This window comes from Acinonyx jubatus, chromosome B1, assembly GCF_027475565.1.
Source record: "Acinonyx jubatus isolate Ajub_Pintada_27869175 chromosome B1, VMU_Ajub_asm_v1.0, whole genome shotgun sequence".
Taxonomy (NCBI): domain Eukaryota; kingdom Metazoa; phylum Chordata; class Mammalia; order Carnivora; family Felidae; genus Acinonyx; species Acinonyx jubatus.
In genome coordinates this window covers 86,497,652-87,074,367 of record NC_069382.1, presented here as the reverse complement: position 1 = coordinate 87,074,367, position 576,716 = coordinate 86,497,652, and the positions used below count along the sequence as shown (strand labels likewise).

At 35.2% G+C, this 576,716-nt stretch overlaps 2 long non-coding RNA genes and 3 pseudogenes across 3 annotated transcripts; 2 read left to right on the top strand and 3 right to left on the bottom strand.

Annotated features, from left to right (window-relative positions):
• Positions 1 to 235,719: 235,719 nt before the first annotated feature.
• On the bottom strand, positions 235,720 to 238,993 carry LOC128314276 (60S ribosomal protein L34-like; annotated as a pseudogene).
• A 17,638-nt stretch (positions 238,994 to 256,631) lies between these two features.
• On the top strand, positions 256,632 to 259,602 carry LOC106976174 (cytoskeleton-associated protein 2-like; annotated as a pseudogene).
• Positions 259,603 to 268,846: 9,244 nt separating this feature from the next.
• Positions 268,847 to 460,446, bottom strand: LOC106976175 (uncharacterized). 2 transcript variants are annotated; one of them, XR_003422622.2, is made up of 5 exons: positions 459,292 to 460,446; positions 421,840 to 421,934; positions 358,648 to 358,838; positions 296,541 to 296,663; positions 268,847 to 269,282 (listed from the first exon to the last, which is right to left on the bottom strand). It is a non-coding gene; the product is annotated as an uncharacterized LOC106976175 (long non-coding RNA). The 2 variants fall into 2 exon arrangements; XR_003422620.2 differs by lacking the exons at positions 268,847 to 269,282; positions 296,541 to 296,663 and adding an exon at positions 341,395 to 343,111 and having other exon boundaries at positions 459,292 to 460,147.
• On the bottom strand, positions 446,063 to 455,691 carry LOC128314457 (F-box only protein 8-like; annotated as a pseudogene).
• Positions 460,447 to 560,784: 100,338 nt separating the features above from the next.
• LOC128314232 (uncharacterized) lies at positions 560,785 to 562,177 on the top strand. Its single transcript, XR_008295724.1, has 2 exons — positions 560,785 to 560,988; positions 561,742 to 562,177. It is a non-coding gene; the product is annotated as an uncharacterized LOC128314232 (long non-coding RNA).
• Positions 562,178 to 576,716: the final 14,539 nt, after the last annotated feature.

Below are 576,716 nucleotides of genomic sequence, written 5' to 3'. Positions count from 1 at the left end.
TTTCTTTTCTAAACTGATCCAAAATGATTAACTAAGTTGGCTTAGATCACCTATTTAGTTAGTTAGAACTAGTTTTGTGTTGTCTTCTTTGCATAATAATGAAAATGTTAATAATTGATAAATATACAATACTGGGTGAAACAAAATGTCTCAAGATTTCAAGCTAAGTTTATGAGATAGTTTTAAGTGAAAAATACCTGATTTTTCCCCTGTTATGAAAGGAAAACATTTAGTCTTTCACCACGAAACTTCATGCTAGCTGTAAGTTTTTCATGGGTACTCTTTATCAGGTTGAGGAAATTCCTTTGTTCTTCTGGTTGGCTGAGAGTTTTTATTATGAACATATGTTTATTTTTTTCAAATACTTTAACTGCGTCTACTGAGATGATGTTATATATATATATTTTTAATTTTCTAGTCGGTTTATATTGTGAATTACCTTGATTACAAATTTACACAAACTTTATATTCTTAGAATAATCTGATCATGATATGTATCCCTTTTATATAAATTGCCATATTAAATTTGCTAAACTATGTTTAAGGATTTTTCATCTATATGCATGAGGTGAGAAGTGTTTAATCCTCTTCTATATTCTTAATGTATTTTCAAAATATATATATATATATATATTTAAATGTGTGTTGAATTCATCATTCAGTGTATTTGGATCTGGACTTTTATTTGTGAAAATATTTTAAACTATTAATGCAATTTTAAAAAGTAGATATAGAGCTATTTAGGTATCTATTTCTTTTTGTATGAAATCTGGTAAGTTGGTATCTTTCAAGGAGTTTTTTCTATGTCATCTATCAAATCTGTTGGTATAAATTTGTTCATAATAATTCCTTATTATATTTGTTCCATAATATTTGTTACTAAAATATTTCCATACTTTTAATGTACATAAGATCTGTAGTGATGTCTCTTTCATTACTAATATTGAAAATATGTATCTTCTTCCCTTTTGTAACTCAGATAAGTTAGAACTTTATCAATTTTACTGATCTTAAAAAAACAGGTTATTCATTTAATCTTTGTTTTTTGTTTCATTAATTTCAATTTTGATTGAAATTTTTTTCTTATTTTATTATTTCCACATATGATGGATATACTTTGATTCACTTTTTCAAAGTTTTTGTAGATGGAAGCTAAGATAATTTGAGTTTTTTGGGTTTTTTTCATGTAGGCATTTTAATACCATGATTTTCCCTTTATGAATCTTTTTAGCTGCATCTCACTAGTTCTGATGTGTTGTATTTTCACTTTAACTTTCTTTGTGTATTTTCAGTGTCCATGGTTATTTAGAAATATATTATTTAGGGGTGTACGTGTGGCTCAGTTGGTTAAGGGTCTGACTCTTGATTTCAGCTCAAGTCATGATCTTACGGTTTGTGAGTTCGAGCCCCATATCAGGCTTTGTGATGACAGCTCAGAGCCTGGAGCCTACTTCAGATTCTATGTCTCCCCTTCTCTATGCCCCCCCCACTTGTGCTCTGTTTCTGTTTCAAAAATAAATAGTCATTAAAAAATAAATATAATATTTAATTTCCATATATTTGGTGATTTTCCATTGCTTCTCTTACTGACTTTTACCATAATTATGATGTAGTCGGAGTTCATACTTTGTATAATTTCACTACTCTTCATTAAGATTTTTTTTATCTTACAAAATATAGTTTATCTTAGCAACTGTCCAATTTATACTTGAAAAGAATGTATATTATGCTGCTATTAGGTGGAGTAGTCAACTTATATACCTAAATAGCCCTAGTGCTGCTCAAATATGTATACACTTAATGATGTTTTATCTACTCTTTCTTTAAATTAATGAGAGGATTTTGTATTTTTCTTTGAAGTTTTATCAGTTTCTTTTACATATTTTGAAGCAATTAGATCTGTATATATCTAAGACTGAGTCTTCATTTTGATGAATCAAATACAGATTAAACAGATAAAAAAGATTTTATCTTTTGAAATATTCCTTGTTAATAACCCTACTTTGAACTTATATGTGGCTTTTAAGTTAGTTAATAGAAGGCAAAATATATGCTATTTAATTGTCTTTTATAATTACATAATTACCTTCACTGGTGCTCTATATTTGTTCATGTTAATTAGTATTACTGTGTGGAGTCATTTGCTTTCTGACCAAAGCACTTCCTTTACTATTCATCTGCTAGTTATAAATCTCTCTCTCTCTTTTTGTTTTGCTTTGCTTTGCTTTGCTTTGCTTTGTTTTGTTTTGTTTTGTTTTGCTTTTATCTGGGAGACTCTTTATTTCACCTTAATTTTAAATGATAGATTTGCTGGATACAGGCTTCTTGGCTGATAGGGGTGTGTGTGTGTGTGTGTGTGTGTGTGCATGTGAACTTTAAATACATTATCTCCCTGCCTTCTGGTGTCAGGTTTTCCCTGAGGAGAAGTCAGCTATTAGCCTTCCTGGGATTACTTTGGAGACAATATGCTGTATTTCTTTTGTTGCTTTCAAGATTTCCATCATGTCTTTTACTATCAGCAATTTTTCTATGATGTGTCTTTGCAGGTCTCTTTATTTTGATCCTACTTGGAGTTTATGGGGCTTCCTGGATGTTTAAGTTATTATTTTTCAATAAGTTTTGGAAGTGTTCAACCATTATTTCTTTGAATATTTTTTCTCTAGCCTTTCCTGATACTCCTATTACACATATGTTGGTCCCTACTGTTCCTCCTTGCTTTTTTTTTTTTTTCATCTTTTACTTTTTAGTCTTTGGCTTGAATAATCTTAATTTAATTTCAAGTTTGCTAATTATTTATTTCACCAGTTCAAATCTACTATTGAGTCTCTCCAGTGATTTTTTTAAATTTCAGTTATTGAACTCTTCAACTCTAGTATGTACATTTAATGTTTTTATAATTTTTATTTCTTTAGTGATATTCTTTATTTGATGCAGTAGTGTCCTCATACCTTCCTTTATTTATTTAATCATACTTTCCTTTACTTCTGTGAATATGCTTTTAATGACTACTTTACAATCTTTTTGTGTTAAATGTGACATCTAGTTGCTCTCACAGATAATTCCTCTCACCTGCTTGTATTTATTTTCTTTTCTTCACATTGTATGGGTACACGTTCCTTTCCTATTTCTTTGCCTGTCTCATATTTTGTTGTTGAAACCTGGACATGTTAGATAATATATTGGGGGACCCCTAGGTACTCTCTGGGTACTGTCCTTCCTCCTGAACTTATTCTTATAATTTGTTTAATTCTTTAGTGACTGACTGGATTCTTTTACTGAAGTCTTTCCATGTCTTCTACCCCACAGTATTAGGCTTCTGATGTTGCTTCTCAGAGTCACATCTTTGAGTATGCCCACAGTCACTATGGCATGACAGTCTCTGGTAAGGCTCTCCTCCACTCTTTCCCTGACCATACCTGTCTGTGAAATTGCACTAATTGCCTTGGTGGTTTGTCTACTGTTTCCAGTAAAGCCCTGGAACAAAATTACTCTTCATACAAATCCAGTCAAGTTTGTCTCCCTTGAGGAAATAGTTTCAGAGGTCATCATCTGATATTTGTTCCAAGTGCTCCTCTCAGCTTATTTCAGGTTCCTCCTGGAAACTAGTGGACTTACAGTATAACCTGTGTCTTCATTAGAACCATCAATCTCCTCCCAATTGCTTTTCATTAAAATCTCAACTACTCTTGAGAGTGCCCTTATGTTTAAACTTTCCCTACTCTGTTGCAATGAAGTCAGTTTCTTTGGGAAGAGATTAGAAACTATCTGTATTTATTAATTTATTATTTATTTATAAGTTTATTTCTTTACCATGAGAGAAAGAGAGTGTAAGCTGGGGAAGGGAAAAGAGAGAGGGAGGGAGAGAACTCCAAGCAGGCTCCATGCTGTCAAGGCAAATCCTGACTCAAGGCTCAAACTCACGAACCCTGAGACCATGACCGGAGTCAAAATCAAAAGATGCTTAACATAGTGAGCTGCCCAGGAGCCTCCCCGCCCCAACTTTTTTTTAGGAACTGCTTCACATCTTGCTTTTCCCCAAGGTAAAATCTCTGAAGCACTAATCTGGAGTTGGGGATGACACAACGGAAAGCTTACTCTCAGCAACATCTTTCCTGTAGGAGCTGAATATATATATATATACATATATATAATATATATAATATATTATATATATATAATATTATATATTATAATATATAATTATATATAATATTATAATTATATATAATATATATTATATACATATATACATATATATACATATTATATATATATTATATATATGTGTGTGTATATATATATATATATAATATATATATTATATATATAATACTCTTTGGCCCTAGGACTATTTCCAGAGGCTTTAAATTGTTGTTTTTAAAAAATGCTTTCCACCAATTTCACTGAATTGGTCAGTAGAATTCCTCACATTCTTATGCTAGAAATCAATCATTTTCCTTCTTCCTTCCTTTCTTTTCTTTTCTTTCTTCTTTCTTTCTTTCTTTCTTTCTTTCACTTTGGAGACAGAGAGTATGAGCAAGAGAAAGGGGAATAGTGAGAGAGAGAGAGAGAGAGAGAGAGAGGGAGAGAATCTTAAGCAAGCTACATGCACAGTGTGGAGCCTGACATAGGGCTCAATCCCATGATCCTGGGATCATGACCTGAGCTGAAACCAAGAATTGGCGCTCAACCAACTGAGCCACCCAGGCAACCCTAGAAATCAATCCTTTTATCTCTATTTTTGAAAAGTATTTTGTCAGTATAGACATATAAGTCAATAAGCTTTCTTTCTTTGGTCATTTTAAAAATAGTATTCCTTTATTTTTCAGCTTTTGTGGTTTCTGGTAAAAAGCTTGTCATTCTTACTTTATTCCTTTGTAAGTCACAGTTCTTAGTTCTGGTGGAAGAGTTTGCCTTATCACACATTTCATCAATTTGATTATGATATTCCTAGTGTAGTTTCTTTCTTGGTTTTTCTGCTTGGAGTTTGTAGAGCTTCTTGCATCTATGAATGTATACTTTTTATCAAATTTGAAAAAACAAATGCCATTATTTAATTTTTTTCCTGCCTTTCCAACTTCCCATATTCAAATTACACAAATGTTGAATTTCTTGATAATGCCCTGGAGGAAATATGAAATTCTGTTCTTTTGGGGAATATTTTTTCTCTTTGCATCTTCACTAATCTTGTGTCTATCCAATCTGCTCTTAATCAAATTTGATGTATTTTTCATTTTATTTTGCATATTTTAAATATATAGTAATATTTTTAAGTTCATTTTTTTTTCTTTAGAGATAGAGGGAGAAAAGCATGAGCAGAGGAGGGATAGAGACAGAGGAAGAGGATCCCAAGCAGGATCCACACTGCAAGCACAGAGCCCTATGCAGGACTTGAATCCACAAACTGAGAGATCAGGCCATCAGCCGAAACAAGAGGTGGATGCTCAACTGATTGAGCCACCCAGGTGCCCCTAAATCTCTAGTAGATTGAGTAAGTTTTATATCTATTTCTTTATTCATTGTAGAGTCTTGAACAAGGCAATAAAATTACCATAGTTATTTTAACACCTCTGTGCTAATTTTATAGTCTTAGTCATGATTTCTTTGTTATACTGATTGATTTTTCTCCTGGTTTTTGGTTATGTTCTTGTCTCTTTCCATGCTTGTTAATTTTTAAGTTGTGTATTACAACTTACTGCCTCTTTTAGATCCAGTCATTATATTCTTATATGATGAATGTTATGGATGATATATTGCAATGAGACTACAACATCTTTAAAGGTGTTTAAGTTTGTTTGTTCCTGGAGGCAGTTAAATTACTGAAAAATTATTTCCAGACTCTCAAGTTTGATTTTATTCTTTGTTAGATTATATACATACATATATATACATTATATTATATATATAAGTTATATGTTATTAATTATATATTTATTAGTTTTTTAATTAATTATTTTTTTAATTAATTAGTTTTTTAATTAATATATATAATGTGTGTGTGTGTGTGTGTGTGTGTGTGTGTGTGTGTGTATACATCCTAGGAGCAAGGAAAAAAATATATATATATTAGTTTTTTCCTTACTCCTAGGATTTGGCTCATATCAAAGACATATTCTTTTCTCCCAAGGCTTTAGGTGTCTACAGTCTCAACTGAATGTATAAAGAGTTCAGGGTGGTCTCTATTATCTGGTCAGAGTAGAATTCTGATGTCTTTCAGCACTCCACAATCTGTGGTATTTTTCTCAGCTCTTGGCCCTACCTGCAGAAGTGACACCCTCCTGTCATTCTAATAATATTATTTGCACACATGACAATTGTCCCTTGGTCACCAAAACATGGGGACTCCTCTGCTAATTTGATACCTCCCTATCTGTACTCTCTTCTCTACACTCTTTTACTACTTTTAACTACTTCAGCTGCCCTGAAATCCAATATTCTGCCTCAGCTCCATGAGATTGTTATGCACTGACTGGACTTGAATTTACTGTACTATGGTAGAGAACGTCTACCATCCGCTTGCAAAAGTGGAGTGCCAAAGCCCCGATAGTGGGGCTTTGGTAGTGGGGTAGTGAGTATGGGGCCTATCTTGCTTAGTCTCTTTTTCTTAAAATCACAATCATTTATAGCCTGTAATCCAAAGCCTAGAAACATCTGCCTCATATCTTTCCTACAATTTAATATCATCTAACCTGAAAAAGCAAGTTTGGTTCTCTTTAACATATATATGATGGCTATAAGAGAAATTTTGAATTATTCAATTTTAAGCAAAAATTCTATCTTTGTCTCTCTGAAAATAAGGTGATATAAAAGAAAGATTCATAATAACTTTGAAAAACATTATGTTTCAGCAAGTATGAAGTATTATTTATTTGTATACAAATAATATTGAACAAATATTTTATTCACAATAAGTTAATGCTCCTAGAAAAAGAACATGTGATTTAGTTTATATTTAAATTTTAAGTCACCATCCAAATATGGCAGCAACTGTCACTATTGTAAAAAACTTAACATATTTATATTAACTAAATATTCTAAAAATCTCCTACCCACAAAATTAACCCAGTGATGGCTTCCATTTTCCTAATACATTGCAATGTATTTTAATTATTTGAAAAGGAATGAATGACTCTAATTGCAACTACATTTTTACATTTGAAACATAAAGAATTTGTGTAAAGGTAAAACATTTGTGCTTTTTTAGCATTGGGCAAACTGGCAAATCATTTTTATATCACATTGGTTCTTTTCTAGGCATTTCCCACTATTTGAACCATGAGTCAACCTGTATTCCTCATTTATACACTAGTAATGTGAAAATCATTATTACAGATGAAGAACTCATAGAAAAGGATAATTATTTTCTATGATCATGAATAGACACAATGGTGTAAGAATAACCACTACTTATAGAAGAACATTAAGTATGCTAACAGAATGCTCCTTTTTTTTTTTTAATATAATTTGAGGGCAAGTACTGCATTTCTCAGTATATTCCCAAAACTAAGTGGCAGTTTGATAAGAGTTGAATTAAAGTAAAGGTCAAGTAATGATGACAAGATTCTTTCCATTTCACTTTGCCCCAATTTGACATAAGCTGCGATTTATGCGATGTCACCAACCATCCATCAATCACCCATGCAATGCCAAATAAAGGGATGAGATGGCTAAGTAAATATATCTTTTAAAAAATACAGGGAGAAAAAAGAAATAAAATCAGCTACTAGGCTTTACATGGATAGGGCATAGCCCAAATAAATACTCTTATTTAAGCACTTGTATTTTAAGGACATAAAGCATTGATGATTTTTCTTTTCCTGCATAATACATTAACTGTTTTAGTCTCAGAGTAGTTCTCTTAACATAGTACAATTTCAATTAATTTTCTTCCTAAGAAGATCTGAAAGAGTCTTTTTTTTAAATGTTTATTTATGTTTGAGAGAGAGACAGAGAGTGCAAGTGGGGTATGGGCAGAGAGAGGAGGATGCAGAGGACCCTAAGGGAGCTCTGTGCTGGCAGCAAAAACCCTACGAGGAGCTTGAACTCACTAACCCTGAGATCGTGAACTGAGCCTAAATCAGGCGCTTAACCGGCTGAGCCACTAAGGCACTCCTAGAGTATTTTTTTATCTTCGAATAGTTCTTATCTTATTGGTAGGCCCTGAATAGGTATGCTATAAACATTACAGGCTTCATAATATTTTATGAATATGTTATGAATATTTTATGAATAATATTTTATGAATATGAATATCTTTGTTGTCAGAGAAAGCCAGTTTGGATGAGATGAGGTTAATGATAACAGCAAAAATTTAAAAATCAAATAATGTTTTTGAACATATACTATATACCCAAAATACTTTCAAGAAACACACAACTTAAAATTTCTAAAAGGAAGATGCTATTCCTATGTATAATGCACCTTCTTAATTTCTAGAATTTCTTGGGTTTCTGGAGTGAAACTGAGAACGTTATGATGAACAATTGTTTTAAATGTCTTCCTTCCAGGTGACAACAGATAGACTTAACTAAGTGGAGACTATCCCAATTTACAATGGTTCAACTTACAATTTTTCTACTTTCAATGATGAAAAGGCAATATGCATTCAATAGAAACAGTACTTCAAATTTTGCATTTTGATCTTTTCTTGGGCCAGTGATATGCCCTATGAGACTCTCTCAAGATTCTAGGCAACAGTAGTGAGCTTCAATCCCCAGTCAGCTATGCAATCACGAGGGTAAATAACCTATATACTTACAATCATTCTGTGCCCATATCACCTTTCATTACAGTTTCAATCAACTATATGAGATACCCGACTCTTTTTTTATAAATAGGCTTTGTGTTAGATAATTCGCACAACTGAAGGCTAATGTCAGGATTCCAACCACAATTTAAGGTAGAGGAAGCTATGCTACAATGTTCAGTAGATTAGGTGTAGTAAATGCATTTTCTTTTTTTTTTTTTAATTTTTTTTTCAAAGTTTTTTATTTATTTTTAGGACAGAGAGAGACAGAGCATGAACGGGGGAGGGGCAGAGAGAGAGGGAGACACAGAATCAGAAGCAGGCTCCAGGCTCCCAGCCGTCAGCCCAGAGCCCGACGCTCGAACTCACGGACCGTGAGATCGTGACCTGGCTGAAGTGGGACGCTTAACCGACTCGCCACCCAGGCGCCCCAGTAAATGCATTTTCAACTTATGACATTTTCAACTTAATGATGTGTTTACTGAGACTTAACCCCATCATACATCAAGGAAAGTCCTTAATCATGTTGGTACAGACTCAGGGAAGATACAGGTTGTCATGAAGAAACAAACAAAAAAAATTATAGGATAAAAACAATGGAGAAGATGAACAGGACAATAAAAATCTTCCATCAAACCTTACTCATTAAGATCCATATTCCCATTTAGAGAGGAAAAATTGTAAATTAGTCTCACAAACATAGGGTGATTTTGTACATATATAACTTACTCTTCTACTCATCTTTAAGTTTAAACTAAAACTACATAAAACTTCACTACAGTATCTTTTATTTTCTTCCCAAATTCTTTTGGTTAACGTTATAATATTTGATGCTAAAATTTATCTACTTAGTATAATTGAAAAGATAAGTGCATATGCCTGATGGATCCACAGAAAATTGCAATCCAGTACTGGGTGGCCAAACACAACAGCATAGAGAACCGTATAGGTTCCTTCTATGCCTAGGTAATGAAGGAAACCCAGTCTAGATCCCTAAAACATGCAGATGCTGACCTGGGACACAATGCGCTATAAGGCCCACAAGTACATGTGTACTCACACCAAAAATGATTTAGAAAGAGAAGATGCAGGGCACTTGGGTGGCTCAGTGGGTTAAGCATCTGACTTCGGCTCAGGTCATGATCTCAGGATTCGTGAGTTTGAGCTGCATGGTGGGCTCTGTGCTGACAGCTCAGAGGCTGGAGCCTGCTTCAGATTCTGTGTCTCCCTCTCTCTGACCCTTCCCCCTACTCAGGTGCTCTCTCTCTCTCAAAAATGAGTAAACATTAAAAAAAAAAAGAAAGAGAAGATGATTTAAAACAATTTTAACAAGAAGTTTGATTTTCTCATTCATTTTAGTGGTATTTAAAAGTAGTTCAATAACACAAAACCGTATATTCTGCTTCTTTTTTAATTTTCCCAAGATCTTCTTTAAAAAAAAAAATCAACAACCCTGTTTCTTTACTTATATTTCCAAGAAAAAATGAACTTATTTTAACCAAATAATATGGATATTAACAAAGAAATGTGGAGATCCAGGAAGAAGATGGCAGCGTAGGAGGAGGCTGGACTCACCTTGTCCTGCTGATCACTTAGATTTCCACCCACATCTGTTTAAATAACCCAGAAAACCACCAGAAGACTAGCAGAACAGACTCTCCAGAACCAAAGGTAGACAAGAGGCCCATGGGAGAGGGTAGGAAGGGAGGAGAGGCCGTGCGTGCTACACAGACTGGCAGGAGGAAGCCCTCTGGGCAAGGCAGAGCCCCCAAAGTCTGGCTTGCAAAAGTGGAGGAGCCGGACTCTGTGAGTTCTGACAGTAAGCAGGACTTAACATCTGGGATGTCAAAAGTCAACACCCCTGCCCTCAGAGAGCAGGGAGGGCGAGAGGACACCAGGAAGGAGAGTTGTTGAGACCCGGAAGACAGAGTTCAGCTTGGCGGGGGAACAAAGGTGCTGGCAAGCACCATCTCCCTCTGCCATCTCCCTCTCCCATCTCCCAGCTGAAACTCCAAAGGGAACCACTTCCTGTCACCAAACTTGCTTGCACTATGAAAACGCCCAATTCTGTGCTTCTGTAGATCCATCCCGTGATGGGTCTGCCTCCCTCCTGGTACTGCAGGGCCCCTCCTGCAGGGGACTACCCATGGCAAAGCGAGCTAAGCCTGTGCACCTTGCAGATCCACCCCGGCTAATACGTCAGATCCCATTGAAGCAGCACCACAAGCCTGGCAGTTTGCAAGTAGCCCAGACAGGGGCCACACCACTCCACAGTGAGTTCTGCCCCTGGGAGAGGGGGGGATAAGGTACACACCAGTCTGTCTGTGGCCCCAGCGGTGGGCTGGGGACAGACACCGGGTCTGACTGCGGCCCCACCCACCAACACAAGTTACTCCAGACAGCACAAGGGAAATGCCCTGTGGTTTCAAGCCACCAAAGGGACTACCCAAAATAACAAAATGGAAGAATTCTCCTCAAAAGAAACTCCAGGAAGTAGCGACAGCTAACAAATTGATCAAAAATGATTTAAGCAATATAATGGAACAAGAATTTAGAATAATAGTCATAAAATTAATCGCTGGGCTTGAAAAAAAAGCATAGAGGACAGCAAAGAATCTATTGCTACAGAGATCAAGGGACTAAGAAATGTCATGAAGAGCTAAAAACTGCTATAAATGAAGTGCAAAATAAAATGGAGGTGGCCATAGCACGGATTGAAAAGGCAGAAGAGAGAATAGGTGAATTAGAAGATAAAATTATGGAAAAAGAGGAAGCTGAGAAAAAGAGAGATAAAAAAAATCCAGGTGTATGAGGGGAGAATTAGAGAACTAAGTGATGCAATCAAACGGAACAATATCTGTATAATAGGAATTCCAGAATAAGAAGAAGATAGAGATAGGGGCTGAAGGTGTACTTCAACAAATCATATCTGAGAACTTCCCTGATCTGGGGAAGGAAAAAGGCATTGAAATCCAAGAAGCACAGAGAACTCCCTTCAGACGTAACTTGAATCAATCTTCTGCATGACATATCATAGTGAAACTGGCAAAATACAAGGATAAAGAGTGAATTCTGAAAGCAGCTAGGGATAAAAAACACTCTAACCAACAAAAGGAGACCCATAAGACTAGTGGCAGACCTATCTACTGAAACTTGGCAGGCCAGAAAGGAATGGCAGAAAATCTTCAATGAGATGAACAGAAAATAAATATGCGGCCAAGAATCCTTTATCCAGCAAGTCTATCATTCAGAATAGAAGGAGAGATAAAGGTCTTTCCAAACAAACAAAAAATGAAGGAATTCATCACCACTAAACCATCCCTACAAGAGATCCTAAGGGAGATTCTGTGAGTGAAATGTTGCAAGGACCACAAAGTACCAGAGACATCACTACAAGCATGAAAACTACAGACATCACAATGACTCTAAACCCATATCTTTCAATAACAACACTGAATGTAAATGGACTAAATGCTCCAACCAAAAGACGTAGGGTATCAAAATGGATTAAAAAAACAAGACCCATCTATTTGCTGTCTAAAAGAGACTCATTTTAGACCTGAGGACAACTTTGCATTGAAAGTGAGGGGATGGAGAACTATTTATCATGCTACTGGAAGTCAAAAGAAAGCTGGAGTAGCCATACTTATATCAGACAAACTAGACCTTAAAGGCTGTAACAAGAGATGAAGAACTGCATTATATAATAATTACAGGGTCTATCTATCAGGAAGAGATAACAATTATAAATGTCTATGTGCCGAATACAGGAGCCCCCAAATATATAAAACAATTAATCACAAACATAAGCAACCTTACTGATAAGAATGAGGTCATTGCAGAGGACTTTAAAACCCCACTTACAACAATGGATAGATCATCTAGACACAGGATCAATAAAGCAACAAGGGCCCTGAACGCTCCATTGGATCAGACGGACTTGACAGATATATTTAGAACTCTGCATCCCAAAGCAACAGAATATACTTTCTTCTCGAGTGCACATGGAACCTTCTACAAGATAGGTCACATACAGCACAGAAGGGCTGGGTCACAAAACAGCCCTTCATAAGTATAAAATAATTTAGATCATACCATACACACTTTCAGACCACAGTGCTATGAAACTTGAAATCAACCACAAGAAAAAGTCTGGAAAACCTCCAAAAGCATGGAGGTGAAAGAACACCCTACTAAAGAATGAATGGGTCAACCAGGCAATTAGAGAAGAAATTAAAAAATATATGGAAACAAATGAAAATGAAAATGCAGCAATCCAAATGCTTTGGGATGCAGCAAAGGCAGTCCTGAGAGGAAAATACATTGCAATCCAGGCCTATCTCAAGAAACAATAAAAATCCCAAATACAAAATCTAACAGCACACCTAAAAGAAATAGAAGCAGAATAGCAAAGACACCCCAAACCCAGCAGAAGAAGAGAAATAATAAAGATCAGAGCAGAAATAAACAATATAGAATATAAAAAGAAAAACTGTAGAGCAGATCAATGAAACCAAGAGTTGGTCCTTTGAACAAATAAACAAAATTGATAAACCTCTAGCCAGGCTCCTCAAAAAGAAAAGGGAGATGACCCAAATAGATAAAATCATGAATGAAAATAGAATTATTACAACCAATCCCTCAGAGATACAAGCAATTATCAGGGAATACTATGAAAAATTATATGCCAACAAATTGGACAACCTGGAAGAAATGGACAAATTCCTAAGCACCCACACACTTCTAAAACTCAAACAGGAAGCAATAGAAAGCTTGAACCGACCCATAACCAAAGAACAAATTGAATCAGTTATCAAAAATCTCCCAACAAATAAGAGTCCAGGACCAGATGGCTTCCCTGGGGAATTCTACCAGACATTTAAAGCAGAGATAATACCTATCCTTCTCAAGCTGTTCCAAAAAATAGAAAGGGAAGGAAAACTTCCAGACTCATTCTCTGAAGCCAACATTACTTTGATTCCTAAACCAGACAGAGACCCAGAAAAAAAAAAAAAAAGAAAAAAAGAGAGAGAGAACTACAGGCCAATATCCCTGATGAATATGAATGCAAAAATTCTTAATAAGATACTAGCAAATCGAATTCAACAGCATATAAAAAGAATTATTCACCATGATCAAGTGGGACTCATTCCTGGGCTGCAGGGCTGGTTGAACATTGGCAAATCAATCAATGTGATACATCACATTAATAAAAGAAAAGATAAGAACCATAGGATCCTGTCAATCAATGCAGAAAAGGCATTTGAAAATTCAGCATCCTTTCTTAATAAAAACCCTCGAGAAAGTCGGGATAGAAGGAACATTCTTAAACATCATAAAAGCCATTTATGAAAACCCCACAGCTAATATCATCTTCAACGGGGAAAAACTGAGAGCTTTCGCCCTGAGATCAGGAACACAACAGGGATGTCCACTCTCACTGCTATTGTTTAACATAGTGTTGGAAGTCCTAGCATCAGCAATAACAAAAAAAGGAAATCAAAGGCATCAAAATTGGCAAAGATGAAGTCAAGCTTTCACTTTTTGCAGATGACATGATATTATACATGGAAAACCTGATAGACTCCACCAAAAGTCTGCTAGAACTGATACATGAATTCAGCAAAATCACAGGATACAAAATTAATGTACACAAATGAGTTGCATGCTTACATACTGATAATGAAGCAAAAGAAAGACAAATAAAGAAACTGATCCCATTCACAATTGCACCAAGAAGCATAAAATACCTAGGAATAAACCTAACCAAAGATGTAAAAGATCTGTATGCTGAAAACTATAGAAAGCTTATGAAGGAAATTGAAGAGGATATAAAGAAATGGAAAAACATTCCGTGCTCATGGATTGGAAGAATAAATATTGTCAAAATGTCAATACTACCCAAAGCTATCTACACATTCAATGCAATCCCGATCAAAATTGTACCAGCATTCTTCTCGAAGCTAGAACAAGCAATCCTAAAATTTGTATGGAATCACCAAAGACCCCGAATAGCCAAAGTAATATCGAAGAAGACCAAAGCGGGGGGCATCAAAATCCCAGACTTTAGCCTCTGCTACAAAGCTGTCATCATCAAGACAGCATGGTATTGGCACAAAAGCAGACACATAGATCAATGGAATAGAATAGAGACTCCAGAATTGGAGCCACAAAAGTATGGCCAACTAATCTTTGACAAAGCAGGAACGAATATCCAATGGGAAAAAGTCTCTTGAACAAATGATGCTGGGAGAACTAGGCAGCAACATGCAGAAAAATGAAACTAGACCACTTTCTTACACCATTCACAAAAATAAACTCAAAATGGATGAAGAACCTGAATGTGAGACAGGAAACCATCAAAACCCTAGAGGACAAAGCAGGAAAAAACCTCTCTGACCTCAGCAGCAGCAATTTCTTACTTCACACATCTCCAAAGAGAAAGGAATTAAAAGCAAAAATGAACTATTGGAACCACATGAAGATAAAATGCTTCTGCACTGCAAAGGAAACAATCAACAAAACTGAAAGACAACCAACGGAATGGGGAAAGATATTTGCAAATGACATATCAGACAAAGGGCTAGTATCCAAAATCTATAATGAACTCACCAAATTCCACACCCGAAAAACAAATAACCCAGTGAAGAAATGGGCAGAAAACATGAATAGACACTTCTCTAAAGAAGACATCCAGATGGCCAACAGGCACATGAAAAGATGCTCAATGTCACTCCTCATCAGGGAAATACAAATCAAAACCACACTGAGATACCACCTCATGCCAGTCAGAGTGGTTAAAATGAACAAATCAGGAGACTATAAATGCTAGAGAGGATGTGGAGAAACGGGAACCCTCTTGCACTGTTAGTGGGAATGCAAATTGGTGCAGCCACTCTGGAAAACAGTGTGGAGGTTCTTCAAAAAATTAAAAATAGATCTACCCTATCAACCAGCAAGAGCGCTGCTAGGAATTTACCCAAGGGATACAGGAGTGCTGTTGCATAGGGGCACTTGTACCCCAATGTTTATAGCAGCACTTTCAACAATAGCCAAATTATGGAAAGAGCCTAAATGTCCATCAACTGACGAATGGATAAAGAAATTGTGGTTTATATATACAATGGAATACTATGTGGCAATGAGAAAGAATGAAATATGGCCTTTTGTAGCAACGTGGACGGAACTGGAGAGTGTGATGCTAAGTGAAATAAGTCATACAGAGAAAGACAGGTACCATATGTTTTCACTCTTATGTGGATCCTGAGAAACTTACCAGAAGACCATGGTGGAGAAAAAGGAAAAAAAAGTTAGAGAGGGAGAGAGCCAAACCTTAAGAGACTCTTAAAAACTGAGAATAAACTGAGGGTTGATGGGGGGTGAGAGGGAGGGGAGGGTGGGTGATGGGCATTGAGGAGGGCACCTTTTGGGATGAGCACTGGGTGTTGTATGGAAACCAATTTGACAATAAATTTCATATTAAAAAAATAAACATAAAAAAAACAAAATGTGATCATTTACACACTCAGATTTTTGTGTTCTAGATATTACATATAGAAAGATGATGACAAAGGGTCTGACTCTATTAAAAATGGAGAAAGGAAATCATTTTTATCTTGGTGTTATTTTTGGCAAGCAATATAAAAGTGAATATGTATTTGGATTCAAATATGAAGCATATGAGAAAGGACCAAACCTGATATCAGAAGTCTTTGCCTGCTGGTCAGAAAAGATTTTTTAGAAAGGAGTAAAACTTGATACTATAAATCACTTTCTCAGAATGTACTGAGATTGTTCCTAGTATTTTAATATTTTTCTCATAAATGTTTATCAAAATCAGTGTAAAGCCTTTGAAATTGCATAATAGCTTGATGAAAATGACTTCATTTTCTTGTGTATTGTCATTAAAAATAAAGAGTTGAGAAATAAGAAAGCAAAGGCCAAATAAATATGAATTGTTTCTATAAAAGTTTATAACTGCATAACATAAATTAAAATGGCTTGTGAATGGTTATATTATGACACAGCATTATATAGTATTTATACACCTTAAAAAAGCTTTAAAAAGAAAAATTGTGCAATATTTACAATCTATTTAATAAATATTTATTGAATACCTTATGCCAGCCTGTAGCTTTACTACTCGAAGTATAAAAATGGACGAAAGCCTCAGTTTTCATTGCCCAAGGGGCTCAACAGTCCACATGGAAAAGAGAGAAACACAAACAAGTCATTAGTATAAAAAATGAAGGCTGTGTTGGTATGAATGGAATATAATTCAGTAGCACGGTAGACTATGTTTTGAAATATGATATAAAAATGTTCCTTTTTATGATGAGTCATATGTTTCTTGATCCTTGTTTCCATTCATCCTTGCAATCAACATACATTTAAACACAAATGTTATAGCTAACACACATCATCTTGTGTTCTACATTTCTCAGCTAATGTGCAAAATGATGTTCTGAGGGATCCCAGGCATTGTCATTATGTATATACTTCCATAAAAATAGACAGTAACAGTGTCGATTGTGACAGCTAGTGAAGATATTCACTTCTTTAATGAATTTTATATGTGCATTTATTCAAGAATACCATGTCTAATAATAAGTTTAACATGGAATAATCACAGACTTTATTTTAAAGTTTTAACCCCAAAAATATATAAATTCGTTTTACTCCATGAGGAAAAGTTGTAATATTCATGCGAGGGGCCACATTTCAAATTTTCAAAAATGCTGGCGTGTTCTCTGTATGCTTGCTCTCGTGCAGAGGCCCAGTGCCATGTAAGCTCTGTGCCCAGGAAACACTGCTCATTTGCATCACTGGAACTGAGGGAGTCTATCTATGGATGGATATTCATTTTATGTTTAGAGGTATTACAGATTGCAATGTCTAAACTCAGAGGCATCAACTGCAAGTGTATGCTATTGTTGTGCAAACAAAACTACAGGTGGCTTATTGGCTTATTTTCTTCATCATATGGTTAATTTACCCAGACCTTTCTTTGCTGTAAAACATTTAAAGGGACAATATGCCATATGATCATTCACATAATAAACACCCCTATGTAAATTATATGCTTCTGTAGTGCAAGTATTTTCTTTGTGAATTCATTTGAATTTTTCAAATTTAGAGAAAAATGGGATTTTTGATGTTATTACCATTTTTAGTTTTTGCACTATATTTCTTCTACATTCCCAGACACTACTGATTAATTCCATTCCTATATAGATAGTGTCTAGATCTCATTTCAAGGCAAGAGTGATTTTAGATATTTTGATAACTCTTCATTTCCCATTCCTCTGTACTATTTTCTGAAGGTGGTGGCCATGTCTACAAATAGACATAAAACCACCTTTCATCTCATTGATCCACTTTTTCATTTTCTTATTTTTAAGAAAAATAGTTTATTTTTAGCAATATCACTTGCTCATGATTTACATGAAAAATATACATTTTACTTTATGTTTGTGACAATGAGAGTTCTTTCTTATTAGTTCTTTCCTGGTGATAGCATGATAGAACAAGCCATTATTGAAGCAATTAGTGTGTTCATAGGTAGTTTGTGGGAATATAAAGTTTTATTCTTTCATAATAAAAACTTCATATCCTTGAACTTAAATGAGTAAGTGTAGTGTGAGTTTAATGTGAACAGATTTGGCTTGCTTAATATATTTTCTTGCTATAAATTGATAGCATTTTACATTTATGAGAGTCTTGAAAACTCCAAAGCAAAGGATCTGGTGCCCGTGGTATTCATAAAATGGTGTTTCATGTAATAAAATTTTCTCTTCAAACTGAGTGTTAGATCCCTGGATCAATATTCACTTAACAAGAAAAATGCCACACATGTCATTAGCATTATCTCTTCTGACATCACTTGTCACTAATTTGTAACTTAGGTGAGGTGGTTTATAGTCACAAAGCCACAAGGTACCAATGATAGGTGATTAGACATGGAAATAAGCCTTCTTCTGCCAAGCAACACTCTAGTCATATAACGGTTGATGCACAAAACTTACAGAGTTGTTCACCTCAGGCTGGGTAGCTGATTAATACATTTGTCAAGGTCAATACTATGACTCAAGATTATAAATAAATTATATATTTTATATTTCTGATTCTGAACTTGAGATCATTAAAGTTCTAAGGTCAGTCTCTATTAGTTTTATATTAGAAATTGTAAAAGAGAAAAAGAAGAATAAGAGATTAAATAAAGAAAAGAAATACACCAAGTATCTGGAAAGCATAATATGCTATTAATGTTTTCATTTATTTTTACTTGCACTATTCATAAATTACTAACAAAGATGTAGGAATTCAAGAAAAACAAGGCTTATAATATTGTGTATAAACTACAAACAATTAAGGAAATAAGCTCTGTGCTAATCAGACCTTAAAAAGTACCATTGTCTTTTGTTTACAACTTTCCTCAAAGGACCCTACAGGCTTTACTGTAAAGATTGAAATCAACATTCGATTAACTAAATTATTACCATTTGTCAGGAACTATTCTGGGTGTTGGAGATACAGAAGGAAATAATATAGCCCAAATCTGGGGCCTCTTGATGCTTACATTCTAGAGGGATAAAGGATGATAAACTAACTAATAAATAAACATACAAGTAAACAAAATGTGTTGTTTGCTTATGTTGATAACTGCATGGATCTTCGGTTGCTTGGAGAAAATGTTCTCAAACTTGAAGTAGTGAAAGAACTATTGAATAAATCAGGGAATAGGAATAGAATAAATGACAAGGGGGCAGTTGTTGCAATTTTATTTAAGATGATCAGAAACTCCATGTACTTTCACTGCAATGGTGACAACTGGGCAGAGACCTAAAGAAGACAAGCGAGCAATCCTTGAAAAATCTGTGGCCAGAGTGTTGCAGTGACATGTTCAGCAGCCTCTTGGAAAGGCCCAAGTCTGTGTATAGGGAGTGTATGAGCACCAGAGGGAGCCACAATGAGGGGAGTCCAGAAAAGGGAGGGACAGTTTGTGTAGGGCCTCCTTGCTTGCCCACTGTGACAAGCTTAGGCTTTGACTTTGACTTGGATATCTTCTGAAGAACAACCATAAAACTTCTGAAAGATTGGAAACAAGTGGTTACCAAGATGACAAGTCATTATTTAAAATTTTTTTATCAGCTGGCGTTGACGAGGCACCTAATCTAATGTTGTTATTAGGTAAAGAGTGTTGGTGGCCAGATAAAAATACTGTCATTTAATATTGTCTTTCCATACAGTTTTAACCCCCCCCCCGCCCCCAGCGTTTGCGCACGCGCACACACACACACACACACACACACACACACACACACAAAAGAAAAGAAAAGAAAAAGAAAAAGAGCAAAATATTTTAAATATAAACAAAATAAGAGTAGTTTTCTATATTCTCTAGTTCGGACTTCAATCCTTGTGCAAAAGGAAATTTTTTCCAGATCAGTTTTTACTGAGAAAGGAAGATGGATTGATTTCTGAAATTACCTGTGGTTGGGCTTGGGCACATCACTTCATATTTCTAGGAGTTTATGTTTTTTAATCTATAAAATGATAACGGTGAAGCCGAGGATTTAGAAGTGTCCCTTTATAATCTAAAATATAACTTAAAGATGAAAATTATATTGTAAATATAGCATTATATTACAGAAACTATTTGAAAAGGCAGATTGCTACTATTCTATGAAACTTATCCCTAAATATTATATACCCATGCATGAATATGGTGTTAAAATAAAAGAAACATAGAGAAAAACTTTTTCTTGAATCACCAGAAAGGAGAATTCTTAAAAGCACTTTAAATTTGAGATCATTCTTCTGAGCAACCAAAGAGCTATGCTGCCACCTACTGGCTTAAGTACCTACAAGATGTTGCAATTTCTTATAAAAAAAAAAATACAAAGACTAATAAAAGTCCCACCTTAGGTCACAATGCAGTCTTCACATTCTAAAATGAGGATTATAATAAATACTTGTACATTAATTTAAAACAACACTTTGATGACATTTTATTTTGATCCCTGTACTTATTGTAAACCAAACAATACTGATATTTTTAGGGGGTCTTACCTGGTGATAATGTAATACATTTTTTAGTTTGTTTCTAAGGGAAAAACGTCACTGACACTTTGATCAATGTTCAAGTATTCCATGCTTCTACAGTAACAAAAAGAATGTATTTTCTGGGACTCCCAGAAAGAAAGCATTTCATTTTAGAAAGTCAAAATATAAACTGATTTTTAAAAAGGAAAACCCCAAAGTAAGTCTTGGATAATTACGAGCTATATTAAAAGTGAGTCATGTAAATGCTACAAATACACTGGCTTTTTTTGAACAGCAATGTCCCTAAAATAGCTGTGGCATTTAAACTTCTTTCATTTACAAACATTAGCACCTAAGTATCTTACAGAGTTGCTGAGAAAGTAGCCATTTGTTCATCTATAACTCCATATTTTTTGTCAGAAAAGCTCAGCAGTGCAATCTTGAAGATGCTATCCTATTATACACTGGCGGTGAATTATGCTGATGAATTTATGCTGTATCATCCCACCCCCTGATTGTGTGATATGCAGTCCTTTGACAGATTCTTCTTCTTTTGAAATTTGTCACATCCAAAACAAGCTCTTCATGTTTTTTAACAAATAGAGACTTTCCATTCTGTTAAGATAATCGGAAACATAAAAATGGAGGAGAAAATAGTAATCAGGCATTTAAAAAAATTAAGCTAGCATAATTGGTATTCCACATGTTGTTCCACAAAAAGATCTTGATGTGTTTCCTGACCTTTATTTGAAACGCCAATTGTAGACATTGGAGAAGGAAAGGGTGCATCAAATAATTTCTGTGCTTGCTTTCAGAGCAAAGCCACTCTGAGATAGCCCGAGTGCTTTGAACCACCTAGCTTTAATGTTTCTACCCCTGAATCCTTAATCAAATAGATTGCCTCATCAGAAAGATTTTTTTGAACACTTGCTTAAAATTTAATTTTCCTTTAACAAAGCAAACTCCCACAATTTCCCAAAATATGTTTCATGCTCTGCATGGTACTTAAACCTTTGATAAGAACCACATTATTTCTTTTTCTTTTTAATGTTGCTATATATTTTTTTCCTTCTCTTCTTTGTCCTTCTTTCTCATGTTCTCTGTCTCTTTCTCATTATCTCTTACTTCTATAATCTCTTACCTCTTTTTGTATATATCCATATTCTAAACCAAATCTCCTCAAACAAACATAACACCTATGTTTTCCATTTTTATATACAATATTGATTTAAACATGCTCTACTTCTTATAACAGCTTAAACATTTTTTTAAACCTAGAATTAAGGAAATAATTTCATTCATGATGACATTCTGAGGGCCAGAAGAAATTTGGGTATCACCCCTTAGGATTACCTTTTTAAACACTACCTGTATCTGAATTTCTCCTAAAATAACGGTGGAAAAGATTCGTTGGAAAGTAACCCTTCTTGGTTATGATTCAGAAAACAAAATGTAAATTGTCCAGAGAACATTTTTGTTGTTTTATACGAAGCAGAAAGTAAATGTCAATATTTATTGTTGCTTTAAGAAAGCAATTGTATTTTTAAAATACTCGTTTTTAAAAGTTTATTTATTTTTGAGAAAGAGGGAGAAAGAGAAAGAGGTAGAGGTACACACACACACACACACACACACACACAGATTGAGAGAGAGAGAGAGAGAGAGAGAGAGAGAGAGAGAGAGAGAGAATCTCAAGCGGACTCTATACTCAGCATAAAGCCCAATGAAGGTCTTGATCTCAGGAACTGTGAGATCATGACCTGAGCCAAAATCAAGAGTCAGAGGCTTAACCAATTGAGCCACCCAGGTGCCTCTAAGGAATTCTGTTTTGGAATTTTCATGCTAATTAATGGATCTAATCTAATCTAACATAAGCATGTTTCATTGTACTAGAAACTCTCTGCAAACATTTTATTTCAGTTATAATGCACCATTAATTTTGGGTACATAATTTAAGATTTTTAATATAAATAATGGGAAATGGTATTGTAAAACTTTTTTTTCAGCTTGTTGAAACAAATTTGATCAATAAAATTGCATGATATTTAAAGTGTGCATTATGGTAATTTGGTATCCATATACATTATGAAAGGATTCCCATGATCTGTTTAATTAACTTATCTGTCACGTCACCTATCTTTTCTTTCTTTTTCCTGAAAACATTTATGTTCTGCTCTCTTAGCAAATGTCAATGATATAATGTTATCAACTACAGTCACCATGCTTTACAGTAGATCTTTAGATCTCATTCATCTTGTAGCTGAAAGTTTGTATCCTTTTACCAACTTCTATTTCTCTTATCACCCTCCCCAGCCTGACAACCACTTTCTACTCTCTGTTTCTATGAGTTTAACTTTTTTTTTTAATTCCATATAAAATACCATGCAGTATTTATCTTTCTCTGGTTTATTTCACTTCATGTAATGTCCTTAGGATTCATCCGTTGTCACAAATGGTAGAATATCCTTCTTCCTCATGACTGAATAATATTCCAGTGTGTGTGTGTGTGTGTGTGTGTGTGTGTGTGTGTATTCACATCGTTTTTATCGATTATTCCATTAATGGACATTTAGCTTATTTCTATTTCTTGGCTTTTGCAAATATGCTGAGATAAACATGAGAGTACTGATATCTTTCTGATACTCTGTTTTCATTCCCTTTGTATATATGCCCAGAAGTGGGATTACTGGATCATACAGTAGGTTATTTTAATTTTTGGGTGAACTTCCATACTATTTTCCATACTGGCTGCACCAATTTACATCCATCTTCACACAATATAAAATATTTCACTTATTTTCAATTCAGTTTTAGAATAAATAATCAGAAAAAAGCTCACAGAATTAAAATGTATTCATGGATTTTTTTTAATTAAAATTTTTTTTTTGTATTTATTTTGAGAGAGAGAGAGAGAGAAAACAAGGGAGAGGCAGAAAGAGAGAGGGAGAGAGAGAATCCCAAGCAGCCTCCCCACATCAGCACAGAGTTTGATGCAGGGCTCAAACTCACAAACAGTGAGAACATGACCTGAGTTGAAAACAAGAGTTGAATGTTTACCCGACAGCCACCCAGGTGCCCCAAAATATATTCATGATTTTCAGGTTCTTGCCATTTCTTCAAAATTTAGGTTAACTCATCATGACCCAAATCTGAAACCCTGGGACCTGTCATTGCTAAAGAAAGAACCACAGAGAACTTCACTTGCTACTTTCCCCAGAGTACATCGTTGGAGCAGTTATCAGAGAAGAAAGTGTCTCCCTTTTGGAGCTCTTCTTGCTTTACCATTGGATCTGCAACTCAAGGAGGAAAGATGGGCAGCCTTTCTTATTTCTAACAGGGTAGAGAGTGCTTAGTATAATTCAAACCGTATTGTGTAAAATGAATAAAAATACTAGGTTATTTGTTTGGATTGTAATTTTACAAACTCTGAATGAGAGGTTCTACTTAATGTCAAAGAGAATAAAATTCTTAAATCTTGTGAGATATGTCCTCTCAGAATCATGTCAGACTAAATTGAATGTAGTGCATTTCCTAAATTGGTTGCAGTTCAAATACTAATGCATTGTCTATAGACTTCTCAAAAACATTTCAATTCATGACTATAAAGGAGTATAAGTACAAATATAGACATATAGGGAGATACTGATTAATGCAAAGCAAAACAGCAAATAATTGAATCAATCTGTGTTTTTCTTTATTAGTTCTATGCTGTATTAACTGAGGGATTTTGTGCTTTGACAACTATCAGAAAATGCAAGTACATAAGCAATTAAACAGATTCTTTTAATGTTGATTCCACTATATATGTGGAAGCAAAATTACAACTGAATAATATAACGTCAATGTAGGATAAAGAGAAATAAATTTTAATCGGTCTTCTAAATGTTATAAATATCTTAAATATAATTTAATCATCCTACACAGTGGATAATAATACCAGTATCTCCTTCTGTCTCATTATTATTCCACCAATCTCCATATATTTCATGTCATTATAACTTTTATTTACTTCTGTTCATATAGAGAACATGTTGAAGACCTGAAATTCGGTGGATGTCTATACACAAATGTTCAGAGGAGAAGAGTCATGTTAGCAATGTGTGATGAAAAACAAACAAAAACATAAAGAACCACAGAAGTGACCCCTGTGTGTGTTGTGTTTGATGACCCCTGTGCTTGCCACATTTATTTAAAAGCTATTCCAGGGGCGCCTGGGTGGCTTGGTTGGTTAAGCGTCAGACTTCCGCTCACCTCATGATCTCACGGTCCGTGAGTTCGAGCCCGGCATCAGGCTCTGTGCTGACAGCTCAGAGCCTGGAGCCTGTTTCAGATTCTGTGTCTGCCTCTCTCTCTGCTCCTCCCCTGTTCATGCTCTGTTTCTCTCTGTCTCAAAAATAAATAAACGTTAAAAAAAATTTAAAAAGCTATTCCAATACTTAATAATAAGGTTTGGGATCTTACACCACTCACAAAAATTAAAATGAAAGAGATTAAACACTTAAATGTAATACCTGAAACTATAAAACTCCTAAAAGAAAACATAAGAAAAAACCTTCTTGTCATGGTTCTTGGTAATGATTTTTTTTTAATCACACCTACAGTAAAAGCAACAAAAGCCAAAATAAAACAAGTGGGACTAAAACAAAAGCTTCTACACAGCAAAGAAATCATCAATGAAGTAAAAAGACAACCTATGCAATGGGATAAATGTTTGTAAGCCGTATATCGTTAAGGGGTTAATATCAAAAATATATCAAAAAGGCATACAACTCAATATCATAAAACAAAACAAAACAAACAAGAAAAAACAAACAAACAAATAATCTACTTAAAACATGGGCAAATGACCTGAACAGACATTTTCCTGAAGATATAGAAATGTCCAGTAGGCACATGAAAAGCTCAATATCACTAGTCATTAGAGAAATGCAAGTTAAAACCAATGAGCTATCACCTCGTGTATGTTGGAATGGCCATTATCAAAAAGACAAAGAAATAAAAGTGCTGGCATGCATGTGGAGAAAAGGGACACTTTGTGACTGTTGAGGGGATTGTAAATTGGTGCAGCCACTATGGAAAACAGTATGGATGTTCCTCAAAAAATTAAAAATATAACTACCATATGATCCAGCAATTCTACTTCTGGGAATGGATCCAAAGGAAATGAAAACACTAAATCAAAAAGATATTTGCACCCTCAAGTCCATAGCAGAATTATTTACAAAAACCAAGATATGAAAACAACCCAAGTGCCTGCTGATAGATGAATGCGTAAAGAAGCTATGGTGTATGTGTATGTAATGGAACATTATTCAGACACTAAAAAAAAATGAAAAAAAAACCTATGATTTTCAACAACACAGATAGACCTTGAAGGTATTATGCTAAGTGAAATAAGTCAGATAGAGGAAGACAAATTCTGTATGACCTCACTTATATGTAGAATCAAAGAAAGAAAGAAAAAGAAGAAAGAAAGGAAGGAAGGAAGGAAGGAAGGAAGGAAGGAAGGAAGGAAGGAAGGAAGAAACAGTAGAGAAAGCAGAGGTAGGGAGTGGCAGGGAAGAGGAATTGGAGGGAAGGAGTTAAAAACACAAATTTCCATTTTAAGACAAATAAATACTAGGAATTTAATGTACAATCTGATGCCTATAGTTAACACTGCTCTATAATATATAGGGAAGTAGTTAAGAGAGTAAATCCTAAGAGCTCTCATCACGATAAATTGTTTTTTTCTTTTTTTTTTCCATTGTATCTATACAAGATGATGGATATTAACTAAACCTGTTGTTGTAATCATTTCATAGTATATGTAAGTCATACTATATTGTATACCTTAAACATACAGTAATATATGTCAATTTCTCAATAAAACTAGAAAATAATTAAGTCTTGGCCAGCCAATGGTTTTCAAAATACCACCAGATGCATCCATCTAATCGTCTTTACCTTTTAAGACTTCATTCTTAGGTTTGATATTTTTGGAAGTTTATTAATGGAGTGCATTTGAAGACTCCAGAAAGACACTTGAGAGACACTTGAGAGACTGTCAGTGGAAAAGAGTCAAGAACATCAATGCTTAACTGCACAACCATGCATATTTCTGTCCCTCTTTATGGAAATGTAGTCCATTGAGGGAAGGAGTTGGGTTTCATCCATGCTAAATGTTTCAGTGTTTTCATGGCAATCACCTGGCACATAAAAGCTACTTTGTATTATTTGTTGAGGCCAAGAAGGAAGGAAGGGAGGGAGGGAGGGAGGAAGGAAGGAAGGAAGGAAGGAAGGAAGGAAGGAAGGAAGGAAGAAAGAAAGGAAGGAAGGGTGAGTGAAGGAGGAAGAAAGAGGACTGAAAGTGGTCAAGAGTACTACCTAGTTAAGTCCATTTTCTTTTCATAATTGTAAAATACAACCTTTTAAATAAAATTAAAAGAATACCCACCAGGTAAGAAAATTCCCAAAGTATAATTTATAGCCTTACTTTTCACACACAGTTTTCCTAAGTCTTTAACTTAATCTTGAGTTTAAAGTTCTTTCAAATTTCCCCATGACTCCACTGCTTTATTGAAATATGGAGACAAAATTCCATTGACTTTTCCCTTCCCTTCCAACGGATATATTTTAATTCTACATGAGTTAAGATCCTGATGGCACACAGGCACACATTGCCTAACCTGATGCAGGTAGTTGTTACAGCCTGCAGTAAAAATAACTTTTTTTCTATGTTATCTAGTGCCTGTCTTCAAGTGACTGGCTAACTTCAACTTTTTCCATTAGACTCCTAGAAACCCAATATATCCTTTAATGGAAACCTCAAAGTTACTTAATCTGACACTTTGTTTATAGAAATACTCGGAGTAAATAATTCACATGAGAATAATACAGTGATAATTTCTTTTCCTTTTATTCCACATTAATTGTAGAGATAGAGAATTAACTGGAAGAGAAAATTCAAGATATATGGGCCACCATAGTTCACACGACACTTGGGCTTAGTTTTTCATCAAGCACACAAACATCTCTGTGTTTGTCAGAGAAAAATTGTGTCATAGCATCAGATGATATTTCTAATCTTATTCAGTTATCCAACAGCTGCTGTTATTGGTAAACAGAGAAACTTAGAAAAAGGCCAAGATTGTACCACATCTATTCAAAACCAATCTAACCAAAGTAAGTGAGACCGTTGTAACCTACTGAGGAATTGTAAAAATTACAAATAATAATGTGATGTTTTCCCTGAGGGAGAAATTTCTAAGGCATTGTTCCTATATTTAAGTCACTTACAATGCAGTTGGAATGATAGCGGTCACACACACACACACACACACACACACACACACACATTTGTCACATTGATATAGCTTTCCAGGCTCATGAGTATTATCATCTTACACTTAGGATGCAGAAAAAGGATGTCTGCAAATGAAGATTCTTTTTATCCAGAGTCTATGAATTTAAGTTTAGACTAGACAAAAAGGTATATTAGAGTGGGCAAGGAGAACTGTGGTGTGGGAAGGAGGAAGAGTGAAGAGTCTTTGAGAAGTTCTACTCCACAGGTCAACACTTCATTATGTGGGGACTTAGGCACTAATCCTCTATTTTATTTCATTCATTCAGATTTGGGGTCACTGAATAAAAGATAAGGAGGTTATACATATACATGACTATAGTCCTTTTAAGTATATTTCACACACAAAAAACCCAAAAACCATAAGAGGCATTTTTTCATAATTAGTTTTAATATTAATGTAATAACTCAAATGGGTCTTCATATATGATGTGCTTTTTAAAATGTACATATGCACTATCTTTACCCAAAAAACTTGAGAAAAATTATGTCAGGGTCAAGAAATGTGAAGCATATTACAGCATGCTAAATGTTTTCAAATTCTTTTTACTTATTCACTCAGTCCAAACTGAACACTAAAATGACTATGTGATGTATATTAATGAGAGCATTATCTGAAGGGCATTTACATGTAATATAAATACACAAAACATTAAATGTCAAAAACTAGACTTTTGAGAAATAATCATCAAATATCACATCTAAACAAATGAAGTTAGTAGACAACCGCTAGATGATAATCTGGGGTAGTCTAGTCCCAGCCTATGTTTTCCTGCTTTATGTACCAGGATGTTCTGTTTATTTCTTCACAAATTAATTTGAATAATATGACGTTAGGACTTCTCTTGCGATAAAGCCCACATTCTCAACAGATTTCACTTTAAGAAAAACAATTTTTTAAAGGTTTTACTTATTTATTTTGAGAGAGACAGAGACAGCATGACTTGGGGAGAAGCAGAGAGAGGATGAGAGACAGAATCCCAGGCAGGCTCTGTACTGTCAGCACAGGGCCCAATGTAGGGCTTGAAATTATAAAACCATGAGGTCATGACTTGAGCCGAAACCAAGAGTCAGATGCTTAACCAACTGAGCCACCCAGGTGCCCCACTTTAAGAAAAATGTATAGGCTGGACATCCAACCTCATTTTTACTTGATCATTTTTGCTTATTGCATGTAGTTATGCCCTTTCCTGTTCTTTGTTGTTCTCACTCCAGATTAACCTACAGGGTGGCATCCACAAAGAACTGTATATTACAAATTATATAAATATTAATTGATTTCAGTTTCAAGTGTTTTGGGTACATGTTTTCACGAGTGACATATGTAGTTTTTTTTTTTTTAATGAAGACAAAATAGATGATATATCCCTTGTGAAGCATCAATAAAGTAAATATTGGACAGTTCTCAAAGTGAGAGGAAAAAATAAAAATTCAAATAAGGTTCAATAATTTTTTTCATGGGAGATCTAGACCAAAAAAGTCAGCTTGCTTTCACTTTTTGGAAAAACAATCTAAAGACTGGGTTATAATAGAGACTTTCACTGTATGCAATATGTAATAGTAGGATCGTATCTTTTTGTTTCCCCTGCCATTGTTACTGTTCAGAACAGTTTGTTTATGGGAGGCCTCATTAATGGTTCTTTACAGCTGACCCCTGCTGTAGAGGGTATTACTACTCCACAGGTTTCTATCACACAATTTTCTGGGTATGTCAAAAGCATATGTCAGAGCAGAAAGGGCAGAGATAAACCTTAGGGATTCTAAAGACTGACACCTGGCTGGAATTCAATTTGTCAGGAAGTGTAAAGCTGTATTGCAATGCACCGAGAAGCTTGGGTTAGCTTAAAATGACTCATTTGCTGGAGTTTAAAATTAACTCTAAAGACCCTCTGTGACAGTGTTCAAACTCTGTACAAACATAATGCTGAAATATTTAAACCCAGTGCAAATTATGTTTTGATTCAAGACAATGAATATGCTTAATTAAACTGGCACTGAAAATGTAAATATTTTAGCTAGTATCGCATTAACGCTAAAACCCTGGGAATTAAATTGTACATTTCTAATCTTTCATAATGATGAAATTCAAAATGTTATTGTTGTGTTTATAATGGAGTCCATTGTTAGACAGCATATTCATTATGAGACAATGGTTACACATCTAATTCCACAACAGGGAAGGGATTCAATGGTTCAATATTGCATACAGCAACAATAAGAGATTTTACCAAAAAATCAATATGATGTAATATTGAATTCTAAAATCTGAAATTATAGAAAGAAAGAAGGTATCACAACCAGCTGATATTTTTAATTATAGTCATCTTAGTGGATAATGATCAAATTATTTTGATAATAAAGTAAATTGACATTCCAATTAACTAAATTAAAACCAGTGGTCCTTTCAAGGGAATGTTATGCTTTATCTAAGAACTAATAGTCAACTACAACAAAACAAAAGACTAGTCAAAACATCACCTTGACTCTCTGAAGTGTGTAAATGTGGTTTTTATCAAGGGGATAATCTCTTATCATTTTATGCAAAGCTAATTTATCTTTTTTGATCTAATGTTAACTTCTCTTTGTTCAACAATTTGTTATAAAGACAAAACATGATAACTGGATATCTATTACCCCAATGTTAGAAAATCAATGCTATCAAAATTATGAAAAAAATCAGAAATTCAAAGTTTGGTTGTCTTTTATTGAATTTTAAATATAGTTTTAAATGCTGACGGGATCTGCTGATATTTTAAAATATTTAAATGAAATGGCAAGTTTGAAAGTGAGAATGTGCATCTGTACCATTAAAATTGTCTCCTTTTATATGTTTAGTTTCCCACCCACACCCTAGCTGCTTACATTGACAAAACAGGATCATCTCAAGGGTATGCATATTCTCCTTTTCATTTACATGTATTTTCTTTTTTATATTTATTTATTTATTTATTTTGAGAGAGAGAGAGAGAGAGAGAGAGAGAGAGAGAACGAACTAGTGGGAGAGGAGCAGAGATACAGGGGAAGAGGATCTGAAGCAGGCTCTGTGCTGACAGCAGGGAGCCCGGTGTGGAGCTTGAACACACAAACTGAGAGATCATGACCTGATCAGAAGTCAGACACCCAACTTCCTGAGAAACCCAGGCTCCCCTAAATGTATTTTCTTCAATCACAATGTGAGAGAAAAAAAATTCTACGGGTTTTCAAGGAAAATAATTTGTATGCACTAAAAATAATAACACCCTTATTAGTAGTAGCAAGTAGAAGAAAAAAATCTGAAAAAATAGAAGAATAGAAGAAGAAATAGCATCTCCAAGATTAGATTGTAAACTAAGGACTTCAGCCTTGCTCTCTTGCTCACTCACTCAGAAGAAATCCAGTTGCTATATTTTCATCCATGCTATAGAGAGGACTTCATGACAAGGAACTAACACAGACCTTGAACCAACAGCTAGTAAGAAACTGAATCCCAAGACTGAAGCAGGTCTTCTCCCAATCATATTTTCAGATGAGACTATAGCCCCATCCTATGCCATGACTGCAGGCTTCTGGGAGCCCTTGAAGCAGAGGACCCAGATAAGTCATATCCAGATTCCTTACAGAAACTGTGAAATAATGAATACTCAGTTATTGAAGCCTTTGCATTTTGGGGTCATTTCTCATGTAATAATAACTAATAAACTTTGTTCACCTTCACACCTCCTACAAAATCCGTCAATCAATGAACAAGATTTAATGAGTCAACAATAGGTGTTAATAGCGAATTTGAGGTTTAGTTTCTGACACTGAGTTAACTATACAAGATCTGTTATTCATACCTTACTCCTGACTATTAGTAAGTGTCTGTGGGAAGCTGGTGCTACAGATAATCACAAATCATAGTGTCATTTTGTTTTTTCTTTTTCTGATTGTCCAAAGTGTTTAACAGAGCATTATAAACTCTGTAAGAAGTATTACACAGCATTATTTTAATTTCCAGTTTCTACAGTCCAAGAGGTTTCGACCTAAGCCATAGTGCCCTTAGAAATTTTGTCCTAGGTACAAGACAATTCTGAAAATAAGAACTGGATTTCTTTCCCTTTCAGTTGTTGCCACACAACCCCCCACTCTGAGACTGACAGAGATATGCATACAAATATAGGTATAGATTAAAAATTTAAACTACCATAGCTACCAAGTATTTATTGAACATCTCAAGCAAACACGCTATCTATGGACTAACAAAAAGTCAAGCACGGGGTAGCATGGTTTCAAATAACTCTATGAAACAGATTCTGTACAACTCATAAAAGCCACGCCAAATCACCTAAGAGAAGAGGTGTGAGAAGAGGGAGGATGGAAGGCCACTGTAGCAACAAGTCTCACTATTTTAAAACAAAGTGTTTAAATTATGGGCATGGTGGCTCACGCACATACACATTCACACTCAATTCCTGATAAGAACTCAGTAGGAGAGTGTTGGTCCTGATCGTCATCTGATTCTATACCATCCAGCCATTTATTTGTCTCTGTATCGAATCAAGATAATCTGAAGTGGCCCTGAGGCTTACGTGTTTTCTTTCACTTCTTTGTGATCAACATAATCACCAATACAATTACTTGCCACATTCTCAGGTTTGTGAGGATGTCACTGAAAATCTGCAAATTATATTAGACAACTTGTTTTTAAAACTGAAATAAAGAAGACGTCTGGGTGGCTCAGTCCGTTAAGCACCAGGCTCTTAATCTCGGCTCAGATCATGATCTCATGGTTTATGACGTTGAACCCGTGTCAGGCTCTGCACTGACAGTATGGAGTCTGCTTGGAATGCTCTCTCCCTCTGTCTCTGCTCCTCCTTCTTTCTCTATCTCTGTTTCTCAAAATAAATAAGTAAAAAGTTTCTAAAAATTGAAACAAAAACAAACATAAAACACAGAATTTGTAAAAGATGCTACTAAAAAGGGAGGATAGTCCAAAACTGACACATGATTTTTGACAGAATCACTACATTTTTCTTATTGCAACTAGTTTCATTGTATAACATGTAACAAAACTTCTATTCTTATCATTGTGACACACGTGCCATTAAAAATTAAACCTAGAAACAATAGGGCTAACTCTTAATATTTTATTTACACTAGTTTTCTTTTTTTTTCTTTTGCAACCATTAGTGGAAAAAAATATGTAAAGCTGGAAGTAAATTTGATAATAACGGACAATGTAAAATTATTACAGACATTAACTGATTACTCAACAGCAGCATGAAACATAAAAATGAAAGACTGAGTATGATATATATAGAAGTTGTTAAGAGAGTATATTCTAAGAGTTCTCAATACAAGGAGAAAAAGACATTTTGCTCTTTCTTTTTCTTTTTTTGTATCTGTAGGAAATGATGCTAACCAGTCTCATTGTAGTAGCTATTTCACATTGGTATGTAAGTCAAAATCATTATGCTGTACATCTTAAATTTACACAGTACTATATATCAATTATACCTCAATAAACCTGGGTGCAGGGGGAATATCAGAGACCAGACCATAACCAGACTGTTTTGTCTCCTGCTTATCTCTTGCCATATATGACCAAGGGGTTTACTGATAACTTAGTTGAAAAGAACTGTTAGGGAATATTCACAATCACATTGCAAGTGTGCCTATCATTTTCTGTGTGCATAGAAGATAGTTCTTTCTTACTCAATACCTGCTTAACATGTATACATATACAACAAAACACACAGACACACACACACACATCACTGATTATATTAATATATATGAATTGAAAAATTACATACTTAGTATATAAAATTTTTTTCAATAGGCTAAGAGTCTCCTTTTTGGTCTTATTATGCCACACTATGAAAGGTATTTCCAGTTACTTTGGCTAAGATTAAATAATGTGTCTTTTTATTGCATTGAGATTTGAGGTTTCCCTAAATAATTATTAATGTGTGTAGATTACCTCCCCAAAGATTCCTTAAAATATATACAAGGAAATTAATTAATAATTCTCATTAAAATGCACTTTATAACGATAAAATTTTCAATCATATGACATAACAATATTAAATTGTGTATGCACCAAACAACAGAGCCTAAAAATACATACTACATAAACTTATAGCCTTGAAAAGAGAAGTAAACAAACCTACAATTACAGTTAGGGACTAGAACATCCCCCCTCTTGGCAACTGATAGTACTACTAAAAAAAAATAAATAGGGATAAGAATAAACTGATTATACAAGCCAATACTAGGAGTTAATTGGAATATAGAACATTCCAATCAACACCACAGAATCCTGATTTTTTCAAGAGAATATTCACCATGATAGACTATATTATGGGTTATAAATCAAATTAACAAACTTAAATAACTAAAATTATGCAGTTTATGTTCTCTGAATATAATGAAATTAAACTAGAAATCAATAACTGAAAGACAAGAGCAAATCTCTACATGAAAATGATTAACACACTTCTAATTAATTTCTAGTTCCAAGAGAAAGTGTCAAAAGAAAGTTTTAATAAAACATAAAGAACTGAATAAAGATGAAAATACAAGATATCAAAATATATTAATATTCAACTAACAACTAACAGTGCTAAGAGGGAAATTTACAGCACTAAATACTTACATTAGAAACAAAGAGTCACATCAACAATCCATATTATTTTTACTTTAATTATTTACTTAAAAGAGAATATTTTTAGTGTAAAATAAATACAGAGAAAGTTAAATGAAAGAAATAATAAAGATTAGGCAAAGGTCTATAAAACTGAAAAGAGTAAACAATAGAAAAATCAATAAAACCAGAAGGCTGTTCTCAAAAAAAAAAAAAACTTAATAAATTTTTAAAAACCTCAGGAAAATGGACACAGATAAAAAAGAGAAGACTGAAATTATCAATATTCAGATTAACACTAGGAATATCCATTATATACCCTACCAACATCAAAAGGATAATGACTTATTCTGAATAACTTTACACTCATAAATTATACAATTTAGAAGAAATTGTCCCAGGATAACACACTACTAAAACTCAACCAGATAGAATAGATAATCTGAATAGAAAATAGATAATCTGAATCTTCCCAACTCATTCTATAAGTCTACTCTTACTCTGATATCAAAAGTAGACAGAATACAAAAAAAAAAAAAAAAAAGAAAATTACAGACCAATATCTCTCATTAAACTTAGGTGTAAAACTTCTCAATTAAAAATTAGCAAATTGGGATGCCTGGGTTGCAAGGTTGGTTAAGCGTCTGACTTTGGCTCAGGTCATGATCTGAAGGTTAGTGAATTCAAGCCTTAGCCTTGCATCGGGTCTGCGCATTGACAATGTGGAGCCTGCTTTGTATCCTCTGTGTTACTCTCTCTCTGTCCCTCCTCAGCTTAAGCTCTGACTCTCTCAAAAAAAAATACAGGCGCTTGGATGGCTCAGTCATGTAAGCTTCTGACTTCAGCTCAGGTCATAACCTCACCATTTGTGAGTTCAAGCCTGGCGTTGGGCTCTATGCTGACAACTCAGAGCCTGGAGCCTTCTTCTGATTCTGTGTCTCCCTCTCACTCTGCCCATCTCCCACTCGCACTCTGTCTCTCTCTCTCAAAAATAAATACATATTAAAAATAAATAAACACATGAATAAGCATAAAAATCATTAAAAAATTAGCAAATTAACTCTAGCAATATATGAAAAGAATTATATGCCATGACCAAATGGGATTTATTCCAAGAATGCAAGGCTAGTTCAATATTAAAAAAACAATTTAGTGTAACCCAGAACATTAATTGATTTGAAATGAAAATTAAATAATCATGTCAACCAACTCTGAAAAAAAGCACTTGACAAAACTCAACACTCATTTACAGTAAACCCTTACAAAAAACAAGGAGTTGGCAGGAATTTCCTGATATAGGCTGAATTGGGTCTCTTCTCCCATCCCTCACATTCATATGTTGAAGTCTTGGCCCTCAGTAATTTAAAATGTGACTATTTAGAATACGGTCTTTGAAGAGATAGCTAAGTTAAATGAGGTCATTGCTTACAAGAAGAGGAGATGAGGATGTAGACAATACAGAAGTAAGACCATGTAAAGACACAAAGAGAAGACGCCATCTCCAAGTCAAGGACAGAGGCCTGAGAAGAAAGCAACTCTACGACCGCTTTGATCTTGGACTTCTAATCTCCAGAAGTGTAAGGAAATATATTTCTGTTGTTTAATCCACCCAGTTTGTGGTATTTTGTTATGGCAGTTTTATAAAACTAATATACTTCCTCCACTTGATTAAAAAGTATCCACAAAATATCTCCACCTAATATCACACTTAATGGTGAAAGACGGAATACTTTCCCACAGTATTGAGAAACAAAACAAGGATATTCACTTCAAACATTCTTATTCGACACACTGCTGAAAATTCTAGCTACTACTTTAAGGCAACAAAAAGAAATAAAAGACATATTGATTGGTAACAAAGAAATAAAACTCTCCATATTTTATGAAAAACTCTTAGAATTAAGCAGTGAGTTCAGGAAGGCTGTAGGATATAAGATCAATATAAGAGAAGGCAAATTTCTGCATACTAAAAATAAACATCTGCAAACTAAAGTTAAAAACGTAAAGCTATTACTTTAAAAAATGATATACCTATATATAGAAATAACATATAGTTCTAGGATTTGTGTCTTAAAAATGACAAAATTCTGAAGAAAGAAATCAAAGAAGACTTAAATAAATATGGAAGAAAACATATTTGTGGTTTGAAGACTTAACATAGTAAAGGTGTTAATTCTTTCTAAATTAACCTATAGGTTTAATGCAATTCCTATCAAAATCCCAGCAAGTATTTTTATAGCTTAGACAAGCTTATCTAAAAGTTTATGTAGGAACACACAAGACCTAGAAGAGTTAAAAAAAATTCTTTTTTGACAAATGGTAATGAAGTGTGAGGAATCACTCTATTTGATACTAGGTCTTACTATATAGTGACTGTAATGAAGACAGTCTGGTACTGGTGGAGGAAAGACACATAGAAACAGTGTAGAGAATTGCCATATAGATCCACAAATATGTGCCTGAGATTGATGAAAATGTAAAAGCGATTCAATAGAAGAAATATAGCATTTTCAATGAATGATCTTGAAGAATTGAACATTCATAGGAAGGAAGGAAGGAAGGAAGGTAGGAAGGAAGGAAGGAAGGAAGGAAGGAAGGAAGGAAGGAAGGAAGGAAGGGAGGGAAGAAGGGGGTAAGGAAGGAAGGGAAAGAGGGAAGGAGGGAGGGAGGAAGGGAAGAAACTCAATTTAAATATCATACTTGTAATACAAATATTAACTAAAAATGAACTATGGACATACTTGCAAAACATTAAATTGTAAAAATTTTAGAAAAATACATAACCTATAAATATGTGGGACTAGGGGTAGGTGGCAACTTCTTAAGCTTATTACCACAAGTATAATTCATAGAAGAAAAAAAATGATAAGTTGGACCTCATTAAAAATAAAAGATTCTGTAAAGAGGGTGAAAGTCAAGCTACAAACTGAGAACAAAAAATTGCAAGCCACATATAAGAGATGAGAGTTATATGTAGAAATTGTAAATATCTTTCTAGTAAACAACATAAACTCAAATGATCCAATTAGAAAAAGGGCAGAAGAGAAAGTTATTTTATTTGAGAGATATCACATAAGCATATGAGGATATTTTCAATATTGTTAGTCATGAGGAAAACAACAATTAAAACTGCAATAGTATTTACTACACAACAATAACAATAACTAAAAGAAAATATAGTGATGACATAATATGTCATCAAGGATCTGCAAGAACTAGATTTCTCATACGCCATTGGTGGGACTGTAAAATAGGACATCTTCCCCGGAAAAAAGAATGACAGTTTCTTGAAAAACTAAACATTTGCTTACCATATAACCAAGCAGTTACACTCTTGGGCATTTATTCCAGAGAAATGAAAACTTATGTGCAACCAAAAACCTGTATATAGATGCCCACTGCAACGTTATTTTTATTGGTGCAAATATGGAAACAATTAAATTATTTCCATGGATAAGTAGTTAAATATACTGTGGTTCATCCATGCCATGGATTAATACTCGGTCTTAAAAAAAAACAAACTATTCATACATGTGAAAATTTGAATGGATCTTTAAAGACTTATGCTCAGTAATTAAAAAAACTCAAAAAGTTGTGTATGATTGTATCCATATAACATCCTTGAAATGACAAAATTATAGAGATAGAGAACAGATAAGTGGTTATCAGATACTAAGAAGGGGCAGAGGGAGGGAGAGAGGTAGCTGTCACCAGGAAAAGGGAGTATGGAGAATCCATATGATGAAACCATCTTGTATGTTGACTATGGTAATGGTTACACAAATCCATGATAAAATTGAACAGGATACACACCACACACTCACACCCCCCCACAAACAAATGAATGTTCATAGAACTGCTGAAATTCAGATAAGGTCAGTGATGTAACAAGCCTATTTCCTACGTGAGATATTACACTACAATTAATGCAAGATATTGAGATTGGAAAAACCTGGGCAAAGTTTATATGGAGCTGCTCTGACTTACTTTAAACCTACATGTTCATTTATAATTATTCCAAAATAAAAAGTAAAAAAAAAGTATTCTTAAAGACAATCAGAAGTTAATGACCATAATCATAATCATAATAGCTACCACCAGTCATCAAGTGCAGTACTAAGCCTTTATAATATTTTTTTCCTTTCTTATTATTGTGAGAACTCTGTGAAGCAGGCACATGTTATTAATCCCTATTTCACAAATAAGAATATTGATGTTGTGAAAGTTAATAACATTTGCCTAAGAGGATGTAACTTATTAGTAAGAAAAGAGGGATTTAAATGTATGTAAATTGAGCTAAGACTCTTGGCTACAACACTTTTGTTATGTAAAAAAGTTTATTATCTCACATGTCCTTTATATACTTGGCATAATAGTTGGCAATAAATTATCTCACATGTCCTTTATATACTTGGCATAATAGTTGGCAATAAATCTATGTATATATGAATAAATAAACACAATCACTAAACCATCAAATTTTATTCTCTGAAAACATGGGCATAATGGTCTAAGGGAAAGAGCAAAACTGTATGTTCCTTCAAGTCATGTAATTTGGAAAACTAAATGAAAATCTGAGCTGCAGTTCCTTGATTGCCTGACTAGAGAAACGGATGCTTCATATATCTTTTAGATCCTATCTCTCAAATATCAGATGTCTCAGGCAAGTTTTTGGCATCACAGTTAATTTATGATTGACATTTTTAATGAGTGTCTGAAATGCCAATATTTTGTGTTGTTGATAAAACGATCCATATGTTTTACATTTCAGATACTCCAGACAGCTGAATTGACATTCTGTTGTGAAATGTTAAATTCCTAATACGATTCCAAATCCAGGCAGTAGGCTAAACCATTTCCATAAGGAACTTAGAATACGCTCAAGATTTGATTCTTGTTTTCATCTGAGACTTGGAGTTTTAAAGTACCTAGAAGGTTCAAAGACACATGCTGCAATAGATTAATCTTCATCAAGAATGGCAAATGTTCTGTAGAAGGATTAACAGCATTATTTGTTAGCGCAGGAACCGAGCCAGTAATTTCCTAACAGAGAGCTCAGAAGCCCCTCACTAGCCTATTAACAGGAACTTACCGCCTAGCTGTCAACTGCTCATATCAGGACTATAAGCTTCACGAGGGCAGGAAATTAGTGTGTTTCCTTGACCACACTATTCCCAATATTTAGAACTGTGTCTGGCACACAGTGAGGATTGTTTTGTCAACAAAGTGCCTCAAAATAATCTAGTAAACATCATAGGCAAGCACAGTTCAATTTTTACCCACGTATTATATATTTATCTCAATTGTTGTGTTTATTTAAGACTCATCCCAGTTAGCTTGGAATTAAAATCACTGCACTGTATTCTCTTATGCTTATATCTGAATACAGTATCTCAGATTTCTTTCGTTTCCCTCTTCAGATATCTTGTTAATATAATTCAATTAATTTCTTTGGAATCCCTAATTTTCCCCTTGATTTACCCACAGCGGGAGAGAACTAACAAAGTCATTTTTGTCAAGGTATCTCTTTGCACTGAGAACACACAAAAATCACCTATGTTTTTCACGTCATTCAAAATTTCTTAATTCTGTGTTTTTTCTTTAGAATAGCAGCAAACTGATACATTTCCCTCTTCCTTATCAACTTCAGCTTGAAAACCATGATAATTTGTATACATTTCCCTCTTCCTTATCAACTTCAGCTTGAAAACCATGATAATTTGTATACCATTTAACATAAGTGCATTAAAGAAAACCACACATTTAAAAAAAACATTATTTTCATAGAAATACCATTTTTGAAATTTAAAAACTCATCACGGGGCACCTGGGTGACTCGCTTAAGCATCCAACTCTGGATTTCCGCTCAGGTCATGATTTCACAGTTCATGAGTTCAAGCTCATGTGGGGCTCTGTCTGCACTGACACCAAGAAGCCTGCTTGAGATTCTGTCTGTCTGTCTGTCTCTCTCTCTCTCTGCCCCTCCACTACTTGTACACGGGCACTTTCTCTCTCTCTCTCTTTTTTTTTCTCCGTCTCAAAATAAATAAATAAACATTTTTTAAAAACCTCATTGCTTCTTGTGGTATTGGATATCACCATTCATTTCTATTAGTCATAACTAGAAATTTTTATTAGTTTCTTCAGTTTGTATTTTTAGTTTAGTTTTTCTAAGTCTCAGAATTTGATCGCTCTAATGGCCAGACCATCATTTTAAAATAAAATTCAGTAAGGAAGATCATTGATAATCCATGTTTGATATTCTCTATCTTTTGCTTTTTCAGGAGCCCAGTGGGGAATTTCTGCCCTGCACGTGGACCAGATGACAATATCTATTCCTCGCATTGTCCTCCAAGTTTTGCACTATGGTCCACTCTATTATAGCACTTTTGTTTTCAGATATCAGATCAGAAATGTCATTGCAAATTACTCATTGTCTGACTTTCTGCAGCCTATCAGAAGTTTGGTCAAAAATATTTCATTCATTCATCCATTCATCTAAAACATATATGGGTATTGTATAAAAGTAATAAATCACTAGATTCTACTTCTGAAACTAATATTACACTATATGTTAACTAACTACAATTTGAATAAAAATTTGAAACATATAACAAATAAATAATAAACAAACAAACCATTCTATGCTAGATAATAAGAATTTAACAGTGATTTAGACAGCTATGGTTCCTTTCCAGCAGGATAAAATGGCTTTCTCCTTGACTTATAAGAGTTCAGAGCTACGATCAACTTGATGTTGCCTTTTTCTATTATATTCACCATGAACAATTAAGTACAATAAAAGACACTTAACATTAAAGGACACTGTAATGGACCAATCCTCTCATGGCGATTGTACTTTTAATCCAAGATGACATTGATATCTTTCCTGCAGTTTAAGTGAGAAGATTCTTTGTTCTAGCTCTCAATATAAAAAAGATACAGATGTATGTATATATAGATATGGATTATATGTAAATTGTATATTATCTATAATTGCATATATATTTGTATATATATACACACATATATATATATAGTGCCATCAAATGCATATTATACATTATATTTATACCTGTTCAAAGATCTCTTATTCTCCCCCTTTCCTCTGACTAGGATCTAATCATCTTTTGAATGGATTCTTGCCTCCTAATTTCTTATCTCTAGTTTCTCTCTGCAATCATGCTTCACATTGCCAACAAAATCATGCAGCTAAAACACAAATTTTCCAAATGTTTACAAGACAACAAAAGAACTACATAGTAAAAAAATTTTTCCTCCAAACTCATTTCCTCCCTTTTTCCCAGCACTGCAACACTATCTGCCTCCCGCACTACAATTATTACATACAGGACTCTATATTCTACATTTCATGTCTTTGGTAAAATTCTCTGGTGGATCTCTCTTTATTAACACATTTGACCCTGAATACCCTCCTACTCTGCCTGTCACTTATTTCCGAATATCTATTTTCTATTTTTCTACAGCAAATTGTAGACATTCTTATAATTCAACTCATTACAAAGAAGTATTTGTTTATAGCTGGGTTATAAATTTTGTGAAAATTATAATTACAACATCTACCTTATTCCCTATACAAAAGGAACTAGAAAGAAAGAGAGAGGAAAAATGGAAGGAAGGAAAGAAGGAAGGAAGGAAGAGAAAAGAGCCTGAGAGAAACAGAGGAAGAGATAGAAAAAAGAGGGAAAGAAGAAAGTAAGAAAGGAAAGAAACTGACTTCTGAGTGAGGAAAATGTTATTTATGGGTCCTGGATACAGTTCTATTAAGTTAATTGCCACATAATGACATTTTTATGTAGTAATCTTCTTTTTTTTCTTATGCGATTAATTCATCTACCTGTCTGCTACATGTGATTAGATATGTATTGTGTAATTACAATTAATAAGGAATTAAAATAATTCCTATGCCACAAATTTGCCTGTCTACATTTTCTAAAATAATATGTAGGAAAGCAATGGGGGCAGAAGAATATAAATTCACTTGTCCACCAAACATCTTGACAGCAAGCTAAAGTGTTTTATTATCAGAATTATTAATCAAAACTTCAAAAAGTTTTTTATTTTATTTTCCCATTTTATCTCTTATTATTATTTATTATTTTTATTATTATTATTATTATTAATTGAAATCCAAGTTAGTTAACATATAGTTTAATAATGATCTCAGGAATAGAATTTAGTGATTCATCACTTACATAAAACACCCAGTGCTCATCCCAACAGTTGCCCTCCTTAATGCCCATCACCCATTTAGCCCATCCCCCATCCACCTCCCCTCCAGCAACCCTCAGTGTTTTCTCCATATTTAACAGTCTCTTACAGTTTTTCTTCCTTATTTTTATTTTTTATTTTTGCTTCCTTTCCCTTATGTTCATCTGTTTTGTTTCTTAACTTCTACATATGAGTGAAATCATATTATATGTCTTTATCTGACTGACTTATTTCGCTTAGCATAATATACTCCGGTTCTATCCACATTGTTGCAAATGGCAAGATTTCATTCATTTTCATTGCCAAGTAGTATTCCATTGTACGTATATATACACCACCTCTTCTTCATCCATTCATCAGTCAATGGACATTTGGGGCCCTTCTATAAATTGGCTATTGTTGATAGTGCTGCTATAAACGCTGGCAAGCATGTGCCCCTTCAAATCAGCATTTTTGTATCCTTTGGATAAATACCTAGTAGTATAATTACTAGGTCATAGGGTAGCTCTATTTTTAATTTTTTGAGGAACTTCCATACTGTTTTCCATGGTTGCTGCACCAGTTTGCATTCCCACCAACAGCGTAAAATGGTTCCCCTTTCTCCACATCCTCACCAACACCTGTTATTTCCTGTGTTGTTAATTTTAGCCCTTCTACAGGTGTGAGATGGTATCTCATGTGTGTTTGACTTATATTTCCCTGGTAATGAGTGATGTTGAGCATCTTTTCATGTGTCTGTTAGCCATCTGGATGTCTTCTTTGGAAGAGTGTCTGTTCATGTCTTCTGCCCATTTCTTTACTGGATTATTGTTTTTTTGGGGGGGGCTGTTGAGTTTTGATAAGTTCTTTATAGATTTTGGATTCTAATCCTTTATCCAATATGTCATTTGCAAATATCTTCTCCCATTCTGTCAGCTGCCTTTTAGGTCTGTTGATTGTTTCTTTCACTGTGCAGAAGCTTTTTTTCTTGATGAGGTCCCGATTTGCTTTTATTTCCTTTGCCTCTGGAGACATGTCTAGTAAGGAGTTGCTGTGGCCAAGGTCAAAGTGGTTGCTGCCTTTTTTCTCCTGTATGATTTTGATGGTTTCCTGTCTCACATTTTGGTATTTCATCTATTTTTAATTAAATTTAATTTTGCTTTTAACATATTTCTTATTTAGTCTAAGGACAATTACATTATGAATATCCTTTATGAATTTTCTTCTTAAATTTTTTCTTGGAATGATCTTTCTTACTTTTTGACAAGATGAATTTTTAAGTTATTCTCTTAGGTTTTAATTTAGCACTATTTAAGAATATTTTCTTTTTCACACTACTTTGCCTAAATTCCTAAATGATACTTATAAATTATGTAAATAATTTATAAAATATGTAATTATATAACTATTAATTTGGAAAAAGATGTTCATTATAATATTTTACTTTTAGGTTTTCCTTGATGCCATGTCTTCAATTTACCATGAAATATATAGATCTTACCAGATATATTTCAGGATCCATAAATATTTTTCTCATCTTTCATACATTAATATGTATTATGATATAAATTTCTCATTATTAAATTATTTTCTTTAGAAGACCTAATCTTTTGTAGAGAGATGAGTATATTATTATTAGTCATTATTTAAGTCATAAAGTTTTATCTACCAACTTGTTTATTGGGTTTGTAGTTTTAGTTCTTTGTAACTTTTCTTTTTCACTGTGAATAGTTATTTCTTTTGGAAATAGTGTAAGATATTTTTATTACTGATGATTTTTTGAGTATATACTTACTAAATACTTTCTATTTTGGTATAATTTTGGTCTAGATTTATAAAAAGTTGAAAGATAGTATAAGGAGTTCTGACAAACTACCTCATCTGGTTTTCCCTATTAGCATCTTACATTACTAAATTACATTTTTCACAACTAAAAAAACCTACCTGATACATTACCACTAATTAAACTCTAGGTTTTATTCGTATTTTACCAGTTTTTCCACTAATGTCCTGCTTCTGTTTCAGGATCCCATCCAGGATACCACAATGCATTTAGTTGTCATGTTTCCTTAACTTCCTCTGTTTTATGACAGCTTCTTAGTCTTTCCTAATTCATCTTAACCTTGACACTTTTGAAAAGTACTGGCCACATAGTTTGTAAAATGTTCCTCAATTTGGGTTTGTCCAATATTTTCCTCATGGTTTCTACTAGGACATGGTTTAGGGGAAGAATACCATAGAGATGAAGTACTCTTCTTAACACCCCAAATCACCAGTATTCACTATTGATATGACTTATCACTGATGACGTCAGCCCTGATCACTTTGTCTAAGGTAGTGTTTGCCATAGTGTTTGCAAGGTTTCTCCAACTGTATAAATATGTTATGCATTTTTCCACATTCCCTACTGCATTCTTGGAAGCAAGTCTATAAGTAAAACCCACATTTGAGACGGTATGAATGGGAATTAATCTCTACCTCCCAGACAGGGGCTTGATGTAAATTATTTGCAATTCTGGAAGAAAGATTTTTCTCTTTTTCTAATTGATTTATTTGGTAATACTTTATATTAATATGAAATCAAAGATATTTACTTTGTACAACAGGCTCTGCAGTGATGTTTAAGTACAAAAAAGTATAACTAAACTACTTCTCTACCTGTCAATGTCAAGAATTGAACAATATTGGTCACTTCTATTACTAATTGCCAGTCCCAGATATAGATTATTTCAAACCTCTTATTTTACACTCTACTTTTTTCTATTTCTTTCTTATCTAAGTAAATGGAAACTTCATGCTACTAGTTACTGGGAAAAAACTTTTGTTACTCTTGACTCCCCTCTCTCTCACCCCACATCTAATCGAGTCATTAAATTTTTTCAATACTTTCCTCAAAATACATACAGAATCCAAATACCTCTCACATACTCCACCTCAACCACCTAAGTCTAAATCATGAAAAATTTCTTCCCAGGTTATGAAAAGAACCTACCAAATACTCCCTTTTTTTATTCCCTTGCCTCAATAATGTCCATTTACTCTATGGCATCAATAATATTTCTTCTGTAATATAAATCAGATAATATAACTTTTCTTATTATAAACCTATATTCATAAATAAATAAACATTAAAAAAGGGGGGTGCATGGGTGGCTCAATTAAGCATCCTACTCTTGATCAGGGCTCAGGTCATGATATCACAGTTCTGTGAGATCAAGCCCTGCTTAGGTCTCGGTGCTGACAGCACAGAGCCTACTTGGGATTTTCTCTCTTTTACTCTCTCTCTGCCCCTCCCCTGCTCATGCACTCTTTTTTTCCTCTCTCTCGCTCAAAATGAATAAATAAAATTAAAAAAAAAAAAAGAAAACTGTTTCAGCTTTGTGGACAACAGGTACAATATGCAACTACTCAACTTTTCCATTTCAAGGTGAAAACAGCCATAGACAATATGAACGAATGAATGTGTGTGTCAGGGTTCCAGTAATATTCCTATTACAAAAAGATGTGGTGGGCATTATTTGACCCATAGGTTTATAGTTTACCAACCCCTGGCCGAAAAATTTGGTTCTGTCTGACCTTATAATATAACTCACTTCCTTCATTCACTTCACTAATTTTCTTGAAACCAGTCAGGCATTCTTCAACCCCAGGTCCTTTGTACTTGCTGTTCCTTTTACCTGGAATGATAATCCTCTAGAAAGCAGTAAGTCTCATTCCCTCACTTCCTCTCATTCAAAGTTCTCCTTGACACAAAGGCCTTTATTTATTGCCCTCACTCTTTATTCTCTTACTCTGCTTTATTTCACTTAATACCATTCATCACAACCCGATTTTATTTTATTTATTTATTTTTCTATTTTGACTCCAACCTCTTCACATAAAGCAAGCTACATAAGACCAAGGATATATCTGTTTTGGTCACTGTTGAATCTCTAGGGACCTAACCCCTTATTGTCTCAGTAAATATTATTAAATAAATGATGAAGTTAATGATTTAAAATCTGTGTCTAATATCATTTACATATACACATATACTTTGCAAATTATTACTCTATTAAGAGTTTTTATGTTTTTTCTATTAACTACTGTTTTTAAACAAATTTCATATTATTAAATAGCTTATTTTGATTTATCTAACTTGGTTCCTAACGTCTTTGAATTACTCCTTATTTCCAAGAATTACATTTTTTGAGACTTCCTATGTCTGGATATAAGAATTTGAATCACAAAACTCTATGAAAATGATTCACTGTTTTGGCCACTTATTTTTGTTTTTAACAACTCTCATGTCTACTGATTAACATTGAGTTGTGTGTTATTTTTATTGTTCTTTTTTTATAGTTCTATATGAGTAAGTGAAGATTTTTTTGTTGTTGCTTTACTCTATAAGTGCACTTACTTTGCTAAGATGTGGGTCTCTTTCTAGCAAGACAATCTGCACGGAGGTGATCAGAGTGAAGGGCTGAAGTGAAAGTTCTCTGGGTTTGAACCTAGGCTCAAACTTTCATCCTGCTCTTCAATTTCTCCCTCTGCAAAATACTGATAATAATAGTACTCCTGTAACAGGGTTTTATATGATTAATAAGTTGTGAATGTTAATGAGTTTATAGATATAGAGCACTTTAGAAGTTTATTATTATTGGCTTGATTTAAATTATCACCATCACCATTATCAGTTTAACTCAGTATCTTGTGGATGCTTAGTAAAAAAGAAATTTTCTTCAACATTTTAATCTTTTTTCTTCAGTATCACTCATCCTCAATTTTTCATCATGGGATTCTGTTTATAATACTATTAAAAACTGTTAATATTTCATCCATGCTTATTTTATTTTCACTTCTACCACTATAATTTTTTTTTTAACATTTATTTATTTTTGGGACAGAGAGAGACAGAGCATGAACGGGGGAGGGTCAGAGAGAGAGGGAGACACAGAATCTGAAACAGGCTTCAGGCTCTGAGCAGTCAGCACAGAGCCCGACGCGGGGCTTGAACCCACGGACAGTGAGATCGTGACCTGAGCTGAAGTCGGACGCTTAACCGACTGAGCCACCCAGGCGCCCCTTATTTTTAATTGTATGGAAAAATCTTAAGCTTTATTATTTTGGTACTGATTTTTTTTTAATGATCCAATCTGATACATTAAAAATCCTTTCAAATTAAACACAATTCAAATCAGTAACTATTGAGTTACATAATATCTAAGTATGTGTTACATATTATCCCAGGGGCTATGGGTCTTCTGATCTCAGATTCTTCTCTGCTTGTGCCTGTCACTTCTGTTTTTTGTTGTTTTGGTTGTTTTGTATTTTTATAAAACATGCTTTTGATTTTTTTCTTAAGAATCACACCTGTGAAAAGGGGATTATAGCAGAATTTATTATAGTGATTAAATGTTAATATTTGTAGTACCTTTAGAAGAGCATGTGACATAGATGGTTTGAAAGTAATATTAAGTTTACTCAATAAAAGATACAAATAAACAAAATTCTACATTTTCTATGTGCCTTTTTGACTTTCATTACCATTCTTTGTCATAGGGAGATGTTTGTTTTTTCATGTGGCACTCTTTTGAAATGCAGCATTTTTCCTCGTCTCATGTTTAGCTGGGATGGGAAGTAACTTTCATATTGTGCTGTGAGGTTGGTTCTGCCAGAGACTGCAGAAAACCCTCATCTCTTCTTTCAAGTTGCTGTGAAGGAGAACATTTCAAACCACTGCAAGCTATTTGGCTAGAGAGATTTGACAATAGTCAAGATATTGAGAGAAGACAAGAAGGAGAGGGTGGCTGGTTTTTCCTTGTTTGTTGTAGTTCATCACCTGGCATGGATGTACTAGCTGAAAAGCAGCAAGTCACTTCACAGGCACTTTGTTTAGCCCAGGTACCAACTTTAAGCAGCAGCCTGGACTAATCAAGCACGTTGGAATATCTACTCAACATGGCCGCATGGATTTCAGAGGACCATTGTTGGAAGGTTACTGATTTCCCTTACACAGTCTAGTCCTTACCCTTTCAAATTGCAAGGTCCATTATCAATTTACAAGTGATTTGTGGCAGGTCGGGTGCCACATTTTTCCTTTCATTCATCTGCTTTTACCTGTACTTTGCTGGCTGAGATATCTTTATGTATGTGCTATGTATATACAACTTTTTTTCCTGGTTTCCAATGCTAATCTGTTTCCTGTTCATAACACTTGATTATTTTAAGATGAATCTCATTTGTGGGCAATTTAGGGACATTCTCAATCTCCTATCACACCTTAGATTCTTACTAGTAACATTTTATGATATTTATTAGTATCAAAATAACACTTTACCATACTAATAAATCTGATACAACAAAAAAAAATTATATAAAAATGGAACCAATACTAAGGAATAATAAGCATTAAAGATAAAACTATTCTATCACACAATCTCATATATATTCACCTTACACAGATTTTTGTTGCATATATTTCATGTTAATGCCATGTGTTCATATGAATCTTAAAAGAGTAGTTCTGCCCAATGAAAATGGAAGCAAAGCTTGAAGTACACTATCTTAATTATAAATGTTATGGGTCCACTGTTTGAGAGGGCTTCACTCCAGAGATTACAAATAAAATGAAGTACATCCAATTAAGTCCCAGATTGACAAAATTTTTCCTTTATGCTTACTGACAGCCCTCAGATACCTCATTCAGGATCAGACATTCAAGTACTCTCAATGACAGCAGGATGCCACTTTTAACTCACATTTGTATCTATGCAAAATGGAAATGCTGAAACTCTTATTAAAGTGTGTGTGTGTGAGTGTGTGTGTGTGTGTGTGTAGTAAAAATAACCAAACAGAGGCAAAAAAAAATATGTTGCTGCCCATTTTTGTCTGTATCCAAAGAGATTACAAAAATTTCTTTTCTGAACATGTCATTTACAACTGCAGAGCTCAAGACCACATTAAGAACTATCTTCTTCATAATAATGATTTAGTGTTTATGTGAAAGGCATTTAGATAAAAAATGTACATGTGCACCTGTCAAAATAAGGCAGATACTGAATGTATATACATTCAGTAATAGTGTAACATATGTAATTTATTATATAATACATATTTACTCTGAACTTAGAATAGTACAATTTATAACAAAAGAAGAAAGAAGTCAATAAACCAATACAAAAAGCTTCCAGAGAGCTAAATTTCACCTTTCTAAATTTATAAAAATATAGTTAAAAAAATAAAGAGTCATTCTCCTGACTACCACTTAGCAAAGATGAACACTCAATATAAATAGAAAAATGTTTGACAGCTGGGATAATGTGCCTTAATGGTTCATTGACAGGCAGACTGGTTTCAACCATCTGCATATTTATTTCTATTTCCATGGTGGTCCAGCTGCAAGTGTTACCACATTTGATAATGCTTTCAATTAGATCTTCACTCTTAATGGATGTCATTATTTTTCATAACCACCCTCCCATGGGCTTCATTCAAAGTAAGCAACAATAAAAATACAGAAGTGATACAGTTAACACTCAGTAATTTTATGTCACATTTTACTATCGGAGTGACAAATATTGATAGGTTTGAGCAAATGTATGGCTTTAGAGTGCTTCAGTGTATCTCAGTTTGTCTCCTCAGTGATTTTGTGAACCAATCCTGTATCATTCTTTTAAGTTATGTATTCACCTGATACATTTTTACATGAAAGTAGGTCATGTGTATTAGTGGACACCCAAAGATCCATTCCTACCAATTTGCCTTGATTTTGTGATTGATTCCTGCCTTCTTAATCAGCTCTCCTTTTAATATTATAGAAATACTTACGGTTCTCCAGCAAGTAAGATAAAAGCTGAATTACAATTCATTTTTTTCCTCAGGGCCTCAAATGATAAAGGTAGCTTTAGAAATCTGAGACATGCTGAGATTTAGCTGAAAGCAAGAAGAGACTTAAATCATTCCCATAACAGAAAAGCCCGCAGGCAAGTCGGGTGGACCAATTAGAGCATTCCAAGTCATTCCCAATGGTTCTTCAAGTCAGATGTTAATTATCACTAGACTCACTAGGGACCCAACGTTCTTTCTGTGTATCAAGACCTACTTGGACCTTAATTTGGCTTTGTCAAAATAACCTTTGTCTGTGACAAAAGTCTTCTTTAACTTGTAAGACTGATTAAGCTCGGCTCTATAAGAATGGTGAGATAATTTTATTTTGAAGTCCTTTGAAATCCATACTCAATTTCTATCCAGAATACATCTACCATTTAAATATTTTCAAATTAATTGCTAGACATAATCCTGAGCCATTTGGGATTTTTTTATTATTATTATTCTGTAGAGCCTATATTATTATACTTGTAATCACTGGACAATAGAAAATGTGTTTTTTTAATAGCTAAAACTTTGTTTTGTTAAATAAAAGAAAAAAATGAAACTATCTTACATGTGACAAACATCACACTTCTAATTTATTGCTTGGAAAATAATTGGCTAATTGGGGGACAATGTCCTTGTCAATCCTCTAAGACAAAAAGCTAAGATCTTTGTTATTAGAGTATATATACATATAGGATGTCTATATGGCCTTCTTTTGGGTCTGGATATCTCTACCATTTATTTATTTATTTTGAAAGAGACAATTCATGAGCGGGAGAGGGGGGTAGAGAGCGAGGGAGAGGGAGACAGCATGTGCATGCATGCACACAAGAGGGGGAGGGGCAGAGAAAGGGAGGCACAGAATCAGAAGCCGGCTCCAGGCTCTGAGCTGTCAGCACAGAGCTTGATGCAGGGCTCGAACTCACGAGCAGTGAGATCATGACCTGGGCCAAGTCAGATGCTTAACTGACTGAGCCACCCAGACTCCCCAAGTGACAATATATTTTTAATCAAACCAATACTATGAAAGTAAGCTTGGCACTATAATTTAAAAGGCACATTTTTTAAGAGAAACAAAACTGGATTTGAGTCATGGTCCTTTCTTTTACTACGTATGTGGCCTTGGGCAAATGAGTTACGTGTGTCTCAAAATCCTCGCCCTTAAAACATGGATAATGATATCAAGTGTGCAGGGTTTGTTGAGAGGATTAGAACTAAATGTGTGTGATGCACTTCACACAGTTCCTGGTAAAAAGTGAATGTGTGTTAATATACCTTATTATGTTTATTATTATGAGAATTCTCATTTTATTAGGATGTTTCAAATAATCTGATTACTGCTACATTAAGAATCCTACATAGCCTTGGAAACTTGCTGTAATGTTATTTTATATTTTGAGATACAATAAAGAATTAATGCCTGTTGGATATTTTAAATGTTGCAGCCACAGACTTATGCAGAATACCGTGTGGAAATTTGTTTCTGCAAACCCATCTATGCTGAAGAGTATAGTTTAATTGTAAGTGCACAGTGAACGTGGGCATATAGAGAACTGTCTCATTTGTGTCTTTCTGTCTGCCAAGTCATACAGAACTGACTAAAATAAGTGAAGTGGAGAATGAGCCAATTTTCTGAGAAGCTTTAGGAAGGACACATGTGACATACTGGAGGCATGCAAGACCAGAAATAAACAATAGTATAGCACAATCTCTTGCTTAGAGTGACATTTCCAAGTTTGGGCTAAATTTCATCATTTCCTCAGATGCCAGCTAGGAAGTGATTACTATGTAACTCTGTATATGGCCTAGTTAAGAGTTTCTCTAAACTTTCAGCTATATAATTTCAATTTTTTCTGTACTTCAAAAGTATCAGTGTACTGTTAAATTAGGATGAGTATAAAAGTGTATGAGCAACAGTAATTCAAAGAATGATACTGGTGGTTTCTGAAGTTTCACTAGACGACAAAGTGAGTAGAGACTGTAGAAGCCAAGGTCAACAAAGCAAGTGCCTGTATTTGTCAGGCATTCCAGGCAAAAGACTTTGACATGATCTAAGTCAATGGTCTTTAAAGGAAAACAAACAGTCATCTTATGTTTAAAGATGGATACTTTCAGGGTGCCTGGGTGGCTCAGTCTGCTAAGCATCTGACTTTGTCTCAGGGCATGATCTCACAGTTCGTGGGTTCGAGCCCCATGTCAGGCTCTGTGCTGACAGCTCAGAACCTGGAGCCTGTTTCAGATTCTGTGTCTCCCTCTCTCTCTGCCCCTCCCCTGTTCACGCTCTGTCTCTGTCTCAAGAATAAATGCACATTAAAAAAAAATTAAAGATGGATACTTTCTATAGATGAAAACAGCTTTATGTTTAGGACCATTTTGTACCAAAGAAGCTAAACTCAGATTGTCATCGAATGTGAACGAAACACCAGTTACCAAAAGTTTCTGTTCATTTTTATAACCTACTAAAAGATTAGAGAAACATCCAGTGATTCCCCAGAGTAATTGTAATCGCTCACACAGTGTATAATGTTATTCTGAGAACATCAATTGCTTAAAATTGATAACAGTTCCACCCTAGAATTACATAGCCAATTATGGGTCTCTTTCATTTGTCACACCAGATTAGATTTCTGGCCCATCTAGTTAGGCAGATTGTCTCTGCCAGTGACCAATACAAGCAATGTTTCAATGTGAGTAAAAGAGAACACAATGATATAAGAAGTGAAATAAATTAGTAGGTCTCACCATGTTTGCTTCCTGAGAACACTAGCATGCAATCATATACCCAGAACTTATTAATATATGTGATATAAATATATAACCTGATGCAAATGCATATGATGCATTTTGACCTAAACATCTTTAAAGACATTTAAAAATCATTCAGGACATTTGCTTCTATTACTCTGAGTGTCAGTTAAAAAGTCTTGTCATATCCCCCAATTGTTTTTAAAGATTAAAAAAAAAATTTAATGTTAATTTTTGAGAGAGACAGAGCATGAGTAGGGGAAGGGCAGAGAAAAAGAAGGAGACACAGAATCTGAAGCAGGCTCCAGGCTCGAGGCTCCAAGCTGTCAGCACAGAGCCCAATGCAGGGCTTGAACCCACGAACGGTGAGATCATGACCTGAGCCAAAGTCGGACGTCCAACCAACCAAGCCACCCAGGCGCTCCAATCATATCCCCCAATTTAAAAGAAAAAGAAAAAAACCTCACTTGAATGCATTGATTTATAGGATTGAAATATTCAGAGTTATGCCAGTAATAAGGCAGTAGTGTTTATCCAAGCTCTAGCTTTAGCATTCCAATGCCCCATTCCAGTGTCAGCTTTGTCTTCAGTCTTCAGAGTAGCTTGAAAGATCCCCATTGTTCCTCTGGGCACATTTTTTTTCCACATAAAAAGTGATGGAAACTGTCTTATCTGGTTATCAGAAGACAAAAGACCTAAGTTTATTCTAATATGATCATCGCAGGCCACAACATGTTAAAAGAACATCTGTTGGGTTTTTGTTTTTTGGTTTTTTTGTGGTTTCCCATTTCTTTCAGGAGACTTTTGCAAAAGTAGCAGTCTGGATCGTTCTTTCTACATCTTCTTCTCTTGTTGTATTGGAGGAGGCAGGTCCTATCTAGTTGGTGAGGAGCTAAGGTTTTCCATCCTTTAGTGTATCCTTCCTGGGAGGTTAAGGTGTTCTTATAACTTCTTATGCCTACTTTGTTGCAGGGAAATTCATGGTCTTCTCTGGGGTTTTGTAGCTTTCCTGGCCTCAAGTGTCTCCAAGAATGGATGAAACAGTTATCACTGTATCTGTAGCCTGTGCCAGATTTATAGTACTCAGTATGTAGCTGATGATGAATACATGAAACTGAAATTTAATTGGGTAGTATCACAGCATGTCTGAGATGGGCCTCCATGCATTGATGTTAAATTTCTTTGCTTATTGCATCATTCCTTCCTTCTGTTTCTTCAGTTCCTACTTGCTGTGTGCTATTTCTTTCACTTGGAGAATAAGTACCATAGTGTGAAAACTTGCTCCTTACTCCTTTAAGCTGCTTTGAAAGATACATGGACCGAAGCTTGCTGAAATATGTATTCTATGTTGAAGGTAAAACCAGATATTTTCATGTAGGATAACAATGTCCAGGTCTTGTGAACGGAGGAAATATCCAAGTTTATGCATAATCGTCTAATGAAAACACACTATTAACCACTGCATCTATCTCTCTGGGAAGCTCATTTTCATTTCATTTAGGGGCCATCCATAAAGAAAGTTTGATCATCAATCCTATTTAGGGATTTCAAGTGGAAACAAATTCTTTCTGGAAAGAAGAGTACAGATTAATTAGGGGGAATGAATTCACAAGCAAATCCCTTGAGAAGCTTGTCAGTTGTTTAAAGGACTTGCCCTGGGCTAGATCATCCATACTTGGGGCTTTTGATCTAGCATTAAAAATTGTCCTATATATTGATCATCTCCTCCTACAGGGGGCAAGTTTTGCAGTTGTCTAACAATATGGAAGGAGAGTGAAATATTCTGAAAGATTTTCATCATGCACCTTTGATTACCATCTCCAAAGCTGGTAAGACTAGGACACATTTATTGAGCACTGGCTTCTTTGGTTACCAAAGATACAATAACTGTATTTTATCTCGTGGACAGTTGCCAAAGATCATTTGGCCTCTAAACTAAGACAGGCTTCTACCTACAGCCTCCAAACTGTATGTTTCCCTTTGAGAAAGAGATGGTAAAGAAGAGATAAAATGTAACATTAGTTGCATCATATATCTCTAATATTAGACCTCTACTTGGATGCTTCTGAGCTGGGGAGTAGTATAGGGTTGGGGGAACAGGAAACTCCTGCACATGAAGATGTCTTAACCATGAAACTTGAACACTGGGTCTTGGGCTTTGACTTCAGCATTTTAGCTATAACAGTGCAACCCTGTTGCAAATAGCCACTGTAGCATTTCAATAAATTAACCATTTGCATACCACAAAGTTGAAAGTATACTTTCTCATTTCTATCATGAGGACTATGACTTCAAAGGTAGCAAGTACCAGTGTTAGACTACAACAAAAATGTAGCTACACCTTCTGATTTAGGGGGAGGTAGCTTTTGCTGCATTCTGGAGTAAGACAACAATCTTACATTTATGGTGTTGGTTTTGTTTTGTTTTGTTTTGTTTTCCTAGTGAATGTTAAATATTCACATAGCTGAATGGCATACCTAAGATTACTTGTGCATATGCGGGTTTATTTATGTTTTGATCACCTTGTCTTCAGTAAAGTAGTCCAGTTCATTGAGGATATCTTTTTAAAAAGCAAAATGAAACAGGACACTTTGAAAAAATAATATGTAGCTTACTTAAGAATGCCAAATTTATGTGAATATTTTTGTATTTGGGAAAAATGAAATCAGGCCTCTTGTTTTATGGAAATCTAAATGAAAACACACTGTCAAATACTTAGAGGTGGATACTTGGGGGTAGGTATGAAAAGTTCAGGTGTTCTGAGCCTATGAGACAACAAACTCCAGAGTCTCCCTTGAACCCATCTTTCTAGAAGTTTTCTGCATTTGCAGACTGAAGTATCCAAGTACTAAGAGCTACATCTTTGGGAACCCAAGTATTTGACATACTTTTCTGACCTAAGCAACAAGAAAGTGAGATTAGCCTCTCTGGAAGAACAGGATGAAACATATAGCCACATAAACAAGAGAGTCATTAGATAAAAGAGAAGTATCATGCATTTCCTTTGGGTTTAACTACAAAGAAACATATTCATAGGTAGAGGTAATTAGATACAGTGATGTGATCCTGCCACTGTAATCCTTTAGTTTAGAAGTGGAAACTGGACATTTTAGAGTATAACTTTTTGTCATGGTCTTTGAAAAATTCAAGGGGAAAATGCTGGACTTTTTGATGCTATGGCTAATGGTAGCTGGAATAATTAATGAAAAACTAATAAGGACATTAGGGCACTGATTTAGTGGAACACTTTATTCTGTTAATTAAGACCTTATGCTTTCTAAGTAGTTACCTGAAAATTAATATCCTGCAGTTTCCTTGTTAGTTTGAAGCTCTTCCTTCTTTAGCATTCCTATAATATTCTATGCATCATTTTATTGTAGCTCTTCTCAGGCCACAATAGAAGAATTTATCTACGAGTATTTGGTATTGAGGATTCTGTCTTGTTATGAATTCTCAGTCCTACCATCATTATTAGTAAACAATAAAAAAATAATAATTTTTAAATAATTGACTGAATATGAGTTTTCTAAAAGTCTATGCTGAAGAGAAAGCTGAGCTAGGCTCCAATCTGACTAAAAACTTGTTTAACTGCAATTGGAAAACCAGTCAGCCTTGCTTTCTCCCAATACAACATAAACTCTATTTTTTTTTTACATATACAGAAGAAATATCTCAAGAAAGCACCAAAATTTTCCTGAATAGAAATGAAGGGAAATGTGCTTTAGAAAAAACAAAAACAAAAAACTTTATTTATTTTTGAGAGAGAGAGAGAAAGCATGCACAGGAGCAGGGCAGGGGTAGAGAGAGAGAGAGAGTGAGAAAGAGAATCCCAAGCAGGCCCCTGTGGTGTTAGCATGCAAAGCCAAGTGGGGGCTCTATCTAATCAACCATGAGAGCATGGACCTGAGCCAAAATCAAGAGTCAGAAGCTTAACTGACTGAGCCGTCCAGGTGTCCTGAAAATGTGCTTATTAAATCTTTACAATTTGTCTCACAATGATTTTTTTGATGGCTGGAGGTACCAGAAATAATGATGCTGACATATACTCATGCAAAATATTGTTATATAATAACTTTATTCAGGCATAATACTCATCATCAATATATTTTTAGCATCGGTTAGCATTAGGATGGAAGTCACTACCTATAGCTGTTGGGTGAAATCCAGTCTTCAGCCTGTTTTATAAATAAAGACGTATTGGAACATATCCATCCAATTCTTTTATATTATGTCTGATTTCAAGCTACCATGATAGAATTGAGTAGTTACAATAGACATTTGTGATTTTTAAAGCCTAAACTATCTGCTTTCTGTTCCTTTATAAGTTTGTCAACCTCTTTTTGCACATAAATTCAAAGTTCTCTTCCTTAGCAAATTTTTAATACATTTCAAGAAGTTCTTAAATTTTGTATAGTCTTGCATAGTTTTATAATTAGAAGAGTTGTATCAACAGTTCCATGTTGTCATCTGTAATTTACATTTCCAAAGCATTTTTGATAGATTATAGACCAAGCCTTTTTGGTATTGTTACAGAAGTCTTGATGCTTTGAACCAAATTGTTTACATGTATTTAACTATTTATGCCAAACTTCTTATTTAAATGAATTAGAAATGTCCTTGGGGGAAAGAATGAACCAAGTGCTTTTTTGATACTTGGTTGGAGTAAAAAGATAGTTACTCTTTATATTAATTTGCTTCAAACTTAAAATTTTTATATTTTCCTATCTAGGTTTGTTTGTTTTTTTTGTTTGTTTGTTTGTTTTAAGGGGGACAGGGAACATATATATTCAGATCTCAGGACTTAACAAATTCAGCCTCTGACTTAGAATAACAGTAAGATACTCGTTCCCTGATCCTTTTCTTTTCGTTTTTTTATCTTTCTGTCGAAGCTTTGCAGGAGAATCATTTCTGACATCCACAAGTTTTACCCCCTCTAGAAACAGAGGCAGAATTAGCAAGGGTAGATTATTAGGGATGACTTTACCACACTGCCCTAGCAGAGACTGGGCAAACAGGGAGAATATAAACAATACATAATGGAGGATTCCAGAAGGTCAGAGGTAAGAAGTTGCCAGAGGCCAGAATATCCTGTCATGGAGAATCTTAAGGCACAGTTAGCTCTCCTTTACTTCTCCTTCAAGGTATCTTGAAATTAGGATCTTTCCTCTTTTTCTTTAGGAAAAAACATTTTGCCACAGATCAGGGTTTCTTTTTCTTTTTTTTTTTTTTTCTTCCAGATCAAACAAGGTCAGAATAAAAGCCCAATTATGTTTCTAACACATATGTACACAAAACTTACCTAGTCCTCACGGGTATCCTCAAGATTGTTGCCTTTAGACAAAGAGGGGAAATGGAAATAGATCCTCCTGCTCCTGGCTGTTTTCCATTATTATTCAAGTGCTAAAACTTTTTCTCTTAAAGAAGCCGCACATTAACACAATCATCATATAGCTGTTTCTTTCTCTTTTCCACAATAAAACTTAACTTCTTGAAACAATTTATTAAACTCATTGTCTCCTTTTTCTCTTTAAGTGATTGCTATTAGTTTTCTGCCCTCATAATTTCACTGAATCTGATTTTCACAAAATCATTTAACTTGTTTACCCCAATTCAATGAAAATATTTTTTTCTTTTTTGCCTTGCATATAAGTGACTATTTGGCACATTTGCTTCTTTTAATCCCTCCTTTTTATTTCTAGAAAGCTGCAAAGGCTCTGTCTAAATTACACCACTCACGTCTTCTATAGATGCTCAGCTTCCTACTGCACATGTATACTTGCGTGTCTTTCAGAAACGTCATATTCAAGGTTTGAACATCTAAACTCATCATCTCTCAAACCTGCCTTCTTTCCAGTGATCTCTTTGAAATGAATAGTATTGATGTCTACCCGGTTGCCTAACATGAGAGACATTCATTTGATTATGGTGCTTCTCTGTCTGTAAATTTTCAACAGCTTTCTTTTCCTTTTAGGAGAAAGTCTGTATTCCTAAACCTGATTTACAAGTGCCATAATGGCCTGGTCCCTTCTTCCCCCTCCAACGTTGCCTTTTAAACTAATGTCCTTTACCTTTGATAATCCAGTAACTATCACTGAATTTATTTCAGTCCCTTGATAGTCTCATGTTCTTCTCATCTAAGTGTTTAACTATGCTCTTTCCAGAGAGGAGGCCAGGAATATGTATCTCCTCTCTGTGTGATGAGTATGTTGGGGATGGGGGAAGGCACGTCTATATTATCATTATATCCCTATCCCCAAGTCAGGGTTTGGCACTGAGTAGGCATGCAGTATAAAAATGAGAAACACTTTGGGGCCCCTGGGTGGCTCAGTCGGTTGAACATCCTACTTTGGCTCAGGTCATGGTCTCACAGTTTGTGGGTTCGAGCCCCGCATCGGGCTCTGTGCTGACAGCTTGAAGCCTGCTTCAGATTCTGTTTTTCCCTCTTTCTCTGCCTCTCCCCCACTTGTGCTCACTCTCTCTCTCTCTCAAAAATAAATAAAATGTAAAAAAAAATTAAAATGAGAACACTTAGACTTGTTATCAATTACTCTGTCCTGGGTTTTTTAGTTCCAGAAGTTCTTGTTCTTGTCGTTACTCTGATGTATTTGCTTGTTTGTTTTGAGGCAGACTGATGAATTTTTTAATGTGTATATAGGACACTAAAGCAGTTTAAGAAAGGTACACAATTTATCACAACCATGTTCTGAAAAGTCTCTACAATCATATATATTTCAGCGTCAGAGTCTCAGGCAGCAGCCCGGGTCCTCTTCATGGTAGGAGAGCCATTTTTCCAATGAGAGCTATGGGGAAGGGTGGTTACCCTTAAAGGTTACCACCTTGGAACACTGTTCCTAACTCTTCTTACAAATATGAGTGAAGTATGTAAGTTATTTATGCCTATGTCATGGTATAGCTGGCCAGGAAAAGTTATATTTTCAAAGATTTTATATAGGTTGCAAATATTTTACCATTTTCCCCCTCCTATCTTACTTGTTAGGTTTTTCAGTTTGTCAATGTAGTTTTAAAATTTTGGAAGCGTAGACTAAAAACAAAGAAAAATGTTAACATTACTTTCATATTTCTAACTTTAAATTGATGCTACTAATAATGTGAATTGCAAACTTTTTTATTACTTTATAATATTCATTTTAACTAAATCCTTCTGATTTTTAACAAAAAGTATTTTGCATTCATAATTATAATAGCAAACCTACCCAACATTTTTATTTGTGTAGGTGGTTGAGATGCTTAAAGATTGCAATGTAAACAGTATACACAATATGTTCTTATTTCTTCTATATGAGGCAATACAGATTTACCGAAGTTACTCAGATACTCTGAAAATTATACATGACCTACAAATGTATTGATATTAATACCCTTCCAAGAAAATAGTCCCCATTTTAATCTATTATATTCTACAACTGGAATCAAAGGAAAGAATTTAAAAACAAATATCAAGATAATTTGGAATGATGTGTGCATTTCACTTCAAGCCCCAAATATTTCTTCCAGATATTCCAGATTTTGCCACTATCGCTTTTAGATTTTAAAATTGAATTTCAATAGCTAGACGATTATGTCAGCACCACCAAGCTCATCAAAGTGACAGGATATTTTAAAGAGATATACACATATATCAGTAGCCATTAAAAATCCTCCCCACCCCAGTTTTTGGAACAAATGGTAGGAAAAGCACATCTTGGAAACTACTTGGCTACTAGGAGCATAACTTATCCAGAATAAATAAAAATCCACATTGACATACTATGCTTCAAATCCTATTGAATAGAGGTTTAAAAATTTAAAGAATAGTAAAGATTTGAAAATAAAAATTACTTTTATTATTTATTTATTTATTTGTTTGTTTGTTTGTTTGTTTTTGATGTTTATTTATTTTTGAGAGAGAGACACAGACAGAGAGATAGAGCATGAGCAGAGAAGGGGCAGAGAGAGAGGGAGACACAGAATCTGAAGCAGGCTCCAGGCTCTGAGCTGTCAGAACAGAGCCCCATATGGTGCTAGAACCTGGGAGCTGCAAGATCATGACTGGAGCCCAAGTTGGACACTTAACCAACTGAGCCACTCAGGAACCCCCCAAATTACTCTTTTTTTAAATACAAGGCAAAACAAGAAATACAATAGGACTTAAATATATAGAAAATTAAAGACAGAAAGAAGAGCATATAAACCACATAAAAACAACTATGCTAATATGCAGAGGTGAGGTGACTATATCTGTTTAATGGCAGCAGCACGATGTCCAGCCTAAAGCAATAGGATTTGATGAAGCCTGTTTATTTAAGTAATGAAGACCACTTTTGATGACACTGTGATTAATATGAACGGGTTTGAGGGGTGCCTGGGTGACTCTGTCGGTTAAGCATCCCACTTCGGCTCAGGTCATGATCTTGCGGTTTGTGAGTTCGAGCCCCGGCTTCGGTCTCTGTGCTGGCAGCTCAGAGCCTGGAGGCTGCTTGCGATTCTGTGTCTCCCCATCTCTCACCCCTCCCCTGCTCATGCCCTGTCTCTCTCTGTCTCTGAATAATAAATAAGTGTTATTTTTTTTTTTTAAATGGGAACGGGATTGTAACTTCACACAATTCTGCCATTGATTGGTGATATACACTTCTATTAAATTTAATTCACATTTTAAGAGTGCCAACGTTGGATAAACACAAGTGTTTGATATAAATAAAGCAGCTCAATCTTCTGAAGATCCACACATTTACCAGCTGACCTCCTGTCTTACTACATGAGCTTATCAAAGTTAATTTTGTTTCCTGTGTCTATAATGAGCTCTTAAAACATGTCAGTAATATATTTGAATGAATTGTGAGAAAGTGTAAAGTTTCATTTATAATATATCTGAAGGGGCTTTAGTTCAGTTTAGTAAAGATGCTGTGATAATTAGGTGACATGAATAGAATGTTACAATGACAACTGTGTTCTTCCATCATGACCCAATTTCCTTACTTGTACATTAAGTTAGTGCATACATATTGAATTTGTGCAAGCAAAAACAATATATACTCCTAAGAGATATAGTATTTTAAAATAGAATATGTACTATCATAAGGTTAGTTTTCTGGTATTTCATTGTTTTTAAAGTGACTTGGAAACTGACTCTCAGATGTTGTAATAAATCATCAAGTATATTTGCATAGTTATCATGTTCCTGTTACAAATACCAAGACCCATTACCTCACCTCTCTGGTTGTGCTTCTCTTAGGACAGAAACAAGCTGGCAGAAATCAGGGTAATGCATTGGTCATAAGCACCCACACTTCCACCATTTGCTGAGCTAGAGACCAATTTTAATGAACTACAAACTCGATTTCAATAAGTTCTAATAAAAACCTCCCACCAATTCCATTTTCTCGCCTAAACAACAGACTAATGATCTCCTTTCATATGAAAGGGTTGGAGAGGAGAGTGAGTTTGTCCTAAAGCAGAGATAATTTTAGCAGAGAGGGCAATTTATGCTACAATTCTAGCCCATCCTGTTCTGGTGGATGGTCACTCCATCCCTACTCACTCTGTTTCTTTTATAGTACTTTAGTTTTTTTCCTGGTTCTTATCATCTAGCAGTCTCCTTATTTGCTTATTATCTCTCTCCTCTCTAGTACATAAGATCCATAGCACAAGGAGTTTGCTTGTTTGCTTGACTACCATATCCCCAGTTCCTAGAATAGTACGTGCCAAACAGTATGCACTTAATAAATATTTATTGAATTAAATTTTTATCCTGATAGTTCTTATCTCCTTAATTAATATCCCAAATCACCTATGACCAGATTTCCTACTGCCTCTGCCAAGTTTCAAAAGCAAATTGGCTACATAATTTGTTGAGCCCAGTGAAAAATGAAATTGTTCAAATAAATTCTTAAGAACTTCAAGACAAAGACAGCAGAGCATTATACCATCTGTGGTTATGTGTCAGTGTGGGGCCCTATGCAACTGCATAGGTCTCACATCTAGGAAGCCAGCCCTTCATATCCAAAATCCTTTATGTTTAGACTTTTAAATAACCAATAAGGGAAGGAAGGTATTCTTTAACATTTCTAAGTAAATCGTTTATAGATACCTGGCTATAAAAGAGATCAAAGTTGGGATATGTGCTTGTTTGTTTGTTTGTTTAATAATTATTTATTTTAGAGAGAGAGATACAGAGTGCAAGTGGGGCAGGGGAAGACAGAGAGGGAGACACAGAATCTGAACCAGGCTCCAGAATCTGAGCTGTCAGCACAGAGTCCAATGAGGGGTTTGAACCCACAAACAGCAAGATTGTGACCTGAGCCAAAGTCAGATGCTTAACTGACTTAGCCACCCAGACACCCTGGGATATTTGCTTGTTTAAATGACGCATTAATTGAATCACCAGAAAAAGGAAAAGATTATATGGAAGCCAAGATAGGGTGATATTGCCATTTAGGGCCCACTTTAAAAAAAATAGAAATTTTATGTGCCTTCCACGTTCACAGCTATTTATATGTAACTATTGAACCTCTGTAAGGGTTAATGATATTATACTTCAAAACTACAAACATTGACTTTGACACAGAGTGCTGTGATAGCTGATGGTGGTTCTATGTAAAGTGATACTTAACTTTCAGTTTAACAGCCAGTGGATACCCAGGACTGGTAAAATTAGATATCATTCAAATTTGACTGGATATAGTTGAAAGTTGAGAGGACCGCAGAAAAGATAATCAATATTTCAACAAAGACTACCTAAGCAGAAGAGACAGAGTTAATCAAGACTCAAAATGAAGGTAGCCCAAAGTAAAATGAGATATAATGGATCAAATGAGAAATTTTGGTGCTTTCAGATTCCCAATTCTGTTACAGCATTCCTGTTATAAGTCCTGTGGCAAGTCATACAGAGGTGAGCATAGCAGGGTCAGGATACAAAATTCACTCCTGTACAATTTGGAACTCAGATTTTTCCTGGAGTTTAGAGTTTAAATAATCACAATCCCATAAATAGTGATCACGATAATTACATAAGTACATTTAATCTAACGGAAAACTACATTTGTCCCAATGGAAAGCTATATTTAAACTAGTTGTACTTGTCAAACTCACACCCAGGATTTATTCTATTGCCCTTAAGTGCTACTCCAGTTTTATTCACACTTCCTCTCCAGGACCTTAAAATCTCATTCTATGTGTCACACTTCTGAATAATCCTAGTATCTGGGATTAAAAAATATGATGAAAGGACACTATGGAGAAGAAGCATTTCCTTTTTTTTTTTTTTTTTAATTTTTTTTTCAACGTTTTTTTTTTTTTTTTTAATTTATTTTTGGGACAGAGAGAGACAGAGCATGAATGGGGGAGGGGCAGAGAGAGAGGGAGACACAGAATCGGAAACAGGCTCCAGGCCCCCAGCCATCAGCCCAGAGCCGGACGCGGGGCTCGAACTCACGGACCGCGAGATCGTGACCTGGCTGAAGTCGGACGCTCAACCGACTGAGCCACCCAGGCGCCCCAGAAGCATTTCCTTTTTAATATATAAAGAAATGCTAACTACTCATGTTATTTACTTATTTATTTATTTTTTTGTACTGATGGTTTTTTTCAGCTATAGTAATTCATTATAATATTTTATTCTACATGATTATTCATTTCCTTGTCTTTCTTCCAAGATTTTATTTAAATTCAAGTTAGTTAACATATAGTGTAGTATTGTTTCAGGAGTAAAATTTAATGATTCATCACTTACATATAATGCCCAGTGTTCATCACAAGTGCCCTCCTTAATGCCCATGACCCATTTATCCCAACTCTGCCCCCCCCACCTCCACTCCAACAACCCTGTTTATTCTCTATAGTTTATAGTCTTTTATGGTTTTCCTCCCTCTTTGCTTTAATATTATTTTATTTTCCCTTCCCTTCCTCTATGTTCACTTGTTTTGTTTCTTAAATTCCACATATGAGTGAAATCATATGGTATTTGTCTTTCTCTGACTGACTTATTTTGCTTAGCATAATACACTCTAGTTCTACCCACATCATTGCAAATGGCAAGATTTCATTCCTTTTGATGGCTGGGTAATATTCCATTATATGTATGACCACTCATCAGTTGATGGACATTGGGAGGCTTTACATATTTTAGCTGTTGTTGATAATGCTGCTGTAACCATTGGGGTGCATGGGCCCTTCGAATCTATATTTTTGTATCCTTCTTTTGGATAAATACCTAGTAATGCAATTTCTGGGTCATAGGGTAGCTCTATCTCCAACTTCTGAGGAAACTCCATACTAGTTTCCAGAGCAGCTGTATCAGTTTGCATTCCCACCAACAGTGTAAGAAGGTTCCCCTTTCTCCTGATCCTTGCCAACATTTGTTTCCTGAGTTGTTAATTCTAGCCATTCTGACAGGTGTGAGGTGGTATCACACTGTAGTTTTGTTTTCTATTTCCCTGATGATGAGTGATGTTGAGCATTTTTTCATGTATCTGTTAGCCATTTGTACTTCTTTGGAGAAATGTCTCATCATGTCTTTTCTCCATTTCTTAACTGAATCATTTATTTTTTGGGTGTTGATTTTGGCAAGTTCTTTATAGATTTTGGATACCAGCCCTTTATCCAATATGTCATTTTCAAATATCTTCTTCCATTCCATTGGTTGCCTTTTAGTTTTTTTTTTTTTTTATTGTTTCCTTCACGTGCAGAAGCTTTTTATCTTGATGAAGTCCCAATAGTTCATTTTTGCTTTCGTTTCCCTTGCCTCCGGAGACATTACTAGTAAGAAGTTGCTGCAGCCAAGGCCAAAAAGGTTGCTGCCAGTGTTCTCTGGGTTTTCTGTCTCACATTTAGGTCTTTCGCCCATTTGGAATTTATGTTTGTTGTATGGTGTAAAAAAGTGTTCCAGTTTCATGTTTCTACACGTCACTGTCCAGTTTTCCCAACACTATTTGTTGAAGAGACTGTCTTTTTTCCATTGGATGTTCTTTCCTGCTTTGTCCAAGATTAGTTGATCATATAGTTGTGGGTCCATTTCTGGATCCCCTATTCTGTTCCATTGATCTATGTGTCTGTTTTTGTGCTAGTAGTATACTGCCTTTGCGATTACAGTTTGTATACATCTTGAAGTCCAGATGCCTTATGTTGCCTCCCATTTTACTTTGCTTTTTCAACTTCACTTTGACTATTCAGGGTCTTTTGTGCTTCCATTAAAATTTTAGAATTGTTTGCTCTAGCTTTGTGAAAAATGCTGGTGTTATATTGATAAGGATTGCATTGAATGTGTAGATTGCTTTAGGTAGTATAGATTTTTAGCAATTTTTTTCTCCTCATCCATGAACATGGAATGTTTTTCCATTTCTTTGTGTCTTCAATTTCTTTTATAAATGTTCTATAATTTTCAGAGTAAAGCTCTTTTACCTTGTAATCAGGTTTTTTTTCTAGATATCTTATGGTTTTTGTTGCAATTGTAAATGAGATTGATTCCTTAATTTATCTTTCTGCTGCTTCATTATTGGTGCATAGAAATGCAACAGATTTCAATACATAGACTTTATATTCTGTGACTTTGCTGAATTCTTGTATCTGTTCTAGTAATTTTTTGATGGAGTCTTTTGGATTTTCTACATAGAGTTTCATGTCATCTGTAAAGAGTGAAAGTTTGACTTCTTCCTTGCTGATTTGGGTGAATTTTATTTCTTTTTGTTGTCCAATTGCTGAGGCTAGGTCTTCCAGTACTAGGTTGAACAACAGTGGTGAGAGTGAAAATCCCTTCATTTTCCTGCCATTAGGGGAAAAGCTCTCAGATTTTCCCCATTGAGGATGATATTAGCTGTGGGTCTTTCATATATGGCTTTTATGATGTTAATGTATGTTTCTTCTATCTATACTTTCTTGAGGGTTTTTATCAAGAAAGAATGCTGTATTTTGCCAAATGGTTTCTCTGCATCTATTGAGAGAATCATATGATTCTTATCCTTTCTTTTATTAATGCAGTATATCACATTGGCTGATTTGTGGATATTGAACCAGCCCTACATCCCAGGAATAAACCCACTTGATTGGGGTGAATAATTCTTTTAACGTACCATTGGATTGGATTTGCTAGTATTTTATTGAGAATTTTTGCATCCATATTCATCAGGGATATTGGCCTCTAATTCTCCTTTTAGTGTTATCTTTGTCTGGTTTTGGAATGAAGGAAATACTGGCATCATAGGATGGGTTTGGAAGTTTTCCCTCTATTTCTAGTTTTTTAGAACAGTTTCAAAAGAATAGGTATTAATTATTTTTTAAATGTTTGGTAGAATTCTCCTGAGAAGACATCTGGCCCTGGACTCTGGTTTGTTGGGAGATTTTTGATTACTGATTCAATTTCTTTACTGGTTATGGGTCTGTTCAAATTTTCTATTTCTTCCTATTTCAGTTTTGGTAGTTTATATGATTCTAAAAATTTATTTATTTCTTCCAGATTGTCCAACTTGTTGGCATATAATCACTCATAATATTCTGTTAGTATTGTTTGGGTTTCTGTGGTGCTGGTTGAGATCTCTCCTCTTTCATTTGTCATTTTATTTATAAATAATTCATAAATAAATTTATAAATAAATTTCTCTTTTCTTTTTGATAAGTCTGCTAGGAGTTTATCAGTTATAATTATTTTTTTCAAAGAACTAGTTCTTAGTTGTGTTGATTTGTTCTGTTTTTTTTTCTTTTTTTAATTTCAATATCACTGATTTCTGTTCTAATCTTTATTATTTCCCTTCTGATGTTTTTGGGCCTATTTGTGTGCTTTCCTACAGCTCCTTTAGGTGTAAGGTTAGAATGTATATTTGAGAATTTTCTTCCTGCGAATAAGGCCTGAATTACTATATATTTCCCTCTTATGACTATCTTTGCTGCATCCCAAAGGTTTTGAACTGTTGTGTTTTCATTTTCATCGGCTTCCATGTATTTTTTTAATTATTATTATTTTTTATTTCATGGTTAATCCATTCATTCTTTAATCAGATGTTCTTTAACCCTGATGTATTGGTAGTCTTTCCAATTTTTTTTCCTTGTGGTTTACTTCAAGTTTCATAGTATTGTGATTTGAAAATACGCATGGCATGATCTCAGTCAACTCAGTCCTTTCTACTTGCTGAGGCCTGATTTGTGACTCAGTATGTGATCTATTCTGGTGGATGTTCCATAGGCACTCAAAAAGAGTGTGTATCCTGCTGCTTTAAGGGAAAATGCTCTGAATATATTTTTTAAGTCCATCTGGTCCATTGTGTCATTCAAAGCCATTGTTTCCTTGTTGATTTTCTGCTTAGATGATCCGTCCATTGCATTAAGTGGGGTGTTAAAATCCCCTATTATTATTGTTGGGGCATAAATATTTACAACTTTTATACCTTCTTGTTGGATAGACCACCATATTGTGCCCTTCTTCACCTCTTTTTATAGTATTTGGCTTAAAACTAGTTTTTCTGATATAAATATGGCTACTCCAGCTTTGATGTCCATTAGTATGACAAATTGTTCTCCACCCCCTAATTTTCAATTCAGTGGTGTTTTGATGTCTACAATGAATCTCTTGTAAGCAGCATACATATGGGTATGTTTTTAACCCATTTTGATGTCTTATGTCTTTTTATTGGAGCATTTACTCTATTTATATTTAATTATTCATAGATATAAATTAGTGCCATTGTATTACCTGTGAAATCACTGTTCCTGTAGATAGTTTCTATTCCTCTGTAGTCTGTTGCTGTTGGTGTCTCCTACTCAAAGAGTCCCCTTTAATAATTCTTGAACTGGCTTAGTGTTCATGAACTTTTTTCTACTTTTTGCTTGTGTTGGAAATTCTTTCTCTCTCTTTCTATTCAGAATGACATCCTTGCTGGATAATATTCTTGGCTGCATATTTTTCCCATTTAGCATGATGAATATCATGCCAGGCTCCTTTGGCCTGTCTAGTTTTTGTGGACAAGTCTGCAGCTAACCTTTTGTGTCTACCCTTGTAGGTTAAGGACCTTTTGTCCCTAGCTGCTTTCAGGAAAGAAGCCTGATCCAAAAAATGAGAAAAGAAAATGAAATACAAACAAATGAAAAATAACAACAACAACAACAACAACAACAACAACAAACATAAGCCTGATTAAAAACAAACAAAACAAACAGAAAAGATCCTGGTCTTATTTTCACCAGAGCTGAAGCTGATGCTTTGGAGCACTCTATGATCAGTAGACTTGGTGCATACAGGGAGAGTGTGTTAATTCTCTGTGGAAGAGGTCCACTGTTCTGCCTCACAATCAAGACCTGCCCTTGTAAAGATGTCCCTGCAGGGCATAGGGGGGCAGGTTTTGGTGTAAGTGGCTCCAGCTTAGGGGACGGGGCACTGTGTTGCTCCCTGAAATCCCACCAGAATGGCAGGTGATGGAAGATGACATCATCTCGTTGTCTCATCCCCAGGGAGGGAAGCTGGTGCCCGCCCCTGTTCAGGTGGCTCTCACAGACAAGCAATCTCCCCTCGTGTGTCCCAGGTTTCCATCAGATCCCTTCTGTTTCCCAGGGCCAATGACATACCCGGTCTCATGTGTTTTATCTTTGGTGCATGACTAGAATTCAAATCCCAAATCTTAAAAGACCTGGCAAGGCATGGACCTGCTTCCTTCTCTCTAGAAGAGAGACTCACAGCACTACACCTGGTGCCTTTCTGTCCCAGAAAAGCAGTCACAGGACTGAGCAGGTGTCTGGATAGATGGAGCTTATGGTGAAGCACAGCAAAAAGCTGAGACCACTTTATCCACCCTCTGCACGTGGCTCTGTGCCCTGCTATTGAAAAGCCGCTCAAAGGTGCTAGACGGGTCTTCAGACCTTGGAGAGGAAATACACCCTCTTCCAAATATACTCCAGGAAAAGGAACATTCTCTCCCAGTGTCACCAAACCACACTTTCTGCTGTCCACTCCTGGGTCTCCCCTTCTTCTCCCCAGGAACACTGCCACATGCCCGGATCTACTCCAGCAAATTGCATAGACTTCCAAACACTCAGAATGTCAGCTCTACTATTTGCAAAAACGTGATAGTCTGTTTCATGCCTCCTCTGTTAATCGTTTTGGGGAAATGCTTTTCTTGTGTGAACCTGACACACCTCTCTCCCCCCTTCTTTATTTATTTCCAAGAATAGGGCTCCACCCCTTGGAACACTACAGCTTTTCTTTCCCCCAATTCCCCTCTCACTACAGCATACTTGCTACGTTCTTTTCCTCAAATTATGCAGATTGTTCTCTTAATCATCAGATCATTTCCTAAGTGTTCAAAATGATTTGATGTTGATCTCCAACTGTGTTCAAGGGACAAGACAAGCCCAGGGACCCTTCCTACTCAGCCATCTTAACTCCTCCACCTACCTACTCATTTTAAAAAGAAAACATACATTCAGGATAATACAGGTTTGCTTTATATCCAATATAAAATTTGTCTCTTGTCTATAAGAGTAAAGAATACAAAATGCTAAAAGACATGAATTTAATATGTTTATACCAATTTAATCATTTTAGGACATATTCCTGATATATGTTATTTTTTTGGTCTAGAAGTTTCCCTACTTTAATCTTCTAACAATAGAATACTACCTTCTCTGGAACACTTGACCTTGAATAGTTTTTGGTGACTTACTTAATAATGATATCACAGATGAGTAATAGTTGTGAACAGCAGTTAGTAACCAATGTTAAGAATTTCCCCAAAAGGAAAGTATTTACATGTAAGAAAGGATAAAAGAAGTTCTCACAGCAAAATTACATTTAAAAATAGGTATTTAGAGGTGGGAAAAATGGTTTTCTCAAAGAAGTGATCATATAAGAACAGCTGTGATAACTGGATTTCAGCCAAAACCTTCACATGTTAGGATATAGCAGAAAAGTGTCAAATTCAACCATTAGTTAGTAGAAGATAGGTCTTAATTAAATATTGGGCTCATGCCATCATCATTATGTTTAATGCAAATCAGGAAGTAGTCTTGTGTCAAAATAATCATAAGACAAAGTGAGAAATATACTTTTGTAATAATATTCAATTCATGTCATTTAGAATTGTGCCCTTTCCCACCTATACATAATTCTGACACATTTTTTCACTTGATTTGGAAATTGAAAATCTAATTCACAATTAGACAACTGAGTTTTAAAGAGACGGAGTAGTGAATCTTCTTGTCAGTGACCCACATTTAATCTATGGTTATGTATTTTCATTTTGAATATTTTTGTCACATTATGGAGGCAAGAAATCAAGAAAAGAAGGCTTTTATCATATCACTCTCCACGTCTCTCTGTCTTCTTTTTTTTTCTGAATCAGCAATAGTTTCATCACAAAAAGACTCCCCACCCCCCAACTAACAGAAAACCAGCAAGTTAAAACAGAAAGCTTTTAAATCATCCCACACATCTTTCCTCTCAGCTTATTGACCCTTCACTCAACCTATGCCATTGCTCTCTTACTTCAGGGTCAATGTAGTTACTCTTCATCCAAACTCTAACTTTTGGGGAAACTAAAGGAGTAACTTGCAGTTGTAAACAAGGTGTTCTTACAAACAAGAAAGTTAGACAAATGTGGCAAATTATAATATCTAAAATTTTAAATAGAGGCAATTTTAAAAAGAAATTCCACCTTTCAATTTTATTCATCATTTTCCTTTTAAGTGATAGCAATAAAAACACCAAGTAGTTATTGTGAGATGTGTACAAAACAGAACAGGTTTCTACCTTCATGTACATTGTAATTTTAATGAGAAGGAATGCTATACCACACTATATAAGTAGATTTCATGTCCAGCATGGAGCCGAATGAGGGGCTTGAACTCACGATCCTGAAATCAAAACCTGAGTTGAGATCTAGAGTCAAATGCTTAATCAACTGACCCACCCAGACGCCCCCACACAATGTTTTTTAGTAAAAACAAGAGGGCATAAGGAAATAAGTAAGTGTTCAAATGATGGTCTCCTCTACCAGCATATAAACTCCACATGGGCAGGAATTTGAGACTTCTTATTCATTTTTGAATCCTCACATCCTAGACTGGTATTAAAACAGACACACACACGCATACACACACAGAATAAATAGTCACAGACAATAAATATCATATTAAGATAAATAACATTAAGGAATACAGTACTCAGCAAAACAATAAGTCATTCTCATTCTAATGCTACACCCATAATTGTTGAAGTATGGGCAACTTTTGGGTAGGTAAAGTCTAGGTGGGCATTTCTAGGTAGAAATGGTAGAAAGAAGGACACAACAGCATAAAATGAATATTATATCATCATGGGGATGGTTGTGAAGTATACTGGTTGAGACGGCAATCCATAATAGATTGGTGTGTGTGCTATTCTCTGTGTATATAGAGAAGGGGTAGAAAGAATATAAAGAGGATAGTGTTTGCAAGTCAGTTTGAATAATTAGTCAATAGAAAAATTATATGTATATAATTATACACAAAAAATTATATATATATGTATATATTTCAGAATAATTTTTTGCCTGAATATTTTGTGTCAGAATAATTTGATTTCTTGTTTTTTGTTTTTTTTTTACCCTGAAATTTTATTCCAAAGTAAGTCAAAGCTGAATATACTTACCATAAAAGAAGACAAATAATATAGTGAAACCTTAAAACTACAACCTATGGGCCAAATTCATTGGCCACATGCTTTTGTAAATAAAGTTTTATTAGAACACAGACTTATCCATTCATATTTTCTATGGTTGCTTTCCCACTACAATGGCATAGTTGAATAGTCATGACAGAGAACATCTGGCCCATAAAGCCTGATATATTTAACATCTGGCTTTTTAGAAAAGCCCCTGCTCTGGATAACAGCAAACAGTTTGCTCATTGGAGGCAGGGGAATTTCTAGAGAAATTTACATGCTATATGAAGACAGTTCACAGAGAAGAAAGCAACCACTACTTTCTGAATCTGGAAATACTGAAGGTGGAAGGGGGTGGATTAAGGTCCTAGATTAATAGTCATATCTTTAATCATTGAGCCTTGATGGGCTAGATGGATGAAGGAATAAGGAAGGCACTTGTTATGATGAGAAGTGGGTGTTGTATGTAAATGATGAATCACTGAATTCTACTCCTGAAACCAATATTGCACTGTATGTTAACAAACTAAAATTTAATTTTTTTAAAAATGTATATTTATTTTTGAGACAGAGAGAGACAGAGCATGACTGGGGGAGGGTCAGAGAGAGGGAGACACAGAATCTGAAGCAGGCTCCAGGCTCTGAGCTGTCAGCCCAGAGCCCGACGTGTGGCTCGAACTCACGGACCGTAAGATCATGATCTGAGATGAAGTCGAACGCTTAATCGACTGAGCTACCCAGGCACCCCTAACTAAACTTTAAATAAAAAGCAAACTAGGGGCGCCTGGGTGGCTTAGTTGGTTGGGCGTCCGAATTCGCTCAGGTCATGATCTCATGGTCCTTGAATTCGAGCCCCGCGTCGGGCTCTGGGTTGACAGCTCAGAGCCTGGAGCCTGCTTCAGATTCTGTGTCTCCCTCTCTCTCTGCCCCTCACCTGCTCACACTCTGTCTCTCAAACATAAATAAACATTAAAAAAAATTAAAGAAAAAAGCAAACTAGAAATAAAAACTGAAAAAAAAAACTTAAAAAAAAATCCTTGAGTCTCATGTCCGAGCACATAAAGGCAATGCCATGTGTTAAAGTGAAATAGTGCGAGAGACCTCAGGACTGGGGAGATACAGATGGTTCAGCAACCACTGCAAGAATATAAAAAAATCCAATGTGGCATAGTCAGTATTATAGCTGCTCTCTGCTGCATAAGACAGTTCTTTGGTTAGGCCAATCTCTGTCTCTATCCCTGTCTCTCTGTCTCACACTCATGTATACACACACACACACACACACACACACACACGCACACACACAGCATTTTACTAAAACCATCCAAAACACTGATAAATTTTATAAATTTAGGAAAAAATGCTAGTTTGGAGTTTAGTTACTTCAGCATTTAATTTCTGTGTAATTCAGGAAACCCATGTTGTGATAAATGATACTAGAACATTCCATTTGATTTTGAGGTTACCAGATGTTTGCATTAGCTCTGTTCTGCCCCTTTTTTCAGAGTCAAAGTGTCAAGAACCAAGTGGACGAATAATTAACTTTATGCCCTTGCTCTCAACTGGTGCTTAGTATATGTGTGCTGCAGATTATGAGGCTGGTGATCAAAACAAAAACAAAAACAAACAAACAAAAAACCCAAATAACAAAAACCACCTATGACAAAAGACAAAATATAATGCTTGAAACGATTAGCCATATTTACAAAGCTAATCTTTGGATCTTATGTATGTCTTTCGTCAAAACATTCCAGTAATAAAAGGATGTGGTCTTTAGAAACCAACAGATTTGGGATTACATTTGAGCTCTCTCCGTTATTAGGTACGTTATTTTTGCACCTTGCCTGAACTCAGTAAGTCTCAGATTCCTCATCTGCAAAATGGAGTTAATAATGCCTTTGCCAGATAGTATTTCAGAGTTAAAAATGAATATGAAATGATGGAAGTGTCTTACACGGTGACAAACAACAAAGGTAAGCACTATTGTTTTTGATGGCAGATTGTTATAGCATTCGTTTGGTCTACATTTTACAATAGGTTTGCTCTTTGAAAGTGTCATTTTTAGATCTTGGTCTCTAAATCACAATAAATATGTTGTTATAAACCTATGTACCATATATAGTATTGACATGGAGATTCCAATAGGCTGTATAGTCCATGTATGAGCTCTCACATGAGTAATTCTGTAACAGATTACAGATCATTGTAAAGTATCGAGTTTTATATCGATTTTATATCGATATTATATCGAGCTTTATAATATATATAATATACATAATATATAACATTATATATATAATATATATTATATATAATACATATTATAATATATTATAATATATTATATATTATATAATATTATATTACAATATATATAATATAATATAATATAATATAATATAATATAATATATATAATATAATATAATATATATAACAATTTTTCCTATACCATTTTTTTCCATTATGTAATCTAAACCCTTAACCCAAATAAAGGCAATAATATTTTAACTGGTCATCTTTCTCCTAATGGGGTTATCAACTCCCCTTCATGGGGTTATCAATTAGATAAATTTGTACTAACAACAACAAAAAAACCCTACTTGGAATAAACAGGGAGATGAAAATACAGAGCTAGTGTTGGCTTTATATTGATTCATTCAGAAGTCCAACTTCATCATTTAAAATCAAAGTTCTCGGGCGCCTGGGTGGCTCAGTCGGCTGAGCTTCCAACTTCGGCTCAGGTCATGATCTCATGGTCTGTGAGTTCCAGCCCCGCGTCGGGCTGTGTGCTGACAGCTCAGAGCCCGGAGCCTGCTTTGGATTCTGTGTCTCCTTCTCTCTCTGACCCTCCCCCATTCATGCTCTATCTCTCTCTGTCTCAAAAATAAATAAACATTAAAAAAAATAAATTTAAAATTGAAGTTCTCTTTCTGTTCTCCTTCCCAAATTGTCAATTTTTTTCATAAAGCAATTTTTCTTTAAGGATCTAGGATAGGATGGTTACCAGTAACAACCAGGGTCTTGTTTACATTTAGCAAGAAGGTACTTTGATAAAACTGGCTAAAATTGAGAAGCCAAGATGGTAGAAGAGCATGGAAGTTTTTTGTGTTTCTTGCATCCATTAAATACAGCCAGACCAACACTAAACCATCCTACACACCTAGAAAACTGGAGGATTAACACAACAATCTGCACAATCTGAACCACATAATTCAGCAAGTACCTGGTGCGGAGAGGTGAACTTCGGAAGCCAGAAGGCACAGGAAAGGAGGTACTTTTGCAAGCGGAGAGAGGACGGAGACTGGGGGGTGGGGGTGGGGAGAATATGGGGAAAGCACCCCTCCCCAAAAGCAGCTGGAGAGAAAGTGGAAAATTGGAAATAACCACAAGGACTAAACTAAAAAGGGAGTAAGGAGAAAGGAGAGAGTTTAAATCCCATTAAGACTGTAAACAAGGGGAGCACAAAGGCTGCAACTCCACAGCTCAATACCTGGCGGTGCTCTGGTGGGAAACGTGAATCCTCAGGAACATAGTTGGGTCCCGGAGGTCCTCGGGCCACACAGGGAAAAGCAGTTCCACTGCTGGAAGGACATTTGGTAGAGACTGTTGAAGCCGCCTGGTCACAGCAGAACCCAGAGAACAGCCACATTCCCTGGTGCTGGAACAAGGTCATTACCAGTGAAGCCTGGTGCCAGATGTGTGTTGTGATTTTCCATAATCCCTGAAATACTGCTGCTACACTATCTTGCGAACTTTTTCCGGGGCGGGCTGGCACCCAGCCGCAGTCTCGGGACACCGGCAGCAGCAGGGTCCAGCAAAGGTTCCTGGGTGCAGCTAGCATTCGGCCATTGCTCAGTGAGACCCTCCCACAGAGGGGCGGAACGGGCCAAAGCCGCAGTCCTTCAGAAATAAGGGGCCAGGGAAAATAGCCGCATCTGAGACAAAACTCAGGAGAGAGGTACTGCCTGGGGCCTGGTCACAGAGAGTGACAAAGTGGGGAGTGGATGAAAGCTAAAGACAGAGGATGGGTGCTCGATTACTGATCCAGGAGAACAGACTGTGTAGCTGGGTGGCCTCATTTTGACCGGTCCCACCCATGGCATACGCACCTACTAGCACCGCAACACTCCACCCCAGTAGCCTAGCAGCGCCATCTGGTGGAGAGCGGAGACGTTACACTGAGCCCCCCCCAACTGGGCCAACCTCGCTCTTCAAGAACACAAGTCTCACTGCTGGCTTAGTTTATGGACTATAAAGTGCTACACAGACTGACTTCTAGGGGAAAACGAGGTAATTTCAGTCCTACTTCAATATGTAAGCAGGTCCATCTATTCAATTTTTTTTTCTCTTTTACACTTCTTTTCTTTTTCTTGAATACAGAAAGAGAAAAAATTCATTTTTATTTTAATTTTTATTATTAAAAATATTTTTTCTTCTGGGGAGCCTGGGTGGCTAAGTCAGTTGAGCATCTGACTTCAGCTCAGGTCATGATCTCACTGTTTGTAGGTTTGAGCCCTGCATCAGTCTCTGTGCTGACAGCTTGCTAAGAGCCTGCAGCTTGCTTCAGATTCTGTGTCTCCTTCTCTCTCTTACCACTCCCCACTCATGCTCTGTCACTCTGTGTCTCTCAAAAATAAATACATGTTAAAAAATTGTTTAATATTTTTCAAAATTTTTATTACTATATTTTTTACTTTTGTGTAATTTTTTCAATTCTATTTTACTTCCATCATTTAATTTTAGTCTACTTCAGGGTATTTACTTTTCAAATTTTCAAATGATTTCCTTTTTTTTTCTTTTTCTTTTTTCCTCTTTTTCATTTCTTTTCTTTTTCTTGAATGCAGAAAGAGAAAAACTCATTTTTACTTTCAATTTCTATTAAAAATATTTCTGTAATTTTTTACTGCATTTTTTGCTTTTATGTAAATTTTTTCAAATTCTGTTTTACATCCATCATTTTATTTTAGTCTACTACAGTGTATTCACTTTTTTAAATTTTCAAAAGATTTCCTTTTTATTTATTTCTTTTTATTTTTTCTCTTTTTCATGTCTTTTTTCTTGAATAAAGAAAAAGAAAAAATTCATATTACTTTTTAATTTTTATTAAAAATATTTTCTTTATTATTTCTACTATATTCTTTACTTTTGTGTATATTTTTCTCAAATGCTATTTTTCTCCCATCATCTCATTTTAGTCTACTTCAATGAATTCATTTTTTTCAAATTCTCAAATGATTTCCTTTTTTTTTCCTCCCCCCCTTTTTCCCTAATCTGTCAAACCACTTTCAACACCCAGGCAAAACACACATAGGATCTAGCACCATTTGTTCAATTTTTTTCTGTGTGTGTTTTTTTACTTTTTTAATTTTAATATTTTTTACTTAATTTTTTTTAATTTTAATTTTTCTACCTCATTACTTCCTTTTCTCCCTTCAAAATGGCAAAACAAAGGAATTCATCCCAAAAGAAATTGCATGAAGAAACGACAGCCAGGGATTTAACCAACACATATACAAGCAAGATGTATGAACTGGAATTTAGAATCAAGATAAATACAATACTAGCTGTAGTAGAAAATAGATTAGAATCCCTTTATGCAGAGATAAAAGAAGTAAAAAATAGCCAGAATGACATTTAAAATGTTATAACTGACCTGCAATCACGGATGGATGCAGCAGCAGCAAGGATAGATGAGGCAGAACAGAGAATCAGCGATATAGAGGACAAACTTACAGAGAATAATGAAGCAGAAAAAAAAAAAAAAAAAAAGGAGATGAAGGCAAAAGAGCACGATTTAAGAATTAAAGAAATCATTGACTCATAAAAAAGGGACAACATCAGAATCATGGGGTTCCCAGAAGAGGAAGAGACAGAAATAGGGGTAGAAGGGTTATATGACAAAAACATAGTGGAAAACTTTCCTAACCTGGGGACAGCCACAAACATCAAAATCCAGGAAGAACAGAGGACTCCCATTAGATTCAACAAAAAACGACCATCAACAAGGCATATCATAGTCAAATTCACAAAATACGTAGGCAAGGAGAGAATCATGAAAGTAGCAAGGGAAAAAAAGTCCCTAAACTACAAGGGAAGACACATCAGTTTTATATGAGACCTATCCACAGAAACTTGGCAGCCCAGAAAAGAGTGGCAGGATATATTCAGTGTGGTGAATCAGAAAAATATGCATCCAAAAATTCTTTATCCAGCGAGGCTGTCATTCAAAATAGAAAGAGAGATTAGAAGTTTCTCAGACAAACAAAAATCAAAGGAGTTTGTGACCACTAAACCAGCCACGGAAGAAATTTTAAGGGGGACTCTCTGAGGGGAGAAAAGAAGGGGGAAAAATATATATATATATGTAAATAAATAAATACCAAAAGCAACAAAAGATTAGAAAGGACCAGAGAACACCACCAGGAACTCCAACTCTATAAGCATCGTAACGTCAATAAATTCATATCTTTCAGTACTCACTTTAAAATCAATGAATTCAATGCTCCAATCAAAAGACATAGGGTAGCAGAATGGATAAGAAAATACGATCCATCTATATGCTGTTTATTAGAGACCCACTTTACACCTAAAGACACCATAAGTTTTAAAGAAAGGGGATGGAGGACCATCCATCATACTAATGGTCAACAAAAGAAAGCCTGAATAGCCATTCTTACATCAGACATTCTAGACTTTACAATAAAGACTGTATCAAGAGATACAGAAGGGCATTATATCATAATCAAGGGGTCTATCCACCAAGAATACCTAACAATTGTAAACATTTATGTGCCAAATGTGGGAGTACCCAAATATATAAATCAATTAATCACAAACATAAAGAAACTCATCGATAGTAATACCATAATAGTAGGAGACTTCAACACCCAACTCACAGCAATGGACAGATCATCTAAACAGAAAATCAACAAGGAAACAATGGCTTTGAATGACACACTGGACCAGATGGACTTCATAGATATATTCAGAACACTTCATCCTAAAGCACTAGAATACACATTCTTCTCCAGTGCACCTGGAACATTCTCCAGAATAAACCATATACTGGGACACAAATCAGGCCTACGTAAGTACAAAAAGATGGTGATCATACAGTGCATATTTTCAGACACAATACTATGAAACTCAAAATCAACCACAAGAAAAAACTTGAAAAGGTAACAAATATTTGGAGACTGAAAAACATCCTACTAAAGAATGAATGGGCTAACCAAGCAGTTAAAGAGGAAATTAAAAAGTATATGGAAGTCAATGAAACTGATAACACCACAAACCAAAATCTCTGGGATGCAGCAAAGGCAGTCATAAGAGGAAAGTGTATAGCAATCCAGGCCTTCCTAAAGAAGGAAGAAAGATCTCAGATACACAACCTAACCTTATGACTTAAGGAGCTGGAAAAAGAACAGCAAATTAAACCCAAAACCAGCAGAAGACAGGAAATAATAAAGATCAGAGCAGAAATTAATGCTATCAAAATCCCAAAAAACAGTAGAACAGATCAATGGAACCAAAGCTAGTTCTTTGAATGAATTAACAAAATTGGGAAACCACTAGCCAGTTTGATCAAGAAGAAAAAGGAAAGGACCCAAATAAATAAAATCAAGTATGAAAGAGGAGAGATCACAACCAACACAGCAGAAATAAAAACAATAATAAGAGAATATTATGAGCAATTTTATGCCAAAAAAATGGACAATCTGGAAGAAATGGACAAATTCCTAGAAATATAAACCCTACCAAAACTGAAACAGGAAGAAACAGATTATTTGAACAGACCCATAATCAGTAAGGAAATAGAATTAGTAATCAAAAATCGGCCATAAAACAAGACTCCAGGGCCAGAAGGCTTTCCAGGGCAATTGTACCAAACATTTAAGGAAGAATTAACACCTATTCTCTTGAAGGTGTTCCAAAAAATAGAAATGGAAGAAAACTTCCAAACTCTCTCTATGAAGCAAGCATTACCTTGATTCAAAACCAGACAAAGACCCCACTAAAAAGGAGAACTATAGACCAATTTCCCTGATGAACATGGATGCAAAAATACTCAACAAGATATTAGCCAACTGGATCCAACAATACATTAAAAAAAAATTATTCACCACGACCAAGTAGGATTTATACCTGGGATGCAGGGCTGGTTCAATATCCGCAAAACAATCAATGTGATTCATCACATCAAGAAAAGAAAGGACAAGAACCTTTATATATAATATATATATATATATATATATATATATATATATATATGTATATATATAATCCTCTCAATAGATGCAGAGAAAGCATTTGACAAAATACAGCATCCTTTCTTGATAAAAACCCTCAAGAAAGTAGGGAGAAAGGAGCATACCTCGAGATCATAAAAGCCATATATAAGCAACCCAACACTAATATCCTTCTCAATGGGGAAAAATTGAAAGCTTTCCCCATAAGGTCAGGAACAAGACAGGGATGTCCACTCTCACCACTGTTATTCAAGATAGTATTGGAAGTCTTAGCCTTTGCAATCAGAAAACACAAAGAAATAAAAGGCATCCAAATTGGCCAGGAGAAGGTCAAACGTTCATTCTTTACAGATGACATGATACTCTATATGGAAAACCCTAAAGATTCCAACAAAAAACTGCTAGAATTGATTCATGAATTCAGCAGAGTTTCCGGATATAAAATCAACACACAGAAATCAATTGCATCCTATACACCAACAATAAAGCGACAGAAAGAGAAATCAAGGAATTCATCCCACTTACAGTTGCACAAAAGAAAAATGATAAAATACCTGGGAATAAATCTAACCAAAGAGGTGAAAAATCTATATGCTGAAAATTATAGAAAGCTTATGAAAGAAATTGAAGAGAACACACACACAAAAAAAAAAAAAAGTGGAAAAAGATTCCATGCTCCTGGATAGGAAGAACAAATACTGTTAAAATGTCGACATTGCCCAAAACAATCTACATATTCAATGCAATCGCTATCAAAGTAACACCAGCATTCTTCACAGGGCTAGAACAAATAATCCTAAAATTTGTATGGAACCAGAAAAGACCCCGAATAGCCAAATCAATCTTGAAAAAGAAAACCAAAGCGGGAGGCATCACAATCCCAGACTTCAAGCTATACTACAAAGCTGTAATCATCAACACAGTATGGTACTGGCACAAGAACAGACACTCAGATCAATGGAACAGAATAGAGAACCCAGACATGGACCCACAAATGTATGGCCAAAGAATCTTTGGCAAAGCAGGAAAGACTATCCAATGGAATAAAGACAGTCTCTTCAGCAAGTGGTGCTGGGAAAACTGGACAGCGACATGCAAAAGAATGAACCTGGACCATTTTTTTACACCAGACACAAAAATAAACTCAAAATGGAGGAAAGACCTCAATGTAAGACAGGAAGCCATCAAAATCCTCGAGAAGAAAGCAGGCAAAAACCTCTTTGATCTTGGCCACAGCAACTTCTTACTCAACACATCTCTGGAAGCAAGGGAAACGAAAGGAAAAATAAACTACTGGGATCTCATCTAAATAAAAAGCTTCTGCACAGCGAAGGAAACAATCAGCAAAACTAAAAGGCAACCGACAGAATGGAAGAAGATATTTGCAAATGACATATCAGATAAAGGGTTTGTTTCCAAAATCTATAAAGAACTGATCAAACTCAACACCCAAAACACAAATAATCCAGTGAAGAAATGGGCAAAAGACATGAATAGACACTTCTCCAAAGCAGACATCCAGATGGCCAACCGACATATGAAAAAATGCTCAACATCACTTATTATCAGGGAAATACAAATCAAAACCACAATGAGATACCACCTTACACCTGTCAGAATGGCTAATGTTAACAACCCAGGCATCAACCGATGTTTGTGAGGATGTGGAGAAAGAGGTTCTTTTTTGCATTGTTGGTGATAATGCAAGCTGGTGCAGCCACTCTGGAAAAAAGTATGGAGGTTCCTCAAAAAACTGAAAATAGAACTACCCTATGGCCCAGCAATTGTACTACTAGGCATTTATCCACGGGATACAGGTGTGCTGTTTCGAAGGGACACATGCACCCCCATGTTTGTAGCAGCACTATCAACAATAGCCAAAGTATGTAAAGAGCCCAAATGTCCATCGATGGATGAATGGATAAAGAAGATATGGTATATATATACAATGCAGTATTATTAGTCATCAATCAAAAAGAATGAAATCTTGCCATTTGCAACTACGTGGATGGAACTGTAGGGTATTATGCTAAGTGAAATTAGTCAGTCAGAGAAAGACAAAAATCATGACTTCACCCATATGAGGACTTTGAGAGACAAAACAGATGAACATAAGGGAAGGGAAAGAAAAGTAATATAAAACAGGGAGGGGGACAAAACAGAAGAGATTCATAAATATGGAGAACAAACTGAGGGTTATTGGAGTGGTTGTGGGAGGGGGGATGGGCTAAATGGGTAAGGGGCACTAAGGAATCTACTCCTGAAATCATTGTTGCACTATATGCTAACTAATTTGGATGTAAATTTTAAAAAAATAAAAAAGAAAATTAAAAAAAAGAAAACTGGCTAAAAAAAATTGCATGATAGAACAATAGTGTATTGTTCTATCATGCAATATTGTTCTATCATGCAATATGTTCTGTAAAAGTATTGCATGATAGAACCAATTTCCTGGAGTTGGTTTATCCTTAGACCAACAAGTTGCAACCCTAGAGCTGAGAGTACAGTCTCCAGTAGACATTTGAGCACTATGGTATCTGTTAGAATCAAGAAGAGGGTAAATGAACACTAGGTAATATTGACAACAAACAAACATTTCTTACAATATTACTTTTGGTACCTACCTTAGACCTGGGAGGTGTAAAGCTCTTGCTATTTACCAAAGACATGGGTCACTTTTAGTTTAATACCCCTGTGGATAAACATATCTTTTATCCTGTGCAGCCCCTATTTTTGGTACTTAGAGTATTCACCCCATACTTCTGCAGATTCTGTATCACATATTTTTCAGTCATGCAAGGGTGACTATGTGTATCTTCTGCAAGAGCTTTTGCAATTGTTACTCTGCAACACTCAAGGGTCCTTCCAACTGATAGCCTCCATTGCCTCCAATTGATGTGGTGACATTGTGTTCTCCTGGGTTAGTCTTAAGCCATGGTTGAAAAGAAAATGACATTCCTTTTGCAATTTGGACTTAACTTCATATTTCATCGACAGGTCCTTTGCCTAATATCCTCACTAAAGAAAGTCAGGGGTACCAGCAATATTGAGAGAGATCATCTTATAGGAATGATTATGAGAGTTCAAGAGAATGATTATGAGAGTTCAAGAGAAGACCCGGTTGGAAGATGTGCTGTTCTATATTTTTGCTATAAAATTCCAAATTGTAAATTTAACATGACAAAACATGAATTACCCACTGTTTCCTGTATACTCTGGGTAAGACTTACATTTGCTGTCATCATTAATGAATCACAGTGGTAATCTTTAAGAGGATCATTGAAAGCCAGTATCCATGTGTGACCTGTTAGATGATGGAGCTAGGTTTGCCATAACAAATTACCCCAAAGTGTGTGGTTTCAAACAACAGGAATTTATTCTCTCATACTTCTTTCTGGAGGTCAGAAGTTCCAAATTCAGGTGTTAACAGGGTTGGTTTCTTCTGGAGTCTCAGAGGGAGAATTAGTTCCAAACCTCTTTATTAGCTACTGGTTGTTGCTGGCTCCTTGGAATTCCTTGGTTTGTAGACATATTACTCCAGTCTCTACTTTCATTTTTACACGGACCTTTCCACTGTGTTTTTGCCCAAATTTTCCTATTCTTATAAGGACATAAATCATTAAATTAGGGTCACCTTAATCCAGCATGACCTTATCTTAGTTTGGATATTTATAAAGACTCTATTTCGAAATAAGGTCACATTCATCAATGATTAGGACTTAAGCATATCTTCTGGGGAGACAAAATGAGTGATGACATAAGTAAGATTAGCAAATCTATGCGGCTTTTTTGTTTATTTATTTTTGAAGTTTATTTGTTTTGAGAGTGAGAGAGCAAGAGAGAGCTTAGTTGGGGGAGAGGCAGAGAGAGAGGGAGAGAGAATCCCAAGCAGGCTCCACACTCAGTGCAGAGCCCCATGTGGGGTCGTACTCAGGAACCACAAAATAATGCCATGATCTGAAACCAAGAGTCAGGTGCTTACCTGACTGAGCCACCCCGGTGCCCCAAATCTATACTGTTTAAATACAATAGGTCCTGAAGAATTATGACATGATTGGAAACAGCAATCTTGCGAGAGACACGAAATTAACTAAGTATAGCACAGTTGACAATAGAGAAAAGATGGTAAAGATGGTACATGGGCACTAAGAAGACTCTTCACGTGTACTAGTTGGCTGATAAGTACGTAAGAGCCTCTTTTCTTACCATTATGGTGAATCTTCATGGACAGATTACTATAGCTGATGTAGTCTTATGGATTTTGCAACATAGTTTTAAATTTACTTGTTTATATATAGAGACATGCACAAATGTTGCTGAAGCCTCAGTTACCTAGCAGACTTAGAAGCAGCCCTAGTTACTGCCTAGATAACACCAAAGACCTTGCATTGTTAGTAGTATATCCCAATATCTCCCAAGCTACATAACACGAATTTCTGTTATTCCACTATTTGAACTGATTCAGAACAGTATTGTGTTGAGTTTAAATAGCTAGCCATTGGAATCTCTGAAAATATTTTACATCTCCTAGAGTTATACCTAGGAAACCACAAAAATGAGTTCCATTTATCCCACCATACCTTTGTAATAGTATATTTGCACATCTTTATTCAAACACACAAATTGTAATTAGATTATATCTTCCTCTATATTCCAAATTTAATTTGCAATGGTAACTAAGTATTTAATTAAGTCTTCTACACAATATATTTGTAAACTACCTCTCTGGAAAAGGCATGTCTGCAGATGGTTATGTCATTTGTTTTAGACTAATTTTTATAGCTGTTTTGCTCTCTGAATGTGTCATTTTTCTAGGCCTTGTCCCCTAAATCACAAGGCCATTTATTGTCAGATACCTATGTACAGAATACAGTATTGACACTGACATCCCAACAGGCTGTACAGTCCATGTAGGATCTCTCACATGAGTAATCCTGTAACAGATTATGGATCATTTTAAGATGTCAGCTGCATGCTAAGGCCTGACAACCAAACCGTATCTTACATGCAGCCAAATCTCTTCATAAGGGGTACAGCACTGAAAGCTGTCACTGAATTCTCATGCCTCAGCAGTGAGCTTTTAACTGATTCACTAGAAGTCAAGTCAAATCAAGAATTGAAAGATAACATGAAGGAAAACCAGATCAATAACATCCTCGTATCTTTGGGGAGACCCACTGACAGGCTGTGCCTTCAATGCAGCATGAAGCTCCCCACCAAGAAAATGTGCTATTAGCACAGGCTTATTCCACAGCTGTCCAGGCAGGAGGGGAATGCTACAGTTAGACAGACAAAGGAAATACATAATGGGAAGAGGCACGTTGAGATTTTTAGGATTGTCCACATTAAGCAAATTTTCTACTTAGAATACAGAAGAGAGTTTCATGAAATATTACCATATACAAGCAATGAATAGCTTTCAAATCTAATATTGTGGGACCGAACCACTGATGATGCATAGCTGGGGTTTTACAAGATATCTGAATACAGTTTATGTGTAGATATAGGCCTTTAATTCTATTTAGCCTACCTTCTCCAATTATAATTCAACTAGAATATGATGTTTCCTTCTGACATCAGTAGTATATTTGAAATCAGTATATTGATGGCATTGGGAATGGACTTTAGAGAAGGAGTTCATAAGAGACAAGTGGTTTAACTTCAGTTATAAAAATGAGGCATCCTCTTTGCTTTTATCTTACCACACGTGGAACAAAATGACTTTATTATTTATTTTGAAATATCTCCCCTTTGCATCACTTCCTTTCCTATCTGGTAGTCACCACTATAATACAAATGCTATCCTTAAAGAACGATTGCATATTTTATAGCACTATTAGAAAACTACATCTTGAAATAAAAGATGTGATCTAAAAGTAGACTATTTCATTTGTAATAAGAAATATCACATAGCACATCCAAAGGCACCTTAATAACTGAAATATGAAATATAAAGCCATACAAAACAAAGTGCCTAGCATATGACTCTGTCATAAATTAACTAGCATTTGGCTCTGAAAAGAAAGATATTAACAATAAAATTTGTAATCCAATGGGATAAAGAGATATTTTTAAAAGGAAAAACATATTTATGACATCATGCCATAGAGTTCTCTTTTAGAGAACTAGGAAATTCAAAGTAGAGGGATCTGATTTAAGATACAAAGCAGACATTTTCAAAGGTTTCTCTTTCAAAGATTATCTGATTAGGAACCTCAGATAGGAGCATTTAACATTCAGGAGTTGTTTAAGACTAATGAGCCGATGGATAATTTTGTCACAAAATTTAAGAATTAGATTAAACTTCTTACATAGAGTTACTGCTAGTTCATTTGTGAAAATCAATGCCTCTTCACAGGAGAGTTTTAACAGTAATTCTAAGATGGTCAGAATTTTAAAATAGCCTATGAATTTTAATTAAATTAAGTAATTTAATTATTAAATTATTATAATTTAATAATTTTAGTTCTGACCTAACACTATCTTATAAGTCTTAATTACTCATTCATTTCATGCATGTTTATTGCATGACATAGTCATATGCCCTTAGAAGCCAGACAGGTGACTGACAACACTGAAATTGTTGTCAAGAGAAAACATGGGACTCTCTGGATGATGACAGACTGGACAAACAACACAATGTCTATTGGGATGAGAAAAAAAAAAAACAACTGCTCTTTATAGACACCATTTGGGAATGTGCTGGGTCTAGTGTTTTTCAGATTTACTTTTTTCCTGAGAAGCCAGATTATTGTGTACAATTTCCCAAATAGTAAATATTTATTCCAAATAAAATTGAAAAAGTACGTCAACCTAACACAAAAAGTCTACAGGACAGATCTTGCCCAGGAATGATAAGTTTTCTAGTTCAAGTTGTAGAAAGCTTACTTTTAAAAATTAAAAAAATCATAAGTCTTGGTTTTCTTTTTCTTTCTTTTCTTTTGTTTGTTTTTGTTTTCTGTCCTTCAAGAGGTTTACAAAACTAGTAAGGGAGATTAGGCCCACCTAGTACATCTGCATTTGCGGGGTCAAAAGTACAAGGGCAGGTGCCCAGCGCACTCCATTCTCTTTCCCCTTCCCTCACTAAAAGGAATATGTTTGTCCTTAAGTCCAAGTTCCATCCACAACCCCTTAGTCAATAGCAAAAGCCCAGAACCAGTATTAGGGCCTAGTGGAGAGCACATTTTCTATCAGTAAAGTCACCTTTGTTTAGCCTTGGGAAAAAGGACTGTGGGAGTAGAGGATGGTTCCAAGTCTAGGTTCTACAGTGAAGGAGGGTGGACAACAGTTCCAGGTAAACCTTTAGTCTCTTTGTCCCCTACAGTTTACTCAGGTTGGAAGGAGTAGTGAACAGGAAAAGGTAAAATGGCAGTCTCTAAAGCATGTTATAGACAGTAAGTTCACGATGGTTGACTATTAGGGTGTACTCAGGGAGAACAATATGAAAACACATATTTGGGGGGTGCCTAGATGGCTCAGTCCGTTTAGTGTCTAAAACTTGGTTTTGGCCCAGGTCATGTCTCATGGTTTGTAGGAATGGGCCCTGAGTCGGGTTCCTCACTGACTGCACAGATCCTGCTTGGGATTCGCTCTCTCCCTCTTTCTCTGCCCATGTTCTGCTCACACTCTCTCTCTCAAAAAAAAAAAAAAAAAAAAAAAAAAAAAAAAATTAAAAAAAAATATATATATATACATATGGAAAAACATGTATTTTGGGCATTGTTTGGTCATTTACCCTTTGGGTCAGCTATATGTGAAGAGTTTTATCCCATATTTAGTGTACTATGTGGCCATTTATTTTCTTAACAGAGTGTTTGTACTTCAACTTGGGAAAGCCTGCATAATCTGCTTTTCATATCTGAGTGAATGACTAACCTGTTGCATTGTAAAAAATATAATTTTTTTGTCCAGAAAATATTCTGCTAAAAAAGTAGATTATGAATGTCTTTTATAGAGGGGACAATTATGAATACTTTTTCTATGGGTTTTCTTGACTTTCCATGTAAAAGCATCCTGAATTTGGTAACATGTAGTACTTCAAAGTCATAAAATACCATATTCAGAACCATAGTTTTTAAATGTCAAATTTTACTGCCTCCTACATATGAGTTGCTGGTATTACATTTTTGTACCTTTCAGAAAAGAGGTTTTCAGTAAGATGTTATCAGGAGAAAGAAAAGAGAAGAGAAGAAAAGAAAAGAAAAGAAAAGAAAAGAAAAGAAAAGAAAAGAGAAAAGAAAAGGGAAGGGAAGGGAAGAAAAGAAAAGGGAAGAAGAAAAGAAAAGAAAAGAAAAGAAAAGAAAAGAGAAGAAAGAGGAAGGAAGGAAGGAAGGAAGGAAGGAAGGAAGGAAGGAAGGAAGGGAAAGGAAAGGAAGAAAGGAAGAAAAAGAAGGAAAAGAAAGGAAGGAGAGAAGAAAGCAAAAAAAGAAATGAAAAATGAAAGAAAAGCAAAGGAAAAAAGAGACAGGAGGGAAAGAAAGAAAAGAAAGAAAGAAAGAAAGAAAGAAAGAAAGAAAGAAAGAAAGAAAGAAAGGAGGGAGGGAGAAAGGGAAGAAGGAAAGAAAGAAACTAATATTCCTTAAAAAAGGAAGTGTGCTTTTAGAGTTTTTGTGAAGCTAGTTCAGAAATAATTTCATAAGATGAACACAGCTTTCTACCTCCACTGTTAATGGCTTCTTAGTCCACAAGGAAGTTGGTACAAGAAGAAAGTGAGGGGCACAGGTTAAGCATCTACAATGGCATAGTAATAAAGTTGAAGCAGCTTTCTAAAACTCTTGGCAGAATCGGTAGCCCAGGTCCAGAAAAGGGCACCGTGATATCACATGGAATAATTTTAATAGATTTGCTTATGCCCAGTATGTTGAGCATCCTCATTTTAGGGCTAAAATAGTGGCTATAAAGGCAACAAAGTTGTGATGAAATTGGATCATGAAGTGAATTTACTATTTTCCTGTTCATTTTTGGGTCATATTGTTCATAAACACTGAAGCATTGGTGAATTTGAAAAATTATTTTCATGAATATATAAACCCATAAAAAGCTTGAACATAAAGTTTTAATTATTGATATATGTATGTTGTTTCACATGAGAGTACTAAGCAGAATTATAATCATGGGGACTTGTGGAAACTGAAGTGCTTATATGGATACATTTAATGAATACAAATGAAACTTAGAAACAATTTAAGGTTCAAATGTCAATGAAATGGTTCTTTAGGAATTAATGAACATTTATTTCATAAAAGAGAAAAGGAAACTTGCTTTTCTATGTTTAAAAAAAAATAAACTCCTTTATTCAAGTCACTGCAAGAAGTCCACAGGGGAAAATCCCCATGGGGAAAAAAATACCTTGATATCTAGAATTCGATTACGGAGATCAGATTATTCAGAAAGTAGCCCAAATTATTTCCATTCAGTAAGATATTCTATTTGCTAGTTACTCAGATTATTAAGAAGCTGTTAAGATTGAGATATCTGAACTGGAGCTTTGACAATAGACCTATTTGACCACAGAAGAGGCCGAGACTAAACATAGGAAGACATAAGTAAAAAATGGTACAGTATTCTTAATCAGTTTAAAGCCAAATTTTCACTAGCATATGCAAAATTCAAGTATAGTTGATCCTTGAACAGTACAGTTAACACATATTTTGTTTATCACATGTATTATATACAGTATTCTTACAATAAAGTAAGCTAGAGAAAAGGAAACATTATTAAGAAAATCATAACAAAGAGAAAATACATTTATAGTACCATATTGTATTGATTGAAAAATATCCACGTATAGGTGGACAGTGCAAATTCAAACCCATGCTGTTCAAGGGCCAACTGTTTTCTCTAACTGTAATGTTTTATGTTGACGTTTTTAATTTTTTTTAAATTTTTTAATGTTTTATTTATTTTTGAGACAGAGAGGTCAGACAGAGCATGAGCAGGGGAGGGACAGAGAGACAGTGAGACACAGAATCTAAAGCAGGCTCCAGGCTCTGAGCTGTCAGCACAGAGCCCCAAGGGAGCTCGAACTCACAGACCGCAAGATCATGACCCGAGCTGAGATCTTGACCAGAGCGGAAGTCGGACGCTTAACCGACTGAACCACCCAGGCGCCCCCATTTAACATTTTTTTTTAAGGTTTATCCATTTTTCAGAGACAGAGAGACAGAGCGTGAGCAGGGGAGGGGCAGAGAGAGAGGGAGACACAGAATCCGAAACAGGCTCCTGGCTCCGAGCTGTCAGCACAGAGCCCTAGGCGGGCCCAAACCCACAGACGGTGAGATCATGACCTGAGCTGAAGTCAGATGCTTAACTGACTGAGCCATCCAGGTTCCCCTTATGTTGACGTTTTAAAGACAAAGTTATATTTTATTTTATTTTCTAATATTTATGTATGTATGTATGTATGTATGTATTTATTTATTGAGAGAGAGAGAGAGAGAGAGAGAGAGAGAGAGAGAGAGAGAGAGAATCTCAAGCAGGCTTTGTGCTGTCAGCACAGAGCCCAACCCAGGACTCATGAACTGTGGGATCATGACCTGAGCTGAAATCAAGAGTCAGAACCTTAACTGACTGAGCCACCCAGGCGGCTCCTATTGTTGACTTTTTAATTTACCTTCTAAGCACATAATTATTATCATTAATTATGATATACCTTAAATTTTGAAATCAGTTACTAAACATATGTGAATAATTTCTAAGAATATCACTTACTTTCATCTATGTTTATTCATCTCTTTTGTCATTAAGAATAATTATATAACCATTTAGTATAGTTATAGCTGAAAGTTCCTAGTAAACTGTATTTAATGGTTACATAATTTCACTATCAAGCATATGGAAATTAAATAACTTATTTATTTAAGTGTTTCTAGATACTATTACACATTTTCTTTTCGGAGTATGTTGATGTAGCACATTGTCATAATGTTTATAAATAAACCACAAAAATAAAATCCCGGAAATGTAGAAATTGCATGCATAGTGCAAGTTCTCCTAATTACCTAGTAATTAAGCTACTTGCTCGATTCCAACCTATTTGTTTTATCTTCTCTGTAATATATTTCCTAATAAGCTTGTCTTTTGAACATAAATGACTATTGGATTACTTACGAAGAAAACTTGGCACTTGTAGTAACCATCAGTTGAGTGCCTACCAAGAGTCCATTGAGGTTATTCTTAACTGACTCATTCCAGTTTAAACTGTGAAAGGTATTAGGTGATTTAATTAAGTGTCACCTCATTTGCTGATATCTATGGGCCAAAGAAACTGTGTGTTTGTGCGCGTGTGTGCATGTGTATGTGCGTGGGTGTTTATTTACATGAAAACAATGTCTAGTGGTTTGAAAAGACTCAGTGAAAGGAAATTAATCTAAAACTGCTAGTGGCGCCTGGGGGGCTCAGTCGGTTGAGCGTCCGACTTGGGCTCAGGTCATGATCTCGCAGTTCATTAGTTTGGGCCCTGCGTCGGACTCTGTGCTGACAGCTCAGAGCCTTGAGACTGCTTCAGATTCTGTGTCTCCCTCTCTCTCTGCCCCTTCCTTGCTCATGCTCTGTCTCTCTCTGTCTCTCAAAAACGAATAAACGTGAAAAAAATTAAAAAAAATAAAATAAAAAATAAAACTGCTGTTAAATTAGCTATGGTTAAAACAACTCTAAAATACTGGAGGAAATGATAAAAAAATTTTTAAAGTATGTATTTAAATTTTATGATGATTTGATTATTTTTTTTAATTTTTGGTTTTGTATTACTTCTTCTCTAATTTCTCACTTCACTTAATTAAAGAAAATAACAATCATTGACACCACATTGGATTATAAATATGGGGAAAACACCAATCTATAGATCCATTTTTAATAAAAATTCCTTGGTTTTACTTAAAAATATTTGCCAGTGGGGCGCCTGGGTGGCTTGGTCGGTTAAGCGTCAACTTTGGCTCAGGTCATGATCTCACGTCCGTGGGTTCTAGCCCCGCGTTGGGCTCTGTGCTGACAGCTCAGAGCCTGGAGGCTGCTTCGCATTCTGTGTCTCCCTCTCTCTCTGCCCCTCCCCCCTTCATGCTCTGTCTCTCTCTGTCTCAAAAATAAATAAATGTTAAAAAATAAATAAATAAAAAATAAAAATAAAAATATTTGCCAGTGACTATATGTTAGCATGCTTTAAGCTAAATATCATTACAAAAATATGCATGAACTTTTTAAAAAAATTCATACTTTTTGTTACTATTTCAGTTCCAATGGCTTCAGGATAAAATGACTTCTCTGTGTCCTTTAATGGGATCTTTTTAATGCAGGGATATACAATATGCTTTTTAAAAGATGAATTAATATTCCAAGAATTTAATTTGATTATAACTTTCTAAAAAAGATAACTCCAAATTTAATTAATTAATCCATATATGCACAAGTAATCTTTCAGAAACACTTAATTGTGAAAAACATGGAAGGATGTCTTTACTGGATTTAGTCGAATCCACACTCTTATGCTATTTTTTGCAAAACAATATTCATTCAGACTGCATTTGTTCATTTATCTATTCAACCATTTTACCTATCACAAAGCAGATACTTTACCCAAAATAAATCAATTTCTCAGTTCAAAGACCTCATTCATTTGCCATTAGAAGGATGTGGACAAGAACAAGATCCATCATCCAGTTAGACACATAAATTGAATAAGCTGGTTGATTCAACAGGAAAGAGGGAAACTTCTGAGGAAGATAAAAATATGAGCATGCCCTTTAACTTTCTTTTCAAAGCCATAACTAAGTGATAAAGAAAAGAAAAAGAAAAGAAAAGAAAAAAGAAAAGAACTCTATTCATATAAATGTAAAAACAGAAGAGGCCAGAACTTCCTACCCCAGGCTCCTAGGGAGTTTGCCCTGTTAAGTCAAGATTTTAAAAAATCATAAAGAAGAATCTCAGACTTGTTTCAACAGAAAGCAGAAAAGGAGAAAATTCTCCAAAAACCAATATTACACTATATGTTAACTAACTCAAATTTAAATAAAAACTTGAAACAAACAAACAAAAAGAAAGCAGAAAATATGTAGAGAAAAGCTAACAGGGCATCCCCAAAGTATCTTTAACTGGAGAGAATTAGGCTCTGAAAGAATGGGGGACACTTTAATTTAAATAAATTTTCATTGAATGTTAGGCAGTATCTATGGAAGCCATGAAATTATGCCTTTCATATCTACTGGCACAGAGAGCAGAATTGATTGACCTTCTCAACTACTGCCTTTCTGTTGCTACATTACACCATGGTCACCCTTCCAAAGGCTTCTCCCCCCAGTGAATAAGCACACCTGTGGCCCTAATGCAGGCAGTTTTATTCCTGTGTGACATGAGACTCCTCCAACTGCAGATTTTGATTCAAGGACTCCCCTTCAGCCTGGGGAGGGAAACTTCTTTGGAACTGTGTTGCTGTCGGCCTCTCTTCCTAGGCAGTACCCTTCCCTCCCTCTCTCCTTCACTGATAAAGAAACCTAAATGGTACACGAAAGCTATCTCTATCTCCCTTAGTTTCCTGATAATTGCCCTTCACAGTTGTTTCCATATATATATATATACACACACACACACATACATACATACATATCTTGCAGATGTAATTTCAATTTCCTGCTTCTCAGAAAATCCAAGCATTATCTAAGGAAACAGACAATAGGATAGGGATTTTGGACTGGGTCACTTAATGTAACCGGGCAGACAAGAAGATGCCATTCTCAAAGCCATTCTTTATAAAGCCACTGAGTGTCTCTAGTAAAACGTGGTTGCTAAATTGCCAAAAAATTAACTAGCATGTCCCAGGGTGACCTGAGAAAACATCTTAAAATAGGTAAATGACCCTCAGGTGTGATATTTCAGGCATTTTTGAAAGACACAGCAGGTACTGTGACTACAAGGACAATGTAATTCACTGGTTACTCTTAACATTGTATTGATGCCTATTAAGGTACATTAACAGTTATAAGCTATGTATGAGGCCTCTTAACTCCAGTAGTGAAACCACACAAAGCAGATCAAAAGACTGAGGAACTGATAGAAACACAGAGTTCCAGAGACATTCATATGTGAAATTTACGTAGTATATATTGTGCCATCCAGAAGCAGCCAGCTTAATATAGGAAGAGCTTTTTTTTTTCAATATTTTGAGAGAGTTAGAGAGCACACATGCATGAGTGGGGGAAGGGGAGAGAGAGAGAGAGAGAGAGAGAGAATCCCAAGCAGGCTCCTGAGCATGCAGGGCCTGATGGTGGGTCTTGATTTCACAACCCAGGGATCATGACCTGAGCCAAAATCAAGAGTCAGATGCTTAACCCACTGAGGCACCCAGGCACCCCAAGAAGAGCCTTCTAAAGGCACAAGTGAAGTTCATCTTAAAAGAAGAATTCTCAAGAATAGGTTGCCATCCTTTAGAATACAATATAACGTTAAAGACATTTATATAGTGCTTTATCTTTAAAAAAAAAATGATGAAAAAAATGGTGTTAGAAGCAGAGAAGGCCCTACTTACCATCATTCCTAATTATTTATTGAGGGATTTTGTGCTTCCTGTTCCTACAACTGTGGGCCTTGAAAGATTGGAGGTCTTGGCCTCTAAAAGAGGTACACTCTTACAGTGGAATATTGCAAAGATCTCTTTGGACCTCTTGTGCCATGGGCCAATAGATGAGAGGAGAAATCACCAGCGTGGCAGCCTTAACACAATGAGAGCAGAAAGGAACATACATGACACCCAGGTGATCCATTCTAGTATTTCGTGTACTCATTGCCCACTGTAACTGTAAATGGACAGAGACAACAACCTTCATTTGGAAAAAAAAAAAAAAAAAGCCTTGATTACCAAGGGCTCAGACACATCAGAAATGAATTTTTAGGTCACAGCAACAAGCGAGTTGCCAAAATACAACAAGTTCATGACAGAGGATGAGAAGAATTTCGGGTGAGTAGTGTAGGAGGTAAAGAATAAATTCCAGTTGCAACCCAGAAATTAAATGTAGCAAAAAAAGCTATAGTCTGTTTGGTTAGCCTCCCTCTTCTAAGTGTCTTTCAGAAAGAGAGGTCATGGAAACCAAGGGACTGCTGCATAAATCTACATAAAAAAAGTAGATCTGTGCAACAAAAGGCATGATGGAATATGATGGCCATGAAAAGCTCCCAGCAGCCACCTTTTGAGAGTTGTAATCATATGCTCATTGAGGCCACACTTCCCTTAGCCTACTTCCAGGGAATGATGACTGAACATGGTAATGGGACAAATTCAGGCCCTTCCTGCAAGATGTAGAATTCTTCCAGTGGGTGACTGTGGCTTGAGGACTCCTTTTTTGCCCCAAGTGTTCATACAACTATGTTACAATCTGAGTTTCTTCTTTTTTGCTATTTCTTACCTCACTTTCCTTTACTACGTCAGACCTGCCTCACAGACTAATGGCTCTCTCCAGCATCACTAGCTTTTTCCTCTCTAATATTTAAAGGCATTTCTGGGGCACCTAGGTGGTTCAGTCGGTTGAGCGTCCAACTTCAGTTCAGGTTATGATCTCATGGTCTGTGGGTTCAAGCCCAGTGTCGGGCTCCGTGCTGACAGCTCAGAGCCTGAAGCCTGCTTCTGATTCTGTGTCTCCCTCTCTCTCTGCCCTTCCCCCGCTCATGCTCTGTCTCTCCCTCTCTCTCTCTCTCTCTCTCTCTGTCAAAAATAAAAATAAACATTAAAAAAAAATTAAGGCATTTCTCTCCTCAGTGCCTGGCTGGCTCAGTTGGTACAGCATACAACTCTTGATCTTGGGCCTGTAAGTTTGAGCCCCTAGTTGGGTGCACAGATTACTTAAAAATAAAATCTTAAAAAATAAATAAATAAAGATCTTTCCCTCCATTAAATCTTCCAGATCCAAAGCTGGGTTTCTGTCTGCTATTTAGAGAATCTGAACACAGCATCTTTGAAGAACTTGCCCTTGGAAGACTAAGCATTGTAAAGGCGGCTTATTTATATTAAAATAAAAACAGTTCCTAATTAAAATTATTATCACATTTGGGGCATCTTGGTGGCTCAGTCAATTAAGTGTCCGACTTCCACCAAGGTCATGATCTCGTGGTTCACCAGCTCGAGCCCCACATCTGACAGCTCAGTGCCTGGGGCCTGTTTCAGATTCTGTGTCTCCCTCTATCTCAGTCCCTCCCCCACTAATGCTCTGTCTCTCTCTCTTTAAAAAATAAACACTTAAAAAGAAAAAATAAATTTATGATCAATTAAGAATTTATAGATCGATTTAGAAATAATTTTTTTGAGCATTTAAATTAACAAAAGCACAAAAACATCTTCTTGCAACATTCAGGTCAAAGGGGCTATTTTGAAAATATTAATATGAACACTATATTTCAAAACATATTGCATATAACATCCCATGCAAGCAGATAAACGTTAAAATCAATATTCTACTACTGCACAAAACATTTAAAAAACTGAGTATTAGATTCACTAATTTAGAAAACTAATTAATTACTCTAATGACAGAACAAAGGGAAGTAATAAAAATGAGAATAAAATTAATTTTTTAAAAAAAGAGAGAAGAGATGAGCTATGGAACTCATTTTAAAAAATCAAGTTCTGCTTGTTGGAAGTGGCTGGTTAAAATATACAAATCTCTAGGTAGCATTATAAACAAAACAACACTTTCCTGCTCCTGGCTCTAGTCTGAGCAGGCTGTCTTCCTCCTCACCTGCTATATGGGCTGAAGCAGGATTAGTAGGTGTGGATATATTGCTTCTGGACCCCAAACGGGCCTGACAGGCACTGTGCAGGACCATCAGTATTTTCAATTACAAGTTTTCTGTGTAATTCTATACTAAAAAATGCTGAAAAGAGTATATCGTTTTATATAAAATGTAAGTCAACGATTTATAATGTCTCAAGGAGAAACCCAAAAATAAATAGAAGAAGAAAAAATAAAGTGAGAGGAAGTTTTCAGAAATATCACTAATTAAAGGTGATGATGATCAGCCAATTTTTAAAACATACTATGTCAACATTTGAAGAAACTTTTGACTACATTTTAGAATTGGAATTAGGAACATTTTCATAAGCACAACTTAGAAAAAATAGAAAGCTTCTCTTAGTATGGTCACAATTGCTACCAAACCTGTAAAATATTATCATAATATGAAATCTACAGCCTAAGCAAATTTATCAATATTGATGTGGAACTCTCAAAAAAAATTAAATCTATATCATATATATATTTAAATGTAATCAAGTGTAGTTTATTGCAGGAGAATATAGATGGATAATAATTTTAAAATGTATATATTCAATGGCAACAATTACAAATGAAAAATAATATTCTGTATCAAAATAAGTGGAGAATAATATAGTGTATTAAAATAAATGGAAATTACAGATTCTATTCTGGATGTAAAAATACAGATAACTTTGAAAAACAAAATAGCTGGAAAATTCTTATATAAATTTTATTGAGATATAAAAATTTTGACAATAAAAAAACAGACACTTAAAGATAATTGTTAAGTTAATGTAAATATTTAATGATCGTCCATTAAAAATCCAATGAAATTGTACAACTTGAAAACATTAATTTGATAGAAAAAGTAAACATACATTCACAAATAGAAGTTAATCAAGGGGACCTTTAAATTATTAGATAGAAAAACGTAGAAAAAAAAGCTTTCAAAAAAAGTTCCACCTTACATCATATACCAGTGTACATTTCAAACATTTTAAAGGAACAAAAATTAAAAATAAAAGAAATGTTACATTAAACAACAGAAAATATAAGTTATAATATGCATGTATCTGGTCTTGGGACAGAAAGGGGCTTTCAAAATAGGATATAAATAAAAATCTACTATCAAAAAATAGTTGATAGAAATCAACATGTGAAGTTTTCAGTGTGAAGTAAAATTTAACAGAAGCATAAAAACAAAAGGAATATGAAGCAGACTATTTGCTCCATAGCTGGCAGATTATGAAAAGCATTTTAAAGTTCTATAAAACAATGTACGTTCCAGTTGAAACTGGAGAAAGATAATGAGTATACAAAACTTAAATGAATAAACATATATAACACTTAACCATACTGAACTTTGCATCTGGTAAAAATAATTCAAATGAAAACATTGATATTATATTTCCTCCCTGAAAAGATAATTATTTATCAAATATAATATTAATACCAAGACTGGTGACTGTGACGAAAAATATAAAATGACTCATTCGCAGAAATCTCTATTCTATAACTTTATTCTTAAGAAGGGTAATACACTTATATGAAAGAACATTCACTGAAACATTGCTGTGATTATGAGAATTTAGAAATAACATATATGTTCAGCAATAGATGAGCTTACTAAATTTTAATACAACTCCAGGGTAAAACTGTATTGTAGCAGGCATTTTAATGAAAAATATGAAAATGTTCATAATATGGAGATCAGTGAAATTATAATGTTTAAACTTAAATATGCAGCATGATTTCTGTTTTATAAAATATGAGCATATGCATATAGACAAAGATCACATATATACATATTTGTATATTTACATTCATATTGTTTTGTTTTGTTTTGTTTTCTGAGTGAGTGGCCTATTGATGTGTGTTTAAATAAAATGGGTGTACTGGGAGTAGGAAGAATCAATTCCTTGAGTTTTACAAGCTTATTTGGTAGGGGAATAAGTGAATAGATATCACTGAAAAAATCCCCTGGACCTCCTTTCTTTTCCTATAAGGAAATAAGGTGATCACTTTCATTGAGAGCTCTTTGGTTAAACAAAATTACTTTCTTGCTTTTTATCCATCGGAGAGCAGTCATACACCCAAAATCAATCAGAGTGAAAAACACCACACAGGGTTCTTTAGGTCTCTGTATGCTATGCAAATGTTTTCACAGCATTTTGCTGAATAACAGCACAGCATGGTAAATGCATAAAATGGTCCCTGAAGTCCAGGAAAATTATGGGCATAGGACATTGGTGAGTGTGCAGAACTACTGGCTAGCACTATTTTTTACAAATCAATAATGCAGAAACACTAACGTTTTATTTCTCTAGGAGAAGAAGAGACAAAATATGCAAATAAAATTGGGTTAAAAATGAAATCTTCACAAAACAAACAAAAAATATATTCTACAGCACCAAAATTAAATGAATGATTGTTCTAAATAATAGATAGTGACATTATATCTACTCACCACCATTCTGACATTTTTGTAAGTAGACAGACTAAACTATTTACCCATTCTTTAACGAAAAAAAATTATTCAGTAATTGGTACCTGATACTAACCGGTTTTAGTACATCTGGAGACAACTGAATAGTGGACCAGGATAGAGGTCTGGTGACAATGTTCTGCGGCATTGTTACTTAGAGACTGTAGGTTTTAACCTTTGTAAAATCACAGAAACATTAGGTCTGACTTCACAAAAAGGCTCAGAATTTCTCTTTTCTACTTTGTCTAGCCCCCAATATGAAGCAGTTCAACCTTTCAGCATTTTAAAAGTCTATTTCTAGGCAGATAGGAGAGATAAGTCATAAAAGTAATTATTAATCTGATCTGTAATTTTAGGACTAGCAAAAGGTTGAGAGCTGAAAACCAAGGATAAGGATTGATAACACAAGGGGCACCTGGGTGGCTCAGTTGGTTAAGCATCTGACTTTGGCTCAGGTCATGATGTCGCAGTCCATGAATTCAAGCCCCACATCGAGCTCTATATTGACAGCTCAGAGCCTGGAGCCTGTTTTGGATTCTATGTCTCCCTCTCTCTCTCTCTCTCTGCCTCTCCCCAGTTTGCACTCTGTCTTTCTCTCTCTCAAAAATAAACATTAAGAAAAAAAATTAAGGATTATTAATACAAGAATAACTTAACCTTCCTCCTCTGTGACCCTCTCCACTCCACACCCCACACAGGCACACATACACACACACACATACAATATTAAGCTATTTGCCAGTGAGCTTCTGGCAACAAGAGATATTTATACACTCAGTTTCTGGGTAGACAATAGAGGTGCCTGTGTGGCTCAGTCAACTCTTGATTTTGGATCAGGTCATGATTTCACGGTTAATGAGATCAAGCCCCACGTAGGTCTCTGTACTGACAAGTTGGAGCCTATTTGGGATCCTCTCTCTCACTCTCTCTGCACCCATCCCCTCCCAAAAATAAATAAATAAACTAAAAATAAAAATGGAGAAAACAGTTTAGGTCATTGTTTCACAACTGGATGCAAAAAAGAAGATCCCTAAAAACCCATTTCTTCTAGTGCTTTCTGTTTTCTTGTGAGACAGGAAATAGGAGGATTGAGTGCCCAGAATGACTTTAGACTCCTGGCTTAGGAGATATTGGTGCAGGGACACAATGTCTCCAGCAAGGGAGGGATGTACATTTTGTTACATGGTATAGGCATTAAATCACAGCCAAGAGATTATATGTTAAAATCACATATTTAGGTACAGTTTCTAGTACTGCAAATAGGGATCTTAAAAGTTGTCATGCTGTCTTAACAAGTAAAAAGTTAAACAGACTGAAAAATCAACACTGTTTCTTAGATCCCTAAAAGATGGGAGGACACAGGATAGACCGCTCCCCCCAAAACTGGAGAGACAGACAGAACACAAGGAGTCCCAGATAACCTGACCAGAGATGCCAAGATGAAACCACTATGAGAACCTGAGTGGGAAGGGAGGAGTAGGAAGCCTGAAGCATAATTGAAGAACTCATGGAGACTCAGTGTGGACAATTCTGAGAGTTAAAAGCTCCAGGGCAGCTTTTAACCAGTCATTAGAAAAGCCTCCACAACTCTGTTAAGATTTACTTCAAGGAACTCTACCAGGTTCTCACAGTAAATACCAGAGAAAAATCCCCTTGGTTTTCTGGCAGAGGTGGGGAGGTGAAGGACTTATTGTAAATACTCAGGCAGTCTGTTCTTAACAAGGCCTGCCCTCTGGAGAAACTTGCTAACCAAAGCCTAAGAGCTCCCTCTGGTGGCTTTCTCCACCAGTGAGCCATGGACCCCTGTCTTTGCTCTTTCTGACTGAAATAGGATGAGTATGTACTTTGTTCCCACAGCCTGACCATAAGGACACAGGATGAAGGACTCCTTTCCCATGTCGTATCCTTCTGAGTAGCCGGAAAAGACATAGTTGCCAAAGATAATCGCATTAGTTTTTTCTCCCTAGAGCAGACTGCCAAACAAAAACCTACATTCATCAAACCCTGTGGCACAGTAACAGCTGCAGATTCTTTTTTCCTGGCCTATGGTGAATCAGCAGTGTTGATTATGGCAGAGGAAGACGGTCTGGCCATGGGTTACAAATGGAGAGCATTTTTGAGGGATTCTGTGTAAGTGGTCTCAGGATCCAAAAGATCAACTTTTATTTAGACAACAGATGCTACGCCAGAAGTTCTAGAAAAGGCAGGATTGACAATAAATGTTATTTATGCTTTGGAATTTCAGGAAGGTTTCGCAGGTCAGGTTTTGTCTAATTTGGAAGCCATGGATTCTGGCTGGTTTGCATAAAAATACGTGGTTGGAAACTCAAGTTTGGATTGCCCCTTTTAGAGAAGTTGAACAACTGGGGTGGATAGCTGTCCTGGGGATAACTATGTGGAGCCACTGACTGCAGGTTGGTCACTGCCCTGCCAACAGATTACAGAAGAAAGAAGGCCAGTATGGCTCAGCGACTGTCTGTACAGCTGGAGAGCAGGACCATGCTATGGTAGGAGAAGCTTACACAAAATAACAGATCAGGAAGAGGTGCCCTGGAGTTTCTGTGTCATACTCACAGCAGACAATGCCACTTTAATGCATTACTAAATGACATCTATCATTTCTACCTCCTCTTAGGAAAACAAAACACGTGGCCCTCTGTTAAATACTTTGAAGTCAAGGCCTGCTAATATTCTGAGCTTTCCAATAGTCATGGCTTTACTGCTCTTTCAGGGATTACACCAGAATCCCGCACAGTGATAGGTTTAAACAATTCTTTTTAGTTTTTATTTTCACCAAAGACTAAATGAGAGGTTGCAGTTTTGAAGAGAGGTTAGCTGAGATTTGGAATCATTTTTGTATTTGCAAATTATACTCTTTCCTATTTGTAACCCAAAGAGGACTGTTTTCTAAAAAATACAAATCACTGTGCCTAATTAACTTAATTGTGGGAAGATAATTCAGAACCTAAACCAATAAAGTGGAGTTTTGATTCCAAAAGTTTTTTAGAGACAATTAAAATAATATAGGTCAGAACCTCAGATGTACATAAAAGAAGGGCATCGAAAGAGGAATAAGTGAAGATAAAATAACTTTTATTTTTCTTCTCCTTAATTGATCCAACAGATACATTTTTCAAAGTAGTAACACCAACAATGCACTCAATTATGTATGCTTATGGATATAGCTTATATGTTTCTTATGCTTATTCATAAGTGCAAAGAATGTCAGCAATGATACAAAGAATTAGAAGAAGGAATTAGGTTTATTGTACAATAAATTACTCACAGTACTGACGAACGGGTATACTGTCATTTGAAAGTGGACTTAAATTAGCTGTAAATATCTATTACAAAACCTAGGTCAAAGCCACAAAAAAATATGCTATATACTAAGGAGGATAAAAAATTGAATCATACAAAATGTTCATTTAAAACCACAAAAGGCAGGGAAAGAGTGGAAGATAAACATAGGAACAAAGTATAAGAGCATCAAATAGAAAACAATAACAAATACGGTAAATATGAGCCTAAATATAACAATAATCACTGAAAAACAATGGTCTAAATGTACCATTTAAATGGCAGAGATCCTCAGGGTGAATCAAAAGCAAGACCCAATTACATAAAGTCAACAAGAAAAACATTTTAAATATAAAGAGACATACAGATTAAAAGTGGATGGAGAAAATATTCTATGCTAATATATATCAAAAGACAACAGAAATAGCTACATTAATTTCAGAAAGCAAATTTCAAAGCAAGGAAATTATTTGGGAAAAAGAAGGGCATTATATAATGACAAAGTGATCAATTACCCAAGAAGACGTAACAATTCTTAATGTGTATATGACTAACAACAGAGCATCAAACTGTGTGAGGCAAAAACTAATAGAACTACAAAAAAAAAAAAAAAGATGAATCCACTATCATAGTCGGCAAACTTCAAGAACCCTCTCTCAGAAATGGATACATCAGGCAGCAAGAATTTTAGAAGGACATTTGAACATAACACCCTTAATCAGTTGGGTGTATTTGATGTGTATAGACTAAATCCTACAACATCATCATGCACATTCTTTTCAAGCTTCACATTCAGCAATATAGACTACATTTTTGACCCTAAAACACACTTAACAAATTTAAAAGAATGGAAAACCTACTACATCTAATCTTAGGTCACAATGGAATTAAACTAGATATCAATACTAGATAATAGGAAAAGCCCACAATATGTGGACACCAAACAGCACACTTCTAAATACAGACATACTTCTTTTTATTCAGCTTCACTTTATTGCACTTTGTAGATAATGCTTTTTTTTACAAATTAAACGTCTGTGGCAACCCTGCCTGAAGCCAGGGTGTGGGCTCCATTTTTCCAACATCTGCTTTCTTCATGACTCTCTATCCAATTTAGTAATTTTTACAATATTTCAAACTTTTTCATTATTATTATATTTGTTATGGTGATTTATGATCAGTGGTTATGACTTATTGAAAGCTCAGATAATGGGTAGCATTTTTTAGCAAAAAATATTTTTAATTAAGGTATGTACATTTTTCTTAGACATAATGCTATTGAACACGAAATAGACTACAATATAGTATAATCATAACTTCTCTATGGGCTGGGAAACAGAAAACTTATTTGACTCACTTTGTTGTGATATTTGCTTTACTACAGTGGTCTGAAACTGAACCTGCCATATCTCTCAGGTATGCCTCCTGTAATACATGGGTCAAAGAAAAAAATCTCAAGAGAACTTAAAATTTTTTTTTTCTAAATGAAGATGAGAAAGAACTTATCAAAATTTGTTAAATGCAGCTACAGCAGTTTATATAGGGATATTTATAGCATTGTATGTATAAGAAAAGATCAGTGATCTAAAATAATCTAAATTCCCATATTAAGAATTAAGAGGGAGAGGAGCCAAGAAGGTGGAACAGCATTGAAGTTTTCTTGGGGTCTCGTGTCCACGAAATACAGCCAGACCAACACTAAACCATCCTGCACACCTAGAAAACTGATCTGAGGACTAACACAAAAATCTGCACAATCTGAATGACAGAATTCAGCAGGTACGTGGCGTGCAGAGGTGAACTGGGGGAGAGAGAAGCCTCAGAGGGCAGCAAGCAGCTTTTGCGTGCAGAGAGAGGATGTAGACAGCAGGGGGTCGGGGGAGAATACGGGAGAAGCACCCCCCCTAAAAGCAGCTGGAGAGAAAGTGGAAAAATGGAAACAGCCACAGGGACTGAGCTAAAAAGGGAGAAAGGAGAAAGGAGAGGGTTTAAATTCCATTAAGGCTATAAACAGGGGGAGCACAGAGCCTGAAACTCTGTAGTTCAATACCTGGTGGTGCTTTGGTGGGAAGGGTGAATCCCCAGGAGCAGAGTGGAGTCTGGGCTTCTTCAGGCCACACTGGAGAGGCAGTTCCCCTGCTGGGAGGACATCTGGTAGAGGCTGTGTGGGTCCCCCAAAGGCAAGGCCCCAGTGGACCAGGGAGAACAACCACATTCGCTGAAACAAAGTTATTTTTCCATAATCCCTGAAACGCTAGTATCTTGCAAACTTTTTCTGAGGCAGGCTGGCACCCGGCCGCAGTCTCTGGGCACCGGCAGCAGCACGGACTTGCAAACGTTCCTGGGTGCAGCCGGCACCTGGCCATTGCTCAGTGAGACCCTCCTGCAGAGGGACAGAACGGGCCACCAAAGGCGCAGTCCCTCAGAAGTAAGGGGTCGGGAAAAACAGCCGCATCTGAGACAAAACACAGGAGGGAGGTGCTGCCTGAGGCTTGGTCATGGACTGTGTAAAAGTGGGGAGTGAACAGAAGCTGAAAACAAAGGACGGGTGTGTGACTGATGATCAGGGGAAACAGAGTTGGATACTAGAGACTGGGTACCTAGCTGGCTGATGCCCTTTTAACCTCTCCCGTGGGTGCGTGCCCATAAGCACCTACAGGCACCACAACAATCCATGCCAGTAAGCTAAGCACCGCCATCTAGTGGAGAACGTAGCTGTTACACTAAGCCCTGCCCAATTGGGCCAACCTCTCTCTTTAAGAACACAAGTCTCCTTGCTTAGTTTATGGACAATAAAGCGCTTCATACTTTGACTTCTAGGGGAAAAGAAGTAATTTCAGTAGTATTTCAGTCTGTTCATCGATTCATCTATTCAATTTTCTTCGTTTTTTTTTTCTTTTTTCTTTTTTCACTTCTTTTTGTTTTCCTGAAAACAGAAAGAGAAAAAATTCATTTTTATTTTCGGTTTTTATTAAAACTATTTTTCTCTAATCTTTCTACTACATTTTTTACTTATATGTAAAATTTTCAAATTCTATCTTACTTTCATCATTTTATTTTAGACTACTTCAGTGTATTCATTTTTTCAAATTTTCAAATGCTTTCCTTTTTTTTTCTTTCCCGTTTTTTCTCTAATATATAAAGCCCCTATCAACACCCAGGACAAACACATCTAGGATCTAACATCATTTATTCTATATCTTGTGTGTGTGTGTGTGTGTTTATTTTAATATTTTTTGATTTCATTTTTTTAATATTATTTTTTTCAATATATGAAATTTATTGTCAAATTGGTTTCCATACAACACCCAGTGCTCATCCCAAAAGGTGCCCTCCTCAATACCCATCACCCACCCTCCCCTCCCTCCCACCCTCCATCAACCCCCAGTTTGTTCTCAGTTTTTAAGAGTGTCTTATGCTTTGGCTCTCTTCCACTCTAACCTTTTTTTTTTCTCTTCCCCTCCCCCATGGGTTTCTGTTAAGTTTCTCAAGATCCACAGAAGAGTGAAACCATATGGTATCTGTCTTTCTCTGTATGGCTTATTTCACTTAGCATCACACTCTCCAGTTCCATCCATGTTGCTACAAAGGGCCATATTTCGTTCTTTCTCATTGCCACGTAGTACTCCATTGTGCATATAAACCACAATTTCTTTATCCATTCATCAGTTGATGGACATTTAGGCTCTTTCCATAATTTGGCTATTGTTGAGAGTGCTGCTATAAACATTGGGGTACAAGTGCCCCTATGCATCAGTACTCCTGTATCCCTTGGGTAAATTCCTAGCAGTGCTATTGCTGTGTCATAGGGTAGGTCTATTTTTAATTTTCTGAGGAACCTCCACACTGTTTTCCAGAGTGGCTGCACCAATTTGCATTCCCACCAACAGTGCAAGAGGGTTCCTGTTTCTCCACATCCTCTCCAGCATCTATAGTCTCCTGATTTGTTCATTTTGGCCACTCTGACTGGCGTGATGTGATATCTGAGTGTGGTTTTAATTTGTATTTCCCTGATGAGGAGCGACGTTGAGCACCTTTTCATGTGTCTGTTGACCATCCGGAGGTCTTCTTTAGAGAAGTGTCTATTCATGTTTTCTGCCCATTTCTTCACTGGGTTATTTGTTTTTCGGGTGTGGAGTTTGGTGAGCTCTTTATAGATTTTGGATACTAGCCCTTCATCCGATATGTCATTTGCAAATATCTTTTCCCATTCCATTGGTTGCCTTTTAGTTTTGTTGATTGTTTCCTTTGCTGTGCAGAAGCTTTTTATCTTCATAAGGTCCCAGTAATTCATTTTTGCTTTTAATTCCCTTGCCTGTGGGGATGTGTCAAGTAAGAGATTGCTACGGCTGAGGTCAGAGAGGTCTTTTCCTGCTTTCTCCTCTAGCGTTTTGATGGTTCCCTGTCTCACATTCAGGTCCTTTATCCATTTTGAGTTTATTTTTGTGAATGGTGTAAGAAAGTGGTCTAGTTTCAACCTTCTGCATGTTGCTGTCCAGTTCTCCCAGCACCATTTGTTAAAAAGACTGTCTTTTTTCCATTGGATATTCTTTCCTGCTTTGTCAAAGATGAGTTGGCCATATGTTTGTGGGTCTATTTCTGGGGTTTCTATTCTATTCCATTGGTCTATGTGTCTGTCTTTGTGCCAATACCATGCTGCCTTGATGATTACAGCTTTGTAGTAGAGGCTAAAGTCTGGGATTGTGATGCCTCCTGCTTTGGTCTTCTTCTTCAAAATTACTTTGGCTATTCGGGGCCTTTTGTGGTTCTATTTGAATTTTAGGATTGCTTGCTCTAGTTTCGAGAGGAATGCTGGCGCAATTTTGATTGGGATTGCATTGAATGTGTAGATAGCTTTGGGTAGTATTGACATTTTGACAATATTTATTCTTCCAATCCATGAGCACGGAATGTTTTTCCATTTCTTTATATCCTCTTCAATTTCCTTCATAAGCTTTCTATAGTTTTCAGCATACAGATCTTTTACATCTTTGGTTAGATTTATTCCTAGATATTTTATGCTTCTTGGTGCAATTGTGAATGGGATCAGTTTCTTTTTTGTCTTTCTGTTGCTTCATTGTTAGTGTATAAGAATGCAACTGATTTTTGTACATTGATTTTGTATCCTGCAACTTTGCTAAATTCATGTATCAGTTCTAGAAGACTTTTGGTGGAGTCTATCAGATTTTCCATGTATAATATCATGTCATCTGCAAAAAGTGAAAGCTTAACTTCATCTTTGCCAATTTTGATGCCTTTGATTTCCTTTTGTTGTCTGATTGCTGATGCTAGAACTTCCAACACTATGTTAAACAAAGCGGTGAGAGCGGACATCCCTGTCGTGTTCCTGATCTCAGGGAAAAAGTTCTCAGTTTTTCCCCATTGAGGATGATGTTACTGTGGGCTTTTCATAAATGGCTTTTATGATCTTTAAGTATGTTCCTTCTATCTCGACTTTCTCGAGGGTTTTTATTAAGAAAGGATGCTGAATTTTGTCAAATGCTTTTTCTGCATCGATTGACAGGATCATATGGTTCTTATCTTTTCTTTTATTAATGTGATGTATCACGCTGATTGGTTTGTGAATGTTGAACCAGCCCTGCATCCCAAGAATGAATCCCACTTGATCATGGTGAATAATTCTTTTTATATGCTGTTGAATTCGATTTGCTAGTATCTTATTGAGAATTTTTGCATCCATATTCATCAGGGATATTGGCCTGTAGTTCTCTTTTTTTACTCGGTCTCTGTCTGGTTTAGGAATCAAAGTAATACTGGCTTCATAGAATGAGTCTGGAAGTTTTCCTTCCCTTTCTATTTCTTGGAATAGCTTGAGAAGGATAGGTATTACCTCTGCTTTAAACATCTGGTAGAACTCCCCCGGGAAGCCATCTGGTCCTGGACTTGTATTTGTTGGGAGATTTTTGATAACCAATTCAATTTCTTTGCTGGTTATGGGTCTGCCCAAGCTTTCTATTTCCTCCTGATTGAGTTTGGAAGAGTGTGGGTATTTAGCAATTTGTCCATTTCTTCCAGGTTGTCCAATTTGTTGGCATATAATTTTTCATAGTATTCCCTGATAATTGTTTGTATCTCTGAGGGATTAGTTGTACTAATTCCATTTTCATTCATGATTTTATCTGTCTGGGTCATCTCCCTTTTCTTTTTGAGAAGGCTGGCTAGAAGTTTGTCAGTTTTGTTTATTTTTTCAAAAAACCAACTCTTGGTTTCCTTGATCTGCTCTACAGTTTTTTTAGATTCTATATTGTTTATTTCTGCTCTGATCTTTATTATTTCTCTTCTTCTGCTGGGTTTAGGCTGTCTTTGCTGTTCTGCTTCTATGTCCTTTAGGTGTGCTGTTAGATTTTGTATTTGGGATTTTTCTTGTTTCTTGAGATGGGCTTGGATTGCAATGTATTTTCCTCTCAGGACTGCCTTCGCTGCATCCCAAAGCGTTTGGATTGTTGTATTTTCATTTTCGTTTGTTTCCATATATTTTTTAATTTCTTCTCTAATTGCCTGGTTGACCCACTCATTCTTTAGTAGGGTGTTCTTTAACCTCCATGCTTTTGGAGGTTTTCCAGACTTTTTCTTGTGGTTGATTTCAAGCTTCATAGCATTGTGGTCTGAAAGTATGCATGGTATAATTTCAATTCTTGTATACTTATGAAGGGCTGTTCTGTGACCCAGTATATGATCTATCTTGGAGAATGTTCCATGTGCACTCGAGAAGAAAGTATATTCTGTTGCTTTGGGATGCAGAGTTCTAAATACATCTGTCAAGTCCGTCTGATCCAATGTATCATTCAGGGCCCTTGCTTATTGACCGTGTGTCTATATATGATCCATCCCTTTCTGTAAGTGGAGTATTAAAGTCCCCTGCAATTACCACATTCTAATCAATAAGGTTGCTTGTGTTTGTGAGTAATTGTTTTATATATTTGGGGGCTCCCATATTCGGCGCATAAACATTTATAATTGTTATCTCTTCCTGATGGATAGACCCTGTAATTATTATATAATGCCCTTCTTCATCTCTTGTTACAGCCTTTATTTAAAGTCTAGTTTGTCTGATATAAGTATGGCTACTCCAACTTTCTTTTGACTTCCAGTAGCATGATAAATAGTTCTCCATCCCCTCACTCTCAATCTAAAGGTGTCCTCAGGTCTAAAATGAGTCTCTTGTAGACAGCAAATAGATGGGTCTTGTCTTTTTATCCATTCTGATACCCTATGTCTTTTGGTTGGCGCATTTAGTCCATTTACATTCAGTTATTATAGAAAGATATGGGTTTAGAGTCATTGTGATGTCTGTATGTTTCATGTTTGTAGCAATGTCTCTGGTACTTTATCTCACAGGATCCCCCGTAGGATCTCTTGTAGGGCAGGTTTGATGGTGACGAATTCCTTCATTTTTTGTTTGTTTGGGAAGACCTTTATTTCTCCTTCTATTCTAAATGACAGACTTGCTGGATAAAGGATTCTCGGCTGCATATTTTTTCTGTTCATCACATTGAAGATCTCCTGCCATACCTTTCTGGCCTGCCAAGTTTCAGAAGAGAGATCAGTCACGAGTCTTATAGGTCTCCCTTTATATGTTAGGGCACGTTTATCCCTAGCTGCTTTCAGAATTTTCTCTTTATCCTTGTATTTTGCCAGTTTCACTATGATATGTTGTGCAGAAGATCGATTCAAGTTACGTCTGAAGGGAGTTCTCTGTGCCTCTTGGATTTCAATGCCTTTTTCCTTCCCCAGTTCAGGGAAGTTCTCAGCTATTATTTCTTCAAGTACACCTTCAGCACATTTGCCTCTCTCTTCCTCCTCTGGAATACCAATTATGCGTATATTATTTCTTTTTAGTGCATCACTTAGTTCTCTATTTTTCCCCTCATACTCCTGGATTTTTCTTATCTCTCTTTTTCTCAGCTTCCTCTTTTTCCATAATTTTATCTTCTAGTTCACCTATTCTCTCCTCCGCCACTTCAATCCGAGCCGTGGTCATTTCCATTTTATTTTGCATCTCGTTTAAAGCGCTTTTCAGCTCCTGGTGACTGTTCCTTAGTCCCTTGATCTCTGTAGCAAGAGATTCTCTGCTGTCCTCTATACTGTTTTCAAGCCCAGCAATTAATTTTATGACTATTATTCTAAATTCACTTTCTGTTATATTATTTAAATCCTTTTAGATCAGTTCGTTAGCTGTTGTTATTTCCTGGAGATTCTTTTGAGGGGAATTCTTCTGTTTGGTCATTTTGGATAGTTCCTGGAGTGGTGCGTACCTGCAGGGCACTTCCCCTGTGCTGTGGTGTATACCTGGAGCTGGTGGGCAGGGCCGCAGTCAGATGTCTGCCCCCAGCCCACCGCTTGGGCCACAGTCAGACTGGTGTGTGCCTTCTCTTCCCTTCTCCTAGGGGTGGGATTCACTGTGGGGTGGCATGGCCCATCTGGGCTACTTGCACACTGCCAGGCTTGTGATGCTGGGGATCTGGAGTATTAGCTGGGGTGGGTAGGCAAGGTGCACGGGGGCAGGAGGGGCAGGCTTAGCTCACTTCTCCTTCAAAGATCCACTTCAGGAGGGGCCCTGTGGCAGCGGGAGGGAGTCAGACCCGCTGCCGGAGGGGTGGCTCCGCAGAAGCACATTGTTGGGTGTTTGTGTGGAGCAAGCAATTTCCCTGGCAGGAACTGGTTCCCTTTGGGATTTTGGCTGGGGGATGGGCGAGGGAGATGGCTCTGTCTAGCGCTTTTGTTCCCCGCCAAACTGAGCTCTGTCGTCCCGGGGCTCAGCAACTCTCCCTCCCGTTGTCCTCCAGCCTTCCCGCTCTCTGAGCAGAGCTGTTCACTTATGACCTCCCAGATGCTAAGTCCCGCTTGCTGTCGGAACACACTCCGTCTGGCCCCTCCGCTTTTGCAAGCCAGACTCGGGGGCTCTGCTTGGCCGGCGGGCCGCCCCTCCACCCCGGTTCCCTCCCACTAGTCAGTGCAGCGCGCACCGCCTCTCTGCCCTTCCTACCCTCTTCCGTGGGCCTCTCGTCTGCGCTTGGATCTGGAGACTCCATTCTGCTAGTCCTCTGGTGGTTTTCTGGGTTATTTAGGCAGGTGTAGGTGGAATCTAAATGATCAGCAGGACGCACGGTGAGCCCAGCGTCCTCTTACGCCGCCATCTTCCCTAGAATCAATATTATTTTTTTTTACTTCACTAATTAATTTTCTCCCTTGAAAATGATGAAGTAAAGGAATTCACCCCAAAAGAAAGAGCAGGAAGTAATCACAGCCAGGGACTTAACCAACACAGATACAAGCAAGATGTCTGAACCAGAATTTAGAATCACGATAATAAGAATACTAGCTAGAGTCGAAAATAGATTAGAATCCCTTTCTGTGAAGATAAAAGAAGTAAAATCTAGTTAGGATGAAATAAAAAATTGCTATAACTGAGCTGCAATTTTGAATGGATGCCATGGTGGCAAGGATAGATGAGTTAGAGCAGAGATTCAGAGATATAGAAAACAAACTTATGCAGAATAATGAAGCAGAAATAAAGAGGGAGATTAAGGCAAAAAAGCATGATTTAAGAATTAAAGAAATCAGTGACTCATTAAAAAGGAACAACATCAGAATCATGGGGGTCCCAGAAGAGGAAGACACAGAAATAGGGATAGAAGGGTTATGTGACAAAAACATAGTGGAAAACTTTCCTAACCTGGGGAAAGACACAGATATCAAAATCCAGGAAGAAGAGAGGACTCCCATTAGATTCAACAAAAACCGGCCATCAACAAGGCATATCATAGTCAAATTCACAAAATACTTAGGCAAGGAGAGAATCATGAAAGTAGCAAGGGAAAAAAAGTCCCTAACCTACAAGGGAAGACACACCAGGTTTATATAAGACCTATCACCAGAAACTTGGCAGGCCAGAAAAGAGTGGCAGGATATATTCAGTGTGGTGAATCAGAAGAATATGCATCCAAAAATTCTTTATCCAGCGAGGCTGTCATTCAAAATAGAAAGAAAGATTAAAAGTTTCTCAGACAAACAAAAATTAAAGGAGTTTGTGACCACTAAACCAGCCCTGCAAGAAATTTTAAGGGGGACTCTCTGAGGGGAGAAAAGATGAAAAAACAAAACAAAACAAAACAAATAAATAAAGGCCGAAAGCAACAAAGACTAGAAAGGACCAGAGAACACCACCAGAAACTCCAACTCTACAAGCAACATAATGGCAATAAATTCATATTTTTCAGTACTCACTCTAAACATCAGTGGACTCAATGCTCCAATCAAAAGGTATAGGGTAACAGAATGGATAAGAAAACAAGATCCATCCATATGCTGTTTATTAGAGACCCACTTTAGACCTAAAGACACCTTCAGATTGAAAGTAAGGGGATGCAAAACCATTCATCATGCTAGTGGTGAGCAAAAGAAAGCTAGAGTAGCCATACTTATATCAGACAATCTAGACTTTAAAATAAAGACTGTATCAAGAGATGAAGAATGGCATTATATCATAATTAAGGGGTCTATCCACCAAGAGGACCTAACAATTGTAAACATTTATGTGCCAAATGTGGGAGTACCCAAATATATAAATCACAACATAAAGAAACTTAATCACAAACATAAAGAACTCATTGACAGTAATACTATAATAGTAGGGGCCTCCAACACCCCACTCACAGCAATGGACAGATTATCTAAACAGAAAATCAACAAGGAAACAATGCCTTTGAATGACACACTGGACCAGATGGTCTTCACAGATATATTCAGAACATTTCATCCTAAAGCACCAGAATATACATTCTTCTCCAGTGCACATGGAACATTCTCCAGAATAGACCATATACTGGGACACAAATTAGCTCTCAACACGTACAAAAAGATCAAGATCATACCATGCATATTTTCAGACCACAGCGCTATGAAACTCAAAATCAACCACAAGGAAAAAGTTTGGAAAGGTAACAAATACTTGGAGACTGAAGAACATCCTACTAAAGAATGAATGGGCTAACTAAGAGGTTAAAGAGGATATTAAAAAGTTCATGAAAGCCAATGAAAATGATAACACCACAACCCAAAACCTCTGGGATGCAGCAAAGCGGTCATAAGAGGAAAGTATATAGCAATCCAGACCTTCCTAAAGAAGGAAGAAAGATCTCAGATACACAACCTAACCTTATATCTAAAAAGCTGGGGAAAACACAGCAAATAAAATCCCAAATCAGCAGAATACAGGAAACAATAAAGATTAAAGCAGAAATTAATGCTATCGAAACCCCCCCCCCAAAAAAAAAAAAAAACAGTAGAACAGATCAATGAAACCAGAAGCTGGTTCTTTTAAAGAGTTAATAAAATTGATTAACCACTAGCCAGTTTGATGAAAAAGAAAAAGGAAAGGACCCAAATAAATAAAATTAAGAATGAAAGAGGAGAGATCACAACCAACACAGCAGAAATAAAAACAATAATAAGGGAATATTGTGAGCAATTTTTGTGCCAATAAAATGGACAATCTGGAAGACATGGACAAATTCCTAGAAACATATACACTACCAAAACTGAAACAGTATGACATAGAAAATTTGAACAGACCCCTAACCAGTAAGGAAATCGAATTAGTAATCAAAAATGTGCCAAAAAACAAGAGTCCAGGGCCAGATGGCTTTCCAGGGCAATTCTACCAAACATTTAAGGAAGAGTGAACATCTATTCTCCTGAAGCTGTTCCAAAAAATAGAAATGGAAGGAAAACTTCCAAACTCTTTCTATGAAGCAAGCATTACCTTGATTCCAAAACCAGACAGAGACCACACCAAAAAGTAGAACTATAGACCAATTTCCCTCATGAACATGGATGCAAAAATACTCAACAAGATATTAGCCAACTGGAACAAACAATACATTAAAAAAAATTATTCACCTAAACCAAGTGGGATTTATACCTGGTATGCAGGGCTGGTTCAATATCCACAAAACAATCAATGTGATTCATCACATCAAGAAAAGAAAGGACAAGAACCATATCATCCTCTCAATAGATGCAGAGAAAGCATTTGACAAAATACAGCATCCTTTCTTGATAAAAACCCTCAAGAAAGTAGGGATAGAAGGGCCATACCTCCAGATCATAAAATCCATATACAAAAGACACAACGCTAATATTATCCTCGTGGGGAAAAACAGAGCTTTCCCCCTAAGGTCAGGAACAAGACAGGGATGTCCACGGTCACCACTGTTATTCAACATAGTATTGGAAGTCTTAGCCTCTGCAATGAGAGAAGACAAAGAAATAAAAGGCATCCAAATTGGCCAGGAGGAGGTCAAACTTTCACTCTTCACAGATGACATGATACTCTATATGGAAAACCCAAAAGATTCCACCAAAAAACTGCTAGAACTGATTCATGAATTCAGCAGAGTTGCCGGATATAAAATCAACGCACAGAAGTTGGTTGAAATCCTATACATCATCAATGAAGCAACACAAAGAGAAATCACGGAATCGATCCCATTAACATTGCACAAAAAAAGATAAACTACCTAAGAATAAATATAACCAAAGAGGTGAATAATCTATATGCCAAAATCTATAGAAAGTTTATGAAAGAAATTGAAGACACAAAAAAATGGAAAAAAATTTAATGCCTCTGGATAGGAAGAACAAATATTGTTAAAATGCCGATACTACCAAAACCAATCTACAGATTGAATGCAATCCCTATTAAAATAACAGCAACATTCTTCACAGAGCTAGAACAAACAATCCTAAAATGTGTATGGAACCAGAAAAGACCCTGAATAGCCAAAGCAATCTTGAAAAAGAAAATCAAAGCAGGAGGCATCACAACCCCCGACTTCAAGCTATACTACAAAGCCATAATCATCAAGACAGTATGGTACTGGTACAAAACCAGACACTCAGGTCAATGGAACAGAATAGAGAAGCCAGAAATGGACCCACAAACGTATGGCCAACTAATCTTTGACAAAGCAGTAAAGACTATCCAATGGAATAAAGACAGTCTCTTCAGCACGTGGTGCTGGGAAAACTGGACAGTGACATGCAGAAGAATGAACCTGGACCACTTTTTTTTACACCAGACACAAAAATAAACTCAAAATGGAGGAAAGACCTCAATGTAAGACAGGAAGCCATCAAAATCCTCAAGGAGAAAGCAGGCAAAAACCTCTTTGGCCTCAGCCACATCAACTTCTTACTCAACACGTCTCCAGAGGCAAGGGAAACAAAAGCAAAAATGAACTACTGGGACCTCATCAAAATAAAAAGTTTCTGCACAGCGAAGGAAACAATCAGCAAAATTAAAAGGCAACTGACAGAATGGGAGAAGATATTTGCAAATGACATATCAGATAAAGGGTTAGTATCCAAAATCTATAAAAAACCTCTCAAACTCAACACCTAAAAAACAAATAATCCAGTGAAGAAATGGGTAAAAGACATGAATAGACATTTCTCCAAAGAAGAAATTTAGATGACCAACTGATACATGAGAAAATGCTCAACGTCACTCATCATTAGGGAAATACAAATCAAAACCACAATGAGAAACCACCTCCCACCTGTCAGAATGGCTAACATCAATACCTCAGGCAACAACATATGTTGGTGAGGATGCAGAGAAAGATGATCTCTTTTGCATTGCTGTTGGGAATATAAGCTGGCACAGCTACTCTGGAAAACTGTATGGAGGTTCCTCAACAAATTAAAAATAGAACTACCTTATGACCCAGCAATTGCATTGCTAGGTGTTTATCCAAGGGATGCAGGTATGCTCTTTCAAAGGGACACATGCACCCTAATGTTTATAGCAGCACTATCAACAATAGCCAAAGTATGGAAAGAGCCCAAATGTCCATTGATGGATGAATGGATAAAGAAGATGTGGTATATACAATAGAGTATTGTATAAAGTACAATTAAAGTACCAAATTAAAGTATTTTTTAAAGTACTTATTAAAGTACAAATAAAGTATTGAATAAAGAGATGTGGTATATACAATAGAATATTACTTGGCAATCAAAAAGTATGAAATCTTGTCATTTGCAACTACATGGATGGAACTAGACGGTACTATGCTAAGCGAAATTAGTCAGAGAAAGACAAACATATGACTTCACTTATATGAGGACTTTAAAACACTGAACAGATCAACATAAAGGAAGGGAAGCAAAAATAATATAAAAACTAGGGGGACAAAACATAAGAGAGTCTTAAATATGGAGAACAAACATATTTATCTATACAACCATTTTTCACCCAACTATCTTTCTACTGCCTACTTACCTATATATCCATTATCTATCTATCATCACTTTTTATCATCATCTATCTATCATCTATTCATTTATCTATGGATATACATCTCTGTTACAATAAGAGTTGCATATAGCATACCTCAATACAAATTATTTCCTGTTGATTGTAAGATGCTGAAACCTCTGCTATCTTTTGTCAAAACATGATTAGCTTATTTGATTCCCACTACCCAATTATGACAACTGTTTACTTTAGAAATAGTTAAGGAATAAGTAAACTGTATGATTTTGGATCTCTTATGGTTTAGGTACATTTAAAGTGTTATGTAAAATCTAGGAATGTTTGGTGATATGATATTAAAACCATTTTATACAGAAATTATTTCTGCAGGATGAAATGGTCATTGTGTCTTCAATCTGTCTGTTTGGGTAAATTCTTTTTGGTTTGCTTTAATATTAGTCTGGATTCAAAACTTACCTATTTTGAAACTATTATTTTCTCCAAGTTTATAGTCATAACTTATTTAAATTAATCTGCTATCAGTTAAGCTGTATTAATTTTATTTTTAACAGGATGAGAAAATTTTTATTTTCTTTTTTTTTTAATGTTTATTTATTTTTTTGAGACAGAGAGAGACAGAGCATGAATGGGGGAGGGGCAGAGAGAGAGGGAGACACAGAATCGGAAGCAGGCTCCAGGCTCCGAGCCATCAGCCCAGAGCCCGATGCGGGGCTCGAACTCACGGACCGCCAGATCGTGACCTGAGCTGAAGTCGGACGCTTAACCGACTGAGCCACCCAGGCGCCCCGAGAATATTTTTCTTATCAAGCTATACCCAGTTTATGGCATTGGAACAATATTAACAATTTAACAATAAAGAAGAAAATTCTGATGCAGAGTTAGATCTGATAGCCTTATGTACTTAAAATCCTCTTTGTTATTTTTAATCCTCCTTGTACATATGCTCACAAAATGTAATTCAGTGTTTGAGGTAAACTCAATTACTGAAATTCACAGTGTATGAAAAACTTTAAACTATGTTTAAAGATACCATTGAGATGTCGGGAAAATGTAGATTACATTAGGAAACCATACTCAGGAGATTAAGATGAACATTTATCTACTCAAGGGGAAATTTTGTAATTCCTCTTGAGATTTGCAGAATTATTTGGTATAATCTATAATGTTTTTCATATTATGAAGCAAGTAATAGTTGGGTCTTTAAAAATGTTAAAAGCACTAAAATATTTTAAAATACTGGATTTTTGCTTACTTACAATTTATATCTGCAGTTACTATGTTTTGTAGATTGCTAATATATTTGTTTTCCACTATATTATTTTTAAAGTATCAGAAATACTTTATAAATACAAAGATTATTATATATAAATATAAATATATGTTTTAATATATATATGATGTTTTGTTTTCAAGAAGAGGAAGTGTAATTACAATAATATTGTCAGCATATATTTTATTTTTTTATTTTATTGTTTTAAATGTTTATGTATTTTTGGAGGAGAGAAAGAGAGAGTGTGAGCAGGGGAGGAGCAGAGAGAAAGGGAGGCACAGAATCCAGAATGGGGTCCAGGCTCTGAGCTGTCAGCACAGAGCCCAAGGTGGGGCTTGAACTCACAAACCATGAGATGGTGACCTAAGCCGAAGACACTTGACTGACTGAGCCACCCAGGTGCCCTTGTCAGCATATATTTTAAATTCCCCTATATCCATGTTCCCAAGAGACTGGAAAGAGGAGACTATGATGCAGGGAATCATGAGGAAGAAAAGAGGAATTCTTAAAAATGTAGGGGTTCTTAGAGTAAGACAAGGAAAACAATGGAGGGAGGTGAGAGGGAAAGGTCCTTTTTAGATCAAAACACCTGCAGTTGGAATAGAATAGAAATGATTAAATAGATGATCGATAGATAGATGGATAGATAGATAGTTGTGGACTGCATTGTGTTTCCCCAAATTCATATACTGAAGTCCTACTCAGTATCTCAGAATGTGACTGTATTTGAAAATGGAGTCTTTTTTTATTATTATTAATTTTTTAATGTTTATTCTTGAGCGAGAGAGAGACAGAGTATGAGTGGGGGAGAGAGAGAGGGAGATAATCCGAAACAGGCTCTAGGCTCTGAGCTGTCAGCACAGAGCCCAGTGTGAGGTTTGAACTCAGGAGAGCCGTGAGATCATGACCTGAGACAAAGTCAGAGGCTTAACCGACTGAGCAACCAGATACTTTAAAAGTATCTTTACATTTTTTTTAACTTTTTTTTTTACTTTTACCTTTTTTTTTTTACTTATGTAAAAAGATACTGAAGTTAAAATGAGACCGTAAGAGTGGGCCCCAAACCAATCTCACTGGTAACCTTTTTAGAAGAGAAGATTCAGACACACAAAGAGACACTAGATATGTACTTAGAGGGAAAACCACCTACAACCATCCAGAGCCAGAAGAAGGAGGCCATTTATAAGCTAAGGAGAGAGGCCTCTGGAGAAATCAACCCTGCTGATTACCTTGATCTTGGACTTCCAGCCTCAGAACTGTGAGAAAATAATTTTCTGTTGTTTGAGACACCCAATCTGTGATATTTAGTATGGCTGCCTGAATGAAAGAGAACAATAGATGTTTCCCCTGTCCCCATTTTGGATCCTGTGAGAAGACTGGTTTTTAGAGTGTTTTTACATTAATCCAGGGTAGGCCCAGCAGAGATGTGTGCCACCACGAAGCATGCCCACAATTTTCTTAGCTCCTGAAATTTAGATAAGAGCGCTTCTTGTGTGCTCCTTGAGGGAGACACAGGAAGAGTCAGTGGACCTGCTGTTGTAAAGTCCGTCTTCCCAGGGAGGGGTAAGGTGAATAAAAATGGATGACCTACGTCATAAATACAGTAGAGGTTGTGACTGTGTCACAGAAAACCGGCAGTGCCAGCAAGATCTAGCTAGTTAAGCTGGTGGGGGACCCAGTATTTAACATGAGTCATTGTTACAGAAATTACCAAAGACCCATAGGATAGAAAAGAACGGACAGGTGGATCTACAGCACTTTCTCTTTGCAGGGGAGGCAGGTAAGTTTTCCTCTTATCACAGATGCTAAGTTAGGAAGAAGTAGGGGAGGAAAAATCCTAAAACAAAATACAAAACAAAAGAAAAACTCTGTATTGACAAAATGCCAAAATGCCTAAAGGGACTCATGAATACTAATGAGGGCCTGGATGTTTGATTAAATCATGTATACAAGCTAAGAAAGCATAATCCCCTATATACTCCCACTATTGGTGGGTAAATGTAAGACTTCTCCCAAAGTACATATTCTCTTTTGTTGAACTCATAAAAGGTAACACTAGACTAGGCTATTAGAAGTTTTTGAGCTATTGAAATTGCTGCTTACAATGATGTTTGAATTGATATTGAAATATCAGAACCTATTTCATTATTTCATGAAAAAAAAAAAGTCTGACAGGAAGCAAGGAAGTCAGTCTCTAAAAGGGTGACTAGTTCCTAACCCTCACTGAATGGAGGGTCTAAAGGAGTTTATACACAAGCATTGCAGCCATGGCTATCTTAGGAAATTAAATGAATTGTGTCTTCAGAGAGGAGGCATAAATAAAAGTAATTATAAGGAACTGGGAAAGTAAAGAATGGAAAAAAAAAAAAAAAGACAGGGAAGAATCTGTCCCTTACAGAAGATATAGCCAGAACTAACGTTTATACCTCATTTAAACTATATAATTCCAAAATATTCCTACCAAAACATATTTCTAAACCTTTGTCTCAAGGGTCTAAGATAGGAATCAGGAGACTATAGCATACGGGAAAATCCAGACTTTCACCAGGCTAACCAAGAAGGAAGAGAAAAGCCACAAATTACTGATATCAGTAATTTGAAATGAATCAGTAATCAGAAATGAAAGAGAGGCTACCACTAGAGATTCAGTGGACACTAATAAGATGACAAAGAAATATGATGAACAGCTCCATGTCCACAAACTAGATACCTTAGATTAAAAGGACCAATTCTTTGAAAGACAGAAACTGCCAAAAATTCACACAAGGATAAATAAAAAATAGGAATAAGACTATATTTTTAATGTATTTGAATCAGTAACTAATGACCTTCTTAAAAAAAAAAAAATCAGGCCCAGATGGAGTCACTGATGGATTCTAACAAACACTTAAGGGAAAAACGATACGCATTCTCTACAATCCGTTTCAGAAGATGAAAGCAGAGGGAACATTTCTAACTCATTCCATGATGCCAGTATTATCCTAGTACCAAAAACAAAAACAGAAACAAAACAAAAAACAAACAAACAAAAAACCAGGCAGCAAAGACATTACAAGGAAGGAAAACTGCAGGCAAGTATCTCTCAGGAACATAGATGTAAAATTCTCACTAAAATATCAGCAAATGTAACCCAACAATGTGTAACAGGAACTGTACACAGTTGTCAAGAGGGATTTAGTCCATGTATGTGATGGAGGCAGGGACTGGATGTATATAGCCACAAAACAAGGAATACCCAGAGCCGCCAGAATCTGAAAGAGAGAAGGAAGGACACAGCCATGGAATCTTTGGAGGAGCCACAGTCCTCCTGGCACCTTGATTTTAGACTTCTATCCTCCATAACTGGGAGAAAATACCTTTCTGTTGTTTTTAGTCAGGAAGTTTAGTCCGTAATTTGTTACAGCAGCCCTAGTAAAATAATACAATGCCTAATAAAGTAACTCAATATTTTGAATGCAAATGCCTTACACACTTTTATAAAAATTCATAATGTACGGAAGATTGTTAAGAGAGATCGCACCCTAGTCATTCAAGATATATGCCACTCAAGATCTCTGTTAGGCGCAGATTACAGTGGGAAAAGGAACATGATTTATCTCTATGCCCCATATTCCAGTGTACCAGTTTTTCAAAACAGCCTCTCCAATGAAATTTGAAAAGCAGAGCTCTGACTTAGACCTTACTGCTTAGTGCAAAAACTAGAATATTCACAGTGAAAAGAAGCAAAGCAATAAGTAAACATTGTTGGCTCTCTTCTTTAAGATAATAAGAACATTAATTTTACCAGGCCTGAGCTAATTGCCATATTCTGGATTTAAATTAATAAAGTTATAAAAAAATTGTGCTTACACTAAGAAATCTCCTGTCTTATTGAGGGTGGGGTATGAGCTTTGGAGACAGACATATTTAGTAAGGTATTAAAACAGATTGTTTGAAAAATAGATTGAAGGATGGTATAATGAACCCAACAACTCAGCAGGATTGATCCATTCTGAGAATTTTATAGTGCTGTTAATTGTTGTAGTTTTATGGGCTTTTTTCCTAGATTTTTCAAAGGTATTTAAAAATATCTTTAGTCAAATAAATTATTCCACAATTAATCATAACTTATTAATGACCAACAAGATAAGTAACCATCTCTTGCTAATAAATATAGCTACTTTGGCCACTAATAATAGCAGTATTGACAATCTTCCAAACTTGAAAATAAGTCTTTATATACTGTGGTCTTCTGTGTTTGTTTTATAATAACATTAAACTTTACTTTCAGATAGTGAAACATATTGATGTGTGGCAATCCATAGTAAGTGATACTTCTACGATACATGTGATAAAATGCTATGGAAAAGCATGCTTAAAAATGTTACAATATAGGAATATTATAAGAATATGACATTAAGAAAAAATACACAAAAGTTGTACTACATGACACAAGTTATTACAAATATATTTACATATGTATATATTTACATCTGTGCATTTTACCGTAAAATACTGTATAAACGTCAAAATATTCACAAGAGTTATTTCTATAGTTGGTTTTACGTTTCATTTTTATATTTTTTGAACTTCTTAAAACGAACAGGAATTTTGCTCCAATAAAAAATGTTATGTCTTTACCTTCTAGGTCATTCCAAAATAAAGTTAATTTGCTAAATCTGAGTTTCTCTGCATATTATCCATAAAACCATACAGATCAACAAGGACAGCGAATAAAACTAAACATAATCCATATCTCAGCTTATCAGGGGATAAGAGATTACTGTAATCTTCACTTTATGTATAAGGAGAGAAATAAACATGATATCCCAGCAGATGGTTTATACCAGAGCCCTGAGTTGAGAATGCATGAAATCAGGAGAAACTGCATGAAAAAGAAGGGGGTGGGGTACAAGGGTTCAAGGAAGATGGGGCTTAGACAAAATAATCCCAAAAAGAAAAATTCCTTTTGCCACATGAAAAAAGCCATTGCAAAAATGTCTGAGACCTGGTAGATGTTAGCAGGAGATAAAGGGAAACCATTTGAACACATATAATAGTGGAGTTGGAAGTCATAAATATCAATTGCTTCTAGGAGATTAGGAAGTAACCAGAAAAGGAGCAATGACATATAGACATGTAGAAGTGAACTGAAAGAAAGAAGAAAGTGGGGAAATTCAGGGGCCCTGAAGGAATAAAAGCAAATTAGAAAGTAGAAAAACACACCAAATGCTTCCTTCAACACCACCAAAGGAAAAAGCTATGTAACTAATGTAAATTAGAAAAAAAAAATGCAAAGACATATGTACTTTATATATACTAAATTGGTAGTAATATGATAGAGTTGGGCTTCTAGCCTTGCAGAGGTATGAAGCAACTTCATATAGCACGGGAAAATGCAGATGTTTCATCTAGGTGGTTAGCTGATTGGTTTTGTGCCAAGTTTTTGGTTTTTTTTTTTATTTGCTTGTTTATTTTTACCCTTGGCAAATATGAGTGGTACCAAGTAAAAGTATATTGCCGTGACTCCAAGTGAGAGTAGAGATTGTTTGTCAGTGCATGGTTTGAAGTGCTAACAAGAATAAATTAAGTTTTGGTATTATAGTTATGTCAGAGAAATGTACTATAGAAATTACTATAGTAAAACTAATATCCTTATTGTCATTAGATATTTTAGCCCTATGCACTTCTCCCCTTGAAACAATCTTTGTATTTTAGAATTTTGGGGTTTTTTTAATTAGCATATAGTTGAACTTTTTGATGTACGGTCCTGTGAATTTTAACACATGTGTAAATTCATGTAACTACCATCCAGTGATGATACAGTCCAGGTGCATCAGTCCCCAAACCTCCTTAATACATCCCTTTATAGTTAAACACTCTTCTCATGCCTAACCCATGCCAACTACTCACTTGTTCTCCATAACAGCATTTACTGAAAATGTCACAAATAAGGAACCATATTGTATGTAACATTTTGAGAATGATTCCTTTTATTCATCATAACGAATTTCAGGTTCATCTGTTGTTGCAAATATCAATACTGTTTTTTATTGCTGTTATTTAAATATTATAATTTTCTATTTAATTGGTTTGTATTTTTGTAAAACTAAATGGCTATATTTGTATAAGTCTATTTCAGGACTCTCTTTTCTGTTCCATAATCTGTACTATTTTTTTTTGGCCAAAGTTTTTATACCTTAATAACTGTGGCATTATAGTAACACTTAATATTGGGTTGTGTGCTTTTATTTTTCCATTTTCAAAATTGTTTTAACAATTTCCTTCACATTTCAAAATAGATTTTAGGATCACCTTTTTATTTATTTTTTTATTTTATTTTTAATTTTTTAATTATTTTTTTAATGTTTATTTATTTTTGAGACAGAGAGAGACAGAGCATGAACAGGGGAGGGGCAGAGAGAGAGGGAGACACAGAATTGGAAGCAGGCTCCAGGCTCTGAGCCATCAGCCCAGAGCCCGATGCGGGGCTCGAACTCACGGACCGCGAGATCGTGACCTGAGCTGAAGTCGGACGCCCAACTGACTGAGCCACCCAGGCGCCCCAAGGATCACCTTTTTAAAAACTATAAAACCTTTTAGAATTTGGATTGAAATTTCATTAAATCTACTGGAAAATTTGAGAAAATTTAACATTGTGACTATATGGAGTCTTGTAATCCATGAAAATGGTATATGCTGTTTCATTCACTTAAGTTTCCTGGGATGGTGTTTAATTCCATTATTAGTTCTAAAAATAGTTTTTAAATTTCTTAATATTTTCTACATATCCAATCATCTTGTCTATTTATGAGAGAAATTTTATTTTTCCTTCCTGATATGGATAATTTTTGTTTCTTTTTCTTCCTTTTTACACTAGGATAGGATTTATTATATGGTGTTGAATATAAGTAGTGAGAGGACATCAATGCATTTTTCCCAAACTTAGGATGAACTAATTTAACCTTTCAACATTAATTATAATGTTGGCTACAAGTTTTCTGCAAACACCCTTTCTCAGGTTAAAAATTCCCTTTCTATATCGATTTTGTGGAGACATTTTACCACAAATATATGTTTAATACAGAAGAATGTTTTTTTCTTCATCAAAATTGATCTGACTTTGTATTTTTTCCTCTTAATGCTAGTAATAATGTTGCTTATATTTCTGAATTTTGAATATTGAACCGCTTTTATATTGTTAAAAGGTGTGGCATATTATTTATTTTCATATTAATGGATTGAATTTGCTAATACTTCATTGAGAATTTTTGCATCTGTATCCATGAAAAAGAGCTCAGATTTCTGGAAGGTACTGCATAGAATGAGTAGTTTCTTTCTTAAATGTTTGTTAGAGTTCTGTGGTGATAACCTCTCAATCTAGAGATTTATATTTCAGAATGTTTTTAATGGTGAATTTCATGTGGGAGGGGGGATGGACTAAATGGGTAAGGGGCACTAAGGAATCTACTCCTGAAATCATCGTTGCCCTATATGCTAATTTGGATGTAAACTTAAAAAAATTAAAAATAAAATTTAAAAAATGGTGAATTTCATGTTTAATAGTTACTGTACAATTCAAATTTTCTGTTTCATTTTGGGTGAGTTTGGAGGTTTCTATTTTTTTAGAAATCCTTTCATCTAAGTGGTTGAATTTGTATAGAGACAGTTCTTTGTGGTATTCCTTATTGTCATTTTAATGTCTCTGGATCTGTAGAGATGTCTGGCACCATTCATTTTTGATATTGGCAATATATTATTTCTCTCTCTTTTGTTGGATTGCCTCCTGGACATTATAACCATAAACTCCTCCATATTTAGGTGCTGTTATCCAGGTTTTATTTATATTCAGATCAGGAAATCTGATTCACCTCCCCTCCAGAATAGACTTCAAGGTAGAATGTAGATGTATTCTTGTGATTCCACAAGGTGATAATTGTCCCAAATACCAGTATTTGGTAATATCTAAAAAAAGAAAAAAGAAAAAGTAAATAAACAAACAAGAAAACCAAACCTCATATAATGTTGTAGATTTTTATTCAGATTAAGGCATAATGAGTATCCAAAATTGTCTATGTTTGTATGTGTTGGTCTGATTACATGCATGCCTGTGGCACAACTTTCACTTAATTATCCCACAGAATACAAGTATTTTACACATGTAAAATGGTACATATGTATTATTGAACATATTTTTCAAATTATGTATCTTTACACCCCAAATTTCTTCATGCCTTTGCTGAAGTCGGCAGCAAATCAGTGTATAAATTTTAACAGTTAAGAGCTTTTTATGTATGAGGAAATGTAAGAACACTTCAGAATGATCCAAAATAGAATAAAATGATACCCCAAATTTCTGCACTGTTTTTATTTTGGTATGTTTGAAATTTGTGATTGCTTGGTTTATTTTAAATCTTTCAGCTGTGAAGTGTTTGCATTTCAGGAGAGGTCGTATTCTTCTTACAATATGGTTGTTAGCATCAAGGGTTATTTGTGTAAATCATAGTAACAAAAAAAAAACTATTTTGAATTAAATACAGTATGTTCTGTTAAAAAATAAAAAGACATATTTTGATCAAAGCTTGAGGAAAAATTTAGCAAATATATTTTTTAACAACTTCAAAAACTTATCTCAGTAATATTTAATCTTTTTTATTTGTTCTGGGATCCTACCCAACATACAACTTTTTTTCTGTGCAGTCATGCCTCTGTCGGGTTTTATAGACTGTGACATTTCCTTGAATTTTTCGATGACCTTGATAGTTTTAAGGAACACTGATAAGGTATTTTACAGACTGTCCTTCAATTTTGATTTGTCTGTTTTTGTTCTTGTTCTTGATTTTGTTGCTGTTGTTGTTTGTTTCTCAATGTTAGATTAGGCTTATGGATTTGGGGGAAGAAAATCACAGAGATAAAATGCCATTCTCGGTTACACCATATCACAGGTACATGCTATCACTATCACTTATCACTGTTGATATTAACCTTCATTATCTAGATGACCTAGTGCTTCTCATGTTTCTCCATGATAAAGTTACTATTTTTTCTCCATTTGCATATTGCATTTGTCGGAATGAAGTCACTTTGTGCAGCCCACACTTAGAAAAGAGAGATGTGATGCTGAAATCAAATGTATGCACCTCTATGTAGAAGAAGTGTGACTGTGACAACTATAAATACAGATCTGATCCAGGTCTTTTTCACTGATGATTAAAATATGTCAAATGTCCAGGGTTATATAATGTAATGTAGTTTGTTTATTTTAATGGTCAAAAATCCCAGAAAAATTCTAAACAAAGCTAAAATGTAGACTTCTTATATTTTCATGAGATTTTCATTCCTAGAATATTTATGTTATGTTAAAACCATTTGAGGGGCTCCTGGGTGACACAGTCAATTAACTGTCTGGCTCTTGATTTCAGCTCAGGTCATGATCTCACATTTCTTAGGATTGAGACCCAGGGTGGACTCTGAGCTGACAGTGTGGACCCTGCTTGGGATTCTTTCTGTCTCTTATACCTCTGCCCTCCCCTCCAAATAAACTTAAAGAAAAACTGAGAAACAGTGGTAGGGGTTCCTGGGTGGCTGGGTCAGTTGATCTCATGGTCCTGGGCCAAGTTTGGCTCTCTTCTGAGCATAGAGCCTGCTTGGGATTCCTTCTCTCTCTCTTTCTGCCCTGCCCCTTCTCGTGCATACACCCCTGTACTCTCTCTCTCTCTCTTTCTCAAAAATAAATAGACATTAAAAAAAAAGAAAGAAAAAAAAGTCAGTGGTTATCCAAAAATAGAGTTGAGTTTTAGTTTTAAGTTTTTTGTTTGTTTGTTTGTTTTGTTTTGTTTGTTTGTTTGTTTGCTTGTTTTGTCTTCATGAATGCCTAGCAGAGAATTTGAATGCTGTGGGGAATATGACAAAAATAATTTTGTGGAACCTCCCTAAACATTGTAGAACATGTACTATCTGTAAGAAGTGAGATGATTCATTTCCAGAAATACCAAATAAAAGCTGTTCTGTCTAGTTAACAATAGGTTTACAACCTATTGGAAATATATATGAAACCTGCCCCCATGCCCCCACAATGGAGTCCCAAACCCTTAGACACTTCATTCCTGGTTCTTCTTCCCTTCCCATTTCCCAGGCTTATTTTTCGTTGGCTTTGCAATGAGCATGCACCAAAGAAATGAAGTCTTTGGGTCACCTCAAGGAATGTCTTTTTGGCCTTACATGGGCATGGGCAGCTTCCAAGTAAGGCTGTAACCTCTGTAGTACTCAGTCAATGAGGAACCAGGGGAGGGATTTCATGCTAGGAGATAAATTGCCTGTTGTAACTGCCTTAAGAGTGCCTGTCCATCAGGCACCTGCTCTTGCAAGAACGTTGATTAAAGCCTCACCTCACTGTGCCCTGAGTCTTTGTGTCCCTCCTTTGATTGGTTCAGTGGGCTTATTTCTCATAGTATCATACTAGGGCCAATTTATCTTCACAGTCATTGATAACACAAAAATATCCCCACACTTTTCTCTAGGTATCAGTACATTAATAACCAATATGTAGGAAAATTGAGTCCATTGAAGGACTTTGAATAATACAGGAAGTCATTTGAGGTTATTAAGCAAATTTGTATATTTATCTGATTTATATTTAATTTTATTTTATTTTAGAGAGAGAGTGTGATGTGGGAAGAGGGCAGAGGGAGGGAGGGAGAGAGAGAAAGAGAGAGAGAGAGAATCTTAAGTAGGCTCCATGCTGAAGGCAGAGTCCAGGGCTCTGGACTCAATCCAACACTGGGAACATGACCTGAGCTGAAATCAAGAGTCCATGGCTCAACTAACTGAGCCACCCAGTTGCCCCCTGACTTATTTTCAACTGGATTTCTAAACTGTTGCAATAAGACAAAAATATAATCAGCGTGCATTTATTGCTTATATTTCATTTTTAGACACATTTATTGAGGTATAATTGTCAAACAATAAACTGCATATATGAAAATTGTACCATTTGTTAAGTTTTGACATATGTATATATCTTTGAAACCATCCCAGTTGTGATGTGAACATATTTCTAACCCTGAAAAGTTCGTGTATATGTCTCTGCAATCCATCCATGCTGATCCTTCCTATGCCCTGAACCATCTTTATCAGGCAACTACTGATCTGTTTTATGTTACTATAAAGTTTGCATTTTTTAGAAATTCATATAAATGAAGTTATATAATATGTACTGTTTTTGACTGACTTTCTGTGTGGTAATTCATTGCATGGTTATACCAAAGTTTGTGTATATATTTTCCCTTTATGGACAATGAGATTGTTTCTCAGTTTGGCTGTTAAAAATATAGCTGGCATGAATATTCATGTACAAGTGCCTTTATGCACATAAGCTTTCTTTTTTATTGGGTAAATGCATAAATGGTTGGATCATATGGCAATGTATCTTTAATTCTTTGAGAAACAGCCAGTTTTTCAAGGTTTTACCATTTTATATTCCTACCAGCAGTATACAACATTTACAGTTACTCCACATCCTTGCTAACATTTGCTATGTTCAGTTTTAATTTTAGACATTAAAAAAAATTTGTTTAATGTTTATTTATTTTTGAGAATGAGAGAGAGAGAGAGAGACAGAGACAGAGTGTGAGCGGGGGAGGGGCAGAGAGAGAGCAAGAGACACAGAATCTGAAACAGGCCCCAGGCTCCGAGCTGTCTGCCCAGAGCCCCATGCGGGGCTCAAACTCATGAGCCGTGAGATCATGACCTGAGCCGAAGTCGGATACTGAACTGAGCCACCCAAAAATGCTTCCAGACGTTTTGAATTTTAGGCATTCTGAAAAGTGTGAGCGGTATCTGATCATATTTTTAATTTCAATGTCACTAATAACTACAATGTTGAGAATATTTTCATATGCTTATTTGCCATTGGTATGCCCTCTTTGATGAATGGTCAGTTCAAACATTTTTTTTTTTTAACTGAGCTGTTTGTTTTCTTGTTTTTTTTATATATTCTGATTATGTCTTTACCAGATATTTATTATGTGAATATTTTCTGTGTTTTCTGGTTTTTCTTTTTCTAGTGTCTATCAAAAACCATATGCTTTAATTTTTATGAAGTCAGATTTATCAATTTTTCTTTATGGATCATGCTTTTGGTAGTGCACGAAAGAAATCTTTGTCATACCCAAATCACAAACATTTTCTTCTAAAAATCTTATATAATAAATAACTAAAAATGGATTAGGCATAAATATAAAGCCTAAAATTATACATAATTTAGTAGAAAAAGTGGCAGGTATTATTTTTATTCTTGCTTATGAAAAGATTTATTAGAATCAACCCCAAAAATACTATCTCCAAAAGAAAAAAAAGTTGAATTTTATTAGATTTATATTTCTTTAAAAAATGCTATTAAAGACATGCAAAGCAAAGCCATAGACTGACAGATGATGCATAAGGAACTTTCAAGACTTAAGAATAAAAAAAATCCAATTAAAAATTAGCAAATAAACTGAATAGACACTTAACCAAGAAGACATATAATTAGTAAAAAGCACATAACAAGATGCCCAATATCATTTCTTAGCAGGGCAACACAAAAGAAAATGTCAATAAGAGATATTATACAAATATTTGAATGGTTAAAAAAGTAACAGAAAAATAAAACTTATAATTCTAGCAAAAGTGCATACCTTCAAGAATACTTTGAAGATGTCATAAGGTTAAACATAAAATTACTAACCACTCTCATTCAGAACTTTTACCAAATGAAAATGAATACTTTTGGTTATGGACAGTCCTATACAGAGATGTTTGCAGTGTAATTATTTGCAGTTGCCCCAACTGTATCTAACGCTAGTTTCCTTCTACTGATAAATAGATGAATAATTTGGAGCACATCCACAAAATCGAAAACTAGTTGATAATGAAAAGAAATTACTCTTGATAGACACAGCAACCCAGAAAAATTCATAAATCTTAAATACATTATGTTACATGAATGGTAACAAACACTAAAGACCACAAGATCTGAGCATGTGATCAGATTTTATTGTATGGTATCCTTTATGTGACATTCTGGGCAAGGCAAAGCTATAGAAGCTGGAAACAGATCAATTGTTCCTAGGAGCTGAGAGTGGTGGGGAAATGTTGAACACAGAGGTGAAGGGAGAATCAGGGTGGATGTGGGTGAGATTGATGGTCTGTTCTATATCTTGCTTGTCCTATAAGTTACATGACTGTATGCATTTATCAAAACTGCATGCATTTATTTACTATATAGAGAAGTATATAATACTTCTCTTTTTATATTAAATGATGAATAATAAATAATAAAGATGAATAATAAATTATGAAATATTGGCTATATATAATTGAACTTTATTTACTATAGCCTATATCAAATAGGTCAGTTTCTTCCTTGGCTTTTCATTATTTATTTCACTTTTGTGGTTGAAAGACAACATTATCAGTCTTAAAATTGTAAATTGCAGTTGACTCTTGAACAACAAACACAGGGATTAGGGGTGCTGAAACCATCCCCTTCACCTCAAAAATTCAGGCAAATCTTTTGAATACCCAAAATCTTAACTATTAATAGCCTACTATTGACTGGAAGCCTTACCAATAACATAAACAGTTGATTAACTCTTATTTCCTATGTTACATGTATTATATACTGTTATTTTTACAATTACGTAAGTTAGAGAAAAGAAAATGTTATTAAAATCATAATGATGAGAAAACACATTTACAGTACTGTACTGTAAAAAATCTGCATATAAATGGATCCATGCAGAGCAAGCCTGTGTTGTTCATGGTGAACTATAATCCAAATAGTTGTATTTTTTCTATGGCTTCTCTCATTTTTCTTATTTTATTATTAAAATATTTTAATAATTTGTTTCTTGTTCGAAAATGTCACTTAAAGCATTTATAAAACCCGAGTAAATAAAACAAATGGTGAACTGTGCTTTTCAAAAATAGAAAAGATGGGGCGCCTGGGTGGCGCAGTCGGTTAAGCGTCCGACTTCAGCCAGGTCACGATCTCGCGGTCCGTGAGTTCGAGCCCCGCGTTGGGCTCTGGGCTGATGGCTCAGAGCCTGGAATCTGTTTCCGATTCTGTGTCTCCCTCTCTCTCTGCCCCTCCCCCGTTCATGCTCTGTCTCTCTCTGTCCCAAAAATAAATAAAAAACGTTGAAAAAAATTAAAAAAAAAATAGAAAAGATATACCTACATAATTATTATTCAATTCATACGTACTAAAAGGAATACACTCCTTATGTATATGTGTTTGCAAATCATATGGCAATCAAGTAAATCCCTTACAAAGACTATGTTTTATGTAATTATATGTATATATATATATATATAAAGCATCAGAAAAATAATGATTAAAAATAATAATTACATTAAATATAAAGCTTGTGTCACAAAAAGCGAAATGATCTGAAAAAAAATACCCTTTGTAAAATGTAGATATTTATCTTTCTGCCGAGATTTTTAAAAACAACCTAAATAGCACAGCACAACATTACCTTATAAAATGTTATTGGAAGGATACCAAATATTGTAAGGAATATGCAATATGTGTGAGGTGAAAAGGAGGAGAATCACCGCCAGTTTAGCTTCTGCTGGAGGTATGTTTCCTCTCTCTTTATAGTTCCATGATGTATACTTTTAAGAAGTTTTATACACTTCGTGTTTTCACTCTCCACTTCTCTAAACTCTTATTTTCCTAGCACGGTACACTCCTAATCCTGGGTATTGTAAAGTACAATTGTTAAAATATTGATTTCCCAAATGGACGAAACAAGTGGCACTCCATAAATATTTTATGCTCTCTGTTGTCCTGTGTCATTACCTCCTCATTGTTAGCAAACACCTAAGGGGTATGAATAACTTCTCCATCGTTCTGGTTACCGTGCTCGCGGAACAAATGATATAGTGCTATAGCACTGCCTAAGTTCGAGAAGACTAAATCAACGATACAGAAGACATTTCTTTCCTAGGTACCATAAATCAGTTATTAGCTCTGTGTAAAATAGCACTCTTAATAATAAAACAGAAATCTTAACTAAGTTTGAAGTAAAAAAAAAAAAACAATTTCTTAACAATTTAAAGTGAAGGGATAGAAAATCGGTATTACCTAAAGGCGGCAAAAGTTTATAATGGCTTATGGGATTTAATTTAAACATTATATGTGTGAATTTAATGAGGCATGAGATATATTGCAGGACAAGAGTGTGACTTCCTACCATCCATCTAATTGAATAGTTCTCAAACTTTCCGGTTTCAGAACAGCTTTGCAGTCTTTTTCTTTTTTTTTAATTTTTTAATGTTTATTTTATTTTTGAGAGGGGGGAGGGGAGATTGGGAGAAAGGCAGAGAGAGAAGGAGACATAGAATCTGAAGCAGGCTCCAGGCTCCAAGCTGTCAGCACAGACAGGGCTGTGTCAGCACAGATAGGTTTGACACAGGGCTCAAACCCACTAACCATGAGATCTTGATCTGAGCTGAAGTCAGATGCTTAACCAACTAAGCCATCCAGGTGCCCAGAACACCTTTACATTCTTAAAACTAATTGAGGACCCACAAAACCTTTTGTTTATATCTTCCATATTAATATTAAAACAAATTTTCAAAGTATTCACTTATTAAAATCATTTAAGAATAACAATAATGAATCTGTGGATAATGGTCATACTATAAATAAGACAATTTTATTGACAAAACCAGAAGAGACTCATAAATATGGAGAACAAACTGAGGGTTACTGGAGGGGTTGTGGGAGGGGGGATGGGCTAAATGGGTAAGGGGCACGAAGGAATCTACTCCTGAAATCATTGTTGCACTATATGCTAACGAATTTGCATGTAAATTTAAAAAAATAAAAATAGTAAAAACAAGACAATTTTATCAAAAACAATTGTATTTCCTAAAACAAAGTAGTGAGAAGGGCAGATTGTTTTATATTTTTGCAAACATTTTTTATGTTTGTTTAATAGAAGTCAGGTAGATTTTCATATCTGATTCTGCATTCAATAAGCTATTTTGTTAGAAGCATGTGTAGAAACTCATCAATTATTGACATGTAGGTGGAAAAGTTAATAATGACCTTTTCAAGTAATCATAGATATCTTTCTTTGATTTTAACCAAAATTTTACTAGTTATAGCTCCCTAAGGTTGATTGCTGTATGGAATCTGAAATCATACCAATAAACTTTGGTACTCTTTTACATTATAATCCACTGATCTGTATTGCATTTTGAGTGAATCATTTACCCATGCACAGTTTTGTAACATCTTGCAGTGTTTATTTTGAAAATATTGTTTCACTGAGTTATATAAATCTTTCATACTTTTGTGCATATGAAATATTAAAAATTGATATTTACTAATATCACTACCCATTGCATCCAAAAAGTATTTAGTATTTGAAATTGCCAAGCTCACAGTAGAAGATGACAGATTTCTAAATTCTAACTTTTGCTCAAAAGCTCACAATTTCTTTTTGGTAATAAGTATTATCATTTGTTTTTCTTTAGTGTGAGTCTTACTTGTTCATTTAAAAAAAAATCTGCCAATTACCAAAGTCTAAATAATCATTTTATTATTACTTTATTTTTTTAAATACAGTTACTTTCCATAAAAAAACATCCAGCTGAACTAGAACCTCAAAATATTCTTTTCTTCCTTAAGGCAACCATGTTCTTCTTTGAGGCAACTATCAAAATTTGATATGCAGCCTACATACTTTACACATGCTTCCATTTCATCTCATAGAATATTAAGAATCCATAAACCAGTGTTAAGCTATATGATAAAATTAATAACTTTACTGCATCATCAAGGATATTCTTACATAAACTAGAATTTTTGATTTTTATTGAAGACGCAAGGCACTGAAGAAAACAGTAGCTATTCATGCAGTTTGTTGCCACTGCCTTGACTCATGCTGAAATAACAGCAGTATTACCTATTACATATTTTGAACCATTAATGCAAATGTTACCGCACTGAAAATGGGAAATTTCATCTTACTATTTCCAAAGAAAGAGTTTCATCCTTACAGAGCCTCTTAAATTGTCTCATAGATCCATCGTGGTGCATGGACTACTCATTGAGAAAGGCTATGCTTATGCTCTTATGGTGGTTTGATTACTAAAATGACATCTAGTTTCTTAATGATTAAAAAAGTCTTTACTTTTTGTTTACTTGTTTGTTGACAAAATTTCTAGAATGTTAGTGCAAAGGGGAATGCAGGTTTTAGTATATTTATATCATTAAGAAATCAGAAACATTAAAATTACTTTAAAATTGGTCAACATTATGTCTACGTAAAACATTTAATTGAAACATTTCTAATTAACTGAAATTATAACTACTAAGTGGAAAAACCTAGACAAGAAAAAAAAAACAAAACAAAACTAGAAAGCTAGACAAAATTTAAGTAAAAAATTCCCAGATGGTAATTCAAATCCATAGGAAGAAAAACTAATAACACAAACTTTATAAATACATATTTACTTTCCTTTGTTCTCTCAGCTTCTTTAAAAACATAATGTTATATAAAGTGAAAATTATAAAAATGGGTTTGTAACATATATAGATATGGCATGTAAACCAATATTAACACCAAAGGGCCAAACTAATATGTCATATAATAGGAAAGCTTCTATATTTAACTTTTTTAAAGTTATTATATGTCAGAAGCAGGATGTTAAGATGTATATTAGGGTTCTCTGGAGAAACAGAACCAATAGGATTGTATAAATATATAGAAAGAGATTTATTTTGAGGAATTGACTTACACAATTATGTGGTATGACAAGTCCATAATTTGCAGACTCAGGGTATAAGCTATCCTGAGACGTAATACCTCTATATCTGTGAACCTGGGAAACACAAAAAACAAGTTATTTGCTCTCAAAATATGAAAATAAAGACATTAGAAAAAGAGTTATAGATATTACATTGAGAAAGGGAGAAAATGGAAGGAAAAAGAATTATTAATCCTAGGAATTTTCACTTTCATTCTGTCAATCTCCATTAGGTTCCAAGACCTGGAAATAATCCTCTACAGTTCAGGACTCTAATTTATGAGTCCATGGCTTTTTCCACTGGGTTATGGCTCCACCCTCATAGTCATCCTTTTTTCTTGAAAGGTAGCAAGTGTTTTAAGTTGCGTTTTATCAGCCTACTTATAGTCTGTAGAATTTTCAGTCTGACAACCTTCTTTTCTCAAGAACTGTGATTCTCTCACAAAGACTCACTTCACTTCACTAGACAAGAGGCTACAGATCTTTCCTAGATAATCCCTTCTCTTACCTGGCTTCTGCTGGCAGGCTGAAAGGATCCAAGAGCCACATGACTAGTCTCTTCAAAGAGCCCTGTGTGTGACTGATTATTTTGATCTTTTGATCCTCCTGAGACACTCGCTAAAAGTTGCCCACACCTTTGGCCTTCTCTGCAAATCATGCATTTCTGACAGGGAATCTCCTAATTATAGCGAATTTTGCAATCTGGATAGACTTAAGATTTTTTCAAATCAACATCAAGCACCCGTTCCTTTTTGCTTAACAATTCTTGCCTTGTTCTCTTTCCTTTCACATTTTATTCTCACCTGCAAACCTCACACAATTTGCTTGGAAAACTCTTCAGCTAAATGTTCAAGTTCATTATTTACAAAATTTGCTTTTCATATAACTACAGGTCACAACTCAGTTTGGCTTTCTGCTGCTATAAAACAAACATCCCCTTTCCTGTAGTTTCCATTGACATTTAGCTCATTTCCATAGGAACCCTCACCAGCAGTGTCTTTAAAGTTCGTATTTGCACCAAGAGTCTGTTCATGATAATTTAGGTGTTCTCTAAGATGACATGTATTTTATAACACATACTCCATTTCCAACTGTGTCCTCGCTAGCAGAGTTAACATTCATATTGTTGCTAATGTTGTATTCAAGACAATCTAAGTTTATCCTATCACACTCCTCACTATTCTTCCTGTCTTTCCCACCACCCAATTCCAAAGCCACTTCTACCTATTTATGTCTTGTTACAGTAGCATCCAGCTTGACATCTAAGAGAAATAATATCTGAGATATAGCTGGAAATTCCAGAATGTTATGTTATGTCAAAGCCAATTACATTGTAAATTAGCACATTTCTTGATCCAAGTTTTAAAAACATGTTTTCTAAGCAGTTGAACAAAGTAGCAAGCAAGCACATATAAAATTATTTTAAGCAAGATTGTATTTTATTGTGTAATGCACAACATTGACAGTACAATATAATATATTCTCAGAAGTTATCTTAAATATTCTTCTTAAAATACTTAGAAAACATCTAATTCAAGCTTCATTTTATTGGACTGTTTTAGGAAATATTGCAAGATTGTTATCAAACAAATATTTTGCAGGAGATGTACACAGGCTGAAAACTCTTTACTCTAGTCCATAGCATTACAGAGAAAGAAAGTTTCTGAATTTGTTGGCAACTCATAAGCAGTATCCCATCTTGACAGAGCTAGGCTCCAAATCTTACTTCTTTACCAATCTCAATTAAAACTCCACTTAGCATTGAAATTATGTAATATAATGCCAATAGCAATTACCTAGCAGCTGGCAATCTCAAACAATTATCTTCTTTCTTATTATTGTGCAATAATGTCAAATTTTAAATTATTTTAATAAAATTTCAGAATAATATTGCATTAGTTTTTTTTTTTAATATAATTTTAGGAGTCCATAGCTATGACAGAATAAGCCTTGGCTTCAGCTTTTTACTGCCCTTACACTCAGCTATTTGCCATTTGGCTAAAATTCATATTCAGCATTCAGCACAAGTCTTCAATGAAGCCAAAAGAAGGATTGAAAGAAATAACTTCTAGAGCATTTACCTTTTGGTCAGGAGAGGGTGAGCTAAAGAGAAATGGGAGTCCAGGAAGAAAAATTATCTTTCTTAGAATTAATAAAATTTGTATCTGTGCAATGCCCATAAACTTAAGAAGATGTTTAATTTCTGGAAAGAATAGAAAATTATATGTGCACATTTTGATTAAGAATGAAAAAAATAGGAATAGTCATAAAACACCATCAACTTCATTTACTATGAAGTAAATTGTCTTAAAAAGTAGGTTAACCAGGGCGTTTGGGTGGCTCAGTCAAGTGTCAGACTCGTGATTCAGCTCAGGTCATGATCTCCTGGTTTGTGAGATCAAGCCTCACCTCAGGCTCTGTGCTGACAGCATGAAGCCTGCTTGGGATTCTCTCTCTCCTTTTCTCTCTCTCTCTGCCTCTCCCCTGTTTGCTCGCTCTCTCTCTCTCTCTTTCTCTCTCTCCCTCTCAATAAATAAATAAATAAATATTAAAAAAAGAAGAATAGGTTCACTGAAGTACAGAGAGAGGTCAGGTTACAAGAAGTTCTGAGACAAAACAAGCAAAACAAATGCAGTAAGTACTTCACGAGAAAAAGTGAAAGCAACTGATGGTTCATTTGAAGTGCGTGGTTGCATACATCCTCTCAAAATATTACTAAAATTTAAATGAAAATGCAAAGAGCCAAAACATCCAAAAAATTTTTGGAAAAGAACCAAGTTGGAGACTTGTACTACTTGATTTCAAAACCTACTATGAACTTAAGTTATCCCACAAAAATCTGTAAAGAAAACTTGAACATGAATAGACAGTTTTCCAAAGAAGACACCCAGAAGGCTAACAGACACATAAAAAGATGCTCAACATCACTCATCATCAGAAAAATTCAAATCAAAACCATGAGATACCACCTCACACCTGTCAGAATGATTAAAATTAACAACTCAGGAAACAACAGATGCTCACGAGGATGTAGAGAAAGGGGAACCCTTTTGCTCTGCTGGTGGGAATGCAAACTGGTGCAGCCACTCTGGAGAACAGTATGGTGGTTCCTCAAAAAATTAAAAATAGAACTGCCCTACGACCCAGCGACTGCACTACTGGCATTTATCCATGGGATACAGGTGTACTGTTTCGAAGGGATACATGCACCCCTGTGTTTATAGCAGCACTATCAACAATAGCCAAAGTATGGAAAGAGCCCAAATGTCCATCGATGGATGAATGGATAAAGAACATGTGGTATATATATACAATGGAGTATTACTCGACAATCAAAAAGAATGACATCTTGCCATTTGAAACAATGTGGATGGAAGTAGAGTGTATTATGGTAAAATAAATAAGTCAGAGAAAGACAAATATTATATGATTTCATTAATATATGGAATTTAAGAAAGACAACAGATGAACATAGGGGAAAGGTAGGAACATAAGACGAAAACAGAGAGGGAGGCAAACCCTAAGAGATTCTTAAATGCAAAGAACAAACTGAGGGTTGCTGGGAGGTAGGGGGATGGGCTAAATGAGTTATGGGCATTAAAGAGGGCACATGTTTGGATGAGCACTGGGGTGTTATATGTAAATTACGAATCCCTGCGTTCTACTCCTGAAACCAATATTACACTGTATGTTAACTAACTTGAATTTTAAAAAATCAACTATCAACAGTCTACAAAAGAAATTTTAGCATTAAAGAAAAAAATGGACAGTATCAGAATAAAATGTGGTCCCTTTACTGAATAAATTTGACTTTATGAGAAAAAGAAAAAAGAAAAAGAAAACTGACCTGAGGTGAGGACCTCACGGCACTAATAATTGCTAGAATCCAGATGACTCAAGAGTTACTTTTGGGGTTCCTGGGTGGCTCAATCAGTTAAGCATCCAACTTCGGCCCAGGTCATGATTCTGCACTTCATGGGTTTGAGCCCCGCATAAGGCTCTGTGCTGACAGCTTGGAGCCTACTTCAGATTCTGTGTCTCCCTCTCTCTCTGCCTCTCCCCTGCTTGCACTCTGTCTCTTGTCTCCCAAAAATAAATAAGCATTAAAAAAATTAAAAGCATTAAAAAAATTTAAAAAGTCACTTTCACATAGGTGTTTATAATATTTCCAAATGTTTAGATAATTTATCCACTACATATATTTTTTGTTTAATGACCACAAATGTTATAAAAGGCAAAATCAATAACCTGGATATCTATAAAATCAGGATTTTGAAAAACATTCACACCCAAAATTAAAAAATTACAAGATTCTTCAAACCTAATTGAGTATCTCTATTTTATAGAATTAAAAGGAATAGAGTAATGATGGTGTGACCGGAGTCATAGATAGTAAGGGTTATTCAGGACTTGAAACTGACACCAAGTTTATTGGTATTTTCACTTAAAATACTATTTATGTTATATAATGAATTTTCTCAAAAAAGGTAGTTATTTTAGCATAATTCCCATCTCCCTTTTTTTATTTTCCAAAAGTTAACTTAGTATTTTGTTTATGTGTTTTATGTGATTATAGCGTTTATTAATATTTTTCTCTTTATAAAAACCACACAAATTGTTTTTGAAAGTATGGGTAAATGTATGAAAGGGGAACAAAATCACTCTTGATCTAACGTAAAACCATACTTCATGAAATTTTAGCAGCTTTGATGCTAACAGTTTTGTGATTTTACCAGAAGGTGCTAAGGAAGATTTTCACACATCTATGTCATGACTCCTACTAGCTGTCAATGATTATAAAACTCATTGAATGGGGAAATGCATCCATTTTCCAGAGAGGTTAAACATGCATATTATAGATATCTTGGTAGATTTCTTCCTCTCAAGATAGACATAAATATGTATATACATAAACACTTATTAAAATATGAACATATGCACATATATGCAGGTATATATTTCATAAATATTTTCCCATTTCATTAAAACCTTTCTAGATCTTGTATTACATATGTGTAATATTTTATTATTAGGTGTGTTATATTTAACCTTTCTGTTATTTTAAGAAATTTAGAGATTTTGTCTTCTTTCATCATTTAATAAAAATAAAAATTATACTTACATATCTTTGAACAAAATATTTTGTACATTTTTAATCATTTTAAAAATGAATTATTAGAATGAGAATTACTGGATAAAAGACAAAAATAGTTTATGATTTTTGATACAAATTCCTATGTTTTTCTTAAAAAACTATGAATTGATACATAAATTATCATGTCTAAGCAGCAGTCTCTGTAATAAATTTCAGGGTGTACACCCATCATAGATATATTAATGGAAAACTAAGTATTCATCGTTATAAAAATACACAGTACTTCATATATGAAATATATAATTATTTAGTGTTTTCTTTGTACCTGCATGCCTGTAATTATTACAAATCATATATATACATCTATATAGTTTTAATTACAAAAAAATTAAATTTTATCTTCAGTCTCAACAGAGACTTAAACAGAAATGCATGCACACTTATATCATACAATGGCAGGACAAGAAATACTAACAGAACTAAATAAAAGTGAATGCATGTAAGAATCTTAAATAACCTTGTATTTGATTTATTGTTAAACATATTGTACGCCCACATTTATGGAAGTTTATAAATGTTAAAGAAAACAGAGGGGCGCCTGGGTGGCTCAGTCAGTTAAGAGTCTGACTCTTGATTTTGGCTCAGGTCATGATGTCAAGGTTGGTGAGTTCGAACCCTGCACTGGACTCCACACTGGCAGTGCAGAGCCTGCTTGGGATTCTTTCTTTCAGCCCCTCCCTTGCTCATTCTCTATCTCAAAATAAATAAATAAACTTAAAAACTCAAAAAAAAAAAAAAAGAAAGAAAGAAAGAAAACAGAATTTTTTTTTAAATTTCTTTTTGCTTTTTTTTAATGTTTATCTTTGAGAGAGAGAGCGTGTGTGTGTGTTCAAGGTGAAGGAGGGGCAGAGAGAGAGAGGGAGACAGAGGCTTTGAAGCTGGCTGTGTGCTGATAGCAGAAAGCCCAATGCAGGGCTGAAACTCACGAACCGTGAGATCATGACCTGAGTCAAAGTCAGATTTTTAACCAACTGAGCAGGAATCCCAGAAAGTTTTTCTAAAGTACAGTTAACAATCTTCTTTCATTATTAAAGTGGCCATCATTTGTGAAACTTAACACTGAATCCAACACCTTCAGTTTATCGGATTTTTATTACATTCCCATGTTTTACGCATCAAGGCTACTATCAGGAATGACGTAAGATTCTTCTCTTAGAGGCTTTTTGTGACAAGAAATTACTAAATACACTTTATAAATGAGGTAACTCATGTAGTCTAGATGCTATGAGGAAACTGAAGGAGAAAAGATGAAGTTGGAGAGGCTTACAAGGGGCAGATCATGTAGGGACAGTTAAGAGTTAATATTTTCTTTGAACTGTAATGGGAAACTATCAGAATGTTTGGACAGGGGAACAACTGCTTGTGTGTTACAGTCAGGCCTCAGGCTGCCCTGTGGGGCCAGAGTGGAGGGAAGAAGGCCGGGTCAGAGGCTGCTGCGGTGGCCTAGGTGACAGTGAAGGTACGGCTGGGGCTCAGGTTTTATTGGCACGAGATGGAGATACATAATCAGAGGGGTTTTGGAAATGGAACCAATGGGGCATACTGTCTACACCTGAAATCCTGACTAAAATGTTCCAATGGCTTCTTATAACTTTCAGGATGCCATATACATTGCTCAGATAAGCACACTTTATTATCTGGCTTCGGGAAATTTCAAGTTTTATTTTGCCCTGCTCCCAGGGTGTATTCCTATTTCTTGCCAAGTGGTCGTTTGAACAACTTGTTCTCACTTAATGCCTAAATGACTCTTGTTTCCTCTGCTATCAATATCATTTTGATTTAAGAAACAGCAAGGTAACATCACTTCACAGAAATTTTTCATGACCGCTAAAATCTTCTAAAGAGTCCCTTCTCTGGGCTTGCTATTGTCCTCCCCATTACTACACCAGGGCAATAGCCATGCACTGCTTTTCATGCAGTGTATGTATGTAAGGTAACTGTATAATTTATATACAGTTTCACACTTTTCAGAGTGAAACCGGCTGCTATCAGTAACTATGCCAAGACAACAAGCATAACTGGCTGATTGGTTAGAGATACAAATTCAGAACTATCTGGAAACAGAATGTATTCTTTCCATATAAAAACAAAGTATTTGCCAAAAGACATCCTATTCAGGATATTTTGTAAAAGTACTCCTTTTACTAAAGGAGTTGGTAATTAAAATTTTTCTGTAATACAACATTTACAAAATGAGGGAACAGATTTTCCGTGTGCCATTAGGATACATTCACAGTTTCTAAGTTTTGATTTTAAATCGTGCACTCTGACTTCTCACAGGTAATAAAAATGTGAAACTAGTGTCTGACTTTGGCTCTGATCTTGACGTTCATGAGCTCCAGTCCGCATTGGGCTCTCTGCTGTCAGCGCAGAACCCACTTCAGATTTTCTGTCTCCCTCTCTCTCTTCCCCTCCTCTACTTACATGCTCCCTCTCAGATATAAATAAAACATGAAAACATTTTTAATTGTGAAACTAGAAATATATTATGAATTTGTTACAAGATGTCAAAAATGAGAGAGCTCGTTTCTGAGTTGTCTCCCATTGGAAACATGGTAAAAACATTCAGTGAGAGGGGCACCTGGGTGGCTCAGTCGGGTAAGTATCTGACTTCAGCTCAGGTCATGAACTCAAGGTTCCTGGGTTCATGCCCCCGCTGAGCTCTGTGCTGACAGCTTAGAGCCTGGAGACTGCTTCAGATTCTGTGACCCCCTCTGTCTCTGTTCCTTCCCCACTCATGCTCTGTCTCTCTCCCTCAAAAATAAACATTAAAAGAAATTAAAAAAAAACATGCAGTGATAGATGAAAACATCTATACTCTCAAAACCAGAGTCCTGAGTTCAATAAATTTGATGAGAAAACACAATATTATTTATGCATCATGTATTTATTATTTTATTAACACTATACCATGTTCCAGCAGAAGATACAAGTTTGAAAAGATAAAAATATGTGAAAATAATATATATCTAATTTGTGGCCCTGGCAATAGCTTGGTTTAAAATAACTTACAGAATAAGTGAAATAAGGTTATTTTTATAATACTTGCAGTATATGTTACTGCTGCTGTCACTGTGTGTGAGTTTGTGTGCGTGTGGTGTTTACCTGTCTGCATTGTGAAGCTGCACATCAACCTGAAATTGACAATACGATATTGTGCACAGTGTTGTAATACCTGACTCACACACATGCTTCCCACCTCAAGGGATTTATGAACTTCTCCTTTAAGTAAAGGTCCCCGGGTTATAAATATGCTAATATACTAAATAAATATTTGTTGTACTGAACTGAGTTGACTCTGGAAAGAAAAATATAAAAGCAGTGCCATAATTTAGTATCATTTTGTTTAAAAAATGAAGGAGGTTAACATACTTTATGTATTTATCTTAGTATCACAAAGAATTAAAAAATACCAAAAAAAGTGATTCTGATTTCTCAGATGATTACCTTTAAGTCCTTGGAGCTTAAAGTAATTAATAGAAATTTAAAATAATTTATCAGTTAACGTCGCCAGAATCTTAAAATTTATTGAGACTCTTGTGATTCAAGATGAAATTTCTCAAGTTTTAACTTATCTAAAATCTATAAACCATATTTAGCCCTAATGAGTAGTATGAAAATGTATATCATGCCATGATAAACTTCTGTAATTCATTTTAATCAAGAAACATATTATGAATGACAAAATCAAGTATATCCATGTGTCTTATTGAAAATGTCTCTTGGAATTACATTTGCTTATATTAAATTTATTTCATAATAATTTAATTAAGTTGTTCAGAAAAATGTCACATGCTTAAGTTGTATGAATTTGATTTTACACAAATTACTAGGAAGAATACTAAAGACAATTTTTTTTTTTTACTTTTAAAAGCAGCTTGCTTTGCCAAAGACTTCAGATGTTACCAGTGTTAAATGGCAGTTTTATGCATGCACTGGGAGAACACAGCAATGTTGCACCTGTAATTGATTCAAGATTTTGGCTGATTATACTCTTGCTAGTTTTAATCAGACATCTGATGAGTAAGATTACTGGAAAATATTCTCTGTAGAATGAGTGAAGAATTCTTCGTTGCAATGAGTCTATTATTTATGGTGCTTAACTTCATGATGGGGAATAGAGTAATACACCAACATTTTCATAATAAGTACAGTAATATACAAAATTTACATAATATGTCTAATTTTTATTAATTGGTTCTAAAGAAATGCTTTTCCTGAATTCCATAATTTGTGTAATAAACATTTTAGACATGTTTTGTGTGTGCATGAATCAGTGTAGTTGGCTTGGAACTTAGGACAGCTCTGAGTCCTGCAGAAAGTAATGATTACAAGGGGAGCTCTCTACATTTCTGGGCCTAGAACATTAACCGTGGGCAGAAGCTGTCACCACCCCTAGTCTGTGCCAAGGAGGGATGGGAAAAGTCTTCCAGTCTTGCTCTAAAGTAATTTCATATTTCTTCTCCCCAATGACAGACACAGGACCAAATATCATACCGCCATACTCTTTATCCATACGCTCTGGATTTTAAGATTCATTAGAAAAATGCCTCGCACATTTTTTTCTCACATGTGTTAGGCTGTGTTTTTCTTGGCTCATTCAAGTTGAGTTGAATTCTATATAAAGAAATTATGAAAACTTTCTTATTACCTACTAATATGGATAATTTATTCTCCACGTAAAATATCATGTATGTGTATGTGCTCATGTGTGCATGAGTGTGTCCACGTGTGTGAGAGAATGTGACTTGAGCAGAAAGTATCAGCTTCTTTTTAAACTTTTAAATCTTTTTTAAATGATTTTATTTTCTTTCTTTATGTACTTTCTGTCCTATACATAGACATAGTTTAGATACATACATACATTCATAAAAGCTGGATGGGTAATAACAAACACTGTTAGAATAATAGCCGCCAGTACCATTTATCAACTACTAGCATATCATGAACAGAAAGAATTTCCTTACGTGACTAGTGCTGCTCCAGATATTTCCCTCCTTTATACAGTAAATTACACTCTTGATAGAAAAAAAAATTTAGAATTTTTCTACCAACAAATATGTATTAGATACCTACTTAAGGATCTCAATGACAACGATTTGATTTTAAAGTTAAAAAAAATTTAATATTTATTTTTGAAGGAGACATAGACAGAACATGAGCAGGGGAGGGGCAGAGAGAGAGGGAGATACAGAATCTGAAGCAGGCTCTAGGCTCTGAGCTGTCAGCATAGAGCCTGATGTGGAGCTTGAACTCAGGAGCCGTGAGATGGTGACCTGAGCCAAAGTTGGACACTTATCCAACTGAGCAACCCAGGCGCCTCATGATTTTAAGGTTTTAAGGGACTTACAATTAATCAGAACTTTCCTATAAAAAGTATATATTATAAAGGAAGTTTACAATTGAGTTAGTAAGCAATCCTTTAAAGGGATGTTTGGTAGCAAAGAGGGAAAGAACAGCTTCCTGGAATGAAGAAAAGAGTAGAGCTTGAGATTGATGAATCAGTAGTTAGTTGGTGCTTGAAATGTTCTTTTAAATGATTAAATAAAGCAGTACATTAGTATGCCATCTCTTTATTTGTAAAGCCTAATTTTGATTATAATATATCCCTCCAATCTTAATAAATGGACTGGTCATGTACACCCACTTTTACTTACGGTGCAACCAAGGTTCAAAGAAACTGTGACTTGCTGGGTGCAATACAGCTATCCCCAAGCAACCAACCATCCGAAGAAGCATAGAAGCATAGGATTGAGATCACAGACTCTGGAGCCAGCCTCCTGAGTTAGAATTTCTGTCTCCGTCATTAACCTCACGTACCTTTGGCAAATCACTTAAACTCGTGGTACGTCAGTTTTCCACTGAGGGAAAGTGTATTAAAACTATCTCATAAGGATCAAATGTTATGTCTAATATGTGTGTGTGTGTTATTATACTTAGTCTAGCAAGATCTAAATCATAGGCCTAGATGCATATACTTTTTATCCTACTTTTACACCATCCCTACTATGGGAGTGTTTTGCATCATTACTCTCCTTTAAACTATCAACAGTCTTTCCTCCATTCCTGGGTTTTAGTGATGTGTAGATCCAATAGGTCACTTCTCTACTTGAAAGATCTTGTTCTCCCTTATCTGAAGGTGAGTACACATCCTCTTCCTTTCCCCTGGAAAGTATATTTTTCTTTGTTGTTTTTAATACTCCACCCACTCTTCTTCTTTTCTACTGGTTTACCAACTTCTTAGTTGTTTCTAATCTATCTCCCCCAGCATGCCTTCTTTAATCTACCCAATCCAGGTATGTCTCCTTTTGGGACCACAGACTGGGCTTTTGTTGTGATCATTGTTTCTCTGGGTTCATCTGTTTTACTTGCTAAAAACGAATAACTTCAAGGAGAATAAAACAACTTGTTTCATAGAAACCTACCGTATAATCCCTGCTTAATTTTAGCTTGTGATTCAGTGAAATTGATAATGTATTTGGAATTGGAAGATCCTAGTCCACCATTTATTAACTAAATAACTCTGTAAATGTTAGTGAAGTTTTTTGAGCCTCAGATTCCTCCACTCTAAAATGTTATTAACTAGTATAAAGTGTTATGCTATAGAGTAAATAAAATAATATAATAAATCAAATAACTTAATGCAGCATTCCTAAGAATTTCTGAATAAAATTTAATAAAACCGGAAAATCCCATTTACTAAGAATGATCAACAATATAAATTATTTGGAGGTACAAAAATTAGAAGACAACTATTTTACTAACATTATAGATCATCTCATTAAATTCATACTATTGCTTTATGTTTCTACCTTTAATATGAATATTTAATTGACTAACATTTACTATGTAATAGTTTAACTTACAGGAGTTAGATAATAATTTACAGAACTACATTTTAATAGTACTCACAAATTTCATGAGTGTAATATGGAAAAATACAAAGTAACACCTGTGGGTTGTAATAATAAAATAAAATGACATAATTCATTGCCAAAAAAAGTTCAACATAAGTTTAAGAGAAAAATTCTGATTCAGTAATTTGGAAAGCAAACTCTTGTACACATAAAAAAAGAAGAAATCATTTGTGTGCAACTAATTAATGAAATATCTGATCGCTAAAGCATAACCATAAAATAACTGATAAATAACATCCTCATGTAATAATTCTATATATCTGCAGATGTATATTATAACTAAAAATTTTGAAGATTCTCCAGTGGCTTAACATAAGGTGAGAGATCACTGTATATTTATATTTCATAGATTCATAGACAATTTATATTTTCTCACTATATTCCTAATTGTAAGAAAATTAAGCAGGGAAGTATGTCTAAGTTCACTTTTTAAACTTTGATTTTGGTGCCCTCCTTGCTACTACATTTGTTAAAAACAGGGGAAAAAAAAGAAGAACCAACAGTATCAGAAAGAGATACATATCTTCATCCCGTCTCTTTTTTAGATTTTCCATTTCGTTTAGTTACCTACAGAAAAAGTATGAATTGAATAAATTATCCTATATTGTCACTGTTGACCGTTTTTCTTAGAACACAGAGGAAGTTTAAGTTGTAAATATTTTATAATTTGATCTTGATAACTTTTTCCATAAGATTATGGTCTTCAACGGAAGATCCAGATAATATTTTCTGTCGTTTTCAGAAGATCTGAATTATGGAAGGTATTTTTCTATTGCCAGTTATGAACGTTGGAAACATACTTCTCTTTTTTTTTTGCTGTGTATGGATTTCGCTGTTGTAATTTATGTTGGTCATCATCCAGCCTACATGGTAGATGATTAAGGTTTCTCAGCTCTTAGACTATGATCACCATCAGTGAAAGAGAAAGCGGGCGTATCAGACATGTATTACATACGACTTTGAGCCATTGGATACTGCTATCGCTCCAGCCACCACTGCAGCAGCCTTGTGTGGCTTGACAGGTTTCACAATCACTCCTTGCTCCATGCCTTTCATTTTGGCCACTGATTTGCATCTCCTGGCTTCCCCAATACTGCAGGTGTATTAGAATTGCCTGCTCTCCAAATCATGCACAACCTAGAATGTTGTCTCATGCTTCCTAGTAAATTAGTAATATGTAGTTTTGTCTTAGGCTCTGCTTTCTGGGGAACCCAGGCTGATGGTATACATCATGCTTAAGATCATGGATTTTAAAATCAAAAACCTGGTACAATTTCAAGTTAGGCAACTTTGGGGAACATTACTCAATGCAAATTCTTTCAACTTCTTTCCTTTACCTAATGGAAACAACAAGACTTACTTCATGGAACTTTGGCAGGAATGGAGAAGAAAGAATGGGCAAAACTTTTAGTAGAGTTCCTGACACATAGTAAGAGCACAGTAAATATAATCTAGTTATTTAAGGATAACTGACAATTATTCTTTTGCCTCTTTTGGAATACTCTACAAAATTATATTTCGAAAGAACCTCTGTCAACTAAATGTATTTGAGAAACTTATTTTTGAATTTAAACATATATAATGCAATGAAATATGCTGAAGAAAAATTGGAAGTGGAGAGTGGTCGATTTTTGAAATATTTATATATTTAAAGGCAAGAAGGCACATAAACTTATTTAGAAAAAAAGAGTTTGCAGAACATCTATATATCCTTCAACAGTGTGTTTAATTTAATTTTATTTAAAAAAAACATTTAAAGCACTTAGCATAGTTTCTGGCATATTGGAAGTATTTAGGGAGAATCCAACATGTCAGAGAAGTGGGAGACCCAAAGTTCCCTTGTCCCTCAAGCACAGCAGTATTGAGGCCAGTAAACTTGGGAATTCCAGGAATCCAGGCCACAGAGTGATAGAAACACCACCAAGGGTCCATGGGGACAACTTGGCAGGACATAGATGCATGAGTTAGAATTGGGAGAGATAAAATGGGCAGTGTAGCCACAGAAGGGAGGGATCCCCTTCTGTGCAGAGACGAAAGGAAGAGAAAGAGAGGCTGTGGAAGTGTAGGATTGTATTTGGACAAGAGAAAAACCACAGACCAGTGAATGGAAAAAACAGAGAAAGAACCAATTTCTAACACCATCCAGGATTACAGGATTTTCTCCAGACTGGGGCCTGCTGCCCTGTGCATCTACCTGGAGAGGAGGGGAGTAAGCCCTGGGCTTGGTAGTGAGCTCAGAGTCACAGAGAGAGTAGTCCCCTCCCTTGTGGGACAAAGGTATATAGTGGGCTTCAAGGACAAAAGACCCTGCTGGCACCCACAAGGGGCCTTTTGTCAGCTGGGTGGAGTGGTGTTACCCCAGGACCAGGGTGTACACAAAGGGATCCTTTAACATATCAGCGTTTGAATCCCAGAGATTGTGTAGTAGGACAAAGTGGTCTGCTCATGCCTTCAGGGCACTGTGAGGATGGCCTAAACAGAGTGGTCCAGGGAACCAGAGAGGAGAGACTTAGGTGTTACCATTTGTCTCCCCATCACCAACAAGATGGGACTTCGGGAAATTGACAATTGGCCCACAGTGTAGGCAGGACCCACCTACACCAAACCACACCCCTCCATGCCTGGTAACTGCATATATAACAGAGCAAGATTGACACTGACAGAACCAGATGGCCTCTCCTCCAGACAAGCGCAGTCATTGGTCCCAAGGTACCATCAGATATCAGTCCCACAGTTTTGCATTTTCTGATTTGATTCTTGGTCAACACACACACACACACACACACGCACACATGCATACACACATATATTTTTTCTTTTCTTCATTTTATTTCTTCCCTTCTCTATTCTGGTTGTTGGCTTGTTTAAGCAGACATTTTCAGTCTATTCTTTTTATACCTCTTCTGTATCTCCTTCTTTATTTTCCTCTCTCTCACTCTCTGTCTGAATTAAGCCACATAGTTTCTCTGATTCTCTGACTGGTCATTTTTTTTCCTTTCTTTTTTCCTCCCCTTGTCATTTCTCTCTTTGTATGGGATAAGGCTTCTTCCATCACCTCCCCTTTTAAATTTTTTACAGGATTACTTCAATGAACAAATCAAAGCACACCTGATGGAAGGTCCAAACCACCACTATGAGTAGGGAAAAAAAGCAACCAGAGTCACAATAACAGAAAGCACACAGCACACTCCAAAAACACCTCCTGAAGGGCCAGGCCATAGACAGTGTATGACCCCTTTATAATAAAGTAGTGCTCACAGATGCAGGACACATAACAAGCTATAAAAACCCACACAGGATAGAAAACTAGCAAAAGTGATGAAACAGAAAAATTCTCCCCAAAAGAAATTCCAAGAAGAAATTGTATCCAGAGAATTGCTCAAAACAAATATAAACAATATATCTGATCAAGCTTTTAGCATAATAGTCATAAGATTAATATTGAGCTCGAAAAAAGCATAGAAGACAGCAGAGAATCTATTGCTGCAGAGATCAAGGAACTAAGAAATAGTCACCATGAATTAAGAAATGTTGTAAGTGAAGTGCCAAGTAAACTAGATGCAGTGACAGCAAGGATGGAGGAAACAAGGTGGAGGCTAAATGAAATAGAAGGTAAAGTTATGGAAAATGATGAAGCTGAGAAAAAGATAGATAAGAAAATACTAGACCACAAGGGGAGAATTAGAGAACTAACTGACACAATGAAACATAATAATATCTGTATCATAGGAGTTCCAGAAGAAGAAGAGAGAGAAAGGGGCAGAAGATTTCCTTAAGAAAGTATAGTTGAGAACTTTCTTAATCTGGGGAAGGAAGTAGACATCCAAATCCAGGAGACATAAATAACTCCCTTCAGATTCAACAAGTATAGGTCTTCACCCTGACATATCATAGTGAAACTGGCAAAAGACAAAGATAAAGAGAACATTCTGAAAGCAGCTAGGGACAAACAGGCCTTAACCTTCAAGGGAAGACACATAAGGGTAGTAGCAGACCAATCCACTGAAACTTGACAGGCCAGAAGGGAGTGGCAGGAAATATTCAATGTGCTAGGTAGGAAAAATATGCAGCCAAGAATCCTTTATCCAGCAAGACTGCCATTCAGAATAGAAGGAGAGATAAAGCCTTTCCCAGACAAACAAAAACTGAAGGGGTTCATGAGTACTAAACCATCCTTTCAAGATATCCTAAGGGGGACTCTGAGTGGAATGCTGCAAAGACTAAAAAGGACCAGAGATATCACCATAAGCTTGAAACCTACAGATAACACAATGACACTAAATCCATCCCTTTCTATAACTCTGAATGTAAATGGACTAAATGCCCAATTCAAAAGACATAGAATATGAGAATGGATTAAAAAAAATCATCTATATGCTTTCTACAAGAGACTCATTTTAGACCTGAAGACATCTTCAGATTGAAAGCGAGGGGATGGAGAATCATCTATCATGCTACTGGATGTCAAAAGAAAGCTGGAATAGTCACACTTACATCAGACAAACTAGATTTTAAACTAAAGTATGTAACAAAAGGTGAAGAAGGGCATTATATCATAATTATGGGGTCTATCCATCAAGAAGAGCTAACAATTGTAAATATTTATGTCCCCAACTTGATGAGACCCAAATATATAAATCAATCATAAACATAAGGAATTTTATTGATAAGAATATGGTAACTGCGGGGGATTTTAATACTCCACTGCAGCAATGGACAGATAATATAGGCAGAAACTCAATAAAGAACAATGCCTTGAATGATACACTGGACCAGATGGACTTGACAGATATATTCAGAACTTTTCATCCAAAAGCAGCAGAATATACATTCTTCTCCAGTGCACATGGAACATTTTCCAAGATAGACCACATCCTGCATCACAACACAGTCCTCAATAAAAATAAAAAATAAATATGCATACCATGCATATTTTCAGATCACAATGCTGTGAAACTTGAAATCAACCACAAGAAAACATTTTGAAAGACTCCTAATGCATGAAGGTTAAAGAACATCCTACTACAGAATGAATGGGTCAACCAGGCAATTAAAGAAGAAATTTAAAAATACGTGAAAGCAAATGGAAATGAAAACATGGCAGTCCAAACACTTTTGGATGCAGCAAAGGCAGTCCTAAGAGGAAAATGCATTGCAATCCAGGCCTATCACAAGAAACAAGAAAAATCCCAAATACAAAACCTAACCTCACACCTAAAGGAGCAAGAAGCATAACAGCAAAGAAACTCCAAAGCCTGCAGCAGAAGAGGAATAATAAAAATTAGAGTAGAAATAAATAATATAGAATCCAGAAAAAAAATAGTAGGTACAAAAATTCTCAACAAGATACTAGCAGATCAATTTCAAAGTATGTTAAAAGAATTATTCTCCATGATCAAGTGGGATTCATTCTTGGGCTGCAGGACTGGTTCATTATCTACAAATCAGTGTGATACATCACATTAATAGAATAAAGGATAAGAACCATATGATCCTGTTAATAGAGGCAGAAAGAGCATTTGACAGAACACAGCATCCTTTCTTAATGTAAACGCTCAAAAAGTCAGGATAGAAGGAACATACCTTAACATCATAGAAGCCATATATGAAAAAACCCACAGCTAATATCATCCTCAATGGGAAAAAACTGAGAGCTTTCCCCCTGAGATCAGGAATATTGCAGGGATGTCCATTGTCACCATTGTTGTTTAACACAGTGGTGGAAGACCTAGTCTCAGCAATCAAATAACAAAATTAAATAAAAGGCATGAAAATTGGCAAAGAAGTCAAAATTTCACTTTTCTCAGATGACATGATTCTCTACATGGAAAACCTGAGAGACTCCACTGAAAAGCTGCTAGCACTGATATATGAATTCAGCAAAGTTGCAGGATACAAAATCAATGTGTAGAAATTGGTTGCATTTCTATACACCAATAATGAAGCAATAGAAAGAGAAATCAAGAAATTGATCTCATTTAAAACTGCACTAAGAATCATAAAAAACCCAGGAATAAACCTAACCAAAGATGTAAAAGATCTGTATGCCAAACACTATAGAAAACTTATGAAAGAAATTGAAGAAGACACAAAGAAATGCAAAAATATTTCATGCTCATGGTTTGGAAGAATAAATATTGTTAACATGTCAATAGTACCCAAAGCAATCTTCACATTCAATTCAATCCCAATAAAAATTGCACTGGCATTCTTCTCAGAGCTAGAACAAACAATCCTAAAGTTTGTATGGAATCACAAAAGACCCTGGATAGCCAAAGTAATGTTGAAAAAGAAAACCAAAGAGGGAAGCATCACAATCCTGGACTTCAGCCTCTACTACAAAGCTGTAATCATTAAGATAGTATGGAATAAGAATAAAAATAGACACATAGTGGAGCCTGGGTGGCTCGGTCCATTAAGGATCCGACTTCAGCTCAGGTCATAGCCTTACGGTTTCTGGGTTTGAGCCCTGTGTTGGGCTCTGCACTGACAGCTCAGAGCCTGAAGTCTGCTTCAGATTCTGTGTCTCCCTCTCTCTCTCTCTCTGCCCTCCCCTGCTCATGCTGTGTCTCTCTTTCTCTTCCAAAAATAAATATTAAAAAATAAAAATAAAAAATAGACACATAGACCAATGGAATGGACTAGAGAACCCAGAACTGGACCCACAAATGCATGACCAACTAATCTTTGACAAAACAGGAAAGAGTATCCAATGGAAAAAAAGACAGTCTCTAGCAAATGGTTGTTGGAACTGGACAGCAACATGCAGAATAATGAACCTGGATTACTTTCTTAGATCATACATAAAAATAAACTCAATGGATGAAAGACCTCAATGTGAGACACAAAACCATCAAAACCCTGGAGGAGAAAATGGGGAACAACCTCTCTGACCTCAGTCACGGCACCTTCTTACTGGACACGTCTCTGAAGGCAAGGGAAATAGAAGCAAAAATGAACTATTGGGAACTTATCAATCAAGATAAAAACCTTCTACACTGCAAAGGAAACAATCAACAAAACTAAAAGGCAACAGGCAGAATGGGAGCAGATATTTGCTAATGACATATGGAATAAAGGGTTAGTGTCCAAAATCTATAAAGAACTTACCAAACTCAACACCCAAAAAACAAATAATCCTGTAAAGAAATGGGCAGAAGACATGAATAGACACTTTTCCAAAGAATGCATCCAGATGGCCAACAGACACATGAAAAGATGCTCAACATCGCTCATCATCAGGGAAATACAAATCAAAGCCCCTCTGAGATACCACCTCACACCAGTCAGAGTGGCTAAAAGTAGCAACTCAGGAAGCAAGAGATATTGGCGAGGATGTGGAGAAACAGGAATCCTCTTGCACTGTTGGTGGGAAAGCAAACTGGTGCAGCAGCTCCAGAGAACACTCTGGAGGATTCTAAAGAAATTAAAAATGGAATTGCCCTATGACCCAGCAATAGCACTACTAGGAATTTATCCAAAGGATACAGGAGTGCTGACTTATAGGGGCATATGTACCCCAATGTTTATAACACCACTTTCAACAATAGCCAAATTATGGAAAGAGACTAAATGTCCATCAATTGATGAATGGATAAAGAAGATGTGGTTTATATATATAATGGAATACTACTTGGCAATGAAAAAGAATGAAATCTTGCCATTTGCAACAACGTGGATGGAACTGGAGGGTATCATGCTAACTAAAATAAGTCGTTCAGAGAAAAGACAGATATCATATGTTCTCACTCGTATGTGGAATTCAAAAAACTAAACAGAAGGCCATGGGGGGAAGGGAAGGGGGAAAAGATAGTTTCAAACAGAGAGGGAAATAAACCGTAAAAGACACTTAAATATAGAGAACAAATTGAGGGTTGATGTGGGGGTGCAGGGGAGAGGGGAAAATGGGTGATGGGCATTGAGGAGGGCACTTGTTGGGATGAGCACTGGGTGTTGTATGTAAGCGATGAATCATAGGAATCTACTCCAGAAGCCAAGAGCACACTGTATACACCGTACGTTAGCTAACTTGACAATAAATTATGTTTTAAAAAAGGAAGTATTTAACACTTTTTATTATTTTAATATATAATGAGTCAATAAAACTGAAAACTATATTACTTTTGCCTATTTCATTTTTTCAGTATAAGTTTTAGAGGAGATTTGAGTTAAATATATATATTTTTAATTTAAACAAAAGGCATTGAGTAAATTGAAGCAATATGAGATGTTTAATATATAGCAATTACTACACCATTTAAAATAGTCAACATGCAACTGAGAAAATGTATGCAAATATCCACATACCATCTAATTGTGATAAATGTTTTAATTACCATTAACTGGAAAGTTGTTATGTACCAAGAATTGTGCTGTGCTTTTTACTTGCATTAATGCTGGAAATTCTCTTTTAAGTTTTTAAATATTTATTTATTTTTGAAAGAGAGAGAGAGAGAGACAGAGCACGAGCAGAGGCAGGGCAGAGAAAGAGAGGGAGACAGAATCTGAAGCAGGTTCCAGGCTCCAAGCTGTCAGCACAGAGCCCAACGCAGGTCTCAAAGTCACCAACCACAGGATCATGACCTGAGTTGAAGTCAGACACTTAACTGACTGAGCCACACAGGTGCCCCTAACAAACTCTTGAAGAAATTATTGTCACTATTAAACAGAATATTGGGAAACTGAGGTACAGAAAAATTAACAATTAGTCCAAGATCAAATAGGAAGTATTTATAGCAGAATGTAACCAAAGCTCTCTGTTTCTAGAGTGTGTGTGTTTAATCACTATGTATAAAAAAACAACAAACAAAAAATAAGAGAAAAGGAAGGAAGAAATGAAGAAAGAAAGGAGGGCAAAAAGGGAAGGATAAAACAAAAGAAAGAGAGAAAATACATTCAGTCAGATTAGATTCAACTTCTGCCATAAAATCACCATAAAATTGCATTTTTTTCTGAAAGAGATAATCTCTAGACCAGAAGTCTATTAACCTCTCTTTAAACTTAAATAGGTTACTGTTGATTTTAATAGACTTGGAATTGTATTTCTATGGATTGATTTATCATTACCACGATTTGTCCTCTGCCTTTTGCATTCAGTAGAAACCCATTTTTGAGGCTATACATGTCAACCTCTAAAGACTAATTTGCCTTCATTAAAAATATCAATTTGGAGTTAATCATAGCTCAAACCTCATAGAGATTAGGGGATGAAATTGAAAGTAATATTTGACTTGACATAAACTGGCACTAAAAATGAAATCTGGTTTCATTAAATGATTACATGTAAATTATATACATGAGTTTTGTCATAACTCAGGTAGTCTTAGCAGTGAAGTGTAAAGGTACAATACATACAATATTTGGCCAAGTTTTTGACAGCATGTAATCCAGAACCTACTGTTACAAAAGGTATTAAACAGAATTTTATTTTGGTGATACATACTACTGAATCCTAATTAAGCAGCAAGTACTTTTCCTCAAAAAAAGAGTTTTAAAAAAACCTTTTATAGATACCAACAATTCTTTCTGTAAAGAGAATTCTTTCTGTATAGAATTCTTTCTGTAAAGGGAAAAAAAAGACACAGAATCCTTACATCAGATAGATAAAAACTAGAGTCAGACATAGGCACAGACAGCAGCATTTCAAAGCATATGGATGAAAAAAAAAACAAACAGTTGTTTTTCTGGAGGCAATTGATAAATACCTAAATTCTACACTCTGGTAAGAACATAAGAAAAAGCAGACAGCTGGTACACAGAGCATTAAAACAAGATGTGGACATCATATGGCAATGCCACGGGGGGAAGTGCCATGCTTTCTTTAGTCACAATGATCAAAAGGAATTACAATGGTACCTTGATGAAAAATGCATTGCACATTCATATTATCTACTGTATATTCTTTACATTTTGTTGTATTTAAGCATATAAATAAGTAGAATATACTGTATTTCATCAGTTCTTAAGAAACACATTTTCCCCAACTTTTAGCATCTCTGAAATTGAAGTGACTCATAATCTAAGATCCTCTACTATAATGATCTTTCCCTTCCTTCATTCCTTATTTCCCTCATTCCTTCATTTGTTCCTTCCTTCCTTCCCTCTCTCCCTCCCTCTCTCCTCCCCCTCTTTCTTTCTTTCTTTCTTTCTTTCTTTCTTTCTTTCTTTCTTTCTTTCTTTCTTAGGGGTACTTTACAAATAGGGCTGTGATGACAGTAGACAACATAGAAACAAGGATAGAAGCAGGGAGAACAGCAAAGGACGCTATTTGAATAATACAGGGGGATGATTATAATTTGGACTGGTAATAAATACTCAAATTCTAGTTACTTTGGGAAAGTGCCATTTCAAAATATAGTCTATCTTCATAATTCACAGATCACATATTTACAAATATGCCTACTCACTAAAATTTGTTTGCAACCTTCAAATCAATGCTGGAAGTGCTTTTGAGATCATTTGTGGACATGGGCAGAGCCATGAAAATTTTGAGTTGCCAAATGAGCAGGTTTCCTGCTAAGGTCAAACAGAATGACACTCTACTTTCTTGCTTTAACTATCATACTATAAACAAACCTTCCCATGGTCTGTTTAGTGCTATGGTTTGCATTCTTGTGCCTTCTGTTACTGGTCTTGCTGTTAAAATGGCTCCCACACGTAGTACTGAAGTGCTGTGTAATGTTCCTAAGTGCAAGAAGGCTGTGATCTACCTTGAGGAGTGTTAGCTTATCTTTGTTCAGGTATGATTGTGTGTGTGTGTGTGTGTGTGTGTGTGTGTGTGTGTGTTGTTAGTCTGAGTTCAATGTTAATAAATCAACAACATATACTAAAGATACCTTTAAACAAAAATGCACATAAAACAAGATTATTTATTGATCAGTGGACCAAAATATTGGGACCAGAGCCTTACAGAAACTTAACTCTGTGCTTCCTCTAGAAGCAATGGTTCAGTATTTGATAATCTGATGTTTTGGGCAAATTTATAGAACATATTACTGTGAATAACAAGAATCAACAAGAATCTGCCTCACTTCATATGGGGTATAAAAAAAGGAGAGAAAAGAAAGACTCCAAGGTTTTTGAATTAAACAACTGAACTGATGGACTTATCATCAATAGATATGGATGAAGCTGGTTTCAAGGTAAAGAGCAAGAGTTCAATTTTGGACACAGTGAGTACAGTTATCTATCAGATGACCAACAGGACATGGTTGAGAAAGTTACATCAACAAATAGGGAACATGGGGGGTTATAAATTGCAGTTTCATAACCAAACAGAATTTATTGCAACAATTGACTAGATTAAAAAAATCAAGGAAATGAATGAGTATAGTTCAAAGAGAAAAAAGAGTTAATGACTGAGTTTTTGGGATTTATGATATTAACTTAGACTTTGCAGGGATAGAGTAAAGGAAGAAACAAAAAAGACTAAGGCGGAGCAGTCAGTGAGCTAGAATGAAAACGAGTTTGATGTTCTGGAAACCAAGTGAAAAAACAAAAAGAAAAACAAACAAACAAAAAAAAACACCATATCAAGAACAAGGAAGCCACTGCTGTTCTTAAATCAAGAAAGATGATGATATATAACTGCTTACTTACTAGAGTTAACAATTTCAAGTCATCCCTGATCTAGTCAAGACCAGTTTCAGTTAAATGGTGAAGGATATACCCTGATTGGAATGTATAAAAGAAAGTATGGAAGAAGAGGAACTCGAGATCGTTATTTTGAGACTTTCCCATTGAAAGAGAAGAAAACAAGATCATATCTAGAGAGTAAACAGGGTCAGATAAGTATTTTTTATGTCTATTGCTTTAAGGTGAGACCTAAAAGTATTAAGTTTGCATGCTGATGTAAAACATCAGAAGAGACATGAAAAAACAATGATAATGTAGGAAATAAAGAGAGGTTTGCTGAAGCAATGTCTATAAGTAAGTAAATTAATAGGGTGGGATTTGGTATATATGTGGGGGGATGGAATTTAGACAGGGCCATCCTACTAACTGGTGGTAACAGATCCAAAGATAAGGTTTGTGACTCCTAATGAGGTTCACGGGCATATGTTTGCAATTAAATTTAAATTTTCAATTAAAAATTAAGTTTGTTTACTGCATTTATTCACCATATTCAATGGCACAAGTGCAGATTTAGAATACATAGAATTGGATCTAACTGGGGTTGTAATTATGTCAATTTAGGGTGATGATCTTAAGAAAAAGAATTGAGGAATATGCAAAGGAGTAATTATGATGTGACCAAGTACTGTAGCACAAGGACCTTTAAAAATAGACTCTGTAAACCTTAAAACCAATTGGGAATATTAACTCAAATTTGCAAGAGATATAGAAGGAGGGAAAGTGAATTAGGAAAGAGAGGGAAGAAACCTCTAGGTAGTCCAGTACTGAGTCTACTATAGCTCTGTGAGAATGCACAAGTCACTACAAGTGAGGGATCACTGCAACTCAGGACAGGCTTTACAGTAGTAGCCCTCAGGTCACCATCAAGGAAGCCTGATCCCCAGAGCACAAAGCTGAAGCTGAGTCCTGGAGTGGAGGTTGGAATCTTGTCATGTCTGCTTGGATTTGGCGGGGTGGGACAGGGTCCTGGATCTGCTGCTAAGTTTTCTATGCTTTACACGGCAGAGTCTATGATGAACTGTGTCTTAGTAATGAAGAAATGGATATTGAGATGATCAACTGTACATCTTTTAGGTTTTGTTCTCTTTAGGAATATAAAACAGGGGTGCCTGGGTGGCTCAGTCGGTTGAGCATCTGACTTTGGCTCAGGTCATGATCTCATGGTTCGTAAGTTCGAGCCCCGCATCAGGCTCTGTGCTGACAGCTCAGAGCCTGGAGTCTGCTTCTGATTCTGTATCTCCCTCTCTCTCTGCCCCTCCCCCACTCTCTCTCTCACACACACACACACACACTCTCTCTCTCTCTGTCTCAAAAATAAACATTAAAAAAATTAAAAAAAGAATATAGAACAAACAATATATTATGTTACCAATTCAAATAATTGGAAACAGGAAATATGAAATTGCCAAGCAAAATCAGAACATTACAACAATTAACATTTTGGCAGAACACAATATCACATTAATATAAATAAAGTATTTTAGTAAGTTAAGAGGTCCATGAAGCAGAAATTAACTCATAATTAGCATTGGTTTAAGTATAATTCATAACTGTGCACCCTGACCCTGCTTTTATTCTCTGTCCTAAAAATGGCAGACGTTTTTGGCAGTCCTGTGCATATAAAATGTAAGGGAAACTATTCAAACCAGTAGTATTTTTTTAAAAATGCAAATTGAAACTATATCACTTTTGCTTTGTTGAACAAATTTCCAGGCATAGAAATTGTATAAATTTTAATCTATGTTAAGTGAGTTGTAATTTGACTGAAATTCCACACAGGCAATTTGTAATATAAATCAAAAACTTTAAAATGTTCACGGGAAAAAAACTTAGCCTTATACAACATTTTTCTGTAAAAGATTATTTATTACATTTTTCATTTAACAGAAGAAAATGCAATATGCCTCAAGGTCCAATAATATCGAGATGGATTGTCAAGGAATTAAAACCATTAATAAAGTACTAATGCACATTTTAAATGATAATGTAAAGAAAACTGAAGTGTGAGCCTTGAGCAAACAGTGAGTATACAGTTGAAAATCAAATATTTGGGGGCGCCTGGGTGGCTCAGTCAGTTAAGGGTCTGACGTCAGCTCAGGTCATGATCTCACGGTTCGTGAGTTCGAGCCCCACGTTGGGCTCTGTACCGGCAGCACAGAGCCTGGAGCCTGCTATGGATTCTGTGTACCCCTCTCTCTGTACCCCTCCCCTGCTTGCATTCTGTCTCTCTCTCCCCCCCCCAAAAAATACAAACAAAGATAAATGAAATAAATAATAAATATTTTAAACAAGACAATCATGTATTTGGAGGGAAAATATTTCAGAGATTTCACTCAGGTTTTTGAGCAAAAAAATACAGAAACAAAAGTGACAACAGGACAGATGACTAGGGATTCAAAAAATATATAATTACGGGGAAATGCAGGAAAAGAAACAAAAGTAGACATAAGAAAAGAATTAGTCAGATGAATAGTAGATATGCATGACATTTTCTATTTTTCTTTTTTGTTGGCCATGGTGACAGCAGCCCCGCAGGCAGGCATCTCTAACGATAGCATGGAATCACTGATGAGACCCAATACTGAAATATCCTTAACATTTAAGTAAATTGCATACTTTGCTGCCAAGATATGCTCAGGCACAACTTTCTTTTGTCTTGAATGCTTTGAGATTTAATAAATATGCTTTTTGTGGAAAGAAGAGAGGACTAGTTAACCATCATTGGGTTCAATTTAGAAAATTGTTATTTTTCTATGATTTGAAATAAGCAATAATGATATTTACTTCTAATAGAGAACATTTTGAACATTACAGCTTTTTTTCAAAGTGACAATTTCAAACAAATAACAAAGTCTAATATAGAAAAACTCCCTCAAGAGGAAACTAAAAGAAAGTGCTAATATATATATATATATATATATATATATATATATGTATATATATGTATATATATATACATATATATACGTATATGTATATACGTATATATATATACACATATGTATACATATATTTAAGTAGTGGGAATAAGTAATTCTCTTATCAATGAAGAGAGATGACTTTAGCCTTGAAATGGTGTTTATGGTATTAAATACGTATATATTAACAACAAAAATAATGTAGCAATTCCATGCTAAAAGAATCCCCTGTTTAAGATAATCTGGGTCAACCAAAAAGAGGATGTATTTATATAATTACCAAATGATGCATAATCATAGGTATTTGAACTTAAATAGCAATAAAACATATTGATTGGCTAATATCCCAGTGTTAATTTGCTAAACATTTTTGTGTCCTTCAGATTAATATATACTAGATAAACATCTGATGCAGAAATTTAAATTTTTTTAATGTTTATTTATTTTTGAGAGCGGGGGAGGGGCAGAGAGAGAGACACACACACAGAATCTGAAGCAGGCTCCAGGCTCTGAGCTGTCAGCACAAAGCCCACCATGGGGCTTGAATTCACAGTAGATCATGACCTGAACTGAAGTCAAATGCTTAATGGACTGAGCCACCCAGGCACCCCTGATGCAGATTTTTCAATTATTTGGAAAAACATATGCTTAAGTAATTTAGTAAAACTCTGAGATTTGAATATTACATGAAAATAAAATAAGGCTGATATTATGTTGCATTTAAGAAGTTTCCATGTTAAATTAGCTTTCATGGGATTAGCTAGCAAAATATATGCTAAATTAGTATCATGGGATTAGTAGCAAAATATATGCTAAATCTTAATCAGAATAATAATGACAGTGCCTTCCCAATCTTTAGGTTGTGGTGTGTGTTTTCTTGTGCAAGAGCAGAACTTCATTTCTTGTGTTCGTTTGTTTAAGACATTGGCATTGACTTTAAAAACTGTTAGAGGTCTTTCCAATTTTATGGGTTTTCTTGGATTTTGTGTGAGTTTCAGAAAAGAGAGAAGAGGGGCGCCTGGGTGGCTCAGTCCATTAAGCATCTGGCTCTCAGTTTCAGCTCAGGTCATGATCTTGTGGTTTCATGAGTTCAAGCCCCACATCCATCTGTGCACTGATGGTGTGAGTCTGCTTCGAGTTCTGTCTCTTTCTCTCCCTCTTTCTTTGCCCCTCCCCTACTCACGCTGTCCCTGTCTCTCTCAAAATAAATAAATAAACTTGAAAAAATAAATAAATAAATAAAAGAGAAGAGATTAACACCACTAATTTTATAGAGAGAGTTTTCCAATACCTTGGAGAAAAAGAACATTGGTTATTGATAGGAATTGATAAGAAAATTGATAATTTTTTCTAGATTTTAGTTTTGGGGTTGTGATACCTGACTGTTGCATATTTATGTAATGTAGACAAATTTTATTTAATGTTTTATAGTGTATTTAAAGTTACCTTCTGCGCATTTTGGCAAGCCACATATCTCCAGTTTCTTGTCTGTGCTCCCAAGTCACTAAGGCATTATTTGCTTTTTAAATCATAGAACCATGAGTAAAGGAAAACTTTTTAATCTATCCTCATATCAGAATCCCCACACCACCCATCCCTAACATGCAACAACATGCTACTTTCAAATATCAAGGATTTTTCTTTGGTTTCCAAGATATTCAATGCTGTACCAGGTTTGCAGAAACTATATTAGAATCTCAAACAACAGTCAGACAGTATCGAAACCTAAACATCTTTCAGTTTCTAACATAAGTAGAGATGTAAAGTTTATAAATGTAGAAGGATTTCTATCCTTACATTAAAGCCATTTCATACTTTTGAGTATTTTATTTTTCTCTTGGGGCATTGCCTTATCCACTTTAACTAGGTAGAAGGAATAAGATATAACACATGGACATGGGAGACTTGCATGGATTTGAGAACTCAGCTTTTCAATTATTTCCAAAATAATTATATTTGCAGTCGAAAAGACGGAATATTAAAAGAACAAAGCATTAAAAACTTCAGTGATAACATTTCCCCTGCTGCATCAACAAGATGAAAGGAACCATTGTGGGGTATAGACACTGACAATGACCAAATAAATAAGTAACTGCCATTGAAATGCCAAAAGGAGAAAATCAGCAGCCTTTCTTTGAGGTGTTTGTAATAATAAATGGGGTTTTGTTAACTTATAAAAATGAGAATAAAGTAGGACCAAAAGTGCATTTAGGAAACTTTCATAGAGATTTGACTTCCTAAAGATAGTAAAGATGAAAATCTAGGTTTATAGTTTTCCATTAAACAACCTGTTTCCTTCCTCAGAAAGTCTTTTGTGACTACACATTATAATGCATTTTATTGTGTTAGACTTGAGTTTGAAAATAGTCCTTCATTTATACGGGTGAATTGTTGAAGAATATCATGAATGATTCCCTGAGGGAGCAATTATAATTGTTTAAGAAGATAAGTAAGGATAGAAAAGGTATCCATGCCACAGGTCACATTAAATTCAGCATTGCCCATATGGGTGTTGGAAGAAAACTGTGAGGAAATTGTAGATACAATTTCTGCTGGATTGGAAGAGTTATTGATTTAAGACCTTGGTTTTTTAATAGAAATGTTGAATTTGGGTTGAGATACCCAGAGGGCAGCCCATTTTCTTGGCAAGAGTTTCTCTGTTTCCTCAGTTGAAGCACAGAGCATTCCAAGTTCAAACACTCTTTCAGTTATCACTGAGTGGCAGCTCTTCCATTTTAACCTCTTTAAGCAAGCAACCCACACTCATCTCTAAGACATGAATATAAAGTTCCACTTAATTCTTAAGACATTTGTCTTCCCATCAGGCAAGCAAGGCTTCTCTGAATTCCTGTCAGCAAACACAGAAGTAGAGTAGCTCCCAGAATTGTTCTGATCATAACTTCCTCCCAAGCTAATCAGTACAGCAGTGCTAAGTGGCATATCATTATGAAATGTGCCACCGTGAGGGTTGCTTCATGTAGCCAGTTGTGCTGCTGGATTTGAGATGAAAGAAGAAAACAATTCTCGCAAATTATTCAGCTATCTTTTTCATATATGTAGTTATACTGTATAATTATTGTGCCTCTTTAACAGCTATTCTTTTCCCTTGGGACTTCAAATTTCCTTGAGGCAAGCAAACAAGAGAAAGAACAAAAATCGTCCCCCACTCTCATCTCATGTGATTTAGATGACACTGGGTGTGGGGGCAAAAATGAAATGCAGAAAGAGGCAAACAATATGATTTCAACTCTTGACCACTCTCACTGGTTCTGGGATAAGTCTGTGTCTCAAACTGGTTTCATTAATGTGAAAAATTAGGCATATACGGGCATAGGCTAAAAGATATACTCCTTTTTTGTTGTTGTTGTTGCTGTTCTGCCTGATTTGAAGCTGTAATAATGTAGCCATATTGTTATTGGAAACCATTACGTTAAGCTGTGAATTAAGCCTTCCTAGATTAGATAAATAGGAGAGAAAAGATGAAAAATAAAAGCCCCAGAGATCTGTTGACATTAAGAATATGAATTCAAATTCCACCTGCAGTTAATTCTACTTCTGTGTTCCTCAGTATGTGAACAAATAAGTCCTCTTTTTAATGCTAGTTTTTGTTGACTTTTCTTATTCCTTTCTGTGGAAGCCACCCTATACAATACTATAACTTATCCTATATATGAGGCATGAGACAGAAGATAAAAATAGGAGCCTCAAGTCAGGAAATGTTTAGCTAGTAGTATAAAGTTCATGAACATATGCACAGAAAGATCATTTTGAGGCCAGACTCCATGACGAATCTGCCCTTTCCACTAAAAGCCATTGTGGCTTTTAACACCCACCACCCAAATTTTATCACAGGATATAACAGACAGCACTTTTAAGAGAGTCTCTTACAGGCATAAAATGCAATTATAATCATCATTTCGTAAAGTGCAACTTGGCAAAACAAAAATCTAGCATCTTGTGAAGCTGGGCTGCAGTCATAGATATAAGCAAACAATTAATGATGACTCAGGACATAAAGTTTGAACTTTGAGAAATTGCAAACAGAGACGTGGAGAGCTCTTTACTCTTTGTGGTTAAGGGTCTGAAACAGCAAGCTCTTCCAAATGTGCGTGAAAGAAATCTCAGCAAAATTAGAAGGATCAAGTGTCTTCCATTTCCTCACAGATAAAAAAGAAACATTTAGTACTCTGAGTAATATAAAAATAGTGTCCTTACATGTATTTTTCTATCCAGTAAATGTTGTGTAACACCCAAACCTTTGAGAATGTTCTTCAATCTTGTGTAACTAAACTCTTAATCATGGATTGTCTTAATTAATTAAATTTTGTGGTAGTAACCTTTAATTTGGCATCTCTGATTTCTTAAAGGCATATATCATTGTGATTCTTTGATCAAATGGGTTTGGCATGTCTGATCTACACATGGAAGAATCAAACAAAAACACTGTCAAATATCTTGTTTCAAAGAAGAATCTGCAAGTCTTGTTTCACAAACTATGTGACTTCTCATAGTAGTGATTAGGAGCTTTTAGATTTCGAAAGAGATTTGTATTCTCTCTCTGCTTTTCTATAAAACTTTGGACAAATGAATTAACCTTTTTGAGTCTTCATTTTCTCATCTATAAAATTCAGTTGGTTTTATGACTCATTTCAAAGAGCCAACTTTTCATTATATTGAGTTTGTCTATTTTCTTTGGTTTCTGTATCATTGATTTTTGCTTTATTCTTTATGATTCCTTCTGGTTGCTTTGAATCTCATTTGCTCTTCTTTTTATTAATGTGTGTATTTTTAAGATAGAATTTTAGGTAGTTCATTTTGTTTAAAATGAGTTTAATGTTATAAATTCCACTGTGAACATTATTTTAGCTCTGGATTACACAAACATTTGATATGTTCTATTTCATTTTCAGTTAGCTCAAATTTTTTTTAGTATCCTTTCAAACTTGCTCTTTAACCCATGGGATATTTAGAAGTGTATTGATTCATTTCCAAATATTTGGAAAATTTCCAAATAATCATTATTTTTTTAAGTTTATTTATTTATTTTGAGGGAAAGAGAGAGAGGGAGAGCACCGTGAGGGGCAGAGAGAGAAGGAGAGAGAGAATCCCAAACAGGCTCTGCACTGTCAAAGCAGAGCCCAACATGGGGCTCAAACCCACAAACTGTGAGATCATGACCTGAGCTTAAATCAAGAGTCAGATGCTTAACTGACTGAGCCACCAGGAGCCTCCAAATAACCCTGTTATTAATTTTAAAATTAATTCTGTTATGATCAGAAAACAACTTTTTATTACTTCTGGTATTTTTGTTTGTGTGGTTTATGCTAAGTTAAGAATATGCTCTGCCTTGGTCAATGTTCCATATTCATTTGAAAAGAATGAGTAGTCTGTTGACATTATGTAAAAGTTCCGTAAATGTCAATTTCATTCAGTGGTGTTGTTCAGTTTTTTTAAATCCTTACTGATTGGCTGCTACTTCTATCAATTACAGATAGAAGAGGAATGTTATAGTCTCCAGCTATAATTGTTTATATAATTGGTTATGTAATTCTGTTTCTCCTTTCAGTTTCATCAGTTTTTGCTTCATATAATTAATAGCTCTGTCATTAGGTGCATGCACATACAAAATTGTTAGAGGTCTTCTTGGAGAATGGACACCTTTATCATTGTGTAATGTCCCTTTTTATTTCCTGGAACGTTTCTTGTTCTGAATCTATTCTATCAGGTATTAGTATAACTAATTAGCTTTCTTTTGATTGGTGTATAGGTAGCATAAGATTTTCCTTTTAACATCCCCATGCCCAGGTATGTAAAGTGAGTTTCTTTTAGATAGCATATAATTGGTTCTTTCTTTTCTTATGCAATCTTTCAAAATTTGCTATTATTTGGTGTCTTTTAATATACCTAATGTGATTATTAATATAATTAGATTAAAATCTATTATGTTCTTGTTTTCTATTTCTTTCATTTTTTTCAGGTTGTCTTTTTTCCCACCATTTATGCCTTCTCTAGGTTCATTGAACATTTTATACAGTTATGTTTTATCTACACTATTGATTTACTATGTGTGTTTTAAGTTTTTAGTGGTTGCCCTGTTTTGAAATATATATTTTTATTTTTTTTTATGTTTATTAATTTATTTTGGGAGAGAAAGAAAGAGAGAACATGCAAGTAGGGGATAGGCAGAGAAAGAAGGAGAGAGAGAATCCCAAGCAGTCCTTGTGCTGACAGTGCAGAGCCTGATGTCAGACTTGATTTCATGAACTGTGAGATCATGACTTGAGCCAAAATCAAGAGTTGGATGCTTAACCTACTGAGCCATCCAGGAGCCACTGATATATATTTTATTATTTAATCAGAGTCTACCTTAATTCTTTGTACCATCAGAATAAAAAACAAGTGTCATTATGAGAAGTATATAAATTTTCAATGTAAAGAAACCTGAACTTCCCCTGTAAAAGATAACTAGTAAGCCATGGATACAACTAAGCCAAAAAACTTGTTTACATATTTAATTATTGATATTTTATTGTCAGTTTTTCTAAGCCAATTTTTCTATTTTTTTAATTAAAAAATTTACTTATTTATTTTGAGAGAGACAGAGAGGGTGAGCGAGGGAGGGCAGAGACAGAGGGAGAGAGAGAATCGCAAGCAGGCTCCACACTGTCAGCACGAAGCCCCATGTGGGGCTCAAACTCACCAGCCTTGAGATCATGACCTGAGCCTAAACCAAGACTCAGCACTTAAAGGACTGAGCCACCCAGGCAGCCCTAAACCAAATTTGTTTTTGGTCAGGTTACCTGGGAAGTAGACAATGAAATAAAGATGTATTGGAAGTGGTTTTAGGGATAGTATCTATAAGGAGGGACATAAAAATGTAACTGAGCAGAAAAAGAAATTAAACCATGACTTAGTTGCGACAAAGACTTCAGCTGACGTCAAGGAGAGCTGTAACGCTGCTATGGCCCCTCAGAAATGTCGCAAACTGAGGCAAAAAACTGGTCTTCAACTTGCTGGCCTACACTGCAAATTTTGGAATTTTGAACTTGCCAGCCTCCGTAATTCTGTGAGTCAATTCCTTAAAATAAATTGTTTCATATATGTGTGTGTGTGTGTGTGTATGTCACACACACATCTCATTGGTTCTATTTCCTGGAGAGCACTGATTAATACAGTATTATAATGTGACAGAAAGGTCTTCACTCTTTGTGCCTAGTTATTCACCTACTTTACCCTAAGCTTCCCTGTCCTTGATTTTCCAATCTTTCCACTTCCAGGCCCCTAATAAACAAGCTGAGTCATTCTTTACTCAATGAGTTCATATATATTCTCTTCTAAGGATATTTTTCTTATTGCACAATGTGAATGATGAGGCACAATCCTCAAAGCTTTACACATTCAGAGAATTTCTTCTTATCACTAAGAGCTACCTCTTCAGAACTAAAGAGGTCTGCTAGGCCATGGTGCTTTCTTTATGGTGGGAAGTGTGATACACCGTAATTTGTTTTTATGTTTGAGGGGACATACCAGAGTATCTCAGACCACTTGAAGCCTAAAACCTTCATTGATGTGGTGCTGAAACACTGGAGTATTTATTTCTCCTACTCTGGAGTTCATGGGACTTACTAAAGGCTTCCTTTATACTATAAAATTACTCCACTTTCATTTTTTACCCGACAGCCTACACACTGTGATAGTTTCCTTGGCCTTTTACCTTCAACATTAGCTGTCCATGATGGACTCCCATGCAGCCATAAGGGTGAGCTGAGGACAGGTTATCAGTGCAACACTGGCAGATAGACTGGAAGTCTGAGCCACTTACATGATTTACTTATGATCCTAAACCTGCCCCTGTCTAATTCCAAATATACTCAGTCATGAAATAGGATCTATGATACCACATGATTTGGTAGGTCTCAATGAAGCCAGGTCATAAAGGCAGGCATGGCTGCATGCTTGTTTGATGTCCTACGGTGAGTATTTTTCTTATGGCTGAGCAGCATGAGCTTCCATTTTGTGAATAGTGTATAATTCTCTGTTGTATGTGTATGCTTTTATATCACGAATATTTCTAATTCTTCAGTATCTACTAGTCTTGAGGGTCTAGGCAATAAGACCACTTGCATTGCAGTCTGAATTTGCTGCAGGGTCACTCCTTATGTTGACCTACTAAAAGATGGAAGTTTTTCATATTATTCAGTGAATGGGTAAGAATAGTATTCTGAAGTATGGAATATTTTGCCTCCAAAACCAAAGATGTCTACTAGGAATTGTGTTTATTTCTTTATAATAGGAGATTTTAAAAGTCATAATTTGTTTTTGTGTTTAAAGAAATGTACCAGAACACCACAGTCACCTGGATCTCTAAAATATTCATTGTTCCAAGCCTTGAAACATCATAGGATTTATTTCTCACACTCCATTGTATGTGTCCTACCAAGGTTTATCTTATATTAGCTATGTGTTATTTACCACATATTATCACTATTGTTTGCCAATTTTATAAGCGAGTAAAACAGGTAAGATGGAGCAGAGAGGAGAGTTGAACTGAGATGTGGTTGCAACACAGGTCTCAGTTTACCCCATAGAGAAATCTAAAATTGGGATAATTCTTCAAATATATCAAGACTTGAGGTAAAGGGGATGGGGCTTTCTACAAATTGATCAGTCATTAGAAGTTAGCTGTTCCCAGGACATGAGTATAATATTATGAAGTTTCTAGGGATGAGCTCAGTTTTGACCCTTCAGCAATCAAAACTCCGGGAAGCTTGAGGAACGTGGGTGGGGGGGAGCATTAATGAGCATTAACTTATTAACTATATTTTTTGAGACAGCAAATAGACAGCATCTATATTAGACATCTATATTAGACAGCATCTATATTAGATGCTATATCATAGTATCTAGTGAGCATTAACTTATTAACTATATTATTTGAGACAGCAAGCCTATATACCAATATAAAAAATTTCAGGGTACATTTGTGTAGCAGAAAGAATATATATTTCCCTAAATTGATATTTTTCAAGGTTGGTAATATTTTGATTATTCCATTTATTTGTTTGTTCATTTATTTTATTGCCCATTATTTTATGTAAGGAGTCATCTGATTCATAGAAGAAATTATATTATTATATAATTATATTATATTATATTACATTATATTGTAATATATTATTAATATTATATATTAATCACGTGCATTGATGGCCATTGTCTTATAATACTAGTACCACTGTCCAGCATAAAAACAGAGCTAAGATCCTCAAAAGGAAGCAAGTCTTTTAATTCAGCTCATGGTAAAAACAAATTATTACTGAATTTACAAATAGTACTAAACTACAAGCTTCATTTGCTAAAACTTTAAGAAGCTCCTTCAGTCATTGAGAATATATATCTCAGTGAGATATTTGTGGAGACAGCTTCCTTTCAAGGAATACTGTTTGAAACAGTAATTTTTCAGACTAACCTAATTTGAACAATGTAGTCAACTGAAATGTATGCAATGAACAAGCTGTATGAATTAAATTTAATTACAGACAATGGAATTTTGCTAATAAATCATTTAAAGCATCAGGTTCAGAGAAGAGAGTATGGGATATTATTTAGTGAACATAAACCATGTGACATATTTTAACTACAAAATTACACACAGACACACACACACAAAATCTCAAGACAATAGAAGATGTAATTTCATTTTTAAAATCTAATTTTAAAACTTTTAAATTAATGAATGTTTAAGTATATCCTTGTTCTAACATGTAGCAATTGTGAAAATATTTTCCTAGAAACCCTGTATTTCCATTCTTTAACTACTGACGGCAATCTTAAACTACATTATGTATATATGAAATCATGTAACATTAATTAAAGCCATAGATGAGGTTTGGCCATAAGTTGGTTCCGTGAAAGTCCACTGAGCCATTTCTCTCTAAATTTAGCAGAGTAGTTTTAGGGTGGACAAGAACTGCTAGGAATAACACAAGTACATTTTCATTTTCAATGTCTGTGAGAATGTCAAGATTCTGAATGTCAATGTTTTTCTTTAAGCCAGTGATTCCCAATAGAGTCTTGAAAATCATTTAATGATTAGGACTTCATCAAGAGAATTAAAGGGAAGATACATAATATTATATAATTAAAATGGATTCTTTCATTTAAAAAATTCTGAGGTTCTATCTTACATGTTTTAATATTAAATAGTGTTTTATTTATGAAAAGAAGATGATAGAGGCTAAAGTAAAGAAAACAAAAACAATGATATGGCATTCCCTAAATATTTTTGTTGTTATTGTTGTGTTGTTGATGATAACTATCTGCTTCTTACCCCAACTGCACCATGAAGCCATATTTTGGAGGACATTTAGGTAGGGTTTATGTGTCAGCAGGCAGAAAACAACTGAACAGGAACAATTTTTGAATTAGTGAGGTGAGTAGAAGAGAGAAAATTAAATGAGATTGCACTGTAAGCATATTGGCAATATTATTTCTGTGTTATAAGGAACTTTTTTTTTACCTAAGAATCTAATCAAAATGACTCTTTTGGGGGAGCTTAATTTTTAAAAGATATCTCTTATACTCACAGAATTTCAAATAACGCCAATATGATAAAGATACCATTACCAACCTAAAAATTATATTAGCAAAACTTTCTGGAAAAATCAATTTATAAAGTTTCAATTACTAAAACCAGAGATGGAATATACTCAGTTCCATCTCATCTAATTATGAGACTTGATTTAAGAGCAGATGTAGTATATTGATGGCAAGTAGCAAGGCCAAGTAGCAAGTAAGAAGTAAAATGAACCAGGGAATGCTCGGGTGACCACTAAGCCTTGAAAGAAACATTTCATCAGGCTCATAACTCTTCCCTTATATATACTTGAAATATGCACCATCTCCTAACTTTGGATAATCATGGAAATCAATATTACAATCCACTGAAGATCCACCTGAGTTTCCTACATATAAATATGATGAATTAAAAAATGTATAGTTAGGCTCATTAGGAGTTCAGTTCAAGCATTCAGAATGAAGTTTTTAAAGCTTCATAATGTCATGACTCAAAAAAGGAAAAAAAAATTCTTGGTATTTCTATGTATAGAAACCTGACTGGGTCACACAAAGTTCAGGTAATAAAAAAACATGTAAGTACAATGCCCCAACAAGCTTGAGAAATCGACCTACTGTTTCTACCACCATGTTTAAGTTTGAGGAAAGGCCATTCCTGCCAAAAAAGCCAAACTCTTTCCACTTCATTGCACTACCTAGTTCACTTTCATTTTTCACTCTTTTGCCACCTCAGAACACCAACTAGATAGTTAGTGTTCCCTTGGGTGTCTGGTGCTTCTCTTGAAGGTGAAAACTCTAGCCTGCTCCGTGCCCCTACCCAGCCTTTTACAGTCCCAACAGCTAAATATTCCATACAAAGTCCTGTTGGAATCCCCTCTGGGATGCTTCATTTGCTGCTGTGGTTCTCCCTGGGCTTGGCAATTGTAAAATACTGTTAATGTGTATTTTTAGGCATAAAAACACAACTTATTCCATGGGATACTGTACTACTTTAGACACAATGTAGACTTTCTCCTGCAATAAATATGACAGTTGACCAAAATTTACTATATTTATAAATTCTTGTTCTATTTCTTCCGAAGTTTGGCCAAAATCGATGTTAAATAGATACTTAGTTTTCCATAGTGTGGAACCATTGATGGGAAGCTTATGATCGGAACTTTCTAGATGTAAATTGACCTTGAAAGCATGCTTTTAGAATTGAAATATAAACTCTTATACTAAACTTTTCAAATTCTAGTTACAGTATTTTTTTCCACTCCTGGTACAATCAGCCTTAGCTGATATCTCAAACTTCCAGAATTCATGTAGATTACCTGAAATCAAAGATCCAATAACATTTCCATACCTTCTTTTCTGAGCTAAAAAGTTGTTAAATACCTATGACTCCCTAAAAAATTACTTATAGGTCATAAAGTTACTGGCTAGTCATATTATAAAATGCAGTGCTTATTGTTTAGGGTTCTCCAGAGTAAGTAAACCTGTATTTGTACAGCCTATTGGTTCTGATTTCTCTTTCTCTTTCTGTCTGTTTCTCTCTATAGATGAGAGATAATAATAATAATAATAAATAATAATAATAATAAATAATTGGTTCACACTTTATTTGAGGCTGACACGTCCCAAGATCTGCAGAGTTAACTGGCCAACCAAAAAGCCAGTGGTGTAGTTCCAGTCAGATGTCTAGCAGGCTCAAGATTCAGGAAGAGCTAAAATTTCAGTTTCAGTGGAAAGTCACGAAAAAGCCACTGTCACAGCTTAAAGGAAGTCATGAAAGAAGATTTCTTTCTTATTTGGGTAGGGTCTTATTTTGTTCTGTTCAGGGCTTCAAATAATTGGATAGGTTCCACCCACAGTAGGGAGAAAGATCTTTTTAACTCTGTCTACCAATTTAAATGTTAATCTCATCTGAAAACAATCTCAAAGACACACCTAGATAATGATAATGTTTGACCAAATATCTAGGTACTCTGTGACCCTGTCAAGGTGTTACACGTCTGGATGTGTATATGTGTGTATGTGTATATGTACACATAATGATGATTATCTAACACTACAGGAAGAAATGTGCATAGCAATCTCAAAGTAATTTTCATTGCATTAAATAATTGGCCATTTATTTTCTATTTGAAGTTCTGTTGTATTTTTAAAATATGAAACAAATTTAAAAAGAATATTTATATGTCAGAATGCTTCTTTTTACATAGAGAAAAGCACCTATGTTTCAGGTTAAATAAAATTGATTGATAGTTGAAAATATAAAAATAGGTGAATTTATACTAAAATATTTGAGCTTTTTTCACCATTTAAAAAGTATTATTGCTTTTGCTAAGCGAAATGTGGCATTTAAAAGTAGGTAGCAAAAAATAAAACATAAAAATTGGTAAATTCATTTGATGCTGTTATTTGATTCATGGAGTTTTATGAATTTCTAAATCATTTTCAGAACCAAATCTTCTGCCCAACATTACTGCACAATTTTTCAAAAGACAAACCATTTAATGAAAAGTCTGTAATTTTATTAATGCAAACACGCGACAAATGCCATGGATTTAAATGTAAATCAAAAGTACATATTAACACATTAAGATGCTAGAGATGATTGCTATTATTTCATTTCTTAATACTTAATATTGGATTTTTTGATATCATATAAAACTTGGTTCATTTTAAATCTGTGATCATAAATACAGTACAGAAAGACAAAGTGCTTTCAGAATACATACTTTAGGTGTGTTGAAAACTCTTTCCTTGCCCCCTTTTGATTCACTTTGCATCCTTCTCTATCCTGCAAGGACCAAAACCTGAAAAAACAAAAACATTTGTAAATGTCTTTTTTCAGGATTTGGGGCAGAAGCAAAGCTGCTTTTGAACCTATGTTACAAAAGAATGCATAGAGTTGTAGCAAAAGTCACAGTGCTGCGTTCTATAGAGTAGCCCCACCACGCACCCCTCAGGCTTGGAGGCTTCAGGTTTTTTGAGAGAATTCTGGCGGCATAGAAATAGGGACATGCTCACAAAGTGCACTAAAAGCAGTTTCAGACTTCCCTATTTTTTTCTTTTGTAAATAAATATTTTATTTAGAAAAAACTTAGATTTCCAGAGAATAAAACAAAACCTCATATAGATTATGTAAGAAGCAAAGGTGATGCAGAGGGTTCCTAATGACCCACAACTATTTTCTCCTACTGTTAATATATTATATTAATATAAAAAAAGTTACAACTAATAAACCAATATTCACCTATTATTAATAAGTAAAGTTCATATTTTTTTCAGGTTTCCTTACTTTGTGCTGGTATCCTTTTTTCTTTTAGTTTATTTATTTATTTATTTAGAGAGTGAGAAAAAAAAGAGCAGGGGGAGGGAAGGGGAAGAGAGAGAGGAAGAAACAGAACCCCAACCAGTCTCCATGCTGTCAGTGCAGAGCCCGATACAGGGCTCAATCCTACAAAACGTGAGATCAGGACCTGAGCTGAGATCAAGACTTGGATGCTTTACCTATCAACCACACAGGTGTCCTTGTACTAATACCCTTTTTCTGTTTGAAGATCCTATGCAGGATCCCACATTACTTTTAGTTGTCACATGTCCTTAGGCTCTTCTTGATTGCCACATTTTCTCAGACTTCCCTTGTTTTCAATGGCCTTGAGTTTTGAGGAATACTGGTCAAGTACTTGGCAGAATGTCTCTTTACTGAAGTTTATCTGATGTTTTTCTCATGATTAAACTTCACGTGGCTTTTTGTCAGTTGGAGCACAGTAGGAATAGAACGTTTGCAAATATCATAAAATTTAAGGAACATGAAGCCTAATTTATGTAAAATAGTCAGCGAATTTTCAGTTGAAATTTCAAACTATAAATGGGCTAAAGTTTGAGTAAAGAGATTGAATAAGCAATCAAATCCTCTTACCACAGGAAAGCCCAGAATCAGAAAGTCTATCAATCACTAAAAAATAATGAAGGCCAAACCTTTTCAAACTCTTCTGAAAAAATAAACACTTCCAAACTCATTTTACAAGGCCAGCATTACCCTGATATCAAAACCAGATGAGGATACTACAAAGAAGGAATATTATAGGTCAATATCCATCATAAGCATCATTGCAAAAATTCTTAACAAAATAATAGCAAACTGAATTCAATTTTACATTAAAAGGATCATGCATCATGATCAAGTAGAATTTATTCCAGGGATTCAAAGTTGTTTCAACATCCACAAATCAATCTATGTGATACACTACATCAAAAATGAAAGATAAGAATTATATAATTATATCAATAGATACAGAAAAAGCATTTGGCAAAACACACATCCTTTAATGATAAAAATTCACAATTAACTGGATAAAGAGGGCACATATCTCAAGATAATAAAGGCCATATACAATATGCCCATAGTTAACATTATATTCAAAGGCAGAAATCTTTTTCTCTAAGATCAGGAACAAGACAAGGATAATCACCTTTGCTGCTTTTGTTCAACGTAGTATTGGAAGTCCTAGCCAGAGTGATCAGGATAAATAAATAAATTAATAAATAATAAATAAAAAGAAAAGAAAAGAAATAAAAGTCCTCCAAATTGGAAAGGGAGAAGTAAAATTTCTCTCTTAGTAAATGATATATATTGTATAGAAAAATTTCTGAAGACTCCACCAAAAAAAAAAATGCTAGAACAAACAAATTCATTAAAGTTGTAAGATACAAAAATCAATATAAAAAATCAGTTTTATTTTTGTACACTAACAAGGAACTCTGAAAAGTAGATATTAAGAAAGCAACTTCAAATAAAATTTCATCAAAAATAAAATATTTGGATTGCTGAGTAGTATTCCACTAAATATATATACCACATCTTCTTTATACTTTCATCAGTCGATGGACATTTGGGCTCTTTCCATAATTTGGCTATTGTTGGTAGTGCTTCTATAAACATAGAATGAAATCTTGCTATTTGCAACAACATGGGTGGAGCTGGAGGGTATTATGCTAAGTGATAAAAGTCAGTCAGAGAAAGAAAGACATGTTTTCACTCATATGTGGAAGGTAAGAAACTTAACAGAAGACCATGGGGGGGAATGAAAAGAAAAAAATAGTAACAAACAGAGAGGGAGGCAAACCATAAGAGACTCTTAAATACAGAGAATAAACTGAGGGTTAATGAGGGAGGGTGGTGGGGAAAATAGGTGATGGGCATTGAGGAGGGCACTTGCTGGGATCAGCACTGGGCGTTGTATGTAAGTGATGAATCACAGGAATCTCCTCCTGAAGCCAAGAGCACACTCTATACACTGCATGTTAGCTAACATGACAATAAATTACATTAAAAAAATAAATAAATAAACAAACAAACATTAAAAAAAAGAAATTAAAGAAGTAAAGTGTTTACAAATAGCCCATGAACTGAAAGATCTATATACAGAATTCTATAATACATTTAGAAAATCAATTGGAGAAGACACAAATAAAGACACATGGAAAGATATTCCCTGATCATGGATTGATAGAATTAACACTGTTAAAATATCCATATTAATCGAAGCAATTTACAGATTCAATGCAATCTCTAACAAACTCCAAATGACAGTTTTTCACAGAAATAGAAAAACAATCCTGAAATTTGTCTGGAACCACAAAAGACCCCAAATAACCAAAACAATCTTGAGGGAAACAAAGCTAGAGTCATCACATGTCCTGATTTCAAATTATAATACAAAGCCATAGTAAACAAACACTATAATGTTTGGCATAAAAACAGATATATACTTCAATGAAACAAAATCAAGAGCCCAGAAATAATCCCATCTATATTTGGTCAATTAATTTATGATAAAAGAATGAAGAATAAACAATAAGGAAGGTATAATCTCTTCAATAAACAGTATTGACAGAATCAAACAGCCACATGAAAAAGAATGAAACTGGACCCCTATCTTACCCAATAACCAAAATCAACTCAAAACAGATTAAACACTTAAATTTAAGACCTGAAACTGTAAAACACCTAGAAGAAAACAGAGTGGAAAGATCTTTCACATCATTCTTTTTTTTAAATTTTTTTTAACGTTTATTTATTTTTGGGACAAAGAGAGACAGAGCATGAATGGGGGAGGGTCAGAGAGAGGGAGACACAGAATTTGAAGCAGGCTCCAGGCTCTGAGCTGTCAGCACAGATGCCGACGCGGGGCTCGAACTCACAGACCGCGAGATGATGACCTGAGCCGAAGTTGGCCACTCAACCGACTGAGCCACCCAGGCACCCCTTTCACATCATTCTTAAGAATGATTTTTTGGATGTGACACTGCAAACAATCGCAGTAAAATCAAAAACAACGTGACACAACATCAAACTAAAAACTTCTGAACAGCAAGGGGAACCATGAACAAAATGAAAAGGCAATCTAACACATGGAAGAAAATATTTGCAAATCAAATATCAGATAAGGGGTTAATATCCAAAACATATAAAGAACTCATACAACTCAACAGCAAACAAAAACAAAAAATATAATCTGATTTAAAATTGGGCTGAAGAATTGAATAGACATATTTGCAAAGATGACATACAAATGGCAATCAGGTACTTAAAAAGTAATCACTAATTATCAACACAAATCAAAACCTTAATGAGATAACACCGTTACAATAGTTATCGTGAAAATAAAAGGTAAAAGCGTAGGCATAGGTATAGAGAGAGGGAACCCTCATACACCATTGGTGGGAATATAAACTGGTACAACTTCTATGGAAAATAATACAGAGCTTCCTCAGAAAAATTAAAAGAACACCATATCATCCAGTATCCTACTTTAAGTATATATACTTGAATTACCTGTATATTTTACATACATAAAAATATGATGGAATATTACCCATAAAAAAATGAAATCTTGTCATTTGCAATGACATGGATGGAGCTGGAAAGTATTATGCTAAGTGAAGTAAGTTACTCAGAAAAAGACAAATACCATATGATTTCACTCATATGTGGAATTTAAGAAACAAAACAAAACAACAAAGAGAAAACAAAAAGAGAAAGAGATGCAAACCAAGAAACAGACTCTTAACTATAGAGAACAAATTGGTGGTTACCAGAGGGGGAGGTGGAGGGATGGGTAAAATAGGTGATGGGGATTAAGGAGGGCCTTTGTTGTGATGAGTACCAGGTGTTGTATGGAAGTATTAAATCACTATATCATACACCTGAAACTTATACTGTAGGTTAACTAACTGGACTTTCAATAAAACTTAAGAAAAAATAAAATAGAATAATGATATGTCTGTTCTCCCATGTTCACTGAAGCATTAATGACAATAGTCAAGATATGGATACAAACTCTCTGTCAATGGATAAATGCATGTATGAAGAAAATGTGTGTCATATGATATGTAGAATTATCCAACCTTGAGAACATGGAAACTCTGCCATTTGCAACAATATAAATGGATCTTGAGGGTATTATGCCAAGTGAAATAACCCAAAAAGAGAAAGATCAATACTGCATACTGCATGGTATCACCTATATGTACAATCTGAAATAAGAAGAAGGAGATGGGGGAGGAGAAGGAAGACGCAGAAGAGGAGGAAGAGGAGAAGGAGAAGAAAGAAAGAAATAAAAGAAAAAGAAGAAAAAAGAGGAGGAGGAGGAGGAAGAAGAAGGAGGTCACCATCATCAAACTCACAGAAAAAGAGAGTAAAGAGTAGGAAGCTGATTGCCAGGATCTGGGGCTGCAGAAGACAGGGATAGGTTGGTAAAGAGTACAAACTCTCAGTTATAAGATAAATAAGGTCTGAAGGGTGCCTGAGTGGATCAGTTGGTTAGGCATCCTACTCTTGATTTCAGCTTAGGTCAAGGTTGTAAGATCAAGACCTGCTTCAGACTCCATGCTTGATGTCGAACCTACTTGGGATTCCCTCTCTCCGTTTTCCTCTGCCCCTCCTTTGCTAGCACTCTTGTTTTATCTCTCTTTAAAAAAAAATAAATAAATAAGGTCTGAGAATCTAATGTAAAACATGATGACTATAGTTAATAAAATTGTATTATATAATTGGAATTAACTAAGAGAGTAGACCTTAAATGTTCTCACAAAAAAGTATATATATATATATATATATATATATATATATATACACATATATACACCTTTATGTATACACGTTTACATATATTGTGATATATATGTTAAAAATGAGGTATATCTGTTTCCTTATAGATTTCTAAAAATGTAATAGCTTGTGAAAACATATACATAATTTTGTATGTAAAGTGATACATTACCATTTTGTTTCATTCATGTATGTGTGCGATAACATTATTCAGTCCCCTATTTTCCACATTTTTGTTTTCCTGACACATATAAATAAGCTATGTTATTCTATATTAATTTTAAAATAAAATAACAGTTACTAGAATTTTAGTAAAAACAAAGAAGAAAACTGTAGAGACATGGAACATTTAAACATGGGACATTTAAAATAATTTCTTAACTGCATCATCCGTGAAGCACCAATTAAGAAATACATACTTTGCTTCTTCTGCTGCTGCTCTGATGTTTTTATTTAGTAAAGGTTCTGGGAGATAAATTTCTAAGTCTTTCTATAATTGAAGATGTCTTTATTTTACCCACATAGTGGATATGATTTACCTGGGAATACAATTCTGGTTTCAAAATAATTTTCCTCTCAAATTTTTAAAGATTTGTTTAATTTTTTCTTTACTATTAATTATGTCATTACATTAAAAATAATTACTATTGTTATTAATCTTACGGTATCTGGAAATATTCACTTTCCATTAATTTAGAGATACTCTAGATTTTTCCCTCAGAAGGTATTTTTCTTTCCATTTTGAATATTTTTATTTTTAAATACTTTTTTATTTTATTTTTTAAGTTTATTTTTTTTTATTTTTGAGAGAGGGAGAGAAAGAGAGTGAGCACGAGTGGGGGAGAGGCAAAGAGTGAGGGAAAGAGAAAATCTCAAGCAGGCTCCAGCACAGAGCCCAACTTGGGGCTTGATCTCACAAACCATGAGACCTGAACCTGAGTTGAAATCAAGAGTCAGACACTTAACCGACTGAGCCAACCGGGCACCGCTAAATACTTTTGTTTTTTTAATGAAAAATGTTGAATATTACTTAGTTAAATTTTATGAGGATGTGTGTAATTTGGGGTCTTTTATTTTTCCATTGTATCCCATACTTAATATGGCTTTTCCAATGTGAAAATTCTTGTTATTGTACATTTCTGGAAATGTTTCTTCCACTATTCTATTGATGTTTTTCTTGCTCTTATATTTAGTGTTAGTCTCTATTTAGAAATCTTAATAGATATTAATGAAATTTGGTTTTATTTTCCCCCCAAAAGACACAACACTGTGCATCTGTAATTAAAGGAAGTTAAAATCAGATTGATGTACATCACTAAAGAGACTTATTTTGACTTTAAAGAATTACTTCAGTTAAAGATGTTGACGTGGACATTCCTATTTTACACCACAAAACAATATGTGACATGGAATCAGTAATGGTAATAATGTCAGGGGATAATGAAGTCAAAGATTGGTGTGTAATTTAATACATAACATTGTGTCTGAATAAAATAATGTACTGTGAATATTTATAAATGAAATTATTTACCTATAGAACTTGGCTTTTGAAGTTGTACAACATATGGAAGCAAACTTGAACATGATAATTAAATCATATTTTTCTGTTAGGATTATGTGTGGCTAGAAAGAGAAATTCCTGGTTATGGAGAAACGTATGAACAATGCTAAGTAATGTGAAATAAAATACTGTTTTAGGGGAGAAGCCAAGATGGCAGAACAGCATGGAAGTTTTTTGTGTGTCTCGCGTCCATGAAATACAGCCAGACCAACACTAAACCATCCTACACACCTAGAAAACTGATTGGAAAATTAACACAACATTCTACACAACCTGAACCACAGAATTCAGCAGGTACGTGGCATGGAAAGGTGAACTGTGGGAGCAAGAAGCCACGGGAAGGGAGTGCTTTTGCAGGCAGAAAGAGGATGGAGACGGGGGTGGGAGTAATATGGGAAAAGCACCCCTCCCCAAAAGCAGCTGGAGAGAAAGTGGAAAATTGGAAACAGCTGCAGGGACTAAACTAAAAAGGGAGAAAGGAGAAAGGAGAGTGTTTAAATTCCATTAAGACAGTAAACAAGGGGAGTGCAAAGGCTGCAACTCTACAGCTCCATACCGGGTGGTGCTCTGGTGGGAAGGGCGAATCCCCAGAACAGAGTGGGGTCCGGGAGTTTCTCGGGCCACACGGAGAAAAGCGGTTCCACTGCTGGAAAGACATTTGGTAGAGACTGTTGAAGCCACCTGGTCCCAGCAGACCCCAGAGAATAGCTACATTCGCTGGTGCTGGAACAGGGTTATTAAAGGTGAAGCCTGGTGCCAGATGTGTGTTGTGATTTTCCATAATCCCTGAAAAGCTGCTGCTACATTGTCTCACGAACTTTTTCTGGGGCGGGCTGGCACCTGGCCGCAGTCTCGGGGCACCAGCAGCAGCAGATTCCAACAAGCGTTCCAGGGTGCAGCCGATATTCAGCCATTGCTCAGTGAGATCCTCCCACAGAAGGGTGGAATGGGTCAAAGCTACAGTACTTCAGAAGAAAGGAGCCGGGGAAAACAGCGAAATCTGAGACAGGACTCAGGAGAGAGGTTCTTCCTGGGACCTGGACTCGGACAGTGAAAAAGTGGGGAGTGGTTGAAAGCTGAAGATGGAGGACGGGTGTGCGATTGCTGATCAGGAGACCAGAGTTCTCATGCTGCAGACTGGGTAGCTGGGTGGTGCCATTTTCACTGCTCTGCACATGCGCATATGCAACTATGAACACGGCAACACTCCACCCCAGTAGACTGGCAGTGGCATCTAGTGGAGAACGGAGCCATTGCACTGATCCCCGCCCAGCTGGGCAAACCTCGCTCTTCAAGAACACAAGTCTCACCCCTTGCTTAGTTTGTGGACTATTTAGCGCTTCATAGTCTGGCTTCTATGGGAAAACAAAGTAATTCCAGTATATTTCAATCTGTTAGCAGATCCATCTTCTCATTTTTTTTTTCATTTTCACTTCTTTTTCTTGAATACAGAATGCGAAAAAAATCATTTTTATTTTCAGTTTTTATTAAATGTTTTCCTTTAATTTTTTTACTATATTTTTCACTTTTGTGTAAATGTTTTCAAATTCTATCTTACTTCCATCATTTTATTTTAGTCTACTTCAGTGTATTCACCTTTTCAAATTTTCAAACAATTTCCTTTTTCTTGTTTTTTTTCTCATTTTTGCTTCCTTTGTTCTTCTTGAATGCAGAAAGAGAAAAACTTCATTTTTACTTTCAATTTATAATAAAAATATTTTTCTTTAATTTTTACTATGTTTTTTTCCTTTTATGTAAATTTTTTCAAATTCTATTTTACTTCCATCATTTTATTTTTAGTCTACTACAGTCTATTCACTTTTTCAACTTTTCAAAAGATTTCTTTTTTTTCTCTTTTTCTCTTTTTCGTTTCTTTTCTTTTTCTTGAATACAGAAAAGAAAAAAACTCGTATTTATTTTTAATTCTTATTAAAAATATTTTTCTTTAATTTTTTCTACTATATTCTTTACTTTTGTGTATACTTTTTCAAACTCTATTTTACTTCCATCATCTCAATTTAGTCTACTTCAGTGTATTCTTTTTTTCAAATTCTCAAATGATTTCCTTTTTTTTTTATCCCCCACCCTTTTGTTTCTCTAATCTGTCAAACCACTTTCAACATCCAGACCAAAACACACCTAGGATCTAGCATCATTTATTCAATTTTTTGGAGTGTGTGTGTTTTTAATTTCTTAATTTTAATATTTTTTAAATTTTAATTTATTTTAGTTTTAATTTTTCTACCTTATTAATTCCTTTTCTCCCTTCAAAATGACAAAATGAAGGAATTCACCCCAAAATAAATAGCACGAAGAAACAACAGCCAGGGATTTAACTAACATAGATAGAAGCAAGATGTCTGAACCAGAATTTAGAATCACAATACTAAGAATACTTGTAGGAGTCGAAAATAGATTAGAATCCCTTTATGCAGAGATAAAAGAAGTAAAAACTAGTCAGAATGAAATTAAAATGTTATAACTGAGCTGCAATTACAGATGGATGTCGCGGCAGGAAAGATGGATAAGGCAGAACAGAGAATTATGATATAGAGGACAAACATATAGACAAAAATGAAGCAGAAAAATAGACATGAAGGAAAAAGAGCACTATATAAGAATTAGAGAAATCAGTGACTCATGAAAAGAAACAACATTAGAATCATAGGGGTCCCAGAAGAGGAAGAGAGCGAAACAGAGGTAGAAGGGTTATGTGAGCAAATCATAGAGGAAAACTTCCCTAACTTGGGAAAAGACACAGACATCAAAATCCAGGGAGCACAGAGGACTCCCATTTGATTCAACAAAAACCAACCTTCAATAAGGCATATCATAGTCAAATTCACAAAATACTCAGGCAAGGAGAAAATCATGAAAGCAGCAAGGGAACAAAGGTCCCTAACCTACAAGGGAAGACAGATCAGGATTGCAGCAGACCTATCCACAGAGACTTGGCAGGCCAGAATGAGTGGCAGAGTGGCAGGATATATTCAGTATGCTGAATCAGAAAAATATGCAGCCAAGAATTCTTTACCCAGGAAGGCTGTCATTCAAAATAGGAGAGATAAAAGGTTTCCCAGACAAACAAAAATTAAAGGAATTTTGACCACTAAACCAGCCCTGCAAGAAATTTTAAGGGGGACTGTCTGAGAGGAGAAAAGATGAAAAAAAAATATATATATATATAACAACAAAGGTTAGAAGGGATGAGAGAACATCACCAGAAATTCCAACTCTACAAGCACCATAATGGCAATAAATTCATATCTTTCAGTACTCACTCCAAACATCAATGAACTCAATGCTCCAATCAAAAGACATAGAGTACCAGAATGGATAAAAAAAAAAGTTCCATCTATATGCTGTTTACAAGAGACAAACTTTAGACCTAAAGACACCTTCAGATTAAAAATAAGGGGGTGGAGAACCATCTATCATGCTAATGGTCAACAAAAGAAAGCTGGAGTAGCCATACTTATATCAGACACTCTAGACTTTAAAATAAAGACTGTATCAAGAGATACAGAAGGGCATTATATCATAATCAAGGGGTCTATCCACCAAGAAGACCTAACAATTGTAAACATTTATGCACCAAATGTGTCAGTACCCAAATATATGAATCAATGAATCACAAACATAAAGAAACTCATTGATAGTAATACTATAGTAGTAGGAGACTTCAACACCCCACTCACAACAATGGACAGATCATCTAAACAGAAAATCAACAAGGAAACAATGGCTTTGAATGACCCATTGGACCAGATGGACTTCACAGATATATTCAGAACATTTCATCCTAAAGCTCCAGAATATACATTCTTCTCCAGTGCACATGGAATGTTCTCCAGAATAGAACATATACTGGGACACAAATCAGGCCTAAGTAAGTACAAAAAGATTGAGATCATACAATGCATATTTTCAGACCACAGCATATGATACTTGAAATCAACCACAAGAAAAAATTTGGAAAGGTAATAAATACTTGGAGACTGAAGACCATCCTACTGAAGAATGAATGGGCTAACCAAGCAGTTAAAGAGGATATTAAAAAGTTCATGGAAGCCAATGAAAATAATGACACCACAACCCAAAACCTCTGGGACGCAGCAAAGGTGGTCATAAGAGGAAAGTATATAGCAATCCAGGCTGTCCTAAAGAAGGAAGAAAGATCTCAGATACACAACCTAACCTTACGACTTAAGGAGCTGGAAAAAGAACAGCAAATACAATCCAAAACCAGCAGAAGAAAGGGAATAATAAAGATTAGGACAGAAATTAATGCTATTGAAACCAAAAAAATACAAAAAACAAAAAAAACACTAGAACAGATCAATGAAACCATAATCTGGTTCTTTGAAAGAATTAACAAAATAGATACACCACTAGCCAGTTTGATCAAAAAGAAAAAGAAAAGGACCCAAATAAGTAAAATCAAGAATGAAAGAGGAGAGATTACAACCAACACAGCAGAAATAAAAACAATAATAAGAGAATATTATAAGCAATTATATGCCAATAAAAAGGGCAGTCTGGGAGTAATGGAAAAATTCCTAGAAACATATACACTACCAACACTGAAACAGGGAGACATAAAAAATTTGAACAGACCCATAACCAGTAAGGAAATTGAATTCGTAATAAAAAATCTGTCAAAATTCAAGAGTCCAGGGCCAGATGGCTTCGCAGGGGAATTCTACCAAACATTTAAGGAAGAGTTAACGCCTATTCTCTTGAAGGTGTTCCAAAAAATAGAAATGGAAGGAAAATTTCCAAACTCTTTCTATGAAGCCAGCATTACCTTGATTCCAAAACCAGATAGAGACCCCACTAAAAAGGAAAACTATAGACCAATTTCCCTGATGAACATGGATGCAAAAATCCTCAGCAAAATATTAGCCAACCAGATCCAACAATACATTAAATGAATTATTCACCATGACCAAGTGGGATCTATACCTGGGATGCAGGGTGGTTCAATATCCGCAAAACAATCAATGTGATTCATCACATCAATAAAAGAAAGGACAAGAACCATATGATCCTCTCAATAGATGCAGAGAAGCCATTTGACAAAATACAGCATTGTTTCTTGATAAAAACCCTCAAGAAAGTGGGGATAGAAGGATCATACCTCAAGATCATAAAAGCTATATATGAAAGACCCTATGTTGACACATCCTCAATGGGGAAAAACTGAGAGCTTTCCCCCTAAGATCAGGAACAAGACAGGCATGTCCACTCTCCCCACTGTTATTCAAGGTAATATTGGAAATCTTAGCCTCTGCAATCAGACAACACAAAGAAATAAAAGGCATCCAAATCGGCCAGGAGGAGGTCAAACTTTCACTCTTTGCAGGTGACATGATACTTTACATGGAAAACCCAAAATATTCCACCCAAAAACTGCTAGAACTGATTCATGAATTCAGGAGAGTTGTAGGATATAAAATAAATGCACAGAAATTGGTTGCATTCCTATACACCAACAATGAAGTGACAGAAAGAGAAATCAAGGAATCGATCCTATTTCCAGTTGCACAAAAACCATAAGATACCTGGGAGTAAATCTAACTAAAGAGGTGAAAAATCTATATGCTGAAAACTATAGAAAGCTTATGAAACAAATTGTAGAAGACACAAAAAAAATGGAAAAAGATTTAATGCTCCTGGATAGGAAGAACAAATATTCTTAAAATGTCAATACTACCCAAGGCAATCAACATATTAAATGCAATCCCTATCAAAGTAACACCAGTATTCTTCACAGAGCTAGAACAAATAATCCTAAAATTGGTATGGAACCTTAAAAGACCCCGAACATCCAAAGCAATCTTGAAAAAGAAAACCAGAGCAGGAGTCATCACAATCCCAGACTTCAAGCTATACTACAACGCTGTAATCATCAAGACAGTATGGTACTGGCACAAGAACAGACACTCAGATCAATGGAACAGAATAGAGAACCCAGAAATGGACCCACAAACGTATGACCAACTAATCTTTGACATAGCAGGAAAGACTATCCAATGGAATAAAGACAATCTCTTTAGCAAGTGGTGCTGGGAAAACTGGACAGTGACATGCAGAAGAATGAACCTGGACCCCTTTTTTTACACCAGACACAAAAATAAACTCAAAATGAATGAAAGACTTCCAGAGTCCAGTTCCAGCAGGTCCAGGGGTTTCCGAAGGATGAACGGCGTCGGCGAAAAAGTGAAAATAAAACAAAATTAAAACAAAAATAAAAATAAAATACTAAAATAAAAAGCTAAAATAAAAAACTAAAATAAAAATGGACTCAGACAGCAGCAGTGTGTTGAACTGGCCAATTAATTGCAGTAAATGTGGCATTATATATGCTAGTGATTTTTTTTTGTAACAAACGTCATCTATGTTTTTTTAACATTACCCAATTTTAAAATTGTTCCTTTGTATAATCACCCAATAAGGAATAACATGATTGTTTTGTCATAACGTTCCCTCTTGCCCTTTGCGTATTGATTAATTTCTTTCATTGTTTTTATTATGTATCTACGTTTATAATTTATAAAGTATTTGCTTTGCTGTTTTCACGAAAGGTCATTTATCTGTCAACACCTCAAGTGGAACAGTTACAGGGACATGACCTCTTAGTTGTTTCCCTGACTCATTCATGGTTTTGAAGAACAAAGTGTTCGCCTGGATCTGAGGTGCCTGGAAGGGGGCCAAGAGGGCCTTAGAAACCCACGCCTTATACATTCTCAGAGAGACAATGCACCTAGGAACCAATGAACCATTCTGTAGCTTAACTGACTAGGTTTGTCATGATCTGGAATGCCTCCGGGGGCCAAGTGGGCCTAGGGGTCAGAGTGACCTGTGTCCATAGCTATACTCCTTAGTTACCGGAGTGGGGCTTTCAGATCCATATGTCTCTCTTTCGTTGGCCGCTTTTGCTGGCAAATGCATGAGGCTATCCTTCCTGCAAGTAGAGGAGTGTCCATAGGGAATGGCAAGGGCTAAACGTAAGGCCGCACAATTTCTTGCGGAACCTTATTTTCTTCCCTAGTTGTTCTTTTCCCAGGGGGCCTGCCAAGGGCAATTCCCCAACAGACAATACCCCAGGTACTTTTAAGGCCAAATTACCTAAAAGGGGGAGTACAAGAAGCTTCACTGTCAGTGGTCTGCCTTGCAGTCACCAATCCGTCCACAGCCCAGGCCCTGCCACTCAGGCTGGGTAGCTCGGCTTCCAGCAAAAGACCTAAATGTAAGACAGGAAGCCATCAAAATCCTTGAGGAGAAAGCAGGCGAAAACCTCTATGTTCTTGGCCACAGCAACTTCTTACTCAACACGTCTCCAGAGGCAAGGGAAACAAAAGCAAAAATGAACTACTGGGACCTCATCAAAATAAAAACCTTCTCCACAGTGAAGGAAACAATCAGAAAAACTAAAAGGCAACTGACAGAATGGGAGAAGATATTTGCAAATGACATATCAGATAAAGGGTTAGTATCCAAAATCTATAAAGAACTTATCAAAGTAAACACCCAAAACACAAATAATCCACTGAATGGGCAAAAGACATGAATAGACACTTCTCCTAGGAAGACATCCAGATGGCCAACCGACACATGAAAAAACACTCAACATCACTCATCATCAGGCAAATACAAATCAAAACCACAATGAGATACCACCTTACACTTGTCAGAATGGCTAACATGAACAACTCAGGCAACAACAGATGTTGGCAAGGATGTAGAGAAAGAGGATCTCTTTTGCACTGCTGGTGGGAATGCAAGCTGGTGTAGCCACTCTGGAAAACAGTATGGAAGTTCCTCAAAAAATTAAAAATAGAACTACCTTAAGACCCAGGAATAGATACCTAAATGTTGTTAACTGATTCGCCCAGTTAACAAATCGCTGCAAGGAGGCATGCAGGAAGACATTCTCTCCAATTCTGCACATTACCCAGGACTGCTCTGACACCTTGAAGAATGGTTGTTTGGGGAATGTCAGGAGATAAAACTATTTTAGTGATCCATGGTGTCCTCCTGTTCACTGACTGGACATTTCCTTTAGAATGGTCTCTTCAACAAAGGAAGCACAAGAAGGATACCCTATGACTGTCACAGCTGGAAAACTATTTGGGAAGCATAACTAGGTTTCCAATTTGACATTAGAAAGAAGAATGGGCAATACTGCAGTAGGTAGTGGAGGTGGTCCTGGTGCAGGTGAAGCCATGAAGAGTTAGGGTGATTTCATTGGTGACCACACCTGGAAGCATCCGCTGCCATTTAGCTCTGTTTCCATATGTTAATATCTTCACAAACATGTTTATGTGTGTATATGTCAATATCTTCGCAGATACAAGTACCAATACCTTCATAAATATAAGCCTCATGTGTACACCCCCCTACATACAGTTCATGCCTTCCCTTTGAGACTAACATAACTTGAAACCCACTCCATAACAGTTAATTGTTTACAGAAACCATATTAGGGAAATAATTGTTATATAGATAGGTCAAGAGATGAGGTTGGTGTTTCATATAAGAGTAATTTGGAATGCAATATGAGCAAAATTGAGATATGATTGAATAAATAAACTAGAACATAAATCACTGAGCTTATTCAGGGATAATATTTCAATTTCCAACCTATCCCAACACTGAGTTTATATGAATCCAACCATTAAAAAGGTCACTTACTGTTGACCAGAATGAATTTCAGCCTCCCAAAGCTACCCATTACATAAAAATAGTTTTATACTAAAGAGAAGAGATACTTTTATAGAGTAAAATAACCATAAAATGAATGAAGGTATTTCAAGGATGTTAGATATTTGTGAAGCAGTTATTTATAAAAATATACCATTAGGAATAAAGATCAAATTTTTCTATAGAAAATAATGATGAGATTTAATATTGGAGGTGTCAGCTATGAAGACCACAGGGTTATTGTGAGATATAACATTTAACCTTTCTCTTGTGGCTGATGGAGGCCAATGCAGTATTTTATTATCAACATTGGCAGGTGATTTATTACCACTGTTTCTACTCCAGTAAAGCCACATTAGGCTGTGCTCAATGTATCATTTGTTATCTTCAACCCCCCTGCACACTCTGCATGCATAATCTCTTTGTTCTAGCAAATTTTAAACATAGAAGAGTAAATATTTAAGTAATTATTCCAGATTCATCAGAAACTATGGAAGTAAGATCAACTAGCTAAATAGATTATGCCAGACAATGTCTGACGTAATCATAAAGTTCTGGCTTCAGGAAGAGTGATGGTTATACATCTGAAACATCAGCTATGCATAATGTTGCATTAGTGTAGATACAGCAGTGACAGAGAATAAATCACAGGCACACTTTTAGATGGGAATAAAATTTTGTGGAATAAATTCAGGTCAGGTAGCTTTCAACAGTTTCTGTTTCCAGACCTTACTACCTAAAAAATCAAATTGAAATAGAGTGGCAGATGCACTGGAAATGGTTTCCCTATCTTTCAACTAGTTTGACTATTGGGCATTATTGTGGAAGGAAATTTAGGAGCATCAAAATAGTTCTATTCTCTAATATTCTTAATGAGTATTAGAATCTTTGCAAATATAATTTTTGTTTTAGTAAAATATGGTTAATAATCACCACTCTTAAATCAAGAATGAACTTGTTTCCATAACGTTTCCTTTCAGCCAATGATCATCAATATTAACTGAATTTACAAAGTATTGGAGGAAGATTTTTCTCTGAGTGGAGATTTATTCTGTGAGAAGGGTTCCGATTACCTTAATTCCTAGCCTCTCTCTCTTTATTCATTCTACCCATGGGAGTTGGAGTAATTTATATGATTGGTATATTTGGAAATAATCAACCAGGCATCTTTCATAGTCTGTCTTTATCTTGGCAGTAAGCAAGTCTACAGGTATAATCCATTCTCTGCTATTTCTACAGGGGTAGGTCTACTCTATGCCATTGTGACTGGGTTGGTAACTATTAGTTAGTTATGGTATATGATATTAAGAATCTGATTATTGGTTGTTGTTTTTTATCTGAGAATTTGTATTTTCTTCCAAGTTTTTATTAAATTACAGTTAGTTAACATAGAGTGTAATATTAGTTTCAGGCATAGGATTTAGAGATTTGACACATATAATACCCAGTGCTCATCACAAGTGTCCTCCTTAATACCTGTCACCCATTTAAACCATCCCTCCACCCACCTCCACTCTGGTAATCAATTTGTCTCTATAGTCAGAGTTTGTTTCTTGGTCTTCATCTATTCTCATCCCCACCATGGTCATTTGTTTTGTTTCTTAAATTCCACATATGAGTGGAATCATATGGTATTTGTCTTTGTCTGACTGACTTATTTTATTTAGCGTAATACCCTCTAGCTCCATCCATGTCATTTCAAATGGCAACATTTCATTCTTTTAATGTCTGAGTAATATTCCATTGTGTATGGAATCCCTTCAAATCAGTATTTTTGTATCCCTGGGTAAATACCTAGTAGTGAAATTGCTGTGTAATAGGGTAGTTCTATGTCTAACTTTTTGAGGAACCTCCATACTATTTTCCAGAGTGGTTGCACCAATTTCCATTGCCACCAAAAATGTAAAAGTGTTCCCCTTTCTCTGCATCCTTGCCTATACCTGTTGTATCTGGTGTTGTTAAGTTTAGCCATTCTGACTGGTGTGAGGTGGTATCTCATTGTGATTTGGATTTGTATTTCCCTGTTGATGAGTGATGTTGAGCATCTTTTCATATCTCTGTTGGCCATCTGTATGTCTTCTTTGGGAAAAAATGTCTATTCTTCTGCCCATTTTTTAGTTGTATTATGTGTATTTTGGGTGTTGAGTTTTATAAGTTCTTTATAGATTTTGGATACTAATCCTTTATCAGATACGTCGTTTGCAAATATATTATCCCATTCTATACATTGCCTTTTAGTTTTGTTGATTGTTTCCTTCACTATGCAGAAGCTTTTTATTTTGATGAAGTCCCAATAGTTTATGTTTGCTTTTGTTTTCCTTGCCTAAGAAGACACATTCAATACAAGTTTGCTACAGCCAATATCAAAGAGATTGCTGCCTGCATTCTCCTCTAGGATTTTAATGGTTTCCTATTTCACATTTAAGCCTTTCATTCATTTTGAATGTATTTTTGTGGGTGGTGTATGAAAGTGGTCCAGTTTCATTCTTAGGCATATTACTGTCCACGTTTTCCAACACCATTTGTTGAAAAGATTCTTTTTTTTCCCATTGGATATTCTTTTCTGCTTTGTAAGATTAGTTGACCTAATAGTTGTGGGTTCCTTTATGGGTTTTCTTTTTTTTATTTTCTTTTTTCTTTTTTTTTAAAGAGGAACCTTGGGAGTTTGTTTTAAATGTTTTTATTTATTTTAAGAAAGAAAGACAGGGCGTGAGCAGGGGAGGGGCAGAGAGAGGGAGACACATAATCCAAAGCAGGCTCCAGGCTCTGAGTTGTCAGTGCAGAGCCCAACGTGGGGCTCAATCCCACAAACTGTGAGATATGACTGAGCCACCCAGTCACCCCCATTTCTGGGTTTTCTATTCTGTTCCATTGATCTATGTGTCTGCTTATGTGCCAGTACCATACGGTCTTGATCTTGACAGTTTTGTAATATGACTTGAAGTCTGGTATTGTGATGCCTTCAGCTTTGCTTTTCTTTTTCAAGATTGCTTTGGCTGTTAGGCTCTTTTGTAGTTCCATACAAATTTTGGAATTGTTTGTTTTAGTTCTATGAAAAATGCCAGTGGTATTTTGATAAGGATTGAATTACATGTGTAGATTGCTTTGGGTGGTATAGACATTTTAACAATATTTGTTCTTTTACTCCATGAGCATGGAATGTTTTTCCATTTCTTTATGTCATCCTCAATTTCTTTCAGCAGTGCTCTATGGTTTCCAGAGTACAGATCTTTTACCTCTTTGGTTAGATTTGTTCTTAGGTATTTTATGATTTTGATGCAATTATAAATGAGATTGATTGCTTGGTTTATCTTTCAGGTGCTTCATTACTGGTGAGTCCTAAGCAGAGAAATCAGACAACACACACACAAAAAGTCATACAAATTAACAATGAAGAATTCAAATTTTACTATTTTTCAGATGGCATGATGCTGTGTATAGAAAACCTAAAGGACGCTACCAAAAATTTGCTAGAACTAATACACAGATTCAGTAAGGTTGCAGGATACAAAATCATTGTTGGTTTCATACATAATTTAGTTTTCCAACCTACTGTTTAGAAACTGTCATGGAATATTTTGTTTCCCATCTACTACTTTTTTGTTTCTCAGAACTCAGTTGGACAATTCAGAGGGATGCTGTTTATTGAAAATGCTTTGTAACTCCAATATGTCTTACAGATAAAAAAATAGATATGTTTTTTCCTTTTCTGTTTTGAGCAGCTCCTTTTTCTAGGATTCCATATGATTGTCTATCTTTAGCCTGGCAATCACAAAGCTTGAATTAATTTCATTCATTAAAACAAAGTAATAAGCATGTATTTCCTAAAATGAATCGTCATGAATAAACATTTGTTAATCCCTGCCATGTATGTGCCAAACATTCTAAGATCTTTTGAGTAAAGAACTAAAAATGTGATTGGAATCAGAAATAAACACAAAGGTAAACAAATGGATAAACCAATAAGGGGGAAAACATGGCCGGAGGGGGAATATTCATTCAATCAAAATAAGTATGGAGGTGCTATAATAAATGAGACCTGGATGACATGATAAGAGCAAATAGATATGTAACTTAACCAGTGATAATGAGAACAAAGTTCTTCCTATGCCACATATTTCAACTTTGAAAATCAATCTTCTTGAACCTAAGGTTTATCAATAATAACATTGTGCAAACAACTTTTAAGTCATAGAAAAGTTGAATTTTTCTTAATAATGTAAAATATTAACACATATTAAGGGATCAATATATGTTGTTTTATTTTTTTCTGTCTCCAAACCTTCCTAAGGTCTGTTTGGGAAGACTGACATATATAGAAAGAGATAATGGGTATAGAAAGACAGATATAGAATAGGAATTAACAGGAAAAAAAGGGACTCTAGGTACATACTGTTAAATACAATATTCTAACAAGCACAAAGTGGTTATGTGTAGATGCCAAGATATTTTTGCTGGATCTGGGTTAGCTAGAAAAATTTGCCAAATGATATGTAATATTTTGCCTTAATTTTGTTTTCTCTGTGTGCATTTGTGTGAGTGCATCTGTGTGTATGTGAATGTGAATATAAAAAGGATATATAGACTAGTGAATAGAACATATGTTTCTAAAATGTGAGACAATGGAATAATGTGGATAAAAAATTAGATATGTCAATAAGGCTATTGATATGGAAGTTACAAAACTCTGGGATTAACTGAAGAGATAGGTGGCAATAAATTACAATTTGAAGTAAGGCAGATACAGATACTTATTATCCTCATATGAAACTTAAAGTTCATATAATCTACTATTTGGTTTATGATTTGTTTATATTGTGGGTAAAACTAATATGACAGGGTTGAGTGAATGAAGAAGGCAAGTTAAGAGTAGAAATACAAATAATTCTATGTATTTTAATTTAGAGAACATAACTAATATGGCCAAGTTAAGTATATTTGCTAAAGAGCAATAATAAATCAGGATATCTTCAGTTTCAACTGTGTAAATTTGCATGACTAGATACAGAGACAGGAGTTACATCATTTAATTTCTCTCATAATAATACACATTGGTAATCTTATTTAAATATTTGCACTCAAAACATACACACATACAACACATAGAAATATATGTATGCAAATTGATTTTAAAAAGCAATTGTCATCAATATATGTCATTTCAAAATATAGTAAGAATGGAAGTAGTAATTGCTGTAAGAAAGGTAAACTTGAATAGCCTACTTTTGACATTCAACCTGCTTACTCAAGTGAAGCATATGCAAGAGCACAGAAAAATCACATAAATCACAGAGATTCCAGAAATGCAAGAAAGTTTATCAAATGGGACCACAAATTGGTGGATTCATATTGTATTTCCAGGGAATAACTTCCCTGTTCTAATTCAAAGATAAGGCATGCCTTTGGGAAACCTTTGAAATGCCAATTTTCAGAAATCCAGGGCATCAACTCTAGATGCTGGTCAACCAAAATTAGAGATATGTTACTTTGCTTAGGTGGGAGCAATTTAGGGAATAAATAAGCAAGCTTACATTAGGAGGTCACAAGAAAGTCGAAGATGTGTTCCCAAAGAAAGGATTGAACCATAGTAATTTCTCATTGCATTGTTTGTATCCCTATGTATTTGTGTTACAAGTCCTGGGACTATAGACTATAGAAGGTGCTCTGAATAGCCTAGGATTTGCACATGTTTTAGGTACTGGTATTTTTTTTTTATTCTTCTATATTGTAATTTGTATACTGTGTTAGCTAACTGAATTCTCTAAGGTGCACTATATTAACCATTTTTATGTGTAAATATTTTTTTTCTTTTGAGAGAGGACATAAGAGTGAGAGTGGGGGAGGCACAGAGGAAGAGGGAGACAGGGAATCCTAAGCAGGCTCCATGCCCAGCATAGAGCTAAATGCAGAGCTCGATCTCATGACCATGAGATCAAGACCTGAGCTGAAATCAAGAGTTGGAGAGTTAACTGACTGAGCCACCAGGTGCCCCTAAATATTTCTGTATGCTTTCATTTGTAAGCTTCTCAAATTATGCTATTTTATGTATTGGTTTCTCTGAAGATTATCTCATTCCAAGAGAATACAACTAATAATGGAATTATCTGCTTCTGGCCAGCATGGATTAACAGTGTGGGGACTGACCCTCACGCCTGAAACAACCAGAAAATGAACAAAATGAAACAAGGTCTTGTGAAGACATTGGAAATCAGGCAACAAAGGATATTGTTCGCTGAGAGATGGGAAACAAATGAGGGGATCCCTACAATTAGTTCAATGTATTTCCTTAAGAGAGTTTCTATTCTGTTGCATAGGGAAGACAGACCAAGGAAAAGCCTGACCAACTTCATGGGTTGATATGGAGCAGAGAATCTGTAGAGAACAAGGAGGCCAGAGTTTGTAGGACAAAGAATGAGAGGAGAGATCTTTACAGAGGGAGAACTACAGAGGTTATTCTGGAATAGTCAGGTGCACATATCTATGGGGAAAAAACCCTTAGCAAAGAAAGAACAACACAAAAAGATCAGAGGTTACAGCGCCTGGCACACATACACAACACTGGTAATAACTCCTATTCTACTAATAAATTGGGAAACCTCAGGATTCATGGAACAACGTGCAGAGAACACAGATCCTCTTGCCTCACTTGGGTGGAAAAAACTAGGCCAAGACTATGCACTATTCTGGATGTGCCCTACTAATCCTAAACATAAGCCACAAAACGATTAAACTTTTACTAATAACTTAAATATGTCTCAGAAAGAAAGTTCAAGAATATTTATGAGTGCAAAAATATCCAGCTTACAAAAAAATAAAATCCTCATTTCCTTTCATTGAGTCAAATCAAGAAGTTAGCAAAAATAGAAGAAAAAAAAGGAAATCCATACTCCAAAATAGGAGAAAAATTGATTAATAGATACCAAGAACAGACCTGTAGGTAAACATCATAGTGTAGATGGGTCTGTGTCGATTTTTAGCACTGTTTCTCTTATCCAGGTAGCATGATGGCAGGAAGGATTTCTCTGAATTCTTCCTGATCTTCCCTGTAGACTCCTGAGGAGTACTTGGAGAAGAGCCTGAAAGGGGACTTGAACTTCTTAGCCTATTTGTAATTGTTAATGATTTTAAACTCTCACCCTAGGTCATAGTCTGATTTTAGCTCTTCACTAAAAATCTCTATTCTTTTTCCTAGCTTAAACAGTAGTCTATAGCTTATAGGCAAACTAATGCTAGCATCTTGTTTCTCTTTGTAGGCCTCTGTCTAGATTTTAGTTTAGTCATGGTGCTATTCAGATGAGAGCATTTAAGTCATCAGGGGAAGACAAGTGTTCCTTTGTACTGATCAGTGAGAGCAATTTCTCCTGTAGGTTTTAATTAGCATACTGGGTTTTAAAGTGGTCTATTTCCTAGCCTGTATTTTGACTCTAATAGACCAAAGACATGATTATTTCTGTGATGTCACCCTCAAACTTTAGAAGTTTTGTGTTAGTCATTCAGGAATCTACAAAATAATTAATCCATTTTAATTTTAACCTCTCTCCCAAATTAGTAATTGTACATTGTATGGATTATTAGGATTAATAATTGGTTGATTAATTTTAAATGGTAGAACTGATATTAGTTGAAATTTATTTATTTTTCTTTTCCAGATATGTTTCACTGATATCAATTGGCATGAGATTCCCCTTTACTCTGTTTTGGGGAACTAATTATGAGAAGACAGGATAATAACTACTTTCCTATATTTACTTGCATGTAAAGAGGTGTTTGCAATACAAATGGAAATTGTATTAGTGTTAATTCAATATACCAAACAAGTTTGTTTATTTTTCGATTGATCCAACTTCTTCAAGAGACTTTCTAATTGAGGAAAAGAGTGGGTGGAGAGGCGGGAATTAAATATAAAGGCCTAGGTTTACTTATAATTCACGGTTTATTTACACATAATGTTGTTTTATAACAAATATTCTATTTTAATTGTAAGTTCATTAGTAGTATTGACTTTAGCACTTATAAATGCATTCAACAATGAACAATCCACTTGACAGTTCAGAGTCTCAATTGCTTACTCTATAAAATGGCCACAATAATCCCCACTTCAAGAGTCATTGTGAGGCTTGAGATACTGAGTAGAAATACTTTGTAGTTTGCAATGTTTTCTGTAAATATAAGGCATGATTATTACGTATTTTCATTGTTTTTTTCCCCTATTGGAGACTGTTCACAATACTCATTTGAATACCTCAATAAATTTATTTTAATCCTTCATGTACTAAAATCCATCTATATCCCAACCTACATCTTTATTAAACAGAAATAGTTTCATTTTCAAATAATACAAGTAAAACTTCCCCACTCAGAATAGCTTTGGTATGATTGGAAATTTTTCTGATACATATGGCATATATTGTCATTTAGATATATAAATGTCATTTGTATATTATCATTTATACTCAAAATGAGTACATTTGGGTAAGCATCAAGATTTTTAATTAATAAATTAACTGCCAAAGAGGATGAATTTTATATAACTGACAGAATCTGTGGCAAGAATCAGAGAAACTTATTTCTAATCCTAGCTCTACCATTCTCACACTAGATTATGTAGTTAGATATGTAATTTATAGTTCGTTTCTTTACCCTTTTGGTAAATATCAGGGTATCTCAGTGTTGTTGAAAGAATATAATATAATTTATATATACATCTATGTTAAAATGACCTATGAGGGGCGCCTGGGTGGCTCAGTCGGTTAAGCGTCCGACTTCGGCTCAGGTCACGATCTTGTGTATGTGAGTTTGAGCCCCGCGTCGGGCTCTGGGCTGACTGCTCAGAGCCTGGAGCCTGTTTCCGATTCTGTGTCTCCCTCTCTCTCTGACCCTCCCCTGTTCATGCTCTGTCTCTCTCTGTCTCAAAAATAAATAAACGTTAAAAAAAATTAAAATAAAATAAAATGACCTATGAAATGAGACAAGGTTTTCTCTTTGTTTTATTTTGTTTAGTTTTAACCTTAGAGTATCTTTAAGAGTACAATTTCTATCTTTTTTTAAAAAAAACATTTTAATGACACACCACTGACACCTGAAAAGGTGTATATATTTAATGTATAACTTGACAAATTTGGAGATAAGCATACACCTATAACACCATAACCAAAATCTGTATCACAAACATATCCATTACCTCCAAAAGTTTCTTCTGCCCTCTTTATTATTTTTTTTGAAGGGGTGTGGGGTGGGGTGGATAAGAACACTTTAACATAAAATCAACCTTCTTAGCAATATTTTAAGTATACAATACAGTATTGTTAACAATAGGTACTATGCTGTATAATAAATCTCTAGGACTTATTTATTTTGTATAATTGAAACTTTGTACCCTTTCTCTAGTATTTCACTGTTTACTTCTCCCCTTATATCCTAGTTATCACCATTCTACTTTCTGCTCCTATAAGTTTGACCCTTTTAGGTTTCTCATATAAGTTATATCACGTAGCATTTGTACTTCTGTGTCTGGCTTATTTCACTTACCATAATGTTCTCTAGGTTCGTATATGTTGTCACAAATGGTAGGATTTCTTTCTTTTTTTTAAGGCTGAATGATATTCAATTGTATGTCTATACCAAAATTTCTTTATCCATTCATTGGCCAATGGAGATTTAGGTCGCACCCATGTATTGGCTTTTGTGAATAATGCTGTAATAAACATGGGAGTGAAGGTACTAATTTTCATTTCCCTTGGATATATATACGGAAGAGAAACTGCTGGACCATATGGTAACTTTGTTTTCAATTTTTTGAGGAACCTCCACAGTGTTTTCCAGAGTGATTTCATTAATTTACATTCCCATCAACAGTGTTCAAGGATTACCTCTTGTGTACATCCTTGCCAAAAAAAAAATTTTTTTATAATAGTTATCCTAACAGGTGTAGATTATGAGTACAATTAGTTTATTAGTAGATGATCCCAGGAGACAACAATGGGAAGGGGGTGGTGTTGAAAAGGGATGGGAGGCAGCCAAATAAAGGCATATTTTTGAATAATTTACCACTGTAGGAAATCTGAGATTAATTCTATTGGGGAAATTTGGAAACCATTGAAGTATACAGGCCTCATTGCAATACTACTTAGAAGGCCAAAGATCTGGGGTGTTTTGTGCTGTTCATCCTTAACTGAGGACTCCTCCCAAAAGGACCTTAAATCTCTCATACTTCTATCCTGCTGTGCACATGGCAAAACAGGTCTGAGGGGACGCAGATGCAGGTACTGGCATATGGATGGCTGGGCCACTTGCACAGAAATAGTAAGATGAGACATTGAATGTTTCTACTGTTGACCCATTCACAGCTGAGATCTACGGATGCACACATTATAACCACTTCGATCTGCAAGTGTTTCATAAAAGTAGTAAGCAGTCATAATATTTGAAGAAAGGATTTACATGAGAGTTATGTATCCAGCTACACCCATGCTGAAGCAGTTAATCCTGGGAAAATAATTAATATTCATCATTTTTTCCTACGTCAAAATTCTTGAAGCTCTTTACTCTTGACTGGATTATTTGCTGATTTGTATTGTTCGACATGTGAGGTAACCTAAATCTATATTCCCAAAGAGATGTGAACCCCTGGCTATCATGCTGTTTCTAGGCATGATTGGTGCAACTTCCCAGTCACTTATGATCATGGAAAAAATAAATGGTTTCAGAGTAAATCTCGCAAGTCCCAGATATATTTTTATGTCCCCAACAAGTAGTAACAACTGCCATCTCATGATAATCAGAATTAATTAGTCACATTATGGAGGTTCCTTTCTTTGTCTACTGGTCTGCTGGAATGAAGAACACAAGGGATCACATGGCAGCCTTAGCTTTTGTTAGTGGAATCTTTATTCTATGTATTGGTAGAATTATTCTTCCACAGAAAAGTGGACTTCCAGTCAAGCAGAAATTAAAACTGTGAAAACAAGAATCAGAAATTCTCCAGGAGAGGACTTCTCCAATTCCCTGGTTCTGAGACACATGTATTCTACCTAAAGCAACACAACACCATATGACTGACATTGGATCAAAAAGTTTTGAAATCCTCCAGGATTTCATCCCCAGACTAAAACCTGAGCTTAGTCTGATGGCTTCAGGGCAATGTGTTGTCACATGGTAGACTTGGAAATATAAAGTCATGTGCTCATTCACCATAAAGTGGATTCGGCTTAGACCAATAGGCTAGCCAGTTTATGTTATTCTCCCAGCATTGAAAAAGACACAAGAAAGTAGAAACACATGAGGTCTTTTTAGGCCTAAACTTGACTCCATCACACTGTTAACTTTTGCCTCATGCCATTAGCCCAAGTGAAAAGTAGAAGCGTGAAGAAATAAAATCTCTTACAGTTAAGGCAATGTTAAGTATGTGAATTCAACTAGGGGTGAAGACTTTGGGGGTAATTCTTTACCTTACCACAGTTATCAACTATTTTTCAAAATTAATGTCTTTTAAATATTTTTTTAGTCCAAAGAAGAAAAAATAATGTATGGACACCCTTACATTCATTGATTTACATAACTTTTCTCAATATTTTGTCTGAGATACATAAAAATTAAGCCGCTCATATAATAAATAATACTTTATAAATGATTGTAGTTAATTAGAATGTTTGACTCATTTATAATTAGTTAAGGACATGGGAGTAATATAAAATTCAATAAATTGAAATTGGGTTCAAGATGCACAATTATTTATACAAGCAAAATTTAAAACTCTTATAAGCAATACAAAATTAGCAAAGTTGGATTAAATTACCCAAATGTTGACAAGTAGTAAAATGAAAAGAAAATTCAAGTGGAGGGCCATGAACTAAGAATTTTGTTTTAGAAAAATGCATTTTGGGGGCGCCTGGGTGGCTCAGTCGGTTGTATCCAACTTCAGCTCAGGTCATGATTTCATGGTTCACGAGTTTGAACTCCTTGTAGTGCTCTGTGTTGACAGCTCAGAGCCTGGAGCCTGCTTCAGATTCTGTGTGTCCCTCTCACTCTGCCCCTTCCCACTCTCACTCTGTCTCTGTCTGTCTCAAAAATAAATAAACATTAAAAAAAAAGAAGCAAAAAGAAAAATGCATTTTTAAAAGACAACAAGAATTGAATCAGAGCAAAGAAAAAGGAGTCCAATTTTAGACAGTGAGAAAAAGCTGATGTTCAAATAGAAGCAAGTAGATTAGTTCACTAAATTGAATGTCTTATATCAAGCAAAACTTAAAATATGTTTAGTTAAGTATGGTTCTACCAGACTAAGATGAATAAAAATATAACTAAACATTTTAATATGTATTCATAAAAATGCCTTTTCTTCTTTTTTATAAGTTATTTGAAAATATCTTCATTTTGGAGTTTCTCATATTTTTTTCTAAGTGTTTACCAGAGGTCAGTGTCACACAAGATTCAGTGAATAATCAAGGATATACTTGAAATCAACACCAGGCAGCATCTTTGCAACTAGTGGCAAATGAACAAAAGCCCTTACTACAACATATAGAGGTGATGGTTCTCCAATTCCCTAGTTGGGAACATGGAGAATACACAGATAAATAGAAATAGGAATAAAACATTAACTATTAAACTCATTAGAACTCTAATAAACTGAGGGACTTTTGTAGTCTAAGATCTTATTGTAAGAGACTTAAAAAACAAAACAAAAGACTATGAGTCATTTTAAATACTGTTAATTTATTGTTGCTCATAGAAAAAGCACAAAATCCCTTTCAATCATGACAAGATACTCAAAAAGAAAATGAAAAGTCATTGAAAATTTCATTCAAACTTATTTATGCCATAATATTATTATTAACATAATATTACACGTTGACAACTGATTTGGAAAACTTAGGCCTAATTTCAAAAATTAATGCAACTAATATATTCCCTATTTTACCTGGGAGATGATTGAGATTATATTTACTTTATAGGTATAGAATAAATATGACTTTTACTAACATAAATAGGACCTAAATATTTCTATTAATAGTTGGTCTTTATTTCAAAAAAGGATTCATGCACTTAATAAATCTACTCTGACACTGTCTCAAAATGCAGAAGTTTTTGACACAGAGGATAATTATGTTCTGATAGCCCCTCTAAAGTGGAACAGATTATGTGATCTTCAAATGAATAAGATGTAAATTTTATCATAAATATACAGAATAAAGACCTTAACTAGAGTGACTGTGAAAAACTACAAAACATCAAGTACATTATAGTCGTTTATCTTTAATGTGAAATCCCGAAAAAAAAGGTTAATTATTTTGCTGGGAATCCCCTTACAAGGTACACAGGAGGGCAATTTTAATTATTGAGTTATTGCTGTTATGCTATTTGACGACATATCATTGTGAAATAGACACATATTCAGCAGACATCATCCAACATTGTCACACCCAGCTCTGATCAATACATTTATTTTTTATTACTCAGGTGTTAATTTACATTATTTCCCAATTTTCTCTGGGTAACCATTTAAAACAATAGTCAAAACCTAAAAGGATAATTAATTTTTAAACTATTTGAACAGCAACCATAATTTAGAACAAATGAGTTGCCGCAGCAATTCTTGCCTCTAGAGACTAGGCTCCAAAATGACCCCATATACCATCAAACAAATTGCATAAAGATATGAGCTCCGAATAAGTTTCTGTTAACCTTGAATGTGTGAACAATTTTGCATATCCATAATTGTCAATATGACACCCTTCAGGATACACTGGTTTCTCTGGGCAGAGAGCCAATGAGCCTTATGTTCAGTTATATGTGAGCCAGCTGGACATCTGACAGGTACATTGTGGTGGTTAACTGCCCTCATCTACACTCTTTAACTCTCCAGTGACTTTGTTGTTCTGAGATGCTTCCTAGGGGAACAGGTCATGAAAGAGATGAGTAAGGCATAACATGTGTACCTACTGGTGTTGAGGGCACCACTAGAGCCCAAAGATAATGTTCCAAAAAAAAAAAATGACAGTTCTGCAGGGCCTTGTATATAGTTTCTTTTGGGAAAAGGCCATTTCCTGATTATCCCTTTAAATAGATGTACTTAGGAGTTAGCCTAAGATATACCACTTTGGGACCGTAGAGAATAGGACTGATACGGTCTTCATGCTGGATCAAGGCTACCATGTAGAATGTAAGATCCATTCCTAAAAGTTTCCTTAAATATGTAGGTTTTCTGAAACCAAATAAACTGATATGCTATCCTTATTGCTTCAAGTGTTATCACTAATCCCAGAGAGTGTTTACTTGAATAAAGATGTCTAAATGATTTGATAAGCCCATTTCAAAAGTAACTATTAATTGTAAAAAATCATGCCTAGTGAAAGTATAAAGACAATAGACTTACTTAATATTTTTTCAGGAAAAGTGGTCTCGTGTATTTTGTCCAATGGGAACATTAATTTTATACTCTAGATATTATGAAGATAGTGTAAGGAAATGCACATTCATATATTACTGGTAGAAATACATATTTGTATAATATCTATAAAACGGAATTTGGTAATATCTAAAAAAAATTGCCTACTGGTTTATCCCTTTAAACAGAAATCTCTTCTTTAGGAATCTTTTCCTAAGATATCCTATGAAAATTGAAATGGCACATTCACAAAGCTATTTATTGTTGTCCTATTTGTCAAAACAAAAACACTAGAAATAACCAAAATGTTCATCTACAAGGGACTAGCTGAAGGAGCATCCACAGAGTGGAGTACTATGTACTCCTAAAAATAACCTACAGGTTAATCTGTAAATATATTTTAAATGTGAACAATGTGATTAGTATATTACCTTTTATTAATGAAGGGGTTAAGATGAATATATATAAAGAGGTAAATCTATTCATCTATACATATGTATAATAGATGCTTATATTTTATAAATGGAAGTAGAAACAAAAAAACTAATGAAAATTACCATCCGAAGAGTAGAGGTAAAGAAGCTTAAGGAGAAAGCAATTGAAGGTACAGCTCTCTGAATGTATCTTGTTTTACAGATTACACCTTAGAGCCTTCTATTGCTTTTAAATACTTGTTAAAAAATTAAATATAAATTAATGAAAAACCTAGAAATAGAAAACAAAGTTAAATTATATATCAATTTAATGGCTTAACTATCCAATAATTGTTTTGTAGACCTTAAAACAGTAATGTAACTATTCATCCTTACTGGGATATATCAAGATTAAAAAGAACTGAAAAGAAATACCAAATAGTATTTGATAACATATTTGCAGTAATGATATTGGCATTATTGCTTTTAAGGTTTATAGGTACAGATAGATATATATTTAGATAGGTACAGAGATATATAAATGATAAATAAAACAAGTATTTTATTAATGTCTTTAGAAAATAAGATTATGAGTAAGAACAAAGAGATAAAACATAAAAGGAAAATTGGGTAAAAACTCAATACTTTTAAATTTTAATTATAAATGGAATATGAACTCTTGATATGTTTATATTCTCTTCCACAATATAATATATATTTATTTTCTGTCTATTAAACTGAAAGGCCTAGAACCAGCAATCAAACCAGATAAAAAGAACCCAGACTATGGTCTCTAAATAATACTTCTTAGTAAAGTCAAAACTTCTTGGAGAAAGTTTAGATTTTACTCTCTAAGAACTAGATCTTCAGATCCAAAAGCAACACACACACACACACACACACACACACAAAACTGTCAAAAGCTATTAGAGTCCTGTTGGAAAGAAATGGGTATTAAAGTAAAAGAGGTCCCACCAGTTGAAAACAGTATGATTTAAACATCAAGAACTATACTGATTGCTATGAACACTTGAAACATATTTTAAAAAATCATGCACTCATAATAATTAAAATAATTTCATTGATTACCACTGGAAGTAGTTAGGGGAACAATTCCTTACTCTGGAAACAAATAACAGGAAAAAATGAAACATTTACCCTTCTTTTGGTGTACAAATATATTTAAGGGTAACCAAATAGTTGATAAGTAAATTTTTACGGAGGAATTACAGCTAATATACCCAGAAAAAAAAAACTTACATTGAAATCATACAATTTTGCATCCCTTAATTAAGTAATGGATATTGCCAATGATCTTGAATGGCTGCTAATACATTAAGTGAAAAGCTGACAGAGAATTTTATAACAGAGAGATTACAAAATGAGAGATATCTGTATTCTGAGCCTTATAAGATATTGTCGATTAAAAGAAATCAAAATTGGGCTTGATTAAACCATTTGGTCTAATCAATTTATATGAAACATAAAAAATAGAGAAATATGTTAAAATTATATAAGGATGCAATTAGCTAAATCCCAGATGTGGAAAATTCAATAATATGAATGAAACAAACAAACGAAAAAGGGTAAGACAAAAAATGAAGGGATCTTATAGATTAAAAGAGGCCAAGATATACAAAATAAACGAAATATGTGGTTCTTTTTTTTGGATCTTTATATAAAAAAAAAACAATTATTGAAAAATGCCATTGTGATACAAAAGGATATTTGTGAATAAAAGGATATTAGATGATATTAAAGAAGTATTTTACTTTTTAGATTTAATAATGGGATTCAGGTCATGTAATTTTTTAAAAGTGAATATTTTTTTTTAAATGCATGATTTTTAAAGGTAAAATTTTCATGATGTCTGTATTTCCTTTAAAATAATCTGCCTTATGTCGCTTCTCGGCCTTTTGGCTAAGATCAAGTGTAAAATAATGTGCCTTATTGAGTGAGGGAAAGTTAGGTGTAATAACACACCCACCCATTTCCACACCTTGCTAATGCAGAGGGAGTCAGAAAGACTCAGCCTCTTCAGAAAACTTGTGAACGAAGTACTCAAGTTGGAAAAGCTGAAGCTATTTAGCATTAAAAGTAATTACTGTTTATTTTTAGACTATGTTGTTTTTCTGATATTCAAATATTTTATGACCATGGAAAGACGCAAAGGTTTCCTAGAAATCAATTGATGATTGACTTTTTTACAGAAAGATAGGGATTTGATCAAGGACACGAGCAAAGATTAAGAACTTTCTCAGACTTAGTAATAAGATTAAGAAGTAAGAAAAAATATAACTCACACAGCATGGGATGAGGTGATATGGAAAATTCCCAGACTAGAAGAAAACAAAACAAAACAAATAAAGTAAAATAAACAAAACACAATAGGATCATATGAGAAAAAAATGCCTAATGATAGTATTTATATATCTTTATCTGCTCTTTAGTGAAGAAAACATGGACAGTGAATTCATCTTGCATTCCATTCTGTGTATTCTTTATATTTTAATACACTTTGCATTTTATTACACATGCCATATAATGCGTTTGTTATTTTCACTGCCAAATTCGAGTTCTGTCATTGTGAACACGTCATATGATCGTCTTCATAAAAATTTCTTAAAGAACACCAACGTAGTGCTATCTAAACCTGCGTCTGTGTAAATGTGCTTTCTGCTACTTGGGGGGAGAAGCTACAGTATGAGAAATGAGGAGTTCTGTATCTTAACCATCCTTACACGTGATAGCAGTGACACATTTCACAGTGCAGCGCCTGCCAACATATTTGCTATGCTTTAATCATGAAATACTAAGATTCTTTCAAAAGTGTACACTTTACAACTTTCTCAAGAAAAATGTTTAAGGGTTGGGTTGATTTTTTGAACAAAATCTAACACTATTAAAGGTTAACATTGAAGCACACACTTCGTTCTTTTTTTTTTTTAAGTTTATTTATTTTCGAGAGAGAGAGCACACGCACACACAAGAGAGAGAGAGCGAGCGAGGGGGAGACAGAATCCGAAGCAGTCTCCAGACTCTGAGCTGTCAGTACAGAGCCTGATGCGGGGCTCCAACCCATGAACTATGAGATCATGACCTGAACCGTGAGATCGTAACTTGAGCCGGAAGTCCGACCCTCAACCAACTGAGCCACCTAGGTGCTCTGAAGCAGACTTCATTCTTGAAAATCCAATTAATTCCTAAGTATGGTCACAATGTATAAATAGAGTAGCAACCAAAAGATCTAAGTCTTTACTTTTGTTTCCTCTAACTTCTGGCACTCACAGACACTAAGACTTTACCGGAGGTAACTTCAAAGTATAAAAGGGAATACCCACACTAAGTTTAGGAATAGACTCTGGAAAACAGTTCAATTATTGTGCAGAGAGAAAGGGAGGATTTTCTTATTTTGTTATTTGTGCTAAATTTTGTCTTTAGAAAAAAAAATAGGTACATCAAGGTATAGGTATAAATAGGCATAACACAGGTATAAAATAAGTACATCATGAAATGAGTTTGGGTTCAACTGGACTAGCCATAGGCCGCATTATTTAGCTACTGATACTGATTTTCTTCCTGGTAATTTGTAGACACAATTTTAAGAATAACAAAAATATGGAAAACCAGAAAAATAACTTGAAGAAATCAATTTGAGAATTCTTAAAAATATATAGACACTTCTGTCAATAACAGATTCTAAAAATAGTAATAAATTGCCCAGGCAAAAGTTTGTGATAATCTTCAAAATCTGTCAAAACTATGAAATATCAAAGATGAGTTGTGACAAATTTGAAAACAGTTTATAGAGATAAATTTTTGGTCAGTGTGTAAATTCAGTCAATCTGGAAAGTAAGACATTTAGGAAACTTATACTTTATGTATTAAAAAAAAATTAATGTTTATTTATTTTTGAGAGACAGAGAGAGACAGAGCATAAGTGCGGGAGGGGTAGACAGAGAGGGAGACAGAGAATCCGAGGCAGGCTCCAGGCTCTGAGCTGGCAGCACAGAGCCCAAAGCCAAGCTTGAACTCCCGAACTGCGAGATCATGACCTGAGCTGAAGTCGGACACTTAACCGACTGAGCCACCCAGGGGCCCTAGAACACTTATAATTTATTAAACTGGTATTTAAAGACTTTTTCTTAGAGCAGTTCACAGCACAATTCACAGGTTCACAGCACAATTGAATGGAAAGTAGACAGAACAGGGTAATATCGCTGCTCTAAAAATTTACACTGATTTTTCATTAATTCACTGAATTTTATTTTCATTCACTTAACCTAGAGCTCATGTCCAGTGTATTCTCTAATAGAGAAATCCCTGCAACAGAGACTGCTATGATTTCCTCATGGCTATGTTTATGAGATTGTACACAGTATAGGTACTTAAGACAGTTAGTACCTTAATAAGCAAATGATTAATATGACAAAGAAAACAGATTTAAGTGACCCACATTTTATGCTGAAAATAGACGTAATTACTATACCAAAGGTGACAAGAAAACTTCAAATCTAATCCCAGGTGTGAGAGGATGAAGTAACTATGGCAGCCTGAAGAAATACTGGCAGACCCGTGTTAAATCTTTCTTTTTTCCCTTAGGGTAATCATTCTGGGTTGCTTAAGTATCATTTTAATTGTAAAGTTCATCTTTGACATATTATTAATCAGAGTTCTGAGGAAAATAGAGAGAAAAAAATCTTACATGTGACAGCTGCTCAACATTGGAAGATATCAATTACATTTGTCCTACAGGATTTTATAAGCTAAACATTTCAAATCCCCTCAAGTATTTCATGTGTCAATTTTTACTTGACTCCGTGAGATCGCTATTGTCTATCTTTCTAAAAATATGACTCTCAGAGCTGGACATATCACTTGAAATGTGACTGACCAGCATGTTTGGAACATCACTTCTCTGTTTAACTGATTTTCTTTTAATGCCTCTTCATGTTTATTTATTTTTTTTTCCATATTCCCTCTACAATCCCTTAATAGCCATAGTGGCTTACCCTGAACTTGTATCCAACTGGATTCTACACATGTTTTCACAGGAGTTCTTCTCGAAATTGCTGCACTCTGCATTTATATAGAATGTTTTAATAAAATAATATCAACTTACATTTATTCCTTAAAAAAGTTAATTCATATCAACTCAGTACCTGCTGTATTACCAGTACTATGTTAGGCACTAGAAAGGGAGAAACAAACAGATGAATGCTCTTGTCTCATTGTTAATTACTTCTTAGCAGGTGAAGCATATAATTTTTAATTAAAACATAATAAATTACAAATGTTGAGAAATAAGCAAACAATGCTCTGGGAGAAATATCAGTAGTAGACACTCAATTTACATGTGATGCTTACAGAAGACTTCCGAGGAAGCAATATTTTGCTTAGAATATAAACAAGACTTTTAAGGTTGTGGCAGAAAAAAAAATGTCCACAAATTCATTGACACTTATAATATCATGAAATGTTTATATTTCTTCATCTTGAATCTGGGAGATCCTAACTGCCTTGACCAATACAATATGTTAGAACTGAATCTGCCGGTTCTGAGACACTAGCTTTAAAAGTCTACCTTCTACTTCTTATCTCTTTGAACGCTGTTGGAGCCCTGAGTAGCCATGTGAAAATAGTTTGCTACTGGAAAAGCCCTGAAATTGTATGAAGAGGAAAAATGGGCTACCTGAGACCAGCCCTTTCCTCAGTAAGGTACCAGGCTTGTAAATGAAGCATCTTGAAGACTTTAGATCAGTCACTAACTATATGCCACTGAGCAACCCTATTCCATGCAAGGTGGAACAAAAGGATTGTCCAGCTGAGTACTGCCTAAATCTGATCTACACAATTGTGAGATTTAATAAATGATTACTCTTTTAAACCACTAAGTGTTGGGATATTTTATTATGCAGTAACAGACACCTAGAATAAAAGTAGAGGATGGAGCTTTCACCAAAGAAGAAATAATAGGTATCCAAATCACATACTGAGAACACTTTGGCGATTTGAGAAGCTCATGGACCGCCCGTAGCGCTAGAGCTTCCCTAGAGGAGAGGATTGTTAGATAAGGCAAAAGAGACAGGTAGGAGTTAGATCACACAGGGCCTAAAAATCAGGGAACATTTATTGGCATTTGTTCCAAGTGCTATGGGAAACAACTGATGTTTATGCATATGGAAGAGCTTTCTAATAGCTGCTAGACACAGACTAAGTTGGAGAAAAACAAGAGTGATCATATGAGGACGTTTAGGAGGATGTGGTAGTGGTCTAGTGAAATAAAATAGATATAGCATGGATATAATGATGGCAGAGGAAATTAAGGGAAATTTTTTCATTTGAGATACATTTTGAAATTACGTCTATGCCACTTGACTTTGCACATAGATTGGATGTTGGGGATGGTAGAGAGGAAAGAAATCAGAGAATTTTTGGATAGGGTCATTTATTAATAATAATAGATGTAATTTATTTAAGGGGCAAAAACAGGCATGGAAAACACATTTTAGAAAAGGAGAACACAAAAGAGTTCCATTTAGACTTTATTTAATCCATTCAGTAATGAAGTCAGACGTAAAACTGGGTATTAGAATAGTGGTACTATCCAATGAGTGTTCTAGGCAAAGAATTTATGCTAGGAACTAATCAGCAATTAAATGGAAGTTAAATCTCAATGAAACATTGATATCTCCTAGGGAATGAGTGTATGGAAAGAGGGAGACAGGGACAAGGAACAAACTCTAAGGAATTTCAATATTACAAATACAGATAAGGAAAGATGATTTTGCAAAGGAAACTGAAAATGGAGGAACAGTGAAGCGGGAGCAAAATTAACAGTGATAACATGAAAGACAAGACTATAACGTGGTTTTGAGAGGGTTGAAAGTAGGTAAAAGACCTGAAAAGAAAAGACAGAAATACATCTATTAAATTTGTCAACATTAAAGACTGTAGCCTAATACCAATAAATAACGTGTCGAGGGGGGGAGTAAAAGCCAGATATTGCTCACATGAATATTAAACGGGTTTTGAGACAATCTATAATAGGAGACACCACGTGTAAAAAAAACCCTTCCTTGGTTCTAAAAGGGAAAAGACAAATACAGCAGTGTCTGGGTATGGGGTTGAGGATTCATTGGTATTTTTCAGTGGAGGGGTGTCTAGGGCATATTGTCATGCTAATGGTAATGATATATTACAAAAGAAACTAGCTGAAAACTAAAAGTGAGAAGGTCATTGGTATAGTGAAATTCTTGAGATGGTGGAAGAGTATGGAATCTATAGCACACATAGTGGTATTGAACAGTGACAGACTTCCTCTGATGTAACAAAGTAGGACAAAAGAAGTAGAGAAGTAGAGTGCAAGCATAAGAAATTTTGATTGATTGATTGATTGCAGGTAGGGGGAAGAGAACTTTTTTGGTGGCTTCTATTTTTCAAATGCAAAAGGAAACAAAATCATCTGCTAAGACTGAGGATAGAGGACATATGTAAAATTTTGTATGAAAGAAAGGTATAAGTGATCATCACTTGGGATTAAAATAAAAGAAACTATAGAGAAGTATATTAGGATTGCTAATAACCATTTTGTGCCATTGTCTTGTTTTGTTTGCAATTTTTTTAATGTTTGTTTATTTTTGAGAGAGAGAAAATGGGGGAGGGTCAGAGAGGGAGAAACACACAGAATCTGAAGCAGGTTGTAGGCTCTAAGCTGTCGGCACAGAGCCCAACACAGGGCTTGAACCCATGAACCATGAGATTATGACCTGAGCCAAAGTCAGACGCTTAACCAAATGAGCCACCCAGGCACCTCAGTGTTGTCTGCAATTTTGAAAAACCTTATATATAAGATCTACTTTCACTTTTAGATCATATTTTCCTAAACAAGATTTCTGTGTTTTCATTAAAAATATTGATAAATAGGAGCATCTAGTTGGCTTATTCGGTTAGGTGTTTGACTCTTGATTTCAGCTCAGGTAATGATTTCAGCAATGATGAGATCGAGCCGTGCAGCCTGCTTGAGATTCTCTCACTTCCTCTCTTTCTCCCTCTCTTTATGTCCCTCCCCTGTTCGTGTTCTCTCTCTCTCAAAATAAATAATAAAAACTTAAAAAATTAAAATATACATATTGATAAATATGTTAAAGAGACAGGTCAAGGTCAGAGAGGTGTGACAATATTCTGTGATTTACCAGCTTTATTGAGGTATATAATTGAAATACAATAAACTACACATGTGTAAAGTGTACATTTTGGTAAGTTTTGACACATGTATGCACATGAAATATTCATCACAATAAAGATAATGAATATATCAATCATCCCTGAAAGCTTTCTTATGGCCTTAATGATCTCTCTCCCATTCTTCATAACACTTACCAAAAAGCATGGATTTGTTTGCATTCTCTGTCTAGAATTTAGCATAAATGAAGCATAAAGTATGATTTTTATGCTTTCACTCAGCATAATGATTTTGAGATTCATCCACATTGGTATGTATATTAATAGCTCATTCTTTTTTATTGCAGAATAGTATTTCATTGTATGGCTATATCTCAGTCAGTTTGCCCATTCACTGTGAAGGACATTTGGATTGGTTTCTGGTTTGGGCCATCAAAATTGAAATTACGTTGATCATTCATGTATAAATTTTTGCATAAACATAATCTTCAATTACATAGGGTAGATGTCCAAGAGTGTGATTGCAGAGCCATGAGGTAAGATTACATTTAATTTTATAAGAATCAGTCATATTGTATTCCATAGTTATTATTCTATTTTATATTCCTAACAGCACTATATGAAAGATACAGTTTCTTCATATTTTCACCAGCATTTAGTATTGTCATGTTTGTGTACTTATGTATGTATATGTGTAATATGCAATGTGTACATATATATGTATATATATAATTCTAATAGATGTGTAGTGGTATCTAATCAAAGCATTAATTTGCATTGTTCTAAAAGCTAATGATGTAAACTTTGTTTTCTATACTTGTTTGCCACCTGTATTTTTTCTTTGATGAAATGTCTGTTCATGTTCATGTCTTTTGCCCATCTTTCATAATTGTTTGTATTTTACCATTCAGTTTTGAGAGTTATTTATGTATTCTGGATATAAGGATTTTGGTAGTTATGTGACTTGCTAATGTGTTCTTCCAGTTTGTGGCTTGTGTTTTCATCCTTTTAACAGGAAATTTCACAGGGCAAGATTTTTAATTTTTAATTTATCTTTTGGGATATTTTAAGCTACAAATGTAATTTTTATATAGTTACAATATTACTTTGATTATATAATTCAATTTGAGTATGATCTGATAGTTTGTGTCTTTCATGGAATTGGTCTATTTAATCTAAGTTGTCAAAATTGCATAAATTTGTTCATATTTCTCCCTTGTACTTTGACGTCTATGGAGTCTGTAGAATGTCCCCTCTTTCATTCCTGTATATTGGTTATTTTTAGCTATGTCAATATTGCTAGATTTGGATCAATTTTAATGATATTTTCAACAAACTGGCTTTTGTATCATTGATTGTTTTAAGTTATTTTATTCATTTTTGAGAGAGAGACACACAGAGAGAGAGAGAGAAAGAGAGAGAGAATGCAGGGGAGGGGCATAGAGAGAAGGAGAAAGAGAGAATGCCAAGCAGGCTCTCCACTGTCAGCACAGAGCCTGGTGCAGGGCTCAAACTCACAAACTGGGAGATCATGACCTGAGCTGAAATCAATAGTCAGATACTTACCTGACCGAGCCACCCAGATGGCCCTTCATTGATTTTTAAAACTATTTTTAAATCTTAACGTTCACTGATTTCTTACTCTTTTTCTTCCTTTGCTTTGCTTTGATTTTATTTTGCTTTCCTTTTTATACTTCCTTGAGGTGGAAGCTTAGATTCTTGATTTGATATTATTCTTATTAGTTAACATAAATATTAAATACTATCATTTTTCCTCTCAGTACTACTTTAGCTATATACCACAAATTTTGATATGTTCTATTTTCACTTTCATACTATTTGATGTAATTTTTTTGTAATTTTTTACCTTGAGGCTTCCTTTTTTATCCATAAATTATTTAGAAGTATGCTATTTAATTTCCCAGTGTTTGAAAAAAAATTAATTATACTGTTGTTATTGATTTTTTATTTGTTTCCAATTTGGTAAGAAAATATAGTCTGCATATTTTCAATTATTTTAAATTTGTAAGGTTTGATGACATCTGATATGATTTACCTCGTTGAATATTTCATGGAAACTTGTACAGAATGTATATTTTACTACTACTTACTGGAATCTTTTATGAAGGTCAGTTATTCTCTTGGTTGATGGTGCTGTTCAGTTCTAAACCCTTGATGGTTTTCTGTCTAGTGGTTTTAGTAATTTCTGGGTGAGCAGTTTTTCCTCAACTGTAATATAGATTTGTTTATTTCTCCTTTAAATTTTCAGGTTTTGCTTCAAATATTCTGAAGCTTTGTTTTTGGTACATGTCTTTTGATGGATTGTCTTATTTTTATCTCCATTTGATGTATTTTCCGTCCCTGTTAACTTATGCACCCTATCTGTGATTAATATTCCTTTTATTAATGCCTCTATGTTACACCATTTTGCACCATTTTTTTCTCAATTGATGTGTATTGTTGTATTTGAAGGGAACTTCTTAAAGACAGCATATAATTGGTTAATAGCTTTTTGTGTTTGGTTTATTCTTTTTTCACTCTACCATTCCCTTTCTTTTATGTGATAGACTTAGACTTTTCACATTTAATGTAATAATTTATATTAGGGGCTAAGTCTGCCATTTTCTTTTTATGTTTTCTGTTTGTTCTCTCTCTTTTTTCCCCATTTCGATGTGTTTTATTGTTTCCTGACTTTCTGCAGATTAAACATTTTTTTAGAATTCCATTACATTTTTTCCATAATATTTTTTAGGGTATCTCTTTCTATAGTTTTTTTTAGTATTTTTTCTAAGTACTATATTATACATATATATCCATTATATATTCAAGTCTAGTGGGGTTATTTTAGTGAGTTTGGGAGGGGGTAAGGATTGGGATTGTCTAAAAAGGCTAACAGTAGGGATCTTTAAGTGTCAAAACCCTTCTACATATTGATTTTGGTGATAGTTATACAAATACATACATGAATAGAGCTGCACAAACATAAACACACATATGAGTGCATGTAAAATGGATGAAATCTAAATAAGATCTGTGGATTTTGCTATGGCCAGGTTACTGGCTTGATTTTGGAATTACAGTAATGCAAACTATTACCATTTCGGGAAACTGAATGAAGGTTACCCGAGACTACTCAGTGCTATTCTTTTCAACTTCTTCTGAATCTATAAGTTTATATACAAAGGTAAAGAAAATAGAGGTCATCTTTAATTTTATGTGAAGTCAGGAGAAAATGGAATCTTAACATAAAATTTTCAATACTGTAATATACTAAATTATAATAACAATTGGCTTCAGCCAAATAGACGTTTGAACTGGACTTTTAGCAAAGATGATTTAACTTTTAATTCTTCAATTATATATTAAAATTACATAAACACCTACATATAATTAGCATTGCACCCTCCCCTTTTTGCCCACTGCAGTAACAAGTTGTTCTTGTTCATAGACATGATTAATAACTTTGCATTAGTGAGCCAGACATCATCTTCATGGATAATCAAATATGCATTCTAATCCAATGAATATAGGCTGTATGACAATAAGGCAAAATTTTTGTAATTGAATTAGTTTCACATAAATAATTACATTTGTATAGAAAAGAAGAGGGGAAGAGAAAACACCATGGTTCTGTAAATAGCCATATTATATTGATTAAGGATAATTATGTTCCATATTTATTAAAATATTTCACAGAGAAATGGCTAAGTGTACTTATATGGTAAATGTCTTCAATAAGTGCACTTCTAAGGAAGGAGAATAAAACAAAATACAAATGATGTATGCCTGTATTTCATCTGTATAAGATCCATTAGCACAATTTCAATTAAAAAAATCACCATTATTTGAAATTGAACATGAGAAAAAGATGTTTTTTAAAACTTAAAATGCATTGTGATACTTAATATCACTAGAGAATTAGTAAACAATCATCCCTTCCTTTTTTCCTTTTTTTCCTTTTTTTTCCCTTTCTTTCTGAATATATTCATGAAATGCACACATAATTGGGGCTCCTTGGTGGCTCAGTTGGTTAAGCATCTAACTCAGTTTTGGCTCAAGTCATAATCTCTTCGTTTTGTGAGTTGGAGCCCCACATCTGGTTCTGTGTTGACAGTATGAAGCCCACTTAGGATTCTCTCTCTCGCTCTCTCTCTGCTCCTCCCCCACTCATGCTGTCTCTGTCTCCCTCAAAACTAAATAAACTGAAAATACATAATAAATACATAAAAAATTATACACATATATATCAGGTTGTAAAAATGTGAATATCATTTCTTTCATGTATCAGTTCTATAGACATCATATCCCAATTCACGTGTAAGACAGTTTTCCGTATGTTGAATTACTATTAATTAATTAATTAGATGAATAAATAATAATAATAAATTGATTTTATGTTACTTGGCCATTTTCCAACTTCAAAATTCTCTTTAAAAAATCAATATTTGGAAAACAAATTAGGAATTCTGGGATTTTTTTTTTTTTCTTAAGAGAACTGATGCCAGGGATATGATTCCCTTTCTTGCCACCTCATTCCCTTTTCTCACCACTCCCTCTCTCATTCCTCTTTCTCACCTCTTTATAATTCCAAAGACTCATAGGGGTGCTTCCTTGGCATCACTTAGAGAGACTGAAAGCGTACAAGACAATTGTTTTTCTCATGCTCGAGAAAGCCAAAGACCCTACATTTCTAAAACTTGTCAGTGAAAAGGAACTGTCTTTAGAACAGAACTAGAGCCAGACGACTCTAACAACTGGAATACTGGTGAAATGGACAATGAGGGCTGAGGTCAGACCAAAGGAGTAGAGCAGAAAAGGATTTAATAAACCCCCAAAACACAGTGAGACAAATCAATTTTATTTATTCATTTTCTTTAATTTCCAAACAAATGATTTTATTCTTACAATAATTAAATGTTCTGGACTTAAATATAAGCACGGCCAACTTGTCCCAGCTTGCCTGGGACTCTTCTGGTTTCAGCATTAAAAGTCCCCAGTCTTGGGAAATGCTTCAGTGCCTGGCCAACTGGGATGGTTGGTCACCCAGGCAGGTGTCCCTTCTCACATGGCAGGCATGAATTTCCTTGTTTGTTATCAAGTAGAAGCTAAGTTTTAACCAATATAATTCTTTCTACGCCAAGGTGAAAATCTCGTATCTCAGTTCTCCCTTACATTTAAGGCCTTCCCATACCTTATACTTATTTTGTTATTGGAGAAGTCAACTTTAAATACTGCCAGATCCAAAGAGCAGAAATTCATCAGTAAATAAGAAAATGCTGTTACCCTTCTTGTTTCTCCATTCCCACAGGAAAGCCGTGAAGACAGTGATGCTTGTTAGAAATAGATGAGTCGCATCAGAGGAAAAAAGAAAGTACCCATCACATTCCTCTTCCCTAGTTGCAAGTTCTCTCCAACTTCAGCTTTACTTGCAGATGGGAGAAAAGATGTATCTTTCAATGTAGATAGAAGTGTTGCTTAATATCTTGGACTGGGTTTCTGATTGAGACTGTTTTGAGACTATTTTTAAGTGACCATACTCTATTAAGTTTTTATCCAGAGCCAGAGAAAATCACCCCAACCAGAATAAGTATTAGAAGATAAGAATATAATATGTGTTTATTACGTTCATGAATCATTCTTGTTCAACATACATACATGCATACATACATACATAAAATATAACAAATTTATACTCAAACACGCACGGACATTTTTACTTAAGTAGGTTTTTACTACAAATTCAGTGTAATTATCTCTGTCACTCGAAAACATTTCAAGACTGTTATATTTTATCCCAAATTATAAAGGTGATAATGATTTTTAACGATTTGTTAGTGTTGATGGACAACTGGTTCTTGTTTATTTGTGTGTGTTTGTTTTTAAACAGTGATTTAGAAAAGTTACTTTTATCATTTCTAACTAACCACATTTTAATATCAAAGATTTTGATCAATTGAGCTGGTATTTTATAAAAAAAAAAAAAAGAAACACCCTTGGGGGCACCTGGGTGGCTCAGTTAATTAGATGTCCAACTTCGGCTCAGGTCATGATCTCACAGTTCTTGGGTTCTAGCCCTGTGTGGGGTCTGTGCTGACAGCTCAGAGCCTAGAGCCTGCTTCAGATTCCCACCCCCACCCCGCCTCTCTCTGTCCTCCCCCGACTTGCACTCTGTCTTCTTCTCTCCCAAAAACAAATAAACATTAGAAAAACAAAAATTAAAAAACAAAAAAACACCCCTGGTGGTCCTTCTGCCTATGGGTCTCAACCATACTTTAAGGAAACATTGGGCTGGCTAAATTTACCAAAGCATTTGTGGAATTATTGTCTAATGTGAAACAATACTTTGACTATATTTTAAATAGCAACATGCACTTGGCACTGTTTCTAAAACTTTTTCGGTTTTTGTTTTTAGTAGTAATCTCTCTTCCTGCAATCTCTGCTGTTTTAATATGAGCGATAAAAAGAAACAAACAAAAAAAGGTCTTTGAAGTTAAATAAAGTTGGGTCAAATCCTCATTACTTATGTGTTCATGGGCAAGACAGTTAACGACTTGTTACCTAAATTTTCTTATTTTTAAATTGTAAAATATAAAACAAATGATCTTAGGAAAAATGTTTTCGGGCATATAAAGCAGAGTGTTCAAGAAATTTCTTTCTTCTACAGTCTTTTCTTTACTGCCTTCATAACCTTGTTACCCAAAAGATAAATTTGCAATAGCCTTCCTCTTTTATGAAAAAGCGTAATCAAATATTTTGAATTAAAATCCCAGTTTTTTTCATAACTTTATTATAGGATTCTCTCAGCACAATTTCTATACTTAAAATGGAAAAAATACATTAGTACTCGACCATTCTAAGCCCCTGGATTTCATCTTAACGTCTTTTTTTGGTAGTCACATGGATTAAATCTGTAAAGATTATTCCACACTCTGAAAAATACACCAGTAATAATAACAACACTAAGAAGTTGCACTGTGACTATTTCACATCCATATCTGCATTACAAATAGCTATATTTTATGCATTTGTTTCTCTAATGGGGATAGGAAAATGACACAGGAGCCCTAGGGAAAAATAAATTCAATATCATTTCACACTCATTAACCATATAGAACCAGATGTTCATTATCAGTTCTGTAGAGAAATGCCAAAACATCTGAATGATTGGAAAAACAGTGTGTTTGATTAATGACTTTTTAGTTGATTAATACAGTTTTAAGTTATTTCAATCTCTATTGCTGAAATCTGAGTACCTTCTTCTATCTTAGCAAATATAACACAATAAATATAATTGCATTTTTGTAAGTAAATTCTTTTTTCACACCATCCTAACTCTAAATTTAATTCATACGGATTATGTTGGCTATGAAAGAAACTGAGAAATGGATACAGCTCTATTTTTAGAAAACAAACTGAAAATATTTTTCTTCAGGAAATTTGTTTTCTTATCTTTTAATTCTTGGAAAGACAATGCTTAATTTAGGTTCACATTAATTGGACTGTTTTCGCTGAAACTTCCTTAAATTTTGCTCTTCTTTTGCCGTTTAAAAAGTTGGATTTTTGTGCCCTGAGAGAAGAAAACAAATGAAAACTAAATATATCTTTCACTGGCTTTTCCATTGAGGTGTAAGTCACACGTGGACATAGTCACCCTAGAAAAATATAGTGTAATATATGTGACTATTGAGTAATAAACATCTCCCCGTGAGATAAAGTCGCAGTAAGTTGAATTTCCGAAATTGCAATTTCTATAACATACAGCACTGTCATTTGTGGTCTCAGTGTTGAGCAGCGGCACACTTCCCACCTTTATGCTGCAAAGACGGAATCCGTTCTATATTTAGATTCACAGCTGTTTGGCTTTTTTTCACAGATGCTGCCACTACTGAGATGAGCTTTAAAGAACAGAGGAATATGTCAAAATGTTTGTCTTTTATACAGAAAATAAAAATAATTTATATTTAAAATGATTACTTGTTTTAGGATCAACATGTACTGAGCTCTTTGCACTAGGATTGCAAAGAATGAGGATACAAAGCAGGACACTTCACAGATCATGTCAGAAGTGAGAGAGCCTCATATTTGTAACCCAATATGGGTCCTTCTTCATCTCATTAAAAGAACTGAATACTCAGATTGGATCTACAGATGAAAAAAAAAAACAAAAAAACAAAAAAACAAAAAACCAGTTACTTAATTTCCCTGGATGCTGATTTATCTCTAATTAAACAGAATCATTAGTACCTTCCATGGTTAAGGCAAGTAAGGGCAAAAGAAAAGTAGGTCAGGAGCTTGTTACATAACTCTACTCTTCCACATTAGTTATTATTTTGATTTGTGAGTTTTTTAAATTTTTTTTTGATGTTTATGTTTGAGAGAGACAGAGACAGAGCACGAGTGGGGGAAGAGCAGAGAGAGAGGAGACACAGAATCCAAAATAGGCTCCAGGCTCTGAGCTGTCAGCACAGAGCCGGATGCAGGGCTTGAACTCACGAACCTCCAGATCATGACCTGAGCCAAAGTCGGACACTTAACCGACTGAGCCACCCAGGTGCCCCGGATTTGTGAGATTTGAGTGAAGTACCGAAAAGCACAAACTTGGGAATAAGGTACCTTATTCCCAATAAGGTACCTGACCTTATCAACCTCGTACTTCTGGTTATTTAATTAGTGTTTAGTTATTTAACTTCTTGCTCTTCCATTTCTTTTCCTCTTTACAACAAGGGTAATAACGTTTTCTTCCTCAGAGTTGTTGGATTAAATTACACTGAATATAAGGTGCTAGTACAACGTTTAGCATATAATAACACTAAACTGTTTTTATTAAAATTATTACTATTTTATTCTTTTTTAAAAGTGTATTTAATTATTTTGAAAGAGAGAGAGAGAGAGCACAAGCAGGAGTGGGGCAGAGAGAGAGAGAGGGAGAGAGAGAGAGAGAGAGAGAGAGAGAGAGAGAGAGAGAGAATCCCAAGCAGACTCTGCACTGTCAGCACAGCGCTTGATGTGGGGCTCGATCCCAAAAACTGTGAGATAATGACCTGAGCCAAAATTAATAGACAGATGTTTAACCAACTGTGCCCTCATCTTTGTCTTTTTCCTTCTTTTAAATCACGAAATCACTCTTGCACATATTAAAACATTATATGTTTCATTTTTATAAGGTGGGAATGTACTATTCACATTTTCAGTATCTTACTTTTTAAATTAGTTAACAATATATCCTAAAGATTTTGTTATACAATACTGGAGTATAGTCATTTAAAATTTGTATTGGTTATCAATAATTTAATTAGCCCTCTGCTACATGTTTGTGTTATTTACATTTTGTATGTGTTATTATTACAAATGGTGTTCTAAAGAAACTTAATTAATGAGCATCTTTAAAAAAATTTTTTTTAACATTTTTTCATTTTTCAGAGATAGAGACAGAGTGCAAGAGAGGGTGGGGCAGAGAGACAGGGAGAGACAGATTCCCAAGCAGGCCTCAGGCTCTGAGCTGTCAGCACAGAGCCCAACAAGGGGCTGGAACCCATGAACAGTGAGATCATGACCTGAGGTGGCCCAATGAACCTCTTTTGATACAATTAGTAGTAAATACATGAAAAAATGTCTACTGGATAAACTGCTGTAGGAAAAAGTATATACATATTCAATTTAATAAATAATGCCATGTTGCCATATGGTAGTGACTATTTCTCCATATTCTACTATTATCAAAATTTTAATTATGATCAATTACTACTACATAGATCTAAAGTTGTTCTATAGCTTTAATTATATTTTGCTATCTAGACTTTTATATCAAGGCATTAGTAGAACTTTGACCTGAGAAAAGTAATTTATCTCAGCTGTGTTTCTTTTACCCTTATCAGGAAAATAAAACAACAACAACATATTCTTATGGGATCTTTATACTGATGAACTGTTACAATGAATACAAAGGGCCTCATACATGTTAAATGCTCACTTAAAAAATAAATTGGAACTTTTTTCTATTATTGAAGAATATTTACTAAAATCTAGTTTCCTGTAGTAAAATTAAGTAGTATACTTTCTTGGAATCAAGGAAAGCAATATAACTCTTGTTTAATCACTGCTAGTTTCCCTATCTTGAGTGCAAGCAATTAATATTTGACCATACTCATTGTATATAATACCTGAGACTTTTTCAATATGTGGTAAAGCTAGTTGGAAAGGATCATGCTCAATTAAAATTCTTTTTTTAATTAAAATTTTCGAAATGTATATTTATATTTGAGAGAGAGAGACAGAGAGACAGACAGACAGAGAACACAAGCAGGGGAGGGGCAGAGAGAGAGGGAGACACAGAATCTGAAGCAGGTTCCAGGCTCTGAGCTGTCAGCGCAGAGCCCAACATGGGGCACAAACCCATGAACCATAAGGTCATGACCTGAGCTGAAGTCTGATGATTAACCGACTGAGCCACCCAGGCGCCCCTCAATTAAAATTCTCAAGGAGATTTTCACCAATTTCTTTTTGTGTTTTAAAAATTCATGTTTTTTATTCAGAGAAATAAATCACATTCACTTAACCCTGGAAATGCTTATCCCTGAAATGTAAAATAATCACTAAAAGGATTTTATAGGTGTGTGGTAGAGAGAAATGACTGTCCTCAATTCTTTTTCTTTTTTTCCTCCTTAGCAGTCCAAATCCTTTGCCACTTGACTTTGCATTCCTTCCCCATGTTTTGGGCCAGAGTTAGTATTTATCTATCAATCTATTTAGAGAGAATGACTGACTTAACACAGATGATTAAAATGGCTTTTGACACAAGTGAGCTCAATGATGGAAATAAAAGTTATAAGAAAATGTCTTTAAGTATCTAGAATTAATCATGCAATTGAAAAGAATTACTTTTCTTCAGAAGTTTCATATTTCATTATGATATCATCTATTTGGCTCTTCTAATATGTCTGAAATATCCATGCTAAAGAAATCAAGTCTGAAATAAAGGTAGAGAAAGGTCTAATTACTGTCCTAGATTGTCAACCTCGCGCTAGATTGGAAATTTAGATAGAATAACTAAGTTTAAATATGTATCTTTCAGGGGCTCCTTTGTGGCTCAGTCGGTTGAGCATCGACTTCAGCTCATGTCATGATCTCACAGCTTGTGAGTTCAAGTCCCGCGTCAGGCTCTGTGCTGACAGCTCCAAGCTTGGAGCCTGCTTCTGGTTCTGTGTCTCCCTCTCTCTCTGCCCCAACCGACTCGCCTTCTGTCTCTGTCTCTCTCAAAAATAAAATAAACATTAAAAATTTTTAATATATATCTTTCAGTAGAATTTACTGTACAAATGAAATAAATCTTTCGATCTAACTGAAAAAAGTTCAAATTATTTTATGACTTTCTTAGTTAATATGCTAATGACTTTTTTTTTCCTTTGCTCAAAACTCCAACCACATTTATCTTATAGTCTAAGCTCATGCCTGATATATACTGGATTATTAAATAAATCTACTGAATAAATGATATATAAACACATAAACCAATTAACTAAAATATGCTTTAAATAATTAATACATGAATTAATAAATCATGGACTATACAGAAATTAATACGAAAATGCCTGCAGAAGCACTCAGATATATTAAAACAACTCAATAATAGCTAAAAGCATTACAATATTTTAATCATTCCATTGTAAACATGTCTGGCCTAAAACAAATTATAATACATTTTTAAAGTAAAATGTATATTATTTTCATATGAAAAATAATTAGAAACAGAATGTGTTCATTTAGAGGAGATATTCTTTAACATTCATTGACAGGATAAATTGTATTGCTATCATTCCAAAATGTAACTTCTGTAATCAATTTACTATTTTTGCTTCTGTGAAGCATTTATGTATGTGGAGATCACACATTTCTTTCTCAGACTGGCTGTCTGCTGAGGCTGATATATCCAAAAATTGCATACCTTTCTGACACTGGAAAACTTATCTTTTTGAATGTTTTGGCATCTGTACTATCCTTTGGTGTATTGGAGTCTAAAAATTCAAATAATATGCTTTTAAAAGGAAATAATCCTGGCAGAGATTAAAAATGAGTGATTTTAATCCCAAAAAGTATATTTTACTGCTTTTATCTTCTGCAAGATACTTCGACCATAAAAACTTGCAAAAATACACCACTGGTGAGATCTCCACTTTCTCATCATCAATGAGCTGTGTGCATTCATCAAATCTCTTGAATGTTTCCTTAAGCAGCCTCTTGGAGGCCAATGATCTTATACCTAGGATTTCTGTCAAGCCTTAGCTCTTAGAAAGAAACATGGCTTATTACTTAAACATAGGAGCCAAAAGTATAGAGATTTGGTGACACTGATTCACAGAATGCTCGACTGTTGTGAGGTGTGTCAACCTAAACAATATGATTATGTCTATATATTTCCATCTCAGAGGGAGTAATAATTCTTTGGTTTCTGACTTCATAGCATGCAGTGGGCATGTAAGAAGTTCAATCCATTTACAAGAAAGTCACTTAACATGTCAAAGAAGTAGCATGACAGGAGCAAAATAATTTTTCTTATTCTGGATTTATTGTACTCTTTCTTAAGACCTATTTTGGTAATTGAAACAATTTTTAAAAGACTTTTTCATTTAAAAAGAACATTTGAAGCAAAATACGAATTTTAAGAATAATATTTAATTTGAATACAAATAGAGGTTTATTCCTTTAAAATGAGCAAATATTATTGCCTACTGAAAAGTGTTAATTTTTTAAGTCTACCATTTCACTAATAAAATGTGGGCAAACTAGGCATATGTAATAAAATTAACCATCTTGGTAACCAAAATAAGGGTTTAGACTTTTTATGAGATAAGCAGATGGGCTTTATTTATATAATATATGAAACCCAATTAAATGTATTAAATTCACTATACAAGTAATTAAATAGTCTAACTTAGATGACAACAACTCAAAACAGTCTTAGACTCAGGAGAAATTCTCAAAATTTTCTACTCTATCCATGAATTCAGTAAAGTCCCCATACATACCTGCAGAATAGATATAGTACCTAAAACTCTCTATCAAAGAAAGTATTCCATTTTTTTAAATTCAGTATCATATTAAAACACACACATACACACACCATTTGTTAGATAGAGCTAAAATCAGGCTTCTGACTTTACAGCTTCTACTTGCTAAATGTAATTCTAATGTCTTCAGAGTCAGAGTAAATCCACTTCAAGTTCAACAAGATAACTCTTCACATTTATGAAAAAATACATTTATCTTATGAATTACATCTATTTTAAATCAAATGTACCAAGTTCTTAGAATCCATAGGCAATAAACCAACAACGTTAGAATAAACAGCCAAAACATGGTCCTTTATTTATGATAAATCCAAGAGTTTGACACTTATATCTATCACTAAACATACAGCACTAGAGGTAAAGGAAATGAAAACAAATGCCACTAAAAGACAGTGAACAACATAATATTATAACACAAATATGTAAAACTTCCACATGAAACAGATTTAAGTGGAGTTGCTCTTGTTAAATGAAGGGTGAAGAGCACAAGGGGACATTCACTGAATTTCTCCTTCACTTCTGTAGCAACACAGGCTCAACCAAGGAGAGACTTTAGCCTCTAAGGAGTAGAGTTTAAAACAGTTAAATATGAAGTTTGATGCAAAAGCCCTTTCAATATTAGCAAAAAATAGTAATAATCGTTTCAGTATAAGAGGGATCCCCTTCTTCCTCATCCTCATCAACATCTGTTATTTCCTGAGTTCTTAATTTTAGTCATTCTGACGGATATGAGGTGGTATTTCATCATGGTTTTGATTTGTATTTCCCTCTTGATGAGTGATGTTGAGCATCTTTTCATGTGTCTGTTAGCCCTCTGGATGTCTTCTTTGGAAAAGTGTGTATTCATGTCTTTTGCTGGATTATTTATTTTTTTCGTGTTGAGTTTATAAGTTCTTTATAGATTTAGGATACTAACCCTTTATCAGATATGTCATTTGCAAAGATCTTCTCCCATTCTGAAAGTTGCCTTTTAGTTTTGTTGATTTTTCACTGTGCAGTTTATATCTTGATGAGGTCCCAATAGTTCATTTTTGCTTTTGTTTCTCTTGCATCAGAGACATGTCTAGTAAGAAGTTGCTGTAACCGAGGCCAACTGATAATTTTGTATATTTCTCCAAGAAAATTGAAAAAGAAGTTTCACAATAAGCTCTCATCTCCACATATATCCATCTAACTTGAGCTATTCTATTTCCTTTTCTCCTACTACTGAGCCAACTTCCTTTATAACTACAATGTACAACCCTTCTACTTGCTCTCTAAATTCTATCCTCATTTATCTACTTAAGAGCAAAATATGGCAATTGAGTATTCATTTAAAAAGCTGAAAGAATACCCACCTTTTGCCCCACATATCTGGAATGTGTCAGTCATTTGGGACTTCTTAAGACATAACTTTACTCAGTCATTCAATGATATAACTCAGTGTTCAGTTTTGCAGATCCCACATTATTCAATAGTAAGATTATCAGGCTGTTAGAATAAGCCCATGTTAAACTAAAATGTGTATATGTTTAGAGCTAGGAATTTAAGGCACCATTCCAATACTCTATAAATTATTTTGTAAACTAAAATTTAAATTAATATTTTAATAAAATGACATCTTCATAATGTGTATGAAATGCTTATTTCTTGCTTATGCAAGAAATTATATATTAACTCCAGATATCTATTACTCCTAATAAGTTTTTTTTCATAGATTACATAAAGTTTTATCAAATTATTTTATTTTGCAATGCTACTGCAAATAGATTGTTCCACAAAGTATGTTCTAATTAAACATCAAAGACATAAAACAGAGGATGCTTCTCTGTAATCCACAGGAAAACATTGCTATAAGACATGAATTATTTTATATATTAAAATCTCTTTGAAAATATCAACTGTTAAATAACGGTATTGTCCATTAAAGTCAAATATGCAAGAGATGAAAGCTCTAGAGAGGAAGAATAAAGTAATACTGATGGAGGAGAGCCTGGGTGGCTCACTCAGTTAAGCGTCCGCCTTCGGCTCAGATCATGATCTCACAGTTTGTGAGTTCAAGCCCTGCCTGTGTCAGGCTCTGTGCTGACAGCTCTGAGCCTGGAACCTGCTTTGGATTCTGTGTTTTCCTCTCTCTCTGCCCCTCCCCCGTTCATGCTATCTCTCTCAAAAATACACATTAAAAAAAAAAAAAAGCAATACTGATGGAATATGGCTATATAATGATTACTTTATAGAGACAAGAAAAAAGCCTGAGAAAACAGACTGGACCCCTGGCAGATGCTTATGTTGGGTTACACTGAAATGAGTAGATTTTTTAGAACTCTACTCTGGGTTGAAGTGACGTTATTAGGAAATGGAGCAGTCTCAAAACACAGCTGTTCCCTCTCAAAATTAGCACAAAATTTTGAATCTGCATGGGAAAGAAAGCTAAAGAGCTTTGCTGAAAACATTATAAAGAGTTGGGATTAATTGCCCACGGTCTTTCAGGACTAAAGAAAGGAATCTTTAAAAGGGTTTCAATTGAAATTGTTGGAGGGCCACATCCTAAAGATGAACCAGATGTAGTAATCGTGCTAAATGGTAATTCAACTCAGGTCTAGTTTCCTTTCTGGCAAGACTGAGGTGATCAGCCTCAAATCTGTATTATAGGAAATAATGAATGGTTTTTGAAGAAGCCTAATGTCATAGTCTATAGCTAATTTATATAAAATCTTCAATGTATAATCTGCATAACGTTCAAGATAAAACCCTGTCAAAGATGTAGATCCTGAGGTGTTCTAAGAATTAGAGCTTTTCAAGCAAGGACTTTAAAATAATATGATCTGTATGATTAAAATAATAGAGAAAAAGTGGACAAAATAGAAAAAATAAGATTATAGTAAAAGATTTGAATGTACAGAAAAGATCAAATAGATATTATAGAAGTGAAAATAAAAGTATTTGAAATTAAATTAATAAATGGATTATTGACATGTTAGATTCAGCAGTACCAACTAAAAGTAAAATGAACAACAGGTCAGTAAAAATGTCAAAATTAAAGCACAGAAATAGAAGAAAGGGGAAATGATTAAGGTATAAGGGACACATGAAATATTCTGTAAAAGGAAAATAAGCAACACAACTACAAGGAAGGAAGTAACACAAATAAAAGCATATACAAATGAAGAGAAAACAAATATACAATAAGGAATACCTACAAATTAAAAGCTGATCCTTTAAAAGATTAACAAAACATGATGAACCTTTAAAAAGACTAGGTAAAGTGAGTGAGAGAAATGTGAGAGAAAGAGAAAGAATACTTACTCTTATCAGAAATAAAAATGGAGACATCAGTACAGATTTTATAGCTACCAAAAGAAAATAAATCCTTTAAGTAAATTTCATAAAAAAAAAGAATGCCTTAAAAATATCCTACAACTTGGGGTGCCAGGGTGGCTCAGTCAGTTAAGCATCCAACTCTTGATTTTGACTCACGTCATGATCTCAGTTAGTGGGATCAAACCTCATGCCAGGGTCCACACTGATAACACAGAGCTTGCTTGGGATTCTCTGTCTCCTTCTTTCTCTGCCCCTTCCCCATTCACAAGTACAGTCTCTCTCTCTCTCTCTCTCTCTCTCTCTCTCTCTCTCAAAATAAATAAATAAATAAACTTAAAAAAATCCTACAAAGTTGGCTGTAGAAAATATAGAAAAATCTGAACATTAATGATATTGAATATCTTGTTATAAATCACTGTCGCAAAGAAAACAGACCCAGATATTTTATCAGTCAATTTTTCCAAATCATTTACAGGGACAAAAAAATAATAGTAATGTTCCACAGAGTAGAAAAATAAGTTTCTTAGCAAATTTTATGATTCCAAATAACCTGAATATTAAATCCTAAAAAGGGATATAAGAGAAGAAAATTACACACCAGCCTACCTGTGACCAAATATCATAAGACAAAGTCCTAAGATATAAAACTCACCTTAAAAAACTCAAAAGAATAGAAATGATACATTGTCTATTCATAAGCTACAGTGGAATTAAACTAGAAATCAATCAGAGAAATAGATGGAAAATCCCCAAGTACTTGGAAATTAAAACAACATATTTCTGAAAAAAACAAGGTAAAAAAGAAATTTGAGAAAATGTTTAATATTTTGATCTAAATGAAAATGAAATACAAATAAATAAAATTTGTGAAATGCACCGACAGCAGTGCTTACAGGGAAATTTATAGGACTGAATCCATATGTTAGAGGAGAAGAAAGACCTAATGTTAGTAGTCTAAGCTTCCACATTAGAAAACTAGAAAATTAAAAACAAAGTAGGAAGAAAAAAAGAAATAATAATTAAAGCAGAAATCATTGCAATTGAATGTAAGAAATCAATTAGAAAATATCAATAAAACCTAAATTTGCATCGTTGAGAAGGTCAATAAGCCTCTAGCCAGGTCAACTAAGAAAAAGAGAAGTGAAAGAGAGTCATCACTACAAATCCGATGGATGTCAAACCGATAAGTGCCTGTGCAAGTGTGCACACACCAAACAACCAAACAAACCATATAAAGATACAACTAACTAAAATCAAGATATACATAAAATATAATAAATCATAATCAAACTAGGGTTGTTTCAGAAATGCAAGCCTAGCTCATTACTCAAAGCTCAGCCAATATGCTTTAATGTATTAATTCAGAAAAGCAGAAAACCCATATGATTTTCATCATAGTTGCAAATCAGACTTTTGACAAAATTCAAACTCTATGCATGATTTTAAAAATTTATTTAGTAAGCCAAACATAGAAGATAATTCTTTAATCTGTTAAATAATTTATACCAATAAATGGCAAACATCATGGGCAATGATGAAATAGTAAATATTTTCTTTGAGTTTGAGAATGAAACAAAAGTTCCTACATTTATCAATAGGGTAGTAGAGATCCTCATCACTCTATTCATGTAAGAAATATATGTAAAAGACATAAATATTGGATACAAATTCAGTATACAAAATCAATAGAATTTCTGTAAACCAGGAACAAACAATATGAAAATCAGGGCTTAAATATTATTCAAAATATCATTACATATAATAAATTCTTAGGAATAAATCTAAAATTGTATAAGATCTCAACACTGCTATGTATAAAACATTACTAAGACAAATGAAAGAAGAACTAAATACAATATTTTATAGATTTTGATTTTCCAAAATATAGAGTCAATTCAATAATCAAAGTTTATTCAAGCTCTAAAAATAAAAATTTACAATAAAATTTTAAAGATTTAAAAAAATTTTTTTTTACATTTATTTATTTTTGAGAGACAGAGAGAGACAGCGTGAGCAGGAGGGGCAGAGAGAGAGGGAGACACAGAAGCAAAAGCAGGCACCAGGCTCTGATCTCTGAGCTGTCAGCACAGAGGCCGATGCGGTGCTCGATCCCACAAACTGTGAGATCATGACCTGAGCTGAAGTCGGACGCTTAACCAACTGAGCCACCCAGGCGCCCCAAAATTTTAAAGATTTTAAACTTCTTTAAAGGGCCGAGAAAAGACAAGTTAAACTTGGAGGGGAGTATAGCTGAAGGAATTATTACACCAAATAGTCACAACTTTTTAGCCTTGTGTTAAAATTATAGTGTGGTATTGACACAAAGTAAAACAAAATATGTACAGAAGCAGATCCACCCCTGACTTATGATATAAGTGACACTTGTTAAAAATACATTTTGACCTCTGTCATATCTATGCACATATGCATGCATACGCTCAGAAGTATTACAGATTGTAAGGTAGAAGGTATTTTAAAAATCTTGTAGAGGAATATATATGAGAATATACATGGTCAGGAGACCATGGAATAAGCAAAACTTCTCTAAACAGAGGACAAAGATGCTTACCATTAAGAAAAGCTTGGCAAATTTGGTCATTTGGAAACTTCTGCTTATCAAAATACTGGTATGAGAGACCAAATACCTCCTAAAGCAATAAATTATATGTATAATTTATATATATGAATATATGTATAATTTATATATAAATATACATGAATATATATATGAATCCAGCATATATGCAAGATCATAAAACAGAACACTATTAATATCCCATGAAACATTACTCACGTCCATTGTAGTCATTATCAAAGTCTTTTCCCCTTAAGAGTCACACTATCCTGACTTCTAACACTACAAATGATACTTATTTCCTTCATTTAAGTGGAATCATAGAAAAAAAAAACAATATATATATATATATATATAAACATATATATATAATATGTGGTTTATTTCACTCAATATATTTTTGTAAGATTTATCCACACTGTCATAACTGTCTTTGCTATATAGAATTCCATTGTATGATAAAACCATATTTATTTTTCCTTTATCTTACACTGTAGACATTTGGATACTCTAGACAGAAGGATATTCTAAAATATAAACATTATAAATTTTTGTATTTTGGTCAAGATCTGAACAAAACCAACCAAATTTTGTTGGTTATACATCTGAGATAATAAAATGAATTATAGATTTTACATTCAGCTACTTTGACCGAATGGTTGTACCAATTTATATTTCCATATGTGAGATTTCCAATTCTACATCTTCACCTAATACTGTCACCCCTTGCAAGGGCTAGAGGACAGTGGGGTGATGTCATATGGTGGAATATTGATTTTAGTTATATCACTTCCTAGAATCTGCTCACAGGCCAACTATCACCGTGATGTTGTCAAGACTGATAAATACATTTCTAGGTTTTCTGAACCTATCCCTGTAATGTATTTTTAAAGAAAAATCCAGTAGTGCATGGAAATACAGAGGTTTGTTGTTTGAAGTAAACCATCCAAAATTATTCTTCCCATTCTAGAGTAGAACTTACTTACAAACACATCCTTCTAGGGTCTTATATGCCAATTTTCAGATTCAGAAACTTTATTTGAGTAGGCAATCTAATTTATCAGATTCAGTAATCAACCTGAGAATGCCAGTATAGTATTTTGTTTAAGGCACTGATTCTGGGCCAGGCTGCTTAGATTGAATCCTGGTTAGATGGTTAGTTAATCACTTTCTAACCATGAGGCCTTAAACAAGTTACTTAACCTCACTGTTCTCAGTCTTACACTCTAGAAGATAAGGATATTACCAGGGTCGTTGTAAGTATTACATGGGATAAATACAAATAAGGCTAAAAGAACAGTGTCTTCTCATTACAAATTCTTTCTAAGCATTAACTATTATGTAAGGATAAGATTTTAAGCTGAAAAGCTAATAAAAGAGTGATGTGCATTAGTTTAATACAATTTCCACCCTGACATACTCCTTTGATGACTGAGACCAAAACAAGAACTCACTAGAGAAGCAATTTAGAAAAATTGTCATTCACTGTTGGTCCATATAAGGAATGACTGAACTGAAAGCCAGGAGATTACATTTTCTCTTAGAATAAGAAGAAATTGCCATTAGTTGACAGGAAATAAAGGTTCATATTGTTTGGTATAGCAAAAGATATGTCTTTTCAGATGTTATATAAAAGAACCATTTGCCACTCAGAAAGTAATCACCTTTCTATTGCTTCCTTCCATCCATTGTCCAAAATTTCACTCATTTATTGTCCCTTGAAGAAGCAGTAGACATTGAAAACAAAGTTCACTCTTCCCTTTTGCAGGCAACAAATCAGGCTGAAAAAATACACTGGCATTGTGTGGACTCCTGAGTCAGCAAAATTTATAAGACTGAATGAGGATCTGAGCAGTCTAGACTTTTCTCATTTCTTCTTATCAGATCTGACAGAATGGTGACTTTGGAGATGAATGAATGCCTATGTATACAGGACAACTTGCAAAGACTGAGGGTCACTAATACGAGATATTACAAAATATTAGTTGAACAGATGCATTTTTTTCTCCATAAAATAAATCTATTTGCTATCCTTCTTTCACTAAGTTTAAGCTATGTGACTTGTTACATAGAAGTCAATTGCAAGTACAGTGAAAAATAATTCAAACACGTTGTTGACAAGTTCCCAATTAACAGGAAGGAAAAGTAGATAACACCTTTATTTCCAGAAGTTAGATAGAAAAAGTAGAGGGTACAAGGAAAAGAAAAGTATAACAAATCCTTTTGCTGTCGTCCTCGAGGCTGAAACAAAGGAAGGTGAGTATTCAGTGAAGAAAAGTTCCTATAGGATGCAAGAAGGAATTCATGAACTAATGGATGTTGTATACTGCTATGCATTTTCTCCTTTGACAGAAGATTGTTCCTAAGTCAAAAACAGCAGTTTAACTGCAGGACATTCAAAAATACAGCAACACATTTTTAGATAAGAAGAGGCCAGAGTTTCTATTTCTCAGCTTTCACATCACTTTGAAAGGATACACCTATTCCTGCATACGCCTGCCATGTGCTCCTTCAGATGGTGGCAGGTTGAACTGATTTACCAGGAACTGAATGAAGAGACAGCCAAGCTTCAGAAAGAACCAAGATGGTGCTAAGTCACTTGAAGGCAAACTCCAGAACTTTAACAGCAACCGGAGCATAGAACACTTCTATAGCAAACATCTATGGGAAGCTCTTTGGCCAGGTGTATGAGGGATGTAGATAGAGGTGAGCAAAAGACTCAAGGTTACCAAAAGGATGAACTGTCCCTCTTCAACCACTATGATGACACTTAAGCTGTTCTTCAAACACAGTAGACATCTGTGAGGGTCAATCAATAACAGAAAAACAACCCTGATAAGGAGTTAAATCTTTAGTAAATATCAGAAGAGCAGAAATTCTACTTTATTCTAGGCAGCCCAGCTAAATTATTACAGGTCTCTGCTTCCCTTTCAGCTGAAAGTAGTCATACAGATGTAGGTAAAGGGTACTGAGACTTCTGGAAATTCCTTAAATGGAAGACACACAGCCTGTTTACTGACCTCCTTTCTTCTACTTGGAATGTGGGTATTATAGATGGAATTATAGATGATTTCTTGTGACTCTGAAATTAGAACGTCATGCTAATCATGGCAGAGGGAAAAGATAGAAGATGCCTTGGTCCCCGAAGGACTATGGGGGTGTCAGGCCAGCTGTGATCCTCCTTTCTCCAGAACTGGGTCTGAACTGCCAATTTTTCAAATAGTGCTATATGACAGAAAAATAATTTAAACTGATAATATTTGTGTTTTCTGTTCCCTAAGTGATACAGAATTTGGTACCTAAAGCTATAATGCTGCATAAATGTGGAACTGATGAACAGAGAGTTTGGGAGGTAAATAATGAGGACTAACAGATATCAATTGGAAATTTCAGCGTGGAAACCTAGTGACCCTTGTAATGCATTGATAGATGATTTGGTCAAACTTTCACCTTCCTTTTATTTTTACCTTTTGATTTTTTTATTACTCAAAAAAAGTTCCTTTTTTTTTTTAGCTTTCTGACTTTGTTCTTATGCCTTCTTCAACACTTTCACTATGATTTACTGTTCCTTGATAAGGAAAGCATGCTTGATCCTGTCACCAACACATTTAGCACACATGGAACAACTATGGGCCCTGCTGACGTGTGGTTTGTTTTAGACAATCTCATAAGAACTGTAGGTTTCATACCATAAACTCCTCAAAGTCGGCCTGGGCTCACGCCATATGCAGATTTTTGGTGCTTTCCTAACCTTTTTGGTATAAAGGAAACGATTCTATTACCAGGGGTTCGGGGCATGCTAGTTTTGTTAGAGGTTGTATTGTAGGACAGCCCACAATGATATGTCAAACACTGGACCACTCGGAATGCCTATGGACACGGTCTCTGGAGGAGGTACCTTTCTTTTTTTGAATAGTAGACTGAGTCATCAGACTATAGCGCTAAGATGAATTAAGAAAAGATTCAGAATATTGGCGCATATTGGCTGTTTTGTATTGTGTTTAGCAAAATCCTATACAGCAGAAAAGTCAGACTAGACCTAGTCACTCTCTAAGGTAAGAGAAATCACACCACCATTAAGTGATGCCTTTACATTGTTAAGAAAGGCAAACTTGGCAGAGTCAACCTTGGGGCAGTGCAGGGCTGAAGAACCAAGTGCTACTCTTCTCCAATCTGAAATGATTTACCTGGGGATAAAGTGACATGGCACATGGTAGGCATTCTCATGGGCACAAATGCTGGACATTTAAAGAAGATCTAAATGATCATTTGAGAGGCAAAACAGTTTTATTACAACTACTATGTGACCCCTTGGGGAGCAATGTCAGATGCAGTTATCTCTGGAATCTTCAAAATTCCTTGGGCTTTGCCTGGTTAAAAACAAACAAACAAACAAACAAACAAACAAACAAACAAACATCCTATGGAATGGGCAAGGTACTAAAAGGGCATAGGAAGCAGAATGAAAATGATTTGACCTATGGCTCAAACACACCATTTAAGTGCTATAGGATTGGCCAGTTATCACCTTAGTGTGCATTTCAAATTTGTTGTCAGCTACATCATTTCAAATTACCTTAATCTGTGGTTTACTCTTTGGCAATACCCTCCATCATTGCCTCCTACCTTCTTTAAGTGTTGTATATTATTTATTTTGAAATATTTCAGACATGTAAAAGGGAATTATAAATAATATTGTTGTACATGATATGTGTTATTATATATTATATATGTTATACATATTATGATATATATTCTCTTATAACAATATAAACAATGGGCAGCCACCACCCAGACTAAGAAATAAACCTCTAAAAGCACAGTTTTAGGTCACTTTTACCTCCTACTTCCCCCTCCTGCCAGAGCCAACTATAATCCTTAATTCCATTTTTATTATTCACATATATGTTACAAATTTGCTACTTATATTCTTGTCTCTAAATAATCTTGTGCACAATTTTCCTTTATTTCAACTTCATATACTTTAGATTTACCCAATTTAATAAATGCAAATCAAGTTCACCATTTTCACTATTAGGTAGCTTTCCACTGGATGACTATATCAAATGCACTGGTTTCATTATTTACCTTGTTTTGGGATTTTATTATTGTTAATGTTGTTTTCTTCTAGCGAAAAATATGATACAAATGTTATTTCTATATGTTTTTTCTTATACACTTGTGAAAGAGTTTATGTTTTGTACTTTGAGCCGTAGGGTATGGTGGTTATAAGGGTATGCACATATTTACCTTAATAGGGATTTCCAGATTGCTCCCCAATATAGCTATAAAAACTTACACTTCTACCAGCAGCAATATGTTGGATGTCCTATTTCTCTACAGCATTACCAACACTGTTATTGGCAAACGTTGAAATTACTGTCTAGTTTAGGGGCATAGTTTTGCATATCTTCTGATGAAGTTGAAATACTTTTCATATATTTACAAGTTACAGCCCCCTCAAGAAAATGAGTTTACATATTTTGCCACTTTTATAATTTATCAATTTCCACCTTTTTTGAAATTATTTGTAGGAGGGTATTTTGAAGTCCAGGCACTAATTCTCTGCCAGTTATATGCATTTCAAACATACTCTTCCAGCCTAGAACTTGAATTTAACTATTTTCAAAGCTATTTTTTTTCAGAAAAAGTAATTTTAATATAATCAAATTATCATACTTTTTTCAATGTTTTCTGTTTTCAGATATATTAATAAATACCTGTACCCTTCAGTCATGAAAAATATTCATATTTTCTACTAATTGTTTCTGTTTACTTACACAGGATAATTTAATACTCAGGAATTTTGTATATGATGTGAAACAAAGACTCACTTTTTAAAATTTTTATTATTATTTAAAAAAAATTTAACATGTATTCATTTTTTGAGAGACAGAGAGAGAGCACAAGCAGGGGAGGGGCAGAGAGAGGGGGAGACACAGAATCAGAAGCAGGCTCCAGGTTCTGAGCTGTCATCACAGAGCCCGATGCGGGGCTCGAACTCATGAAACCCAAGATCATGACCTGAGCCAAAGTCGCTTAACTGACTGAGCCACCCAAGCACCCCATTATTATTATTATTTTTAATCTTTATTTAACTTTGAAAGAGAGAGACAGGGGGCAAATGGGGGAGGAACAGAAAGAGAGAGATGGAGACAAAGAATCCAAAACAGGCTTCAGGCTCTGAGCTGTCATCACAGAGCCCAAAGTGGGTCTCAAACCCACGAACTGCAAGATCGTGACCCGAGCCAAAGTTGGCTGCCCAATCGACTGAGCCACCCAGGTGCCCCAAAGATTCTCTTTTTTGAATGGAAAACTATTTTTTAGCATTACTTGTTAACTTCTTCTTTCTTCACTGATTTATAATCTGTCATATATAAAGTGTTCAGAGACACATGGTTCCATATCTGGGTTCTTTCTTCTGTGGCATTGTCTTCACCACAGCAAAATTCCAGTGTCTCAATTACATTACTTTACAGTATGTTTTAACACGTGTCACTGCATCAACTGACTCTTTGCTCTTGTCTGTCATTGGGTCTTTACTAGTTCATATATATTTTCTTATCAGCTTTGTCAAGTTCTACCAAGAAAATTGAAATTTTTTACAATGGCTTTATACCTTAACTTGAAGACAATTGACATTTTTGTCATAATGAATCTTTTTTATGTATACATATTTTCATATATAGTATATTTCTATTCATTTGTTGATTCCATCTTTTATAGCATTAATAAAGTTTAAATTTTTTTTCTCTATAAAGGACTCAGACATCTGTTGTCGAATGCATTTCTATAAGCATCATATTGTAAGTTTTATCCTTTAAAAGTAGTATTTTCTTATTCTTTTTTTATCCAGTGAATAGGGATGTAATTAATGGAAAAATGATTTTGTAGCCAAGAAACCTACTTAAAATCTTATCTACTCTATTAATGTGTTAGTATATTATCATTGTTCCTTCTTTCCAGTCCCTATATTATTTCTTATCTTTGTGTTCCTGAATTGGCTAAGGCCTCAGATATAATGTTGCATGAATGTGGTAGGAATAGACATTTTTTCTCATTCTTTGCTCATAAAGAATATACTTCCAAGATTTTACCATTAAATATTATGTTGTTCTTTATTAACTTTGAGAAGTTAATAAAATTTTCTGCTACCCTTATGTTTTTATGATAAATGGGTATTGATTGTCGGTAAAGGCATTTTCCACAACATACTTAATCATAGCTTTTTCTCTCCTTTAATTTAACTAAGGAAAATTGTATAGGTAGATTCTCTAATAAGTCTATCCATCCTTGCCTGCCTGGGATGAAACCTACTTGATCACAATACATTATATCTATATATTGTTTGGTTTATTTTGCTAAAATTTGTAGGATGTTTACCTTTTTCATACTGGTGTTAATCTTACGATGACCATACCAGATTTTCTGCAAAAAAAAAAAAAAAAAAATGGTAAAGAACAAAGGAAGAACAATTTGGAACACACAATGTATACAATCTTCAATATGTTTTACATTTATCTCATTTAAATTTTATAACAGCTTTATAAGATAGGTGGTCTTTATGACTCATTTTCAACAAAAGTTTAAGAAGGTAGAATAACCCTCTCAAGAACTAAAAATGTTTGAGGACAGAAGCTGTCTTTGGGAAAACTATGCTATCTGTTAGAATCTTAATTTGTTTTAGACCTATTTAAATGGTAGATTATACAAAATCCTTCATAGGTACCTAAACATTTTTTTTTAGTTCTTTCTTCATCTGCCTTCTGTCTTCTGAACATTATGCCTCTAAGACTTTGCTATTCCCTTTATTTTACTTTGAAATACAATTAAATATGCACTTCTTATGCATTTCACTTGACTGTGAGCCTCAGAAAGAAGGTCGGTAACTATCCCTTATCTATTTTTGGAACTGAGTGCCGTACCTTGTATGTTGCTTTGTAAATATATAATGAAACAAACATATTTTTGTAGTGAATTGAATTATTCTTCCTTAAAGCCAGAGTTTATATTTTGGAGAAGTTGTTGATTTTCCTTGTACTGTATAAAAGAGAAAATTCCCTTGAGTAGTGAAGGAGAAAATTAGTTTAGAGAAGAAACAAAGTAATTAACATAGGATATAAAACAAGCAATAAAGACAGCCAAAATATAACAAACATAATGAAATTAAAATGGCATTAAGGGAAATATCAAAGTCATAAGAATCAAAAACTGGTAAACTAAAATTGCGACTTATTAAATTGTATATAATCAGCATTCTAAAAATAATATCTTACAGAGTATTTCTGCAGGCTCTGTTGGGTAAACTTACGCGAAAGTGAGGTAATTCAAGATCCCAAGAAAATGAGGAAACTGAAGGGAAAATGCAGCATTTTATCAGCCTGGGGAAATGACTACAAAGACTGAAGAGCAAAAAGAGAGGGAATAAAGATAGAAGCACCAAAATATCTTTCATTTTTGTTGACTAGTTCCATTTTGTTACATAAAATCTATTTTTATTACCATTTCTCAGCAAACAACTGGAACTTTGAAATCACAGTATAAGAAATAAAGTATTGTCCCCTATTTCACTTCTTATATTGTTTTTAGTTTTTATCTTAATAAAACACGTAATACTCTGCACTATAATTCAGGTTCCATTTATTGTCTCTTTTTATGAAGAGAAGCATGTACTCAGAGTTTACATTTGAGGCATAATTGAGTCACAATGTTCACATGTCAGTTATTTTATTAATCTATTTTAAGGATACATTTACATAATTAATTATTTATAGTATTATATTTGTATGTTTGTATTTCCCCTTGGAGGGAAATATATATATATATATATGGATGTATATATCAACATAAACACAGACTTCATGAGTTTATATTCTAATTATGGGGCAGAGCTGGGCGAAAGGCATTTTTGAGAACAACAAAATACAAAAACACAATTCTAATTATAAGTACAAAAGTGTTTTAGAGAAAATAAAGTTCGGTTGCAAATTTTGGAAGATTCATTTTTTGTCTGTAGATGTACAATTTCTCTAGCACCATTTTTTGATAAGGGACTCTTCCTTCATTTAGTTATTTTTGTTCCTTTATCAAAGGCTAAGTCAGCATATTTGGATCTATTTTTGAGTTTTCTATTTGATTACATTGGTCTATATGTCTTCCCTTTTAGCAATACCACACAGTCCTGATTATGATAGACTGGAAATGGAAGTCTCTTCAAATATTAAGTTTTTCATTTCTTTCATCATCTTTTGATAGCTTTTAGCATACAATCCCAGTACACATTCTGTTGGATTTACACATACTTATTTTATTTTCTTTGGTGCAATTGGAAATGATGTGACATTTTTTATTTTGTTTTCCAAATGTTTATTGTCAGTGTGTAGAAATTCAATTGACTTTTGTGTGCTGATCTTGAATCTAATGACTCATTAGGCCTAGGAATTTGTTTTTGTTTTTGTTTTTCTGTATATTCTTTAGGATATTCTACATACACAATCATGTTATCTGCAAACAGTCTTTTTCCTCCCTTTTCCTCCTTTTCCAATCTTTTCCTTGTATTTTTTTTTTTTTTGTCTTATTGCAGTGACTGGAAATTTTGGAATTATGTAAATAAAAGTGTTGAAAGAAAACATCCTTGCCCAGATCCTGATTTTAGAGAGGGAACACTCAGTCTTTCATCATTAAGTGTGAAGTTAGCTGTAATTTTTTTTCCTTTTTTTCTGATATTGAGAAGGATCTCCTCTATTCATAGTGCACTAGAAGTTTTATTTTTTTAATTATGAATGGATATTGAATTTTGTCAAATGTTTTTTCTATATCAATTGATATCATGCTATTTCCTTATCAGTCTGTTTATATGGTGCACTACATTGATTGATTTTCAAATACTGAGCCACCTTTTTATACCCAAAATCAGTGTCACTCATAATGGTGTTTTGTCATATTTAAAAATATATATATTTACAGGAGACTGGGTGGATCAGTTGATTAAGTGTCCATCTCTTGATTTTGACTTAGGTCATGATCTCATGGTTTGTCGGTTCAAGCCCTGCTTTGGGCTCTGAACTGACAGCACAAAGCCTACTTGGGATTTTCTCTCTCCCTCTCTCTCTGCCCCTCCCCGTCTCTCGTGCACACTCTCACTCTTTCTCTCAAAATAAATAAACCTAAATAAAAAAATAAATTTATTTATATAAACATATTTAAAATTTTTTCAAAGTTAAAAGTTTTGAAAAATTATACTGATAGAAATATATAAAAGTTACATTTGATTTGCTAAAATTTTTTTGAAGATTTTGCATCTGTATTTCATGAACGTTATTGGGACCAGGTCACTTCCATCTTGGAAGACAGCAAGGTGACTCTACCTGAAATTTTAGTGAGCTTTTCTAAGATAGCAGAGGGGTGTTTCCATTATTTAGATTGTTGAAATGAAAGAGTAAAAGCTCACTATGGAAGAAATAAAACAAAACGCAAGTAATATTGGATAATGTCTTACTTTTAGCTTGAGGAAAAGATAAATAGCGATTTATTTTTAATAATATGATGAATTATTTTGGCCTCTTGGAGTTCTGAAACTTTGGGTCATTGATTCTAATATTTTAATTAATTTAAGACATGGAAAGAGGAGAAATTAATATCCTTTAATATTTGACAAATAAATCCCACACCCAAATTAGCTCAAGTACCAAAAAAGTTTATTAGGTATATTTTCAAAGTTCTTTAGACCTTGATGTACAGAGATTAGGTATTACTCAGATTATACTTAAAGTACTATAGAATATTTACTCATGACACTCCTTTTGATTACCAGGAAAGCAATATTTCAGCTGTAAAAAATATAGATTTGTGTTACAAACAATTTTCAAGATAGCTCATCAAACAATTTCTAAGAAAAATATTATATATACATTTCCAATTAATGTAAAACAGTTTAATAATTCCATAATTTAAAAGTTGAACTATAACTTGAAACATACATTTCAAAAGGAAATATGACAATTCAAAGTAGTCAGTCTCAAATATTTTTTATCAGAAGTCATTAAAATTAATTACCATGTTTTAACACTTGAATTGCACTTACCTGAACAATTTTTTTCTAATGAAACATTTTAAAAAAGCTAATTACAAAGAATAACTTACTACTGTATGTTTATTTTTACTTCCCAGGCCAAGTAGTAAATCTGATCTTTAATTATATGTGCTAACAATATTCTCACAAAATCTACTGCTGCTATGTAAACACAGGTTAGACAATATTTATAAAACTTTATATGTTAATTTACAATTTTCTGCTCTACAAATGCTCGCATAAATAATAGATTGGGGTGTTGCTGTTTCCATGATCTTTGTTTAATTAGAAACACTCTTGGCAATTCAACATAATTGTAGGCAAAATGTGACAGATAATTTCTTCTTTGCATTAAATGTGATTATACGAGCTGTCTGTAAATTTTCAAAAATCTTCCTATGTCACTGTCGATTTTCTGTACCATCTAATGAGAAACCACTGTGTTTAATTGTGTTATCAAATATTCAAAATTTATTTTAACAGTTCCAGAAAAAGAAGACTAATGGTGCTGTTGAAGGGAGATTATTAATACACACAGATATGCCCTTCTCTGGAGATCTCTCTCTTTCTTTCCTTGTTTCACACTCTCTCTCTCTCTCTCTCTCTCTCTCTCACACACACACACACACACACACACACACTCACAAGTAAATGAAATCTCCTCCTTCTAGAGATCTACAGAAGAGGACAAATGAATACAGAGATTACCAATTTAGAACATTCATTATGAACCTATAAACAAAAACAAAGGTAAAATATGGTCTTAAAATTTAGGATTAATTAAATTCTGTCACCCAAAACCATGTGTACATACCAATACACTACATACATGTACAGAAAGTCCACTAAGGCCCTCCATCCTAACACAAAATCTTCCTTAAAATGAAAATACCTTCTCATGATACAAAGAGAACAGTTAATGTGCATATGCCCATCTCATATCAGAGTCCTCTTTATTATAACACCCTAACTAACACCTGACACTATTGAAAGGGCTATCAGTTGCCAAGTTCTGTCTAATAACATACAGCTTCTGTGTGTGTGTGTGTGTGTGTGTGTGTGTGTGTGTGTGTTTGTATGTGATTAAGTATCTTCAGAGAGTCTCAATATGTTCAATATTGAAGAAGTTCTAACTTGCTAACACTAGGACACAGAATTGGGAATAAGGGAGAGTTAAGAAAGTGCTTTTGAAAAACTAAACACCATGGTTGACACAAAACTGTCTGCAACAGAAGGGAAGCAAATTCTGTAAAAGGGCAAGAAACTCACTGGACACTAAGTGAAATAAAAAATTCACATATAGGCAAATTAATTTAGAATGTTACACTTTAAAGGCAAGAAGAATGTTTAAACCTTCCATTCAGACAGAAAATAATAAAATAACAAAGACAATTGGATCCCCAAGACACAAGCATCAGAATAACATCATACTTTTCACCAGAGCACAGATGTTAAAAAAGTCTGGTGAAAGGTATAAAAGCAGGAAAGAAAAAAATGTGATAAAATCTAGACTCCTATATCACATGAAATATGAAACAATTTTTATTCATGGAAAATCACTGAACATCTACTTGCATGAAAATATCTTCTCAAGGAAATTATCTATATATTGGCTCCAGAAAGTGAGAATAAAAAACAAGAACTGTGAAAGGTTTTTTTTTTTTTTGTATTTTTTTGTCTTTGACAATTTTTTAAATGTTTATTCATTTTTGAGAGAGGGTGTAAGCAGGGGAGGTGCATAGAAAGAGAGAAACAGAGGATTCAAAGCAGGCAGCTCTGCCAGCTCAGAGCCTGATGGGCTCAAACTCACAAACCGTGAGATCATGACCTGAGCCAAAGTTGGATGCTTAACCAACTGAGCCACCCAGACGCCCCTGAATTATTTTCTTATGGTCTTAATTTTCAACTTTTCTTCACCAGTAGTTATCCTATAGCAGCACTAGGAAGCTGTGGAAGTGGACAGTTTACTTAAAAAAAAAATGCCATGGGACAAATTGAAATTCTGTCAATTAAAACTATATGGTAAATCGACTTCTAAGAAATGACTTTCTTGTCATATAAAATATATATTAGAACATACAGTTTTATCAATAAGCAAAATCAAATTCAATCCAAAAATATTGGTTGTTGATTATAATGTTGCAAAATATAGTCATTACCACAAAAGATGTAAACACAACATCAGCATGATTTCAAAAGTTAGAACAATGTTAAAAAATGAAAAATACATTTGCTGTTGACACTACGAATGTCCATTTTTGAATGACATTGCTGCTGTGACTGAAGAAGAAATGCAACTACACATACTACTAATGTTCTGCATTGAACAACAGTTACACAATCATAATAATTAATATTTATCAATTTTCAACATTATCATTCAAGCTACAGAGAAAATACAAAGCATTTAATTATGTGTGACACAATAGAATACAATATTTTCAGTTTTAAAATGAAAGTGAAGAGGAGTTAAGATGACAGACTAGTAGGAGGACCTTATGCTTACCTCATCCCTCAAACACAGCTAGATCAATATCACATCATTCTGAACACACAAGAAATCTATCTGAGGACTGACAAAACAAGCTGCATGACTGGAGGGAGAGAAGGCCACATCATGGAGAGCAGGAGATGGAGAGACATGATTTGGGGGAGAAAAAGATCATTGGTGTTATAGACAGGAGGGAGTCCTGACCTCAGAGAGGAGAAAGAGAGAGAAGGAGGGAGGAGAGCAATGCACAAGGGATCTCACAAGGAAATCTCTTGTACAAAGCCATTGGTTAGGAAAATGAAAGGGGCTGATTATCTTGAATATTTACAACCAGCTGAGCTCAAAGACTGGAGTTTTAGAGTTTCAAGTCATGGATGATAAAGACCCTAGCAGGTACCATAGTACTATGGAGAAGGAAGGCACAGGCCCAGGAGTGAGCTGCATAATCTGAAGATCCCTTGGGATATACTGGGAGAGAGGTTTCCCTGTTCTTGGAATACATCTGTGAGAGGCAGCATTATCTCTCAGGGGACTAAAGAGCTGGCAGATGGCATTATACTCCCTCTCCCCTTGAGCATAGGAACAAAGACACCTGCTGTGGGTGGCTAACCCAGACTCAGCCTTTTTGCTTTAATATAAACTCCAAATCCTTGTGCATTTCTGTGACTGCCATTCTGGGACTAACTTGCACCAGCCCCAGCTTAATGACCTTCCCTCAGGGGACAAGCACCAGTCCATGCCATGCTGGGTCCCTAAATTTTGGAGTTTTAAAATTCAGCCTATGTTCCTTAGATAAAACACAGGTGTACTGCATTGCCAGCCAGGCAGATGGTCTGGAAGAGACAGGCTGAAGGCAAGGATATGAAGGATACCCAGGACTACATTAGAGGAGACTGTTTTTTTCCCATGAGGGCTTCACTATTGACATCATATTTCTCCCTTGCCCATCAGCACAGACTGGCTTCAGTGAGCAGCACAGCCCCCACACTGGACGTCTGAACAGCTTACACCAAGTTCCACCCCACCCCACCCTGTGCTCTGCAGGTGCCTAAATGTGCCTGAGAACCAGGGCAGCAGGCTTCTCCCTCAACCAACCAACAGAATACCCCTCACACTGCACTCATCAAGTCTACTGACTATAGAATGCTGCAAGGCTTCAGCTATAAGGGAAGTGGGATCTAATATCTATTAACAAGCAGACCAGAGAACACCTAGTTAAAACTTGCCAACTCTAGACAAGGCCCAAACACCCCCTACTGCAGGAAAGGAGAAACTGTTACAGGACTGACTTGAGGGAAAGAGCAGCCAAAACATAGCAGCAGACTGCACACAGCATACATCAGAATCACTTAATGAAGCACTAGGCCCTGGAAAGTATGTGATCTCTTCTTAACAAAACCATTAGTCTCAGGAGCAGGAAACATAACAGGCTTTCCTAACACACAAAAGAAGACAGAGACTTAGACAAAATGTCCAGATAGAGGAGTTCATTCCAAAAGAAAGAACAAGAAAAGATATGGCCATGGATCTAATCAAAACGTATGTAAGTAATATACTTGATGCATAATTTAAAACAACAATTATAAGAATACTAACTGGGCTTGAGAAAAGCATAGAAGACACCAGGGAATCAATTTCCAGAGATAAAAGACCTAAAAACTAGCGAGGCTGAATATAATCAAGATGTGAAACTGTGTAGATGTAATGACAAGGATGGAAGAAGCAGAAGGATGAATAAATTATATAGAAAAAAATATGGAAACTAATGAAACTGAAAAGAAGAAGAAAAGAAAAACATTGGATCACTAATGTAGACTTAGGGAACTCAGTGACTCCATAAAGCATAATAATATTTGTATCATAGGAATCCATGAAAAAAAAGATAGGGAATAAAAAGCAGACGGTTTATTCTAGGAAATTAGAGCTGAAAACTTCCCTAATCTGGGGAAGGAAACAGACATCCAAATCCAAGAGGCACAGAGAACTCCCATCAAAATCAATAAAAGACATATCACAGTAAAGTTTGAAATATAGAGATAAGGAAAAAATCCTAAAAGCAGCAGAGGAAAAGAAATTCTTAACTTGCAAGGAAAGACAAATAAGGTTAACAGCAGGCCTCTCCAAAGAAAGATGGCAAGCCAGAAGGTGATGGCATGATATATTCAACATGCTAAATGGGAAAAAGCTGCAGCCAAAAATACTTTATCCATCAAGGCTGTCATTCAGAATAGAAGGAGAGATAAAGGTTTTCCTAGACAATCAAAAATTAAAAGAGTTCATGACCACAAACCAACCCTGCAAGAAATATTATAGGAGACTCTTTGAGTGGGGAAAGAAAGACCAAAAGTGACAAAGACTAGAAGAGAACAGAGAAAATCTCCAGAAACAACTTAACAGTATATAAAATGACACTAAATTCATATCTATCAAAAATCACTCTGAATGTAAATGTACTAAAAGCTCCAATCAAAAGACTTAGTGTATCATAATGGACAAAAAAACAAGACCCTTCTATATTCTGCCTACAAGAGATTCATTTTAGACCTAAAGACACCTGAAGATTGACAGTGAGGGGATAAAGAACCATTTATCATGCCAATGGATATCAAAGAAAGCTGGGGTAACCATATTTATAGCAGACAAAATAGATTTCAAACCAAAGAGACTATAACAGGATATTGGACACGATATCGTAATTCAGGGGTCTATCCAACATGAAGATCTAACAATTGTCAGTATTTGTGCCCCCAATTTGAATTAACCCAAATATATAAAACAATAATAAAAACATAAACTTATTGATAATAATACAATAATAGTAGGGGACTTTAGCACCCACTGACAACAATGGACAGATTATCTTATCAGAAAATCAACAAGGAAACAATAGCTTTGAGTGGTACACTGGACCAGATGGACTTAACAGATATATTCAGACCATTTCAACCTAAAGAAGCAGAATATGTACTATTTTCACATAAGCATTGGGCATTCTCAAAAATAGATCATATATACTGGGTCATGAATCAGGCCTCAACAAATACAAAAAGATTAATGTCACACCATGTACATTTTATAACCACAATGCTATGAAATTTGAATTCAATCACAAGAAAAAAAAATTGCAAAGACCACAAATATGTGGAAGTTAAATAACATCCAACTAAAAAATGAATGGGTTAGGAGTGCCTGGGTGGCTCAGTTGGTTAAGGTTTTGACTCTTGATTTTGGCTCAGATCATGGTCTCAAGGCTCATGAGATCGAGCCTCATGTCAGGCTCCGTGATAACAGTGTGGAGCCTGCTTCGGATTTTCTCTCTCCTTCTCTCTCTTTCCATCCCCATTCATGCTTTCTCTTTATCTCTCAAAATAAATAAATAAACATTTAAAAATAATGAATATGTTAACCTGGAAATTAAAAAAGAAATTTAAAAATACATAGAAAAAATAAAAATGAAAACATGTTTCAAAACCTTTGAGATGCAGCAAAAGTGGTCATAAGAAAGAAGTATATAGCAATACATGCTACCTCAACAAGCAAGAAATTCTCAAATACACAACCTAGCCTTATACTAAAGGAACTAGAAAAAGAAAAGTAAATGAAGCCTAAAGCCAGCAGAAAGAGGGAAATAATAAAGATTAGAGCAGAAATAAATTATATAGAAACAAACAAACAAACAAAAACACAGAACAGATCAATGAAACTATGAGCTGGTTCTTTGACTGAATTAATAAAGCTGATAATCCCTTAGCCATACTTATCACAAAGAAAAGAGAAAGTAACCACATAAATAAAATCATGAATGAAAGAGGTGAGATCACAGCCAACACCAAAGAAATACAAACAATTATAAAGAATATTATGAAAAATTATAGGGCAACAAATTGAACCACCTAGAAGAAATAGATAATTTCCTAGATATATAATGTACCAAAACTGAAATAAGAAGAATTAGAAAATTTGAACAGACCCATTACTAGCAAGAAATTGAATAAGCAATCTAAAAATTCTGAACAAACAAAAGTCCAAGGCCAGATGGTTTCCCAGGGGAATTCTACCAAACATTTAAAGAAGATTTAATACCTATTCTTCTCAAACTATTCCAAAAACTAAAAATGGAAGGAAAACTTCCAAACTCATTATATGAAGCCAGCATTACCCTGATTGCAAAACCAGACGAAGACCCCACTAATAAGGTGAATTAAGGCCAATATCCTTGATGAACATGGATGCAAAAGTTCTCAACGAAATACTAGCAGATAAAATTCAGCAGTACATTAAAATCATCATATAGCATCATCAAGTGGGATTTATTTCTGGGATGAAAGTGTGGTTCAATGTACACAAATCAATGTGATACCCCACATTAATAAAAAAAACATAAGAATCATATAATCTTCTCAGTAGATGCAAAAAAAGTCTTTGACAAAATACAGCTTCCATGCTTTATAAACCTTAATAAAGTAGGGATAAAGAGAACATACCTCAGCATCATAAAGACCATATATGATAAACAAATATCATCCTTAACTGGGAAAAACTGAGAACTTTTCCTGTATGGTCAGGAACAAAAAGCAGCGATGTCCACTTTCATCATTGTCATTTAACATGGTACTAGAAGTCTTAGCCTCGGCAATTAGACAACAAAATGAAATAAAAGACATCCAAATCACCAAGGAAGAAGTCAGATTTCACTATTTGTAGATGACATGATACTCTAGAAAACCTGAAAGACTCCACCTAAAAGTTACTAGAAATGATACACAAATTCAGTAAAATCTCAGGATACAATATCAATGTACAGAAATCTGTTGCATTTTTGTGCACCTGTAATGAAGAAGCAGAAGGAAAAATCAAGGAATCAATTCCATTTATAATTGCACCCAAAACCATAAAATACCTCGGAATAAACTTAACCATGAGGTAAAAGAGCTGTACTGATGAAATAAATTGAAGATGACACAAAGAAATAAAAAAACATTCTAAGCTCATGGAGTGGAACAACAAATATTGTTAAAATGTGTATACTAACTAAATCAATCTACACATTTAATGCAATCCCTATCAAAATACCACAAGCATTTTTCACAGATCTAGAACAAATAATCCTAAAATTTGAAGGGACCTACAGAAGACCTTACATAGCCAAAGCAATCTTGAAAAAGGAAAACAAACCTGGATGCATCACAATTTCAGACGCCAAGCCATATTTACAAAGCTGTAGTCATCAAGACAGTAGAGTACTGGTATAGAAACAGACACATATACCAATGGAATAGAATAGAAAACCCAGAAATAGACCCACAAATGTATGGCCAACTAATCTTTGACAAAGCAGGAAGGAGTAACTAATGGAAAAATGACAGCAAATGGTATTGGGAAAACTGGACAGCAACATGCAGAAGAATGAACCTGGAGCTATTTCTTACACTGTCCACAAAAATAAATTCAAAATGGGTGAAGGACCTAAATGTGAGACAGAAAACAATCACAATCCTAGAGGAAAAAACAGGCAACACCTCTTTGACCTTGGCTGCAGCAACTTTTTACTTGACATGTCTCCTGAGGCAAAGGAAACAAAAGCAAAAATGAACTATTGGGACTTCATCAAGATAAAAACCTTCTGCACAGTGAAGTAAACAATCAACAAAACTAAAAAACGACATTTGTGATGGGAGAAGATATTTGCAAATGACATTTCTGCATAAAGGATAGTATCCGAAATATATAAAGAACTTATAAAACTCAACACCCAAAAAACAAATAATCCAGCTAATAAATGGGAAAGAGACATGAAAATATATTTTTCCAAAGAAGACATACAGATGGGTAACAAATACATGAAACAACATCACTCATCACCAGGGAAATACAAATCAAAACTATGATGAGATACCACCTCTCACCTGTCAGAATGGCTAAAATTAGCAACACAAGAACAACAGATGTTCGTAAGGATGCAGAGAAAGCAGAACTGTCTTACACTGTTGGTGGGAATGCAGCCACTCCAGAAAGCAGTGGAAGGTGCCTCAAAAAGTAAAAATAGAACTACCTTATGTCCCAGCAATTGCACTACTAGGTATTTACCCAAAAGATACACAAATACTGATTTAAAGGAGCATGTGCACCCCAATGTTTATAGCTGTATTATCAACAATAGTCCAATTATGGAAAGAGCCCAAATGCCCATTGACTGATAAATGGTTAATGAATGGTGGTATATGTATCCATAAAATTATTTGAGATATATATATATATATATATATATATATATATATATATATATGATTACTGATATATATATCAGTATATATATCATTATATATAACAATATAATGGCTATTACTCAGCCTTCAAAATGAATGAAATATTGCCATTTACAACAATGTGGATAGAGCTCTCATGTATTATTCTAAGTGAAATAAATCAACCAGAAACGACAAATACCATATGACTTCAATCATATGTGCAATAAAAAAAAGTGAACATTTGGGGAAGAAAAAAAAAAGAGGAAGAGAAGGAGTCAAACCATAAAAGAGGAACAAACTAAGATTTGCTGGAGGAGAGGTGGGCAGGAGATGGATAAATGGGTGATGGGCAATAAGGAGGGCACTTAATGCAATGAGCACTGGGTGTTATACGGAGATGATGAATCACTAAATTCTACTCCTGAAACTAATATTACACTACGTGTTAACTAACTAGAATTTAAATAAAAAATTGAAACATAAAAAGAAAGAAAGTAAAGGTAAGGAAGCATAGAGGTAATGACATGCTCATCTTACAAAAGGGAAATTCAAAAGATAATATTTACATTGAAATTAGAAATTTCAATACTTAAAACAACTAACAAGAACAATCAATTGAAAAGTTTTAAAGTCTTAGAACTACCAAGAATTGGAAGAAGGAAAAGGGTGAGAGAGTTGGAGGTGGAGAAATAAGTTAATAGCTGATATATCATATCTAAAAGACAATTAAAAAATCTACATTTGATGAGTTAAAAAATGGCAGTACACACATGTATGTTAAATGACTAAAGGCAAGCACCAGAAAAGCTCTAAACAGGAATCATTAAAGTCTTAGTGGGTACAGTTGGGCATGCAGAAGGTCAGGGTAAGATATTGCTGAGTTTTTGTCTTAACTCCATCAATACCATTTGCATTTATTTATTTATGTATTTATTTATTTATTTATATTTATATTTATTTTAAAGCTATGTGTATCACTTTGATCTATTTTTGATAAGTTTTTAAAAAAATGACCTAACTTTTAATGGCACTTTATTTATTGTAGAGGAGATTCGGTAAAAATGGTGTTAAACTAACAGTTCTGAATATTTAAAAATTGATAAATTTCATTATATTGCTTTCAGAAGAGAATAATTAAGATATCTAGAAAATACTTTTTTTAATGTTTTAATATTTCAGGTTATTTCTATATTATAAAATGTAATTTATCATTTTTCTGAAGTTAAAAAATATATAACTATATAATAAAGTCCACCTACAAACATTCTTTTGGGTTCTTTTAAAAAAATTTTTTTAACATTTATTTATTTTTGAGAGACAGAGAGAGACAGAGCCTGAGCAGGGGAGGGGCAGAGAAAGGGGGAAACAGAATCGGAAGCAGGCTCCAGGCTCCCAGGTGTCGGCACAAAGCCTAACACAGGGCTTGAACTCACAAACCGCGAGCTCATGACCTGCGTGAAGTCGGACAGTTGACTGACTGAGCCACCTAGTGCCTCTCTTCCTGGGTTCTTTTCCAGAACTTTTCTTTTTTCACTTCTGTAAACTTAATAGTTATAACAGTTCAGCTTTTGAATCTTAAAAACCCAGAAAATAATAAAAAAATTAATAATGGGAGTTGACATTATTAATTGAGCATGATGAGTAAGGCATTATGCTAACTGTTTTGCATGCATCATCTCATTTATTAATCAGAGTAGCTTTCTCATTTAGGAATTCTTATGACCTCTGTTTTTTACAAAAAAGGAAGTAGAGGTTAAAGAGGCAAAGTGACTTGCTCAAGATTTATTTTTCACTGAGTTAATAAACATTTATTATGCAGGCACTATTCTAGATGTTTGGTACATATGAATGGAAACACAAAACAAAATAAAAAATTTTGCCATCATGGGGACTTGCATTCCATTCAGTGGGTCTAGTAATTAAAAAAAGTAAGTCAAATAAATAAAGTTAATAATTTTTTACAAGATGATAAATACCACAGAGAATATATATATAGCATAAAGCTGATTGGTAGGGCAATTGCAATTTTAAACATGGCAGTCATGGCAGGCCTCATTGAGAAGATGTTATTTAAACAACCTTCAAAGGATGTGAAGATAGCCAAGTGACTATTTGCATTAAGGTCACTGAAGATGGAGGGATAACTAGAGGAAAAGCTTTAAGATAAGATCATGAGGTCAAAGGTGTGGAGAAGACAGGAAAATTGTAAATAATGTAGGGTCCCATTGACCATTATAAAGATTTTGACTTTCACTAAAAGTGTAACAGGAAATATGAGGAACAAAACTGTGACTTTACCTGAGTGTATGAGGTCACTCTCAACAAGGAAGACACATTTCATTTGGGCCTGAAAGTGTTAGTAAAAGCCCATTCACCACAATCTCTAGAGAAAGGAATGTAGACAGAGTTGAGAGGAAATAACATGTCAAAGTTATCAAAACATGACTAGATGGAATGTGAGGAACAGGATTTCTGTACAAGAAAAATCAGAAACCAAGATGGAACAGATATGGAATATTTGATAACATACAAAGATTTACAAGTTTGTTTTGTAGGATGCTGGGCACCAAAACCAGGTTTTTAAACAGATTCAGTTCAGGTGCCCTTTTTAAACTTATTCTGTCTAAAAAAAAAAATTAACAAAATTGGTTCTTAAAGTAAGGATCAAATGTTTTTCAGGAAGATCCTTCTGATGGTACCATGGAGGATACACTACATAATTAATTTTTTTTAAATAGTGGAAGAAAAACTGTCATGGAAAATTCATGGTGCTACCACTGAAGAGTGGTTCGAAGCCGTAAAGAGTGGCAGAGAAAGTTCCAGGACTACTTAGCAGTCAAGCGAAAACTGAAGTGTCAAAACACTAAGCCTTATCTAAAAGTCAAGAGTAATTGTCTGAATCCTGGACCTTCTAAATCTACTATTGTGCCCAGAAAGGATGTTACCAATCATGTTGCTTGGTATCAACAACAAGACCCATCAGCATTAAACTCCAGCCCAGGCCTGCCAATATCACAGGATCCCAGAAGCCAGAGTTGGAGCCACCAAAACTTCTAAGCAAAAGGCTGACTTCAGGAGGTATTTCTTCTAACTCAAAGAGTAAGCCTTCCAGCAACAGTCAGCAAAAGCATGAAGCTGGATCATACATAACCAAAGAACTGTCTAGAAAAACTGTGGGGTCACTTAATATACAAGAACTGAAAACTGCAAAGCAACAGGTAGCAGATCAAGGAAATGCTAAATGCACCGACCCTGTAGACAATAATCGTGTTTGAAATGAATACTTGGGTAGCTTTCTGAAACTGATGAACAAGGAAAATTTGCCCCAAACTTTACCAGACTCTGAAAGGAAGCTGAATTCTGAATTGTGGACAATAGGTAAGTCAAAGACTAATTCTTATAATCAAACCTAAAGCAGTTTGACTCCTAAAGAAACCTTGGGCAAAAGTTCAGGGAATAGTGCTGTTCTGAAAGACAGACTTAATAAACAATTTGTTGGAGAAACACAAATTAAGATTCCACCAGTAAAGTCACAGCCACTTTCTAGAGGAACAAATCTTTCAAGACCAGGAGAAAAACTCCCAAGGGCAGTTCCCTCTCACTAGTTCAGAACCTTAGTAGGACTGAAGCATCAAAGAAACCTGTCGTCAAGGACATAAAGGTTATAAGGGTTAATAAGGATAAATATGAAAGACCAAATGAAACTAAGTTACAGTCACCCACTGGTACTGAACAGAAAGTAGAACAAACCAAACCCTGGACATGCCCCAGTGTGCTTCTGGGAGGCTGTAACAACAGACATCCAAACATTAAGCAAGATCAGAAATCCACTCAACCTTGTTTTAGACGTCAGACATCAAGTGCACTGCCAAAGGCAAAACCCATAATCCAAAGGCCCAACTTGACACTTCGTAGTTTGAATTCAGTCATTCCAAGCACCCTAACATAACAGTAAATGGAACCGATGGGAATAAATGCAGCAACAGCTATCAAGAAAATGCACAGACTTTGGACTCCAAGTTGAAAAAGACTCTTTCCCGGAACCATTTTCTCAATATGATACCTTCCCAAACTCAGGCTGTTGACAAAACCATAAATGAAAGAAAAGTCCCAAACTAATCCATTTATTAAGAAGAACACAGCAGAGAATCAAAGGAAACAACTGGAAGCATGTCTGAAATCTAAGGGGAAAATCTATAAATAGCATCCTTTGGAACTTAAAACAAAAATAGAAATAATAGAGGAAATGAATATTTCATTTTGGAAGAGTATGGAAAGAGAAGATGAAGAAAAGAAAGTACAACTTGGATGATCCTATAAAATTAACAACACTCTAACATTATGTCTGCAGTTCACTGAAGGGAGTGTACTTTCTAATGATATACTTACCATATTGTCCAGTATTCCTGAGGCCAAAAAATTTGCTAAATTCTGGATCGGCAAAACCAAGTTGTTGGCAAATAATGATAGCTTTGATTTTATTGGGCCGTACAAAGAGGGCATTAGAAATAGGGCAACAACTATACAAGAGTCATGAGAATTTGTTCTTAATATTTTGTAAAGCCCAAACAGAATCACTGAAGAAGTTACCTTTGACTCTTTAGTTACTAAAACAAATATAACATCAATAGAGTAGCTGGCCAATAAGACAGAATCTGAAAAGTCTTGTCTTTCTCTAAAAGAGAACAGTTTACAGCAACTTCCCAAATAACCACAGCAGAACAGGATAATCATCCTGGGATCACATTACATATTGTCCTGATCCCTAGAATAAGTGCAATGCCAGAAGTACAAGACATGAAGCTCATCACTCCATCACTCCTGAACAGTGTTTAGGAAGGATTGCGAGAGCTGCGTCCTGCTACATAGAAATACAGCAGGAACAGGATTTAGTAGTGGCTTCTCTTAATGAGCTATTAGAAGCGGAAGAAAAAAGAGTGTTTTATTTTCCATAAAAATGAAGCTTTGCCTATAACATTAGGATTTAAAATCCTTGGGTCATAAATTCCTTCTTTCTTTTCTTTTTTTTTTTTTTTTTTTTTTTTTTTTGAGAGAAAGAGAAAGAGAGAGAGAGAGAGCAGGTGAGTGGCAAAGCGAGAGAGAGACAGAGAGCATCTTAAGCAGTCTCCACACACAGCATGAGCCCAACTCGGGCTTGATCTGGCAACCATGAGAGTGTGACCCAATCTGAAATCAAGAGTCAGGAGCTTAACCAACTGAGCCACTGAGGTGTCCTTTAATTTTCTTTTATTGTGTAAATATGATGTATATAAAATCTCAGCCAACGTAGTTAAAATTTAAAAATTTTAGCTTTCATAATTTTAAGTATTATCTAAAACAAAAAATATGAAATTTTGTTCATTCTATTTTAAAAAAATCGCATGCATTATTCTATGGTTTTAAGCACAGTTCCATGGCAACCCAGAGCAGGAAGCAATTAATTCCCTATGGTAGGCGGGAATGACACATAGGAGTTGGTCCTCCAATGACAAATAAGAATTGCATGGGCAATGAAGAAGAACGTTTCCACACAGCAGACAACATGAGGCTTAAAAACAAAAACTAGATGAACAACTCTGTTAAAATAAAAAAATTACCTATAGTAGAAAAACACACAAATTAAAGCATACTTCACAAACTACAAATTTACCACAAATTTTGCTTGTATTTAAGTTATTATGGATATGGCTTCCATCAGTGAGCAAATTTTTTATTATGAATATGATTATGAAATGTTAATTATTTATTTTGAGGGAGAGACAGCACAAGCAGAGGAGGGGCAGAGAGAGAAGGAGAGAGAGAGAGAGAGAGAATGAATCCTAAGCAGTCTCTGAATTGTCAGTGCTGAGCCTGACAGGGCTCGAACTCACAACCTGGGAGAGATCATGACCTGAGCCAAAATCAAGAGTCAGACACTTAACTGACTGAGACACCCAGGTGCCCCAGTGAGCACATTTTCTAGTATTTATGTAAACTTTTCTGATTATTATTTGAAAATTTAGAACTTTGAATTTGGTAACCTTTATTGTTCCTTTCAGTTCCATGAGCCTATGAAATACCAAAAATAAAATTGTATATAGATCTTCCTCAACTTACATTAGGGTTATATCCCAAGAAATCCATACATAGTAAGTGAAAGTACCCAAAGTCAAAAATGCATTTATTATATCTTACCTATTGAACACCATACTGAGCCTAATCTACTTTAAATTGTGCTTAGAACAGTTAGCATTCACCTATAGTTAGGCAAAGTAATCTAATGCAAAACTTATTTTATCAAATGTTGGTACGCCTGGGTGGCTCAGGTGGTTGAGCATCTAACCTGGCTCAGGTCATGATCTCGTAGTCGGTGAGTTCGAGCCCCCCATTGGGCTCTGTGCTGACAGCTCGGAGCCTGGAGCCTGCTTCATATTCTGTCTGTCTTTCTCTCTCTGCCTCTCCCCCACTCATGCTCTCTCTCTCTCTGTCAAAAATAAATAAGCATTAAAAATTAAAAAAATAATTAAGTATTGAATATCTCATGTAATCTGTTAAATACCATACTGAAAGTGAAACACATAGTGGGTATGGAAGCTTCTAAGTGTCCTGGTTGCTTACCATCATGATCACATGGCTGGCTGGGTTTTGCACTTCATTGCCACTGCCCAGCATCATGAGAAAGCACCAAATGTTACTAGCCCACAAAAATACCAAAATTTAAAATTTGAAGGATAATTTCTACTGAACGTGTATCATTTTTTCACCATAATAAAGTAAAAAAAAATGTAAGTTGAACCATCATAAGTCATCGACCATGTGTATATGTATTTTTATTTTGCTAACCTCTAAATCATTTTTATCATTTATACTAGTTATTTTTTTTCTAAAGCAGAGTCTTACTTGTAGTAGATGTGATTTTGTACTATACAACCAACATAAAGGTTTCTCTACGTATTCAAATAATCAAATAAATATAAGTGCTACATACTGCAATTACTTTTAAGTTTCAAAAAACCTCAAACTTACAGGTGACCTTTAATTTCTTCATTAAATAAATTATTTTTTGTGAGTCTCACACGAAATTATTTGTTCTCAGTATGAAAACTTCCTTTCTGTCACTAATACATGCATGAGCTAGTTTTCCCACAAGTGGAGAGATATAAAAACTTGTTCAAATATGATGTTACTCAGTAAGGGGTAATGTAAAATCTGAACGTACCCTGTCTCTTTAGTCTTTCACCGTTATGTATTTCTTTAATTGAAAGACATTAAATAGAGCTTCAGCAGGGGAGAATGAAATAAAATAGTGATTCTTTTGCAATTGGTGGAAAACAGTATAATAACCATATATGAGTCTTACACAATTCTTTAGTATATTTCTTTTCAAAGGACATTCTCAGTGCATGTTCACACTTTGATTTTGAATTGAGTTTCTGGATGTGAATCTTTCAATGATGTTCATCAAAGTGCAATCTGTCTCAATCTTTTCCAGTATGCTAGATAATCATATTAATTATCCCAGTATACTCTGAAAATGTTTTTATTAATATGACCTCTGTATATAACACTAACAATTTCATTTTTCTTTTATGTATTTATTTATTTTGAGAGAGAGAGAGAGAGAGAGGAGAGAGTGGATGTACAAACATGAATGGGGGAAAGGGCAGAGAGAGAGAAGAGAGAGAATTCCAAGCAAGCTTGGCATACTGTCAGCACAAAGCCTGATGTGGGGCTTTGAACTCACGAACCATGAGATCATGACCTGAGCTGAAATCAAGAGTCAGACACTTAACCGATGGAGCCACTCAGGCTCCCTTAATTTCTCTTTTTCTAAAGAAGAAATTGTAGCATTTGGTGCCTAATGAAGAAATAAACATGATTTCAATTCTGCATGATATGAGAGACCTAAAATACAATCTCTTACTTCTATAAGTGGAATAAAACACTGCATTTTCTTAATCTTTAATACATTTTAAATTAATAATTAATTTTCATACTATTAAAAACTCTTATATAACCTCTGAGGATATGACATTTATCAAATTGTGGTAATCCTCCATATTGAATGAGAAATTGCCTGTTAGACATTTCAGTCTTCATATGATAAGAAAAATAGGGAAAGTTCTCTACCCGTGTCACTTGTTTTATTGGTACATCCTTTCCCTTATTTAAACCTAGTTCATGAAAACAGTGTTTCTTTTAACATAAATGTAAGCGAAATATATTCAATAAACATAATAATAAAATGGAAAAAAATCTAGGGTAGAAAAAATGATTTATGAATTTTGGTTCTCTTCCACTGTCAACAAAATATTAACTTTATAACAGAAAATAATAGTTAAATTTCATATATATATATATATACATATATGTGTGTGTGTGTGTGTGTGTATGTGTATAAACACACTGAATTGAGTAAGTGTACCTGTTTTAGATTCACGCGTTAAAAATATCTTCCCAGAACCTAATCCATGGAGATGCAATAGTGAATAAAAGAAAAATCCTTTCCTTGCAGACCTCCTGTTCTAGTTAGGGAGAATACAATAAACAAATATATTAGCATGTCAGTTATTGGAAAATGCAAAGAAGAAAATTTAAGAATATTATATTGGCTGGGGCACCTGGGTGGCTCAGTTGGTTAAAGCATCCAACTCTTGATTTCATAGTTTCATGATCTCGCACCTCATGACATCGAGCCTCACATTGGGCTTTGCATTGAACGTGCAGAGCCTGTTTGGGATTCTCTCTCTGCCTCTCTCCCCTCTCAAAACAACTAAGTAAACATTTAAAAAAAATACTTCGTAGGGTCAAAACTTATTAAAAATTGTAAGGCCCTCAAAAATGTCCTTTTATCTTGTTTTCATTCTTATTCTCCTGTCAATAGTGAATCACTTTTTCACAATATATACTCAAAATCCTCTTTCTCTATTTACTGTCTCCATAGAATTAGCTAATATAAGTTCTTGCTGATTGATTAGTCTACTGTACATAGTAAAAGTTTGATAGGATACTTTATCAAACAATTGATCAATTAACTATACCATATGAAACAGAATGAAGAAAAAAAAGTGATCATCTCAACTGACGCAGAAAAAGCATTTGATAAAATTCAACACTATTTCATGATAATAATACTCAACAAATTGGGATTAAAATTATACTAACTGAGCAAAATAAAAGCCAAATATGAAAAATCCAAAGCAAACATGATACTCAATGCTAAGCAATTGAATTTTTTCCTCTAAGATTAGGAACAAGAGAAGGATTCCAACTTTTACCACTATTCATCATAGCACTGAAAGTTCTAGCCAGGCCAATTAGTCTAAGATGAGAAATAAAATTGTCCAAATTAACAAGGAAACAGTAAATTATTTCTGTTTGCAGATGATATGATCTTATACACACAAAATCCTAGGGTTTACAAACACACACACGCACACACACACACACACAGAATTTACAACTAAAAATTCAGTGAAGTATCATGATACAAAGTCAACACATAAAAATCAGTTCCATTGTTACTTACTAACAATGAACAATCTGTGAATGAATTTAGAAAGGCAATTCCATTTACAATAGTATTAAAGAGAATAAAACAGGAATTAGCCAAAGAGGTAAGAGATGCATAATTTAAAATACATTACTGAAAGAAATTAAAGACATAAATGAAAAAAAAGCCATGTATATGCATTGTACAACTTAACATTGCTAAGATGTCAATATTTTTTTTTCAATTTTTTTTTCAACGTTTATTTATTTTTTTGGGGACAGAGAGAGACAGAGCATGAACGGGGGAGGGGCAGAGAGAGAGGGAGACACAGAATCGGAAACAGGCTCCAGGCTCGAGCCATCAGCCCAGAGCCTGACGCGGGGCTCGAACTCACTGACCGCGAGATCAGGACCTGGCTGAAGTCGGACGCTTAACGGACTGCGCCACCCAGGCGCCCCGCTAAGATGTCAATATTGTCCAAAGATCAGTACAATCTCAATCGAAATCCCAACGAAATATTTTTCAGAGATAGAAAAACTTATCCTATAATTCACATGGAATCTCAAGAGACCTTGAATTGCCAGACAATCCTGAAAAAGAACGAAGCTAGAAGCTTCATACTTCCTGATTTCAAAATTTGCTACAAACCTGCAATAATCAAAACAATGTGTAGTACTGTTATAAAGATAGACATATAGACCAATGGGATGGAATAGGAGGCCCAGAAATAAACTTTCACATATATGGTCAAATGATATTTGAGAAGAATGCCAAGACCATTCACTGGGGATAGGATTAGTCTTTTCAACAAATGATCTGGGGAAATCTGGATATCTACACGGAAAACAATGAAATTGAATCATTACCTAACACAATATACAGTAACTAACTCAAAATTAGTCCATGATCTAAATGTAGCACCTAATATTATAAAATTATTAGAAGAAAACATAAGGCAAATTCTCATAACATTGGGTTTGGCAATAATTTTTTAGAGATGATATCAAAGTAACATTCAACGAAAGAAAAAATAGAGAAATTGGGCCTCATAATCATTAAAAAACTTTTGTGCATCAACGGACGCTATCAACAGCATGAAAAGGAGACCATTGAATGGGAGAAAATATTTACAAATCATATATCCGATAAGATATTAATATTCAGAATAGAGAACACCTAAAACTCCACAGCAAAAAAACAAATAACCTATTCAAAAATAAGCAAAGGACTTAGACATTTCTCTTTAATAATCAAAACAAATACTACTGTCCTAAAGATAGATATATAGACTAATGGAATAGAAAATAAATCCCAGAAAAGAACCCTTGCGTATATAGTCAAATTACTTTTGACAGGAATGCCGAGGCCAGTCATTGAGGATTGGATAGTCTTTTCAACATAATCTGTTGGTTATGAAGTGAAAAAATTGGAATCCTTGTTCACTATTAGTGGGAATGTAAAATGGCAAAACCTTGCAGAAAACAGTGTGGTGGGTCCTCAAAAAAAAAAAAAGTAAAAATAGAATTATTATTATATGATCCAGCAATTCTGCTTCTGGTTATATACCAAAAGATTGAAAACTGGGTCTCAAAAAAGATATTTATGCACTCATGTTCAACTACAACATGGGTTAACCTTGAAAATGCTGAGTTAAATAAGCAAGTCACAAAAAGACAAATATGGCCTGATCTAAATACGTACATGATGTAATTAGAGCAGTGAAATCACAGAGACAGAAAGTGGAGGTGGTGGCCATCAGCTGGGGCATTGGGAGAATGGGGAGTTGCTTAATGGATACAGCATTTTAGGTTTGTAAGATAAAATGGTTCTGGAAATGGATGGTGGTGATGGTCGCAGAGTGATATGAACGTACTTCATACCACTGAACTATACAGTTATAAATGGTATGATCATAAGTGTTATGTTAGTGTATTTCACCACAATAAAATAATTGAAAAATCATATATTTATTTGTGTATAAATATGGAACTCCACATCTAACTGTTGAAAAACATTTTGGCAGGAAATGAGATTTGGATAGAATTGTCAATAATGACCCTAAAATTAGCATTATTACTAGCAATTATTAGTAGCAATTATTTCTACTTATTGATGGAACAGAAAAATAGATTTCAATATAATTCTATGCATGACTTTATGCTTGACTTCCATATGAAAATAAATAGAAAACATATAATCAGACATACTTTAATAAAATACTATAAAAATTTAGAGAAATAATAACTGATGATAACTTTGAATCAATTATTTCCATGTCTGACCGCTTTTGTTATTAATGACTTGGACTAGAGCATATCAAATGATTATCGTAATGTTCAGAGTAATAAATAAAAACAGAAATGATATTGACTAGACTCATGGAATAGGTAGACATAAGTCTTTAGTTGATAATGCCAGAAACACATGTTATATTGTATAATATACTTGCAAACTTCAAATTCTTAATTCAAAAATGAATTAGAATGCACTACGTGATAGAGTCAAAGCAAACACTCAGGTGCTCCCCATGTCCACTTCTTACATGCCACTGCTGGGAATTTTGGCATATCGCTTCACCTCTATTTTGTAGATTCCCCACGTGTTTGGTACTGGAGGTAATTTTCCATCTCTGTAGTCGGATTATAAACTTCCCTTGCCACTTCTTCCCAAATTGCACTATTCTGTCTGTCAAAAACATCTGGGCTGAGTAAGAAAATAATACTGCTCTATTAAAAAAAAAAGGAATCTAGAAATGTGAACTATTTGATTACACTAAAATAGAAAGTTTAAACTAATCATTTGCTAATCTTCTCACATCTTCTTTGAAACAGCTTTTGATGAAAAGGTTAGCAGAAACATCAAATTTGTGGGTTCTGAATGGTTTGTTTGCTGGGAAAACATACACAGTATTTTCTAAATGTGTTGTTAAGTAAACTATGGTTGATTTCAGTGAAATTATTTTGGTTTCAAGAGGGATTCTGCATAAATACTCACAAACTGAACTAAATTCCTTTCAACATCAAACTACATTTGAGTTAGTTCAGTGTTAGCCATTTTTAAAATGTAAACAAAAAATTCTAAAATCACAGAATTTGGATCCAAAAATGTAAAATGTTCTTGTGTATCTAAATTGCTCATTGCCTTATGTTGCTGAGAAAGAACTGTTAAAAACTCATTTCCTCTAATGAGTTTCTTAGGATCAAGTGTAAATTAAAATGCACCAGAGATATAATGCTTATGCTCTTTTGGTTATGAAGTTATTTTCCTCACATATTGTCTGCCAGGCTTTGAAAAGCATAGGTGCCTACTTTAAACTTTATGTTAACTGATGCCAAATATAAGAGTGGCATATGCCTCTCAAAGCACTGGAGAAGATGAACAAAATTTAAACATAAGTCACATAGCAAGAGATAGAAGAAAAAAAAAATAAATCCAAGAATAAAAAGGAATAAATAAGAGAAACACATTTATTTATTTATTTATTTATTTATTTATGTATTTATTTTGGAGAGAGAGAGACAGAGACAGAGTGCAAGCGGGGGAGGGGCAGAGAGAGACAATCCAAAGTAGGCTCCAGGCTCTGAGCTGTCAGCACAAAGCCCAACGCGGAGCTCCAACCCACACACTGCGAGATCATGACCTGAGCCCAAGTCAGACACTTAACTGACTGAGCCACCCAAGTGCCCTAAGAAACATAATTATAAAGTCACTAATACCAAGTATGTAAATTACAACTGTAAAAATAAAAAAAAAATTCAACTCCCCCTTTAAAATGGCACTATTACATTGGATTTTGTAAAGATCTAAATATATGCTGCCTACAAAATATACACCTAAAACAATGGAGGTAAGGGACTCAGGTCATGATCTCATGGTTTGTGAGTTCGAGCCCTACATGGGGTCTCTGTTGCCAGCACAGAGCCTACTTTGGATTCTTTGTACCCACCCCTCTCTTTGCCCCTCCCCCATTGGCACTCTCTCTGTCTCTCTCAAAATAAATAAATTAATTTAAAAAAATGGAGATGTGTATTCAAAAAGAAAAGGATAAATACGCATAAATAAGAATAAGCATAGGTAGTAAAATTAATCTCAGCCAAAGCACAACTTAAGATAAAATCACCAGAGAGAATAAAGATGTCCATTTAATAAGGATAAAATTTACAAAATTATTCATAAAATTGAGGTTAAATAACATAACCTCAAAATATATGAGGCAAAAGTGTATGGATCAAAGAATAGGATTTGTTGCAGGTTTTGTTCAATGCAAAGCAGATTCTGAAATAATTTCGTGTTTAGAATATTTGTTAAGGAAGACCCTAGAAGGAAGGAAGAAAAAGCTGAAATAGGCAAAGAAGTCCAGTTAGATTCATGCCTTACAGCTTCAGCCAGTACCATGGGGGCAGGGGAGAGGTTATGAAGTTGAAATAGCATTTAATAGTTGTCCCTATTAAGGTATTCTTTATACTCCCACCTCCACTACTCGATGGATCTGGGCTACCACCTCCAGTCATGACAGGGTAAAATGGTTCTCTACAACTGAAGCAATTCCTGAACAGACTGTAGCTAACCACCTTCTGCTGCCAACACTCCCTGAAGCTGTGGCAACAAACCCTTCCTTGAAGGGGGATCTTGGGTAGTATATCTGTGTGTCCTCCATGGTTTACTCCACTCAGATCCAATTCTACATATACATTCAGGAAGCAGTTCTCTAAGACTGTTGAGTCTTTCTTCTTGAAGGGAACTTAGACAAGTAAGGAGGATGAACCACATTCCGCATGATGACAGCTCATTTCAGGGGCATGGTGATACTTATTTTCGCCCTACTCTACTATCCCTTTACCTTCCATTACCACTGCTTATGGCTTAGCTGATGGGCTGAACCAGATCTTCACCCCTGAGGGGTCTGGGACTCTGGCCACCATGTCATCCTCATGCCAACTGTACATTTACTATCAAAATTAGAGAAGGGATATTAAGCAGTACACAAGCAGATTGTCTGGGTACAGACATACTTCTCCCTGACTCCATTGATTTCTAGCAAGTCTTCTCCTGAGTATCACAATCAAACACGTGGGAAAATGGTCATTCTTCTTGGTGCCTGATGGCTTATGGACAAAAATGAGCCTCTGTTCAAGCGGTAGCCACAGCTCAACGGAATTTTGTTGTGTTCCAGGCAGAAAAGTCCCTCCTTTGGAAACTAGGACCTTTAATGCTGTGAAGACAAGAAGACAAATTCGTTAAGCAAGTTATTAGGAATGGTTATACTGATTATAATTAGGGTTACTACTGTTTTCATTATTAATATGGAAGCCTGTATAATCTTCCTATTTGGTCTAATAACTACATAAAGGTCTTTGTGAGAAGGTATATTGCATCCTGAAGAATGACTCTCTGTCCTTTTATTTATTTTACTATTTTTTTAATATTTGTTTATTTTTGACAGAGAGAGACAGCGCATGAGCAGGGGAGGGGCAGAGAGAGAGGGAGACACAGAATCCAAACCAGGCTCCAGGCTCTGAGCTGTCAACACAGAGCCCGCCATGGGCCTTGAACTCCCAGACCACGAGATCGTGACCTGAGCCAAAGTCAGACGCTCAACCAACTGAGCCACCCAGAATCCCCTGACTCTTTCCTTTTAAATAATCATTTCAGAGGTGACAACTCAGCTGTGACTTAAGCATGCTTTCCTAATGCTCTATCAATGTGGCAACTTTCAGCTGGTGTGGTATATAGTAAAGCCAGGGGATTCCGTTACTGTGGGCTAATTCACCATATTCTTCACTATACAGTGACTTCTCTGGATAAACCCAATGATATGGGGGATCCCATGCCGGTGAATCAAATACTTCATGAGTCTTCAAACACTGGTGATGGTTGAAAAACTGAGTATAGAGAAGGCAAAATCATATCTGGAAATTGTATCTATTCCTATTGGAATAAATTTCTGAGCTTCCAGGTTGGAAGTAACCCCAAATGTCAACTTGGCACAAAATGGCTTATTGACCTCCTCAAAGAATGATGCTATTATAGGATTTTAGTATTGTTCTCTGTTGCTGAAAGGCTAAACATTTGGGGTGGCAGTAGCTAGAACAGTCTTGGCAGGTGAGGGCCCATGCTGTTAGGTTTGAGTATCATCTCCATATCTGCCACTGTGACCACTTTTTAAAATGTGTTTACCATGTCATGTCAGACATAGGATTGCTGATGACAAAAGCTGACTGACTCCATTTAAGTATAATATACAAGCATCTTCACATTTCTTTTCTACCCCCATATGTCCATCTACATGACTTTGCCTTAAATAGCTGTATCCCTGGAGCACCTGGGTGACTCAGTCGGGTAAGCATCTGACTCTTGATTTTGGCTCAGGTCATGATTTCATTATCTGTGAGATTGAGCCCAGTGTTTGGCTCTGCACTGACAGTGTGGAGCCTGCTTGGGATTCTCTGTCTCCCTCTCTCTCTGCCCGTCCATGCTCACTCTCTCTCTTTCTCTCTCTCCCCAAAATAAATATTTAAAAAACAAAAAACCAAACAACTTTGCTTCTGACCTAACTTCTCTCTTTCCAGGCCCCTGCCAGACTATCTGCTACTAATAATGAGTTAGTATATATTCTAACCTTTAAGCACTTCTTCCACACTAAATGAATGACTGCATGTGCAGCCTAAATCTCTACCCATTGGGATATACTTCCCTTGCTTCTGTCTTTCAAGGCCGACCCTGAATGAGCTTGTAGTGAAGTTGCTGATTATTTTTACCTTGCTCCCACATTTCAGCTAATTCGTGTATAAAACAAGATGGATCATTTTCCTCCTCAGTCAACTGGTTATGATGTGCCTTTTGTTTGGCCATAGGTAGGTATAAGCTAAGGAAATAGGGATAGATTACATGCAGAGTCTGGGCTTCCTACACATGCAGTTTGCCCGGGCCTTCCGGTCTTGCTCATACTCAATGTTAGATGTAGATCTCCCACTTTTGAATGTATTATTCTTGGGCCCACCTAGACTTGATGGAGCTGACAGAACCCATTTCATGATGGACAATCCCAGAACCATAGTAAATCTGTATCCCATGACCAAGTGTTCTAAATTTCAAGAAGCCTAGTCGAAAAACAGAAGTTGTTTTCAAAACATGTATAATTCTCTACTTCAAGTGGCATTCCATTGTTCCCAAAGCATTGTGATTTCTGTGCTGGGGCAGGTCATAGATTCCCTATGGCAACTTTATCAACCACTAATCTCTCTAATACAGTAGAATCTGTGAAGTTCTAGGGACCTAGTTGAAGGGCTCTTGACTTTGCAACATGAATCTGATGCAGAAATTTTCCTACTCTGGGTCCCACTGAAAGCTTGTAGCCTTTTACTAACCTGGTTTATGATCAAGAACAATATGATAGAATATGCTGTCCCTAGAAACCAGATAAGCTTAATAAGAGTTATGCTTCATGATTTGGTGGAAAATGGTATAGTTTTACTTTGGATGATAAGTTAAGTGTGCTCCTGACAACTAGACCTCTACAAAGTTATTGATATGGAAGGTTCCTATGTTCTCTTTGGGTCTCCTACTAACCAAAATGTATGGTGTCTTTTCAAGGCTTCCAAATACTGGGTAATCCCTGCTTATCCATCCTGATTATATTATGTAATCAACGTAGTGGACAAATGTGAAAGTCTACAGGATGTTCAGAGATTCCAAACCTCTTTGAACCATGTTATGACATAATAGGAGATTTCACATAGCCTTGGAGCAAAAACATTAATGCAAACCATGTCTATTTCATACTAAAGCCAATTATTTCAGAGTCTCTTCAGACAGAAATTTTAAAAGATTATTTGCCACTTCAATGGATGCATATTATATACTTGTGGTTTTATGTACCTGCTTTAGCAAAGATACTGCTGCATCTAACATGGTAACTGCAACAGAGCCTACACCTAGAGTTTGCAATCACAAAGTTTGCCTAAAGTCTAAAATCTTTCAAGATCTCTCTTGTTTTGGCAGGAGTCAGACTAGGAAGTTAAATGGAGACATGATAGGGATTATCACCCTTGCCAGTCTTTTTTTTATGTCTTTAAAGGTGGCCTTAATTTCTATAATACGCCCTACTACGAAAGGTGATGTTATTTATGAATTACTCTTCTAGCTGGAGATAGAGAAGTCGATTCCCAAGGCTACCACTTAGCCTACTATGATAGCTCCTACCCCACAGGCCAAAGAACGAATGTGAGAGTTGTACCAACATCAAAGCATGTCTGTACCTATTATTCATTCAGGGGTCAGAGTAATTTGTAGATTCAATGCTGCCACCAGGATTCACCTGGACTCCATTTATTACCTGCCCCTCATATGCTCTCACTCTAACCAATGGGTCATGACAATTCTTGGAGTATCTGAGTATCAATGTCAACTCTGACCCTGTAATCCATAGTCTTCAAAATATTTGAGTAGTCCCTTTCATTCAGTGTGTATTTATTCAAGTAAATTAATACAGGCACCTTTGGGGAACAACTGGGGGAATCATTATTGTGCATATATGCTATGGTGTTGTAGGTTCTTTCTCCTGGGAATCTATTCTCTCTTTAAATTAGTGGATAATGAGGGGCGCCTGGGTGGCTCAGTCGGTTGCGTGTCCGACTTCAGCTCAGGTCATGATCTCACGGTTCATGGGTTCATGGGCCTGAGCCCAGCATCGGGCTCTGTGCTGACAGCTCAGAGCCTGGACCGCTTCAGATTCTGTGTCTTCCTCTATCTCTCTTCCCCTCCCCTGCTCACACTCTGTCAATCTCTCTCAAAAAGATAAATAAACATTAAAATAATTTTTTAAATAAATAAATAAATTAGTGGATAATGGGACCAAAACTTCTTCAGATCTGGAAACTCAACAAGAAACCATGACTTTCTATTTTTGTGATAGCCCTTATTCTCCTGATCATGCCTCCTTGTTTTCTTCTGATAGTATAACTTGAGAAGCACCCCTTTTAGTTATTCTAGTTTTTGTTTGTTTGTTTTGGTTGGTTGGTTGTTAGACATTATAGTTGCTGAATACCTCTGAAGCTGATAAATGAATAGAAACTGGAACATCATTACATCTTTAATTCGTAATGCAAGAAGAGTGAAAAATAGTCAATGGTGTCACATAAAAATGTTTACTTTGGAGGGTCAGAATTGTTCTGTGTGTTTCCAACAGGATGGGAATTTTCTGGAGATGTCAGCATATGAGAACCATAGTTAACGATTTCTCCAAAATATGTATATGTGTGTACTTAGAATCTGGCTAATATCTCTCAAAATAAATTTCTTCCTCCTTCTTTTTTTTTTAATTTTTTCCCCTCTGTACCAGATACGAAAATCAAACAAATTGTTTGAATGCAAATAAGACATCTGAGGATCTTCCCTGAAAGGGAGCAGCATGTCACTCTGAGGAAGGGAAAGCTTAAGCAACATGGTTAGTAAAGAAAGTTTTTCTTATTTCCACCATCAGGAACCACCTGTTAGTTCCCTCATTCCTTGGAAGACCTCTTTGTGTTCTCTCATGTGTCTGATTTCAGAAATGAATTTTTCTTTATCATTTATACCTTTGTCTGAATTTATATCAAGATGAACTCTTTCAAATTCAGTATTTTTTGCCTGAGCAATGCCAAACAGATTTATCATAAAACATGTGATTATTGCAAACTGTTTCTCCTGATGATTCTTTATTCCAGTTATCAGTTACTCTGGGCATATACTCCATAGCTAATTTAATACATCTTATTTTTGTATGAAAGAGAAAGCTGTTTTTGTTATTGTCATTTTGTTGGATCCTAATCCCTCACAACTGGTCTATTTCCTGATCATCTACTTTGCCACGTTGACAAATTGTAGTGCCTCAATAATTTTTATTATTGCTTTTATCTTCACTGTGCTCTCTTCTATGTATTTTTTTGTTTTAGTTTCTAAATTAACATTTTTGTGTATTCAGATTCATCCAGCCATCTAATGCTGATTTCCTGCTTATTTTCCATTTAAGTACTTCTCATTCAGATATTACTACATTTAGATTCAGAAAGAAAGAAAACTCAGACTATTAACTATATATCATGAATCCAATTCACCCTTTAACTAATCTACATTGTTTTTAAACAAAATGAAACACAGAACTGTTGTTCAGATGTTTATCTTATGGGTTTTTTCTAGATATATTAAATAAGCTGTATCAAATATCTATATAGATTATAATATATTAGTGTCAACAATATATAGTTAAAGATTATATTGCCATTTTCTTAAGTCTTTGTGAAATTAAATTATATAAACTTTTTTCCCCAGTTACCTGATCCTTATTTAGTAAATTTCAAGTGATTATATAGCATTGTATTGCAAACTAGTGAAAGTAGATTTTATCTCTGGTTGTGCCATTAAATTGCTATGACCTTGTATAAACTACTTCCTGTGTATGAAAAAATAATTTTTAATTAGCCAAATGACTCAGCAGTCATATCCTATTCATTTCATATGAAGAGAATGCAAATGACCCTCCAAAAGCGAATGCTAGTGAAAGTACTCTAGAAATATGCTATACTTTGATTTACAAATAGTGTTAACAAACTTTAAAAGCCAAAGTCAGTGAGTATTCTATATTATGCTCATATTTAAATATATGTCGGGAGGGGCGCCTGGGTGGCTCAGTCGGTTAAGCGTCTGACTTCCGCTCAGGTCACCATCTCACGGTCTGTGAGTTCGAGCCCCGCGTCGGGCTCTGTGCTGACAGCTCAGAGCCTGGAGCCTGCTTCGGATTCTGCGTCTCCCTCTCTCTCTGCCCCTCCCCTGCTCATGCTCTGTTTGTCTCTCTCTTAAATAAAAAACATTTAATAAATAAATAAATAAATAAATAAATAAATAAATGTTGGTGGCTGGAGACACCTCTTTATATAGTTTAAGTATTTTCCACAGTTGTTATCAACTAAAATCTAATCTCTAAGAGGACACCATGTTTAGTATCAATATAAGAAAAATTCTTGTTATATTAATTAGGTTTAAAAAAAGAGTGTTAGCAAATTTCTTATTCTTATTTTACCTACTCAGTAATAACTGACATATTTGCCATTTGGTATCTTTCAAACTTTATTTGAAATATAGAGGAAATATACTTCAATCTACATTTCCACAGGGTGGGGGGAAACGGTAACCAATGAAAAATGTCTTGTTTCAAAAACCAGCACTTGTGTATGAATTATAACAATAATTGAATTTTAAATTCTGATTTATTTTTAGTGAAATCAGTTGTAAGAGAATATTTTCACTGGGGTAGACTGAGCATCAAGTACCGGCAAACTTTAACTGTAAGATATTTCCTCAATTCTGCACTTCATCGTGAGAAACATTTTATTGTAATTATATAGAATTTATAAGACAAATAAACTAAAAAATCACTACTCATTACACAATTGTATGTGTCTGTGTGTATGTTTGTGTTCATGTTTTGACCGCTCTGGCTTGTTTTGGTTTATTTAGAGTAGTCAAATTGCATAAAATAATTATAGAATTACCCAGTATGATGGTCAGTTTTATGTGTCAACTTAATACCTGTCAAATACCAGGCTAGATGTTGCTGGAAGGATATTTTTAGATGTAAGTAATTGGCACACTTTATATAAAGCATATTGCCTTCCATAATGTGGACAGTTCTTATCTAATCAGTTGAATGTCTTTAGAGAAGAAAGACTTAAAGATTTAAGAGAAAAAGGAATTCTGTCTCCAGACTGCTTTTGGTTTAGAGATTAAGGCATCAACTCTTTCCTGGGTCTTCAGTCTGTCAGTCTGTCCAACAAACTTTGGACATGCTAGCCCCATAATAAAGTAAGCCAATCCCTTAAAATTAATTAGTCAATCGATCAGTCTCTCACTTATTCTCTCACACATGAGCACAGACACACACACGTGTGTGTGTGTGTGTGTGTGATGCATTTAGACACACACATACATTTCCTACTGATTCTGATTTTTTGGACTCTAACTAATACACTAGTACACAGAAATCTGCTGGGAGAGGGAAGAGAGAGATTGAGGGAGGGAGGAAGAGAGAGACAGAATGAGAATGAACTATGGAGAAGCTATACTTGTTTAACTAATCTATTTCTTTGTAATAAGAAATAGCCACCATTCACAACTTACTCTACAGAGGAAAAACAGTTAACATCAGGACACAACTGATTATACAGTGTGTTTATAATATTGTAACCTGGAATTTTCATTTTAATAAATTTTATAGGACTAGTAATAGGCATTTAAAGAAATTTTCCAGCCAAAGTCAAAGGTATGAAAAGGGGCAGTCCAATACATCAGGAAAGGAAAATAAATGTGAGTCACACCAGTTTTTTTTTTTTCAAAACAAATAAACGGTGAGGTAAATAAAATACCCTCATGTCATGGCAGCAGGTAAATTCTGACTATGTTTTTCTAAAAATAAATATTCTGCACACATTGATAATTTATATTTTGGGGGGGTATGAACATCTGTTGTTTAATCATTGTTTTTACAGTAGAGCAAATGCAAAGCATATTTTACCTTAATTAACTCATTAAGGGGAAAACAGCCAAAAGCATAAGGCTTTGGAGAACAATGATTTTAACCACATCACTAGGAATAGAAGAGTACCTTGTTCTCTTTATAGCTGTGTTATAGCTCCCCAAGTAATTCAATTACTGTATAGCATTGAACCATATCTGCAGAGTATTAAGTGTAGTTAAGCGTTCCAGTCTCTAGAGGTCTCTGCACATCACTTTTTCACTCACTGCCATCCTTGCATACCATCAACTTTTCTAAAACAAGCACAACAGTGTGTCGACAGAACTACGGCTCTCCAATGAACTCAGACAAGTTCTTCACTCATGGTTTGGCCTCACCCTCATATACTGGAAGAGAAATAACAAGAATGTAAGAAAAGCCAAAAAGATTCCAGAAGAAAAAAAATTACCTGTTATTTTGTTAATCTATACAAGAAAGATCTTTCCTTCTTCGTGTCATTATCTCAGGTGTCCCTAGTCTGGAATTGTTTCCGCTACCTTAAGTGTTTCTAAAAGTATAATAGCATTTCGTTATTCCTTTTAAGATTAGATACAGTATACAAAGATGAATTCAAATCAACAAATACTATTTGTTTATCCTATTAGGTGCTTTACGATGGGAAAGACAAACAAATACCATATTCTTGCATACAATTCACAGAATGCAACATGGGTGCTGATTCCCACACTGAAAGATGACCTACCCTTTCAACACCCTCCTATCTTCCTGAAATAAAATCTCATGGCATCAGAACGTGAGACTTGTGTATAAATTAGCATCTGCCACTGTGACTGAAATCCTGAGAAAAATAGAGACTCCTCTTCAAGGCCTAAATTTTATTTTGCTGCGTCTCATTAACATATGTCAAGTTGGCCGGCCCCTCCTCCCTAGGAATCTGGTTCATGAGAAAGGTTATACCACTTTGTGTGGCTTGCAAAGCACAGCATATCTATCACTTGGGCGTGTATGCCAGCAGAAAGCAAACAGAACATTTTGATGTAGTAATAAGAAAGAATCTCAGTCCATAGGAGATTTACCAAAGCTGGGATAAAGGGCTGCTTTATTGCGACGTACTATTCAGGACCTTTAGTATAGCATTATTTTCTATTTTGATCACATCCATTATTCATGACCAAATATTCCTTTGATTATTTAAAGCTTAGTATCTGCCAGACACTACGTATAACGCCTATATTAGCTCACTTAATCCTTATAGCAATGTGTAGAGTAAGTAGTATCATTATCAGGTCATGATCTCACAGTTCATGAGTTTGAGCCCCAAGTTGGGCTCTGTGCTTACGGCGAGAAGCCTGCTTGGGATTCTCTGTCTCCCTCTCTCTGTCTCAATCTCTCTCTCTCTCTCTCTCTCTCTCTCTCTCTCTGTCTCTCTCTCAGATAAATAAATTAAAAAATAGAATAAAACATTAAAAACTAAAAGTGAGGAAACTAAGGTAGTAGAAGCTAAGACGTTTTCTTCAGGTTTTCTAAGTAAATGATGCTGATGAAATTCCAACCCATTCAATTTGTCTCCAAAACCTGCACTCTTAACCCTTATAAACTACAATCTTTCAAGTACTAAACCCTAACACAAGTTACAAGAAGAAGAAATGGATCAACCCGTTGTATCATCTAAAGGAAACATTTTTGCAAGTTCATGTGCTTAGACCAGAGCAAAAGAAACAAACAAACAAAAATATCAGTAAAAATAAAACTTCAGAAGTTTCTACATCACTAGCATCTCTGATAGAACAGTTAAATTACACTGTGCTGTTAAATATAGACTTCTCTCTGCCTAGATATAAATATTAAAGTAGCATTCATTTATTTCTTACATTTTTACTTCTTAGTCAAGAAGACATGTCACAGAAACACATATAATATACATAAAATTTTCTTGTGTTCAACGGAATGTCTAAGGTAAATAATCAAAGTATACCTATAATGTTGTTTATGTATTCCCAAAGAGACATTTGCACTGTGATTTTAAACACTTTTACCTAATTTCCTTTCCTTTTATGCCATTCGAGAGATTAGGAGAGAGGGAGAGGGACAGGGGTAGAAAAAGAGAGAGAGAGAGAGAGAGAGAGAGAGAGAGAGAGAGAAAGAGGGAGAGGGAGAGGGTGGGAGGGAGGGAGAGCTGGAACATCTATATTTATTTAACTTATCTTTTTTGGTTGCAGGAAATAATAATCAACCTTCACAATTTAGGGTACAGAGTAAAAAACAGTTAAAATGTGGGAAAAAACTGATAATATTTGTAAACTGTGTTCTATCAATATTTTATGGATATTAAAAGTGAAAGCATGAGTTTAACTGAAATTCAAATAAAAAATTTATCCCTTGCTTTTTGTGAGACATTTGGCAACTTCTCCAGTAGTCTGTTTCCTAGTCGTGTCATCTATAAAATGGGGAAAACAACAATACTTACTTGATTACACTGTGAGAATGAAATAAAATAAATCTTAGCAGAATGACAGGCAATAAATGTTAATTTTAATAATACTGTGTTGATGATGGTAGTGTTGTGTATCTAGTATTTCTAATTAAGCTTCATATTTGTAATATAAATGATTGTCATAATCTCTCATTTCTTCCTATTCTCATGATGGTATTGTGGATTCTCAGTAGATGACTTTACAACTATTTTAATAAAAATAATGAGATCTCAAATGAGGAGATTGGAACCTGGCCTCATACCATAGGCGAGCTTCATAATCCTTTCCAGTAGCTTTTATCTCTCATTTCTCTCCACATGTTGCTGTGACTTAATATAAACTTTAACATGTCCTTCTTGCTGGTGATTACTAACCTTAAAATCAATTCTGATCCTTCTGATGCACCAAAAACTCAACAGACAAAAATAATAAAATAATTTTCATCCACAAATCATTTAAGTTAGCAATATCACTATTCTTCCAGGTTCCAAACCCAAAAACACTCTGGAAATCATTTTACTGGTAACTCTCCTTAATTACTACATTTCCTTAATTACTACATTTATTAAATCCTCATAAAAATGTGCTTTTATTTTTTTATGTTTTTATTTTGCAAATCAAAACCACAATGAATGATCACCTTATACCTGTAAGAATGGCCGGAATAAAAATGGCAAGAAATAACAAGGGGTGGCATAGATGTGGAGAAAAAGGAACCATTGTGCTCTGCTGGTAGGAATGTAAATTGGTGCAACCATTGTGCAAAACAGTATGGAGATTTCTCAAAAACCTAAAATAGAACCACCATATGATTCAATAATTCCACTACTGGGTATTTACCCAAAGAAAACAAACATTGATTCAAACATATATATGCACCCCCCCATGTTTATTGCAGTATTATTTAGAATAGCCAAGTTATGGAAGGAATCCAAATATCCACCAATAGATAAATGGATAAAGAAGAGATCACACACACACACACACACACACACACACACACACGACTATTATTCAGCTATGAAAAGCGATGAGATCTTGCCATTTGCAACAATATGGATGTACCTATAGGATTATGCTAAGTGAAATAAGAGAGAGACAAATACCGTATGATTTCACTTATATATGGAATCTAAAAAACAAATGAATAAACAAATAAAGAGCAGAGTAGGACTTGTAAATACAGAGAACAAACTGATGGTTGTCAAAGGGAGTGGGGAGGTAGGTGGGCCAAATGGGTGAAATGGAGTGAGAAACAGGCTTCCAGTTATGGAACGAATAAATCATAGGAATAAAAAGTACAGCATAAGGAATATAGTCAGTTGCATTGGAATAGCCTTGTTTGGTGACAGATTAATGCAGTGTAGATTAATCATTTTGTTGTACATCTGAAACAAATGTAACATTATGCATCAACTATACTAAAAATGCTATTTTGTAATTGCAATATCTTATTTCATTTTCTCCATACTAGCAAAACTAATCACATGCAGTTCATTATCCCCTCACACATACCTGTTGATACAAAGCCTTAATTTTTTAACAAATATTAATTAAAAATCTTGGGGCGTCTGGGTGGCTCAGTTGGTTGAGGTCCGACTTCAGCTCAGGTTATGATCTCACAGTTTGTGAGTTCGAGCCCCGCATCGGGCTCTGTGCTGACAGTTCAGAGCCTGGAGCCTGCTTCGGATTCTGCGTCTCCCTCTCTCTCTGCCCCTCCCCCACTTGTGCTCTGTCTCTCTGTGTCTGTCAAAAATAAATAAAAATGTTAAAATTTTTTTAATAAAAAAATAAAAAATAAAAACCTGATAGCTAATCAATTGACTCTAGCTATTGGAAGCTATAAAGAAAAATACAATGTAAAAACTTAGTTCTTAGATACAAGGAGTTTAAAATCTAGGTAAAGAGACAAAAAAATCCAAATATACTAAACTACAAATAGAATAGAATTTTCAAAAAACACCACCACCACCACAAAAAGAGTGAATAAGGATAAGAAATAAGAGCTACTAAGTGGAAGCTCATTCTAATTAAATCTGATGCAATTAGCAAAGGTTTTGATATTGGCCTTAAAATATAGGTAGAAGTTGCATGGGTATAATAATCAAAAACTTTCCTGGAAAAGAATGCCATATGTACTAAGATATGGTAGAAAAACCAGCCCTCCATGCTGTTTATCTATGGAATAGTATTTTTACCATTCTATTTTTGAGCAGATTTGAAAGCAGAGGAACTTCTGGATAACTTTTCAACAAGGTCTCATGAATTGTTTTGGTATACTTAGATGATACTGACCAGAAAAATGAAAGATCACACTAATACTTACAAAATGAAGTTCCACCTTACATTTAAAATAATCTGATCATGAACACAGTTCCTGAAAATATATATTTGAGCAGAGATGGAGTTTCTTTAACAACTTAGAAGTTATAAAAAGAAAAACATAATCTGCCCAGTGTTTAAAATTTGCTGCAGAGTTGTCTTAACATGAATGTTGATGCCATATTTTTATATTTACAATATATGGGAACATTGAGACAGATTTCATCTAATATCTGCATAAATTTTCCTGAAAATATGCTAACATTTTAAGAAGAATGAAATCCCACGGAATGGTAGATGGTTGTATTCATTTGTCTTTTCTGTAGCAATGAACTCCTCCACTGTCGTTCTTGTAGAGCCAGGATTTGAGAAACTGTATATGAAGTTCACATACCATTCTATTCTAATACTTGCCCATTATCTGACACCATATGGTATCTTAAACATCTCTGGCCTAATTTGAACAAAATGTACTTAATGATCTCCACAAATGCTTTCAAATTTTTGTATTTTACCACCATCAAAAGGTATTTAAATAGGTGGCAATCAATCCTCAGTAAGATCTCAAGTTTCTACAATATTAGTCCTTATTTGTTTGACCTTGTTTATGTTCTTACTCCCCCATGCTTTGAAATCTAATCTTTAAATAACCCACTTAGACATCTCTGGTATTAATATTTCTCCCAGAAAATATGATTTTCTGTTCAGGCAAATTGGATTTCCAATGATATTATTAATCTTTCTACAATTTCCCAGACTTCTGGCTCTCATTTCTTCTTTTAATTTATAAACGCTTGCATTTGTCTATGCCCTTGACATACTAAAACAGATGGAGTTTCTATCCTAAATCGTGAGCATTACTAAGCAAATGCAAGTGGCAGTGAGCTGTAACCTTGCAATCTTTATAAATGTACACCCACAAAGAAGTTTAAATATAATTTCTTCAGTTTACTACAGAAAATAAATGATTTGGGAAGACTAATTATCTACATCAACCACTTCACGCACACACATGCCTAAATCATGCTAGTTGAAATATCCAGAGTTTTAAATTTCTAACAAAAGACCAGGAGAGGGTGGGGAAGAGATTAGTAAATGGGTAGATGATAGATAGACAACTATAGATAAAATAAAATTGAATTACATTTAAGTTTAGCTTCTTTTCCTATGTATTCACCCCATTTTCTTTTGTGCCTGAGATGACAGATAGTTTTTTCAAAACTAGCTTTCACTTTATTTCCAGTTGTGGCATGTTTAGTTGATGATGGTAGAACACAACACACACCAGTGTTCCACAGATTTTGAAAAGCACCCTGTCCTCAATTATCACAATAAATTAGACAATTAAATGAAATAATGCCCAGACACTTTGTATATTTTGAGATTTTAAAGGAATTTTTAACAATTGATTTTATAAATATGTAAGATAGATTTAGCCATTCCAAAATCTCAATAATTGTTTCATCAGAACCAATTTCACATTATTTTTATTTATTTACTTTTTTTTCAGAAGGTGGAACTTTTATATGAAATCAACAAATTGCTGAATTAGTCAAGGTTTTTTAAATTTGCTTTTTAAACTTCTCAATAATTGCTTTTGCCCTACCCTTTATAACTTTAGGTGCAGAAATGCAGCGTTTTCTGAACCCCCAATCCAGCTTCTCATAGGGAAGGGCTGAGTCATAGTTAATCTCCCACCCAACTCATATTTGCCTTAATGGAAAGGAAGGAGGCTTATATTTTTAGTTTGGTATGCCAGTATATATTAAGATTAAAAACTATTGTACATTTGCAAAGGCAATGGCGGCTTAAGGTGATATTGTAAATATTGTAAATATTGTAAATTATAAATTGTATTGGATATTGTAAGTTAGCTTATTTACCTACTTAAGTTATCACTTTATTTCCAATTGTGGCATATTTAGTTGATGATGTTAGAACATAAGACACACCAGTGTTCACTGATTTTGAAAAGCACCCTGTCCCCAATTATCACAATACGTTAGAGAATTAAAGGACACACTGTCGTAGTTTTCAGAATTAAGAAATTCTGAATTTCTTATGTCATAAAGGAAGCTCAAGCCAGCCTAACATGTAGCATTATATTGAGGGATCACCACAGACTGTTGTGTGGTCCAGATTGCAAGTACAGGACATTTTCATAACGGGCTCCTGAAGTATTATTCAGGATAAACTTCCAATTGTCTAGAAGACTTGTGCAGGTCAATTCTGTAGCCATTAACCACACTGAGCACTTCCAATGTGGCAAGTCCACACTGGGGTATTCTGTAAGTGTAAAATACACAGCAGAAGTTGAAGACAGTACCAGAAAAGAAATAGAATGTAAAATGTATATCATTAATAATTTATATTGATTAAACACTGAAATGATAATACATATTTTAGATATATCAGGTCAAGTAAAATTATTACAATTAATTTTATGCTTCTTTTTACTTTATTGTTATGGCTGCTAGAAATTTTGAAATTACATATGCGGCTCACATTTAGGGCTGGAATTCTATTTCAACTGGACAGTGATGGTCTAGACTATATGCCCTTTAAAGAGAGGGTCCACTCCAGTCTTGTTTTAATTTTTTTTAAACGTTTATTCATTTTAGAGAGAGTGAGAGAGAGAGAGAGAGAATGAGTAGGGGAGGGGCAGAGAGAGAGGGAGACACAGAATCCAAAGCAGTCTCCAGGTTCTGAGCTGTCAGCACAGAGCCTGATGTGGGACCCTAACTCACAAACTGTGAGATCATGACCTGAGTTGAAGTCAACGCTTAACCAACGGAGCCACCCATGCGCCCCGACTCATGTCTTGTTTTAAATGATAGTATCTAATATGAATTATTAATAAATGCGTTGAATACATTATTAGTGAATGCCAAACAAGCCTTACAATCAGGATACCCTCTTCCCTGAACATTTCTGGAGACATCCTGAAAATCCTTTGTTCTTTTTTTCCTCTGCCTTTTTATTCCAAACTAACTCTTATCCTTCTGTGTTCTTTTAGCATCAACCAGGATTCGATTAATATTTCACGGTTATCCACTTTCAGATGTGTTAATATACAAATGCTCTCCTATTTTAAGCTCTAGTCCCTTGAATGGCTTAAAGTCTCCTTAATCTCCTAATCAATTAATTGCATTTTCTTCCTTAGAGTGATATGCTTGGATAGTCTCCTGTCAAATCAGCATCATCCGTAGCCTCTTCAAAGGCAAAAGAACTACATTTTCCAGAATCTCTTTCTCTGTATAGTTCCAGATTCCAGGTTGGAATCAGTCAACAAGAGATGTTTTCTTGAGATTTATAAGACAGAAAAGGCTTAGAGGATTGTTTTCCCAAGTCAGTTAAAGGATGATAAATGGGCAAAAGGATGTTCAAAGCTTCTTGTAAGTAAACTTTTCTTTAAGGAAAATAAATAAAACTGCAAATACAAAATTAATAGGGCCACTCCCCCAGTAGGGCCTATGACAAGAAAAGAGTCCTAAAGTTCAAACTTTATTAACTTCACTGTGAGTCCACCCCTGTACTAGTTCTTTCTGTCAGCAACGCTGATGGAAGAGCTCCTTCTTTACTGAATATATTTATTTTTAAATGAGGTTAAACTCTTTCCAGATATTTATTGCCTATATAATAATATAAGCAAGAGCTCAACTTATTGTACACATTGTACACATTATATATTCCTAATGTATATAGGAACACACTTTTTCATGTGCTGATAAAATGAAAGCAGATGAAAAAAATTGCCACTAAATTGCATCACTTTATATACCCATGTGCCAGAAGTGGGGTCCACAAAATTCTGATCACCGTCCTGTGGATATGGATGAACTCTGTGCTCCTAATACTCTTGTGTCCTCTGGATTCCACCTTATCTTGTTATATAAGAACAGTGATTCATGTTTCTTTTTTACCTCTCTATGAGTAATTCTCATGAATGTTCAGATATGTCATTATTATTTATTATTTCTCTTCTAGATTAAAAAAATCCCTTGAAATCACTTTCTCCTTTCCCTTTATGTCAACTTCCTATGAAGTGTCACTTATACTGTCTCTATGTGACTTGCTCTTCTCTTGTTTTCTTTTGAGACCATTCTAATAGCTTCTATTAGCCATATGTTCACCAAAATTCTTGTGTGTGTGTGTGTGTGTGTGTGTGTGTGTGTGTGACTTCTTTACAAGTCATCAGGGACTATCAATATTGCTAAGTCTAATAGTAATTTATTTTCTGTCACCAACCTATTTGATGTGTATACATTGTTTCATCCCAGAGATTACTCCATTCTTCTTTAAACCCTTCCTTGACTTAACTGTTTTTGATCACTTCCAATCACACTACTGTCCTCAGTTTCCTCCAACATCACCAGCCACTCCTTTCGGTCTCTAGTCTTTCCTACCAGTTAATATTGGAATGTTCAAGGACTCAATTCTTACACAGAGATACTCTCTCTCACTAGATAGATAGATAGATAGATAGATATAGATATATATAGATATATATATAGTCTTCTTGAGTGATATCGTCCAGCTCCAGTTAAATGGCATATCTATGCAGATAACTTCAAAATTTATAACTCTACCACAGACGTTTTTTCCTGAATTCCGGAAAGATATAGATATATAGATATATATATATGTATATATATATAAACATATATGCCAACATTTATACCTACATACTTTCATAGTTAAGTAACAGGCCAATTAAATTTAATATATTCCAAACTGAACTTATCACCTTTACCAGATCCAATCTGCTCTTGCTGCTTTTCCTGTTACACAAATGACAATTTCTTTCTTCTGGTTCATCAGGACAACATTCTTAAATTCATCTGTTATACTTCTTTTTTTTTCATATTTCACAGCAAATCTATCAGCAAATCTTTCAAAACTAACAAGAACCCAACCGCTTCTCATCACCTCTACACTAAAAGCCACCATCACCTCACCTGGACTATTGCCATATCTTAAAACAATATTTTTCTTGGTCTAAAGTCGACCAACATCACAGCGTTCACAACCTATAAGGATTCTGGTAGTATATAATTTAGTGCATGCTAAAAACTTGTTAACATCTTCCTGTATGATTTATTAAAGCCAAACGATCCTGCAATACTCTAAAAAGCTTTCAAAAATTGGATCCCAGTTAACCATTTTGCCTTCAATTTCTATTATTCTCTTCTTCCTTATGTTCTTCCTCATCACAGGCAACATCTTCTTTAGCTGAATGGGCATGACTTTGCCTGGAATTTTCCCCTGGAGATCTACAGATTCCATTTGACAATCCTCTCATGAATATCCACTTTTCACATTCAGACCTCCTTAAAAGTGTATGCGTCTGCAGTTTTACTGAGACTCAGAATTTAAATATCTTCAAAGCTATGACTTAACAACTTCAATGAAATAATAAAATGCTGTTTTAAGTGTTATTTGAAGCTTGGGGTTTTATAAAATTAGAATTCAAGGAGAAGAGTTGAAAAAACAAAACTCTGTAAATTTTACCTTTCACAAATATTGATGGAAATGAAATTTTAATGTTAGAGACTCAGTGTGTAGGGGGAAAGAAAGCATGTAGATTAATAATTGATGGGCATAATTTTGTTTTCCAAATACCCTTTCTATTGTTACTATATAATGCTGGAAAACTTCTGCAACTGTCAGATCAGTTGCCAGAATCCCAGAGTTTAGAAGAGAAAGTGTCTGTCTCCCCTTACTCATAATCAACACTGTCTTTATAAAAATAATGTTAATGAATGACTAGCACTAAACAAAGCAAAACAAACAAAAAAAGAAACAAAACCACAAACACACAAACGGAGAAAGGCCATAGCAATGACAGATAAATAAAGACCAAGAACAACTGACTAGTACAAGCCTCAAGTACTGTTAATACTATGCTTCCTGAGTGCTTATTCTTACCAGCAGAGTAAAGTGCACATGTATGAATAATGAGACATATTCAGTCAAACTGAGACACACAGTATGAATAATTCTTAGGTTGGAAGGAAAGGCCACTTGAAAATATTGACTACGCAAATTAGTTGAGGCTTGAGGCTTGTAGGAAAATAATGGTATAATTTTCTCATAAGTATAGCTAATAAAAGAAGGATTAAGAAATACAAATGGCACCATAAGCTTAGCAGATCTCCATATAAATTAACTGATTCATGGGTAGAATTTCAGAATAAAACATGGAATAATTATTCTGATTCACATTCCCATGTTGCTTATTGAAGGTAGGGATAGGGGGGTGCTTGCTCAATGCAAGCATACATTAATAGAGGTGTTAAGAAAAGCTCTAATTTCCCTCAAGATGGAAGGATTCTGACATTATGTAATCAAAATAAAATCTGGTTTGTGATGAATAACCCAGAGTTTTATGCAGAGAATTCTTAATTACACTTCATAAAGCTTCTACATAAAACAGATCTTGCACGTTTTATAAAAATCTGGAAATGCAACTATATAATAAATTTATAAAACCCTAGATTTTTTTTGAAATTTATTTTTGAGAGTTAGAGACAGAGTGTGAGTAGGGGATGGGCAGAGAGAGAGGGAGACACAGAATCCAAAGCAGGCTCCAAGCTCTGAACTGTCAGCACAGAGTCCCACGTGGGGCTCGAAATCACAAACTGTGAGATGATGACCTGAGCCGAAGTTGGCTGCTTAACTGACTGAGCCATACAGGTGCCCCTAAAACCCTAGATTTTTAAGAATAGGGAGAGAAGTGAAATGACAAACACTATATTTTATTTTCGCTGGGTATATTATTTATTCAAGTGATACATGTTTTATTCTTCAGTAAGTAAATACATACATATGGCAGAAATAAATACTTTAATCTTTATAAACTATCAAAAGTGTTTTCCACATTATTTCCTCCCCTCATTTTCACTTTATCTTTCGCTATATTTTTATGATTAGAATCATTAGCATATACTTTTTTTTTTTTCAGATACTGTCAGGTGTAGGACAACTGAGATCAGACATAAACAAAGAATAATTTATTGTTCCCCAGTGCTGATTAGCAAAAAACATAATAATGTATATTGTTCACCCCATTCCTTGACTTATTTTTCTTGAAATAAAAATTTAAGATGAGTGTGTTTTCCTTGAGCAAATATGTTGTGTCAAAATTCATTTTGGGGGAAACAACAAGGGTCAGCAAAACCCTACTTATTTATTTATCTATTTATTTATTTTATTTATTTATTATTTTTATTTTGAGAGAGAGAGTGGAAGTGTGTGAGTGTGAGCAGGGGAGGGGCAGAGAGAGAGGGAGAGAGAGAATCCAAGCAGGCTCCGCACTGTCAACACAGAGCCAGTGTGGGGCTCGATCTCATGAACCATGAGATATCATGACTTGAGCTGAAATTAAGAGTCAGACAATTAACCAACTGAGCCATTCCAGTGTGCCAAACCCTATCATTTTTTAAAAGTCAATATCTAAAGTTAAAATAGAAGTAAACTGTAAGAAACTTTTTTTTCAAGTATCCATCCAGTCTAATTATGTGTTTATTATTTGTCTATAATTATTTGTTTATTATAATTATTATTATTTGCTTTTGAAACTACACACCTAAATTTAAAAAAGGCATTGCTCATAAGGCTACTTGTAGACTCAGAGTTTAGGGAAGGTTTTACTTTTCATGTTTGACCTAATCATAATTAATGCCTTCTAAGCAAGTCAAGAGCAATAGTCTATTACATAAAAATAATGTCAAATTGCTTTCAGTGACAGATACATAATCATAAACAAAGGAAATATATGCTCCATGTTTTTTCAACATTTCAGATTTATACAGGGGGCTAACAAAGCACATAAAGTATAAAAATAAAAACCTACCACTGCATTAATATAGAACACTAAACAACGGTGGAGATCTAAAAATATGGGACAAATATTGAAAGTAAGATATTTCTGAACATTCATACTACCTGATTGAATTGGAATTTTAATTGAATGAGTGTCATCACGCAGTATACATCCAAAGTTTTACAATTTTACCTAAATCTAACCAGCAAACAAATTGTTGAGAATCTATTACATGCAAAGTCTTTATTAGTCAGTGACTTTGAGTCAATTTATGCCCTTGATGTATTCCCTAATGATCAGTCATGTGTAAAGTCATGAAATTCAGATTGAAAAAGAGCTACAGGAAAACAACCAGGTTATTATTGAAGGATAAGGGAGAAATTCATTTTATCTGGGGTTCTACCAAAATTTTATCTGGAATCACAGCCAATCCAGGTTTTGGCCAAACAGTGGAAGATCTCGAATACCAAGCACGGGATGATCAGGCTTTCTTCTGTGCACAATAGGACACAATAAAGATTTGTTTGGGTTTTTTATAGGTTATTTGCCTTAAAGATGTGAATATAGAGGCAATGTGGAAAATGATGCAGAAAAACAAAAGAGAAAGTATATAGTTAATTCAGGAGATAATGAGGATAAACCTGAAGCAACTGCATTAGGTATGGGAAGGAAGAAAGTAATTGGAGTTTCTCATTAGTCTAGTTAGTCTTTTATATTTCTCCTTCTGTATGTATAGGCAACTCAATTGTTGATCAATCATCACTGATACCCTTCCTTACATGAACACCGATGGCTCTCAAAGCTACATATCTTTTCTAAACCTCACCATCCCATGCCAGGCCCAACTGTGTGTTGGGTAGCCTTACATAAAAGTCCAATAGACCAAAGAATCCTCCAGATGGCTAAAATTTAACATCATCATATTTCTCACAATTTTCCCTCTCCTCTATTACCTGCATTTTATTCTTCAAAGAGAAACAAATTTCCCTATTCTCTGTATAATGATCTATCTATCCAATCAAAAGCTGAATATCATAAATCACTCCTCCATCAAATTCACATCTTTAAAAATTATCATTAGTGTTAAAATTAGGGAAGACTATTAAATAATTCACAAAGAGAAAAAAATAGTTATGCATCATCTCCAAGTAAGTTCCATCGCCAAGTATAAACAAAGAAAATAACTATGATTAATTTCTAACTCCTTTTTGATAGCCTGGTCCAAAATATTTATAACTTTTGCATTACAAACTAAGCTTTATTGAGAATAACACTGCTTGAATTCCTAGTCATTAGCAGACAGTGTACTAATTTTGATGAGCAAGCAATAAAATATGAAAGTCAAGAAGCAAAGGAAAAATTATTAGTATAAATGAAAATAAAATAACAAATGAAAAAATGTGCATTTGCCCCATAAATTATCTACTACTTTTGATTTTTGTTGTAGGAACACAACATATATAAATTTGATATATGCTACATAATAGTGAAGGACGTCATCAACAAAACAAAGAAGCAACCTACTAACCTACTGAATGGGAGAAGATATTTATAAATCATACATTGATAAGAGATTAATATCTAAAATGTACAAAGAACTTAGGCAAAACTAATATTATAAAGCAAACCAACAAGTAACCTGATTAAAAAGTGATAAGAGAACTTGAGTAGAATTTTTCCAAAAAAGGCATACGGATGGCCAACAGGCATATGAGAAGATGCTCAACATCACTCATGACCAGGGAAATGGAAATCAAACCCACAATGAGATACCACCTCACACCTGTCAGATTGGCTATTCACAAAAACACAAAAAATAACAAGTGTTGATGAGGGTGTACAGGAAAGGGAAACTTCCTACACTGCTGCTGAGGATATATACTGCTGCAGCCACTGTGAAAAACAGCATAGAGGGTCCTCAAATAGTTAAAAATAGATCTACCATTTGTTCCAGCAATTCCACTTCTGGGTATTTACCCAAAGAAAACAAAAACATGTATTCAAAGAGATGTATGCACCTCTATGTTCTTTGCTGCATTATATACAATAGCCAAGATATGAGATCAAACTCAGTGTTCATTGATAGATAAATAGATAAAGATGTGGTATATACATACAATGAAGTATTACTTGGTCATAAAAAGAGAATGAAATCTTGACACTTGTGGCAACATGGATGGACCTAGAATGCATTATGCTAAGTGAAATAGACAGAGAAAGACAAATACCATATGAATTTGCTTATACGTAGAAATTAAAAACAAAACAAAACAAATGAATGAACAAAAGAAAACAGAACAGACACCATAGATACAAGAAACAAACGGTTACCAAAAGAAAGAGAGGTTGAAGGATATTGAGAGGTATACACATCCAAGTATAAAATAAATAACTAATGGGAATATAATGAACAGCATAGGAAATATAATCAATATTATTATAAGAACTTTGTGTGGTGACATATGGTAGCTAGACATCATAAGGATCGATTCATAATGTCTCAAAAATATTGAATCACTATTATATGCACCAGAAATAGTAGGAAAAATTGTATATCAATTATACTTCAATAAAAAATAAGAAAAAAGACAAAAAATGTAAAAAAATATAAATAATTGTTAGCAGGAACGTAGGTTTAACTCAGAAGGGTCTGCATTTCAAACTGTGTAAGAAAATAATGTTTGCCCTTTGATTTTTGCGTCCATTCAAGCTAAAGCCAAAAATGTGGCCTGACAGTCCGGCTCACACTCTCTAAATAAATAAATAAATAAATAAATAAATAATAAAAGGCTTTTCTGTGGAGAGAAAATGGATCTAGTTTCTATCACAACTTTTATAGATAATACATTCTATAAGCATTTAAGAATCAAAAATTTAAAAGTTGGACAAAAAAATCAGTATTAAAAATAATGTATTTATCTCATTCCAAGACTCACATTTTGGCATTTCTTAGATCAGTGTACATCTTGGATTTTTTACTTTGCATTCAGCACGGTGCCTTCTTTATGAGATACTTTTTTTTTTTTAAGTTTTTAATGACCAGTGCTCATCACAAGTGCACTCTTTAATCCTTTAATCCCCATCACCTATTTCATCCATTGCCATACCCACTTCCCCTTTGGTACCTATCTGTTTTTCTCTGTAGTTAAGGGTCTGTTTCTTGATTTGTCTCTCTTTCTCTCTCTCTCTTTTCCCCTTTGCTCATTTGTGTTTTTTTCTTATAGCATGAGATACTTTTTAAATGATGATGCATTTTACAATTCATAGTATCTTAAAAATCTAGAAAACAGAATGTTAGAAATTCCCTAAATAAATCTTGCCTTTTAAACAGTATATTCTTGAAATATTTCTATTATTTTATACATGTACTTAATTTATTATTTTCATTCTCAATGGAACACAAACTAGCTTAAGAACTGTGAATACAGTGAATCTTAAGATTTATCACCTGAAGCATGATAATCATTTCTAACTTTGCCTCAAAGAAATTCAGTTTATGAGATGTAAGCTTCTTATCACTATCCCATTATCCACTCATTTTATGAGTAATAACATAAAATGCGCTGAAATATTCAAATAATTGTACAAATCCTGCTGTATGAAGATAGCTAGCAGCAGTAGTGTCATTTCATGATTCAAAATAATCATTCATCAAGTAGAATATAAAGTCAAAACTTAGTGCAAAAATAATAAAGATTGTCAATGTTTAATTTATGAATATATCTGCTGTATAGAATTTAGCATATTGAAATGAATGTAAATGCATACAATTTTATTCCAATTCAACATTTTAGCCCATTGGTTAAAAGATTCATTGTTACATGGTAAATATACACTTAAAAGGTAAAAAGTTTCTGGCAGTTTTTAAAATATTTATTTATTTTTGAGACAGAGAGAGACAGAGCATGAACAGAGGAGGGTAGAGAGAGAGAGAGAGGGAGACACAGAATCCCAAATAGACTCCAGGCTCTGAGCTGTCAGCACAGAGCCTGACATGGCGCTCGAACTCACAAGCTGTGAGATCATGACCTGAGCTGAAGTCAGACACCTAATTGACTGAGCCACCCAGATGCCCCAAAACTTTCTGGCATTTTGATTGGAATATTTATTGTCCGACAAGTTCCTTTGTTCAAGTGCCATGTGATGATTTACTAATATTTTTGCATTCATGGAACACTTTGATTTGAGATTATTAGAGGCACATGTACATGGAAAATATTTACCACATGGAACAGCACAGACACCAATTATGTGCCAGCTCCATTTCTGCCAGCTGAGTATCAGCTCTGATAACAGATGACAAATAAATATCTGCTTTATTATTAATTCTGACATTGACATTACTGAGGGCATATGCCATGGACCTAATATTTTTGTCTCACTCATAGGTGGAAACCTCATCCCCCATGTGATAGAATTTGGAGGTGGAGCCTTCAGGAGGTCCCTTCATGGATGGAATTAGTGCCCTTATGTAAAAGATGCCAGAGAGCTCCCCTGCTGTGTGAGGGTACAGCAAAAAGATTACCATCTATGAATCAAGTAGCAGGTCCTCACCCAACACAGAATCAGCCAGTGCCTTGATCTTGAACTTGCTAGCCTCCAGAGCTATGAGGAGTAAATTTCTATTGTTTATAAGTCACCCAATCTATGGTTATTTTTGTTACTACATTAGTTCCAACAAAGATAGCATGATATCTATGTTTTTTTTTTCTTTAGAAATTAATTCACTATTACTGTGTGAGCCTAAGCATAATTCCTTTCCAGTTGCAAAATGAATTTAACATGGTTTCTTTATGATAGACATATAAGGAAACAGATGTTGAGAAATTATGTGACTTCATGAATATCACAATTCTCCAAAAACAAAAGCACACATGAAAACTAAATCTAATGAATTCAGGCCTAGTGCTCTTTCCATCTGTCTAAGAAAAGTAGTAGTTTAGTAGTAGCAATTATTTCTTAGGATTATGCACACTTTAGATCTCTAACACATAGAATCCTGTGTATCTATGATAACCTATACTTACTATGAAATGTTCATTTCAAAAACACAGAGAGTGCAGTGGTTGATTTTTTAGACTCTGAAGTCAGATTGCCTGGATTTCAAATCCTCTCAATGCTACTTACTGTCTAGTATATATGATCTAGGTTAAATATTTATCAAGGCCTCCTTTTTCTCATCTGCAAAATGGGAACAGTCATCCCCACCTAACAGGGCTCTTATTAAAAACAAGAAATGAGAAGCAGTTAGAAAAGTGTCTTTCTTATAGAAAATGCTCAGAAATTGTCAGCTACTATGGATTACGATGGTGTTTTAAAACAGAAGAGTGCATTGGCATTGAATATAGAATCCAGATTTGTGATATTTGTATTCGGAAAACTGAGTTAGACTGTTGGTTTTGCCACTTATTAGCAACATAAACTTGAGCAATTATTTTGCCTCTTGGGTATTGTTTTCCTTTTCCTTAAATTGGAAAAACAATGTCCTGCCACAACACTGGATTATTTTGGATATCAAATGAGTTAAGAATTATGACAGCATATGTAAACTATAAAGCTTTGTAAGATATAAAGTAAGAAACAAAAAGAAAATGGGAGAGCTACCATAGCCATAATTACTTCTAAGCAACCTAATGTGACCCACAAGTAATTTTTTAGGAGCTGCAAGTTTGAGATGGCACTGTAAAATCTTTACCCCATTTGTCTAGCAATAACCACATAGTCCATTAACATCAATGCCAAGAATTTTTTTTTAAAAAAGCAAAGAGAAATATGTACAGCCAGATTATCTTGCAAAGAAAACAAACACAATTTTTTAATGTTTATTTTTGAGAGAGAGAGAGAGGGAGAGGCAGAGAGGGAGAGACAGAGAGAAGGGGACAGAAGATCTGAAGCAGGCTCTATGCTGACAGCAGCAAGCCTGATGCGGGGCTTGAATTCACAAAGCCTGAGATCATGACCTGAGCCGGAGTCAGATGTTCAACCAACTGAGCCACCCAGACGCCCTGAAACACAACTTTATTTTTGTGTCTCCACACACTCACTACAACTCCTTAAAATATATTCAGTTGGATAGTTTTCACCTGTCCCTGAATGAAAGTTGTGGCAGACCCATGGCTTTTCCTTCATTCTTGGTAATAATTGGTCCTATCGTAAATCACATTTCAATTCCAATTTTGAAATTAGAATGGACAATGCCAGATATAAGTTAAAACTTAGAACTTGACTTAGAGATAATATTTTTCCTCTTCCCTAGCACCCACTTCAAACTAATCTTGTCAGGAAAAGAGAAATGGTCTTCTTTCCATTCTCGCCTTTCTCATTATTTCCTTAATTGTTTTTCATTGTCATTCATTGAGAGTCAACTCCAAGTCAGGAGAAGGAGGAGATATGATAGTGTTAGGATTCTTTCTTGGCTGAGTCACTTGGCTGGCCATCTCAAGCTAGGTCTGACAGGATAGATTTCTCCTGAGTAGTACCTGCTGGGCACCTTTCTCCCAAAGTTTCTTGGCTAGGAAGGTTGTATCTCTATCTTTAGTGGTCACTCACGACCTTTTCTTTAGCTCCTCTGTGTCCAGCAATGCATATGCAAGCTCTTTCAATTGAGGACTCCTTACTCATGAGGGGATCTAGGCAAGAGAAAGCAATGCAACCTCAAATCACCAGCTCTCTTCTTTGGAGTTCAAATATGGCCCATGTAAAACACTCAGCTACCCTTTGCTAGAGCAACCTGATGATACAGTAGACCTCTCAGAATGCACCCACACTCCCTGGCTCTGCTACCCAAGCCAGCCCTATAAGTTTCCCAGCTCGAATCCATCTCTGGGCCAAAGTCTGCTCCAGTCTTCATACTTTCGTCAGGTACAAGTTTCTTCTTCTCTCCCAAATGCAACAAGTAGGTCAACATTTACCGAATAGTTCCATTGGCTAGTCCCTCATTAGGGGCTCATTCCCACAACTCTGAGACTCAGAGCAGGCAATCCTTCCCTGCAAAGAAAGCTTCTCCCTAATCCAATTACCCCTCTTTTATATATTTGAGCTGGCTGTAGGTTCTTAAACCATTTTCTTTTTGGTCTATATGAAAATGTCTGTTTCAGGGCGCCTAGGTGGTTCAGTCAGTTAAGCCTCCAACTTTGGCTCAGATTATGATCTCATGGCTCGTGAGTTCAAGCTCCACATCGGGCTGTCTGTTGTCAGCATAAAAGCTGCTTCAGACCCTCTGTCCCCCCCACTTTCTCTGCCCCTACCTCTCTCCCTCTCTCTCTCTCTCTCTCTTTCTCAACAATAATGGAAAATGTCTGTTTCATGTTTGGTGTTGATATCTACTATTGTACTATAAACCTCGAGTCTTGTACATGTGGACAATCCTGCTAGAGCTGCTTGAAGGTGTTCTCGTAGCTCTTCAGTATGAAAGGCTGTGTCCTACATGCAGTTTAGGCCATGTGCTTATCAAAGAAGCTCCCCCTGCAAAAAAAAAAAAAAAAAAAAAAAAAAAAAAAAAAAAAAGTATGATGTGGTATCACATGAAGTCTGCTAAAAAGAGGAAATTATTGCAAGAACTAATTTTCTCACAAATGAAGTAGAGTTCAAAAGGTAGAAATTACAGCGGAGGTTTCCCGAGTGGATAGCAAAAAAATATATATATTTTATTCATAAGTCAAACCTACGAGGCCAAGTCAGCCTTAGAGTATCAACTGAGAGCATGATTTTCTTCTCCAACCCTGGAAGATATGAATTGATATCTTCTTTCTTAGTGTTACCAAGAAGAATATGTTATAGTACTACAATAAGCTATCATGATTTTAGAAAGATCTTACCAGTCAAATGCACTTGCCTTCACGCACTAATTTTGTTACTTTATCTTTTATTGGATGTTTTACAGAAAAATATGTGCAGGACAGCATTAAGCAACAGTAATAACAATAAAATAACTATGCCTAGGAATGACCTGTACTTTGTGAATGTGTGTAAGACTCGGAGTAAATATCTCAGATTTCCTATCTTGGGCATGCATTAAAAAAATGGGATTTCTAAAAGGGAATGATGAATATGTGGACACAGAAAAGGTCTGATTAATCAGGATCTGTTCTCAATTTTTCATATAAAACACCTGAGGATTGAAAAAATACCTCCTCCTGTGTATGAATCATGAAGGTAGCATATGGCAAGGGATGTTTCTTGAAACCATGAAGCCTAACTCTGAAATTCAATGCCTTTCCAAGATTAAGAAATTACAGTAATTGTAGTAATGGTGGGGTCTCTAGCATGAGTCTAGGAAGATTTTTTTTTGTAACACATCTGCTCATTTACACATCAAATAATAAGCAGCCTCCAAATTCTCTTCTGTAAAAAAAAAAAAAAGAAAAAAAGAAAAAGAAAAAAAAATTGTAGCTATTAAAGAATGGTGGAAAAGGGATGCCTGGGTGGCTCAGTCAGTTAAGAGTCCAGCTCTTGATTTTGGCTCAGGTCATGATCTCATGGTTCGTGAGTTCAACCCCCCATTGGGCTGTATACTGATAGCACAGAGCCTGCTTGGTATTATCTCTTTCCCTCTCTCTGCTCTTCCCCTGCTTGTTCTCTCTCTCTGTCTCAAAATAAATAAGTAAACTTAAAAAAAAAAAAGGAATGAATAAGAGACTGTGATTGCTTTAAGAACCTAGGTGCAATAATATGTAGTAGGAAAGTTTCACAAAATTGAGTACAAGAAAAATAAGTCTTCTGCAAGAAGCTAGCTTTCACCCCAGTTTTTTCTAAAAATGATTACAAATCCCAGAAACATCAGAGACTGTGAATGGTGACCTGTGTGAGCCCTTAAAACCACTGGGCTAATCCTGTCTCTACATGCACACCTATATTGGTGACAATAACATTGCACTGTGCTTGGGTAGGACCCAGTGCACATAGAAAGCAGAACATGCTTTTGCTCTTGTAGCTTGCCATAGTTTTCTTGAAGAGAACCTCAATTGTTTCCTCTAACTGTATTTATGTCCCAAGTGCCACACCAGCCCCTCACCTGTCACTTCTACTTTTAATTACTTAACCCAAAAGTCATTTCAAGATCAAATGGGAGACTGAAAGTAAATAGCTTAATTCAGTGGTGATTGAATATTAGAGATGAATCTTGCAGAGAGAATGACTCCTAGAAGCTCTCTTTTCCTTAATAAGATCTCAAATTTCCACTAAAATTCCTTTCCAAATTTGAATTAGTCAACATAGAAACAATCAGAGCAGTCTTCATAAAGTGAGGAACTTCAACTATTTTTCAGTTTGGCCTTCTTTTGATGCTGGTAAAACGGCAATGAAGAGATACAGAAAGTGAGAGTGCAAAGTCCCAGCTGAAACCAGAAGCAGCAAGCATTTGGGATTTTTGTGTTTGCATTTGTTTGTTTGCACTTTTGTTTGGAATGTTTGGTTTCTGAAATAAAGGACAACATTTTCACTGTTTCTCAGTAAAAAGCACAAGGTAAAGGCAGAGAGAAATATCCACACAACCTTCACTAAAAGGCTAAAACAATAACTGAGATGGTGCAGGGGCACCTGGGTGGCTTAGTTGGTTGAGCAGCCAACTCTTGGTTTCCGGTCAGGTCGTGATCTCACGGTTTTGTGAGTTTGAGCCCCATGTCAGGTTCTGTGCTGACAGAGTAGAGCCCGGTTGGAATTCTCTCTCTCCTCTCTCTCTCTGCCCCTCCCCATTTGCACTGTTTCTGTCTCTTTCAAAATAAATAAATAAACTTAATTTAAAAAAAATAAGATGAGATCAAGCAGGACAAGGCAACAGAAGATACAGTAACAAGGCAAAGCAAACAGAGAAATTCAAGAACAACACCTGAAATTTGACTTCCTGGCTACATGTAACTAGAGAGTAATATTCATCTCTAACAAGAAAACAAAGCAGACAAGAGCACTACATCATGTAGTTGGCCATCTGAACCTATGTCTTAGCCTAAAATCATGTCATTTAACTAGAGTTTGCTTGGAGTTTTATTCAAGGGATTATTTACTTTTCATAGCAACCTTGATTAAAAGAAACAAAAATCATGATACAGAAACTCCCAAGAATCTGTAGAGACCTCCAATCATCCAAGTCCGGGGATTAGTTTGACTGGCTAACATAAGTAGTTCAGCCTTACCAACACATGCCCTCAGTCACAATTTAAATTTTTTCTTTGCTTTAAAAATATTTCTACTGAAGTATTGTGGTTCTTGCATGGGTGAAATAGCAAACAGCTGTGAAAAAATAATTGCATTCCTTTCAGAGTTTCAGACTTACTCTCGGCTTTGATCTTAAATGATCAAGCTTTTGTGGAGGACATGTGCAAATATTTTAGACCTAATATGGAATATCCAGTTTCTTCTTAAAAGAGAAGAGGAAATTAATGGATAACATTCTATACAATTATTTTGTAGTTTTTAAAATTAATGAAATAGCCAAGCAATACTTGTTGAAACTATTGTTATAAGGCAAGAGTGTATTACGGCCATAGATTCATGTTGATGATTAAATCTTGTGAAAATTTTAGATCTGCTTTCTGTTCTCAGAAGATGGAATTTTGACTCTTCTACATTATTTTATTTCTTTATTAACATTATCTTGGTTCTTCCAAGACGAAGGTGAATGAGGTCAAGTTACTCTGGTTAACACAGGTGATGAAATATTCTAAGTACACAGTGTTGAATGAGGGAAAAAAAGGACAATGTCTCAGCAGGTCTCATGGAGAATTCAAACATCCGTCAGGATACACGAGTAACTGCCATTACTGTAATACAGCATATGTACCCTGGTTATTTTCTCCTTACTAAAGATTATGGACATTTATTACAAACACAAGTTCTATCATGAGCTGTGATTATGTCCCTTTATCAATTTTCAACTTAAGACATACATATTGGATATTATTCTAAGACCTTGCTTCTGACTGATTGATAGATAAGTGCCATTGGTTCATTCCCTATTTTCTCTCATAAGTTATAAACCTGAGGCATGGCATTCATACACTGGAAGACATAGTGGCCTATTTTTTAAGAAAATGTAATTGTACATAGCTAATTGTTGTCACATGTGCTTTCTACCTAAGTTGGGGATGGTCTTATACCACCATAGTCTTCCAGTTATGAACACTGAGTAAATACTTTGCTTCAGTCCCTATGCTGCATACGCTGAATAAATAAATAAATAAATAAATAAATAAATAAAAACAAAAAACAAATATCCCACCCTCAGAGAACTCAAAAGGACAGAGAAAAAGATATATAGGGAAAAGATTACAAATATATTATGGAAAGAGGAAATGCTAATAGAGATATGTACTAGGTAAAAAATTTGGGAACTGACATATGGAAATCTCATGGACAAAGAGATGGGGAGAGGCTATGTAGGAAAGATTCCCAGGAGTGATAATATTTAGAGAAAGTGGGATGCAGGTAGGTGTAGGGGCTTCTGGTTGGTGTGGGAAACAATTGTCTTACAAATGATGAGCTCGAGGAAATTCAAATGGATTCTATGGCTGACAAGTAGGATACAAATGACAATACTGTGGAAGATGAATCTGAAACATTGGGTAGAAGTGAGGTGTTGATGAACCTTTTGCCACATCAGAAGACTTCGATCTCTATCCTATAGGAATGGGGAATAGCCATGATTTAAACAGAGGCTGCACATTATTAAATATATTGTTTGACTTTAATAACTATCTTACTCAAACCTAAACACTTGGTCTCATTAATTACTACTCTACTTACTGCCCTCTCCAGACACATAGGCATCCTACATTTGAGACCTGTTTCTAGTAATTTGCTTTGCTTGAAATTCTCACTCCATTTCTCTCTTTCAATCCAAGTCCTGTATATATTTTCAAATCTAACCTAAGAGCATAAATGTTATGCTTTTAGGTTTCATTCTGTCTCTGTGTCCCCAACATACTTTTTCTTTTAAAATAGTGATGATACTTGCACCTTGCAACATTGGGTGTTTTATTATAATTATATGCACTGTTTGTTTATTTAATTCTCATATGTGTCTGGAACAATTCCAGGCCTTCTAATCACAATCTTTGGTGAAATAACCATGGCATGTTTTGCTTTGTTTTGTTTTTAAATAAAATAATCACTGTTAATTCTGTTGAAAAATATCAAATTAAGGAGTCATTATGTAAGGATTTTTTTCCCTTTATATAAATATACACATCAAGAACAAAGCCATTTTTAAAAACCTATGTATTCTAATTTTGGGGTTGTATATGTTTTCTCAGGCTCCGCACTAAATAGAGTACAAACTGCCAAGGACAGAGATCAATTTTACTTTTTTAACATTTCCATAACCCCTATTGACTGTTAAGTATATATTAGTTTGTCTTACTTTATACTTTTTCACTTGACTTTTTCATTCTGAATAAATACTATTCATGCAGGACACATCAAAGGTTTTAAGGCAGTATTATCTTTAAGACTGAAAGATGTCTTGCTTGAGTTGATCCACATCTGAATTACTACTAAAAACAATGGGGTCTATACTCCAAATGATGGACTGCATATAGTGACTTGTACAGTATAAAAGGGGGAAAATAGTAAATTTAGAGTAGAGGATCCTGACAAACAAAACTGCCTCAAGCAAGTGTTTAAGATCGACATCAAAAGTCATAAATCATGTTGATAGTATGTGCCCTTGATATTATGTGATGAAAATGGCACTCTACTTTGCAGTCTTCCTCCCAATAACATATAACCCAGTTTTATCTTAAGGAAACTATCAGAGAAATCCCAATAGTGGCTTCCTACAAAATATCTAACCAGTACTCTAAAAAACTGTCAAGGTCATCAAAAAATAGGAGAAGGCTGAGAAATTGCTACAATCAAGAGGAAGCTAAAACCACACCAAAACAAAATGTAATGCGGTATCTTGGATGGAATCTTGAAACAGAGAAAGGACATGAGGTTAAAACTAAAGTAAATGTATATAAAATATGGAATTTAATAGCAATGTATCAATATTGATTCATTATTTTAAACAATGCACCATACTCACATAAGATATTAATAATAGAGGAAATGGTGTAGGCTATATGAGAACTCTACAGACTATGTTTTCAATTTTTCTGTAAATCTAAAACCATCCTAAATATGAAATCTATTAATAAAATACATCAAAATATGAAAAAATAGTCACAGACTAGAAGATATTTGCAATGCACGTAGCTAACAGTGAGCTAGAATCCAAAGAGTATCCAAAGTGTTAAACAGACAGGGAGAGTGGAAGAGGCAGAGAAAAGAGAATAGAAGAGGAGAAGAGAAGAAAGGAGGAGAGGAGAGGAGAGGAGGAAAAGAGAAGAGAAGAGAAAGAAGAGAAGAGAAGAGAAGAGAAGAAAAATAGAGAAAGAGAACCTACCAACCAAGAAGGAAAAAAATAATTTAAAAAAACTTAGGAAACATGAGGAAAATTTGCATTGAGTAAATTGTCTGCTCTCATGTATCCCAGTGGGATTGTATCTGGTGAAATCATTTTATAGAACAATTTGGCAATAGCAAGAAATTTTGCATGTGCTCTAACTCAATAATTCTCTCTCACATGTGCATAGGAGCTATATAAATAAAATTTATTACAGCATTATTTATAATTCTTGGAAGCAACCCAAATGTCTTACTATTGTAGACAGCAAACACTGTGGTATATTTATAAAATAGAATATTATACCAAAATTAAAATGAATGAAATCCAGTTACATATCAATGAGAATAAATCAAGCCTCATCGATTAAAGTTACACAAACAGGAAAAGTAGCTTGAGAATACAATAAAATTGAGATACTTTGTGAAAGTTTAAGAATAGGAAAAACAATATTATATTTTACTTTCATATACAAATGCACTATAGTTAGGGGAAAACATCAAATTCATAATTGTGATTAGCTCTGGAGAAGGAGAAAAGGAAATAGAAAATGAAATTTGAGAAAAGTAAACAGGAGTATTTAGTTTGATGGATTTTTTTAATTTGTTTAACAAAAACTTCTGAAGTAAATATGACAAAGTTGTTATAATAAGTAAGAAAAACAAGCATAATAAAAGAAAATTAAGTATTGTGTAATTTTGTGTTTTATTGCTAACCATATTTCTGCATATATTAATATATCATCAAATTATAAACATTCATATTATAAATTTGATAATAAATTTAAGTTTTTGTATAAAAACATACAAATTTTCTTAGTAGCTGATAGAGTTTATACATTTTTCTCTTTTTCTTTTTTTAAGCTTTCTCTCTTTTTTATATTGAAGTATAATTAACATACAATGCCATATTAGTTTCAGGTATACAACATATTGAATCAGCAATTCTATATATTAATCATGCTCACCCAGATAAGAGTAGTCACTCTCTGTCACCATACAGTATTATGACAGTATTATTGACTATATTCTCTATGATTTACTTTTCATCTCTGGGACTTATTTTATAACGGGAAGTTTGTGCCTTTTAATCCCTAGTATTTCACCCTCCCCAAACCCACCTCCTCTCTGGCAATCATCAGTTTATTTTCTGTATTTAAGAATCTGTCTTTGGTATTATGTTTGTTTGTTCTGTTTTTCAGGTTTCACAAATAAGTAAAATCATACGGTATTTGTCTTTCTCTGCCTGACTTATTTCACTTTGCATAATACTGTCTAGGTCCATCTGTGCTGTCCCAAATGGCAAGATTACATTCTTTTCTAGGGCTGAGTAATATTCCACTATATATATATATATATATATATATATATATATATACACACACACACACACATATACATATATATAAATATACATACATATATATGTGTGTATATATATATATATATATATCTCAACTTTTTAAGTTTTTTATTTTAATTCCAGTACAGTTAACGTACAGTGTTATATTAGTGTCAGGTGTACAATATAGTGATTCAACAATTTTATACGTCATTACTCAATGCTCATTATGATAAGTGTACTTTTAATCCCCTTCACCTATTTCACCCATAAACTTACCCACCTCCCCTCTCCTTTACTTTATTTTAAATGAGTAGTCTGAGTGAAAGTTATTAGTTTTTATATAAAGCATTCCATCCAAGAAAAATAGAATACACATTTTCTTCAAGTACAAATAGAAGAATCCTTGGTTAAATCACAGAAAAAGAGACATAACAAATATTACAACTTTAAGAATACTGAAATCATGTCAAGTATATTTTCAACCACAGTGGTGCAAAATTATAGATAAAGAATAAAATAAAGCTGGAAAATCTACAATGCAATATTAAATAACACACTACTGCACAAGCAATAAGACAACAAGAAAAAATGGCAAAAAATAATATATATCAAAACAAAAGAATAATAAAACATAATATTCAAAAACCTAGAGGATTCAAGGAAAGCAGGTTTTAGACAGAAATTTATCTACAAATGTTTGTATTAAGAAAGAAGATCAATAAATAACATTACACCACAGGAAACTATTAAAAAAAAGAAAATTGAAATTTAGTAGAGAAGAAAATAACAAAGAAAAATCAGACATAAATATAATAGAGACTAGAATAAGCAATAACATAATCTTGAAAGTAATGACCTGTGTTTTCAGAAAAAAGAAATAAATAAAATTAGCAAAGCTTTAACTACATAACTAAGGGGGAAAAAAGAAAGAGACTCAAAAACCAAAATGATAAATGGAAGACAGAAAATTACAACAGATATCCACAAGAATACATAGTGTGATAACAGATTATTATAAACAATTATACACTAACAAATCAGATAACTTAGAAAATAAAACAGATAATTCCTAAAAATGCACAAGTTACCATGATTTAATCATGGATCTTGAATGCAAGAAATAGGAAATCTTCTTAGACCATAACAATAAGAGTTGAATTAAGAATCAAAAATCTCCCAGCACAGAAATGCCTAAGACCACACGGTGTCACTGGTGAATTCTACCAAACATTAACAAAAAATAATGAATGACAATCTTCATCAAAATCTTACAAATAATGGAATAGAGGGAAAATATTCAAAATCATTCCACGAGGTTAGTAGTACCCTCATAACAAAGCAGTATAAAAACAATGAAAGAACAAAAGAAAGTCTAATTTGTTCCATATAAGTTATTGCTACATCAACTTTCTTTTGACCTCCATTTACATGAAAATGTTTCTCCATCTCTTCACTTTCAATCTGCAGATTTAATTTGATTTAAAATGATTTAAAATTGATTCTTTAGATTTAAAATGATTCTCTTGTAGCAAACATATAGCAAAGCAGTTTTCTCTGGACTCTATCTTAGTCAAGCCCACTGACCTTTATAATTCCAGGCTTTAAACCCCACTGATTGTAAGAACTCATGAAATGGTGTCCCATTCATTTTGCAAGCCAATGGCTTTGGGGAAATGTTTTCCCTATGTATTCCCCTGTGTGCTCCTCTCTCTGGCCCTTCTCTTGAGACCACAGCTCCCTATGGACCATGGCACCTGGGATCTGCTTCTCCCTTAAATCTTGTCTCCACACTTCCTACCTTCTTTGAGGTGACCTCTTCTTTCTTCTTAGTTGTGGAATTTGTACTGCCAGTCTTCAGGCCTATCTCTGGGGTATTTAGAATGATTCAATAGTTATCTAGCTGTGTTAATGGACGAGAAGAACCTACAGTCATTCTACTTTGCTTCCATCTTTCATAAATGTGAACATAGAGTAAGAAAAGTAAAAAGTACTAGAATTTAGTTCCTTTGGTTTCCTAAAATCTCTTTGAATTTAATATTAGGTAAAGATATAATAAATATGGCAAGCTTAAGCTTCTTTTTTAACCTGATTAAAAACCTTTGGAGTTGTTCAATCAGTATAAGGAAAAAGTTTAATAAGGTGTTTTTATTTTTTCCATAGACCTACTTAATTTTAATTGTGCACTAATGTGTTGAATAACAAGACCTGGAACTTATGAAAACTAAATTTGAAGTTAGCTTGAAAGAAGCTTTTAACACATGAAATATATACTATAATAAATACATAGAATTTTTGAAGCAGTCACTTAAAAAATCATTAATTTACACATGTGGAAATTGTAAATATGGCTAGCATTACGTAGCATGACTATTATTCTTTGAACAACCATGAAGTGATAGGTTTGAAAGAACAGATACTTTGGTGATATGTTTAAGCTGATATCCTAATTTTTAACGAAATAAGCCCTATACACTTTGTGAGTGTTTGTGTTTTATTTTTCCTTCCAAGAAAATATTAAAGAAGATGGAAACCAATAGACCATTTCAACATTAACTCTGGTTTGTGAAATATGTAAAAAAAATAAACAAGGAATGAATGAAAACTCATTATTTTGTCAGATTTCTCTGACTTCTTTAGATTAGAGTTTTCACAATTGGATGTAGTTTAATAGCCAGATGAATGAGTGAATGCACTCTCCTCCTGAATCAATATAAACATAATACATAATGTGAACTTTAAGGACTTATTTCTGAATTTTAGGTAGTCTTAGTGGATTAGTGTGTGGTGGCTTAGTAAAATAGTTAACCCCATTAATTTTCAAGACCAAATAATGCATCCTCAAATGTGAATAGCTTAGTAAACATTTTATTTTTATTGATGAAAAAGTGAGTAGGAAAGTGTGCTCTACTCTCAGTTTTCACGAGGAAAAATAAATTACTACAAAAAAGGGGGGGTAATATTTTCAAAGAACATATCGAAACTATAGGGAAGGAAAACCTTTCCCTTCTTCCCTCTTATGTTCCTTTGCCTGCTTAATAATTACATTGATGGAAGCCAGATTAACAGGAAAAAGACAAATTTAATTTGTAAAACAAAGGGGTTTGGACTTGGGTAACTAATTAGTGAAGAAGCAGCAAGGTTTGTTTACATAGCTCTCTCAGCCTTGGACTCCTATCTCTGGCAATAAGGGTGCCTTCTACTCTCCAGGTGCCTGAAGGATACTCTTCACATGGAGAATTTATGTCCTTTTTTCAAGGGGACAAAGGTAGTTCAGAGTGCTCTTCTTGCACTGGCTGTTTCTTAAGTAACTTTAATTCAAAATAATCAATATGCGTATTTTGGAGTGGTGTATTATGACCCTCCTCAGAACCATATAGACCTGAAAGATGAAGGATGTCTAAAATAAATTTTATGTATAGTGCAAGATGACGGAACAGCATGGAAGTTTTTTTTGTATGTCTCCCGTCCTTGAAATACAGCCAGACCTAAAGCATCCTGCACACCTAGAAAACTGATCTGTGGATTAACACAACAATCTGTACAACCTGAACCACAGAATTCATCAGGTACACAGCACAGAGAGGTGAACTGAGGGAGAGAGAGCCATGGAGGGCAGGGAGCTGATTTTGCGTGTGGAGAGAGGACAGAGACGGGGTGGGGGGAGAATATGGGAAAAGCAACCCCCCAAAGCAGCTGGAGAGAAAGTGAAAAATTGGAAACAGCTGTAGGGACTGAACTAAAAAGGGACAAAGGAGAAAGGAGAAGGTTTAAATTCCATTAAGACTATAAATAGGGGAAGCACAGTCTGAAACTCTGTAGCACAATACTTACCAGAGCTCTGGTGTGAAGGGTGAATCCCCAGAAGCAGAGTGGAATCCGGCAGTCTTCAGGACACATGGGGAGAGGCAGTTCCACTGCTGGGAGGACACCTGGTAGAAGCTGCGTGGGTCCCCCAAAAGCAAGACCCCAGTGGACATGGGAGAACAACTACATTGGCTGGTGCTGGAAAAAGGTCATTAAGGGTGAAGCATGGTGCCAGATATGTGTTGTGATTTTCCTTAATCCCTGAAATGCTGCTGCTACACTATCTCATAAACTTTTTCTGGGGGTACTGGCATCTAGCCACAGTCTTTGGGCATCAGCAGCAGCACAGTCCCACAAAAGTTCCTGGGTGTGGCCGGCACCTAGCCATTGCTCGGTGAGACCCTCCTGCAGAGGGGAAGAACAGGCCAAAGCCACAGTCCCTCAGAAGTAAGTGGTCGGGAAAAACAGCTGCATCTGAGACAAAAATCAGGAGGGAGGTGCTGCCTGGAGCTTGGTCACAAACTGTGTAAAAACGGGGAGTGGACGGAAGCTGAAGACAAAGGATGGGTGCCTGATCATGATTGCTGATCAGAGAGAATAAACTTCCATTACTAGAGACTGGTAGCCAGGTGACGCCATTTTCTCCACTCCCGCACATGCGCATATGCACCTACGAGTACCACAACAATTCACCCCAGTAAGCTAAGCAGCACCATCTAGTAGAGGATGGGGCTGCTACACTAAGCCCTGCCTAACCAGGCCAACCTTGCTCTTCAGAAACACAAGTCTCACTGCCTGCTGTTTATGGACTATAATGCACTTCAGTTTGAATTCTAGGGGCAAATGAAGTAATTTCATGAGTATTTCAGTCTGTTTGCTGGTCCATCTATTCAATTTTCTTTCTTTTCTTTTCTATTTTTTTCTTTTTTCTTTTTCTCTTTTCCATTTTATATCTTTTTCTTGAATACAGAAAGAGAAAAAATTCATTTTATTTTCAATTTTTATTAAAAATATTTTCCTTATTTTTTTCAATTGTACTTTTTTACTTTTGTGTATTTCTTTTCAAATTTATTTTATTTCCATCATTTCATCTTAGTCTATTTCAGTGTATTCGTTTTTTCAAATGATTTCTTTTTTTTCTTCTTCCCCATTTTTTCTCTAATCTATCAAGCCCCTTACAACACCAAGACCAAAACACACTTAGTACCTAGGATCATTTATTCAATTTTTTCTATGCGTGTGTTTTTGATTTTTAAATTTTAATATTTTTTTAATTTATTTTATTTTATTTTATTTTTTTACCTCATTAATTCCTTTTCTCCCTTCAAAATGACAAAACGAAGGAATTCAGCCCCAAAGAAAGAGATGGAAGAAACAACAGGCAGGAACTTAACCAACACAGATACAAGCAAGATGTCTGAACCAGAATTTACAATCACAATAATAAGAACACTAGCTGGAATAGAAATAGTTTAGCATCCCTTTCTGCAGAGAAAAAAGAAGTAAAAGCTAGTCAGGACAAAATAAAAAATGTTATAACTGAGCTGCAATCTCAAACGTATGCCACGGCAGCAAGGATGGATAAGGCAGAACAGAGAATCAGTGATACAGAGGACCAACTTATGGAGAATAATGAAGCAGAGAGAAAGAGGGAGATTAAGGCAAAAGAGCACAATTTAAGAATTAGAGAAATCAGTGACTCATTAAAAAGGAACAACATCAGAATCATAGGAGTCCCAGAAGAGGAAGAGAGAGAAATAGGGGTAGAAGGGTTATGTGAGCAAATCATAACAGAAAACTTTCCTAACCTGGGGAAACACACAGACATCAAAATCGAGGAAGCACAGAGGACTCCCATTAGATTCAACAAAAACCGGCCATCAACAAGGCATATCATAGTCAAATTCATAAAATACTCAGGCAAGGAGTGACTCATGGAAGCAGCAAGGGAAAAAAGTCCTTAACCTACAAGGGAAGACAGATCAGATCAGGTTTGCAGCAGACCTATCCACAGAAACTTGGCAGGCCGGAAAGGAAGGGAAGGATGTGTTCAATGTGCTGGATCAGAAAGATATGCAGCCAAGAATTCTTTACCCATCAAGGCTGTCATTCAGAACAGAAGGAGAGATAAAAAGTTTCCGAGGAAAACAAAAATTAAAGCAGTTTGTGACCACTAAGCCAGCCCTGCAAGAAATTTTAAGGGGGACTCTCTGAGGGTAGAAAAGATGAAAACAAACAAACAAACAAAGACCAAAAGCAACAAAGATAAGAAAGGACCAGAGAACACCACCAGAAACTCCAACTCTACAATCATCATAATGGAAATAAATTCAGATCTTTCAGTACTCACTCTAAATATCAATGGACTAATTGCTCCAATCAAAAGACATAGGGTAACAGAATGGATAAGAAAACAATATCCATCTATATGCTGTTTACAAGAGACCCACTTTAGACCTAAAGACACCTTCAGATTGAAAATAAGGGGATGGAGAACCATCTATTATGCTAATGGTTAACAAAAGAAAGCTGCAGTAGCCATACATATATCAGACACTCTAGACTTTAAAATAAAGACTGTACCAAGAGATGAAGAAGGGTATTATATCATAATTAAAGGGTCTATCCACCAAGAAGGCCTAACAGTTATAAAAACTTATGCACAAAATGTGAGAGCACCCAAATATATAAATCAACTTATCACAAACATAAAGAAACACATTGATGGTAATACCATAAGAATGGAGGACTTCAACACCCCACTCACAGCAGTGGACAAATCATCCAATCAAAAAATCAACAACAAAACAATGAATGTGAATGACACACTGGACCAGATGGAATTAACAGATATATTCAGAACATTCCATCCTAAAGCAGTGGAATACCCATTCTTCTCCAGTGCACATGGGGACCGTTCTCCAAAATAGACCACATACTGGGAAAAAAATCAGCCCTCAACAAGTACAAAAAGATCATACCATGCATAATTTCAAATCAGAACTCTATGAAACTCAAAATCAACTACAAGAAAAAATTTGAGGAGTTCCTGGGTGGCTCAGTCAGTTAAGCGTCCGACTTCAGCTCAGGTCATGATCTCGCGGTCTGTGAGTTCAAGCCCCGTGTTGGGCTCTGTGCTGACTGCTCAGAGCCTGGAGCCTGTTTCGGATTCTGTGTCTCCCTCTCTCTCTGACCCTCCCCCATTCATGCTCTGTCTCTCTCTGTCTTAAAAATAAATAAATGTTAAAAAAAATTGGAAAGGTAACAAATACTTGGAGACTAAAGAATGAATGGGCTAACCAACTGGTTAAAAAGGAAATTAAAAAGTTCATGGAGGCCAATAAAAATGATAATACCACAACCCAAAACCTCTGGGATTCAGGAAAGGTGGTCATAAGAGGAAAGTACATAGCAATCCAGGTCTTCCTCAAGAAGGAAGAAAGGTTTCAGATACACAATCTAACCTTATGCCTTAAAGAGTTGGGAAAAAAAAAAAAAAACAGCAAATAAAACCCAAACCTAGAAGAAGACAATAATAAAGATTAGAGCAGAAATAAATGCTATATAAATGAAATAAAAACAGTAGAACAAATCAATGAAACCAGAAGCTGGTTTTTTGAAAGAATTAACAAAATTGATAAGCCCCTAGCCAGTTTGATCAAAAATAAAAAGGAAAGGACCCAAATAAGTAAAATCAAGAATGAAAGAGGAGAAATCACAACCAATACAGCATAAATAAAAACAATAATAAGAGAATATTATGGACAATTATACGCCAATAAAATGGGCAATCTGGAAGAAATGGACAAATTCCAAGAAACACATACACTACCAAACTGAAACAGGAAGACATAGAAAATTTGAACAGACCTATAACCAGTAAAGAAATTGAATTAGTAATCAACAATCTCCCCCAAAGAACAAGAGTCCAGGACCAGATGACTTTCCAGGGCAATACTACCAAACATTTAAAGAAGAGTTAACACCTATTCTCTTGAAGCTGTTCCAAAAAATAGAAATGGAAGGAAAACTTCCAAACTCTATGAAGCCAGCATTACCTTGATTCCAAAACCAGACAGAGACCCCACTAAAAAGGAGCACTATAAACCAATTTCCCTGATGAACATGGATGCAAAAATCCTCAACAAGATATTAGCCAACCAGCTCCAACAATACATTAAAGAAATTATTCACCACGACCAAGTGGGATTTATACCTGGGATGCAGGGCTGGTTCAATATCCCCAAAACAATCAACGTGATTCATCACATCAATAAAAGAAAGGACAAGAACCATATGATCCTCTCAACAGATGCAGAGAAAGCTTTTGACAAAATACAGCATCCTTTTTTGATAAAAACCCTCAAAAAGTAGGGATAGAATGTGGCGCCTGGGTAGTTTGGTCGGTTAAGCGTCTGATCATGATCTCACAGGTCATGATCTCAGGTCATGATCTCACAGTCCGTGGGTTCAAGCCCCGCATCAGGCTGTGTGCTGACAGCTCAGACCCCGGAGCCTGTTTCAGAATCTGTGTCTCCCTCTCTCTCTGCCCCTCTCCTGTTCATGCTCTGTCTCTCTCTGTCTCAAAAATAAATAAACGTTAAAAAAATTAAAAAAAAAAGTAGGGATAGAAGGAGCATATCTTGAGATCAATAAAGCCATATATGTGTGACCCAACGCTAATATCATCCTCAATGGGGAAAAACTGAGGGCTTTCACCCTAAGGTCAGGAACAAGACAGGGATGTCCATTCTTGCCACTGTTATTCAACATAGTATTGGAAGACTTAGCCTCTGCCATCAGACAACACAAAGAAATAAAAGCCTTCCAAATGAGCCAGGAGGAGGTCAAACTTTCACTCTTCACAGATGACATGATACTCTATATGGAAAACCCAAAAGATTCCACCAAAAAACTGCTAGAATTGATTCATGAATTCAGCAAAGCTGCAGGATATAAAATCAATGCACAGAAATCGGTTGCATTCCTATACATCAACAATGAAGCAACAAAAAGTGAAATCAAGGAATCAGTCCCATTTACAGTTGCACCAAAAATGATAAATACCTAGGAATAAATCTAACCAAAGAGGTGAAAAATCTATACACTGAAAACTACAGAAAGCTAATGAAAGAAATTGAAGAAGACACAAAAAGATGTAAAAATATTTAATGCTCCTGGATAGGAAGAGCAAATATTGTTAAAATGTCAATACTACCCAAAGCAATCTACATATTCAATGCAATCCCTATCAATAGAAAACCAGCATTCTTCACAGAGCTAGAAAAAATAATCCTAAAATTTGTATGGAACCAGAAAAGACCCCAAATAACCACAGAAATCTCGAAAAAGAAAACCAAAGCAAGAGCATTACAATCCTGGACTTCAAGCTATACTACAAAGCTGTAATCATCAAGACAGTATGGTACTGGCCTAAAAACAGACATATCAATGAAATAGAATAGAGAACCCAGAAATGGACCCACATATGTGTCGCCAACTAATCCTTGACAAAGCAAGAAGGAGTATCCAATGGAATAAAGACAGTCTCTTCATCAAGTGGTGCTGGGAAAACTAGACAGAGACATGCAGAAAAATGATCCTGGACCACTTTCTTATACCATGCACAAAAATAAACTCAAAATGGATGAAAGACCTAAACGGAAGACAGGAAGTCATCAAAATCCTAGAAGAGAAAGTAGGCAAAAACCTCTTTGATCTTGGCCGCAGCTATTTCTTACTCAACACATCTCCGTAGGCAAGGGAAACAAAAGCAAAAATGAACCACTGGGACCTCATCAAAATAAAAAGCTTCTGCACAGTGAAGGAAACAATCAGCATAACTAAAAGGCAACCGACAGAATGGGGGAAGATATTTGCAAATGACATATCAGATAAAGGGTTAGTATCCAAAATCTATAAAGAACTTAGCAAGCTCAACATCCAAAAAACAAATAATGCAGTGAAGAAATGGGTAAAAGACATGAATAGACACTTCTCCAAAGAAGACATCCAGATGGCCAACAGACACATGAAAAAATGCTCAACATCACTCATCATCAAGGAAATACAAATCAATACAAACCAAAATGAGATACCACCTCACATCTCTCAGAATGGCTAACATGAACAACAGATGTTGGCAAGGATGTGGAGAAAGAGGATCTCTTTTGCATTGCTGCTGGGATTGCAAGCTGGTGCAGCCACGCTAGAAAACAGTACAGAGGTTCCTCAAAAAACTAAAAATAGAACTACTCTACAACTCAGCAATTGCACTACTAGGCATTTATCCATGGAATACAGGTATGCTGTTTCGAAGGGGCACTTCATGTTTATAGCAGCACTATCAACAATAGCCAAAGTATGGAAAGAGCCCAAATGTCCATCGATGGATGAATGGATGAAGAAGATGTGGTGTATATATACAATGGAGTATTACTTGGCAATCAAAAATAATAAAATCTTGCCATTTGCAACTACATGGATGGAACTAGATGGTATTATGCAAAGCGAAATTAGTCAGAGAAAGACAAGTATCATATGACTTCATTCATATGAGGAGTTTAAGACACAGAACAGATGAACATAAGGGTGGGGAAGCAAAAATAATATAAAAACAGGGATGGGGACAAAACATAAGAGACTCTTAAATATGGAGAACAAACTGAGGGTTGCTGGAGGGGTTGTGGGAGGAGGGATGGGCTAAATGGGTAAGGGGCATTAAGGAATCTACTCCTGAAATCATTGTTGCACTATAAACTAACTAATTTGGATGTAAATTAAAGAAATTAAATGAAATGAAATGAGTTTTATGTATCGCATGGAAATTTGAGTAATGGGAAAAAAAAGTTCATTTTTATGAATTTTAACCTAGAGTTTTGTTATAGCAGTGACTCAGATCCTATGGATAGTGGCACCTGGGAGAACAGTTGATTCATTCATTGTTTCATTGAATATATATGATAAACAGCACAATTGTGTTGATAAGGTTTTGACATTGAGCTGCTCATCTGTTTTTGTAGGAAACAGATAAAAACACAGTTTTCCACAACATTGCCTAGGGGAAGGGCAACATCCAGTCATGGAGAGACAAATTCCTGTAGAAACTGAAAGACCAGCAGAAAGTTTTCTGATGCTGAGACCTGCAGTACTGGTGAAAATGGCCAAGCAAAGACGCGTGTGTGTGTGTGTGCGTGTGTGTGTGTGTGTGTGTGAGTGTATTTGAGTTGTGTGACAGAGAAAGAGTTGACCTGAGCTGCAAGTTTTCAAAAGTGAGCTATTTTCTTTATTGCTGAGGCACAGAATTATAGAGTAGGGTGAAAAATATTGTAAGAGTCCATGAACCTACATATATGTGCCCCAACTACCCATAGAACAAACAATGTCTTTGGATCTTTTATATTTTCAAGTCTATCTAATAAAATGTAAGTTTTAATGCTGAAATCAGAATTTCAAGTAGACACTGTAATGACTATGAGGGATAAGAACACATAATTTTGAAGGTAAGAATCTTTCTCTGTGTTGAAAATGTGGAGAATCTCTGATGGATAACATCAATCTGGTAAATTTAAAAATGTACTGGCAAATTTAAATTTAAATCTGATAAATTTAAAAATGTACTGTAGTATCATTAACCGTTTTCCTAGGTTGTCTAAAAACCCCGGCCATATCAAAGAACATGGTAAAACATACTTTCACACAAATTGGGACCATTATTTACAGGTTAAGAAGTCCAAATATGTTAGATGGATATGTTATATATGTTAATATGTATATGTTAAATATGTTAATACGTATATATTAGTAACTGTATGATATCAACATAATGAACAGTATTCTTTGAAATTCATTTTTATTTTCATATTTATGGACAAAATTATATTTATAGGATCCATCACAGCAAAGATAACGTGAATAGAGCATGGCGGTGGATAAGGTATCTAAAGAAGTGGAATTCGACATTTGTTTGGAAAAGATAAAATAGCATAACCATCTCTGGTGACTGCAGAAGGTAGAAGACAAATATGTTTTAGATGAGAAACCTAACCTGAGAAACCTGGGCCATCAGGGTGGGCTAATTTTAAAGAAAGATCCCTGCCTGAGTTCCTGACAAATAGATAACAGAAAGGAAAAGAAAAACTGAAATGTGAACCAAGTTTCTGAATATGAGGAGAACTTCAGGAGGCATTTCCATCACAAAGCCAAGTGTAGCAGGACCACTGGGAGGTGAATTTCAGCATTTGGGACATGAAGTTAGAAGACACTGAAAGAGGAATGGCAGGTTAAAAGTATTGGTATAGATGGACTCCTTTGACAGCCTTACTCCCTCGCATTTTATTATTATTCTTTTCTTCTTCGGTGGATACCTTGGCCTGATTCACATGCTACCAGCTTTGCCTGCCCTTTCTCTGGGCTACTTGCTGCATGTTTCAGGACCACTTCAAAATAGTAAGCTTCAAACAATGGCTTTGGTGGGGCTAGTCTTGTAAGGGTCTTGTTGACACATATTGTAATCAGCTAAGCAATTTTAAGCCACACTGGGGGGAAAAAGTCATTGAGTACCCTGAAAAACTCCTTCCTGCATGGATCCTGCAGGGACCATAATAAGGAAGAGCATAGTGGTTTTTTTTTTCCTTTCTTTGAGTAAGTTTTAGGTGAGCAGTTGTTAAAAATTAAAAGTTAACAATTGAGAATCTTGGAGTGAATTGAAAGGCCCCTTCTCAGTCAAGAAGTAAGAACTAATCTGAAAGCCTATAGGGCCACTCATTATATACACATTTGCTTGTAGCACATCTTGGGAGACTTTACTTGCTATCCAGTGTAATAAAGTCAGAGATTATGCAACATGCAATTGTGACTGACATGTGAAAATGTCTGCTGACCTCATTTTTGCAAGGTCCTAAATGACCCTTTTTAATGGTGTTGTCCTGACCTATCTGGGATCCCAGCTTTGCTCAGGATGCAGCCCATCTCTTGTGATTACTGAAGCTAGTAATAAGCAAAATATTCCCAGGTGGAACCAGAGGTGCAGATCTAATCGTTTGAGAAGTATATTCCTCTCTTTGGTATGATTTTAATCTCTACCTTCTATGCAAAATCAGATTTATTTTAGGAAATAATAAGGATGTGGATTGCTCTGTGATTTGCAGTTTTCAAATTTAGGGAAGACAGTGATACTTGCATAGCCAAAGGGAAGCAGTTTTGTCCTTCACATCCAGTATTATAAGTTGACATTTTTAAACATTATTTATAACCCCAAGATTTTTTTAAAGTGACTTTTTCAGTTATTACAAGAATCGAAGATTATTTCTCCATTAGAAATACAATAGATTTATGCAGAACTATGGAGGGGCTGGATGAAAAGGAGGCCAATCATTGCCAGGTAATTAAAGGACTGGTAGCACCAAACTATGTCAATTAGATGGGTTTATTTATATTTTTATTTTATTTTAGAGAGAGAGCAATCAGGGGAGGGGCAGAGAAAGACGGAGACAGAAGATCTGAAGCAGGCTCCGCAGCGACAGCCACAAGCCCGATGCAGGGTTTGAACTCACAAACTGCGAGATCATGGCCTGAACCTAAGCTGGACACTTAACCGACTGGGCCACGCAGGTGCCCCTTGATTAGATGGATTTTAACATAATTTTGGAACATAAACATTGATAACTGGACAATTTTCATTTAAGTGTTGTATTTTAATAAGTGCAAAGAAAATAAATATCATTGAAGTTTGGTTATGAATATACTCATAAAATTTGTTACTGCTGTTGTCTTACAGAAAACCGAGACATATTTTTAATATCCAAGAGTTTAAGCATTCTCCAAATTGTCTTGGGTTTTTTGAGGTCTTTCTAAATGGTCTTTATCCATCAATCCGTGGCAAAGCTACACCTCTCAGTCTCAACCATATTTTCATCAGCTTGCAGGACGAAGTCATTACAGCCTTGCATTGAAGAGTCTGGAGCAATAGTGACATCAATCCCATATTTCCTTCCAACTATTTTCATTGTTAAAAAAAATAGCTGAAAGTTAAAAGGTGGCCATGCAATCTCTGGAGGACTCCATGTTAACAGCAGAGCAGAGTGGCATGCCATTTATGAACTGTGAGCCACGTAAGCATCAATACTCAGGGATGTTGATGTCAACTGGGCTAAAGAGAGCCAGGTACTGCAAAACTGAGAAGTCAAGGGGTGCCTGCCTGGGTGGCTCAGTCAGTTAAGCATCTGGCTTGGGCTCAGGTCATGAATGTACAATATGTGAGTTTGAGCCCCACATCAGGCTCTGTGCTGACAGCTCAGAGTCTGGAGCCTGCTTTGGATTCTGTGTCTCCCTCTTTCTCTGTCCCACCCCTGCTCATGCTCTCTCTCTTTCTCTCAAAAATGAATAAACACTTAAAAAAATAACTGAGAACTCAAGTAAAAAAAATGTAAAGTAAAAGGTGTATTCAGTTTTGTTCTCCCATCACTACTGCAGCCACTACTTTGCATTTATATAGGCCTTTTTACAGTATTTGGGATAATTTCATCATCATTAAGCAACACTATCAGACTTTTGTAACTTTAGTCCACCATTCTTGTTTAACTTCGGGATAGAATACTTTTCAAAACATCTTCACTCTTGGGGTGCCTGGGTGGCTACGTTGATTAAGCCTCCAGCTTTGGCTCAGGTTATCATCTCACGGTTCGTGGGCTCGAGCCCCGCATCAGGCTCCGTGCAGACAGCTCAGAGCCTGAAGCCTGCTTCAGATTCTGTGTCTCCCTCTCTCTCTGCCCCTTCCCCATTTGTGCCCTGTCTGTCTCTCTCTCAAAAAACATTAAAAACAAAAACAAAAACAAAAACAAAAACTTCACTCTTTTCAGTTTGCTTCTTTGTTGAAGGTTTTGGAAGGATATAGTAAGCAGACACAATTAATGACAGGCAATTACAAATTAAAATAGCATACATACAGCAAATTATTCCCTTCACTTAAGAGTGAGAACTAGAAAACTTTATTTTTGGTGTTATAAAATTCTTCAACAACCTAGGAATTTTCCACTCAATGTTATGATATCATATAGAATGAATAATCCAGTTTTATTTCACTCAGAAGATTCAGCATAATGTATCAATTTGCTATAACAGAAAAATATGATATCATTGCAATTGAGTTGCCCTGAGTTTGGAATAAGAATATTAAGAGTAACAGGAGACACTTTAACCAGAGTGATGGTTAGCTATGTTAATTCTGCAAGCCAGTGTGAAATTATTTCCTTTGGGATGTCTAGTATGTAACAAAGTTTGGTGGTTCTAATTTTTTATGAGATGATTACTCATTTAATCGGTAACAATGGTTTGAAGAAGAATGTCTCATTTTGATTTGGACCGTCCCATATAAAGCAGAGTTCTAAACAGAAACATCTCAGCATTGCAGTCAGAACTCCAATCAAACAGTGTAGAAAGATTACTTTACACCAGCTTTATTCCTCAAATCCTTCATTCTTACCAATGTTTTTTTCACATCAAAATCCATCTATATCAATATTATCGAAGGCTATGTTTTTAGGCATATAAATGAGTGTAGAATTTTTATATTTTATGCCATATTACTAAAATTCTAGGAGATTGCAAAACTTTTGGATAGTTCTTGAAATTCAACATATTTTTTTTCTGAAACCCAACTTGAAAATTGTATGGCATCACATTTTCTAGCTTTTGTACTCCAAAAGGTATTTATATCACTGTGAAAGTCAAAATTAAAAAGAAAAAAAAGATAGAAAAAATCCCATTTATTAAGTACCTGTATATTGCATTAAACATTGTATATATTTAAATGTTCAAATATAAATTATATATGCACAATTTAAATTGTAACATATATGCATAATTTCAAATTTGATTCTCAGAAATATGTACTGAACTTAGTAAAACCTTTTCATCTTAGGCATAAAAAATTGCAGTTGAGAATGGCACAATTATACAGCTGAGATCCTGAAGTATGAGTATTGCTTCTGCCTTTAACGTGAGAGAATAAAGGCTCAGAGAAGTTAAGTGACTTCCCCAAAAGGTCATACAGGTTTAGAACTGAAATTAGAAGTCTCCATCCACCACACCACCCTGCTTACAAGAAATAAGAAGGTAAGACTTTTATTTATTGACAGCCAATTCTGAATCATTACTGCTCATCACAAAACTCTGTGAACTAAATGTCATTTATCCCGTATTTTGTTTCATTTGCTTTTTTTTTTCTTTTCAAAGACGGACGGTGATATCTAGAAAAGTTAAATTACTTTACCTAAGGTCAAACAACCAAACCTTCAGATTTGTCTTCAATCCCTATTCTATACGCTTCTCAACTCACTCGATGCCTACTTCAGCAAATAGGACAACATCACGTATTTAGCATTCACTATTGAGGAAATACTGGTAATATGCTCAAATATCAATTAACAAAACCTTAACATTTTTAGAGTCGCAAAGCACAGGGCAGTGATTCACCTTTGTTGACTCTTTACAGGAGCTCAGAGAGAAGTGGATTGGGGAATTTTCTCATAGCCTTAATAATTTTTCAGAGAAATTGAGTCCTATTGGGTGTTTTGTTTTGTCTTTCCACTCCACAAAATAAACTGGTCAATATTTTGGTCAACTTATAATGGGAAACCATCAACAACCATATCTTTGGGTAGACAATAACATATTTTTCTCTATATAAGAAAATTCCATTCATATCATATCCCAATTATTATAAATCTATAAACAAAACATATATGAGCAAAAGTAAACAACAATAAAACCTATTAATTCCTTCTCTGAATACGTAATAGGTGCTTAATTGTCCTCATTCACACTCTATTTCATTCTAGGAGCAATACTTATGCAGGGAGAGCAAAGACTCATAACAATGATGTGAGGCATTGCAGCACCCCCAACTAAGTTTTACTCATCCCAAGTATAATTATATTCATCATTATTTTCCCTCTATGGAGGTTTTGTTGTATGATAATATTTGAAATTATATTTACACATACTTTTGTAGGCCAAACTATGTTGAACAAAATATTAAACAGGAATACTATACTTGCCATATATTCGTCATCAATCGGTTTATACAGGTTACAAAATACTTCCTCCATAATGGCAAAGTCATTTTTCAAGCATAAGTAAAAATGCTTTTCAATTAACTTATTGCTGGTCAGGAGGTTTGAGGGTTATTCTCTAGCTCTCTGCTGGCATCCTCTATCTGAATTCTTTCTTCTACTTTCTTTAAAATTTTCTTGTTTCCAATCTGAACTTAATGATTTTGATACTGTGAGGACTTTCTGAATAAGTTAATGGCTATAAGGTTGAGAGAAACAATAAAGAAATGTGTAGTCATTCTGCCTGTTTACTAAGGGCAGGGATTTGAATCATCCTAAGAGTCATTCATTTAGCTATGGTACTAGACCACACAAAGTAGCTCAAATTACCAGCGTATTACTCGAAAAGTCTGACCTTTCAAGGTATTATAATTGTGGTTCAGTCTTCTATTTTTAGGATGTGTGCTCCTGCAGTTGTTTATAATTCCAAAATATGGATTTCTTAGAAAGAAAACCAAAGACCTTTCTCTCAAGTTTTTTTTAAGTTAAAACAAGAAAAACAGAAGTATCTACATATTTTAATGTAGGTTTCTAAGTGTAAACTGTTAAATATTAGTCATGTTATAATTTACAATCATAATAATAATTACTATTTAAAGGCATTGCTCAAAGGTTTTGCTTAGTATTACAAAACTACTCTGAAACTTTGTGTGTGTGTTTCTGTACATTTGTGTGTGTTGTATGTATGCAAAACTATATTATGGTACACATACTCTTCGATATGCTCTTTTGCTTAACAGTGTATTATATTTTAGGTGTTTTATATGTGGTTTATTATTCTGCCACAAACTTTTTGATGCCCACACAGCATTTTATCATATGTATCAATGGCTTCTCCTGCATAAAAATCATTTGGGAGACTGCTTTAAAAATATAGGTTTTTGGGGTGCCTGGATGGCTCACTTGGCTAAGGGTCTGACTCTTGGTTTCAGCTCAGGTCATGATCTCATGGTTTGTGAGTTCGAGCCCCACGTCACGCTCTGAGCTGACAGAGCGGAGCCTGATTAGAACCTTCTCTCCCTCTGTCTCTGACTCTTCCAGGCTTGCTCTCTCACTCTCTCAAAAAATAAATTAAAAAAAAAATTAAAAGTATAGGTTTTCAAGCTTTGCAAGGTGGCGGTATCATAGCTGATGAGGTGTATCCAAGGCATAATTAATTGCTAATCAAAAGTATAGATTTTTGAGATCCACCTCCAGAAATGCTATTCATTTATTTTGAGTGAAATAGAAAAATCTATAGTTTTATCAAGCTCCTCAATTGATTTTGGATGGCAGAATTGATTTTGGATGGAGAACTCCTAGTATACTGGTACTGATGTGTTTTTAAATACATCTTTTATTTTCAGACACTTAAACTCTCCAGTTTTTCAAAACTGAAAACTATAATCTTTTGTACACATGACTGGCTGTTCTCCTGAGTTAATTTCTACAAGTGGAATTGTTACACTATTTACTAGGTATTGCTAAATATTACTTCTTTTTTCTGTTACATAATCTCCACCATGTACGCTCAGTGACTAAAATAAATGTAAGTGTATGTTAGTTACTTTTAAATAATATTTCAGAGAATTTTTACTGATGTTATATTTATATTTTTACTTTTCCTCAGCATGATAGTTGACCGAATTTCAGTCCACTCAACACAAAATTAACATTTTAAGATGATTCATACATTTATGTGTTGTTTTCTGTCATATACATCAAGTGTCTATAAAGTCAGCAATTTCTGACTGTGTTGTTTACTGCTATATCTCCAACACCATAAACAGTGTCTGATACATGATAGATATTCAAATCTGTTTGCTACACAGATTTATAAATTATTTTCCCATACATCCTATGAGTAAATTTAAGAAATTTAAGTCATTATCTCCTGGATTCTTCCTTCTCAAATCTCTTCTGTCCCATATTCAGTGAATTGGGAAATTCTGTTGCTCTTGTCCCAAACAACGGATTTTATCCTTCACAATGATTTCACCATTTCTACTTCATGTTTTGAGTCTCCTGAGCATTTGTTTTTTTGTGTGAACAAATTTCCTCAGTCTCTACTTCCAATGCCATCCCATGCTCTACTGTGTAAGCCTTCAAATCTGATACTGAATGGCTGCAGCTTCCTATCTAAGTCTTATTACCAGCTACCCTCTCCTATCCATACATAGTAGGAAGACTCATATCAAACTGTTAGATAGAAACTAGATATGAACAGTGTAAGAAATGCTCCAAGGAAAAGTCCCAAGTTCTAGAGGGGGGAATGATAGACACATAAGCTGGAGGCAAGGACAATGATAAATAGGCTACACATTAGAAGCAGGGTGGGCGGGGGGGTTTGGGGAGGGAGAACAACATCCTGATCTTGTGGCTTCCAAGACCTTGGGGCTGACAGACAAAGAGTCACAGGTGCAAAAAATGGGCTCTCCTCTTCACCTCTGCCCCAGGGTAACCACTAGACTCAGCATAATGCATTTGCATTGCAGTTACAGCACCACCACCACCCCCAGCCGCCCCCCTGGCCCAGTGGAGAAAAGCGGCCATGATGTCCCAGTGCAAACCTTTCAAGGTCTAACACTCCACCTCCCAAGCTCTGGGAGGGGTTTCCCAAATGATTGGAAACAGCCTCAGTTAGAGACCATCCCATTGTAGATCCTAGCCCCTCCCAGCCAAGAAAGACCCAATAACATCCAATTCCAAAACAACCTAGGGACAGGTTCCACCTAGTGGAATCTGCTCTCCCACCTTGAGAGTATACTTTCCCTCAAATAAACTGTTTTGTGCTTACTACTTTCCTTACTGCTATCTTTACTGGAGCATATATCTTCATGTAAATCTTTTCATGGGGAATCCAAGAATGGGGACCTCCATTCACATAATGCAGACTGTTCCACTGGTAGCAAAACTTCTCATGGAGAATTAACCATCTATTTCTCTGTCTTCAAGTTCACTGAACTTTTCTTCTGCCATATGGAAATTTCTATGAAGCCCAGTTAATGACATTATTTAATTTAATTTTTAATTTTTAATTTTTTTCCATGATTTTCATTTCTCTATTTATATTTCTTTTCTATATATTCCTTTGATTGTATATTCTTTTAATTCAACCATATATTTATAACAGCTGATTTACAATGTCTTTATGCTAAATCTCAAACCTGGGCCATCTCATAGTTCTTTCTTTTTTTAAAATTTTTTTTAAAGTTTATTTATTTTTGAGAGAGAGAGAGAGAAAGAGAGAGAACCAGTGGGGGAGGGGCAGAGAGAAAGGGATACAGAATCTGAAGCAGGCTTCATGTTCCTAGCTGTCAGCACCTGAGTCCGACTCACAAACCCTGAGTTTATGACCTGACCTGAAGTCTGACGCTTAACTGACAGCCACCCAGGTGCCCCTCTTTGCTTGTTTATTATTTTTTAAAGATTTATTTAAATTTTGGGAGAGTGCAAGTTGGGGAGGGGTGGGGAGAGGGGGACAGAGGATCTGAAGCAGACTCTTGGTTGACAAGCTGACTGACAGCAGTGAGCCCCATGCGGAGCTTGAATTCACAATCTGGGAGATCACGACCTGAACCAAAATCCGAAATCAAACGCTCAACCGACTGCCCCACCCCACCCCGCTTTCTGTTTTTAAAAACGAAATAAAACAAACAAAACAAACAAAACTCATGGCTCTCATTTTTCAGTTTTCTGCATGCCTAATAATGTGTTAATTGTAGTGGACATTATTAATGATACATTATAAGGAATCTATATTATGTTGCTTCCTCCTGAAAATATGCAGGGTTTTTTTTCGAATAATCGTATATAATCTTGGTTTTGTTTGTTGGATAAATTTGTGGAAAGTCCAATATGTTCCCCCAAAGTCCTGAAAATTGTCAGAACTTAATTTCAAATACCTTCAGGTTGTTTTAGGGTTGGTTTTAGGCTTTTTTTTTTAAGGGTGGCATATAGTAGGTCTTTTCTGGGGCTTGGATTTTACTCCTATGACTCGTGACCTTTCTTGTATATCAGGTACATGCAGGAATGTTAATGAGGAGTTAAGATGGTCTCTCTACTCTTGCCTATCAGGACTAATGCCCCCAGGACTACTCGATCCCTAGTATTTCTGTTTACTTTTTAAAACTGTAGCATTTATTCTGTTGTAAGGTTCCTATAGTCTCACCCTGAAAATATGTAACACAGTTCTCACTCAATTTCTCACAGAAAGCCATACACAGCATTTAGGGTCTCCTCTCTGCATGACTACTTTTTCTCCCGTGCTCAGATCCAACTGATTTGAACTCTGATTTCTACTTCCTTAGCTCAGTAAAGCCACTGTGTTTTTCTTAATTCCTAGTTTAATACTCTGTTGTTGAAAAACAGTCCTTATCCCTAGAGCAGGGATACCATGGAACTCACTGCATAAGTTTCTATCTCTCAGGAATAAGTCTTAGATTCCCTATAGTCCAGTTTCTGAAAACAGTTGCTTCATGTTTTTTTCTCCAGTTTTATGGTTATATGGTGGAAGAGATAGTCTGGTACTCATTACTAGGTCATAATCATGTGAAGCCCTCAAAGAAGCTCATCATTACTTATTTTTATTTAATCATTTAATTTTGTAGCCCATAATAATCTGTCAGTCAACATTTGCTGAAAAAGCGTGTGTGGGAATGTCTGAAAGGAATTTAATAGAAGCATGCTACAAAAACCTCTAAGATGCCATTTAAGATTTAAAAATTATGCACATAAACTCTTTAGTATCTCAATGAATTTCCTTCATTGCAATCATAAAATTCCATTGTTAGCCAATTAATTTTTCATATAGCTCGATGACTGAGGTACATAATTTGCTGATAGAGCAGCATAGATCATTATAGCAGCTTGTTTTTTCAACTAAATCATCTGAAACTATCTATTGATGATCCAGTATTACAGTTTAATAAATAAGATTCCTTGCTCCTTTTTGCATATTTTGCTGTTTCAGTAAATTGTTTAATTATTACGCTTGCCAAATTTTACTAAGCTATATACTTTAGCCCTTGATTTTACATATTTTATTGTTCACATTACGTATTTCACAGACTTATCTCATGCATATTCTAGATTGTTGACAATGTTGTATACATTACCAATTATAAGCGTCAAGTTATCTATTGGATTTTGCTCATTTGCATAATATGTTAAGTGAGCTACATATTTAGTCAAAGTCTGACACCTGCAAAATAATATATATTATACAAATATATATTATTCATAAAGTTTATTAACTTATAGAAAAGTAGTCTTCCTTTCGTGTCTTTTATCATTGTACTTTAATATTATTTTGTTTGAAATTATTATGAAAAATAACTTCTTTATTTAATTGTATTAGGGTCAAAATAATAGGGGAAATAAGCTGAAACATAAAATTCTAATATCTCAAATTATTTTTAATTATTTAGTGGAAAATTTATGTATTTTGTAGGAAACACGTTGTTTCTGTTATTTATAGAAACAAATCCTTTATAAAAAGGACTTGTTAGGTCTACTCTAATAAAATACCACTGACAAGGAAACTTAAAGAACAGAAATTTATTTTCTCATCGTTCTGGAGGCTACGTTCAAGATCAAGGTTTCAGCAGGTTTGGTGTCTCCCGAGGTCTCTTTACTTGGCTTTCAGATGGCCACGTTTTCTCTGAATACCCATATGTTCTTTCCTCTGTGTACACACAATTTTCGTGTTTCTCTCTGTGTCCTAATCTCTTATTATAAATACATCAATCAGATTGGATTAGGACTCATCCTAATCATCTCGTTTTAACTTAATTATGACTTTAAAGGCCCTATCTCCAAAGCTAGTCACAGTCTACATTCTGATGCATTGGAGGTTGGAGTTTCAAATATAAATTTTGCAGAGACATAATTCAGTCCATAATACTAACTTTATGATTAGTTACATGATTTTAATATTTCTTATGTACTTCAGAAGAATAATAGAATATTATAAAAACTACTTGGCACGAGTTGTAATTATAGATCTTGTAACTATTGTTATATGGATCTATTTGATTATTCCATAACTATTCTCATTTTATAACATGCTATTTGACCCCACACCTAAAAAAATATTTAATGACATTTCAAAAGTGTTTTATATGTAAGTTGTATATTTTATACTATTTAATTCTTATATGAGTGAACTAAAAACCAAGAATGTTAAAGGTAGTTTATTTCAGTTACACCGTACTGGGAATCTCGTATAACTTTATATTCTAGAATTCCTCTAGGTTGTTTCACCTTCACTGTAAAATTAGTTAGAGGAATTTTGGGGAACCTAGTGGCTCAGTCAGTTAAGCCTCTAACTTCAGCTCAGGTCATGATTTCGTGGTTTGTGAATTCGATCCTCGTGTCAAGCTCTGTGCTGACAGCTCAGAGCCTGGAGCCTGCTTCAGATTCTGCGTTTCCCTCTCTCCCTGCCCCTCCCCTGCTCACACACTCTCTCTCTGCCTTTCAAAAATAAATAAACATATAAATAAATACATAAATAAATAAATAAGGTTTTTTTTTAGTTAGCTGAAAGAATTTTGATTGTTTGATTTTATAGCTTGAATACTTATATGAAACATTTGTATGTAATTATTTACATATTCCTTCCAAGATTTTAAGTCTTAGATTTGAAATTAGAAACATGTTAAGAGAAAAATGTGTAAGGTGTGGAAAATACCTCAAGTTTTGGAATAATGAAAACTTGTCATTTTAATAATTATAGAACTCTTTAATAATGATAATAAGCGATAGAACTCTTAATGGTAGATTTTAAGATGTCATTTGAGATTCCCATGTACAGGTTTAAATCAATCCATGGAAATTATCTGCAAAATTAGGGTTTGTATATGTATGTTTGTTTTTTTCTTCTTTTTGGTGAGTGTCTAGAATTTATCCCATTAGCAAAAAGATTTGGGAAGAAGGATTAAATGCTCCTACCTAAATGTGAAGATAGCTTGTTTCTTTTATTTGAGGGTTATCAGGAAGCTGAAAATTTTGGGAAAAAATTGCTTATTGTAGTTAAATTTGGGGTTGGAGAGGAAGAAGAATAAAGGAAAGAGAGGGTGGTTGCTGCTGGGAAAGTAACAACCCTTTAAGGCCTACAAGTGAGCAGTGTCAGCTTCCAAGGTCCTCAAATAAGGCCAATTTCTGGAAAGTGGCCTTATCTGAAGAATAATGAAATTTTCAAAATACAGTATAAATATCCTGAACCTCAGGATCTTTGCACATGCTATCTTTACTTCCTAGAATATACTTCTCTCTTTGCATGACTAGATCCTTTTTATCTTTCAGGTCTAAGCATATATTTACCTTCTCAGAGATCTCTCATAGACCAAGTAGGGGCTTGACCCATTGGTCCAACTCTCTTATTATTTTGTATCACATATATGTTTAATTCATGATAGTTTCACAATTAATAACCATTTGTTTATATTCTTGTTTACTTATCAATTGAATGTGATGATAATTAGTACATATTGCATAATAAGAAAATATTCTATTTTATGAGCATTTGCATCTGGGGTTAGCAAATGATATCTGCAGTTGCAATCAATTATTTACAACATAACCTGAGATATCTTCCAAAGATATACATCTGATTTTTTCAGTGTCAGTGAAAACTATTTCAGACATTTTGACTAGGCTTTAGAATAAAGGAAAATTCCTTGCCTTAGGATACAACACTTACAATTCATAGTCAGATGTTACAACTCTAAAAGTTGAGCCCACCAGGGCACCTGGGTGGCTCAGTCCATTGAGCATCTGACTTTGACTGGGTCAAGATCTCCCTGTTTATGGGTTTGAGCCCCATGGCGAGAGGGCTTTGTGCTGACAGCACAGAGCCAGGAGTCAGCTTCAGGTTTTCTGTCTTCCTCTCTCTCTGCACCTCCCCTGCTCATTCTCTCTCTCTCTCTCTCTCTCTCAATCTCTCTCAAAATTAAATAAATAATTAAAAAAATTAAAAACAATAAAAATATTAAAGGTTGACTCCCCCAGAGAGCACTAGACCTCTTTTTCCTGTAACCTACCTGTTTATTCTCTGTACTCAACCTGCACCCTATGCATACCTCTAGGATAGCTTTTACTACACTGGAATTTTCTTGGAAAACACCCGTGCTTATTTGCCTCTTGTTGCTAAGATCTGACACTTCTCATATAATAGTTACTTGTCATGGACTCTGAGGCTAAAGTTCTTTCTTGTCTAGCAAGAGACGGGACACAGGATTAAAAGGGAGAGATGGTTAATGGCCGGGAAAAGACAAGAGCCCAGAATAAGGGTCCTTGCCCCGTTCTTATTAGGATCAGAAGGCTTACAAACATGGAAATGGATGTGCACAAAGAGACAATAAATCTATGAACATTAAGTCATGGATGTGAGGGAAAGGAGGTCTTGAAGATATTCTGGATTAGGGGTTTGGGTTAATACAAAACAAAATCCTGGCACCTGGCGGCCAGGCAGAAGGTTGCTTACAGCAGACATGAGACATGTGTCTGTTTATCTTAGTCTAGGGAATGAGACAGAGAGAGCAAGCAACCTCAGGGTTAACAAAGCACCTTTTCTTTTGCTAATTAGCTCCTCTCTGGGCAGCTTCACCAGCAGCACAACAGTCTATAGCTTGGACCAACTTGGTCCTTCCCTCCTATAAAAGCAGATTTCTGCTATTGTTATTTAATTGGGGCAAGTTTTTGCCCTGCATGCCTAATCTTCCTTACCTCATACACCTTGGTATTGGGGGCCTTCCCCCCTCTGTATTCTGGGGACTTTGCCCCTCCCTCCCGGTTCTGGGGGCCCTGGCCCCTTCCTACTTTATTTGGGGTCCTTGCCCCTCCCTACTTTATTCTGGGGGCCCTATCTTGTTTACCCAAGTTTGGGTGAGAGCATCCTAAGGCTTAGTAATTCTTTATACCTTGGTAACCCATCGGTGTAAGTCCAGGGAATTTCTAAGCTTATTCCCCGCAGTTACTCAATCACTTTCTGAAAAATAGATGAATTACTTACACCTATATTTCAAACGTGCTTCAAATACAAATTAACCATCTCACCTCTCACAAATCATCTTTTTTCCACTCTTGCTATATTAAGGGCATTCTCCTTATCACTTCGAATGGAAATTTTGGAGTCATTTGTAGCTGATTTTTATCTCTCAACCTCCATTCAAACAAAAAGACAATTATATTTCTAAACGATTTCTCTCATTATCTTATTCTTCTTATATCTATTTACACTTCTGTAGTGCTACACCATCTAATCCCCACTATGTCAGGTTGAAATAGATTTGAGAGTTGTGATCTTCATGTTAGTTTATATACTCCCAGGCTTATCACAAATAGCTTTATTTTACAGACCCTCCCCATATTCCCCACCTCCCACTCAATGTGTTTGCATTTGCTGACCTATTCTCCTCCACATCCATTTTATTAAATGTTTAAAAATCAGCTTCATTACTAAGCGCATGAAAATTATCTTTTCTTTCCCAGCTTAATCTTTTCAATTTAATCTCTCTCTTTAATTTAGAATTCTATAGTTCTCTGTTGTATCATTATTGCAATATATTTTGCTTTAGTTTAAGGGCTTTATTTTTTTCCTATTTTTTTCATACTCATACTTCCCCTTACAATGTTCTAATGTCATAAGGAAAGGAAATCCAGCATTTTTGTCTGTCTGCCTATTGCCTTGTCCAGCATTGTTCGTTGCACATAGTAAGGTCTGAATAATGTTGCTCAAATAGATAAATGAGAATAGTTACCTCAGATCTGACATATAGTCCTTTGTAAGAAGAAAGGAATGAAGGGGCACCTGGGTGGCTCAGTCACTTGAGAGTTGGACTTTGGCTCAGTTCATGATCTCACCATTCCCAAGTTCCAGCACCGTGTCGGGCTGTGTACTGACAGCTCGGAGCCTGGAGCCTGTTTCAGATTCTGTGTCTCCCTCTCACTCTCTTTCTACCCCTCCCCTAATCACATTCTGTCTCTCTCTCTCAAGAATAAATAAACATTATTTTTTTAAAGGAATGACAACAGCAGCTATTTCTTTTTATATTTGTTTAAGTTTATTTATTTTGAGAGAGAGAGAGAGAGAGAACGCCAAGAAGGCAGAGTCCAAGGTCGGTCTTGATCTCACAAACTATGCGATCATACCCTGAGCGGAGATCAAGACTTAGACACTTAACCGACTGAACCACAAAGGAGCCCCTGAAAACAGCAGCTGTTCTTCTTCTAACATAAACCCACTCGGTTATAAATATTTCCTGATCTTTATTTAAATAAAAGGCTTTAAATTATTGTCATGCAGATATGTATACTTTGGAACATAAAAGGTTAAGTCAAATAAAGTAATTCATTGCCAACATTTAAAATTGGTAGACTTTAATTTCCAAAGTCTTTTTAAAAGTAGGAAACATATCTGGCAGTACGGAGCAAATATTCATGTATAGCTGAAATTTGCTGGAGATGAGAGGCAACTGACCTATTTAGCAGAGGCTGCTGTGTTTCAGTTTTCCAGACTTCCAAGTGACCTATTTACCTTAATTACATCTCTCTCTCTCTCTCTCTCTCTCTCTCTCTCTCTCTGGTTGGGGAGAGATATCAGTTGGTATAAATATTTAATTGAAACCTTTTCTCTTATATCCTTGACCTATATGCTTTACTAATAAAGAATAAGATTTCAGGACTTGCGTTTAGCATCAGCGTTTAAATATATAAGTACACTGGCTATCCCACCCAACTGAACGGATGCAGAAAGAAATTGAAAACAGTGCATATAAGGAAGAAGCAGAGAAAGCATGAAATAAGCAAAGAGCATGTGCTTATACATTGAAGAAGAAAAACAACAAACATCAAGAAAATGTCCCATACCCCAAACAAGAGACTTAGCATATGTTATTGCATTACTTAATCTTCACTATAACTGTCTAAGAAATATTCTCTAGGTCTTTCCATTGAAAAGACCTGGAACCAGTAACACCGCCCTACCTCTACTGCTCAGGTCTCAATTCTAAATGCCATTTTCCACTAAAAGGAATTAGCGGTCTTTGGAGGAATGGCTGATTCCAAGGCTGTTGCAGGAAAATTTTCCACGCTAAACTGAAATGACTTGATCAGAAAAAGAGGGAGTGTTCAAAGAATGATTGTATGTAACACAGGACTCAGAAGCCAGATTGAAGGGTTTCACTGTCTAAATCTAAAGATATTTCAGTACCCAAGCAAGTAATGAGAGTAGCATTATATCATACTGAACAAAATAGGGAAGGTTTAGTCCATATGGGTATCAATTTTGAAATTAACTATTTTAAAGCTCAATATGAAGCAGCATATTAGATGATTAGGTCCCAGCACCCAAAAAATTTTTTGAGTACAAGGGAGACTAATTGGATAAAAACCACAAATACCACTCTCATAGGATCATCAAAATTAATATCACCATAATGGTGCAGATTGATATAGAACACCATTTAACAAATGCAGCATGTAGAACAAATGTTCCTTATGATATTCCTGTGGAATCTAATCAAAAGAGAACCCTAGAAAACTCTAAATTACAAAATTTCCAGACAACAATCCTTGAAATTGTCAAGGTCTTAAAAGTCAAGGGAAAATTAAGATCCAGCTTTAAATTTAAGGAGACTGAAAAGATATGGAAACTAAATTCAACAGGTGATTTTAAACTGAGCCATTTTGCTGTAAAGGACACTGTTGGGACAACTGGTGAAATTTGAAGAATTTGAGAAAAAATGATAATTAAATAAAAATAATGACTTCTTGATTTTGATGGTTATACTGAAGTTTGACACAAAAATGTTATTGTTTGTAGAGCATCAGATTGGTAACTTACCTTCAAATGGTACAGGGAAATATACTCATTTCTGTTGTGCTTGAAAATTTTCTGTAAGTTCAAAATTATTTCAAATAATTTAAAAATATATTACATATATATTGCAAGCAAAAAATAATTCTTAGATTAAAATAACACACATATATCTTTATAGAAAGGAAGAATTTCTCTTTAATTGAAACAAAATCACTTGCTGATTTCACACTAGCAAACACAGAGCCATGACCATTGACTTTGTTCTTTCTCTTTCTGGTTTGGGATATAATATATATGAAAAGAGAAAAAAGCTAAGGATGTGTTAAGAGTATTTCTTTATATTTTTCCTAATTAAAAAAAAATGTCACTTAGCTGGATCTCAGTGCAGAGATAGAAAAAAAGACTATACTTAATTATTTCAAAACTGTTCTATTGTTTTATGTTGCACAAGTGATTTCATATTTCACACTTCAAGCAAAAGACCTGTTCCATTGAAGTATCTCCCAGAAGTTTGTTCAGGAAACCAGACTTTTGAGAATGAACAGGTGGTTTGTCTTATACTTTTCAGAGCTGGCAGAGTAAGCTGTGATATCAGGAGGTAGCACAATACCTTGCAATTATAGGGAGCTAAAGTATTTTGTTGTTGAATCAAATAAATTGATGCAAGTAAAGTGGCAAAAGGCAGACGATGATACAAGGCACAGTCATGAACTTTTCAGCCTGACATATAGGAGTTTTACTACTCATTCTCCATCATATTTATATATGAAATCATGGGCAAGTTGACAAACCATTCTGAGTCTTGACTTCATGTTTGGCAAAGCGGAAATATAATATGTCACAGAGCTGTGTTGAGATTAAGTGATATTATAAATGTTAAAGCTGCTGGCACAAGACTGTTTGATTTGTTGCTTTTCCCTTTTAAATGGATATGAATTATTGATTAAATTTCATTTCAATAATCTATTTGACAAATAGACTATACTTCCTCATGAATTACTAGGCTCTGGATCGGTGGGATGCCAAAACTGAAGATTATGTGAAGTGTGTCAGATAAATTATATACAGAATCTTTCTTGGTATTGGTGATTCAAATGCAGGACCTCGATGGCCCCGCCAACTTTGTAATAGGATGGTGCTAAACAAAACTGACAGCTAAATGGGTGCCATGCCAGTGCCAAGAAACGTCATTGCTGCCTTGTCTTACTCTCAAGGAATATACAGCTGATCTTATTTTCCATGGATTCTGTATTTGGAAAATCACCTATCACTAACATTTATAACGCCTAAATTAATACTTATGGTATTTGTGGTCGTTTGTGGCCATTCACAGTGCAGCAAAACCTTGGTCTCTCCCGCCATGTATGTTCCCAGTTGAGATCAAATGAGGCAAAGCTCTCCCTTCTTGTTTGAACTCTTATATTATAAACAATTGTCTTTTTCATTTGTGTCAATTTGGTGCCACCTTTTTTCCTTATATTTTGTGCTTTCTCTTGATTGTTTTGCTGTTCAAAATGGCTCCCAAGGATAGTGAAATATCCCTCTACCTCACTCCTACACAGACACAGATCATTGGATTTAGGGCCTACTTGGATAATTCAGGATGATCTTCTCAAGATACTTAATTTAATTATATCTATCAAAATTAATTCCAAAATAATGTAAAATCACAGTTTCAAGGCATTAGTAGATAACCTTTTAAGGACCATCATTCAACCCGTTATCCTATTTCCTGGGGCTCCATTCCATGTGCAAGATATATCCATCCCATCGCAATATCCCCAGAGGTCTCAATTTATAAACTGTAAATTATAAACTATAATTTTAGTATGTTAAGTTAAACATGTATATAATAATTTCTAGATCAACTGCATAAAAATAAAACTATGTAAACAGCTATATAAAAAAATACTATGTATATATTAAAATTGAATACTAAAAGAATTTTATCTTACTTTTAAGAAGTCAAGAAAAGGGAAAAGATCAAAATATGGGAGAAAAAAATGTGAAAAAATATTAAAATGAAGAATTTAATCCAATATATCAATAAATACATTGAATTAAAATGGTCTTAATATATCAACTTAAAGACCAAGATTGTCAAATTGGATGAAATGTTAAAATTCAATTATATGTGGTCCAAAAGAAAGTTACTTCGAATATAACAATACACATGTATTAAAATTAAAGTATAAAAAATATATACTATGTAAACACTAATCAAAAAAGCTGGAATGGCTCTATTCATATCAGACAAAGTAGACTTAAAAGCAAAACTATACAATGCCAGAGAATAACAGGAGAATTACACACTTATATATAAATCTATTAGACAAGGTAACATGACAATCTTAAATTTGGATGCACCTAACAAGGTTTCAAAACACATGAAGCACTAAACTGAAATAACTGAAAGTAAACATATTCACAATTATAGTTGGGGACTTCAACATCCCTTCAGGAACTGATAGAACCACTAGACAAAATCAGTGAGTGTTTTATACTCACTTCGGGATGTAATGTCTATAGCATTGACACAAAAATGATGTAGGTAGAGTCCCATTTATCTGTCCCACACAGATAAATATAAGTGTGTACAATTATGTGCGTATATAAATGTCTGTATTTAGATAGAAAGATAAAGATGAAGTAAGGAAGGAAAGAAGGAAAAAAGAAAACTATAAAAGAAAGGTTTCTGAAAGCATAACTACTAAAATATTAAAAACTCTTAAGTCTAGAAAGTAGCATAATATTCATTTCATTCTCTATAAATTTTTTATTAGTTGAACTTTTTATGATAATCATGTATTTACATAAATTCAGAATGGAGAGTAATGCTATTTCCAATTTAAAATGTATGACTGCTGAATTACCCTCTGATGACATTATTTGATAATACCATTCAAGTGTTGAAAGTATTTTCCTATCTTAAATTTCGAATAATAATTATTTTTGCAAAGAGAACAAAAAATTATACTAAATGAACCTTTGAATGAAAAGAGATATATATCACTCATATATTGCTTTATTCTCCCTCCTTGGAAATACATTTATTGATACAAAATTTACCATATAAGTTAAGTGTAGTATCAAGTGTTTTTCTGTGAAACATTTCATCCAATATGAAACATAATAATCTTTAAACAGTATAACATGGTTATTTTAAGCACTGGGTGTTTTTTTTTCCTTGTTTCTACTTTTGTCAATTTCTACAGAAATGAAAGTTAAAAGTTATTCAGTTTCTAAAAAGTTTGTTTTACTGTTTCCCATGATCACTGAACTAGAATGCATGTTTGATTACCAATGAAGATAATGTCTATTGAATAATTAAAGGATATTAATCGTGTCTTATGGACAAAAATGACTTGTTAGATCAGAGGCCAAAAAGAGAAGGTATAATACTAATTACACATAGGATATTTACATTATTAAACAGCTTAAGAATTGCCAAGAGATAATCATGTTTGCAAATAAGTCCAGTTAAGACCATTGTATGGCAGATACCATTTTTTTTAAATTAGTACATTTTATATTACTTGAAATTTTATAAGATTTTCTCCCGACTTAAAGTCAATCACGACGACATGGCTCATGTAACTATTATGAAAATCAAGACAAGGATTGTTCCATCACCTCAAATATCCCATATGCTACTATTTATAACCACAGAAACCCATCCCTTTCTTCAGACATGGCAACCACTAAAATGTCATGATTGGTAGACTCTAATAAGTTTTGTATATATAAAATAAAAAATTTAGAGCAATATTAAATGAGTGATACACTCAAAAACGCTATAGATAAATATAATTCTAAAAAAAACATTTAAGCAATCCACTCTAAGGCAAAAAAAAAAAATAAGAAATGAACACAGAGAGAACTAAGGAAAAGAGGAAACAAAAAATATAAAAGCACACTTCAGCCCTAATATGTCACTAATTAAATTAAATGCAAATGGTCTAAATACATCATCTAAAAGAGACTGATTGTCAGAGTGGGTAAAAAACAATGATTAACCAACTTCATACTATTTGTAAGAAACTCATTTCAGATATAACAGTAGAGGTAAATTGAAAATAAACAGGTATAAAGAGATATATTACACGTATACTACCAAAAGAAAACATGAGCGGCCATAATATTACCAGATAAACTGCAGAGCATAGAGAATTACCAGGAACAGAAAGTGGCATTACATACTGGTAAAAATAAGTCAATCAACTAAGAAGACATAGTGATCCTAAACATGTAAACATCAACCAGAAAATTTCAAAGCACTTAAAGCAAAAACCGAAAGAACTGAAAGAAGACATTTTTAAAATCCATAATTATGGTTAAGAACATCAAATCATCTCACTCAGGAATTACTTAATAGAATATCAACAAGGATATAAAAGAGTTGGACAACACTGCTAGCCAAGAGGATCTAACTTACATTTGTAGAACACTTAGCCCACCAATAGCAGAATTCTTTCTAGAAGTTCCACTGAAACAACTAATAAGATAGATCACATCATGAATTCCAAAACACCACAAAAAACTTAAAAGAGTTGAAAACATACAGACTATAAATCTGAATATAATGAAATCAACTGAGCCATCAATAATAGAAGGGTAATGGAAAAATCTCCAAACACCTGGAAATTTAACAATAGACTTCTAAGTAATCTTTGGACCAAAGAGAAAGTCTCAATAGAAATGAAAGAAAAATTTAACTCAATAAAAATTTTAAAAAGTACAACCTGTCAAAATTAGTGATATGTAGTTACTGCAGTGCTGAGAAATGTATAGCACTGAATCTTTAAATTAGAAAGTAACAATGATATCAAATCAAGAATATAAGCTTCTACCTCTAAAAGCTAGGAAAAGAAGAGCAAGGCAAACCCATAGCAAGCAGAAGAAAGGAAATAAGTTAAATCAACAAAATTGAGAACAGAAAAATAAGAGTAAAAATTAATCAACTCAAATGGATCATAAGTCCAAATGGAAAAAATTGGCGAATGGGTAAAATGCAGTTCATTCATACAATAAAATATTCCTCAGTGAAAAAAGAAACAACTACTAATAAATGGTACACTTATGATGGAGCTCAATGGCCTTGCACTGAATGAACAAGCCAGTCTCAACATGTTACATATTGTTAAGTTTTTTTATACAGCATTCTTAAAATAACAAAATTAAATTACAGAGAACAGAGCAGTGATTCCTACCTAGGGTTAGGGGTATGATTATAAAGGGGGAGGATAGGTGGGGCAGAGTGTCTTTGGTGAGGTAGAACCGTTCTACATATTAGGTGTGAAGTTTATTATACAAACATTAACATATAAATCTAAACATATTTTAAAAGTTCATAGAATTCCTACACCAAAAAGAGGCGCATGTCAACGTTACTGAAATCTGAACAAAGTCTAAAGTTTATTTGATTGTATTGATCTAATGTCAATTCCTGGTTCTGGTAATTGTGCTAAGGTTATGTAGGATCTTTATCATTGGAGAAGTTGAGTAAAAAATACACAGGAACTCTCCTGTTTTTTTCAACTTTTCAAAATAAAAATGATTCAACACACACACACACACACACACACACACACACCACCCTATGTGTGGACGCAAAGACCCACACACAAAATACTATATGAAGATGAAGGCAGATACTGGGACGATGCTTCTAGAAGCCAAAGATTATGAATCCCAAAGACTGTCAGCAAACTACCAGAAAATAGGTGAGAGGCATGGAAAAGATTCTCTTTCACACCCCTCAGAAAGAAACAATTCTGCTGACACCTTGGCCTTGGACTTCTAGTCTCCAGAACTGGGAGACGGTAAGTTTTCATTGTTCAAGCCACCCAGTTTGTGGTAATTTGTTAAGGCAGCCATAGCAAACTAATACAGACTGAAGAAGACGTTTAGAATTTTAGAGTATATACCATATATTCCATGCAAAAAAAAAAAAAACAAAACAAAACAAAAAACAAAAAACAAAAAACAACCTATACATGTATTTTCTGGTGATGGTAAAACAGAAAATCTTTTAATGATCTGTCTTTGTTTGGGCTACTGTATCAAAATAGCATAGACTGGGTGGCTTACCCAACAGAAATGCATTTTCTCACAGTTTCAGTAGCAGGAAATCTGAAATCAGTGACAACATGCTCAGGTTTTGGTGAAAGCTCTTCCTGGCTCTCAGATGATCACCTTTTTGATGTGTCTTCATGTGGCAGAGAGACCAAGAGAGCGCGGGAGAGAGTGCATTGATACATCTTTTCATCAGGACACTGATCTCAACATGAGGGTCCCAACCTCATGATCTCCATCTAAACCTGATTATCTCCCAGAGACCCCATCACCATATACACTTACATTGTGGTTAGGACTTCAACATATGAATTTTGGTGGAATCCAAATATTCTGTCCATGGCAGGTCTAATAGGCACAATTGAGTTGAACAGGACTATGTAGAATATTGGAAGACTAAGCAACCGTTTATTAAACTGAAAGAATTTACTCAGCACCACATTAATCCCCAAGGAGATTTTAACAATGTTTGACAGCCATAAACTTGATTCGATCCTTGCTGCCAGGCCAGAATTAATTGGCTCTCATATCTCAACTACGTTCTCAAATATATGTCCTATTATTTAAAGTCCTGAAGCAGTTGACCTTTCCAGCCCTCAAGGCCTTTTCTTTCTTGCTCTGTTCTCTCTTATTCCAGGAAATTCTTCCCTGAGCTCATCTTTTTCATGTAAAATCTTGACAAAAGCAGTCAAAAGCATCTAGCACACACCACTAATGTCCACTTGTTATGTGATCTACTCCCTGAGTTACTGCTGGGCAGTTTTACCGGATGTTTTGTCGCTATGTACCACACTCACCATTTTGCCAACACCATTCTCCATCCACTACGGAGATACCACATATTTAGAAATTTGTTGGAAGAGGACCATAACTCTACCTACCAATGTTCATTCATATCAGTCAGCATAGGCTAAATTCTGCTGTGATAATATAACTCCCAAATCTTGGTGGCTTAACAATAACAACAAAAAGTTTAGTCTCGCACCTACTATATACAAAATGTGGTTGAGGTAAGGGTCTCAGCTTCCGACACTCACGGGCTGTGGCTAATAGAGGCCATTCTGTACCTGTAACATCTGGGACACTAGATCTACTCAGGACAGTTTTTAAAGTCACCGTTCGATCCTAGAGCAAACATAAATCATATTCGGCATTTGTTTTCTATTTCCCACAGCACGAAGTAAATACTGGAGAGAATCACTGCTTGATTTAGGAATAAGAAAATAAAAATAAAATAAAAGATAAACGTTGAAATCACTCCCTCCCAAAATGAAATCTATACTTAAGTTGCTTATATAGTATTAGATGAAAATAATTGCTTACATTTTTCCAAGACAGAGTAGAAACTTTACTGTTCCTATTTTTTCTGCTTTGTTTAGACTAAATAAATGTATTTCAAAAGTTTGTCATCAGTGGATAATAAAACCACACATTGATCATCTGTTATTTCCTGATATTACATACTATATAGATGCCCACAAAATTACACATATATGAAGGAAATAGAGGAGTATTACAACATGACTTCATAAGAGGAATAAAAAGAGAAATATATATAATATATTCTCAAATTTCTAAAGATCTTAAATTATTACAAGTTCTGCTTGGTTTCTTAAGAAAATGGAGTACCTGAAATGTGTAATTTCAGGTATGGTTAAACTTAAGGAAAAAATCACTAAGTAAATAAAGGTTATCCTTGAATCATCTTTTCTCATTTTCCTTTGCTGAATACTCTTCTCTCTTTCTGCCCCATCTGTCTAGATTTCCCAGAACTATGACTGCTTGTCCCAGATATAATGTTAGGTATTACTTCCCTGTAGTAAACTGTTAACTTTCTTTCTTTCTTTTTTTAAATTTTATTTATTTTTGAGAGAGGAAGAGAGAGTGCGAAAGTGGGGGAGGAGCGGAGAAAGAGGGAGACTGACGATCTGAAGCAGGCTCTGTGCTGGAAGCTCGGAACCCAATGCAGGGCTTGAACTCTTGGACCGTGAGATTATGACCTGAGCGGAAACCAAGAAACGTTCACTTAATGGATGGAGCCCCCCAGGCACTCCCACTGTTAACTTTCATTACTTCCACCAAAATATGCCCAGAAAAAATTCATAAAATAAAAAAAAATATTCATCACATAAATCCGTAAGAATGCAAACAATGACAATGTGATGGCTGTGGAGTTGTTTATGTATTAATTTAAACAAAGACATTCTTATTATTAGAAGAAAATAAGTCATACACAAAATAAATAAATATATAAATAAGGTCTCTTAACCCAAATAAGTCATCAGGAGTTATGTGTAGAAAAGTAGGGCAGGCAATTTTGTCCAAGAAAGGCAGATGATAAGGAAACTGACTTTATTAAATACATATGTTTCAAATCCTGTGTTATGCTACTTTTATATAGATTCTCTCAATTCTGTATAGACATTGTCACCAAATAATAAAAGGGTAAGTAGAAGATTAGAAGTTTGTATAACATAATTAACAGAGCTAACAAGTTGTATCAGTTGTTGAAAAGTTTTTAAGCTTTTATTTCTATTTTGTCATGCTATCATTCAACTCCTTTAAAATCATGTTATATAGACAATTAAATAGAGGGCATTTTAGAGCAAGTAACCCAAGATCATATGTACCAATACCCTCTTAAAACTCCAGCTAGTAGGAAAAATATTTTCATATAAAAATTCACATAAGAAAAGCTGAGAAAACATTGTATTCGTTTTCTGTTGCTGTACCAAATTACTCAGCATTTCATCACTTAAAACAACATGAATTTATTTTTCACAGTTTTGTAGATCAGAAGTCCCATGTCCTCAGCTGGTCTCTCTGCTCATGTCTGACAAGGCCAAAATCAAGGTTTCGCCAGAGCTGTATTCCTCTCTGGAGATCCAAGGGGAAAATCTGTTTCCAGGCTCATTCAAGTTGTTGGCATGCAGCATAGGTCCTGTTTACTTGCTGGCTGTCACCCCAGCCCCACCTTAACTCCCAGAGGCCTCCTTCCTGGTAATGGTATATCTCAAAGCCAGCAAGAACAGGTGGAATACTTCTCACAATGTTATATCTCTTCTGCTTCCAGTTCCTCTGAGGCATCTCTCTCTAATCTCAGCAGGGAAAGTGTGTCACTTTCAAGGGCTCCTGTGATTAGACTGGGGCCACCAGATAGCTAAGATAAGTCAACCCATCTCAAATCCCATTGTCTTAATCACATCCGTGAAGTCCTTTTTTGACATATTACATGCAGTAGTCCTCCCCTTTCCACAATTTCAGTTACCCCATCAACCTTGGTCAGGAAGGAGATGATACTTGTGATGTGTTGTCAGAAGGTCAATAGTAGCTTAATGTTACCACACAATGCCAACATCATTTAGCCTGCTTCATCTCATCATGGAGACATTTTATTATCACACATCATGACAAGAATAAGAAGGGGGAGTGAAGTACCATAAGACACTTTGAAAGAGACCATATTCACTTAACTTTTATTAGTGCTATTTTTATGATTATTGTATTTTATTATTATTATTGTTAATCTCTTACTATGCCCAATTTATAAAGCAAACTTCATCACATGTGTGTATGTATAGGAAAAAACATAGTATATATATTGTTCAGTGGTATATACATAGTGTTTTCTGACAGGTACTATCAGTGGTTTCAGGCATCCACTGGGGGTCTTGGAATGTATGTTCTGTCCATAAGGGGTATTATTCAGTCAAACAGAAACAATTTCATTAACAATCTAAAAGTCATAAAGTGGGAACAGGGAGGTTTTTTCACACTGAAAATAAAAAGCCATCATTTAGAATTACTTCAGTCGTCTCTTGGGGCACCTGGGTGGCTCAGTTGGTTAAGCATCTGACTTTGGTTCAGGTAATGATCTCACGATTCTTGAGTTCGAGCCCCTCGTCGGGCTGTGTGCTGACAGCTCTGAGCCTGGAGCCGACTTCAGATTCTGTGTCCCCCTCCCTTACTCACTCTCTGCCTCAAAAATAAACATTTAAAAAAAAGGATTATTTCAGTCCCTTCTGGATAATAACATAGCATACTATTCTTGTTATCTTTGGATGATTCTTTTAAATTAGTTGTGATTACAACCTGAACTTATATAAGTGAATTCAAAAATAGTTTGGCAATTGCTAAAAATATTCAAAACAGACTGGGCTATATATTATTGCAATGAGTTCTTTAATTTGCTAATTTAAGGTCTGTGTCACAAATATTATAGAAGTTATTTTCTTTTCCTTCCAAGTGTTTTAGCCCTGATTTTCCATTCAGCCATTTAAAAGGTAACAATTTGATTAGCAGTGTATTATGATTTCATTAAATGTAAATATTAAACATAATTTCTTTTCAGTCTGCTTGAGAGATGCATATGTCATGAAAGTTATCCATCTTCATTCTATAAATAAAACAGAATAGCACAACTATAATAGAATAAATGCCAGAAGATGTTGCTTTCAAAAACAGTAGATTACTAATTGACCTTTTCTGCATTTACCATACTCTTTATCATTTCAGCAGTTAGCTATCTTTCTGACAAGTGAATTCCTTAAAAATGTGTATGACATTTAACTGGATAGAGTTATTTGTCATTGAATAATTTAATGTCATTTCTTATTGCTTCAATTTAAATGGTTGATCTAATTTTTATTTGCAATGTACCATTTAGATGACTCATATTATATTGGTTAATGTCTAAATACTTTAAAAATTTAGATGAATGTGCTTTTCACTTGTCAACATAATCAAATGGGGCATATGGGATTTAAATTAAACAGTTGATTATATCCCATGATAGAATCCATTTACTTTATCCTCTCCCTTCCATTCTGCTTATTCACATCTCCTCTACATCTTTTCAAGAGTCTATTTTATGTCTCCAGATCTACAATAATCTCAAGAAATCATCATAGCTCCGTGATTGATGAGCTCCTTGCATTAACATCCCCATTTTCTTCTTTTTTTATTCTAAGGTCCAGGGTGTATGTTTACCTTCTCCTTTGATCTTCTGTATTCAAATTACACCTCCTTTCCTAGATTGCACTGAAAATTAATTTCAGTCTTCTTCATAAAAGCCTTACATAACACTTTCTTTTTTATTACCTTTTGCTTGCTACAATATTTGTGGTTCATTAACACTTATACCTATTAATAGGTCACCTATTTATATCTATTGGCTTCTAGCAACATTAACTTCAATACTTTTTAGTAGTTTTTCATATACTTTTCTGAAGATAACATGTATTTTATCACCTTTCTGATGTATATTCCATTAAATACAGTTTTGAAAATTGTAGATAAATTGCCACTGTACTGAATGAGAGAGATAAAGAAAGAGTGGAACTACTAAATAAATCTGATTAATCAGTTTTGCCCTACACAGAGAGTGATGTGGTGAATTACGTCTCTACTAAATGTGATACTAATTCATTTATTTCCTCTTTCCTACTTTGCTTGCATCTAATAACATTCAGGCTAAATATAATCTGTCATGGCTCCATTACATTCATCTTGGAAGATTGGCTTTCCCTGGCCACTTACTACAACACATCATTGGTAGCTAACATGAGCTTTGTCTTCAACTCCCAAAGCTGACCTTCCATTTTGTCTTTCCTCAGTCTTCAGCCCATCTCTTAGTCTGCGGCACAAATAATCATATCCTACATTCAGGAAGAATTTTATTCTGGTTTCTCCTCAGAATCTCTGTCGTTCAGCCTCTCATTTCTTTCTTTATATCAGTGAGGCTCTATAGTCACATTTATTGAGAAAAATATTATTTTATAGGGCCTTATCTTCTTCTATAAAGGAATGGAAGTGGCTTGCAAAAAAAAAATGTAAGTGTTTTACAAACCACAGATGCAAACAAATAGAAGTAGTCAGTTGGATCACAGGGAAGATAAATTGCTAAGGTCAAGTTGCAAATTTATTTCTGATTTCCTGGAAGTCCATACAAAAGAGAATATTCTATTAATTAGTGGCTATATAGTATAGTGGTTAAAAGTACATATTTGGTTTCCCAAAAATGTTCACTGATAGCCAATAAAGTTTTATCTTTTGTGTCATTAAAAACTCATGGACTTCGGTGGTGCCTGGGTGGCTCAGTCAGTTAAGCATCCAACTTTTTTTTTTTTTTTTTTTAGTATACTTGCTGCCAAAGTGAGCACAAGCGTCCAACTCTTGATATCTGCTCAGGTCATGATCTCATCGGGAGATCATAAGTTAGAGCTCTGCATCAACCTCTGTTTTGAACGTGGAACCTGCTTAAAAGTCTCTCTCTCCCTCATCCTCTCCCTCTCTCGCACTCTCTCACTTTCTCTCTTAAAAAAAAAAATCCTCATGGACTTTGTATATATGATTGGGTAAAATCCATTTCAGTAATTATTCATTTTTATTTTGCTATAATTATCCCATTTTAGGCTGGCAGGAATAACATAAAATTTGGCATTTCTTTATCTTTCCTTGGTAATTGGGGTTTTCTTTGCAAATTTTTGTGTCACATTTTGTTTTCTTTTTTGTAGACTCTCTTCACACATTAGGAATATTCAATCTTTTTGTACAATATGGAAATATATTTTTCAGTTTGTCAATTTTTACTTTTGCTTTTGTGTACTTTTCTTAGAATGTCATTTCCTGTAGTAATGCCTTTCTTAGGTTCTATATTGTCAAATTTATCCATCTTTTCTTTAATTCCTTTAGGGGGGATAAAATTATGGGTAGAAAAATTCTCCCTACTCTTAATAAAAGTTGTAAAAACTTTCACTTTGTTATTATTATTTTAATACTTATATATTTGTTTTTAAAACCCTGACCCATTTGAAATTTATCTCAACAGATTTGGTGAGTAATGTATACTATTTTATTTTTACCACGTGGCTACTTACTGCTTTCAAGACTATTTATTAGTGAAGCATTGGTCATAGCACCAGTTAGATAATAAGATCTAATAGGGTCTGAAACCTTTCTTAAAGGATGCACATATTTCTCTGAGTTGAGTACAATACATGATATCAATTAACCTTTAGTTGGAATACATAGGTCTGGGAACCAAGAGGTAGACAAAATAGTTCTCCCAACCTGTACTCAAAGACCCTTCACATTCATTTTTCCCTTGTTTTTAATTAAAAGTCTTTTAGTTTAGAGAGCTAGTCTAAGGGAGTGGTGTTTCTGTCCAGGTATACAATAGTTGTTCCATTTAGCTGCAAGTTAAGAGTGCCATCTAGTCATTTGGGCTCTTTGAGTCTCTGAGCCAAGGGTCGGAGAAGAGTTTGCTCTACTGGCTTGGGTGACCGATCCTTACTATCAAGAGGAGTTAGCATTTCTGCTACATAATGGGGGGAAGGACATGTGTGAATTCTAGAGAATTCTTTAGGGTATCTTTTGGGATCTTATATCCAAGGTTAAAGTTGGTGGAAAGCTACATCAACTTAATACAGGCAGGAGTACTGAAGCCCAACCTTTTCAGGGATAATGTTTTTGACTTACCCTATCAAGCACAGATACCTGAGTTGACCTTTTAGATGAAAATAAAGGAAACTGTAGGGGTCAGTGAAAGGAGGAAGACATAAATAATCATGGTAAGATTAGAAGAGCCTCTGCCATGTACAAGCCCCAGGGCCCTATTCAGGCACCACTCACACTGAACTCATATAAAAGGCACATACTTGGAGCAAAAAACTAGTCATAGAACACGGTGTCAAAGGAAACTCCTAAACTACGATTTCACAACTTAAAAAGACTGTGATGGGGAACCTGGGTGGCTCAGTCGGTTGAGCGTTCGACTTCAGCTCAGGTCATGACCTCACAGTTCGTGTGTTTGAGCCCCACGTCAGGCTCTGTGCTGACAGATCAGAGTCTGGAGGCTGCTTCGGATTCTGTGTCTCCCTCTGTCTGCTCCTCCCCCACTCATGTTCTGTCTCTCTCTCAAAAATAAGTAAACATTAAACATTTTTAAAAAGGACTATGATAACGACACACTTATTTCCTTTGTTCAATATGCCATGGCGGTGGCAATAAAATTTAAATTTATAAGCTACAAGATATCAGGTTGAAATTGTACCTGAACCAGAGGAAGAATGATCATCACCACATGATAAATGCATCTTTTGTAGGAGAGATGGTTGCACTATGTTAGATAGGAGTATGTTAGTTATTCGTGCCATTTCTGCTGCCTCTGAAGTCTGTTTGTGGAGCTCCCTAATGGGTAAATTGGGGCAGAACCTGGGGAATGGTTCCTTCAAAGACAACTCCAACTCCCAGTAAATATGCTTTCCAGCGTTGCAAATTCTGGAATGCTCGTCACCATTTTTCCCCGATTCACATGTAGCCAGGATCCTGGATCTAATTCAGATTCCACAAATCAGGTACTCTCATAGGGCATTTGGCTATGAAATGCGGTGAAGCATGAGAGCAGGATGTGAAGCATTGCTTTGCTGGCAAGGATAGTGGTAGAAGTGGCATGGTTTGCTCTCAACACACGTCAGGAGATTTCACACCTTCCTGCAGGGGTTGTGAAAGCTTTAACCACCTTACAGGGGCAGAGTGACACTGGCCTCTGAAAGCTATTTCTAAAAGCACAGGCTGTAGTCTACTATTCTGGCCTTCCAACAATTTCATGAGAGACCTAATATGTGACAATAAGTACGTGCAAGCTTAAACTACTAATTGCAATTTCTGGTGTGCGCAACTAAATCCGAAGTGAAACAGATAATAGTCTTATGAAATTTATACAGCCCTTGCTAAAACCAATTTCTTACAGAGATACTGTACCAAGCTTTACAATTAAGCAAAGAAAGGAAATATTACCTATTGAATTCTAATTTTCAAAAAATAATAAAATATTGTAACTCTTAGTAACTGGTATCTATAAAGAACTGCAATATTCAATAGATGCCCATTGAAACAGTGCCATATTCACAATAAAAAATATTTTTGTCAAAGCAAAGAATGTATTATTTATATGGCATATTATTGTTACTTTCTAGGTGTAATATACTGAATAAGGCTATGCAGCAAGATTTTTGTTATAACTTATTAGTGTCCTTTTTTCTTTCCCAAGGTCTTATGTTTACTCATTTCCCAAGCGGTCCCTAATTACTTGTTTCTCCCTCTGATTCCTAGTAGATATAACAGTTGATTGTATTATGACAACCTGGATAAACCTTGAGGGAATTATGCTAAGTGAAAAAAGTCCAACAGTGAAAGAACAAATGCTGTATGATTTCACTTATATGTGTAACCTGAACAAAAACAAAAACAAACCCAAGTTCATAGATGTAGAGAACAGATTGGTGGTTGCCTGGGGGGGAGGTGGAGATGGGTAAAATGACTAAGGGGGTCAAAAGGTGCAAACTTTCAGGTGTAAGATAATATGCCTTGGATATGTAATGTACAGCATGATGACTATAGTTAATAATACTGTATTGCATATTTGAAAGTTGCTAAGAGAGCAGAAAAGTTCCCATAAGAAAAAAATTCTGTGTGTATGGTGACAGATGTTAACCAGACTCATCGTGATGATTATTTCACAATATAGACGAATATCAAGTCATTATCTTGTACATGTGAAACTCATATAATGTTGTATGTCAATTATACCTCAATAAAAATAAAATAAAATAAAAACTTGGTTGTAATTTGTACTATTTTTCCCCTTAACTGTTATTTTATGAATTAGATTTTCCAAATGTAAAAGGCAAAATATTCTTATAAGGAAACACAAGATCAAGGAAACAAATGTCTCCTAAGAATCATAGATCTTTGCCAGGTATTTATAATATGTTCATTGTACAAGCGGAACATTTTATACAGGCTGTAAAATGGTATTGTATATTAAAGACAAAAACAACAACAAACACTTATTTGGGGGGAAATTGTTCATGCTTCCCAGAGATGATATTCAGACTCTATTCACGAGCACTAGCATTTATCCTAGGTACTAAGTGTTATATAAGTTATTATTTTAAATATTACCTTAATCTTTTCCAGCTATAACAGAACCTATCTGTTCCAAGACTGAATAAACCTCATTTAAAATGCAGACAGGATGGGGCACCTGGGTGGTTCAGTCGGTTAAGCCTCTGACTTCGGCTCAGGTCATGATCTCGCAGTTCGAGATCCACATCAGGCCCTGTGCCGACAGCTCACAGCCTGGAGCCTGCTTCGGATTGTATGTCTCCATATCTCTCTGCCTCTTCCTCACTTGTTCTCTCTCTGTCTCTGTCTCTCTCTCTCTCAAGAAAATAAACATTTTTTTTTTTTTTAATAAAATGTGGACAGGAGGCCAGAAGGAGGAGCTCTCCCATCCTACCATTCTTGGTCAATTGCCAACTCCAAAAGGAAGAAACCTATTTTACTACTTCAGCAGGAAGAGGATAAAATTTCTCCTTGCCCAACAGGCTCAACCAATAAGAAAACACTGCAACTGAGCCAATGAGAAACTATCACCACCCTAACCTCTCATTTTCCTCCAATGGACTTTGTTCAAAGCAGCTCCTTCCAATCTCCTCCTTTTCTCTATAAAGTAGCATTCCTCTTTTTTGATCTCCTGACCTGCCTATGGTTTTCCATACTTTAGATGTCCTGAATTGCAACTATTCTGCTATTCTTGAATAGACCCATTTTGGTGGTAAAATAACTGGCTATTTTACTTTTAAGGTTGACACTGCTACCCATGCCAATGAAGCCTAGTATGGCTACTCTTTATGATATCATTTTTAACAAACTCATACTCCAGAGAAACTTAAATTCTGGAGTTCTCAATATGCAAAACATTTCAATAGGCAAGCCTTTGAGGAGCTTCTTTTCTATCTTTATATAGGCTAGTTTCAATCCTCCTCCAAGATTTTACCCCCTTGTTTACTCCATCAATTTCCAACAACTTAGTTCCCAATGCAGCTGCTGACCCCTCAACCAGCAACATAAACAAAATAATCTTTAGGTAATATTCAGTAAGGATAACACTGCTGAAATTATGCACCTCTGCTCTTGACAACATAAAGCAGATCATGACACCATTTACAAAGATTTTGGCCATCGTGTTCTGGTCACTAGCGAGCATGCTATACTTTCTAGTGCCCTAGAAGATATATTTTTATATGACATTTTGGGTGATGTAAACTCATGACATATCCCAAACTGGCTGAACTTGTCAACACTCCTGGACCTTGCCTAAGTCTCTTCAGGAATGTCATAGGTGTGGGCAGGTTATTGGCCTCTCTCAGGAACTGAGACCACCAGTCAATGACTTGCTGCACAGAGGGAAAGGAGGAGGATGATACTTTTCCTTTTGATGTTGACATGAATTACTATAGCCCTGGTTCTAGGAGGGCAGGGTGCATACTGAGGTGCATGTCAGCAACACGAACAATAGCAACAGTCATTGGGTCCAGAACAATGCCATGGATCTTGCCACAGATCCCCCTGAGACCCATTCTACTCTCAACTTATTTTTTTGCCTGATGAAAACACCATAGTAGAGAAAAGGTAAAGGGAATTTTAAAAGCTGCTAACTGTATATACTGTGAAGTAAGTTTACTATATAACAGCGAGAATTTAATATCACACATTTCTACTTATTTCAAACAACTCAACATGATGAGGAAAAAAAGAAAAGAAAAAAGAAAACACAAAACAAAAATCACCCTACAAATTATCCAAACCATATTTAGCAAGATTAGTAGAGTTATTTATATTGGTTTAATTTATACGCCCAAACCCAGAGGAATTCTCCAAAAATTGAGAACTTTTCAGAAACGTTTTCAAAAGGTGTATTTTAAACTCAGGAAAATCTTTTAAAGTAGTTTCCTCCTCCATCCACAATGCAAGACAATGCATCAGGATTCTACCATGCTGGTTACACTTTAGTTTTTCCTCCTTTAATCTCAAGAATTAAACAAGAGAAAAAACACTGAAGGCAGTGGACACACAAGTAGTCCAGAGAGTATTACTAGATTTACACTACATTTTGATGGACTTTTAGGGTGAAAGGTAAAAATCACAATTATTTTGAGCGAATGGTGAAAAGGCAACACTTAATGTGCAGACTTTGTCTTCCTTACCTCATCTCTGTGATTGTAGTCAAGCCATACACACACCTATGCTATATTGTTTATCTTTAATATGAGCTGAATACTCACACTGACTTCTCCAGAAGTGCTTTGGCAAATAATTAACAGAAAGGCCTCCCTGAAGATTAATGATGTGGCATAGGTTCCCAGCTAAAGCTACATAAACACTGCATAAAAGGAATGCGTATAAATCTCTCATACATATTTTATACTGGACAACACAGCCATCTGGGAGGATGCAGGAGATTTATGGCTCCGGTGCCGCTGTTGTATGTAGTTCTCTGTGTTTTTCACATCTCAGTAGTTTTGTCTGGGAAGTTGTTTTAACCATAGTTTCTCATCCATTATCATTAGCAAATTTTTAAGCTATGACCTAAGTCATCTGCTTTAGCCATTTATTACATCATTCACTCAAGTTGTGGACAAGTTTTTTTTTCTTCCTGCTTTGAAGTCTATCATGATAAAATTTATATAACGGCTTTAAGCTCCAAGTGTTTTATTTTTTTTTTAATTTTTTTTAACGTTTATTTATTTTTGAGACGGAGAGAGACAGAGCATGAACAGGGGAGGGGCAGAGAGAGAGGGAAACACAGAATCTGAAACAGGCTCCAGGCTCTGAGCTGTCAGCACAGAGCCCGACTCGGGGCTCAAACTCACGGACCGTAAGATCATGACCTGAGCCGAAGTCGGATGCTTAACCGACCAAGCCACCCAGGCGCCCCCAAGTGTTTTATTTATATTCATTCATTAATCTGCTCAGTACTCGGCATATTATTGTTTGTAGTGTTTTCCTGGTTTCAGAATTAGCAGGTAAGTTTATAAAAGTGTTACACTTAATAAATATTCTTAATAAAATAGAACTTTACCTCTTTACCTTGCCTTAAAGATTTTACCTTTTATAAATGGTTCAAGCACAATATTACTATTGGTTACTATTAAAAATAACTCTGGTAATATTTTTTACACTGTATGTATTTTTCTCATTTTCCAAAGAATTTCTATACCCAGAAATGATAGAAATATTTAATGTGCATCTTACTAACTGATTCCTTTTATCACATCACTGCTAATGAAACTAAACGCTGAAAGAGATTGACTTAAGATCAATCTAGGAACTGGTATGTAGCTGGTATGTAGTAAGGCCACTGCCAATCCCACTGAAAAAGACATGTATTAGGGATTTTATTATGGTTTGAAAGCATGCCAATTTTCTTATTTCTGTGTCTTTTTAATTTGAGAGGGAAAAGTAAGTGTATGGAAGCCTTTGAGATCTGAATGTAGTTGGGTAAATTGGAAGATATCATTTCACATGTCACCAAGGAATGACTCAACCAAAGGTCAATAATTGATTGTGTTACTCTATCCCAGATAGAACCAGACTTTGTGGAACAAAGATGAATATAAGATAATTCTTAATTTCAAGGGGTTCATGATCTGATAATTCGTGTATCCAAATCTTATAACAAAATAGCTCAGTATCAAAAGACATATGCAAGGAAAGAACTATACATTAGAGTATGATTTTATTTTTCTGTTCCTGTGGGGGAAATTGGGAAAAAATTTAGACAAGACTTCAAATGACCTTGAAAGAAGAATTAGATTTTGGCAGAGAAAAAGCATTCCAGGTTGAAGAATCAGCATGAACATGAACAGAAGATATTGTCTAGAAAGAAATTTGGTCATGGATATCTATTATAGTGCAAACTAAAAAACAAATATGGATATATTTCTGCAAAAAATGTGCCTTTATCTTATTTCCTGAATTAAATTTAAAAAAATTAAAAGTAACAAAAAGCTTACTGAGAAATGTAAGACTTTTCCCCTTATATTATAAGTCAAAGAATCCAGTCACAAGGTTCTTATATAGCTTTCCAAATATATTCTGTGTACATAAGTATATACATCATTAATTCCTGTTTTAACTTTAATAGTAGCATAAGACATATGATTACCCTTTGTGATTTTAAACATCTCTCTCTGAGATTGTTCTTGACTTACATTCTTCTTAAATCTATATAAAATGAAAGTTGAGTTGACTGGTGTTAGCCAAATAATGAGTTATAGTTTGACTGCAAGGATCTGTGGAATTGAATGTTTGACCAGAAAGTGGAGGCATCTTAGGTAGACTACCATTAAGTAGTGGTGGTAAAAGAGAGAGGCAAAATGAGACAATTGCTTTAAGAGCTATTTTAGAAGGGAGCAAATAATAATGGAACTAGATCTGTTTTGGTGGTAAAAAGATTTCTGTTTAATTCCAAATTCCAATGCTTACTAAGTCTACAAGTGTGGGATAATCACCTTTCTTGAGCTTCAGTTAATACACTTATACATTGGAGAATAATAATAAGTAATTCACAAAATCCTTGTAACGTTGTAATGAATGTTTATAGGGTATTTTATCATTATGTACTAATTATCCACGGTTTGAAAACCAAATGCTATGTTATTGATGCCTCTTAACTATGTATGTGTTATACTGGGTGAGGTTTTATTTTTGTTTTACATATTCAATTATTCATTTAATAGTTTGAGTTATATAAAGTAGAATACAGTGATTAATCATTTCATTGGTGTAATCCTTGAGGCTGGAACAAGCAAACTCCAATATCAGTAGCCTCACCAACAGTGTTATTTTTCACTTATTAACCTAGTCCAGTGCAGCCCAATCTTCCTGGTTAGTGGGTGGCTGGCTTACTTCCCCCTAGAGTGACTCAGAGACTCAGGTCCCTAACATCCGGTGACCTCCCAGTCCTACAGGCCTCAGAGTCCTCTGCAACCAGACCGTAGAAACTGTGGAAAAGCCTCATCTACTCCTTAAATGCTCTTGTCAGAAAGGGGTACTTATTATTTCTGTTCACATTTCACATGATTACACATGCATGTGTAAAGCTAGCTGCCTTTCAATGAAAATTCTGCGTTCTGGAAAGAGGACCATAAATTTTGGTCAATAGCTAGCAAATTCAGTCACATTAATCCAATATTGTCATTCATAAATGAGGAAACTTAATACCCAGCAATTGTGAATTCAACTGAGACGGCTATGGTTGTCTCATGGTGTCTCTTTGTTCTAATGGTATTTAGTAATTCAATAGGTAGGACTTCATTAAACTGTGAACAGTGTGAAAGGAGAAAATGTTAGATTATTGTATGAGGCACACAATAATGTTGGTCAATATATTTACATTTAATTATAGGATATAGCACTTCATTTTTCCTTTTAAAATCATTATTTAGTATTAAAAATTTATTATAAAATATGACGTTGTTAAGAAGATCAATGATTTTGGTGCTGAGTCTTCATTTAGGAATTTGGCACCTTGGTTGCATACATCATGATAATGAAAAAGCATTATTCTGTTTTATGCTGCCTGCAGAATAAACAGTAGAGAAATGGGAACTGCCTGTGCTGCATGAACCAGTGTTTGTGCAGAATACAATTGAAATGGAGGATGCTAAAAATTCTCAAAGCTGTATTTGCAAAACTTATTCCAAAGTTCTTCATTAATCAGCACAAATATTTTTCTAAGTATACATTTGAAGGCCTTTGCATCTATACTCAATTATTGAGGCAGCAGGAAAATTACATTCCTTGCATATAAAGTATTACAAAGTTATTCAAAAAATACTCCATGAAGCTACTCAAAGAAGATGTTGTACTATAGGAAAAATATCCCTCATGCTGATGTGTCAATTATTGAAATTTCATCACTGTATCTAGTGGGATTTTTACCAAGAAGATGAAATTGTTTTATTTTTTATTTATTTTTTTTTAATTTTTTTTAACGTTTATTTATTTTTGAGACAGAGAGAGACAGAGCATGAGCAGGGGAGGGTCAGAGAGAGAGGGAGACACAGAATCTGAAACAGGCTCCAGGCTCTGAGCTGTCAGCACAGAGTCCGACGCGGGGCTGGAACTCAGGGACCGCGAGATCATGACCTGAGCTGAAGTCGGATGCTTAACCGACTGAGCCACCCAGGCGCCCCTGAAATTGTTTTAAAATCCTGATTGAATAAATGAAGGAATATTGTATTATATAAACAGAGATATTTATTCAGCCGACCAGCAACTGAACACCTACTAGGTGCCAGGCACTGTTATGGATGTTCTGAATACTATGGATACAGCATGGGACAAAACACATGACTTCCCCAGTTGCCCACTTTTCCTTTATTTTATAAACCTGGAACTCTTTCTTTTCTTTCTTTCTTTTTTCTTTCTATTTCTTTCTTTTTTTCTTTCCCTTCCTTCTTTTCTTTTCTTTCTTTTTTTTTTTTTTTTTTTGAAAAAGTGCACCAGCAAGCAGGGGAAGGGCAGAGGGAGAGGCAGAGAAAGAATCCTAAGCAAGCTACACACTGTCAGCACAGAGCCCAACGTGGGGCTTGATCCCACGGATTCTGAGATCATGACATGAGCCAAAATCAAGAGTTGGATGCTTAACGGACTGAGCCACCCAGGCACTCTTGGAACACTTCCTTTAAGCAACAAATTGAGAAATACTATACACAATCAGGAAGCTGCCTGTGAGGAATGAATTTGCTTGGGTTGCCTTTTGAACATCAGTACTTTCACTAGGTGTGGAGTAAAAATACAAGTGGACAAGATTAATTATAATAGCCAGCAATTCCAACAAAGGGATTGTACTAAATGGTGAGGACCAACTCTACCATACAGAGGAAGAGCCAGCAAAAGAAGAAGAAGCACATTTGTAAGAAAATGCCCCTGAACATACCGTGTTTCCAAGCACTAGGACTTTGAGAAATACTTACAGACTTTAAAAAAAATAAGCCACCGAGTGCCTGGGTGGCTCAGTCGTTTAAGCGGCTGACTGCAGCTCAGGTCATGATCTCATGGTTTCTGAGTTCAAGTCCCACATGGGGTTCTGTGCTGACAGCTCAGAGCCTAGAGCCTGCTTCAGATTCTGTGTCTCCCTCTTTTTCTGCCCCTCTCCCACTTGTGCGTTCTCTCTCCCTTGAAAATATGTAAGCATTAAAAAAAATTAAAAGAATAAGCCACTGTAAGCCTTTTGGTTATGAAAATGTACCAGTGGCCAAATATATAATCCTAAAATTATTTTTCTTTGAAGAAATTACCTTCTGGCATATGATGGGTAATATATTTAGAGGTTAATGAAGTTGATGCCAGGTTTCTGATAAGAATTTAGTCAAGACGTGTTACATTTCTGGAAAGTAACCATGGCTTTTTGATTCATGACTTATACACATTTTGGTCATAATTAACAATTATTAGGCAATTTAAAAGTGAAAAATCCCTTAACAAACCTATTCTGAGGACAGGAGTCAGTTTTTAAAGTTGGTAACATAAGGGGCACCTGGGTGGCTCAGTCGGTTAAGTCTCCGACTTCAGCTCAGGTCATGATCTCACGGTTTGTGAGTTTAAGCCCCGCATCAGGCTCTGTGCTGACAGCTCAGAGCCTGGAGCCTATTTCAGATTCTGTGTCTCCCTCTCTCTCTGCCTCTCCCGCATTCACGCTTTGTCTCTCTCTGTCTCCGAAAAATGAATAAACCTTAAAATAAATAAATACATAAATGTTTAAAAAGTTGGTAACATAAGGAGTCAATATATTTTAGTGATTGAAAGACATAGTTCGAAAGATAATAGAATGCCTATAAAGCTCATGATAAGTTAAGTGTAAAACACTTCTGACTATGTCTTGACTTATACTTGATACATACGATAGAAAAATCTTCTATGAGTGAAAAGTTCATAAATATTTTTCATTCTTATGTTATGCTATTGCTTATACATTCCATTCCATTGCTTGCTGGTAAAGGGTAAGTTTATATACCTGTGTGGATAACAAACACAAGTGCTATTTAATTATGAGATGATATTACACATATTGAAATATATCCATTTGGTCTGATTTGTGGGTCTATTTTAACAAAGACTTATCATATTATGTTTTGATTCTTACTTTTCTATATCAGCATCAACATTCTGCATCACTTGAAGACATCACTAATAAAAGAAAAAAGGGAAATACTATATGATTAATAGGTGATATAGTTTGCAATTTGTATCCTTTTTATTTAAAGTGTTATCCACAAATTAGCATGATCAACATCACCTGGGAGTGTATTAAAATCAGAATTTGCATTTTCAAAGATCCCCAAATGACTGTATGACCATTATAATTTGAGAGGACTGTCTCGTCTATGCGATAACTTTCCTTCTGTTTCCTCAATGGTATCAGGACCTGTATTTTGTTCACATTTTGAGGGGTCATGTTAACCATGATCCCTTCCTAGCCCTGGGCAAACAAAGGTTGATTAGACTAAGCCACACATGATCATTTAACTTCCTTTTTCTCTGGCTGTTTAAGTACAGGCGTGTAATGCAACCTTAAAAAAAGCACTGTAGAAAACATTTGGGGGGCTTATAGAAAAAAATGTCATCACTCTCAAAAAGGTGTGCAAAACAAGAACATGTCTCCTCGTAGATTCTGGATATTTTCATTCCACAAATAACATCTGCAATGACCACAACCCTCTTGAGACCATTAGGAGAGGACAAAGGAAGAGCAGAGAAGTTGAGCTATAGTCTGTAACACCTAGATTTCTTTTATCCAGCCCAGGAAACCCTCTGCTTCCAGTATGCTTGTTAAAGAGATGATAACCCCTTTCTTGATGACCTACTCTTATTTGGTCTCTGTTACTTATATGAACAGATATAGTAACTTAAACTAATCATTTGAGTCAATAGTTAGATTAACCACATTATTTGTCTTTAAATCTGCACCTACTAAATCCACGGATGGGATCACTTTTGTGGATTTGTGGTAGTAAATTACAGACAGATAATGACATCTTTCCAAAGGAATGGCAGGCTCTAAATCAGAAGAGTTACTTGAATTAAGATTGAAACAGAAATTCAACTTGGATTTTCCTATGTGGATTTTTCTGCTGTTTAAAGATTAAATTTATTAGTTTTCTGTATTCCATTCTATCAATTTGGAAAAAGAGCAAAACAGTAGCCCAATTTGGATCATGCTTTTTAAAGTTTTTAGTGGTCTCCATAAATCATAATAATTTAATTATTGCCACGTATAACTTCCTACAAAAATCATTTGGGGAAAGCTCAGTTTACGAAAAAAAGCTAAGGCTTACCCTTTACTTTTACTGTACACAACTAAACAGCATTTTTCATTAGATATACATTTCTATTAGATGTGTATTCATTAGATATGTATAATATAAATTCTACTAGACAGCACTGGTCTACTATATTGTACAAGGCAAAGCTTTAAACATAGATTTTATTCAGGAAAACTTCATACATTTTCAGCATACTAGGCCATTGCATTTTCACTTAGTGTTTATACGCATATCTCATTCCTTTGGTTTAAAAATAATGGCTACTTATAAAAGAGTGGCAGACGGTATTTTTCCAAAATTTGCTACAGGATTATTTCTGGTTCCAAACGTTATTTCAGAACATTGCCACTTTCTTTCAAGAGGCGCGGTTTATTTCCTCTTCCTTTGAACCTAAGTGTGCTTGTGACTGCTCCAACCAATAGACTATGGAGGAAATGATGCTCTGTAACTTTTTTTAAAAAAAATTTAATGGTTACTGATTTTTGAGAGAGACACAGAGTGTGAGCAAGGGAGGGGAAGAGAGAGGAAGACACAGAATTCGAAGCAGGCTCTGGGCTTCAGGCTGTCAGCACAGAGCCCAATGCGGGGCTCGAACTCACAAACTGTGAGATCCTGACCTAAGCCGAGGTCAGATGCTTAACCGACTGAGCCACCCAGGTGCCCCTGCTCTGTAACATCCGAAACCAGGTCTGTAAAAGGACATGGCATCTGTTTGACCCTCTCTCTTTCTTACTCTGGGAACTCAACCACTTACTGTAAAGTTCAGGCTACTGGAGAGGCCCCAGGTGGATCTTGGACAACAGCGAACATCAATTGCCAGAAAAGTGAGTGAGCCAGCCCTCAGCTAATTCTAGTCTTCAGCTCAGCCTTCTTATAGTCTGATTGAAACATTTCGGTGTCCAGTCCCTTGGAGTGTGCCTTGACTGAATTCTTGACCCACAGAATCTGTGAATAAAATAAATGGATGTTTTATACCATTAACATTTGAAATTTTATAAATGAATTAAATGTATTCATTCAAATCTTAGAAAGAAATTTCATTCAATGTGTATGTTAAACTGAAACTTTGCTAATAGTAACTCAATTGGTCAATAGAGATTGGTTGGTCAGTAGATATCAGTGGATGTTAGGTGAAATCAGATTTGAATTCTGATTCTCTGTGTCCTGCTCAAATTACTTACACTCTCTGAGCTACCTTACCTGAAAACTAGACATAACTATTCTTTTTTCAGTTTCAGCATGTGATGAGATTATGATTAAATATAAAGCATATAACCTAATGCATAGAACATAGTAGATAATAAATAAATATGTTTGTTATTGTAGCATATGTTTTGTTTGGATAATTAGAAACTTTATATACACAATAGTAATTATGAGCTTTTACTTGAGTGCTTATACTGTATTAGGTACTCAGCATGAAGCTTGGTATGTGTTGTCTCAAGTAGTAGTTAATTTATTTAACACATTACATCATTTTGTACATATTTGATTTATGTCTCAGAGACTCATACAGTTAATTGATTCAATAGGTAAGCATGTCTTTGTTCCAAATCCTGTGTCAGTTACTGTTGATAAAAATGAACTTGATAGGACCACCTTTAAAATATAGATGAAAGATCAAAATACAGAATACTAATAGAAAATTGCTGTCTTTCACACAGACAAAAATTCCAGTTTAAAGAGTATATCTAAATTTTTAGTAATGTAAAAAAGTAGTACTAAATAATAGAACTTACATAATTTCAATGTGGTACAGCCAAGGGCTGCCTTGTGCAAAGAATATGTATTGCATATTCTGTAAACATTTGGGTATATCATATATAATTAAAAAACAATTGGTTGAGTTTCAATGTGCTACGTGTATTAATATGAGCTCTATTGATAAAGATGCAAAATATTACACTAATGATTCATTATTTCTTGATTTCATATTTGAAAGTGTAAGCTGAGAAAACTAATCATAGGAGCACATGCGTTTTCAAAAACATGTAACCATCTGGAGTATCTTTAGCAGCAGAAGCCAATATTTGTGCTGTTATTTTCATTATAGGCCTTTCAACGAAACTCTCTCCAGACAAGCAAGAAGCCAAGAAAAGAAATTAGTGGCCATTCAAGGACATGGCTCAAAGACAATTCTATTCTATTAGTGTATGTGTAGCTTTTCTTAAAGCTGTGATAAATCCCCCCCCCCCCCGAATGTGGTTTGTCCAAGAGCAACATCTATTTAGACCAAATGGAGGGCGGGGGGGGGGGGGGGAAGGAAAGCTCCATGGTTCATTTAAACAGCTTTCTTAATGTCAGAGAATTTTTAGCTGAAGAAAGACATTGCCTTTATTGCTAGCTTATGTTGAATGAATAATTCAGAATGAAAGCAGTTGCAGCATAATGATAAAATTACATAAATCAGAGTGGCTGTTGGAGCCAAATATCTGCCGAAAAAAAAAATCACCATTTCCTACTCTTCTGTTTACTTAGATGGTTATTTTGTTTGTGCAGATGTTCCAAAAACTATCATTACATGTGTTTCTTTGTGATATTTATAACCTAATTGAATGCTTGCTCCAAGAAATTTTACTTCTCTATTCAAAGTATCCTTTAGACTGATTTGTTTCTTATTGTCCAGTGGAACCTGTACATTAATGACAGACAGAGTTCAAGGTAAATGACCATTTGAAAAGACCAGAATTGAGAGTGGGAAAAGGGAGGGAATTACTAATTATCAGATGCCCGTTTCACGCCAGGTGGCAGATGGTTTACTATTTTTTTCCCCTCACAACAGCTTTTTCAGTTACAACAATTATTCTGATATTTCAGATAAAAGTAGCTTAGTATAGTTTCTCATTGTATAAGATCACACAACTACAAAGTGGTGGAATCACATTTGAATAGTTGGACTCGAACTTCCTGCTTTATCCAATATATAAGATAATAATAATTAGAGCATCAGTGGCTTCAAGACAAAATATTTGTTAAAAAGAAAAACAGAAATTACAGGGGCCCCTGGGTGGCTCAGTCTATTAAGCATAGGACTCATGATTTCAGCTCAGGTCATGATCTCATGGTTCATGAAGTGGAGCCCTGTGTAGGGCTCTGCACTAACCATGAGGAGCCTGCTTGACTCCTCTCTGCTTCCTCTCTTCTCTCTCTCTCTCTCTCTCTCTCTCTCTCTCTCTCCCTGCTTCTCCCCTGCACGTGCTCCCTCTTTCTCAAAATAAATAAATAAACTTAAAAAAAAAACCAGAAATTAGAAAGTTTTGAGGCCCAGAGTTTAAAAATAGGAGGGACTATAGTACTCGGACAATTTAAGCAAATTTTATTTTAAAAGTCTTGACTTTTGGGGGCGCCAGCAACATGACTTTTTCCCTTATTAAGGCAGAGTCATATTTTAATACGTGGGTTTCTGGACTTACTTGCAACAGAAATCTTAGCCTGAAGCTCCCTGCTTGGAAACGGGCCTCTCCTCTGATGAGATTCATGCTAAACTCCACCACATGCCAAATCAACTTAAGAATAAAAAGTCCTATCTGCACAATTGTCTGAATAGCTTATTGATTCAGATTTTTTAAAATAGTGAGTTCAGCAAAATCAGAAGGGCAACAAAACCAATCATTTCAGCCCAGATGGTTCATTCCCTAGCTGCATGCAGTCACAAATAGAAGAGAGAGCTATCGCCATCAACATAAGGCAGCACATTGTCACTTCCTGTACGCATTACCTATTTCCTTCCCGAGAGGGAAATCAATGCTGCCACTTTTTGCCCAGCATTGCTTTAAATATTCATAGAAATTTATTTTGGAGAAGGTCAATTTTGAGGCATAAATTTTAATATTCTAATTGCTTACCTATAAATTATTTGTGTTTTCTGAATAAAATAATCCTTAAAAATAAAAATATTATTTTAGCCACTGTTGGTTTTTATAATACATCAAGCTTTGTTCTGTGCTTTTCTTTTCACAACTCTGTATCAAGGCAAATAATTGCATGAAATTATTGAAGCTTTCAGGTTAAAGGAGGGTATTAAAGTTCACCAGGGTCAACATCCACATGAGTGCATTAAACAAAGAATTATCTTGGAAATTATCTCCATTATATATTAATTCAACTTCTATATGGATGCTCCAAGTAAGAAGGTAATTTCTATCTATATAACAAACAGACCCTTTGACTAACTTTTGAAATTTTTAATTCTTTCCTCGTACTTCAATTCTTTCACCTGTATTTACCATTAAAGAGGTCTGTGTCTTCATTTAAATGCAAAAATACACTTGATTTGCTATAAGTTAAAAATAAGGGCACTTTATTGGAGTTGGAATTACCATATTTTTGACCTAATAAATAAAATATTGGCATAAGCCATTTTTATTTATCTATTACAGAGATTATTATTTTATGTAGAGAACCCTAACCGTAGAGATTACTTATAGTCTCTACTCTCTGTGTGTCAAAGAAAAAGCTGCAAAATAAGAGACTATTAAGTTTTCACTTAATATATAACATTATTGTAGCTAAAACAGAACTAGACGAAATCATAATTACTGCATCTTCATAAAGCTCAAAAATTATTTCATACATAGCTAATATTTAGCAGAAGATGGAAATGACTTTCCGGTAGCTAACATTTTTTTTCAAGCCTCTGTTGTTAAATGTTGGTATAGTTATCAATAATAGCCTCTTAGCCCAATTCTACATTTTCACCATTAAAGTGCGTTCTCTCTATAATTGAAGTATATTTTACATCACCAGAGGTGCATTTCCATCTGTTATATCAATATAAAACATAAAGGAGCCATTATATAACTTGTTATTTTATACATCCTTGTCTTTTAAAAATGCATAGAAAATAAAGATTTGATGCTGTAAACTTGAGATGCAGTTGCCATGACAACCAAGAAGCACAACACTGCATACCACTATTCAAATGGGATTTGAATATCAGAAAGAATCTACTACATTATATATTAATAAGTTAGTCCTTTGTTTTGTTTTTAAATAGATGTATTTATTATCATTTTAGCACAAAAAGTTGGTTTAAGAAAAGGCATACAGATATACAACAAATGAAATGTTCTAAGGAATTCCATGATTTTTCTAAAATTTATGATTTGCATAAATATGCCACAGTAGGAGATTTTCCTTTGTATAAAATAAAGATGTAAATGAATATAATATTCAGTGAATTAAACAGTTTTGCGATATCTTCCCTAATGTAAATTTCTCTCAGTGCACATGTCTAAATATAACCCCTCTGCAAATCTTCATGGGAACATTTCCAACTGTGCTTTGTTCTGTCCACTGGAGTATCCTCATAAGTACATCAATATACTTCCAAACTGGAGGGCCCTGGGTGGCTCAGTCAGTTAAGCGTCTGATTCTTGATTTTGGCTGAAGTCATGATCTCAGGGTTTATGGGTTTGAGCCCCGCATCAGGCTCTGTGCAGACAATGCAGAGCCTGCTTTGGATTCTCTCTCCCTCTGTCTTTGCCCCTCCCCCACTCGCATGCACTCTCTCTCTCCTCTCTTAAAAAATAAACTATAAATATGTTTTAAAAATTATATTTATAGACATATATGTGTGTGTGTGTGTATACATATATACATTTCCAAACTGAACTCACTAGCTTTCTCTAAACTTACATTCTAGCATATTCCCTGAATTTTGCGACTAGCAACACTATCTTCCCAATCACCCAGGCTCAAATATCAAAGTCATGTTTAACTTTTTCTTTTCTTTGTCAGCATTATTTATTTGATTAACTAATCCTACTGAGTCCACCAGAAGAATGATAATCCGGTGTTCCCCTAATTTAAATATTGGTTCAATATTTGTTTTGTACTGCCAGAAGAAAAATTAAATCTTCTATTAATCTTACCTATTTTGATGTTAAACATACATATTTCATAATGTAGGTCCTATTGTAGAAACAGAAATTGAAGCCAGAAGAGCAGAAGAGCAGAAGAGGTCAGAGGGGCAGGTGACAGCAAGACTGGGAAAGCATCTATATTATACTGCTTGGTTTTATCTGAGGTTATGAACAAACAGCGAAGTTTTTCAGAAAAGAAATTACTTAAGAAAATTTTGGAGAAAATAATTTTCATGCAAATACAGAGAATGACTTAAAGGGAGAGATTAGTGGCAGAAAACCATCTAGAAATCTATTATAATTCAGAAAATAGACAATGAGGATACAAAATAGGGTATTGATAGTGGTATTTGAAAATACCTAATGAAGTGAAGACTTGTCTTGGCGCTTTAAAGCAAGAAAACACATAAAGAAAAGAAGAGAATTGTGTTTTAGATTTATCTTAAAGACAGTCAGAAACTTCATAGATAAATTGGGGAAATGTAGAGTTCTTGATACATAAAAGAGAAACACATAGTGAAAGAATTTAATTAATTTGTGGCACTGGTTTACACACAATAATATTATTTTTATAAATGAGAAACCTAAAAGAATAGTAAACTGGAAAAGTAAAAATTCGCTTAGTATCTTTATGAAAGTCAGATTACAGGAGACTTTTCACAAAATTCATTTGCTAAATACACATCGCCTTATTTAGGATTCTGAACTATTTTAATGTAACACAATTTAATGAAATAAATATCTGGTAAACTAATTTCACTAAGCAGTTTTGATAAACTAATCTGAAATGATACGAGTAATATTCACACAAAAATAAGGGACTGTACAAAGACAATATGTATTTTATTTATAATATAATTTTAGATTAAACATGGAATTTTGAACACAACTACAGTAGATGATATTTCAACGGTTTTTGAGATTAAATGAAGAATAACAAGGAAAGGAACAGAGAAAGCTGAATGCCAACTGATTACAGAAGAGGAAGATGGTACGAAGCAAGATCGTTCATATGGCAGAACTGAAAAGAAAATTGTTATAAGGATTATTTATGATAAGCCATGTTCTCCATTGCATTTCTCTAGGTAATATCTTTTCTCCCACTTCAGAAAATATGTTCTGCGGAAACCACGTTAGAAAGCTTCCAGCTCCAGGAATTTTGGGCAGAGATGAAACAAAGGACAACCTCCTTACCCGAAGCAGAAGAAGGAGAACTCACCTTAACAATACAGTGACTCCTAAGTGTCAAACGTATCTGGGCTGAGAACCTATACCATGTAGGAAGGAAACTTGATCATATTTTTCAGAATAAAAAGTAAATCACCTTGAGAATTATCTTTTTAAATTCAGATTTTGGAGCCTTCCAGTGGAATGCCAGTTGCTCTGCCATGATTTCAAACACTGGCCCTCAGACTAGAGCTTCTAATTGTCTTTTCACCATTTCTAGAGGAGTAACAGATGGATGGAGGAATATTTCATATTTACATTTTGTATCTATGGAACGATAAATCACAAACTTCTAGCATGCCTCCAGGAGTAATTATATGCGACCTGGACCACTGAATGTAACACTCCCCGCCCCCCCCCCCCGGGTTAAATACTTTGAGCAAATTCTGAAAAAGTTATCCAGGACATGTTAGAAAGATCTTAGGTGATCCTACATTGTCTTCAAATAAAACAATTTTTTAAATATTGTATGTAATAAAATATCTTATCTCTTTTCAAAAACTTCTGAATTTCGTCTATAATAATAAACATCATATGAACGTACTTATACTGTTTGTTATTTTTATAGCAGAAAATTAAGGCCTTAGACTTACCATAAAGCTACAGTAGTCAAGATAGCATGGTACAGGCAAAAGAATAAGCAAATATATTAAGGAAAAAAGATTAGAGAGCTCAGAAATAGGCCACCATAAATAGAGTCAACTGATCTTGGACAAAAGAGCAAAGAAAACACAATGGATCAAAGACAGTCTTCTCAACAAAAGGTGTTAGCACTGAACATTTATATGCAAAAACAATGAATTTGGACACAGACATTACACACTTCATAAAAATGAATTCAAAATGTATCATAGGCCAAATGTGAAACACCTAACTATAAAACACCTACAAGATCACAAGGGAGAAAACTCAGATGACTTTGTGACTTTGGGTAGAGTGATGCCTTTTTCAGGAAACACTGAAGACATTACCAATGGAACAAAGAATTGATAATCTGAATGAACTGCCTTAAAATTAAAAACTGTTCTGTAATGACATCAAGAGAAAGAGAACACGAGACACAAACTGGAAGGAAACGATTGCACAACACATCTGATAAGGGACTATTACCCAAAATATTCAAAGAGCGGTTAAAACTCAACAATAAGAAGAAAAGCCACCCTATTTAAAATATAGGCCAAAAGCCTTAAGAGATACCTCACCGAAGAAGATATACAGATGCCAAATAAACATATAAAATGCTCTACATCGTACGTCATTAGGGAAATGCAAATAAAACAACAGTGAGATACACCTGTTAGGGCTGCCAAACTCTGAAATACTGACAATGCCAAACAGTGGTGAGGATGTGATGCAAGAGGAAATATCACACATTCCCGGTGGGGATACGAAATGATGCAGCCACCTTAGAAGGCAGTTTGGCAGGTTCTAACAAAATTAAACATACTCTTACCACAAGATCCAGTAAATGCAATCCTTGGCACTTACCAAAAGAAGTTGAAAACTTATGTCCTCACAAAGACCTGTACATGGATATTTATAGCAGATTGATTCATAACTGTTAAAATTTGTAATCAAACAATACGTCCTTCAGGAGCTGAATGGGTAAACACAGTGTGACACGCCCAGATGATGGAACATTATTCAGCAGTGAAAAGAAATGTGCTATCAAGCCATGAAAAGACATGAGGAAACTTTAAGGGCATATTAAGAAGTGAAAGAGGCAATTAAAAAAGGCTACAACACTATGTGACTCTAACTAGAGTCTAGAAAAGGCATTTTAGAAAAGGCAAAATTATAGAGACAATAAAAATACCAATGGTTGTTGTAGGGGAGGGGAGAGATGAATAGGCAGAGTACAGACGATTGTAGAACATTGAAACTACTCTGTATGATATTATCATTGTATATTTGTCCAAATCCACCGAAAGTATAACTCCAAGAGTGAACCCTAAGACAAACTATGGACTTCTGGTGAGTATGATGTGTCAGTGTAGGCTCATCTTTGATAATAAATGTACTATACTTGTAAGTGATATTGATAATGGGGAGGCTATGCAGGTACAGGGAGCATACGGAAAACCTCTATACTTTCCTCTCAAGTTTCATTGTAAATGTAAAACTTCTCTAAAATATAGTCTTAAAAGAGAGAGGGGAAGATGGTGGAGGAGTACGAGCTCCTTAGGCTCACCTTGTCCCACAAATACAGATAGATAACTATCATATCATTCCAAGTACCACAGAAATTGACCTGAAGACTGGAAGAACAACCTCCACAACTAATGGTAAGGAAGAGGCCACATCAAAGAAGGTAGGAAATGCAGAGACATGGTTTGGGAGAGAAATGGATCACGGCCACCGTAGTGGGAAGGGAGCAAGCATCCTAGAGAAGAGCAAGAGACAGGTTAGCACACAGGGGAGTTCACCGGGGAAATGAATCCCCGTAGCGACTGGCTTAGAAACTGAGTGGGGCTGAATTTCCTGTTCTTACAACCAGCAGGGCTTAAACCTTGATGTTCTAAAGATCAGAGGGCTTAGCTGAGGCATTAGGGTTACTCTTGGGGGAAAGGCAGAGCAAACATCTTACAGGCATACAGTGTGGAAACAGTGATCTAAAGAGCAACTGGAGCACACAGTGGGGAGGTTATTTGCTCATCTCAGATCATGTCCCAGAGAAGAAGCATTCACAGAAAGACCCCTCCAGTTACAAAGAACTAGCAAGTGCCATTTCCCTCCCACTCCCCTCGGGGACACCTGTGGGAACCAGTGCAGCACTGACACTTGCTACCTAACTTGTTTACACTAAGCTTTGCACCCCACTCTCTGGTGAAACTGACCTTCTCAGTCACACTCACCTCAGTCCCAGCACAGTGTGTTCCCTTCCTGAGAAGACCAGTCCAAATCTCCACGCATACTGCATCTCCTGACCAGGAAGTTTTGCAGGGCCTTGCTCCCAGTGGTGCCAGTGACAGGTGTCATTTCACAAGTAGACAGAGCACACGTAGTTAAAATGCCACATTCAGATCAAGGACCAAACACTGCTACAACAGGCCTCTGCAGATGAGTGGCCTGAAGGATAAAGCAGCCAGAACACAAAAGCCAAGCACATGCAATACACGTTGGAAACATTCCCTGAAGCACAAGGACCTGGGGAATAGGAGATACTGCACTTCAAAGGCACTAAAGGATATCTTTTCATAAGGCCATTACCCTCAAGAACAGTAGACGCACTGACTTTCCTAACACAGAGAAACAGGCAGAGACCAGGTGACATGGGAAGACAGAGGAATTTGTCCAAATGAAAGAACAGAAAAAAAGCCATGGCCAAAGACCTAAGTGAAACAGATATAATTAATATGCCTGATAGAGAATTTAAAGTAATGATCATAAAGATACTCACTGGGCTTGAGAAAAGAGTGGACGACATCGATGAGACCCTTTACACAGGGATAAGGAATAACGCAGCAGAGATAAGGGCTCAATAAGCAAAATGAGAAACACACTGGTTGGAATGACGGGCAGGCTGAAAGAAACAGAGAATGAACTAATGACCTAGAAGAGGGAGTAATGTAAAGTAATCAAGCTGAAAAAAAGAGAGAAAAAAATTATTTAAAACGAGAATAGACTTAGGGAACTCAGTGACCACATCAAATGTAATGACATTTGCGTTATAGGAGTCCCAGAAGAAGAATAAGAGAGAAAAGGAGGCAGAAAATTTATCTGAAGAGATAGTAGCTGATAACTTCCCTAATCTGGGGTAGGAAACATATTCAGATCCAGGAGTCACAGAGAACCTCCGACAAAATCAGTAAGAGCAGACTGACACAAACACATATTACAATTAAATGGCAAAATATAGTGATAGATAAAAAATTATAAAAGCCACAACACAAAATAAGACAGTTACATGCTAGCGAAACCCCATAAGGCTATTAGATTTTTCAGCAGAAACATTCTAAGCCAGAAGGGAGTAGCATGATTGATTTAAAGTGCTGAATGGGAAAAATCTGCAGCCAAGAATATTCTATCCAGCAAGGCTATCATTCAGATAAGAAGGAGAGACAAACACAAGCAAAAGGAAAGCATGACCATTAAACCAGCCCTGTAAGAATATTAAAGGGAACTTTTAGCAAAAAGGAAAGACCAAAAGTGACTGTATGAAGGTACGAAACACAAAAGCAGGGTGTAAAATAAGACACCGAAACTAAAATGTGGGTAGGAGAGGAGTAAAGAATGGATTCAAACTTAAACAACCATCAATGTAATATAGACAGCTATATGCAGGAGATTATACATGTATCTAATGGTAAACACAAATCAAAAAACTCTAATAAATATGCAAAGAATAAAGAGAAAGAAATCCAAATATATCACTGAAGAAAACCATGAAAAAGGGAAGACAAGAAAGAATTAGAGAAGAACTTCAGGAACAACCACAAAACAACTAATAAAATGAAAATAAATAACATTTCTCAATAATTACTTTGAACACAAATGGACCAAGTGCTCTAATCAAAAGACATAGGGTTGTCGGTGTCTCCTCTCTCCCTGCCCCTCTCCTACTCATGTTCTGTCTCTCTCCCTCTCTTTCTCTCAAAAATAAATACACTTAAAAAGAAAAAAAGGGGGGTGCCTGGGTGGCTCAGTCAGTTAAGAGTCCGACTTCGGCTCAGGTCATTATCTCACAGTTTGTGGGTTTGAGCCCCACATGGGGCTCTGTGCTGATAGCTCACAGCCTGGGGCTTGCTTCAGACTCTGTGTCTCGCTCTCTTTCTGACCCTTTCCCCCACTCATGCTCTGTCTCTTTCTTTCTCAAAAATAAATATTTAAAAAATGTATAAATAAATAAACTTTAAAAAAAGCATAGGGTGTCAAAATGGATAACAAACACAATTCATCTATAAGCTTCTTACAAGAGATTCATTTTAGACCTAAAGACACTTGGAGATTGAAAGTGGGAGGATGGAGAAACATTCATCATGCAAATGGATGTCCAAAGAAAGCCAGAGAAGCAATTCTTATACATGACAAAATAGACTTTAAAACAAAGACCTGTAATAAGTGACAAAGAAGGACATTAGATAATAATAAAGGGGACAATCCAACAAGAATATATAACAATTGTAAGTATTTATGCACCTAACATGGAAAAACTCAAATACATAAAATAGTGAATAATGAAAAAAAAGGAACACTTTGAAAAATACAAAAACAGTAGGGGACTTTAACACTCCACTTACATCAAGGGACAGATCATCAAAACAGAAAATAAACAAGGAAACGATCATTTTGAATAATGCACCAGACCAGAAAGATTTAACAGATATATTCAGAACATTCTAACCCCAAACAGCAAAATACGCATTCTTTACTCTTATTTTTTTAATGTTTATTTTATTTTTGAGAGAGAAAGATAGCCTGAGTGGGGAGGTACAGAGAGAGAGGGGGATAGAGGATCTGAAGCAGGCTCTGTACTGACAGCACAGAGCCCAATGCAGGGCTCGAATTCATGAACCATGAGATCATGACCTGAGACAAGATCAAGAGTCAGGCACTTAACTGACTGAGCCACCCAGGGGCCCCTACACATTTTTTTCAAATGCACATGAAATATTCTCGAGAATAGATCACATGTTAGGCCATAAAACAAGCATCAACAAATTAAAGGTCAAAGTTATAGCATGCATCTTTTCTGACCACAACACTATGAAACTAGAAGTCAACCACAAGAAAAAATTTGGAAAGACCAGAAATACATGGAAGTTAAAGAACATGTTACTAAACAATGAATGGGTTAACTAGGAAATAAAAATAAATTGAAATTTACATGAAAACAAATGAAATTGAAACATAATCGTCCAAAACCTTTGTGATGCAGCAAAAGAGTTTTTAAGAGGGAAGTTTATAGCAATACCAGCCTATCTGAAGAAGAAAGAAGAATTTCGAGGCACCTGGGTGGCTCAGTAGGTTAAGCATCCAACTCTTGATTTTGGCTCAGGTCACGATTTTGCAGTTCATGAGTTCGAGTCATACATTGGACTCCACATCATGGAGCCTCCTTGGGATTCTCTCTCTCTCCCTCTCTCTTCCTATCCCCATCCCCTCACTCTCTCTCTCTCTCTCTCTCTCTCTCTCAAAATAAATAAATAAATAAACTTTAAAAAGAAGCAAGACAATTTTCAAATAAAGAACATAACCTTATACCTAATGGAGCTAGAAAAAGAACAACAAACAGAACCTAAAACCAGAAGAAGGAAGGAAAGAATAAATATTAAATAAAAAATGATATAGAAACTAAAAAACAATACAACAGGTCATTGAAACCAGGAGCTGTTTTTTTTTGAAAAAAATAAATAAAATTGATAAATCTCTACCCAGGCTTATCAAAAGAAAGAGAGAGAGAGAGAGAGAGAGAGAGAGAGGGAGAGAGAAGGGAGACTCAGTCAGTTAAGCATCCAACTATTGATTTCACTTCAGGTAATGATCTCATGGTTTGTGAGTTCAAACCCCATGTCAGGCTCTGCACTGACAGGGCAGAGCCTGCTTGGGATTCTTTCTCCCTTTCTCCCTGCCCTTTCCCTCTTCGTGCACACATTCACTCATGTTCTTTCCCTAAAATGAATAAACAAACTTAAAAAGAGAGAGAGAGAGAGAGAGAGAGAGAGAGAGAGAGAGAGAAAGGACTCAAACAAATAAAATCACAAGTGAGAGAAGAGAAATAACAACCAACAAAAACCACAAAAATAAACACAATTACAAGAGAATATTATGAAAAACTATATGCCAATAAATTGGATGGATACTTTTCTAGAAACATATAGTCTACCAAAACTGAAATAGGAAGAGATAGAAAACTTGAACAGACCTATTACCAGCCAAGAAATTGAATCACTAATCAAAACCTCCCAATAAACCAAAGTCCATGACCAGATGGCTTCATAGGCAAATTCTACAAAACATTTAAAAAAGAGTTAATACCTATTATTCCCAAACTATCCCAAATAATAGATATTGTAGGAAAACTTTCACATTCATTCTATAAAGCCAGCATTACTCTGACATCAAATCTGAATAGATGCCACAAAAAAAGAGAACTCTGATGAACATAGATGCAAAAATCCTCAACAATAACTAGCAAACCAAATCCAAAAATACATTAAAAAAAAAAACATTCACCATAACCTAGTGGAATTTTTCCTGGGTTGCAAGAGGGGTTCAATATTCACAAGCATGATACATCACATCAATCAGACAATAAGAACCATATGATCATTTCAATAGATGCAGAAAAAGCATTTGACAATACAATATCCATTCATGATAAAAACCCTCAACAAAGTAAGTTTAGAGAAAACATACCCACACATAATATGAAAAAAAAATGATAGCTAACATCATCTTTAATGGTGAAAATGTAAGAGCTTCCCTAAGGTTAGGAACAAGGAAAAGATGCCCAGTCTCAACCACCTTTATTCAACATAGTCCTGGGAGCCCTAGCTACGGCAATCAGGTAACAAAAAGAAATAAAAAGATTCAAATCAGTAAAGAAGTCAAACTTTCACTATTTGCAGGAGACATTACACTTTATGTAGAAAATCGGAAAGACTCCACCAAAAAACTACCAGAAATTAATTCAGTAAAGTCACAGGATACAAAACCAATGTACAGAAATCTGCTGCATCTCTATGCACCAATAGTGAAGCAGCAGAAAGTGAAAAAAAAAATCCCACCTACAAATGCATCAAAAATAATAAGATACCTAGGAATAAACCTAACCAAAGACGTGAAAGACCTGTACTCTGGAAATTATAAAACACAAAAGAAATTGAAGATGACACAAAGAAATGGAAAGATATTTCATACTCATAGGTTGGAAGAACAAATATTAAAATATCTATACTTCCCAAAGCAATCTAACATTCAATGTAATCCTTATCAAAATACCAATAGTATTTTTCAGAGAACTAGCACAAATAATCCTAAAATTTGTATGTAATCACTAAAGACACCCAAAAGCCAAAGTAATCTTGAAAAAAAAAAAGCTGGAGGAATATAGATTTTGAGGTTAGAAGGACTCTCCACTCACTTTTTTTCCTCTGGTTTCTTACCAAGGCCATGAAAGCTGTTTGGTTTTCAGTTCACTCTACTTCCTTTCTCACCACAATTGCCCATTGCTTACTAGTGTGATCAATCCTATTCTCTGTGCTAATTTCTACCTCAAATAGCTGTTGGCTTTCCACTGCTTTCACCAGTGTTGCTCAAAATCCAATTCCTGAACCACCTGCAACATTATTACCTACGGAGCTTGTTTAAAATGCAATTTCTGAATCCCAGCTTAGATGTGCTCAGATACTTGGAGGTATGGAACTCAAAAATTCATTTTTATTACAAAATATTTAATGTGCTTGAATTCTTTAAATTTATGCAAGAAATATATGCTATTTTCCTATTTCAAAAGACATACGTAAGAAACTGTTATGGTAATTATTCCTCTCTCTCAAGCTAAACAAAGGGAATAAGACTCCAGAAGATATAGACACTCTAATTTTTTTTTAAATGTGGTTATTTATTTATTTTTAGAGAGACAGAGACAGCACGAGTTGGGGAGGGGCACAGAGAGAGAATCTGAAGCAGACTCCACACTGCCAGTGCAGAGCCTAATGATGCAGGGCTTGAACCCACGAAGCTGTGAGACCATGACCTGAGCTGAAACCAAGAGCCCCACACTTAACTGACTGAGCCACCCAGGCACCCCTAGACACTTTCATTTTTTAACCAACATATTTTGTCTCAAAATGTTTAAAATTTTAAACAAGGAGATAATTCTTACATCCATCATTTTAGAAAACCATTGTTACTCCAACATTCTGTTGATGGTCATATTTGCCTTTCTGCCTAGTGTGTGCTCAATGTTACTATAAATATTGACTATTCATTTCCATAAGCGTCCAAAGTATCAATGTCATTGTAATACTGTTAAGATTCTTTTTCCCCCCCTTCATTTGCACTTGTGGTTCTCTCTGTCTGCAATGTCTATTCTTAAATTTCCACATGCCTTCTCCCCTACTTCAATTCAGATATATATTCATCAAAAGTCACCTAATCACAAAGAACTTCCTGGACACAAAGTTTTCTAGATTCCCTTTAATCTGGGGTTCTCATATGACCACTTATGGAAAATGATCATGGAAAGGAATATGACATTAGGGAGATGAGATTGTGTGGTGAAGTATTGTATTCTTCTGATAAAGCTGTGTTAAATCCCACCATTCTACATCCTAGATTAGTAGGCTAAAGGTAATTTGCCTCAAGAACATTTTTTTTTCAAATGTGTAGCATCCAAGCTTGGTTTCATTTTCTTCTATAATACTGTAAACTTCTAAAATCTTCTGGTAAAACCCTTTAACATGGATTTTCTAATTGATGACTAAAAACTTGACTTATAAAAGAGATAAGCTCATAAAACTCCATGTCCTTTCTACTTTATAACATTAATTATAATTTCTTATCAGTTTTAAATTTAATTCCCTTTTTAAAAAAATAAACTGCACCCCCCCCCCTTACTCACAAGTGTGTCCTTAACCCTTTATATAGTTTTGGAAAATGAAAGTTTCTTATTTAGTGGCATGAATATATGAGTGAGTGAATGGATAAATGAAATGATTAGTAGTACTATATAAAACAGGTAAAGAATATGTAATTATTTATATATTCTTATATAAAGTATATATAGTATGTCAAAAGACATATATATAGTGAGATAAGGTCCACTACTGAGGGAAAAAAAATATCTAAGAGTCATTTCTTTCTGTATGAAGTATGTATAATAATATTTTTTACCTCAAAGGTTTATCAGAAGAATTAAACAAAATAATGTCTTTAAATCATTTATTAGAGTGTCTGTTATATAGCCACAATACAAATGTAACGATATCAGGACCTATACTTCTCAAGAGGCTAGAACTTTTTTTATCGATGTTAACAACATACAGAAGTACAGAACAAAAGCACATTAACCAAATCTATAAATCACAGAAATTATGACCTTTGTTATCATTGTAACAATTATTGCTATTTTTATAGGAAAATGTCCAACCAAATGTAAGAGCTTGCAAATTATAGATAGATATATATCCTTAAAACCTCTCCTTCTTTGAAAAAAGTGACAATGCCATAAAAATATGTATCAATACATGGCCATTCTAAAATTGTGTTTCAAGCTCCTAGCAGGTAAGCTTTTAATTCCTATTCTGGTTTATGAAATACACACCAGCATAAATAAGATATTTTGTTTCAGGCAATTAAATGTATATTATTTTTCTAAATTTTAACAAATCTGTAAAACTAATATTAGATTTGACTCATCAGAACTTAATGGAACAAATATATCTTAGCCATAAGACTGCAGGGTGATAATTATTGTTTTATTAAAACTATCTCTGATATCACTTTGGATATCTGAATATAATACTTACTATTATTGAAAGGCATCCCCCAAAATTGAGTCTTTTTTTTCCTTGGTCATTATATATGCATTCACTGCCTTAAAACTAGCTCTTTGAATAAAAAATTGTTGTGATACATTAAAATTATTCTGTGTGTCCATAGCATGATATCATAGCAGTTGTAGTATTAACGATAATAATATCTACTATATGAATATTACCCACTATGTTCCAGAGATATTTTACATTCATTATCTTATTTAATCCTTGTAAAAATCCATGAATAATGTATTACTATCCTCAGCTTACAAAAAGAGAAACTGAGGGTTAAAATAATGAAATCAATGGCCCCAGATCACACAGGATTTTGAATAACTAAAGTTCAATTTTAGAAAGGTCCCTAAATAAACTCAAAGGTTGTCAGGGTTTCAGCACATTTATTTTTTGTTGCAAACTTTACAAAAAAATCTCAGGGCGCCTGGGTGGCTCAGTCGGTTAAGCAGCCGACTTTGGCTCAGGTCACGATCTCGCGGGCTGTGAGTTCGATCCCCGCGTCAGGCTCTGTGCTAACAGCTCAGAGCCTGGAGCCTGTTTCAGATTCTGTGTCTCCCTCTCTCTGACCCTTCCCCGTTCATGCTCTGTCTCTCTCTGTCTCAAAAATAAATAAACGTTAAAAAAAATTTTTAATAAAAAAAAAATGAAAAAAAAATCTAGAGCATCCTTCAGAATAGGAATACCAATGTCTTTTCTACATATTAAAAGATACTATTTTTGAACATATGAGATTGGCCAGGATTCATATGCACTGTTTCAGAAAAAAGAAGCAGTTATTGTCCGGCATTGCCAATGGAGTCTAAATTATTTAGACTGAAATAGGTAACAATTTGGCAATTTGGCTTAGCAATGTTACTTTTAGTACAATATTTCATTGATTGTAAGATGCACATACTCTTACCATATTTTGTTGATTATAAGATATATTTTAAGATCTCTAAAATTGAAGTGTATCTTATAATTGATGGTGTATATTATTTATATGGTGGTGTTTTTCTCTTTCTTCATGATACCTAAAATAATGGCATATATTACAATAAGTAGTTAAAATTCCATGCAAAATTTAATAATATGTAGAAAAGCATATCAAAAAACACTGTATAAAAATAATACCATGATTGGGGCACCTGGGTGGCTCAGTCAGTTAGGCATCTGACTCTTGATTTAGGCTCAGACTGTGATCTCACAGTTGGTGAGATCGAGCTCCACATTGGGCTCTGTACTGACAGCACAGAGCCTGCTTGGGATTTTCCTCTAGCTACAAGTTTTACCTTTCAGGTACCCAAATACATATTTTAAAATATTATTTAAAACTATTGGGGTGCCTGAGTGTCTCAGTCAATTAAGTGCCCAACTTCAGCTCAGGTCATGATCTCATTTGTGGTGAGTTTGAGCCCCTCGTCAGGCTCTTGCTGACAACTTAGAGCCTGGATGGACCCTGCTTTGGATTCTGTGTTTCCCTCGCTCTCTGCCCCTCCCCCACTCATGGGCTGTCTCTCTCTCTCTCTCTCAAAAGTAAATAAAAATTAAAAAATGTAAAAAATACATTATTTGAAACTATTATATCCATAACAACATGCTTCTAATTTAAGCAATTCTAATTTTAAGAAGAAGAATTCCTACTTCTTCAGGAGCCATGTTAACAGTAATACAGCTCGAAATTAGGTGCAATTCTTACTGGATTACTGTTACATGGCTCCTGAAGATGTAGGAATTCTTTCTATTAAAAAAAATCATTATTTATCTTCTTTTTTTGCAGGTTTTCCTAAAGTTGACTTAAATTAACTATATGTTATATATAATATTTGTCCCATAATTATTTGGAATATTTTATTAAATATTGAATTGGGTTTTATTTGTTCAGTCAGTTAAGTATGATTATATTGTTTAACATAATTTCTACTTAGAAGAACAAAATATTTTCTGTTAAATTTTTCTTTTATGACTATGTACTTTGGAGATATACTTATTTTTATTTCAGCATTGACCAATGTGGTATCAGTTATCCCTTAAATTATCTGGGATATGTTTTAGATCTTTGACTTTTATTGACTTTCTTTCAGATTTCTGAGGAACATCTATTTCATTTTTTTCCTCTTGTTTTAAAAATTTACTTAAATTTGATATTTGGAAATTGTCCAGTGGTTTTCAAATTGCGGCTGTATATCTTACAAGAAAGCTATGCAGTAGAAATGGAAATTGCTTCTTGTCTTTCAGAAAGTGAAATACACAGAATTGAATGATCAGCAATAACTCAGGGCAAAGATTCTCAAGAGTTAATTGTGTAAATGAGATTAACCCTAAACAGGCAACAGCAAACCTCTAGAGCCGGAAGCCCAGGAACACAGTCTTCATATAAACTAGGGGAAAAAATGGATGTTGTTGCACCACATGTTGCCTTCTACATCTATTGTTTGTGTAGCTGGAGCTTAAAAAGCCTTTGAGGACACATCCTGGAGTCGTTTACTAGCCCCTACGAAGACAGAATCTTAGTTTATAGACTTATCTACACTTCTTCGTTGACACTTTATAGTATGTGCTCCAGTGGGCCATAAAAATGCTCAGCTCGTTGTAAAAAGACCCATCTCCTTCTTTAGGAGGTTTGTTTTACCTGGAGTTTTATATGACTATTGTGACTTTCCCCTTGTTCAGTGCTTTCCATTTCTGTTTTTCCTTTTGAGTCTTTTTGAAAAAATAGAATTTGGTGTCCTCGCATATCTTTAAATTTTTACTCTATCTTTCCACCAAAGAGTTGCAATGATAAAATTATGCTGAGGTTACTTATTTGAGAGCCTAGAAATATGTATAATATCTTAAAGTTTAAATTAAACTTGGAGAATCTTGCAGAAGTGACTTAGCACAAACAGAAAGCTATAATCACATGTTGAAATAAAAAATGCAAAGAAAATGTCATGCACTCCTCTGCTGTATTTAAGTGTAACTGTTCCACAGAAAATGAAGTGTTGGCATTAACATCATCAATGTGTTTATTCTTGTGGAGAGTGAACATCTTAATGCCATCCTGAATAAATAATGTGGTTTGTGCTGAATTGATCTCTGAAGAAAGTACAAGGAATGTAGCTAGAGGGGCCTCATTTACTCTGGTGAATAAACTCACATTCATGTGTGGGTGCCATATTTATATGCAGATGAACTGAACACCTGAAATCTTAAAAATAAACCATAAGCTACTTACAAACTTCTCCTTGCATTTAGTGTACTGGTATATAAATATATGCTGAGGAAAAACTATCTATTAGAAACTAATGTGTTGTAATTAATTTTTCTAGTGTACAAGATCATAGAACCTCATAGGATTCAGAAGAATTATACCATAAGGGTTTATGTATAAACTTTCCTTCATGTCTTCCTTAATTATTTATTTACATATAAATTCTACATTTTATGAGAATGCTACTGAACAAGTTTATGATACTAACTTTTCCCATTTCAAAAACTCCTCATGAACTTTAGTGTAACAGCCCAGAAAAAGGGCAGGACTAGCCCTCTAGGATCTTTGGATGCAATTCAAAACAGTCACCATCAGATGGTGATGGAAGTTTAGTAACCATGGGGATTTTTCTACCTTTGATCCTAAACATAGAGAACTCTGGATTGAGAGGCATCCAAACTGTAAACAACCTATATATAACAAGACATGTTGTTTGGGCCTAAGACCTATCATTATTCATGTATGGATTTGGTTATATTCAACCTCCAATACCTACATGAATTTGACACTTAAGAAGATGTTAACAAGTCAGAATTTCTCCTTCCCTTGTGTCTACATATCGATTTATATCTGCTAATTTACATCATCAGCTGTAGAGTCTTTTGAAAATAAAAGAGATTTGGATTCAACCCACAATAAAGCTATATCATATAAAATATTTTTGATGTGAACTAAACTGACCTTGGTTAAATAAACTACGATATAGAGTCCTGCTGTGATGACTGAAATTCTATCAAGAATAAGGAAGTCAAAGAGAAACAGTGATGTATCTAGTATCAGAACTAAATGCTATCTAGTCACTGGATCATCATTTTGGTGATGGTGCTGGTGGAGCTTTGAGGTGAATATATGTGTCTTTCTGTTTGTGTCAGTCTATGAATTCAAAGGAATTCATCATTAATAGCTATAATTTTGTCCCTATGCAATTTTGCTGTGGAAAGCTTCCTGACTGTGTGAAACACAGACCTATGGCATTTCACCCTCTTACAGTAAAGCTAGAAATGGTGTGTGTTAACTGAGACACCTACAACATTTGTTGTTTTCTGGCTTGGTAAGGAGTTTGCCAGTGAGGAGGGCCAATGGCATCCAGTTGCACATTACAGGGGAAGCCGACATACAAGGGACAGTTAGTACTCATTTAGAGTGAGAGCATCTTGGGCTCACTGGCCTTTAAGTTTCTGTGGAGGATCTCACTTACCAACCATATTCAAAGCTGGTGAACTGCTTTGTCTCACTGGCAGCAATGTTGGAGATTTTCAGAAATTTGAAGGCAGAAGACCCTGGTTAAGGCTGGCATCCCTACAGTGAGTCACTTGGAAGATAGCAGCATAAAGATAAATTTGGATTATTTTTGTAGATGTAGCTTCTTTTACATCCATGAACATGAAACTTGAGGTGCAGAAGTTATTCATAAAAACAAATAATTATTAAAATATTCAAGTGGGGAATTTTTCTTTCTATAACCCAAGTAGAACTGTACAGTAAAACCTGGGATTGCTAGTAACTTTTTCTGGGATGTTCCCTAAGAGGAGCAAACATTTCTAATAAATTTTAACACAACAAATGAGTCATGTCTTGCAATATGAGTAGTCCATGATGCCAAATGTTATCACAGTTGAGCCAATGGTTCTTCTTTTTCTTTCTCTCTCTCTCTCTCATTGTGGAATCGTGGGTGATTGTCTCCCGTGCTCAGATGCTCAGTATTAGGCCACAGTGTTTGGAAGAAATCAGCGATTTCTCAGAACATCAGAAGATGCCCACAACTGGTACTAGTGTATTTTTTGTCACTTCAAAGCACCTATGGACAGTCCTTTGCTTTTCCGTAAAAGAGTAAGCTTAGGATTGCTTTGCTTCATTCTAGGTCAGGCTGCCTGCAGATATAGACCCTTTCCTCTGCTGACTTATTGCCAGTAACATTAAATATAGTATGTGACAAGATTTTATTAATACTATACTATAGTCAACATCTGTGCAAGCATATACAATGGCCTCCATGCAGAAAATGTTTCCATTGAGCTAATAGATACCAGTGATTCCATTAGTGATAGCAAAAGTTGTCCTACACAATAACCTTCCACTCTCTGTCTCCCTTACACCAGCCACGAAGGTTTTCATAGATAAGTACAGGTTGACTTACTTATTTTTCTTTATGTTTTGTATTTTATTTATTAATTTGTATTATATTACAGTATTATAATCATTTTACATGAATATTTTGGGTTCTGGAACAAATCATCTGATTTTCCATTATTTCTTACGTGAAATTTGGTTTCGTATAAAAGTGCTTTGGATTATAAGCATGTTTCTGGAACAAATTATGCTCACAAACCAAGATTTTACTGTATTCTGTTTCTTAATTCTGAAGAACTAGTGAATGCTTAACTTACAGATGGGTATTCCTTCCTGTTCATATCTAGGAGTACTTTTTGTTGTTTGAACTTAAAATTTGAATTTAAATGTTATTTGAATGAAGACCAACCTAAGTTGGTTGCAGTTGAAGTCTCCCACATCCTTTCCCTCTTCCTTCACTTCCCAAACATCAGTTGAAGGCCCTAATTTCCCTGCTAAGATCTCCCAAACTGAAAATCAGAATATCTTAACAATAAAGAAAGTATTGAATATTTACCTTTAAAATACCATTATAAATAAATAAATAAATAAATAGGCATTTAATATAAATAAAATGTCATTACAATACTGCTACATCGAGCATATATGCTATAGATCTATCTAAAGAGCTAATAAAAATGCCACTTAGATGAGGAGCCAAGATTGCAGAACAGCATCAAAGTTTTTTGTGTGTCTCACGTCCACAAAATACAGCCAGACCAACACTACACCATCCTGTACACCTAGAAAACTGACCTGAGGATTAGCACAACAATCTGTACAACCTGAACCACAGAATTCAGCAGGTACGCAGCGTGGAGAGGTGAACTGGGGGAGAGAGAAGCCACAGAGGGCAGGGAGCTGCTCTTGTGTGTAGAGAGAGGACGGATTGGGGTTTGGGGGGGAAATTACAGGAAAAGAACACCCCATAAAAGCTGCTGGAGAGAAAGTAGAATAGTGTAAACAGCCACAGGGACTGAACTAAAAAGGGAGGAAGAGAAAAGAGAGGGTTTAAATTCCATTAAGACATAAACAGGGGGAGCACAGAGTCTGAAACTCTGCAGCACAATATTTGGCAGTACTCTGGTGGGAAGTGCGAATCCACAGAAGCAGAGTGGAGTCCAGGGGTCTTCAGGCCACACGGGGAGAGGTGGTTCCCCTGCTGGGAGGACACCTGGTAGAGGCTGTGTGGGTTTCCCAAACGCAAGGCCCAAGTGGACCCAGGAGAACAACCACATTGGCTGGTGCTGGAACAAGGTCTTTAAGGGTGAAGTCTCATGCCAGATGTGTGTTGTGATTTTCCATAATCCCTGAAATGCTGCTGCTACACTATCTTGCGAATTTTTTCTGGGGCAGGCTGGCACCTGGCCACAGTTTCTGGATATTGGCAACAGCATGGACCCGCAAACATTCCTGGATGCAGCCAGCACCCAGCCATTTTTCAGTGACACCCTCCTGCAGGGGGCAGAACGGGTCAAAGCCATAGTCCCTCAGAAGTAAGGGGTTGGGAAAAACAGTCGCATCTGAGACAAAACTCAGGAGGGAGGTGCTTCCTGGGGCTTCATCATGCATTGTGTAAAAGCGCAGAGTGGACAGAAGCTAAAGATAAAAGACAAGTGCATTATTGCTTATCAGGGAGAACAGAGTTCCAATACTAGAGACTGGGTAGCTGGGTGATGCGATTTTCACCCCGCTCACATATGCACATAAGCACCTACCAGCACCACAACAATCCACCCTGGGAAGCTAAGCAGCGCCATCTAGTGGAAAATGGAACATTTACACTAACCCACGCACAACTGGGCCAGCCTCACTCTTCAGGAACACAAGTGTCTCTACCAGATTAGTTTAAGTACTGTAAAGCGCTTCATAGTTCGACTTCTAAGGAAAACAAAGTAATTTCAGTCATATTTTAGTCTGTTCGCCCATCTATCTATTCAGTTTTTCATTCTCTCTTTTTTTCTCTTTTTTTTCTCTTCCTAATTGCTTTTCTTTTTCTTGAATACAGAAGAAGAAAAAATTCATTTTTATTTTCAATTCTTATTAAAAATATCTTTCTTTAATTTTTTTCTAATAAAATTATTACTTTTCTGTATTTTTTTTCAAATTCTATTTTACCTTCATCATTTCATTTTAGTCTACTTCAATGTGTTCATTCTTGCAAATTTTCAAATGATTTCCTCTTTTTTTGTTCTTTCCCCGTTTTTCTCTAATCTATCAAGCCCTTTCAACACCTGACCAAAACATTTAGGACCTAGCATCATTTATTTGATTTGTATGTGTGTGTGTGTTTGTTTTTAATTGTTAATTTTAATATTTTTTAAAAATATTGTTTTTTAATTTCATTTTTTATCTCATTAATTTATTTTCTCCCCTCAGAATGATGAAACAAAGACTTCACCCCAAAGGAAAGAAAGAGCAGGAAGACACAACATCCAGGGACTTAATCAACACAGAAACAAGCAAGATGTCTGAATCAGAATTTAGAATCACGATAATAAGAATACTAGCTGGAGTCGAAAAAAGGTTAGAATCCCTATTTGTGGAAATACAAGAAGCAAAAGCTAGTGAGGATGAAATAAAAAATGTTATAACTGAGCTGTAATCTCAAATGGAGGCATGGCAGCAAGGATGGGTGAGGCAGAACAGAGAATCAACAATACAGAGGACAAACTTACAGAGAATAATGAAGCAGAAAAAAAAGGGAGATGAAGGCAAAAGAGCACGATTTAAGAATAAGAGAAATCAGTGGCTCATTAAAAAGGTACAACATCAGAATCATAGCGGTCCCAGAAGAGGAAGAGAGAGAAAAACAGGGGTAGAAGGTTTATGTGAGCAAACCATAGTGGAAAATTTTCCTAAACTGGGGAAAGACACAGACAACAAAATCCAGGAAGCACAGAGGACTCCCATTAGATTCAACAAAAACCGACCATCAATAAGGCATACCATAGTCAAATTCACAAAATAGTCAGGCAAGAAGAGAATCATGAAAGCTGCAGGGGGAGAAAAGTCCATAACCTACAAGGAAGACAAATCAGGTTTGCAGCAGACCCAGCCACAGAAACTTGGCAGGCCAGAAAGGAGTGGCGGGATATATTCAATGTCCTGAATCAGAAAAAGATGCGGCCAAGATTTTTTTATCCAGCAAAGCGCTCTTCCAAAATATAAGGAAAGATAAAAAGTTTCCCAGAAAAGCAAAAATTAAAGGAGTTTGTGACCACTAAACCAGCCCTGAAGGAATTTTGAGGGGGAATCTCTGAGGGGAGAAAAAATGAAAACAAACAAATAAATAAAGACCAAAAGCAACAAAGGCAAGAAAAGACCAGAGAAGATCACCAGAAACTCCAACTCTACAAACAAAATCATAGCAATAAATCAATATCTGTCAGCACTCACTCTAAACATCATTGGACTCAATGATCCAATCAAAAGACATAGGGTAACAGAATGGATAAGAAAACAATCCATCTATATGTGGTTTACCAGAGACCCACCTTAGACTGAAAGACACCTTCAGATTGAAAGTAATGGGATGGAAAACCATCTATCATACTTATGGTCAACAAAAGAAAGCTGGAGTAGCCATACTTATATCAGACAATCTAGACTTTAATATAAAGACTGTATCAAGAGATGAAGAAGGGCATTATATCATAATGAAGGAGTCTACCCACCAAGAAGACCTAACAATTGTAAACATTTTTGCGCCAAATGTGGCAGTACCCAAATATATAAATCAATTAATCACAAACTTAAAGAAACTCATTGATAAAAATATCATAAGAGTAAGGGACTTCAACACCCTCCACACAGCAGTGGACAGATCATCTATAAAAAATCAACAAGAAAACAATGGATTTGAATGACAGACTGGACCAGATGAACTTAACAGATCTATTCAGAACATTTCATCCTAAAACAGTGGAATACACATTCTTCTCCAGTGCACATGGAACGTTCTCCAGAATAGACCACATACTGGGACACAAATCAGCCCTCAACAAGTACAAAAAGATTGAGATCATACCATGCATATTTTCAAATCACAAATCTGTGAAATCGAAATCAACCACAAGAAAATTTGGAAAGGTAACAAACATTTGGAGACTAAAGAACATCCTACTAAAGAAAGAATGGGCTAACCATGAAGTGAAAAGGAAATTAAAAAGTTCATGGAAGCCAATGGAAATGATAACCCCACAACCCAAAATCTCTGGGATGCAGGAAAGGCAGTTATAAGAGGAAAGTAGATAGCAATCCAGGACTCCCTAAAGAAGGAAGAAAGATTTCAGATACACAACCTAGCCTTACACCTTAAAGAGCTAGGAAAAAAAAAAAAAAGCAAATAAATCCCCAAAACAACACAAGACAGGAAATAATAGAGATTAGAGCAAAAATTAATGCTATTGAAACCAAAAACAAACAAACAAACAAACAAACAGTAGAACAAAACAATGAAACCAGAAGCTGGTTCTTTGAAAGAATTAACAAAATTGATAAGCCCCTAGCCAGTTTGATCAAAAATAAAAAGGAAAGGACCCAAATAAATAAAATCAAGAATGAAAGAGGAGAGATCACAACCAATACAGCAAAAATAAAAACAATAATAAAAGAATATTATGAGCAATTATATGCCAATAAAATGGGCAATCTGGAAGAAATGGACAAATTCCTAGAAATATATACACTACCGAAACTGAAACAGGAAGACATAGAAAATTTGAACAGACCCATAACCAGTAAGGAAATCGAATTAGTAATCAAAAATCTCCCCCCAAAAACAAGAGTCCAGGGCCAGATGGCTTTCCAGGGGAATTCTACCACACATTTAAAGAAGAGTTAACCCCTATTCTCTTGAAGCTGTTCCAAAAAATAGAAACGGAAGAAAAACTTCCAAATTCTTTCTATGAAGTCAGCATTATCTTGATTCCAAAACCAGACTGAGACCCATCAAAAAGGAGAACTATAGACCAATTTTCCTGATGAACATGAATGCAAAAATCCTCAACAAGATATTAGCCAACCGGATCCAATAATACATTAAAAAAATTATTCATCACAACCGAGTGGGATTTATACCTGGGATGCAGGGCTGGTTCGATATCCGCAAAACAATCAATGTGATTCATCACATCAATAAAAGAAAGGACAAGAACCGTATGATCCTCTCAATAGATGCAGAGAAACCATTTGACAAAATACAGCATCCTTTCTTGATCAAAACCCTCTAGAAATTAGGGATAGAAGGAGCATACCTCAAGATCATAAAAGCTATATATGAAAGACCCAACTCTAATATCATCCTCAATGGGGAAAACCTGAGAGCTTTCTCCCTAAGGTCAGGAATAAGACTGGGATGTTCACTCTCGCCACTATTATTCTACATAGTTTTGGAAGTTTAGCCTCTTCAATCAGACAACACAAAGAAATAAAAGGCTTCCAAATTGGCCAGGAGGAGGTCAAACTTTCACTCTTCGCAGATGACATGATAGTCTATATGGAAAACCCAAAAGATTCCACCAAAAAAACTGCTAGAATTGATTCATGAATTCAGCAAAGTTGCATGATGCAAAATCAATGCGCAGAAATCGGTTGCATTCCTATACACTGACAATGAAGCAACAGAAAGAGAAATCAAGAAATCAATCCCACTTACAGTTGCACAAAATACGATAAAATACCTGGGAATAAATCTAACCAAAGAGGTGAAAAATCTATACACTGAAAACTATAGAAAGCTTATGAAAGAAATTGAACAGGACACAAAAAAATGGAAAAAAGTTTTAATGCTTCTGGATAGGAAGAACAAATATTGTTAAAATGTCGACACTACCCAAAACAATCTACATATTCAATGCAATCCCTATCAAAGTAACACCAGAATCTTCACAGAGCTAGAACAAACAATCCTAAAATTTGTATGCAACCAGAAAAGACAAAGATAGCCAAAGCAATCTTGAAAAAGAAAACCAAAGCAGGAGGCATCACATTCCCAGACTTCAAGCTGTACTACAAAGCTGTAATCATCAAGACAGTATGGTACTGGCACAAGAACAGACACTCAGGTCAATGGAACAGAATAGAGAACCCAGAAATGGACCCACAAATGTGTGGCCAACTAATCTTTGACAAAGCAGGAAAGACTATCCAATGGAATAAAGACAGTCTCTTCAGCAAGTGGTGCTGGGAATACTGGACAGTGACATGCAGAAGAATGAACCTGGCCCACTTTCTTACACCAGACACAAAAGTAAACTCAAAATGGAAGAAAGACCTCAATGCAAGACAGGAAGCCATCAAAATCCTCAAGGAGAAAAAGCAGGAAAAAACCTCTTTGACCTCAGCCGCAGCAACTTCTTAGTCAACACATCTCTGGAGGCAAGGGAAACAGAAGCAAAAATGAACCTCTGGGACCTCATCAAAATAAAAAGCTTCTGCATAGCGAAGAAAACAATCAGCAAAACTAAAACGCGACTAACAGAATGGGAGAAGATATTTGCAAATGACATATCAGATAAAGGGTTAGTATCCAAAATCTATAAAGAACTTATCAAACTCAACACCTAAAACAAAATAATCCAGTGAAGAAATGGGTAAAAGACATGAATAGACACTTCTCCAAAGAAGGCATCCAGATGGCCAACCGACACATGAAAAAACACTCAACATCACTCATCATCAGGGAAATACAAATCAAAACCACAATGAGATACCACCTCACACCTTTCAGAATGGCTAACATTAACAACCCAGGCAACAACAGATGTTGGCGAGGATGCAGAGAAAGAGGGTCTCTTTTGCATTGCTGGTGGGAATGCAAGCTGGTGTAGCCACTCTGGAAAACAGTATGGAGGTTCCTCAAAAAATTAAAAATATAACCACCCTACCACCCGGCAATTGCACTACTAGGTATTTATCCAAGGTATACAGGTATGCTCTTTCAAAGGGACACATGCACTCCAATGTTTTTAGCAGCACTATCAACAATAGCCAAAGTATGGAAAAAGCTCAAATATCTATCGATGGATGAATGGATAGTGAAGATATGATATATATATATACATACATATACATATACATATATATATATATATATATATATATATACATACATATACAACGGTGTATTACTGCACAATCAAAAATAATGAAATCTTACAATTTGCAATTACATGGATGGAAATAGATGATATTATGCTAAGCAAAATTAGTCAGTCAGGGAAAGACAAATATCATATGACTTAACTCATATGAGGACTTTAAGACACAGAACAGATGAACATAAGATAAGGGAAGGGAAGCAAAAATAATATAAAACGGGGGGGCACAAAACAGAAAAGACTCATAAATATGGAGAACAAACTGAGGGTTACTGGAGGAGTTGTGGGAGGGAGGATGGGCTAAATGGGTGAGGGGCATTAAGGAACCTACTCCTGAAATCATTGTTGCACTATATGCTAACTAATTTGGATATAAATATAAAAAATGAAATTAAAAAATATGAGGAATAAAAAAGAAGGAAAAAAAAGATAATGAACCTATTACCCCCCATATGTCTGATGTTCTTTTGTGATTCCCATTTTTGTTTCTCCTACAACAGCCCCAATCACTGATTTCATTTCTGTCAATATAGATTCATGTGCGCATTCTAGAAATTTTTCAAAAATAGAATTATAAAATATTATGTTGCTCCTTAAAGAAAAAAAAGAATTGTAACAATGATAATAAATGAAGAAATACCTCAGGGAAGAATGCCACTAACATAAAGAAAGTATTAGGGATGGAAATGGACATGAAGAAGCAGAAATGAGATGATGTGGGCAAGAGGAGCTCGAACAAGACACAGCACAGTGCCAAACACTGCAGGTAAGAGAATTGGGAGAGAGAAATAAAATTTCACTAAATACTAAGATTCTAGTATTGAAAACGGGGCACCTGGGTGGCTCAATTGGTTAAGTGTTGGACTTCAGCTCAGGTCTTATTAATCTCACAGCTTATGAGTTCGAGCCCCACTTTGGTCTCCATGCTGTCCATGCTGATCCTGCTTGGGATTCTCACTCTGTCCTCTCTCTCTGCCCCTGCCCTGTTCATACTTTTTCTCTCACTCAAAGTAAATTAAAAAAAAAAAAAAAAAGAAGGGGCTCTGAGCAGAATTGGTAGGCAAACCCATGAAGATAATTGGTTTCAGGGCTGAAGTTAGAAAGTATAACTATATATGAAATATAGAAGAAATAATGTGTATATCTGTAGGGGCAAATTCCTTTGAACAAAATTAGAATTAAAATTAGTATATACTTATGTACTTATTTATAGAAACACATATAGATCACTAGAATTTTATAATGAGCATAATGTAATTTTACGTTATAAAGATGCTCTATAGAGACTGGTGAATATTAACTCCATTGTCTGAATATAAGTACTATTAAAAATAAAGGTGACAAGAGACAATAGGAATCACTGTCCATATATATAGAAAATAGAAGGAAAGTCTTCCATTTAGAAGATAGTCATATAATTAAAGGGTAAAAATGTATAAATTTTGTATGAAGATTCCTTTTAATATAGTGCCAAAGAACTTGGCCAGAAGTAGCAATGCAAAGTTCACACCATTGAATACTGCCAAAACACCTTTTATACTACTGAGTAATATATATTTTGGGTAATATATTTTTAAAGCTAAAGTTATTTTTTAAAGTTTCAAAGTCAATTTTTGAGGTGACTATTGTATTCTGACTATATTAGCATTTTTTTAAATTTCTGGTAAGCTTGAGAGATTTTTCTAATGCATATTGGTCATTTGTATTTCATTTTGATATGGCCTGCTATATATATATATATTTTTTTTTTTTCTGTTTAGATTGCCATATTTATGTAATGTAGCAGATAATTAACCATTAAAGTTTAGCATCACTGTTTTTGGACACTGTTTTCACTTAGCAAAATGTCTTGTTATTCAGGCAACATGACTTGGAAGGAAGCAACAAAATGATTATTAAAATTACTATGCCTAAGAAATGAACAGTGACTCAGGATAAAGTAGGGCAAAGAAAAGAGGAAAGAGGAGTAGGGAGAGAGGGAAGAAAAGCAGGATTAGGAGGCTCTAGCTTGAAGAAAAGGCAGGAAACAATTTTTCCAGTGTCAGGATGACCTAGACTCTTAAGGAGGAGGTTTCTCATATTCACAGCTTCTGTTGCTATGATGAATATCACTTCTATGAATCGAAAGAAAATAATATAAGCCCCTGGAAATTTGCATAATACTGGGGGCAGCATTGTCCTTACCATTAGAAGCAGGATTATAATTTTAATCTCTAACTAATTATATTTTTATCATAAAGAGTAACCTCAGTTTACCTCCAAGTTGGCATAGTAATTAAGGTGCTGGAATCTCACTGCTTTGGTTCATATCCTGGATTCCATAATATCTAGCCTGATGAACTTAATCTCTCTAAAACTCATCTCACCTGTCAAATGCAGATAATATTGGTACCTACATGATAGGGCTCTTATGTGGATTTAGTGAAATAATCCTGGTAAAATCCTCAGCTCATGTCTGAAACAAAGTAAACACTCATTAAATGTCAACCATTATTTATATCTTTCTTTGCACACGTGTATATTGTACAATTGGGAACAAAGAATTTGTCACAGAATAGAATTTTGTATCCTCTATTTTTCACTAAACATTCTGTGTCTTTTCTGTGTGCTTTAACATTTTTCCAAACTATAATTTTGATGTTATATGGATATACTTTATTTAATGTTACATAGTAAAAGCTATCTTACTTCTCCAATTTTATAATATATGTATATCTATAGATATACATATATTCCTGTATTATAAATTAAACTATATTTTAGTTTGTATTTGTTGAATAACTAATGTGACAAAGCATTTTATCACTTATTGGCACTAGATTACTTGTTTTTTGAATTGGCTGTTCTCTGTTTTTGTTTTTTTCTAAGTTGGGGTTGGTATTTGATCAGCATTTTTAACATTACTGAAAAAGAAAATATATATTATGCACTAAACAAATAACTAACAGCTGCTCTTTTGTACTTAATCTGTTGACAATGTGAAGATTACCTGATTTCTGTTCTTTCCTTATTCATTTGTTTATGTTTGCTTATATTACAGAGGTTTCTATATATAGAAGTAAGGCAGCTTACTAGAATATTAGCATTAAAATTAGAGATCTAATTAGAAGTTAGGACTAAGTCTAACATGCGTAACACATAGCATAGCAAATGCTTCCATATTTACTCAGGTTGGATCTAAACTCTGACAGTAAAATTGGGGGGAAAAAAAGGTCTGATCAAGTAGGAAACTTGCAAACTGGATAAAGTAAAAAGAATACAGTTCTTGTGGATGAACACAAATATTAGAAAACAAATATTCTTTTGAAAAAATATATGCTCTATTTTTCTTCTTGTTTTACTTAAAGACTATACATTCTGTTTTTTTTTAAAGGTTATTTATTTATTTTGAGAGAGACAAAGACAGTGCCAGTGGGGGAAGAGCAGAGAGAGAGAGAGAGAGAGACCAAGAATCCCAAGCAGGCTCGCACTGTCAGCGCAGAGCTCGATGCGGGGCTCAAATCCAGGAAATCATGAGGTCATGCCCAAGCTGAAACTCAGAGTCAGCTGCTTAATTGACCTAGCAACCCAGGCACCTCTGTTTTGCTTTTTTCTTATGTTTACTCTTCGTGTACTGCAATAGAATGTAAGCTCCACAAGAGTAGGTAACCTTAGTGTGCTCAGCAATGTATCGCAGGATTCTACAAAAATGTTCGACACAAAATTGTTGCGTAATACATACTTTTGAATGTAAGTGTTAATACAAATGAAAAAAAAAAGGCCACTGAACAAACATATGAACCAACTGAGCTAATGTTGTGATACCCATAAGCTATCAAATCATCTATCCTCTCCTTGCGGAAGAAATGACTTTCTTGAGTTATTTATTCCTATACAGCTGTTTACAATTTTACTACACATTATTATTATTCCTAAGCAGTAAATATGATACTGCTTTGTATACTTATCATTTATTTTGTTTGTTAAATTCATCTTTATTGATCATTTATTTTACTGGTCTACGATGATCCATTGTATGAAAACGTCACTGTTGTGGACTGAATTATGTTCCCTAAAATTCATATGCCGAGGCCTTAATGTGACTTTATTCGAGGATAGAGCTTTCAAAGAAATAAAGTCATATGAGGTCATAATATTAGGTGACTAATACAGTCACTATTTTTCTGTTTTCATGTTACCGGACATTGGTATCAGATATGTTCTAAGTTTCACCACTAAGAACAACAGTAAAGTTATCTTGCTTTTACTTGTTATTGTGTATACATACACAGAACTGTCTCTGTATCAGCAACCAAGAGGCGGACTTGTACCTTAAAATTTGCTCTTCAATATTTACCCTATATCCATATTGTTCTATAATGTGATTATATCAGATATGCTCAACATGTCCTTAGGATTCCCTGTTGCACTACATCTAAAATATTTAGTGTTGTTAGACTTTAACAGTTTCCCAATCTGATTAGTAGTAAGTAATATCTCACTGTGATTTTTAAAATTTTTTTAATGTTTATTTATTTTTGAGAGAGAGAGAGAAAGAGGAAGAGAGAAAGCATGAGTAGGGGAAGGGCAGAGTGACAGGGAGACATAGAATCCTAAGCAGGCTCCAGGCTCTGAGTTGAAGCACAGAGTCTGACATGAAGCTCAAACCCACAAAGGGTGAGATCATGACCTGAGCTGAAGTTGGACGTTTAACTGACTGAGCCACTCAGGCACTCCTCATAGTGCTTTTAATTTGTATTTTCGTGATTACTCTTATGATTGCTTAATTTTTCACAGGCTAGTGTTTATTTATGATCTCTCTTTGAACGTCCTTTTCATTTGTCTATTTTGGTACTGTTGTCTTCCCTGATTGATTTGTCAAAGTTTCCTATCATGTAAATACTAATCAGGTCAAGACTACAATGCAAAGATTTTCTTTCTGTGACTCAGCTTTTGTATTTGAGGTGTCCTGTACAGAATAGATATTGTAGACTTTGTCATAATGACATATATTAATAACTACCTTTGTAGGGAATATAGTCAATGTTGTTATATGTAGTACAGTGTCAGATTATAGCTACACTTTGGTGAGCTTAGCATAAGATATAAACTTGTTGAATAAATATGTTGTACACCTGAAACTAGTGTTAACACTGTGTGTCAACTATCCTCCTACGAAAGTAAATAATTAAATACATGATATTATCCTAAAAATAACCTTTGTTGTTCATGGTTTATACTTTTTCTTAAAAGAAACCTTTCATTACACCCAATAATGGTCAAATTTATTGATAAAATTTGTTAAATTGTGATTTTAAGACTTTCATCTCCCTAGAGATTGTTTAAATACTGTATAAAATAGGGACACGATTTTATTTTTTAATTTTCTAATCAAAATAAACAACATTTACGGTAAAGCTCGGATTTTCCCACAATTGTATATTTAGCATTTTTTGAAAATTACAATACATGTGTTGCTAATATTTAAGTGCAATTTATTTTTATACACTGATTTTGCATCAGAATTGGTACAGTATCCATTCATTGCACCCAATCAGTATTAATTTATTAATTTTCATAATTTGTCTATAGAGTCTGTTAGGTTTTCCATATTTATGACAATAAAGTTTGGAGATAATGAAATGTTTACTTGTTTTATTTATTATGAAATTTTTGTTGAAATCATAATTTATGAGATAATACTGTGATTTCCATACTGGTCAACAGTGATTAAAAGCAACAAAAGACAACACTGTTTTCCAAAGGAAATTACATTCACAATTTTTTCTTCTTGCTAATTAATCTCCATTTTTCCTTCACCTTATTTCTCTACCCACCTCCACCCCCGGCATCACTTCTTCTACTGACAACCCTGATTTTCCTCTTGGGGGTTCATTTGTTTCTGGAAAGTTGCCTCCATTTCTAGGACTAAATACAAGTAGAGCCAATAAGTGCACTCAATCTCCAGGAAGCAGTGATTGTGTCGCAGATAACATAAAATATATATGAGATTTCGTCTTCATTGACTAAATCATCTGGTGTTTATTGAATCCTTACTAGTGAGAGAAGATACGAAGATTAAAAAATTTTTTAAGTTTATTTATTTATTTTGAGAGAGACAGAGACAGAGTGAGTGGGAGAGGGGCAGAGAGAGAGAAAGAGAGACAATCCCAAGCAGGCTCTGTATTGTCAGCATAGAGCCTGGGTACAGGGCTCAAACTCATGAAACTGTGAGATCATGATCTGAGCTGAAACCAAGAGCTGGATGCTTAACCAACTGAGCCACCCAGACGCCCTAAAGAAACAGATTTTTACATCAAGATTTGCATAGAGGCATAAATAGCAACAGCAGAAGATGCCAAGTGAAATAGGAGCTCAGCAATTGAGGCTGTAAATATTGCCTCAGTATTTCAAGACATGAGATAAATATGGGGTGAGGGGAGGATAAAACGTATACATGTTTTAAACATTAGAAACACTGAGAAAAAACCAAGAGGAAACCTGTCTTTAAAAATTCCCAAGCAGGGGCACCTGGTTGATTCATGCGTATAAGCACCACCCTTGACTTGGGGTCAGATCATCATCTCAGGGTGGGTGAGTTTGAGCCCTGCATCATGCCCTGTGCTGGCAGTGTGGAGCCTGCTTGAGATTCTCTCTCTCCCTCTCTCTCTGCCTCTCTCCTGCTTGCTCTGTCTTTCTCAAAATAAACATCTTAATGCCCTAGTGAAGAAACTAGAAGTTCATACATAAAGTTTAATATTTGTTGCATCTTTAAGTATCTGTATGTAGAGTGTGTGCTTAGGTTGATGTATAATTTGCATCTATGTGATTTTTGTTAAGGTGTTTTTTTAATTAGTTATTCTCAATAACCTGTTTTGTTTATTTTAGAAATGAGTTGATACATTTCCTAATATATGACACAGTTCCTTCCCAGACAACTAGACCGAGTGAGCTATACTTGACCATTAAAAATAAAACTTTTCCTCTTGAATGGAAAAAAAAAAATGCCCTAGCAACTCAACTGGAGACTTTTCAAAATCAATGATACAGGAAAGGAAGTTTCAACCTTGTTGACCTCTTACTGAAGAAAAATATATATAGCATGCTAAATGAGATGTTCTGGCAGTGGAATGAAAAGGTATCAAGTTGCATGATTCCAAAATGTGATTTTCATTCATATTACTTTTACCAAACTTACTCTACTGGGCAACTATTCCAGATAATTCAAGGGGCAGAATCTATAATCCTGGTTTCTAGCTGTCTTTTTGCAGGTTTCTTGAATTAGCTTAATGAGCTACAGTTGCATGAACTACTGTTGTTTCTAAAAGCTGTGAAATGACTTTGTGGTATTTTTCCCCCCTCTGGAAAACAAAAAGACCTCAAGAAAAAGTTACACTATATGAAGTGAGATATCTGAACCCTGTAAACAATGTGCAGAAATGGCTCGAGACTATTGTAAGTATCACCTCTGAGTTGTTTATATGCCAGTTATAGTATTTTGTTTCCTTGGAATGAATGTGACAATGATTTATTTTCCTCAGTCTTTTCTTGGAATGTACATTTTGTTGACAGGTTTTTTTTTAACTCTTTTACTAATTATTTACAGCTTTATTGAGGTGTCATTGACAAAAATTTATTTGTGGAGAGTATCATTTTTATAATGTTTACAAAAAGGCAATAAGGCAAACATCCATGATCTTATGGATCAGCTTTATTAAATATTAATACTTTTGTCTTATTTGCTTGACTTTTTTTTGCCGAATATCAATTAACATTTATTGAACTGCTAGTTTTTTAAAAGCCATATTTGGCTTTACTTTGGTTAAAATATTTCAACAAGTCTATAAGTGCATAAAACAAAAATATACAGCCTATATTTATCACAATATTATCTTTGTAACCATTACCCTAGCAAAGAAACAAAACATTAGCCAACAACAACATGCCCTTTTCTTGTTCTCTCCCATTACTAACCACTTCCTTTTTCCCTCCAAAATAATCACAATCTTGACAATGCCTATTAGGGATCTGGAGACGGTAGTAAAGCCAAATCAACTAAATAAAGTAATAGTAATTATATTTAACTGATGCTCTCAGAAAGTCAGTCCACCTCTAGCTTAAACTTTCTCTTTTATTCCAAACATTTCAGATACCAACCTAAATATGGTGGAGTTATCTGGGGCATCTTCCTCATGGAAATTCCTGGATTCCAATTTTTGTATCCTTAGTCCCACAAGATTGTCCAGTAGTTCTTGGAACATAAATCTCTCAGTCACTTCTTCCAGAATTAACAAATATCCCAAGGCTAAAGCAATCTCAAATTCCAAATTTAAATTGCTTGAATTGCATCTTCTCCAATGCTTGGTCTACCAATTGTTCACAGTCTTGCTAACTTGTCAATTTTTTCAAACATATGCTTATTCATGCTTTGTCCAGCTTTTCCAATTTTTTTTAGCAAGACTGTTGATCAAAATAACCAGTGTACCAATTCTGGAAGCTCAGGTCTCATCATTACTTTGTAATAAATAAATATTATAAATACATTAAAATTCCTTGTGTTCTCCTCCCTGATCTCATTTTCCTTCTTTCTGCTTTAACAGAAAACCACTATCCTGAATTTTAGTGCTTTTTATTCCCCTTACATTTTATGATTTTAGTTAATGTATGTGAGGCACTACAAAATACATACCATTATTTTGCATGTTTTTATATTTTTACATATGACACAATACTGAAAGTTCCATTCCAAAATTTTCTTACTTAAAAATATTTGTGAAATTTATCTTTGTTGATACATATAGTTCACTTCAATATTTTAAATGCTAAATAGCATTATTTGTAAACATATACTGAAAATATAGTAAGCTTCTGCTTTCAATGGACATTTAGGTCATATCAGATACTTACCCTTATACCCAATGCTCTAATAAATGTAAAAGCATGTAAAAACTTTCTCAGCGATTTAACTATGAATAGAAATGATGAGTGTTGGGATATGTACATCTTCAACCTTACTAAATTTTGTTCAATTACTTTCCAAAATGATTGTTTAAATGCTCAGCAGCACAAAATCTGAATTCTCTGCTCTACATCCTTGAAATCACTTGGTGTTTTCAGAATGTTAGTATTTGATTTCCAATTTGACAACTAAATATCTGATATTTACTTTGAATGGAGTACAATTTAGTACTCCATTTATTTTTTTATAAATGTATTGGTTTCCATAGTTTCTTCATTTCTGCATTTGTTGATATGATTTTACCAATTCTTCTACTAGTTTTTTTTCTTATTAGTTTATATGATCTAATATACTTGAAGCTTAAATTCTTCTTTGCCTTATATTTGTTTAATACATATTGTCTTTTAGTAGTCATTTGAATTTATATCCAATGCTGTCTTGTCTTAATATAGTCATATTTACTAATAACTTCATTTATAGTATGCATTCTAAAATTTAATAAATTTCTCACAGAATGTGTTAGAAAACAGTTTAGATTATACATCAGTAATAAAAATAATCCTTGATTATTTAGTGCTACAGTCGATACTTCACATTTATGTACAGTGCACTGTGAAATGCAAAGATATGGTGAATCTTTCTGTATGTAATGATCCTGTGATGTAAGTTGTTTATTGTAATTAAAATGACATCGTTCTTCTGTAACTATTTTAATGCACTTACGACTTAGGATCTTTTGACCAAAACACTTCATTATAAAAAAAATGCATAAATTATTCCCTAAATTTCTCATAAAAAGCTCACCTTGTATAAAATATTTTCAAACAAATTATTTACTTTAATGCTTTGGGAACTATCAAAAACTAATGATAGGCATTAGTTGGAGAAATTGAAGCTCAAATAACTTACCAACTTAGCATCTGCGATTCAGTTGTTAAGCAGTAGAGCAAAGATTCCATTAAATGTTTCCAGACTAGTCTTTCTAAAACATCATCAGTTAAATAGGTAACCTAATGCTTGTATCAATTACACAGAAGAGTGACTTGGGTTTGGGGGATATAGTGACTCAAGAAAAAATTTCTCATTTTTATAATTAAGCAGTAGGTAAGATTATGTTAAACATTTTTCTGATGGTGTTTGATGGCAGAAACATAGACTACCCAAGATGCTATTTAAAACAACAAAGCAGGGGCACCTGGGTGGCTCAGTTGCTTAAGCATCTGCCTTGGGCTCTGGTCAGGATCTCACAGTTTGGGAGTTTGAGCCCTGCGTTGGGTTCCACGTTGACAGTGTACATACTGCTTGAGATTCTCTCTCTCTCTTTCTCCTTATGTCTCTCTGCCCCTCCCCCCTCACTCTTTCTCTCTCTCAAAAATAAATAAATAAATAAGCTTAAAATAGAAAAGAAATGTTAAAACAACAAAGTATATTTCAATTGGAACCACACAAGTACAACTCTATGATCTTTAGCATACAAAAAAATTAAATATCCATCTGTCCCAACTAACTTGTCCTTGCTGTGCTGAATCAAAGTCATGCCAATCACTGAGAAGAATTCTGCCTCTTCAAAGTGTATTAGCAGAGATACAAACAGACCGTGAACTGAAAAACGGTTGAAAAAAATCAAAGTGGTTAGGCCTACACAGTACTGTTATTTACCTATATATCCTTGATTTTGAATTTCCCTTCCTACATGTAACACAAGCATGAAAATCATGTCAATATTATTGTTTGTCCTGTTTCCATTCTAACAACAGGAACTCATGATTTTTCTATGATGAGAAGCTATAAAATTGCATTTTAAAAACATACAAAAAGAACTGGTATTACTGCAGTTCATGAAATTTTACCAGGTTAAGTAGGAAACATATGAGCTATTACAATTTTTTTCCAGTGCATTTACAGTGGTTTCACTTACTTGTACCCCACTCAATGTTCAGCCACTTTTATTCATTATTTTAAAACAAACATATATATGTAATTGTTAAATAACAATATGGCAATGTAGGGCACCATGCACATTGGAAAGTTTTTTCCTATTCATCATTTCTCCAAAGTACCTGGCAGGAAAACAAGGCTCATTTGAATAGAAACTGTTTAAATAACCTCTAATGCAATATATTGCATTAGGGAGAAAGGATTGCATTAGTAGAAAGAATGATTCTAAATGTTTTCTGAAATCTATCTTTAAATAGAAAGCAGGTGGTTATGGAGTGGTTGAAAAAGCAACGAATCATATACCTGAATTGTGCCACTGACTTTGAAGACTAGCTCATTTCTAACTGTTGCCTGACCCTGGACAATTTTATCTCTCTGATACCTAGCTTTCTCACAAGAACAGAATATATTTTTTACTCTTTTATTTATCCTTTATATTTTATAATTGAAAAATTTTTAGTCAGAAAGAGTTTTATAAAATGGTGTCAAAATAATAGTCTGAGGTCTACTAACACATACTGTTTCCTGAGCTTTGTACTCAACACAGATACTTTTTCAAAGATTAGAGAGAAAAAAATTCCGTCATCTCCTAAAATTCTTCAAAATCTGTAAAGAACAGGAGAACTTTCTTATAAGGTAAAAACTTATGAATATTTATTGCAAATAAAGTTCAATATATTTATATAGAATTATTTGTTTTGCATCTGGTGATATCTATTACCCATTTACTTTTCTCCTGAAAATTATATTCTAATTTTCCAGATCATAGTGACCAGATGATATAAGAGCTATTAGAACAGTTTAAGAATGTTGAATTTCATCTATGCAAAAAATGAGAAGCCAGGAAAAGATCAGAAAGTAGGAGAGTAACATGACTGAATTGAGTTCAGGGAACATCATTGGGGATAGCTATATGAAGGCTGCATCAAAAGGGCACGTATATTGTTGTAGGAAGCTCAGTGAAGAAGTTACCACGGTACTCCAGGAAAGAAAAGATGGCTGCCTGAAGCAAGGTGGTTGCCCCAGAGCTGGAAAGATGTGAACAGAATTGAGAACAATTCAGTTGTGCCCCCTCTCTTCATCCTGTGTTCTCTGACTGCAAAGATATCCGTGATTGACGCATTTGGTTAATTCAAAGACCATCTTCTCAACCTACACCCTTCAGCATCACAGAAGGACTGGCTGTGAAATGATTCTCTTTTCCTCTGCCACCAATGTTAGCAATCTGTTGACAATGGTCAAAGATAGAGTCAGAAACTTATGCCTCTTCCATTAGAACTTTAAATAATTAGGTAGGATCTAGTGATCACAGCTCACAAGTGGCAAAGATAAAGAGCCTTAACATCTCAAAGATTATTTCACATCCTAGAAAGTGATACATGTTCAATTTCCTTAAATTTCAGAGTTTTTCTTTTCATCTAAAGAATGAAGAAGAATGCATCCCTCATAAAATCACTGTTTAAAATTTTTTTTAAATGTGAAACACGAAATCCTTGCTTAGCTTTTATGCTCAATAAATGCCAATTCCTTTTTTTCCATCCTGACTCTTTCTTAGATAACAGCCAGAAGGTGAGACGTGTCATGGGGCAATTACATAAAAATATATATTGGTAATCCACAAACATGTTATTAATGACAAAGATTAGAGGCTCTAAAGAACTGTAACTTCTCAGATTGCCTTAGAAGAGTACAAGTCTCGGGGCGCCTGAGTGGCTCAGTCGGTTAAGCATCCAACTTCAGCTCAGGTCTTGATCTGGCAAATTCGTAAATTCAAGCCCTGCATCAGGTTCTGTTCTGACAGCTCAGAGCCTGGTGCCTGTTTCGGATTCTGTGTCTCCCTCGCTCTATGCCCCTCCGCCACTCGCACTTTGTCTCTGTCTTCAAAATAAACACTAAAATATATATATATATATATATGTGTGTGTGTATATATATATGTGTGTGTGTGTATATATATATGTGTATATATATATGTGTGTGTGTATATATATACATATATATATGTGTATATATATTTTTTTAGAAGTGTCCAAGTCTAATTTATCATGCTGAATATATCTAGTTTCTTTGTTTTAAGCACATACAAAATTTATACTTTTTTCTCTTACAGTCTCAATATTTACCTAAGGAGTAGCTTTGCTATAGTGAGCATTTTATATATTAAGTCCTGAAGTAAAATATTTCAACTTCTCTTCCCTGGGAGTTTTAAGACAAAATCCTGTTGAAAGGCTATGGAAATGGAAAGTTAAAACCTAATCTCCGTACACTTCCAAAAATCTGTGATTTTCAGACAAATCATCCAAAGTTTCATAAATGTGGTTCTTATTATTATTATACTCCATACTCAGGCAATTCTCAAAAAGTACAAGAAAAGATATTGACTTGACCACAGATCATAGAGTAACTTTGGCAACAAAATTTGAATTGTCACAGACAGAACGAAACCAGACAAGTACAGAAAAGTAGACAATGAGGTTGTCACTTTTAACCAGATGGCAAAGATTTGACACTCAGCGAATTAGACCTACTGTAATAGTTTGCTTTCTCTGTCCCATTTACCTCTCTGTTCCATTCAAAAGTAATCAGGTCACCTCCTTGTGGGATGTGGTGGTGGGACAGAGTTTCTATCTCACACCACTCCTACTGTGATTAGGCATTTTATAAGTATAAAATAAGAGACTAGATATATTTATGAGGAATTGGTAAGAAATTCTTCTTTACATACCACACTACTCTTGAGACTCTTTGACACATCTTTTTGTGCTTTTTTCGTCTATTTTTGAGGGAGAGGGGTTACGAGGACACCTAACCGATTGAACCACCCAGATGCCCCTCTGTTGCTTTTTTTTGTTTTCAAATCTTTTACTTTTCCCATCAAAATGATTAAAGTGATTCTTAAAAAGGTCATCGGGGTTTAACAAAAGAGCTGTATGTCCTCCACATCTCTTCTTACTATGAAGTAGACGGACACTCGTTCTACGTAATGCCGAAGAGATGTTCAGGAGGGACTTGATATCTCCATCTCCTTCGTCCTTTCCCTCTCCCTCTTTTAAGACAATACCTTAAAGAGTGTAGGGTGCAGGATGTTTTAGGGCCAATGATTTTGTTGCAGTATAACACGTCACTCCTGTAAATTCACTCAGAATTCTAGGAATTAATAAAAACCCTAGTCTAGAACAATTATTAAGTGATGTCCTTTTACCGTGAATGTCGAGAAGAAAAAAAGGAAATTTCCAAACTGAAGCCATCCTCCCACAGCACCTCTTAATGGCCACTTGGTTCTTTCTTGAGGGGTAGGATTATGTCCCTGTTATGCAGTCCCCATCCCCATGAATAATCTTACATTGGAGTGGAAAAAATGTTAAGTACCACTAGGCATGTAAGAGCAAAGAAACTAAATAAAATACGCAATTTACGTCTAATGAAAGCTAACAATGACCTTGAACAAGTCATTAAAACTCATCGTTAAGTCTCCCTACATCGGAAAATGAAGAAGTTTAACTCTGACCTCCAATATCCCTTCAAAATGTTATACCACTTAAATTATATCATTAAATTTCAGTATCTTATATAGCAGTTTCCTGAAATGGTTTTCTTTTCTTTGGCTGAAAATTCATACTAGGCCAGAATTTTATCACAGATCCTGGTATTTAATAGGGGTCAACTTCGAGTATGAGAAAAAAAGCATGGCATACAAAACTACAATTTAATGTTCAAATCAGACAGTTGCTTCACCCAGGGTGCGGTCCTTTCTCATTTTTCTCAGTTGAATTTGAAGCTTTCACTTTTGTAGCTGAGGCCACTGGAAAATTATTTGAAAAAGTAAAGGAAAGCACAAAGGAGCAAATTGGGTATTTATTAGTATACAAGACCGTGTGCTAGACGAGAGCTCCCACAGCATCCCTGCCTCCAGCAACACCACCAATACCCAGGTTTATGTGATTGAGTTTGAATGGAACAGAAGATCACTTTCATTCCTTTGTTTCTTACTTGATTCTTATGAAAAAAATCAATAGTTCTTTTCTAAAAGTTACCGGAAACAAGACTGTGGATTATGATAAAAATATTTATAACAGGGCTTTTTGAAGGTCATAATCTTATTTTACGCTATGTGAATATCTATGAAAAGCTTTCATTTTTATATCTGTCATATGAGGACACTTATCTAGGGATAATATATGTTCCTTATACAATTGAAGTATAAGACTAGTTATATGATGATAAATTGTTCAGTAATGTGTATATTTTAACATTCATGGATACAGATATTATGAGATAAGTGATATGAACGTAGTAAAAATTAATCCCATGGGCACCTGGATGGCTCAGTCCGCTAAGCGTCAGATTTTGGCTCAGGTCAAGATCTGGCAGTCTGTGGATTCAGGCCCCAGGTCAGGCTCTGGGTTCCATGCTGACAGCTCAGAGCCTGGAACCTGCTTTGGATTCTGTGTCTCCCTCTCTCTTTGCTCCTCCCCTACTCACGCTCTGTCTCTCTCTTTCTAAAAAATAAATAAACATTTAAAAATCTTTAAAAGGGGCGCCTGGGTGGCTCAGTGGGTTAAGCGTCCGACTTCGGCTCAGGTCATGATCTCACAGTCCGTGGGTTCGAGCCCTGCATTGGGCTCTGTGCTGACAGCTCAGAGCCTGTAGCCTGTTTCAGATTCTGTGTCTCTCTCTTTCTCTGACCCTCCCCTGTTCATGCTCTCTCTCTCTGTGTCTCAAAAATAAATAAATGTTAAAAAAAAACTTAAAAAAAAACTTAAAAAAAATTAATCCCATGTTGGCTTTAAAAAATAAAAATTCTTACATAGTTATGTTGGATAATTAAATTGTATGTTACTGGAAATGGAACATGGTGAGGAAAGTATTTTCCAGAAACATTTTTATAAGGTGGAAATTTCTGAATTCCTGTGAGCTTTATACACATTTCCCACTAAGTATTTATATAGTTATAAACAATTTATTCTGAAACATACGTTGATCCACTATTAACACTCCTTCAAAATAACTCCTTTCATACATATGCACGTGTAAGAGCAAGAAAGACTCATTTAAATTTTGACAGAAGACTGTTAAAAAAATATATCCTAATGATATATGCTTACACCAAGTTATAATGCAAACATTTCTAAATTTTCACAATGTTGCTGATGATTAAAAATAAGGTTTGTAAATAGCAAAGCGAAATATCTAGAGTTTACAAGACTATATTAAACAACATAACCCGTCTATAATTTTAATTTCCTTTTTAAAAAGTGGTATGTGACAAATAATTCTGCCATTATAAATAACCTTCTTTATGGAGTCATGCTAAATTATGCCATAAAGGTATTACTTGATATATTTGCTACATTTTTCTCTCCTTTGTTTTCAAAAAGATTTATAGCTATTTCTCTGTTTAACCAACAGATGTGAAGTGATTTCAGGATGATCTGTATCCATCAGAAGGTGCCACATGTTTCTTATTTAATTCCATTTCTATGGAAACCTGAAGATGCCTCATGCATCGTCTTTCAGTTTTCTGAAGAAAAATAACTTTCATTATTTTGGCATGAAACACCCTTAGAATGCCCTATGTCAAGAATAATTAGAATTTCACTTTTCAGTGTCTCTCCTGCAGTATATTGACTGTCTAAAGGAGGCTTGCTGTCTGGTGTCTGATAAATGTGTTCTTGAGTGTATGAACTGAAGTGAATCTGAGCCAAACCAGTTAGAGCTGTCCATGTGAAAGTCTAGATAGAGGTGCAGAAATGTACATATTGAGATGTTCATTAATTTGCTTCATGACTATTCCATCTATTAAATAGAGGTTACTTTGACAGTCCAGCTCAAATGCTATGTCTGTAAAGAATAATAAAATATATCCAACTGCATGGCTACAATAGGGTTTATGAATTTAGTTTTAACATTATTATCATTTAATGAAAACAAGGCATCAGATTAGCATTGGTCCTAAAGACCTTTGCAAGCTTTAAGGGTGATAAAGGAAAGTTCTAATGAAATACTGGAAGAAAAGAACAGTAAGGAGGAGAGAACAATTATTTCATACAAAGTCAAACCAAACTCCTCCTCATTCCTGAACATTCCTTTCCCACATTTATCTACCATTTTACAAGTGATCTTTCTGCCTGGAAGACTTGTGCCATCTCTCCTCCCAGACAGAACCCAATCCTCTCATTTTCCCTTATAACATTACAAGACTTCTGGAGGTTTTTCTCCCATAGCATTTCCCCCATACCTTAGTCATGATACTTACCACACTGCATGTTAATTTTGTATTTATTTTCTTGCCCCATTACACTTAGGCATTTTGAATACAGTGACATTTTGTTTTTTATATACATTCAACAGGTTTTGATAAAGAGTTCATCCTCAAAAGTGTTTAATGAATGAGTAAATGAATGAAAGAATGACTGAAAGAAGAAAAATATGATCAACACCATCTTTATAATACTGAACAGAATGAAAACTCTGTCTTCAGTGCCAGTGTCAGAATGGATAAAAAGAATTCCCCTGGTTCTGAATTCAAACATGGATGGCAACTTCTCAAGAAATTCCTCCCAGACCTTATTTTAGTATTAGACTGTATCTCTGTAAAAAAAAATTGTTTCCCTTTTTATTGTATTACTTGAATTGTAAATTATAGCACTTACCTACATGGCAAACAAACAAACAAACAAACAAACAAACAAAATGCTGGACTTGTCTGAGCAATATAATTCTAATGGTTGTGAAGCATATAAAATATAACTGATAAGCCAAATTAAGTAGACAGTGATAAAAAAAAGGAAAGAATTTAGTAGATGAATCTGTACATGAATATTGAAAAGTGAAGAGCTTTTAAATGAAAGAGCTAAGAGTTTGGAGGAAACATGATAGAATGGACGAATACATGGAAAGTAAAATTTGTTTAAGAAATTCATAAGGTGTAGTTGTGTTACAGCAAGGTGACAATAGGAAACACAAATATTGGCTATTTTCAATTATCCAGACATAAATTATGAGGGCTTTGATTAAAATATTACCTGTTTAAGTAGAAAAAAAGAATAAAATAACATCTTTATTTGATAAAGAATAAGCAGCAGTCAATGAGGGCATGAACACACGGGAAGTACATGAGAGGATAAGTCACAGTAACTGCAGGGTTGCTTTCTTCCAGAGCCACTTATTTTTTAGTGTTTATTTATTTATTTATTTGAGAGAGAGAGTGTGACCAGGGGAGAGGCAGAGAGAGAGAGAGAGAGAGAGAGAGAGAATCCCAAGCATCCCTCTCACTGTCAGCAAGGAGACCAACGCAGGCTCCGTCCCATGAACTGTGAGACCATGACATGAGTTGGAATAAAGAGTTGGACACTTAACCAACTGAGCCACCCAGACGCTTCCCATTCCACATTTGAATAGAGATTGTTATTAAGATAGTATGATCCTGAATCAAGATTTTCGAATGACATATTTCTGGCTTGCTAATTTTGAGGAAGAACTGACATACAAAATCGGAGATATCCCGATACAACTGAAAGCCCCAGGATACAGACAGGATGAGGATATTTGAAGTATTTGAATATGGGAAGACTATAAAAGAGAGAATAGAATGTAAAACACATTGCCTCAAGAATTAAATATGGGGTCACGCAGTAAGACAACAAACAGAAAACCCCATAACCGGCAGAGAAAGAAGATCAATAAATCACGAAAGCATGAACATACTTTTCCAAAGAAATATCCAGGTAGATGAGCCAGACAACTTTCAAATGTGCAGAGGAACTAATCCTGATGAGAAGAGACTGAGTGTAGTGGGTATGTCTAGGCCGTCCGAGGTAATTAGTGCTATAATGGTAAAGACAAAATTAAACACTAAGGAAAAAGAAGGAAGAGAGGAAATTGGAATTTGCTATGTGCTCAAAAGGGGCTTAGCTATTACACGTATTTGGTTCTCACAATTTTGTGAAGTAAGCATAGGTTAAGTAAAAGACTGATGGCCACACAATTACAACTGGGTCGTCTTATATTGCTGCACATGTAGAAATGGATGGCAGAAGTCAGGTTCTCTGTGGCTTATCAAAATCTAATCATGAAATTAACAGAAATTAACATATAAGCTATTGAGAACTATCACAAGCCTAAACAAATTTTTGTTCTGGACTTTTTAATTTTGGAGAAAACCAAAACTTGTGAATATATGAAGACAAATAGACATTTGGTAACAGAATTCTGGGACAAGAAGAAGTAACGTTTTATTGTTCTCACAAAAATAGTTCCTGAAAACCTTTAGTTATAGAATAGGGAAAACTTTGAAAAGACAGCAAAATGCAAAGGCATTGCAATTTAGACAGACAAAAAACTTTTATAGCAAGACATTCAAAATGCTACCTCATATCTAAGCATGGGCAAACTATATTGCTGAGGTATGTGAGAAAGCCACCTCCATCAAGGATTTTATCCTTATACAAAAAAAAAAAAAAAAAAAAAAAAAAGAAAACAACATAAAAATGAACAAGCAATTCTTGGCTTTTGGTGATAAAATAGATGAGTCTGAAAATTGTTCAAAACAGTACCAGCTAAGGTTAATGGGCTTGCTGGAAGGTTGGAAGTTAGGAAGTTGGCCAATTTTATAGAGGTATATTAATGATATACCAGCTTTTTCTCCAGGGTTATTTCTCCAGGGTTGTGTGTGTGTGTGTGTGTGTGTGTGTGTGTGTGTGTGTTTTGCCAACGGAATGTGTGCAACAGATGCCAACTTCCTTTATCTCACTGAGAACTTATCCAGAATAATTTTTTTTCATAGCTCACATCCTGATTGATAATCAAAACAAACCAAATTCAATTATATCGAAGTAGACAATGAGTGGTAAAGCAATTGTTTGCATTTTGGAGCTTTGATAAACACTTTGAAAGTTAAGAAAACTTTACTTAGCACACAGGCTTTGAAAACAGTTTAAACCATAATTTCACCACTTACTATCTTGAAAGTTCAGTTCAGTAGATTTAAAATAAACATAATAATACCTACAGTGTAGAGTGGCTCTTAGACTTGAAAGAGTCTTGTAAATCTACTTGAATAGCACGGGTTACATAGTAGAAGTAGAAAAAAGGATGGTGAAAATCTCGAAAAGCAAATTGAAATGATATATATTATATTTTTAAAAGGTAAATTGTGACTGTCATCTAAATATAATATGATCACCATTTCACATATGTAGTTTAACTCATTAATAATAAGAAAGCATGAAAAATGTTGTATCTGGTCAATGGATTATCCTAAAACCAGAGACATATATAACGAAATAGGCTGCTGAAATTATTATGTTTAATAGATAAAAGAATTTGATTATTCCACAGTTTATGGAAATCATTCATACCTTCCCTAGTCAAAATGCATCTGTATATATATATATATATATATATATATATATATATATATGGACAAGAATTATATGCATCAGTATCATGTATCTACTACTTACAAAATTGTAACACAGCTCAAAACTAACAGAAGACAGAGATAAGTGGGATGTTTGCACTAACCAAGGCACCCAATAATAATTTTTGCCCACTTCCGTTTTCCATTTGTATTTATTTTTCTGACACTTTCCCCCCTCTTATGATCATCATAATATCAAAGAAAGCCATTATTGCTCAAGACAAAATACACTGGTCTCATTAGGTTTGGTCTGGTCATTTACCTAAGTTCAGTAAGTGTTTTAACTAACCCTGTAGAATTTCTTTAGCGTTCTTTTGCAAATTAAATGCTGTAGAGTATTGAACAACCTACAAGGACAAAATTCATTTTTGTCCAAAAGAATCTAAGATCGTAAAGAATCTCAGATCATGATTTTAAGTGCCTCTGTTTATTTGCTATATGGAGGATAGGAAAACAAACCCATGAAACTCTCTCCACAGATTTCAACCACAGTTCCTGTAAATTTGAGTGACTTCTCTTCCAGAGATCCTCAAAATTTCCTAGGGGTCCTGGCCTGTCAGGTATTTATCTCCCTTACCATCTAAAAGGCCCAATCCTGTAAAGCAGGTGTAAGGGAAGTTTTCCTAAAAGAATTGTGTAGGCACTGAGCCTGTCAATAAAACCAACATTGTTGTTCAAAACTATCTTGTCAGGCCTGAGTTAATGAACATCAGTTTTCAAATATGACACTGCAGGTATGGCTGTGATTATATAATTTGTCAATTATGTACTGGTGAAATGGAGAACAGATTCTTACAAGTCTACCCTTTTTTGTCATGAAAAGTAAGGAGACTCGGTAAGATTTTATGAATTCTAAGGGATCAATGAGAATCAGATATCATTTTAAAATGTCTTATTTCAATGTATAAAAGCAAAGTTAATGAATTGTTGTGATTGCTTAAGAATAAAGAAAAAGGACTTCCGTTTATACCTGGAAAATAGAACACTAAAACAACATCAACAATGTTGGAAATAAATAAACACAAGGTAATTTTTCTCATCAGTTCATTCAGTCCTAGGTAATTAATTTTTGTTTTGCTGGATCCTGGGTTACCCATCCATTTGCAGATGACTGATGTCTGGACCAAAATGAGTACTGGAAATCCTAACTCAGTTCACTGATAAGGTCTAAAAGTCATCTAAGTGATGTCTGCACAGAGCCTATACTCGCAAGTTGACTCTGTGCGTGTCTTAGCGTCAATAGCCTGAAATGCCTGATACAGTTATTTTTCCACAAAACTCTGAAATGGTCTTTCTTTCTTAAAAACACATTCCTTGGACTATAGCTTGTATTAGAACTTTCAGGAAAGCCTAACAGTAAGATAAAAACTATCTGTAGGTAAGGATTTATTCCTGTCTGTGGTTAGTTTATTTCTATAACCAACGGTACAGAAGAGAGAAAAATTCTCTATTGCATTATAGTATGTAACTATACCATAAGAGTTTTGATTAGTGCTTTCCCTGAGGATAAATTAGTATTATGGAAAGAAGCATATTAACAAATCCCCAGTCTTCCCATAAAGTGTAACAGTTTAAAAAATATTTGTATTAATAACATCTAACCTATACAAATTTAGGGAAGGCTAAGCATATCTTCGACTCTGACAATTTTCTGTGTGACCCCTATAACAGTAACACATAAACATCCTAATGATTTCTAGCATCTCCCTTTATATAGAGAGAGAAAGGACATATGCATGATTTTTCAGAAACTGTCTGGAAAATGTTTTTAAAAAATTAAGCGGATTTTTTACAAGTGTAGTGTAGATTTTGGCAAGGCAAAACCAAGAGTTGTCAGATATTAAGGCATTCGATTAGGATAGGGTGTTGGGTGCATGAGAAGCAACAGCTGGTTCTATATTTAATTTAATGACAAAACATTTTAAGGACAAATAGAAGATAAAATAATTGTAAAAAAACTATAGCTCTTCCATAAATGCAGAAACTTTGGTCTTTTTCCCCCTCCTTTTTATTTTAAAGTAGATTCCTCCTTTTAAGTAATCTTCTTTAGAAGATCATAAATTCAGCATAAGGCACAGAAAATTAATCTGATACAACACAGAATCTCCATCTAGGCAGACTGCATCGAATTGAAAAATAACCTCTCCTACTGTAGCTAAAGGCACTAATTAGAAACTATGAAAGCAAACCCATCCAAATTGAGTGGACTTTGCTAAAATCTTAATATATTTTATAGCTTTTTTTTTTCTTTCCAAACACAGGTATTATAAGCCAAGGCAAATAAAATCCACTTTCCAAATGTTATCCTTCATTATGTTCCTTCATTTTCTAGAACCAATGGAGACTTTACTTTAGGACAGTGGTTTTCTCAGGGAATCTGCAAGGTCAAAATAATTTCATAACAATACTGATATTTCATTCATGTTTATGCTGTGTTCATTATTGCTATCTTCAAACGAACTGACGTGTTGAAAATGCCAGTTTCTAGTTCCAATACAGTAAATGCAGATAGTCAACACACATAAGCAAAAGCTCTTTGGCGCCCACAAAAATATATAATGTCTGATCAGAGACTAAGAAGCCTGAGAACTGCCATGGTAGGAAAAATCTACACTTTTTCTTTGATCAACAAAAGCACACACACAACTGTATTCCTTTGCCACCATTGCTCCTACTATATATAGGTTTATAACTTTCAACCAAAGTAACTACTATTTCACAGTAAAAGCAAGGTATTGGATTAATGAGAACTGTCTGTTTTACACAAGAATTTTTCAGGTTAGCAATTACATATAGACACATAATAAAACTTTTTAAGGTCAAACACATCTTATTTACACAGTTATGGCTCAAGGCTATATGCAGCTTCTGTATAAAGTATTGAAGTAAAAGGCATATAAAAATAAAAATGATGTTTAGTAACCATGCTTAGATAATCCATCTTTCTTAAAAATTATTTAGGTATGCAATGAGTATCCATTAATTAATGTAAGGTAGCATAAGACTGAGGTTTTAAATTATATAAAGATCTCAGAAAATTTCCTTTGAGCTGACATACTACAAAACACAATTACCATGGAAATAAAAAGTTAGACAAAATAATTATTCAATTTAGTTGAACAAATTTAAAGGTTTTTTTTTTAATCTTAAACTATTTGAGAGAAACTATTACCTTATTTGATCAGTACATTTGTAAGAGTTTAGGAAAACAAACCCAAGTAGAATGAAATATATAATTTTATTGTACTTAACAGTAATAAATCAGAGATAAGACATGGCTGTATTTGTTTAAAACAAAAATTATTCAACTAGTCTTGTCAAAGGTCATCCTAATTATCTAGTGTCTTAGAACATTTCTGAGTTATTTTCTTTAAGAAGAAATGTTTTTTTTTTTAAGTTTAGGACATATAAACTATTAACATTTTAATATTCTTACTTTCTGGAAATTTTAAGAATATTTAACTCACATAAATGCTTATATATTATCTCTATAAGCGAATCAGAGCAGAGTTCTTATAACTTAAGATATTTTATTATTTAATTCGTTCCTCTAGAGGAATCCTCTAGAGAGAGTAAAACATTTCACACTCACACAATGAAAAGTAAAAACCTTTCAGAATTACAGACAAAAAGACACATAGAATGCTTATGGCTTCAGATGTATAATTTCAGCCACCAGTCAAAAGTAAATATCAAAACACAGATATTAAAGAACCATTTTTCTTCCTGTGGGTACATACTTCTTAATTTACTTGAATTCAGATTTTTCAAAAGAAAAACAATAAAAAAAAGAATAACAAACCTTATTCTATGTCATCTCTCACCTAATGGAATAGATCTCTATAATCCATCTACAAAGATCACCAAAGTCAGGTCATAAAACCAAATTCCCACTTATCATTGTTACATTGGAAGGTAAAATACACAAGTGAAACAAAAACCAAAATAAATCATAAAATCAGGAGAAGAGAAAAAAATGAAGGAAATACAAAATCAACACAATTAAAGTTCTATTGCCACTTGGATTTCGCTCTGGGGCCAAGCAAAAAATCAGCAGACCAGCAGCATGAAATGTATTCCCCTGGCGCCTACTCTGTCAGGCTACCCAACTGAGTTCTCCAGGGGGACTCCACAATTTTAAAGAATATTTTTTCTTAAAGGATGAAATCATGACAGTCATACATTAATGAGGGAATCAGTAAGATACTGCAAAACAGCTTGAGGGAGAATTGAGAGGCACATATTAAGTAATCAGGATTGTTGTAATAAACTTGGTCAATAGATAGATTGAAAACTGACTTCTTTGGGAGGGAGGAAAAGAAGATCAATAGTACCTCCACTAGAGAAAATTATTTTGCATGCCTATGAGAAAAATCATATCCATTGCTGTCAGTTATTTACAATTTAGAATGTTAACATAGCTCAAAGATACTGAAGGATGAACTAGACAGGACACCCAGTAATCATTTTTTGCAAATTTCAAAGTCATTCACAATTATTCCTGACTATATTATTGAGAATAATTTGCAAAATTGCTCATATTAAGTGAACTTCTGTCTAATTTCAGATAAAGAACAAATGAATTTAATCAATGAAGTTCCCAACACAACCAATTATAGCTCAATGAAAAATTAATGAAATTTATAAAATTGCACATATTCAGTTTAATGAAAAAGTGGATGTGGTAGGTAGGATGTAGTCAAGGAGAAACTTTCTTTCTACTAACTTCCTTTTTCAGAGCACTCTTTATACTGATTCTCTTCCTTAAGTCTAAAGAAAATTTCAGGAAGATCTCATAGATTTCTGGTTCTTTTCAGATAAAATAAATCCCTTCCAGTTTAACATCAAATCTTTAACTTCTCTTCAAGTCTACAATGGTCTCTCCTCAGCTGATGAGCAATCAAAGAAAAGGAAAAGCATAGTTGCTTTGTCCTGCCCCACACTGTGGATCTTTAGGGAACCCCCCAAGTTCAAAGCCAACAGAAGCAAGGAGAGAAGTGTCAGAAGGTCTCACTTGCCTGGGAAGGTTGTAATCCAATGTTAGTACCATTTGGGTTAATCGTATGCCAAAAGCTACCTCTTTCTCTTGTGAAACTTTCTTCACAGTTGCATAGCTTCCTAGAATTCCTAAAGTGGTTGATGTGTTCCTTCTCATATGTGGTCATTTATATCCCTATCATTCAAGTGTCATTTCCTTTCGGCCATACTAGACTTCCAGTCTTTCCTCTGGGAGATACCCTACCCCTGGCTGGAAGTCCTCCTGGAAAGGGTGTCTGGGGTGCCTGGGTGGCTCAGTCAGTTAAGTGTCCAGCTCTTGATTTTGGCTCAGACCATGATCTAATGGTTCCTGGGATCATGGAAAGTATCCTTTAGAGACGACTCACTGTTGCTTCTTTTGTTCAGTATTCTTCTCTAGTGCATGAAAAACAAAGGGCTGCTTGACAGCTAACAGAAGTGCAGATCTCTCTCCAAGTAGTACTTTTTGACCTTGTTAATCCCAGGAAACCACTCTGGCCTCTTGTATTTAGACTTTTCAGACTTCAATACAGACTTGGTTCACTTGGAGTCTATTCCTATTTTGCTTGAGATAAGGAGGAGGCACTGCCTCATCATAGGTTTGAGGAAACCCACAGTATATCAGCAACTCTACTTCTCTAAAGAAAACTTCCAATACAATGTCTTCAACTTTATACTACATGTTTTCCCTTACTTTTATATAGACCACAGGTAATTTTTGGGCTACTGTTGGCAGATATTCTTTCACAATATCTTATAGTTTGCATAAACAGAAACTCCATTGAGTATTTCTTCCTATTCCATTTGCCTTCATGCGTTTCTGCTAACACTTAGGAAAAAAATGTTTAAATCACATTTAGCATTTGGTACATATATTTCCTCTTCACACATTATGATTTACAATGAATTATATTTTTGTAAAGTGCTAGAGTGTAAACTCTCTATATTTATTTTAGTTTACAAAATTTTAGGCTGCTTAAATTATTTAAGTACATTTATTTGGAATAAATACATTGTGAACATTGATTCATATGTCACCTTTTCAACGTGGTCTACGTTCAAGTTCTTATTTAAATTTAAACCATATCTATTTCCAGATCATACTTAGTTCATTCCTTTCTTAATCTTCCCTACAGCACTTGTTACAACATAACATACAAACCTAACTTTGCTGTATGTTGTACTATTATTTTTGTTTATTTTATAGCTACACAGAAAAAAATAAGATGGCTATTTTCCAATACCCCAGTGAAGACAATGATATACTGAAAATGGAGAACAGTCATCAGATTTAATAATACTTCAAATGTAGAAGTGACAGGACTTATTGATGTACTGGATGTGAGAGGCAAAGAAAAGAAATACATCAACTATATGCTCTACTTTTTGAGCCAGAACAATCAGATATTTCTGTTGTTTGTATTTTTCTGTTGTTAATAATTTACTGAGCAGTTAAAAGGCTTAAAACATGTGTAAACTTTGGTGAATGATCAAGACTTGCTGAGAAACCAGAACAATTAATGAAAAGCTTTGAAGGATGAGGCAAGAAGACTAAGAGACTAGGCCAAAGGCTAGAAGGAAACCAACCACACTGATGTCATTGGATGTGATGTTAAAAAAGAGGAAGTAGCCAATTCAGTGAAATGTTGCTTAAAGTAGGACAAGAAAACACTGAGAAAATATTCATTGTATTTATAGATTATATATTATTATATATATATTATATAGATTTATAGATTTATAGATTAGTAAGGACTACTCAGCTGGACTTGAAGGAAGGGATGAGGGTCAAATCCATCATGGAGAAGCAAATGTGAGGTGGGGAATCCAAAAAGAAAAAAAAGCATAGCAATTCAAGAAACTGGGATGGTGCCAGTGCAGAGAGGTAGAATATAACTGGAGGAGGGGAGTGCAGGTTAGAAGAAGGGATCCGAGCAGTATTTTGTTGTTATCTTTAATGGAAGAAATGTGGCCATGCATATGTGTGTGTGTGTGTGTGTGTGTGTGTGTGTGTGTATACACACGCACACACAGAAATGGATCAGTGTAATTACAGAACATAAAAGAGAGAGAATACTTTTAAGTGTAGGTTTTCTAAGCAAATATATAATCTATGTACTTCTTAAGTAGAGCTATTGCCTGTAAACAAGTCAAGATATATCTTTAGTATAAGTAATATATGTATAATGATAATGATAGTTCTAATAGAAATCACATTGAGTGCTAACTCTGTAGGAAAATATTTTACCTCTTTTATCTTAATTACTTGTATCCTTAAAATCTATATAAAATAATTATTATTACTATTACTATATAATTTATAGTTGGAGAAATTGACTCTTAGAGAATTTTTTTAAGTTTATTTACTTATTTTGTGAGAGAGAGAGAGAGCGCGCATGGGGGAGGGGAAGAAAGAGGGGGAGACTCCCCCTTGGGAGAATCCCAAGCAGACTCCACACTGTCAGCACAGAGTCCAATGTGGGATTCAAACTCATGAAGTGTGAGATCATGACCTGAGCTGAAACCAAGAGCCAGATGCTTAACTTACTGAGCCATCCAAAGGCCCCAACTCTTAGAAGTTTAAAACATTTGTCTAAGATCACCCAGCTAGTAAGTGCTTGGATCTGTGATTCAAATGTAACTTCTTGACTGCAAAGCAAAACTCTTTAAATCTTTGAAGTATAGTGGCAAGGAAAGGCAGGAAAGATAGAGGGACGTTTTCATCATCATAACCAAGTCTAGTGGATAATGATATATGACATGTGGAAAGAATAATTAGGAATTATGAAGTTTTATTTTCTCTCATAATTATATTAGAAAGCTAAAAAATTAGTTGGTAGATCATAATTACTCTAATTCAGATCATTTCTGGAACTTGATGAAAATGTGCTCCTTTGTTATGTAACAACCCTTCCCCAATGACTCTCTTGCTTCAATAAAGTTATTAGTTCCATAAATAGAAACATTTATATTGGTAAATATATTATGCATGCATATATATGATAATGCATCTGACTTCTTTTTTGATCATGTATAGGAATATAATAAAAGAATTACAATCACCAAGCAGATTTCTACAAACATTTTACTGGTTTAATAAAAACAGCCCATGAAATGTGTACCTTCCAACATTTCACCTGTTAAATTGCATAGAATGGAAGCAGTATCTAAGGGCCATTCTGCAAGCAACAAAAATTACCATATATACATATTAATATGCATTGGATTGATAAAGTGAGCCAGATTTGCATTCCATACATAAAACTGTCAACTCACATTTCCATGATAAATCATGAAAAGAATAAAGGGGTACTCAGGCATAGGAGCTCTGCATATATTTTCTGGGCTGGCAAAAGCATTATCTCTGTGTGTCTGATTCATTTGTTGTGCTAATTTTCAGGATACCTGAAACTTTACCAGAAAGTTAATGTGATAGATATACCTTAAAACTGTCATAGTGAAAAATAAATACTGCATGTTTCACAAATCTAAAGAATATGGGCCATGAAGTTTTAATTTTTTTATTTAAAAAGATGTTTACTTATTTATTTTGAAAGAGAAAGAGAGAGAGAGCAGGGGAGGTGTAGAGAAAGGGAGAGAGAGAGAATCCCAAGCAGGCCGCATGCTGTCAGCACAGAGCCTAATGTGGGGCTCGAACCCATGAACCGTGAGATCATGACCTGAGCCGAACCAGGAGTCTAATAACCAACTGAGCTACCTGGGTGTCCCAAGTTTTAAAATTCTTATTTCCTAATATAGTATAGATTTGGCAAAATCATTATCAAAGAATCAGAAATTAAAGAGAAATATTTACTCTAAGCCTCAAAGTACTAAATGCACTACCTTAAGATAGAACATAAGCTTTTCTTATTATCTAATAGTACTATTATATGAGGTAAGAAGAAAACATAGTAATGTTTTCATGTTTTATATAGCTAGTTCCCATATAATAAATGACTATCTGTAAACAACACGTTGCCAAAGCACAGGTGCCTACTCAACACATACATAGGACATCTAACACAAATCCCATCAACATTTCCTAACCTAAACTCCTTATATTTTCCTCCAAATCTGTCTACTGCAAACTTCCCTTGAATGTGTTCGCTCTTTACTACTTTCAAAGATACTCTGGGTTCTGAAATCATATCATTCTTCTTCTGCAATATCCCCTAACTCGTCTATGATGTATATGTACATGGTGTAAATGTATAATGACATACATGTATCCTTATAATATCATACAAAGTATTTTCCCTGCTCTAAAAATCCTCTGTACTCCACCTATTCAACCCTCCCTTCCCCTAATCCCTGTAACCATTGATGTTTCTATTATCTTCATAGTTTCATCTTTTCCAGAATGTCATACAGTTGGAATCATACAGTATATAAACCTCTCCCGTTGGCTTCTTTTTGCTTAGTAAAATGCACTTAAATTTCCTCCATGTCTTTTCACAGCTTAACAGCTTATTTCTTTTCAGTGCTAGATAGTATTCCATCGTCTGGATGTACAACAATTTATCCATTCATCTACTGAAGGACATTTTTTTTTGTTTCCTAGTTTTAACAATTATGAATAAAGCTTTCATAAACATCTGTGTGCATGCTTTTGTATGGACATAAATACAATAGCTGGATCATATGGCAAGAGTATGTTTAGGTTTTTTGGTTTTTTTTTAAGTTTATTTACTTTGAGAAGGAGACAGCGGGAGTGGGGTGGGAGAGAGACGGAGGGAGACAGAGAATCCCAAGCAGGCTCTGCACTCTCCATGCAAAGCCCAATGAGGGGCTCAAACCCATGAAACTGTGAGATCATGACCTGAGTCGAAACCAAGAATCACTTAACCAACTGAGACACCCAGGAACCTCGGGAATGTTTAGTTTTGTAAGAAACAACCAAACTATCTTCCAAGGTAGCTATACTACCTTGCATTCCTATTATCAGTGAATGAAAATTCTTGTTGCTCTACATTCTCATTACCATTTGGTGTTTTTAGTATTCTGGATTTTGGTCATTCTAGTAGGCGTGTAATTGTGTACCATTGTTGTTTTAATATGTATTCCCTGATGACATATAATTTTTCATATGTTTATTTATCACCTGTGCATCTTATTTGGTGATATGTCTGGTAAAATCTTTGGCCCATTTTTAAATAGAGTCGTTTGTTTCCTTATTGTTAAATTTTAAGAGTTCTTTGGATTTAAGAGTATTTTGGATAGCAGTTCTTTATTAATTGTGTTTCTTACAAATATTATCTCCCAGTATGTGGCTTGTCTTTGCATTATCTTGACATTGTCTTTTGCAGAGTTAAAGCTTTTAATTTTAATGAAATCCAATTTATCAATTATTTCTTTCATGGGTCATGCTTTTGGTGTTATATCTAAAAAGTCATCACTATGTAAAAGATTATCCAGGTTTCCATCTATGTTATCTTTTGGAATTTTATAGTGTTACATTTTACATTTAGGCTTATGACCCATTTTGAGTTAATATTTTGTATTAGAAGGTCTGTGTCTACATTCATGTTTTGCATGTGGATGTTCAGTTAAGTACCATTTGTTGGAAAGAATTGTCTTTGCTCCATTGTATTGCCTCTTTCCTTTGTCCAAGATCAACTGACTATATTTATGAGCATGTATTTCTGGGCTCTCTATTCTGTTTCATTGATCTATTTGTCTATTCTTTTGACAATACCATACTATCTCAATAACTGTAGCCAGATAGTAAGTCTTCAAGTCAGGAGGAGTCAGTCTTCCAACTTCTGTTCTTCTCCTTCAATACTGTGTTGGCTATTCTGGGTCTTGCATCTCCATACTAACTTTGGAATGAGGAGCCTCCAGCAATTTGTCAATTACAGTTCAGGTTTATGTTCCCCAGCACTGGTTCTTGTAGCGGTTCTGTTTGAGCCACTCTGCTCTGGTAAGCCATGCCTCCCTATATTTATCTCTCTTCCTCTCCAGTTGGAGAACAGTGATTTGTCTTGTGATCTCTACTGTCTTATGGATCAAAGAAGAGTTGTTGATTTTTCAGTCTGTTCATATTTTTACTTGTTAGGACAGAGTGGTGACTTCTAAGCTCCTTACATGTAGAACCAGAAACTGCCTTGATCTTTACTCCACTGTCTTATTACCAGCTTCTCTTGCTGATCCTGGTCAATAGTACTACTGTCAGATATCCTGCAGTTTAACATTTTGATAACTGACTTGAAAATTTGTCTTTTCTATATAATAATTTTATTTTTATTGAATATTTTTTAATGTAACTTCACCTCTTACATACTTTTTACTTAAAAAAAGAAGTAAAAGTAGTGGAGAAAGGAGGGACAGACTTCCAGCTCCTTGCCAGATGCTTTCCCTTCCTAAGAAACCTTAGTAAAAATCATAGTTGACAAAACACCTCAAGGGGATGAGAACAGGAAAAAGTTATTTTCCCAAGGATCTTGGTATTGGAGAAGCTGGGCATAGTTCCAGCCTCCCCCACTTATCTCTTTTGGCTCCAGTGTAACAAAATATCTTCCCCCAAACACAAGTAGCCTGAAGGAGAAAGTTAGTTAACCCTTCGATCATCATGTCTTTAGACCAAGTAGAATACATTGAAATCACGGATCACTCCACTAATAGTGAAACTGCTTTGACATGTTAGGCAAACATTCATTCTCTGAATCTTCCTTACTGGCCTTGTATCATGAATTTACTCATCATTCAAATAGAAATTTGAGGGTAAAACTGGTATATAGATTTTAGCAAAAAAAGTTTTATGTCACTTAAGCACTCTGACTCTACACTCAAATGAATATGGTCCACATATGAAATAATTTCTGAGATCCTGTACTCTGAAGATTATTTTATTAAAAAGTAAAAAAAAAGTATGTCTGTATCATTATAATTTATATTATAGTAATTAGTTTCATAGGTCATCAAACTAAGTGTTCATGCTTCATTCAAAAAAAGTATAACCATAGATTAGATACTCATGAATATTAAAACACAGTTAATACAAATTTCAAGTTTTTTACAAAGCGGTATAATTAAAACAATATGTCACTGGCATAAAAATAGACACAGAGATCAATAGAATAAAAACCCAGAAATGAACCACAATTATGTGGTTAATTAATTAGGAATGAATATACAATAGGAAGAAGTCTCTGTAACAAATGTTGTTGGGAAAACTAGAGAGCAACAAGAGAAAGAATGAAACTGGACCATTTTCTTTCACCATACTTAAAAAACTCAAAAAGGGTTAACAACCTAAATGTAAAACCTAAAACCATAAAAATCCTTGAAGAGAGCACAAGCAGTTATTTCTTTGACACTGGCCATAGCAACTTTTTTTCTAGATATGTCTCCTGAGAAAAAGGAAATAAAAGCAAAAACAAACTATTGGGAAAACATCAAAATAAAAATTTTCTACAGAGTGAAGGAAAACAATCACTAAAACTAAAAGGTAACCTACCAAATGAGAAATGATATTTGCAAATGGCATATCTGATAAAGGTCTAGTATCCAAAATATATAAAAAACAGATACAAATCAACACCCAAAAAGCAAATAATCCAATTAAAAAATGGACAGAAGACATTAACAGACATTTCTCCAAAGAAGACATCTAGATGGCCAAGAGGCACATGAAAAGGGCTCAACATCACTCATCATCAGGGAAATTCAAATCAAAACTACAACGAGATCATACCTGTCAGAATGGTTAAATCAAAAACATAAGAAACAATAAATGGTGGCAAGGATGTGGAGAAAAGGAACCCTTGTGCACTGTTGGTGGGAATGAAAACTGGTGCAGCCACTCTGGAAAATAGTATGGAGGTTCCTCAAAAATTAAAAATAGAACTACTCTATGATCCAATAATGGCACCAGTAGATATTTACTCCCAAATTTCAAAAACATTTATTCAAAGGAATATAACGCTCCCCTATGTTTATTGCACATTAATTCCAACAGCCATACTATAGAAGAAGCCCAAGTGTCCATCGATTGATGAATAAATAAATAAGAGGTGATATAAATACAATGGAATATTATTCAGCCATAAAAAAGCCATTTGCAACAACATGAATGGAGTCAGAGATTAAAATACTAAGTGAAAGAAGTTAGAGAAAGACAAATATCATATGATTTCACTTATGTGTGGAATTTAAGAAATAAAATAAATGTGCAAAGGAGAAAAAACATATATATATATATATATATATAGAGAGAGAGAGAGAGAGAGAGAGAGAGAGAAACAATAAACTGATTGTTACCAGAGGGATGGTGGGGAGAGATGGGTGAAATAGGTGATGAGGATTAAAGGGAACACTTATTATGACACAAAAAATGAAACAAAACAAAAGAATTTTTAAGAACACAGTTAATACTAATTCCCATACTTTAAATTTTCTTCCTTTTCCTCTCTGCGTGGTGCTTTGAGTTGAAAACAAACAACCTCTCACTCCAGCATATTTTTACTTATGCCAAACTTCTATTTTAGAGAGGATGGGGTTGAGGAGGTCCTCTGACCTACCAACATTTTTAACATTAACACCCCAAATATTTATGCACAAAAACATGAGAATCCACAATTTCAGTTGTTGTTTTGCTTACCTGCTAGATTTCTGGTCTAGTGCTTCTCAGTTTCAATCTGTTGGAAACTTTCAGGCATCTCTACTTCATTGGTTAAAGTCAATAGAGTCTAGAATCTAAAAGGAGAAATAAGAACTTTATCATTTGGGTGACAATTTATTTTTAATCCAGCATGTAATTCTGTCACAAATCACGGGAAATAATGGTCATATTCTTTTGAAACAATCTTTCATCACTGGTAAATATTTATAAGCTCTTTGTTTAGAATGATCTGGGTGCAATCTTAGCCATCTAGTATCATTTTCTTTCCCAAGTTTTGTTGCTGCTGTTGTTCCTAATTATTTCAAATCAAACTAATATTCAGATTCTAAGCCTTTGTGCTAATCTATATTCTGACACCAACCTTTGAGGTCAATGGCAAGATTGATGGAAAGATGTCAACTGACAAAGATAAATGATACACATCTTCTTAAATGGGAAAGTAACTGAAAAATTACCAAGACAACTATAAAAATAAGGAACCATGAAGCATCTTTCTAAGTCCTCAGTTTCCTATGAGAACATAGGTCTGCGGAAGATTCTTCCAGCCATAAGAAACTTGCCTTGCCATTATAAAAATAAATCTATCTTGGTTACTCTTCTGGAGAACTTGGCTACCTACTGGTATAAGTAACAAATACAAATAATTTCATTTCATTTTATGAACTTTTTTGGATGCTGAATGAATTTGAATTATCAGTCTGCAAGGTAATCCAAGGATTTATATATGCTTGAGTTAAGTTACTTGCTTGGGCACCCACAAGTGAGGTAAAACCTGGATTCAAAACGAGGTCACTCTCCTTACTCCACTATACTGCCTGTACATTGTCACAGACTCCTACAGAACTGATTTCAGTTCATTAAGCTTTGAAGTTTTAGCTCAAATTATACTGATAGAGGAATAAAAGCAGATGCAGACTTACTATTCCTTTAATAAAAGTCCATGACACAAATACTTTAAAATATAGGTATTTAAAATCCTTGTCTCTCCTTACCACATCATTTTCTCATGGACAAAGAAAATTATGCAACTAGTCACATTTTCTTATTTTGTTTTGGCTATCAGGAGATTCAAAGTCAAATTGGGGAACACAGTTTGTAATGCATAGGAAATTTGCCCTCATTTCATTTACATTTTCCTTGAAGCTGCAACATAACATTCTTTATTTAGTGCTGTTTCACAGGGGGAAAAAAAAACCAATAACTATTATGTGGATAATCATAGTACAATAACTTATAATAACTGATTTTATTCTAACTCTTTTACATACAACATCTTATTTAATCCTCACATTTTCCTTCTGAGGTGTAAACCAATATTTTCCCAGTCAGTGGAAATAAAGAGATTTGAGGACAACTTTATTTAAGGCTGTGACATAGAAGCTGTATCTAACTGGACATAATGTAGTCATATAAAGATCAGCCAGGCATACGGATTGTGGATAAGTAGAATTTTTTTGTATTGTTTAAATTCATATTTATTTATTTATTAATTCGTATTTAAATATGAAACACTTTGGCCTGAATTATCCAGTTAAACTATTTACATTGATCATATAAACTAGTAAGTATTGCCATATCCCTCAAGTTACTTCTATATATAAAGATTAAGTTATACTCTATTAATGTTTATTGAAAAATATGCAATTATATAAGGAAAATGATTTAAAATTGCTGGAACACATTACAAATTGTCTGAAGAATATTCTATATTTAATTTGAAATGCTTTCATTATGACCCATGCCCTTTTACTATGATTTTAGTTTACTTTCCTATAAAAAAAACACATATGTGTCATTTATTATTAATATTTTATATTGAGTATGATTTATTACATTCTCTTTTATTGGGTACATGTCAAGCACATCAGATTTTAATGCATTGGCTATCCTGAGCCATGGCACATAATTTAATTTTTATTCCACTAGTCATAAGTTTGGCAATATATTTGTGTCATGAAACTGTTTTCAATAAATATACTGAAATTAATTTGTATTGACATCAGTATTTAAGAGCAGTTGTGAAATATAACTATAGATCCATAACTAACAAAATTCAAAACCACTCTGTTTTGACAAATTTTTCCTTGTTGGAAGTTTCTATAAACCAAATATTTATTGGGTACAAGGATTTTTTTTTATTTTTTGTGTTCTAGTATCATCTTAACTTGAAGACTGATATAAAAACAGCAGGAACTCCAGCCTCCTTCCACAAGATAATTAGAGACTGAAGGCTCCTGAGAAGACGGACCAACTTAGTCAAAACTGTCTCAGCATATTCAACCAGGTTGAGGATGGGGATTGAGGTAATTTTTGCAAAAGAAAAAATTGTTTAGCCTTGTTTTTGGAAATATATGAAGATAGTATACTCAATTGATAACTTTAAATGGTATTTCTTTTTTTTAGTAGTATTGAGTTTGAAAATAAAAGTCATCTCTTTTTCTCTTTGTCGTTTATCACCCGTTTTTTCTGTAACTGGAAGTCTAGAGTCTTAGAATTGATTTAAATCAAGTTTCTGTTGTGTAAATAAGTAAATGCAATTTGAAGGACATTAAATTACTTGGTTGAGAACGTGCACTACTTAGTGAAGAACATGTCTATGTATTAATTTAACAATAGTTTTAAACACCTATACACCAGAACCTGGCATGGGTATTGGAGGTAGTGTAGTAAAGGAAATAGTCTCTGCCTCTGTGAAGCTTCCAGTTTAGACAGGAAAAAAGAAACAACAATTAAATACTCTGGGATAAAGTTATACGGCGTTATTAGTAGTATGGAGAAAATAAACACGTAACTACTACTCCTAGAGCAGGTGACCTCAGCCAGCTTGCAAGATCAGGCAAAGCTTCTGTGAGAAAATGGCCTGTTACCTAAGATATGGATAAGGAAGAGATCTTAACTACCAATTACTGATTTTTGTGGTGCGTTTTCGTTAGGTTTTAACGTCGCAGACTCGCTGTACTGCTCTTCCTTCCATCTGTCCTTATTTCTCAGTAGTATGTAAGTAAAATATTATTGTAAAACCAAAATAAAATATCTCCACACATCAAAATGGTGTAGAAAACAATATCAAATGCTGGCAATGATGTAAGAAACTGGATCACTCATAAATTGCTAGTGGGAACGGATTGTAAAATGATACAGCCACACCAGAGAACATTTAGCCAGATTCTTATAAAACTATTCACTAACCATATGATCCAGAAATTGCACTCTTGGGAATTTAGTTTATAGAATATGAATTCTCCTAGCAGCTTTATTAACAGCCCCAAACTGGAAATAGCCCAGATGTCCTTTAACAGGTGAATAATTAAGCAAACTATGATACGCCTACACCAATGTGATACTCCACACTAATAAGACAGAACACACTACTGAAATCTACATACATACTGAGTAAACCTAGCATCAAGATTTTAGTTTCTAATACCATTCTACAATAAGAGGAAGCAGGGCTCTTTAAATAAATGGCCAATTCTACAACTGATGAAGTAAGTATAAAAGATGAGCCTCAAATATCTTGTATTGCCAGCAAATAAAGAATCAACAACAATAAGGAAGAAACTACACACACACAATAATGGGGGTATATGAAAAAGACACAAGAGCCAACCAAAGGAGGTCCCAATGACCCAAGCTGAAACAATTTAAACAAAATCAAACATTGTTGGAATATAAAGCATGAAACAAGTACCCATGAGTTTATAGTAAATAAGAAAATGAAAAAATAAAGGGGGAAGAAGAGACAAATCTCCAAAGAAAAAGCCTGTATAATTTATAACACACTTTCTCATCAAGGAGGTGGAGCATATTTCTCACTTCTTAAGGGTGGACTACACACAGTGACTTCCCAAGAATACTGTTTGGAAAGTGAAAAAAAAAAAAAAAAAAGAAAGAAAAAAAGCCAGCTTTTCAGTGAAGAAACCTGACAAATACTATCTCAATGATTAAGGTTAATATCAGCAGTGATAAGTCATATTGATAGCATGAACCCCTGATAAGATGTGATGAAAATGGTACTTTACCTTTGTGATCTTCCCACCAGAACTCATAAATCCAGTCTGATCATGAGAACAAAACAAAACAAAACCCAAAAAACATCAGGGGCGCCTGGGTGGCTCAGTCAGTTGAGCATCTGACTTATGCTCAGGTCATGATCTCACAGCTCGTGGGGTTGAGTCCCGCATCGGGCTCTGTGCTGACAGCTCAGAGCCTGGAGCCTGCCTCTGATTCTGTGTCTTCTTCTCTCTCTGCCCCACCCCACTCATGCTCTGTGTCTCTTTCTCTCCCTCAAAAATAAATACACATTAAAAAAAAATCAGACAAATCCAACTGAGGGACATTCTTCAAAATACCTGAACAGTGCTCCTCAAAACTGCCAAGGTTATCAAAAAAAATTTCTGAGAAACTGTCACAGCCAAGAGGATATTAAGGAGAATTGACAACTAAATGTAATGTGGTATTCTGGATAGAATCCTGGAACAGAAAAGGTGGATGATATTTATGTAAATACTGAGGAAATATGAAAGAGCTTCTACTTTAACGATAATGTATCAATATTATTTCATGAATTGTAATGATTGTGCTATATTAATATAAGGTGTAAGGTGTTAATAATAAGGGAAACTGGGTGCAGGTACATCAGGACCCTCTGAACCATCTTCATAACTCCCCTGTAAATCTCAAGTATCCTAAAAAATTAAAAAGTTTATTATCAAAAAACAATAAAGAAAAAAATTTAAAGCTTGCACACATTCAACTTATGTAATATCCTTCAAATGATAATATTTTAAAAACGGAGAATAGTTAGTGGTTGTCAGAAATTATAAAGGAAGGAGGAAGAGAGGTAACTGTGGCCACAGAAGGGTATAATAAGCGATCCTTGTGATGGAATTGTTCTGTATGTTGGCTATGGTCTATGACTATAGTCATGTGATTCTATACATAAGATTGTGTAGAAATATACACAGACATGGGGCACTTGGGGGGCTCAGTCGGTTAAGGGTCTGACTCTGGATTTCAGTTCAGGTCATGATCTACCAGTTCGTGGGATGGGGCTCCGGGTCTGGCTCTGCATTGACAGCATGGAGCCTGCTTGGGATTCTCTCTCTCCCTCTCTCTCTGTCCCTTCCCCACTCTCTAAACAAATAAACAAAACATTAAGAAAATAAATATACACATACAAATAAGTACATATAAAACCAATGAAAACTGAGTAATGTTGGTCGATTGTATAAATACTGATTTCCTGGTTGTGATAGTATACTGTAATTATGTAAAATGTTATCATTGGAACAATAGGTGAAAAGTTGACAAAATATTTCTGTATTTATTATCTCTGAGAACTGCATGGGAATATATAATTATCTTAAAATAAAAAGTTTATTTTTAAAAAATGCTTATTTATTTATTTTGAGAAAGAGAGACAGCACAAACAGGGGATGGGCAAAGAGACAGGGAGAGAGAGAGAATCCCAAGCAAGTTCCATGCTCAGCACGGATCCCATGTAGACCTTGATCTCATGACTGTGACATCATCACCTGAGCCAAAATCAAGAGTTGGACTCTTACCAATTGAGTCACCCAGGAGCCCCTCATTAAAATATTTTATCTTATAATCATGTCAATATATTTAATGGTATACAATAGAAAAAGTAGGATAAGGACCCAAGGTTGTAAAAATCTTCATAGATAGAAAGGACATCACATGCAAAAAAACTTGTCATAGAAGAGATCATGTTGTATTCACTGAACAAACAGAACAAAGAACCAATGTGGCTGGGGTTTCAGAGTCTAGGAGATGGGGATTCAATATGAGGTTGGTTGGAATAAATAGTGACCATATCTTGTTGAGCCTTTTAGGACACATCAAATTTATGCTCTAAATTTTAAGTGCCTTTGTAAGACATGAAAGTGTTAGAATTAAGCTTTTAGCAGATGTAGTCAAGGATAAGTTTATTTCTTAGAAATTCGATGATACTTAGAAATTATTAACTATTGTAAGATTAATTATATGTGTCTCTTGGCCAGATTCTCCCATATTTATAACATAGGCCCTTATCATCACTGGATGTTTGACCTTGAGCTACATATTTAGCCCTTGTAAACCTCAGTTTTTCACTAGTATTTACTCAGATGTGTCTACCTAATTGATCACCAAACTCTCAGAAGTATGCAATCAGGATCAAACAACATAATCCACGTGCAGCACTTAGCATATTGAACGTTACACATTAGTCACTAATTTCTGTTTCTCAGAGACTTAAGAATTATACAACACATACAGATCAATTATATAAAATGTCTGAAAATAAACATGAAATAAAATTTAAAACACCAGTTATGGCACCCTGTGTCCCTAAACACCATTAAATGGCCATGCACCCGTTAAACTCAATTATAATGGAAAAGGGAGATAGTGACGACAGCTAGGAGTCTGCCATATCAATTTTCCTCATTAATTTTAAGGGCTCACAACAACACTTTTCCATTGTTGTTTATCCAAAACAGAAAGGAACACAATAAATATTTGCTAAATAGATGGGTTAAATTAAAGGTAATATATAATGGCCTCCATTTTTCCTGTGAAGTAGCAGGTAAGATTTTCAACAGAGGAATGAGTGAGAGTGAAGGAGAGAGAAGATTTAAGAAACTGGTGAATCTTTGAGATAACAACTACAGAAATGTAAAATATCAGATACATCAAAAAGAATAAATGCTAAAGAGTGCTGAAGTTTCAGCTGAATGTTAGACCATACAAACACAACATCACAAATTGAATGTTTCTGTCTAATATGCCCTCCAGTTTTAGCTAAGATTAAACTCAGAGAAAGGTGTGGCCAAATTGAGCCAGCAATAAGGGCAAGCAGTACAAGAGTAGTGAGAATAGAAAGAACAAGACTTGTGGGTATTAAATAGTGTATTTGCAAGAAAAGGGGGTGGAATTGGGGTGGGGTAGTCTGTAGATGCTAAAAGAAACAGATGGAAACATGGAAAGTATTGATGTACAGGAAGGGTGAGTATATAGGGCTAAGATAGTGAAAGGATAGAATGTTGGGTTGCTGAAAAGGGTATACTCATATAGTTCTATACTTCGTCTGTCACATGGCAATGATTAGGTGCACTTTATTCATTTTATCATCTTCATATACTATCAATTATTTTGCCCTGTCTCACCTATTACTAAATAAATAATTTGTATCTAGGTCAAATTATACATTTAGAGACAATTGGAATGAGCACAATAATCATTTAGGTGTGTGTTTTGTATGTTTACTTAATTGAAATTTTGAGAATATGTCTCATAATGTATAAATGTATTTGTATAGAACTATTTTATCACACATATAAATATGTAAAAAGATATACTGAGAATACCTAACATGATATCTTCATGGTTGTACAATAACAATGGATTTGAGATTAGTATCCAAGAGGATGAAAGAACAGATGCCAGTAACGGATATTGGAGAACAACTGAGTTGGAGATATGGAATGGTTATTGAAATTTAACACTGCTATCTTTTTTTAACGTTTATTTATTTTGAGAGGGTAGGGAAGGGCAGAAAGTGGAGAGAGAGAATCCCAAGCAGGCTCTTTACTATCAGCAGAGAGCCCAATGTGGGACTCAATCTTATGAACCTTGAGATCATGACCTGGGCCTGCCTGGGCAATATCATAAACAAACAAAAGTAAACAAAAAACTAAGTAAACACATGCCCCTGGGAAAATCATTTACCTTCTCTAAATCTCAATTTTCTCATTGGGAAATGAAAATAATTGGTTACTACTCGAGTAGGATTACTAGAATAACTTTTTTCTGTAACACAAAATTATGTTCTATGTTATAGTCTATACAAATGCAAAGAATTATTTTTGTTACCAAAAAAGTAAGAGAATAAAAGGAATCAAAGGCTTTGAGATGCCAAGAACTGATGTTTCCTGCATCAGCCCTGAAGTATCAGTATGACTTAAGCTGCTGTTCATTCAAGAAAGTAGCTGAGGTTACAGGAAGATGTCTTTAATCCTTTTTACTCTCACGCCCCAAAATGACACAATTCTTTAAAACAAAATAAATCACTGATGAGCAACTCATCTCCAGAGGGAAAGGATAGAAAAAGCGATGAAGATGGGGCACCTGGGTGGCTCAGTCAGCTGAGTGTCTGACTTTGGCTCAGGTCATGATCTCACTGTCTGTGACTTCCAGCCCCCAGTCGGGCTCTGTGCTGACAGCTCAGAGCCTGGAGCCTGCTTTGGATTCTGTGTCTCCCTCTCTCTCTAACCCTCCCCCGCTCATGCTCTGTCTCTCTCTGTCTCAAAAAAATAAGTAAAGGTTAAATCTTTTTTTTCAAAAAAGAAAAAGCAAAGAAGCAACAGTGCCTGTGGAAGAAAGACTTAGATGGCATGCCCAGATAAGCTGCATATGAAACAAAAAAATTTGTTGGAAGAGATTCAGTCTGTCTTTTATCTTTTACACAGCTGGTCAAGGAATAAGCAACTTCTAAAACTATAATCACTGGCTGTTTTTACAGAACTCATATTAAAAGAGAAAGACTTTTCATGTGGCTAAATCCTTTTCAGACTTTCAATTCCAGATATGAGACAGTGCTTTTTTTATTCAGTTACTTTAACTCTTTATTTGATTCTCTGAGGTTAAGTATTCTGTCTATATGGATTTTTCATAAGAATGTATGTATAAAGAAGTAGGTGTCACAAAGATGTAATTATGAAATTATACCCATTTCTTGGTATCTTTGGAAATGATGGTTAGAGCAAAAAAAGGCATAATAATAATTATCAGCATTTTTGGTACGTTTATATGAATAAATATATGAACAAAGTTTAATGGCGAAAGAGCAAAGATCTTAAGACAGTGTATATAAAAATGTGACAGTTTGAAAATTTTAAAAACTAATATCCAAAAGATAGTAGTTTATAAAAAATATAAATTATATATGTAAATTATATGTTTATATTATATAAGTTATATATTATTAATTATATAATTATATGATACATTATATAAAAATACTATAATATGAAATATAACATAAATTATATAATATATAAAATATACTATAATATCTAATATAAAACAATAATATATGTATAATTTATAAATATATAATTATTAATAATATAACTATTATTAATGTATTATATAATGTAAATATATAAATAGTATATAAAATATTATTTTCTAAAACGTTTTGTTATTCAGCATTATTTTTTTCATTTTTGACTTGTAAAAAATAATTTTTGTCCAGCTAAAGAATATACTATATGAGCAATCATTTCTTGCTATTACTTTATGATTATATTGTATATTACTACTGTCTGTTATTATTTTTTTATTTTTTATTTTAGAGACACAGAGCACAAGCGAGTTAGAGGAGCAGAGGGAAAGAGAGAGAGAATCTTAAGCAGGCTCTACACTCACTGTAGAGGTCGATGTGGGGCTCAATCCAACAACGCTGGGATCCTGACCTGAGCCGAAATCAAGAGTCAGTTGGTCAACCAACTGAGCCAGCCAGGAACCCCTCCCCACCAATTGTTGTTATTGAAAAGAAAGACAGACATTGTCAATGAGTACCACTAAAGCATTTTTCTATAGTGCATGTGCATACTTGTGTTTTTGTGAACTTGTTGATAATTGAAGTATCAAAATTATTTGAATGAGTTATATTCTAGAAATACTATCAGATATTTTTCCCATATCTTTTTTTTTTTTTCCTGTCCAAATTGTAGTTAAAAAGTACTAGTGATTCTGATAAAAAATTTCCCAGAGTAGCTATTCAAATGTAGCCAGCAGAGGTCTCTCTTAGACTCATCCAATCAAGACAATGTGTCCCTTTCTCCTCCTTGAGTTGGAACTCAACATGCAAAGCAACTTTGTTGAAGATACTAAAATTTAATGGCACTTGTTCCTTGAAGTACTATCAATGTAATTTAACCAGGCTGCCAAATGTCAAGATGACCTAATTTCTAAACAAAGGAAAAGAAAAAAAAATGTTTCTTTTATCTTTAGAGAAATAACTGCCTGGTTCAAGAAGAAAAATACAAGACGTCTTGAGGCTGAACGGTTAAAAAGTAATGGCACAAACAAAACAAAACAAAAGCTCTAATTCACATCTGTAAAGAAATAAATAGTTCTATCAAGGAAATCTATAACAAATGTGAATAATGTGTGCAGCATTGTGCAACATTAGTATACTCTGAATGAACTAAATTCAGATTTGTCAAAACATGAAAAAAAACAAGGATTAAAATTGAAATTATAATCAGTTGTATGTACACACAACGTTGGTAAGCTGAAATTTAAAGACACATTTAATTCTTGATGTTTAATTTCTTCCCTTTGTAAATGTCTCCAGGACTTTTTGAGGGCAAAGTAATTTACTCAATAAGCTTCCCTCGCACTTATGTCCTCTTATGAACTGCTATCAAACTTAACAAATGAGGATTCACATCTTTAAAATTCTTGAAATCATATATAAGAGTTTTCAAAGTTTTATAAACTTTTTATATATCATTTTTCTTTAAGATTTATCTACTTTTTTGTTTTTATCACTGGTTATGAATCTTTTCAATTAACTTTTGAATATATAACTTTGAAACCTGTCACCCAGTACATGAACATTTCCAGAAGCGGAAAATAGCAAATTTTGCTAATAAAAACACTCTAGGTATGTTAAAATTGGCTCTGATCTTTTGATCTGAGTGTTACAAGAGGTCATTTGACAGGAGGTGACTGCTGGTTGAACCACAAGCTGGACTCAGGCCATCAGAGACTCTTTACCCACTTCCCTGCTCTTGGAATAAACATTCACACCACTGTTTCCCCCCAGCATCTGTTTCAAAAATGTAGTCTTGAGAGCAGAAGGTGGTGTTAGGACCTTTTGGACTGTACAGGTGACTGAACCCCACTTAGACGCTATATAAACTTTTAAAATGTGACTGGATGCAAAGATCTTCTTGTCTTACATCCATTGAAGACAAGCCTAGTATGTAAATTACTGTGTGTATTCAACTTGCCACTTCCCAGTCTGGAGTGTGGTCGTCTCCCTGCCTCCATGGATGGAGGCTAGTTTCAAATTTCACCTGGGGAATTCCTCAGGATGCAAACCAACACTGACTTCGATTATCTTATTTGCTGGTTTTAGCGGTCTTTTTTAATGATCTGCACAAACTGAGCTTATTGTCTCCTATAACTCTTCTATTTTTCAATAAAATGTCATACTCATTTCTCAGCTAAAATTTATTTCATTCAGCCCTGTCATCTGATGATCAAATTATTTATAAACATACTTGACACTTTATAAGCTGAACGGGTAATATATACTCACAGAAAATGTTAAATAACATAGAAGTTGGCTTTCCTACCATTTCTATCTGTCGTTTTTATTTTTTTTTATTTTTAAAAAAAATTTTTTTAACATTTATTTATTTTTGAGACAGAGAGAGACAGAGCATGAATGGGGGGAGGGCCAGAGAGAGGGAGACACAGAATCTGAAGCAGGCTCCAGGCTCTGAGCTGTCAGCACAGAGCCTGATGCGGGGCTCGAACTCAGGACGGTGAGAGATCGTGACCTGAGCGAAGTCGGACGCTCAACCAACTGAGCCACACAGGCACCCCTCTATCTGTCGTTTTTAGTTTCCCTACCCATAGACAAGTTTTGATACTAGTTCTTTTTTTTCTTTATAAAGGTATTAGATAAACTTTGAACCTTTAACTTCCTTTCAGATACACATCCTGTTCCTTATCCAGTACAGTACTCCAAGGCATTGAAGATGCCATATAAACTCCTTTTGATAGTATCATTCTTTTCCACTTTAATTCATAAGACTGAAAACAGGACAGCAGCTTTCTATCAAGTTTTCATCATGCCCTGGCTTAAATTCTCCTTGTGTGCTATGTTATGTCACACTATTCTGTTTCTTTTAGTCAATCCAAGATTATAATTGAGCACGTATACTGTACCTAATACTCTTCTGTGCATGAGAATACAGCAGTGAAAACAATAGAAATTAAATTAATTTAATTTAATTCAGCTAGATATCATGTAATCTAACAGGTGATTTCAGGTGCTTCTTACAGTTGAGTAGTCATATTCAGAGCTATTTAACATACATATTGAGACGTAGTTGCAAGAATTGTATTTGAAGGACACTATTTCAATTCCCAGGAATAGCGACATTTTATTTCTGGACAAAATAATGCTCTTAAATGGGAGGATAAGAGCCCAGATGTCAGGGAACCTTCAGGGACTGACTTATAGATACAATGTGCAAGTCTGCATGTGTGCATATGTGTTTGTGTGTGTGTGTGTGTGTGTGTGTGTGTGTGTTTGTGTGTGTGTGTGTGTGTGGTAGGCAGGGGATTGGTTACAAGGGATACAAAATAAGGATCTATGAAACAAGACTAACCAACTTGATTGATTCAATGCTGGGAAGGTAACCCATTGTCCTCTTTCAATGATGCAAAATGAATTTCTTAATTTGACTCTGTCAAGGGCACACAAAACAAGGCCAGACCAATCCCTGACTGATTTTACCAATAAAGCTACAATGAGTCACTTTCAGATTCAGAGACTTTATTCCTTACATAGAGAAAAACATGATTAGCTAAAGGAACCAGCTCCCCACAATCTTTGTACCAGCACCAGAAAGAATGGCACTGAAACCAAAGGAGCTGAATGGGCATGAGACACCCTGTTGCTGAAGGGCTCATTCTCAATAGAGGCTAAGAAGCTTTATGTTTTGAAGTTTCATTTGGAGTGTGGAGTTCTGGAAGTCTAGTATCTCATCAGAACCCAGGAGGTGATAAGACACTGTCTCATGTTAACCTCCGAGGGAATATGGGTGAAAGGCCTGAGTGGAATGGCTTGTGGATGCTCTCCACATGCCTTCTTATCTTCTTGTGTTCTGCTAGCATCATAAAGCATCCTGTGAGGACTCAGATTAGCTGGGGCTCAAATTTCTGCCTGTGTACCCCATATGGATACGTGCAAGTTTGCCAAGGTGCCACGTGGAGTTTTCCTACAGCGACAGGACCAAAATTTGAGTCACTAAAAGCACTTAACATGCTTCTTTTTCATTTTTGTCTCCATAGATTTCCTAACATGCTGTATGAGAAATTGGATCAACTGTCATGGTTTATGTTATCTCAGTTTTAAGCATCTTTCAGATGATCTAAAAGATAATGTATAAAATGACATTATTTCTAGCCAATCCATTTTATTAAATTTCATTGGCAACAGACTAACCTCACCCACTACTGGGAAATGTCCATTTCATCCTAGTGTAACTGAATACTAAGTTCTGGTTCAGTGATAACCTTTTCAGTTAGTCCAGTTGTGTATCAGTTATTCCTTCCCCACCATGTTATTTGTATTGCCATTACTCTGCCTCAAACACAATTCCTAACAATAGTTACAGAAATCCCCAGCAAGTTTTTCTCTGTATAAAAAATGTTGACATCGTCTGATTAGACAATATTTCATATTCTGCCTCTTTTTAAGAATAAATAGCTTTACAGTGGTTAAAGTGTAATCCCAGAGTGGTTATTCATCATGGATTTTGGTGCCTGGTGGTCCAGAATTCACAGTGATACTGTTTTTAAAAAACTTTAAAACTAAATTAAATCTTGAAACCTGCAAAATTATACACAATGCATATGGTAAGGACACTTAATGGACTCTATCAGTTTGGTGCTAACAGCTATTTTTTTCCTCATAAATTTTCTTCATAGGTTCCATCCATACTACCAACCAAAAGAAAAAAAAAGAAGTTAGAGGAGGGAAATAGAACAATATAAACATTTTATTTTTCTTCTAAAATCAGGACCATTCCCTATTGACCGATGGAGGGGGGAAATAAGGTATATTTGACCAAAAAAAGAAAAAAAAATCACATTTCCTGCTTCACAAGAAAAAGGCGGGGCGGGGGGGCGGTCAGAGAAAGAGAAAGAGGGAAGAAGAAGAAGGAAAAGAAAGGGAAGGAGAAGGAGAAAATATAACTAACACATTAGGAATAATCACTTGGATTTAATTAATAGACATTTTGCCATATTTATACCTAATATTTGTTAAAGAACTAAAATATTACAAAAGAAGTTGAAGGCTCTTGAATATCTTTACAATTTTATTTCTCACCTTTACTTCACTGAAAGCAAAATTATTTTCTTTATGCGATAATTCTACCCTTGCTTGAATAAATTTACCATGTAAGTATACATAAATTTTCTTTTGTGTATTATTAACAAATGTATAATATATATTTTTATAATTATACAAAAACCATCAGTATAGTAAGTATTCAAAAGCTTCCTTCTATTTTTCTTCTTTATCAATGTTTTAGCTTATCTTGGCTTTTTCACTTTTGTATACATTCAGGAAGAGTTTAATCAAATTCTGTGAAATAGAATGAATGGAATAGATTTTCTCGGCCAGAACTGGCATCTTTACAATGCTGAGGTTAGCCACCCACAAACACAATCTGTGTCTTCCCTCATTTAGCATTCTTTTATTTATTTCTGTAAGTAGTTTTATGTTTTTCCCATAAATATATTACATTCTCCCTTTTCAATTTATTCCTGTGTAAAAGTATTTCTTACTATGGTTATTGATATTTTTTAAGTTTATTTACTTTTAGAGAGAGGGAGAGTGCAAGGAGGGGCAGACAGACAGGGAGAGAGAGAGAATCCCAAGCAGCCTCCTCACTGTCTCCACAGAGCCCAATGTAGGGTTTCAGCTCATGGACCGTGAGATCATGACCTGAGCCAAAACCAAGAGTCATCCACTTAACTGACTGAGCCCCCAAGGTGCCACAATGGTTATTGATATTTTTAAATAAAATTTCCTTATTCTCTTTTCATTTTTGCTTTATTTTGTCAAAATTATACATATAGTGAATTTGAGTATTTTTAAGTTATCTCCAAACTCCTTCTAAACTCAAGCAAAGCTACATGACAGGAAAAAAAAAATACTCATTACATCTTTTAAAAAGTAGGCAATAAGAGTCCCTACAAATCTCAGAGTAAACATGTGGTTGACCAAACCACCAAAACAGCAATGATAGAATAGCAGCTGGGAGAGTGAAAGTACAATATAAAAATAACCATAAATCATGGAAATATTTCTCCTTTCCCCAAAAGCCAGAAAAAAATTATTACCACTTAATATAATGTGTTTTACCTGGAGTGGACACCTGAATAGATGCAATGAGAAATAACTAGTAAAACTGGGGAAATTACTCACAGAGGATAATGGCAATGCAAAAACCTCTGAGCAGGTATACAAGATTGAATATTGCCACTTCAGCATATCCTCCTGAGAATTTCAGATATCAAGTTCATACTCTCTTGCAAAGGAAAATGGCTCACAGAGAACAAATATTAATTACAACATTGAAAATTAATAAGATAGGGAGCACCTGGGTGGCTCAGTCTGTTAAGCATTAGCCTTTGGCTCAGGTCATGATCTCATGGTTCATGGGTTCGAGCCCCACATCAGGCTCTGTGCTGACAGTTCAGAGCTTGGAGCTTGCTTCAGATTCTGTGTCCCTTTCTCTATCTGTCCCTCCCCTGATCACGTTTTGTCTCCCTCTCTCTCTCAAAAATAAATAATACATTTTTAAAAATTAGAAAATGAATAGGACAAAAACAGTGGACCTTCAGTTCAAAGAAGGTATCACAGATAGCAAATGCTTGAAAAAACCATGAAATTTGAAAATGTGTTCCAGATATTTGTTTTTTGGGAAAAGCCTCATGATTTAAACATAAGATACTTAAAAATAATAAGTAGAACAAAATCTAACTCCATCCCATTTATTATAAGAAAAAAAGATAAAAATAAACCTTATGTTTGAATAATGAAAAAACACCAGGAATTCACAATGACAAAGATGAACCAGTAATTTAATATATACAGGTGGAGAAAATGTTTTTAAAACTATGGAATCATTGAAAGATTGACTAAAATGCAATTTGTAAAATATCAGAAATGTATGTGTAGAAGAAGTTCTAGTTCAAGACGGTGACACAGGAAGATCCTGAACTCACCTCTTCCAACAGACTTACTTAGTCAATGGCTATACATAGAATAATTTTTTTCTTAAATTGCTGACTGTTATGAGTATACAACAGGTAAATGAGAAGAAAACTATATTGAAGTAGGTACACACACACACAGACACACACACACAGGGTTATTTTTCAGCCATAAAAAAGGATGAGATCTTGTCATTTGTGACAACATGGATGGATCTCGAGGGCATTATACTAACTGCAATAAGTCAGATGTCTTTCTCTTAGATTTGTCTTATATGTGGAATCTAATGACAAATAAAACACCAACCTCATAGGTACAGAAAACAGATTATTGGTTGCCAGAGGCAGGGGTAAGAGGTGAAAGAAATGAGTGAAAGGGGTCCAAAGATAAAAATGAATAAACAGAAAAATAAATAAACACAGAAGATATTGGTCAAGACCACTGGGAGATTTATTATAAAAGCTATTTAATAAGGGTGTCTCTTTCTAAACTAGAAATATAGCATTAAATTTAGCCCTCCTTAATTTCAAAAAAATTTTAGTGTACTTCATTGTAATCAGGGCTAAGGATCATTAGGCAAATTAAACCTTAGGAAAATAAAAATAATAAAACAAAATTAATAAAAACAATGAAATAAAATGAGTGCATACCTACAATAAATATTTTTTAAGAAGAAATATTTGTCTGGGTGACCAATAGTATACAACAAAACTTATCAGGTATTAGGAAAGAGATACTGGTGTGGCAAAGAGATGTCACAGAAAAAAAGAGTAAGGAACAAACAGAAGATGGAAAAAGAGGTTGTATAAAAATATTTGAGAAATGAGAAAAACAGAAGGGAGAGAGGAAAGAGCATTTTAAAAGGTAAATGAAAATAAAGAGTAAATATATTTAAAAATCATAGGTGATAAAAAATTACAAGCAGTGGTAAATGTGTAATAACAGGGGACAGAGTTATAATCCCATCTGAAACAACCAAAAAGCATAGAGAAAGAAAGAAAAAAGAAAGAAATAAAAAAAAGAAAGAAAGAGGAAAAAGAGGGAGGGAGGGAGAGAAGGAAAGAAAGAAAGAAAGAAAGAAAGAAAGAAAAGAAAAAGATGTTTTAGCATATTTTAAAATATATTTTACATTTTTTTTTAGAAACAGTGTATTAAATTATATTTTACAACTAGTAAAATATGTGTGAGAAATATGTGAGAAAGCCTCTGGCCATTTTCATGAAGTTTTATCTGATGGAAAGAACTTACTGCTTTAATTTATGTTTCTTGATTAATAAAGTTGAAAAATATGCATATTTTTGTCATTTATTTTCCTCCTTTTGTCTTTTTTTACTTATTTTTTCTGGTAGTGTGTCTTCTATTTTTTAAATTAAGAATTTATGTTTTAGAGCAGTTTTAGATTGACAACATAACCGAAAAGAAAGTACGGAGATTTCTCATCCATCCTGCTCCCTGATGCATACATAGTGTCCCTCATTATCAATACCTCCACTAAACAATACAAGTTTTCTCAAGTCAATAAGCTGGGATCAACCTCTTCTGGTTTGCTTCTCCTCTTTCAGGTCTCACTCACTGTCTTTTGTTGTTTAATGTTCAGTGTCTGGAAAACTATCTTTTTAAGGCAGTGAAAGTACTCTGGAAACAAAATGATGGGTAGATGTCATTATACATTCATCCAAATCCATAGAATGTACAACACGAGGAGTGATGCCTAAATGGAAACTGTGAACTTCAGGTGATTATGAGTAAAATACTCAGGAGAGTCTTGCCTCAGGAATGGGGAATAATTAGCCCAATACTTAGCACTGCTCTAGAACCACCTAAAAAAAACACACACACACACAAAAGCAAGACCTAAATGGATTCACTGATTCTAGCTAACTAAACTTCCTCCTGGAGCAAAGATCAAAAATGTTTACAGAAAATCAAAACTAGATAGTACCATTTGAATATAAAATTTGACATGTTCGGCATCCAATCATAGAACCAGGCATGATAAGAAAAAGGAAAATATGACCTCTGATGAGGGGAAAAAACAATTATCGCAAACTGACAGAGCTTGACACAAATGTTATGATCTGTGGAAAAGGACATTAAGCTATATTATAACTGTATTACATGTGTTAAAAGAAAATAAACCCAAATTCTAGAGATAAAAACAATTTCCGAGATGAAAATATACACAGGGGGTGCCTGGGTGGCTTAGTCTGTTTAGCGCCCGACTCTTGATTTCAGCTCAGGTCATGATCTCGCAGTTCATGAGTTTGAGCCCCATGTAGGGCTCTGTGCTGATGGTACAGAGCCTGCTTGGGATCTCTCTCTCTCCCTCTCTCTCTGCCCTTCCTCCACACATGCACGTGCTTGCGTGCTCTCTCTCTTTCTCCCTCTCGCTAAATATAATAAACAATCTCAATAAATAAATAAATAAATACATAAATAATAAAAAAATATACACTGAATGAGATTAATGGAATATCATAGGTTGCAGTAGAAAAGATATGTCAATTTGAAGGCAAAAATTAGTGTGCAAAATGAAATATAAATAAATAGTTATCTACAAAAATTCTATAGTTGGCATTAACCTTCATATTGAAGATAATATGCTTTCACCTTAAGAATGGAACCAAAGCAAGAATATTTGCTTTTACCTTAAGATTAGAACCAAGGCTATGTTTATTTGCTTTTACTACTTCTATTCAACATAATCGTCTCTACACTCATTCAACACCCAGAAGTTTAAAGAGAAGAAGAAAACGTCTTGTTTTGCTCCTGTTTTCAAAGAAGATACTGATAATCTTGAGAAACGTAACAGAAAACCTTGGGGGAAGGGAAGGCGGAAAAAAAAATAGTTATAAACAGAGAGGGAGGGAGGCAAACCATAAGAGACTCTTAAATATGGAGGGAGAACAAACTGAGGGTTGTTGGGGGGGTTGGGGAGAGGGGAAAATGGGTGATGAGCATTGAGAAAGGCACTTGGGATGAGCACTGGGTGTTATATGTAAACGATGAACCCCGGGAATCTACCCCAAAAAACAAAAGCACATTTTACACACTGTGCAAATTTATTTGACAATAAATTATATTGAAAAATTAAGATGCTGATATTATTTTATTAATAGTTACAAGGTTTGCTGAAGGTCACAAGTAGCTTCTAGCAAATTAAGCAGATCTTTCAATTACAAATTTTACATTCTTATCATAAATCTTTAATATTATGATTTTTTTCTTATCTCACTTAAAGGTACTATATGTTCTCTCTTTTTTAATATATTAATATAGTGAATACTAAATCATCATTTAATATTGAGGTTTAACTCTCTTTTACCCTGAAATAAATGTTGAAAGAACACAATTAGTTTAATGTATTAATATTTCACTTATGGTCTTGATTTTTTGTTCATCATTAAATAGAACTGAATTTTTATTTATTTATTTATATTCAAGTTAGTTAGCATACAGTGTAGTATTGGTTTCAGGAGAAGAACCCATTGATGCATCACTTACATGTAACACCCAGTGCTCATCTCAACAAGTGCCCTCCGTAACGCCCATCACCCATTTATCCCATCCCCCACTCATTTCCTCTCCAGCAACTCTCAGTTTGATCTTTGTATTTAAGAGTCTTTTAGAGTTTGTCTCCTTCTCTGTTTTTATCTTATTTTTTTCTTCCCTTCCCCTATGTTCATCTGTTTTGTTTCTTAAATTCCACATATGAGCACAATCATATATTTGTCTTTCTCTGACTGACTTATTTTGCTTAGCATAATACACTTTATTTCCATCCATGTTGTTGCAAATGGCAAAATTTCATTCTTTTTGATCACTGAGTAGTATTCCATTGTATGTACGTATGTGTGTGTGTGTGTGTGTGTGTGTGTGTGTGTGTGTGTGTGTATCACTTCTTCTTTATTCATTCATCAATCAGTGGATATGTGGGCTCTTTCCATAATTTGGTTAATGTTGATAACACTGCTATAAACATTGGGGTGCATGTGCCCCTTCAAATCTGTATTTTTGTATCCCTTGGGTAAATACCTATTGGTACCATTGTTGGGTTGTAAGGTAGTTCTATTTTTAACTTTTTGAGAAACCTCAAAAGTGGTTTTCCAAAGTGGCTGCACCAGTTTGCATTCCCCCAACAGTGCAAAAGAGTTCCCCTTTCTCCACATCCTACCAACATGATGCTGAATATCTTTTCATGTGTCTCTAGCCAACTGGATGTCTTCTTTGGATAGTGTCTATTCATTTTTTCTGCCCATTTCTTCACTGTATTATCTGTTTTTTGGGTGTTGAGTTTGATAAGTTCTTTATAGATTTTGAATACTAACCCTTTATCCAATATGTCATTTGCAAACATCTCCTCCCATTGCGTTGGTTGCCTTTTAGTTTTGTTGATTGTGCCCTACACTGTGCAGAAGGTTTTTATTTTCATGAGGTCCCAATAGCTCACTTTTGCTTTTATTTCCCTAGCCTCCAGAGACATATCTAGTAAGAAGTTGCTCTCACCAATGTCAAAGAGTTTACTGCTTGTTTTCTCCTCTAGGATTTTGAGGTTTTCCTGTCTCGCATTTAGTTCTTTCATCCATTACAAATTTATTTTTGTATGTGGTATAAGAAAGTGATCCAGGTTCATTCTTCTGCATGTCACTGTCCAGGTTTCCCAGCACCATTTGCTGAATGGACAATCCTTTTTCCAATGGATACTTTTTCCTGCTTTGTCGAAGATTAGTGGCCATACACTGGTGGGTCTATTTCTGCGCCCTCTATTCTGTTCCATCGATCTATATGTCTGTTTTTGTGCCGGTACCATAGTGTCTTGATTGCAGCTTTTTAATTCAGCCTGAAGTCCAGAATTGTGATGTCTCTAGCTTTGCTTTTCTTTTTCAACATTACTTTCGCTATTCAGGGTCTTTTCTGGTTCCATACAAATTTTAGGATTGTTTGTTCTAGCTCCGTGAAGAATGCTTGTGTTATTTTGATAAGGATTGCATTGAATGTGTATATTGCTGTCGGTAATATAGACATTTTGACAATATTTGTTCTTCCAATTCATGACATGTGATGTTTTTTTCCATTTCATTATGTCTTTTTCAATTTCTTTCATAAGCTTTCTATAGTTTTCAGGGTACAGATCTTTTACCCCTTTGGATAGGTTTATTCCTAGGTTTTTTATAGTTTTTGGTGCAATTGCAAATGGGATCAGTTCTTGATTTCTCTCTCTTCTGCTTCATTTTTGATGTATAGAAATACAACTTATTTTTTATGTTGATTTTATATCCCTTGACTTTGTTGAATTCATGTATCAGTTCTAGCAGGTTTTTAGAGGGATCTTTCCAGGTTTTTCATATAGAGTATCATGTCATCTGCAAAGAGTGAAAGTTTGAATTCTTCTTTGTCATTTCGTATGCCTTTTATTTTTTAACGTTATTTGATTACTGAGGCCAGGAATTCCAGTACTATGAACAACAGTGGTGAGAGTGGACATTCCCTGTCATGTTCCTGACCTTAGGGATAATGTCAGGAACATGAACTTTTGTTTTTCCCCAATGAGAATGATACTAGATCTGAGCTTTTCATATATGTTTTTTTATGATGTTGAGGTATGTTACTTCTATCCCTACTTTCTTGAGGGTTTTTATCAAGAAAGGATGCTGTATTTTGTCAAATGCTTTTTCTGAGTCTTTGAAAGGATCATATGGGTCTTAGCCTTTCTTTTATTAATGTGGTATATCACAATGGTTGATTTGCAAATATTGAACCAGCCCTGCAGCCCAGAATTAAATCTCACTTGATCATGGTGAAACATTCTTTTAATGTACTGTTGAATTCAATTTGCTAGTATCTTGTTGAGAATTTTTGCATCCACATTCATCAGGTTTATTGGCCTGTAATTCTCCTTTTTAGTATGGTATTTGTCTGGTTTTGGAATCCAGGTAATGCTGGCTTCATTGAATGAGTTTGGGAGCTTTTCTTCCATTTCTGTTTTGGAATAATTTGAGAATAGGTATTAACTCTTCTTTAAATGTCTGGTAGAATTCCCCTGGGAAGCCATCTGGCCCAGGACTCTTATTTGTTGGGAGATTTTATTTTACTAATTCAATTTCTTTGCCGGTTTTGGGCCTGTTCAAAGTTTCTGTTTCTTCCCATTGAGTTTCGGTAGTGTGTGAGTGTCTAAAAATTTGCCCATTTTTTCCAGATTGTCCAGTTTGTTGGATTATTATATTTTATAGTATTCTTATAATTGTTTCTATTTCTGTGGTGTTGGTTGTAATTTCTCCTCTTTTAGTTTTTTGTTTTTTTTTTTTTTTTCTATTTGGGTCTTCTTTCCTTTTTTTATGAGAAATGTGGCTAGGGTTTACCAATTTTTTTGTTCTTTCAAAAACTAGCATTTAGTTTCATTGGTCTTCTACTGTTTATTTTTTGTTTGTTTGCTTATTTGTATGTTTGTTACTAAACTGCTTATTTCTGCTCTAATCTTTATTATTTCCTTTCTGCTGGCTTTAGAGTTTATTGGCTTCTGCTTTTCTAGCTCCTTTAGGAGTAAGGTTAGATTGTGTATTTGGATCATTCTTGCCTCTTAAGATAGGCCTGAATTTCAATGTGCTTTCCTCTTAGGACGCCATTGTTGCATCCCAAAGGGTTTGGACTGTCGTATGTTCATTTTCATTTGCTTCCATGTATATTTTTATTACTTGTTTAATTTCCTGGATAACCCATTCATTCTTTAATAGGATGTTCTTTAACCTCCATATATTTGAGAGCTTTCCAAATTTTTTTCTTGTGGTTGACTTCAAATTTCATAACATTATATTCTGAAAATATATATGGTATAATCTTGATCTTTTTGTACCTGTTGAGGGCTGATTTGTGACCCAGTGTATGATTTGTTCTAGAGAATGTTCCATGTGCACTCTAGAAAAATGTGTATTCTGCTACTTTATGATGAAATGTTCTGAATATATCTGTTAAGTCCATCTGGTCCACTGTGTCATTCAAAGTCATTGTTTCCTTGTTGATTTTCTGCTTACATGATATGTCCATTACTATAATTGGGGTAATAACATCTCCTATCATTGTAGTATTATTATCAATGAGTTTCTTTATGTTTGTGATTAATTAATCGATTTATTTATTTGTACCAAGTTGGAGGCAAAAGTAATTATAATTGTTAGGTTTTCTTGAGATAGATCCCTTAATTATGATATAATGCCCTTCTTCATCACTTGTTACAGTATTTGTTTTAAAATCTAGTTTGTCTGATATAAATATGGCTACTCTGGCTTTCTTTTGACCTCCATTAGCATGACAGATGGTTCCCCATCCCCTTGCAATCTTCAGGTGTGCTGACATCTAAAATGAGTCTCTTGTAGGCAGAATATAGACGGATTTGTTTTTTATCTGTTTTGATACCTTATGTCTTTTGATTGGGGCATTTAGTCCATTAAAATTTTTTTTTACATTTATTTATTTTTGAAAGACAGAGAGAGACAGAGCGTGAGCAGGAGAGGGGCAGAGAGCAAGGAAGACACAGAATTTGAAGCAGGCTCCAGGCTTCGAGTTGTCAGCACAGAGCCCAATGCAGGACTCCATCCACGAACCGTGAGATCATGACCTGAGCCGAAGTCGGATGCTTAACTGACTGAGCCACCCAGACGCCCTGCATTTAGTCCATTTATATTGAGAGTAATTATTGAAAGATGCCATTGTGCTATCTGTGCATTGGTGATTCTGGTGATGTTTTCTGGTCTGCTGCTTTAGTCTTTTTTTTTTTCCTGCACTACAGAGTCCCCCTTAAAATTTTTTCCAGGGCTGGTTTAGTGGTCACAAATTGTGTTAGGTTTTTTTTTGTTGTTGTTGTTGTTGTTGTTGTTGTTTTTCCCCCTCTGGGAAAATCTTTATCTCTCCTATTCTGAATATAGCCTTGCTGGATTAAGGATTCTTGGCTGCATATTTTTCCTATTCAGCACATTGAATATTCCCTGCCACTCCCTTCTGGCCTGACAAGATTCACTGGACAGATCTGCTACTAACCTTATGTGTCTACCTTGTTACTTTGTAGGTTAAGTACCTTTTGTCCGTAGCTGCTTTCAGAATTCTATCTTTATCCTTTTATTTTGCAAGTTTCACTATGATACATTATGTGTCAGTCTGGTTGTTGTTGTTGTTGTTGTTGTGGCTGTTTTCCCCAAGGAATTCTCTGTGACTCTTGGACTTGAATGACTGTTTTCTTTGCCAAATTAGGGAATTCTTAGCTATAATTTGTTCAAATAAGACTTCTGCTCCATTTTCTTGCTCTTCTTATTCTGGAATCTTATGATATGTATATTGTTTCATTTCATAGAAGCACTTAGTTCTCTAAGCATCCCTTCAGGATTTAGCAATTCCCTTTCCCTCTTTTTTTTTTTTTTCAGTTTCATTATTTTCCATAATTTTATCTTCTAATTCACTTATTCCTTCTGCTGATTATTCAGTCTTCACTGTCATTGTATCTAGTTCATTTTGCATATCAGCTATAGCATTTTTTAATTCATCCTGACTAGTTATTCAGTGTTTGATCTCTGCAGCAAGGGTTTCTCCGGTGTCTTCTGTGTTTTTTTCAAGCCCAGCTGGTAGCCTTATGACTATTGTTCTAAATTCTTGTTTATATATATTGCTTATATCTGCTTTGAACAAGTCCTTGCCTGTGATTTCAAGAAGAAATCTTCTTGACCTTTCTTTTGGGGAGAATTCCTCCATCTTGCCATTTTGGTTAAGTTTCTGTCTTTTGCATGTTTTAAAAGCTTATTATGTTTCCTGCACCTGAGAGTACTGCTATATTAAAAAGTGATCATACACTGTCCAGGGCCTGGCACTCCAGGGAGTGTTTCTTGTGTGTGCTTTGTCGCAATCTGCTGTTGTGTTTTGGTTGCTCTGTCCCACTGATCAGTCCGCTGCAGAGCTCCTCCTTGGTTGCAGTGGTGGAGTGTTTGAACCTTTAACTAGGTGTGCTTTGATTTGTTTTTTGAGGTAACCCTGGGGGAAGAGAGGAGGGAGTGAAGCCTGATCCCAAAAGAAGAGGAAAAGGAAAGGGGAAAAATAAATAAAAAGAGAATTAAAAAAACAAAAACAAACCCAAAACTATAAGGCTGATTTCAACGATTAAGAAAGGAAAAAAAAAATAGGAAAAAAAGCCAGGAAGAGAAAAAAGAAGGAAAAAGAAAATAATACAAAAGTCTTATCAACAAGAAAAAAAGGAGAGAGAGGAAAGGAAATGAAAAACAAAATAAAACAAAAAAGAGAACAATGAGCTCAATTCCAAAAGAAAAAAAAAGGAGAAAAAAAGAAAAAGAGAGTTTTCTATTGGTTCCTGGGTGTTGGTTGTGCTGGTCTTCTGGAAGAGAGGCAGGCTTTGTGGGCTCAGAGTCAGTCTTGCCCCTGTAAACCAGCAGTGGCAGGCATGGGGGAGGGGGGTGAGAGGGGGGAGGGCAGGGTTTAGTGTTAGCTGGTTCTGCCTTCACCAGGGGCTGCTATGTTGCTCTCTGAAGTCCCACCATGGTGGTGGTGGTGGGGAAAATAGCACCACCCCAATATCTCATCCCTGGTCCAGGGATCACAACTCCTGCTGTTCAGGCAGCCCTCACAGAATAGCAGGGGGAGTCAGCTCATCCTGCACCAAACCTCTCCTGCATTTTTTCTTTGGTGCGCAGCAGGGATTCAAAACCTGAAGTCTTAAAAGACACGGCACAGCACAGATCTTCTCCCCTTCTCCAACCTGCTGGTGAAAGGCATTTGGCTGGCACCTGCAGGGTCTTTTGTCCCTGATGAGGCAATAAACGCTCTTCCAAAAGTACTCCAGGAAGGGGATTATTCTTTCCCAGTGTGCCCCAGAGATCACTACAGCACAGTCCACACTCCAATGCCAACTCCCACCTCCCCAGGAGTGCCTGCCATGGCTCTGCTCTGGTGAAAGTATCGCACTTCCAAAATCTCAGTTGCAGCTCAAAAAGCTGTTTGCAAAAAAAGAACTGGGACACTCAGTACTTTTTACTCTCCAGTCCATGGTACAGAAAGGTTTTTCTCTTATGCTAAGTTGATGCCACACTATATCAATCCCTTTCTCTTTCTCTCCTTTTTTTCTCTTCACAGAAAGGGTTCCCTCCTCTCAGTGGCTCTGGTGTTCCCTCCCTCCCCAGTTTACATTCACCCACCTCACACCTGCCATGCTGTCTCCTTCCAACTGTGGAGAACTTTCTGCCATTTGTTGACAAATTTCTTGGGTCTTCAAAGTGATCTGACCTCAATACAGCTGTGTTGAGGGACGAGGAAAGGCCAGAGTCCCCCTACTTCTTCACCATCTTGACTCATCCTCCCAGAACTGATTTTTTATACTTTGATATTGTCAGAATTTTTAAAAAATCAAGTTTATACATAAACTATGAGAGAAGCTGAGAGGTGTTCCTTGTCCTTTCACAAGCCATTGTAGGGATTCTCAATTCTTGGTGAGATGGAAACCTATTGGTAGTCTATTATACAGAAATGAAGCATGAACAGAATCACACTTTTGACATGAAAATTCTGGTATGTTAAAAATACACTGCAAAACGGGTAGAGACAAGGACGAAGAACAGAAAAGTCACTTGGGAAACTATTGCAATAATCCAGATGAAAAATAATGGTGGCTCAGGTCAAAGATTTAGTCCTCAACAGTTAGAAAAGAGTTCCCACTAATTTTAGAAATTTTCTAAAACATCTGTAGATGGACCATGTGTGGAGGCAGTGGAATAAACATATTAGAAGCTCGGTTTTGAGTATAGTCAATTAGATACGTGTGTTAACACATTCCAGGTGAAGATGTCAAAGGGGTAACTGTCTATATGAAGCTGGATTGCAGGGGAAAGAAGATTGCAGGTATATAATTGGGAAGCATTAACATATAAATGACATTTAAAGGTCACCAAGGGAATTAGGATAAATAGAAAAGAAAAGAAGTCCAGATACTGATCCCCCGTAAGCCCAAACAGTGTGACTGAGAGTCAAGGAGGAAGCAGTCAAGGTGCAGGAAAGAATTATATTTTTAGAAAGAAAAAAAAAACCAACAGAGAGTATAATTTCCTCAAAGCTACAAACACATCAAATGATGATAGTAGATCAAATAAAATAAAACAGAGAAATAACCATGGAAATCTGTTATTGGGATTCATCGGTGACCTTGAGAAAAGCCCATTTTGGTTGAGTGTTGGCAACAAAAGCCTGTAGGTGGAGGTTCAGTAGAGAATGGGAAAAGATAAATTGGAAAAAGTGAGTATAGACAAGGAGATAAGAGGAGCAGTCCTGGAAGGGATGTAAAGTTAAGAAAGGTGTTTTTATCGTTGTTGTTATTTGTTTGTACAAAAGAAGTTCATGTCTATGTACTTAGGGAAGATTCCAGTAGAGAGGGAAAACTTGGTGACAAGAGAAAGGGAAAATTGCTGAGCAAAGACATTGTCTGTGATAGATGATGTGATCTAGTTCACAAGGTGAGAGGGTGAAGATGTGTGGCAGAGAAGGACAATATACAAGTCCAGATGCAGGTGGATTATTGGAAGTAGTGGTGGGGGCTTGTGGAAAGTCTCTTCTGATTGTCCTTATTTTCTCAGTGAACTAGGTGGCAAGGTCATTAACTGAGGTAGTAGGGAATGGGCTGGAAATATGAGGGAAAAGAAGGGATGAAATACTTGTGGGGAAACTTCTGAGTATAAATGGAATAGTGAAATGTAATATTATTGTCAAGCAACTTGAAAGCACATAATCAAGGTTTATGATTAGGAATTTTAATTGAGAGCAGGCTATGGGTATGGGGGTGTAGGGGGGGGTGCGTGGGTGTGTGTGTGTGTTCTAGCCACATGTGGTGTACAAGTGTATATGTGGAATAACAAAAGGTTAGCAACTCTTTCCATAATATAATGATGAAATCAGAGAAGGTTGAGAAGTTTGGAATTATAAGCTAGTAAAAGAGAATGAGGTCACGCTAGGTGTGAGGTACAGAGAAAATGTTAGGATCAATGTTTTGTAAGTGTTCTGGGTTGAACTGTGTCCCCCAAAAGATACGTTCAAGACCTAACCCCTGGTATCCATGAATGTGACCACATTTGGAAATAGTCTCTGCAGATGTAATCAAATTAAGATGCGGTCATGCTAGATTAGGGTGGCCCTAATGTAATAACTGGTGACCTTATAAGAAAAGGAAATCTGAAACAGACACAGAGGTAAGACAGCCATGTGAAGACACAGGTGGAGAATGGCATTATGCTGCCACAAACTAAAAAGCACCAAGAAGCCTAGAAACCACCAAATCTAAAAAAGGCAAGGAAGGATGCCTCTGCATGGCCCCGCTGACCCTTGATTATGGACTTCTTAACTCTTGATTATGGTCTCCAGAATTGTGACAGAATAAATGCCTGTTGTTTGAAACCGCACAGTTCATGATACGTTGTTATATAGCAGCCCTGGTGAACTAACACAGTAAGTCAGAGCAACATCAAAGTTGTAGCCGAACCAGAGATATTTAGCCATGGAGACAGGAAGTGATGGCTGGACCGCTCAGGATGGAGTGCTTATCTATGGCAGAGTGGTAGATGGAATGTGAAGATCATCGGATAAGAGAACTTCAAGAAACTGAGATGCCAGGGAATTGCAAGGATTATCTTTGTGGATGTTAAAATCATCAAAAATGAAGCCAATAGTGACATTAGAGAGAATGATGCAAATGTGGAAGTCCAAATATGACACTAACACTGGAAACTGATTTTAGGGTTTTAGATGACAACAAAAAAGAGGAAAATGGGTAGAATCCTCTGATGACATAAGATTTAAAGCTGACATTATTTTGTATGTTTAAAAGCATCATTCAATTGGTAACAATATGTATTCTTCAAACTGAATTTGTGTGTAGCCTTATATTTGACATTTATCCATATAAATATATGTTCACCAATTTCTGCCATGTAGTAGACCATTGAAAGCTACGCCAGATTATTTATCAATTCCCCTGTTAATAGATGTCTGTTTTTTCTAGTTCTTAATATTAAAAGCAAAACTCTCTTCATTGTTTTTTTTTGTTTTTATCTGACTGCACCTATAATTTTGTGTCCATTATTTTATTATTTATTTATTTATCTATTTAGAGAAAAAAAGAAAGACTTTAGTCAAAATCTTTACAATAAAATAATTATAATTACAAATGGAATGGAAATGAATAGTTTTCCAAGCAAATCTAATATACAAACAAGCCATCTTTTAGAGTAAAATGCCAGTTTAACATTCTTAAACAGCTGTGTGAGACAATGGCTCTGCTTTGTGCGAAACACGATAAGCAAAATTAAGAAAAAACTCTGCAAAATTCTTTAGTTACTCAAGGAAATTGCCTAAAAAGAAAATAGTACAAGAAAAAAAAAAAAAGAAGTACATTCTAGTATTTGATTTGTATACAGAGGCTAGCATGACCAGCACTGATGTAAGCCTCATACCTGCTAAATAAATCTTTGGGTAGTTTCAGTTTGAAGTTAATAGCTGAAGTCCTAGAAACTGTGCTTTTCTGCAGCCACATGGCCAAAAAGGTAGATGTTATCATAAAGGTGCCCTACAAAATCTTCACTAATGTGTTGAGCAGCACGACAGATATTTCAAATAAATTCTTTTTGACATTTTATTCTTTACATGAAGTCTAGTGAGGTCAAGGGAAAGTAGAATCAATGAGCAGCACAGTATGTAGACAACATCAGGACTGAGGCCGAGTTCTCGCATTAAATCGGGGTTACAAGCACAGAATCTATGTGAGAACTTTGTTATGAGACTTTCAAGATACTCCTCATGCTCTTCAGAGGCGTTGATATGACGAAATAATTCTCTCGGTGCATTGGGCAAGAATTGATTTCTAAAATTATGCAACATTACAGGGTCATCCAAGACATCTCTTTTTCATCAAGATAGAGTCTCCTTTTTTAGTATTCTTGTACACAAGATAAACTTTGCTATTTCCCTTGGTGACTCATCTAGGATACCCTTGGACATAAAGTAGTTTATTCCCTCCTCTGGGTTGGCATTAAAAGTGAGGCTACCTTCATCCAGCCGCATATACAATTTTCTGAAAGCAAATCCTAGGGGAGGGTTCTTACTATACATGGAACAGTGACCCTAAGTGGATTGACGCAACTCTCGCCAGAGAAGTTCATCATTTGCAAGGTCCTGCCAAACGCATGACCCTAGGCAGAAGTCCGTTGCATTCAGGTAGGACAGGAGGGTAAAGCTTAGCTCGGGGCCATTTCCAGATTAATGAATTTTTCCTGATCTTTAGCTTCCTGTGCCTTCAAAGGATGATATATATCAATGCCTCCTTGGACTTGTTTACGACGACAACCGGTGTTTGACGACCATCCTGCTCTGCTGTCTGCTGAAGTAGCTGGGCTCTCTATGGCCTTCCTGCTGTAGCTGCTGGTCTCCCGCCACTCTCCACAGCCCCTCACCAATCTGCAAGCTGTTGGAAACAGGCTCACGTGACTCTGGAGGTGGGGAAGCGGGGGCGGGCGAGTGGGGGGCCGGCATGGAATCTGTAGGTCAGGCTATCAGGAAAGACAGGCTGGAAGTCTCTGGAATGGGCTGAAACTGCCCTCCGCAAGCAAATTTCTTCTTCTGGGCCTGCCATTATTTTAAAATTGTGTCTCCTGTCTTTCTTGGCTGGCCTGTCCTTTCTGAATTTTGTTTCCCTTTTATTAGCCTTTGCAAAAACCTGGCTTTTTTTTTTTTTAATATATATTCTTTGTGTTTTCTTTGTTTCCTAGAAGTGATAATTTATTATTTTTTTATCGTATTTATTTGCATATTTCTAGACGTTGTGGGAGCACTATTATGGATATTATTTCACTGTTTGATGTAGAATAAACACTTATGTCATTTATTCTGATTTTTCTCAATTTTTAAAAAAATTCACTTGAGATTTTAAATTTCTATGGTTTTTGCTACATTTCACAAGTATAGATATCCTCTCCCTTCAGTTATTAATATGTTATAATTTCCAGTGAGTTATTCTTTGAATTCAGTTTTAACTAATAACATGGAGAATGTTACATACGCTTTCAATTGTATGTTTTGTTTTGCTTCTTGCATGCCCCTTTTTTCTTCTAAGCTTTAGGTCTTTTTTGTTGAGATTCATCTTCTACTAATTCCTTCAACAGTGTTAAAGCCTCTTATGCTTTTGTATACAAATATTTTTATTTCCTAGTCAGTCCTGAATCACAGACATTCAGCTAGAAGTATACAGTGTCTGCCTGATAAATTATTTTTTGCCATTAATGACTCCCTTTATCTGTATAAAAGTATATTAATTGTATATTAACATTATTATATGTGTAATACTTGGCTGATCCCTTCCCATTTCTTGAATTTTAAACTTTCTTAGTCATTATATTTTAGGTATGATTCTTTTAAATAAAATTTGTTACTTTATCAGACCTAACATTCTCTGTATTTAAAGAGGCAGATTTATATTTGGACATATTTCAATCAATTTGTTTTGTTTTGTAGACCTACTCATCATGTTTTCTTTGTTCTTTTTACTTTATTTTGACTTCTTTAAAACTGATACACTTTTATCTATTTTCTTTTCCCCATTACAATTTCGGTTGTTATTTGTATTCCAAATTTTGTGTATGTGTACCTGACACTTTTTACCTCTTTCTAGAAATAGATCACTCTTCATTGTACAACTTAATGAATTTTCACAAAGTGAGCATGTCCTTATAACCAGCCTCCATTTAAGAAGCCAAAGATTCCAAGCATTCCAGAAAATCCTTGGTGCTTCCTGCCAGTCACTATCTGTAGCTGCTTAGCTTTCTGTGTGGCATGTTAACCTAATTCCTTAAATTCATCCCCCAGTTAACAAATTCTCTGTTCAGCTCCAACTAATCTCTGTAGTCTTTCTGTTGAGTTTTCAGTTCCATTTTTGTACACGTACTATTCACAAGTTCTATTTTATTTTTTCACATTTGTTCTTTTCTTCCTTTATTAGCTCTTCGATTGTTTTAAGTCAATTAGCTCTTCAATAGTGTATATTTAATGGTATCCTGATTATTCTCCTATTTTAGCTTTTAATTTCAATTTCCATTTCTTGCAACTACTATCACCCTCATGGAGGCTCCCTTGTCATGTTTTAAAATTGAGTTTTATGAGTTAATTTTCATTTTCATCAACCTTTTTTTTTCACATCTCATCATATTCTTTCAGTTTCCTTGTTTCTGACAAGGTTATATAGATTTCAGTATTCTAGGGGAAATTTTAGGTGAATATTATCAATTTGAAAGCCGGGTTTAGACCTGTTTGGCCCCAAGCCTTTGATTTTTCCTAGCTGCCTTTATACCTTTTTACTCAAGACTGTAGAACAGAACAGAAATTTTATGGCCACATCTTTGTTTGTGTATAGAGTTTTTCCAGTTCACTTTTAATGGATGGAGAATATCTATGAAAAGATTTTCAAGCAGTATTTTACACAGCCTGAGGCCATTTTTTTTTTTTGTCTTCCTGGGTAGATTAGAAGGCTAGGCTTCAGCCTCTAAAGCCTGAATATACGGTCAAAATCTCTATGGGCTATAGGGCCATCAACACACACCATGTTAATTTTTATTATTCTTTGTACTCCTGAATCTTTCCTTTCATTCCTTTGTGTTTGACTAGATATTATTTTTTAGAGTGTTATTGTACATACAATCTCATCTTAGTAGCAGATAGGAAATTCTCTGAGTCAGCTTAGGGCATCGTGTTTTTAATAAAAGAAAGGAGTAGAAACACTCGACTAACTTTTCCTATTAAAGACAGTAGGCGGCTGGACTCATCTGTGTCTCCTTTACTGTGCTGAATCCTCATGACCCCTATTCTCTTTTGCGCATTTCTCACTAGCCTCTGTTGTTACTCCCCAAACAACCAGAGACCTAATCTCCTCACTCATATGTGGCAGTTCTTCCATTTCACTCCAAACACCAAAACTCTTTCCTGAACTTCAGTTTCATCAAATGTAATTCCCAGGAATAATTTCTCTAATTATAGACTTAGGAAAATCAACTTACCACTCTATTTTTAAAAATTAGTTTTTAAACGTTGATTTTTCAACAGCATATTGTAGAAAAGACACTCTCATTGTTAGAGAAAACAAAAACAAAAACAAAAAGCCCATGGGGCGCCTGGGTGGCTCAGTCGGTTGAGTGACCAACCTCGGCTCAGGTCACGATCTCGTGGTTTGTGAGTTCGAGCCCCGCATCGGGCTCTGTGCTGACAGCTCAGAGCCTGGAACCTGCTTCTGATGCTGTGTCTCCCTCTCTCTCTGCCCCTCCCCCACTCGTGCTCTGTCTCTGTCTCAGAAATAAATAAACATAAAAATTGAGCAACAACAACAACAAAAGCCCACAAAAGACCTAACATGCTCTATAAGATTTATAACTCCAAGGTAAGAAAGGACTGGAAAATCATGCACACAAAGCTGTAAGGAGACATAAAACTATCATGAAAACCATGGTTACACCACAATCCTTGATTAGCTGGAATAGCAGTTTGGTATACATCTTATACCATACGTAAAGCCATTAGTCAGCAGAGTGAAATCATTCCAATACTGATTAGAATGATTCAGTTTACTGCAAATTGAAATCATCCGATTTGCTGATTTCAGATTTTCATATTTACTTTCTTTTGCTCATATGTTCTCTAGAGTCAAAGAGTTTTCCTATATGATTTCTTCAAGCTATTTGGTTTAATGTTTCAAAACTATGATCATTAAAAGTGAGGCTTTTTTGCTTCGGATTCTGTGTCTCCCTCTCTCTCTGCCCCTCACCTGTTCAGGCTCTGTCTCTCTCTGTCTCAAAAATAAATAAAAAACATTAAAAACAATTTTTTTTTAAAAAGTGAGGCTTTTTGTCGCACAACATTGTGAATGTACTCAATGCCACTGAATTGTGCACCTCAGAAGGTTAATTTTATGTTATGTGAATTTCACCATAATAAAAAAAAAGTGGGATTTTTCTCATCACCAATGTTGACAGAGTAGAAACAATTAATTTCTACGTATGCACTGAATTCACTCCTGACTTAGTCCTTGCTTAAGTTCACACTTAAGCAAGAGGTGGAAATAAGACCTCTGAGAGACTGTGTCTGGCATCCCCTCATTTTTGCACCCAATTTCCCATTAATATGTACATTCTATTAATATGCACATTAATACGCACGCTACTACCTGATTTTCACCTGTGCCATTCCAGGAACAGCTCTAACGACAGTTTCCCTGTTTGACAAATACCTTAAGTGTTCTGCAGTATTAAAAGTGGAGATAAAAAACTTCCTCTTGGGGCACATATTCATGTCGGTTAAGCGTCTGACTCTTGATTTCAGCTCAGGTCATGATCTCCAGGTTCGTGAGTTCAGGCCCCACATGAGGCTCTGTGTGCGGTGTAGAGCCTGCTTAAGATTCTCTCCCCCTTGCTCTCATGCTCTCTCTCTCTCTCTCAAAACAAAATTAAATGAATGAATGAATAAATAAATAAACCTCTGAATACTCTAAGAAAATTCAATTAATATAAACTCCATGAGACAAAGACCATATTAGCTATTCCACAAATATATTAATTGGATGAATTAATGAATCAAAAAGTGTATTTTACTAACATATTTGGCATCTGTATTTTTATTCAGGACATCAAAAATGTTATCTTTCCTATATTTCTAAGATAATGTTAAGACACTACTTACATATTTGTTCAATGGTTTGTATATGCAACAGATAAATTTTGTGTTATGAAATAGTCTGTTCGCTCTTCCTTGCTTCTGTCAGTAATTCTGAACTGAGTTGCAGCCAAATTACTATTATTACTTCTTAGATGTATAAAAGCTCTCTTTAGACCAACGTCAATGTTTTTTATTCTAACATTACTTTTTTAAAAGGGAAATTACTACTACCAAACTGACAGTTAAGGAAGGAAGAAATGTTGTAATCAGTTATGGGCATTGCATTAAATAGTGAGTAATAATACTGTTTATTTGAAAAGAAACTATTTGCACCTGCATGCTTTCATTTGGCTGTATATAGATATCTTTTTAAAATTATGCGATGATTATAATATTTGCTGTATTAATAAAATATCCCACTTTTTGCAATTATAAAAGAGTATAAGGTATTTATTAATTCAGCTACACTTAGAATCAAATATTTTGTGCAACGTCATGACTTAGAAGATTTTCCCCAACTTCTGACCAACACTATGTGATAGTCAAGATAATGAAATTATAGCTCTACTCTCTTTTTCACAGGATTTTAAGTTAGTATCAGTTTGTTTTGCCCTATTATTTTTATTGTGAAAGTTTAGCTTTATCATCAACTTATTTTGCTTTTCCACTTCTTAGCCATTACTGGAACATAGTACATTTTATTATATATCTTTATATATATAATAAGATATTATGTATCTTTATTATATTGTCATTGTCATTTTAATCAATCTCTCCCTTCTGCTAGTTTTATGCTCTAAGTTGATTCAAACATTCTGACTTTCAAGCCATTCTATTTTTCTACTACTTTTCTGAATAAATTGCTTGTACCTGTATTCTCTTCTTCCCCTAGGTCACTGCAATTAATTAAAAGAAAAGCAGACATGCTTTTAAGTATTCTTTCTTTAATTCGATCTATCTTGGCTAGAGGATATTTGGATGCTGACAATTTGGTTCCAAGTTTCTGTAAAACAGTGAGTAAAGCTGGGCTCAGTCACCATAGCAACACCAAGAGAGAAGCATCCCCTCAGGAAGCGTGGCTCTAATTTTTCACTCCAGAAATTGGTTTATCCTCATACCATCAACTACCTTGACCAAGTCTTTGTAGAAACTCACTTTACTGTTGACACATTAAACAGTGAATTCAGGATGACAATTATTTAGAAGAATATAAATGCAAATATTATTTCACAATTTGGAATAAGAAAAAAATATAAGAAAAAAATATTAAAAATCAATATCGCTCTATTTTGGGGAGTCTTTATTTCCTCTTCACAGATATTCAGAAAAAAATTACTGCCACTGAACTGTTTTACCCTGGATCTCCTACTCATTTAAAATTCCACAAAATGGGGCACCTGGATGGCTCAGTCAGTTAAGTGTCCAACTCTTTATTTCTGCTCAGGTCATGAGTTCACAGTTCATAGGATTGGCCTTGCATGGGGTTCCCTGCTAACAGTGCAAGGCCTACTTGAGATTCCCTTTCTCCCTCTCTATCTGCCCTTACCCCACTTGTGTGTGTGTGTGTGTGTGTGTGTGTGTACATGTGCATGCGTTCTCTGTCAAAAATAAAGTTTAAAAATATAACATTTAAAAATATAATAACACAAAATGCTGCATTTTTTTTACCATTTTGCATGTAAATTAAGCAGAATGCTTCCCTATTGTACAAATGTACTATAAAGATATATGTTTACCTCATATCTCTGATGTTTCAATAGAATTTACCTTCTCTGTGACTTTGTAAGTGTCACCTTGGCAAACTTATGCCAACTGAGTTATTTTTATCAACAAGGGAGGATTTGTTTAGACATATAAATGGTCTTAAAAACATTAGTATAAAGTTACATTAATGTGAATTCAGGGAATAAGAATGGGTTCAAATTCTAGCCTCAGCATTTAGTACTTGCATGAGTTTTCCCAAATTATTTGACTTTCCTAAATCTAAGTTCCCACTGACTTCATGGGATGCCATCTGTTGTGCAGTTCAGAGCCCAGGAAGTCATATACGTGAGCCAAAGAAACGTTTCTGTTATTCTCTTGAATGTGACTGGTAATACCTCATTATTGTGTCTTTTTTGTGGTGGAAATGGATGGCTAAATTATGTAATTAATGTATTTACAAAAATGTCTTGAACCCCGTACCTTCCCAATGATTACGGAATATTAGCGTTATTAGCTTTTAACCCTCATCTACTTTTGCTGCACAACTACTTTGAAAATACTTTAAACTCTATTATCCAATATTTCACAAGCTCTGATTAATCCATTACCTGCCACCATTTATTTTATCTACCCTGTGTCAGAAGTAGCATCAAAATCTGTTATGCAACCCGTACAAAATAAAACAAATTAGAAATCTGAGACATAACCTTTACACAGTAGTTTGTGAAAAATACTTTACTTTTGTGAGGAATAATTAACCATATTGCAATATCTGTGATCTATAAACCTATGATTATTCACATGTTAACTTCATCTGACAATATCATTTCCGATAATACTGTATAGCTTCAATACCCTCTAGAACAGATTATATGAAGACACAACAGAAATCTACTAAGCATTACTTCATTGCTCTAAAATAATTCATCATAATTAACACATAATTGCAATAATTAACTTACCCTTGCTCTGCCTCAGTCTCTTCTTGAGTGTTTTATGTTGGAGATGAAATGATATACTCCATAGAGAAAACTTTTTACTGAAAACAAATTTAATTTGAGGTCAAGAGAAGAAAGACGAAAGAAAAGGCACAGTGTAACTATTCGTGTGGAGTTGTCCAATGTCCTTTGTGCTTCTTAGTTGTCTTTCAAAAGGGTCAGATTGAAAGGAGGTTTGGGGATCATCTCTGATTTGTAGTATTTGTTCTGAATTGTCTGGAATTCTATTTGTTTTCTCGCCCAGTGCTGACATGGGGTTGATGGCTGTAAGTTTCTTGTCATTGTCCCCACAGGATCCTTTTCCTTATCAGCTCTTGGCAGATTGTGACCATTTAAGGAAAGACTTCTTTACTGGTTTATCAACCTTATTTTCATAGCTTCTCATTTCCAAATGTCAAAAAGTATTATGTACATTTAAAAAATGCACTCATCCATGCCAGGCAATTGTAAGTGAAATTGTATTTTAAGTGATACAGCAAACAAAAGTGACCTTGGTAAGTCTCACAGCTCGTCAGAAATATGACTATTTCTTCAATTCGAGTTTTATTTAAAGAACTCTAGAGCTAAGCTTAAGGGAGGTGGACTGTTTTTAGAAGAAAAAAACTAGAAAATGATAGCTTACGATTTTAAAGCCCATCAACTCACACTATTATAAAAACCCACCAAGCCGTGTGGGGGGACAGAAGAGCTAAACTGCACATAATAAACAGCAAAACAAAACCTTATAAGGGAGAATAGCATAAGTCAGAAAGGAAAGAACCCCAACCCCAAACCTTGCAATGTTCCCTTTGACTCACTGCTAATCACAAACAATTCCAGTGATTTACTACCAAACAAGGCAAGAATTCAGGATCCCCATGTTGAGGATTTACTCTACGATGCAGCTTATGAAAACAGGGAACCAATTTGCCATCAGAAAAAAGTGTGCACTAACCAGAAATTTCTTGAGAAAATATTGCCAGATTGGGTAATAGCTTTGTGAATAAGCCTGGAAAGTAGAGGGCTTTATGGAGCTTAATAATCAAGACAGACTCTGGGAGTTGAACAAAATGCCTTTTGTCTTCAGTCATTTGCATAACAGCAGTTTTTTATTTTAAAAGGTTTCATGCTGAAACTAGAAATGCTCTAAAAAGAGAAACAGTGAGAATCCCCATTTTGAAAACAAGCTGAGTAGGAGTGAAACTATCGCCAAGTGGTCTGGCTGCATCTCAGGATTGTTGTAAAAATAAGTTATGGTGAACTCAGGCCTGAGTCAAAGGCTATGGACACAGGGGTCAGGATAATGGCTGAGTACTGAGGAGCACATTCCATTCCCATTGCTATGAAAATAGAAAGCAAGTATGAAGAATGACGTTTTGGTGGGTGCAGAGAATTGCAGGCAGTTCCGTTACTGAGTGGAAGGTTTGCTTTTTCCTCCTGAAGAAAGGATACATAAAATGGTGCACCTTTCCCTTCAGATTCATAAAGCATCAGACGTGTGCATATTACTAACAACATCATGATAATATCACTGCCCTATGCAATTGTTTTTTATGGAAATGAGTACCAACAATTAAAGTGGATCACTTCTTACAAGTATTAAAAACTTTACATCCTTGTAACATGTACTTTATAATACAAGAACTCCTTTAAACTTGAATAGACAAATTTTGCAAAAAAGTTTTAGCTTGCAGACCAAATATAATATGACTGCCAAATCATAAGCTTTAACACAAAATACAACTTTTTAAATTCTCAAATTTTAAATTCTTTAAACACTTTTTTAGATATAGTTCATAACCAGTTGACTATCTCAAAATAGTAATTTTTATTTAATGTTGACATCGTGTTAAAGCCCATATTTTGCTATCGTCCACTGTATTTTCTACTTATTGGTAATTTTCTCCATCAGTCTTTGAGGTTTACTTTCATTGTTTTATGAAGGCAATTTAGCTGTCGTTATAAATAAGAGAAAATATGCCTAGATCTTAATACTTGTATGCAAGCCATCAATTACTAATTTCCTACTTGGAAAAAAATCATTATAAATAGTGTATCCTATTCTTACCCACTGGAGAATAATTTTCTAAACAAAGAATCTTGAAAATGATAACATTTTAAGACCATAAAAGAAGTTTAACTGAAATATTATCTGGTATAACTCCCACTGCATAGATAAGGAAACTGAACCTCAAATTACAGTAATTTTCCCATATCACATAGTAACAAAATTAAGAGTCAGATTAATTCCCAGCAGATTATAAACTCTTTGAAGGAAGGGCACTTTTTTTTAACCTTTAAAATTTACAGAGCACATATCATAATGCCTTGCACATACAGTCACTAGGTAATATTTAATGAATACAATATATTTTAGAGCTGTTTTTAGGCTGAAAATTGGGGATGATATATGTATGTTCGCAAAGTCAAGACTTAACATTTCATCTCACTGAAATTTAAATTTCTTAAGTGTTTGGGGGTAATATATTTATTGTATGTGTCTCATAACAAAGCACAGTGCCCAGTATCTAGTAAACGTTAAGTGAAAAATAGCTCAGTGAATACAAAATATTACACATTTTATATATTGGTTGTAGTAATGAATAGTGATTAATTTTAATATTGAACATTCATATTAATAGTTGGATTAGTGACTATTAAATCCATCGAATATATATAAAATATATCTCACTTTAAAGAAAACAAGGGACACCTGGGCGGCTCTGGTAATTAGGCATCCGACTCTTGATTCCGGCTCACATCATGATCTCACAGTTTGTGTGACCGAGCCCTGTGTTCAGCTCTGTGCGGTCAGCTCAGAGGCAGAGTCTGTTTGGGATTCTCTCTCCTCCTCTCTCTGGCTTTCCCCGTCACATTCTCTCTCCCTCTCTCTCTCTCTCTCTCTCTCAAAATAAATAAATATTTTTTTTAATAAGCAAATGACAAAACCAGATAACCAGATGTGATGGTCAGTTTACGCACCAGTTTAGCAAGGTTATCGCACCCATTTAATCAAACTACTCTAGGTGTTGCCGTGCAGGCATTAGGTAGATGCGGCTCCCACCAAAAACCAGTTGGCTTTAAGTCAAGCTTACCCTGGATAGTATGAGTGGGTCTCATCCAGTCAGCTGAAGCCCTTAAAAGCAAAAACTGAGGTTTCTTAGAGAAATAGGAATTCCGCCGTAAGGCTGTGACGTGGAAACCCTGAGTGTCTAGTTTGCCAGCCTGCCTAAAGGTTTCAAAAGTGCCAGTCCCCCCAGTGATGCAAGCCTAGTCCTTAAATTACACATAATATACATATATCTTGTCCGTTCTGTTGCTCTGGTGAACTCTGAGTGACACACAAGAATTATGAAATCAACTTGGGAAATATTTGGCACTTCCTGTTAACAGTTTTGTTAGAATATATTACCGTCATTCTTAACATTAGACAATTTAAACTATTTAAGGATATGTGATCAAAAGAAAACAGAAACAATTAAATATATTGCTGATTAGGTGTCTAAAAATGTATATTATCGATGCCTGGGTGTCTCAGTTGGTTAAACATCAGACTTCGGCTCAGATCAGGGTCTCATGGTTCCTGAGTGAGCCTGGGCCCCACCTCTGGCCCTCTGCTGTCAGTGAAGAGCCCAGTTCAGAAAACTCTGTCTCCCTCTTTACCCCTCCCCACTAACTCCTGCATGCTTGCACATGCATACATAAGCATGCTCGCTCTCTCTCTCTCTCTCTCTCTCTCTCTCTCTCAAAAATAAACTTTAAAAACATTTACATTGTCTTATTTATTCATTTTCTTCTCTCCTTAACGAAGCATTCAGAATCTTAGCCAAGGCTTTCTATGATAGCTCATGATTTTCACAAACATATTCAATTCTTTATAAGCAAATGTGGCTTAAATACTCCTACTCTGTGACCAGCTTTATATATCCAATCCCTTGAATACAATCACCTACTTCCCTACTGTATGGTTGAAACATGTCACAGAAAGGAAAACAATGTTTTATAATATTCTGCACAAATACTGAAACAAATGAACTGATTTATGTTACAAAAAGGAAGAAAGAAAGAAAGAAAGAAAGAAAGAAAGAAAGAAAGAAAGAAAGAAATATGTAAAAATCCAGACACCTGGTTTACCCTTGCTGAATATGTGTTTTGAAAAAGTTTAATTGAAACCATCTGTTGATGAATCATTCACTGTTGAATCATCTCAAGTAATTTTTTCTCCAATTTATACCAATGTTCCACAACATGCCTTTCAAAATTTCTGAATTACCTTTTTCAACCAAAACAAAGTCAACCCAAAAAGTACATATTGAAATTGATGAATCAGTGAAGGTTTTTTTTCTGAAATTGAAATGATCATGTGATTTTTCTTCATTGGTTTGTTTTCTATACATGTTTTATTTTTTATTATTTTTAGCTTTATTGAAATATAATTATAATTGACACATAACCTTGTGTAAGTTACAGTGTATAACGTGTTGATTTCATACAATTATAAACTGCAAAACAATGAGTACTGTAGTATTATCTACCACCTCCATCACATCATATAGTTATCATTTCTTTTTCGGTGGTGAGAATCTTTAAGATCTATTCTCTTAGCAACATTCAAGTATATGATAGAGTATTATTAGCTATAAACACCCTACTATGCATTAGATCCCCAACCTCATTAATCTTATAACTGGAAGTTTCTGCCCTTTGATTAATATCTCCCCATTTCTCTCACCCTCCAACCCCAGAAACCACAACTCTGCTCTCTTTCTCTGAGTTTGTCTTCTTTAGATTCCACATATAAGTGACATCATATAGTATTTATCTTTTTCTGTCTGACTTGTCACTTAGCTTAATACACTCATAGTCTATCCAAGTTGTCCCATTGGTGGGATTTTCTTTTTTCTCATAGCTAATGGTATTTTATATATCATAATATAAATACATATACCACATTTTCTTTATCTATTCATCAATTGACAGACACTTAGATTGTTTCTATATCTTGGCTATTATGAGTAAAGCTGCAGGGAACATGGGAGTGCAGATATCTCTACAAGATTCTGGTTTCAGGGCACCTGGGTGGCTCAGTTGGTTGAATGGCCGACTCTTGATTTTGGCTCAGGTCATGATCTTACAGTTGTGGGGTGAGCCCCGTATTGGAGTTCATGGAGCCTGTTTGGGATTCTTTCTCTCCCTTTCTCTCTCTGCCAGCTCATGTGGATATGCTCGCTCTCTTTCTCTCTCTCTCTCTCTCTCTCTCTCTCTGTCTCTCTCTCAATAAGTAAATAAACATTTTTTTTTTAATCCTGATTTCAGGGATGCCTGATTGGCTCATTAGGTTGAGTGTCCAGCTTCACCTCAGGTCATAATCTCACAGTTTGTGGGTTTGAGCCCTGCGTTGGGCTCTGTGCTGACAGCTCAGAGCCTGGATCCTGCTTCAGATTCTGTGTCCTCCTCTCTCTCTGCACCTTCCCTGCTCACACTCTGTCTCTCTCTCAAAAGTAAATAAACATTAAAAACAAATTTAATTCCTGATTTCAATTATTTTGAATATATACCCAGAAGTGGAATTGGTGGGTTATATGGTAGTTTATGATATTATAATGATTAAAATCCAGGTGCTGTATAAGTAGGATTTCAATTATCTGAATCATAAGGAAGAGATAAAGATATGGAAATATCTTTCTAGGCCTCTTGAGGAGAGAGTGAGAGCTTGATCACATGACAGAAATGAAGAAAGGTATTTTAATATATTTCAAAACTGACCATGATTGAAAGACTTGGCAAAAACCCAAAGGGAGAAAGTAAATAGAAGATGAACAAACGGAAGATGAAAGAATAGAAAGGGAATGATCAATGGAACAATGTGACCAAGGGAATGAAGGTGTGATGGGTTATCAGCAGCATAGCCTAGAAGGGTCATGGCTGGGGAACACAGGAAGATGTTTATTTGGAAAAGGGAAATGGCATTTCCTCCTTTGAAAAGAGAAAGGATTAGGGTGCCTGGGTGGCTCAGTTGGTTAAGTGTCTGACTTTGTTTCAGGTCATGATCTCATGGTTCATGAGTTCGAACCCCACATCGGGCTCACTGCTGTCAGCGTGGAGCCTGATTCAGATCCTCTGTCCCCATCTCTCTGTCACTCTCCCACTCATGCTCTCTCCCTCCCTCTCTCAGTCTCAAAAATAAAATAAATAAATAGGTAGATAAATAAATAAATAAATAATAAAACATTAAAAAAAGAAAATAGAAATGATTAGCAAATCATGAAAAATGTTCAAAGAAATTTTGACAGAGATGGGTACCAACACTAAAGAAGTCATAATAAATGGCTTTATGTGTAAGTTAGGAGGCAAACTTAACTCATTCTAATAGTGAGAGGGTCAGAATGGCCTTAGGACCTTCAGGGAAATGAAAATCTTACAGTATCTGCAATGAGACATGTATAGGGATTTATTTATGTATGAATAAAAAGAACACCATTTAGCACAAAAGACCCAGCTGAGGTTAGATGCTATGAATTTTAATGAAATGCAGAAGCCTGACTAAATAATTTCTCTCAAATCTAGTAACAAAATGTGTCCACTATTTTCAATGATGCAAGAGGGAGAGGATTGGAGACTTAACAAGGTGATGGACTTTGGACATCAGTTAATGGGCACCTGAAATTTAAATATTTCTAAGATACTAATTGAATTCTGAAAGTAATAGGAGGTATTTACTATTCCCCAGAATCTAACATAATAGGGGGAAAAAAAACAATTTTAACACTGTTTCCACTCATATGATCATCTTCAGTTGTAACTCAGTTATTTTATTTCTTTTTTGTATTTTCTTGGAATTTTTATTCCCTTTTCTCTCCTTTATTTTTTAATCTGTCTCCTTATTCCACCAGTTTACTATCTTTTTTCTTACAGCGTGCATTCTTTCTCTCATTCCTTTGTTAACTCCCCTAGAAATCTATTTTCTAGCTTTTATTTAAACAAATCTATATTTTCTCCATACTTAAAAAGATTAATTTTCTAAGGAAAAATAGACTTACAAAGTCATGATTTTAAAATTAAACAACAAAAATTAAATTATATTAAATAATACTCTTGAATATTATAATAATCTACCTATATAATGTTAATTTATAATCCATACTCAGGTTTTCCATATAATCTGATCAAAACTAAAAGCACATGCACAGGACAAATTATCAAAATAAGCAACTGGAACGAGCCTCCTTTTTTTCATATTTGATTGTTACCTATCATTTTGTGATTTTTATCCACATGCGTTAAATTTTAGACCTTTTCAAACAAAAAAGAAAGCATTTTACTTGAAGTTTTCATTTCTAATTGCAACTAAAGTTAGCAATTCAGTTAACAAAATGACAAAAAAAATTCAGCCTTGCATGTGGGCAGAGAGAATTTCTTATGCCACAACGTTTTACTAAATTTTTGAAACCCTACTATTGTCTAAAGCACGATGCATCTGATGGCAATGAGAATCTGTACCAGAACGATGTTAATACTTTGATTCACATTTTCAATTTAATTAAAATTCTTCCCTGTCTTTAGATTATTTTCATTTATATCTGAAGTTAAATCCCTTTGTGTCCTCTGCCTGTGGGCCCAAGCTGATTTATGTAGCTGCACTTGTGACAGTTCAAAAACATGCTTAGAATAGTTTATTCCATTTTCACTGTTTTGATTTAAATACGTGTTTCAAACATCAAGGGCAATCACTTCCCAAGGCCTATAGGAAAATTGTACAAGGCTTCTTTCTAGTTTCGTCAGTAATTGTGGCAGTACTAGGCCGACTAACATGCCTGGTTTGAGGTCTACATTTAAAGGCATGTCTAAGCTGTTATAGCACAATTATAACTGGGAATGACATCAAACAAAGTTGAAAAGCATACCATGTGAGACATATTCTTCATAGAAATGAGAGCTCAGGCTTATAAAACCTTGCTAAAACTCTTGGACTTACACTTAAGTTTAGCTGAAATGAAGGTACAAATATATCACATAGTAGTTTATAAGTTGTATAGCCAATTCTTTTTTTTTTTTTAATCTTTTCTTAAAAGTTTTTATTTAAATCCCAATTAGTTAACATAGCACTGTATTAGTTCCAGGTGTACAATACAGTGATTCAACACTTCCATAAACCCCTGGTGCTCATCACAGCAAGTGCACCCCTTCATCCCCATCACCTATGTCACCTCCATTCCCCCACCCTGTCCCCTCTGGTAACCATCAGTTTTTTGTCTACAGTCAATACTCTGTTCTTGGTTTGCCTCTCTCTCTTTTATTGCCCTTTGCTCATTTGTTTGTTTGGTTTCTTAAATTCCACATATGAGTGAAATCATATGGTATTTGCAAAAAAGTTGAATAATCCAATGTATAGCCAATTCTGTTGGTAGTAGAGAAGATGAGTAGAGCATCACCCATAATTATAAGGCAAAGAATTTGAAGGGCACAAGAGAACAGTATTAAATATCATTCTCTTCATAAATCTCTGTGAAGAAGACATTTATTACTCAAAGTCAAATCATAATCCTTTTTTTTAATTTATTTATTTATTTTGAGACAGAGACAGTATGAGTGGAGGAGGGGCAGAGAGAGAGGGAGAGAGAGAATCCCAAGCAGGTTCTGCACCATCAGCGGAGCATCTAACTTGGTGCCCAAACTCACGAACAGTGAGGTCACGACTTGAAAAGCGATCAAGAGTCCAACGCTTAACCAACTACGCCACCCAGGTGCCCCTCTGTGAGTGTACTGTCAGTGCAGAGCCCAAGGAAAAGGCGTAATCACGAAATCGTGAGGTCATGATACGAGCCCGATACCAAGAGTCAGACGTTTAACTGACTGAGCCACCCAGGCGCCCCAAATCATAATCTTTACAATCAAGTATTTCTCCATCTTCAAAATGTAAATATAAAAAATGTCCAAAGACTAATACATTTTTTAATATGGAATATCTTAGGTGTTAATTTTGCCTGGCATATAATTTGCTACTTCTATATTAAAATATATTTCTTTGTAGCCAATAATGTTGTCCTTAATTGTGGACTTGTCAACACATGCATGCATATACAGAGACACATGAAACAAATGAGTAGTTTTAGAGAAATACCCTAATATTATATGGTGAATTTCCCAACATCAATGCCTACCTTTCTTTATTAAACCCATGTAGGGTTTCCCATGTGCCAAGCATTCTTCCAAGTACCTTATGGGTATAAACATATTTAATGCTCAAAATCATCCTAAAGTTATGCAGTATGAGTGCCACCATTTTACATATGAGGAAACTGAGGCATAGAGGGGTTGAGCAAATTGCCCAAGGTAGTGTCAGAGCAAGATTGTAGAAAGCTTCTAAGATGAGATTCAAACCCAAGCACTTTATGTAGTTTCCTTTAGCAGGGCTGTGTCCACCACTGCTAAAAGAAAGCAAATTTAGGGTTACGCTTCTCTACATTTTATCCACAGTTAACTAGTTTAGAGACTGAGACATTCTCATCAAAGTGCTTAATGGTATCTACTTTTTTTCCTTGCTTTTTCCCCTCATTACTTTCTTTCCTTCCTCTTTTAATTTTTTCTCAGCGCTGATGAGGTGCCAGGCATAATTTCCAGTCTCTGAGGATGAAAAGCACTCAAAATGCTGAAAACAAACACAATGTGCATATAGGTATACAGACAAGTGTGGGCTGAACATAGTTGCTCACATTATATGAAAATGCATGTGGGGTGGAAAGCCTTACCCATCCAAGATGCAGGGCTTTCCTAGATCTCCTGAAAGTGACCTCTACAGTGGGCTTATGCAAATGTGGTGAGAAGTAAATACCATGGGGGTGGATAGCAAAGGGCAGACGATACAAAGATGAGAAAACGTGAGCAGTTCTGGGAACTGCAAATAGTATGTTCTAAAACCAGAAAATTAAATAGGAATCAGAGCATTAAAAGACTAGTTGAGAAGGTAGGATTTTATTCTCCAGATTACCATATGACATTGAAAATTTTCAGTTAGGACAGTATCTAAACTCTGTGAGGTAATAAGATCATCCCAGAAAATACACCAGTTACTGAGGAAATGTTTAATCATTCACTATGAAATTCTTTTTTTTTTTTTAATGTTCATTTATTTTTGAAAGAAAGGGAGGCACACAAGCAGGGGAGGGGCAGAGAGAGAGGAAGACACAGAATCCAAAGCAGGCTTCAGGTTCTGAGCTGTCAGCACAGAGCCCAATGCGGGGCTCAAACCCAAGAACTGAGAGATCATGACCTGAGCCAAAGTCATATGTTTAACCGACTGAGCCACCCAGGCTCCCTTCTCATGTGAAATTCTTAATGCCAGGCAACTTTACCAGAGCAGGAGAATGAGGAGGAGACATACGTGACAAACACTGAAAAAACTGGTGATAAGTACATTTTAGGATGTCTATATGTTGAGGTAATTATGGGACATTCAGGTATCAGAGTAGAATGGTAGTTCCCATATAGGAACAGAATTTAAAGACAGGCCTAGAATGAAGGCAGATCTTTTGGAGTCTACAGCTTATGGAGGAGAGTTGAAATCATTAGAAATGGTGAGATATCTCAGAAAGAGTGCATACGAATTAGTGCAGATTAAATGTAAATAACAGAATGTACTTATTTAGAGTGGGCTTTGGGTGAGAAAGTCAGGAAGAAGACTGAAAAAAAGATTGCGTAGGTAGGAAGAAAACAAGAACAGCTAGGACCAGGGAGACCAAGAGAAGAGAGATCTTCAGAAGTATGGAGAGTTAAATGGTTTCAAATGATACAGCAATAATAAATAAGCACAGAGGATGTAAAAGGAACGTAGCAACAAAAATGTAATTAGCAACAAAGGCAAAAAGAGTTTTGGTGACTTGTTGGAGTCAAGGATGTAGCAACGCTAAGACGCATCACTACTTTGACGAGCAAAGAGGAGCAGAAAAACCAAGTATCTACTTAAAAAAAACAAACAAAAAACAACACACAAAAAAACAAAACAAAAAAACTTAGCCACGTAGTTCTGTGGCTTCCTAGCTCCAGTAGTCTGTTCTCCATTCACATTCACCCAGTCCCGAAGAATCACAGCCACAACTGACACTTACCATTAAGTGAAATTTCCTCACTCCCAACTGCAATGCAGTACCCCAAAACCTTTCCCACACATTTTATCTAGCCTTCCACTCCTGCCCTCATTGCTTTTTGACATTGTGATGACCTTCCTCTATAAATCATAATCTCCGTATATAACTCAGTATGATCAACCTATTACATGATACTTCCTTCCACACCATAGGATCCTTTCCTCACTACATCAGTCAGACTCTTGGGGCTGCGAGTGACCCAAATCCAACTCCAAACAGATTCAGCATAAAAAGAAGTTTATTGGCTCATGTAACAGAAAAGCCCTATGGCACACTAGCTTTAGGCACAAAGGGATTCAGGTGATCAAACCATACTGTCATGAGCACATCTCTCCATGTCTTGGCTCTGCTTTCTTCTGTACTGCAGTAATTCTCAGACAGATGTTCTTAATACATTGGTGAGGAGGATGGCTCCCCGAAGCTTCAGACCTACATACTTATTATGGCTTATGTGATACTGTGATTTATAATAAGATATACACATTTGGTCTTCATCCACTATTCCAGGCAAAAAGCTCCAGAAACCTTGGAATTTTGTAACTGAGGAGAGCAAGAGCAACCAAAGTATCCTTCACGATGTTATGAGGTGATTTTTGGAAAGCACCTAAGGATAGGGGGTGTTGGTTAGGAGAACCAACTATGGGATTTGAAGATAGGAAATTTCAGTCCTACCCTGTGACCTCTGGAGAGAGAAGAGGGGCTAGACATTGAGTTCAATCGTTGAGAGCCAATGATTTAATCAATCATGCTTACATAATGAAATCGCCACAAAAACTCAAAAGGATGGGGTTTAGACAACTTCCTGGTTGGTGAACATGTGGAGATTTGGGAAGACTGGCATGCTCAGAGAGGTCATGAGACTTCTGTGTTCTTTCCTCTTGCCTAATGCTTCTCTTCTATCTGGCTGTTCCTGACTTAGATCTTTTTTATAATAAACTGGTAATCTAGTAAGTAAAATGTTCCTCTGAATTTTGTGAGGGACTGTAAATCAGTTGAACTCAGGGGGAAGGTTATTTGAATCTCTGATCTGTAGTCACTTGATCAGAAAAACATAATCTAGGGGCACCTGAGTGGCTCAGTTGGCTAAGTATCCGACTTTGGCTCAGGTCATGATCTCACAGTCCCTGAGTTCAAGCCCCGTGTCAGGCCCTGTGCCAACAGCTCAGAGCCTGGAGCCTGCTTCGGATTCTGTGTCTCCCTCTCTCTCTGCCCCTCACCTGATCACACTCTGTCTCTCAAAAATGAATAAATGTTTAAAAAAAAGTTAAAAAAAAAAAAAGCATGATCTAGACTTGTGATTGGTGTCTGAAGGGGGTACCAGGCAGTCTTTGTAGGATTGAACTCTTGACCTGTGGAACCTGTTGCTATCTCTAAGTAGTGTCAGAATTCAGTTAATTTGTCAGACACCCAGCTGGTGTTGCAGAGAATCACTTGGTGGTGTGGGGAAACCCTCCCCCCACCCCACCCACACACATTGGAACTATGATCAGTATTGTAGCTTGCAGTTCAGAGGGTGGTGAGGGGTTCTTCATTAAGATTCTGATTGGCCCACTAGCCTATCCTTGAAGTTGGAGAAAAGTATCAGTCCCAGTAAAGTACATAGGATAAAAATGAAGGAAAGTGGCTTCTGAAGTTAAAGAAAATAATAATAATAAAAATTTTTAAAAAATAAAGAAAAAAAGGTCTGTTTAAAAAAACAATAGTAATAAAAGTGGGGCAAAGGCACCTGGGGAGCTCAGTCAGTTAAGCACCTGACTGCTGATTTCAGTTCAGGTCATGATCTCATAGTTCATGGGTTTGAGCCATGTTTTTCAGGCTCCATGCTGATGGTGTGGAATCTGGTTGAGATTCTCTTTCCCTCTTTGTCTGCTTCTGCCCCTCCCTGCTCGCTCCGTCTTTCTCTCTCTCTCTCTCTCCCTCTAAATAAATAAATAAACTTAAAAAGGTGGGGCAGAGGGATGCTATCTGGAAAATAAAGCTAAATACAGCTAATGCCCACACCAAAACACTAAACCACAATTCCCTACATGCCTGTCCAATCCCTAAATGCGAGTTCTTCATTTCTTCAATATGGCATATTGGAAAATTCATAGGTTTGAATCAGACATAGCAGGTGGCAAGGATGAACTTGACAATCCATGTTCTGTCAGACTGGTCGTAAAACGTGTTGGCCTCCAATAACTCTGTGGAAACATATTTTGGCCTAGTGCTTAAGCAATCATTCCTGGTCTCCCAAAGCTGTCCTCATGCCAGGGAGCGGCCGGCCTTCCCCCAAACCAGCAGTGACACGACGCATTCTGCCGCTGCCTTGCCATCCATAAAGCTGGAACCACAAGACTTGGAATAAGCCCCCTGATGACACCGGGGCGGGGGGGGGGGGGGGAGGGGGTCGATTCTCTCACATACAATCCATCACCACAAGCACTGAACGGGCAGGAGAGAGCTGGAGCCAGGGTTTGACGAGGCCTGTTGTTACAATCCCTTCACAGTGATCAAAGCACGCAGTTTACAAAAACCCAGGACCCACTGTCATATTTGCTGTCCCAAAACATGAAGCCTGAACCTGTCAGAACACTACGCAGAGGCCTAGAGTAGACAGTAGGCAGTGAGGGATCCACACCCCTGTTCCTAAATTCTGCTTCTGAAGCCACCTCAATGAACTCTGCTCCCGCAAGCCTGGTAAGTATTTGGGTCTTAATTTGCCTTTGCTATATGGTAAAATACTTATTTAACATCAAAGTGATTGTTTTTCCTTAAGACAATTATTTAATTGTAGCGTCTGACCACCCGAGTGTGTGCTTGATTACTGAGCAAATGATGATTTCATCAGAGCTTCGTGATCCACTGCCTTGTATATGTTAAAATTTCTTAAACTGACTCACATTCAGCTGATTTTCCAAGATCTTAGATAAAGAAAGCTTTCCAATGCTTAAATTTTACGTTTATATCTTAGATCACATCACTTGCTGCGACAAAATACTCTTGTAGAAAACTATGACGGTTTTTTATTTCTTTTTAATTTATATTTATAAAATATGTTATTAATTTTTATTAATATTGCTATTATAGGGGTGCCTGGGTGGCTCAGTCAGTTAAGCATCTTTCGGCTCAGGTCATGCTCTCATTTGTTAGTGAGTTCAAGCCCTGTTTTGGGCTCTGTGCTGGCAGCTCAGAGCCTGGAGCCTACTTCAGATTTTCTGTCTCCCTCTCTCTCCACCCCTCCCCCACTCATGCTCTGTCTCTCTTTCTCTTTCTCTCTCTCAAAAATAAACATTAAAAAATTGTTATTATTATTATTATTATAGCACTTGGAAAAAAAGCGCAAAACATTAGCTACACTATAAATTATCACAGAGCAAAACCCATGTAACCAAAACCAAAGTCAGGAGATATCACATGGCCAATAAAACAAGAAACCCCTATTCCTTTGCCAATCATTAGGCTCTCCAACTACCCCACACTGGAAAACGTCTATCCAGAATTTTACAGTAATCATTTCCTTGTTTGTTTGTATGTATGTTTGTTCATAGCTTTGCCACCAAACCTTACACACCTGAACATTATATTTAATTTTTGCTCGTTACTTTATTGTCGTTGCTATTGATATTGTTATTCTTTACGGAAATGGACTATAACACATTTTCTTTTCCTCAACACCTTCTTTTTTTGACATGTCCATGTGGTTTCAAGTAGCTGTAATTAATTTACTTTCATTTCATTTCTGTATCATAACCCAGGAGTGATGCCAAAGACCAATGATACAGCGACATCTTCCTTTGCATTTGTTGGTGAACATGTATATGCATTCCTGTTGGGTATACACCTAGGAATAAAATTTTCATGCCTATCTTCAACTTCAGTAGATAATATAAAATACTTTTCCCAAGGGGTTGTAACAGTTTTCACTCCCCTGTTGCCCCCCACCTTACCATTGTTATTGTCAGTCTTTTTAAAATGTAGCCATTCTGGGTGTGTACTGGCATTATATTGTGGTTGCAAACTGTACAGCCTTAGTTTCCATTCAGGTTGAAAACTGTATTATATTTATTGTGCACTTGGAGATTTCCCTATGGCATTCTCTCTCTCTCTCTCTCTCTTTTTTTCTGATTGTTAGGAGTTTCTTATATACTCTTGATTGACCATCCTGTTAGTTATATGTGTTGCAAATATCTTTGCTCCACATGCAACTTCTTCTTCACTCTGTTAATGGTCATTTTATAACCAACTCTGATAAAGATGAATGTTTTAGATTAAGAGTAGTACAAGGGAAATATATTTTAAGCACCAATTAACTAGTATATGAAACCATAACAACTAGGCCTAGTTTATTTGCAACACATGTAACTAACAGGATTGTCAATCTGGAGTATCTAACTCTCCATGAGTTTCTATGTAACTATTTTTGAAGTAAATATACACACATAAATACACCCATATCATCGGAGATCACTGATTAAATACCAATTCCAAGGTCAAAAAATAAATATCATTAGCAATCCAGAAGCCTCTCTCTTACTCTCTTCCTTTTTTTTTTAAATATAAGTCAACTACTAACCTTTCTTCCTCTTTAAAGATAATTCCTACTTTGACTTCTAAAATCAAAGTATAGTTTTATGAGTTTTTGAATTTTGTCTACATAGAATCATTCTACGTATTCTTTTTTTGTGTGACTTTTTCTCACTCACTTTTATGTTGGTCAGATTTATCCATGTTATTACACATAACAATAGCTTATCATTTTGTTGCCATATGGTTCTTCATTGTATGAAATATGTGCCATGTTTTATTTATTCTTTCTACTCTTGCTTTCCATTCAAATTATTTCCACTTTGAGGCTCCTGTAAATAATGCTGCTATGAGCACTCATTATTCACGTACATCACACACACACATGCACACTCATGAAATTCTGTTGAATATATACTTAGGATTGAAATTTTGGAGCTCTAGGTTACGCATATTCTAACTTTTGCTGAAAAGTCCAGATTCCCAAAATGATTATATCAGTATGTACTTCCTTCAACATTGCTTCATGTGTTCCACATCCTCTTTAACACTTGGCATAAGCAGACTGATTCATTTTAGCTATCCTTATTGGTTTGCAGTGGTATCTATTTGTGATTTTAATTTTAATTTTCCAGATGAGGTTAAGCATATTTTTGTGAACTTTGTGATCATTTGGACATTCGCTTTTCTTAAAATAAATGTTAAGTTTATTTGTCCATTTTGGATGGATTTGCTCTTTTTTATTGGTTTGTGGGACCTATCTATTTACATTTTGGAGAGGAGACTTTTATTTTAATTTATTAAAATTTTTGCATTTTTATTTGAACATAAACTACAGGTATCTCTTTCCACTACCTTCATTTTCTTCATTTTTACTCTCTTAATAATGCCTTGTGATGAAAAGTCCTTAAATTTGATATGGTTCAATTAATTAATCATTTTCCTTATGTTTTATGTTTTAAATATTTTCTTTCAAAAAGCTTTCTTACCCATGACTCCATGATGATATTTTCCTGTGTTATCTTCCAGGAACATATTGCTCTGCCTTTTGTATGTTGATCTATAAAATGCCCAGAATTGACTTGCATGTGGCATGAAGTGCAAGTCAGGTTTCATTCTTTTCCAAATGAATATTGAACTGACCCACTACTATTTGATAAAAAATATATCTATCTTTTCTGGTTTTTTTATTACCTTTTTTTTATAAATCAGTTATCCCATTGGCATCTGGCTTCCCTGTTCATATTGAAAAAAAATCAAGTACTAATCTAATTATTGGTGTTTGATGAATAATATATTTTTTCATTTGCCTGTTTTTAAATGTATTTCTGTGTCTTTAACTTTCACCTGTGTTACTATAATGTATATGCATACATTTTTTAAAAAATTTTTCCCATTGTGATTCTGTGTCTTTCTTCACTATTCAGAAATTTTGAACCATTATCTTTTTAGATATTGATTCTGCCTCATTTTATCTCTCCTGTGTCTCAGGTTATATACCTTTTAACCCATCTGACTGTGTTCTCTAAGTTTCTTACTCTCTCTCCTGTATTATTCATTATTTTTTCTCTCTATGCTTCATATTGAATATCTTATTCTGATCAAACCTCCAGTTCACTAATTATTACTTCTCTGATCCTTATGTGCCATTAAATAAAATCATTTCATATAATATATTATTTTCTTCTTGTTTCAAAAAGAATTTGTTTTATTAACCTTCCATGTAATTTATTTTTATTATTTCCAGTTCTTTGGTAAATTCTTTATATTATTATTATTGTTGTTGTTGTTGTTGTTGTTACTTTGACCTAGAGGAATAGAAGCTTGATTATTTAAAAGTCTGATAGAAAATTCTAATATCAGGCCCCTTGAGGTCTGTTTTAAATTTCTATTGTTTTTCTTGCTTCCCCTCCTGTTGACTTCCCTGTTCACATAACTGGTTGTTTTATACAGTGTGCCAAGATTCCTACATGAAAGATTGTTAAAAGTATTTCATTCCTATCATTATCTCATCTTCCTCCAAGGAAGATTGCTTAGGGCTGGTACTTGGAGAGTAGTAATCTTAGATCAGCTTTTTCCAGTTTCAAGGTAGTCTCTAACTACCTCAAACCAAAGCATAAAATATATGCACACCAGTTTTTTTTCCCTTCACCCCCTTGGTATACCCTGATTTTTAACCTTGGTCACATTAGACTGCAGATGCTTTCAAATTACCACATAGGCTTTCAGCCTCTTGTCTGTTTCTTCTGATATCAGCTAACCCCTCCAAGTGAAAAGTGTCTGTGGCTTTAGCTAATTTCTCTTGATTATTTCCTCTCCATGATTTTCATCACATAACTCTTTGTTAGTTTATTGATTTCTGATGCTTTGAAGGAACAAAAAAAGTAAACATTTTCAATCTTTTCTGTTTACCTAATGATAAAGATTGACATAAATTTTCAAATTCACCATTATTGAAAGTAAAGAGTCTCTACTCTGGACTTTTGGGGGGTCATTATTATTTTTTCTCGGTATCGACATGTAATATTCTTCCTAGTAGAATATTAAATATCTTAAAAACTAAGAGCTTCTTCCAAATAAACTACCTTTAAAAACATGAATTAATGCTAAACATTACAAAATAGTATGTACTCACAATCACTTTCTTATGACCCATTCACTTTCTCATCTGTTATAATATTGTTTTTGATATGGGGATGCCTGGGTGGCTTAGGTGATAAAGCATCTGAATCTTGTTTTCGGCTTAGGTCATGATCTCATGATTTGTGGGATTGGATTGAGCCTGGCATCAGGCTCTGAGCTGACAGCACAGAGCTTGCTTGGGATTCTCTCTCTCTCTCTCTCTCTCTCTGCCCCTCTCCTGTTCATGCTCACAGGTGTGTGCACTCTCTCTCAAAATAAATAAATATTTTAAAACATTTAAAAAATAAACAGTATTGGTTTTGATCTGTATACATTCAACAAATATTCTATAGAGTACCTAACATTTAGTCACTCTACTTAAATCTACTTGATTTCTTACAGATAACTGAATTTGTATATATGTATATAATTTTTATTTATATTTATAATATATATGATTATATATATATATAGTTTATAATAATTTATAACATATACAATTATATACATAATATTTTAAACATTTATTCATTTTTTTTGAGAGACAGAGACAGAGTATGAGTGGGGGAGGGGCAGAGAGAAAGGGAGACACAGAATCTGACTCAGGCTCCAGGCTCTGAGCTGTCAGCACAGAGCCCAATGCGGGGCCCGGACACATGAACTGTGAGATCATGACCTGAGTTGAAGTCCGATGCTTAACCAACCCAGCCACCCAGATGCCCCTGAATATATATATTTTAATTGGTAATTCAAAACCCATTACAAACAACAAACCCCAATACACTCGCTCAGACTTACCCATTGAGTTATCTACAGCTTTAACCCTTTGGGTAACAATTCTTTCCATCTTAATTTGCTTTATATGAATACTTATCATTTTCTTAATTTTTTACTTCCTTCATTCTTTTTCTTTCCCTGTGTTTTCTAACATTTTATTTATGGCCCCTTTGTGGTCTTTCTTTATAGTTTTGAAGTACAAAATAATTATTAGTTGATGCTGGAAGAAGTCTTCTATTTCCTCTAAAATGCCCTGCAACATGTTGTTCTTCTATGATAATTATCAGTGAAACACCTGCATAGTACTCTGCAGCTATACGTCTCTAACATGAACCATTTGTTTATGTTCACTGTCTGCAATAACCAAGACTCAGAGTGTTCTGTTGTCATGGGGAAAAACTTCTTAGGTCTCTTTATGGAGCAGTTACTTTCTGATTGCATTCTAAGCTGAAAATAAATTTGTCACATTTTCTGTATTACCTTCTTCCAGAAAGAGAAGGAATTATTTCAGCATTTCATGCATACACAGTATTATATAGATCTGTAATTTCCCAACCTGATTGTTTTTCAGAATAGTGTTTTAAAAAAAAATACAGAACCCCATGGTGCCACCTAAACATACTGAATCAGAATTCTTTAGGATAGAACTTAGCAACTTCTTGATGTAGTTTTGTTTTATTTGGTTTTTGACCTCCTTTGATAACTGTGATAACCAGCCAGGACTGCAATCTGCTACAGCGGCTGCTTATACTTCTCAAACCAAATCTTCTAGCCAAAAAACTTAACACTAGTTTTTAGTTATGTCTTATTACATCCTGATATAGCTTTACTTAAATCTATATTTTTACTAATTATTTCACAATCCTTAACCACCTAGGATTATCATACCAATCTTATCATTAACGTTGTTCTCTCCTGCCTTCATCTCCAATTTCTATCCAGTCTCCAAAACATATTGATTCCATTTCCACAATATTTCTCTCATCGATCTTTACATTTCCAGTGTAACTACTCAAATTCGGCTCCCATTTCTCTTGCTAGGACTTTTTAAACAGCCTATTCTCCCTGACTCTGAGATCAGTGCCACATAATCCATCCTATACCCTAATCTCAAAAACCATAGCTTGACCTTAGTGTGTTTTTTTCAAACATTTTTAACAGTTTTTTTTTTCAGTGAAGAGTGAGTGTCCAAAGACTGATTGGCATTTAAAATATATAATTATCTGCTCATGATGTACTATTTTAGCATTGTCTCTCTTTTTTTCCCTCTTCATACAACTACCTGTTAGTCTCATTATTTCCCTAAACATGCTCTGTACTCTTAGCTTTTATGCATTTGCTTAAACTATCTTTTTATTTGATTTGTCCTTCCTCCTTCCCTATCTGTTCAAATATTATTCATATGCCAAAATAAAGTTCAAATGCCACATTCTTCAAATCTTCCTTGATCTCAAATGGTTGCAATGATCCATTTGTCTTCACAATCTTATTACTTTGTGTTATAGATATTTTGCATGGAGCTTTTCTGCCTTCATTGTTTGTAAGCTCACTGAAAGTTGAAACTGTAAATTATTCAGCTTTCTTTGCTCCAGAATACCTGGCACAATGCCTTGCCCACAAAGAAGGTGCAGTAATTTATGGAAAAAATTGATGGGTGCATGCAGAAATGGCTATACTGAGAATCATAAACTAGCAGTAAAATGACTATCCAGGCATCACTAAAATTTGCTTACAAGATTCTAATGGGAGAAATTGAGAGTAACAGAGCGACAAACATATTATTATTACCTAAGAATTATTTCACTTTGATGAGATGAATAAGTGATTATCTCTGCCTGAACATATAATGACAGAATATGTACAAAGCTCTACTTAGTAGTTATTTAAAATGAATTTGTTTCCATCATAATATTTAGAGGAGTGAATTGCCAATGTAAAATATTACATATTCCTGAGCAAGATGTTTTGTGTTTGTTTTTAAATAATTCTTATCTGGAAAATAACTATTTTTAAGATTAGGTAACAATTATTTATATACATTTCTGAAAGAAAATTACCCAATACGTTGTCTACTGTTTTAGTCAAAAATAGGATTTTAACTTGGCACTCATTATGCAGACTACCAGCAACTTTCCCTTCAAAGTAGTTGTCATTTATTGAGGAAATGGAGCTTCTTTTCATTCATCTTAGACTATACTATGTCTTTGGCCTTTAGAGGTAGTAAAATACATAATGCTATTTAAACAAAATTTTTATCTGCATATGTCAGAATATTAAAGGTTTATGTTTAAAGTACTCACCTTGATTTAAAAGTGGGCAGGATTTGTAAATTTAACATTTCCATTTGCAGCAGAGAATAAGAATTACTATGAACTTGTTCTACAAAGGAACTTCAGATAATATGTTATCTCTTCTTTAAAAAAAGGCAATCCATTGTTTATAGTTTAGAGTTAAAGACATACTTTCAAATATTAGTTTAATGAATAAGTGACCTCTGAGGGCATTCATAGAATTCATATTCAGGTAGCTTGAAGCAAATGATTAGAGTCTTAGCATTTTTCCTTGTGTCTTCCTTTCTGCTTATGCCTCTCTTAATATTGACCATCCTTGCTTTATAATTCTGCTCACTGTCATTCTTCCTCAGGCTGCCAGAAAGGTCCAATGGACTATGATCATTCTTTTTTGAAGCCTTTGTAATGTTTTTTTTCTCTCTTCATGTTATTAGTTTATTATTTGGTTTTGGAGATACTATAATATCCCTTAAAAAACACCTATCGATTGCTGTGAAAATTCTGGCTCCTTTATCATGCTACCAAAGTTAATCCTTTCTCTGAAACAGAATAACCATAATCTATTGTTTTTTTTCTCTCCATTTAAAACTGTTCCTGAACCTATAAAAAGAATGTATGTAACAAAGCATCAGTCCTTGGCAAAAGATAAAGAGAGAGAGAGAGAGAGAGAGAGAGACAGTAAAAACAGAGCATTGTATTTTTATTGTTATTTATTTCTGGCTTTTGACCTATATGCTATATGTAGTTGCCTAGCATGAATTACATGACTATATAGAGTGATAGTTTTTATGTGCCTAAGACCAAGTAAGAATTTAGTCAACTGAAACTGGAAAGATAGATAACTCATTTTCTGTAAGAGGAAAGTAAGCCCAGGTTCTATTGTATATCAGAGGAGAAAAAAAAAAAAAACTATCTCAAAATAGATTAAACACTGTAGAAAGAAGTTAGTGGATTATGCAGGTATAGTCTAGGATAAACATGGCTTTAAGCAGGGCTGGATCCAAAACACAAAGCATGCCATAGTACTCCAAGTCTTTCCACTCTTCTCTTTCCTATAATTAGGCTTCCTTAAAAAAAATGTAATTGCAGCTTTAGACTCACATTGTCTTTATGATTTGTGATTCTAGAGAACATAGTGGGTGTTTTCTGAAGATACCAGCAACCCAGAGACAATTCCCTCTGGCTCAGCAAGAGATTCTGGGTCCCATGTTGACAATGTGGACAATGTGATTGACAGGTTTATCAAGTGGGGGGAGTCTTTCCAAGAGCAAATTCATGTGGAGTGGCAAGTATCTAATATTGACTGTCGGTAAGCACCGACCAGCAACTTTAAAGATGCACTGGTAGGTAAACATTTGAGGAAAGAAGCACCAAAAATGGACCACCTGCTAAAATAATTGAAATACCCTAAAAGAGGACCAAAGTCTCATTGGAAAGAAGACTAAAAATATTGAGAATTAGACTTTGCCATTAAGCACTAATTTGTTTGCTTTTCTGAGATGAAGCATCAGTGTCCTTGCATAATTAAATCTTTTTGACCAGGACATAGTTTATGTTATTTCCTCCCAATATGCCCTTCTCCTTTGAGAAATAAGTCTTCTCATGTGTTTTCTATTATGTCTATTGCAATAAATAACTAAAAGGCTTGATACATCTTTCCTATCTACTTTTCTTTATTCAACTAACCTATCACTAATTGACTTCACTCCTGTCTTTTAAATATGTCTTGAAGGCATTATCATCACCCTACCTGTCATGACATTAATTTTAGGCTGTCAACGTAGAGTACCTCCACTATTGACTTATCTCTAAAGCAGTCTTAGTGCCTACATGTTACCCTTCTCACACCTGGTCATGAGGGTGGCGGTGCTTAAAAACATATCTAATCAAGTTAATAGCTTACCTCAAATTAAATCTGTAGCTGCATAGATGGCTTCCATGAGCTACGTTCATGATATGGCACAGCTTTCATTGAAATAACTTCCCTGACTTGTCATCATGCTTTGGTGGTATAGAAATACACGTACTTCTGTCATAATGTTACAGTATTAGGTGTCTCCATGTATTGATTGCTCCAGTGCAAACAAAGTCCAATAACTACCCTTCAGTTCTACTTTTTTTATTATTATTATTGCATTTTCACGGAGTATTTTATCTGTTTACACACCTCACTCTCATCATTCACATAAGCTCTGTTTCTTAAAGGTGTAATCTATGACCTTCATACTCAAAATATTATTCCAAGGACCAGGAATATGAGTATCACCAAGGGGTAGTTTAGAAATGAAGAATTTTGTGCCTGCCACAGGCCTACTGAATCAGAATATGAATTTTAACAAAACCTTCAGGTAATTCAAATATACTTTAAATTTTGAGGAGCATTGACTTTTGACATATTCTTTGCCCAAGTGTCTAGCAAATAGTACTTATACCTGGTAAATAGTAGATAATTTACACATTTTACATTTATTCGAATGTAAAGAAATTTATCTCAGCATGATGTGGTTTTTAAGTTTATTTATGTATTTTGAGAGAGAGAGAGAGAGAGAGAGAATCCCAAGCAGGCTCCAAGCTGTCAGCACATAGAGCCCAAGTAGGGCTCAATCTCATAAACTGTGAGATCATAACCTGGGCTGAAATCAAGAGTTGGACACTTAACCGACTGAGCCACCCAGGTGGCCCACATCATGATGTTTTTTTTTTTTTCTTTTTGAGCCTTGGAAAAAATCTTCATTCTTCCGAGAAGTATTATACTGAGGGCCTTGTCTCCTAAGAAGTTAAAGATCCTGTGATAATGTTTTATTCCCAGACTACAGATTTCATATTTGGCTATATCTCTTCCTTCAAATCCCAGAAAACTTCTTTTTGTTTCCTCTAAGCTCACCATTGCCCATAAAAGTGAAAACAGTGATGAGGAAAAAATGTAGGTGAGAATTCAAGCTGAGGCGCAGCTTGCTGCAGGACGTTGACTGCATTATTTGGTGGTGCCCTCCCCCAGGGAGTCCGGGTTTGGGCACGTGATTGCTTTAGCTAATGGAATCGGTACACATTCAATGTGATCAGAGGCTCAGGCACTTCCATTTCCTTCTTCTTGCTCCTTGCCTTCATTATTGGAGCAAGGAGAAGAGCCCAGTAGGCCCAGTTTTTTGTACCAGTTGAGGCCTAGACATGACAGAAGGCTCAGTCAAGATCAAAAAAGCCAACTTGTAGCTGATGAACAGCAGACTGTAGATATGAATGAGTCCCTCTGATCCCAACTAGCCAACACTTACAACCATGAGCACAAATATTTATTGATATATTGTTGTATGTTACTGAGGTTTAGTGGTTGTTTGTTAATGTAACATCACTGAGGCACTAGATCACTGTTACAGCAATGGAATGTAGTTCAAGTACACTCAGTTTCAGTTGTGGTTCATTCACAACTTGAATCAGTTTTTAGGTACTTAAAAAACCAACAGAAAGTATTCTCTATACTTAAATATCTTAGTTATAAATCTTAATTATAGGAATAAACATATGTTAATAAATATGATAAAGCTGCTTTCAAAAGATTTTGAATCTCTGTAGGAACTTGTTTAGCATTTTATAATTTCTTCCCATTGTACCATCCATCTGTGGGTTCAGAAGGTCAAACAAGATCGCTTACATAGGGGCGCCTGGGTGGCGCAGTCGGTTAAGCGTCTGACTTCAGCCAGGTCACCATCTCGCGGTCCGTGAGTTCGAGCCCCGCGTCAGCTCTGGGCTGATGGCTCAGAGCCTGGAACCTGTTTCCGATTCTGTGTCTCCCTCTCTCACTGCCCCTACCCCGTTCATGCTCTGTCTCTCTCTGTCCCAAAAAATAAATAAACGTTGAAAAAAAAAAAAAAAAGATCGATTACATAAATTATTAGGTAAGAACTTAGGAGTTGCTGGCAAAAAATAAATAAATAAACACACACACACACCAAATACATGTAACATACATATCATATATAATATATATTGTTGCATATACATATTACCTATATATATTATAGGTATATATATTCAACATATATAGTCAGCATACACATATATATAGAAAGAAATTTGTTAAAAAATGGAAATGCTTCTAACAAAGGAAGGCCCAAAGGAACTTTTGTTATGTAGGCATCTTTCTTGCTTTCTTCTTAGGTACCCATAATTTTTCATTGGGAAATCTATTCTTTAGATTATACTTTGGCTAATTAATCCCTTCTGTCTTTCAGATGGTTTAAATCATGTGTATTAAAAAAAATAAATAAGAATCTGAGACACCTAGTGACTCTGCTTGTGTCTTAATGATACCTAAGCAACAAAGAGCTAAAATATTTACAGAGTAAGGAGGAAACGATGAAGAGTACTTCTGAAAAAAATTATATATTAATTTACTCAAAGCACCATTGGCCAAGGTATATAGATGTGGCTGGTAGGTGGAATAGGCAGCAGCTGGGAGTTATCACTCAATGCTCACATCACCTGTGGAATGGGTTTATCACTGGTAGAGGTGAACCCTACAGATCTAGAGGAACAAATTTTTGTTCCTTAATATTTTCCCACACACTCTCCTTTTCTGAAATCAAGTGTTTTTTTTTTTTTTTGCTTTTGATACTTAACTGCTTGTAACTCTTTTATCTAGACACAACCCAAAATATCACTGTTTGCTGTCCAGTCTGTATAAGTGAGATGTCATTAGAATGAACTAAATGAGTCTCTAAGTGATTTTCAAGGAAAATTCTATCACAATGCCTATGAATAATTGGCAGTGATTTCTTCTACCATATCCTTAGGTCATTCTATAATGTACAATATATATACTTTGCATTTATCAATTCCAGCTTTGCCTGAGTCTACTATTTCCTCCAAATTTTTCCAAAATTCAATTATAGCAATTGCATCCTTCATCAGTAAGGAGTATAATCTTGTTTATATTAATGAAAGTAAAGTAAATTTTATTAATGTAGCTTATGTATTTTTAATTACAGAATTACAAAATGTTTCATTTATCTTCTAGATGCTTTTAATATTCCCTTTTGTAAAATAAAATAATTATGGTTTATTTGTTTTTCTTTAATTGAATCTCCTAGTACATCTATGACGATGATTCAAGGAAGAAACATGAAAGTACTGTTTATGATGTTTGTTTTCTCTACATTTCTAGAAACTAAGATTTCCATGCTACAAGATGCTTGCTAACAGTTTAAAGGAAAAATGTGAACTGTAGGTTGATTTACTTTCTTCTTTAAAGTGTTCACTGTTTGCTAAAGACTATGTGACTTGTGGGGCGCCTGGGTGGCTCAGCCAGTTGAGCGTCCGACTTCAGCTCAGGTCATGATCTCGCGCTTTGTGAGTTCGAGTCCCGCCTCAGGCTCTGTGCTGACAGCTCGGAGCCTGGAGCCTGCTTCCATTCTGTGTATCCTTCTCTCTCTGCCCCGCCCCCATTTGTACTCTGTCTCTCTCTGTCTATCAAAAATAAATAAATGTAATTTAAAAAATTTAAAAAAAAGACTATGTGACTTGTATGTAAGAAAGTAGAGGTTTCAAGACTATGTCAGCATGATCTAAAAGAAACCAAACTTACCAAATGACAATGACACAAAGCAATTATGGAATATGACCTATCATACTCTTATAAAGGGATTACTTCTAAATTAACCCATCTTTAATTCAAATCAAAAGGTATGCTTTTAAAATTGTATAAAATTGAGTATTTCAGAATTGCTGTTTTGTATTAACGCAATGGTTGACATTTATTGTCCAATTTCAATTTTGAGAAAATTTCTAAGAATCAATATTTTATTTACTATTTTTGGAAATGTAACATCACCTTTGTTACTTTATCATTTAATATCCACTTATGTAGTTTTCATCCAGTGTTCAGAAGTTCTTAATATTCTGCCTACTTTGACAGCTGCAGAAAACCAACAGATTTCTGAGTCTATCTACTGAAAGCTGTAAGACAGACAATACCTTAATAGCATAAAAGTGCCACAATTCTCACTGAATCATTTGCTGTGCCTCTACTCAAGAATTGATCTATTTCATTACAAATTGTAAATGCTATTCAGCCAGATAAGTTTGATTATACAAGAACTATATTCTGATATGAAGAAAACTGGAAATCTGGAGAAATTAAAGACAAAAATCAACCCCCAACCAAAGCAAACATACAAAAAAAAGATAAAACACACAAAAAAATTAGGCTAAATATTAGAGTTGATTACCCACAGTATTTTTTCCCTTCTACAATGAATTTGCATGTATAAATTGGGTTATATTTTCTTTCTTCTTTTTAATATTTATTTCTTTATTTGTGTGTGTGTGTGTGTGTGTGTGAGAGAGAGAGAGAGAGAGAGAGTGCTCTTTTTCCAGAGAGCATGCACAGGTGAGACGCAGGGGGGGAGGGGGGAGAGAAAGAAAATCCCAAGCAGGCTCTGCCCTGACATGGAGGGGGGCTTGAACTCAGAAACCATGAGATCATGACCTGAGCTGAAATCAAGAGTCAGACGCTTAACCAAGCTAGGCACCCAAAATCGGATTATATTTTCATATGTATTTTTCCCTAATATGCTGATACTATAAACCAACTGAGTAGCATTGGGTATCCTTATAATGGAAAAAAAGACATTATATATGATTCCTGTTTTTTCTTTCAAATCTTTATCAATTATGAAAATTAAATCATTAATTTTGCAATATATTGTTAATCTTAGTTGCAAATAAGTAATAGACAACAAAAATATAGAGTATCAATTATGTCATTTAAGAAATCATTAATAACATTTATTGACTTCTATACCATGCATTATTGTTATAGAATTTGTTTCATCTTGTATCGTGCTTTGTAATTTCATAAATCAACAAGATAAATGTGAAAATAAAACTTTACATTTGGTCAAAATGAAAAGTGTGACTTTCCTAATTAAGAGTTGTTTTGAAAGAAAAGGCAAAAGTGCTAGTACACTAAGGAAATATCAAGGCTCAAGATAATCTGTCCAGAGTTTAAAAAGAAAAAAGTTGTTCACGGAATTTTCTTCATAACAGGATGAACAAAATATAAAATCTCATGCAGCCTCCTGAGTCATACGAAGAATGTTAAAGGGTGAAAAAACTAAAATATTATCATACCATGATTTGGCGACATACTCCACAATGTCTACATCTTGGGGATAAACATTGCAATGCTACTTTCAGACATGAATACAAACAAATTATTCAAATCAAGTTCAATGCTCGATTAGGACAAAAGAAGAGGGAGAAAACATTATCTTATGACTTAAAGATAAACAATCAAAAGACTGATGAAACAGGAAAAGAAAAAGCTTTTACAGGCCAACCACAGAAATCTCCTTGCCAATAATCTTCTATTATCCAAGCTGGAGATCATGAGTTAGAGTCCTCTTGCCAGTACAAAGATAAATTGTAGTCCAAGATTTCCATGCCAAGAAATACCCAGAGATGAAATCAAAAATATCCCAGGAGGTTAAAAGAAAAACAGTTTCAAAGTGTTTTCCTCTGAGCAGCTGGTGTCATCAAATGGTCAGGGAAGTCTCAGGCTGCCTGGTCGCTGTGACTTTCTCGTCGAGTTCACCTGCTTCACGGGTAGTGGAATCTGTATCCTTAATGCTGCTTGTTTAGACTTCAATATCTAAGGATGTATTCTGAATATCCTCGGTCTTCAAAAGAGGCATACTAAAATATTTTAACAATTTGTCAAACATCATTCTGCCATCATCTTGCGTAAAGCAATGTGTTCCAATTACTCGATTCCTTTTTTTCAGATTTTTTTTTATCTTTTAGATTTATGTTTTCCCAAAGAAGAAAAAAAATCTTCAACCTGTAAATTTAAATTTTCACTTGGCTAGAAGGCTATATTGCAGGATTAAGCAGTTTAGGTGATTCCAGATCAGGTAGGTAGATTTACATGGTAAAATGCAACATGGCCACCTATGATCTGGTAAGTAGAGTAATAATAACTACACATCTGATCTAGAATAAGCAAGTGTAAATTTATAAGGTACATCCTTAAGCATTATTACAGAGACAGAATAATGCTTATATAGAAATAAATTCCACAGTTAGTGGAGAGAAATGGATGTCAAAATGGAAACCATTTATTCAAGGAGTTAAGAACTCTTGTGTCATAGTATTTTGGTATTATACTCATTTCTATAGTTAGTATTAACCAAGTGACCATGGACAAATTAACATCTCTAAGCCTTAAATTCCTCATATTTAAAATCAAGATAATGACTGAGTCTGCTTTAGAGGATTGTTGAGAATGTTCGATAAGTTCATGTGGACTTAACACTCAGCACAATGCCTGTATATTACAGTTTTACACACAAATAGAAAATGTTTTATATCTATTCTATTTTATCATTTAGTGAGTGCCTAATATACTCCTGACAAAGAATTTTGTAATTTATTAAATTATTTCAAACATTACAAAACCCCACAGGTTGATATAATTAACCCCATCATATAGATGTGGAACTTTAGGATCAGGAAGAGTTTTATTGCTCAAATGTACATGGTTATTAAGTCGTTCATGACAATAGGACCTATATATGTCTAATTATTTTTGATTCCACAGGTATGATTAGAAGCAAGAGTTCTGATAGTAAAATACACCTCGATTGTAAGTGACCTTTTCAGACCTGGTAGGAAACTAGCTGCAGATCTTATATCTTCTAAAGAGTTCTGGAAGGACACCCGCCTCCTGCTTCCAAATATTATTCCTGTTTACATGACACAAGAAATTTTGTACAGCAAAATGTGATTTTTCTAACTTAAGCACTTGTTCTACAAATGTGCCTCTCTGTCAGTATACAGATATTCCCAGAGAGTGATGGGGTATAAGACATTGAGAGTGACTCCTACTGCACATATTTTTTGTTTGTTTAAGGATTCTTCTCTTGTTGGGGCGCCTGGGTGGCGCAGTCGGTTAAGCGTCCGACTTCAACCAGGTCACGATCTCGCGGTCCGTGAGTTCGAGCCCTGCCTCAGGCTCTGGGCTGATGGCTCAGAGCTTGGAGCCTGTTTCCGATTCTGTGTCTCCCTCTCTCTCTGCCCCTCCCCCGCTCATGCTCTGTCTCTGTCTGTCCCAAAAAAATAAATAAACGTTGGAAAAAAAAAAAAAGAATTCTTCTCTTGTTTTCATAGTTTCTAGAGAAGATTCATAGCAATGCAAACAATATTAAGTGCCTAAAACAGTGGAAAATAAGGTAAATTTCTAGTTTTGAAACGATACTCAATGTCTGGTTTTGTCTTTTAAAGCAACTTTGTATTACTCCAAATCCCTGTTGAGGCTCCATTTCCCGAATATGAAATACCTTAAATTTTATTATGGAGGCAGCCAAAAAACTCAGACTCAAACTGCTGAAGCAGCCTTGAAGTCCATCAATCTGTGTGCTTCCAAATAACTCTATAAAACTCTTTTTTATGAAAGAAATGTGAAGGATGCTTTCAAGAATATTTTGGTAAACATCAGATTCGTCATCTCAAATAGTCCCGTCCCATAAGATCATCTCATCTATCATAATGTATATTTACATTTGTGATGAGGTAGGAAAAACCCTAGACCTGAAACAAAGAACATAGATACAGAAAGAGATTTTCTGAAAATGTCATAACACCCATTTCAAAATGGCTACCGTGAAGAGGCATCTGGGTAGCTCAGTCAGTTAAGCATTGGACTCTTGATTTCAGTTCAGGTCATGATCACACTGTCATGAGACAGAGCTCCATGTTGGGCTCTGTGCTGAGCGTGGAGCCTTCTTAAGATTCTCTCTCTCTCTCTCTCTCTCTCTCTCTGTCTCTCTCTCTCCCTCTGCCCCTCTTCCTCATCCTTTCTCTCTCTCTATCTCAAAAACAAAACAAAACAAAATTGAAAATTAAAAAAAAAGAAGTATTCACAATCAGATACTTTACCCAAACTTTTTGTTTAATCTTTTCCTTATATGGTAATTGCAGATGTTTGCTTGGAAGTCATTGCAATCATAATGGTTCCAATGAAGGCGAAGTTTTAATAATATTCAGATGAAATCATAGTAAAATAAATAAACCAGAAAGTTTATTATCACTAAGCAATGGAAACAGATTTCAAAACTCCAGACAAAACTCTTAACAAGGGGAGAATTTCAACTATTTTTAAGTGTCAAAGCTGAGCTGTTGAGATGCCTGTTTCCTCCTTTACATCTTCTTGTCACAGTTGAAAATGAGGCAGAAAAATCTTAAAAGGCTCAAAACATTATACAAGTTAAGATTTTTCTGACTCCTGTTGGGACCATAGAAACCATCAAGCCATCATAGGACATTCTGTATAGAACAAGTAATGAGGTGAGAAGGAGCTCCATTTCTATTTCCTCTGAGTGGGAAAACATGTGGAGCAGAAACTGGACAGACACAAAGTGAGCCATGAGCCACATGCCATTGTCTGAACTCTGAGGCGAGGAAGCATTACACATGCGCACATCTGCACAAGACCATATGCTTCCCAGATTTCTGCCTAAGAAGAAACTAATTCTTTACGATTCAGGGGAACACAACATATTCCTTAGTACAGCTGCAGAATGTGAACCGTAGAGAAGAACCCACAGAGACTAAAATCACAATGTATTGCTGATAGCAATCGTCCATTTCACAACTAAAAACTCTTTGGAATATATTGATACTGCTTGAGACCAACCACTCTTTCTGCCCCCCCCCCTGTATTTTTTATTTCAGGTAGTATAACCCTATCTTGGGTTTCACAATTCTAAAGCACAGTGCCAAGTGCCATGTGGTCTTAATAAAAATTAATCTGACTTTCAGCAGAAAAACCAAAGGAGAGGTTTTTTTTTTTCTTTTAGATTCCTTTCTTAACAAATTTCTCTCCTAAATAGTTATAGCTATAAGTATCTGTTACTTAAAATGTATGTCACAGAATATTATGTAAATATCATGTGTGTGTGTGTGTGTGTGTGTGTAGTATATAAATAGAACTCTTAGCCATTTAAAGTTCTTAAATACTGCCTCCTCTAAATAGCATAAGTCCTCAAAATTTACCTGCCTGGCTTGGATCTCAAAAATGTCTTGCCCATAGACCTATGTTCCAAGTGGGGACCAGAGCCTCTTCTGTCAAAACTACCAACACCCAGATGCCGTGATAAATTTACACCCTCAATTTGTTTTCTCATAATTCAACTTTAAAATGATAAGTATTTTTACAAATCAAACAACTGGTTTATCAAAAAAAAGTTGCCTAGGGATGACCCAAAAGACAGAATGAGAGGTGCAGAATCTCTTGAAGCAACTTTCTCTAGAAATCGAAAGATTTCAAGAGTAGCACTAATTTTGTGTATTGAAATACAAGCCTTTGGAGCAAGATTTCTTTTAAATACAAAGATATGTTTCTTAAGGAATTTTTGGAAAATTCTAAGACATAAAAAAAAAAAGAAAAACAAAACAAACAAACAAAAAAACCCAAAAAGCACAAGGGCACCTGGGTGGCTCAGTCAGTTAAGTGTCTGAGTCTTGGTTTCAGCTCAGGTCATGATCTTGCGGTTTCGTGAGTTAGAGTCCTTCATCGGGCTCTGTGCTGACAGCGTGAGGCCTGCATGGGATTCTCACTCTCCCTCTCTCTGCCCTTCCCCCACTTGCACTGTGTCTCTCTCTCACAATAAATCAACTCAAAAAAAAATAAAAATAAAATAAGAATAAAACATAAAAAAACAAAGTTAGAGGACATTAAATGAATTGCTTAAGTCAAATAATGTATTAGCAATAGAGCTAAACTTACAACTCTGCCTCAATGTCATGTACACCATTGAATGTAGGCATCTTTCTGATTTTGTTTTTTCTTAAATAAATTAAGAAGCAACCTAAGTATGTACCGCCTATGTTCCTATGCATTCAGTTTATTCTGATATATTTCAACCTAGGTTTAAAATAAAAGTTCAGAAACCAAGAAGAGGTAACCCAGTGCTTATAGCTATTGAATAAATACAGGGAACTCATAGAAAATAACATATGTGTTTTAGCAACGTACATGTGAGCACCAGACTATAAATATCGATAAATTAATTTCACTTCTATATATCTGTGTCAATGATACTCCCTTTTATTTACCATTTTCAATGTCCAAACGAAAAAGGTACAGTCTTATAGAATAGTCTTGTAGAACTCAAATATTCCTGTTCTTAATTTAAATGTTTCAATATGGCAAATTTGTTCAGAGATCCAACTGTCTTTTCAAATATATCTCCATCATTAGCTTGTGTTTTCAGCACTCCTGTCGCATCTGTACATCGTGACAAGATGTCATTTCCAAACCCACCGTTTAGACGTATTTAAATAGGCTTTTAAAGCAATTGAGAACGGCCTCAATCAAGAAGCTTAAAGCAGAGGAACTGAAATAAAGTGATTTACAGTCTAGAATTATTCGCAAAAGTTTTTGAGTAAGATAAACTTCGAGAAGGCTGATGTTCAGTACATATTTTAAAGTTCTGGAGTATTTTGTCCAGCTAAAACTAAAGTACACTGGCAAACTGGGAAGTCGGTTTACTTTATCTTGAAAATTGCGTTTCATTCAAATTGGATACAGTAGTTCGGTAAAACAATGGGGCTTCTATTTTCTGCCACATGTTATTTTTTTGGAAAAACGTATACAAACGCTGTCATACGAGCAGACTGTTTGCCGGCTCAGCGCAAGGTTTTATGTTTCTGAAAGGCCTCCACCCCCATCTCTTAATGCCGAAAATAAATCAATTTCATCTGTTGGTTGTTTTATTTCTAGGGTTTCTTTTCCCCCTGCTTCCTTTTAGGCCAGTTTCCACAAAGCCATATGGCAGCTGAGGGGAGGAAAGCAATGAGCTGTATTTTCAGATCTGAACAAAAGGGGCTGTGGTGTGAAAGCGGCCCATGAATGCATGAGACACAGTCACTTGGAGAAGGGCCCCAGCCCTGTCAGGGAGCGACCAAAGAGAAGGCTGATGGGGCTGCCGCTCCTTACACAGAGGACCTGTGAGTGCTTTCCTTGCTCCTATCGTCCACTTTCGTCTACCCCCACTTTTACCACATCCCTTTCCAGTTGATTTGGTGCCAAAACCCCATTAGCTTTATTAATGACATATGGTTGGAGGAAGTGAGTGGCAGGACAATAAAGGCACAAATTGAGCATTCTCTCTCTTCATTTCTGATATTTGTATCACAGGATGCCAGAATCCCTGCAAAGATTGTGGCCACCACGTTTCTTTAGAGCTCAAAATGCACTAGAGAAGAGAGTCCATAAAACATGATGGCTTCTCTCTCCCTTTGTCCACTTGAACTCTTCTGTCCTCTAGCAGTAGAAAACAGGAGTGGTTGTCTACACGTTTAAAAAAATAGAACATGTTCCTAGGCTTTACGTTTTTAAGTCTTAAGACATTTTGACATAGGGATTTGAAATTCTGATAGGCGAATGGTCAGAAATTCCTGATCTCACTGACACATGCGTACACAGACTTTCAAAACAGTTAAGCTTCAAACCTTTCTAGTCATGTAGAGCAATTGCATAGCAAACAAATAATGTTATCGACCACCATTTAGAATAACAAGTCAAGATGTACACGAAGGCAATGATGCAAAATTTCCAAAAGGAGTAAATAAATACATACGCTGTTCCCATTCATACCAGTGCCTTACACAGAACTTTATATTCACACTGGCAGGTGGTTAATAAGATGAAAAAACGTTAGGTACGCATAACACTTTTTCCCTTTAAAGGGAGGACATTGAAAGAGAGGCAAGGGAGATGGTGAAGGATCGCGCCTACCCATACATGTGAGTATCCCCTTAATTTCCATTGCTTTAAAATCATGGCCGAATTGGAATGTAGAACTGCAACCACTTCTAATCCTGCCCAGTAGGATTCTTTACTGAATTCTCTACTCAGTAATTGAATATTATAATTATTATTGAAAGAAGTAATAGGCGTTTAAATATTTAGTTTGTAAGGGAATTAGAAGCATGGAGGAAGAGGTTAATGGACAATTAATTAACTACCATTAGAAAAAAATATTGACAGCTGAGGGCAGGGAGAACTAGCAGTCCTGGGACCTGAGCAACAATAATGATGATCTAAATACAATGGCTCATCATGGTACGTGCTTCGAAGTGATGATATATCTATATCTGTAGATCTAAATCTGTGTCATCTATTTGAATTTTGCTAGCACCCCACTCACAGTTACCAAAGTACCAAAGTCTGCTCAGACAATCCTAAAACAACATTAATTCTTTTTTTTTAATTTTTATTTATTTTTGAGAGAGACAAGGCATGAGCAGGGAAGGGACATAGAGAGGGGGAGACACAGAATCCGAAGCAGGCTCCAGGCTCTGAGCTGTCAGCACAGAGTCCGACATAGGGCTCGAACCCACAAACTGTGAGATCATGACCTGAGCCGAAGTCAAACCCACCGAACCACCCAGGTGCCCCTCAACAACATTAATTCTAACTTCACGCACAAATCTGCTGTTTATCAAGGACAGCTCATTCCTATTCCATTCAGGGTCAGCTGGGGAGGTTTCAAGGCAGGGCTGGAATCATCTGAAGATGCACTCACTCGGATAGTAGAGGTTGATGCTACCTCTTGGCCGAGACTTCAGCCAGATCTGGGGGTCGGACTGGAACACCTTCACCTGGCCAATCCATGTAGCTGTTTGGCTTCTGCACAACATGGTAGCTCTTTTCCAGGATCAAGAATCCCAAAAGGATGAAGCAGAAAAGCAGAAGCTTTATTTCCTCTTAAAATTTAGTCACAAAAGTCATATATTGTCAGATTTGCATTAGCTGAGCCTCACCAAATGCAAGAGAAGCCATAAAATCTACCTCTCCATTGTACAAAGAGCATTTAAGATAGAATATATTGGTGGGAACATCTTCAGAAATTATTATCTGTCACAATAGCGTTTCTTTAGTGTGAGAAAATAAATCTGTGTTATTAGATGATGCCGTCATAGCCAAATTCTTCTAGCATGGGCATTTTCTGTTATGATACATATTGTACATGTCTTTGTTTCCATGTTTAAAATGTGTCCTCTACTAGACTGGAAACTGCAGTAGGGGAGAGGTTATGTCTTTTGTGCTCGCTGTCTTGTTCACAGTAGCGGTTAATTTTAATAAGAATCTGTGGAAATGCACCCTGAAGCACTTGAGAGAAAGCTAAGAGTTTTGGGAGTTCAATGCCTCTCACTGTGGTTTACTACAGGGTTCCATGTTGCAATACATTGACTCACAGGAACCAGGACGGAGACTCCTGGGCCTGATCCACTCCTAAACCTTGAAGGTGGGCCTCTCTCTCAGAATGCTTAGGAATTATAAATAATTCCTCTGTGTGTGTGTGTGTGTGTGTGTGTGTGTGTGTGTGTTAGCAAAGACTCTGAAAACAAACAACAACCAAAAAATGCGCACAGTTTCTTGGCAATAACTTTCTAAGGATATTTTATTGGCAAGTTCAGTCTGCTCTATAAGTTCCTAATGAAAGCAATTTTGGGGTAACTGTGAACTTGTACAGTAGAGCAAATTGGAAGAGGTAAGAAAGATTTAAATTTAGGTAGGATGGTATGGAAATGTTTGAACTTTACACAAAAGGCCATGAGAAACAATGTCAATGTGGAAACCTGTCAAATAATATGCCCACAAAGCATTAGAAATAACAACAACAACAACAGTAATGTCATTAGCAGTTTTACATTCATTAGTAACAAGACAAACTGTTACTATAATTACTAGATGTGTTGTTTAAAGTACTTTTTTTTTAAATGAGTTCATGCATTGGACTGCATTATGTTGACCCTATTTCTTCTGAAGTATAAATTCAATGATGGGAAAAAAGTGAACATGAAACTTTTTTCTTCCCTTATGACACGTGCGATTACCTCACTCTCTAAAGAATTTATGTTGCAAATACTGGATTTATAGCAACACCTCAGATAATTACGGTTTCAGGGGTATTGAGCAGAGAAAGAATTGCTGACTGTCCACACAATGCCCTCTTTTATTCAATATTAGTCTTGGAAGAATGTGACGATGTAGGTTAACTATGTTTATGTTGTCCTTAAGGAGAAAAAGTTTATATTTTTTAAGAGGGTAATATTCTTTTAACAAGCTAAACCAACTTGTAAGAAAGAAATAAAGCCTTATAAAAATCAGAATAAATGTCTTCAAACCACTATGTTATTTGAAACACTGTTTTACATGGTACATTCATTTTTGTCTTACCATCGCATAACTCTGCAAATAACTATTGAATTCAAGCTGTCTCAAGGGTAAAAGCATAAAGCTGAATGTTTCTGTTGGATTTAGCTGAGCTCAAGGAACGTCTGGATTTGTTGGTCATGGCATTCCCTCTTAAACCCTCAAGTGTCTGTTTGAACCCAGTTATACTAGAGCAATTCAACAATTCAGGGTTTTCTTTTACGTGTAAAAACATCTGTTTACTTGGCTTATGTTTAGATGAATATAAGCCTATTACCATTTACTGAAAAAAAAAAAAAAAGACAAGATGGTATATACCTTTTGTACCTAGCAATCCTTATTCCATGCTCCAATATTTTAGTAAATTGTAGGATATAGTTTAATTCTCTTTGCTTTGGACTATTTCTAGTAGCAAATAGTCAATCAGAAAACAGATTTTAAACCCAATCTTGATAAAAATATTTTTAAAAAACACTATTTGTTATTGATATGGGTAAGGGCAAATATATTGTTTGGAAAATTAGCATTGTTACATCCACTTGTTTACAGATCTTTGTAAAACTCAAAGGGACAGAGAGGAAACAGATTATAAAATAATTTATTAGATCGGCCTATTTCTGTTTACTCACAGGTTGTGCTACAACCACATACCTATATAAACAGAAGAATGGAATATCAACCAATAGGGTAGGTTAAAAAGGAGGGAGATACAATTTATTTATTTTGTTTCCTCTGCTGCTTCTCCTATTTTGGAAATTCCATGGTTTGACCTTTCCAAAGTATGTGAAAGAAAGCAAGCAGAAAAGGACTGGAAAGTACTCACTTCACTTATATTGCTACAGTGTTATATCTGGACTTCAAATATATCTAAAAAAATTAGCCAGTCAGCATTATTACAATGTTGAGGTAGAGATATTTTGTGCAATCTGAATGCAAAAATAAGACAAGTCTTGAACTTGTGCGTAATAGTGCATATTAGAGATAAATTCCTCCTCACTTGAGGGTTCTGCAAACACCATGTCTGCATAAACAAAGAATGTAATTCACAAGATGAAGCAATTTTTCTCCTAGATCATTTTTTTTGTGTGGGGCTGGGTGGTGTTGTTGCTGTTGTTTTGAAATTCTCTAACCCTGCAGATAGCTGGACTATAGTCCTCACTGGGTGGGTGCAAGACATTTCATGCCTTGTCATTTTGCCACTCCTTGCTTATCCCTTGGGCGTCTGGTGGTTTGATAAGATTTAGCCCAAGGTATTTTCACCCTTTCAGTTGTCTCCCTTTGACAGACTCAAAATTGACCCTTTCCTGGTTATTTTCCTTGACTGAACGCATTTGGAGCGTGTATACTCAAACATTCATTTTTTTTTTTTTTTGCAATAAAATCTGTGGGTGCATAATGATTTTCTTCCTATGCAACCATTACACCTTCCTTCTATTTGTGTGGCCTCACTTCTGGCTCTTGAGTCCCCGGGGAACATATATCAAGCTCTCCTCTTGGTCACTTTGAAGACTTCTTTCCACTTGAAGGGACAAGTGGGCCCTTCAAGTTGAAGGGGCCCTTCATATCAAGGGCTGGGGAGGGGGGGAGGTTGTACTCAGGGAACAAAAATTCTCCCCATTTAAAATCCTCTTCTCACATTTAACAAGGCTACTCTCTGCCTCGTAGTCTCTTCCATAGGCTATTAGAGATAAAAACCACTTTATTCTCCTCAATATTGTCTAGACACTTCTGCTGAGACCAGAAGTAAAATGATGGTCTTATAATCCTCTTGCATAATTATACCTACCATATTTATACTCTGATGTAAGTTAGCAGTTCTGGATATCCACTGAAAAAAAGTGATTTGTCCAAAATAATAAAACACGAGATTGCATTGCTGCACTCGCAACAATAGGGGGATTTTTCCAAGTCTTAAGTACACAAGTGTTTTTATTGGAACATGGAAGGCAGATTCACATTCATTGGACAGGGAAACTAGTATTTCTTGACTATATGGCAAATCCTGTGATAGGCACATCAACACAGATAATTTAATTATATTTAATTATATCGTACCAACAATAAAGGACATAGTTAATATTTTTTTCTCATTTTACAAAAGAAGTACACACATAGAAAGCTAATTTTTATTCTCAGAGTAAGTTATTAAGTAACAGGGCAAAATCGTTGTATCCAATGCTTGCTGTGTCAAGGATACCTTGCTGCTTCTTCACAGATTAGGAAGTTTTTCTTCACTATTACTATAGTTTTAGAAACTTGAATGAGTTCTTTGGTCTAAATATACGTGCCCCATTAAACATTGTACATTTTCTCTAAAGTCTATATTATGTGTCTACTTTGGCTATGACATTGCTAACATGCATATGCTTGGAATTTTCAGCAATAAATGCTATAGTGATTTTGGAGATCATAGAGCAAGGAAAATAGGGAAAATAAAAAGAAAAAAGAAGGAAAAAACCTGGAGCACAATATTGCTAAATTATGTATTTTGGGTTAATCCAAAATAATTGTGCCAAAAATGTTCCTAGGGGCTAAGGAAGCAATCAGTTGCTGATATAATCACAGGGGTATGTTAAGCAGTGACCACAATGAAAAGAATAGGAGTGAGGAGACAAGTTTCCTACATCATAAGCCTTGTGATCAACAGTGGATCCTTAGCAATGTTTTAGTAGTTAGAAAAACCTTCAATTTAAGAAATTACTAATTGTTTCTTGTTTATTTTGCTTAATTGACATCTTGAGTCATAAGGAGCAAAGACAGATTTGAGTGAAATGACTAGATTGAGTTTACATTTCACATACACACAAAAAAATTGTATTTATCTTGTGATTCCTTTTGCCCCACTATTATTGCATGGTCTGAATGTGTCCCTTCATCCATATATTGAAAATCTAATGCCCAGTGTGGAAGGTATTAGGAGGTGGGACCTTTCAGAGGCGATTAGACCAGGAGGGTGGAACCCTCATGAATGGGATTAATGTCCTATATTATGACAGAGGTCCCACAGAGCTTCTTAGTCCCTTCTACCATAAAGGTACAAGGGTAAATCAGCAACTCAGAAGAGGGACCTCTTATGACAATGTGGCACCCCGATCTCAGACTTCCAGGCTCCAGGGCTGTGAGAAATAAATCTGTTATTTATAAACTACCCAGTCTATAATATTTTGTTTTAGCAGCCTGAACAGACTAAGCCAGTTAAAAAACAAACAAACAAACAAACAAACAAACAAAACCAAAACAAAGCAAAACAAAAAAAAACAAAACACTGCATTTTAAAATATGAAACTGTGGGCAGAAACTTCAATTTCTCTTTATTTTTCATAATATTTTTGTCAGTTTTGTATGTAAAGGACACACTTCCTTGTTTAGGGTCAAATGTAGCCTTTGATCCTCAAGTCTTGCCCACAGCAATGTCACCTAGATATACTTACTTAAAATGTAATTGTACTTGGTTAAGAAATAAATTCCTAAGTTATAAGTGGACTATAGTGACTTTTAGGTTGATGATTGACCCCAATAACTTATTCTAGATTGACACCTGATCAATTTAGTGTTTCCAAAGAAATGTTATGTTTAAAATTTCGTCCCTCAAGATAAAGCTTTCACAAAAGAAAATAGCCTGTGTTCCTTTCATCATTTGGATTAGCCAGGGAAGAGGGAGGTATTACTGTGAACTGACATGCAAGTGAAGTTCATTGCCGGTGTGAGTAATAACTATTGTCTAAGAACTATCTAGAGAAAAAAAATGAAATGGCTCAATTCACAGGGGTTTAAGTTTCTGTTGAAAAAAATAATAAAACTCTCTTCCAATGTATTTCCCTTCCTCTATGTCCTAATTTCATAAACCATGATCAAAATTGCAAGTTTGGCATCTTAAGTCTCGGTGCCTGTAACAATTTTTTTTCCCAGGTAGTAACAGATTCATTTCTGCTAAAATTCTATTACTCTAAACAATTTCTCTCAAGGATTGTAACAATTCTTCTGAAAACAGATCAGCAGCTTTCAGGATAATCTTACTTCATCTAACTGGAACAAGGTCCACTTCTGGTAAATCCTGCAACTGGATGTGACAGGAATAGAAAACTCTATTTCAGTACCTTGCAGAGTATGATGAAAGGCATTTGGAAGGTGGTTTGGATTGTTTTTTGCTTTGTTTTCCTTTTGGTCTTTCTCTTAGAATTAACTTTTCTTCCATTTTATTTTTAGTAATGCTTTAAAATGACAGCTCTGATATTTTAAGCAGAAATAAAATGAAGGAAAATAAGGAAGTTATCTTTCAAATGTTAATTGAACATATAAAACAATATAAACAAAGGCCTTTTACAAATATTTTAAAATTATTACTTTAAAATGGGTTCAGAAATAAACTGCTGAATTCTATATACAGATATACTCATTCACAAGCTATAGACACACATATACACACTCAAAAGCTAGGACTGAAAATGCTAAAATTGAAAAGAAAAAAAACTTTATCTGAATGTAAATCTGAGAAGGAAAAGAGAGAGAAGAGAATAGGGAAAAAGAACACAAAAAGGGACAGAGAGGGCAGCAGAGAAAGAAGAGAGACAAATGAGCTAAAATCATTTCAGTTGTATTTACTGTAACAGTCTACAACAGGTTGATAAAGTTATTTAAAGCTTAATTTAGTCAAAGAAGTTAATTTAAAGAAAGTTCAATTGAAAGTTTAAAGGAAAACAATCTTGTGAAGAACATCTATTCCTCAAGATAGTTAAATTGCAGAGAGGTATTAATAATCACTTTACAAAGAATCTAAATGACTTTCCCCAGGAGACAGAGCCAAAAAGTGATATAACCAGGTCTGTGGCAAATTAAAAAAAAAAAAAGAAAAAGAAAAAAAAAAGAGAGAGTGAGAAGAAAAGAAAAAAGAATCTAACAACCAAAATATCTGTTGATTGACAAAGTGGTAGCCCACATTAATAGGAAAGGATAAGAACTGTATGATCCTGTCAATAGATACAGAAAAAGCATTTGACAAAATACAGCACCCCTTCTTAATAAAAACCCTCAAGAAAGTCAGGATAGAAGGAACATATCTTATATCATAAAAGCCATATATGAACGGCCCACAGCTAATATTATCCTCAAAGGAGAAAAACTGAGAGCTTTCTCTGTGAGATCGGGAACATGACAGGATGTCCACTCTCACCACTATTGTTTAACATACTGTTGGAAATCCTAGCATCAGCAATCAGACAAAAAAAAAAAAAAGAAAGAAAGAAAGAAAGAAAGAAAGAAAAAGAAAAGGCATCCAAATCAGTGAGGAAGAGGTCAAACTTCTACTCTTCGCAGATGACATGATATTTTACATGGAAAACCAGAAAGACTCCACAAAAAACTGCTAGAGCTGATACATGAATTCAGCAAAGTCGCAGGATATATAATCAATGCACAGAAATTGTTTGCATTTCTATACACCAACAATGAAGCAACAGAAAGAGATATCAAGGAATCAATCCCATATATAATTGCATGAAGAACCATGAAATACCTAGGAAATAAACCTAACTAAAGAAGTAACAAGATATGAATGCTTAAAACTATAGAAAAAATGAAAGAAATTGAAGAAGCCTCAAATAAATGGAAAAACATTCCATACTCATAGGTTGGAAGAACACATATTGTTAAAATGTTGGTACTACCAAAAGCAATCTACAATTCAATGCAATTCCAATCAAAATAGCACCAACATTCTTCACAGAGCTAGGACAAACTATCCTAAAATTTGTATGGAACCAGAAAAGACTCTGCATAGCCAAAGTAATCTTGAAAAAGAAAACCAAAGCTGGAGACATTACAATCCTGGACTTTAACTTGTACTACAAAGCTGTAATCATCAAGACAGTATGGTATTGGCACCAAAACAGACACATATACCAATGGAATAGAATAGAGAACCCAGAATTGGACCCACAATATATGACCAACTAATCTTTGACAAAGCAGGAAAGAGTATCCAGTGGGCAAAAGACAGAAAATGGTGCTGGGAGAAATGGACAGTAACATGCAGAACTATGAACCTGGACCACCTTCTTACACCATACACAAAAATAAATTTCAAATGGATGCAATATCTCAATGTGAGACAGGAAACCATCAAAATCCTAGAAGAGAAAACAGGTAGCAATCTCTTTGACCTCAGCTGCAGCAACTACTTACTTGACATGTCCACGAAGGCAAGGGAAATAAAAGCAAAAATGAACTATTGGGACCTCATCAAGATAAGAACCTTCTGCACTGCAAGGGAAACAATCAACAAAATTGAAAGGCAGCTGATGGCATGGGAGAAGATATTTGCAAATGACATATCAGATAAAGGATTAGTATCAAAAATCTCTAAAGAACTTACAAAACTCAAAACCTGAAAAACAAATAATCCAGTGGTTATTGCTTTCCAAAGAAGACATTTGGATGGCTAGCAGACACATGAAAAGATGCTCAACATCGCTGATCATTAAGGGAATACAAATTAAAATCACATTGAGATACCACCTCACACTGGTCAGAGTGGCTAAATTAGCAACTCCAGAAACAACAGATGTTGGTGAGGATGTGGAGAAAGGGAAACCTTTTTGCACTGTTGGTGGGAATGCAAACTGGTGCAGCCACTCTGGAAAACAGTATGGAGTATTGCACTACTAGGAATTTATCCAAGGGATACAGGAGTGCTGACTTAAAGGGACACATGTAGGGGTGCCTGGGTGGCTCAGTCAGTTGAGCGACCAACTTTGGCTCAGATCATGATCTCAAGGTTCATGATTTTGAGACCTGCGTTGGGCTCTGTGCTGACAGCTCAGAGCCTGGAGCCTGCTGTGGATTCTGTGTCTCCCTCTCTCTGTGTCTCTCCCGCTTGTATTCTGTCTCTCTGTCTCAGAAATAAAGATTAAAATAAATTTTAAAGGGACACATGCACTCCAATGTTTTTAGCAGCACTATCAGCAATAGCCAAAATACAGAAAAAGCCCAAATGTCCATCAACTGATGAGTGGATAAAGACGTGGTATATATATGTATGTGCACACATATATATGTACACACACACACACACACACACACACACACACACTGGAATATTACTCAGCGATCAAAAAGAATAAAATCTTTCATTTGCAACAACATGAATGGAACAGGAGGGTATTATGCTAAGCCAAATAAGTCAATCAGAGAAAGATGGGCATCATATGATTTCACTCATGTGTAGAATTTGAAAAACTCAACAGATGACCATAGGGGAAGGGAAGGAAAAATAAAATAACATAAAATAACAACTCAGAACAAACTGAGGGCTAATGGGGGCAGTGGGTTGGGGAGGTGGGGAAAATGCGGGATGGGCAGTGAGGAGGGCACTTGTTGGGATGAGCACTGGGTGTTGTATGTAAATGATGAATCATGGTATTCTACTCCTGAAGTCAAGACTACACTGTATGTAAGCTAACTTCAGAATAAATAAATATATACATACATACATACATACATACATACAGTTTCCATTAATTGAAATTGATATCAGCTTTCTAAGTTAAAAGTTCTTTTTTTTTTTGTAACGATTATTTTTTTGAAAGAGAGAGAGACAGAGCATGAATGGGGCATGGGCAGAGAGAGAGGGAGACACAGAATCCCTAAGCAGGTTCCAGGCTCTGAGCTGTCAGCACAGAGCCCGACATGGGGCTCAAACTCACAATCTGCAACATCATGACCTGAGCTGAAGTCAGATGCTTAATAATGTTTAACAGTTCTTAAAAAAAAAATTCTTTCAGAATGAATTTAAAATAATTCATTACAGTGTTCATAGTAATCTTTGTAAGGATTACAGAACAGTGTATAACCAGGTATATGGGGAGGATTTTTATGCCTTTCTCCCATCCCCTTTCTTCTCTTCCCTCTCCCTTTTTTTTTCTTTTTGCCTGTGTCCTTCTTTTCTTCCTCTTATTCCTCCTCATAACAATTACCATTAATTCAGTATGGTAGCTTTACCAATGTTTCTGTCCAATGCTGAGTGTTTACATATTATATCTGGTCCCATCTCCAAAGCTAGTCTCATTGTAACTTTTACTGTTCACTTACAAAGACATCAAGATTCAGTTTGGAGAACAGCTAACCCTAGTGCCTTATTCTTTTTTTTTAAGTTTATTTATTTATTTTGAGAGAGACAGAGACAGCATGAGTGAGAGAGGGGCAGAGAGTGGGGGAGAGAGAGAGAATCCCAAGCAGGTTCCATGCTTCTAGCACAGAACCCGATGTGGGGCTCAAACCCACAAAGCCGTGAGACCATAACCTAAGCCCAAACCCAAGAAATGCATAGTTAACTCACTGAACTACCCAGGTGCCCTGCCCCCCCAGTACTGTACTCTTTATGCTACACATTGTATTACAATATTTTGCAACTCCACTGAACAGTTGCAAAGAAGTCAATACATATAGTGTGCCAAAATAAACAAATATTGATTTCTTCTTTTCTTTTTTTTTTTTAACTCTAAGAGTTAGAGCTTGGGTTAGTTAGTACGTATGGCTAGGACTTTACAAGGTAAGAGTAGAAAGTATAGGATGTTCCCTACACCTGTCAACAATCTAGGGTTTTAGAAGTCAGAGTGAGCAAATACCATTTTGAATTCTGCAGACTGTTTAAGAATTGTCATTTAATCGTTCCTACCAATTTTAAAGAGGGTGAATAAGGACGACAGTGGTTTGAAAGACTAACAAAAAGTGCCCCTCTGATTATTTGATTAGAATAGTTGTGCTACATTAAAAAGCAATATTTTTATACTAATTAGCTCCACACTGTATTAAATTAAAATAAAAGTGAGAAATCCGGGGATATTTGGACAATCAATCTGAATAATTCTTGCTTTCAAATTGGGAGTTTTGAAAAATTCCCATTAGAACATTAAATATTTTCACACTGTACAGAATTAAAGATTAAATATATATGTGTGTGTGTGTGTGTGTGTATACATATATGTTTAGTTTCTGTCTTCAAAGTTTTACACTAGTTGCAAAGACGTTAACTTCCAAAAAGTTTAATGTTATAAAAATAGCCAATTAGCGACATACGGCAAAAATATTTAAAGAGGCTATATAAGGCCAATTAAACAAAATAGGCAATAAAATAACTCAGGAATTAAAGATATCACTGGGAACTATGTAAATTTTCTGCTTTGTATCATTTGTAAAAGGACAGATAGCCTGGGAGTGGAAGAAAGATATCAGAGAATACTGCAGAGAGAAAAATGGCTGTGTTAAAGTAGAGCCCTATGTAATGACAGACTTGCAAACAGCTGGAAATCTGAACCAGGTCAGAAAACCATCTAGGCACCCGCTTTCCCTCTTTAAACCGTGGACCAAGTTTATGGAAGATAGCCCCAAACCAAGAGGTCATAAAATAAGAGAACAGAGAGAGACAGAAGATTGAAAATTTCCAGATATGAAACTAACACAGTATTTCAAAGAAGGCATAAAACCAGGAACCAGAGGAGGACATTAACCCCTAATTTAGGCAAGAAAAAGTTATATTAGCCAACATGCAAAACTCAGGGAATATACGGACAGTTTCAATTAATCAGAATATTCAAAATGCTTCAAGTACTAGGCAAATACACAGGATTCAGAAATACACAAATAGCAGATGCTGAAGTAGACTAGGAGAAAAAGAAACCTAATAAGTAATCAGGATAAGAGACCAAAGCACTGGAAAGAATTAGAATTAGCACTTGGAATTTTAAATAATTTCCATCTCAAAGATTTGATTCATCTTGGGGAAAGAGACAATCCCTGGGTGAAGACAGGTTAGTGCTTATAGGATCGGAATATAACAAAACAAAACAAACAAACAAACAAACATAGAGATTAGCAAGTGGGCAACAGTGGGATCTGTGAAAATATGGGTCAGAGCTTGTTAGATGTCAGCAAAAGCACACAGACAAAAGGTAAATGCAAATACCAACGAGTTAACTTCTATTATAAACAGACTACAAAAGGTATATTGCTTAAATGCAATAGAAATTTCTTTCTCACATAATGGTAATTGGGAGTGTCATCCTCCATTCAGGAACTCAAGCTGACAGAGTTTCTGCCATTTTCAACACATGGCTTCCCAAAGGGTCATCTGCACTCTAACGGGGAGAAAAGCATTCTGGACTTTAGCAATCAAGACAATGCTCTTCCCAAATCTCTGAATGCAGGGAGCAAAACTGACTGATGGTTGCAGCCAGCTGTTGTACTCTGAAATCGAACACTGCATTTGTGCAGAAGTCACACTTCCCACCGTCCATGACTGGGCACGGCAGAAATACTAAGGCAGGCCTGCTCTGGGAGACTCACACTTCTCTGATGTGCAGATTTGGCTATCTGTCTTGCTGAAAATCTCTAAGAATTGCACAGTAGTCTAAGACTTTCCCTACACAAAGTTCCTTCCTTCCCCCTCTCCTCCATGGGGATCAGACCTGTATCAAGGACTGAGCCCCCTCCCACGCTTTTCTGGCTTTCCATTTCCCCTCAGATGATTTTCTTCAGTAAATGACTTGCATGTCTAAACCTTTCTAATATATTTTTCTGAGAGGACCCAAACAAATGGAAGCAGTGCCAGAAAGCAGGCAGTAAAATGGGGTCTGGGACTAAGTCACTCACTGTCAGGCAAGGAGGTTGCTATTCTGAAGAACGGGGGCACAGATAGTTGCTTGCACATGGTACACTTGAATCACTAATGATTTCACAGAGGTGACCTAGGAAAATATTCCTGTGGAAGGAAATTCTTTTACAGATTTAATAATTCAGGCATTTGAAAAATATTAGAGCAACAATGCTCAGAAGGCATGGAAGCTGATTACTGAAAAGTTGGATTATTGCCTTGCGGAAGGATAATGTGACATTCAGGCCTTAAAGGTACAGTGTGAGAGCCACAGGGCTCTGAGGTAGCTTTCAGACAGCCTCTTACTCTGCAATGAAAGAACAAACAGAGCTAAGCATCCAACAGAAGACTGCACAATTGGAGTTTCACAGTTCCGGACGTGCTTACATGCCCAGCTATGGTGAGTGTGCCATTCTAAAATCACGGCTTTCATTGGAATGCTGGAACATAAGCTGAGGGTTCCTGAATGGACGTCTCTGAAGGTGGTGTCTCTGCAGATATTTTTGTCCTAAATCCTCCGAGTTCACAGTTTGTGTACTTTTCCGTAGTAAGAGCGAGCTCCTTGCCTGAAGACGCTAAAGAGGTTCATCTCCTATGAGGACTCAGGAGCTTCTCTCAGGAACTCCCTTCAACAACTCTCCCAGCTACTAAGTCAATCACAGGGGTTAAATCACAGGATTATTGGGCTGGGGAAATGCCGGGTCAAGAAGGGAGGAAAGGAATTATATATTGAAGGGAACATAACAATTATTGGCATACCAGTAACATGAGCCAAGGACTGTCTTTAGGATTTTAAGGGAAGTTGGTCAAGCGGAGTAGCATATATCACTGGATAGGCAATATTTTATTGACTTGAAATATTAGTAATATTTCAAAATTGGGGCACATTCTAAAAGATATCTAAAAGATATATCTAAAAGATAAAGCTATAGTCCTAGCAAGGACCCCATGGAATGGGACATGTTACTTACTCCTCCAGTGATTCAGATAGGCCTAAAAGGGGGCTGTGACCAATGCTGAGCAAAGAGGACATGCTCAAGCTGTCTAGACTGACAGTAGAGAAGGGAATAAGGAGACCAAGTAAAGTGGCACGCTGGAATAGATTATTATGTGAGGCCAAGAGAATCACCAGGTCAGGTTTTATGTGAGGTCCCCAGGACGTACCATTTTCCAAGGCCATCAGGAACGTCTGGTGACAGGGGAGCCAGTGCCACAGGAAAAGTTCAATATCAGCCTTTGTCTGCAGTCACAGAGCCGGCCCTTTAATATCCCTGATGATGTTGTTCCATGAAGTAAACAGAGCTCAGATGGTAGAGCTTAACTGTTAGAAATCAAGAGGCAAATTATTATATACTTTGAAGGCTGGAGGAACAGCAGAAAAGGATTGCCCAGCAGGATGTTTGGAGATAGCTCATCAACAATAATATCCCAAGGGGCAAATAGGCTGGTAGTCAGTAAGGATGTTGTTTGACTTTCACAACCAGAAAAAGGGGAAGAATGAAGAAACAGGAGAATGAAGGCAGTTGTCCCAAAAGGAAGGCATCATGACTTGCTCAATTCTCAACCTTGAACCAATTTTCATATCCAGAACTTACTAACTAAAGAAGTGGCCAGGTGTCAAGAGGGAAGGATTCTGCCATACTCTGGCAAGTGCACACTATAATGATTACTGCAGTCCTTCCCCAGGAGGACCTACATACCCAAACATTTCCAGGATCAGTGAGCACAGGGTCTAAGTTGACACTGATATACACAGTTACCTAAATTGCTATCAAGGCTCCCTTTACAGTAGGTGATTACAGGTGCTAGGTAATAAATGGAGCCAAGGATAAAGTTTACTTTAAAATGAGACTGCTGACCCCATAGACCCCATCTAGTGGTAATTTCACCAGATCCCAAGTACATAAATGGAGTTGATATGGTTAGCAGTTGAAAATAATCCCCACATTGGTCTGGCCTATGGAGTAAGAGATTTTATAGTAGGCAAGACCAAGTGGAAATCTCTGTCACCTCTTTCCTGATAGCCAAAACTTTATTTTTTAATATATTAATGTTGATTTATTTTGAGAGAGAGAGAGACAGAGACAGAGACAGAGCATGAGTTGGGGAGGGACAGAAAGAGAGGGAGACACAGAATCTGAAGCGGGCTCCAAACTCCAAGCTGTCAGCACAGAACCCAACACGGGGCTCAAACTCACAGACTGCGAAATCATAATCTGAGCAGGGGTTGGATGCTTAACCGACTGAGCCACTCAGGTGCCCCTTGACAGCCAAAATTTTAAATCAAAAGAGCCTTTTATCAAGGGATGGGGGATAATGGAAATGATGATGATGATGATGATGATGATGATTAAAGTATTAAGGGATGCAGCGGTAGTGGTCATTATCATCTCTGTTTAATTCACTAATCTGATCCCTGCAGAAACCAGGTAGATTCTGAAAAATATATGTAGACTATCACAGGCTTAACCAAATCCAATCACAACAACTACTTGTATGTATCATTGCTAGAGTAGATTAATAAGACCTCGGCTACATGCTCTTGAGCCGATAATCAAGTAAGTAGATTTTTTCAAATCCAATCAGTTTAGAAGATCATAAAAAGTTTGCATTCACTGGAAAGGGCAATAATACTCAATTTAAAATTTCTTCTCAGGACTAAATTCATGATCTTTCCCTGTGCTATAATATACTACAAAGAAATTGGACCAACTCGATGTCCTTAAGAACACTATGCTGATTCATAACATTTAGGACTTGATGCTGGTTAGGCAGAAGAAGCAAAAGGTGACTAGAATTGTGGAGGCATTGGTAATATACATGCTCTCCAGAGGTAGTAGATAAACCCTACATTTATCAAGGAAACTTCTTTTCTATGAAGATTTTAGAGTTCTTAAAATCAGGATATACCAAGATCTTTCCTCAAAATAAAAAATAAATAATTGCTTCCTGCATCCTCTACTATAAATAAGGAAGCATAGTGTCTGGTGGGTCATTTGGGGTTTTGGAAAGCAAACATATTCTACACCTAGGACCATTGCTTTGTTTCATAATCCTTGTGTCATGGAAAGCTAACTTTGGATCAGGCCTGGAGCAGGAAAGAGTTCTGCAACAGGGCCAGACTGCAATGCAAGTTACCCTGTCATTTGGTAGTCATAATAAGGTAGACTGTATGCTATTGGAGATGGGAAAAGTTGGAAGATGGATCTAATGGCAGACCCTAGTGGAAGGATTGTAGTGTGGACATTGGGATTCAGGAGCAAGACCATGCCATCTAAAGCAGAGAAGTATATGCCTTTTATTAAAGAGCCTCTGGCATGTCACTAAGAGTGAGAATTCTTGGGCCATGGAGCACCACATTCTCATGAACCTGGAACAGCCTGATGCAAGTTGGGGTCTGTTGGACAGGCCAAGCCATAATGCCAGATGAAGTCCAGTGTGTGATATGTTTGACATCAATCCTGAGCAGGGAAAGAGAACAAGTTGCATAAGCAGGTAGCCCAGACTCCATGTAATTCACAGCAGTTGGGATAACACCTCCTCTTATCTCACACTTATGACTACATGAGAATGAAGAATTTATACAATACATTGAAAGAGAACAAAAGAAAAGTCAGATCTGGATTTACTGATGGCTTGGCTCAATGTGTGGAAGCAAATGAACAATGGATAGTGGTTCATTCCCGCCACATTTAAGGACTACTTTGAAAAAGAGTGGGTAGAGGCAATATATCTAATGGGTTGATCTATTATTGGTACACTTGGTCATCCATTTAATAGGGAGGAAAAAATGACCCAAGGTGAGATTACTGATCAGTCTGTGACAAACGACCTAGGCATCTGGTTGAGGCCTAAAAGAAAAAGAACAGAAAGAGCAAAGACAAATGGGGCTGGAGTAGAGATGTGTGAATTCATATGTGGAATAGGCATGAAAAAAGTGGAAATTTTATATCACGTGATTATGGCTTCCAGAAAAAATCCACCATGGAATAGGCACTGAATAATTAAATGAATCAAATAACTGGACCAGCATACTTAAGCCAGCTTTCATCATTGGCCACCCTAGAACTAGTATGATGGACATATGAGTGGCATGACCATGGAGACCAAGGATCTACATGGGTCCAACAGCTTGATCTCCCACTTTCCAATGTCTGTCCACTATTATCTCTTAAAGTCTAATATGTCAGCAACAGAGAGCAATGCTGATTATCCAACATAACATTAATCCTTATGGAATCCATCCACATAATAGAAGGCTGACTACACTGAGCCACATTCACCTTAGGAAAGTTAGTGATTATTCCTGATAAGGACCAATACCTACTCTGGGTATCAATTTGTCTCTTCTTCCTACAGATGCTCAGCCAGAGCCACGATCCAGAGACTTGTGAAATGCATGGAATTTCATACACCGTAGCATACTACCAGAAGCTTCTCTTCATGACACAAGAAATGTGGTGGTGAGCCCATGGCCATATGACTCATGGGTTGTATCACGTACTACATTATCTCAAGGAAGGTGGCCTGACCGACTGCTAGAATAGCCTTCTAAAAGCACAGCTGAAACACAAGTTCAAAGGCAACACTCTGAAAACAAAATCCTCCCACCTTCAATATGTAGCATATGCATTAACTTAGAGACTTTGAAGTGGAATTATATCTCCAATAGGAAGAATATATGGGTCCAAGAACGTGGAAACAGGAGTAGCCCAATTGCCATCCTTGGTGATTAATTTTATGTGTCACCTTAGCTGGACTGTGGTGCCCAGATATTTTGTCAAACATTATTGTGTGTGTGTCTGTAGAGGTGCTTTTTTAGACGAGATTAAATTAAAATCCACAGACTCTGAGTAAAATAGATTACATTCCATAATGTGAGTGGACTTCACCAAATCAGTCGAAACCCTCAAGAACAAAGATCAACCTCTTCCAAGCAAGAGAGAATTCTGCAGCATACTGACTTTGTACCGAAACAGCAACTCTTCTCTGGGCCTCCAGCCGACCTGCCTACCCCCTCAGATTTTATACTCACCCAGCCTCCACATTCACATGAGTCAATTCCTTGAAATAAGTCTCTCTGTATGGTTCTGTTTCTCTGAGAGCTCTAACGAATACAACCACGATCCCCAAAGACTCACGGTGGAGTAAGGGGATGGTTCTGGGCTTCTGGTTTCTCAACTCTAGATTCAGCAGGGTTACAGGATTTGGTCTACAGAGGGAGTGCACTTTTGTCAGGGGAAACAATAGGATTCTATTTAGATACATGCTATAGAGCATTTTAGGCTCCTTACATCAAGAGACCAACAGGCAAGGAAGGCATCACCATTGCTGGCAGCGGTAATTGACTCCAATTAGAAACTTTGTAACTGATGTGATCCGTTTCCGTGTCCATGTCATATCCTACTGTAACTATGAATGGACAGGTGCCACATTCGTGTTTGAGAAATGTTTGGCTGCCAAGATTTCAGACTTCTCAGGAATGAAGGTTTGAATCACACTAGCAGCTAAGCCACCAAGAACTGCCAAGGTAAGAGTTGGGAGTAAAGGGAATTTAGAATGGATATATGAAACATGGAGGGGATGAGTTCTATTTATCACCTTGAGACAACTGCAGCTCAGGGGTTCTAGTTTGTCACACTAACCTCAGTCTTCTGAGTTTCTCCCATAGAAGCAGGAAGAGCTTCTCATCAAACCTGTGTGGAGAAGTTGATCTGTGTGGTGAAAGGAATAGGCTGTGGCAGCCAAGTAAATTCACCTCTCCATAAATGCACCTCCCAGTACAAGGAGTGTAGGTGACTTCAGGTCACAGATACGATCCCTCTGGGTCTTCCACCATTTGACAAAGACACACTTCCTACAGGTTGGCCCCAACAAATGACGGAGTGCATTAGGGAGAGCAAAGCAGACATAGTCTGGGGAGATGCAGGACTCTTCTAACAGGCACTTTTAACTTAAGGATTCTCCCTGGCCTTGCAGAAACTTTCCCAGAACTGCACTGCAGCTAAAGATGTTTCTGGTATAATTTCATTCCCTTCTCTCTCCGCAACATGGCTGAGACCTGGAAAGCTTTTCCTGCACACATACGTCTCCCTCCCCATTTCCCCCAATAAATCTCTTGCACGTTCAATCCCATATTGGCACCAGTTTGTAGGAGGAACATGTGGAAGGTTTATATAGGGGAGACTTGGAAAGGAGACCCTTCTTTCCATTCACAGTGCAATGCCTATAACTCAGTCATATACCTGCACCAATCCACAACGGAGTTAAGGAAATGTGACCTAAGTCAGAAGGGGAAAATATGGATTTAGTAGGCAGCAAGAAAACACTGCACAGCAGTAGTGTAGAAGACCAATGGTATAGAGAAACTGAGGACAAATCATTAAAATGGCATCTTCATAAATACTAAATTATCCAAAGATATGAGGTGGGTTTTTGTTGTTGTTGTTGTTGCTCTTGGTTGGTTTTTAATGTGCTTGTGTGTTTCACATATGCACAAGTATGTACTTATGTATTATATAATTATATTTGCATATACAATTTGAATCATTTTGACAATAGATATTCATGGGATCGGTACAAATTTCCCAATTATTTTAACGTCTTCATAATATCTCATCAGCTGTTTGTACCATAATTTACTTAATCATTCATCCATTATTGGATTGTTAGGGTTTTTTTTTCTTTCTCTATAATTACAGACAAGACTGGATGATATATATCTTTTGTGATGATATATATACATATATCTTTTGCTTTCTCAGTTGGTGTGAGACACTTACCCCATTTACCTAAATAACTTCTCATATTTCACCTTTGAATTTAGATATCATTTTATCAGGATGCCTCCCCAGATCCTCTGGACCATAGCTTATTCTCTCACTTTTACACTATCCCCACAGCTTGTATTTTATAGTTTGTTAGTCTAAAATTCTGCAAGTATTTAATTTTTTAAAATGCTCTCTTTTGCACTAAAATGTATTATACATGAGGACAGAGATGTTATATTATTGACCTTGCTTAATATTTTATCCATGGCACAGTAATCACCATATAACAAATATTCAATCAATGACCAAATTTACTTTTCACAATTTCTAATTAAAAGGACATTTTCTTAAGACTGCCTTCTTCAATTTTTGATTCACTTAATAAATAACATTTTATATATGGAAACATCATGTGTGTTTTAATTAATTTGTGTGAACTCTCTATTTAGCAGGAAGATTGGCTTGTTAAGATGCTCAGTACAAAATATGTCTTTACAAAATGTTCTTCATGTTGTAAAAGGTTGTATAAGAAGATTATCAGGTAACTATGTGCAGAAATCTGTGTAAGTTAAAAATGAAAATATAAAAAAAAATACAATATTTGTTTTACACCGCATTGAGTTTTAATTGTCCATCAGGTCCTGGTAGAGCTATCTGGTTGGAAGGTGGAAATAAAACCTTGAAACTGGGTATTCTGAGCTAAATGTTTCTGTTTCCCCTCACCCCAAATTCATATGTTGAAGCCATAACCCCAATGAGATGGCATCAGAAATGGGGTCTTGGGGAATTAATTAGGTTTAGATGAGGTCATAAGAATGGAGTCCCCATGATGGGATTATTGCCTTTATAATAGAGACCCCAAGGCTTCCTCTCTTTGCCAGGTTAGGATATAGCAAAAAGGCAGCCATCTGCAAGCCAGGAAGAAGGCCCTCACCAAGAGCCAAATCAGCTGGCACCCACAACATGGGACTTCCTAGCCTCTAGAACTATGACAAATAAATGTCTGTTGTGTAAGCCACCCAATCTGTGGTATTTTGTCATAGTCGCCCACAGAGTCTAAGACACTCCATCTGAGAAGACCAGACATCTGCAATAGTTAAAATCCGTGTATTTTCCTAAAGAATAAAATGTTAGGAAATACTCACATTTAAAGGACCATGAAACAAAAAAGTGAGAAGAATCACGAAGTTACAGTTATAGGATAAGCAGCGGAATTAAAAAGTATGGACTCAAAGAAGAAAAGAGGATAATTCTAAGAAGTGATCAAAAGTGCCATAACCTATTTCATTGACAAAATACGAAGAAGCTTGAGAAAAATAAATAAGGTTAGAAAAATGGTTCTTAGGAGAGACTGGGAGAAGCAGAGGGATTCTAGCAGACACAAAGTTTTCATTTAATTCAACACAGGTTAATACAGCTACCGTTAAGATGCTCTGTAAACCACTGCAGATTCAATGCAACAAGGCAGACACCATCTTTCCTTGTACAAGAGAAAGTCAAAATAAATAGTCAAATGCTTTTAGAAATATGAATTGTGAAACATGCAAGCTCTGTGATTGAGAATAACATAGCACTTACACTTATATTTTGCTCAAAAAAGAATACTTAAACTGAAATTTGAAGGATAAGGAGGAACTAGTTGTGAGAAAAAAACAAAAAACAAAAAACAACAACACCATATGCAACAGCCTTCTATGGGGGGTTATTAAATTCCAGAAACTAAAAGAAAGTCATAAAAGCTGGAGCACAAGAAGGAAGGAAGAAAGCAGACAGATGTGAGACTGGAGATGTAGGAAGGAGAAAGATCATGCAATGCTTTTCTAACAACCAAAGGGTTTGGAATTTCTTTTTCTTTGTGCAATGAGCCACTTAGGGCATTTGGTATGAGTGCAAAATGATATGACTTCTGTAAACATAATAAACATCTGACAGCATTATAGATTATAATGTAGAATAGATTAGATGGAGCAGGAGTGGTAAAGAATACCAGTCAGGAGGCTATTAAAATATTCTGGAAAGAGAGAATGATTATCTGGATTAAGGGTTTGGACAGAAAAACAAATGCTTAATAGCCTGGGAGTCTCTTAGTTAAAAATGCATGGGTATAAAAATGTCTCTGCCATGTGCTATGTTGTGACATTAATCTCCACTTATTTTCAAAGAAATTCAAATTTACCATATATAAAATAGAAGCGTTGCAGGTCCAGATGACTGGGAAAGAGATTCTGAATCTGAGCTTATGAAGGAAGACTCAGGATCAACACTTGTGGCAGAGGGAAGGAAGCAGGATTGAACATTTATATAAGAATGAAACTAACTTACAACAACAAAAGTAATTTCAAAAACAAGAACAAATTGGGAGAATTTATACCATCTGGTTTCAAGGTTTTATAAAGTTATAGTAATCAAAAGAGTGCTGATAATCAAAGGATAAACTTATATATCAATGGCATAGAATAGTCAGAAAATAGACCTACATATATATCATCAGTTGCTTTTATTTTTTTATTTATTTTTATTTTTTTTATTTTTTTAATGTTTATTTTTGAGACAGAGAGAGACAGAGTATGAATGGGGGAGGGTCAGAGAGAGAGAGAGAGACACAGAATCTGAAACAGTCTCCAGGCTCTGTGCTGTCAGAGGCTGATGTGGAGCTTGAACTCACGGACTGCGAGATCATGACCTGAGCCGAAGTCAGACACTTAACCGACTGAGCCACCCAGGCGCCCCATCAGTTTCTTTTAAATAAAAGTTCTGTGCAATTCAATGGAGGAAAGAGAAGTCTTCCAACATAATGTGGTGGGGCAACGACTATTTATATCTACATGAGAAAAAAAGTGAACATCTCACACAGAACACCTCAATCAAAATAAAACAGATCACAGATCTAAAGGTAAAAGCTAATAAAATAAAGCTTTTAGAAGAAAATATGATAGAAAATGTTTAGCACTTTGAAGTAGGGAAAGATTTCCAAAATAGGACACCAAAACCATGAGCCTTTGGAAAATGGACAGAATTTTCTCAAAACTCAAAGTGTTACCTCATTAAAAGTCACTGTTAAGAAAACTAAAACAAAACAAAAAACAAAAAAAAAACCAAAAATCAAGACACAAAATGTGACATAATACTTGCAATATATATTTTGACAAAAGACATGTATTCAGATAATATAAAGAACACTCCCACCTCAGTATGAAGCCAACAATGCTATCAACAAAGATACCAATAGATGCTTCATCAAAGAAGTATATTAATGGTCAATAAATGCATGAGAAGATGTACTATGTCACTAACTACCAAGGGAAATCCAAAGTTAAAACACAAGATACACTTCACCCAAACTAAGAAAAATTTAAAAGACTTACATTAACAAGTGTTAGCCAGGATATAAAATGGCTACAATGCAAAATGATGTTCGTATGTCTTTGGGTAACATATGACAGAGTTCAATAAATATATGAGTCTCTAGGTTCCTCTTCAGCTATAGCAAAGAAATTGGTTTCAGACCAACCCTCCCTCTGAAATCGGAGAACCCCAGAGACTATGCCCTGGCAGTAAGGGTTTACAGGAAATAAAATTCCTCACAGGTACTGAATCAAAGCTTTGAATGATTTCAATCACTGATTAGATTTTGTTTTTCTTACTTTAATTAAACTGCCAGAAATTAAACCAAAAGCTCTCTAAGGAAGTATACGTTGTATGGAGCTTCAAATTAAGTCTCAAATTTTTCATTTGTAATGTCTGGCATTTGAGCAAAATTAACCTAGCGTAAAAATGTGCAAGAGCTGACCAAAATCAAGATAAAGTATAGAAAAAGGGAAGAGAAAACATACGAAAGCCATACATTGGAGTTGTCTAAAGGAGATTTTAAAATAATTGTGATTTAATGTTCCAGTTATTAAAAGAAAAAAAAAACAGAAAATTTCATGAGAAAGCTAGTGTCTATAAATAAACACACCAAAATTCCAGTACTGAACAATAACATAACTGAAGTTAATAACTAAACACATGAGGATGCCTGGGTGGCTCAGTCACTTGAGCATCCAACTCTTGATTTTGGCTCAGGTCATGATCCCAGGGTCATGGGATAGAGCCTCTTGTGAGGCTCCACACTCAGAGTGGAGCGTGCTTAAGATTCTCCCTCTACCTCTGCCCTCTCCCCGGCTTGTGCTCGCTCTCTCTCTCTCTCTCAAATAATTGAGCAGAGGTGCAGAGATTAAAGAATGAGATGAAAGAAAAGAGGAGCATACACCAAAAAAACAAGCACAGTAAGGGGCATATAGTATTTACCACCAAGTTTAACATAATACTTAATTTGGATCCCTAGAAGGCTATGATGTGAAACCCATGATATTTGAAGTGTTGGGACAATTCTCTAAAATCAATGATGAAGTTGCTTCATTGATGAAGATGTGTGAAGCACTGTGAACCTCAAGTTTTAAGAGTGACATTTCATTATGATGAAGGAGACAGTCCACCAAGACTATATAACAATTCTAAATTTGTGTGCACCTAGTAACAAACCTCAATATATGTAAAGCGAAAATTTACAAAACTAAGGAGAAATAGACATTTCTAAAATCAGAGTAGGAAATTTCAACATACCCTATCAGCTATTGATAGGATATGCAGACAAAAATCGACTCAATTACATAAGATTCAATATTATGCTAAACATGTTTGATCTAATTTAGATATATAACCTTGCACTCAACAATTGTAGAAAGAACATTTAGCAGGGTACTCTCCTCTCCCGATTTGTACAAAGCCAGAAACATTTGGGAATTGAACATTTTGAGCTTGTGATTGTTTGCTTAATCCTTTATTTTTAACTTCTGAGGCCATATCAAACAAGTATATAGTAAATAAAATATATTGCTTTAATAAATCATAGACTTAAAATCGGAAGATTTTATCAAGAGTAACATTTCTTTACTTGAGGATACATGAACACAAACCTTCATTGTTTAAATATTGCCTTCCTTATTATTTTCAGCCCAGATCAGAATCATGTCTCAACTTACCTCACACGCTTTCACCCATCTATTAAAACTTTTTAATCTTCCAAAAGATTGTTAAGGTCAATAATCATATTAATTTCTATGTACCCAATAATACTGAACAAGTTTCTACATCAGGGGTCTGCAAACTACAGCGGGCAACTTGTTTTTATAAGCAAAGTTTTATTAGGGCACAGCCACAACTCTTTATTTACATATTGTCAGTAGTGGCTATCACATTACGATGGAATCTATAAGTAATTGTGACCAAGATCATGACGCCGACAAACCTGAAATATTTACTCCCTGGCCCTTTAAGAAAAAAAGATTGCCAATCCTTGACTCCTGATCTACATGTTTGAACAAGCAGAGACTAATCTGAAGAAATTTAAACCATATGTCTATCTGAAGTCTATTACTCATTTATGTTTAAAGATTTGCAAAAAGCTCAATTTTTGCATAGTTCTTTTTGTTTGAGGTAGATTCCTTCATATTGGAAATTGCTAAATGTAAGGTTCCACTATGCTGGGAACTTCAATAAATAAAAACTGATATTGCAAATATTTTAATATAGCATGAACAAAAATTATGAAATGTATGGAGTTATCACATTCCTCTCTGCAAATTGGAGGTAATATTGTGACAAGGGCATTTTTTTAATCTGATCCAAATATTCAAATTGCTTTCAGGACCACCACACAATGAAAATAAATAACATTTTAAGGAAGATAGAAAATGACACTTCATCATATCTGTCTTCCCTATTTCTTAGCATGTCCTTTCTCTCTCTTTTTTGTTTCAATTTCATTATAAGGAATATCAAATGCATCCCAAACTCACTCACCATAAAGTTGTTATAACGAAAGAAAGAAAGAAAGAAAGAAAGAAAGAAAGAAAGAACAAAAGAAAGAAAGAAAGACAGACAGACAGGAGAAATGAAATCACATCTCTACACTTCTGGAAACAATCAAGCTGTATGAGTCAGACAGCAGGTCAGCGCTGTTTTACCAGAATACCATAGTACAACCCTACTGAAAAACTAAACCAACACTAAAAGTAGAAAGAAAAAAAAAAACGGGGGGGAGGGGGCAAATATTCAGAATATTTCAGACCATGTGTACAGTTGGACACAGTGTGCATGATGGTCTTCACTCATGGAAAGGTATCGGGAGAACTGTTGTGAACAGTGGTAATTAAACTTTGAAAATAAAAGACTAGAAGCAATTTCGGGACACACATTATGACACTTGTGTGATTTACTTATTTATTTTTTAACAGTTGTGTGATTTAAAAGGAGTCTTTCAACATTTAAGGCTGCCTAATGCTTGTCCTTCAAGATGAACATCATGCATTGTGTTTCATTTAATCACACCTATCTATATTCCTTTTGTGCTCCATATATATCCTGTAATAGTTAGAAATAGCACTGTCTACAGAGGAAGATTGCTAAATTTTAACTCCAATGTACCTATTTCAATACTGCTACACATTTTGTAACTTTGCTGAACTGTCAGACAAACATAGAAGCCAGGGTAGACTAGATCTGGAAAACATGATTTTCAATTCACACTTGAGGGTACAAGTATATTTCTGGATCTAAAAGCAATTCCTTTTATTTTACTACTTCTTAGTTTTGTCTAGTGGTGAAAATATATCCTTGTGTTGCATGGGTACATGTGTTTATACATAATCGTTTATAAATGTAACATGTATTAACATTTAACCAAAGCTTCAAGCTTTGTTGGAACAATAAAATGTATTTTTCCTTATGAACCTTGTGGAAGGAAACAGTAATAAGTTAAGGATAAATATTGATAATTTGATACCCCATGTGGGGTATTAAGTTGCATAGAGTTCCTGCAGTCATGTTTGAGTTTCTATGAAGAACAGTATATATTTATGGCTGTCAGTACTATCAAAAGATGAATAGATATATGACAGGATAGATAAATAGTTACTATCACACACACACACACACACACACACAATCACACAACTTAAGACTGACTGGAATTTATGATCATAGTTGGTAATAAATGTTTGTACAAGGCCTCTGAAGATTCTATTTCATAAATTTGGGAAACGGCTTAGGTCTCAGTAAGACATTAATATTTTTTTCCTTTTAAGAATGCAACAATTTCTATTATCTTTCAAGTATTTCTATAAATATTGTGAACAAAATAAGACTAAAATAGAACTTAAATAAGTTTTAGCAGCATGCCATTTTATCTTTGTAAAGTCTGCAAAAAGATTGTTAATTATATAGTCCTCATATTTCTTCTTTACCCAGAAGACTATTAATTATATGATAGTATTCTGCACATAGATTAATGATACCACTAACAATTCGTTGCAAAATTTCTTCCATTACAAAAAAAATTAGCATGTGTATAGTGATACCAAGGAATTATAGGAGAAATAGACCAATTCCCTTGTAGTTTGGTTTATAAATTAAAATAAACATTTAATAACTTTTTCCCATTTTCAGAATAGATTAGGTAAGACAAACAGCAACTATATACGTTTTTGACAAAGAATTGTTCATTTATATTGTTTAAAATGCATTCTTTAATTATATTTTCAATAACAGGACATAAGTAATATTGACAGGTGGTTATTGATGGAATTGATGAAAGGAGTTCATTTTATCCATTCATTTCTCAAATTTGCATTGTTTCCATACTGAGTATGAATCAGTCTGCTAACCTTTCAGGATACAGAAATGAATGGAGCATTATTCTGCCTTAGGAGACTGTAGTCTAATGGGAAATGCTGACTCGAAAATACGAACCATTCAGTACTAAAATAAAAACACAATCCCAAAAGCCCCAGATTCCATAAACAAATATTTTTTTTCATAGAGTTTTTCAGTTACCTCCACTTGCAAATGCAAGGAATTTTTAAATAAGGTTCTTCTTTAAAATCACAAAGTTTTTGTCTTTGTTCTTTAGTGTTGCTCTCTTTTGCAATGTCTTGAGCAAATGTATTCCTGTATCAGTTGTCCATTTGCTTTGCTATGCCTAGAACAAGATAAATAAAATGAAGTACTAAATGTGTCAAATTATATATATTAAACATTATTTTACCAAACGAACTAACCTGAAAATTATGAAGTTTGCCTTTTTACTTTTCTTGTATAAGACTTAGATGATTTTAGATATTCTAGGGAATAACTTCTAACGTTTCTCATCTCTTAGATGGATATACCCCTATTAAATTTAAGATTTGAGCTAATACTTGCTTTATCTTTACATTATTTGTCTACTAGACTATAACAAAATAGAGGTAATAAAGCCAGATTCGTGGTAGAAGGCCCAGGTAGTTTACTATCACATTAGTATGGAAGTTTTCTAACTTTCAGTAGGTGTTTGTTTTCTATAAGAAAATATAAATTCTTCCAAGAACAAGACACAATCAGTTGAAAAAGCTGTTAAATGTGACAATCATTTTGTTCCAGGAGCAAATGTGGAAAATGGTAGAATCTGAAAACAATAAAACTGTACTTTTGAGGTCAAGATGATCAGTATTATTTTCTCTTGAGCAACACAGGAAGTAAAAGGGACATTTTTGTTAATTCCATCTGGCTCACAGATGTCATTTGTTGTAAATTTGGAAATACATGAAAACCTTATGGCTAATCTGTTTGGAAACATTCATTTTTATGGCAAGATAAAAGTGGATATTATAGACATGTTTAAAGAGGATATATTTACATGTTTATCAAATCTAAAAATTTGTGTTACTAAATAATAAGTTTTTCAACTAATCATCCTCATATACAAACATATTCAACAAAAAATTTGCCAGTACAAAGAATGATTTTTTGATACAATATTTTTTAAGGAAATTTACTTTTATCACTAAAAGATACATGGAAACATGTAATGCTTGTGCCAGGGGAAAACCCTTATTCATTTAATAGTGTTCTTGGTAAGTTCTGGCTTAGGGGTAATTTCTTTGGAAATTCTGCTACATTGTCTGTTTCCACTTAAATCTGGCCTCTAAGAAAACATTAAGTAGACATTTGATATTTACCTTTAGAATGTATATAGAGTATAACATATTAAAGATTTGGTTTAAAAATGCACAAATTAGACCTTTAAAATAATGTCTATATAGACTGTCATAACACTAAATCTGTAAAACACACACACACACACACACACACACAAAACATACACACACACACACACACACACACACACAGTTTTCATTCAGTGTCTGGCTTACTCACCACAGCTGTTGTTTTTTGTTTTTGTTTGTTTGTTTGTTTTGTTTTGTTTTAAGAGAAAGAGAATGAGAGAGCTAGGGGGGTGAGGGGCAGAGGGAGAAGGAGAGAGAGAACCTCAAGCAAGCTCGACACCCAGCACAGAGCTTGACCCAGGGCTTGATCTCATGAGATCACGACCTGAGCCGAAATCAAGAGTCTTATGCTTAATCAACTGAGCCACCCCGGCAGCCCACACACAACAACTTGTGTATGCATTAAAAACAATCTGGCTAATAACTTGGTGTGTAAGTGAACTTTAAAGTGGTGCCTCACATTTTTGTGGTATAGTCAGCTATTGTCCAGCGCCTAAATTACTGAATTACTCTCCTACTGTTTTTCCCATCAGACATAAATTCTCAAATGTATCTAGGGTCCCTGAAGTACATTATACAGCCTCCTGCAGGTCAGCTAAGAGGGAAAGGTTATAAGTTCAGAAAATACTGCAGAACTAAACAGCTTATGATTTCACCTATAAACTAATAGGCATACAAATATACTTGCTCAGTATCCTATAGAAAGACATGAACCATTGCTTGTGATTTGGGGTCAGGCATCTGTACTGAGATGATAACACTAAGGTCCAGTGAACACAGCAAACACAGCATTACTGTGATATACAAGTTTCTCTTTAAACCAACAACAAGATTCCACTTAATTATGGCCTCATTGAAGCTAAGCTATATGTGCCATAGGCAAAAATAGAAGGGAGAAGGATGAGTTAGAGGTGAGGACATGATTAAAAAATGCTTATCCGTCCCTTTCCTGTGCTTTTACAACATGTGAAAGTAATTTGAAATTTTGATTCCACAAATACATCCTATGTTCTTTTAATTTCTTTGATCAATATGCACCACATTTCCTACACAAGGTACATATTGCTAAAATGGCGTCAGGAATTTCATAATTAAGTTTAAATTGGAAGAATTTAAAAACGATATCATAAAACTAAACATTAATTCAACTCAACCAAGATAACAGTTTCTCTGAGAATTTTGGTGCACACTTTAGGCAATGGTGTCTCTCTCTCTCTCTCTCTTTTTTTTAAGTTTATTTGTTTTGAGAAAGAGACAGTGCAAGAGGGGAGGCGCAGAGAGCAAGGAAGAGAGAGAGAGAGAGGGAATTCTAAGAAGGCTCCACAATGCTAGTGCAGAGCCAGAAGCAGGGCTCGGGCTCATGACCTGTGAGATCATGACCTGAGCCTTAACCAAGAGTTGGTTGCTTAACCGACCGAGTTACCCAGGTGCCGCTGCAATGGTGTCTCTTTTCACAGATATGAACATGTCTTTTGGGGAAAATGAGTGGAAAGTAAGTAAACAGAATAATAGCCAGATGTATCCAAATTGGCTACCAGATACACTCAGCTGAGACTCAGAAGACCTCAGAAGTCACGTACAAGCTTTAAAACTATTCATAATACTGCTTACCCTATAAGACATTTCAACAGCTCACCGTGCAAAATGACCGAAATACTCAATAAAATTTTCTGACACGACGGCTTGGGGCTCCTGGCCTATGACAATTTTTGAGTGTCTGAAACTGACATCTCTACAACCAATTAAAATCAGCATTTGATTTTAGTCATATTTGCTTCCTTCTAGAATTTTGATAGGTATCATAATGCTGTGGTATTGATCAATATGCTATGCCCTGTGTCAATATAAAAAACACAAACATCCATTTAAGTTACTTGGAAACGTGTATGAGAGCTCATGAAAACATCTCATTCATCTTAACATTCGTGACTAAAGATTTAGCAAATCTATCCTTTTTTTATGAGCATGTATCTTTGCCTAGGAAAATCACATATCCATGTACGATTCTAGTGAAATCACCTATGTTAGAAAAATGTCTATTTAAGAGTGTTTTTTTGTTTGTTTGTTCTCTAGTTCCTTGGCTGATCAGGTTGTGTTTATAATGGAAAATCATTTGAATAAAATACAATTTTATTATTCAAATGTGGATCTGGAGCAGATTTATCAGCTGTTTTTCAGAATGTACACCTGCATAGTGTTATGGAATGATAGGTTTTAAGAAGGAGTGCTTTAAAATACATCAGTTTCCTTTATTGCAGTTCCAAGCCTCACTCTTCCCAGTGTGTGTGTTCAGCTGGTTCTCCAAACCTTGGTCACAGTCTCTCTGACCTTGGTTGCCTAGTTACAAAATCCTCTTTGTGATTTGTGAGATGCTTGTCTTGATGGAAAGCAATGGATTTTTTTTCCTAAAGTAAACTTAAGAGAATTTCTATTTCAGACTAGAACATATTAAAAACAGTATATTTTTTCCAAATTTAGAACTTGTACTTCTTAGGGATTAAAATTATGAACTGGTATTTTTTTGGGGGTCCAATGCTATTTAATATTGCTGACATTTACTTTCTGTTTCTAGAGAATGGCATCTCAGCTAGTTAGCATTGCAATCTAAGCTCCTTAAAAAGTGAGAAGACTTTATAAAACATAAGGTATACATATAAGAAGAAGTATGAAATATCATTGCATGTCTTCTAAATACAAATATTTTTAAATGAACCAATAACGTATAAGATACTGACTAGTTTTTCCATTCTATGAGTGAACTTAGAAGAACTATATTTCTAATAACTTTTGATGCTAGAAAATAATCTGTGATGTATATTTCATTGTGTTCATTATCATAGTACTTATCTTTCTGAAGTTCCACATCCTTATGCTAATGTCAAAAATCAGTATTACTTTTCAGATAAGTATTTGTTCAAACTTTTACATCCAGCTTCCTCAGTTGTTTTTTCCCCAGAAAGTAAGATCCTTTGGTATATGTATACAAGTAAGCGGTAATTTAATGAGCTTATTAAAAAAACACAAAACTATTAACACTTGCTTGTTGTGAGAGTGTAGGTGTATAATTCTGGAGATGACTTTAAATAGGAGTCCCTGGACAAACAGCCTAAGGACCACGGTCAGGTTACAAACTAACAAGTCCATTATATCATAGATTCAGCTCGCTCCTTGCACACTTGAGCATGTTAAGTCCCACTGAAGTTAGTATAATTGGTACCAGCTGTTTAACTGCTGATTCTTTTTTTTTTTTTTTTTCATTTTGGACAAGAGCCAACTCGAGTTGAAAGCAATGCCACTAAAAAAAAGGGGGACTGAAGAATGATGCCAATGTATATGTATGTATTTTATTCAAGCCGTCTTCCTCAAGCAGTTCATCGCAAGGCCATGATGATTCAAACACAATAGTGATAATGGACTGTTTGGCTGCTAAAAGGCAGCTGGACTGGTTGAAGCCAAGATGAGTGGGGAAAAAACATTTCACTTTTAAACTTTTTCATTATGAAGGAATAATTTTCTCTCAACAATATGGCAAATCATTTATTTTCATCTTCCTAATATTTTCTGTAACACAATCTCTGTGAGACCTGTTTGTAGCTAAAGTAACAAATGGGTCCCGAGTCTCCAAATTTTAGCTTCTTTATATACTTTTTTTCTTTCATGAAGGTATTGAGCAAAGATGTTTTTTTTTTGCTAGAATCCAAATATCAGACAACATTCCCATAGAGACAATAAAGCATTGTATAACTGAGATATAGCTCGAAATTCATCTAAGAGGTCAATTAAAATTCATACAACTATTTTATGTTAAATCCTGGATCAACAAAAAAAGTCTCTTAATTCCTAGTTAAGGATCATTCTACTGAATGACATACTGGCCTTCTTACCTATTTTGCCAAGAGTCATTTTTATTTGTATTTTTATTTTATTTTATTACATATGGATGTTATTTATTTATTTATTTACATTTTTTGAGATAGAACATGAGCAGGGGAGGGGCAGAAGGAAAGGGAGTCACAGGGCTCAAATCCAAGACCCTGGGATCATGACCTGAGCTGAAATCAAGAGTTGGATGCTCAACCAACTGAGCCACCTATGCACACCACTAAATAGTGATCTTTAAATATACATATAGTAGGTTACATATATATATGTATACATAGTATATATAGTATACATATATACATATATATGTAACCATATATATATAAATATATATATAGTACATAAACTGTACAATTCAAGGCTAATTAGTGAAATTAAACCAATAAACTAAAATTAAAAAAAATAAAGCTATAGTCGTTTCCTTTTTGGCAAAGGACTTTGAAATGTGCTAAAAGTAGTAGAGAGTATGCAGAACGATATCTTCTAAAAGGAGTAATTTGGCAGCATGGTAGTCAAATATTTAATATTAAGGTCATGAGAAACAATCAGGAAACCATGGCAAGAATGGAAGTGCCTCTCAGAGCGTCACGTTCAGAAGAGAGAATAAAAGAATGTGAGAAAAGTACAGGAAAATGCAAAAATCTGGCTTGAAAAAAAAAACTAGATAAAACAAAGAGTATTAATGCATTGAAAGAGAGTTCATGTTTTGGATAATAAACATTTATTCATTCAACAAATATTTATTGAACACTTATTGCCAACCAAGCACTCTTCTATTTACTGTGATTTAGGAAATAAGGAGTGCCTGGGAGGCTCATTAGGTTGAGCGCCCTACTCTTGATTTTGGCTCAGGTCATGATCCGAGGGCGGTGGGATCCAACCCCCATCAGGCTTCATGCTAAGCATAGAGCCTGCTTAATATTATCTCTCTCCCTCTGCCTCCCCATTTGTGCTCTCTCTCTCTCTCTCTCTCTCTAATAATTTTTTTTAATTAAAAAATGAAAAAGAGTAATGTGTCACTGATAGAAATGGACAAGATTGCGGTGCCATCTTTATCATTGATCAACACATTTGTCCTTAAACACCTTTGTTTCAATGATTCTTTCACATTTCTTATGTCTCTGGAATGTCATGAAAAATAGTAAGTATCTAGTGTATAGAGAAATAAATAGAAGGGCCTTGTATGCTAGTAGAATATTTAGTGAATGGGTAATTTGACTACCTTCAAGATAAAATGAATGTCCCTACAAAGTGTTGTGAATTACTCTCTCTCTCTTGTATAAGTACCTTCTACTTTCTTCATTAATGTGGATCTCACCTCTTTGGTACTTATTTCAAAAGAAACTTGAATCAGTGTGTGATTTATGGGTGGGGGAAAACATTAATTCAGTCCTCCCTAACTAGCACTTCCATTAACTAATTAATTGAGTACTTTTACCGAAAAGTTCTTAAAGTTGAAAATAGATTCACAGAGAAAGAAATATTAGCATTTGCCATGTACCCCACCTCTAATTTCTCCCATGACACTGTAGCAGGATATTTTTATGGCCAGATAGGATTGGCTGGTACTGGATACAATGGGGTTTATCTTGGACCATAGATTTATCAGTAGGTGGGACTCCAAATTCATCCATTTGTCAACAGGGAGAAGACAATTAATCTACTCAGAATTCCTCAACCTTGGTACTATTGACATTTGGGGTCAGATAATTTTTGTTGTGAGGGAATGTCTGTGCACAATAGGATGTTTAGCAGTATCTGTGATCTCTACTTAGTAGATGCCAGCAGCACGCTCCTTGCTGCCCCCCTACCAAAATTGTGACAATGGGTTGTCTCCAGACATTTCCAATGTTCTCTGGGAAAAGCACGCCCTTTCGAGAGGTGCTGGTCTAGCTGGACTGCAGTCCATTATACAATTAGAAGTAATTCAGTTCATAGGGGTCGGACAGGATGATCTGTGTTCTCAGAACTCATATGGTGCCTTCCTGCCTCTGTGGATCAAAAGCATACCTTAAGTTTTTATATCAGAAACAAGTCCCCCCCCCCCCCCCCCGTGGCTAAAATAGTTTGAAGTCTATTCATTGGAAGCAAGGGATGGATTCTTATTAGTTCAGGGGCTTTGTGTACTTAGTAAGATGAAACTTAACACTACAAAGTAAAATACTTTCACAGTCACTTATTTTTCTGCCAGTAAAGGAATTTTACTTTCTTTGTGGTCCCATTGTACAAACTTTATAAGACAAACATAGACTTGTTCTTTTTACTCATCCCACAACTCCAAATGATCTCAAATAGTACTTTACATCAATTGATCAAATTTATTTTGAATTCTCAGTTATCAATATGCTGGCCCATACATACCACATATGTGCGTATCAATTTTGGGTTCTGTTTTGTACTCAAGATTTTAATAATTTGATAATCTATATATGTGTGCTTTATTAAATAATTGCTCATATATTTCAAACAGTAGATACACATTAACTGCTAATTCTTTAGCCGTAAGATATAACATTTATGTTTTGCAATAAAAGTATAAAATACCAGTTTAATGAAAAGAATTCCATATATCCTTTCTACTTCATCCACAATCAACATATAACAGAAACATGCATTCTCATCAGATCTTTATATTTCTAGATTTAATCAGGAAGAGAACAAATTAAACCAAGTACTTAGGATAATTGGGACTATAAACAAAAGCAAATCATTTGTTTGCCTGTTTTTTCCCTTAAGTACCGAATAAAAAGATATAAATCTTTTCTATTCTTTAATATGTTTTAATGCTGTAATGCTTATCAAAGTCATTTTAATGCCATGACAGTTGTGAAATTATTCTTTTATAGTAACGATTGGGTTGTAGCTATAAAATAACCCATTGGCTATGTTATCAAGGGCCAAATTTGAATCATTTGGTATTGTCCATTTTTTTTCTGCCTTAACCTTTCTTCAATTAGTCAATAATATGCACTGAATTTGCAAAGTAAAGCCTACAACTTACCAGTTTCTAATTAGAAATTAGAAACTTTAGGAAATTATGTCATAATAGCTAACCTTTAGAACAGTAAATTTTCTAGAAGCTTTTCAGATGTTTACTATTCTCTCATTTGATATTCTTATAAATGCTCTACCGATCCTGTCTTGAAACAATTTTTTACATAGTTTCAGAGGATTGTACTACCATAAAGAACCTACTAGACTTCTGGTATAGATCTTTTTTCACCAACTATATATATTGTAATCCTCAAGGTCATGAACCATTTCTTTGTATCCCATCCTGTCTTATGCACAGTAGGGACGCAACTAATATTTGTTGATAGTTTACATGATTTATGCATGTGATGATTTTTAAAATCTAGCATTTGATTTTATGCTTCTCTAAGACTGACTGGCAGAAAGTAGAGGATTTTCAGTAATTGGATTGAGGTCTTATACTGCAGGTGAATTAATTCCACTCACGGCTTCAAGGTACAAGACAGCCTTGTATATTAATATTAACTTTTAAGTGCAATATATGATATCCTGTAGGTGAATTGAAAACTCAAAGGTGTCTAAGATCCAACTTGCATATGTTGTGTTTATTTATCTGATTTTATTTAGAGTTTGCTTTCAGGAAATGTGATCATTTCAAAATATGGAAAATGCTCAAGAAGGAAATAGCTTTGTGTATATATTTGGAAATTGAAAATGAAATACCAATCATTAATTTCCTCTAATTAATCAATTTTAAAATTTGAAGAAAAATGTCTGGAATATTTCACTTCTTCAAGATAGTTTGACTTCCAATTTAAAGCTATATTTGGGAAGAGGAAATTATTTTATTTTCTCTGAAGACAGTCTTTAATTTTTCATTGCAATAATCCTTCTTTCTATGTCACTCCTTGCCTGTTTTTACATATAAACCATTCCTTTTTAGTTCCCTTGGTGAGACTTTGGTATTTTGCCTAAAATATTAGTAGTAGAGGGGTGCCTGGGTGGCTCAGTGGGTAAAGTGTCAGACTTGAGCTCAGGTCATGATCTCGCGGTTCGTGAGGTCGAGCCCTAAATCCGGCTTTGTGCTGACAGCTCTGGAGTCTGGGAGCCTGCTGTGGATTCTGTGTCTCCATCCCTCTATGTCCTTCCCCAACACATGCTCTCTTTCTCTCTCTCTCTCTCTCTTCCTCTCTCTCTTTCTCTCTCTCTCTCTCTGTCTCTCACTCTCTCTGTCCCTCACTCTCTCTCTCTCTCTCTCAAAAATGAATAAACATTAAAAAATAATAAAAATAAGTAAATAAAAGAGTAGTAGTAGATTTATTCTACTACTTTCTATTCATTCTACTGCTCTGCTTCTGATTAATCATGTGGGCACAATGAAGAGCCAGACATTTGTTTATTGATTCCCATTCAAAATATAAGCATGTTACAATAGATACATAATAATTCACAAATTAAAGGTATTCCTTAGGGTACCACCTCACTACTTATGTATTATGTATTTTAAAACTCAAGAAAAATGTTAAGGCTTCTAACATTTACTGTACACCCATCATTTATGGAGTGTAATTTAAAAATATATGCTGGTGATTTTTTTAAGCCTGTATCCGGATAGTCACTTGGGAGTTTATAGTCCCAATTCAGTGATGGCCCCATCCTTTCGGGCATTTTGGAAAAGCACTTTTGGAAGTAGTTTTATAGTCTGTGGTATATTTTATTGACTCACCCAGTAGTGCCGGACTTTTATATTTTAAACTTGGATTTCATTTGACAAAAAGATGGAGCTCATTTGGAACCAAGACTCATGAAAAATGTAAGCGATGGAATTGGGCCATGCCATTTTTAGCCCCCAAATAGTCTGTGTTTTTAATAGTTCTAAGATTGATTTTTGTTTCTGCATGACTCACATATTTGCAAGAATATACAAGAAGTTTTCCAAATTCTTTGTGTAATGGAATAAATAGACCCTCTCTCAAGATGTTCATTTTAAAGGACAGCACTCCTTTGATGAAGTAAATTTAGGTATGTTTATAAAAAGCAATTATTTATAGTCACACATTTCACTTTCACAAAGGAACAATAAAGGCCTATTAGATTGCACAGAGCAGGACCTGGCTCGGAGGGCATTGTATGTCTTGTCAGAGATCTCAAGACAGCCATCCTGAGGTGGGACTACAAAACTGTTGCTATCAATAACTTTTAAACATTTTTTGAAAAACCAAAATACCTTTCCCTGTGATCTTCTAACTTGGTTCTCGCCCTTACTAAATTAACTTGTTCAGTGTTACTTGAATTTTTGTAGCCTGGGAATCATTTGGACTTAAACAATCAACATAAGCTAATAATTCCCTGTTTCCCTTGCTATTCTAGTATAGCAAGAACTGGGCATTTGTCCAAGAAAGAAAATGTTGATTATAAATCCAAAACATGAAGGACTACATCTTGGCTTTTCAGTTGCTGCCTTAATTTGGAAGGCGGGGGGGGGGGGGTGAGCGGGGGTTGTGGAGGGGGAGCAAGTGACATTTTAAAATTGAGTCTAAATATTTGTGGAAAACTCAATAAAAACTGAGTTCCTTGTAGAGAGCCTATGAAACCAGATATAACTGGACAGCTGTCATTTTGTGGAATTTATTTCCATGGAAAATTAGAGCTTCTCTCTAAACCCTTTTTAATTATACATCGTCAGAAAGGGCTTCTTTGTCTCTTGAGGCTGAGCCCATCCTGATGAAGTTTTGAGTCACAGTTCCTTTTGAAGTCTTATTTAAGGTAGCTATTGATCTTAGTGTTTCTCTTTTTAAATTCATGTCCTAGTAATAATAACTGGTACTTCATATAATGCATGTGGTGCTAAAATCCTTCATCAATAAAATTAGAATAAATGAAGCATCATTTTAAAATTCATCCATGCATTCATTTAATGTGTATTTAAGTATCTTTTTTGGTTTGGATGCAACGTTAAAAGTTCAAGCTATAGCTGTAAAACAAAAATAAACTGACTTCATGCCTTTGTGGGCCTCATAGCTTATCAAAATTAAGAAATTACTTCAAAAGATTATTATCCTATTTTAAACCATACATCTCAAGGTTATCCAAATTGTCACGTATAGATAAAGAAATCCAATGGTATTCTCATTGATATTATCGCCTTTGAAGTAAACACTTATAATAATAAGGCATATATGTAAATATTAACCTTAAAGAATTATTTTTCATTATCATCAATTATCAGATTGGATAACACTCTATATAGTTTTGATAAAAACCAGGCCTATGACTTAAACTTTCATAAATTTAACTTATACCTATAATTTTTGCTCCTTTACACAAATAACACCTAGTATACCAGCCATTTGTTTCATTTTCCCCAACAGAAATAGAAGGAACTTTATTTGTACAATATTGAAGCCAGTATTTGGACTTAATTAATTGACTTCTTTGATAATTAAGACTCTCATTATTTTTAATGTTGCTTATGTGATATAATATACCTATTCTCTACTGATATGCTCTGTACTTCAAATATATATATTTTTCCTAACTATGTCTCCTATAAAATAAGTATCCAGAAACCTCTGAAGCAGATCCAATTTTTAAACACAATAAATATTAAGGATTAGGAAAGGTAACTGGTGAAACAGACTTGACCATTTCAAACAATAAATTATTGTAAATTTATTGTGTTTACTAAAAGTAGCTAAAAACTCATAATTATTTTGTGTTTGATTTAACCAATCAAAAAAATTTCATGAGTAAGAATGTTTTTCTGATTATAATTCTAATTTCATGCGGTCATAAAGAAAATTATAGGTTTGTATTTTAATCTAAAAATGGTAAGAGTTGTTTCTAGAAAGGAGCAAAGTTATTTTGTAAAACTAAATCTTTAATTCCTTTTATCTTTTACACTTAAATCCAAAATTAGAATTAATGTCAATATATGATGCTAGATATGTTAAAGATTAGAAAATTAGCAGCACTTATATTTATTAAATGAGAACTTTTTAAGTTTAATAAACTAGTTTTGTTTAGTTTAATGAACTAAAAAGATTTACTTCCTAAAACCACATTTAATCACATTTTTTTTACTTTTTTTATCACATTTTTTTAAATTTTTTTTAACGTTTATTTATTTTTGAGACAGAGAGAGACACAGCATGAACAGGGGAGGGGCAGAGAGAGAAGGAAACACAGAATCGGAAGCAGGCTCCAAGCCATCAGCCCAGAGCCCGACACAGGGCTCAAACTCGCGGACCTCGATATCGTGACCTGAGCTGAAGCCAGACGCTTAACCGACTGAGCCACCCAGGCGCCCCTTCTTATCACATTTTAAATAAGACTTTTAAATTCAGAATGACTACTCACTCAGTAATGTCATGTACATATGCAGCTCCTTTCATATCAGAAAAATATCTAAAATTAAGATAGAGATCAGTAAATATTAGAATGACTACTCAATGAAAGATAGATAGAGGATCAGGATGGCACATCCAAATTTGTTTGGCTTTCTATGCGTAGTTAGAAGTAGCATGAAATTGACCATCAATATAAGAGGTATTGTGAGCTACTAGATTCCTTAAGAAAAAATGCAATTTTTAAGCGGTTATGAAAGACAACGCAATGGGATCCTAACTATGGGATATACTGGTAGCAAATCATAAATTTATATTGAAGGAATTATGTATTATAAACTGAAAATAAATAAGCTGTTCTAGGAAATAAATGGTAATTCTATAGTATTGTAGAAATAAGTAGAAAAGAGATTATTTCCCCTGAAATAATTGAGTGATAATAAAAGATAGATACTCTCTATCTCAGAATTATGTGGTTATATGGATATGGTGACTGCTTTACATTAAGAGAAACAAACAAAGCAAACCTACCTAAATAATGTACCACAGTTAAAATGTATATCATTTTCCCCTTGAATATATGACTCTGGACTGTTCAAAGGTATTTTTACACGTCATGATCAAATCCACATTTTAATTTTCACTGATAACTATAATTAATAAATCTATTTGCCAGGTTATGTAACTTTTCTGCCAAGACATTGCATACATACCAACCTAGCATGATATGGGACATTGGATTAATAATTATGCCTGATTAAAAATGATTTGGGTATAAATTATTTTTCTTTTAAGTTAATTGATTTATTTTGAGAGGGAGGAGAGCATTCAAGCAGGAGAGGGGCAGAGAGAGGGAAAGAATCCCAAGCAGGATCCTGCTGTCAGCACAGAGCCTGAAATGGACTCAGTTTCATGAACTGCGAGATCATGACCTGAGCTGAGGTCAAGACTCTCTCAACCGACTGAGCCAACCAGATGCCCCTACTTGAGTGAATTAATGAATTCCTTTTTCAAAACTGTTTTAAATGTTTTTATTTCCTATTTGTGCGAGAGAGAGAGACAGAGAGAGAGTGCATGTACATGCATAAATTGGGGAGAGGCAGAGAGAGGGAGACAGAATCTGAAGCAAGCTCCAGGCTCTGAACTGTCAGCACAGAGCTCAAAGAGGGGCTTGAACCTATGAACTGGGAGTTCATGACCTGAGCTGAAGTTGGACCTTAACCAACTGAACCACCCAGGAGCCCCTGAATTAATGAATTCTTACTGACAAAGTCTATATCTGGAAAGAGGGATTAGGGTAAAAATGAAAAATAACATGAGAAATATAAGACACTAGAAGTTTTATAAGAAGAAAGTTTATCGTTAATGTTACCATTAAGATTGAGCTATTTGCTTTGTGCTTTGAAGAATAAAGAAAAAACTATGCAATTGGAGATATGAAACTAGAAATACACATCTGAAAATTGTTTTCCTTGAAGGCCTAGTTACAATCCCATGATTAGATGAAATGAACAAGGGGGGAGAGGCAACTCAAGGTATACAGCTTACCTGCTATATGTAAGGCATGAAACGTGCATTATTCAATTTCATTTTATCATTCCTACTATGATGCAGGTTTTACTTCCACTTATTATAGATGAAAAACCAGAAGCTCAAACAGGCTATGTGACCTGTCAAAATTCCAAAATTTATAAAGTGTAGGTCATGAATTAAACCTTGTTGGGATTGACCCCAAAGTCCCTTAAAAAGAAAAGAACACATATATGTAGGAGATATAATATCAAGCAGGGCAAAGGAGGACCAAAAAAAAAATGTGGAATGTGCTACATATCTGCTACATTTTGATCTTGACACTTTAATTGATATTTCTTTCTCATGAGTAAATACCACTTGCCACCAACCATGTATTTATTATGGGGCAAATATGACAGCCTACAGTTGAATCATTTTCTTGAAGAGTGACATAGTTGTCCTATATGTACATGACATGAATTAATCCTATGATATTGCTAAGTAGGAGCTCAGCATCCACCTGGAAAACTACAAGTAATGATATTCAAGGTGAATCATTCCTAGCACATATTTGTCCATGGTCTCCTTCCCTTCAAACACCTCAGATGAAACATATCAGCAATGTTTGGAGGGTTGCCATGGTTGTGTTTATAGGTACAAGAAAACATGTTCCTATGTTAAGAAAAAGAGACATGGTGATATCTAGGGAACACTTTATCCTGAAGGGCAGAAGAGATAGTAATTAAGTCACTGGGTTTGGTACTAGGGGCTCAAGTCTTGGTCATCACTTACCAGGAACTTACTTTGGGTAAGCTGTTTAACTACCACATAGTGATAACTACCACAGAGCAACATATGCATATTTAACTTTAATTTTCTCAAATAGGTACAACAACCCTTCAAAATATCTATTACATATTTCATTTTTCAGTGAAGGAAACTGATGTCAATCAGTTTAAATTAGGTGGTTCAACTCCAAATTAGTTACTGTTACTCACTATGCCAAACTGCCTTTCTTTCTTCCAAACTATGCTAAACTTTTATCTTTAGCCTTTTCATTCTCTTCCATTCCTTCCATCTTCATGAGACCCTGGCTCAAGGAACTATCCCTCCTACCACTCTTTGACCTTCAGAATCTCCTCATAGATCCTTCCTATCAACAACTGAGACTTAAGGCTTTTCTATCCCAGACATTATCTTTCAGTCTAAGAAAAACTTTGTCTCTTCATGGATTCCCTCAAAATTTGTTTATTTTTCCATCCTCAGTATAATACATTTTGGTGTCTGCCCTTATCACTCCAGAGAAATAAACAGCTTTGTCAAATTTCTGTGACTTTTTTACTAAACCATGTAAACCCTAGATAGCATTTGATTCAGTCAACTACTCTTCTTGGCAATATCTCATATTCTTGACCACATCCTTCTTAACACTTACAAAATACTGGTTACTAAATGGGCAATGGATGTAGTCTACATGTGCTTGAACGCCAGCTTCATTTCTTAACTCTGAAGTTCTGGGCAGTATTGAAATTCTTCTCTTGAGAATTCATAGGGATCTATTTAGGGGAGATAAAGCATTCTCACCTAAAAATATATTGGCATTCAGGGAGTTAAAAATAAGAAACAATGGGAAGTGACTGATGTCTGCTTCAGACTGGATAAAAAGAGAGGACTTTTCTGAGGAGGAGGTCTTTAAGCTGATACATGATAAGGAGCACTGGGAAATCATCTCAGGCAAGTCAGAAGGAATAACCTTGCTGTCTTTGAAGAGTCATAAGAAGCCTGTGTGTCTAGAGAAGACAAAGCAAGTAAGATGGAGACATGACATGGGTGGGAGACACAAGCTGATGCTAGAAGATGTAGGGCTTTGTAAACAGAGGTAAAGGTATTCTAAATGCAAAAGGAAGACATGAAAGAGTTTCAAACAGAAAATGATGAGTTTTAAACGCTTAACTATAGTTTTATATGCTTACCCTTGCCATGTATATAAGTAACTATATATGAGCAGTTGATCAAAGAAATTCAGTAGGAAGCTAGATCTGATTTGACTATAAATCTGAAATACCTGGAGGAAAAATACATAGAGATCTCTATGTTACATCGAGAGCAAATCAAACAAAAACATAGCTCTCCTCTGGGTGAGCAACTAAGCATTCAGTTCTGGTGAGTTCCATGCTATTTACTATCTGCACTTTCAGATTGAGTTTGGAAGATTATAGCCAATTCCCCTTACCCAACATTAGTGGGAATCCTCACCCCATTCATTGGTGAAATTCTCTGAATTTCAAGTAACAGTTCAAATAATGCTGATGAGTAGTTCAAAGGATTTCCGTCATAATGCTTTCTAGTTGTTATAAGCATTTTGTGAAAAAAGCTACAGCAATATTTGGAACATAGTAGGTGCTTCTGCCAAAGATAGATACGGATATAAACAGATATAAGCATAGCTATAAATACAGACATATTTTGTCTTATTGACAATCCCAAATCCTGGAAAAATAAGTACAAGAAAGAGTAGTACAAAGTGACTCTGAAATATCCCCAAACTCACATAACTACTCAGCTCTTAGCCTAGACCACAGAAAATCTTTTATAAATTTGATTGCTTCATATCTATAGTGTTAGAAGCATTCGTTAACTTCACAGTATTAGAAATGGGTGGATCATCCTAAGCAATACAGGTAATTCAGTTGTGATAAGCAAAATCGAAGGTGTATGGCAGTGCATATAATTTGTATGGCAAAAGACACCAAAAGCTAGTATGTAAAAAAATGTTAACTTGGGAAATATTTGCAGCACAAATGATAAACAAGTAATTAAAGCTTCCCATAAAACTAACAAATATGGGGGTGCCTGGGTGGCTCAGTCAGTTAAGCATCTGACTCTTGGTCTCAGTTTGGGTCATGATCTTGTGGTTTTGTGAGTTCGAGCCTATGCTGACATCAAGCTCTATGCTCACAGCATGGAGGCTGCTTGGGATTCTCTCTCTTCCCACCTCTCTCTGTCCCTCCCTCACTCATGCTGTCTCTGTCTCTCTCAAAAATAAAAAACAAACTTATAAAAATAACAAATATAGATTTATGCTTACAATAAAAATAACAAAAGTAAACTAATTGACAAATAACTGGTAATAGATAATTGGCTAAAGGAGTCCAATGGCCAATAGCTCATGAGAAAGTGTTTAATGTTAGTAGTCAGGCAGAGAAATACAAATTGAATAAAGTAATGTAGCACATTAGTTTGACAAAAATGTTAAGAAGGAATAGCATATAGTGGTGAGGAGAATTCTCATAGAGATGAATGAAGTAGAAATTTGGGGAACCTTTGGAAGTAATATGGGAATTGGCATTAAAAAATCTATCAGTAGCTGTTAAAATTTAAAATACCATAATCTTTGATCCAGAAATCCTATTATTAAAATAATCTTACAGAAATAAAATAGCCAAGACATAAGTACAAGAATTTTTACTGCAAGGATTTTTATGTGCAAGGGTTTTATATATTCATAGAAGCAAAAAAACAAAACAATAACCATCATCAAGAGTGAAGTTGTTTAATAATTATATCAATTCCGAATTTACTGAGAAGAATAGCTGTTACATGTTTAAATACAAGTTATAGAAATCATAAAAATATGTTCATAAATGTTTATTACAATCTTTATTGTAAACAACTACACCAATAAGCCATACCTATAGGTTTGCATATTTTTATCTATGTCCATATGAAAATTCATAAAGGTATGGAAAAATACAAGACATGCTGTTATCATTAGTTAATTCAGTATGGTAGAATGATATTAAAAACATTTGCCTTACACTTTGGATTGATTTACTAGATTAAATAAACATATACTACATTCATAATTTATACAGATAATACATTTTTAAAAGACACATAAATTTTTTAAGGGAATAAATGCAAGGGTGCTGTTCAATTTTCAGAAGAAAATGTTATTTTTCTGTGTCTTCTCCAGCTGCAGCCTCATTTCCAATCTTGCTTTTTCAAATTCACTTTCATCATGAGTTGTTTATGTGGATATTTCTCTGGTCCGCAGTGTCTCGATACCAATTAAAGGTTAAAACATCTGAAGTGCATAGTTTATTCCCCACAGAGCCCTAATATGGCTTAGAATATATAGCCCTTTGGCAGATGAGACAAACACAAAACTACTTCCTTTTAAAGAAATGAGAGTTGTACTATCTCAATAGAAGACATTTTTTCCTTTCAAGTTTCTCTGCCTTCTCTGAATATTGCAAAACACTGCAACATAATCAAATAACCAAACAATGCTTATTTATCATCTTAATACACCAGTGCTCTACTAGCCAATGTACCAAAGAAATTAAGCAGCCATTATCACTTTATCCCTGCTGTTCTGAAACTAATAAAAACACATTAATAATAAAGTATAGTTAAATATAAAGGGCCATGTAACAAGATGAAGCAATAGAAAAAGTAAACATTATACAATTAAATACACACCTCCACAAAATTCTCATCAGTGGGACTGGTCTGAGTGCAGAAAAAGTGACACTTATAAGTAGAGAAAATAGAATGAAAAAAGGTTAAAAAATATTATATATATATTTTTATATTATATATTAAATATATATTAAATAAATATATTATATATTATATTAATATATATTAAATATTATATACTTTATATTATATAAATATATATTATATAATATATATATTATTATATACATTATATAAATTTAAATTATTTATATTATATATTATATATATCTCTTCTCGGCCTTTTGGCTAAGATCAAGTGTAAAAAATATTATATACACATATAATATATACATTTAACTATATGTTACATACAAATAAAATATGTAAATATAAAACAAATATATAATAAATGAATATTTTATACACACACACACACACAACAAAGATATTTAGATTGTATTGAGACATATAAGGATCTCGTATTGAGTGATTGATTCTTAGATAAAGACAGGCTGAGTATGTCAACTGTTTAGCAAAAGCAGAACAAGATAAGTTACAACAAATCCCAGAGGGGCACCCGGGTGGTTCAGTTGGTTAAGTGTCTGACTTCAGCTCAGGTCATGATCTCACAGTCTGTGAGTTCAAGCCCCGTGTAGGGCTCTGTGCTGACAGCTCAGAGCCTGGAGCCTGTTTCGGATTCTGTGTCTCCCTCTCTCTCTGCCCCTCCCCTGCTCATGCTCTGTATCTCTCTATCTCAAAAATAAATAAAAACATTTTTTTTAAAAAATCCCAGAAAGCAAACATGAAAACATCACCTACATTCTCTGCAAGCCAGGGTCAAAAGGACTGACCATTGACTAAATGTTTCCAAGATGCCTGAGATTTTACAAATGGATATGTCCATTGACAGTGTAAAAGGTATATAACAGTTGGAGATCGAAGTACATAAAGCATTATGTTAAATTAGAGAAATAAGTCAGGATGGCAAAAATCCCAGTCACCTAGAAATCACTTTTAAAATTCTGAGACAAAGCCAACTACTTTTGGTAGCCAATTCTCCATAAATCTCACATTTCTTTACATTTTGTGAGTAGAACAGCCCATTGCTTTTAATCCAGACTGTCTTCTTGAGGATGTTTGTATAGCAAAAATCCTTGGAAGTTAGTGTCTCCCTCTAGAACAAGCATGCTTTTTGTCTAGTATAATAAAGGTGATAACTCCCACAAGAGGAAGGATGGACAGGTTCATCCCCATTATAAAAGATCTGGGTCCCCTATGTTTAGGGTTCCTCTCTGTAAAACGTAGTCCATCTGGGCCCATGTGTGCTTCCCTGTGAGACTTGGGATAAGGGAAAATTATGCGAGTTTGTTGTTCAACTGTGCTATGAATAATAAAGGATTTTGTCTTTGACCAAGGAGTCTCATGTTTCCCCCAGCATCAACGAAATTGCAAGCTTATGAACTCGCAAGTAGGGTGAAATCTCAGAGCCTTCACAGTTCTTCAGTGTTGGAGACAAGACTGGGGTACTTACAGACACAGGGGCTTTTGAAAGTGTGAGGTTGAGGGCTTTGTGGCACAGAGAAGGAGATTTGATAAGAAGTTAGCAGGGATCAGTAGCAAACATCAAATATATTTTACAGAAGTATTTGTTTACATTGTGTTAGAAAGTTTGGAAGGAATGAGAGAAACAAAGAGAAAAGGAAAAGAAGAAACGGAGGGAGAAAAGACAGAAGGTTTCCTTACCACTGCGATTTTAGAAGAACGGCTTTAGGCAATTTCTTCTCAATCTGAAAATGTTTTAAGAAGATTCCCTTGGTTTGATAAATTCAACATTATTCTAATCCTGTTGGTTAATAAATGTTTTGATATGTTTAATCTGTGTGGTTTTAAGATTGCATTCGCCTAAAATCTTTTGGCTATGCAAAGTGATAGATCTATAAAGTTCAGCTCTAGGTTTTTCATTATTTTTGATTAACAAGACTGACCTAGATACCCTTCCCAACAAAAGTTGACTTTTTATTTTAAAATTTGTTAACAAAGCTGTTCAATTTCTTTACATATCATTCCAATGTATATAATTTGCAGCAAAGCCATTTTATGTGTGTGATTCAATAATCTTCATTCTTCTTCTCAATAGGAGGTACCCAATTTAAGAGATTTATTATAAGTTTGGAATGATAAAATAAAGGAAGAATTTTTGATTTACTTAAGCAAAAAATACACATGACAATTTGTTAAGCAATAGTACTGTAATTTTACGGGTCTTCTTTGGCTTTATTGATCAAAGGCTAAAAAATATCTTAAAAGAGAAATTTTGGTTCTTATAGTGTCAAAGGCCACATTTTAAAGAGGTCTCAGCAGATTCTCTAAAAAAAACTGTAAGAAAACGATTGAAAAGAATAATGAACATATTCATGTACTAGGTTTCATACTGAGTTTTCAAATCCTGTGGCTTATTTGAGCTTCCTTTAAAAAAAAAGTATTCTTTGGTTAACATTCATTAACCATACCCTGCTGATAACAAGAAATAAATGTAGGCAGCTGGATGACAGCGAATGTATTAGAGTTGAAATTGCCCTGGACCGGTGATCCAAAGACCTACTTTTCTCCAACTTTACTGCTTAAACATGTTACCAAATGAAATGTGTGTCGAAATTCTCTTTAAATTATTTTGCATGTATTGTTACCAATGATGCAGTCAAATAAGTATTGGTTGACTGACTAAATAATTGAAAGCAGTGTGTGTGTGTGTGTGTGTGTGTGTGTACTGTAGGGGTCAAGAGTAGGCTGCCCCTAGATGGGACACAGTGGCATGTAGATTATTGTTCACTGAAAACAATCCAGGCACCAAAAACTCAGAAAAAAATTTTGATCTCCTCCCCAACTGCCTAAAAAGAATTTAGATAGAGGGCCTGTACCACAAAAAGATCTATTAATAGATATTCCTCTTTACTTAAGAGAGTTATCTGCATAATAGGGCAACTTTGTTTTCCAAATATCTCCTCTCACCTTTCTGCTAATGATTTCCTCCCCTTTGTATCCTCAAATAGCTACCACCTCTCTTTATCTCAGGATGTTATACAAAGCCTCCTGTTGCCGAACTGCCTCTGAAATTTCATGTCTATGTGAATTCCTGGTATGTACCAAATACTCACACGCACACATATATGCACACACATATATGCATATATATATATATGTGTACATACATATACCTATATGTACATTTGTGTGCATATATGTATGTGTGAGAGGCAGAAAATGAGAGAATATACACGTGTATATGGAAGTATACACATACATATGCATATATATATATAATACACACAAATACACAGAAGTCATTTATAACATTAATCTGTGGATCTCAATATTCAATACATCAGCCTTGAATTGGGCCTAATAACTGATATCTATAATCTTATACTGGAGAAATTGAGTGATACAGGAAAACGTGACTTTATTTGAAAACATTGTTTAAAAAAAAACATTACTTTCTAGCTTAGTTGACTCCATAACACTGCTTATTAGTCCTCTCTGGTCAACATAACATCCCTTATTCTTTAGAGACTTTTTTGTCATTAAGAAAAATCTACAAATGGGGGTGCCTGGGTGGCTCAGTCAGTTAAGCATCCCACTTTGGCTCAGCTCATGATCTCACAGTTCGTGAGTTCGAGCTGCACTTCAGGCTCTGTACTGACATCTCTGAGCCTGGAGTCTGTTTCGGATTCTGTATCTCCCTCTCTCTGTGCCCCTTGCCAGCTCACACTCTGTCTCTCTCTCTCTCAAAAATAAATAAACATTAAAAAAATTAAAAACAAAGAAAAATCTACAAATGTATCCACTTTATTATTAAATCTGCATCTACGTGATATTTTCCTCTTCTGATATCTTATTGTTGAAAGCTGAATTACGTGCACTCATCCAGTTCTCAGCTCAAGATGTATGCTATCAATTGTGTCCTCTTTTTCCTGTATTGGAATCACTACCACTCTACCAGTTTCTTCATGTTATATTGTAAGCTATTCACAAGATTCTTCTCCATGCATTTCCCCCCCCCCCCCATCAAATTGGTCAAGTACTTTCAGTGACTCTTCCTTGCTACTTATCAAATCTATCCATCATTCTTTTCTTTTACATGTTAACTCAATCTCTTATAAACTCTCTTGCAAATTTTTCATAGGCTTTTGTGTTTAGTCTTGCCCTCTCCCTCTAGTTTACTCTTCCTATTGTCACCAAATTGATTTTTCTAAAACAAAAACCTTAGCTTGATTCTCCCGCTTATAATGCTTATGACTTATAATTCTTTATGCTCTAAAGCCCATACCTTGTAGTTAGCTTACAAAACCCTTTTTGATACGGTCCCAATCTAAATCTCTTGCCTCATTTCCTTTAAATTTGTTTTATGTTTTAGTGGAGTAGATATTTTATAACTCCATTCTTTTACACGTAATATTTCTTCAGCTAGGAATAATTACACACACACACACACACACACACACACACACACATGCTTTCACACACACCCTCACACATACTTTATCTCCTTAGAGTACTCCTAATTAGCATGGCATGGATAAGTAGAAAAGCTTTTATACATACATGCATAGAGTTAATTACTATATTTGTGATAGCTCTCTACATTTAACATGCTTCTTATTATTACATTTACCATATTGGACTGCCACATGTGTGTGTCCATATTTATTTGCCTACCTTGATGTCCTAGAGGCTGATTCATGCAGAGAGCATCTTGTTCTTTTCTGCCTCTTCTGTGACTGGTATGAAGAGATTCAAAATATGTACGGTGAGTAAATAAATGGATAAACATTTATCTTTGTGATGAATGACATGATATATTACTAATGTGCAAAGGAGATGAATCATCATCAAAATGTATGCTAATCAGATTTCATGAAGAATAGCGAACATACTGTAAAGAATCTGAGCCTTCTCTGCTTTGCCATTAATCTGTAGATATGCTTCCCAGTTGGCTCTGTCATATTGTTAATGACAAATGTCACGTAAGACTATCTCTAAATTAAAATATAAGCCTCTGAGTGTAGGTTACTGGAAACATAGTCCTCATCCTACAACAAGGTTGTATATAATTTTTTTCTTTTAATTCAAGCCTTTGGAACTCAGATGCTTTCTTCTGTGACAGCAGTATTGTGGACTATTATTTTTTTTCAAGAAGGTCACAAAAGGCAATTTACCCATAAAATTTCTGATCATAAAGAGTGAATTTTTTCAACTGTACTTAACTATTGCTCCTTAAAACCACACATTTTCTCCTTCTGAAGGACTGAGTGAGAATCTCCACCTCCTGCCAATGTGTTCTTTCATCAGAATGCTGAATCTTTGGCAAGGAATGGATTGTATTCAAGGTCTTGCACTCAAGTTTTTTATATTCCAACAGGCTACTTACATTTTTATAATAGCTTTTTCATGCAGTTGAAAAGGTAACCATCTATTTATTTTTTATTTTTTAAATTTTATTCATTTATTTTTGAGAGAGAGAGAGATGTGGGGAGGGGTAGAGAGAGAGAGATTCCAAGCAGATTCTGCACTGCCAACATAGAACCCAACATGGGGCTCAAACTCACGAACCAGGAGATCATCACCTGAGCAGAAATCAAGAGCCAACGCTTAACTGCCTGAGCCACCCAGGCGCCGTGAAAAGGTGATCATCTAGTTTTAAATCCATGGCATTTATATTTCCTTTATGTCTTATATATTGTGGTAGGTACTCTAGAGGAAACACAGAGGTCTAAGACCCTGGTTAGGTTTTTAGAGCATTGAGAAAAAATAGGGAGCTGAATGCCCCCGTTTTTTTATCACATAAAATACTCAATGGTACTAGATGTGACTAGAAAGTGTGAGATGAGTACATTTCATACAGGTTCTTGAATGTCGTGCTAAGAGTTTTACCCTCAAGCAGGATGCGTTAAGATGTCATGAAAAGCTTTGGACACACACTTTTGAAAGTATAATTAGGAAGTGATAGGTATGAAAGCATAAAAGGGACAATGACTCCTAGAGGATCCCTTAGGTTATTGCAATAGCTTCATCTCTGCTTAAAATTGAGGAACAATGATCAAATGTCTCCAGTAAAGGACCAAAATCTACACAGACACAAAACTTCTCTGAAACTTCACATCTGATGGTGAATGGTTTCATAAGAAAATGAGAGTACTAATCCTTAAAACATTCATACTTAAGAGGAATCACTACATTTAAGGTATGCATGAACACTCAAATATTTCATGTTAGGCATCTTTCTACTAGGCACCTAACAACACATAATTACCATTTGAGAAAATATCTCCTTGTCACAGTCTGTCACAGTGATGTGTAATCAAGTTGTACGGACATATTTACCACGAGAAGGAAAACGCTTTGTTTTATTTTCAAATATTTACTTATTTTTGACAGGGAGACAGCGTGCAAGCAGGGTAGGGGCAGAGAGAGGGGGGGATAGAGGATCTGAAGAGGGCTCCACAATAACAGCAGAGAGCACGATGTGGGGCTCAAACTCACAGACTGTGAGATCATGACCTGAGCCAAAGTCAGATACTCTGAGCTGAAGTCTGATGCTTATCCGATTGAGCCACCCAGGCACCCTACGCTGAAAATGCTTTGAAAGACACGTGATTTTCCCCATCTGTTATACAGAAAGCATGGGTGGTTATACAGCATATGTAAGCATGTCAACTTTGAAAGTCTGAAAATAATGTTCCTAACTAACAAAAATTAAGCTAGCAAGAAAATTAAATTGAAAAAACTGAAACTTTAACAGATGCTTGAAGAAATCCTGACATTAAGCATATTGAGGCAAGCCTAATTTTTTGGATCACTGACATCCCACTCTGTGGTGGCTGCGTCTAAGAAAATACTAAGCTCCATGAAGAAATGTGATAATTAAAGTATTTGGTGGCAACATATATGTCATCACACTCTGGCATCTTCCTTTTCAAGATTCCACAGTGGAAAAAATACAAGCATGTCGTGGTTTTTGGTGACTGTTGTTTTCCATCAAGAGGAGGAAACAACTGCATTTACTTTTTTCTTCTATACATACACACACAGGAAAAATGCCACCAAATATGGCTGAAAAGCTACAACATACTTAAAGGTACATATTTTAAAACCCAGACCGAAAACTGAAATTTTTCAAAGGAAATTTCTTTTGACATAGAGAAAACTCTCTAAAGGTGATGAGTTTACTAAATGTCCTTGTTTTGCAAGTTGAAAGCTATGTAATTTTTGATACCTAATCCTCAGTAAACTGTAACATTTAGGTATCTGCTATGGCAATAATTGTCTTTTCAGGCCCGTGACCCAACAATCAAGCCATTGGTAATTTCCAGGAATCCGCACATACTCTCACCTTCAGCCATTTTTTTTCTCCCACATAAAAAGCTTAAAGTGGATGGCCAGATGTAATACTCATAGTTCTGCCTAATGGGAAGGTATTTTCCTAACTCTTTCAAAATCAGCCCTGAATATGACCATCATACAGCCATCATCCATTCTTCGCTTTTGCTTTCAAATCAAACTGACCCATCCATAAGTTAGAAGTTGGAAATTTCCTCCTCTGTTAGCTACTGGTATGGACTCCTTACCCCACCTCTTCCCTGGTATGGTCATAGGTGTGAACTGGGGAAATGGCCCTGATGGAACTGTTGTGGAAGGTCTGGAGGTCTGGGATCTCTGCTCAGTCAGCTTATCTGTTCCTCCTCTTCCTGCTCAGTTTCCTTTTTAGGATGAGCTGCTATTTGGGCCCATACATCTTTATGACTTGGAAGGGTCTTAGTCTGTTTAGACTGCTATAACAAAATACCACTAACTGAGCAGTTTATAAACAGAAATTTATTTCTCACAGTTCTTGAGACTGGAAGTCCAATATCAGGGTATCGGCATGGTTAGGTGGGGACTCCCTTTCAAGTTACAGACTTTTCATTGTATCCTTACATGGCAGATAGGCTAAGGATCTCAAGAACACTGATCCCGTTCATAAGGGTTTCAGTTGTGTGACCTAATCACCTTCCAAAGACCTCACCTTGTAATACCATCACCTTTAAGAGTCAGGATTTTACCATATGAATTTTGGGGAGACACAAACATTCAGACCATAGTAGCATGTCTGACATAACCCAGATCATAGAAGCATGATCATTTGGTGGCCTGCCATCTAGTGCTCCATGTCTACAGAATCCCAGGGACTTACCAAGAGCTACTTGTAGACAGGCACACAAATAGAACCCCAGGGCACTTTGTTATAATTTTTTCACAAGTGCTTGACAAATACTACATACTATATATTTTCCAATCACTGACATCTCTAGAGCCATAAGGCTTAAGGGTGTCATCTGGACCTACTAGCCGAACAGCTTTCCCTACAGCCCAGACCTGCTACAGAGCCCTTGGTGCTCTAAGTGTCACTCAAAATTTGGTACCCTCTGGTTATTCAAATCACTATCACTCAGTTTGTCAGAAGCAGTATTCCTAGGTTCAGAATATGTTGCCTCAAGAACTCAAAGAGGTCTATCAAGAGCTGTGTTTCATTCATTGTGGTTAGGGATTGACATGTCCCTGAATAAAAATTGACTGAAGTGACAGGTCACTGAATCTTAATTCTGCCCTTTGGAGCATATGTGTGATAGAACAAAGTTCTCATAATTTAGCTACCTCTTGCTCATCCTGGCTGGTCAACTTGATGCTTTTTTTTTTTTTAACATTTATTTATTTTTGAGACAGAGAGAGACAGAGCATGAACAGGGGAGGGTCAGAGAAAGAGGGAGACACGGAATCCGAAACAGGCTCCAGGCTCCGAACTGTCAGCACAGAGCCCGACGCGGGGCTCGAACCCACGGACCGTGAGATCATGACCTGAGCCAAAGTCGGACGTTTAACCGACTGAGCCACCCAGGCACCCCTTGATGCCTTTGTTTTAATGAATCAGTCTGATATTCTATGGGACTCCAGGTGGTACATACCTCTTCAGAATATGACATAAGGTAGGAGAGCTAACATATCACTGATGCAACCCTGCCAGTGAATACTGTGGTCCAACTGAGGCAAATGCAAACTGTTCCTGATCCTCTTGGCTAAACAAAACAGCCGCACATCACATACTGAAAGCCTTATTAATCCTCTCCAGGAATAATTCCACGTCCATCACAGCAGCTGTGAATGGGACTATCACTTGGCTGAGCTTGCAGTGGTCTACAGTCATTTTCTATGACCCATCCAGTTTCTGCAGGAACTAGGTTAGCAAAGGAAATTATAAGATAAGGAACATTATTCCTGATACTTTCGGATTTTACTGGTAGAACTAATATTTGCCATGTCTCCCCTGCCCCAGGATATAATCCTACTTTTGATTCACTTCTTTTAAGTCATTTTTTAAGGTTTCAGCTTAGTATTCCCCAAAGGCCAAGTACCCAGTGTAAGGTTTATTCCAACTGCCAAGTATATCACTTCCAATATTGTACTCAGGAAGTTGGAAAATGACCACTGGGAGGGTATGGAGACTAAGGAGGCCCACTGTGAGCTGGGCTTCAGCCAGGACTCCATTTACTGCCCAGTCCTGATAAATCTCCATTATGAGTGGAACCATGATGATACTTTAGGTCTCCAGGCATCAATGCCAACTCAGACTTTATGTCCAATAATCTTCAAAATGTCTAAGAACCACTTTCTCCAGTGTACCTGAGTAAATGGCCATAGTTTCCTTTGGGCAAGTCCTGGAGGAATTGTATATATTCATTGCAGTGCTGCAAGTTCCTCCAGTTTAGGAACATAGAGACCAGTTCTGTCAAAAGATTTCTGGTTTAAAAACTGACTCAGGACTGAGACCTAAACAAAAGATCTTACTTTCAGTTTCTAACTCCTCTAATTCTGGCCTTTTTCTAGTTGTGTATGTTAAATAACACCCTTTTCAGCTGCCTTTCTATTTTGTGCCTCAGAACACCACATTCTGTGAACCATTTCCACAGGGTTCTGTTTGTCACTCCTCTTTCTACCCCTTCACCCTTGCTGGTTCTAATCATAATTTCAATTTCCTGGCCTATTTTGTGGCGTGGTGGACCCGGTCCCTATTACTTTGGGGTCCAATCATCCCCGTGTGGAACTCAGCTCTGTGACCAGACTCCTCTCCCACTCTTAGTTCTGGCCTGCAGAAGGAATGAACTTTATAGCGAAGCTGGTCCTCCCACAACTCATTCCTCATGTGTCCTCTGGGCCGTTATAAACTTGTAGTGGTTTTTTTTTCACTTTGTGTAATACATCCATTGCAACATGTCCACTTAACCTCAGCCTCTTTATTTCTTGCTCTACTCTCTGCCAGGGCAACTTGATCATTTTCACATCACTCAGCACTGACATTGCTTTCTCTAGGCTTCTCAAAGCCACCCCAGCAGTGAGTTTACTCCTGGTAAAGACTGAGGAATGGAGTGAACTCACTGAGGAGTGAAAAAAACCACTACAAGTTTATATCTACATCCAGTGGAGGAAATCTTGCCATTTGCAAGAACATAGAACTTGAAGTCATTATACTTCGTGAAATAAATCGGAGAAAGGTAAATACTGCATGATCTCATGTATATGTGGAGTCAAAAAAACAAACAAACAAGCACACAGAAACGAAAACCAAACTCAGTTACAAAGAACAGATTGGTGATTGCCAGAAGTGGGGAGTAAGGGGTGAGCAAAATGGGTGAAAATGGTCAAAAGATACAAACTTCCATTTATAAAATAAATAAGTCATGGGGATATAATGCACAACATGGTGACTGTAGTTAATAATACTGTATTGTATATTTGAAATTTTCTAAAAGAGTAAGTCTTAAAAGTTCTCTTCACAAGAAAAAAATTGTAACTATGTTCGGTGACAGATGTTCACTAGACTTATTGTGGTGATCGTTTCTCAGCATATACAAATATAGAATCATATAGAATGTGTTATGCTGCACAGCTAAACTTAATATATTATATGTCAATTATATCTATGTAAAAAAATTGAACTACCCTAATCCAGCAATCCCATTTCTGGGCATATAATCAAAGGAAATCAAATCCTTATCTTGAAAAGATATCCTTCCTCTAGTGTTCATAGAAGCATTAGTCACAACAGCCAAGGTATGGAAACAGTCTAAATGTCCATTGATGGATGAATGGATAAAGAAGATAGCATATATATATATATATATATATATATATATGCAATGGAATATGATTTAGCCTTTAAAAAGAGGGATATCCTGTCATTTGTGACAACATGGATGAACCCGACATTATGTTAAGTGAAATAAGCCAGGAAGAGAAAGACGAACACTGCATACCACAAGGTATCACTTGTATGTAGACTCTAAGTATATATGCATCAAACTGAAAAAAGTTGCCAGTACTGGGGAAAAGGAGAGGATGGTAAAAGGGTACACGTTTTCAGTTAAAAGATGAAAAAGGTTTGAGATTGAATGTATAACATGGTGACCACAGTTGAGAACAGTGTATTATATAATTGAAATTTGCTGAGAATAGAACTTAAATATTCTCACCAAAGGAAAAACACATAAATGATTGAGGTGGTAGATGTGTTAATTAACTCAAATTGAGGGAATCCTTTCACAATAACCACGCATATTAAATTATCAAATTATCATATTGTTTAAGTATCTTACAGTTTTTTGTCAATTATATCTCAATAACACTAGAAAAATCTGTAATTAAAGTAAGTACCAGAAAATGTTCCCCCCCCCACCCCCCAAACCTTGTGTTCTGGGCATTATTGTTAATAGTGACCTTTCTCATTCTGAAGAGACTACTTTGCATGATAAATTATATGGTCATCCAGACTAGAAAATAACTCCTGTTTTGTACACATCATGGATGTATACTCTTAACTCTATTGGTAATAAAGCTATAATTTATTGAGCATTCTATACCAGGGATATATCTTATATACATTACTTTATTTAATCCAATAAACTATCATCTCTCATCTCTAAGAGAGATTAATTTGTCAGATATTATCTTGCTGATAAGAGGTAAGAACAGAATATGAAGCCAGATCAATCTGATTCCATACCTTCTGTATTATGATCCTTCCTGTTCATCTCCGTGGATAGGTTCTTTTAAAAATTAACTGAAAATAGTTCCATTTCTGTCACTAATTTCTCTGGACCTTAGTTTCCTCATGTCTAAAAGGAAGAGATTGGCTATATAATTTCAGATGTTCCTTTTAAATCTAAAATCCTATGATCCTACATTAAGAAGCTGGTTTTATTACCATGGTTATCAAAGTGTTACGGTAGCCTGAATTTTGTCAAACACGGGAGGAACATACCAATTAAAAAGTATATGAATTCTTTCAAAAGCAACCACCGGGTGTTTTTTTGAAAAGTTCAATTATTCTGTATAAAATGACAATATTTCTGTAAGGGCAGCACCATAGAGATAACTTCATATTGTTCAGTAATACCAAATACGGAGGTATAGTCCTTCTTTTTCTTTAATTTATTTTTTTTTATTTTTAGCATAGTTTCCACCATCAAATGGATCTATAAAGCCTATTAAGAGCAATAGCAGTCACATGCTCTCATCTCATTCTCTTAGCTCTTTCTTTAAGCACTTATTCTCATATCTATAAATAACATGGTTACAGCTCTACTCTGTGATTTTTTAAGCCAGTCTCTATGGGCTTCCTACTATGAAAATTAAGGACTAAATTCTCTCATGTTCTCCATGTTTCAAACCACTGTTTATGTATGCACTCCACACTTCTCACTCCCTTCCCAAAATATGTTTATAATTTAACTTTATTAGTTTAATATCCAAGGTTGATATTACGGTAAATAAGCATGTGAAGACCAGTCCCAATTTAGCGTCAATGTGTATCAGGATGGTGTTTCCCCTTCTGGCAGAACCTTGGTTTCCCAGACAATTATTTTCCTTGTAATTTGCTCAGCTATCTAAGAACTTATCACTAATTTGCTCTAAAATCTCTTGTGTTAATATCCACCTCCCCTTAATACATCAGATATTTTACCTACTTAATTTCTTTCTTCAAGAGTCGATGCTTTACCCACTGAGCCACCCAGGCGCCCCTACCTACTTAAATGGCTTGAGGGAACACTTTCTCCGGGGTTGTTAAGTCTCCAGTCTTGGCTGAAGGCTCTGAGGCTTCTGACTGAGGATCTTCCTCTCTCATCCTCGAGATACCTTTCTCCTCATTTTACATGGAATCTTCTTCCTAGGTCACATAGGTTTCTTTTTTTCGTTTTTGGTTTACTTCCTTATTTGGGTGAAACATATCAACTAGTAACTTCCTAAGAAAAAAGGCAACGGAGATAATATTGAGATTAAATGTCTCAAAAATTTTTTCTATTATCAAATTTCATTGACTTTTGATTTATATTTTGCAAACAATTTCCCTCAGGTTTTTGAAGAGGCTTTTTTATTTTCTCCTGCTTGCCTGTGTTGTAAAGATGTCTGATGCCATTCTGATTCCTGATCCTTTTCAAGTAACCTATATCTTTTTCCTCTCTGGAAACTTTCAGGAACCTCTGTTTGTTGAACTTCAGTTTTCCAGAGTTTCCAGTTGATGGGCTTTGGTACAGGGAGTACTGGGCACTAAGTGGCTTATTTCTACCTAGACAACATGTTCTACTATTTTGGGAAACTTTCTTAGATGATTTGATGTTTCATGGTTGCCCTGTTCTTTTTATTCTTTTCAGAAGTATTGTTTTCCCCTAATTTTCTAAACTTCTCCCAACTATTTCTCATCAATTTTTCTATTTTCCAACTCTCAATTTTATCTTCCAACCTTTCAAATGAGTATTTGAAAAACATTTCTGAACACACACATGTACTTATAGCTTTTTTTTTTAGCTCTCTGAACAATCCTTTGTTTCATGGATTATTATAATGTCTTCTTTTATTTTTCTGAGTACATTAATAAATTATTTGAATTTTTTTTATCCCTGAACTGTTTCTGTTTTCTCTACGTTCCTTTCTACTTATTCTCTTTGTGCATTTTGGTCTGCCTTTCCGGTTAGCACATTCCTCAAATTAATGATCTCTAACTATTTGCTAATATTTATGATTAGTGCACTAAAAAGAGAATTGAAAATGCTCCGGGCAGGAAGCAACTTATGGGCTGGCAAAGCCTCAGGGAAGATCATTCTCTCTCCTGCCTGTGAGGATAAAATTTATCTGTAAACATTCTTTTTTTTAAAGTTTATTTATTTATTCTGGAGAGAGAGAGTGGAGAGGGTCAGAGAGAAAGGGAGAGAGAGAGAATCCCAAGCAGTCTCCACACTGTCAGCGCAGAGCCCGACATGGGGCTTGAATTTACGAACTGTGAGATCATGACATGAGCCAAAATCAAGAGTCAGATGCTTAACCTACTGAATCACCCAAGGGCCCCTATCTGTAACATTGTAATGACCAAGAGAAGATGTAGGCCTTAGTATATGAACTTTCATGTTAATCCTCTATTTTTAATGGCAAATGTCCTTTTAAGTGAAAAATAGAAAAAAAGGGAATGTCTCTTACTTCCTGTTAGCTTTATTCAAATTATTCCTAACTTGTTAGGTATTTATGTAAAAGTTAAATACAAATGGCTTCTAGATAAGTGTATTCAACATACCAATAAAAAATATAAAGAAAATTCTAATTTGTCGATAAAAATGTAAAGGTATATGATAAAATGTAGAATATAGTATATTACATACTATGTATTCATGTAGAACACCAAATCATACTTGAGAAAGCGTTCCAGTGAGAAGCAGGTTGGAGCTCAAGACAATCTCACATTTCTCCCAGGCATATGCTACCCATCATTCCATTTTGCAGCAGAGGACATTGAACATCTTCAGTCTTATTCTTAGAATTCCTTTCCATTATATTAATTCATATAGAGACTCTATTGTATTTGGGGAGCTATTGTTGGTTTCTTCATGATGATAGTGCAAAGTCTTTACTAAGAATTAGACATTCTATTCTCTGCTATTTCATTTTGCATTAAGGATATAATATCAAAAAATCTGTGTCTATTACTATTAGTTCTTTTCCCATTATTTTTCAGTGTTAAGACCAAAGATCAGCCCTCACATGAGAAGATTCCTGTCCGTATAATCATTCCAAAATTTTCAGTTGAAGACTGAGCTTTCACATTTGATGCTCTCATCTCTTTAGATAAAATCCACAGGTTCTGTCATAGGATGTATGATGGGTGATGGACAGAAGGAGTTGAATTTTAAAAGCTTTTTCAATATAGGGCAGGGTGGTTTATAATGCATATAAATCTTGGGGCACCTGGGTGGCTCAGTCAGTTGAGCGACTGACTTCGGCTCAGGTCATGATCTCATGGTTTGTGAGTTCGAGCCCCGCGCTGGGCTGTGTGCTGACAGCTCAGAGCCTGGAGCCTGCTTCTGATTCTGTGTCTCCCTCTCTCTCTGCCCCTCCCCCCACTCGTGCTCTGTCTCAGAAATAAATAAACATTAAAAAAAATTATAATGCATATAAATCTTTATAAAGTGTTCTCCCTTGAGCCAGATGTGGATTCTGGCAATGCCTACTTCTATGCAGGTATCAGACCTCATAAAATCAAATATCATAAAATTCAGTAAGCCAAAAGTATTTCTATCTTCTCTAAATTACATGGAAATTTCGTATAATGCAGAGGTTAGGGAAAGCCATGTAGCAGTAACTTTTCCTTCAACAATCCATTGTGAATGTGGTACTCTAATACATATTTTCTGATTCTAACTAGTCTTAATAGAAGATACCTGAGCTGTAAACGTTTGTATTTTCACCATAGCACGTTGGGGTTTTAGAAAGCTTTGGCAAATGAAACAGCCACTCCTGACGGCATGTGGCACTTTTTCTTTAACCTTACCTTACAGAGAAAGGTTATGTTCAGTTATTCAGCAAAGTTCTCACCACTCATCCATGGACTTGCTCCCTTGCTTCCTTTAAACTGGCCAGGAGATTTTACTATGTGTAAAAAAATAACCCAGCTTGTTTACTTCGCCAGCTAATGCAACATACCAAGGGAAGATCCAGCTGGTAGGTAGACAAGGACAACATTCTTTGTTCACTTCCCAAGTGGTCCAGGCTAAATTTAACTCTCCTTTTTAAACCTTTGGATTGATATTGACTCTTACATTTTTGACAAGCTATCATTTGATACATCGTTTCTATCAATATGAGAAATTAAATGATCTGTGTTTACAACAGTATCACATATCTCATTTTCATGTACTTGCCATGAATTAAAACCCATTATGGTCCAGGAAGAAGAACACCTAAACTATTACTACATACAAAACAACAACAATAACAACAACACATGTTGCCCATAAATGTTATTATCCAAAAAGCTCATCAGCAGTATTCCTAAGAAATTAAGTTAAAACCCACTTTATATTGGTTCATATTGCAAGTTTAGGTGATGTTATTAACTAGACTGAACAATTTTAACACTGGGTTTATGATACTGATTCTGACACTTTAAGACAGGCTATAAAGGTATTTTTTCTAATGTTTATTTATTTTTGAGGGGGGGGTGGCAGAGAGAGAGGGAGACACAGAATGTAAAGCAGACTCCAGGCTCTGAGCTGTCGGGGGCTCGAACCCACAAACCATGAAATCGTGACCTGAGCTGAAGTCAGACGTTTAACCAACTGAGCCACCCAGGTTCCCTGAGGCTAGAAAAGTATTATGCTCATTAATAACTTCTCCTGATAGAGGAATAGAGTGAGAAGGAATAAATAAGCAAACAAATAAAAGGGTGCATAGTTAAGTAAATGCAGTCTACTGTGATAGAAATCCTCCAGATGAGTTAAGCTTGGGGAAAAAGATGCTTGTTCAATTTCCACAATACTTTGTTTCCTACTTTTGCAACAGATTTTTGCTTTAAGTTTATAAGTGATTATTTTGGCAGTGGTATGGAGTAGACCGAATCTTCCCTCAGAAATTGCCTATTTTCTGTTTACTTTGATATTTAAAGACTCTTAGAGAAATGCACATTTTCCTTTAGTTTGTTTTTCAGATAGCACATTTCTAGAAATAAACAGAAGGATCCATTTATCCTATGTCAAAGTGTATCTGACAGTCTATAATAGACTGTATTTATAAATATTCTAATTAATCATTTTTACATAAATGGATTTGCTCAAATATACATTAGGTTAGTTCAGTTACTTTTTCATCATTTTCCAATTATTATCATCAAAAAGCACTGATCAAAAATAAATTTCCACTTAACCTAGCTGTGGTTGCTATACACAGAATTCAATTAAATATTAAATATAGTTACTGGCTATAAATGACAAACTCTATGATAGGAATGTACAGTAAATCGGAAATGTGTATTGTAGTTTTCTAATGGCTTATCAATATAGGCAGGTTGTTTAGACCAGACAACTTATCTTCCCATATGTAAACCAAATTTAAATACATTATTGAATGTTAAGTTTATATTCTTATTTCACATTTAACACAAAAATAACTCAGCCTCTAATCTATAGAGATTAGAGTGTCAGGGTTCATTTATCTCTCACATATATTTTCATAGGTAACAATGCTCTTAAAAAGAAAAAAGAAGAAGAATAAAAAAAGAAGTCTTGGGGCACCTGCGTGGCTCAGTCGGTTAAGCCTCCGACTTCAGCTCATGATCTCACAGTTCATGGGTTCAAGCCCCACGTCAGGTTCTGTGCTGATAGCTCAGAGCCTGGAGCCTGCTTCAGATTCCGTGCCTCCCTCTCTCTCTCTGCCCTTCCCCTGCTCGCTCTCTGGCTCTGTCTCTCTCTCAAAAATAAATATACTTAAAAAAAAAAAAAAGAGAGAGAGAGAAAGAGAAGTCTAAAACCAGAATACGATCGTGTGGAGTGGAAAGATTTTTAATTGAGCTCCTTTATTTTGAGATATCTCTACAAATCCTCTGCCAGCAACATCACCTAAAGAATTTTAGTCCAGAGATTTTCATAGCCATCAAGCCAATAGTACAAAGAGAAATTATTTTCCCAGAAAATAATTGAGTTCATAAAAATAATATAGAATGACAAAGACAAATAAAGCTCAAGGTGGGGACAGATTTTTAAATGAACATGAACTCAGAGACAGGGAGTAATTTGATACATATGCTGGGAACCCCCAGAGAGAAATAGCAATGTGGAATTGCCATTAAGTTTCTGGGAATGTGGAAACTTTATTTCTCAGGCCAGGATATGTGAAGCAAAGCCGAGTTCCCAAATGTGAAACTGTCTGGCAGGCAGAGTTTTATTTTTAAAAATTTTACAACTGTTGGTGAAAACTTCAGCCATTTGAAAACATCAGATAGATTTTTTTTTTTTTTAATCTGTAGCACAAGAACTGATTTGTATCCATTCAACTTTGATGGTATCCAGAAAGTTAAAGAGAAACAAAGAGCTAGAAAACTCAGGGAAATATGTTTGCTTTTGACAGAAAAACAAACCATAAAAACCATTTGGGTTTTACACTTAAGTATATTGCAGTACTCTTCCTGACTAAGCAATAGAATGACATTCTCAGAATCAGAATGAGGTAGAATGGGCAACAAATGTCTTAAAACAATAAAATATCAGTGAACAACTTTGGCTGTAAATGTGCCATCTTTTTGAATGAATGTGCTAGTCTCCTTCCCCCCCATTACAAGTAGTTTTCCCTATTACAAAAATGAAGATACTTGCAAATGAACTGAAGCTTTACTCTCAAAGAAATGCAATCTTCATATTTCTCCATCGTATAGAAAAATTAACTGCGGAACGATGTTTTAAAATAATATCCTGATCATATGATTGTTTCATTTTTAGGCTTTAAAAAGCATTATATAATTACAATGCCATTTGGCGATTTTTAACCCATTTTTATTTTTTTCCATATTTTTACTCAGCTTGCATTCATTTCTACTATTTCTCACATTAAATTTTTACATTTTAAGTATACTAATTACAAGCAATCTAATATATTTTTAATGTTTTTTGTTATTTTTGAGAGCAAGAGAGAGCATGAGTGGGGAAGGGGTGGAGTGAGAGGGGGGCAGAGGATCCAAAGCAGGCTCTGCGCTGACAGCAGTAAGCCTGCTGCTGGGCTTGAATTCACAAACCACGAGATCACGACCTGAGCTGAAGTCTGACGCTCAACTGACTGAGCCACCCTAGTGCCCCATAACTAATGTTTTTAAAAACAATTCTCAGTATGGAAACTTTAGATATGCTAGTGAATAACAGAAGATTGCATTGACATCCAGTGAACAAATAAGATTCACAGAATTTTAGAAATTACAGAGAATTTTTATCTTGAATCTATGTTTTGCATTTATAGTTTTATTTAAATGTCTGTATTGGTCTTTAGAACTAAAGGGATCAGGGGCACCTAGGTGGCTCAGTGGGTTAAGCGTCTGACTCGATTTCAGCTCAGGGTCATGACCCCAGAGTCGTAGGATCAAGCCCTGTGTCTGGCTCTGTGCTGAGCGTGGAGCCTGCTTAGGATGCCCCCCAACCCCCCGCTTTGTCCCTCTCCCTCTGCTCCTTTCCCTTGCTTATACTCTCTCTCTCTCTCTCTCTCAAATTAATTAATTAGTTAATTAGAAATAAATAAATAAATAAATAAGCTTTGGGTTCTTTTCACAAAATCAATCAACAGTATTAAGAGCCTCCACAAATAACAGACACTGATTGAGCTTTATATCATAGGATTCCCCAGGTTGTGCGTAAGTGGCCACCTTCGCCTTTATGTCTAAGTTGAAATGCTCTAAGAGCTTCACTGCACAGGCCCAGGTGAAGCTTTTAAATGTGTCCAAAAGTCAGGAGGCAATTTCATTATCCATAGACCTGGCCAGCTTCCGGCTCAGTTTTGTTACTGTTCCATTGGCACTACACAACTCAGGTCTGATGGGTCCACCAAGATGTTGCCTTGAAATAGCAGTTTCACTCCTAACCCCTCTGCCACCCACTGCAGTTGTTACTGCAGTTAGAATTCCACTCTATCGTTCTGAACTGGAAGGAAAGTGTCCTTATCTATGACGGGTCAAGGGAGAAGACCTCGTAATAAGGTTCTTCAAGACAGAATTTTCACACGGTGAGTTCTGTGAGTTTTGCCCCCATCCGCTATAGCCAGCTAAGATGTCCTTCAGAGCCTGGACATCAACAAACTCTCTCTCATAGAGACTTTACCATGATAACTCTCCCTGGTCACCATTGTCAGAGTTCTCACTGCCATTATTACTGCTGCTGCTTAAGATATAAGGAGGGACCCTCTGAAGTTACAGTTGAGGATACAATGTATGCCAGGAGTTTCTTCATGGACCCTATTCCAGTTTTCACCTGCCTGTCACTTCACCCCAGGGCAAAGAGTTTATTACATTTTGTTCAATGATTATAACGATTCTCCATGGGAAGGGTAGTCCAATAGAAGGTATGATGAAATTACTGAAAAAAGGATCCCATATTGTACTTTGAATCTTCCTCCCCATTACCCTGTGGTACATATTCAAGAGATTGTGCCATATTCTGACTTAATGTGGGAAAATTCCTTTAGAACTAATAGCTTTATACAGATCCAAGATTTGCTTCCAAAATTTTTACATAAAGTGGTCTTTATCTCCTTTATACTTTTATAGTTCTTTGTTATTTCTGTTCAATGTGTTCTTTACATCTCATTAATTTTCACAGCTAGTTGCATTCTTCCACTATTAAGAGCTCTCCAACTTTTTTCTTTCCTGTTGTAATTCTTGACACATAGAGCATGAAAAAGACACACATACAAGAGTATGGAATGACCGCGTAGATCCAAAGCTGGTGTGTTTTACACTATTTCCAACTGTGTACAATAACTGACTGTATTTCATATCATATACTGTTGAAATACGAATGGTATAAATAAATAAGTAAATAAATAAATAATAGAATGCAATCTTAATTTTTTCCACTGTTAGCATCCTCTTTGAGAAATTAAATATTTTATATTATGTGTATTATTTTGCATAGGTTAAAAATTCTGTAACTTTATTTTTTTGCTTCTTTCCTATCAAAATTTTCTGCCAAAATCAGATGCCATGCTTTCTTTTTCTTTTCTTCCTTAGCTCTTTTCTTCTATTAACATAACTTACACATAACTTAAACATAATATTTGGTCAAATCACTGAATTTTGTGGGTTTTTTTTTTAAGTTTCATTGCAGTGTCTGTCCATGGTGTGTACCACTCAGATATCCCTTCAAAAGGACTTACCATTTCAGGAAAACTGGGAGTCTCCAACTGTTGTACACCTTCAGATTCTCCATGGGGCTTAAGGTGAGGCCAAACTTCATCCACCCTGTTGCCAATGACTGAGCATGTCAAGGGTACCTAAAGGTGGACTCCTTCTGCCCAGTATTCCACCCTCTATAATGAGAAATCATTCTCAGGATCTCTCTGTCAATTTTCTGAGAGTAGTTCTATAACATGAGCCCTTCCTATCTCTGCCTCCTCCTTTCTGTTTCCTTCCCCCCCCCCCATAGATGTTAGACCTGCATCATGTTGTGAAGGCTCTTTCTACTACTCTTGATCACTCCATCTTTAACCTCAACAGGATTTTACCACAATAAAGCTTACTTGTGTCTAATTATATCTTGATGTCTTATCAGATGCTGTGAACAGAGAACATTGGTACTGAGACTGGTTTAAGAAAAAAAGCGAAAAGATGGATTGGGGGACTGTTTCTCTTGTTGCCTGGCTAGCAAGGAGAATCCAATCCAAAGAAAAATATGGAACAAAAAATGGTGACCAGTTGCTTAATATTTCACTGGCAGTAGCAGCGAATTGCCTTAGTGGAAGGCAATAACCTTGCTGGTAATGATCCAGTTATTTGAATGATGGGAGTGAAAATGAGGATTAGGATTTGAACAATGTCGTAAGAACAATGGATTTAGATGACTATTCTTAAGTTATACTGATGCATTGCAGAGGGAAAATAGTAAAATGATGGACTCTGAGCATGTACGGTGTAACAGTAAAAGACGACTTCATTTTGCATCTCCTGTCACAGAGATAGAAGTACAAAGTTTTGAGAGCCTCTTGGGATTCCAAAAACAACACATTCCACACTTAGTATTACTGTATTGGCCCATATATCAGGAGACTCAAAAGCTCTGAGGCTTGAGTGGGATCTGAATAGGAAAGGACTTCACAGCAGGTCCTGGCTACAATTCAAGCAGCCATTGGCCTGGATCACAGTATCTGGAAGGGTCTATGGAGATGGAGATTTTAGTGGTGAGGAGATACAAATAAAGTGTTTATAGCAAGGTCCAATGAGAAAATCATAATGTAGTTCCTTGGGGCTTGAGTTGAGTCTATGCAAGCTGTACTAGAAAATAATACACATTTCAAGAGATGGCTCTTGGGTGCTATCAAGCCCTGATAGAAAGAGAAGGTTGTCTATGGGACAACAATTAAACATGTATCTGTCAGAGCTGGTTCTATCAAATGGACCCAGTCAAAAGTCAGACAGGGTTAGCAGTCTATCAGAAATGGGACATCAGGAACCAATTCGAGAAGGATAAGAGTAAGCAAATGAGCAGATAGCCCAAATTACTCAGATTTTATTTATACCTATCTTCCACCTCGTATCTGTGACCATACGGACTATACCTAGGACTAGTTTCTGGAGGAGGGAAAAGCCCAACTTGATTTATAGATAGGACATCTTGGTGTGTGGATTCAAACACAAATGGGTGGTGGCTATGTTACAACGATTTTCAGGAACTGCGCTGAAAGAAAGTAGACAGAGAAAATCTTCCCATAAGTAACTCTGCAAGCACTTGCTGGAAGCAAAAGTAGCCCTGGGTAACACTACGTACAGAGTCTTATACTGTGGCCAATGACCTAGTCAGGTTGTCAGGGTCCTGGAAGGAAAAAACTATAAGATTAAATGAGTAAGTCTGGCAAGAAGACAGTGGGTGGATATATGGGATATATATAGGACAAAGTGGAATTATTTTTGTATCACACACTAATACCTACCAGAATGCAACCCTTATGGAAGAGGTACTGAAAAACCAAGAAGAAAAATGACTTAGTCAGTAGATGTTACAGATTTTGTCAGTGGCTAACCCCAGAACCAACTCAATGGGCACATAAACAGAGTAGACATAGTAGGAGAAATGGAGGCTGTCTGTGGCCGAACAATATGTTCTCCTATGTACCCAACCCATGTTGACCATTGTCACCTCCAGGTGTCTTGCCTGCCAGTAACAGAGACCAAAACAGAGCCCCTGATATGCGATTATTTCTCAAGGAAACCAACTGACCACCTGGTGACAAGTTGACTGCATTGGACCCCTTCTGTCTTGGGAGGGCCAACAATACATCACCACTGAATAAGGGTTTTATATTCTTGCCTGCAGAGCCTCATCCTGCACTGCTAATTTGGGGCTAATGGAATTCCTGGTCTATGAGTGTAGAACACCACAGAGCAGTGGGTAGTTCTGATCCATTTCTCAGCCTCTTCCTTGCCAGCTTTAAAATTCAGCAAATGCTGACAAAGCGGAAACACTAACAGTGTAGAGTTCACTTCCATGTGCCTCCCCTCTCTTTAGGATCTTGCCCTTGAAATCTCTGCCACCTTGGCAGCCCTGAACTCAAATTGTTGTCTTTCCAGCCACTTGACATTTTCAGCTGTTCTGCTGGCTTCTGTGTCCCTTGTATATAGCCCTTTGGCTGTGTTTGCTTCTCATGCAGAGGTAAGTGTTGGCAAATGCCCTAAGAAGAAAGGCATCATTTGAAGAATGATGACTAATTTCTCCTCGGTTGCCTTCTCTTTAGAATCACAGCCTCTCTAGTCCCGGTTGTCTTGGCAGCTTCCAAATGCCTTCAAACAGAATATCGTGCTTCTAGGGGCGCCTGGGTGGCTCAGTTGGTTAAGCTTCTGACTTCAGCTTGGGTCACGATATCACGGTTCATGAGTTCAAGCCCAGCGTCAGGCTCTGTGCTGGCAGCTTGCAGCCTGGACCCTGCTTCAGATTCTGTCTATCCGTGTCTCTCTCTCTCTCTCTCTCTCTCTTTCTCCCTCTCTGCCCCTCCTTGGCTTGTGCTCTATCTCAAAACTAAATAAACTTTAAAAAAAAAAAGAATATTGCCATTCTTTACCAACTTTTCTGATTTTCCTTGGTGTGGGGAGTGCTTACAGTGCTACAAGATACTAATTTCTAGCTAGAAGTAGGATTGCTCTATTTGCACCTAAATAATACCCTAAGGGAAAAAATGTAAAAATTACTGTGGTACAGATTGACCATTTAGAAATGACATTCATGATTTTTTACAATATCCCTTTATCAATGTTCAAACACCTATTAAACATTTCTTGGAAGGATCTTACTTTTTACTTCCATAAAGGAAAAAACAGGATCACCTGAACACACACACAAGAACGAGAAAAATAAATTCAATAATTAACTTCTTGAACTCCTAATATGTGACAGAAAATGTGTTTCTGAAATTCTATACATGAATAAACATCCTCATAATAATATAATTCCCTTAAAAGTATTATCACACATGAAGAAAACTGAAGCACACAGAAGTTAAGAAACTTACCTGAGGTTAGCAAGCTAGTAATTAGTAGAGCCAGCAAATGAATGAAGGTTGTCTGGCTTCAGAGCCCAGTGACTTAACAACTGTGTTTATTACAATAGTGCCAATGTTTCAACAATATTACATTTTCGTTAAATCCCATCTCCTGCCAAGAGAGAATGGAAAGTAATAGAACAATGTTAAAACATACTAGAAACTAACTGGTTTTTCTTCTTGATGTATTAAAAAGGATCGACAAGAGGTGGCTCAGTCAGGTAAGCAACCAACTCTTGGTTTCAGCTCAGGTCATGATCTTATGGTTCATGGGATCAAGACTCACATCCATCTCCACACTGACAGCATGGAAACTGCTTGGGATTCTCTCTCTCCTTCTTTCTCTTCTCCCCTATTCGCATCCTCTCTCTTTCTCTCTCTCTCTCTCTCTCTCTCAAAATAAATACATAAACTTAAAAAGAGAGAGGGACTTCTGATAAATTGATTATGTGTTAAGAACTACAGAATACTGACTTTCCACTTTCAATATCTTAGTATCTTTAAGGTTATTAAGGTAAGATGAATAAATTCTCATCTTTTATGTTTTTCAGAATTACTAGAGTTACCAATACAAGGAAAAATAAATACAACAATTTTAAATTTATCTGATTGATTTAGGCAAACGACAAAAAATACAAAAGGGGTGTTTTATTTTTATTTTAGTTAAATTGTCTAAGATGCCTATAGCAATAAAATTCAGTAGATAATATATCAGATTTTTCCTAATGATTTTTCAAAGCCCCTATCCTCTCCAAAAACAAAACAAATTATTCCTGTGAGACCATATTGGTTGAGTGCTACTAAATGCTGGTTAAGAACACCAATTAGGTAATATACCTTTAAGAAAAATGTCACCTGACATATTGATTAGTTTTTATTCATTTTCAGTGAAAGCAAATGACTGAAAATCATCTGACTTGAAACAAGTTTTCTCAAAATCATTTATCTTCTCAATTTCTATTACTTCAAAAAAGGTTTTACCCCAACATATCAAGTAATTGTTACTTATACCCATTTCTCTTTTATGTAGAGACACAATTTTAACCAGATGCACTCACAAGAGTTTGAATAAGTTAAACTATCATTAATTTTGCTTTTGGATAAAACACTTGTATAGTATCATGTGCTTTGTAATCTTGGGGCTGATGTTTTGGATCATTCAAATAATGGGAAAATGCCTGACATATAACTGAATTCCCGAAGCCAAACCTGCTGTCAAACAAAACAGTAAGCATGTTTACTTCCTGTCACAAAAAGCTTGACTTCATTTTCCAATTTAAATAAATGAATAAATGTGTCAATATGCCTCCCATAACAAGCTCGCTTCTCAATTTTAATTCTGAGATACACAGATAATTAGATGACATGAGATAGATGATAGAGAGACAGACACACGGACAAATAAAGCATGGACACTTGCTGTGAGTTTGATGCCTAATGACATAATGCTCTACGGCTTTGTTCCTCAAGGACAATGCATTATTTGATTAGAATTGAGGAATGCACAAGTTGAGGTCATTACATGAAAATTATTGCAGCAAAATCCAGAATTTGTAAGAGCTTTACCTTTTTTTTTTGTAAGATGAGAGCACGACAATGACCAAAAGCGAGGCGGGAAAAGAGACGCATGATCTATGTCACCTATCAGAAAGAATACATAAGGAGACGGAAAATCTGGAAATTGATTGCCTTAAAATTTTCTGTGCACATTTACCATTTAAAAAGTCTTCCTGACCCACAAGGCTACTCATATCTCACCCAGCTTGATGATCATTACTGTGAAGATATTTGTATCATTTATTTATACTTAAACTCTTTGAGTAGTCTACATAATTAATCTAATTATTTGGGGGGAAATCGTAAACACTTCCTATCAGCAGGTGTTCTTCTTCACTTAAAGTTGATTAACTGTAGTTTCTTTTTTGTTTTTAAATTTGTTTTAATGTTTATTTATTTTTGAGAGACAGAGTGCCAGCAGAGGAGGGGCATAGAGAGAGGGAGACACAGAATCTGAAGCAGGCTTCAGGCACGGAGCTGACAGCACAGAGCCCAATGCGGGGTTTGAACTCAAGAACAGTGGGATCATGACCTGAGCCGAAGTCAGACGCTTAACCGACTGAGTCACCCAGGTGCCCCTCTAACTGTATTTTCGATTACCCTAAAAACATCATCAATGTTTAGTACAATATGAAAGATACTTAACAGTTATTACATGAGAAACCCAGAAGACATTAGCAGCAGCACCCTCTTCCCCAGCACACATATGCACTATTTTTATTGTGCTTTTCAATTTTGAATATTTTTGTACTGTGGTTAATACAATACATCAAATATATTCAGGGCTGTTTACAGGATGATTGAACAAGTTATAACCTACCATCACTCTAAATTTGATGAATGATTAATTTTATTTCATATAATAACACAAAACAAGAGGAGAGGTGGGCATAATTAAAATGGTGTTTTGCATATCACTACATGCCCACCAGTAGAGTTTCTGATGTATAGCAAACAGCTGTTTTACACCTTTCTTTACAAATTCCAAAGAGAACACGTTTCCATTACAGTGTCTAAAACATAACAGATCTTTCTGAAGAAATAATTCAGCTTGATTTACAATAGTAATAAAACAGCACAGATCAATGGATCTACCTGGGATAGGACTCCTGTATTGTTTCTAAAGCCCAAATAAATCTTTAAGAGGGGTTGCCAAAAATGGAATCAGATGGTAGTGGATGAAAAGAAGAGAAAAAAACGTCTAAAAACCATAAGCACCTGAGTCCCAAGTATATGCTGTAATAGGTAGGAGCAGTTTTTAACTAGAGCAAAGCTTTTCATGCAGTAGAGAAGAATAACAGAAATGTTTGCAAGCCCCTTATAATGAAGTGCAATTTTACCGAAAGTCTTTCTGGCTCTTGTTTTAACAAGGAATTTTTGTAGAAATCCAAGAAATAGAAGTTGAGATAATTCCCCTGCAGAGGTTTCAGGTGTGTTGAATCCTATTTCAATGTTGCTGACTGGTTTCAGTGTGGCTCTGAATAATTCATTTCTAGATTTTTGGATTTTTTGTTTTTCTTTTTGTTTTTGTTTTTACTTTTTTATTTTTATTTTTTTTTATCAGGAAGCAGACTTAGTGAAGAAGTCTGTCCTGTTTCATTGCTGGCTCACTTTAGTCCTTCTTCCTTCCCACCTGACAAGTGTGTTTCTAATTGAAATGCGTAGTAACATTTGCCTGCTCAGGCCAAGAAATGGAGAAAAATAGTCTATAGTTAATCTTATTTCAGATTGGTTCCTTAAAATCAAAATTAAATCCTTCTGAAGTCTGAATACAGAAAAAAGAATAAGGTCATATTTGTCAAGCAATACACATTGTAGACATATTTATAGCAAGGAATAGATTATTTCTAAAATAAATGCTTTTTATAATAGCACAGGTTGTTCTGTATCCTGAATGAATGGATGTAAGAGTGATATATTCTGTGTAGAGTGCTAATAAAAATCATATTGGGCATGCTAGAATGTTAAGGAAACTCATATACCTCTTCATTATTTATAACGTAAAAAATTGGAAAATGGAACAAATTTAGTAAAGCTCATTGCCAAGTGGAAGAGGCTTTTGCGTTTTCAATGTTGTTCACAGTTTAATGGGACTGTTTCTTAACACTATACAGCTTTCTTCTTTTAACTGGTTTCCGCATTCCACGGATAAATCATTTTCACTCCCCAAACAGCTTCTTTGTTAACATACTTATGTCTGTCAACGGCAGCACCAGCTCTTTCCATGACTGAGTCTCAACTCTTGGTATCATTTTTTTAATGTGTATTTATTTTGAGAGAGAGAGAGAGAATGAGAGGGAGGGAGAGAGCGAGCACGGGAGATGCAGACAGTGGGAGAGAGAGAGAGAGAGAAAGGATCCCAAACAGTCCCTCCGCACTGTCAGCACCGAGCCTGATGTGGGGCCCCAACCCACTGACTGTGAGGTCCTGACCTGAGTCGAAACCAAGTCATATACTTAACCAACTGAGCCACCCCAGCGCCCTTTTGGTATCATTTTTAACACCTTTTCCTTTTTTGCCACCCACAGGCAATGAGGTAGTAAATGCTATATTTTCCACTTCTATGATTTCGTTACAGATAGCCCTTCTTTTCCATTGTCACTACCATCAGTCCAGTTGGCACTTTGGTTAACTGTCACCTAACTATGGTCCGCAAACAAAATCCACCTGCTACCTGTTTTGTGAGTACAGTTTTATTGGAAAACAGCCTTGGTCATTCAATTCATATTGTCTATGACTGTTTTCACTCTTTACCAATAGATTTAAAGAGTTGTGATAGAGACCATATGGCCTGCCAGGCTGAATATGCTTACTGTCTGGCTATTTATAGAAAATGTTTGTCATCCCTTGACCTAGAATATTGTTATATGCATTCCAATAAGTCTCCTTACCCTAGACCTCCAGGAGTTAATCCTGTTGGTTGAATCTTTTAATTTTTTTTTAACGTTTATATATTTTTGAGACAGAGAGAGACAGAGCATGAATGGGGGAGGGTCAGAGAGAAGGAGACACAGAATCCGAAACAGGCTCCAGGCTCCGAGCTGTCAGCACAGGGCCTGATGCCGGGCTCGAACTCACGGACCGCGAGATCATGACCTGAGCCGAAGTCAGCCGCTTAACCGACTGAGCCACCCAGGCGCCCCGGTTGAATCTTTTAAAAACACGAACATTCAGGGGCGTCTCTATAGCTCAGTTGGTTGAGCAGCCAACTTCAGCTTAGGTCATGATCTCACAACTCATGGGTTCAAGCCCTGCATCATGCTCTGTGCTGACAGCTTGAAGCCTGGAGCCTGCTTTGGATTCTGTGTCTCCCTCTGTCTCTGCCCCTCCTCTTGTGCTCTCTCTCTCTCTCTGTCTCTGTCTCTCTCAAAAATAAATAAACACTAAAAAAAAGCTTTAAAGCATCAACATCATGACAGTCTCATGCTCACATCCCTCAATGCTTCATCTATACTCACAGACCAAACATACAGTTCTGAATCTGCTATTAGAAACCATGCACGTGCACCACGTACACTGGTGTAGACTTTGTCTCCTAGGAATATATATTCTTGCACTTCCCAGTTCTATCTGGAACATACGTCTTTCTTCTGTAGAAGTCCTGTATGATGTTACAAGCCCATCTAAAATAATTGCTCTAGGAATCTTCTCCAATTCATTCAACCATATGTGAACTTGCTTGCATTCCTCAGAGAATTTTTCTGAATCTTTTTGCTACAGTCATTTGACTTCCACTTTAATTGCAGACTATTGAGGAATGAAACTTTGCACTACTTTTTCTTTATTTGCTGTCAGTCCTGGTTTGGTTCTTTGCATTTGTTTATTTAACACATACCTGTTTTGCAACTTACTATATTCCAAGCATAACGCTAGTAAAGGAGGAAGCAAGTCGCATGAGTGGGTCAGTCAGTTAAGTTCCAACTTCGGCTCTGGTCATGATCTCGCGGTTTTGTGGGTTTGAGCCCTGCGTTGGGCTCTGTGCGGACAGCTCAGGGCCTGGAGTCTGTTTCGGATTTTGTGTCTTCCTCTCTCTCTGCCCTCCCCCCCCACTAGTGCTCTGTCTCTCGCTCAAACACAATAATTATTAAAAAACAATGAAGATGCAAAGAAAGGAAGGGTAGTCTCTTGTCCTCAAAAAGTTTACTTTTTAGCATTAGAGCTAAAAAAGTAAAGAGTTAAGTGTAATGAGCTTAAAATAAGGAGATTTCCAGGAGGAAGACAAGACTTTTTGTTAAGTTTGAAAGAAGAGCCTCAGTGAAGTTGGCGACAGAGTTGCCTTGAACAGAGACTAGCCAAGTGCAAAATGGTAGAGGAACATTTTGAGTAAAGAGAAACATATTGTGAAATAACATAAGGGAAGTTCAGGGAAGTGTGAAAAGTTTCACAAATGTGTACTTGAGCATGTGCTGTGAGTGGAGTGGTATAAGAATTGAAGCTATAAAGAGAAGAAGGAAACAAGTCCTAAAAGTAGAGCTCTGAACGCCTTATTGGAGCATTTAGACTTCACACGGTAGGCAATGGTTCAAAACCAAGTTCTTAAGAACGCTGGTACTGAAGGATGTTGGTACTTCTTTAGAGAAGAAAATAGGAGGTTGCAGTCAGCCAATTAACCTTGGGAAAGTCCTGATTAAACAAAAAGTAAGTAAAGTCTTTTCTGGAGGATTTGGACTGCTAACCAGCAAGTGGGGCATAGTATGTGGAGTACTTCCCAAAATTATGTTGACCACAAAATCATTTTTTCTCAAAAAATTTACTATTATACTATAGGAAATTTAGGAAACATGGCTCTATGTAACAGAACATTCTGTTGTTTCCCCCTGAGCACAATGGAGATGTGTTGACAGTGAGAGAACAGAGATAGGAAAATGAAATAAGATGTTGTTGCAGTTAGTCACATAAAAATAAGAAAGTCTTATGTTAAGATAATGACAAAGAAAAAGAAGAAAGAAAGAGGGGGACAAATTCAAGGGATATTTAAGAGTTAATAGAAATAAGATTTGTTAATCACATATGAGAATATTTTTATTTTTATTTTTTTAAGTTTATTTATTTTGAGAGAAAGAGAACACAAGCAGGGGAATGACAGAGAGAGAGGAAGAGAGAGAATCCTAAGCAGGCTCTGTGCTATCACTCCAATGCAGGACTTGAACCCATGAACCATGAGATCATAACGTGAGCTGAACTCAAGGGTCAGACTGACCCCCAGGTGCTCCATGAGGATATTTTTAAAAATATTTTTATTTTATCATCCCCTGGCTTAAAACCCAAAAATAGTTAACCATTTCCTATGGCATCTTAAACTTCTTAAGAGACATAATGTGTTCTGATCCTTTATTCTTCTGCATCTCATCTGTCATCACACTTCCCCAGACTCCTTTCCCTCCAGAAGTCCTGGCCTTCTTCTAGTGGCTCTCTCTGCTGGGCTTCTTTTGGCCTGACAACCTTTACACTTGCAGTTACCTATGTGGAAGTCTCTCTTTTCCATCTCATAAGTCAGTTAACTCAATACTTATACTTAAGTTCCAGGCTCACTTGTTTGTTCTTCTGAAAATCTTTTCCTGATCTTCCTGATTAGGTCGAGTATTACACTATATGCTGTTTTGGAACAAAGTACCTCTCATTCTAAGCTTTAACATAGCTGAATTTTCATGGGATTTGTGTGTGTGTGCGTGTGTGTGTGTATGTGATTTGTGTGTGTGTGTGTGTGTGTGTGTGTGTATGTGATTATTTGCTTAATATCTGTCTCATTACCTAGAGCAAAATCTCCAGGATAGCAGGGAACAGTTACTGGTGCACTAAAAGCCCTTTTAGCCTCTACAATACTAATTTAATATGATAATGAATTAATAAATTAATAAATATGAGAGGAATAAATTAAAGCTATCTCTAAGATTCATGAGTTGACAATGAGTATACAGTTATACTTACTGAGTGGAAAACATAAAAGTGTGTGAAAATACGAAGACATGGCTACATTTGGCTTTTGATCTACTATTTTTGATATGCCTAAGCAGTTAGAATGTGAGTCTGGAGATCTGGAGAAAAGGTGTGTATTAGTAAAAGGCATTTTGAATCTCGCATTGTAGTTAATGACATAATCCAAGGAGAATATATCTAATGAAATGAGAAGTCTAAGAATAGCCCCCTGAGAGATAATTGTGTAATGGAAACCAGTGTGAGAGAGGTCTTCGAAAGAGGGGTGCCTGGGTGGCTCAGTCGGTTAAGCATCTGACTTCAGCTCAGGTCATGATGTCATTGCTCATGCCTTCAAGCCCCACGTTGGGCTCTGTGCTGACAGCTCAGAGCCTGGAGACTGCTTCCAATTCTGTGTCTCCCTCTCTCTCTACCCCTCCCCTGCTCACACTCTCTTTCTCTCAAAAATAAATAAACATTAAAAAATTAAAATGAGAGAGGTCTATGAAAGAGAGTTGATGGTCCAAACAGTAGTGGAAAGAAAACCAGGACAGACTATTTAGAAATCGGGAAAACAAGTTTCAAATAAGGAGGAAACCTTACAGAAGGACACTGGAATGCTCTAAGTCTAGCCAAATTTACTTGTGGGTTACACATTTCAAAGAATTTATAGGTGGAGATAAACAAGGTTGTAACCATGGGTAGTACATATCATTTGGATATAATTAACACTCTAGAACTCTCCTTACAGGAAAGAGAAGAAAATTCAGGTAATCTATTAATCACTGGGCTTCCTTAAGTGTAAAGGTGGGAATCATATAGACTTGGGAGATAGGTAGGCTATAATAAAGATTTTTATATTTTACTTATATGACCTTGACTATTTATATTTCCTCCAGTTCCTCACATACACATTGAAGGTAATCATACCTATTTTCCAAGTTATATGGATTAAATAAAATATAAATGAAGATAGTTTTTTCATTGTTGGGTCTATATAAGATATTTGTAGGGAAACTAAATCTATTTTAAAACTTTGAAGATTAAGATAGGGAAAAATACTGGCCTACCTTTACCCTAACAGTACTATCCTAAAAAATATTTAATGTACTTCTTAACAGAAAAGCAATAAAGGTACATTTCCAAAAACTTTCTATAACCTTGCCAAAGATCTATGTGAAAGAGCCAACAAAATTCAGAGCATCCATTTCATAAACTCTTTATCTGCAACAGCATAAACAAGTATTATAAACAGAATTCAAGTACACATTAAATTCTAGAAATTTAATTCCTTATCGACATTCTAAACTACAGTGAATAATTGTCATCATCTAGCCCTATTTAAATCAGTCAATATCATTTTTAAACAGCACTGCAATATACAAAAAAAATAAAATTCTAACTCAAAGGTGTCAGCATTACAATGTTTCTACAGTGAAGTGTTCAATCCACTTCAGAATCACCCATAACACAATCTGTACTTAATGAATAAATCATTTCTAGAAAGTTTTAAAAAAATGGCCCTGCTCCAAAGAAATTCTTTGTCAAATAGCATTTAAAGAGTCTGCTTTTTCTTAAGCAGTGTTATGTATTATCCCAGAACTAATTTGAACAACTTAATCAAATGGTCTTTATAGATGTGAAGTATGAGATGTATATATTTTCAGAAGATCTATCCCATCTTCTTCTTGAAACTATTCAGTTTCCAACTATAATGCTATATGTGCCCACACTTGACTTTTACTCTAGTAGTTTTTGTTGTTGATACCTCTTCATTACATACAGAACTTCATTCGAATTCGAAATCTTTTCTCAAAGGTGGTATATAATGCCATAATCATTTAAAAACATATGTTAAAGTGGTTAAGGTCCTGTATAAAGATCTGTCTAAAACTTGAAATTGTTTTTTTCACACTGTGTTTCTGTTTCTATTATAATACTTGAAGGATTAATATTTTCCTTGAAAATTAAATGCTAAATTGTCTAGAAAAATAACATATGCAGAAAATATTCACACTGTCTTAAATTTATTTCAGTTTCTGGGTTAGATAAAGTCTGTGTAATTTTTAAATACATACTTTCTGTTATATTTCAGTGTCCTATATTATATCGATAAATAAAAATATAAATCTGACAAAATGGAGTAACTGTAATAGAAGGAAAAAATATATATGCAGGTTTTATTTTTAGTAAAAATTTATCATTTTATTTAAGACACATCTTTAATCAAAGACTGTATCAAGAGATGCAGAAGGGCATTGTATCATAATCAAGTTGTCTATAGACCAAGAAGACCTAACACCTGTAAACATTTATGAGCCAAATGTGGGAGTACCCAAATATATAAATCAATTAATCATAAACATAAAGAAACTGATCGATAGTAATACCATAACAGTAGGAGACTTCAACACCCCACTCACAGCAATGGACAGGCCATCTAAACAGAAAATCAACAAGGAAACAATGGCTTTGAATGACCCATTGGACCAGATGGACTTAACAGATATATTCAGAACATTTCATCCTAAAGCAGCAGAATATACATTCTTTTCCAGTGCACCTGGAACGTTCTCCAGAATAGACCATATACTGGGACACAAATCAGCCCTATGTAAGTACAAAAAGATCGAGATCACACCGTGCATATTTTCAGACCACAATGCTATGAAACTCGAAATCAACCACAAGAAAAACTTTGGAAAGGTAACAAATACGTGAGGACTGAAGAACACCCTACTAAAGAATGAATGGGCTAACCAAGCAGTTAAAGAGGAAATTAAAAGGTATATGGAAGCCAATGAAAATGATAATGCCACAACCCAAAACCTCTGGAACGCAGCAAAGGCAGTCATAAGAGGAAAGTATATAGCAATCCAGGCCTTCCTAAAGAAGGAAGAAAGATCTCAGATATATAACCTAACCTTACACCTTAAGGATCTGGAAAAAAAAACAGCAAATAAAACCCAAACCAGCAGAAGACAGGAAATAATAAAGATTAGAGCAGAAATTAATGCTATAGAAACCAAAAAAACAATAGAACAGATCAATGAAACCAGAAGCTGGTTCTTTGAAAGAATTAACAAAATTGATAAACCGCTAGCCAGTTTGATCAAAAATAAAAAGGAAAGGACCCAAATAAACAAAATCAAGAATGAAAGAGGAGAGATCACAACCAACACAGCAGAAATAAAAAAAAACTAATAAGAGAATATTTTGAGCAATTACATGCCAATAAAAAGGGCAATCTGGAAGAAATGGACAAATTCCTAGAAACATATACACTACCAAAACTGAAACAGGAAGACATAGAAAATTTGAACAGACCCATAACCAGTAAGGAAATCGAATTAGTAATCAAAAATCTGCCAAAAAACAAGAGTCCAAGGCCAGAAGGCTTTCCAGGGGAATTCTACCAAACATTTAAGGAAGAGTTAACACCTATTCTCTTGAAACTGTTCCAAAAAAATAGAAATGGAAGCAAAACTTCCAAACTCTTTCTATGAAGCCAACATTACCTCGATTCCAAAACCAGACAGAGACCCCACTAAAGGGAGAACTATAGACCGATTTCCCTGATGAACGTGGGTGCAAAAATCCTCAACAAGATATTAGCCAACCAGCTCCAACAATACATTAAAAAAATTATTCACCACGACCAAGTGGGATTTATATCTGGAATGCAGGGCTGGTTCAATATCTGCAAAACAATTAACATGATTCATCACATCAATAAAAGAAAGGACAAGAACCATATGATCCTCTCAATAGATGCAGAGAAACCATTTGACAAAACACAGCAATTTTTCTTGATAAAAACCCTCAAGAAAGTAGGGATAGAAGGATCATAACCTGAGATCATAAAAGCCATATATGAATGACCCAATGCTAATATCCTCCTCAATGGGGAAAAACTGAGAGCTTCCCCCCTAAGGTCAGGAACAAGACAGAGATGTCCACTCTTCCCACTGTTATTCAACATAGTATTGGAAGTCTTAGCCTCTGCCATCAGACAACACAAAGAAATAAAAGGCATCCAAATCAGCCAGGAGGAGGTCAAACTTCCACTCTTC